General features: G+C 35.3%; 2 protein-coding genes and 1 pseudogene across 7 annotated transcripts; all 3 read right to left on the bottom strand.

The window, feature by feature from the left end:
• Nucleotides 1-191,948: 191,948 nt before the first annotated feature.
• LOC111515229 (neurotrimin) lies at nt 191,949-563,168 on the bottom strand. 5 transcript variants are annotated; one of them, XM_074182664.1, is made up of 12 exons: nt 563,007-563,167; nt 417,677-417,739; nt 405,352-405,455; nt 337,930-338,137; nt 312,241-312,396; nt 287,791-287,919; nt 273,272-273,412; nt 247,221-247,385; nt 230,557-230,619; nt 223,550-223,630; nt 217,040-217,259; nt 191,949-203,805 (listed from the first exon to the last, which is right to left on the bottom strand). In XM_074182664.1, the coding sequence occupies exons 1-11, from the start codon at nt 563,068-563,070 to the stop codon at nt 217,099-217,101; spliced, it is 1,335 nt and encodes a 444-aa protein (XP_074038765.1). In that variant the 5' UTR covers nt 563,071-563,167; the 3' UTR covers nt 191,949-203,805; nt 217,040-217,098. The 5 variants fall into 5 exon arrangements, with proteins under 5 accessions (XP_074038765.1, XP_074038767.1, XP_074038769.1 ...); XM_074182666.1 differs by having other exon boundaries at nt 273,275-273,412; XM_074182668.1 differs by having other exon boundaries at nt 247,221-247,370; nt 273,275-273,412.
• On the bottom strand, nt 244,966-246,623 carry LOC141485629 (uncharacterized). 2 transcript variants are annotated; one of them, XM_074182672.1, is made up of 3 exons: nt 246,174-246,623; nt 245,893-246,114; nt 244,966-245,835 (listed from the first exon to the last, which is right to left on the bottom strand). In XM_074182672.1, the coding sequence occupies exons 1-3, from the start codon at nt 246,342-246,344 to the stop codon at nt 245,716-245,718; spliced, it is 513 nt and encodes a 170-aa protein (XP_074038773.1). In that variant the 5' UTR covers nt 246,345-246,623; the 3' UTR covers nt 244,966-245,715. The 2 variants fall into 2 exon arrangements, with proteins under 2 accessions (XP_074038773.1, XP_074038772.1); XM_074182671.1 differs by having other exon boundaries at nt 244,972-245,831; nt 246,174-246,588.
• On the bottom strand, nt 511,830-515,610 carry LOC141485581 (U6 snRNA-associated Sm-like protein LSm3 pseudogene; annotated as a pseudogene).
• Nucleotides 563,169-576,716: the final 13,548 nt, after the last annotated feature.

Here is a 576,716-nt window from a genome sequence, read left to right as displayed (position 1 = left end):
ATCCTGTAGAATGTATTATTTCATAGGATTGTTCCACGTCGTCAAAGAGGCAACTGATCATTGAGCTATCTATGATCTTATGGCAAAAGTTCAGTATAAAAAAAGGTTTATGCCAATATGATCACCATCTAAGTTCCATGACTCAAACTCCTACCTAATTTCTCAAGTTTTAAAAGACTCCAGATGGGAAATACAGTGGAATTACTTTGAGAGACTCCGCCCACTCAAGTCATATTTGGCCAATGTACTATTGACATCAGTTTGTGTGACCAATAGCTATCTTTTGGGGCGTGTAAAATTTAGTTTTAAATGCGTATCAAAATCTCAACTAAGTTGGAGCGTACTATATTTATCTTTATTGAATCGTATTATTGATTTCGAAAAAAAAATAGCTTTGGGATTGTGATCGGATCAGAATGCTCACAATACATGAGTTCTTCTTTCAGAGTATTATATAGTCTTTGTTCGAAAAATATATGTGGTTTGATAGTTAGATCAATATCCAACGATTTTATCCCGAATAATTTTGAGGAGGAACTGAAGGTGGCAATCAGTTTGTTTTTTTTTAGTTCACTCTTATTTTCATCAATTGTTTATAGAGAAAATCACAAAATTTCGCACGCAGAAGGAGCATGTGCCTTTTTCATGAAATGACAACAGAGGTTATTTCAGAATATTTCCTGATTAGCTTTTGTTATGCAATTATGGAACAATTTCAAATACTTTTATACAACCTGGAATCATTGAGGAATTGCGAGAATCATCACCTTCATCGTCATCATCGCCGTTCAATGTATTCTAATAATGACCCAAGCTTGCGCGTTCAACAACCTCAGATCTTTATTTTTTTAGGCGGACAAAAACTGAAAAATGCGCCCCCTACTTATATTCATTTTAACCTTCATCATCTTTAAAATTTTAGTTATCAGATGTTAACTAATTGATTGATATTTGGCCATAGGCCTTCCGAAAATAATACATTCATTGCGGTTCTTTCTGTGTTGAGTCTATTTATTTACAGATATATAGACGTGAACGTGTAGGATATATATTTTATACATAAGATAGGATAGAATTTGAAGTAGGAATATGTATAATAAAAATGAAAATCAAATATATTATTGCATATTCCGAATTGAAATTACAATTTTACTCTTCGAGCTGCTTTTTGTTCAGCAAATAAATCTATGGCCTTGTCATAATTCAACTTGATAAGGGTTCCTGGCTCATAGAAGATGGCAAATACAAATATTAGGAAAGGCATTCTGCAAATCATGCGCATGGGGATAGAAACCGTAAGACTTTTCTCTATCACTAAATAAAAGTGAATCTTGTTCTTTAAAAACGTAGACTTCCTTAAATCTTACCCGTATTTTCGAGCCAGATCTACTCCATACGTTTGCAGTTTTTCAATTGACATTTTGAAAATTTTAGTACCATTATGAAAAGCAAAATCCAAATTCAGCCTGATAGCACAATCGAACTTTTTTTGAATTTCGGATGTGATTCGATTAAGAACGCCGTTAAATACCTATCCTATTTTGAGGGAGATACATTTTTACATTTCCTATATCTTGGTTACCATTAATTATACGTCCTACCTGATTGAGTCATCTTTTTCCATATGTTCCTATTTCTTCATTCTACCATCGTTTCATTTTCAGTACTTTTAGGCCTCTCTTCGTTGTTCTATCGTCCAATTTTCAACCTTTATTGACTTTTTCGGTGTTCATTTCGTTACTGATTTTAATCATCTCCGTTGATGTTCTCCTCTTGTGTCCTTACTTTTCTGATCGTTGCGATTTGATAGCTGCATGTATAATTAGCTTAGTATAATTAGCTCAATTTCCTTTCATATCGGTGGTTTGAATATTGTGTTTTTGTTTAATGAGGAAAATTTCACTCACCTATTGTTGCGATCTCTATGTAAAGTATGAATGGACTGAATCGTTACTTGAAAATATTATCGTGGATACTCGATGTAAATGTCTGATTCGCCCCTCTACATATTGCGTTCTAAATAATTCATTTTGTAGCTATTGGATGATTTATTTGGTTTTTTATCACACTGTCTCCATGTTGCTTTGTGAATTTTTGATGTTTGAATTCAGTTAATACCATACTCTTTCTGGAAACAGCTCGATTGCTCTACCCATACGCCACTTCAGCGGTGGAAGGCCATCTTCTTTCACAAGTACAAGAGTACCTATTTTCAGCAACTGCTGATGATTTTCTTTCCACTTGGTTCTTATTTGTAGGTCAGACACGTACTCCTTTCTGGAAAAAATAAAAATATATCTATGATAAAGAAGAGATTGAGAGATTATTCCAATAACCACTATTTCACGATTGGGCAAAAACTTGCGAAAAAAATACAAAAACATGTGAAATCTCCCCAGAAAAAAACATTTTCTGTGCAGCTTATATTTCTTGAACCTATACAACAGAAAGAGATATTATTGAAACAATATCATATCTTATAATAAACAAAACTCCTGGTATCGATGAAGTCAGAGCTGAATCCTTAGAAGAGGTAAAAACGGAGGTAGCTTATCCATTGAACAACATTTTTAATAGAGTAATAGAAACGGGAAAATTTACCAAATAACTTATAACAGGGGTTATCAAACCAATTTTTAAAAAAAAGAAACAAACATGAAGTTTTAAACTACAGACCAATTATACATTCATTTCGAACATAGCTAAAACACTAGAAAACATAATCAAAAGAAAGAATGGTCTCTTACCTTAACAAGCAATTATAGAGTATTGTCTTGCATATAATATAGTAGGCTGGGGCGGAGTAGCAACATCACATTTAAAAAAATTAGATGTATTATAGAAAAAAATTCTGAAAATTCTCTTCAGAAAACCAACACAATACTCATCAAAAACACTTTTCAAAGAATCAAAATTGCTCGACCTCAGACAACTTTACTCCCTAGGAACTATTGTGGAACAACACAAAAAACGAACAAAACTGAACTATGTAGATGAGAAGCATAATACAAGACTTAAAACCAACGCACAACTGAACAAGACATGCTCAACAAGAACAATCGTTCAGAGAACATATATTTATCTTGTGAACCATCTCTACAATTACTTATTTCTGAAAACCAGACTTGAACCGACAACTATTTCATTAAAAAAAGATGTGAAATGTTTCATTTCAGGAACAGATAGAATTTCTATACGTAGATTAATTGATCCCTCGAATGCATGAAATGCGATCATTTGCCTTACTATACTTATCCAGAAAAAATGGGTTCAAGTTCATATTCCTGTATATTTTTTCTTATGCTCCTTTAACCGCATACATTACTTAAGTGTTCCTTAAATACTGCAAAAATGCGTATATGTCTACGAGTCAAATACACTATTCAATGTCTAATATCACTACTATACTTTTTTTTTAATATTTTACCTATAATTATTCAATAATCAGACACGATGAAAGAACACCCACGCCCAGGCAAGGCCTTAGTAAGTGATCCTTCATCACTTAAATTATTTATACCACGTAAGAACACTGTTGAAACCACCTTATAAAATGGGAACTAGTAAAATGGGACATTTATTAGCCAAATATTTGTATAAGATTCTTTCCATTCATTAATATTGTAAAATCATGGCGAATAATGGCAAATTTTGCAGCCTAACATTTGTTGCAATTTTTATACTTTATAGATGTTTGCATTTTGATTTCACCATTTACCATTTTAACTTTTTTTTGCATTTTACTTCAACATTTTACTTTTTTATATTCCTACATATGTTTATTTGATAAGAAACATTAAATTATAAAACAATAATGAACATTAATTGGCGCTCCGGGGTGATTTCATTGATTCCAGTGGCACATTTGCTTTTTCAGCTGCAGGAAAAGCCAGAAAAACCTGCAGCACCACATAATCTAAAGATCTTGATCTGCTAATGTTCTTTCTCTCATAAAAGAAAATGTAGGGTGTCTACAGAGGTTCCAATAAATTCAATAATACATCGCCAAAACACTGCGTGACACAACTATCGTCAAACTTAAACAAGTTCGTTTCGTCATTGACCAAGGCATAATGATGACCAAATTCAACGCCAGAACCACAGTGAACAATGACTGCATGACTATTATAATAGTTGTCTGTTAGAGTTAAGTGTTCATCTATTTCGAACCTTCGTAAGAGTTTGGTGCTTACGTCAGAGGTTGATTCATGTTTGAAGATCACCAGTATTATTATTAGATTGTTTATACTTGTTTCCTTATAACAGTCAGTCAGTTTGGGGCGCATGTTTGGCAATACAGTCGATCATCACCTGTTAAAAGTTCTATTTTCAGATAATTTAACAATAAGCTGCATGGACTGGTTAGGAAAATTAGGAAAATGCTAGTTGAAGTTCCAAAAATTCACATTCGTTTTTGCTACCTTTTGAACATTTACTACAAAGTAAACAATTGAGGATTTTTCCAGCAAAAGATTTACAAACACAAGACGAGATAGACTGTACGGAATCATTCAATCTAGAGCGATCAGGAGTATTGATTCTGCTATTGTTTTGCTCAAGAAGACTACCTTTGGATCAGTTTTTTCTTGGTTTGGCCATATAGAATTTGTTGCAGTCCGAGCATTGTATGCTATACAATCCGTTCAGGTTTTTGTCTTCTTCATTTTCATGTTGATGTTCAAGGATTTGAAGATATCAGTTGGTTTTTTGGTGTGATGCCCTATGTATGTGAATGCAGTCCATCTTCGTGTTGTTTCATCTATTGGAGTAGATTGATCCTTGTTCTGTATTTTTTGTTTCCTTCTATTTTCTAATTTATCTGTTGTCTTTTGGGTAAATCCGTTCTCGTTCGTTATTTGGTGGATAATTTTCTTTTCCTTGTTCCGGGCTCCATTGCAAAGTGGTATCCTTAGCATTCTGTAGATGAATGCGTTATAGGCAGTCATTTTATGTGTGGATGGGTGGTTCGAACAATAAACTTAGAGAAACACCAACACAGAGAACATTATCTGATGTAACCCAAGTCCAGGCAAATTTGATGAGACATCCGGTTGGAAGGGGAGGACATTTTCAAACTCATAATGAAAATGTCCATATAGGACGAAACTGCAGTAACACTAATTTCAAATGAAAGTGGTAAAAAAACATAGAACATATTATTTCTCATTTTTCATGATGATCTCTTAACACGTAGTAACTGACAGCTACATCCTTTAATTCATTGTTTAAAAATATGTACCTAAGTTTTGGTTAATCACCTACATGATTTTCCAATTATTCAAAAGACAAGAGTTTTTCGCATTCATCTGTTATAGCGGTCTGTAGTGTGAGTCGGTTACTCGGGTATAGGTGAATGGTAGGTTATGATTTTAACGTGTAAGGAATCACACGTTAAAAGGTAAGACATCGTTAATCCTTAGCTCGCACAAGTTTACCCTTCTGAGGGTTGTCGTTCGTAGGGGTGCGACAGCTGGTTAACGGAAAAACATATTTTAAACAGATTTTTAAACAGAAACTCATTTCTCAGAAAATGTCCTTCTTAAGGATACTGATGTGAACATTTTCACCATACTCAAAATTGCCGTCATATTTTGTATATCCTTTCTGGGATAATGCTGAAGATTGTGACTTTCCGTCCCAAAAAGAATGTATTATGGAAATTTCAATAGGTATGATGCGGTCCATTTTTTTGAAGACTAGTATTGGAAAAATTGTATTTGTAGTGAAATTGTCATCGATTCGAAAAATCACATTACTCATCAGAAAAAAATATATCAATCACAATTTATTCTCACCCAACTCAAGCAAGCTGTTTCGAAATGAAGCTTTGATGGTGGTATCTTTTCGCAAAAATATTCGAAAGCAAGGGGATCGACCGCAATTACAACTGACGAATAAAGTTTCCAGGCGAAAATATAATTCAGTTGCTTTCTCACTTTATGAATAAATGGCCGTAATTACCCGAAAAAGACAAAAACTAATTGAATCATTTATATCGTTAGGTGTGAAATTAGAATTATAAATGAGGCGCGAGCCATCAGAGAAACCAAGAATGATTGATCACCAGTTTCTTTTGTGAGACGAGAGGATACCGAACCGAAGGCCAAGGGATTGGGTCGGGAAAAGGATTATTCGAAATATGACGAGGAGAGGTAGCGAAAATCTTTAATCAACTCGAAGTAATTTCATTCATGGGTCTTTTTGCTGTTGGAATTGGAGGAGTGAAAGATCAGACTCATTATTTATATTATATAATATAATAAAATTGGAGGATCATATTATTTTTGCGAGCTTTTTGCAGAACTATTTGAGAAAATACAGTGAATATTTGTTATGGAAGATCAGAATTTTGAAACATGTTTTCTGTGAACTTGACAATGACTTCTTCACAGTTACAATGGTGGACTAAAAAAACACACAATTTCATTTATTGTCAGAATCTTGCAAGAGTTGATAGTCGAGATATTCAATACTTCAACGGAAGCCGAAATGGTTAGGTTAGGTCGAAAATTTTGAAGTTTGAAATCTTTTGAAACAGAAGGTTATTCGAATCGAAAAAATCTCATGAATTAACTCACTGAATAAAAACGTTTTTTTGTGTGCCATTCAGGAACGTATTGTTAAGTTTGTGTATGTTTCTTATGCATCAAGCTGATGATGAAAGGCTTGGGGTAAGTTTTGAATATTCCCAGATAGATTTATATTTGAAACCTGAGCGCAAAAACAACATCGCAAAAATAACATCGGACAGTGTTATTTAGAATTGCCATAGATCATTGGTGGTGCTGGGCTAAATCACAAACACATTGGTAGACTTTTAATTTTAATGATTTTTCAAATTATATATATATATATATATATATATATATATATATATATATATATATATATATATATATATATATACATTATATATACATATATATATATATATATATATATATATAATACATTATATATAATATATAATGTATATATACATTATATATATATATATATAATACATTATATATAATATATAATGTATATATATACATTATATATATATATATATATATATATATATATATATATATATATATATATATATATATACATAAAATAATGATGAATTTTGAAATTGACATGAAATTTGCTTTATACGAAAGATAATCTTCTGACATATGACCGCCACGGCTGGCTTGGACGTAGGTAGGAGGTTAAATATTTGATGACTTTTTTTAACATTTGTGGTAGTATATCAGCAATAACGCGGCGAATGTTGTCCTCCAAGTAGTCGATCGTTTCGGACTCATCAGCGTTGGATAGGTTAGGTTAGGGCTAAAGTGAGTGGGTCCATTAGACCCTCCTCCGCAACCCGCAAGGATTTATTGTGGCTCACACCTATTCACACACGACCAGCTTCTTAACGAAGCCGATTAGTTTGTATGGTGAGTGGTGACTCAGGTCAGATGGTAAGAGTACGACTCTGCCGAACTCTAAAATCCTGATTTATTCCCCAGCGGGGCGGGCACAAAGTATATGCTCTGCTGTTTCATAATTTTTCACACAGAGGCGACACACACTGTCTTCCGATATTCCGAGTCTCTCCATATGATGATTCAAATAACAGTGACCTGTAAGAAGGCCTGTTAGACATCGTAGTTCATCCCTATTGTAGTCCAACAACTGTTTGGTATCAATCTTCAAAGGGTGAAACGCCTTGGGGTGAGCCGATCCTGGAAGATTCTAGCAGAAGTCCATAAATCTTCATGCCATCTAGGTGTTCAATGTTTGTTTGGCAAAGCCTAAAACGATGCCAATGACGGGTTCTGGTCCGATGAAGCTGCTTGCAGCACCCTCCTTTGCAAGGGAGTCAGCAGTCTCATTGCCTTTCAGGCCAGTATGGCCAGGAATCCAGAGCAGAGGCAATCTGTTAAGTCTTCCTATCAAGGGGAGTTATTTTTGGCAATTTGTTACCAATTTAGACGTTGATCGGTACTCCTACCGAGTACTACTATGAGCTTCCAACGCCGCTTGACTGTCCGAGAATATTTTTATTGACTTGTGTGTGAGGTTGGATTGGAAAAATCCAACCTCAGCGTGCCCCTAGCGATAGGAAATAGTCTAACGGCGTTGATTCGCAACATTTTGTAGGCCAATAAACCAATTGTGGCACGAGCTGTGTGACATGTTGCACCGTCTTGTTGAAACCACAACTTCAGTACATCATGGTTGTTCAATTGATGTACGAACAAGTCAGTAATAATGGCTCTATAGTGGTCATCATTGACTGTATTGTTCTGACCAGCATCGTTTTTAAAGAAGTATGGACCAAAGATTTCACCAGCCAATAAAGCACACCAAACAGTCAGTTTTTCTGGATGTAACATTATCATAACTCCAAATATCCTATCAAACAAAAGTGGGCTTCATCGCTCAACAGAATTCACTTATAAAAATCGGGATCAACGGCAAACTTGTTTTGGGCCCATTCACCGAATCCACGCCTTGCGGGGTGGTCGTGTGGCTTCAACTCTTGTACGAGTTGGATTTTGTAAGCACGCAAACCAAGATCTTTTCGCAAAATCTTTCATGAAGTGGATCGGCATACACCCAATTCTTGTGCACGATGGCGGATAGACTGATTCGGGTCTTCCTTTACGCTACGCTGTACAGCAACAATGACGTAGGGACGTAGTTCACGATACGTATTTTGAACGGAACTATGATTTTCAAACTGAATTTCCACAATTTGGAAACGTAGTTCAAGCGTCAGCCTATTCACGTTGAAATGCCAAACCAGGTGAAAAAGTTTACCAACTCTAAGTTCTATACTTCTATAAAAACACCATTCACCTCAATTTAACCTTGGGATCTGAAACATACTATTAAATGAATACACAATCAAATTTTGAGGCAGTTGATTAGAAACAGAGTAGTAGATAAAAACTCAACTTTCGTCAAGTATACCTACATATACATACAGGGCTATTCAAATTCGTTTCTGTACATGGGGATCTCGTAAACGATAAGAGATAGAGGCAAAGTTGCGTATTCTAGAGACCTATTCAATGATGTAAAGGAATCTAATATAGATTTTTTGGTTCTGGAGATATACAGGAAAAACCAAAAAATCCTAAATTATTTTTTACCTATATCTTCTTTATTCGCAGACATTTTGAAAATCTGTCCACATTTTGGTGTTGGCTTGATGTGGGCTTTCAGAATATATCCATGAATCTTTTATACAGGGTGTCATCTGACTTGGGCCACCCCCATCTTTGAATCTTTAAATACGGACCTGTATTTTTTGTTGTAGTTTTTGGATCGTAGATGTTCACTTCATACTGAGAGATTAAATAAAATTTTATATTTCAGGATGTTTCGGTAATATTCGATTATAATTATGTGAATTATTCCCTTTTAAATTATGGCCCTGGAAATTGGTTGACTGAGTTGAATAAAAACACAATAGCAACTTTCACGTCTCCCTATGCACCGTAGAGTTTTTCGAGAGTTTTTTTTATCATTTTTAGGTACCTATTCATTATCTGAAACATATCTACAACAAAAATATATGTGTTTTGATGAGCAGAAAAAAATGGTAGCAATAATAACATCCGAAACGAAAACTATAATTATAATGAAAATTGAAATGAAGTACGTAATTTATATACACAAAAAAATTAATTGTGCAATAAATGTTCGAATTGGAGTCCTTCCATTTCGAGACAAATAATGGGACAATAAGATGGTCGGCAAGATCACCAGATATTTCTATTTTGGGCTATTCTATGGGAGACATTGAAAAATAGGATTTACGCTGGCAGAGAGATAGAAAATGTGGAATACTCGAGATTGAGGATTGTGAATGATTTCGCAACAATGCAGCAAATAAGTGTACTGAGGGCAATAAATAATATGAAAAACCGAGTTTGAAAATGTCATCGAAGTCAATTGTTCCCAGACGATTGGTTTTTTGTCAGTGGGTCCTTCAAAGACTTGTACTAAATCCCAATTTCACTTTATTCATAGATGAGACAAGTTTTTCATGGGATGCCATCACAAAATTTCAAAACAAATAACAGGAATTTTCGATGAATCTCCGGGCGGGAACTTTTGGTGATCACTTTATAGGGCCGCATTTTTTCCTCCTTAACTCAATGGTGTGACGTCTAGGGGGAGGAGGTCTAATATCGATCACCTAAGAGATAACGTAAGATAAAAGCAATAATTTTTACAAAACACTGTTATTTTTGTATTGAACGTAACTAACATACTAACACAAACAAATCCTTGGTAGGAAAAAAATGTAAGAAAATAAAAACGAAAACTCTAACTGATCGATTATCCACCTATGGTCGGTTGATATCGATCATACAGGAGGGTAATGTCGATCAATGTATATACGCATGCTTCACACGAATCCAGGTCTTCTGGCTGAGACATCTCAGAACAGGCAGCATGTAGCTACCGATTTTTTGAATACATTTTTTGAAGCGTCTTCAACTTTCTTCTCGTCCCTCTTTTCTTCCTTCTCCTTCAAAGATTCTTCCAGCTGAGCGGACATTAGTATTTGAGATTCTTGTTTCCTTCTCTCAGGGCGTGGTTTTTCTGTTAATCGGGGTGTCGGATGGAAGTCTTCAAGAGATGTGCACTTTAATTGAACGGTCTTGTCTTCATTATCGGTGGCGTTATCGTCGAATACTTCTGTTATTGCTGATGAACTATTACTTTCATCCATCTCTTGTTTCTTTTCCTGTTCTTGACTAATTGACTAATTTTCGTTTGCAGATATTTAGTTCAGTTATCTGATCGTTCATTCAAGATTCATCATTGAAATCACTTAAATTTTTTGAAAATCCTGCTGCTACTTATCATTCGATCGCTTCTTCTGCAGCTTTACGTGGGTGTCTCAACAATGATAACATTAATTAATTAATGATGATGGACCATAAGCTCCAAACATGTGTCTATGATTTGCCTTTTTTTGAGTAAAAAAATTATCTCTCGGATTTATACAGAGACACTCGATACTCTTCATATCTATCTATCTATACTAATATAAATGTGAAAGTTTGTGAGGATGTATATATGTATGTTTGTGACTCTTTCACGCCTGAACGACTGAACGAATTTAGATGAAACTTCACAAAAATACAGTTTATACATCAGAATAACATATAGGATACAATTTACAAAAGTGTTGTATCTTGGCCATAAATACAATTAAATTGAATACTTTTCTTACAATGCACATTTCAGAATATCAGATTCGTAGAAAAATGGATACAATTGTCGTTTCAGGTATTCAATCTAGATTAACTTTGTTTTCAGAAAAGAAAGTTTTTGGCTTTCTTCTACTCCATCTTGATATAAAAAAATGTGGAAATCTTCCAAAGAAAGGAAACAAGCAATCAATTTCAAAAGAAGCAACTCTAGACATTGACGTGTAGATCATGCCAAGAAGTAACTTTCAGACACAGAAAAAGCCCTCCTGAAACAGCAACTTTCTTATAAACATTAAATTACACGAAAGAAAAATTCTTCCGAAACAAATACTTTCACGTGAACACTGAATTATACAAAAAACACTTTTCTCTAGTCAGTTTGTATTCCAAACATTCGTTATGGAATTAAATCAGATATCATTCACAGGATTTCTTCACAGAATATAATATTTTTCTTTTCCTATTATTGGGAAATTATCTTCCAAAATAATTGAAGTTTCTCACAATGAAAAGGATATCAAAATTTCTAGAAAGAATATTGAAGTTATTGGAAATATTAGAACACAGTTGAAAGATTCTACACCAGATTTGAAAAAATCAAACGTTGTTTACAATACACCATGTGATTATTGTGATTTAAATTATATTGGAACAACTTCCAGAACATTATCAAGTAGAATAACTTCATACATTAATGTGCACTAGCTTAACATAATATCGAAACAGGACACAAAATTGAATTTGATCAAGTGAAAGTTTTATGTTCACAAAAAAATATGTCTAAAAGGCTTATTCATGAAATAGTCTTATTCAACAAAAACACTGATAATATGAACAATCAATACAATATATCAATATTTAATTTTCAATTGTAATACTCAGATTACTTGTAAGTATCGTCCATTTTTTTAGTTCTTTTCTATTGTATTTTTTTCTATTTAATTGTGTTTTTTATCCTCATAAGAATTATTTTCACAACGTTTCGGCAAAATCACATTTGCCTGGTGATGTATGGAGTTTTTCAAATATTCAGTCTATTCTTTTATTCGAAAACAAGTAGGAAAAATAAAACACGTCAACAAAAGTATACAGGGGGACACATTTTGACATATTCACATTTTATGTTACTTTCCCTATCGCACCCCCAGAGTATGTCACCAATTTTTTTTAAATGGATCACCATATATTGTTTCGCATTAACAGATGCTCCGTGATGAGCAGATTTCAACAAAGTATAAAACATACGGTCGGAAGCTTATGGTTCGGAAGCTACAAATTATTTGAGTTGAAAACGAGCCACCCCGAATAACTTTTGAAACAATGATTTGCAGGAAAAATTAAAAAACAGGTCAACAATTATACAAGAGGCCACATTTTTGAATATTCGTTCTAGAGACAAATATGGAAGCAATTAATCAGAAAAAGAGATTTTTTATTAATTCTTGAATCAGAATCTGATAACTGGACAATGAGAAAAAAAAATTTCATGTTCAAAAACGTATCGACCAAATTCTATACAATGGTACCAATGAGCTTCCATTGCCGTCCTCGCATGTTTGAGAATCACGAGAGTTATTTCTCTGCAATGCCTCATGATATTCTCTCTCAAATTTTCTAATGTTGTTGATTCTATCTCATACACTTCAAACTTCCAATGAGCCCATAAAAAAATCTACAGGAGTGAGATACGGAGATTTTGGTGGCTCTACTGTAGGACCTCTTCTGCCAACTCAGCGACCAGGAAAATGATCATCTGAAAATGGAGCTGCATAATGAGGAGGTGCACCATCCTGACGAGAAACTATTTGGTTTTCGAATAAATTTATATTCTCCTCAATTGACCTATTGGTGCACGGTATTATTCGATTCTCCAACATATTCGATTGTCCATATTTATCACTAGTCAATTTATCATCGATGAAACAAAGTTTGACGCTGTGGTTACCTAAAATTCCCGCCCAAACATTCAATTTTTGACGTCGTTGGGTATGAACTTGACGGTATAAATGAGGATTCGTATCACTCCAATATTGACAATTTTGCCGATTCATCTCTCTATTCAAACTAAACGTACATACATCCGAAAACCAATTTTATACAAGAAATTCTGATGCAAGTTAATTTGTTCAGTGAGACCTTCAAAAAACTCGATACGTCTATCGAAATCATCTTCGTTCAATTCATGAACTAGTCTAATCTCATATGGATGAAATTTGTACTTATGAAGGATCCTGACAACATTTGTACGACTGATTCCTGATTCTTGAGATGACTTAGTGAGAGATTTCGAATTTTCCGTTAGTCCAACGTGCCCTATACTGCTGTTCAAATAGCTTCATCGTTGACAACTCATGATCGGTGATACTTTTTATTGTTAACAGATCCAGTTTCTATAAATTTGTTCAATAATTGAACATATTTGTGTTGTGAATTTTTTCCTGGATGATTATCATTGAACATACGGGCAGCAGCTCTAGCACTATTTCCATTCTGGTAGTACAAACTCACTATTTCAATCCGTTCTCGAAGCGTATAAATTATTGCCTTTCAAGAATTCTTAAAAACAGAAACACCAATCGTAACTTCACCTGGTAGCTAATCGTTATTGTAGAATGAGACAAACATAAAATGAAGAGAATATCGAATTCAAACTTAAGTAGGCAACACATCAATGGCGTGAGACCTTCCATCAATTTCACAATGGAGAAGGAAATCCACAACGAATTGCCATTCTTAGACGTTTTGGTGAAGAGGACCGATACTGAGTGGGAAACATCTGTATACCGAAAACCCACTCATACGGGACAGTATCTGAACCACGAATCCAACCACAATCAATCGACTAAAAGATGAATCACCAAGACTCTATCAGACCGTGCTTTTGGGCTTTGTAATACGAAGGAAGGCCTCGAGAAGGAACTAGACATCATCAAAAATGATCTTCAACGGAATGGCTACTCCAAAGTGATGGTAGAAAAAACTCTGGCCAGAAGACAGCAGCACTTCCCTACATCAGAGGATTATCGGAGATGATAAGAAGAATTGGTTCCAAGTACAACATCAGAACCTGCTTCAGATCTGTAGCAGCCTCACGAAAACCAGGCCACCAAACGCGGACTGCGATTCCAAGAATTGCATTTACCGGATACCCTGTGAGTGCGAAAAATTCTATATTGGTGAAACTAAGAGGCCATTGAATGTTCGCATTGCCGAGCATAAGAAACACACACAGCGAGGGGAAACCAGCAAATAAGGAATAGCAGACCATGTTTGGACCCATCAACACAACATCGAGTGGTCCCAAGCTGAGACCTTGCACAGAGAGGAACATTGGTTTAGGATAAAATTCAAGGAAGCCGCATACATGTTGTCCAACAACGTATTCAGCCAAGCCAGCGTAGAAATACGCAACATATGGAAACCCATCGTCAAGCTAAAAATGGCCAACTCCCGCCAAAACGGTCATCTCCCACGGAACCAGTGAAGCGGAAAATGGAAAGCGGGGATAAGTGAAAGTACTCGAACGACCTATAAATAGTCATCTCTCGGAGGAATCATTCCAGTCATCACCCGATGATGATTGTAGATACTAAAAATCGAAACGTCGTGAACTAACGTGACTTGAAATCTCTCCACTTTTTATTTTTATTTCATTTTCTTTTTTCATTTCTTTATTTTTATTCATTCAATTGTTCTATTTTTACTTGTATTTTATTTCACTATCATTTCATTTCAGGTTTATTTTGGTTAATATAATTGTTATTTTCCGCTATTCATTTTCAATTCTTCTTCTTTAGTCGTTTCAGGGATTTCAAATCATTTTATATAGTAGACAATGGAAGTCCGAACTAGTGAAATTCATCATGAAACATTGTCAATCACCTTCAAACAAACATCTGATAATGTGAAACAATATTGGGTGATCCATTTATCGCACCCCATGCTCTGGGGTCCGATAGAGGAAGTAACATCAAATGTGAATATGCCAAAATATGTCCCCTTGTATACTATGATTGATGTTTTTTTTTAATTTTTCCTCCAAATCATTGTACCAAAAGTTATTCAGGCTGACTCATTTTAAATGGAATGCACTGTATATATAGTGACGTAGTTATAACACTTATTACTTGTTCTATTGTGTTTGCTCACCTCATTTTCTCGAATCACGAATCTATGATGAAGTGGGGATTTACCGCTCATTGAATTGCAAGTAATACAAGTTATGTTCTGAATGATTTAGGAGAAAAATTTGGGTAGCATAAAATCTTTGTCATACTATTTCAATTCATTTGTCCACTTTAATTTCGGGTGCAACTTGATATCATACTATCCAGACTTATCTATATATCACTTGAATACAGCAACACTTCGAATCCCTTATCTATCTATTCATTAATAATGGAAAAATAACTGGAAACAGTCAGCTTCAGATATCATTTTCTCTGAAAATCGAATTAACCTGTGTCTAAGGTGTATAATATGCATACTGAACTCATCAGGTTCACTTGAATCTCGAGGGCACCTAATTAAAAAGTAATAAGGATTTCAAGCTCAGCTTTTTTAATTTCATTAGGATTTTTCAATTAATATTCTTTTCTCGCGAAAGCTACTTGATCCACCAAGAAAAATCTCGTAAAAGATTCATGCTATATTCAGCTCGGCTAATTGTATACTCTCGTAGCGAGAAAGTTAACGTCAGAATCAGAGCGATGTCCGGATCTCAGTACCGAAAAAGATCTTTTTTATTTCAAAGAATTCCTTGAATTTTTTTCCACTTGAATATAAAAAAACTTCCACTAGAAATATGTAGATGATGTACAACTTGAGACCATGAAAAAGTAATGAAACAGTTATTTCAAACGGGATCCATTTGAGTAAACGATTGAGCTATTATAAAAGCAGTTTGGCAGAGAGATAACCTTTGAAGCACATGGTGCTACCAAAACTGAAACAATCAACTGCAGACTACCACAAGGGTTACTTTCGGACTGAACATCAAGACGAATTCCTTGTAGAAACTATAGAAACTGACAACAGAGAGAATGGAGGTTGTCCTTCTCAGAAAGATGAATGAATTCAGTTCACTTCAAAGTCTGAAGAAGCGTTGAATACTAAGGAATATTGCTGGATTGGATCACCTTTGCCAAGTATGTGAATAATATTGTTTGTAAAGTTGGACGAATCCTAGCATTGTTCTCTTGGTGAGCGAAATGAATTCTTGAAACATGGACAGAAAAAGTTCACGAGAGTAATAGAAATAGTAGCTGAATAAACTTAATGGCGAGATAGCAATGGAATAAAAAAAATTCTAGAAGATGAATCTATCAGTCGATCTCAAATGTCGACAATGGGTGGTATACGGGAATTGAAAAATTATTTCACACAAGAAATCTCAGACAGATAGAATGGAAACCTCTGGGGAACAGGATCCATTTGAATTCAAAGCGATCATCTGTGAATTGACCTTTTTGGGAGTATGTTTATGACAATCATGTTTTAATGATACTTTTTTTCTCCATAATAATCTGTCTGGAAGGATCTTGAGTTAGTTAGAAATAGCTATTAGTTTTAATGATACTTCTTTTCTCCATAATAATCTGTCTGAAAGGATCTTGAGTTAGTTAGAAATAGCTATTAGAATTTCTGATGGTGTATTTACTATTTCCATGACAAAAACATAATGAAATCTATATTAGCACAAAGTATTGGATTGTTTAAAAAATTTTGTCCACTGTTTATTTTCGACAAAGTAAGTCAATGATCCAAACTGAACAAAAAAGTAAGTTGGGGTTGAATATGAGAGACTTTGGAAGAATGAAGATTACTAGAATATGCTAACACCCCATTAGTTGTTCTAAGTGCAAACGACTAAGTTGGTTATTTTATGCATATCTATTTGAATCTGTTCAAAATATGTTTTTTTTTCAACCAGCTGTCGCACCCTTACGGACGACAACTCTCCAAAATCGAACTTGTGCGAGCTAAGGACGAACAAGGTTTCATCTTTCAACGTATGATTCCTAGCACGGGTTGGACGATAGGTAAGTGAAAATCGATCATCTGGCCTTGCGGCTCGAACCACCAGTTTACTCAGCAGTCGATTGAGTGAGTGGAGCAAACCACCCTCGTCAATACAATCGATTACCATCATATACAGCGATATTCAAATGTAATGAAGTTTTGAGATTGGTAATAAATTAATGAATAGATAAAGACATGAATGAATAAATGAATGTATAAATGATTAAATGAATGAATTAATTAATGAATAAAATAATCAATGAATCAATTGATGAATGGAGTGAATTAATGAATGAACGAGTAAAATGAACAAATCTTCTAGCGGTCTGCTTATTTATATGTCGAGTCATACTTCGTTTGAAAGCGCACAAAATATTATTTCGACAATTATTTCGAAAAGGTTTTTGAGAACGGTGATAAGACGGGCTCATCAGGCTAGCCACACCCAAGTCGAAACATTTTGGTCACACGTTTAACACTGTTGCAAACGGTACGTAAATAATGTAATTCTGCTAAATGCCGCACACTGGTCGTTCTAGTCTAAGCTAGCAACATTCTCGAGAGAAGATTTCAGGTAGGCCAGATTTTAGATATACTATTTCTCTCACTCTCCCGGACCTCATACCTACGGCCGTATTCTTTCAATTGAACTGTTTGACACATGAATCTATTATTGCCAGATAATTTTATTACTGTTTGAACTGTATCAAATGCAAACTAAATCATTATTTTGATACCGTATTGATCCACAAATAATAATAATAATATCGTTTATTATGCATAAAAAATACATTCTTACATAAAAGGAAAAGGGTTAGCCAAAGGCTATCTTTCACCCCTCCCATAAATTATACAGTGAGTGTAAGAAAATTATTATAAAAATATTTGTTTACTATCATAACAATGATAGAGAAGAGAAAAAAATAATAGATCGTGTAGTTGCTGATAACTCTTAATATTCTTAACATTATTTGGGTTAATTTAACAATTTCATTGCACTACTATACATTGAATTTAATTTTTTTAAAATTAGCACTGAGTAGTAAGCGTCTGTGATTTCATTTCTTTCTTAAATTGATGAATATTATGATTTAAAAGGGGTAAAATTTCATTCAGATAAGAAGGGGCTATATAAGAAAAACATCCTTGAAATTTGGAAGTACGGTGCCTAGGAATGTTGAATGAGTTAATTCTCAAATTGACCATATGTATATCATAATGCCTCCTCAATAAACTTTATAAATAACTAGGTGTTTTAGTTTGAAGCAACTTAAAGAAAATAATTTTTATCAAATATTGGACTCTGTACCTCACATTCAGCTCCTTCATTTTTAACAAAAATGGGGTGACATGTTCACCATATGGTATACAGCATACGAATGGCATGCAAGCATTTTGTATACGTTGTAATATCTGCTTGTTATATTGCGGCAAAACATTTTAATACACCGAACAACAATACTCGATATGGGGGTAAATGAGAGTTTCAACTGACCTGAATTTCATTTCTTCTGATAACTGACACTTGAATTTGTGTAGCGATTTGAGTTTGGAAAATGATACTTCGAAAATGTTTGTCACATGTTCATGGAAAGACAAAGAGCTATCTATGGTTACGCCAATAATTTTAGCACTGTCTACCCAGTCAATGTCTGCGTTATCGAGAGTGAACCTAAAGTTATACTGAGTTTCTACTATTTGTCTTTGAGATATAACTGCGTATAGATGTACTCGACAATGTGATAAGAAAGTGGGGTGATCAGAAATGAACACTGGGTCCTAAAATACTTTCCTGCGGTACACCTGAGATTGTTTCTTTTAGCGATGACCATGAGTAATCATCCAGTTTGACCCTCTGTGATCGGCCTGTGTGATAGCTGGTCATCCATTTAAGAGATATGTCATCAAATCCTATTAACTTGAGCTTGCTGATGAGTAAATCAAAATTAAGTAAATCGAAAGCTTTACTTTGAGCAAGCAGTATTGAAATGGTGACTTTTGATTGATCTCTGAATTTCGCAAGATCGTCGATTACTTTCAAGAGGGCAGTCTGTGTTCCGTGTTTTTTGCAAAACCCAGACTGCTCGTACGGGAGTATTCGATTTTTTCAAGAAAAGCTCTTACTTGACGGGAAACAATTTTCTCGAATATTTTAGAGAATGAGGGCAGAATGCTGATAGGACGTAGGTCACTGAACGTGGTAGGTGCATTCTTTTTCGGAATTGGAATTATATTAGCAACCTTCCAAACATCTGGAAAAAACTTCATCAATACAGTGTGGTATCATCAAAGAAATCATCTTGATATTTATATTGTCAATACCTGAAGCATTATTTTATTTCTTTGATAGCAGCGAAAAAATAATCATCAAATATTTATTAATTCATTTATTTAATTACACAACACAACAAAAAAATATTTTTTGAATGTTTCCTACACTAAATTAGTCAATTTTTATTAATTTTGGGGTGATAAAAACGAAAATAACAATGAAAAATTTTTATTACCTCTGGTTTTTGAGATACACAGTACTTAATCTTAAAGAGTAGTTATACTATACGTGAAAAGTGAAAGTACATAAAACAATATTGTTATGTTTCTTTTAGAATATTTTAAGTACAAAATTAATAAAAAAAACATTATTCTTAGTGTTTTGACAAATAAAAGAAGTTTGTACCACCAAATTTCAATTAAGTCCATCCGATTCATTGTAAGATCGCTGTCGTTTAGCTTGTCTTTTATAAAACACTTCTGGAGCATCCCTACACACAGACCAGCAGTAGTCTGCAAGCATTGCTTCATTCCAACGGCCCTGATATCTCTGTTCCATTAAGGCAATGTCTTGAAGGAATCTTTCTCCATGTTCGTCACTCACAGCTCCACAGTTTTGTGGGAAGAAATTAAGATGAGAATGAAGAAAATGAATTTTTAAGGACATGTTGCATCCGAGTTGGTGGTAAGCTTGAAGAAGCTCTTTAACCAATGCTGTGAAGTTATCATCTCTTTTGTTACCTAAAAACCCATGTACAACCCCCTTAAAGGCTTCCCAGGCTCTTTTTTCATTTCCTGTTAAAATCATGTCAAAAGCAGGGTCATTTACGATTTCACGGATTTGAGGCCCAATAAAGATGCCTTCCTTGACTTTAGCATCACTCAACCTGGGAAACTTTGCTCTCAAGTACTTAAAAGCTTGTCCTTCCTGGTCCATGGCCTTCACAAAGTTTTTCATTAGTCCCAACTTAATATGTAATGGGGGAAGGAGAACATCCTTAGGATCTACAAGAGGCTCGTAAACTACATTTTTCTCATTAGGGTTTAGGTCTCGTGTAGGCCAGTTCATTTTTTTATAGTGAGATTTTCTATCCCGACTGTCCCACAGACACAAAAAACAACAGTACTTGGTGAACCCTAATTGCATTCCTAGGAGTATAGCAATGACTTTCAGATCACCACAGATGTGCCACTTGTGTTGTTCATATTTGATTGATTGGAGAAGTGTTTTCATATTTATATACGTTTCCTTCATGTGAACTGCATGACCTCCAGGAATAGAGGGTAGCTGATTTCCATTATGCAGAAGTACAGCTTTTGAGCTTAGTTTTGAAGAGTCTATAAACAGTCTCTATTCAGATGGAGTGTGATCCAAATTCAAGCAGTCCATCAAACCATTAACATCAGAACAAATTACGAGGTTTTCTTTTTTGTCAAAAAAAGGAAGCAAATCTTTTTGACGCTGTCTGTACTGAGATATTTTCACATCATGTTTTAGAAGATTCCACTGTTGTAGTCTTGACCCTAACAGCTCAGCCTTTTCCTTAGACAAGCGAAGATCTCTTATAAGGTCACTCAACTCTGCTTGACTAATTCTGTGCGGATCACTAGACCTATCGCTTACCTCAAAATCAGGGTCATAGGATGTAGAAGGATGGGTTGCTCCTTCTAAACAGTCTTCATCACCTTCCTCTAAAATTTCATAGTTTTGGGGTGGAGAAGGGACTGGCAAATTGTCTGAGTGTGGTACAGGCCGAAGAGCAGATGGGAAATTAGGGTATTTAACCGTTCCTCTTTTCTTCATAGATAAACCTTGCTTAATGGGAGGAGTTAAGCAGAAATAACAGTCGTCTGTATGATTGGTAGGCTCACGCCAAACCATAGGTACTGCAAAAGCCATTGCCCGGTTTTTATTTTTCAGCCACTCTCGCAATATGACGGAACAAGAATTACAACATATATGAGGAGCCCATGATTTATCTTGGTCCCCAACTTTCACACCAAAATAATGTTCATAGGCTGTCTTAACGATAGGTGTCATTTTACGTTTCTGAGCCTTAAATGTTATTTCACCACATATATAGCAAAAGCTATCGACAGAATTCACACACTTTCGAGGCATTTCAGATCAGCACTTAAATTAATTTAAAAATCAACTTCACACGATAATTTCAATAGCAACCATGTGCGTACAATTGACAAACTCACATAGGTTATGTTTACTACTTAAGAACAGCTGATGAGAGGGGTGTTATGTAAACAAACATGTGTACCAACTGTTGGTGATGAAATATTTGATTTGTTGAAAACTCAATATACATATATATAATATAATGATACTATATCTTGAAAACAAGAGCTAATATATAATTTTTGTGGTCACTTTCGGTTTTAACACGTGGAAATACATTAAAATCATCTAATTTCAACCCCGAAACAAAAACTTTGTTGTGTTGTGTTATTATTTCAATGGTTTTTAGTCCTTTCTCTGAAGTTCATTTGACTATCTCTAGACCAAGCAGAATGATACCACATCACTTTTCACTTTCAGATCGGTCTGGCTGAAGATTTAACAATTGAATTATTGTTTGGAGAATTAATTTAGGGTTTTTAGTCACTTAAATAACATCATGTTAAAATTTCAGCCATACTTGAATAATTTGAATTTCTTTTTATTCAAAATTAGCGTTTGGCACAGTTTAATCCCGTAGGTTTAACGTTCGGGAGAGTGAGAGAGATAGCCTATCTAAAAGTGCCATTCACTTAGTCCTGCGACAAGGTGAAATGTTGTACAACATTGTGAATCAGAATCACTTCAACTAAAATTTGCTCCATCCCTGAACAGGAATAAACTTTTTGAAATGAAATAGTGGATCATTAGCAATATTTCCGTTGGTTGACTGACTATATGGGAGAATGGAGGATGAACAGTCAATCTGAGAATAGTTCGGCTGGAGCACTTTCAAATGTTGCTACAGCTTAAACAAAAAAAAATTGTCAAATCGGTTGTTACAGAAAGTAAAATTGTAAATTTTCCGTCTCTCAAAAACACCGGATATAAATGAAAAATTGTAGAAAAATGCGGGCTTTGAATAATTGTTTTTTCAAGAGGGCTCTCTTTGTACTTTGACTCTGAGAATTCATTCAAAGCTGGAGCTTCGTCGTTAAGATGCCGTAATAATTTTCTCCCGACGCTGTAAAGGGACGAAGCGACGCGTCTCTTATAAGGTCGCGTGCCGTTGGATATGAACTCGAAAGTCATAGCTCATCCGAACAGCTGAAATTGAATTAACCGAATAGGCCTAAACTTTAAGGTTAATTAAACCATGGGTACGGCTCTCCTCGCAGTCGACTTTCATATTAAATCAACAAGTGTCCTTTTGATGAAGTCGCCGCGGTGGTTGGGGATGCTTGACGCGACAGCAACGGTGAAATATACGGGTGGAGATATTGATCCCCAATTAAAAAGACGTTCCTCAAAAGTTGTTCTGTGCCTGAAATCTTGAACTCCTGAGAGATTTGAGTTGATATTCAGACGAGCATATTGTAGAAAATTTCAAGTTTAAAACTACAAAGATGTAGCGTGAATTACCAAATAATCATTTCTGTATTGGGATCTGTGATTATAGAATTACACTTCGAAAACATTTTGATCGACTTCATGCCAGGTTTCAGCCTGCTATAAGACCTCTCCTAAGTGCTAATGATAAATTAGTATCACAGCAACTATATAGAATATAAAAATAAATCAAGAAAAACTAAGGAATATCCTGTAGAGTACCTAGAGCCAATAAACTGGTATATACAAAGATAGTAGTGACAGTGATTTTGATCCCATGGAGAAGACTGAATCCAAATGATATGAGTTACTTGATTAGTGATCGAAGTCTATCTGAAACTTTCTCCAGGTAGAATGAGCCTAAAAGAAGCAATTGGACAAGTCAGTACATATCAGATACATATATAAAATACAACTATAAACCACACACATTCATATAATAAGAGTTATTGAAACAAGTGAACAAAGCAGCAAAAATGAAAAATAATACAAAACATTTTTTAATTATCGATTGTATAGGAGCTAATTTCAAAAAGTAGTTGTTTTATTTTATGTTTGAATACTTGTTCCTTGGTTATGATTTTGAAAAACTCCGGAAGTGCATTATATAATCTCAGCTTCAAAATCTCAAACGCCTTTAGACGTATATAGTGATAAACGTGTTTTGGGTAAGTGAAAATAGGTTTTGATGCGGGTATTATATTCATGGAAAGATTGGTTTTGTTTCAAATATTCTTTATTTTTATGGATAATCAACAAAACTTCCAGAATATAGAGAGCAGACAAAATTTTCAAATTTTTAAATAATGTTCTACACGATGTTCTTGATGCGTTCGTAATAAGTCTAATAATTCTCTTTTGCGTTACAAAAACATTGTGTGCAGGTGGAGAATTTCTCCAAACAATAATCCCATAGTTAATTCTTGATTGTATCTGTCCATTGTAATATAAAAGTGAACCAGAGTAGTCTAGAATTCTTTTCAGGTTTCTTAACACATAATACTGCTTATTGAGTATTTTAGTGAGATTATCACAGTGCTGACGGAAATTGAGATTGCTGTCTAGAAAAAGTCTTAAAATTTTTATACTGTCAACCCTTTCTATTTCAACACCGGATATTCCAATAATAATGTCTACCGTGTTAATATAGAATATAATTTTTATTTTGTTGTGATTCAGGCAAGTCTTTTGCTTAAAATAGTAGGAAAGAATCATCAGCATACAAACAAGTGACTGACTTTTGCAAAACAGATGACAAATCATTGATATAGGGAATAAAAAGGATTGGCCCCAAGACTGATCCTTGGGGAATACCTAATACATTATTCAACTGATCGGAAAAGAAAGTTTCGTTATAATTCTCATTCAAATATTGTATCTGAAATCAATCTCGTATAATATGACTGGTGTTTGAATGTAGATCTAAAAATGTGCAATTTTCCTTTAGAGTTACCTACCATTTGTCGAAATGACGAAGAAGTTTCTGAGGCCTCTTTCACGTTTCAGATGAAAGAAGTAAAAAACGGTTTTATTGAAAAAGAAAGATAATAATGACATTGATCAGATAAAAAAATAGTAGAATCGCTGGGCGTAACATGAGTAAATATATAAATACTACGCCCAACGAATTTATAATTTCTTTATTTGATCAATGCCGTAAATTGCTGAGGAGACTGGTGTGATGACTGCTACATGGAACTTTCATCTCAGCTTTCGATGTACTCAAAAATTACATTATACAATTGTATAATTCAACCCCATTTTGATTATTGTATCACTCTTTTATACTCATCTCACTCAAATAAGGTATGGGCTTTACAAAAGTTGCAGAATCGTGGAATGAGGATTATTTCAGAAGTGAATCGGTATACCAGTATATCAAACATGTAGTACATTGTAGTGGTTGTCTGTTTCCTAGAGACTGTACGAGTTAGCAATGATATTCATTTTCAAACTAACACATAACTTTTTTCCAAGTCATTTTGAAAAATTCTGTGTATATAAATATATAAATCTCAAATCGATAACCACTTAACAAGAACGAGTAGCTCCCAAAAATTCCACTTTCCTCGAACTGATTTGACTATTACGATGAAGTCTTTATTTTATAAAGGTTTGAATGAGTATAACAAACTCCCAGTTTCGTTGAACGATCTAATAAATGTTTTCCAATTCAAAAAAACACTCATAAACTATACAGGGTGTAACTGAATAAGTGTAAAACATTTAAGGAGGTGATTCCTCATCGAAAAAAAGATAGGATCTTTCATATAAAGAAACTTCATTGCAGCATCCCTTGTTAAGGGATAAGCACTGAAAAAGTTACAATATTGAAATTATCTGACATTTGTACTACCAAAAAGACACTTGGCCAGTAATTTATTTGGTTTACCCCATGGTTGTAAGGGGTGGAAAACGCAACCCCTAAAATTTATTTCCAATGTAACTTTTTGTCTTATTATTTGTTCACCATTTAAAAATGTATTTCCGATAGCCTGTTTCATTCTAAAAAAAAATGTCTCTTGGGTTTTTTGCCCAAAATAAACCAATTCGCAGCAAAAAAATATTTTACGAACAGCTACAGAGATACATCGTCATAAATGCGAACTGGATTTATTGTTATTTTGTAGTTAGTACCTGCATTGAACGATTGAAGTGTAATAAACAAAGCTAATTTATTAATAACAAAACACACAACATGTATAAATCATAGTAAATGTTCAATATGTCTACCTTCAGACATTACGCATGCACCTAGACGTTGGCGCATTGAGCCACGTATTCGCTCAAATATTCCTAGAGTCTCCCTGATTACCCTGCACACATCGATGATGCGGTTTCTTGAGTCCTCTACATCGCGAACAGGAGTACGATAAATCAAATGTTGTAAATGGCCCCAAATAGAGAAATCGAGAGGATTGAGATCCGGAGATCGAGCGGGCCATTTCTGTGGTCTTCCTTGACCTATCCACTGATTTGCATATGTTTCAGTTGAATACTGACGTGCTACTTGACTTAAATGGATGGGAGCCCATCATGCATAAAAAACATATCCCTTCTGACGCCCAAAGGAACTTCCTCCAGCAGTACTGGATGCACTTCTCTTAAATATTGAACGTATGCCTCACAATTTAATCGAGGAGGTAGAAAATGAGGCACAATTAAATCATCCCCAATAACTCCGAGCCTCACGTTAAGAGAAAACTGTTCTTGATGGTTAGTTTCGACAATAGCGTGAGGGTTTTCATCAGCCCATATGGGGTAATTATGGAAATTAATAATCTTGTCCCGAGAAAAACTACATTCGTCTGTGAATTCTATCGTCTTCAGGAAGTCACAATTTCTTCTAATCATTTCTAGCATCCAATTGCAAAATTCAAGACGGTTCGGAAAGTCTCGCGGTAACAGTGCCTGTACTCGTTGCAGATGGTAAGGATATAAGAGTTGTTCCTTTAAAATTCGAAATACCTTCATATGATCAACATTTAGCTATAACGCAATCTTTCTAGTACTGGTAGTAGGCTGTTCTTCAATTAAATTAAGTACTGCTTCCTCAAGCTGTAGTGTTCGTACTTCTCGATGGCGACCACAATCCTTCGTTCTTTTGTCGAATGAACCATATTCTCGTAATCGTTGATGAAGTCGAGCAAATATTCTATGTGAAGGATGCTGCCGTTGAGGATACATTTCAGCATATCTTCCAGAAGGTTCTAACCCATTCCCCTGCCACAGACCGTAAACGTAAAGCATATCACGCATTTCTTCATTTGTGTATGCCATTTTAATAAAAAGTGAATTATTAAAGTAACAAATTAAGAACAGAATAACAACACACAATTAGTAATAATTCAATTTCGAAAATTCACAAACTGACAGCTTCATACCAATTTAATTGTTACTATCGCTAATAGCGACCTACTAGGTAGATTAGTTTCGTATTTTCGCATTTATGACGATGTATCTCTGTAGTTGTTGGTAAAATAATTTTTTGCTGCGAACTGGTTTATTTTGGGCAAAAATTCCAAGAGACATTTTTTGTTTAGAATGAAACAGGCAATCGGAAATACATTTTTAAATGGTAAACAAATGATAAGACAAAAAGTTACATTGGAAATACATTTTAGGGATTGCATTTTCCACCCCTTAAAACCATGAGGTGATCCAAATGAATTACTGGCTAAGTGTTTTTTCGGTAGTACAAAACGTCAGGTTGATTTCAATATTGTAACTTTTTCAGTGCTTGTGAAAAAAATTGTTATACAAATTTCATGTACCCCCTTTAAGGGGCTGTATCTTAACAAGGGATGCTCCAATGAAATTTCTTCATATGGAAGATCCTATCTTGTTTTCGTTGGGGAATCACCTCCTTGAATGTTTTACACTTATTTAGTTACACCCGGTATAAAATCACATCCCTGATTTTCTTTTTTCTGTTTTGTAATATATTTGTTATGTATATCCTCATGTTGAAACCTATCTGAAATCATCGAAATGAGCGTTTCTTTTTTTTCTTCTACCATATCATCATTTTTGTTATTTATATATTTTTAAAATAAGGTATGTATATTAGGATGTCCTGAAAAAATCGATAAATAGTATTATTATTATTAAATATAGTTAGTTGAAGAGTGTACAGAAATCTTCTCAGATTCAATTCAATCATTGCCTCAGAAAGATGATTCAGATCCAAAGTCCCAGCCAGAAATTTTACGCAAACTTCCGCATCACTGTTGTAATTATCAACATCAAGAGGACACAATTCGATCATTTCTTCATTATGGCACACACTCAGGCCATACGATAGCAGGAGAAAAGAAAAAAAGAACGACAAAGTCAGAATGGATCAAAGCCCTATAAGAATAACTAATAGGAGGAATCAGAAAAGACCAACCGAAGTTCCAACAAATGAAAGGGGAAAGCGAATGAGCTCGAAATGAAAACAAAACGTCCAGTGGCTGAATAGTACTCGCGTTATTGATGACCAATTATAGTTTGGAAGTATAAAATGAAGTTGAGATTACTGAAGTACAGTTCCATAATAGTGGGCATTGAATTATCAGGAATATTATTGAATTCAAACGAAAACATCGTTGTCAAGGTTGTGATTCTATATGTATATTTCATCAGCATTTTTCCGTACACTACTGCAAGAGATAGATTAAGGCAAAAAAGTCAGTTATTTCTGAGCATGTAGTTCCTATTATTATGGAATTATAGTATACCAGCTTAATGGTCCGTCATGGTATTAAAATAATTGGTACACGATTACTAATGAAGAACCATAATTACTAATGGAGTTAATATTTTTCAATTGAATTCAGAAACATTCACCTCATTCAACATTCTTACACAAAAACATCTGGAGCTCGACTGATTTTATGAACACTCCACAGCATGTAGGCTTTGGTCTAAGACTACGGTTTCAACTACAATGAAGTATTTTAAACTCTCTCACTCCTTTCTTTGGACTATTGTATTTACCTTCTCTCTCTCCAATATACTATATAACCTATAAGATGAAAACTTTCTGTTTTGTTTTCTATGGTCGCAAGGATTCATTCATATTGAGAGGATAGATACAATACAAGCATATTCTATGCTTAGGTGTAATTTTCGACTTTTTGATGAAATCAAAACAACACATGAAACAGTTATTCATGTAATTAATCAATTGAATTTACCTGAGTATTTAACTGAATATTCAACTGAATGCCTTTGAAGCAAAGAAATTTTTGTATAGATAAGACCCCTGCTGATAACCACATTGCCGGTAAAAATTTTCTGTAGAAAAAATTCGATAAAAGGATTATATTTGACATGTATGACAAGTGAATTATTTGGAATGAAATTGTTCGAATCAGTTTTTAGTGTTTTCCAGACAAAACCTAGTCAAACAGTGTTTACACTTAGCAGACTGTGTTACAATATCATGCATGTACTAAATTCTTTTATTAATATGTGTAGACATTCAATTGATAGTGTACATCTGTTAATGAATTTGAATTGGATTGAATCCGAACGAATAATTTATTTTCTTGAACTGCATATAGGTTCGTCCGGAAAACATAATGATTAACCAGGTCATCCCAAAAAAACAAATTAAAGAGTTTCATTCGGGTTTTTTTCAATCGGCCATAAATCAGGAGTTAATGGAGTTATTGAAATTTGAGAATTCTCAGTTACCAGTCACCAGTTCCAAACTGGTATTTCCGAGACAATTTTCATTGTGGGATTTTCATCTGAATTGAAGAACAAAATGACAGAAAGAATGTAATTTCACATTGACAGATTCATTTACTCCACTGGACGCAAATAATGGCGCAACGAATCCACATGGTTTCAAATGTATAACCGCCAAGCCTGTTTACATTGATAAAATATTGGAAAGGTGCTTAGCAATGCTGACCACCATTGTTCCAAAGTGTAATTTTTGATGGTGACTGTAGTTCACTATCAATCTCCAAAGAGTTAACAGCCTCATTTCGTGAACAAATCGAGGAAGAAGCACACTGTGTGATAATAGAAAATGAGTCTGATGAAAATGTGTCTAAGAAAGCCACATACCACTAAGAAAATGGATATTCTGAGATGATATTTGGCAAATGCCTTCAAGAAAACAATTAATCTCTTGTCTAATACCATAGCAAACTATTTCATCAGTTCGGACTTCCATTGTTTAATATAATATAAATTGTTTTGTTGAAAAAAATCGAAAAAATTAAAAAGATTAACCGAAAATAACAATTTTATTGAACAAAAAACTGAAATTACAAAAAAAAAAACATACAATTGAAGGACGAATTATTTATGCAAGATGAGGGACTGGCAATAGGATCGCCACTTTCACCTGTTATAGCCAATATATACTACATGGATCAATAAGTCCCGAGACTAACCCAGAGATGGCGCTCTTAGTAAACCAGTAACCACGTCTTTCTAGAGTACTAACCTTTGCTTGAAACGTGTCGAAATTTTAAGTCGATCGGACCAGAAACAGCTGAGTTATCGAGGTTAGAGTAAAGTCGTTTTGTAGTTTGTTTAAAAAATGGAAAAAACCGAGTTTCGTGTTCTGATAAAACATTGTTTTTTAATGGGTAAAAACACCGTGCAAGCGAAAGAATGGATTGAAAAATGTTACCCGGACTCTTGTCCATCAAAAGCAACGATTTGTCGGTGGTTTGCCGAGTTTAAACGTGGTCGTACCGACACAAATGACGCAGAACGCTCGGGTAGACCTGTGGAAGCTGTTACACCGGAAAATGTGAGTGAAGTGACAAAAATTGTAATGAAAGATCGTAAAGTGAAGCTCCGTGAGATTGCTGAGATGACACAGATATCATATGGAAGTGTATTTACTATCCTTCATGAAAAATTGAGCATGAAAAAGGTTTTTTCTAAGTGGGTGCCGCGATTGCTTTCGATGGAACAAAAACAGCAACGAGTCGATGATTCAGAAAGCTGTTTATCCCTATTTACTCGCAACAAAAAAGATTTCTTGCGTCGTTACGTGACCATGGACGAAACATGGATACATCACTACACTCCAGAGTCAAAGCGGCAGTCATCTGAGTGGCGCACAGCTGGCGAAAGCCGTCCGAAACGTCCGAAAACGCAGCAGTCAGCTGGCAAAGTGATGGCGTCAGTTTTTTGGGATGCGCATGGCGTGATTTTCATTGACTACCTCGAAAAAGGTAAATCGATCAACAGTGATTATTATATTGACTTACTGGTACGTTTGAAGGAGGAAATCGCAAAAAAACGACCGCACATGCAGAGAAAAAAAATCCTTTTTCACCAAGACAATGCACCTTGCCACAGGTCGATGAAAACAATGGCAAAATTAAACGAATTGGGCTTTGATCTGCTTCCCCACCCCCCATACTCACCAGATTTAGCCCCCAGTGAATAGTGGCTCTTTGCTGATCTTAAAAAAATGCTCCAGGGAAAAAGATTTGGCTCAAATGAGGAGGTCATCGCTGAAACTGAAACTTATTTTGAAGCGAAAGATACATTTTTTTATAAACATGGTATTGAAAAATTGGAAAAGCGTTGGAACCATTGTATCACCCTAAAAGGAGATTATGTTGATGAATAAAAAAAAATTTTGTAAAAAAAATGTTGTTTTCATTGTTAGTCTCGGGACTTATTGATCCATGTGTTATATGTAGTGGTTTGAAACTCTGGCCATTGAGGAAGCCCACAAGATGCCCCGAGTCTGGATGATATACGTAGACGATACCTTCATAATATGGAACCATGGGAATGCAGAACTAGACACTTTCCTGAAGCACATCAACAACGAGTCCTTCCATCACTTTCACAATGGAGAAGGAAGTCCACAACGAATTGCCTTTCTTGAAAGTATTGTTGAAGAGGACCGACACTAAATGGGAAACATTTGTATATCGAAAACCCACTCACACAGAACAGTATATGAACTTTTACTTGTTTAAGAGAAAATTCAAAGAAGCCGCGTATATCTGTTTAAAATCTGTTTTTCCGTTAATCAGCTGTATATGTTAAGCATTCAGTCAAGCTAGCGTAGAGATACGTAACATATGGAAACCTCTAATCAAGCGAAAAACGAGCAATTTCCGCCAAACGGTCATCCCCCGCTAAAACCAATGAAGCGGAGAGAGGGAAGAAGGGATAGATGAAAGCACTCGAATGACCTATAAATAGTCAGATCTCAGAGGAATGAGTCCAGGTATCACCCGAAGACGATTGTGATCACTAACAATCGAAACGTCGTGACATAAGTTGGTCTTTTAATTTTAATTTTTAATTTTTTGTCAATAATATTTTTTAATGTTTATTTTTCAGCTTTTATTAATATTTCAATTTTTTTATTTATTTGGTTTTTGCTTGTATGTTATTTATTTGTAATTTCAGTTTTTTGTTTAATAAAATTGTTATTTTCGGTTAATTTTTTAAATTTTTTTTCAGGGTTTTCGAATCAATTTATATTATATTAGACAATGGAAGTCCGAAGTGATGAAATACACCACGAAACATTGTCAACCACCTTCAAACAAACTATAGCAAACATTAGGTTATATACGACATATATTTGAAGTTCAGAATGCCACTATTCGTTTCACATTTACTTGTTGAAAATCATCTGGACTTCTGGAGTTCTCAACTTTTTCGTACTGTCCCTCAATGTATAGCAAATTATATATTTCAATAGATACAAATTGAATACTCACTATTATTGAAACCAACATTATCAAAGGCACAAAAAACAAGTCTCTGTAGTTTCACAGTCTTCGGTAAAATGTACCGAATGGTTTAAATCTTTGGCGCCTATCCAATTGAAATACATACTTTGACTTTGGCCAACTTGACTGAATCATAGTATTTCATCCTCTGCTCGAAAGCGAGAAGATAATAATTTAGTCAGACGAGTGATCACGATTTCATGGTTTGTTCACACGAATCCAATATGGAAACTACTCTGCGAATTCAAAAACAACAAAACAAAAGGTCGGGTGAAACATACGCTTCCGCTGTTTTTGTATGCACGTAATTTGCTTTGAGGATGGAAGTGTGCACTGAGATATTTAAAACCTGACAAGGGTTGGAAGGCTTGTAATATAGACCGACGAGAAGATGTCATAGTGTTTGAATTTTTGATTCTATGAACTGATTCCCTTTAATGTTCGGGCACGGGCATTGTGGAAATTAGAAGAGTGGGTGGGGATAATCGGTCACAGCAAAAATCGGACATGTCGCAAGTAGTAAAACAATCAAAAAACAAGTTACAAGGAATTTTTTTACTTAGGTCTAAAACTATGTTTTATCAAAAAATTTGAAAAATATCCACAACTTGAAACTTTTCAAACGGATAACAAAGTTATGAAAATTAATTTAGAGTGGTATACCTGTATGTGTGGTATTCCTGTATGGTTTATCTGTATGATATATCTGTTAGGCATGAATAGCTTAAGTTTCGCGAAGTTAACAGTTTTATCTTCCTTTTGAAGATGATCACTTGGTGATCGAAACACGTGTCGAAGTGTTAAAAATAACGATTTGGTGTTGGGAAAAAACTCCAGTAGTATTCATTCTCTCGTATATTTGATATGCCACCTGTTGAGTCATTGCCTTTTGTTGACTTACCTTCAAACTTCTTTGTTCATACTTCAAACCATATTGTAACACAGGAAAACTGACTTTTGATGAGTTTAGACTTTCGCTTTTTTCTCAATTCACAATCATTTCTCATTACGTAATGTGAAAATGCATAGTGATGGGCAAATAATCAAGAATGAAATAATTGATGTTTTTTTTTCATAGAACACTGAAAAAAATGTGAAAATCACAATGGTTGTGATATTATGCAGTTGCCCAGGGTTCGAATTTACACGCCTTTTCTTTTCTTGTTATCTGCTGATGATCTAATTTTGTTCGTGAGTTAAACAAACTCGACATTCGTTACAAGTTATGCTGACAATTCAAATATTTTAATTGTTGGAGACAACATGGGTGCCCTTCAAAAAACTGCTGAGGATATATATGATAAAATCATATTGTGGGATGAAAAAAACAATTTGAAACTCAACAAATCTGAAACTAACACCATATTTTTCAGCAGACCTACGAACTCTTTGGCCCCTTTACAGGTGAAGTTGGATCTGCAGTCTAAGAACAGATAACTCCCAATCACCTTGATGCATCCGCTTCACAATTCTCTAGTGAATAACTTGTTCATTCCTTGACTGCATATTCCTCAGGGCGTTCAATATGATATAGAGAACCACTACAGCATTAGTAAACTTTTGAATTAAATTTTTTCCCTTCTTTTAATCATTATTAGAACTGAGAAAGTTTCGGAATATTTGCTCTGGCTGTATGAGGAGAACATTCATATTAATCAGCTTGAGTAATGAAATGGCGTATGATAGTATAAATTTTAGTTTGGATTCCAAGTTTTCATTAGCGAGGGACTCTTTAAAGTTGCATCCATATAAACGTAGAGAAAGACAAAATCATCCCCATTTTTATTCGGGAGGAGGAAAAAGCAAATATAGTAGAAATATATTTCGAAGATTTGAAAGTTCAATACCTGACAATTGATTTATTGTGTAGGTATAAACTGTCGAGAAATTTTCATGACCGTGTTATTGGAGAACACACTTGTAGATGTTTTTTCGAATATGAACTGGAAAAAAACCTGAAGTAAATATTTTTCCTAATAACATTGAATTACACAAAAACTACTTTCCCATTCTCAGTTTTTGAAAAAATAAGCTTATGAAATATATTGCTACATATTGAATTCTAAACCACATGATTAGTAATGAGCAACAAACTATACTAATCTAAAATAGTTCCATATCTTGAAATGTATTGTTGAAATACCCATTTTCAAAATTTTTCAAGATATGGGTGATCTAGAAAGTTCTAGAATGCTCCGGCATTATTATGAAACCATGAGTTATATTCTCTATCGAAAAAAGTTTCTGTTTTCACCTAAACGGCGGGCTTTAGAAAGAAGGGTGGAGATTTTACCCTCTTGAAATTTATGGAACAATTTAGAACATTTGAGAGCATTCCAAAACGTTCCAGAATTTACCAGAATGCTCTGGAATGTGGAATGTAAAGAAACGACTTTGACAATCAACTTTTAGATAGTTGAATATACAGTGCATTCCATTTAAAACGAGCCACCCCGAATAACTTTTGGAACAATTGTTCGCAGGAAAAATAAAATACAGGTCAACAATTATACAGGAGAGCACATTCTGAAATATTCGTTCTAGAGACGAATATAGAAGCAATAAATTACAAAAAGAGAGTTTTTATTAATTCTTGAATCCAAATCTGAATAATGAGATGAAACAAAATTTCTATAGTAAATGTTCAAAAACAATTTCACCAACTACCATACAACGGTACAAATGAGCTTCCATTGCCGCCCTCACATGTTTGAGAATCTCGGGAGTTATTTCTCTGCAATGCCTCATGATATTCTCTCAAATCTTCTAATGTTATTGATTATATCTTCTACACATTAGATTTCAAATGACCCCACAGAAAGAAATCTACAGGAGTGAGATCCGGAGACCTTGGTGGCCATTCTGTAGGACCTCTTCTGCCAATTCAGCGACCAGGAGAATGATCATCTAACAATTGTCGCATTGGAGCTGCATAATGAGGAGGTGCACCATCCTGCTGAAAAACTATTTCGTTTTCGAATAAAATCATATCTTCCTCAATTGCCTTATTGATGCACGGTATTATTCGATTCTCCAATATATCCAAATATTTATCACTTGTCAAATTATCAACGATAAAAAATGTCCTATGATATGGCCACTTAAAATTCCTGCCCAAACATTCCATTTCTGAGGTCCTTGGGTTTAAACTTGACGGTATAAATGAGGATACGTATCACTACAATATTGATAATTTTGCCGATTCACATCTCCATTCAAACTAAATGTACACTCATCCGAAAAACAAATATTATACAAGAAATTCTGATGCAAGTTGATCCGTTCAGTGAGACTTTCACAAAACTCGATACATCTATCGAAATCATCTTCGTTCAATTCATGAACTAGTTTAATTCTATATGGGTGAAATTCGTACTTATGAAGGATCTTGAAAATATTTGTACGATTGATTCCTGATTCTCGAGATAACTTAGTAAGAAATTGCAAATTTTCCATTAGCCCAACGTGCCCTAAAACTGCAGTACAAATAGCTTCATCGTTGACAACTCCTGAACGGTTATGCTTTTTATTGTTAACAGATCCAGTTTTCATAAATTTGTTCAATAGTTCCAAGGCGTATTTGTGTCGTAAATCTATGTCTGAATGATTATCATTGAACATACGGGCAGCAGCTTTAGTACTTTTTTCATTCTGGTAGTACAAACTCACTATTTCAATCCGTTCTCGAAGCGTATAAACCATTTTTTCACGAAAACAGAATTCATGAAAACAGAAACACCAATTGTAACTACCCCTGGTAGGTAATCGTTATTGTAGAATGATGCAAATACAAAATGAAGAGAATATCGAATTCAAACTTAACAAGGCAAAATGAGACTTTTATGAAGTATACTACTCAAAAACACCTATGAAACCAAGGTAACAGATTGTACAGAAGTTCATTCAGGGTGGCTCGTTTTTAGATTCCAAACTATGAGCTTCAGACCATAATGTTTTCTACTTTGTTGAAATCTGTTCATCATGGAATGCAAAACAATTGATTCACTTAGAAAAAAATGGTGACATGATCTGGGGGTGCGATAGGGAGTGTTAGATCAAATGTAAATATATCAAAATGTGTCCCTTTGTATACGTCTTTTTTTATTTTTCCTGAAAATCATTGTTTCAAAATTTATTCAGGGTGACAAGTTTTTAACTCAAATAATTTGTAGCTCCCGAACCATAAAGCTTCAGACCATATGTTTCATACTTTGTTGAAATCTGCTCATCATGGAGCATCTGATAATGCGAAACTATATAGGGTGATCCATTAAAAAAATTGGTGACATGCTCTGGGGGTGCGATAGGGAAATTAACATCAAATATGAATATGTCAAAATGTATCCCCCTGTATACTATGGTTGACGTGTTTTTTATTTTCACTGCAAATCATTGTACCAAAAGTTATTCAGGATGGCACTATTTAAATGGAATACACTGTATGTTTACTGTTGGAAGAGTTGAAAAATATTTCGTCGGAAAATATACACACACTTATTGTTCTGGACACACCTTCTAGAATTTGATTTATAAAATTCAGTTATTCACAGTCACATACATTTCTTACAAGTGTAGCTGAAACATCTTCGAGTTGAATTATTATTTTCAAAATTGCTCAGAAGTTTTTTTGGATATTGACACTCTTCATTCTTGCCACTGGTAAAAAACAATAGACGAACATGAGTCTGTCGTGATTCCAGAGAATTCTTCCTTATCTTATTGCCTCAAGTATTGTGCCAAGTCAATCACCCATGGAAACCTGCTGATAGGAAACAAGTACTTCAACCCAAACGTTTTGAGTTGCAAAATGCGTCAGTTTCCTCTGAAAGAAGTATGTCACCTTCGAAGCTGCCAATCTCAATCCTGCAAAATATAATTGATCGTTTTTGAGCCCCACTATTCGAATCCAAATCATACATCTAGTTATAACAAGGTCAATTCAACTCTCACTTCACTTTGTAGTTTCATTCAACATCGTCACAAATCTGTACCATTTAATCGTGACTATTGTGGAAAAACATCTTCGTGTCATTCAGGCTTGGAGAATCGTGACTATTGTGAACAATAGCATGCTATTTGAGAACATTCTTCTTTTTCAAAAAAGTCCCAAAAGTTTACCAAAATTGTGAGTGATCAAAAATGGTGTTGCAACTGCTGGCACCCCGGCTACCAAATTATCCCTATTCTAGCACTTCTTCGTGTCGCATAAGTACCTACTTGGCACCCATTGAGGTGAGAGTGCTTCCAGATGACGGCTTCATCTTGAAGTGTGTGTATCCATGCCTTATGCTTATCCGAAGATGATTTTCAGAGGAGATGAACGTCGACTGAACGACCTCAACTGTCCTCTGTTGATCTGAATAAGGGAAGCCAACAAACTCTTCCTGAGCAGAGCAGCCAACGTTTACGCTGATGGCTCGATTCTAAGAATGGTCTTATACAGCTGACTCATTGATGTCATCATATGGAAACTTTCTGCGGTCATTGGAGTGGGAATCGTACACTTCGAACTTCTGACAACCTCAATATCAACCAATCAAGTGGAATATCTACGAAATATCATTAGGACTGTCGTGAAGGATATTCCAGAAAACGGTCTTCAGGTTCGAAACCATAAGTACTTGCATGCCTATGAGTCACCTGAAGGGATCGCGAAAGGGTCTTTTGGCTAGTGAGCGCAGTTAGTATCCTGCAATCATGAAACGGCGTTTCACTTGAATACGCCACAGAAAACCTACTTGTAAAGCTACACATTTGTGTTGCTTCCTACCTGACGAAATCCCTTACTAAGTTGAAGGAAATGTACCATGGTCTGTCAAACTTGGGGTGAATTATTTTTCAGGATATTGTAGCAGAGCACATACGAGATATGTTCAAAGAATAAGGTCAACTTCCATTTTCCTCATTTTTTCATCAATTCATATTTTGTTCTCTCCGAAGTAGTCTCCCTCAGATATAATATACTTGTTTCAGCATTTTCTAACATTCGAAGCAGTTCTGATATGTACTTTTTGGTATGTATATGAGCTCTCTCAGCGATTCGGTTTTTATCTCCTCAATCATCGCAAAACGTCGTCCTTTCATGGGTCTCTTCAATTTTGGGTACAGGAAAATCGCAGGGGGCTAAATCTGGTGAATACGGTGGCTGAGGTTTGATTACGGTGTTGAAACGATTTGATTGAAAAAATTACGAACAACTAATGACGAGTGAGCAGGTTTATTATCTTGATGCAAAAGTCATGAATTGCTTATGAAGAAAAAACAAAAATTTATTGCCCAACAGATGAATCCATTTACAGGACAATATATAATATATTAATGTAATATAAATGAAGGTTACTTGAACTAAATATACAGTGTGACCCATTTAAAATGGAACCACCCCTGTAGAATGTGCATTTTTCAATCAATCTCAATTTTTTTTTTTATTGAAATATTAAGCATGAAAAACTGTATCTTGACACTAACTTTCACAATTTTAGTTTCATTTCCAAGGCACTCTATGGTTTTTTTTGTTTGTCAAAAACGGCAAAAGTTTATTAGGCAACTTTTGTTTTCAAATTTGACTACACCACTGGATTCGTAGTCGTTATAAATCAAAACTGTCAAATTTTCATTAACAACGTTAACAACGAAGTTACAACAACTTCAATTTTGGAAACAAAGTATTTGTTTGTAATTTTTATTCAGATTATAGACATATTTGAGATCTGACAATACTGTCATCACCAAGTAGAACACCAGTGAATTTGTACAGTGAAAATCCGAAGTCAACAGCTCAATGCGTTCTACAGTTATAACTCCTGAAAATATGGTAATGTGAGAGATTTGTGGTGCAAGCGTTTTGTAATAAAAATCTGACTACGCCACTGGATTTGTGGATAATATTCCCTTAAAATCATTCATTTGAGTGTAGGTTACGAGAAGTGAGAATAAAAATAAAAATTGAATAACAGAAAATTAAAAGTTCATTTTCAAGTTACGCAGTAGTAGACCAAGTTCAGAATCTCATGTCATGGGATCTCCCAATTGCGCTTTTATCAAATCTTGATAGAATCTTGAAGTATTAATGGTCATACTTGTAAGCTTTTTGGAAGTTTCCCAATAATAACAGCGCACCTGGAAAATCACATTTTATGAGATTCTGAACTTACTCTACCTTCTTCTATAGCTGATGAAAACAAAATGTATACAAACAAGTTTCAAAGTATTTATTCAACAATTAATTGCCATTAAGAAAAAACTGATACTAAAATAAACATTGATTTAAAACTAAACATTCAAATTTTTGTGGCTTCTACCAAACCTCCATTAAGTTCAATACATTTATCGTATCTCTTCTGAATATTGTTTACACTATTTCTTATTTGTTGAACTGTAATTTCGGCACAAGCTTGTCGTATCCTTTGCATGAGTTCAGCTCGATTCGTTGGTCTTGTTCTGTATACTTTTTGTGTCAGAATACCCCACAGAAAAAAGTCTAATATTGTTAGATCAGGCGATCTAGGTGGCCAATCAATTAAGTCACTACCTCGTCCTATCCAATGATTTGGAAACTGGTTATTTAGCCACTCTTTAACAATCCTCGAATTGTGCACGGAACAGCCGTCGAGCTGAAAATATAAATTTACTTGTTCCGCAAGAGGCATTTCATCTATTTCGTCCGATAATTGGTTATTTAGAAATTCCTAAAAATTTTGCCCGTTTATGTTTCTATCAAAAAAATATGGACCTATTATTCTATTTTGTACTATACCACACCAAACGTTAACTTTTTCGGAATATTGACTTTTACAATTTATGATCCAGTGCGGATTTTCCGTAGCCCAATACCGAGCATTTTGCGATGAAACTACCCCATTGGTGCTGAAAGAAGCTTCATCACTAAACATTATGCAGTTTAAAAAATTTCTTGTATTCAGGTACTCGCCTTGTGCCCACAAACAAAATTCCATACGTTTCACTTTATCACCTGCCTTTAAAGAGTGAAGAAATTTAGGTTTAAATGCTCTCATTTTGTTTTGTTTAAGACATCGTCGAATAGTCTCTCTCGGTAAGTTTAAATCCAAATTGGCGACTCGTAAACTTCTGTTTGGGTGGTTTCTAAAATAATCTAAAACAGCACCTTCGTTTAAATTTCTTCTTCGGTGATTATTTTTTAAAATATGTTTGCTGACTGCACCGGTTTCTTTAAATGTTTTGTTAATTTTACTGACGGTGCTTCTGTCAATGGGAAGTCGATTTGGACGTCTGTGATTAAATATCCTAGCTGCTTCTCTTTCACTATGATAATTGTCCCCAGAAATTCTCACAATTTCAATTCTTTCTTCTAATGATAATTGCAAAGCCATTATTAAATGCACGTAACTAACAACTATTATTTTATTTATGATTAACTGTCAAAATCACAGCCTACTGTTGATTTATTATAAAACCTTTGCATAATGAGTTCAGCTTCCTCAAATTATTGATATCTCCTCTAAAAGATTGTTTTAGCTGAGTTATGAAGAATTTACAGGGAACAATTTTTGTCCTGCTCTCTGTTTTATTATTGAATAAATGATTTCCATGCTTTAAATCAATTTGATTTTAGCGGCTATGCGGAAGAATGTACTAAGTACTGCATAACTTGAAAATGAATTTTTAATTTTCTGTTATTCTAGAATACACTTCTCGTAACCTACACTGAAATGAATGATTTTAAGGGAATATTATCCACAAATCCAGTGGCGTAGTCAGATTTTTATTACAAAACGCTTGCACCACAAATCTCTCACATTACCATATTTTCAGGAGTTATAACTGTAGAACGCATTGAGCTGTTGACTTCGGATTTTCACTGTACAAATTCACTGGTGTTCTACTTGGTGATGACAGTGTTGTCAGATCTCAAATATGTCTATAATCTGAATAAAAATTACAAACAAATACTTTGTTTCCAAAATTGAAGTTGTTGTAACTTCGTTGTTAACAAATATTTTTTAATGAAAATTTGACAGTTTTGATTTATAACGACTACGAATCCAGTGGTGTAGTCAAATTTGAAAACAAAAATTGCCTAATAAACTTTTGCCATTTTTGACAAACAAAAAAAACCATAGAGTGCCTTGGAAATGAAACTAAAATTGTGAAAGTTAGTGTCAAGATACAGTTTTTCATGCTTAATATTTCAATATGTGCAATATGTGCAATGAAAAATGCACATTCTACAGGGGTGGTTCCATTTTAAATGGGTCACACTGTATAATGAAAGATTGACATATTGAGGATTTGACAAATTAAGAAATAAATTCATATATATGATCGAAATAAGAAAAAAGATGACTTATTAATTAATTATTATTTGTAAATAACATGAAATGAAGACAGTTAGCTAGATGATGGTTTGTTTAATTTGGGATAATATGGTCTTCAGCGGATTGAAATTGATATTGCATTGACTGCAGAGGGTATTATAATTATCACACATCAAATTTATAGGAGACACTTTTCCAAGGTTGGATCTAGTAAAAAGGGTATAGAAAGTGATCTGTCTAGGTGTAGTAGCTTAAGATAAGTTGAAGTTAACTTGTTTCAGTAACGAGGGTGCATCAATAGAACAAATCAAAATTTTGTATAACATAACAATACTTGAAGAAACTCTACGTTGCTCCAAGGAAGGCAGACCGAATCTTTGAAGAGACTTCAGAAAACGCCTTTCCACATTTTCCAAGGTTTCCTTATGTACATTATAGAGAGGATACCAAATCAAAGTAGCATACTCTAACTTGGAATGAACGAGAGATGTATAAAGTATGGTTATGGCGGTAATATTGGTGAATGATTTACAGTTGCGCAGAACAAAGCCAAGCATTTTTCTAACCGATGTCGCGACAGTATTGGTGGGGCCAACAAATGTCAACTTGCCAAATGCGCATATCAGCATTTGGTAGAATCCTACTATTGCCAACTGACCTGAGCGATTACTCGCCAAATGAAGCAATCGGATCCGTTGAGATTTTGGATATATTTCGTCAAGTTCAGATAAATAAGTGTGAGTCACAATAAACCTCGCGTGTTAGGTTGGAGAGTCGCTCAGTAGTTCCACTTACGTAGGACATACCCTGTACACCAAGTAACCCATTCTATGAGTTTCAGAATCGCTCTGTAGAGAACAAGTGAATACGGCCTCGGAAAACACGAGCAATTAAACACACGAAAAACCTTTCCTTTTTAATTTCACGGATAATTTTTCATGATGATCACCCGTGCGACGGGAACAGCGAGCCGGTTAACAGTATTCGCGATCGCAGGTGCGATTTATGTGGCTCTCAAGATCGAATTTCGCGATTTATGGCGTCTTTCTCTGAAACTATTGCCCATACTTCTCCCAAGCCGGTATCTCGTGGGACATCGGATTTATCAAGAATCGCCGCTATCACGCCCAAATCGAATCATATTATTTTTCTGCATATTATGAGTTCGCGCCTCGACTTATCTTGACAGCGACGTATGGGGGGCATTTCTTTCTCGGAGCTCGGGTTATTTCTTCTCGCTTTTTTGATAAAGATTTCGCGAGGGTGCCCTCTGAAAGTTGGTAACTTTTATAACGCTTTTTTATCGCTTCTTATCGGTATGGGATGTGGTTGTTTGAATTGTTTCAGTAACACTGTTGCTAGTTTCTGGGACTAATAAAAATATCACACTCTTGCTGCATCGATTTACTACGGTCATTCTTATTTTCAGCGGAAAAATTGTTTCAGATAGATTGTTTTTAAGGACAAAACACAAGCACAAGGTGTTCACTTATTTTCATATACCTATATATTCGGAATACAAACAGACAAATTGACTACAGTATCCACACAATTGAATTCACAACACAACAAAAAAATATTTTTTGAATGTTTCCTACACTAAATTAGTCAATTTCTACTAATTTTGGGGTGATTAAAACGAAAATAACAATGAAAAATTTTTATTAGCTCTGGTTTTTGAGATACACAGTACTTAATCTTAAAGAGTAGTTATACTATACGTGAAAAGTGAAAGTACATAAAACAATATTGTTATGTTTCTTTTAGAATATTTTAAGTACAAAATTAATAAAAAAAAAACATTATTCTTAGTGTTTTGACAAATAAAAGAAGTTTGTACCACCAAATTTCAATTAAGTCCATCCAATTCATTGTAAGATCACTGTCGTTTAGCTTGTCTTTTATAAAACACTTCTGGAGCATCCCTACACACAGACCAGCAGTAGTCTGCAAGCATTGCTTCATTCCAACGGCCCTGATATCTCTGTTCCATTAAGGCAATGTCTTGATGGAATCTTTCTCCATGTTCGTCACTCACAGCTCCACAGTTTTGTGGGAAGAAATTAAGATCAGAGTGAAGAAAATGAATTTTTAAGGACATGTTGCATCCAAGTTGGTGGTAAGCTTGAAGAAGCTCTTTAACCAATGCTGTGAAGTTATCATCTCTTTTGTTACCTAAAAACCCATGTACAACCCCCTTAAAGGCTTCCCAGGCTCTTTTTTCATTTCCTGTTAAAATCATGTCAAAAGCAGGATCATTTACGATTTCACGGATTTGAGGCCCAATAAAGATGCCTTCCTTGACTTTAGCATCACTCAACCTGGGAAACTTTGCTCTCAAGTACTTAAAAGCTTGTCCTTCCTGGTCCATGGCCTTCACAAAGTTTTTCATTAGTCCCAACTTAATATGTAATGGGGGAAGGAGAACATCCTTAGGATCTACAAGAGGCTCGTAAACTACATTTTTCTCAGTAGGGTTTAGGTCTCGTGTAGGCCAAATCATTTTTTTATAGTGAGATTTTCTATCCCGACTGTCCCACAGACACAAAAAACAACAGTACTTGGTGAACCCTAATTGCATTCCTAGGAGTATAGCAATGACTTTCAGATCACCACAGATGTGCCACTTGTGTTGTTCATATTTGATTGATTGGAGAAGTGTTTTCATATTTATATACGTTTCCTTCATGTGAACTGCATGACTTATAGGAATAGAGGGTAGCTGATTTCCATTATGCAGAAGTACAGCTTTTAAGCTCAGTTTTGAAGAGTCTATAAACAGTCTCCATTCAGATGGAGTGTGATCCAAATTCAAGCAGTCCATCAAACCATTAACATCAGAACAAACTACGAGGTTTTCTTTTTTCTCAAAAAAAGGAAGCGAATTTTTTTGACGCTGTCTATACTGAGATATTTTCACATCATGTTTTAGAAGATTCCACTGTTGTAGTCTTGACCCTAACAGCTCAGCCTTTTCCTTAGACAAGCGAAGATCTCTTATAAGGTCACTCAACTCTGCTTGACTAATTCTGTGCGGATCACTAGACCTATCGCTTACCTCAAAATCAGGGTCATAGGATGTAGAAGGACGGGTTGCTCCTTCTAAACAGTCTTCATCACCTTCCTCTAAAATTTCATAGTTTTGGGGTGGAGAAGGGACTGGCAAATTGTCTGAGTGTGGTACAGGCCGAAGAGCAGATGGGAGATTAGGGTATTTAACCGTTCCTCTTTTCTTCATAGATAAACCTTGCTTAATGGGAGGAGTTAAGCAGAAATAACAGTCGTCTGTATGATTGGTAGGCTCACGCCAAACCATAGGTACTGCAAAAGCCATTGCCCGGTTTTTATTTTTCAGCCACTCTCGCAATATGACGGAACAAGAATTACAACATATATGAGGAGCCCATGATTTATCTTGGTCCCCAACTTTCACACCAAAATAATGTTCATAGGCTGTCTTAACGATAGGTGTCATTTTACGTTTCTGAGCCTTAAATGTTATTTCACCACATATATAGCAAAAGCTATCGACAGAATTCACACACTTTCGAGGCATTTCAGATCAGCACTTAAATTAATTTAAAAATCAACTTCACACGATAATTTCAATAGCAACCACGTGCGTACAATTGACAAACTCACATAGGTTATGTTTACTACTTAAGAACAGCTGATGAGAGGGGTGTTATGTAAACAAACATGTGTACCAACTGTTGGTGATGAAATATTTCATTTGTTGAAAACTCAATATACATATACATATATAATATAATGATACTATATCTTGAAAACAAGAGCTAATATATAATTTTTATGGTCACTTTCGGTTTTAACACGTGGAAATACATTAAAATCATCTAATTTCAACCCCGAAACAAAAACTTTGTTGTGTTGTGAATTATTATTAAAATAAATATAATCTATGATACACATGTATATAGAATCTGAAATGAAACTAATTCATAGTAATTAACTGAATGTATTAATGAATTATAATTTATGAAACTGAGTTTTCAATATTTTTATGGCCATAGGCAACGAAGTATTGAGTATTTTGAGAAGGTATTACCCCATTCAACGCATTCTCTTAAAGGGTAGAATGGATATTTCATGTGCTCTTATTGTTCTACTCGGAACATTCAAGCAAATTATTGATAATAACGATGGACAATTTATTTTGTTAGTTATTATTTTTTGTGACAATGAAATATTTGTTGTTACGCCTATGTTCCAACGATACAAATTGAAGGTCTCATCTGATTCGCAAAATATCATCGTTTTCAGTGATTCGAACACCTTGTTTAAAAGAAACGAGTTTTAAAAATCGTCGATTTTGAATACGTTCCATCCGATTATTAACTTTTGTATCTATATCAAGACACTCAATAATTTTCATATTCGTATAATTTCCTGAACCCGGATGTCATACAGGTAGCAATAGCTGCCTCCGTGGTGATTTTGATAGTTTTCTTGTAAACACACGATCTGTCAACTGAAAGCACAAATGTGCGGCTAGATCCTGCTGGTGGCTCCGTGCATTTGTATTTCTATCTTTTGATAATCAAGTGTTGCCATCCTTACACTTGGCTGCACCATACTGATTATGGGTCATCAAAGGCCCGAAACGCGTGTCTATGGTTTGTCTCATGGGAATTTTTTTTTGGTGATCAGCAGAACGGAAGTGTATTCTTATAACACAAGTTATTCCAATATTTTGATGAAATTTGTTATCATCTTCAGGGAAAAGCTACGAATTTTGTATGATGGTAATACACATAAAAAATTATTAATATGAAAGGTCACACTTATTGTTAGTGAGGTTGGCAGTGTCGAAAAGAATGTTACATTTAAACAATTGAAACATGTCAATACAATAAACAAGTCACTAATTAAAAGAGGTTGACTCCTCACAGGATACAAAAAAGAATATTACATTAAAATTTTACTAAAAATCGTTAATTGCTTCAAAATTATGGATTACCGGTAAAAGCCATGAAGTTGAAGAACAAAGAGAGAGACACAAAACAATTGACACTGTCAGCTGTCATGTAATTCAGTTTGAAAATGTGTGTTTGTTTGTAGATGATAAGCCATGGAACAAAAGAGGAATAATTTTGGTGCAAGTGTGATCAGAGACATCTGCTGTTCTGTAAGTAACTCAAGGAGAAAACCCAAAAATCAAATATGTTAATTGATTGAACGACATCCTCATTAGCTTTTAGGAGAAAACAAATGAAGAGGTGTTATTAAATGAAAGTGAAACCCTGCCTTAGGGAGGTTGGAATTTATTTTTTGTTGAAGAGAAAATGTTTGAAATTTATGAAAATTATATTAATGAAAAACCAGAATTATTGTTGGCTTGGAATTCATGTAGGTTTTTGTCAATGTCTAATAAAAAGGCATAGATTTCACTGAAATGATCAATGTCTAATATTTTGTTGAGGCAATTATCAGATTGTAAAATAAATGACATTTCCAAAAACAATCTGTTAGATGTGTTTCTTTCAGTTGATAAAATTTTTGTTGAATTTGGACACATGGTTACTGAGACATCAGACATTGACAAAAACCTACATGAACTCCAAACCAACAATAGTTCTGGTTTTTGATTAATATAATTTTCATAAATTTCAAACATTTTTTTCTTCAACAAAAAACAAAAATTTCAACCTTCCTAAGGCAGGGTTTTACTTCCATTTAACAACACCTCTCCACTTGTTTTCTCCTAAAGACTAATGAGGATGTCGTTCAATCAATTAAGATATTTGATTTTTGGGTTTTCTCCTTGAGTCACTTACAGAACAGCAGATGTCTCTGATCACACTTGCACCTAAATTATTTCTCTTTATTTCCATGGCTCATCATCTACAAACAAACACACCTTTTCAAACTGAATTACATGACAGCTGACAGTGTCAATTGTTTTGTGTCTATCTTTTTTCTTCAACCTTTAACAAGTAAATAAGGGAAACCGCATGGACATTTTGGAAAACTTAAACATCCATAAATTTAACAGTCAAAAATCACTTATCGAAGAACAAGTACAAATCAAAACACAACATTCAGTATATTAAACAAATCAATATACACTCCCAGAAGCAATGAACCTGGAGAAGATTTAACACAAAGAATAGTACCTGATGTAATCCAAATACAGGCGAATTTACCTAAAGCAACAGAAGTACCTGTATTGAGGCGTTCGGACCGTATAAAAAGACACACAACAGGATAACACGTTCAGATAGAAGAATGCCTAGAAGATGACAGCACGACCAGCTGTCGAAAGCGCTCGCAGATAATCAAATAGAAATCATAGAGCTTTAAATCCTTTTTGTAACTTACATTAATAGTAATATATATATATATATATATATATATATATATATATATATATATATATATATATATATATATATATGAATATAGATATATAAAGAAATAATTAATATTCCGGAGAGGTGCATTATGACATGCTACATGCTTAAACAACCCACCCAGCTAATGCAGCACAGAGAGTTGAAGTAAAACCATCAGGCACCTGTGCAACGTCTTCGACTTGGAAGATTCGTCGCAAATTATTTCCCACTATGAAAAGCAGAAATTGATTTCTTTTGGTCGATCCGACCAACCGATAGACCGGTTTCTGGGTGATTGCCCCATTATCAGTACCGGGCATGGTCTTCTCAGAACGGTGTGAACCGTCTGGGTAATCACGACCAAATGAAAATAATTCCAGGTAGTCATAGAATCTCTCTACAGTTGATTCAGTGGGATGACCACTGCGCCACTTGCAGACAGAGCCAGGAAACAATTCCACAAGCATACTCCGGGGTGACAGTCGGAATAATGATTAATATTCCATAGAGGTGCTAATGCCGCGCAGAGAGTTGAAGAAAAACCATCAGGCCCCTGTTCAATATCTTCGATTTGGAAAATTCGTCGGAAGTTGCATTTCAGCAGTTCGTACTTACATTGTCTAATATGATATAAATTCATTTGAAATCCCTGAAAGAATCCGTAGAAAATTTAAAAGATTCGCTGAAAAGTAACAATTTTATCAAGCCAAAAAATTAAGGAAGTCCACAACGAATTGCCATTCTTAGACGTTATGGTGAAGAGAACTGACACTAAATGGGAGATATCTGTATATCAAAAACCCACTCACACGAGACAGTATCTGAACCAGGAGTCCAACTACCATCAATCGACTATGAGAGAAATCATCAAGACTACTAGACCGTGCTTTCGAGCCCAGCAATACAAAGTAAAGTCTCGAAAAGATACTAGGCATCTTCAGAAATGACCTTCTACGGAATGGCTACTCCAAAGTGATGGTGGAACAGGCTTTAGCTAGAAAACAACACGAGCTCCACAAGGAAGAGGTGCCGCCACAACCAGTACTTGTACTTCCCTACATCAGAGGATTGTCGGAAAGGATAAGAAGGATCGGGTCCAAGTATAACATCAGAACCTGCTTGAGATCTGGGAACACTATTCATCGTAGTCTCACGAAAACCAGGCCACCAAACGTAGACTGCGATTCCAAGAATTGCATTTACCGGATACACTGCGAGTGCGGAGAATCATACATCGGTGAAACTAAGAAGTCATTGAAAGTTCGCATTACCGAGCACAATAAACACACAGAGCGAGGAAAAACTGGCAAATCCGGAATATCAGTGCATGTTTGGACTCATCAACATAACATTAGGTGGGCTTAAGCTGAAATCATCCACAAAGAGGAATACTAGTTGAGAAGAAAATTCAAAGAAGCCGTATATATGTCGTCCAACAACGAATTTAGCCAAGCTAGCGCAACATATGGTAATCTCGAATCAAGCGGAATACGACCAACTCCCGCTAAAAACTAATGAAGCGCAGAGAGGAACGAGGGGATAGGTGAAAGCACTCGAATGACCTATAAATAGTAAGATCTCAAAGAAATAAGTCCAGTTATCACCCGAAGACGATTGTGAATACTAACAATCGAAGCGTCGTGAAGTAACTTGGTTTAGAATCTTTCAATTTTATATTTTTTAATTTTCGTTTCTTGTTAATACTTTTTGATTTTTCAGCTCGTGTTCTCGGTTCAATTTTTTTTTATTTTTTTTTTGGTTGTTGCTTGTATGTTATTTTATTGTAATTTCAGTTTTTTGCTTCATAAAATTGTTATTTTTCAGCTAATCTTTCTTTTATTACAGGTTCTTTCAGAGATTTCAATTCAATTTATATCATATCAGACAATGAAAGTCCGAACTGATGGAATGCACTAGGAGACATTGTCAACCACTTTCAAACAATCGTCGCAAGTTATTTTCCACTATGAAAAGAATAAATGAATTTCATTTGGTCGATGCGACCAACCGATAGACCGGTTTCGGGGTACTTACCCCATCATCAGTACCGGGCATGGTAATTTCAGAGTATCATATATTTCAAATAGGAACGAATCATCAAGATAGGTGTAGAACAGACAAGGCTCAGGCACAGTTCCCTGTGGACGCGAAACTTCACTGTTTCGTATTCCATTTGGATCTTAACACACTATCCCTTTTTGAAATATAACTCTTCGTCAGTTCCAAACAAATTTCTCCAATACCTGTTTGTTCCATTGAATTGGAGTTTCAGATGGTTCACCATATCGAAGGCTTTAGCCAGATCCAAAAAGATACAAAGTGCTTTTTTCCCGTCATCAAGATAATTATATATTTGAGATATTGAACATTCTAATGCTTGAGTGGGTCAGGCCGCTCTAAAATCGAAATGGAGAGAGAATAATATATTAAATTCATTGATGACTTTGCTCAATCTATTTCTAATTGATGCTTCAATTATTTTTGCTACACATGATGACGCTACAGCGCTGATGGTAATTTTGCAAATGTTACCGAACGCTCCACATCATTTCCAAATATTCAACAACATTTCAGAATGTTCCGGTATATTCTGGAATACTCTAAATACTCTCGAATATTCTGGAGTGCAAAACGTCTGGGATTTTTTGAAATGTAGAATGCTTTGCAATACTCTTGAAACTTCTGAAATGTTCTAGAAATTTCTAGAAAACGAACATTCTAGTAGATACTCATCAAACTTCAATATCACGCTTTCCATGTAACAAGTGGAACCTTTTTTGTGAATGGGAAAACATGTTAACATATAACTAGCCAACATATAACTTATTTGTCCACAATGATCTGATGTACTCCCAACTAGCAATTTCGTATTTTATAATAGTTGCGGAAACGTTTCGGGAAAACAAATTATAAAACTGCATTCCTTCCAGAAATGTTTTCGAAATGTTTATAAAACTACTATTAATAGGAAATTGGCACCGTTTTATAAAACATTATAGTCATTATCAATATTTTGTAAGGACTTTTACAAACACTTCAAAACATTTTTATAAACATTTTGGCAGTTACTACAAAATTTGTCTAACAGTCTTAAAAAGTAGTTTTGTGAACACTTCTCTTACTGCACTTTTGCAACATATTTAAGCGACACTTAAAAAATAATCAGATGACAATTTTATAAGAGTTTTTTAGTAGTTCCAAGTAGGCGTTATAAAATATAATTCAGCCGAAAACGATAACAATAAAATAAAAAAGTGTTAAAAATGTTTTCTTGAAGACGCAAGAAGTAATTTTATATTAGACACTAGGAAAATATAATAAATATGTCACCAACTGAAAACTAACAAATAGAAAGGTTGAAGTCATTTTAAAATTTCCCTTCTGCACTCATAAAACTTAAAAAGACATTGTTTGTGTTTCGAAGAATGATATTTTTACTGCAAATGAAATTTTATTGACAAATATATAGCCTATTATTAGTAAAATTCAAGCGCGCCACGCATTTATAAATGTTTTCAGTAAAATTATTAATTATATAAATATTCACTGTCGACGTATTGATTTTCTGGTCGCAAACTCAACTCACTTTATTGTAAATAATATAATGTTATAATATTTATGTACTTTTCAGCTGTAAATATCACTATATGTGCGATATTTCATATTTTCAACTCATCTAATTTCGGTATCCCGGATCGCTATCATTTAAAATGGCGTCGTTCTATAAAATAAATTGGTATCAGTAGCAAGCATTTCAATGTATTTTAGCTACTATGTTATCCCTACAAAACTGTTAAGAAACACTTCTGGGAGTGATGGTATTGAGGCAGAGTCGGACTACTTTTAAAGCTATAGGTTTCTACTAAAGTGCTTGTATGAATTAAATATTTCTCACATATAGTTTGGATAAATATTATCTGTCTTTGATGTTTTGGCTAAAAAGTTTCTTTTATCGATTATAAAGGCTAAACGACGGGTTTTAAAGATTATAACCTATAACCTTTTCCTGTTTTTCGCAAGAAAGAATTGAAGCACTAGGTTAAGTAGGATACTTTGAAGTGTCTTTTTCAGTTTTTCCAATATACAGGGCGACTCAAAAAGCTTTCATAAAGTTTTTTTTTATGGAACACCAAGTCATTTCTTCGTCTATTTGAAGCACCTCGAACTGAATCTAAAACTATTATATACCCCCAATAAATGCTCAAAATAGCCGCCATTGAGTTATCATTTATTATTATTTATATATTCGGGATACAAACAGAAAAATTCACTACAGTATCCACTACAATGGAATTATTATCAAATTGAAAGTATAAATTAATACACTAATATATGCATATCATAGTGTCTAAAATTAAGGATAAATTAGAATTGAATACAGTAACAATAAAAACTGATTATTAGTTATTGACAAAATGTATCAATGAATTATAATTTATAAAAATGAGTTTTCAATATTTTTTTGTCCGTAAGCTATGATGTGTTAAAAATATGGAAGTATTTTGCAAGAGTGTTACCTCATATACTGGAGTTTTCTCCCAACACCAAACCGTTCTAGATCCACTATTAAGATTTCCGACCGTATTTTTTTGATGGATGGATTTTTTGAAATAACTTTAAGAAAACCAAACAAGCCAAACCAACCATTATCCCTTCTTTTACTAAACAAAAAATTATAAAAAAAAATATTTGTTACAAATAGAGTATTCAAACCCGCCACAAAAATCAATCATACGTCAATTAGTCAACATCCCAACATCAAAGGCATTTACACTAACGAATACCTATGGATATGAACACTGTCACGAATTAATTATAGAAAGCGCGCTTTTTAGCGAACCTATACAATAGAATTTGAACGCGAACGCATACGCTCAAATCACAAAATTATCGGAAACCTAGATACTCCCAAATGGATAAAATTTCGTGAATCACCTTGTATGGTTTAGCTGCTAAAACTGAACTCCCATCCAACTGATTTGGATGGAAAGTGCAAATATTTTTTAGAAACACAACAATATTTGTTTGCCTTTCTGCTCAGCTGTGGCTCTGCTGTCGGTACACAACTATTGTAATTGTTTATAATTTAGTTGCTAATAAACGGCACTTTGGTGACTCTTATAATATAAATTACTTATATTCATCACATATTACCTTCTTTATGATAAATATCCGATGTCTAATGCTAAATACATGGTGATTATTAGACATAACCTATATGAATGCCAATGAAATATTGTTGATATTTAATTTATCGTGCGTTTAGAGGAAATGACGGGTAGGTTTTTGATGTCAGAATATATCTTTTGATTAACTTCAATAATTGACTTGATATTTGATAATCCCGGCGTATATTTTCATTTGATAGTTTTGTCTTTTTGAAGCTGGATTTGACTCATTTTATCTACGTTTTAGGTATATGTGTTCACCATAGTTCCGGCCTCCTGGGTAAATAATAACCAACTCTCATGGCCAAAAATTGATGCTGATATGCTAATACGAATCCACAATTATATGCCCGAAGCCCGTTGGTTTACAATGATGTATAAACTAAAACGAAGTCATTTGATGACCTAGCAAATTGCTGAAGAAGAACTATTAGAACGAATGCTGAAGAATGACGATACAGAACAAAAAAAATTATCAATTCTATGCAACCCAAAAAGTAAGCAGGGTTATTTTTATTCGAAAAATTTGTCACAGAAAGTGTGAAGAAGTCAGAGTTATGTATCTTTTATGGGGCACTCTCTGCATGACAGTAGGTATTAGTTATTCGAGGAGTTACTTCTGAATACTTTCTGTAAAGCATACCTTGCTGTATCTGTATCTGAATTTGTCATCATTCAAAGGGTTGTAACATGAAACTGCTTCACTCTGAACAAAATATTCAGGTTTTCTAAATAGATAACTAAAAACTGAAACTTGAAAGTGCAAACCCTTTGTATTTTACAGTCTTCCAAATTGTGAATAATAAGGTTGAGTTGCTAAACCTAATGCTTTGAAAATATTGAATTTACTTATGGGGTACCTATACTCAATAAAAATCAAATATTTAGAAGTTGCTGAAGAAATAATTTCCACCACGATATCGACGGTGTCTCATTTGAATAACTGAATAAAAATATTCTTACTATACACAACCAAAATTTTGAAGATTTTTTCAAAGCTGTGATTAGGAATCGATGTTAGCTGGTTGTTCTTAAATGCTGCATTTTATTCTTGGTGACAGCAAATATATATTAGCGAAATCAGTTTGATTTTATAACAGTTGTATTAGTGTTTTTGAATTGTAGTGAATATACCATACTATAAAATAGTTGTGAAATTATCATTGAAGTGACAATATGGTAATGAAAATAAAATAGTATCTGAAAGCATTCTAATAAAATAATTTCATTAAAGCTACAGGACACAGTTATAAAATAAGCTTGAAATAGTTTTATAACTATCATAAAAATCTCGCAGAAAAGTGTTATAAAACTGATACATAACAATTTACTTTTATAGGAAAATAAGTTTTATAAGTTAGTTGTGAAAACGTTTCAGTGATAATTTCCTGACTATTTTATAATGGTTTTTCAATTTTATTTCATAAACGTTTCTATGACAAATTCATAAAACACTTTCATTGCCTACAACTGTATTGTGTTCACCGATCATCTAATACAACCAATCAGCATTTCGGAAGTAATTATAAAATATTAATAAAATAAAACTGTTGCAACACCATGGAATTATTAAACAACTTTGCTGGTTGGGCTACAATGTTCCTGAATATTCCGAATCATTCCTGAATACTCCACCGTATTCTAGAGTTTTCCGGAATGTTCTGGTATGTTGAGAAAATGTTCAGAACACTCTGGACTGTGCTGACTTGTTCTAATTTTTAAAAAGTGATACTTTCAGTCACCAGCACGCTCTTCAGGTAAAAATGGGAAGCTTCTTCTTGGACGAGTTGATGTGACAGTAGGATAGAAAAAAAATTAAAGCGTCCATGTCCTGCTACCCGCAAGAAGCCTGTTCGATTCGCTAGTTTGGAAAAATCGAAAATTCAACACTAAAATTCACATTAATAATGGAGTATGTTTTGAAACACCCGGTAATAATCATATATACCATTTAAAAGAAAATGTTTGAGATTATTCGAATAATCAGGTATATTTTGGCGAAGTAACCGAATTTATATTTTGGCGAAGGAATATTTCAATTTTTTGGCGAGAGCCTAGATTCTACACATTGGCGGAAAAGCAGGTCTACCGACACTTTGGCGGGTCGAGTCTTTAGCTTAGCATAATTAAAAAAATTTACCAGTAGAGTTTTTTGAATCACAACATAAATATCTTTGCAGTCACATCCTCCAGGAAGAAGGAATCCGGTGATGATCAAACCATTAAAAAGATGTTTGCAAGTATCAGGCTCAATATTTAAACATTTAAACTGTGGCAAAAAGGTCTAAACTAAACTATGGCGAACGAACTAGATTTTAATGAAAATGTTTTATATTTTTGTATTCATTGTTGAACATTCAAATACTTTGATTATTTGAAGAAAACCTTCTTATATTGAATTTGAAAGAGACGGAAAATGATCGACGAAGTAACGAATAATGTTTTCGTCTACAAATCAATCACTGAATGAATTATTCACATTGTTTGATACCAAACAATTGACTTGGGACAGGCAAAAAAACTTTCCTTTGATAATTGGAGATTTTTGTCTTTCAAATGTGACATTTTGACCTCTCAAACAGTTCTGCATGTTTGTATTGCAATTTGTATTTTCTGACAAAAAAATTCATATTGAAAATTTCTTACTTTTGAATCCATTTTTGGAATTGGTAGTGTAGGGTGCAGCTGCGCTGCTCATTCCCAGATGGCTTATTTGGAATTTATCTCTGTTGTTCATCTATGTCGTAGGTTCCTTATCGTCTTCGAAACTTCTATGGGCTGATTGGATTCTTTTTTCTGACTTTACCTCTACTCATGAAAAATCTAGTGATAGAAATATATATAATTGAAACCACTTGTACATTAGGACCACCCTGTATATCTGAAATGTGTGTACTGGCACGGCCCAGTATATTTAAGACAGTGCATTCTGACTTTTGAAAGTAGTTCGATGACGTTCCCAAATTTGCAATAAATCTAACACTGGAGCTGAATCCACTGAAGAAAAAAGCATTGCAACCTACTTATTTTGTGTAACTTCTAATAACTCTAGAGCCGTGAGCTTTCAACTCATCATTTAATGGAGATGAACTTTACCTGGTTTGTTCGTAGTTTGTTTGATTATCTAATTCAATAACTTCAATGAGAAATTTGTCCTCAGCAAACCTGATTTTGAGCTGATCAATGGCATTCTTGTTATTTCCATCCATTGACAGAAAACTTGTAACGAGTTCACGTACTGATGATTTCGGGTCTGTAGACTGAAAAAGATACTGGAATGATTTATTCAGATGAATGTCCTCCATTTCGTCAATTTTCTTGAACTGTACCCGAAATTCAAACCAAACTTTGACATTTCAATTGAATTTCTCCAAGTCCAACTTGGGTTATAAACATTTTCTTTTCATATCGTCGTTGCAGGAGGATATGTGAGAGCTATCGTGAATTATTTTTTGTGGATCTTATTTTTTCAAAAACGCATAGTACTTCGCATGGCAGAGTGTTGACTCTTGACTTCAGTGAATTTTTTCTCTATATCTTCCAGGAGTTTCATGAGTTCAGCAGTATTTTCTCTGTCGTCGGAACGTCCACGCGCCAAAACGTTATCCAGATCCATTGCAGTTTTGGCAACGTGGTTTATTAAAACGTTTTGTCGGAACTTGAAGGTTTCCATAACTGAATATCATGGTCACCAAATGTAAATGTAAATGTGGAAAATGTAAATACTTTGATTACAGGTTCGAGAAAACCTTTTTTCCTTCTTCTTCAAAGATTACTCGCGTTCAGCCAAAAAAGGCACGAAAAATCTCCCAAATAATCATAGAGCAGTCGTTTTGCAATTAGTGATATCAAAAATCATGGAGGAAGTCATAAACCACCATATCCTCAAATATTTGGAAGACTTCAACATCTTGAGCGATCATCAATATAGCTTTCGGAAACAAAGATCAAGGCGACGTTCTATCGTATGTCACTCACATTTGGAATAACGCAATCGAAAAACATGGAGAATCAAGACTTGATGCGCTTGATATTTCTAAGGACTTTGACCGTGTGTGGCATGGGGATTTGCTGTCCTAACTTCGATGCTATGGCCTGTCGGATCATTTTTGTGTATGGCTGTTCAGCTTCCTGAAAAAACGTTTCCTGCAAGTGGCCGTCGATGGATATCTCTCGAATGCTTTCACCATCAACGCTGGTGTTCCCTAGGGATCCATATTGTCTCCAACCCTCTTTTTATTGTATATCAACGACTTACTGGAAACAACCAAGAATCGAATATATTGCTTTGCTGACAGCACACTTGTCTCGTCATTCCATTTGGATTCCAGGATATCGGCTACGGAGGCATATCTTCACCGGCAGCATGAGGTTTCATATCCTAATGAGGATCGAGAAGTGATTTCGAATTGGGGTAACCAGTAACCAGGTTCAATTCAATGCCACAAAAACTCAGGTATCGGTTTTCTCCAAGAACCGGATATAATGTTAGGTCCAGACCAGACCGTTCCAAATCAGACCAGACCGTTCCAAACCAGAACTTCAGCAACAGTTGATGCTTTATAAAGCTCAGATCAGACCTTCTTTGGAGTATTGTTCTCGTGTATAGAGCTCTGCCCCCAAACATACCCTGAAGTTGCTGGATTCCATCCAGAAAAGAGCTATTTGTCTGATTGGATACGCGAACATTATGTGCAACTCGAAGACCGGTTGGAGACACGTATCTTTTTTATAAATACATTCAAGGAAAGTGTTCAAGTGACTTGGCGACGGACTGTAGCTGCTCATCGTTTTGAGGTGCAATTCAATACACCTCGAACTTCACTGTTTAAGAACTCTTTCATTTGGAGAACTGCGTTTACGTGGAATACACTTCCTGAGAACGTTTTTCCAAATGGATTCAATCTCCAGCGATTCGAATCCAATATGAATCACTACTCTCGCACGGGCACCGCTCGGGGAGCGCCTTAAGGATTTTCCTGTAGTGCTTGTGTTTTGTCCTTAAGAAAAAATATTAAACTTGAGAGAAGCGAGAAATCTTTTGGAATGTGATAAATTTTCAGGTTTATTAATATTAACAAACTTCTTTCGTAACTGAGTGAAATGTTGATAACAATTTTTAAATGACAAAATATCATTTCATTTCATTCTAAACATTCATATTCATAATGGAGAAAATCAAATCATCCGAAGGAACGATTCGTTCAGGCTAGTCTCTACTTACCTAAACAGTAGGTTAATGGAATGAAAACAACTATTCCTCTGGATAATACCACGAATGGCGTTGGATTATACCCGATAGGTGTCAGTGCAGGATTCTTCATAGAGGTAAATCCTGCAAATGCTGTTGGCGATTCAACTGGCGGAATCGATTTTCAATTATTGGAACATATCGGAATCGATTTTGGCCCCCTAACTAACATGTAAAACTATGGAATATATTATGAAATTGCAAAGTATATGAATGCATATTTTGGCGAAGGAATGCGTTTCAGATTTTTGGCGGAAGACTGAAATCGAAACACTGGAAAAAAGGTGGCGGACGGACTAGATATTTTAGCGAAGGAATCGCTACATTTTGATAGATCAGATAATTCATTTTTGAATTATTGGTGAGAATAACAAGAATAAAAGTTGTACAATTGTTCAATAACAGTTTTAACAATTGTACAACTTTTTCTTGGAATATTCGCAAAAGAATTTTTGACAGAGAAAACCGAAAGTGAAATAGAAATCAAAATTGGTACGATTATTGTATAAGAATAGATATGTGAAATAAATATTTTGATTCGAAATTGGAATAATTCACCTCTGTAAACTTTCCTACACAGTAAAATATTGTGAAGACTTACCGGAAAACAACTACTTTCATGGCTATCACTACGAGTTTTCTCACGTTTTCACAGATGTTTTTCGTATTTTCAAAAGTAGAACCTCACTGTAATCAATTGATCACCTACAGAATATTTTGGTAATATTAACAAACTTGTGATGCACTGTTCGGAACCTTTGCTGTAGTAATGAATATTCTTGGAGTTTTTTCCCAACACCAAACCAATATTTCACCACCTCGACACGTGTTTCGATCACCAAGTGATGATTTTCAAGTTTAAATAAACTGAGTTTATTTTTCCTCGGGAAGATGATCACTTGATGATTGAAACACGTATTTAGGTGTCAAAAATAACGTTTCGATGTAGGAAAAAAACTCCAGTAATATCAACAAAGTCATTAGCCTATTTCGATTGAATCTGTCCTACACTGATGATGTGTACTCGTAATACCCCACAACCGGTCTCAAATGATTTCTATCCTGCTGCTAGACAAACAAGAATCTCTTTTGTGAGAATTACAAATGTCTGTAAGATATTATTCAGTGTCCGTGGTATCAGCTAGTTGAGTAGTTGCTATCTGATTATAACATAAGCTTCTTTGGTTTTGTCGCCAAATATGTGACAATGGATGAAACATGGATTCAATACTTCACTCCGGAATCGAAACAATTGTCATCTGAATGGAGAGAAACTGGTAAACTTCGTTCAAAGCGCCCGATAGCACAACAATCGGCTGGAAAGGTCATAGCCTTGGTATTTTGGGATGTGTGTGGTGTAATCAACTATCTTGAGAAGGCAAATACCATCAACAGTGAATATTATATAACGCGTTTGAAGGCCGAAATTGCGAAAAAACGATGGCAGCATGGAATGAGCTTCGAATTGATTGCTTCCGCATATACCGTATTGCCAGATATGGTTTCCAGCGACTACTGGCTATTCGCAGACCTCAAAAGAAATTCTCATCGGTAAAATATTTCGCTGGCATGAAAAGGTTATTGCAGAAATTGAGGCCTATTATGAGGCAATAGGTAAATCGTTCTACAAATGTGGCATTGGAATGAACATTAATAAAGCAAATTTTGATAAAATGAAAACGCTTTTTCTTTTGTTTGAAGGTGGTTGACAATGTTTCGTGGTGTCTTCCATTGCCTAATATAATATAAATTGATTTGAAATCCCTAAAACTGTAAAAAATTTAAAAAGATTAACCAAAACATAACAATCTTATTGAGCAAAAAACTGAAATTACAAAGAAATAACATACAAGCAACATAAAAAAATTTAAATATTGATACAAGCTGAAAATTATAAAATTAAAAAATATTATTAACAAAAAATGAAAAATGAAAATTGAAAGATTCCAAACCAAGTTACGTCACGATTGTTAGTATTCACAATCATCTTCCGGTGATAACTGGACTTATTATTCATCCGAGATCTGACTATTCATTGGTCATTCGAGTGCTTTCACCTATCCCGTCTTCCCTCTCTCTCTGCTCTCTCTGCTTGGTTTTAGCGGGAGATGAACGTTTGGCGGGAGTTGGTCGTTTTCCGCTTGATTAGCGGCTTCTTTGAATTTTCTCTCAAACCAGTATTCCTCTTTGTAGATGATTTCAGCTTGAGCCCACTTGATGTTATGTTGACAAATCCAAACATGCTCTGCTATTCCAGCAAATCCTGATTTGTATACTAACAAACGAAACGTCGTGACGTAACTTGGTTTGGAATCCTTTAATTTTAATTCTTAATTTTTTGTTAATAACATTTTTCAATTATTCAATTTTCAGCTTGTATTGATATTTCCATTTTTTATTTGTTTGGTTGTTGCTTGTTTGTTATTTCATTGTAATTTCAGTTTTTTGTTCAATAAAATTGTTATTTTTTGGTTATTCTTTTTAATTTTTTACAGATTCTTACTGGGATTTCCAATCAATTTATATTATATTAGACAATGGAAGTCCGAACTGATGAAATACGCGTTGTTATCATGAGTATCATGAAAAGATAGGAGAGAAAATGTTACAATCCAGTTAGGCTGTAGTTCATAAATAGTTGTAATGAATGGTCATAAATATAGTCCATAGTTTTGCTACACGGTGGCTTCATCAGTTACTGTACCAATAAAAATAAAATTTATTTCGAAAATTCTATAATGATTATATCATGGAGTGTGTAAATAATTTTTATAAAGCGACATGTCAGAGCATTTATAGTTTTATGAAGACTTTCTTGGAATTTGAGGAACGCACTATGGGACAGAATCATGCGTACCGTCTCAAAAATCTGTAATTTTGTCTTCCATAGACTTGGAATTGAAGGAAAAGTCAAACGGTGGGATTCTTGACTGGGGTACAAGCAAACCTTGATGTTTGCTTGTATGATGTATGTTTCTTTACAAATTGAAATCAGATTCCTGCAATAAAAATGTAGTTGGTCTATTCTTTCAGAAGTGGATTATTACTTTACTTATTCACACTCTCAGTATTCTGACCGTAGCTCAGAGAATCGATAAAGGAATTTCGTTATGAAAATGGTGTGTGCACTAACATTACAGCACAGTTGTTGATATCCGAAACGAGTATAAACATGTTTATGTTGCTCAACTAGTAGGAAAATTGAATGAAACTGATCGCATATGATTATTTCATTTGGTGGGGTCAATTGAGGATTATAGTCCATGAAACTTGATTCACATCAACAAATTATTATCGAATGCTCAAACACTTCACCAGAAATACCGCTTCGAACAATATAGTTATTACTATGTGGATGGACATCAATTCAAACACATTCTCCTCGAAGTTGTCTTATCGTCAACTTATAACGTCATGCCGTATAAATCATTCAACGACGTTGCTGTTTCCTGCATATCGAGAAGCTCCAATCTGGCTCTCCGTCGATGTCATCGCCGTCTCACAACTCACGTGTCCGTCACGGCCTCGGCGTTTGCCTACACCACAAATCATGTCGTCCCTAGAGGTTAGCACTCACCTGTCACAAAGCGAAAATCCGGAGCGACACACGTTTCGCAACAATAGAATCACGACGTGGCTGGAAAAGTAAACTACGACTGTCGTTCTCTTCTTCTTCTCTGGGGTATCTGGCGCGTCACTCGCGCGTTATTGTGTGTACAGGTTGGGCAGGTGCGAAGGCCGATGGACGAAGCGATTTTGTCATGAATAGTACGTCGGGGTTTTGTCATGGAAAGTAGGGGAATTGGAGTCGGGATGGGGACGAAGTCCGTACGTGAGTTGGGAGTGATAGCGGATCTGTAACATATTTTATTTTGAATGATCCAGAAACTGGTCTTGAAGAGATTTTTTTGCATTGAATACGGTGTTGGAGATTACGAAATTCAATGCAGCACTAGATCATGAGTGTTTGATATACCATATATACTTTGAGTTTCTTATGGGTTCAATTATACTGATACCTCCTAGTTGACTCATAACTTTGATAAAGCTCTCGAAAATCAAGACATCATAAAATGTATTAAATCAACCAGGATTGATAACATGAAGCCACCCTGTGATGTTGCCCAGCAAAAAAATATCTGAAATAAAGTCATATTTTCAGATGTTCAATCAGCACGAGAAGTACTTTACCTAATGGGAATGCTTTTCTCAGCGGCGGCTTGTCAGAGGAAGCAAAGAAGTCTTAGCCTCCCCATAAAATTTGAGGCTATTCTCCGCAATAAATTAAAAGATATTGACAAATTATTATGATTATTTTTTTCTAAAAATGGTTGGGTATCATTACTTCACCATTAATTTTGAATATAAATACATAATATGCCCGAAAAAACACTATCACTCACTACGTAGCACGTACCACAATGTATCCTGCATCAAAAACCGCCCCGCCCACGAACGAATAACGAAGAAACCATCAACCCGAAATAATAAATGCTATACATTGATACGCTGCAAGAGAGTCAAGCCTCTGACCGCTTTAAAATACACAAGCTTCGTTAGGCCGATCCAGCCAGCGACATACGTCCCGATTTGTAATTTTAGCTGCAGAAATTATAGCGTTAGAGGAAGCTAGCCTCCAGTTGGTCTTCGTTAGTGTACGACTGCGTTTGTAATTATTCGAACGGGATGCCGTGACGGACTGGGACTATAAAATATTTCGGTAAATCGTTGTAGTGTTTCTTGATAATATTTGTTATTTGAGTATAAAACAGGCAGTATTATATTATAGCGGTGCTTTTTGGTAATATTTTCAATGTGTTTTCAAAGTGTTCTCTTTCAATTTCAAGGTATTTTCAGGTTTTCACTTCTCGGTAAGTTTTTTTCCATTTATTATGGATAAGTTAGACTAAATTAAAAAATCTGACGATATAATCGATTGTTGAGAATTGCAAAGGAAAGGACAACCTCCAACGGAATATACAAGTAGGATCTACTTCATTCATTAATTTTGCCTTGCACAACTTTTGCTTTTTTCATTTCATATCACCAAAAATACTCGAAAGGAGCAAGTACTGGTATCTTTTCAGTTAGCACCTAGAACATAGTAAATATTAGTCATCAATTAACCTTAAGCATTCAAATTGAATCATTATTATTTTAAATTAAAAGTCAATATTACCAAGACGTCTGTGAACCAATAGTATATATACTAACGGGGCAAATATTCGTAAATAATATTAATCTTGTGTTATTTGAAACATCTTTTTATTTATTTATAATTGCAATTGCACATGCATCATACTGCACTTAGATTTCAGACATTTGACAGTTTCAATTTGTGAATAAAAAATCAATCAGCTGATCGACCGTGGATCCGTAGAGTCCAAGAGTACGTTCCGACAGCAATAACTTCTATTCTATCCAGGGTTACATTGTTTCGTAAAAAGGGTACTTACCCAAAGAGGGAAGTAAATAAATATTGTGTCAAATATTTCATTCTACTCACCAACCTTCTATCGGCTGACCAATTTTAATTTTAGAGTTTAAATTTTTGAGTTAGTTTTATTACGCCTCTATAATTTGATTTCCCATCTTATTATTGTGGGCGTAACCAGTTGGATAGTAATGATATTGAATGAGATGTGGCATTATCGATAACTGTACATTAAGTGATTTCAGATGAGGGCCAGTTAGATGTATTTAGAAAAGTACCGTGATACAAAATCTGAAAACTGGGTAACGTAACTTAGAAGTAGAGTTATGCATAACCCTCCTTCTCTTTTGCTTAGGTTGAGTAAGGTTGCCAGAAATTGACAAGCGTTTTAAATCTAACTTGACAAACATTGATTTGTGTACCTATAGTAGGGGAGCTCATGATGCAAAATGGGGATTTACTCGAGCGTCATAGAGACATATTAGGTTGCGAAGCTTAGATGATAAGAAGGAAAAAATGTTACATAATATATACCTTTTCATCGGTGGGGGAAGCGGCTATAGATTTTAAAATATGTAAAAAAAATCAGTTGCATGGACATACTCGAGCGCGTCAGATATTGATAGCATCAATGTATTACGTATTTTTAATAATGTTTGTATATTAATCTGATCGTTTGCATGATGCGGGTGGTTGTACGTAAGGGTTAAAAGTGAAAAGAAAAAAAAATCAATCGAACGCGTCAGATTTTTTAAGGGGGTGTTGAGTGCAACAGAAAAAGCTCTCATTCAATAATCTGACGATTTTGATCTGACGCAAACTCGCGGCCATTATTATGATGTGCAAAAAAAATTCGCCATTTTGAAATACTCAAGCGCGACAGATCAAGATATATATCGTTCATCTTTAAGTTCTAGACGTGCTGTCTCATAATCTGACGATTATCTAGAGGGATTCGCCTAATCTGCCAAAACAATATTTTTTTAAAATTTGTTTTTTAATCATTGAACCAAATTAATTGGAAAGCTCAGAAAATATCATGCAAATGAATGAGTGTATGTTTTTTAAGTAGAATACTTATTTATGAGAAAACAATTTCAAAAAAATGCTCAGAAAAATTTAATTTTTATAATCAATTGATTGATTAATTATCATCTTCATCTTAATCACGAACGAGTCTCTGTGATCAGCTGTGATGTGGTCATGGCAACAGAATTCAGAGTGGGGACGGAGAGAGAGTAATAGATAGAGAAAAAGTGAAAGGAATAGAAACTCGGAGAAGGAAATATAGGTATCACACAGTTGCACGCATTAAACTTTATCGACGAATTTTCGTTATTTCGGCTTGCGGTAATCATCAGATTATATATTTTTCGATATCCTTGAATCATTTCCTTCAAAATAAAATGAAAATTAGCTGTTATTTTTTTACAACTTTGCTACCCTCCCCTGTCTTTATGTCACTCTTAAAATGTCAGATCAGTGGAATATACACTCTCCAGCATGTGATTAAGTCACCCTATCTTAATCTGACATGCTCGAGAATTTCTGATGATCAATTTTTTTTACTAATCTGATCCTTTATCCTTCACGGGCGGCCTTATATATGGGGCTCATATTTGGTGGAGGAACTTAACCGGGTACAAGATATCCCCCTGTATATTAATCTGCCGCGCTTTAGTAAATCCCGAAATCCCCGCTTGGGGGGATTTCGTTACATCTTGCTTGGGAGGTATTTTTAATATCAATTGGAGAGTGATCGAGTCTTTTGTTGTTGACGTCTTCGTAGGGAGACATGTCTTCCCCTCTACTTATCTATGAAGGAGTTTAAATTTTGTATTCATACTGTTGTAAAGTATCTGTTATCTGAAATAACTTTTTTCAGAAACAGATATGAAACATCCATCTACGCCTATATATTTCAATAATTTTTCCATCTAAAAAAAGACGCACTTCTGAGTTGAAGGAAATAAAACTTTTCACACTTTTCGCATGTAATATATGGTCTTTGCTTACCGAGTGGGATGAAGGACCAATCACCCGCGAGCGAGAAATTGTAAGCACGAGGCTTTGCCGAGTGCGATAATTCGCGAGTGGACATACTTGGTCTTATCCTCGAGGTGTGTACTATACTTTTCCTACGACTGACCGTCGAAAGGAATGGTAAAATATATTTGTTCGAGATTATGGCTATCGATAATGAACTCATTGACTCAGTCAGTCAGAACTCAATTAAATAATTGAAAAATTGGTGGAAATATTTCCTACACTAAAATATAATTATATGATTTTCGCTTTGTGGATGAATAAATTAATTTGAAGGGTTTCAAATGAAATAATAAAGTCAAATACAAGTGCGAACAGGTATTTTCTGGTCTGAAAAATATTGCTTGACTGTTATAGTTTATAGAATTATCGAAAGTAAGTTTCACTTTTACCCACAAACCTTTGAACAATAAATTTACTGAAAATATGATTTTTATTTTGATTTTACAGTGAATTTAAAGGGAAATGTCACTGATTTTGGCTTTTGGACAATTATATGTATTCATGAGATCATATTTATCAGAGGAGATGTTACATATTTCATAATTTTTCAAAATTTTCATTAGCTACCTGCTATCAAACACGTAATGATTGGTTTGAAATGGAGGGAGTAGAAAAAATTATTTCTTCAACAAAGACTCGGAAATAAATGCAGATAATTTTATGGCTGTGAGGCGATATTCACTGAATAATAATGATTACGAAAGTATTCATAACTAACTCAGTATTTCTTTGAAGAATTACCGTTTAAAAAAGTTGTGTGGAGATCATCATCACCGCACGGTTGAATTTCATGAAGAAAATCTAGAAAACTCCCAATGTATGCGAGAGTACCGTACCCAAAATATAGAAAAAAATATTGTTCGGGTCGATACTCTGAGATGTTGAAAGATTGAATATTTTTCGAGGGTTCCCTGATGGAAAATATCTATTCGAGATTTTCATAGACAGAACTCATTTTATATACTATTTTTATCCAGCTGATCCGAATAAACCAAATTTTTTATAATTTCAACAAGATGCAGCACTACCGAGTTTTAGTGTTTCTCTGAGAATATATTCGAATGTAGTGTTTTTAAAAAATGAATAGGTCAGAGTACTGCATATTGGAATGACCAGTGAGATGATACGACCTTATCCCGTTAGCTTTATTCTTAAAGAGTGATGTGAAAAATGAGATCTACCTTACAAAACTTCCAAACGACCAAGATGGGGACAATTACTTCGTTCAACGACACAAAAGAATATTAGAAATAGACTGTAAATAGTTAAGTTGAGTTAGTTTTGAATTATTTTTTAGTTTGTGTTGCTATCAAAGCGGGTATTTTAGTTTTTGAACTATTATTCATTATGTCTACGGAATAACATGAAATGGATTGGAACAATGCTTGGAATATAAATTTGTGCCTCGTTAAGAATGCCTGCATGATTTTTGTATTCGCGAGGTTTATGATTATTGTGAGTTCGAATATTTTAAAGTTTTGAAATTCAAATATACTCCGTTCAGATTTTTTATATCAAATATTTTGTTGACACTCATTTCATGTTTTTCCATCTAGGTTACAAAGTCTATACCGTCCATTATATAAAATATCGCTCACACGATAAGAATAATGACACGAAAGGAAAAACAACAGTATCAATTGAATGAATAATCATCACAGGTAATGGAATTTAGGAAACCTTTGCTTCATGAATAGCATTTTACAAGTGTTGTTAATGACGAAGAATTTCAAGAACGAGGTTTTAATGATGAACGAGAACGAGAATGTTTCCTACATATTCATCAAACTCAAACACCTATTCATCCAGCTGCAGTTTCGTAAGAATGTATCAACTTTTCCTCCAACCGGTTACCTGAAGTCTTTGAAGTCCACTAGATACTCGTTAGAACAACAAGAGGATTGTTCCGAATTTTTGGGGTTCTTGTTGAATACTCTTTGTGAGTAAATCTAATACTCCTGACCGTTCTGGATTGAATGATTCCGTACAGTCCATCTCGTCTTGTGTTTGTAAATCTGTTGCTGGAAAAATTGTTTACTTTGTAGTGAATGTTCAAGAGGCAGCGAAAACTTATGTGAATTTCTGGAACTTCATCTAGCTTTTCCTAATATGACTAATAACCAGTCCGTGCAAAGCTTATTGTTAAATCATCTGAAAATGGAATTTTCAACAGGTTATGATCGAATGTATTGCCAAATACAAGTGTAGCTGAGACACCAGTCAATCTAATGATAACACTGATGATCTTCAAACAAGATTCAACCTCTGACGGAAGCAAGAAACTCCTTGGAAGGTTCGAAATTGATGAACATTTCAATCTAGCAGACCACCATTATAACTTTCAAGCATTCATTGTTCATGGTTCTGGTGTTGAATTTGGTCATTTTCACGCCTTGGTCAAAGACGAAACGGATTGGTTTAAGTTTGACGATAGTCGTGTCACGAAGTGTTCTGGCGATGCATTGAATCTATTAGAGCCTCTAAAGCCACCCTACTTTTTGTTTTATAAGAGAAAGGACATTGGTAGATCAAGATCTTTAGATAATAATGATAATAATATTTCTTTATTCTCCAGAAGGACAATAGAAGTATTGTACAGGAGTAGTCGTTTATCTAAAATTAACAGAACATGATAACATTCAGTTGAATTGTATATAACAAAACAGTAAATTTGCAGGTATTATAGTCGTTCATCTATAGTATAGAATAATTGTGTAACACATGATGTGGTTTTTGCCGGGTTTTCCTGCAGTTGAAAAAGCAAATGCGCCACTGGAATCAATGAAGTCGCCCCGGAGCGCCAATTGATTTTTATGGTTTTTTTTTTATTTTCATCGTTGTTTTGATAAACTTAAGAAATAGTAAATGGAAAATTCAATTCAATTTCCATTACACAAGTTTTTTTCAGCAGACAAAATAATAACAAGTATACATATAAAAGGAGTTATATTTTTAGAAGTGACAAATTCTTTGGAAAAGAAAGTTTTTGGCCTGCTATTACTCCATCTTGTCACAGAAAAATGTGGAAATCTTTCAAAGAGAGGAAGGAAGTAATCAATTTAGGAAGAAGTAACTTCATACATAGATGTGTAGACCATGAAAAGAAGTTTCTTCTTTGCATGATCTACACATTTATGTATAAAGTTACTCCTCTTGAATTTGATTACTTCCTCTCTTTCTTTGGAAGATTCTCACATTTTTCTTTATCAAGATGGAGTAGTAGGAAGCCAAAAAGTTTCTTTTCCTATAAATTTCATGAATTTTATTAATTATCATGAAAAAAATCAAATATTTCACTCCTTATAATGGCAATCCATCCATTGTGGGTTTTCTTAACATAGAAAAACTTCCATTTCACGCACAGTTACATTTGTAAATCTTTAAAAAAAGTTATTGATAGTTCTTCATTGTGACAATTTCTCGTTTTAGTGTATTGAGCTCACTCAAACTAATATTTCGATAGATTAGATTTTTTTTTCTTTCTCAATTTACTAATAAACTCTTGTTCATACATCACTTGAATAAACGATGTTATAAATAATCTTCATGTCATTTATTACATTGAATCCTTAGATAATTCCACTGTTTATAGAAAAGTATTTTTAGTAGGATGAATGACGACTGAGGTTAATTAGCCAAATTAAAATTTCAATCATGATATGAAACTCTCAAAGCTGTTGCATGGATTTTTCATTTGATATTTGTAATACTCAAAAAAAACAGAGCTTGAACATTTCAGAAAAATTAATTAATTAAAAAATTCTTCTAGACATTCTATACGTTCAATATTTTTTCATGATGAATTTCAAAGTTACCTCATCTTTCCTGCATGACTTCCTCAAGTATTTCAGATGCAGTTTCATAAAAAAACAACCAATACATCTTCAAAGGAAAAGCTCCTTACCCGCAATTCTACCAACAATTCCCAAAGCAATAATCAATTACAACAAACAAGTCAAAGAGGCAGAGGAACGTTACATACATATTTTGAACAGCCTCAGGCAATACATTGCTTCGAAAACGTTCTTCTGCTAAGGCAACGTATCAAAGATATATGCGTTAACTGTGTGTATTTTCTATCGGAAAAGCTCTGTATTCATTGCGACAGCAACAAGGAACTGGAGAGTGCCTCCGGCAATAATTAAAGGTTTGTGATAATTACTTTAGTCCTTATTTCCTCGAGATTCGCGCAGTTTGGAGAAGGCAATTACAAAAATGGCCACAAAGATATTATTTTCTAATTAGACAATAGTTTGCAGTAGACGTGTAGCCAGAGCTCGTGTGCAGAAAACAAGATTTTCAAGAGTTGAATGCCCGAACAACCGAAGGAGGAGTCATGTTCGTTCAGGTTGAAACATTAGAGAAATGAATAGATGAATGAAACCAAAATTTCAGGGGAATTACATACAGGGCAACTCAAACAGGGGTTGAAGTGTTTCCTGGATATCAGTTGGTGACTACGATATTGCGTTCTTTCAAACTCTACGACCAATCGGCTTTACATCCTTCCTGTTGGACGGACACATCAGGAGAGTTGCTTCATATGCAGTCCTCCTGAATAACCACCAGTATACATATCAAACCGGAAAATCGACAGGTTCATCACTAAACAACTTCAAAGAGAAAATTTCTCAATCCGTTAACAACAAGATTACGTTTGCTGTATTTCTAGATTCTGAAGAAGCATTTGACAATGCACTACATAAAGTTATAGATCCAAATCCAGCTGGTAGAGGCATATAATCGACCATAACTGGCCAGATATATGCCATGTTGGAGAAAAGAGTTCACAGTTGGTGCTAGAGGAAGCAGATCTTAGCCAACCCCAGCAAAACTGTGATAATCCCTGGACAATTCAACGCCACTTGCCCACAATGTTGGGGTCATTCCCTTTGGAACGGAGGTGACATATCTTCATTGTTCTTGACGGAAAAGTCACCTGGAACGCTCACTTGGAAAAAGTTTCATACAAAGCCAGACTGTCCCTATGGACTTATCAAAGGATTCGTGGTGAAACTTGAGGTTTAGGTCTTAAACAAATCCATCAAATTTATATAATAATTATCAGACCAATGATCACTTATGGAGCAATGGCCTGGTGGTTGAAGGCTTCACATAAACGGCTCGGGCGAAGCTCTCTGGCTTAGAGAGACAGGCTTGATTGACCTGTGGTGCCATCAGTACCACACCGTCAGTGGCTATAGAGATCCTCCTGAATCTATCTCCTCTCCACATGGGCTAGATGGACTTCATATAGAATTGTGCACATCGCCAATTCTACAAATGTATCTAACGCAGAGTACAATAGACTGCTGATTGACACTGTGAATTGAAGAATTCTTGGAATGACCTCTGACATTATGCCTTTGACTGTCAACTACGAACTGTCATATAAAGTACTGTTCCGGAGTAGAGATGACTGGATCCTCCGGAAGAAGAAAATATTGGGAGCAGATAGTTGTGGGTTCATAGATATATCAAAAACACTTGGTGCAGGTGTTTTCAGTCGCAGCTCCAGGGCAGATATATCAACCTACCTAGGGACCTATACGACTGTATTTCAAGCAGAGATCTATGCTACTGAATTGTATGCGGAGAGATTGACCGAATCCGACTTCATATACATGTCAATAAAAATATTTTCAGACAGTTAAGCGGCGTTGGTAGCTCTTGGCTCCTCCAAGCAACGTAATATTGTCGGATAGTCAAGCGGCTTTCGTAACTCTTGACTCTTACTGAGCAACATTTCAATTGCAAATTACCAAAACCGACTCTTCTCAATAGGAAGACTGGTCTGGATTCCTGGCCTCACTAGCCTGGAAGGCAATGAAGCTGCTGACTCCTTCGCAAAGCAGGGTGCTGAAAGCAGCTTTATTGGACCAGAACCTGTCAATGGAATCGTTTCAATCAGCTTCTGACAAAATATTCCAGGATTGGGTCTCTCTTCATTCGTACTTCATAATTTGATACCAAACAGTTGTTGTACTACAGTAGGGATGAACTACAATGTTCAATAGGCCTTCTCACATGGCATTGTCATCTGGTTCATCATATGCAGAGACTTGGACTGTCGGAAGACAGTGTGTGTCGCCACATACTTTGTGCCTGCACTGCTGGGGACCGAATCAGGTTTTCAGAGTTTGGCAGAGCCGCACCCTTACCATCTGACCTGAAAGATCACTCACCATATTAACGAATCCGCTTCGTTAAGGAACTGGGTTTATGTGATCTAGTGTGAATAGATGATAGTGACAATGAACCTTGCTGATTGCGGTGGCTACTTGACTACTTGAAGGATTTCCCATCTCCCTCCTATTGCAAGCTTTGTATCTAATTTTGATGGTTGATATCGAAAAGAAATTGAAGCCGTTGAAGGCAAGGTTATGTGTGAATCCAGCCATTGTATGCAAGGACCTAGAAGGCCGGGAGTAGGAAAGTAATTTGTGGCCCATCTTGACTACAGAAGCCGATAACTTGGAGAGTAAAAAGCTTGAACTATGATTTGATGAGGGCCATACTCAATTTTTCACTATTTTCGTTTCCCGAAAATAGTGGGGTTTTGGGAACGTAAAAGATAGTTTTTCGAAACGGTAACCATATGAAATGAGTATATTTATGAATATAAGTCACTGACTTATTGAACTCTTCAGTGGTTTATATTACGCAGTCATTTGTTGTGAACTTTTCAATTTGTCCTCTATAGATTCTTTTTTTATTTCGCTCTGTTTATATGACAAATTGTGGTAGGTTACAAATTCGAAAACAGTGAGAAATATTGAGACCTTCATAACATATATTTTTTGTACATATGGGTTTTATTTCAGATAGTTTTATGAGCTGTGAATAATTGGCAAGGTTACGGTCAACTGAAAGACCACCAAGACTAAGCAGGGACAATTTAAATATTTTCTACCGTTTCTTTCATTAACACTATGAGTTTCTCCATTACTTCACCCATTTGAATCGTCCACTACTAAATGACCTTGAAAGGAATAATTCAGTTAATCAAGATAATACTGAATCGTCATTTTTCCTGTTCGTTCTAGTTTCTGTTTGGAAACTATTCTTGACTTTCAAATAATTTGCAAGGTCTTGATCAAGATGAAATGTGAGGTCTCTGTTGAGCAGTCAAAAACATCATGTTCATTCATGTACATCTAGTACATTTTCGTTTTTATTATTCTCACCTTCGAAAGAAGGAAAATATAGAATTTCTGAAGTCGATACTCAGTCACAATTTTGGTGGATTTCCCTTCAGAAAATCGATATTGACTTTCGAAGGACAACTGCAAGATCAAAATCAGATAATCCGAAATATATCAAGACAGCTGCTGGATTCCATCCGGAAAAAAACCATTCGCTGGATTGGAGGCGCGAATATCACTTGCAACCTTGATAGTCCGGAACATCGAAGGAAGGTCGAAGAGTTTTCTGTCTTCTATAGATACATTCACGGGAAGTGTTCAAGTGACTTAGCACATTTGATTCCACCCAAAGGCGGTACATATCAGAAACACGCGACCGACTGTGGATGCTGTGCTGTGGATTCTGAGATTCAACTCAGTACACTTTGAACTTTACTGTTTGAGAACTCTCCCATCTGGAGAACTGCGTTTATGTGGATTGAACTTACTGAGAACGTTTCTCCAAATTAATTTAATCTCCAGCGATTCAAAGCCAATGTGTTTTGTTTTGCCCGTGAAAAAATTCTATACACATGGTTATTTCAATTTGTGAGGAAAAATAATCTTAACGAAAAGTGGAGATTGGTAATTATTTGATAAAAATCTATCCTCGAACAGATTTTTGTTTAATGTGATTTACTCCGGTCCATTTGATATGATGAATTGGACACTTTTTTCTTGTAGGTTTGAGAAATTCATCACTGTTTGATGATTATAATGATTGGATGAAAGAGGATCAACGACTCTCCTCTATGATACCTACATTATAGGGTAGGTTATGATTATGATAGTGTCTGGAATGATCCTCAACTTTAGGGTAGAAGAAAAGTATAGGTTTTGTGCCAGGAAAATTGAGTAGTGAAAACCAGGATCTTACTAACGAAAAGCTGTTCGGAGAAAACATTTGTTCATGCGATATGAGTTTTAAAAAGTATCAATATCACTACTTGTTTTAGGTGGGAGATATTAAAACGATCCCATTGAAAAAGGGTAAATTAATACTTTTCATGCGGAGGTAGTTTGTATTTTATCGAGTAAGATATTTTCTGAGATTCTCTATTGGTGATTTCCCGATTTTATAACTATAACACAAATCCTCACCACTTGCGGGCGTTGGGAAAAGGGAGTTTAAATTGTGACTGTAACGGGATTTGAGAGGAAAGCTTTATGTTTTCTGTTTGTCGAGTAAATATGGAATTATGTTTTACTCCTCGGCAAAATCCGGGGACATTTTTTCATCTATTTACCGTTCATATTTATGATGAGAGCTTTTTGTCTTTTCAGGAAGATTTACTTCGTCATCCCATTTACAGTAACGGAAGTTTAGTCTTGGATCAGCTCAGGGACATGTTGAAAGTGTTCTGGAAACTTTTCAAAGTTTTTCTGAAAATATTATGATTTATGACTTAGAAAAAGTTTATTTGTAGGTACACGTTTTTCGATATATCTGAAAATATTAAAAGATATTTGAATTATTCGAAAGTTCTATAAAATATACATGTAGAGAGTTGAAAGTTATTCTCTGTAGAGGAATAGATGATAAGAATTGAAATATCTTCTCAATTTTTTGTAGTATGCACATTGTTGGTATTTGATACTAGTTCGTAACTATCGGTTTTGCTAATTTAGAAACCCCCATTGATTCCAATAATTAGTATTATGAAAAAAAAATGAACATCCACGATATATATGTGAATCAAATTGTATATCTGGAAATTTTGACGTCACTATAAAACGTTTTTCGGAGCACAGACTTATAATATATGGGCAGTTTCATTGGTAATCAAAATGTTATTGTTTTCTCATTTTCATTTGTGAAATGATGTCTTCAAAACGGCCTCAAAATACCGTTTTTTAGATCACTGATAACTTTTGTCAAGATTTCCACTAGATTTTTTGACATAAAAAAACATTATATTTGTGAAAACTTTTTTATCTTTTCGTGAACAGTTCTTGAGCAACCATTGTAGCGAACACTCGCTTTCAAATAGTCTTAGAGTGCACTAATTGCTCGTATTTTCAATTCGGTAATAGAATTATACATTGTGGGCCAAACTGGACACTTTTGAAGGCAAACTCCAGTTTTCAAACTAGATAGATGAAAACTGATAGCTGTGTCTGAGGGTCAAACTTAATGGTGAAAACTGCGTATCGATAGTTCGAAGGTCATTTCATGATGAATTTCATCAGTTTGGACTTCCATTGTCTGATATTATATAAAATGATTTGAAATTCCTGAAAAAACTGATAAAAAATAGGAATTAAAAAAGGAAGGCTGAAAATAACAATTATTATATTGAGCAAAAAAACCTGAAATGAAATAACAGTGAACTAAAATACAAGAAGGAATTGAACAATTGAATGAAAATTGAAAATGAAAATAAACCATGTTATCTAACGACGTTTGGATTGTTAGTATCCACAATCATCTTTGGGTGATAACTGGACTGGTTCCTACGAGAGATGACTCTTTATGGGTCATTTGAGTACTTCCACTTATCTTCGCTTTCCTTTTTTCCTTTTTCCGCTTCACCGGTTTAGTGGGAGATGACTGTTTGGCGGGAGTTGACCATTTTCATACGCAACATATGGTTTCCATATGTTGCGTATCTCTACGCTAGCTTGGCTGAATACATTGTTGGACAACATGTATGTAGCTTCTTTCAAACCAATGTTCTCTGTGTATGATCTCAGCTTGGGACCACTCGATGTTATGTTGATGGGTCCAAACATGCTCTGCCATTCCTGATTTACTGGTTTTCCGTCGCTGTGTGTGTTTCTTGTGCTCGGCAATGCGAACGTTCAATGGCTACTCAGTTTCAGTGATATAGGATTTTTTGAACTCACAGGGTATCCGGTAAATGCAATTCTTGGAATCGCTGTCTGCGTTTGATGGCCTGGTTTTCGAGACGCTGCTACGGATAGTGTTTCCGGATCTGGAGCAGGTTCTGATGTTGTACTTGGACCCAATTCGTCTTATCCTTCCAGATAATCCTCTGATGTAGGGAAGTGCACGCACTGGTTGTGATGGCGAAGCTCCTGCTGTCTTTCAGCCAAATTCTGTTCCACCATCACTTTGGAGTACCCATTCCGTAGAAGATCATGTTTGATGGTGTCTAGTTCCTTCTCGAGATCTTCTTTTATATTACAGAGCCCGAAAGCATGGTATATTGGAATCTTGATGATTCTTCTTTTAGTCGATTGATGGTGGTTGGATTAGTGGTTCAGAAAGTGCCGCGTGTGAGTGGGTTTTCAGCATTCAGATGTTTCCCACTTAGTGTCGGTCCTCTTTACCAATACGTCTAAGAATGGCAATTCGTTGTGAACTTCCTTCTCCATTGTGAAAGTAGATCTTACACTGTTTATGTGTTTCAGTATTCCCATGGTTCCATATTATGAAGGTGTCGTCAACGTATCTTAACCAGACACGAGGTTTCTTGTAGGCTTCTTCAATGGCCAGAGTTTCAAACCACTCCACTATGACTGCTGAAGGTGGCGATCCCACTGGCAGTCCCTCATCTTGAGTAGAAAACTCGAATTGGTCGGTCGATAGCCGGTCGGTTCGACGTGGGTGCTTTGTTCACTCACTCGAATTGACTGCCGTGTTGGTCGGTGGTTCAAACCCTAGTCTGAACGATCGATTTTCACTTGCTATCGTTCAACCCGTATTAGGAATCACACGTTAAAAGGTAAGCAACTTCAAGTTATGTTTGGTGGCAGACCTCCATACACGAGAACAATTTCAAATTGCCGACCAATCGTACATACAAATTGGAAGCGGCAGTGATGCAAAATTTCACTCCTTTTGAACTAATTAACTCGGCAAATAACGTTCAGAAAAGGTGTCGCATGTGTGTAGGAGAAGCTTGTAGAATATTCAAACATATATTTCATTGTTTCTTCATCATTATAAGCAGCATTATTGTTGAAGTTTCATTCATCAGTAGTAAATTATGTATGAATTGGTATCAGTTCCATTGAATCTATGCGTTTTAATCACTGTTGTGGAAAGCTTTGCGCAACATTTGATAGCTTATACAGAACAATTTATTTCTGTTTTAATCGCTGCCTCGTCTAAAGCCTACTTGATCAAAGTGTGCGTTTCAAAGTCTACATGAAAAAATCTATCAGCTCTGTATTTCGCAGATGACCCTAGCAAAAAACATAATTTTAAGCTCTATTGAAATATGCAGGAATATACAGGGTGTCTCATTATAAATTAGTTTTCCATCAATTACTATTGATATCTAATTTGAAAAAATTAGTTTTTCATACCTTTGAATTCTACGTTAGAAAGTGCTGAGATGTTCTCATGGAAACAAAAAAAATTTGACAGGAAAAAAGTCATAGTAACTTTTCGAAAATGCACATTTTCGACATGCAGTAACTCAGAAACGATGATTGATATCGATATGCTGTTTTCACCATTGAGTTTGTCATGAAATTTTACCCAGAAATACAGCCATCAATTTCCATTTATCTAGTTTGAAAACAGGAGTTTTTTTCTGAAAGTGTCCAATTTGGTCCACTCTGTGCGTAACCGTTCTACAAAGTGATTTCACGATTCTTATGTACAATTGTTGGTTTTGGAATGACATAAAATTATCAATTTCGTAATATCACATGTCGTGGTGAACTAATCGTGAGTCAAACATGTATATTAAAATAAAAATTCTTTAATTCGATATGAATGATGATGATGACGATGAAATGAAGAAGAGGATATGTATTGAATATTCAGTAATTTCATGTTTAGGAAACGATTATCAAATCATTTCCATGTTTCCGACATATCAGATCGAGTGACATTAGTTCTCTGAACTATTATAAATGAAAATACTCATTCTGTAAAAAGAAGATATTCTACTGATAATGAGATCTTTTGCGAATCGTTGAATGAAACTTGGGATCAAGTTTTCATAAGGTGAATTGAGCCCTTTCATTTGATACATTTCAAGTGATATTTCAGGATTGGGATGGCAAGTCGAGTGAGGTGGAGGCCATATGTCATTATCGTTTCTCGTTATTCCCATTCGGCCAAAAGAGATTATTAGTTTGAACGGTTGACAAATAATTCACATTGAATTGCATCTCTTAGAAATCAGTTTAATTGAATTAATAAAAAAGGATTGTCGGAATTGATGACGGATAACTTAGTAACTCTTTCTTGGATTCCTCCTACGTTAGACATTTCATGAGTGATCCTTATTGTTTGAGGTGATTGTCATTGTCTGAAACAATTCAGATCCACACTATAAATGTCTGATAATTCCATATTAACTGGCGACTAAAGAACTTTGATAAGCAGCATCTGAACATTTCATATGTGTGTCCTCTTTAAAAGAAGTCATCTGAAGGTGGCTGTTTCTATTTCAGTACTCCATCTATTTCACAATTATTTCCACTTGCAACTTCGTTATTATTGCTCAATCTGCACAATGGTCTTCTCTGATAACAAGTCTTTGTACGTCAAGAGAGGTTACTCACGATTTGCATTTTAACTTTTCTTCATGAATTCTATGAAATATTCTGAAGCTTTGTCGGAAAACTGGACATTGTTGAAAGGATATATCCCACCGAGTCATGAGAATATCGGCAGCTGTTTATTGGTTTGTGGATATTTGGCGGTTCAACCATGTGAGACAATTTGCTGCCATCTCTTCCAATCTGAGAAGTGGAGTTGATGTTTTTCCAGAATGCAGAACATCTCGTGAGATCTCATGATCTGAAATATTTTTGTCTATTACGGTTGATGTTAGAATTGGTTCAAATTTCAGTTTCTTTGATCTCTTTGATATTCAATCACGTGTTCAAAATAGATACTTACAGTTCATAGATATCAAAAGAGATGTTGCTGTAATTTTTTCAAATCATTATATACCATTTTCGGGGCGATTTCACTATGTTATTGTCTTGCATTTTTTTTAAAAACATCTATGGTACCTGGTATGTCACAGTAGACTCTAGATTGTGAATAATATTATGAAAACAGTCAAGAGAAATCATAAAAACTGGTAAATCATTCAATTCCTATAAGAAAAAACTTCATTGCGATTTTAGTTCACACGAAAAATGTGGTGTAGCTCTGTCCCACTGATACCAAACATTTCTATCAATTTTATTGAAATTGTGGTCATCAAGAAACATTATTAATAACTTTTTTGTGTGGGATTCAAGTACCGTGTACCGGTTAAAATACTATCTAAAAAATGATTCAAGCATCTGAAAATTAATAACTGTAACATAAACGTTCAAGGCATTGATTATTAACCTGTCAGCATCTAATCTAGATTTTGTGAACTTCCGCATATTGAGTTCTGATTGTTGGCTGTTTCATTTGATGAAAATGAATGCTAATTTTTTCCAACATGCCCAATTTCACTGAAATCAGTATCAGAGGCAATCAGGCAATTCGTCTTTATGTGGATTATATTGAATATTTGATAACGAAATCCTGCTGAAGCTAGACTATTCAACCATTAGTGAGAATTTTTCCATTTTATATTTGAACATTATACGATTTGAACTCGTCTGATAACACATTATACATTGAAGACGGATGACCTCCGAGATATTGCTGTTCTGTGCTGAGGCATAGTGAAGGTAGACTTGTGATATTCTTCGAATGGATTCGAGTTTGAGGAGTGAAACAACGTATCAGTCCTGGTGTGTCAGGATTATTCGAAGGTTTTTTTAACGAAGGCACTCGAATGAAGTTGTTTTGTATTTTCCATATTGAGCCATTTATTTTCAATGAGTTTATGAGAAATGGGTTCTCATATCCTCATCCCAAAAATTGGTCTACAACAACTATTTTGAACCTTTCAAACAATGATTGAAGTGACTCAAAACAAGGGATTCACAAACTAAACGTTTGAATTACTTCAAATGAGCTCAATTAATCTGAAGGCTCTGCCTAACAAACTTTTGATGCAATAGAAGAGAGGCACATCAGAATCTATGGCGAGTTCCAAATTTCTACCTGAGTCACCTACTTGTAAGGGTTTATTATCTATGTGAGTAGCCATGCCATTTTTCAGAATATTCCTATTATTTTCATTACCAAATTGAACTATTTTAGATTTATCCAAGTTCAGCTTCAGATAGATAGTCTTCTTCAGCTAATTTTGTAACCTTATTGAGTTCAGTGTTGATGATGTTCATTGTTGCTCTCCATACTGAAGTTCAGATACAACTGTGTAACATCTGAATGATCCTACATCTTACAACGCTCTACTTCATTCAAAATAATAATATTTACCAGAATTATTTCGGATCTTCTTATGAAACTATTCTAGATCGAAAATATTGATTGGAATTGAACCCAAAATACCCAAGTAATACCAAAGTACTTGATAAACTCGTGCCATTTGTAAAGAGATATCATTAGTTAGAGCTGCTAGAGCTGTTTCAATACTTTGGAGCTACATTGATACTCGTGAAGGTTATCTTTCGAAGTGAAGTACTCATAGATTTTCAAATATTTTGGAGACAGTGGATAGCAAACCTATAATTCCCAAGTCTGAAAATCACTTGGGATTATTTTCTTTGGAATTGGTGTACCAACGAAGTTTTCCCAATGTATTAGGAAGTACGATCTTTCAAATCAAGTATTGATGATCTATGTTATATACCACTCTGTTGAAAAAATAATATGAACTTCCATTTTTCTCAAAAAATATTTTTTTATTCATCAATGTCTATTTGGTACTTTTCAAAGAAGTCCTCTACAGATATAATACACTTGTGCCAGCGTTTTTTCTAATCCTCGAAGAAGTTTTGATATGCACTTTTTGGTATGTTTTTGAGCTCTCTCAGCAATTTGGCTCTCATCTCCTCAATCGTTGCGGAACGCCGTACTTTCATGAGCCTCTTCGTACTTGGGAACAGAAAATAGACACAGGGGACCAAATCTGGCGAATACGGTGACTGATGCATGATTACGGTGTTGTTATTAGCCGAACAATTACGAACAAGCAATGACGAGTGAGCAGGTGCACTACTGTGATGCAAAATTCATGAATTGTTTCCCCTCAATATCGGGCATTTTCTTCGTATTCTTCTCGTAAGTGGAGCATAACTTCAAGATAAAACTCATTATCGACCGTACGACCATGTGGCAAGAACTCTTGATACTCTACAACACGGTAATCGAAAAAGAAGCGACATTTGACATCTGATCGAACTTGGCTCTTCTGGGCTCTTCTATTGGAACGATTGGACTTTGGTTTTCATCGATTGTTGATGTGCTGGCGTGCCCAGGGCGAGCGTCGTCATTTGCATCTTGTCGACCTTCTATGAAGAGCTTGTATCATTTGTAAACATTTTTACGACTCAGAGTATGATCATCATATGCCACCACCATTTTTTTGGCAAAATTTGATGCCAATTCGCTGATCAATTTTTTTCTATAGCAGAAAGTCGCCCAAGACGCAAAACATTTTCAACTTTCATGCCTTTCACCATGCTACAGAATAGTAACATATCCCAATTCTTTTCAAGAATGAAATAAATGCGTTTTCTATCAAACTCGTCGATATGGGTGACAACCAAAATATCGAAATATTTCATTCAACTGTCTGTATAGACTGAGACATTCAATAGTCTAGAGATTTCGCTTACATTACTTTTTAGAAAATATTTTGAAAGAATTGGAGCAAGTATACAAGTGTACATAGTTTATCTGCAGATTTGAATATTCACTCTCCTAACAGTTCCAGGGATAGTGCACATTTCAGTAAGCTCACATATATACTTGATAGTTTTGATATGGTACCCATCGTGAAGTGGCCTACAAGAGTTACATATCATTTGGCGTCAATCATTGATCACGTATCCACTAACGTAGTTGACACGGTGGCAATAATGCTCACACAAAAGAAAATTGGAATGGGGTGTTCAGGTACTCAAGCCTTGACCCATCTTTCAGTGTATTCATGGATGTTTTTCTATTCAATATTTCATTTCATTTCAATATTCATTATCCTTTGAAAACATATTTTGATAAGAATAATGTCCGCAACAAAAAGTTGATAACAGGCGAAATTGAAAAATCCAGTATAAAACTGAAGTTTGAGTTAACGAAACTTGAGTTTCGTTAGTTAAACGTGTTTGCATTATAAAAATTCGTTATGAACATTTTACCTATCATTTCCATTTTCCTTAAAAACTAATAGTTTCGAATAATGGTAGACATCTCAGGATAATGTACTTTTTGTTTACGACTTCATTTTAGCATACTTTGTATTATTCCTGTTATAAATGTTGTTGAATTAACGTTATCATTATTATTTCTGCTTTGATAATTATTCATTTCAAATAATGGTGGACGAGCGGGTTTGATGTCTTCGAGTAGAACTACATTTTTATCAAGACTCGTTGCTCCGATCGACTTTCCACACGAGTACTTTTATTCATAAAATTGTCCAAGTAACCTTATTTTGTTGAAAAATATTGAAAAATATCTGTCATTTCAAAGTTTTGGGGTGTGGACCATCGGGGGTAGTCCGTTCCTGACTTTGTAGCAAAACAACTAACTCCTCCATGAAAGCTCATCGAAGGAATTCATTTGTTTAGTCAATTACCAAAATTTGGATGATTTTGAATATTCACTTGAAAAGTTATCAAAGAAAAACATTTTTCATTTTGTAACTTCGAGGGCCCGTAACTTGGTTACGAAGACTTTTAGGAAAAAAAGTTATATGAAGTACTGGTGATATTTTGACCCCATCTATACATTCCCGAGAGGAAAAGAGGAAGTCCAGGGACACCCTGTATCTGAACTCAACAACACGAACGTGAAAAAACAACAACCTATAATTATAAAAATGGCGATATGACTTATGACAACACTATTGAGGTATCAAACTCATTCAATGAATTTTTTATAAATGCCCCATCACAGAGTATAAAAAAAGGTGTCAGTGAAAAATATTGCTAATGAGATCAAAATAGATTTGAATGAGTACTCATTTTTTCTTGATCCTTTCACCCCTCTCGAACTGAAAACATTATTGAAATTCAAACTGAAAGATAAACATTCCTCTGGACAGGACGAAATCCCACTTTTCCCACTAATCAAGACGTGTTTAGAAAATACTATTGAACCTCTCACTCACTTAGTGAATTTGTCCTTTTTGAATGGTGAGTTTCCACAAAGTCTGAAAGTTGTAAAAATCATTCCAATCTTCAAAAACACAAAGTTTCTCAAAAGTATTTGAGTACTCATTTCTCAACTGACTTTTAACATTTTTGTATAAATGCAATATCTTCACGGAAAATCAACATGGCTTTTTAGCTTGTCCTTCCACTGATACTGCTATTATCGCTTTCTTTGAAAAGGTCATACAGTTCATTGAGGCAGGCGAGTGACCTGCTAGGATTTTTTATGATCTCAACAAGGCATTTGACTGTGTCAATCATAATCAGTTAACATCGAAATTGTATAATTATGGATTACGAGGTGTAACATTTAGAATGGATTTCTTCTTTTTTGAAACACCGTCATCAGTACGTATGTATTCCAAATATCCAATCTGAAAGAGTTGGTTTAGTCAATTCGAAGAGTTAAGCCATTAATATTGATGTACCACAAGGATCGATCCTGGGACCTATTTTATTCATATTGTACTCTAACGATCTGGATAAATTTTTGAAAGGCGTTCATGTGACAATGTATGCAGATGACACGTCATTGATAGTTTCACAACAAAACGAATTCAATATGCAAAAAGCATAATATGAATTTTCTGAATTTGAACGCTCATAAAAACCACATTATACGATTTAATAACTATCAAAGAAAACGCAATCCTCCCAGAATTAAGATGAGTGTTGATGTATCCATTGACAGTACAGATGAAACTGATTTTCTTGGACTTATTGTTAATACAAAAAAGAATAGGTAGAATAATAGCTAGAGATCCTAATACACATTCCTGTAGGGACCTTTTGAAACATACTAGAATTTTGATCCTCATGTTAGTCTATATTTATGAATTATCTGTCTTTATTTTTAAAAAAAGACAAAAATTTGTTTTGACGGAAGATTTTCACTCCGTAAATACACGCCAAAGAAAAAATTACCACATTCCATTCACAAAATATTAGGTCTCTGACAATGCACCTACAATTATGGGTCTGTCTGTTTACAATCATTCACCAAAAAGTATAAAGCCACATATTTAAAAAAATTCAGTGGCTCCGTCAAACAATTTATGACTGAAAAATGTTTCTACACGTTGAAAGAATATTTTAATATCTAGTTATGTCATATATGTATATAAGTATAATTTTATGTGTGTATATGTATTTTTATGTTGGATTTTATATATCCGTGTTAGAAATCACACGTTAAAAGGTAAGACCTCGTTAGTCCTTAGCTCGCACAAGTTCTCAACTTCTGAGAGTTGTCGTTCGTATGGGAGCGACAGCTGATTAACGGAAAAACAGATTTTAAACAGATTTTTTTTTATTCTTAAATGACTGTACTCTGTTTTAGTGTTCTTGCATTATATATTGACCATTCCTATACATGTTATAGTCTTGAGGGAAAATAAATATTATTATTATTATCACTAAGTGCCATTATTGAAATTTCTATCCATTGAGTAACAAAGAAACTGTTCCAATCCTGTCAGCAGATGAAAAAATTAATTTTTCTAAGGCTAACACGTTTCGCTTTCTATAGAGTTTGCTTCGGTTTTAGCCAATCGCGCCTAGAATTAAAAAATGTTGCTGAAAATTGTTTAATTATTATCATGGATAATGTTATTGATTTCCATCAATTGACGAGTTGGTCCATTCATTTACAGAAAAGTTACTCAGTCAAATATATTATCTGAGAGAATGCCAATCGCGACTAGAATTAAAAAATGTTGCTGAAAATTGTTTAATTATTATCATGGATAATGTTATTGATTTCCATCAATTGACGGGTTGGTCCATTCATTTACAGAAAAGTTACTCAGTCAAATACATTATCTGAGAGAATAGAGATGATACAAAAAGTAAGGTTATGGGTAAGTGAACAGTGTTGAGTTTAGTTTGTGCTGTATGCGAATGTGTTTTATTATTAACGTGTAGTTTGAATCTGAAGGATATATTTTTTTGTAAAAATGTTCAGTAAGTATTGAGTAAGCAAAAAAAAATTCTTTTTTGAAAGAATATATTGTTGAAGCATACATGTCTAAATTACGATAGATTTTCTGCACACAGAGTTTATAGGAGATTTTGCGAAAGTACTGAGATATGTCACTATGAACCCTTTTATTTCTTAACTTCTATTGAATATTTTGCCACCTGTATATTAGAGGAAACCATTTATTCGAAGTTGAATGAACACGACAGAAAAATCGTTGAAAAATCATATCCGTCAGATGTCTGCTACAAAAGTAGATTTTATAGTTCATTTGATTATCAATATTTCAAATTCATCCAATTTTCCCGATGGAAACCATACAAAATCAAAAAAGACCTTTCAATGTACATCCTATAAGTTTTCTCTTCAGCCGAGACTACTCTACCTCAAAACGATTCAGTTCTGAGGCCATTATTATCCTTCTTAAATTTCTTGTATATACTTACCGCCAGTTGTTTTAATTTTCTATTACATTGCCTCTTTATTGAAACGATTTGAAACAAATGTGTAGATTCGATTCGAAATATGATTGATTTCACCTACAGACACCTTTTAGGTTTTCAGGAAAATGTGACACTTTGAAATTGATGACTGTTTAGCGTGACACATTTGGAACGTGAAATTTCATCAATATCGACTGGAAAATTTTCACGTCCGAATTATATTCCATTCATAAATAATTACTGAAAGTTTGTTGATACCTGATACCTATTTTATACATTCTATTTTCATTTTTGGGAATAACGTTTAATTAAGTTGACCTTCATGACAATCAATGACAATAGGTACATGAGATTCATTAAACTGATGACTCTTTCTGATTATGGGGAATATGCTAGTCTTCTGGATCTATACATAACAACCAATCCAGAAATTCACACAGTCACCGTAAGGTCTTCATCGGGATCTTCTGACCACGAACTTATTTCAGTGTTGAGTAAATTACTGATAAATGTTGGGGAACAATCTAAGCCGCGCAAAGTTTGGCATTACAGATCAGCTGAATGGTTATATCTCAAAATTTCCCCTGGGTAGATGTTTGTTTCAGCTTTGAAGATCCATCAACTTGTGCTTCTGAAGTCACGGACATTATTCTTTCATCCATGGATGCATGTATTCTTTTATTAATGAAATGACCTACTATCGCCAAACCTTTTGATTCAACAAAAATTGCGAGCAAGCTGTCGCCTTCAAAAATCTCGCCTACCGGCAGTGGCGCAAAAATCCCAGTACCGAAAAATGAACTAGGTTTATTAATGCTCGCAACAGATACAAACTTATTATGAATGGAACCAAAGAACTTCACAATCAGAGAATTAGGGATGAACTGCTTACCAATTCCAACGGGTCTGAATCCTTCTGGTGGGTAGCTGAGTAGCTGAAGCTGTCAATCAGAACTTTATGAAATCCGCAATTCCACCACTAATACAAGCGGATGGTTCAATTGCAACAACAGCCATAGAAAAAGCAAATTTACTAGCTGAACAATTTGTGTCCCATTCCACAGTCGATTTTCTGGAAAAGGCACTACCCACTATTCCCACACTAGAATCCACTACGCCAAAAATAACTTTTCAACAGCGTCTAATCAGACGAATTTTGAAACATCTCGAAATCAACAAGTCGTCTGGTCCTGATAAAGTGCATGTCATCGTACTCAAAAGGTGCGCTAATGAACTCGCACCAGTATTTTGCAGACTTTCCAACCTGTCTGATAAGAAAGAGTTTTTTTCATCTTGCTGGAAGATTGCTCGTGTCATCCATATTTAGAATTACACAATCAAGAAACATGAAGAATCAAGAGCTGTTGCGCTTGATATTAATAAGGTTTTTGACCGTGTGTGGCATGAGGGTTTGTTGGCCGAACTTCGATGCTATGACTTGTAGATTCATTTTCGTGTTTGGCTCTTCAACTTCCTGAAAGGACATTCCCTTCGATGGATATCTCTCGAATACTTTCCAACTCTCTTTTTATTGTATATCAACGACTCATTGGAAAAAACAAGACTCCAATATATTGCTTTGCTGACAACACCACACTTGTCTCGTTATTCCATTTGGATTCCAGGACATCGTCTGCGGAGGCACATCTTCACCGGCAGCAGTAGGTTGCATTTTTAATGAAAATCTAGAAGTGATTTCGAATGAGGGTGAAAGTGAATAGATTTAATTCAATGCCACAAAAACCTAGGCATCGGTTTCTTTTGAGAAGATAAATGTTTCCGAACTGGATATAATAATGCCAGATCAGACAATTCCGCTCTCTACTTCAATAAATTTGTTGGGAGTTACAATGGACACCAATATGGCACAATCATGTCCCTGAAATTGCAAAGGCTGCTTTTCAAAAGCTTTGAACACTGTTCCGAACCAGAAAACTGTACATACCTCAGCAACTTTTGATGCTTTATAAAGTTCAGATCAGACCTTCTTTGGAGTATTATTTTCATGTATGGAGCTCTATCCCCAAACATACGCTGGAGCTTATTCATTCATTTATTCAATTATTCATTTATTTATTTCATACACTATTCTACAGGATGAACCCAATTACAGAATAGGGTGAAACAGTTGCATTTACAAATATGAACTTACATAATATAATTTATGAATTTATATAAAGAAAAACTAAAAACAAAACTGTCAGTTAGCTAAAAATGTCTTTCGATTTGTATAATCTGGCAGTTGAATATATTTAGGATATGACTAACAGAATTATAGGTATCGCACATTGTATAAATTGGAGATTTTTTCATTATATTTGTACGCGGAGTGATAAAATGTGACACTATTTCTAGATGACCGTCTAGGAACCCAAAAATTCAACATATGTAACAGTTGAGAGCAGGTGATGATATTGTTTATGACCTTGAATGAAAAAAAGAAATGAATAATATTTACGCCTTACCTCGAGACTACAAAAATAGTAAGTTGCAAGCAATTCATAATAGGGTACTCCTATAGTAGGATACGTGCCTTCAAGTTTAAAAAACATATATTTTAGGAAGTGACTCTGTAGGGCTGCTAGTTGATTTATATGAACCTGATAGTAGGGACTCCACACGACAGATGCATATTCCAGCCTAGATCGAACAAAAGTGAAATAAAGTAATTTCAATGTTGAAGCTTTTTCGAAGTCTTTTGTATTTCTAACTGAGAATTCTCACATGCGATAAGCTGCTGTTAGAGTAGTGTCAATATGTTTATTGAAAGAGAGGGATGAATCGAAAGTAACACCTAGATCAGTGAGTGTGTCAGGACGCTCCAGAACTTGATTTTTCATGACTTAGTTGTGTAAATTCAGGTTGGTTTTCAGTGAGTAAGACATTACATCACATTTGGATATGTTGAGAGATAGATTATTCTTTCCACACCATGTAGCAACACGATTTAAATTCAGGGCGAGACGTTCGCAATCATTAGAACATGTTATATTGTGATAGAGCTTCAAGTCATCTGCGTATAAAAGGAAATTGACATCAATCTCAGCTCCGATATCATTAAAGAATTTATTGAATAGTAGGGGTCCTAGATTTGATCCTTGTGGTACACCAGATGTGGCTATATATTCGATAGACTTGAGGCCATTGAGTTGGACGTACTGCTTACGGTGGTAAAAATACGATTTGAAGAGGGTAATTAATTCATTGGATAACCCAAAACTCGAAAGCTTGTTGAGCAGGATACTATGGTCAAGTCTGTCGAATGCTTTAGAAAAATCAGTGTAGATGACATCAGTCTGGGACTGACACTGAATACCCCTCTGAAATACATTGTTTGATTGTTACAAGATTCGTGGTGGTTGAACGTCCTTTCATGAAATCATGTTGATTGGGGCTAATAATGTTGCTGACATGACAGTAGACTGTCTTCTCAAGAACATCTCAAACACTTTACGAAAGTTGCATATGATAGAGATTGGTGTGTAATTTTGTATCTCACTTTTATTCCCTTTTTTTCAAAATTGGGCAGAATTTCGACATTTTCCATATTGATGGTACAGTTGATGTTTTCAGGCATATATAAATTAGAGTTGTTAGTGGTTTAGCCGAAGCTGAGGCACAGTCCCGCAATAAATGTAGGCTTTAATATTTTTAGGGTATGATAAACATCTTCAATACTGAAGTTATTGATTACTAAGCTGGGAATATCACTACTGTTGTTCGCATGGTCTCTTAATGTTGACACTATATAAGAACCACTGAAGAAATATGCAAAACCATCAAGAATATCTGAGGAATTATCGAGTAGTTGCTGGATTCCATCCAGAAAAGAGCCATCTGCCTGATTGGGTACGCGAACATCACGTGCCACCTTGATAGCCTAGAACAACGAAGAAGGGTTGGAGTTTTGTCTCTCTTCTATAGATAATTTCACGGAAAGTTTTCAAGTGACTTGGCACATTTGATTCCACCAAGAGCTGTATATATCAGAAATACGCGACGAACTATTGTTGCTCATCGGTTTGAGGTTCAACTCAGTACACCTCGAACTTCACTGCTTGAGAACTCTTTCATTTGGAGAACTACGTTTATATGGAATTAATTTTCTCAAAACCTTTTTCCATATGGATTTAATCTCCTATGATTCAAATCCAATGTGAATCGCTACTTTCGCACAGGAACCAGTTTGAGAGCGGCTTAAGGATTTTCCTGTAGTGCTTGTATTTTGTTCTTGAAAAAAATAATTGGATTAGAATAATACATGTATTACAATGAATACATGAATATTTCACAAACTTTTTGTTTATGCTTATCAGTCCCATGAGTTATTCATGACTGTTCGAATTGTAGAATTGATGAGAATTGTGATTATTTGTGTTGAATTTCATATTTCGTGTGAAATATTTGTCAATCATCCTAATGCAGTTGTTATTGGTGAACAATACTGAAAATATAATGAGTTATTGTGATAATCATAAGCAACCAGTAATCTAATTACCAATGTTCTGGATAGAAAGATTTTTTTGTAGAATTCAAACATCATTCAGTTCGAATGTCTGTATAACAAAAATATAAAAATTCACATAAGTTTCATAGTCCCTACAGAACTGGGAAAATGAATGAACGATGGAATGTTTCAATTGACCAACAGATAACGACAATACAAAAATGAAGAAAATACTGAGAAATATCAAAAAGAAATAGAAGAAACGTGTATAGTCACTTGTAAATGCAATGTTTCATAAGATATCATGCAGATAAACATTGAACTGCACATTATCATTACATTTCCGCCTTGATCAGTTCTCCTGCAGGGCAAATAAAATGTGAGATGTTCTCTAGTTTCTTCCTGGGGACATTAAATTGAATTCAGCCAGAATGTGTGACGCATCTATAAAACCATGGAATTCTTGTGTGAGCCAAAGAAGGTATGTTGAATCTCTGTAATGGAAGGTTTTTGTCAATTATTCTCACAGGAAAATAGCAGAATTATACTCCTGATCGCTCTGGATCAATGATTCAGTGCAGTCTATCTCTTTGTGTGTTTGTAGATCTTTTGCTGGAAAAATCCTCACTTGTTTACTTTGTAGTAAATGTTCAAGAGGTAGCAAAACATATGTGACTTTCTGAAACTTCAAACACCGTTTCCTAATACAACTGATAACCAATCTGTGCAAGGCTGATTGTAAAATCTTCTAAAAATATAAATTTTAACGGGTGATTATCAACTGTATTGCCAAATATGCGCCAAAATAATCGACTATTATAAGACAACAAGTATAGATGAAGCACCAGTCATTCTAATAATAACACTGATGATCTTCAACCTCTGATGGAAGCACCAAACTCTTAGGAAGGTTCAAAATAGATGAACACTTCAATCTAGCCACTATTAGACCACAATCAAGACCACTATTATAATCCTCATGTAGTCATTGTTCACTGTATCAAATCGTTTCGGAGCGCCAATTAATTTTTGTTGTTGTTGTTTCACGATTTTATATTTTATGTTACTTTCAATAAAATTTTTTTTCAAGTTCAAAACAAGAAAAAAACGACCTTACAATGAAGCATTATAAAAACGCTGCTTGACATTTCTTAGAGAAGTGACGTACATATAATTATGTAAGATTCCACCCAATGTTCAATACTTCAATTCTGAGCGAACTGGAGGAAAATGTAGATTTTTCAACGATAAGATATTCATGAATGTTTTATGATTACGAATATCAAAACCCAAATTCATCAAACATATACTTAAGGAAGGTCAGTTTACTGTCGAATAAAACCCTCAAGTCTTTTGCCTTCTCACTAATTGAGAGAGCTAATTGAACAAATAGAAGAACTGCATAGGGTTAAATTACGACTGAAATTTTAACCATTGCATTTTTATATAATTATGTAGAGTTTACTATTAGAACCCCATGCTCAGTTGAAATTGGAGAAATTTATAATCTCGCAGTGTTGTGACATATGTGAAAAGATTCCAGTCATCTGAAAATAGTTGCCGACCACTTTTAAAACTCTTTTTCTAGTCATTATTGAATAATGTGAATAGCAGACATCTAAGATTCAAACTCTATGTTATTCCAGATGACGAAAAATTTGGAGAATAAGTGAAAACTTTATAAAATCATTATTGATCTGCTGTTGAAAGTATGAAGGAAATAGATGAACGAATATATAACTGAAGTCGAGTTGGTTAATTCACCAAGTAGAATTGAATGATCAATTTAGTCAAACGATTTGGAAAAGTCTGTTGAAATAAAATCAAATCTAGTCTCATACTATGATAGTGAATTGAAAATCAAGAGAAAAGAGATTTAGCTTATAAGAAATTCAAACAAAGTACAAACTTAAGTAAACATATAAATTGGAAAAATTATAAGAGAGTGAGAAATGACTATGTGAATATTTCAAAAGCGAAGAAAGAGCGTTATTATGAACAGAAAATTGATGAAAATAAACATAATGCCAAAAGAAATGTGGAAATATTTAAAATCACTTATAAATTCAATTGAAAGCTATAATTTCGTCCAAAAAGAGTTTTTTTTCCCAAACAACCACAACCGCAACTCTCTTCTCGACTCACTGACGTTGGCGTCTTCGAAAGATGAAGTAGACTAATTCCCCACTCTTAACCTGGCCTCTATTCAATTCTACTGTTTCACCCTTACTTTCAGACATACATCAATATTTTTGAGCAGAAATATATCTCGTGGAAGTTCCAGGTAATCTTAAAAGAGCGATTCATATGAAGGTTAATATTGTGCTGTTTGGAATGGAACTTTTGTTACTGTTCATACCTGTCATGCCATATTTAGTTATTTCCAAACTTTTGAAAATCATTTAGAAATCTAGGCCTTTTCCCAAGGCTTGTTGAGCGACACTTGCGAAATGTGCTGAATGTTCTTTAAAGAATCTCCAATAGCTTGCTCAGTCTGATCAATATATTTTCTGTCACAGTCCTTATAGCTCATTCCACATATTTTCGACTTCTCATTTTTCGACATCTTGTCTTCAGGGTTACCTTACATTTGTTGAAGTGAACAAAATGTTTCGAATGATACTTTCACGTTCAACTATTCATAATTGTGCTTCAATCTTTCAATGTTCATATGGAGGGACAGAGATATTTTGATGAATACATTTCATTTGTTCGGACTTTCATTTTCTGATATGAAAATTAAAAATTAGATTAGATTAGATTCCAAACAAAGTTACTTCACGACGTTTCGATTGTTAGTATCCACAATCGTCTTTGGGTGATAACTGGACTTATTTATCAGAGATCTGACTATTTATAGGTCATTCTTGTGCTTTCACCCATCCCCTCTTCCCCCTCTTCGATCAGCGGAAGATGATTGTTTGGCGGAAGTTGGTCGTGTTCCGCTCGAATGAAGGTTTCCATATGTTGCGTATTTCTACGCTAGCTTGGCTAAATGCGTTGTTGGACAACATATATGCGGCTTCTTTGAATTTCTTTCTAAACCAGTGTTCCTCTTTGTGGCTTGAGCCCACTTGATGTTATGTTGATGAGTCCAAACATGCTCTGCTATTCCCCGTTTGCTGATTTCTTCTCGCTGTGTGTGTTTCTTGTGCTCGTCAATGCGAACATTCAATGGCCTCTTATAGTTTCACCAATATAGGATTTTCCGCACTCACAGGGTATCCGGTAAATGCAATTCTTGGAATCGCAGTCCGCGTTTGGAGGCCCGGTTTTCGTAAGGCTGCTACGGATAGTGTTCCCAGATCTAAAACAGGTTCTGATGTTATTCTTGGACCCAATCCTTCTTATCCTTTCCGACAATCCTCTGACGTAGGGAAGTACAAGTACTGGTTGTGGTGTCTTCTCTTCCTTGTGGAGCTCTTGCTGTCTTATAGCCAAAGCCTTTTCTTTCATCTACCATTTCAATGAATGTTTTCATGAAATGTTGAATAGTTACGAAGATTCCCCATAAAACGAGGTCTCATCAACTTTATTCGAAGGGCACTCCTTGCATTCTGTTGCCGATACCATTCATCTCCATATCATATTTTTCTTCACCTAAGGGAAACCTAACAAAGCTATGAACGTTTTGTGTTGCGTACAGTGATGTGAACTTTCAGAAATATATTTGAAAGTATTGGTTCTTTTTATAGACTTCTGTTCACTGAGGTATCCAACAATGGTAGTTTCTCGTTTTTTTTCAATTTCATATGTGAACTTAATATTCGTGAATTCGTTGTTGCGAGTTGAAACATACTCCTTCGATTTATTTGCGTCAAAAATAGAAAGTACCTACATGAGCGACATCTCGGATAAAAGTCCGTGAAAAATAATATAACTCTTTTTTCGGCTGACTCAACAGTGTTGTTGAGTCAGCCGAATTCCCAAAACAGTGTATTTCCGAAAGGAATAAGACGATTGTTATTCTATGAAAATCAATTTTTCTCGATATCTTTCTTTCAGTTTTCGTATTGGAAGTGCCATGAAAGAATCGTCGACTACCCGATCACGAAACGCCAACTCAGAAAGCTTGACATGATCCGGACGAGCAATTACAGTTTATCAATAACGAGGAAACAGCTTGGACACGACCGAAACAAAACCATTTTCCCATTTTCGCCTCAGGGATTATTCCGGTGTGTCAACTGGGGAATATCCCATATGATCCGTCCGTTGCATATGTAAGAGATTTGAGTAAGCGAATATTGTAATCGGATGAAGAAATGGATCATGAAATTGAATTGAAACGGTTCGAATGATTTGAGACATTCTTCGGATATGAATTGAATCAGTATGCCTATCAAATATGAAAGAATACGCTTCAAAACATTCTTTAGGGTGTGTAGTATTCCTCTTGTTGCGAGTGTTCATCGAAAGAAAACAGATACTGATGAATATCTTACTATGACAGTGTCAAAAAAGTGTCGTTTTGCCCATTGTGCTGAAAAGGACTCGAAACTCAATTACCTGGATATAACTATCGGATATAACCACAGCATAACAAAAATTTCAAATGACAATATACACACAAAAAAGCTCCGCCATACCCGCAAGTTCAAACTACCCACCATCACACAAAATGGCTGCCTATAACGCATTCATACACAGGATGCTAAAGATACCACTTTGCAATGAAGCCAGGAACTAGGAAAGAAAAATTATATACCAAAAAGCAAACGAGAACGGATACATCCAGAAGACAGTAGATAAATAAGAAAATAGAATAAAACAAAAAATACAGTACAGGGATCAAATTACTCGAACAGATAAAACAACAAAACGATAGATTGCATTCATATAAATAGGTCACCAAACCAAAAAATCGACAAACATGTTCAAACCCTTGAACATCAACATCAATTATAGTCTACCCATTCCCAATTGGAACGGCAATAAAAATAAGAGCGCTACGAGGGGTATTCATAATCACTGCCCGGCAAAGGGAAAATGTATATACTACCAGTGCTTTTATGTTCAAAGCGTCCCTGGTACAGTCATAAACATTTCTTGCCTGTGGACCCTACTCGCCCAGATAGTTAGTAAACGTGCTATCAAATGTAGTTGAGGAATGAAGGCTCGGCTAGCTGGACTGGCTGAATACTAATTTTTTGTCCGTTTCACAATATTTCTTTATCAGTGCCGTGTGTTCGTGGGGTTAGGTGAGGTAGTGAGTGGTTTTGCGAACCGATTTTTGAAAACTTTTTCTAGAGATCAATTACCCTAACATCAAACTGATATTTTTGCACTCGACGCGCGTTTCGCTAACAAGGTTAGCATCTTCAGGAGAAGCAAATTGACACTGAATCTAAAGACAAGGGTTAGCTGTTTATATACATAGAGTTTTTTGGTCCGATGTGGACTTTGTTTATCAAATGATGATGATCCTTATTGATTTTTCGCTAATTACCTAGTGGAACCACTACCTGCAAATTAATTTGTCAAAAATAGATTAAAAAGCGGACAAATTCATTTGCAGGTAGTGGTTCCACTAGTTAATTCAATTAGAATAATCATCATTTAACAAACAAAGTCCACATCAGACTAAAAAACTTTAGGTACATAAACAACTAACCTTGTCTTTAGATTCAGTATCAGTTTGCTTCTCCTGAAGATGCTAACCTTGTTAGCGAAACACGCGTCGAGTGCAAAAATATCAGTTTGGTGTTAGGGTAATTGTTCTCTAGAAAAAGTTTTGAACTTTTACACCAAAGGTTCCAATCTCATCGTTTAAACCGATTTTTGTGAGAATCTTAGTGTTTTTGGATACTTTCATCAATATGGCTTTCTGGAGACCTTTTGAAACAAATGATAATATTACGTGGGAGGAATCTGTGTCAATCGACAGGGATCCGGAATTTGAAAATATGGACTTACATGTTCAAGTTCAGCGAGTAATTTTGAATATTCATGAATGCTTGAAGAAGGAAAACTGCCACACTTCACAGAATGCTATTGTGAATAGAATATGCGTGTTAACGAAACTATCTAGTTCGACAGTTCTTCGAGTTATTACAATAGGGGATGTCATTGACCATGCAATGGAACGAAAAGAAAGAAATAAAAAATTCGCAAACGTTGATGCTGCTACAAAAGATATGATTCGGCGAACAATTTATGGTATATACCAAAAAAATTAAGTACCAACCTTGGAAATGATTTGGTATGAATTACTCGACTATTCCGATCACAATTACAAACCTTAAGAAACTCTACGAGGTGTCTTATTGTCTTGTGGTTTCAAATATAAAAAATTGAACAATTGGATGGTCATAATGGAATCGACACGCATTGCAACTCCGACCATAATATTTGAGGCGAATGAAAAGCTATCGACAATCCAGCAGGTATATAATCTACCTCGACGAAACTTGGTTTGACACCCATGATGTTATCAAATATGGCTGGGTAGACGAAACCAAGTATTGTGCTTTGAACCCACCTTCTTCGAAGGGAAAACGTGTTATAATTTTGCACGCCAAAAATGAAAGTGGTTTCCTACCTAACGCTTTGCTTCTGTCGGCAAAAATATAAAAGATTCGTCTGCTGATTACCACGAAGATATGACTGCGGCTTCATTCATTCGAAACCTGGTTCAGTGAGCAGCTTCTCCCAAATATTTCTCCAAACACTGTTATTGTTATGGATAACGCTTCGTATCATTTCGGTTATTGACTACAATACCAAACAAAGCTTGTGAAAATGTAATCAGTCACCGACTTTGAATGCTGTGGTGCTTGACAATATAAGGCGAGTGGTGAATGAAGTAGGTAATATTGATGTGTGGAATAACTGTGTGGCCCACGTTATAAAAGAAGAGAACAAATATTGTGCAAAGTTCCATAAACCGATCGTTATTCAACCCGATGATGAGTCCACCTCATCCGAATATAGCGAAGAAGAATTTTGATTTTTCTAGCAATTTTGTTGGCCTCTATTATTTTGTTAATATATGTTTGATGAGAATTCGGTGTGATTATTTGTGTTTTCATTGTATTTTAGAGTTTCCGACTCAGAAATCAACTGACTTAAATTTCGAAGTTTTTCATAATTACCCATGGTGGAAAAATTCAGTCGAGATAACTTTTTCATGTGGTGATCAATTGCTATGATTGTAAGAATAAGTAATTGAGAAACTACCACTGAAAAAGAACATGCCGACGACTAAGTCGAGGCGAGAATCCTTCTCTGTGCTGTTCCAATTAGTATTGGAAATATTGTACAAGCTGAACACGAAAATTACACAAAAATCAAACAGCTATCAAAAAATGACAAAAACCTGAACGGAGTGTATAGCATGAAATGCTCGGACTGCAACACATTCTTTATCGGCCAAACCAAGAAAAAACTCATCCAAAGGTACGATTACAAAAAAGCACACATAAACCTAATAACATATACATAAAACCTTGCAACACACGCTTTGCAAAACAAACATAACTTTTACCCATCAGAAACTATCAAACTCATAAAACAAGTCAATGAAGGATACCGTATGAATATCTGGGAAAACCTAAACATCCATACATTCAAAATTCATGATTCACTTATCGAGGAAGAAATACAAATCAAAACACAAGATCAAACATTCAATATACTCAACAAATCAATACAAATTCCTGAAAACAATGAACCTAGAGAAACATCAACACATTGGATATTATCTGATGTTACCTAAGTATAGGCAAATTTGAAGATACATCCGGAAGATTAGAGAGGACAAATACCTGCACTAAGGCAAGAAATATTCTTTAGGAACACCAGTAGATGAAAAAAATTCTTTAGATAAATGTCTATTTTTCAAACTCAACTTTTTTAGCACTACTATTCGAGCAACTAGCAATAGATGAAATCAAACGTGGAATTGTCGTTTTATCTTGCTGGTGGCGAAAAACTGACCAAATATTATACATCTCGAACATAATGAGAGTAGTAACTTGATTTCATTCATTCGTAATAATGAATTTCTCAAGCTGTTCTCTGTTTGTCCTTTTTCTTCGATGAGATGAAAATCTTTTTGGAAAATCCAATTAGCGTTACGAGAATTCTTAAGCTAGAGCTCAAAACTTCACAAAATTCACAATATACTTTGTTTCTCTAGGAAAAGATATAGAGGTGACCCCTAGAGTGACAGAAAATGAACATCGAGAATATATCAAGAGAAGACAGAAAACAAGATCGGGAATAGTGGCGTAGATTCTGAAATCATCTCGTGATCACGCTGTTGAATGAAGTGGAACAAAAATTGGCACCAAGGAACCTTATGAAAACAATTTTTCAAAGAATCTGCATATATTCTTTCAGCAGTTAATAAGTGTAATTCAGAAGTTCAGTGAAAATGAATCGTACCTGGTTGCCATTGGCATGGCGAGAGGTTGAAAATGGAAATATCAACCTGAAACATCTAGTTATTTTGACGTGTGCTGTTTACAATTGGGGCGTTGTTTTCGAATGATTTTTCTATTTCAGAAACAGAAAAGCATTGTTTTTTAATTAGTCGACCACCAAAAGGAAGCTAAGTATGACTTTTTTCAAATTGTAGGGATGTATGAATGCGACAAGTTACTTACCGATTGGATCCTTCAATGGTTTATATTACGCAGTAACTTTACGAGGTGAAGTTTTCAGCTTTGTTTATTTTTTCAGATTTTGGAAGGTTATACAGCTAAAACATACTGTAAAGCAGAACTACCAGAAATAAAACCCTTCCCAAAAATTTTGACAAAAAAATCTGGCCTAGGAACCAATGGATAACCAGCTCTCTCATTTGATCACCAATGATAAGTCGAATGATATCTCATTGGAAATTATGAATTTTTTCTATCATACTTAGCTTTCGAAAATCGGTTCACTCGTTCAGAATAAACCCAGCTTTGAGATATTTAGGAATACTATTTTCTGAAAAGTGTATGAAAATCTTTCGTATCAACGTGAATGTTGATGATTTCTTCAGAAACAATTTATAATTTATTTTTCAGTTATTATCGATACATCAGTACCATACCATCAGCGGCCATAGAGATCCTCCTAGATCTTTCTACCCTCTAGATTTTTCTAGAGAGGTAGGCTAAATGGGTTGCATATAGACTTGTGCATATCGGCAACTGCACAAATCAATCTAACGCAGAGTACAATAGACTGCTGATTGACACTGTGAATCACAGCATTCTGAAAATGACATCTGATATTTCACTAGTTCGGACTTCCATTGTCTACTATATAAAATGATTTGAAATCCCTGAAACAAGTAGAAAGGAATAATTAAAAAAAGAATAGCTGAATAGCTGATTGTTGGTATCTACAATCGAAACGTCGTGAACTAACGTGACTTGGAATCTCTACACTTTTTTATTATTTTCTTTTTTCATTCCTTTAATTTTTATTTATTCAATTATTATATTTTTACTTGTAGGTTATTTCACTATCATTTCATTTTGGGTTTATTGTTTGCTTAATATAATTGTTATCTTCAGCTATTCTTTTTTTAATTATTCCTTTTTACTTGTTTCAGGGATTTCAAATCATTTTATATAGTAGACAATGGAAGTCCAAACTAGTGAAATTCATCACGAAACATAGTCAATCACCTTCAAACTGACATCTGATATTTTGCGTTCAACTGCATCTACGAACTGCCTTATAAAGTACTGATTCCGAATAGAGAGGACTGGATCCTCCGAAAGAAGGAAATATTGGAAGCAGATAGTTGTTGGTTCATAGTTGTATCAAAAACAATTTCATGTTCTGGTGCAGGGGTTTTCAGTCGCAGACCCAGAACCTGCCTGGGAACCTATGCGACTGAATTTCAAGCGGAAATTTACGCTATTGGATTGTGTGCGGAAATATTGGAAGATTTCAATCTCATACCCAAGTCAATAAAAATATTCTCGGACGGTCAAGCGGCGTTGGAAGCTCTCGATTCCTACCGAGTAACGTCTAAATTGGTAGCAAATTGCCAAAAACGACTCTCCTCGATAGGATGACTCAACAGATTATCTAAATTCCTGTCCTTACTGGCCTGGAAGGCAATGAGATTGCTGACTCTTTTATAAAGGAGGGTGTTGCAAGCAGCTTCACTGGACCAGAACCTGTCATTAGCATCACTTTAGGCTTTGCCAAACAAAGATTGAACACCTGGATGGCAAGAAGATTTATGGACTTCTGGCAGAATCTTCCAGGATTGGCTCACTCCAAAGCGTTTATTCACCTTTCCTAGATTGATACCAAACAGTTGTTGGTCTACAGTAATGATGAACTACGATGTCTAATAGGACTTCCCTCAGGTCACTGTCATTTGAATCATCATATGAGACTCGGACTGTCGGAATACAATGTGTTTCGTTTCTGTTTGGAAAATGATGAAACAGCAGAGCACATACTTTTTGCCTGCCCCGCTGAGAACCAAATCAGGTTTTTTCAGTTCGGCAGAGCCGTACTCTTACCATCTGACCTGAAAGACCACTCACTATACACTATATTTGGTCGAGTGTGAATATGTGTGAGTCACAATAGACCCTTGCGGTTTGCGGTGGAAGGACGAATAGACCCACTCACTTTGGAGCAACACTTCGCACAGTTGGTTTTTCCTACTGGTTTTTTGTAAAAAGTCGTCTTGAGATACAATTTTCATGATATGTTCTATCAGTTTATCCCAATTATTGAATTGTGTCAGAAAACGGTATAGACGTTCATTCTTCATTTGATACAAACGGACTATACTGTATTTACAATGACACAACGTACTCGGCGGAGTGCAAATTTCGAGCGATATAATCGGGGTCATATGCCAAGTTATGAGCGCGATAAAATTTCACTAAGCCTCCACTTTCAGAATCGGAAGATTTCCTCGATCGAATTGCGAAAGTAATATCGGCTTGTGTACTCTACACGAAATCCGGCAATATCCTCGACTCAACGTAATATCTCTGTGTTTTTATAGTGTTCGAAAGCGTATGGCACATGAGCTCAGTGTCGCACACTTGATATATTTGCAAAGGGCATGATAAATATCTCACTTCGGGATAAATTCGTTTGACTTTCTACTTCTGTATCTATTCAGCAATTCAGTTCAGAATGAACCCTTTACCTTCAGATACAAACTGGAAGAAAATCCCTCTCGAATAAACTATTTTTACATGAACATTGTATCACATGAGTGAAAAAGCACTTTCGAAACAACTACCTTTATATGAATATTGAATTACACAAAAATTACTTTTTCCTATTCAGTGTGTATTCCAAACATTCGTTATGAAATTCCATCTAATATCATAGAGTCGTAATGTCATATTGTAATATTATTCAGAACAGTGTAATGAGACAAGCGCCTTATTCCGAATTTTCGGAGTTCGCCATTGAAATATTATATCATGTAGCGTTTTCATAAATGACATCTTCAATTGCATAACGTTTGTTTGAAGAACAAACTGAGAAGAAGAAAGTGATTTTCATATAATTCAATGTTTATAGAAAAGTAGTTGTTTCGGAAGATATTTTTTTTAGTTTGTATTATTTTCACATTTCGATTGAAAGTTTATTCTGAACTGAGTTGCCAAATATAACTGCTTCCGCAGTTGTCGGTTGATTGGTCGAACCACCAACACTAACATAAAAACTTGGCAAGTTGACTTGGGTATCAAACCTCTTATGTCTATATATATATATATATATATATATATATATATATATATATATATATATATAGTGTAATCGGTGACGTGAGCCTGCCGAGACGAGTTCGGGAAGGGTCATCCCTCAGCCTTCGAGGCTGAGATTGGTGAATAGGAAAGTTATTTTTTTCAAAACGCGTGGTGCAAAATTTAAGGAAAATCAGTGACCATTTCTTATTTGAAAATATGTTATATATTGTTGGGTTCCTAGTGTGGATTGTTTAGCTGAAGTTCAGATTACAAGGTAAAAGTTATGCATCCCTCTCCCTGAAGTGAAAGTATTTCTTATTGAGCTGTTGTTTGAGAGATTAAATTGATAGTAAATAGCACAGTCAAATTGGCGGCGTTTTCTTCGTTCTATTTACTTCCATTTGATAGAATTTAACATTTTCTTCAATGATATTTCACATGTTTTTATTTTTGTTTTGTCCATGGACTCGTTGTTCTACTAGTTATAATTTATATTTGAAACTTCGGACTTTCATTTTCTATTGGACTGAGAAAAATACCATCCCCGTAGACTAAGATGAAGTTGAGAAAACAAAAATTAGAGACTCCTCAGCCAATCTATCGAGAAGAGAATAGTAAGTGAAAATTATTTTAACTGAGAATAAAATTCAGTTTGGGCATATTCAGCATCGTTCTGAAACCATAAAATGAGAGAAAACTATGAATGGGTATACCAAATGTTCAGGTTTCAAAAAGACCGGCTACAGCCTTTTCAGAATTGCTCAACATCCAAAAATTTGATGTGGAGAAAATCCGCATCAAATTTTTCAAACTCGATTCGACAAAACATTGACGGCATTAGCGAGAAGGGTCCAAATGGGGACAATTAGCTGAATGATATTTTTTGCAAGTGTTGATAGACATTTGAAAGCCAGCGTTGTTACAGCGGTGACTACGGCGGGATTGTATAGTACCTATATATCGTTAAATCGGGCATTTGTAAAAAATAATCTAGCTGAAGGCTACGTTATAACAAAGTGCACAACTCATTTCTGCTCAACTTGAGGATTATAGAATACGTCTGAGGGCTGAATAAATATCATGTCTACCGTAGATTACCCAAGATCAAAATAAACAGGGTATTCTTTATTTTTTACTGATCATGATATAAACTGGTTTCTGAGATAATCCACATGATATTGAACTATTTTTTTTTGAAAAATGAAGCATAATTTAAAATCAAGTTAGGATCGAAAGAGTTTTTCAAATTTTACAGTAATTATCCGGAATTCGAAGTATTTTATTTGTGTTAGATTTCATCTAACAATTTTGAACAACATGTGTATTTTTGTGGTACTATGATATGTATGCAAACCATAACTGCATCATTTGTAGTTCAAGTGGCTTTTGTTTCATCAATTATTTATACCGTTCATCGACCGAATTTAATCACTTGAATTTGTTTTGGTTATATTCCCCGTATTTCGAATACACATAATATATTCAAATCGTTCGGTTTGGATATAATCAAGTTTCATATTACGTTATGCTTTATACAGTTTGCATTATTGTCCGATAATTTCCGGTTGAGTATGGAAAAGTTAGGTTATGGAATTTTGAGGAAAAGTCAATCTTGTCATTTTGCTAATTTATTGATTTTCTGATTTTTTTTCTCTCATTTTTTTCAATACCTTGCTATTGATAGTGGGATAGTGCTGCGAAAGATACTCCAGGAGATTTCAAAAATCAAAACGATTCAGAATGACAAAAAAAGCCATGAATAACCGTAAATATATTTCAAGGCAATAAGAGTTCAAATCTCTGGCACTCAATCAAGTACACTCGAATAAAAAACCATCCACATTTGAGAAGGAATGAGACTCCAGTCAAAGGGGGAAAGGATTTCTATGAGGAAACCAGCTGATAAATTTTGGACGAATAAAATGAGGAAATGTAAAAATAATTCGAAATTCCATTCATGTCGTTTTGACTTCTTGTTCCATTACTAGATGTATTGAATTACAGTTGAGAAAAGAATGTGCATTATCATTCGAACTATGAGATTGTGAGATTTTCAATGAACATTTTAGAAACCGCAACACAAATTTCGCAATACAATAGCTCCTTTGAGCGTAACATATTGATGAAGCTATTGTATAACAAAACACGTGTTGCGGGTTTGTAAACTGTCTAGTGAAGATCTCAGAATTGAGTTCCACTCGAATATAGTTAATTAACGACATTAGAACCACCTAATAGTTTTCTACGTCAACTATTTTGACTACGTCAACAACGATTAGGTGGTTTGAAAAGATTTGTCCGTTTTAATGTTATGTATTTTTGTAGCTTGATATCTCAATGAATATTCATTCTACCGTATCATTTCATATCGATAGAAAATTTTGTAATCTATACATTGATGCTGTTCATTCTTTCTAAATTTTAATTTTTTTCCTCTTTTCACCTCATTGCTATATGACGTCTTTGGACATATTTTCTGTACGAATTCAAATTGAACCAAAGCGCTGTCGAAACACTTCGCAAAATCAACCAGGTCAATTATAGTGTTAATGAATGTTTTTTTTTGCGAAATTCTGTTCCGGAAATCAGCCTCGAAGATGAGCCTCGGAGTTCTCAACTCACAGTAATCCAGAAAGAGGATTTGAGGATCCTGTTGGAGACTGACCCACCACAAACGCTGCATGGGATGGCGGAAAAACTGGGCGTCAGCTACCATACGAATTTTGATGCTTCAAAACATATTGGAATGGTCAAAAAGCCCAAAAAGTAGATGCCCCACGATTTGAATTATTCAGATACATTGTCACGTTTGAAAGTCTGTTCTTTGCTTTTGCGCAACCATAACAATCCTTTTTTGGATCGGATCGTTACGTGTGATGAAAAGTGTATCCTCTACGGAAACAGGAGGCGTTTAGGACGATGATTGGACACCGATGAGCCATTCAGGTACTTTCCAAATACGAACATATTACCAAGAAAAGACCATATTTACTGTATGGTAGTCAGCAGCTCCTGTGATCCACTATAATTCTCTGCAGTCGGGCCAAACCATCACGGCAGATTCCTTTTGTAAGTAAATCGACGAAATGTACCGGAAATTGCATCAGCAGCAGCCGGTGAATAGAAGAGGTCCGATTATGTGCCACTATAACGTCTGCACGTTTCACAAATCAGAGTCCGAAATTTAAATGAAATGTGTGTTGAATTTCTGCCTCACCCACCATACTCCTCAGACCTCTAGCCAAGCGACTACCATCTTACAAGTACTCTGATTAGTTTCTCTCCGGTAGAACCTCCAGCAATCAGGACCAGGCATGAACGGCCTTCATCGACGTCATTCACTGAGATATTATTGTTCAAAGTAGATGCTCAGTAATTGTCTTTCAGCTTTCCTACTGATAGATCGTGAAAACGATCGAAGTTACTCAATTTTTGTTTTGAATTTTTTTAATGTAGTTGGAATAGGGGTGAATTCATATTAATTTTGGTTTTATATATGTACGCAAGATGGCACCACTGATGTTATTGTACTTGCTTCACAATGACAACCATATACTTAGTGATTATAACAAATGAATGATCTGAAATGAAGCTGTGGCTTATTCGATCCACTTAAACAACTTCTACATATTCATCATTCGACATGGTAGCAGAGAGTGGTTGGATAGTGTTGTTCTGATAATGTTTATAGTCGAAGAAAACTTGGTAAATAATAGCCATGGTGGCGGATGAAATAAAAATTCAAATTTTTGATGGAAAATGAGAATCATGATGATTCTAACGTTGAAAAAATATTGAAATGTGGTAAAAAGGTGGAAGTCAACAGCCTATATGGAAGAGGAATAAATTGAAAACTATTCAAAAGCCATGAACGTGATCTTCAGTGGAATTCAAATGTTTAGCTACATTTCATTAAGGACAAAGACACGACGTATGAGGTAATGGAAAAATTTTATGAGATGTACTTGAAAAAGTCTACTGCACTACAAAGTTGTGTGCAAAATAGCTGAAAAAATCAAAATTGAGGAAATTCCAAGATTCCAGTGCATGTTCTACCAAGTTTGCAAGTGAAAAAAACTGACTAAAAGTAGTTCAAGTGCATTCGAAACTGGATGAAGAAAAGACCAAGCATGTTTTAAGTGCGGCAGATATGGACATTTCGAAGCATTGTGCTCGAGTACAGGAACTAATAAAATTTGATAGGAACCTGGAGGTACATTGCAGCAACAATGAGGTTGGCGTCAACAAGAGCAACACTGGCAGTCTCTTATACTAGTCGATAGAAACTCAAGAAATCCTAATGACGTGTCACATTTGTTATAGCTCGCAACTAACAATATTGAAAATTATGGAAGTTGAAGCAATTAATGCGGATCTATCCACTATTGTTTCAGTTTTTCAATGACATATTTATCATAAGTGAGTGAAAACTGGTGAAATTGCTATGAACCTATGTTTTTGCTACACACTATTCCAAATCACAAAAAATATTGCAGGTCTGAAGAAATGAACTTTAAACGTCCAAGCCAGTCTACGATATACCTCCACACTAGGTTGAATGTACTGATGCCTATCACAAAACAACTCCTCCCTTGGCTAATACCACGAAGGGCGTTAGATTATATCCGACAGGCGTCAGTATATCCGACAGGCCTTTAAAGTTAATTTCTTTACATTTGTTTACTGCCAGTCTTCAAGCATAACCCACTGACTAACAAGAAAGTTTTTCTACCTTATTGAGAGAAATCGAGTAAATTTCGGATATGCAGTTGGTTAGTGCCTCGTCCATTAGATGGAGTGACATTTTGTTGTTCGCTCCATCTTAGGAAGAGGAATGAAATAATCTGTAAGAATTCCGATTTTCAATTATGGAATATCATTGACTTTAGGTCGATGATGGCCACTATATTGCACTGACTAGTGGCTAATGACCTCGAAACCGGTGTGCAAGTGTGCCCGTTCCAAAATTGAAGGTCGACTCTTCCAGTTGTATATTGCATATACAGGAAATTTTCTGTGAAGATTCCTGCATTGACGCTTGTCGGATATAATCCAATGCTCTTCGTGGTATTAGCCACGATAGTAGTTATTTTGTGATAGGCGTTAGTCCATTCAACCTACTGCGTAAGTATATCCGAGACTGGCTTGAGCGTTTAAAGTTCATTTATTCAGATTTGTTTTCTGCCAGTTTTCAAGCATGGCCCACTGACTAATGAGAAAAAAAATATTGCAGGTGTTGTTTGGAATGGACAGAAATCAAATCCAAAAGAATGCGTGAAATGATATAAAATAATCTATTATTATCAAGAATTGAAGTGGATGAAAGTGAATTTTCAATATTTTATGTATATCTATGGTCACTGACGCAATTTATTGAATCGATCAAAATTTTCTTGGTAAAATTCAACAAAAAATATCATTACCGAATTTGATTATTGCAGTTGCAGATGAAAATTGAACAAAAATGTTGCCAGGATGTACAATTTTAGAATGAATACTTCATCACCGAAAAAGTCATTGTTCCAGTTATCATATTCCGCAGAAACGAATAAAGCGAGACGTTTATATTGCTATAGGAGGTATAAAAGGCAATGTAATAATCGAAATGCAATTTGTGTCGGGTCGTTTTTCAGTAGATATATACGATTCGGGAATGTGGACAAAGTTGTAATAAATCTGGTGACCACAGCTCGGTTGGTTAGCTTACTCTGCTTCAATTTATGGGCGAAACTTCATTGGTACGGGGTGCATTTAAGTATTTTTGTGATGTTCGATCCTACTCAACATAAGAAGAAGATAATTTTGAGATTGCAGAATTTTAATGAAGGAATAAATAATGAACTGAAATATTTTAACGTTTTGGAGTTTAGTTAAATTATTATCTGATGCCTCAACATGTCCCCTATAAACAGTAATAGATTGAAATTCAATATTTGAATACTTTGTTATGTTTTTCCTCTGCAAATGTACAGAAATCTGTTCGTTCAATCATATACAGAGTATCAGTAACCTTAGTTACTTTGTGAATGAAATGTAATATTTATCATTGAGATATTTAGATTCTGCATCGAATAGTAGATCTACAATATTTATATTAACTATTTCACATAATTTTCAAAGTATTCGGTATCGAATATAAAAACTGATATTATTTTCATGACCTATAATGAAATTTTTCTGAGTGATTTCTCAGTTTTTGTTATGGAACAGTGAGATAATGCTCTGAATTGAATAAGTACTAGTTTGAAATCTTCGAATTTCCATACCGGGTATCACAAAATTTATTCAGACTCGATATTCAGACACTGCCAAATGAAACATCATTTTCATCAATTCATAGCGATAGATAAAAGAAGTAGGGAAACATTTCCAAAGAATCGATTCTTTGAAAGACTTAATTTCACTATCAGAGTAACAACTCTTCATACGTCATACGTCAGTACAATTCCAGATAAGTGAAACTCTGTCTATAAGCAGCAATTTTGTTTTCAACAAACACTTCTACAAAGACAATTTGAAAAGTAATATGTTTTGCAATTTTCTATTAACTATTGAATGATAAGTTCTGACCATTTCACCAATTGCGGTGCGTCGATATATTTTTTATCATCCTGACGGTACCGACCGATCCTCATCGAAAAAATGGTCTGCTTTCATGGCCACCTCGCTCGCTAGATCTGCCGAAAAGTATTTTTTCTCTGAGAGAAAACAAAACTATTATACAAAATTTTAACATTTCGAAATCTCGCATTTTGTGTAACTCTACAAGGAATCTAACAATTGAAGTGGTACTGGAGAATAGAAAGTGGATAAATCACGTAGATATCTTTTGAAGTATAGGTATTGTGAAAGTCTTTGAATGAAAATTATTTTATTGTCCTAAAGTTGTAGAAAATGGAGGTAACTTACTTTTCATCCAATAAAAATAAACCGATTACTGAACTTATTGCAACAAATCATAAAGTTGACACAAATTTAGAAACATCTATTCATATCCACCATTGAACCTATAATTAAATTTTTCTTCTGAATTTGTATTCTGTGACCTAGCAGTAACCTCCACAATAATGATGGATGTCAGTTCTTTCAACTCATTTATTTCAGTTAATTTGTATAACCTGATAAATAATGTGGGAGCAAACAAGACATACTTATTCCAATAAGTGTCTTTTATACCTTAAATGAAATGAATAAAAACACTTTTGTCTGAAGGTGTTTGTTTGAAGGTGGTTGACAATGTTTCGTGGTATATTTCATCAGATCGGACTTCCATTGTCTAATATAATATAAATTAACTTGAAATCCCTGAAAAAATAAAAATATCAACCGTTTCAAAGGAAATAACATACAATCTTCAACGAAAAAATAAAAATTGAAATGTTAATAAAAGCTGAAAATTAAAAAATATTATTAACCTTGCCGCGTTTCAAGGAAGCCGCGTATATGTTGTCCAACAACGCATTTATTCAAGCTAGCGTAGAGATACGTAACATATGGAAACCTCTAATCAAGCGAAAAACGACTAACTTCCGCCAAAAGGTCATTTCCCGCAAAAACCAATGAAGCGGAAAGAGGAAAGAGGGGATAGGTGAAAGTACTCGAATGACCTATAAATAGTCAGATCTCGGAGGAATGAATCCACCAGGAAAAAATTTACGCACTAAGAACGTGCGTAAACCTGATCGTGTGGGCGGAGCCGCAAATAATAAACAAAAGAGAAATAAGGCAGTGCCACCGATGCCAGTACTTCGGGCACACACAAAAATGCTGCCACGCAACCGCACGTTGCGTAAAATGCGGAGAGCAGCACGAGACCAGAGACTGCCAAAAACAAAGAGAAGCGCCAGCCAAATGCGCAAACTGCCTGGGTGCGCACCCGGCAAGTTACAGGGGATATAGGATGTTCCCCAAACCCAGACCCTCACAACTAGCAGGAAACAGGCCTCGACAAGCGGAGAGTCACCCTGGCAGCAAACAGCTCAAAGGAAACCAGCACCGAAGGCACAATAAGCCGGAGAAAACGAGCTGGGCCAAATCTTGGGGAAACTAACGACTGAGCAGGAAAAGATCGCGCAAGCGGTCTTAGTCGCCTCAATACAAGCACCCGGACGACAGTAACGCCCGCACGAGTCCCGGACAGACTACTAGTAGGATTATGGAACATAAACGGGTCCATAGAAAAACGGAACGAGCTACTGGAGCTGCTATCGCGTCTAGACATAGACGTTATGGCACTGCAGGAGACAAGATTGAAGAGCGAAAAGAGCTACCGAATCCCAGGATATAATATGTACAGGACAGACAGGCCAGGGGGGCGCAACGCCGCGGGAGGCGTTGCGCTACTAGTAAAAACAGATCTAGAGCAAAACGAAGAAAGAAAACCAGAAATCCAAATCGGAGAAGCAGTAGCGGTCAGAGTCAATGTGAGACGCTACGAACAGCTGAAAATATCATCGGTATACCTACCTCCGCAAGGTAGAAGAATAGAAAGAACCGACATGGCAGAATTATTCCCAGATCACCATCCTACAGTGGCCATCGGCGACTTCAACGCAAAGTCGCCAGACTGGAACTACAGATTTGCAAACACAAGAGGCAGATATATAGTAAGATTAGTCGAAGAATTTGAGGACATCGAGGTGGTAGCATCAAACAGCCCAACGTTCCACCCGCAAGCAAACGCAGTCCCAAGCACTCTTGACATCGCGCTAGTACAGAACGTCGATACTACGGAGATGGAAGTACTAGATGAAGGTTCGTCAGACCACAACCCCATCCTATTCACAATAGGAAGGGGAGAAGTGGAAACAGACAACCCAACAAAGCGAATTATAGACTGGACAAGATTCCAGCGAGCCATACACGACGCGCTGGGTGAGATACCACGCATCGAGACAACAACAGATCTGGTGAACGCCACGGACCAGCTTCAGCAGGCGATCATATAAACAACGAAAAGAAGCGCGAGGGAAGTCCCAGCCACGCGCTATAACTTCCAAGAGCACCTTCCACCAGAAACGATGGAACTAATCAGAATAAGAAGACTCCTGAAAAAACAGTACCAAAGAACACGTGCACCGATGGACAAAAGGGGCATGCAGAGAGCAAAGAGGATACTGAAAGAAGAGCTGAAAGCAATCCGAGAAAGACAGTGGACCACCCGTCTTGAAGAACTGAGCACAGAAGATAGATCTGCATGGCAAATGCAGAAAAAACTCAGAAACAGACCTCGACAACCCTGCCCACCAATACATGGCGAGCAAGGAATTGTCTACACTGACCATGAGAAGGCGGAAGCATTCGCGGACAACTTCGAAAGGCAGTGTAAAGAGAATGACGTCCCGTTCACAGACGAGGTAGAAGAAATAGAAAACCAGGTGGAAAGAACGGTACGGAGGCTTAATCGACGGACAGATAATGCGCAACCCCTGGCCCCGACATCGTCTGAGGAAGTGAAGGACATTCTGAGACGCCTTATCACTCGGAAAGCACCAGTCCCAGACAATATAACAAATCGAGCACTGAAAGTGCTGCCACGAAAGAGTATACCAGTTCAAAGAGGCAACGGTAATCCACATACCAAAGCCCAAGAAGAACCACCTATTTTCAGCGAACCACCGGCCAATTAGCTTACTGCCATCCGTAAGCAAAGTGGCGGAACGTGTCATCCTGAAGAGACTGGAAGAACAAACTAGAGAGTTAGGGATCCTCCCCGACGAACAATTCGGTTTTAGATCAGAACACTCAACAGAGCTATAAGTCCTGAGGGTAGTGGACTTTACGACAGAAGGCTTCAACCTTGGCGAAGGATACAACACCGGAGCTATCTTCCTACACGCCTCCAAGGCGTTTGACAGAGTTTGGCATGACGGGCTACTGGCCAAGATGAGCGATTTTGGATACTCAAAATCAATGGTAAGATTAATTCAGTCTTTTCTAGCTGACAGGCGATGCCGCTGCAAAGTAGGAGGCGAATTATCAACAGTTCGACTACTGGAGGCAGGAGTCCCGCAAGGTGCAGTCCTTTCGCCACACCTCTACTCCGTATACACCGCAGACGTGCCCAAGCCAGAGAACAACTTCAACAAGTTGGCACTCTACGCGGACGACACAGCCCTGCTGGCGAGATCTAGGAGTCAAGCACTCGTTACGAGATACCTATAACAACAGGCAAACAGATTGGAGGAGTGGGCTAACCTGTGGAAGATCAGTATCAACCCTGACAAGAGTCAGGTGATACTGTTCACTCGCAGGTTCGTACAACCGGAAGGCAACGTCATCTTCAACGGACAAGAGATTCCGTGGACAAACAAAGCGACATATCTCGGGGTCATTCCAGACAAGAAACTAACATTCCAGGACCACCTACAGCAGAGAATAGGAATAGCCAAACAGGCCAGAAGACGCCTGGCGCCGATCATAGGAAGAAGTAGTAACATGGCACTGAAAGTCAAGTTACTAATGATCAGAACGATTCTAATGCCAATAATACTGTATGCATGCACTACCTGGGGCCAGTGTGCGCAGACATACAGAAATAAGATCCAATCATTTATGAATGCGAGCGTAAAGGCCGCCGTAAATGCACCTTACTATATACCAAACAGATTCATATACAGAGATCTAGACCTGGACACGCAATATGTGGACGTGTATATGTGGACGTGTATATGCAGAAAGCACGTTCGATAGAATCAGATCGCACTTAAATCCAGCGTTCCGCGATCTACACGATGCGTTGAACATGGATGACCCCAGGTTCCGAGAAAGGGACAAACATCCAAGGCCGACGAAATAGAATCAGAGACCGCCCCCACGAGTTGCCGTAAGGCGTCTCCGGTAAGCACATTAAACAGACTTTCTTTCAGCAGCAACTCGACCGCGATTCTAGTATTCTATTAAGGAACGCCCGACATAAAAGTAAAGCCGCCGGTTAGTTTTTGGGGGCCCCCATGCTTAAATTCAGTTAGGAATAGAGAGATAAAATAATAATTCGATAAGAAGGTGAAAGCACCTAAAGGCTGACTTTTTACCAAAATAAGGATAGATGTCAATCTTGCTGAAGTGCCCAGCAGTAAGTTGAGGACCGCTCGGAGAGCGGGGGTGGAAGGAGTGGGGTAGTAGGTTCTCCTCGCTAACAAATGAGGGCGGAAGCTCCTACTTCATGGCACTCAACTCGGGGGGAGGGGGGAGCATGGGGGGAATGAGTCCACGTTAGTTAAGGAAGCCACAGAATATGCTGTAGACGACCCCTCCCGATATAGAAGGCCCCGACACTCTGTCGAATGAGGCCTTCATGTCCGCCGTTAACGGATGAACAACTTTCTCATCCATCCCACCCCAGCCAGGTAGGGGTATCCCGTGAAGGGCGGCACTGATGTCTAAGGACTTCATGCCGTCATACATTCAGTCATGAACCCATTGGTCCTTCTCGAGACCAACAATCAGTCGAAAGGGTAGGGGAGCTGGACTCCAAGCCTGAACGAATCGAAGATGACCTTCTGACCTTCTGAATGAGTCCAGTTATCACCCGAAGACGATTGTGGATACTAACAATCGAAACGTCGTGACGTTACTTGATTTGGAATGCTTTAATTTTAATTTTTCATTTTTTGTTAATAATATTTTTTAATTTTCAGCTTTTATTAATATTTCAATTTTTATTTTTTGATTGGAGCTTGTATGTTATTTCCTTGTAATTTCAGTTTTTGTTTAATAAAATTGTTATTTTCGGTTAATATTTTTATTTTTTCAGGGATTTCAAATTAATTTATATGATATTAGACAATGGAAGTCCAAACTGATGAAATACTTTTGTCTAAATATCACTGGTGGTATTTATCAAATATAAAACTGAAATTTGAAGTTTGAAATATCGGTTATATTTGAATTTTCAGGTATGCTGCAAGGACAGGTGTTTGAGAGACAGGTATTTGGGCGAACCTGGATGCCAACTTCAAAATTCCACACTGAAAATTCTAGGAGTTGTTAAACTTATAAATTCAAGAGAGGAGACATTCATAAATCGAGTTCAGGGGTATATATTTCTGATTTTTAATTGATTTGTTAATTTTCATAGCCTCCAACTAATTCATTTTTTCTCATTATTACATATGTGTAGGATTTTGAAAATATCTTCATTTATCTTGATTCTTGAAGATGTTCGTACATTTCAGATTTTTCGTCCAAACAGACGTGTTCACGCAGTCTTATTTCAAAATTTCTACCGATTTGGCCTGCATATACTGCAGAGCATTCGCCACACTTTATTATATATATATATATATATATATATATATATATATATATATATATATATATATATATATATATATATATATATACCTGATTTTTTCATTCTATCCCGTTTGGGTTTTGCATTTAACAGGGTTCTACCTAAATTATTATTACTTGTAAAAGCTGTTTGATATTTTGTATTGAGAGAAATAATTTCGAATATTTTCTGAAAGTTTACACGAGTAATTGATGCTACTGTACTTTACTAAATTGTGTTCTCGGTGGTTTGGGTAATATTCACTCATAAGTGCTCTATTAGGAAAATTGGTACCTGATTGTTCACTGCAATTTTCTTCATTATTTTTATTCCATCTTGGAAATTCTTCTCTGGTAAAAGGATTGCGAAAGCTCTGTGTATCATTGACCTAAACGCGGATAACTTATGTGAGAGCGGACTGAAAGAGTCAAAGGGAGATAAGTATGATTTTGATATCTCCAATGAGACAATAATATTGAAAAAAGATTGGTGTAATCACAGAAAATATTTCAAATATGTTTTCCAGAAAAATTAAAAAGTTTTTAATCAATAGAAAAAATCATCAAAAATATACCATCGTGCATGTAAAACTGAGCCCTTGCATACTTTTGTTAGGATGATTATTCTTCATAGAAAAATTTATTCTGATTTATGAATTTCTGTACTGCTTCTGTACTGTATTCTGAATTTTGAAAATCTCTCTTTCTTGCGTAGGAATTTCGTTTGGAAAAACAGTTCTTTCCATATCACAAAAGATGTGATTTCAAAAAATTCACCATCATGAATTCAGTGTGTGGTTATCTGTTCTTCAGAAAAATTTTACCTTAGTTTAATTGGATTATACCCTTAAGAACGAATGGGGACGTTTTTCTAGAAAATACCAGAATGGACGAGGCATCGCATACCTCATTTGATATCTTCAAATTTACACTGCACTGAATAAAAACTTTTTGTTTTTTGAAATGATGCTCCCAATGTTTTCCCGTGTTCTATGGTACATTCAAACTATTTATAATCCATGAAGACAATATTTTCCTATTCCCTCTCGCTTTCACCAATGTACACTTATCCATTGTGGCTTCTAACATATTCACTTTCTCTGGACTAATTTCCGTTTTGATACAACATGCTCGATATTTTGTGTATCATCTAATCTTATGCTCCAGTATATTCGTGACCATGCGATTTTGAAGTCTTGGCGAAAGTTTGCGGAAAAGGTGTGACATCACAATACAGTAGTCGTATAATAACACTGGGAGGGGACTCATTTGCAGGCTAACAGCGAAAATATATTTACATGAATAGAAATATATTTAATAATATAATTGATAAAAGGTTTTTGAAAAAAGCCGAAGATCCGATAAAATAATTCACATTATTTATGTTTGTCATCTTCAGCAAAAACGAAAATAAAATGAATGCAAAAAAAGAAAATATATCATAGAAAGTAATCAACTGGATAACTTTTGTTTTGGAATGAAAATGATAGGAATGTAATTGAATCACCGAGTTAGAGAGTATTGTCTAAACCATTTTCGAGACTTGATTTACAGTTTAGATTTTATACATTTTGGGACATAATTACAAACTTTTTTATCTAATATGTATTCAACTTCAATGCATAATTTTTGGAAGATCAACTAATGTTTCAATTTCCTTCTAATTCATGAATAGTGTCATTCAAATTCTGGTAGTAGGTTTGTCCAAACCTACCTACAAAATAAATCCAACAACTTCTTTATGAAGCCGATTACTTTATTTGGTGAGTGATTTGTCAGGTCAGCTGGCAAGAGTGGGATTCTGACAAACACTAAAAACCTGATGGGCAGATATAGAGTATGAATTTTCTTCTAAAGAATATTCCCAAGGTTGATAGACCATGCCACATTTTCCTCAATCTAGTGGGAATCTGATCGGTAGTCAGTCTTTAAATATTTTCATCAGGTATATGAGGGAAAGGAAAGGGGGTTTGAGAAGTAGGTGATACATTTCGGAATGACGATCTTTATTGGCTGCAGGATACTAAATGTACTCACCAACCAGAAGATCCTCTCCAGATTCTCTCTGGTAGCCGTAGCCATTCCGGCTAGAATGTGCACTTCTAGAATTGTACCTGTGAACCATCTTCTGGAATATCCTCTATTTTGTATCTGTAGAGTAGGGAGGGTGAGTATAGATCCACAGCACTTTGGCCACATGTGACCCATTGTACATCTTCCCGAGGAGTTGTCCTCCAAGGTCATCGTCCATTCTGTCCTTTTCAGGAAGGTGGAAAGGTCACTAGGAGACATCACCTTTATATCAGCAGGTGAATGCCAAGACTCGCCGAACACACACTCTCTTTGGCAACCTTGAGGTGTCTCACGGCGGTCTTTGTGAAGGTTTCGGAAGGTGAGCGACATTACTGTCGTTGCGCGGCTTCTTCAACTTTCTTGGGATATCCTCCGTGAAGGTGCTCAAGTGAAGGCGCTCTCTTTTTCCTTTTGGCCTCGGCTCCGTTAATGCGCTTACGCCTTAGCCTTTGTATTATATCACGAGGTCATCTGCCATGTCCAGCCTCATTCCAAGCAGTAGATTGGGGTAGATATTTCTGTTCATCCCCAGCCAACGCAATAGATTGAGGTGGAAATTTCTGTCCAGCCTCGGTATTGGTTTTTGTTTTTTCTGTATTTGTTTTAGTGTTTGTTTCATGTGTGTTTCCACGAGTAGCAGCGGAAGAGTTGGTCACTTTGGCAGAGCCCCGCATTACCAGAGGAAGGCTGATTACAATGAGGTTTCGCCGGGTTCCCCAAGGGGATCGTTCGTAACCGCATATCACCGAGCGGCCATTCAGCTGTCGGCACGATTCCTCACACCTTAGCTAGGGTAGGCTGGTCAACGGTGGTATTTCTGCAAAGGCTTTTGAGGAGTTTTGGTTCTACTCACCCTACTTATTTCTGCCACTGACCAGGAGTCCGGCGACCCCGTCCATAAGGCCACATCGGCTTCACGGAGAGGGCTCCCAGTCCCATGGCCGTTCCCCTATCCGTCACCTGGGGACGCGCCTGATAGGTAGCCCAACCCAAGGGAATATTCTCTATTGCATCCATAATGGAAAACTGAAGAAATTCAAGTTTATTGGTGGATATTGAGGTTATTGGATATTGAGGTTCTCCCAGAAATTCCGTTAGTTAATGAGAACGAATAATTATTGTCAGTATCATCTGAATAAGATTGGGCCTTCAGCAATACCTAGTTTGAGTGCAATTATCAACCAGTTATATTGTCTTTTCTGAAGATAGCTCCTGAGAAAACTTCATTGTTACTTTCATCAAACTGCTAGACCTAATTATGAAAATGACTTTGTTATTATTGGGTCAAACGGTTACACCCTACATTTCTGTCAGCAAATCAAGATCAATAATATCTCTAGGAAATTAGTTCATCACCTCACTAGTACCATGTTCATCGTTTGCAGAATAACAAATTTCAGAACTTTATATCCTTCAAATAAATCAAACAATGAACTTTCTTCAACAGTCGGGAAATATTCCATATTCTTGAGCATTGGCTTCAATTTCATCTGAACTGTCTGGAACTCAGTTTCAATACATTATTTTAATAGGAAAAAAATATTGTGAATTTCCCCTTTTTTGTTCCCTCAACCTGTCAAAGCCATTCCAGATATGACTGACTGTTCTTTTCATATTAATTTGTAATCGCGCAGTCATTTGAAATAAAGCAGATGGTTTACATTCACACTTTTGAATTATGCCAGTGTACGTGGATACAAATTTTAAGTTATCAGTTATTCAGGTTATGTATTTTTCTGAAATAAATTTCACAATCTTGAATGAGACAAGATTGCCAAAAAAATATATTATTATTATTATTAGGAATGTCTACTTTATTGATAACATTATAAAGTTATTCGAAGCCTATATTTCTAAATTCTTTGTTGAGTGAAAGCTCGTTCAAGTAATACGAGTTAGATGATTTTCTGAGATATGCGGGAGTGAGAGCGTGCCATATTTATTCATAATCGACTTTTTTTTCAAGGACAAAACAAAAACACTACAGAAAAATTCTTAAGGCGCTCTCAGAGTGGTGCCTGTGCGAAAGTAGTCATTCACATAGGATTTGAATCGCTGTATATTAAATCCATTTGGGAAAACGTTCTCAGAAAGTTTATTCCACATGAATACAGTTCTCCAAATGAAAGAGTTCTTGAACAGTTCGAAGTGTACTGAGTTGAACCTCGAAACGATGAGCAGTCACAGTTCGTCGCCTATTTCTGATATGTAACGCTCTTGGTGGAAATGTGCTTTGTCACTTGAACACTTTCCGTGAAAGTATCTATAAAAAAGAGAAAAATCTCCAACTTTTTTTCGATGTTCCAGGCTATTAAAGTGGCACGTGATGTAAGCGTCTCCAATCAGGCGGATGGCTCTTTTCTGGATAGAATCCAGCAACTTCAGGATGTATTTGGGGTCAGAGCTCCATAAATGAGAACAATACTACTCCAAAAAAGGTCCGATCTGAGATTTATAAAGCATCATCAGTTGTTGAGGTGTGTACAGATTTCTGGTTCGGAACAGTGTTCCAAGCTTTTGAGAAGCAGCCTTTGTAACTCCAGCGACATAATTCTGCCAAGATAATTCGTGTCCATTTCAACCCCTAACAAACTTATCGAAGCAGAAAGCGGAATTGTCTGACCTGACATTATTATATCTGGTTCGGAGACATTTATTTTCTTGGAGAAAACCGATGCCTGGGTTTTTGTGGCATTGAATTGAACCTGGTTACTTTCACCCCAATTCGAAATCACTTCTAGATCCTAATTATGATATGCAACCTCCTGTTGCCAGTAAAGATTTTGCCTCCGTAGCCGATGTCCTGGAATCCAAATTGAATGACAAGACAAGTGTGCTGTCGTCAGCAAAGCAATATATTGAATTTTTGTTTTTTTTTTTTTCAATAAGTCGTTGATATACAATAAAAAGAGGATGAAAGTATTTGAGAGACATCCATCGACGACCACTTGCAGGGAACGTTATTTCAGGAAGCTGGAGAGCCATATACGACGAGCCATAGCATCGAAGTTTGGCCAGCAAACCCTCATGCAACACATATCAAAATTATGACGTTAAGGTATTCAACTTCGTGAAATTTTCACCGGGCCGTTCACAAAATCGCAACACGTGTTTTGCTATACAACAGCTCCCATAAACGTTCTCATACTGGTAAAAAACGCCATCGATCTCTTTCAATTAGAACTGTATCAATTTATTCCAACTGTCACATAATCTCATATCAATTTTTCGAGTGAAGCTTGGTACACCAGCTAGTAACTAAGTATTCTTGGATAAAATTCATTAAAACAAAAGTTTGTTCACAACAATCAATTTTGATTTTGAAATAGGTGAACACCTATCCTCCTCAAGACAACATAAAATATGTCCTATATCAGGCCGCTGGAAATTATTTTCCTGCGCAATAGTTTTAGTTTTCGACAACTCCCAAAATATCAATTTGAATTGTACCACAGCAGATTTCTCAAGGAAATTCACACAAACCATATAGGTTAAGTTAGGTCCAAAGTAAGTGGGTCTATTCGACCCTCCACCGCAACTCGCAAGGGTTTATTGTGGCTTACACCTATTCACACTCGACCAAATAAACCCAGCTTCTTAACAAAGCCGATTGGTTTGTATGGTGAGTGGTATTTCATGTCAGATGGTAAGAGTACGGTTTTGCCGAACTCTAAAAACCTGATGCGGTCCCTAGCGGGGAAGGAAAAAAGTATGTGCTCCGCTGTTTCTTCGTTTTCCAAACAGAGACGACACACACTGTCTTCTGACAGTCCGAGTCTCTCTATATGATGATTCAAATGACAGTGACCTCTAAGAAGGACTGTTAGACATCGTAGCTCATGCCGACTGTAGTCAAACAATCCTGGAAGATTCTGCGAAAAGTCCATAAATCTTCTTGCGATCCAGGTTTTCATTCTTTGTTTGGCAAAGCCTAAAATGTTGCCAATGACAGGTTCTGATCCGATGAAGGTGCTTGTAGCACCATCATTTCTTAGGGGATCAGCATACAACATTTACCTTCCTATAGAATAATTCCGACTATTTGTGAATATCGTACGAAAATTCGTAAGGTAATTTTTGAGTTTGTTGGGTTCAGACAGAAACGACAGGAACAGAAACGTCATTGATGGTAGTTCTCGCTTCCGGCAAACCTACCTGGCTTTCACGGCTGGCTTCATTGTTTTGATTGATTTCCGCATTTTGCTGTGGTCTTCTTTGATTATAATCTCAAAACGTTTCAACTGCAACTGCGGCAATCATCTTCAGTAGCGTGATCGAAGTATTCTTGTACTCTTCTTGAAGTACTAACTGGAACAGTTAAGAACCCGAAAATCAACCAAAACACTAACGCCAGCCGTGAAGTCCTATATTCCTATACCACTCGTGATTGATCACAGTGAATAATTAATGTTGCATCAGTGATAGTGCATTGTCACATCTAGACGGGTATGTATTCCCGGAGGTCCCGATGGAATTTTCCACTCCCACGACCATCGATGCGGAGAAAAATATTTTACAGGCCAATCTGTCGCAAAGGATTGGTCGTCTAACAAGTGACAGGCGTCGGAAGGTCCCCAGAGAGAACGGTGAGTAATGGGTTCGTCTGCGAGATGTTGAGAGAGAAAAGAGAATATGTGCACTGTCTCGAAATAACTTTGAGAAATAATGAAACGCTGGGAAATTTCTTGGATATGTTGTGTTCTAGTGATACTGACAAGGATTAAACTAACATAATATAAAGTTTGGAAAATTCCGAAATGAATGATACAAATTATGAGGGAATTTGTATATCAATATCATTACTGAAATTTCACATAGAATTTCTCTAATACGTGGAATGATCTCAAATTGGTGCTCAAGAGTACTTGATATTTTTTCTGGATAATTTTCTGCATTGCATAACTTTGAAAGATATAATGAACATTTTGGATGTAGTAGTAGGATATATGATTTGGAAAAACAATTTTTCCATGAGATCTTCAATGTTTGAAGTGGTTGTTTTGGAAATTGATAAGAAATTCAAAGATTTTTTCCTTGTTTGATATCTGTGGAGAGTTTTTTGGAATCATTTGTATTGTCTGCTTGAAGCGGGTGTTTTGGGGATTATTAAGAAATTCAAAGGTTTTTTCCTTGTTTGACATCTGTGGAGAGTTTTTTGAAATCATTTGTATTGTCTGCTTTCCCGCAATGAAGTTATAATTCGTTTTGTGTGATATCTATCAGAAAGTCCTCTTTCATTAGTCATACATGAGTCTATCAACGGGGAGGTCGCAAGTCATTGCTACCAACCACCGCTGAAAATGCCCATCGTAGTCATTGGAGAAACGTTCAGAGTTACTCTCTCCATTGGACTTCGATTACTCAGCCCGGATAACCAAAGTTTGAATTTCACTACCAGTCGTGAAAACTTAAATTTTTGATTCGGTCAAAAATGAAGGTAATTGACTCTTGATAAAACAAATTCACTGACAAACTTGTGTTCTCGCACCACTGAAAGAATCTGATAGTCGATGAATGCATTTTAGATTTCAATCCTTGCCGATGCGTTTCTGACGAATAACTTTTTTCACCAAAATTAATGAAAACATAGTTTTTCATTAGAACTGAGGCATGCTGTGTAATGTGTACTTGAATAAATTATCGATTGAATTTGAGTTAACGAAATATTTCTATACACTGCTTCAATTGTTTTCGTACATACATCTCTCGATTACGTGTTTTGCCATTTCAGGCTCACCGTGACCACAAAACATGGCAGTTCCGGGTACAGGTTGAACCTGACGAGGTATCACGGGAAGTTGCCGTGTCCCGTAAGCAGCGGGGTAGCCTTACCCACTATTTTAGTGGGTCAATCCCTACTCTTCTACAGAATTTGCAGAACAGCCGCCCAGTCACATCTGCTTCCTAATCTTTCAGCCACTCTTGCATGACACTTTCTTTGAACCTCTTTCTCTCCTCATTTTTGCTGTCCATTTTTCTCATATCTCAAGTGATATTCTCCTTCTCCATGCCTTTAGCAACCTCCTCGTGGGATTTTCTGTTGCTGAGTATGTTGCTCTCATGGCCACTTTTCCAAATTAGACAAGTCCGTGCATCAATCATTCTTCGAATCCTCTCTACTCTTCGTTCTTCCTGCTTTCATGGCAGTATCACTTATCACTATCAGATAACATATAGCGCAGTTGACGGCGTTGCTTGTATGCTCTGCATGGAACGAGAAGAAAGGGTCTCTGCGCCACGCTCAGTTGTTTTTCATCCAACTGTCATGCATTCTACCTCCCACACTTGAACTTCCTACATTATCGCATGTTTGGCTACTCTTTTATTAATTGTTCTCACACATTCTCTCCTCAGCCCAACATCCCACTTGGTCCATCTTCTTCACTTTTTCGCCAGCCCATTCAGTTTTTTTCTTGTCTCCTTCTGGCGATCTACGAATAATAAACCCAACTCCCAACCCACATTCATCACATTTATCCTCATTTAGATCACTTTCCCATCCATATTTATGACCGGGAGTCATTCATCCCTCCTGACTGGTATGTTCCGTTTTTGATTCATTGTACCTCATTCACTCTGGGATGGGACAGTATTCTTCTCCATGAATGCGGTAATGTTGTCCAGTTCACTTTCGATCTGTTAGACTCACTAACAACTACAATGAATCCACAGGAGTAAACGATCTCAATTCTGTCTATTGCCAAAACGACTTTTTTGATACCAAAATCCAAAGGTATATCCAACTTCAACAAACTCTTACTGTTTCATGGAGTAACCGACAAATTGCGCTCAATTTTAAAAAAGCACGACATTATTGACAGCCAAATATGAAGTTTCCACTTCTTTAGGAATATCTGAGGACACCTAATGAGACACATGTGCATATGCAAAATATCATATTCCAATCGCTTCGAAATTAATATCGGCTAAACCAACAGAAGATGCTCTAACAAAACCTTTGAACATAAGTTTCAGGTCCATAAAATCAGATTCATCTCTCTCCACACACACCTCAGAATATCAAAACAATCGAGACCGGAAAACTTTTCAAGACACGATTATCCGTGAAGTTTTTCTCAGGAGTAGGTAGATTGAAACCCTTGCGGAGACCAGTGACGAGACCTGGATTAAAACCTCAGTGTAGACATACGTTCCAAAGTATTCCTGGGCTTGACTTTAGATGAGTGTAGTTGTAGCTTCTATCTACTCAGCCAACAGGTTAGAGCAAATAAATAACCTTTTTGAAAACGCCCCAGACATTTTTCGAGACCCTTACGCCTATTCTCATGAGATTTTCGGCACCAGGTATGTTTTCTAGAAACCGAATAGGACCCTGAAATATTGTTGCAACTAATACTGCCAGGAAATGGTGTTCATTATCATCCAAACGATAGTGCTGGAGTGTTCTACCGTTCTTGGTAGCTTTGACCTGAAGCCAGTTTTTTGCTGTGCCCATCGCATAAACGAGAATCGGAATCGTACTTCCTGAGAATATTTATGAGGGTCCTTTATCCGACAGTATATCAAAGATTGTTTTTCATCTTTCACTATATGATCATTTATCTCAAGTGGTGATGAATTTCTGTAATTTTTCATGCATGATTTTGCTCAGTGGTATAATGTACTGATTTTAAATAATTTGTTAGTAGTTCGATCTCGGTCAGAAACACTTTTCATTTTACCTGTATGAACATTTTTTCATTCGGAAATGTTTTGACATCTGGCTCAGTTCAACTGATATATTGTTCAAAAATTATCAGTAATAGACTTAGTATTCAAAATTAGCTCTGTATATCTGCCATTAAAATATCTTCGTTTGGAAAATTATGAAAATAATTTTTTGTTTCTTATACAAGACCAGAACATCCAGTATAGTGATAAATCTGTCCCATGCATGCAATTCTTTTCATCACCTGGTCTTCTTTTCGAAGAGGTATTGCGCTAGGCGTTTTATCCAAAGTTCTGTTCTGTATGCAGACCAATCTGTTTCCGGCTCCCTGCGGGGTCTCATGCATAATAATGAATTACGTCCCGAGGGCAAATTAAAATTAAAGATCTTACGTCTTCAAAACTTTGCTATTTAGTGCAATGATTTCCTTATGCAGATTGCCGAGCGAGGCAAAGCAAAGGTCTCGCTCGATGGGATTAGCGAGCATTAGGGATAACGAATACAAATATGCCCGACTGCTACGGTCGCTACGGTGATTATTGGATGACTGAGATTTTTCTCCGGGTTTTGTCTTTCGAATTAGTTTTAGGTAATTGGCATGTTCCTTCGCGGAATACTCCTTTGATAACGGATTGGTAATGTCTCAAAAATGAATTTTGATTCAAAACATTTTCTCACTGAAATTCATATTTAAATTGTTTCAATAACTCTCAGGGAAGATGGAGGAGTAACATTTGCTGTTTGAGAGTCGTCTGAATTGTCACTTTCTACCAATTCTCTGGAAAACATTGCAGCCCCATGAGCTCATTGCGTTTTCTCTACATCTTTTTCATGACCCCCACTTCAACAATATTGTTTCATGTACCAGTTCATACATATTCTTCATAATCTTATATCCATAGTTTTCTCACCGTTTGCGATCCAGCCCGTCATATTTGCATGAAACACCACGTGGAGCTATTTCTGTCCGTTTTTGCAAAGCCTGAAGTCCAATTTCATCCGAGTGTTCTCTCAATGGCGGTTCTGTCGTGTGTGTTCCACATCAAGTTTTTTCAGTATTCATCGTATTCCTTATCGACCCAGTGCCTGATTTGGTTTTGTATTCAAAATTTTGGTACCTTTACAGCTGGTTTAGTGTCTATATACATGAAGTAGATGGTCTGTGACTAATCAGTGGTTTCATTGCCAGTGATTCATGGCACCCAACATATAACTAATCTATTCTTTTCTGTCAGTTCCTTTAGTCCTCTACGGCATGCTCAGAGTAGTCTTGATGTAGTTTTTTGGTTCATTAGTGTCTCAACTGTATCCTGAATGTCTGTTGAAATATTGATGCGTTCATTTCGTTGGGGCTTCAAATGAATATTCCTTGTGTATTGCAAGATTGTATTCACTTCAGCCCGTAGAACTAACCAGTATTGATCAAGTATGTAGCTCTAATGTGAGTTTTACCTAGCTTCCGCCCTTTGTTAGATTTTCGTCCCGTCTCTGTACCAGGTATTTCTGCCAAACATATCCGCAGGTTTCTTGTTTATTCTCCGCTCTATGGATTAATTGATTGATTACCTCTGTCGAGTCGAACCCCGCTTTGTTGAAGCAGTTCAATTTTTTTCTCGGTCGGTCACTTCCATCAAAGTTTTTTTGTTTATAATGCCGGGTATAATTCTTCAGTGCTTTTTGCAATTCCTATTGACTTACTTTCCGATCTTAATTCGTATTTAAGAATTTGGTACTATTTATGGATCCGTATCTATTATCATCTTTACGTTGCTTGTGATTTCGGAGTGTCTTGATACCTACTATGAGGTAGGTGGGTAGGGTGGGTCCAAAATATTCTATTCAACCCCTTCATTTTCCAATCACGAGGATTACTTCATTTCACGAGTGATCTTCCAGGTTAGTTGGCGAAAGTTTGTATATTCTTAACCACCAGTCAATTCAGTTCATCGCAGTATTTCCAAATAATCAGAATGTCACTTGGCTTTCAACAGAAATATTGATACACTTTTTTTGTTGAGGTTTCGAATCATTATTTCTAGAGCCTTTCAACCCTTTTTTTTTGAGGACAAAACGCAAGCACTACAGAAAAATCTTTGAGCGGCTCTCAGAACGATGCCTGTGGGAAAATGGCGATTCACATTGGATTTGAATCACTGGAGATTGAATCTATTTGGAAAAACGTTCCCAAGAAGTCTATTCTAGATAAACCAAGTTTTCCCGATAAGAGAGTTCTCAAACAGTGAAGTTCCAGGTTTACTAATTTGGACCTCAAACCGATGGGCAGCCACGGTCCGTCGCGTATTTTTGATATGTCATGCTCTTGGTGGAATCAAATAGGCCAAGTCACTTGAACACCTCCTGTGGAAGTATCTATAGAAGAGAGACAAATCTCTAACCTTTCTTCAATGTTCCAGGCTATCAAGGTTTCGCGTGAGATTCGCATCTCCAATCAGGTGGATGGCTCCTTTCTGGATGGAATCCAGCATTTTCAGGGTATGTTTGGGGATAGAGCTTCATACATCAGAATAATACTCCAAAGAAGGTCTGATCTGAGCTTTCAAAGCATCAAAAGTTGCTGAGGTATGTACAGTTTTCTGGTGCGGAACAGTGTTCCAAGTTTTTTAGGAGCAGTTTTTACAATTCCAGCGATATGATTGTGCCAAGACATATTGGTGTCCATTTCAACCCCCAACAAATGTATCGAAACAGAAAGTGGAATTATCTGACCTAACATTATTATATCTGATTCGAAGATATTTATCTTCTTGGAGAAAATCGATGCCTGGGATTTTGTGGCATTGAATTGAACCTGGTTACTCTTGCCACGATTCGAAATCACTTCTAAATCCTTATTGAAATATGCAACCACCATATACTTCAGATTGAAAGATTGAGGTGAATTGATCAAACGGATTGCTATAATACCAGGTTTTCCTGCACACCGAATTTCAGATCCGGTCATACTATCTTTTTTTTTTCTGTGAACCAGTTGCTTTCGCCAAGCATATTTTTGGCATGACGGTCAATTCTGTACCTTTCACGGTCCATGACTTCAATCGAGAAGTTTGAATCGAAGGTGTATTTTGGTGTCATGTTAGATGTTTTTTTCTACACCTATTCTGTAATTTGTCCGAGCATTCTCCAATATGATTTGGTCCACTCTCAGTTGCCCATGGCCTACAAATTGTGAAGGAAAAATATACAAATGTATCTAATGATACTGTTTTTGTGATATTCATTGTCGTTTTTTTTTCATCTTTGGCTACCAGACTATAGATGTATATGTATTTATAGGTTCAACCACGCACGTCTTTTGTTGAGTGCTTCTAGTGAGCATCAGGGCAACCTCTACCTACCTCTTTCCTTTATTTTCATGTTGGTTCCAGATTACTCTGGGATTCAGTATGACTTCCAACTATTTGACCATTCGCTACATATGCATCTCTTCACCTTGAAGTACCAGAAGTCCTAGACTCTTTGTCTTGGTCCCCTTGGTGAATGCTACTTTGGTCGATCTATGCAACTGAAGTCCCATTTTGCTGCATGCGTCCTTTCATTATATTTATCCTGGGCCAGAAGGACTAGGTAATCTTCACACTTCAAATCTATTATGGTTCAGGAGATGTAGTAAGTTCATTACAAGTCAAGTAGTGAGTTAAAGTCGGAAAAAACAGGTTTATACATTTCCCTATGTAATACAGGATTCAGATTTGCTGAGATGTAATGAGATCGAAGACCTAGGAGTAATATTCGACCATAATTTAACATTATGGTAGACAGTTTAGAGTATCTCTAAAAATGTGCATCGCTCATATTTTCATTCAAATCAGTGAATGAGAGAGTTGACTGTCCTAAAATTCTGTAAAAAATCAATTTCCATATACCACGGACAGGTTAACGATCTCAGTCCATTTTTAGACCTCTCAGAGCAAGTACTAGCATTATGTTTAATTCTCCAATATTTGTTATATGTATGAATTTCAATATCATTTGTTCCCATTGTGATAAATTCTCCACTAGCCTTCATAACATTATTAGAATTGCAAACGTGTACTTGAAGTAGGTAATTAGAATTAGTTTTTCTTTTTGTTCATTTTATTTTTCGTTGTTTATGGTTAAGTATTCTGAATGATTTTATACTTTTCTGGAAAGAAAGTTTTTGGCTTTCTACTACTCCATCTTGATACAAAAAAATAGGATGAGGGAATCTTCCAAAGAAACGAAGGTTCCCTCATCCCCTTTTTTTGTATCAAGATTGAGTAGTAGAAAGCCAAAAACTTTCTGTCCCAAAAATTAATCACTCATAAAAATATAACCCCTTCAATTAAAATAACTTTATACTAAAAGGATTTGGAAAAGCTGAATACACTTATTTGAATTAATGAATCGAAGAGGTTTTGTATTAAAGTGTATAATATATTAAAATTCTTGCAAAGCGCTTTCGACTTTTGTCATCATCAGTGCTCACTTGTCAGGCAACAGGAAGTATCATGATAAGTGAATTGTACATTGTAATATTTAAATTATATAAAACAAAATAGGCTTATAGCCAAAAAATACATTTTTTGGATTCAGGCCATGTGGTTCAGTCAAAGTATTTCTTCATAAAATACTTTGACTGAACCACATGGCCTGAATCCAAAAAATGTATTTTTTGGCTATAAGCCTATTTTGTTTTATATAATTTAAATATTACAATGTACAATTCACTTATCATGATACTTCCTGTTGCCTGACAAGTGAGCACTGATGATGACAAAAGTCGAAAGCGCTTTGCAAGAATTTTAATATATTATACACTTTAATACAAAACCTCTTCGATTCATTAACTTTATACTGTCCTGTAAATGGGCAACTGTTTTGGACAATAAAGCTATTAACATTATTATTATCATTATTATTACAAGGTATCAAACTAGTGATAAAGTTTCCCGGAGTACGCCTTCACGCCTAGATACTAGGAAAGTGTTGTCAAAAGTGACCGCAATACTCGGAATAGCAGCTGAAAATTGGACTTTGTAATCATTAGCATACTATATTTTTGCAGCCACCCGATATAAAGCTATTTCTGTTGACATACTTGAGCTGAAAGCATAATAGTCTCTGGTCTCGATAAATTAGCTAGTGCTTATCAAATGATTTTTCAAATGTTTTCAATACAGTGGTTTCGTCGGATCTTTTGAAGTCAACGCGCATTAGGCATGAAGAATACAAATATGCCCGACTGCCGCGGTTCCTTCTACGATTTTTCTTCGCGTTCTGTGTTTCGAATTAGTTTTAGAAAATTAGCATGCTTTTCTGTGGGCTATTCCTTTGATATCGGGTTGTTGCTTCAATATTGGCTCAAAAATTTGTGGGCTTTTTGATTGAATATTTTCTTGATGAAAGTGGTTTTTGAATTATTCGAGAGTTTTTGCGGAAGTTACGGGGTAATTTTCTATCATACTCCTACTTTGATTGAATTTATTCATTTCAATATGGACGAAGCATGTCCGAAATTTTAATAAAAATATGAAAATTGATTCTCTATTGAAATGGGAAGTATGCAGGTTATTCATTCAATAACTATCATTAATCTCAAAGCATGATTATTCGTGGAAGTTTACGAATAAGTTTCTGTGAAAATTCTAGTTTTTTGTGTATGGTATCTATTTCAAATCTATCAATGATATAATATACTTTTTTATTCGCCGGAGATTGCACATGAACAATTTCCTTCCGAAAATATGATTATTTTCCAATAAGCGAAATATCTATACATGAGATCCAATCATTAAATGAAATTCGCCAGTATTTTTATAATTTGTATGTTTAACACAGTATTGTGTAACAAAACCCCTAAGTGGTTTATCCCAATTGCGAAGACAAAGCAGTTACCGTTGTGTTTGAAAAATGTTCAGCAAATAGTTCATTTTGCCGCCCATTCTTATCTGTTATTAGAAGTATCCTTTTTTGAAATGATAATCTCAATATTCTGGAAGCGTTTCTCATTTCCAAGGTCATAATTGAATATCTTTCAACCCAATAAACATTGTATTTGCAAAATATTGATATATGGTTTTCGTGAGACATCTGTAAGTAGTCCAAAATAGTTCCCAAAAAAACACGTTCATAATGAGATGATCATAGCAATGATTCATGAATTATATCAACATAATCATCATCTTCATTGTATATGAAACATCATGAATATGTTCTGAATCAAATAATTTTTTTCTACTGATAAAAATACATATGTTCTAAATCAGTGAAAACCCGTTTTCCTGCTAACTTTTGGGAACGAATGTTATGATGATGGATCAAAAACACCTTCCGGTTCTGGTGCAGGTGTTTTCAGTCGCAGACCCAGGACAGATTTATCTACCTGCTTAGGAATTTATACGACTGTATTTCAAGCGGAAATTTAAGCTATTAAATTGTGTGCGGGGATATTGGATAAATCCAACCTCATTCACAAGTCAATAAAAATATTCTTGGTTAGTCAAGCGGCGTTGGAAGCTCTTGGCTCCTACCGAGCAACGTCTAAATTGTTAGCAAACTGCCAAAAACGACTTTCCTCGATAGAAAGACTCAACAGATTGTCTCTGGTCTGGATTCCTGGCCATACTGGCCTGGAAGGCAATGAAGTTGCTGACTCTCTTGCAAAGGAGGGTGCTGCAAGCGGCTTCATTGGATCAGAACCTGTCGTTGGCATCGCCAACTGAACTGAAAACTTGGATGGCAAGAAGATTCATGGACTTCTGGCAGAATCTTCCAGGATTGGCTCACTCCAAGGCGTTTATTCACCCTTCGAAGCTTAATTTCAAAAAGTTATTGGACTACAGTAGGGATGTCTAACAGGCCACTCACCATACAAACTAATCGGCTTCGTTAAGAAGCCGGGTTTATTTGGCCGAGTGGGAATAGGTGTGAGCCATAATAAAACCTTGTGGGTTGCGGTGAAGTGTCTAATAGACCCACTCACTTCAGACCTACCTACCTACGAGTGATTCAAAGTAATATTGTTTCAAGGCCATTCTGAAGATACCACTTCAGGAGATGTTATACATATTTTTGTGGGATTGAAAAGATTAGTATCTCACTGAAATATATCACAATTTTCATGATATTTTTTTGAGCCAATGAAAATGCGATGAAAAACCTGTATTCAAAATATCTTAAACGAAATCTTTCATTTCTGTATTATGAAAGTAGAAGTTATTAGTCGTCAAAAATAACGTTATTTGAAGGCGATATAGCAGATTATCATCATTTCAGAAATGCAAAGGAACCCATTATTTTATTTTACTCAAATAGTGATACGCTTGAAGAAGACATTGTTTGACGAAACACGTGTTGCGTTTTTGTGAAACTGTTTATAAAAAATCTTACAAAGAAGTGTTTTTTTAAATATGTGGATGAATGAAGTGGGTATAGTGTTCACGTGAGTTTGAAGAGATGTGTCTATTTTATGTTATCATGACACTGTTCACCACACACGTACATCGTACACGTACAACGTACATCTTGTACGTTCTCCTGAATCGTAATTATAATTCAGATTACTTCACGTTACGCCAAAAGTTACGACTTATCGTCCCCCAAAAATTAGGAAAACGTTATTATGATGGAGTTTATTATTTTCGAAATGAAAATCAGACTTGATGAATATAGAAAATGAAATGTTCACATGTGTGAACATTTCATTTTCTATATTCATTACTGATGGAAAAGTATTTTTTCCACTTCCTCCATTTCAAACTAATCATTACGTGTTTGACAGCAGGTAGGTAATGGCTTATTTAGAATACGTATCTAATCTAAATTAATGACTTCCACTTCCGTAAGAAATCATATCAGTACTATCGATATAAAAATCATATTTTTAGTAAATTTATGTAAAACAGTGAATCAACAACGACTTTTTCAAATATGAACTGTCACTCAGTATCTCGTAAAAATTCAGAATGAGTGATAACGATCAAGACATTTGTGCTACTCCAACAGATACTACCTAGCCAAGCAATTGATAATTTTTTGCCAGCAAAATAAAGAGAAAAATACGAATATAATTTCGAAAATTTTATGAGTTGGAGAGAGAAGAAAAATATAACTTCGTTTTGTGAAAACGTTCTTCTCGTTCATTTCGAAGATTCAGCAAAAACTTTGAAACCATCGCCATTATGGACAATTAACTCCATGCTGAGAGTACCTTGAATATTAAGAAAAATGTGGACATCAGCAAATATTCCAAATCACGTGCTTCTCTAAAACGCAAATCTGATATTTATAAACAGAAGAAATCGTGGACGCTTAACACTGAACAAATAATCGAAAGCTCCTGATGGCAAATATTTGTTTTCGAAGGTGGTAACATAACACCACTTTTTCCTTCTATTCATTCTTAATGAACTTTTTCTAATAATTATTGAAATACCCAGGCCCAACATAAAGGTTGAAACTGAATTATTCAACCTCACCAGCCAACAGCCAATCATATTTTATTTGCAAGACGCCTCTAAAGCAAAGCCTACTTCCGGTAATTCTATTCAGCTAACTATAACAGCCGAGCAAAGGGATTTGAAAATATTTCTCAGACCAAAAAAATACCTGTTCGCATTTGTGTTTGACATTATTATATTATTTTAAACTCTTCAAATTCATTTATTCACTCACAAAGTGAATATCAATTATGATTACTACTCATATCTCAACTCGTTGAACCGACATACATCCTTTGAATGTTTCGAGTACATCACTACCTATTGATCGAGAGAAATATGCTGCTATTTTTGAAGTGTTGTGATATATTTAGCTGGCCCCCTTTTCTTGCGACCTGAAGAGAAAGTTTGGATTTGTCTTTGAGGACACCACGTGACAATTTGGTGCACTCTGGTTGACTGGGCGAGCTGAGAGACAACTTGACTGGTGTTATGTCACTGTCTCGCTGAACCTATGTAAAGTCCATTTGTATTCAAGTTAAGGCCTGCACATATACGCCTGAACCTAAATACCGTTCTTTCTCAAACGACACCTTATTTAAATTTGAGCGAAACGATGGGCTGACGTAAGCGCGCCACGTGACTGGGCGGTCTGTCTCGTTAAGATAATCGCCAGAGTAGCTCAGCGGTAACGTGTGTATATATTGCATGTATTTTTTTTATAAACTGAGTACAAATCCCACTGCGGGAAGTTTTTTTATACCCTAATGAAATAATTTGTACGAAATATGGTCATCAATTTTTGAATCAATCAATTGAGTTTTGACTGAGTGAATAAGTTTATTATCCATGGCCATTATCTCTAGCAAATATATTGTACCATTCCTTTTCACGGTCAGTCGTAAAAAAAGTATAGTATGCACCTCGGGAATAAGGCCAGTTACATCCACTGGCGAATTATCGCACTCAGCTAACGCCTCGTGCTTTCAATTTTTCGCTCATGGGTAATTGGTTCCTTATCCTACTCGGTACTTGTAATGCGCTACTTAGAAATATTTTTGATACACTCTTGAAACTTCTTTCTCCCGAGAAGATTATTCGAATGATATATGAATGCACATTATCGAACCCGAATTCACTTCATTTCACCCAGAATGCATTTCTGTTTCAGTCCGAAAGAGCTAGCCCAATTTTCAGATGCTTCAGATGCTCTCGGGCGATCCGTTGTACAACATGACCGTCTCATCTAAAGCTAACGAGCAGACACTGAGCTAAGTCCCAACACCGGTCCATAACCGCCTCCAATCAATCCGATCGCTCTCCGTGTACTAAACTACATCATTATTCAATCGTCCTGCTCCATACAATATTCAACGAACGCCGAAGGTTAGACATGCAGGGATCACGGTCTAAACACGGAGAACACTCCATTCTCGTCTCCATTACCTGGAACGGGATATATTCACGTGGCGACCATTCATCACCCGGAACGGTCTGCATTTGAAAGTGGGTCGGGAAATGGCCCTCGGAAGTCATCTCTTGACGCAGGCACAGAGCCTTCAGATTGTTGTTTGACTTTCACTTGGAATTCCAACTTCGAGAGTTTGAAATTCTGTAGTGAAAACCGAGAAAACTCAGTTAGAAATGCGTTGAAGATGATTTTGATTAGGCAAAAACTAGCCTCGATATATTTAGAGAAACTATTGGGAAACGAATCACACAAATTCATTACTTCATCTTTCAATATCTCGCATAGAAACAGTTCAGGAGAAGCCAGTCACGCGTGCCAGCGAAACGTCAGAAAAATGCAGCAATGCACTGACTCGCAACACTGAAGATATTAATGGCGGGTCGAAAGAGCACTGTCTAATGTTGAATTAGGAATGTTTTTGGGTGTTGGTCAGGAATATAACCAAAAATGAATTGATGGAAGGAGGAAAGTGAATCATCAAGGACATCAAGAAAAATTCTGAATTTCTCAAAGTAATTTTTCAGTTTCAGGCCTGATCCAGAATTCGGGGAAGAAATTACACCGTTGGAATATAAATACCACTATATTCGTTGCAACATGTAGGTTAGAGTAGGCCGTACGGGATAGATGACCTACGGCCGTAATTCTAAAAGTTTGTTGTAGACGTCGCCTCTACATCGCCAGTATAACTCACTGAAAGAAATGAGCACTGAACTTTTCTATATTTTAGAACTGTTTTTATTCCAATGCTCAGTGTGCGAGTACCTGATTCTTCAAAATTTGAAAATTGTGTTATTTTACAACTTTTCAATGAAGTGGCACGTATTTACCCGTAATCAACGTTAGAATTCAAACGTTCCAGTTTTTTGTTTGTTTACAACTATTATCTTGAAAAAAGAACCCACTTTTCCATCTGATGCTCTCTATGCGTAATGCCATGTATTTGATGTCCACCAACTCTTTTTCCTGAAAATAAATATGTATTAGCACCAAAAACAATAATTTGAATTACCCACACATGAATAAGATACACGTCAACGAAATCAACATATCACACCACAAATGGAAAAACTAATATCCCAACGTTCATATAAATACTTTGCTCAAAAAAGAACTGAAATCTTTCATACACAAAGAAACCCGGAAAAAACTTCATGAAGGCATTGTTGGTCGACTCGAATGATGAATATTTTTTATACTCTATCATCTCTCCTCTCATTCACTACTTACCAGTATGTAACCGTATGTATTACAATATTGAATTAGGTATATATAATAGGTTTGAGTTTATATTTCTTCAATGTAATTTAATAGATATTGTTATTAATCGGACATATCACTCAAGAATGTGGCAAACCATAGACACGTATTTCGGGCTTTTGGTCCATCATCAGTATGGTGCAGCGAAGTGTAAGGATGGCAACACTTGGTTACCAGAAGAAAGAAATACAAATGCCACCTATAGCCACGCAGATGTTCTGAAGGCATCATTTATATACGGTATTCTATTGGGCGCATTCCCTGGTGGCGGATTGGGGAACGGCCAGGGGACTGGAGGCTCTGTCCGGGAAGCCAATGTGGCCTTACGGACGGGGTCACCGGACTCCTGGTCAGTGGCAGAAATGAGTAGGGTGAGGGGAACTAAAACTCCCTAAGAGTATTTGCAAAACATGCCACCGTGGACCAGCCTACCCAAGCCAAGGTGTAAGGAATCGTGCCGACAGCTTAATGGCCACCGGTTGATATGCGGTTACGAACGATCCCCTTGGGGAACTGTGCGAAAACTTATTGTTAACAGCCTACCTCTGGTAATGCGGGGCTCTGCCAGAGTTGACCAACTCTTCCCTCGCTACTCGTGGGAACACACATGAATGAAACAAACAGAAAAACACAAACAACAAAAACAAAAACCAATCCCGAGGTTGGACAGAAGTGATCACCTCAGTCTGAGGCGGTGGCTGGGGATGAACAGAAATGTCTACCCCAATCTATCGCTTGGAAGAGGCTGGACATAGCAGATCACCTCGTGATATAATACAAAAGACAAGGCGTAAGCGCATTTGCGGCGCCGAGGCCAAAAGGAAAAAGAGAGCGAAAGAGGCAGGAGTAGCAGCAACTATAAGTCCACCCTCCTCCTCCTCCACTCCACCTTCAACAGCAAGAGCACTTTCTGCGGCGGGCGCCAAGAGCTCCGTCTTGAATAGAGGCAAAAAACCAGCTACCCCTGCTGGAAAGCTCCGTCACTTGTGCACCTCTACGGAAATACAGTCATACATACATGACATCTCATGAGATCAACAGAAGTCTGTCGTTAGTATCACTAACAGCATTCATACGAAGTGAATCATCTATCTTTCGAGATGGAAGAAGTTATAGAAACGATTTTCAATTTTACGAAAGTTCGTAAAAAGCCAAGAGAAGCAGGTCTGGCTATAATATCAACTGTCATAGAATACTACGATATTACTGAAGTAGTGGAAGCAAATAAATTCTATGCAGAGAGAATGGACTTGAATCTGAGAAACAAAAAATCTCTACTTCATCATCTTATCGACTCCAACTCTGACATCAGCGATCTAGACAACGACAATATTATGTCGGGCGAAGAAAGCCAAGCGGCAAAGGCCTCAAAAAAGAGGAAAAAAGAGCCAGCAACGGCTCAACAAACAAAACAGAGAAACACCCGGTTCTTCCCAGGCCAAATGGACCACTAAACCAAAATCAAATAAAACCACACCCGCCTTATCACAAAAGTCAAAAGCCCACTCAGAAAACTGAGTCGGCAAACACAGAGGAAACAGAAGTCCCGCCACCTGACTCAATGGAAGTAGGCGACGAAGAAGAACTAGAAACGGACGCCCCGAAAAATTACCGGGCAGAAACACGCAAAAAAGCGAATAGGCCTCCACTCATCCACGCAAAAGAGAGGTGGAAAGCCTTCAATATGATCGCCGCTGCGCAAAACATCCCCTTATTGCCGGCGGTAAACACAACAGATGGAATTGAAGTCTGCCTTCAAAATACAGATAATTATAAGAAAATCACTCAGATCCTCGATCATGAGAAGATACCCTACCACACCTATACAATGAGAAGCGAAAAACCACTCAGAGTAGTTTTTTGCGTAGTCCCGGAATCCATAGAGTGTGACGACATCAAGACCGGACTCTAGGGCAAAGGATTTGAGATCTTTTCTGTAGCCCGCCTGAGTAAAGCTAACAAGGCACCGATACCATTTGTGCTTGTTGTGGTACCAAGAAGCCAAAACAACATTTATGAGATTACCGAAATGCAAAACGTGCGTGTAAGCGCCGAACCATAGAAGCCGAGAAACCGAGCAGGGCAATGTTACAGATGCCAAAAGTTCGGTCACACGCAACGTAACTGTAAAGCAGTTCCAGCCTGCGTCAGATGTGCCGGATGGCACATGACTAAGGAATGCAAAATACCTAAAACCTCCTCCTTGCGATGCTTCAACTGCAAGGGAGAACACCCAGCGAGCTTTCATGGGTGCCCAGAACGCCCTGAAAATAAAAAAAGGGCCTCAGATAAGCCGAACGAAAACAGATAGACCACAAAACCAAGGCCTGTCGAAAGAAAATCAATCAGGAGCGACGTCTCGTACACGAGGGCCGTCTCATCATCAGAGAACGCCTGCAGCTCTCCAGAAGGTATCCCAACGGCCTTAGGGCAGCTACAGACACTTCTAGTGAAGTTTCCGGTACTGCAGCCCATGGTTGCCGGAAAATAAAACGAGAAACAGTGCCAAACGGCCGCAAAGCCAACAGAAGTATGCTGCGACTTCTGCACACAGGGACAAGAGCCAAAAGAAGTCGTCAGAGGACCATGCAACCCCCTGCCACCCCGCCATAAGAACCCATAGCCAAAAGAAAGTCAAACAGTTTGAAGGATAAGGGGTCCCAGGCCCAAAAATCTGAAACAAGACAACGAACGAAAAACTTCCACGGAAGGAACCCCAAGAAGGTTGAAGAAGCCGCGCAACGACACTGCAACAATGCAACTTCCAAAACCTCCGCGAAGGCCACCGTGAGACATCTCAAGGTTGCGTAAGAGAGTATGTGTTCAGCGATTCTTGACCTACACCTGTCAATATAAAGGAGAATGTACCATGGGTCACACGTGGCCTAAGTGCTGTGGGACTACACTCATTCTTTCTACTCTACAGATACAGATAGATAATGGACCTAATTATGTACTTGCTGATAAGGGTGCAAGAGCGGTATCAGTCATCTCTACAGAAAAAGGTGAAATATTCAGTCAGTGTGATCCTGAAGGAGTTTTCATACTGCTAGAATGAATTATGAAAATATGTATCTTGCCTGTTCATATCGCAGAAGTCAGCATATGATAACTCAAAGATTTTTCCGACTGGATGAAAAATCACTTCTTTGCTAGGAAACGTTCAGGAAAAACTACAATACTGCTCCATTCCATTGAAATGCTAAAGTTTGCCATCGACCATGACATTGTACTCGTTCCTGTGCCCAGCCACAATTCACACTATTCACATCCACTCGAAAAAGCAGTTTTTCTGAAAAGCTCATTATATGAATGTTGTGCTTGTCCAGCACATATTGAATCAGGGTGCTGCGAGCAGCTTCATTAGACCAGAACCTGTCGTTGACATTGTTTTAGGCATTGCCAAACAAAAATTGAACACCTGGATGGCAAGAAGATTTATGGACTTCTGGCAGAATCTTCCAGGATTGGCTCACTCCAAGGCGTTTATTCACTCTTCGAAGCTTTATACCAAACAGTTGTTGGACTACAGTAGGGATGAACTACGATGTCTAATAGGCTTTCCTACAGGTCACTGTCATTTGAATCATCATATGCAGAGACTCGGACTGTCGGAAGACAGAGTGTGTCGCCTCTATTTGGAAACTGATGAAACAGTAGAGCACATTCTTTGTGCCTGCCCCGCTGGGGATAGAATCAGGTCTTTAGAATTCGGCTGAGCCGTACTCTTACCATCTTCATTGAGGTTAGTCATACAAGTTAACAACAACAGACAACAACAACAACAACTATAGACGCCTATGAGAGTGTAGGAATTAGTAAACATAATAATGAATATGAATAACGATGTTGGACCAATTCCTAATAGTGTACTATATAGCTTGTTAAAATAATATTCCAATTTTAGATTGACCAGACTATTACTTAAGGACACATTGCGAAAGTAATTCTAAACTAGTAGATAAGGCAATGTTGTGAAATCAATTTGAGACACCCAAGACGCAGCTACCTGGAAGAGGTATCTATGTTATAAATAAGGATAACTTTGTGAGTATGATTAGTTTGATCTTCCTCTTGAAAATGATCATTTGGTGATCAAAACACGTTTCGAGGTGTGAAAATAACGGGTTGGTATCGGAAAAAACTCCATTGATATTCATTACTACACCAAATGTTCCAAACACTGCATCACAATTTCAATTTTGTTCAGAGAGACGAGTACGTATACTTCTTTTCGTGGTTCAAATATACCCTGGGTGATGCTAGAGGTTCGAATGTGGTATACGATCCAGGAGACAGAACACCAAAGTAATTTCAGGTAGGCTGTTCAAGGGAAAGGCGTTCCTTCATTATGTTGACAAAATTATAGATCGGATCGGGAGAATCTCAGAAAAACACGACGTTAAACCAATATTTGGGTCAATAAAAACTATCAGACAATGTCTAAGCTTAGCTAAGGACTCCAGAAAACCTTTAGCAATACCCGGGATACACTCGTACCGGATTCCTCGTAGCTGCGGGTTGGTCTACATTAGAACCACACAAGAGAAATTAATGACTCGGACAAACAAATCAGCTGTAGCCGAAAATGCTCTCAACAGAAAAGGCACTCAGATTACCTCGTTCGAAAATAATTAAAACTCGTAAAAACTCAAAATAACTATCCAGTAAGTAGTGAGAATGAGAACATTAATGAAATCCAGCTACCTGTGTTTAAAAGTATACTAAGTCAGATAATCCAATTACGAAAAACCAAGCTCCTTCCACTAATGATAATATAAAACCAGAGTCGAATATCAGAATCGAATTTCATTGATAGACATAAATACATTAAGTCGAAATGATGGTGGTCTGTTACATATACATGAACAGACTACACACTAAACCATGCTAAGATGGGCGCTATTATTGATATACCTTTACATTTAATGCTAGAAAAGAGCGATGATATCTAAGCTTCTAGATATGTATGAAGTTTCACTTCACGAACTCGTGGCTATACACATATTAATGTGGAAAAAAAAAGACAAGACAGAAAAGTTGTATATGATATGTATTAATGGCGGCGAAAGAAGGCATTCAAAAGAAGCAGAGAGAATATACGCTAATCGGTATCCTGACAGAAAATTACCGTCAGACAAAACATTCGCTGGCTTAGCCAAATCTTTGGCACGAAATGGATGTTTTAATGAACGACAGTGAAAAAAAAACAAAAACGGCTACTGATGAGAATCACAGTGTCGCAGTGCTAGGTCAAATGGTGTTGAAAACGAGCATTCTGCATCAATAATCGTCTGGTGAGTACGGGCTAGCGAGCGAGCAAACGTATGCTTGTTCGCGTTCAGAAAAGATCGAGAAGAAGGCGGTACATCAGAGAAAATCCTTGTTCGCGGTCGTTTAGTGTGAACGGGATTTTAATCTTCAAAACTCGTTTTTTACATGAGTTTACAAAACATGAGCGAACACGAACAAACATACACGAATGCTCGCTCGTGCTCGCCCTTTTGGTGAATACGCACCTTAAGATATACCGGTAGCCACCTAACGACCGAATGTAAAACGCCGAAGCAATTACCGGTAAAATGCTTCAACTGCAAAAGAGACTAGAACATCCAAATAACAAAAAGGCCAACATCAAGCCTAGAGACCTGCCAGCCCATTCAAGAAGACAGACAGGAACGAGTATGACAAGAAGCGGCGTCTCGTACGCGAGGGCCGTGAATCCTATACAGAGCAGCGATCCTAGCTCGGTCGAAGGTCTATTTACGGCTTTTGACCAGTTACAGACCTTGTTAATGAGCTTCCCCGTCTTGCAATCTATGCTGACGGTTAAAACTTCCACTACCAAGACAAACTAACGCCTCAAAAACCTAGTCAAGGGGTGATATTATTAGTGATCTCGAGGCTACATGAAGAATGTCATTCACCAGGAAACTTGGCCGCGCTTCACCCTATAGGTATCAACTTGTGATCATGAAAGATTTGATAAATTATTATTATTATTATTGAATAGATTTCCTTTTGTAGACCCAATTACGATGAAAGACTCAGGGATTTAAATCCAACTTCTATGAAAATGAGACAACTGGAGCATCGTATTTAATGGGTTCGGAACAACGGGAACAACGATTTGATCACCAACACGGGAGTTATCGCATCGACTTTGATAATATCTACCGCAGCAGTAGACGAAGGGTCAGGCATAAAAAACTGAAAAGAAGCTTTCACGTAATGATCGAACACTCGACAAATCAACGCATATTCTGCTTTAATCGCATTCAATCAATTCAGTCCCTCATCCTGTACTAAAAGGTCATTATTCTATCGTCCAGCTTCAGTAAATGAGAAAGTGAAAGTATAGTTCATTGTGATGGTGATCGAAAATGAGAAGAGAAGACATACTTTTGGTTTTTCGGTCGCCATCAGTAGAATGAAGATAGGCAACATATATTTGCAGCGTTTATTTGAAGGTGGTTGACAATGTTTTGTGGTGCATTTCACTAGTTCGGACGTCCATTGTCTATTATGCTATTATATGATTTGAAATCCCTGAAAGAATCTGTAAAGAATGAAAAAGGTTTAGCAGAAAAATAAAAATCATATCAAGCGAAAACTGAAATTATAATGAAATAAAATACAAGCAACAACCAAAAATTAAAAATATTGAACTATCAACACGAGACGAAAATTAAAAAATTTTCAAACAAGAAATGAAAATTAAAAATTGAAAGATTCCAAACCAAGTTACTTCACGACGTTTCGATTGTTAGTATCCATAATCGTCTTCGGGTCATGAGAGAACTTATTCCGACAGCCATCTTGGTTTAATCAGGTTGGAGCCTGGCTCCTTTTGGTCGTATTCCGCTTGTTTAGATGTTTCCATATGTTGCGTATTTCTACGTTGTTGGACAATATATGTAGGCTTCTTTGAATTTTTTCCTAAACTAATGTTCCTCCTTGTGGATGATTTCAGTTTGAGCCCACTTGATGTTATCTATGTTGAGGAGTCCACACATGCTCTGCTATTCATGATTTCTCCTCGCTGTTTGTTGCAGGAATGAACAATTATGTAAAAAGTCCTTGATGACTTTTGTTGATAGGATAATCAGCAAAGAGAGTGGGTAGGTAAACTATTGATTTTAATTTATAAACACTGGATAATGGTTCATTCGAAATATTGTGCCTCAACAATATTTCAGAACAACAGTAATAGCGATATTTGTTAAACAATTTAGAACTTTGAATCATATTGTTTTATATTATATTCATTGGCAACAATTCTGACAGACTATCAATTACGTATTTTATATTTATCAATCCATTCAATTATATCGAGTCTCTGTATCAATTTTGTTAATGTATTATGTAATATAATATTCAGTTCATATTGTTTGGATACATATTGCAATATATTTTAGGCACATTGAAAATTCAAATTACGTGAAAGTGAATCACAATCCCTATTTTAGAGTCACTCGGGAGGATCAGATACCATGATAATGAGCTAGGAAAGAAACATTATAGATGCTCAAACTCGAAAAATTCGAGTGGTTTCTGAATAATTTGTCAGTTAGTATACATTAGATGAACTGGCTCGAATGTTATTGGAAACATATTGTTTGTACTTTGTTATATTGTTAATTTTTAGTCCGATAAACTCATACACGAATCTTTCAGATTTGAATTGTCCTGCCTACCTCATTAACATTCCATCGCATTTGAAATTTTTGTTCATTCATATTGAAACATGGGGAGGATCCGACATCTAACAGAATAATTGGAAGCGAATCACCCTTATTTCCCAATAGAACTTATTTGAGAAGTGACAGTGGCGTAGTGAGAGTGTTAAGAAACGGCACCATCATTTATTACATAAGAGCATTCAAGAACTTGAAGTACCTATTGGAAGTTTTAATGAAATTGAACCCAGAATTGAGGGTGTCTATTAATAGATGAAAATGAAACAAATATTAAATTTTGCGAATTGATTCCGTAAACCATGTTTGGAGGCTACAGTAAGAAGACAATGCTACCGTCGTTGGACCAGGAGAATAATTCTCATGAAACACAAGATAGAGGTGACTATTTTTCAGAAATAGTAACAGATAAGTAACAGACAATAGTAAGCTAACATTCATTGTATTGAATATCCAAAGTGTTAGAGATAAGAATGACGAAGTGCACATTTTATGCAAGAATAATAATGACCCAGTCGTAATTATGTTAACTGAGCACTGGTTGAAACCCCCATAAAGCATACATATTCCGAATTATATTCGGTATTCCAGTATTCCAGAAATGAAGCAGCCCACGGAGGAACATTAATTCTAGTAAAAGAAACAACATTAAAACGCATCTCTTTTACTGATATTAGCAAATACAGTTCACTACTAGAGGAAAAAAACTTTGAATTCTCAATAATATTTAGTCAAAAGCTGAACCTTTATGTAATCTATATATATAGGGCACCAAACACAGAGGCACTCACATTTTTACACAAAGTAGAAAGCTTGCTGTCAAAATTGCCCATCTCCTCTCATATCATAATGGCAGGAGATCTTAATATTAATTTTAATAAAACTCATTCCCATCAACAAATTCTCCAGGATCTACTAGATTCATTCAACTTAACGATGCACGTCGATACTCATACACGAATAACTAAGCATAGCGCTACAACTATTGATTACTTTTGCTCCAACTTAGATAGGGTCAACTGCTCAGTAATACCAGCAGGTCTCTCAGCTCACGAAGCCATAGTCAGCATAGTGTCTTTTGATACCCCTCCTGTAGAAGATAAAAAGGTACAATTAGGAAGACTCTATAGCAAAAAAACTATAATGTATTTCAACAGCTTTGTAATAAAACTGATTGGGCAATTGATTTAAGTAATAACGATGCATTCTTGGAATTTTATTAAAAACTCCGCACCAACTTTGAAAAAGCATTCCCTATTCAAAAAATTAAACGCAAAAAGAAATTAAAGAGTTAGATAACCAGAGGCATCAAAATAGCGGCAAAAAATGCACACGATTCATAAATTTACTGAGGAACCGTTCTTCCACAAGTATTACTTGGCATACCGTAAAATATACCGAAAGGTCATCAAAGCAGCAAAAACAAATCATTATACGAGTTGGATGGAAAGTGCAAATAATATGAATAAAGAATGCTGGAAAGTGGTTAATAAATTGAGAAGTAAATACAAAAAGTATCAAGAAATTTCAATAGACGCCAACGACCTAAATACTTATTACTGCAACATAGCACGTGAGATAATCAACTCAATTTTGGTACCTCACTCTGTTTTAAATTACATTAATGGAACCTGCATAACAGAAGAGTTTTACTTGGATGACACCAATCTTTCCGAACTAAAAAAATTACTCAACGATACTCAACTCAAAAACTCCTCGGGAATTGATGATATCTTAATGAGAGTAATACAGAATTTGCCAGATTCAGCCTTAGACGCTCTAATAGTGCTAATCAACCACCTACTATACATAAGGGCGGAAATATAAACGACCCCTCAAACTATAGACCAATATCGCTCATAAACAGTTTAGCGAAGTTAATAAAAAAACTAGTAAAATATCGACTTCAAAACTTTTTACTATCAAAAAATATAATAACAAAAGAACAATTTGGATTCCAACCAAATAAGAAAACCAACGATGATCTCTTTTCATTTTTATCGAACAGGTATGATAACATAAATAAAGGTGAGTGCGCCGCTGCAGTATTTTGCGATTTCTCGAAGGCGTTTGATTGTGTGAACCACGGTATTCTGGACCCAGATGTCACGCAGGTAGCTATAGCTGCCTACGTGGTCATGTTAGATGTAGCCTAGGAATTCTAGGTCTTCTAACTGGAACCACAAATGTGCGGTTGGCTTCTGTTGTTGATTTCGTTCGTATGTGTTGTTTCCTGCTTTCGGCAAACAAGTGTTGCCCATCTTTACACTTGGCTGCACCGCGCTGATGAGGCCAATAGCCAGAAACACGTGTCCGCGATTTGCCCCTACTTTTTGAGTGTTGTGTCCACGAATTATTTCAGTCTTGATTTGTATCATACACACTCGATAAAATCTTTATATATATATATATATATATATATATATATATATATATATATATATATATATATATATATATATATATATATATATATATATATATATATATATATATATATATATATAAAGTGGATCGAAGATGCTCGTGTGAAGAATTATTTAAGCATCATAAAATATTAACAATAACATCACTTTCTATACTTGAGACTCATAGATATATAATGGGATTAAAATCTACAACCATCTTTCGACAGTTATAAAGGACAGCGCATACATTAACCGTTTCAGAAAATCGCCCAAAAAACTACTGCTTGAAATCTCACCTTATACCCTTAATGAATATTTTTCCTCCACTTTTGACTAATTATCTTCATAACTGTATGTTTACTAGGTGGGCTGCTCATAAAACATCTCAGCATGTATTCATATATGAAGCATGTATATAAAGATCATGTGTAGAGTTGTAAAACATGTATAAATCTCAATTTATGTATATTAGTACTAGGATTTAGATATTGATATTTTTTACGTAGATGTAATCGAACTAATCGCTTGACCAAATCACATTGTATAGCTCTTTATCTACGAGAATTATGTTCTTCTGACAATAAAGCATATCTTGATTGATTGATTGATACGCTTCGTTCGATGAAGGTTCAACAATTTTGTTCATGAAAAGTGACATTGCGAAAGAATTAGAGCAACTTGGAGAAAATGAGTCTTTTTGTATGTAATGGGTAGGTGAATGATATTGTACTCCATAATGATAATTCAAAACTGGTTGAGTTTTCTGACATGTATGATAATACAAAATTATATGGAATGTTGAATATGAGAACTCTTAGTAATTTGTTATTGCTTTGTCAAACTTTTTTGAGAGATTACATTATTTGCTCGTGCGACATGATCAAAGCTAAACCCATTATTTCAATTGATCATGCCAATATTGATCTCACCGTGGCGAGAAATGTTTTCCAAAGTCCTGAAGATGAAAGTTCTTGAGCAACAAAATTGTTATTATTGCATGGAAATGTTGATACTGGTTGAACCAATCGAAATATTTTCAATTCTCATATACGAGTACGTCGTTATGAGAAAGATGAATTAAATTGAATGATACATTATTTTCAACAGACGCATTTGGTGATAGTGTTGACAATGTTCAGATGAATTTGCTAGAAAAAAAGGCTATTCAAATTTCAAAAAAAAATTCTAATAATCAAAAATGGGAAAGCGTTTTGGAATGAGAGTGTAATAAATTCGAATAAACCAAAAATAAATATCCGTTTGATCCTCGATGCAACTTTCAAAAATCACGAAAATAGTCTAAATTATCATTTTTTAAGATGTGATGCACTGTTTGGAACTTTTGGTATAGTAATGGATATTACTGAAGTTTTATCTCAACACCAAACCGTCAGTTCATCACCCCGACATGTGTTTTGATCACCAAGTGATCATCTTCAAGAGGAAGGTTGAACAGTTCAATATTTCCCTTGAAGATGAACACTTTGTGATCGAAACACGTGTCGAAGTGTTGAAATAACGGTTTGGTGTTGAGATAAAATTCTAGTAATATTTAGATGTCTATGACTGGGATTGCAATTGAGTGTATGAATGTCTTCACGTAGTGTCATCGTGACATGAGCAGATTTTTCTCATTCGTGATATGAAGTCGTAACGTTATGAATGGAAAATGTGCTTCATTGAGTAATATTATGCAGATAGGTATTGATGAAAAAATAAGACAACTTTCATGCATGATACACAGGTCTTTGCGAAAAGTTTATTTTCAACACAATTGCTTTCCTTCTTCCTCTGGATGCGTTCTACAATTTTTTTATGAAAATGGAGAAGTGAAAGTCAAACAATTTTTTATTAAAAAACTTGCCTTCTCTTATGCTCGAGTCTGTCTGTTTTCCCAAATATGTCCGAAGATTTTCTGGGAAAAAATGTGTTGAAAGCAAATAAATAGAAATAATTTGAAAAATTGATTCATCACATCCATAACCCAATGTCGAATTTGTTGACAATTTCTATAACATTCAAATATTCAAAGGATGAAAAACTAATTAATACAGTTTATTGCATGATTTTATTGCATGATAGTCCCGTCAAATTAGAGTAAAAAATAAGAGTGAAGGTACATAAATTTACAACAAGCTGCAAATACGTGTAATTGTTCAAAACATAGTTAAAAATGAGAGTTTGAAATTCCGAATGATTGCGATGCCTAGAAAAAAATTATTCGAGGTCAACGGTCAAAAAATTGGTTTTTCGCGATTTTCAGGAAAATGGTGAGGTTTATCATAAAAGAACCTGAAATAAAAATTGTAGACCATAAAATTTTCTACAAAAAGTGTATCGATACTTTTTTCTTATAGGCACCGTTTCTGAGATACGACGAGTCAAAAAGTTGTCGAAGTTGTAATCGTCATTATATGCATAAATATGCATATTTTTCTATTATCTATAGTCTATTGTACATTTCTAACTGTCTATAGAGCAATTTAATTTGACAAATACAACTGAAATACAACTATTGTTGTTGGTGAAGATGTAGACTTACTCGTACTTTTTACGCTCGAACTCCACCTGAAAAAACTGTTTTCTTTCTAAAGCCAGAAAAAGCTCAAAGTCAAACCGAAATATATTCGTCAAAAAGTTTATCTACTTTTGCAAAGAGTCAAAATCATGTACTATTTTCACACGCAATAACTGGCTGTGTGTGCAGACGACGTCTGCATTTTACAGGAGGGGTAAAGCAACAACAGTCTTCAAAATGTTTGAAAAACAAGATTTAGTTCAATGTGCTGAAGTTTTCAAAAAAAGTAATTCGACTCACCAACGGTATTCAGTTTCTTCTTTCTATGTACAAAGCTCCAAAAAAACCACCTGCTTAGATGAGTATCGATATGCGTGTTTCGTAAGAAACAGGTGCAATTAGCTTGTCTTCCTCCAACCTCAGTTGCTGCTCTTCAACATCTTTTCCGGGTATATTACCAAGTTCAAGTGTGGCTTGGTTATCAGCTAGACTCAAAAGACTGGGGTTGGAAGTTGGTCGACAATGCATTAGAACCTATTCAGACTTTACTCCCACCTGCGCCACTGCTGAACACAATTTTTTGCAACTGTAAAAAGGGATGGAGCGCTAAATGTGGTTGTACAAAAGTTGGACTGTTGTATTCTCTGGCATCTACATATTGTCAAGGCCAGTCATGTTCTAATGCTGAATCACCAATAGTGGAGGATTCATTTAATACCAACGAGGAAACATACGATATATCACTCTTGACGCAGTTTACCTACACTCAGGATGAACATCAAGAAGAAGAAGAAGAAGACCAAGAAGAAGAACGACAAGAAGAAGTATTTGAAGGTTATGACCCAGATGAATAAATTTTTACATTTTTTTTTTCGAGATTTTTGACCTTTGGTCTCGAATAAATTTTTTTCCAGGCATCGCAATCATTCGGAATTTCAAAATTTCATTTTCAACTATGTTTTGAACAATTACACGCGTTTGCAGCTTATTGTAAATGTATGTACATTCCAATTGACCGGATTATAAAGGGTTTTACAGAAACTGCGACACATGTTGCGCTATACAATAGGTTCCTCGAGCGTAAACTGAAAGTTTATTCTAAATTACAACTATTTTATACTCTGACATATTGACTTTTTGTATGTCTACTTTTCAATGAATGAATCTATCCGAAAGGGTCACGTATGAATTCATTAACTATATGAATACATTTTTCGAAAGTACCGTAAATATATTATTTTCACCAGGAAATGAACAGATTCAATAATGGCGCATTATTCAATTCAGTTCAATCGTTCACAAGATATCGAGAGTTTTTGAATTTGTTTATCTCCATACTCACCAACAGGTTGAGTTTCAATCCTTTCTTCTGCAAATGGTCGGGCTTGAATTCATGATTGTGCTCATGTAGATTCTCTACAAAAGTAATCGTTTCATTCGGAGGAATACTGGGAAACAGATTCTTTACATTGAATGAAATGAATTTGGCATTATTCGGGAGTGTGATATTTTTAATTTCGTTCATCATATGGTTTTAAGAATCTATTTGATTCTTCAATCTGGTAGTCAATCTGGTAGTGAAAAAGGAAATATTAGACATGCTCACGGTTTGTTTGTCACAGAATTACTTCCAATTCAATGACATTTGTTAACCATCCTGCAAAGGTCTCATAATGGAAAACTCACTCAATCCTTTTTTGGCAGAGATTTTCATGAACGATTTGGAAAGGAAAATACACAGTAACCCACTGGTTAGAAGTTTCGTATCTTGGTATAGATATGTGGATGATATCCTGGTATGTTTCACAGGAAAGAACAGAGAGTTGAGTAAGTTTTTGAATTTCCTCAAGTACTCGACAGTAACAAAAGTTGATAACAAACATGATTTTTCAATTTATTGTCAACCGACACATACAGATATTATCATTCATATTTTGTCCACCCACCCATATCAGCACAAAGTAGCAGCTTTCAACAGTATGATACACAGAATGTCAGAATGAATGTCAGAGGCGAATTTCAATGAAGAACTGAACATGATAGAACAAATAGCCATCAACAATGATTACGATAGTGGTCTAATACTTTCTTCATTATCAAAAATGATATACAGCCAAGCTCTGAAGGAAGTTCACCCAATTCGAAGAGAAAATGATAAATGTCATAAAACCTTAATCTACTTAGGCCAACCCACTATATATATTCCAGATATTCTCCAACACAAAGCTGTAAATATCACTTTCAAAACCAACATCAACTTAGGCATGCACATTAAGAATAACAAAGATGAAAGTTGAGTTTCAGAAAAATCGGGAGTGTATAAATTATCATACAGGTCATGTCCGATGTTTTATATAGGTCAAACTGGAAGAACGTTCAAATCCCCCATAGAGGAACACAAAAATAGTTTTCAGAATGGAAAAATAAATTCCGCATATGCACTCATTCAATCACAGAGGGACATGAGTTCAACTATGAGCCCCTCCATTTCCAGAAGAAAGGTTTGAAACTCAACCTCTTTACACAATCAAACTGAATTGAATGATGCCCCATTATTGAATCTGTTCATTTCCAGGTGAGAATAGTATATTTACGGTACTTTTGAAAAATGTATTCATATAGTTAATGAATTCATACCTGACCTTTTCAGGTGAATTCATTTATTAGAAAGTAGCCATACAAGAAGGTAATATATCAGAGTATAAAATAGTTGTAATTTAGATGTTACTTATTATTTAACAATTGAGAAAGCTATTGTATAGCGAAATACGTGACGTGGTTTTTGTAAAATACTTTATAGTGAAAATCATACAATGAACTGTATTGATCAGTTTTAATATGGATTTTTATCAAGTATCGGCCAGTTCTATTCAATTCCAAGAATAATTTGATAAAACTGGAACTATTCAAATTCCGGACGTATGATTATTGAGCAACTTTTTACGATTAGAATGAATTCAGTTCGTGGTCTTTTAAAAAAGAGATCTCACAAAACAGGCACTGAAAGTAAACAAACCAAGGAATGAAGATGATGTCGTCAGCTGTTCAAAATTTTCAGGCAGGAGGAAAGCGAAAAGCAAACGACAATGGATAATAAAATAATGATAAAGAACTTTTGAAACAAGCTTTTATTTAAGTGTCCTAAAAAGATCAAAACAAAATTTCGAATAACACAACCACATTCATTTATGATTTTACAGAATTGAAATTATAATAAAAGCTTGTCGCGATAATTTCAATTTGTGATTGAAATTTTTTAATTAGGTAGGAACCTACTAAACTTGTAAGCAATTCATAATGTTTTTAATTGAATAAAAGCGCCGTGAATGCTTATGGGGTTTGAAATATATTGCAGTACCTAGTTGATCTGTCAGAATGTTTCTTGAGTTAAATTTCAGCTGACTGAATATATAGAGATTTCTTCTAGGCATCGCGACAAGCTTTTATTATAATTTCAATTCTGTAAAGTCATAAATGAATGTGGTTAATGTGATTCCAAATTTTATTTTGATCTTTTTAGGGCACTTAAATAAAAGCTTTTTTTATCATTATTTCATTTTATATTTTTTTGTTTCAATCGATAGTTATCGATCAATACGAAATCACATCTATAAAACGGAGAGTCCTTCAACAGAAAAACTCAAATAACCAATGATAATGACGCCTATCTCACCAAATCACACAAGTCATGGTATGCCTCTTTTGCCTGTTGCTCACATTGCGTGATGGACCCTCTCACTCTGGGAACTTAGAGGGTGGTAGATAATAATATTTTTTTACAATGCAAATAAATATGGGTTTTTACAATTACAATCTACTACACCGTTTATTGTCTTTTTTAGGGTCGGGAAGTAGGTATTTAAATGTGAAAGCTTGATTTAAATTTTTTTCTAGCAATATATTTTTTTATTGAAGCCAACCGTGGATGTGGCACCTATTTCATGGTGGGCCTACCAACTGCTTATCTTAAACGAATGCGTATACAAATTTTTCGTGTCCCTGCTATTAACCGCTGAGGAGATCTCTCGTACGGAGCCGATCCTGGCAGCAGCATCAGGTCACGTTTATGATTAACATGCATTGTCATCGGTTCTGGACCAGCATGCAAAATTTCAGGTCAATCGGTACCGCGAAGTGGGTCAAATCAAACTTACAAGATTTGTTAACATACATTCAAGTCAAGTTGAATAAAAGCTTTTAATTTCAAAAATAATAGAATCGCAAAGTAATATTTTCGTTTTTTATGCAAAGCTGAAAATGAAGAAGTTTTTTTAATATATGCCGTGGATACTGTTGGACATTTCTTGAAACCACAGACAACGACCCACCAGCTCGTCTTTTGTTTTCTGTGGGTTGTTACTTTTCAAACATAGATTTCATTACCCTCCAAAATTTCTGTATGGAACATTTTTCATAGTAGACTTGAGAAGCTGTTAGCGCCCATCATATCGACGTTACATGATGAATCGTGTACAGGTGATGAGGAAGAGAAAATAGTTACTTGGAATATATACTGAAATCACATGTGTACATTTTCTTCGATTTTCTTCGACTATAATTTTAAGGAAAATTTCATAGACATAGCACAATACCGACATTCAATACGAATGGAAATCAATTTTCAGTCCTCTTTGCACTTTGGTTTGTTTCTCCTTGAGAAAACAAAAACATTTTCTGAATGTTTCCGGATGCAGTCCCACATGCTGAATACCCGGCCTTCCGTTCGCAACATACCTTGCATTGTTTTCTACTGAAACATAAACATTTCACACTCTGAGTAGGCAACCCGCATACTCACTCAGACGAAAATAGTTTCTGGAAATGGTATATTGAGCTTGACAGACAATAACGCAGGAAGATTTATATCGAGGGACTTTTCCCAGTGCACTTTGCCTCAAGTGGAAGCGTCTTCTTTGACAATTTCCATTAGAGCTAATATCCCATATTTTCCAGTCAATAAGCAACATTTTCATCAGGACGTATGATGAAATAAATGCAAGGAATGAATATTATTTGTATGGATGCATTTATACCTTTCCGAAGTGAAAGGTCGTGATATTTATAAATATTCTACACTTTTTCTATACTTCTAGACACACAGTGTATTGAGTAACTGAAATGAAAAAAATACGTTTGTTTGAAGCTGGTTGACAATCTTTCGTGGTGTATTTCATCAGTTCGGACTTTAATGGTCTAATATAATATAAATTGATTTGAAATCCCTGAAAGAATCTGTAACATACAAGCAACAACCAAAAAAAATAAAAAATTGAAATACTAATACAAGCTGAAAATTAAAAAATTAAAAATATTATCAACACAAATGAAAATCAAAAAATTAAAGATTCCAAACCAAGTTACATTACGACGTTTCGATTGTTAGTATCCACAATCGTCTTCGGGTGATAACTGGACTCATTCCTCCGAGATCTGACTATTTATAGGTCATTCGAGTGCTTTCACCTATCCCCTCTTCCCTCCCACAGCTTAATTGGTTTTAGAGGGAGATAACTGTTTGGCGGGAGTTGGTCGCTTTCCGCTTGATTAGAGGTTTTTATATGTTAAGTATCTCTACGCTAGTTTGACTAAATGTGTTGTTGGACAAAATATACGCGGACTCTTTGAATTTTCTCCTAAACCAGTGTTTCTCCTTGTGGATGAGTTCAGTTTGAGCCCACTTGATGTTATGTTGATGAGTAGAAACATGCTCTGCTGATCCGGATTTGCTGGTTTCTCTTCGTTGTGTTTGTTTTTTTTTGCTCAGCAATGCGAACTTTCAATGATCTCTTAGTTTCACCGATGTATGATTCTCCGCACTCGCAGGGTATCCGGTAAATGCAATTTTCGGAATCGCAGTTCGTGTTTGGTGGCCTGGTTTTCGTGAGGCTTCTACGGATAGTGTTCCCATATCTGAAGCAGATCCTTATGTTATACGTGGACCCAATTCTTCTTATTCTTTCCGATGATCCTCTGATGTAAGGAAGTACAAGTACTGGTTGTGGCGGCTTCTGTTCCTTGTGGAACACTTTCTGTCTTCTGGCTGAAGCCTGTTCTACCGTCACTCTGGAGTAACCATTCCGTTGAAGGTCATTTTTGATGATGCCTGGTTCCTTTTCGAGACCTTTCTTTGTATTACAGAGCCCGAATCAATTTTTTTATATTAGACAATGGAAGTCCGAACTGATTAAATGAAAAAATACTTCCGAATATCACATTTGACACTCAGCTGAGTAGGTGTTTGAATTCTTCGGTTGATCTGCAGGTGTAGATGGTATATCGCCGTATATAGTGGAGGATTGCCATGATTGGTTATGTCACCCACTACTCCACATATTTAATATCATAATCAACACTGCTGACTTCCTGACGCAATGGAAAAATTCAATTTGCACACCAGTTCATGAAACAGGAAACAAACGTGATATAAAAAATTAAACACCGATATCTATTATATGTGCTACTTCCAAACTATCTGAATAGATATTCCATACTAAATTGTACGATTATGTAAAATGTGCCTTAATTGAACAACAGCACGGGTTCATGTCCACCAGATCTGTCATCACAAATTTGCTACTATATACTGAAGAAGCAAATAACTCCTTAGAAAATAAGGTTCAACTGGACACAATATTCAAAGGTTTTAGCAAGGCCTTCGAAAGGATGAACAGGAGCTATCTTCAGGATCGATATTTTATGGTTAAGCTTGATGGAAATACCTCAGGCAAATTTCATGCTTCTTTTTTTGTTTTATGTTAATGACTTGTCAGATTATATCGAGAACTCCAAATGTTCGTTTTTTACCAATGATGTAAACATTTTCAAACAGGTGAGATCAGTCAGAGATCTGCCTCACAGAACGATTTGAATAGTTTATTGGTTTGGAGTGGTCGACGTGAGTTAGATTTTAACCTAAAGAAATGCCAAGTTATGACAATTACCCGCCAATAGGATCCCATTTCTTTTAACTACCGCATAAAAAACGAATCGCTAAAACTCAGGAATAATCTATGATAGCAAATTATCATTCAAGAAACATTTTGAACAAATACCGCAAATCAAGCTTTAGGATTCATTTTAAGACAGACTTCCCTTTTTAGTAACATAGATTCCATAAAAGTACTCTATTTCACGCTAGTGAGATCTAAACTCGAATACGGTCCTGTAATTTCGAATAAAGAAGACCAAACAACCTTACAGGAACTAGAAAAATTACAGAACTAAGTTCTAATATACCTATAGTATAAGAAATATTGTAGTAAACCCGATCACAACAGCATTAGAACATCACAATTGAGAACTCAGTTTGATATACCCTCCTTCGAATCTAGGCGAAGAAATTATTAATAACAATATGAATTCGGCAGAATTAGTGCCACTAGTACCAATTAATGTACCTCCCAGACCTACGCGTACTATCCTTGAATTGAAGACTCCCTTCGTGACTTTACTTCCACATCCCTCCTCTTAATCATTCTCCGTCTGGCAAACGAAATCAATTGCAAGATATTGATTGGAATATGTTTAGTCCGTAGACATGGTGAGAGTTTATCACTCTGGCAATTAGTTTTTCTGTTATTTCTCGTTTTATATTTGTTGTTGCGAGTTGTTATAAGTACTGCTCGTTGTTTGATAATAATTCCCATATTACATTATTTCATATAACATATCATTTCAATTTGTATACATGAGGTCACCAGGCCTGCTAGGGTGAAATTAATGAATAAATATCATTATTAAACTGCAATTTTGAATTTGGAATATATTTATTAGAATTGCTTCACAGCCTTTGTCCACATCACTATGTTCTGTATACGAGAAAATTTCGACTATTTCTTCAGCGAGAAGTATAAGGGTATATTGGAAATAAAGTTCATCATTACTTCAAATTATCTACAAGAACAATTCGTTCAAGCCAGTCTCAACTCAACTAATGGATTAATGGATTGACACCTTTCAGAAAACAACTTTTCTCCTGGCTACTACCATGAAGGGCGTTGGATTATAGCCAACAGGTGTAAGTACAAGATGTTTCACAGAAGTAATTCCTGCATATGTTGTTGGCGATACAACTGCCGAAATCGATTTTCAATTATTGGAACACACTTGCAAACCGGTTTCGGGCTATTTGACCACTCGTCAGTACAAGGTAGCGTCCATCATCAACATGAAGTTGATGATTTTCCATAATTAGTTTCAGTGTATCATTTCTCGAACTAGGTGAACGAGGTAACCAACCGTATATCCGATTGCCCCGTTCTCGTGTTAGGAAAAAAACTTCACATATGATATGGGGGTATACTCAAAGACTGGCTGTAAATCGAATTATCTAAAGAAACAATTCATTCAAAACAGTCCCAACTCACCTATTATATATTTATGAGCTTTTTTTTGATTTATTCTTGAGTTAGGGTAATATTTTAGCTTTTTCTTTCTCATAACAGTTCATGAGTACATATTCAAACATCTTGCGATACATACATGTGTCTCATACCTCAGAAATTATTCAAAATTAGATGAGTTTTTGTGAATAAAATAGCAGTTCATTATATCGTACCTTGAGGGCGGTTGAAACATTGTGTGATACATTTTCTTTGTGGGTTCCAATAGTTATCAGTACTCTTATACATGACCCACTTTCCATGTACCTCTTCTTCGTAAGTTCAATGCCCTGGTTAAACCTATTTCCTTATTTTTTATTCACACCATATCGATTCTTCCCCAGTGAGTTATTTTTGATCACCTAGATTGTTAGCAAAGCCTTTTGAGTGACTATGCATTTTTACTCATTATTGCACGAATATTTTGTAGCTTCATAGTTGAGGGCCTCAGCGAGCTTTTTCATGAATTCCAGTTTTATAAATGATGAAAGAAAATGATACCTTCTCTGGATAATCCTGAGTTACATAATCTTTCCTAACCATGATTTTTTTATTGGACAGTCGCTTTTTCACCAGTGCTCATCTCAAGCTCTGGTATCTCAGAGACACAAGAAACGCGGATACTTTTGGTCAAGAAGAGAATTAACCATGTTCGCTAAACTTTTTTTTTTCAAGTTGAATTCTATGGTCTTATCCTTCTTTCATCTTTGTTGAATGGACTTTCAGAATCCATCCATACTCATTGACATTGCGAAGGAGCATAACTATCACATATCGTTTGGAGCTGTCAATAAAATGGCGCCCCTCACCTGGTGAATACTCAGATGGTCCCATCGGCATCTTAGAGGTGACCAAGTTTTTGTCGCGAGAAAAGAAAGTAGGTGATTTTTCTTCTCGTTAATGGTGAAATTTAATTTTTTAGGCGACTATTTTTTTCAGCAAGCAGCAGCAAGGAGAAATAAACAATGTTTTGGAAGACTCAGGTTTCTTGCATTGCAATTGGGTTCAATTTTTTCGAATTGTTGAGGACCTGCAGGAGAAGCTTCAATCACTGTCTTCATCTTCTGGAATATCACCAATGACAAGTAGATTTTCATCTTCAGAGAGCTGTGAGAGTGAGGAAGTGGTCGGAAGGCATATATGAATAATTTTGTGGCGATCATTTCGGTTCATATCAACAACGAAGAAAGTACATAAATAACATTTGATTCCCTCTGAAGTGTTGGCACTCAGAACTTCAGACATCTTCTCTCGTCGTAAATATTCGACAGATGTCTAAACTCTTTTGACATCTGTCGAAGAATTTGGGAAATAAATAATGAAAAGGAATAACTGCAAATATCTTTGAGTTTTTTGTCCATTTCTGAAGACGGAGGCAGATTTTGTTCTCCGAAACGTAAAGATGGTGGAAGGTAAAAAAATACCCAAAAAAGGTCGATGAAAAAAAAAAGAATAAAAACACTTCTGTCTGTTTTCCACTAGTTATTTTATTTTTACGACCGGTTTCGAGTTTTACCCCATTATCAAGTATAAACATCTGAAATCTGAAAACTCGGTTATATCGGGAGTTTTTTAGGTAAGCTAGAAGTGGAGATGAATGAACAACGGTTCAAATTTGAATATCAAAAGTAATATCATTCGACGTACAAAACATGTTTCCTAACATTTCAACAGAGAATGCCTCCCCCCTCTTGAAAGACATCCCTAATAATATTATAAATGCGAATGTAAGTTTGTTTGTTACGGTTTCACGCGAAAACTACTAAGCTGATCATCATGAAATTTTATACACATGTTCTTGGAGGGATTAGAAGTAACATAGGATACTTTTTATTGAAAACATATTTTTCACGTAAGATATGAAATAAATTGAAAATTGGTAATTTTTGTAACAGTAAAATATATTTTAACAATTGTTGTTGCAATTCAATAAAGCATTTTTAAAATTCTCGAAACCATCGTATGTAATAACTTTTGAAAATTGATAATCCCAGCCAAGCATTAAAATATAGTTCTATTGTACTGACACTTTTTTAATGGCATAAGTGTGAGCGAAGCCGCGTGTAAAAGGTAGTATTAGATAAGTGTAATACAAATTTATATATAACCAATGAATTTTGCAATCTTCTGAGTACTTGTCAAACAAAATTTCTTCAAATTCAATGATAATATTTATCTACAAAACTCAGGTGTCCCTATGGGCTCACCATTGAGTCCCATTTTGGTAGACAATTACGTGGTTGGAGTGATTGAAATCAGGATGAGTCTTGAGACTCGAGAAAAGATACAAACTTTTTAGCCACATACATCTCTCCCAACTTCCCCACATAGAAAAAAATTGGGCAAATGCCTGCCAGACTACAACTACTTCCTCGGCTAATGCCTAAGCTGATGCTGTAGGTGATCAATGGATTGGTTTCAGTAAGGTCCTACTTCTGAAGTAACCTGTTATGTTTGGTTCTCTCTTCGAAACAGTGCTAAGACCTATTTTGCTTTCCCGCAGCCTCGCAGTAAAAACTGCTGTCTGCCGCAGTAGCAGACGGAACGTTTGGTACTACTTCAAGTTCCATTTGACTACGGCTCATTAGCCCAGAATTTGTTCTACTCATTCGTAATTACGGTCGTGCTACTGATATACTGATATCTTGGTATACCCCCGGGGGTATATCCCCCGTCAGTGCAAGACGAAGCATTTTGAATCATTTAAATAACAATTAAAGCATGGATTCCAAGTACCAGACTTTGTCGACATACCATGAAACATGGAAAAACTTCAACTGGAAATCAGCTTGCAGTTTGGAATCGAAGAACGAATCTTTTTACGACGTACAAAATATATTTCAGATGAGAGCCTTTTTTTCTTTTTTTTTTTATTTAGAAATATCATTGCATCCACCACAAGGGTTATTAGCAACATACAAAAATAAATATATACATATATACAAATTTATAACATTATCATTAACAATAGTATTTGTTTTACAAATTCAAATAACATTGGGATCAGATAAGAGGCTTGTTAGCGTCTTGTGACGGGAAGTATAATGCAGAAGAATTACCAGACATTTTCGATTTGTATTCTACTCAAGATAACTCTAAGAGCGTCTGAATGGAAGGAAATAAATACTATACAGAAGGCTTGTTGGAAAACAAATGTCCGGGTTTTGTTTCAGGCAAAAAACAAAGGCGAAAGGGTGCAAAAGGCAATATCAATGAAAACGAATGAATATCAGGCGATCATTTGTTTCTACGTTCAATGGGAACACGTGGGTGATTTGGCTGAATGGTCAGGTAATAAAATACTTCAGAAGAGGGATTGCTGTGGATTCAGGATTAAGGCTAGCATTACGTTTTTATTAGAAATGAAACGATCGATTATCATTTGTTCCATTAGACATTAGTAATTGGAAAATTTGAAGGGATTCATATATGTGAAAAGAAAACGACCTACATCTAATGAAAAAGTTATTGAAATTACTGACTTGAATTTTATTGAAGGATTTTTTAAAATTATATTTCTCTCATTGGTAATGAAAATATTTGTTGGAAGAAAACTCCAGTAAATTTTAAACGAAATCACGATATCTTCTACAATTGTCATTGAAAATATTGTGGAGATCAATTGTTGATTATTGTGATGATTGAGAAAGTAATCTAATGCTATGAAAAAAATAAGATAATTCCATATACGTTTCAACTGTTCACTATGAGTGCAAGCCTAGATACAAAAAACTAACTGTCGGTAGCCGCTTCGTTCGAAGTGGGTGCTTTGTTCACTCACTTAAATCGACCACCGTGTTGTTCGGTGGTTCAAGCCCCAGGCTGAATGATGATTTTTACTTGCTATCGTCTAACCCGTGTTAGGAATCACACGTTGAAAAGTGAGACCTCGTTAGTCCTTAGCTCGCACAAGTTTCGATTTCTGAGGGTTGTCGTTCGTAAGGGTGCGACACCTGGTTAACGGAAAAACGATTTTAAACAGATCATAACAAATCACTGATATTCAATAATTTTCAACTGAACTGATCTTGAAATTCTGGAGCTACAATAAATAGAAATATTCAAGGTCATTATATTTCGTCACTATCATGAAATCGAGAACTACGCGGATAAATTAGTTTTATGGCGTACGAATTAATGCTGAATTTCAAGAGCGAAAACTAAAAAAACGAACATATCAAAAGTTGTGGACTATATTTAAAAATATAACTTTCAATTTTAGTAATGTGAAGTAGAGGCGAATCGCTGGCAACCAAATGAATGGAGCTGAGGAATGTTGGGTTTGGTTTATCTCATAAAGTTAAGGAATTCTTGACTACGTTGATGGTTGAGTAGTTGTTGAGAGAGGTACTTAACTTAACTCAGTACCTGAAATTTTCTTCTCTTGTGAAGGCATCCAAGCATTGTGATGAACTCAATTGGCCAGTTGTTTGTGGTATAAGGAGTGCCGAATCCCAGGAAGGATCGAAGGTTACTGATGAGTGTCCACAGTGGGTGCACTCTATCGTGGATTTCAATTGACGAACGAAATTATCTATAATCTTAGGTCATATGTACTGAAATAGATCAGCCATGATTTTAATGATTTTTCGTTGTCACTCAATTTTTCGTCAACCTCTAATTCGTCAACTCCAGGACTTCTACATTTTTCCCTGTATCTTCTAAGAAAATCGGGAAATGGTAAATCTGCTCACTCCATTTTGCGTTGTTCATGGGAAATTTCAATGTGATTTGTGGGTTCAGCCTTAGTCCATCTAATTTTTGAGTGGACGGAAGAGTATCCAATATCTATGTAGCATTACCCCTTTGAATGGCGATACTGATTCTTCGAATTAAAAATGAGTATGCTCGATAGTCATCGGTAGAGTTCGTCATTCTTTTACCGATTTCTTTCAAAAATTCAGAAGCATGAGATCCAAGCATGAGAGTAGCAGGGGTTTTCCAAATTTCCAAAGGATTAGACTCATCCCGTCTGGACGCTTCCCGTCGTTTCAACTTACACGACGGGGTTCAAGGGTTCAAGAACTGAAGGAATATCTGCAGTGGCTAGAGCTCTTTTTATAAGATCATTGATAGGATGATGTCTTGAAGATCTGCCAGAAATAAATTTACAGCTTAGGCCATGGTAACCATTTTCTTTTACAGTGGATCCACATCTGCATTAATGAGTGACACAAATTGGAGAACATATCCGAAGACCTATCAAAATTCCAAAGGAATTCCAGAGGAAGAGGGTACCCAAAGAAGTCACGGGTAAAAGCTTCGAGTCTAGCCATTTGAATATCAGAAAGTTCAGCTGACTCAAGAAGTTGAATATGAACCAAATTGATCATTGGATAATCCCAGCCTTTTTGAAGCTTTTTATTTTCGGGAAGGGTATTTTTCGTTTGAGAAAACCATTTATTTCCACCATCCAAGTAATACGCATCAGATATTTCAGTCAAAGATTTGGAAAGAATGGAGTTAATCGAATGACGAGAACTGTAATAAAAGAAAAGAAAAGCTGGCAGTGAGAGGGACGAGGCTAATCAAATACCTAAACCACCATAGTTAACTTGGAGAGTAGCTTGACACCTAGTGATATCTTCGAATTTATCATTGGTGATTTTTTGTAACGATTGGCGAAAGGTGGAATCGAAATTCCGTTCTTGGAGTCAAAATTTCGACTATCAGATCATAATTCCTATTACAAATTAGAATTTTTCAAGTTTATTCTTATAATTTTGACGTAAAACTCAAGCTTGATTATTTCTAGTTGAAACTTCGTGCTCAAGTCAGAATTTCGACTGTTGAACCATAATTCCTATTTCACACTAGGAGTTCTGAATTTACTATTAAAATTTTGACCACATATTCGGAATTCAGATTTTATAGTCGAATCTTGGTGCTTGAAGTGCTTCATATTGCTACTCTGAACTGGAAATTCTGAGTGCATTCTCAGAATTTCAAATTCGGAATTCACAATGGCATCTCCTCGAGTACTATAAAAAAGATACATCTGCATCTGCTAACACCCCTAGTGCATATTATAAATTTAGTATACAAAAATGGCAAACTACCGTCCCAATGGAAAGAATCATTTGTAATTCCTATATTCAAAACCGGTGCACATGACGATCTTGGTAACTACAGGCCCATTTCCATAATAAATAACTTTGCAAAAATATTTGAAATAACTTTGAAAAAACGTATGATTAAATTTTTCCGTGAAAATTAAGTTATTACAGACAGGCAGTTCGGTTTTATCGAAAAATTAAATACTGAATGTGCAGTAATTGATCTAATGAATAAAGTTGTGGGAGCCTTGGATCGATCAGAAAAGTGTTTAACCATTTTCCTCGATCTCGCCAAGGCCTTCGATACTGTATCTCATGCCAAGCTCTTAGACAAATTATATAACTACGGGATTCGTGGTCCAACGTTACTTTTAATAAAAGACTATCTCTCACACAGAATGCAAAAAGTAAAAATTGACAACCATTTGAGCAGCTCTAGAGAAGTGACAATAGGAGTTCCTCAGGGAACAGTATAAGGTATATTACTTTTTCTTGTATATATTAACAGTATCAGTAAGATCAACAATTTTAACGAACATCTTATCTCGTATGCAGACGATACAGCTATTGTAATTGTGGGCGACTCTTGGGATAATGTGTTCCTTAAATCTGAAAAGGTTCTCCAAGACATACAAACATGGCTTAATTTCAATCTACTGACCTTAAACATAAAAAAGACAAAATATGTAACATTTACTTTATTACATAGAGATCAACCAGTTAATAATACAATCAGTATACATCAAAAGGACTGTAATACGAATGATTGTTCCTGCCCTAATATAGAAAAGACTCAAAATATAAAATACTTAGGTGTGATGGTGGATCAACATTTAAGATGGGAGGTACATGCCAATTACATGATCAAACGACTCAGGATACTGATGAGACAATTCTACGCCCTCCGTGATATTCTAGATAAAAAAAAATTATTAATGATTTATAACTCCCTAGCCGAATCGGTATTAAGATATTGTATCACCGTTTGGGGAGGAATGTTTGACAACGTTCCGAGCTGACTTCAAACAACCCAGAATACTGTCCTAAAAATATTATTCGAGAAACCTAAAATTTTCTCAACAGAAAAATTGTATCAAGAAAATGGATTAATGAATACCCGTAGTTTATATATTTATAACTGTCTCCTATGGATGCATAACTTTACTTTCACTAAAATATATAACAATGAAATACAAAGGCAAACCAGATCTGTGGAAAATCTATTCATCAGCATCCCAAAGTTTAATAAAACTCATACACAAAGATGTATTTTTTATTTTGGTGCTAAATTTTTCAATGCGTTACCCATGGAAATCAAGGTTATAGAAAAACCACATCTGTTCAAAAAAGCGGTAAAAAATTGTATACGTGAAAACCCAAATATATTTTGCATTATCTGATCTCCCCACTCAATTCATAAGAAAGACTCCAGTCTCTTTTTCCCTGGCTCTCTCTCAACTCCATTTCTTTATGTAATTTTATTATTTTTCTCTATTTTGTTACTTTTCTTTTTTCTTTTTTTAACATCTCATTGAATAAGTATTAGTTTATTATTGTACTTAGTTGTACACCCTCTATATTAAAATTGATTTTACATGTATTATTTAGGTACTATTAATTTCTCGCTCGGCGAATTATAACTAGTTGTAGTCCACTTCGAGGTGGGTTGACAAAGCAGCACAAGCATATCACATGCTTAGGTAATGTCGCCCCACTCGAAATGGAAATTTATTGTTTACAAATATTGTATCATATAATTGCACTGTACCCAATCTGAATTTATACATTATACATCAAGTATCGGTATCGGTATCGATAGAGGAAACGTCGTTTTTGAAGTAAAAGTTTTAAATCATGACTTCTACCCCAAACTGGAAATTCAGAGTTCATTTTGGAAATTTTGACTTTGAACTTGGAATTTAGAATTCATAATAGCAAATTTCTCAAGTCAAAATTTCCATTTTGGAATTTCAATTTCTAATTCAAACTAATAACTACTAGTTTACAGCTGAAGTTTCGAGTTTGAAATCAGAATTCAGAGTTTAAAGTCGGAATTGTTTAAGAATGAAATTTTAAAATGGTGTTGCCGTTGTACTACTTCGTAGTAGCTTCATTATTGATATATTTTTCAGAACGGCAGTGATACCCTCAGCTAGTCACAACACAGTAGAGCCCTTTAGAGCCTTCATTCCCAAAGAGGGCGAAGAAAAAACTCTAACTAACCGAAAGTTAAAGCAGTCGGGTTCGTGTTTATGCAGTTATCGGCCTTTTCGGTCGGCTTATTGGATTTTCGAAACGGTTTTCGCAGGGAACGTCGTCTAAATCGGGTCATTTTTATGCATAAGCCGTGGCGAGGACAATCAAATCCTGTTAATAAACGGTGCGTGTCGAATGCCGTTACTGAAATTCAAAGGAATGTTTCGGAGTTGTCGAAGCGTTGTTTCGAGTTTATTCAATTCCGAATGGAATTGCGAGAAGTTGATATTGCCAGTTATGAGGCGACTCCCACTTAATTAGTTACCAAGTGCGTTGATACTGAATATTATAGAACCATTAATGTTACACTTCGATTTTAATCCTCAATATAATATTTTGTATATGAAGTACAGGATGACTTCATGTTCATTTTTAGTTTTAGACGGAAACTTTTTCCGTTTATCATCAATTTCGTTACTCTCATCTCATCTGCGAGGTAAAATTCAACCATTTGATCCTAATTGGGATCAAATAATACCTCATTTGAAAGGCCATGGAATTCTTTTTTCTCACTTTTGAAAATTCAATGCAGCATATATCGAAAAAAGATGTTTCGTAATGAATAGTGAGAATAGTGAACATTGAGAAAAGCTGCTTTTGAAATAATGTACTCACGAAGAAAGGATGATGGTTGAGATTCAAAATGTTCAAAATTTCGACTTGCTGCTTCCATACAGTGCTAAAGGTTTTGTTCAAAGCGCGCGTGAATGTATTATAGCATTTAAGATGTAATGTAGCAACAGTAATCAATAATTATCTAGAAATGATGGTTGAGTTTTACAAATCATCTTCAAGAGTGACCCCACAAAAAATCAAATGGATTTGAAAGGATGACTTTGCAGGACAGTCCACTAAACCTCTTCGAACGTTTCATGTAAAGTCCAAATGTAATCTAAATGAAGTCAATCCGAACAGCTGAATGAAAGACTGTTGCCTGGGTCCGATGAATTCACTAGTTGATACCATATAAAATCTCCTACATAAAAATAATGATTAGACTTTGTTACGTTTCAATTTAGCACTAGATCAAAACTGCTCCTATGTGACCTTTCAAAACACTACCTTACCATTTAAGATCTTTATTTAGAGGATATTAACGATGTAATTCAGTTACAAGTTGATTTTATTCATTTAACATCATAGTAATGGGAATCTTCCGTTCCATAGAAAACTATACCTGAAATGTACAAGAATATATGTATGCTCCCTGACTAACTGCTTTGACCAGTACTTACGCATTCTCCTATTGCCAATCGACGTTGGAGATCCGAAATTCCTCGCTAGGTTGAAATAGTTGTTATTGTTTGTTTCTCAGTTTACTTCACCTATCATTTTTCAGCCGTTGTCTGCCTTATTCTCTATACCATCCCAATATATTTCTTGCATAGATTGTTATTCATCACTTCCAGAAGGATTACTACATATTAGAGCCATATCGCCTGAAAAACAATATTAGTTAGCTCTGGGTTTCTGAATACTGTTTGATATTTTCGGTAAATATTTTGCATAATATGAATGTTCAAATATTCGTACTGAAAGGAAGAGATGTGGCGACTTACCTCATATATTTTTCTTCCATGGCATGAATAAGGATCGGTAAATAGTTGAAAATAGGTTGGAGTCAATATTTTTGTAAACATTCAATAACAAGGTTAAGAGACAGCTGTTGGTTGACATCTGCCGAACTTTCGTAGTGTCGTTCCGACGACTTACACCTAACTAGTTCTACAGTTGTTCACGGGTGAGGGATTGATCGGTTACTCAAATTGTCAAGGGTTGTTTAGGGTTGCATTGCTTTGAGAAAGAGTTTTGATGGTTCACGGACTTGTTGATATTGTCTCGAGTGGCTATGGAGGAATTGATAGATTTATGATGTTGTGCACAGCGCCCCCTTGGTGCTTGTAGTGTAGATTGGACGCACTGTGGCAACAACTGGTTAGCTGTCAGATGTGGCAGTCTCCCGGATTTCGGAGTTGACCTTCGATGAGCTTGGTTGAAAGTTCAAGTGTACCATCAGACTGATTGTAGGATATATATATGGTTGTATTTGTGCCATCCTTCACGGGGATTATTTCTACAAGTCAGGATTGTATAGTGGAAGACTGATTGGTCATTGTGATGTGGATATTTGCAGTCTGAAACTTAAACTCTTTTGAGGATTTGTGGTGGTTACCAAACTCATTGTGCCAGGTGGAAGGATTTCCGAAATCAGGTATGTCTGAATCACTGTCGCATCTCTCATGTGGTCTCAGCTATGATATCATCTTTTCAATTCTACAACCTTCGTTTCTCGTCTCTAGATTCATAAGAAACAGAAGGCCCCTAGTCACTCATCAAGTCCCAGTAGGACTTCCGTGCAGAGCACCGCACACGAAGAAACGTATAGAAAACCCCTTGGCCAGGGTAAGAATTTTACCATTAAATGTGTTTTTAATGATTTTAGTAATTTTTGATCCCAGCGTTGTCATTCAAGTGACTATTAGTTTTGAAGAGAGGTTTCAACACTCATTCAGTTTTCTTGAATTCTTTTACGGGTTATATGGTTATACAGGGCACCCAAAAATATACTCCTGTTATCTTGCTACTTTACTTAATGAAAATATACCAGGGGTATCGATTAGTCAACTAGTCCCTATTTTTTTTATTTTTTTTCTTGGGTCTTATCTGGTGATCCATTACTGGTCCAGCTTGTTGTGCCCTACAGGGTGATCTATCTTGGTGGTGCTACAGGATGATCCATCTCCGCCGTACTACAGGGTGATCCACTTTCATCGGACAACGGGTAGCCTAACATCATATACCGGGTGGCCCAAAAGGGGCACGCAAGTTATAATTGATTTATTTGAATATTTGTGCTATACTGAGTTATTTAAATAATTATTTGCCCTTCTGTTTATTGATACCTGTTTGATATAGTGTTTGTTTATCGTTAATTGATATGGTGTTTGTTTATTGATACCTGATTGATATAGTGATGCATTTGTGAAACGAAAATTGAGGTATTTTCTTCCTTTCACGATTGCTTTTTGACACCGATGCGCCTACGCCTGAGCTCACGCGACGCAAACGAGATTGTCTTACCTACCGATACTAGTATTTACGATTTCACCTACTCAATTTTCGTGGTAGTTTTACTTGACGTATTGTAGTTTTTTTTTGAGCGTCGCTACTACCGTAATTTATGGCTGATTGAATTCGTGGTTATATACACCGCGCTCTTGTATTGACATTTGAACATCGCGTAGTAGTGTGAATATCGCATTGTTGTCTTAGAAGCGTTGTCGGTTAATCCATGTAAGTTAGGTTTACTGAATAAATCATATTGGGGATCTTTATCTTTTGTTTCCAATATTAATTGGTAAGTTATTGATATTGTGAGTTACTTAGGGTATCTGAAGGATTAAATTTACCTGGCACCCATTAAGATCTATTTGAAATTTGCTAATTTGTTTAACCCACTCTCGTCTCCACTGTTTAGCTTAGCCGCGGATACCCATCTGTCTTATTTGTTACCGATAGATGATATAGTCTCCTCTTGTAGTTTGTGAGGTGACAACTTCGTATAAATTCCTCACCTTCCACTCAGAGTATGCCGAATTTGATTAAATTCGAAACATCGATCCTGTTACCCAACCAACCTTTTTTCAGGTTCAATAGTGAGTGCATCTGCTGAATTCTTTGAAAGTGTGTAAAAACCCCAAATGACATTTTTTATTAAAAATGAAACAGTCTATCGAAGATACATCTTAAAATGGTAAACAAATGATAAGACAAAAAGTTACAGTGGAAATTAATTTTAAGGGTTGCGTTTTCCACCCCTTACAACCATGGGGTAAACCAAATAAATTACTGGATAAGTGTCTTTTTGGTAGTACAAAACGTCAGGTCAATATCAATATTGTAACTTTTTCAGTGCTTGTGAAAAAATTGTTATACAAAATTCATATAACCCCTTTAAGGGGCTGTATCTTAACAAGGGATGCTCTAATGAATTTTCTTTATATGAAATATCATATCTTCTTATCGATGAGGAATCACCTCCTTAAATGTTTTACACTAATTCAGTTACACCCTGTATACAATGTGCATATACAGCAACTCGAATTTTTTCAAAGAATCATTATGAAATACATGGCTTACAAACTGGATGGAACTTATCCATCCCAATGAATTGTTAATAGAGTGTTGCTAAATAGAATTGCCCTCTTATCCTTAGAAAACAGAAGAACATTATAAATTGATTCATAATCTGGTTGACTGCCCTGAATTGTTATCTCAACTAGATTTTCACGTACCGAGACGAAGTAGTAGAAACGAATTTATTTCTATTTGCGTGTTAATAGAATCTCCAGTTTATAACATCTATAAAATTTATAATAGTTTCTATTCAGAATGTGATATTTTAGTTATTCCATTTGGACGCTTCAAGTATATAATTCGTAAGCTAGTTTCTATGCAAGTCGAACTAGAATCTAATTTCAACCCATACGTGAAATACTGTATTTCAAATCTCTGCACATTGCCAATTCTATTAGAATTCTACAGTATATGTTTTTTTTTTATTATTTTTTTATGAATGTATCACAGTTTGTATAATATCTATTCTACTCTATTACTCTGCTGATTTTATATGCTATTCGTTATATTCCATCGTACTCATACTTAGTCATAGCTGTAAACTTAATAATATTTGTCTTGTAATTGGGATTACTCCTGTTAGACATTTTTTTTTATAATACTGAATTTTGAATAGGCCAGTGAAGTATTCTCGAATTGGAATAATTGGGCTAGATACATACTGAAAAATTGGAAACGAAAGTGGGAAGACGCTTAACGTTCGCTTTTGGTCACATAACGTTTTTTTTGTATTGAATTTGAAAGAGTGAAAAATGCTGAAAAAGAAAATCAATGATCTTTTAAAAATAGTTATTTTCTCTTTTGAACTACGAACTAAATTGCAAACTGTCTCAGTCCTCTCCAATAAACATCTGTTTACATTTCAGATACTAGCATGATAAATATATCGAGTGAAGATACTAATTTCATCGTGGAATATCTTATGATTGAGTAATTCGAAGAAACATTTGATTCCTGTTAACGAATTGATCATCAAAATATCTCCACCATATATTTGAATCATTCTGGCAAGTCCCGATGTATATATGAGGTTCTTAAAGAAGAAGCTTGTATATACATATATAACTAACGATGGGTTATGGGTTTCAAACAGTTATATTATATAAATATATAAAAATATATTAAATACAATAATCGCATAACTTTATTCATTGACAAAAATTCTGAATTGAATAGCTGATAGTTAGACAGAAAGCAAGAATGAATTGTGTATATATTTTAATGAGTAGTTATGTATTCATGAAAATTTGAAAATTAAGGGTCATGCACCAAACTCCGAATAAAAAGAACTTTGGCTATGTTCGGAGACGAAGCTCATAATAGGCTTGTTTAACAAGAATTTTTTGTATCTCTTCTGAATCGCTTGAAACATGTAGTGTCCCTAATGACTGTGGGTAGGTGATTATACATTTTGATGCCGTTATATTTCATAGACTCTAACTATATTATTGAATGGTTTTGGTAATCTGATATGATTGCTTCGCTGAGTATCACAGTAGTTATCATTTGTTTCAAAAAGTATTTTATTTTTGTTTATTAGAGTGATCAACTACAGGGTAAGGTCAACAAGACCGTTTGAAAATGCACATTTTATCTGTGAATAGACACTTATCCTAGCATGGAAGCTCATTGTTACAGATAACACAATTTTCAAATGTGAATACATATACCTACTTGTGATGCACTGTTTGAAACCTTTGGTGTAGTAATGAGTATTACTGGAGTTTAATCCCAACAACAAACTGTTATTTCCAACACCTCGAACACGTCATAATCTTCAAGAGGAATATTGAACTGAATTACATATAATATTGTCTTTATTTATACCCTACATACCACTGTTAGGTACCTTCGTCTAATTCGTCTCAAATTACACGTTGCCTTCTCTACTAGTCTTGAATTAATTTTACAATATTGCCTTACCCACCGTATAGAAGGGAACACAAGTAAGTTAACTCTCCGCCATGTCTGGGTCGAGATTCCCCACTTCGAATGTAATGCTCAGTCGACCTACAGCGCAACCGACGAATCTGAAGCGTTTACCAAGCGAGCCAAGTTGAGGCATTGAGTGTTCTTACAGAGTGAGTCGTTGTAAGTGGTGGTTTTGTGTTTGTGAAAAATTCGTGTCTGGTTTCAAAATCAACAAGTGTCGAGCTGTGGGTTGAGATAATTTGTATGATGATGTCAGCATTGATTTTTTTCGATTTCCAATTGACGAAGAAGAGTATATTTTTCTAGTATTTATTATGTAAGATTGAAGGAATTGACTTATATCGAAAATCATAAAATACATTTTTGTAGACCATATATAGTGGGGTCATCATTCAGACTTTTTATTATAAAATCAATTTGATGGAATTGAACTTTACGAATAGTATAAGCCTCACAAGTAATGATATAAAATAACAAAACAATCGAAGTTCCACTGTAAATCTACAAAAGAAAATAATTATTGAACCACATCAAGTTGTTGATTTGGCTTGTATCTTTAGGAAAAAATTACTTCCACTGAAATCTCTGCGAAACCAAAGTATCAAATGTATATTCAAATAATCTTTTTTGGAGCCTACTTTCCATTTATGTTCCAAATAATCCACTATAAATAGCAAATATGTCTATTCTGACATTCTGTCATCAATAACAAAAAACATTAGAATTTCATTCGATTGACACACTTCATAATTAGCAAACTAGGCAACCCAAAACTAAGAAATCTGTACTTTTTACTGAAGTTTTGATTTACAACAACCAACCCGATAATATAAAAAGTTATTTAAGAAAAACGATTCGAAACCAAACGAAATAAACGTTTATTGAACTACTTTTTTTTTGTCTCTCATCATCAAATTCTGATTCAATATATTCAATACCATTTATTTCCATGAAATGGGCATCAAGTCACATTTATTCTACAATATAGGAAAGGATAGAATAGTTGGTTTTGAGAAATTATTGAACAAGAAAACGGCTTCTATAGCAGAATATGAATTTCAATAAACATTTTTTCGGATCACCAAAACAAATTGATTTTCTGAAAGAAATGAAAATATTCTCCAGCAAATTTACTATAATATCAAAAAAATGAAAAAACAAGACTAGACAAATGAGATTCATTGAGGGGTGGCAGATAACAATTTCGGGATTCCTGCAACTTTGGGAAAACCTACTTAGTGAAGGAGACTTCTAAATATTGATGAGGAATATAAATCAGGACTGTGTGGAAAATTATTTTGGTCAACAAATACTTGTGTAAATGCCAGAAATTATCGGAGTAACTGTCTAGAAGATACTAGTGAGATTTCATCTAATATTATAGATGCTGACATAAATAGAATGAAGATTCTTGTGGAAGTTCCAAAAAATCCCTATAAACTTTTGAGAGTAGAGACAAATGATTATACAACTCTAGCCACTCCCGAAGGTAACAGCTTGGGCTATGTTTGTGGATATCTTTTGAAAAAATGTACAAATTTTGCCACGGCGGCTAGTACCACACATAATGAAACAAATGTATATAATTATCTCAAGGCATACAGTAATACAGAAGCCAAACAGTTTGGAAGTTCATATATACCTCCAGATTCATTTTCACAAAGTATCATACATCTAGAGACAAAATTTCTCAATCATGTTAACAATTTATGTGCCACTAATTGCATAGGCAACGAGCTCAAAACAATGTTTTCAAAAATCAACGTTTTTCTTGGGATTATTTATTTTCTCTTCTCACAAGGGTAAGAATTTATTATACATACTTCGAACTTTTCCAATAGAAATTTGAAAACAAATGTTAAAAAATCAAAAACTCATCATTCTGAAAAACCTTTAGAATAGATTAGCATAAGTTTTTGAGCTGAATTGTATGATATTACTTTACAAAATATACGTTCAATTCACCACTTTGTTGTCTTATTTGTTATCAATTTCTAAACAGTTCACAATCATATGATATATTTATGGTGAGCTCCTCGTAGCAATGATGAAGTCAGATCATGGTCACATATTTTTTATCGAACCTCGAGCAGAGCTGCACAACAGATCTTACCCTCCTGCCCCGCCACAAGCCAGCAAAAAATTAAATCTCGACCTGATACATCAAAGACGCCGACCGGGAGTGAATTTAATTGTGCTTACTTCTATACCGTATCTAACAGACAGGTAAATCCGATAATGAAATATTATTTCAACAAGCTATTTAGTACGCTATTCAGTATTGGTATAGTATAATATTGTTATTTTTACTTATTTCTGCACTCTCATATGCATCTAGATGTCTGTTGTTGTTAACCTGTGTAAGTAACCATAATGAGCTGAAGTCATGGAATGGTTTTGTTGCGAAATATGATGGGCGACTGATTATCTTCCATTATTCGTAAATTCCAGACTTTGTCGAATTCTAGACTCTGCCTTTTGGATTTCCTAGAAGGCTCTTTAGTGACTTACTTCAAATACCACCTTCAAACCCAGTCAGTAACGATTTCCCGAGGGGTATTGTAGATGATATTATAAGAAAAAAATAAGTTTAGGTTAAGAATGAACGAAATTTCGACTTTTAAAGACGTAAACCAAGACAAATATGTCTCAGTTCCATACCACCAATATACGAAGAAGTTTTGAAAGATTTCCAAGGAACCAGGGATGAAGGTGGTATTTACACTGAAGAGATTTCCAGGAAATCCAAAGGACAGAGTCGAGAGTTCGAAAATGTCTGGAATTTACGAAATTAAATGTCAGGATTGCGATGCAAAATATTTTGGACAAACTGAGAGATCTATTAAAATAAGATATAAGGAACACTTAGCCCTTCTAAAATATGGAAGATCAGAATAATCAGCGATTTCCCGTCCTATTTAGCAACAAAACCATTTAATAGACTTTATTTCATTAAGAATAATTGAATATAATAGTATCATGAGTAACGATAGTAGACCAATACCTAATAGCATACTATACAGCTTGTTGAAATAATATTTCATTATCAGATTTACCTGAGTGTTGAATAAAGCAACATCCAAATTAATTTAAGACAATTGCGACGCAGGTATCTGGCAGAGGTATCTAGGGTGAAAATAGGGATAATATATTATATCTAATTCAGTTCAATCCTTATCTTGAAGAAGATCACTCGGTGATTGAAACACGTATGGAGGTGTTAAAAATAACGGTTTGGTGTTAGGATTAAACTCCAGTAATATTCGTGAAAACCTATAACAATCCATAACAGATATGTTTTCGTCACCGGAAATAAAATCTAACTAATCAAAGTATTCCCAAGCTGACCAACCTCCATATCTCGATTCGCTCGATGTCCGCGTGATTCTATCAGCTAAGAGCCCGACTAACAGAAAACCAATAAAATTGTCGTAGTGTGACTGTTCCAAATGGACTTCTGTCTACATTATTAATAACATCTTTTCCCCGAGAGAAACGAATCCCGAATCTGGGGTGGGCACGGGAGCCCGTGTTGAGAAATGGCCCAGCAAATGCAGGTTACGTGAACTGCGGTCCAGGGAATTGGAAACCGCTGCTGGACTACACCAGCCGACTACGAGATGCTCTAATTATACGTCTACATTCTGAATAATGTAGTTTTATGTTTAGCGACACGCCTGGAAACATAAAGGTGGAAATACTAAGAGTTTTTCCATTTTATTACTTTATTGACTATGAAAAAAGCGTAACGTGGGTTATTTTCCGAGATGTTTGAATTGAGGGTAGCTCTCCCAGACAAAATTCGAACTTCCACGAAGTTTTCTGCGTGTACATAAAAAAATTTAGTATCATCATATGAAGCGATTACCTGTGTTAAAAATAACTTCATAGTTAACTTGTCCAATTCAGTGAAGGTGTTCGAAATGTCAACCAGCTTTTTCTACACACTGGCGACAAATTAATTTGTTGTATGAGTGAGAGAAGCAAAACTTTGCATCACTGCTGCTTCCAGTTCATATCTAGAATTGATCAGCAATTCAAAATGAGATCTTTCAACGTTCCTGAGAGGTAAAGGCCCATTGGCGTTAGGTCCGTTGACTTTACCGGCCTTGGTTGGCTATCCAATCATTATCAAAATTTGCAGCCAAAAAATTGGTGACGATTGCAGAGTTGTGAGGCGAAGCCCCGTCTTGTTGAAAATATATTTTTCTGAGCTTCATTAGTGAGTGGCACTTCATTAACAAGGGGTATCCTATTTTGCCTTGAAAATATCTCTAAGATATCAGATCGCCATTATAAATGAAAGGGCCGATAATTCTACCCATGAAAACACCCGCCCACACAGTAAATCCAAATCTTCCTTCACTGTTCTGCTCCAAAATTGAATTAGAATTTTGTTGTGCCCGAGTATGAAAATTGTTGCGGTTGAAAATGCCGGCACTGCTCACATAAGCTTTCTCTGTCCAAATACAATTCAACTAAGAATCACGCACTTGGTTACAACTTTTCAGGAACCATTGGCAAAAAACCATGCGGCGTTCAAAATCTCCTGATCTGAGTTAATGAACTCAAAATCCTCCTAACGTTAGTTCTTGGCGGACCTGTTGATATTTCCAAATTTCGAGTTGACGTTTTGGGATTATTTCCAACAGCTCCTAAAACGACTATTTTTTTTAACTCCTTACCTCTATTTGATTCATAAAATTTTGGCCTTTTCTACGTGAATTGACCACCATAAATGAGGTTGTGTCGCAATCTAGGTTGACTTCTCTCTAGATACCTCTCGTGTAACAAATGGCTCGCTGCTTCTGCATTTTCCCCGGTTTGTATGAAACATATCCTATTCTTCATATTTAAATCTTACTTTATTGCGGACTAGTTGTTGCCCGCGGCTTCGCCCGTGTAGAATTTGATAGCTGTAGTACTAATTAGTACTATGTTGCTATATCGCTGCTGTTCCAATGTTTTGACAGAATCAGAATCAACGAACTTAGGCGTGCGCAGTGTTATAGAACAGTGCTTTCAAAAAATTGTACTACAGCGCCATCTAGTGATGAGTCACAGAAAAATTGATATCCTAAAAACCTTCTCTATGAAAAATTACTTATACATGTCAAGTTTCATAACGATCGGTTGAGCGATGTTGAAGTTTATTACTTACCAACCAACCAAAAAACATCCATTTTTATATATTACATGTGTTCGGAAATTGAACAAAAACCACTGATTGAATAGGTAAAGATTTGCGTTGCGAATTATCGCCGTATCGGCCAAAACCTACTTGATCAAAGTGTGCGTATCAAAGTCTACATGAAAAAATTCAAAGTTCTGTATTTCAAAGATGACTTCAGCAAGTGTGCCTCATTCATGGAAAGGTATTTTAAGCTCTATTGAAATATGCAGGAATGTACAGGTTGCCTCATCAAAAAAATAGTTTTCCATCAATAACTATTTATATCTCATTTGAAAAAATAAGTTTTTTCCACTATTGAATTCTATGTAAAAAGCTTTTTGTAAATATTTGCATAGACACAAAAAATTTTTGATAGGATAAAAGTTACAGCAACTTATCGAAAATGGACATTTTCGAAAAACGTGCTGTAACTCAGAAACGATGATAGATATCGATATGCGTTGAGTTTGTCATCAAATTTGGCTCTCAGATTCAGTCATCAATTTTCATCTATTCAGTTTGAAAACAGGAGTTTCCCTTTAAAAATATCCAATTTGGACCACTTTGCACTTTATGTCCGTGCAGACATAGAAACAAATGAACAGTTTAGGAAAAATGTTCATGTTATTAGGAATCTGATGAAAAAAAACCTTATTATGGAATGAAACAAAATTTGAAAGCAAACCCAATTTTTTTCGAAACTGCACTAGTGGTGGAAAATGCTAGAAACAAGAAGTTAACAAGGTTATATTATCAATCGATATATTCTGATTTTGCTGTACTATTTCTGAAATTCACAACATGACTAATCCGGTTGAAGTCCTAACATTAAATTTTTCAATGCGTTATTGTTTGGAAATTTTCCCATACATGAATTGAGAGTGGTATATTTTTCAGGAGGGATAGGCTTTTTTCTTTCATACACTTCTTGAATATTTTCATGCCTGTGGAAAAGTTGGGAAAGCGTGCGAAAACCGCGAATTTCAACAAAATAGATGGCGTGATTTCACATCTAAGTGCATGAGCATCAAACTATTCCTGAGGAGTGGACACTAGAAATTGAGAGTGCAATGACGAACATTATTCGAATGAGGTATATATACAAGGCAACGTCGAGTCGCAAGACAGTTAAATTGAATTCGATTCTGAGAAAATAGTTTGAGAGTGAGGAATGCGACAACGAGATTAATGTGGAATGAATGCGATCATTACATAGCATATTTGAATTGAAGTGTTCAATCGTACAGATTGTCAAATCTAGGAAGCGACTTCAAAGTCTCGGCTGATGACCTTATTTCCTAAGATGCGCGTTGTAGAAAACCTTTAAAGACGATCGGAGCTCAGTCTTAACGACAATCACTGAGGATGCACTAAAAAAACACACTTTTGTCTATTTTACACGCTATTCAAAATAGCTATTTTGAATAGCGTGGAAAATAGACAAAGGTGTGTTTTTGTAGTGTCTGAGTCTGTCTGTGCTGAGAAAATGGCAATATAATCGAAATTGAAACGAAAAGTTTGGTGTGGTCACGATAGAAAAGTGATTACTAATGTACTTTTTTTCATGCAACAAGAAGCTGATAATGTCATGAGCATGAACCAGAGAAAAGTTCGAAAGCGTTGTTCAAAAGCGGCGAGAGTAAGTTTGGGTCGCCTTCAAAAATAGTTCCAGAAATGAAAACAATTGAAAATGGTGATTCATCCTCTTTTTCAACGTCTAATGAAAAAAACTCACAAGAGCATCAAAATCAGATTTTGATGATTTCGACAAGAGCCTTCTTCATCGATTTATAATTAGTTATTACATTGCTGACAGAAAAATTCCCACCTCACACCGCATACATTGAAAATTCGTTGAAGAAAATGGGATTTTATGATTCTCTGAGGGAAATAATGAAAGAAATAGGGTTCAGATGTAGGAGAATGAGAAAAAATAGAAAATTGCTCATGGAAAAACTGGCGATTCAGCAGTTGCGAAAAAAGTCTCACAGAGACAGGAAGGAATACTGTGAAGAAGGTCAAACAATAAGTTATATGGATGAAACATATGTCTATACTTCACATACACATGGGAAGGGTTGGAATGATGATTTGAATGAGGAGTTGCTTATTGTCAATGCAGGAGGAGAAAACACAAAATAGGGCAACCATCATAGCGAAATGAGTTATGACAATAACAAAAAGTGGTTGCAAGAAATGATAATTCCCAATCTTCCAGAAAAAAACCCTTTGATCATAGACAATGCCCCATACCACAATGTTCAGTATGAAAAGTGCCCGAACATGTCCTCGAGGAAAGACGAGATGAGAGAATTATCAAGATAACAAAACATTCATTTCACGGATGATATGCTAAGAATTTATTTCTATTTCATCATTAAAATCCATAAACCACGATTCAAGTTGTGTAAAATTAATAGGATTATTATGAATCACGGACCATACTGTACTCAGATTACATTCTTATCATCCAGATTTGAACCCAATAGAAATAGTATTGGCATCACTGAAACAATATGTGGTGGATAAAAATGTGGACTTCATTTTCAAATCCGTTAAAAGTTTGTGGGACGTATTCTTCACTTCGTTATCTCAAGAGCAATGGAAAACACGTTGCGAACAGTTGCTTTGAAAAAATTTGGTCTTGATTTCGCAATAGACAATTATAAAAATTTTCAAGGTGATAGTGACAACGATAGTACCAGTGAGGATAGGAATAAATCTACAAGCGATTCCGATCTGTTTGGAGTTGAACTATTGTAACTTCCTCATCATAACTTAAATTATACTTTTGTTTGCATTCATTCATACTAATGAATGACATGTTTGCCAAGAAATAATAATTTCGAAATTAAATAGTCAACCTACATAAATTACATTTCCAGAATGAGTCTTTCTTCCTTTTCAATAAACCCGAAATTGAATGCAATATAGACTGCTGAAAAAACAAACTCATTCAAATTCAATTACTCAAATACCGCATTATCATACTCAACTAATAATTGACCATCAATTGAAAAAACCATCAACCCTTATTGCTACTTGGGGCGAGGACTCTTCTCTAAGGCCACTCTAAAACCCAAATAGGCGCACTGAGTTGCTCGGTAGCAAGTCGCTTCCTAGATTTAACAAGGTTATTGAATGGGGTTTTGAGTTCGTATCAGTGAATACACAAATTTTCTCCATGCATAAGAAAATGAATAAGTGAACACAAAATTCATTTCCATGCCTAGTTCATCGATGGGTAAAGTAGCAGCAGTATTTTCCAGAAATTTCGCTACATTTGGATTTAGAATCCAAGAGATATTGAAAGTTTTCATCAATGTATATAACAGCCATACATACACAATTTGATTCACTCTACCGTGTTATGAATTAACCATGGCCTGCTATAAATAATTCATACATATTATCGAACAATTGAACATTATGCCGTTAAATGTTACTTTGCTCTGGAGCTTGATTAATCGACTGCAAATCTATCAGTTCAAATAAACCATCTACAATCCCCATTGAGTGAATTAGTTCAGAGTAAACTCAGGACTAATTTATAATATAGGACCTGTGAGTTCGATGCAATGTTTTGCTTAATCTGGGTCACCACGGACAGTAGTTCTATGAAATGGCTCAGATAGTATGTGAACGGATGATCGGGTGAATATTAATATTTAATCTAATGAAATGCGATGTTAAGACATCGTTGGTGATAGTTGATAACCGGTTCGATTTTATTTAACTGGTTTATTGTTTATTCAAAATTTCAAACATCAGCACACCACATTAGTAAGGAACGAATCATTACATGTGGTGTACCACAAGGTACCGTGTTAGGGTCATCAAAGGAGCTGAATGTGGAATACTAAGTTTTGCGGACGACACTGTCCTGTTCTATGAAAGTGACTCTTGGCAGGAATTGAAACATGAAATCGAAAATGACTTTCCAAAGATAATGAAATGGCTGAATTATAGGTTGTTGTGAATTAATTTTGAAAAAAAAAATTATTTACCTTTCAGCAGCAATAAAACTTAAGTACCACACTTCAATCAAATTTCTATCGGTAATAACTTCACCATTATGTCAGCAAATGAAATTAAGTATCTTGGTATAATGATTGATGTGCACTTCAAATGGAACTCACATATAATTATCTTGTAAAAAACTATGATGTATTCTACATAGATTCAGGAGAATGGCAGACATATTTGAAACCAGACAGCTCAAAATTCTTTACCAAAGTTCAATAGAATAACACCTAAAATATGAAATAGTCGAATGAAGAGGGGTTTCTAAAATCTATTCAAAGCCACTTGAAGTAACGCAAAAACGATTCCTAAGAATGATATTTTTCATTTTTGATATCAAACAAATATTCTTTTACCACATTGCTAACTCCGTTCTTCAATAAGACCGGACTTATTGAACCTTCCCATACCTATACTACGAGACAAAAAGTGATTATTCAGAACTTTTCGCTTCGTAATGAATAGGCCAAAAATGCTATCAATATTTAGCACCAAAAGTATTTAATACCCTTCTCGAAACACAGCCAATATTTTTATAGGTTGAAACAAGAAATCGTATTGGCGATTTTTTTAGAAAAAAATTAAAATCAACATTGGACTGGGCACCCTCACAAATGGTGGTATAGCAAATTTCATTAAAAAAAATCAATAATAATAATTCTGTACTCGAATCAAAGAAATTTTTGTTATGAATTGATTTAAGTACCTATATATTGAAATAAAAATTGACAACTATGTGGCAAATCAAATGAACAAATGAACATATTCATTGGACAAATCAAGTAATTGAAAAACAATATTGAACAAATTATTGTAGACAGATACAGGAATGAAAGTTCATATCATTTTTGTTGTTTCAACCAATCCGCCATCCATTGCAATGCACTTGTTATACCTTCTTTTAAAATTCAATATAACTTCAATCAGTTGTTTTGTTGTAATTTCTGCAGAAGCTGTAGATATTCAGATGCAAATTTCTTCTACTAACTGTGGTCTGGACTTGTGAACTTCAACTTCACAGAACCCCAAAAGGAAAAATCTAGCAGTGTCAGGTCTGGTGATTATGGCGGCCACTCAATGCGAGGACAATTTCGACCTATCCATCGTTTTCCATACTTATTATTCAGCCATTCTCTTACAATAACAGTATTATCCACAGAAGACTCATCTAATTGAAACTTCAAATTCAGACGATCCTGCAGGGGTAAGTTATGTATTGCGTTCCAAAGCTCATTTCTCAAAAAGTCTAAAAATATAATTCCATTCAGATTACTTTCGATGAAACGGACATATGATCTTATCATAGATTATTTCACACCACACATTTATTTTATGCGTTAATAACATTATGATTATCTACATACAAGTACTTTGAATTTTGGGACGATACTACTTTATTTGTAGTGAACGTAGCTTCATCACTGAACAAAAGTGTTTTGAAGAAGTTCATACGATCATTCAAATATTCTTCTTGAGCCCAGAAACAGAATTTTAACCTAATTTCTTCATCTCCCGGTTTCAGAGTGTGTAAAATTTTCGGTTCGAATGGTTCAATTTTATATTCACAAAGCATCTCCTGAGATTTTCTCTAGTGATATTTAAGTGCGAACTAGCCGTTCGCAAGCTTGACTGAGGATTATCGCGAAAATATTGCAATATTCGCACATCATTTCTATTGTCATGATGTGAATTGTTTCTGTTTTTGAGCATGTCTCGATACACAACCTGTTTCGTTAGAAACAGAATTTATACGGTTCACCATACTGCTTCTCCCTGGAAGTTTATCAGGATGTCTGTTTTGAAATTCTCTGGTAGCTTCTCTTATCTCCGACAAGGCGCACAAGTTCCATTCTATCTCGTTCACTTAGTTCTTCCATGTTATACCTTTTTACAAAACATTTCTATTACTAATCGAGAATAATCTGACGTTACTGTTTCGAAACAGTTTTTGACAGCAGCAATAATAAATCAACAATAATCTTTTGTTTCCAGTGACAACAAAGAGCGCCATTTTGCATATCTGCACGGTGCTTCACAACCAACTCATCATGATTTGAAAATAGTTTAAGAGGTGTGTAGTTAACTTTCTATCATTTTACACTGTGGATGTCGATTCGACCACGGAATTAATAATATTGAATATTTTTGATGAAATTTGATATACCTACCACCCTTTGAGAGGGTGCCCAGTCCAATGAAATATTCGCAGCGGGCCTTGGTTTTTGTGAAAAACAAATGATAATTAATCCCAAAATAACTTTTTTTGAGCTCTACAATTTAAAATAAAATTCTTTGAAATCGGAACAAAGATGCAAATTCCAGGGAGTTGTCCCACACTCAAGTGGGTCACACTGTATGTTCTTCATATGTTTGAAATTTTGAAAAAACAATAAACTAGTTGAATAACATCAAACTGGTTATCAACTATCACAAACGATGTCTTAACATCGCATTTCATCAGAATAAATATTAATATTCACCCTTACATCCAGTCACATACTATCTGAGCTATTTCATAGAACTACTATCCGTGTTGACTCTAATCAAGCAAAACATTGCATCGACCTCACATGTCCTGAATTATGAATTACACAGAAATTTTAGATGGGAAAACCAATCTGATTGATAAAACATTTTAAGAAATGGCCCACATCAATAACAGAGAAGAGTGTATGAACGATGAATCAGATCTTGAAAATTAGAGCCAAATTTTACCTACTATTTCGAATTTTTCCAAATCACAATCTGTCAAAATTTCACTTATTTCAAATTTGCCCAGTTGCGCATTTACATGACTAACAATATGCCATTGAGAAAGTTCTGAAATTCCACGTATATACGGAGAAAATGGTTTTTATTTTTTTGTGGCTTTATTTCTCAAAGGATTCGAATACAAATTGCACTTCCACATTGCCACTTTTTCTCCGACGATTCATCTTCCGGCCACCATCACCAACTTTATTTTTTGTTATGGGCGCTACACTAGATTTTTTCTGTTTGGAATAGAACCAGATTCAACTTTTTCAATGATGTATCATAAGTTATCATTCTTTTTCGAAAAATTGGTGATTTTCAACAAAATTAATTGATGTTTTTAAATTTGACTTTCGATTTGTTACACTCAATGACAATTTGTTATTGTTCAAGTCAAAATTTGTTAAATGAGGTGTGTATGAGGTAAATTAGACATTGTGTCCTTTTCAATGAAAATGGAACTTTGAACAAATGACAATAATTAATTAAAATGCAAAGACAAACGTAAATCAATGCAAAGGCTCAAAATGATGGCTTCGTTCATGATAACACAACGGTGTCTTTTTTTTCGAGTCCACACTGCACAATTAATTTCCCTCCTCCTCAATTTTCGGAACTCTCTACCAATGCTGTGTTGAAGGTGCTCAACATTTTGATGTGCCCTCTGACCATAAACTCTATTTTTCAGTGTATCCCATAAGGGTGTATCCCTAACACTTATGTTTGGAGACCTTGCTGGCCACTTCACCGGACCATTATTCCCTATCCACTTATCACCAAACCTTTCAGTCAGGTTATTAGATACTCGTCTGGTAGTGTGCGGTGGAGCACCATCATGTTTGAGCCAGATGTTGTTATAGTTAGCCAAAGGTAGAACATCCAAATAGCCTTCGGAAATCAACAGTAAAAACTGGTGATAGGTTTCTCCATTCAGAATTCCGTAAATTGAATTAGGACCCAAAATTATATCTTCGTATATTCCCGCACACACGTTAATACTAAATCGTATTTGAGGTCGAATTTTTCGAAACTGCCTGGAGTTATTTATGCTCCAAATGTGGTCGTTATTTCGGTTGAATATCCCACAATTTACGAATTGTGGGATATTCAACAGATGAAAGTGGTTTCATCTACCCAAATTACATTTTCAAGGAAAACAATTACAAAATTCTAATTGCCTTTCGGAATCATCTAAATGCAATTTTTAAGATATGTGAGATATGTATTTCTTAACATTTTAAACCGCTTTTTTGAGATGTCTCCAAGCACTTATATGACAAATATTCATTTCGGAGAAAATTTGACGTGAATGTTTCCTCGGATTCATAATTATCTTCAAATTATTAATTTTTATTGAGAAGGATACAATGTCGAACTTACCTCATTTATAAAATTTCCTTTAGTTTCTTGGTTCATTCTGTCTCCGTATTTTTTCCTCGGCTTTTCAAATGAACCAAACTTGGTGAGATTTTGATCCAATAACTTGAACATAGTTAGATCTGGTTGTCGTCTTTTGGGTTCCAAGTTTAACCCTGCGTCCGACACGTGCACTTTTGTAACATTTGTAGACAAGTGGGGTGTGTGAGACCCCAATGTGATTTTTCTGTTAAAATTAACATTTTCTTGAATTTTAACATAGTTGTTTTGAGAATTCTATAGTGTTATATCTCTTTTTGCAAAAAAATTATCTTCGATTTACCAAAACGAGCAATAAATCGTTATATTCCGTCTTCACCAAAACAATGAGTTCTTTCAATGTAAAAAAATGTAGGTTTACTCGAAGAAGTCTTTTGCACATAAAACGACTAAATAAATATAAAATTGCTGGTTCGAACAGATAATGAAACATCATATAACAGAAATAAAAAAAAAATATATTATCGAAAAGCATGAAAAAAAATCACAGGTCATCAACATTTGCCATTTATATGCAAAATTTGCAGTACATTTCCGCATGGTCAGACATTTGAATTTATTGCATTTGTTACAAATGTTTTTTGTATTTCGATAAGGGGCACGATGGCAATCTTGACAGCATCCTTGTCCATTTTGTTTAAGTCTTTTGGATGGAGTTTGGCCTCTGATCTTCGAAATCTAGATAGTTACTAAAAATGCTAACATTATCACTCGTTTCATCACCATCAGATTCGTCAATTTCATCATCACTTCCTATTTCGTCCAATAAAGACTGAGGACGGGCCATTTCTCGCTCATAATCACCTTTTTTTATCGAATAATCTAAAAAACTACTCGATTTAGTTTTCTTTGAATGCGTACGATTTTGGACCATATAGAGATACGTGGGGTTTCGTGCACCCCAGTTGCTTTATAACAGGTCTGATTCAAACATACGTCAAACGACGACTGATTTGAGATATGAATATGAGAGTGGAGGCTATATGCGGAAGCTACTGAATATATTCGTCGCTGGGGCGCCAATTTCGAAAAGTTATATGGAATTTTCTACGACTGGGGTATGTCACACCCCACGTGTGGGACGCAGGGTTAAATACATTTTCGATGTCCTAACACCGTTTCTATCGTTTTTGTAATAAATTTGTATCATATTTTGTTTTCTTCATTCATGAAAGCCATTTCTCGCCAAAAATTCAATGACTTGTACAATAACAAAATGTCATTGAGTGTAACAAATTGAAAGTCAAATTCAGAAATTCAAAAGTCAAAGCCTATTATGACAAAAATTGATTTTTTTCAACATCTCCAATTCTTCGAAAAAGAATGATAACTTATGATACATCATTGAAGAGGTAAAATCTGGTTTTATTCAAAACAGAAAGACTTAAATGTAGCACCCATAAGAAAAAATAAAGTTGATGATGATGACCGGAAGACGAAATGTCGGATAGCAAATCAGAAAATGCTATTATGTAGCAGGGAAAAAGTGGCAATGTGCTATCGTCCATCCCGTGTTAGGGATCACACGTTAAAAGGTAAGACCTTATCAATCCTCAGCTTGCAAAAGTTTCGACTTTTGCTTTCCTTCTTCCTTTAAAAGTTTCCTACATTTTTTTGGGAGACGATGGGTAGAAAGCTGAAAATATTTTTTCCCAAGGAACTATTTTCTCCATGAAATATTCCCTTTTTCGTTTGAATTATAAAGAAACTCTACTGTGGTTGATTTATTTTTTCTCTCAGATTTGAAAAAGAATTTGATCGATTCAACTTACAGAAAAGTCCTTGTGATGCACTGTTTGGAACCTTTGGTGTAGTAAGTACTAAAATTTTACCCCAACACCTTAACACGTGTTTCGATCACCAGGTGATTATCTTCAAGACGAAGATTAAACTCTAGAAAATGATCATTTGGTGATCGAAACACTGTCGAGATGTTGAAATAACGGTTTGTTGTTGGGATAAAACTCCAATAATATTTTTTAGAAAAATACTTCTCAGATGATCGTACTCTTCTTAGGAAAAATTAGGTTTGGGCTCATTTCCGTTCACTTCTTGGTAAATTAAATACTTGTGAATAATCGTTGCGCAGATGAGGAAATATTCACCCGCCATTTAACTAGAGTAATGGTTTCGTTTCCAAATGGCAGAAACGGGCCCCATCCGTTTCAATTAGTATACTCACCAGACCTGTTTATTATCAATTTCTTAGAGACCCTTTCGTTCGCACTGTGGTTTTTTCGCATCGTAGGGTGGATATTTTTTCATTCATAATTTAGGGTGGAGAATATCCAAGCGTTCGGACGCTTCCCGGTTTCTTGTGCTGAAATATGCCCGTTTCGAAATTTTATTGCTCGTTCCAACCAAATTTAGGCGACAGGTAGGACTTTTTATGTGAATGGATGGATGTTCCTGATGAAATAGGGCCGCTGTTTGAACATCGAAGCGACAAAAATACTCCACTTTGCATTCATTGGAATTTTAGGACATTGTTTTCTTTATATCCAGTGACATTATACTCCAATACCTAACAAGCTCAATAATAAATCGTACAAAGTACCTCCATTTGTAAGGAGGTTAGTTTTAGGAGGGATTAGTTTTTGGGATAGAAAGGTTTTTGGCTTACTGCTTCGCCGTCTTTGAATAATGAAGTGGTGAACTTCTGAAAGAAGTAAGAAAACAAATGAGTTCAAAATGAACTTTTCGCAAAAATATGTATATCATATACGGGAGCCTTTTTCAGACACAAACTGAAAGAAAAATACACAAAGCTTGAAGTACAAATGAAAAATTACTTTTAGAACAACTACTTCCATATGAACATTGGATTATAGAAAAATTAGTTCTTTATGTTCAGTGTGTACTCTGATTATTCATTATGGAATCGAAACAAACATCCCTCATAGAAACGTTACACAATTTCATCGATGAGAAAGTTACAATATGAAATTCACCTTACACGAAATAGTAGTACCTCATTAGTATCTTTCTGGATGACGTTACAAGATGATTGTCTCCACAAACTGAGTAGAGTAGGGCTTTATCCGTCATTTTCAACCATTTCGATTTGAGTTTAAGCGATTTCTCCATCATCTTGTACTCCACATAAGAAAGATTCAGACACATAAAAAATTTCACCAACGAGGAGTTCAAATTCAAATGAATTGGGGAAGGTAATATCTTTGACCCACGAGCCCTGGATAATAAACACCAAAGTTACTGGTTTCAGTAGTCTAACTGGTCAAATTTTTCGCTTACCAAGCAATCAGCAACGAAGGACGGCTGTTTACGTTCCTAGAAATTACAGAACCTTTCCGATGGTACAATTCAGCGATTAAAGTGGAATGTCCAGATGGAAAATGCAAATATACGGCGTTGATACTCGCATCGGTGTACCTCCCTTCAGATGCAGTCACCGTACTACCGACCAGAAAAATGGAGGTACTAGTGGATCACTGCCTCGACCAGAAAGTGAAGCTCATATTGGGTTGCGACTGAAACTCTCACCACTTGAGCTGGGGCAGCAAGGATATCAACCCCCGAGTTGAGTTCCTATATGAATATAAAGAATATAAGAAAGATCTAACAATCTTGAACAGAGGCACGGAGCTGACATTTATTAACGCCCGTAGCCAAACATCAATGGATATCACGCTAACGACAGCCAAAATATCAAACAGAATCCTGGACTAGCAAGTCTCGGACCGTATTTCTATGTCGGACCACCGCTGGTTGACCTATACGGTAAGCCAGGTTCTCAGGACCATTGTGAAATCCCGTGACCCGAAGAGGACGAATGTAGCTCTCTACAATCGACTCTCAGAAGGAGCTTTCCGGGAAACAGAGTTCCTGACTCCTGGCAATTATGAAGAACTGAAAAGGTACACGGTATCTATCCAAAACAAAATAGACATTGCCTACAAGGAATCCTGTCCAATGAGGATGGTTCAAACAGATGGCATAAACAATACATGGTGATGCTTTGAACTGGAACACCTCAGGAAGACAGCGAGAACGAACTTTAACAAGGCAAAACGTACAAGATTCGAAGAGAACTGTGGTATATATCAAGCCAACCTCAGAGAGTTCAAAAAAGTCTGCAGACAAAAACAAAGAGAAGCCCGGAGAGCCTACTGTGAGGCAGTCGAAGACTTCCCCCCAACCTCAAGGCTACATAAGGCACTCTCAAATGACCACCATAAGAGTATCGGCATCCTGACAAAGCCGCCTATCTCCAAGAGAGTGCTGAGATTCTTACGGAAACTCACTTCCCAGGTTCTGTCTTTTCTGGAAAGACGAACTGAATGGAAGTACCGACAACACCCTCACAATACGACTGGCAATCTGCTAGTGCAGTGATTGACGAGGACATAAGATGGGTCATAATATCGGGTTTTTCCTTCTTAGAGTCACCAGGACCTGACAGTATAAGACCAGCCCTACTTCAATGGGGACTGGATATTCTTATGCCGCACCTGGTTGGAATATTCAAAGCGTATTACCTGAAGGCTAGTACTAGAGTGCTATCAAGATTTGGCCAAAGCCTCGGTAGATAATAACATTATCCTGAGGTGGGTTCAAGGGCACGATAGGGGTAAAGGTAATAGCATTGCCGACTCTTTAGCCAAGGAAGCGGCTGGACTAAGAATTCTAGGGCCAAGTGGCACCTACGGCCCGATGACTTCGACAATTGCGGAACTTGCCAAATGTTACACCCATGCTCAATCCCTAAAATGATGGGATGGAATCAAAGGATGCAATCTTGACAAGAAAAATATACGCTTGACAGTAGGATTTCTGACTGGCCACTGTCAATTAAGGAAACACCTCCATAATATGGGTTTAGTGAACACACCTCTATGTAGGATGTGTTAACAGGAAGATGAGACTGTCAGGCATGTTCTATGCGAGTGCCCGAAGTTATCGTCAATAAGAGAGTGTGTGTTCAGCGAGTCTTGGCCTACACCTGCCGATGTAAAGGAGATGTTCACCTTCCTGGAAAAGACAAGATGGACGATGACCTAGAAGGACAACTCCTCGGGAGGATGTACAATCGGTCATATGTGGCCTAAGTACTGTGGGCTTACACTCACCCTCCCTACTCGACAGATACAGATTCAAAAATGAATTTTATTACCTCTATCATGTTTAATCGTAACAAGCGTATATAGAAATGAATTTTTCGAAGGGCAGATTTGTCGTATGATACAAAATCAACAATTTCTGAACATTATTTTTCACATCAGTAACGAAAATGCCCATAATCAGCGGATAAGAAGCATCATTATACGATGTGATACTGTGTTTGATTGTTTCCTCTGATCATAACAAAAATTGGATGGAAGACTTTTGCAAATTGATCGAACAAGATCGGGACCTAACATCAATGGACTTTTATCTTTGAGGGACAGTAGAATTAGAAGTTTATAGTACCACCGCTACTACACAGGAAGTTGTGAAAATGAAATTAACAGGCATTTTTATCAATTAGGTATCTTCATCTGAACTACGTAAGGACAAACTTCATGAAGATATTCGGAAAAGGAATTGAACATGGTGAAAGGCTTTTTGGGCATGTGGTATAAGTGTAATTATCATCTTTATTCTGTATGAGAAATGTGTAACAAATAATGATTTGTTAAACATGACTGATTAGAGGATTGTTGGAAATCACATGATATTATACTCAGATAGGCAATTCCATGAATAATGCGAAAACAATTATACACTGGATGCTCGATTCGAAAATATGAACTAATTCGAGTCGAAATGGAAAAAACTCACATTTTAAGCAACCAGCATAAAAATGAATATCAAACAGAGCAACAGATCACAACATGTTACGTTGGGTCTTAAGGTTACTTCACCCGACAAAATTCGCGTATACAGAATGTCTCATCAACGAAATGACTGGAGATTAATTTGACCGAAGAATTGAATTTTATACCGAAATGATAGTAATAACAATTGTGTCGCTTACGTTCTTTTTTCCGACGAGACAAAGTTATTTGAACTGGCATGTTGATTGACGAAACTATCATCCTTAATCAGACTAAAATCGAGAATGTTGCGAAAATATTATATGAAATGACCACAAACAGGATATTGTATGTGCTGATATTATGCGAAATACAATGAATTAAAATGTTTGTGCTTTTGGAATTTAAGGATGACGCATTGCTATAATCCGCTGACCCTTGAAGAGGAATAGCATGTTGGTTCCGAAATTAATACTTAGACACATGGTCTTGGCCATGTATCTATGATCATTATCTGTGATCATTCACTACAAATTTTTTCTGGTTTCGGGTAGTGTATACAGTATAACCGTCACAGCAAGATAACTCCGGAAATCAAAGATACGTAGGGTGCTTTTTTCAAGAAGATCGATGATGATGCCATTACTCAAGGGTATGATTTCAGGAATGGTGAATAGAATCATTTATGAAGATATCATTGATTTAAAAGTATCGCAGACCCCGCACAGAGATATCAACCTGCCTAGGAATCTATGCGACTGTAATTCAAGCGGAAATTTACGCTGATGAATTGTGTGTGGAGAAATTAAAGATCCAACCTCATACACAAGTCAATAAAAATATTTTCGGACAGTCAATCGGCGTTGGAAGCTCTTGGTTCCTACCGAGCAACGTCTAAATTGGAAGCAAATTGCCAAAAACGACTCTTCTCCATAGAAAGACTCAATAGATTGTCTCTGGTCTGGATTCCTGGCCATACTGGCCTGGAAGGCAATGAGGCTGCTAACTTTCTTTGTAAAGGAGGGTACTGCAAGTAGCTTCATCGGACCAGAACCTGTTATGAGCATCGCTTTAGGCTTTGTCAAACAAAGATTGAACACATGAATGACAAGAAGATTTATGGACTTCTGGCAGAATCTTCAAGGATTGGCGTTCAAGGCGTTCATTCACTCTTCGACACTTGATACCAAACAGGCATTCTTACAGGTCACTGTCATTTGAATCATTATATGCAGGGACTTGGACTGTCGGAAGACGGTATGTGTCGCCTCTGCTTGGAAAATGATGAAACAGCAGAGCACATAATTTGTGCCTGCCCCGCCGGGGACCGAATCAGGTTGTTGGAGTTCGGCAGAACCGACTGCCTCGAATTTTCCTGCGTTCTCTACCAGACAGCGGCGATGTTTTTGGCAGATCTTCAACATACGTGTCTTCAACATACGAGTGTTGGTTGATCGTTCACTGAACCAGTGGATTCGAATTCATCCATCACATTGCAAATAGTCCTCCCGGTAGGACGATTATGGCAACCGTAAAATGAGCAAAGCGCGCGGTACGTTGGTTGGCCAAAAAGAACACCCATTTTGATAGAACAATTTCATCATTTGCACGTATTGTTCAATGTAGCTTCAACAAGATGGCCGTTATCAATTCTCAAAGTTTGGAAGTCGCTGTTGAAATACCCTATAGATTGAAGCGATCTTATAATCATCTTCTGATGCCGTTCAAATGCATTTTTTTCTGGTATGCCTACATTATTTTTTTTACTATTCGAAAATTTCATCGAAAATTCTTTTTTTCAATCTGTGTTTTCATTCTGGTGGGGGAACATTGTTTTCAATCGATTCATTCTACTTCAGAGGTTCCACATTACCTAAGAACCTGAAATAGTTTTTATTTTCTGCCGAAGTTTGTATTGATAACATTTGTAAGTTCGAAAATAAAGTTCCAGTTTCAAATTTGGGTTCATTCGATTCATTATTCTCAAATTACCTTTTTTTTTAGATCTCGTATTATGTGTTTATCAACTCTAGGATGATTTTTCATGCTTGAGTATATTCGAGAATACAACCAATGAAATTTTGAGTCATTTTCATGAGGAACTTACCACCAAATCCATGTCTGTGTATAGTTGTAAAGCACACTACTCAAAATTTGCAAACAATTGGAACATGGGATCAGTATTTGCTTTTCTAGAATTGAAATAATGTTGAGATAAAGATGACCATTACAATGAAAATAACACTGAGTATGAATATGAATTAGCCTCGATTACTCGATACATTCAGCAATCGCTAACGAATTGAAAGCGAAGTTTGCTGTTACTATATTAACATGAGATGTAATTTTCCGGCACCATTCTTCTGGGACATATGTTACATCAATTGTTGAAATTCCATCTGGTATGCGACATGCTATGTTGTTATATGCAAGCCCTACTGAATCAATTATTCAGTAATACATTACGTGCACCCGATGGACCAGGTCTACCACGGGCTTGCAAATCATCACATCCATAAATCACCCAGAAATCAAACACACTATAATCAACTTGAAACTTTATTATCGATTTCATTTACACTGTTCTAATTACAAATAGTTTTTTATCGAAGAGTATACGTGTTGAAACTATGCGAAATATTCATTGCCTAGATTTTTCATATAGTATAGTGAGACTCTTGGCACATACAGTGTAATCAGTAAAGTCAGCTGGTGTTTTATATGAAAAGCTCTCTTTCGAAATAATCAAAAATTATTATATAAGCCATATGAGTAATTGAATACAAATACGGCAATGCTCTTCTCAACGCACGTTCAACCAATAAAGTTGACGATTTCAGAAAATGAATTTGACTGAATCCAACTCAAAACATCGCTAATTGAGTTCATGATGAGCTAACATGGTATAATTTTATTTTCACTTTTAGGCACACATCCATAATTTTGTGAGTGAGATTTGGAAAAAATGGTCGTGAGAATTCCTGTAGCTTCATATAAAGGGTGAACAATGAGAACTATGACACTATCTAAGTTATGATGCTTGGCCATTCCCAAACTTTCGAAAGCATTAAAAAATCTTGTGTTATGTACCCATCTGAAAAATTTAATAGAGTATCAGAGAATGAACAATTTCCGGGTTGATGGGTTGATTGAATAAAACCTGTAGTACCGAACGTTTCGTCTGTTACTGCGGCAAACACTATCAGGGGTATGTGTGTTGACTGTGGGAAATTATTATTTTCAGTTATGTCACTGACAACATCCTTTTCAATATGGTATCTTCTTCCCCTGAGGAGGAACTACAAATAATGTAGTTCCACTATTTTGGGTGTAGACAGTGACCTATCAGGGACCTATCCCTGAGTACTGTTATTCTTTCTGGAGACACAAATTCTGAACCCTGGTAACTTTTGGTTGACAAGACATTTAGGGATAGTACCTCCTTGTTATTTTTAATTCCATATGCGGTTAATAGACTCAGGTCATTCTTGCCCCCTCATGGTTCTGGTTTCCTTTCAGTGACAGAAACAAGAACTGAATCGATCCCTCAACGAAAACCTTCATCACTTGGAAGGATAGATTGCAGCTTGAGAAATGGTTCTGATGCAGATTCTGTGAAACATGTTCTTGTGAAAACACTTGCTACATGAAAAGCATTTTACAAGTGTTTCCTACTTATTCACCAAACTCAAACAATTGTTCATGTAGTTGCAGAACTGCAGACAAATTCTATCTTTTTTACTATGTAGTAAATTTTAGAAATGTAGCAAAAACGTATGTGAATTTTTGGAACTTCAACAAACGTTTCCGAATATGACTAATAAGGAGTACGTGTAAAGCTTATTGTTAAATCATCTGAAAATGGAACTTTTAACGGATGATGATCGACTGTGTTCCCAAAAATGCGCCAAACTGACTATTATAAGAAAACAAATAAAGCTGAGATACCAGTCAATATAATAATAACACTGATGATTTTCAAACATGACTCAACCTTTGACGGAAGCACCAAACTCTTACGAAGGTTCGAAATAGATGAACACTTGAATCTAGCAGACCACTATTATAATCTTCATGCAGTCATTGTTCACTGCGGTTCTGGCGCAGTTCTTGACGATAGTCGTGTCACTAAGTGTTCTGGCGATGTCTTGAATTTATCGGAGCCTCTGGAGATACCCTACATTTTGTTTTATGAAAGAGAGGTCGCCCCGGAGCGCAAATTAATTTTTGTTTCTGTTTCATGATTTCATGATTAGTATTACTCTCTCAAAATATTATTATTATTACCATATGTGAACTCAATAGTCGGAAACTGTTATTTAGAGTTGATACAAAGTTATCTACTCAAGATTGTTTTGTGCCAAAAATCCCAAAAATATCATCTACATTCTAGATTCAAGTCCATGGAAAGTGATTTGACTCCTTTTCTGCTTTCGAATCACCAATACAAATCTGCACTGAGCAGATATGAGAGAGCAGACTGTGACAAAAATATTGGTTAGCCGGAACGTGCTATTGAAACAGGTTTTAGAGAACATGCAACCCTTATCCTGTTTCGGAGACTAGAAAAGTTAAGTGTCACTCAACGCGCATTTGAAAACGTCTATAGAATGAATGAACACCATCTAAAATTGTTAAGATTGGTACATGGCAGTGGACTTGCTTCCTAAAGTAAGAAAACAGTGAAGCATGAGAACTATCAACAGTTACTGTCACAAATAACCCATCATTTCCCTTATATAGATCACCCACGAATAACCCATTGATTGCTTTCATATGAATCACCTTGTTGCAAATGAGCGGGAAGTTTCACAAAAAAATATTTCACCAATTTATACTCATTGTACTGTGTTTGAATATAAGAGTGGAACTGTATCATATCAGATACGATTGAGCAAGATTTATGAATTAGTCTAATTCATCCTTGGAGACGCCACCGCATCAAGGAGAGTGTTGAAGTTCTAGTGTTTGTCAGCAGTGACTCTTTTGGATTCATTCTACGCCAGAAATACTCATTATACCTTTCACAGATGCAATTTTCAGCACATCTGAATAGAACTTTTTATTTTGTCAATGCTTCATTGTTTGTTTGTTTGTGTATGTGTGTGTGTGTGTGTGTTTACGAATCTAAATACAAAGATGAAAATTTGGTTACATGTCATACAAAGTTCTTTTTTTAAACAGATATATGGTAATAACATGAAATATATATTTATGTCGAAGTAGTTGGTGTCGAAGAGTGAAATACATCGATATAAGCATCAATGGTTCGACTGAAAAGGGTCAAAGTTTTCGTCAAAAAACTGAAGTTGATGAATAATTATTTTCAGAAACATTTTTCGATATTGAAAAAAATTGAGGTATTTTCGAAAAAGTTGAACAAATATAAATAGTGTGTGATATGATTTAATAATTTCATTTTTTGTCAACATAACGTTGAATGAAGGAATCAACGAATTTTGAACAGATCGTTTAGTGAACATTTAACAATTTTTTCAGTTCTAACCAATATTATCCAAGCAGATTCCTTCACTTTAAGGCTAGCATGGCGAATCCAGCAAAATTGCAAAAAAATACATCAATTTGTAGCTATATAGTGGCTAATTAGTTGCCAAAACAACGATTTTGTTGCTCGTGCCGATCCCTATATATCGCAAATAATGCTATCGTGATATAAAGGTAGCAAGGTAGTTCAATAAATTATATACTTTTCCTTTGATCTTTACAGAAGATTTTGTTACTATTTAGTTGCTAAACCTTAGATATAGCAAAACATTTTTAAATAATTTTTTAAATTTTTTTTCTGATCTTGATGTACTGAAACTGATATTTCCTGGAATTGAAGATATTTTAAATTTGTTGCTAACCAAGAGTGAACCTAAATACACCTTGAGTATCAGTAACAAAATAGTTGAAACCGATCGGCCGATTTTCAATTTTTTTTTTCATTTTCCTCGTTTTTGCTAACTTGAAACCCCTTTTTCCTCGAATACAGAATTTTCTAAATTTGTTGCTTAACAGGAGAGTTCTCAAATACACTCGGAGGATCATCAACAAATTAGTCCGAACCGTTCGGATGATATTTTAATTTTTTCTCTAATTTTCCTAATTTTGCTATTTCTAAACTGATTTTTTCTCGAATGAAAAGGGCTGTAAATTTTTTGCCAAATTGATAGTACTTGAAGATATACATGACGAAGCAGAAACAAAAGAAGTGGAACCGATGGGCTAATTTTTGCAATTTTTTTTCCTAATTTTTCCTGCTTTCGTCATCTTGGAACTGACTTCCTCTTGAAAAATATCGGAGTATATTTGAGTACCCTCCTGATGAGCAACAAATCCAAAACACTTTTCAGTCCAAGGAAAACCAGTTATTTAGGAGTTTGTGAATTTCGTTTGTGATACTTGGAATATTTAGTCAAAGTTTAGAAATGCAACAACTGAAAACTGCAAAATTTATAAAACTTATTTTGTTTCTCCTGAAGCATCACACAAAAAACTTCATTATACTTTCTATAAAAGGGGATATATGGCATTTTTTTTGGGCTCTGGGCTTTGAAAATTTCATGGATGGGAAACAAGTCGCAATTAAAAATAAATATCGCAAAAGCTCACAAAAACTTTTATTTCACCATTGACACGGTGAATAAATAGTTCATTTATTTTCTCGATCATTTAAAAACCACGGTAGACACGCAGATTGAAACTAAAAATCTAAAATATCGATAAAGCTCATATAACCTTTTTTATATTGAGAAAGTGAACAGAATACCTCATTATGATTTCTCTATGATTGCTATAGTACAGGAATAATTTCAGAAAAATAATTTCATCCAACTTACATGATTTTCGGCAACGGGAGACAGATTGAAACTAAATATTGAAAATATAGAAGAAACTAAAAACAAAATTATTAAAATATTCAATGAACCTTTTTTGTTCCTGTTGAAGGGGTCAACAAAATATCACAATTCAGTCTTACCGTAACTGCTATAGTTCAGGAAAATTTTGGAAACTTTGAAGAATGTTCGTCGATGAGGGACACGTTGGTGCTAAAAATTGGTGATATCGAAAAACTTTTGAAATCTTTTTTGTTCCTATTGCGAAGACTAAAGAACCTTTTGGTTATTGTTTTTCCGTAATCACAAGAAAAAAGCATTTCAAAAACCAAAATTAGTTTCATTTTTTAAATTTGGAAGTGTGGTCATAGTTTTCATATTTTTGATATCCAATCATAATTCAAACAACTTTTCGTTCAATGGCAAAACCATTTCTTGAATAATTCAGTAATTAATCCTATTTAATGCGTCCAATGAAAAAACCTTTTCCACTACCGATAAATGCAAGCCCATAATTATTAGCAACAATAATGCTTTTGGAAATATTAGGACGATAATGACGATTATAGTCGTATAGTCATAAATATATAAAAATGTTCGCTTCATTCCTCAATAGATTTAATTATTCCAACACAAAAGTGCCCCGACAATCAAAATCCCTTTACATCTTGCAAAATCATGAATTATATTTGTTTCACTGCTATTTTTCTCAGAGTGATAAATATTTGAAGAACATCCAGTTGAATATTTTAACTTTGTCTTGCTAATTCAGTTCGACTCCATGAAAAATATACGTGTATGGTGATAAAACCACAGTATATACTTATACAGGGTGTTTCAGAATTCGACGGACAAACTTATACCACGTCATTCCTCTTGCAAAATGATAAAAAATGAGGTAGGACATGTGTGTCCGGAAATGAGCCGTTTCAGAAATACAGGGCGTTGAAGTTGCAAAATAAAAAGACCCTTTTCGTCGTAGCTCCCGGACTAAAAGGAATAAATTAATGAAACTCAGCAAATCGATTACGAGCTAGAATGTGCTTCCTCCAGTGGTATGTTTGCTTCAGTATCAGTAGCCAGTGGCGTTCCAGCGGGGTAATAGCTTATATTTCCCCCCTTATTTTTTACGCCACTGACTTTATATCCACAACCGTCTTTTTTTTGAATTCCTTGATCAATTTTACGTAAAAACCAAATAAACATTCACTATGAAAAAACCAGTAGTTTTCGAGAAAAATTGAGTTGAACTGATAGGTGCATTCTCATATGGGAATATTAATAATCGAGTAAAATAATCGAAATTCCAAAACCGAAATTATTTGAACTCTTTCATCATTCTACCATTCATTGTTTGCTTGAAAAATTATTCACTTCGGCAACATATTGCGGATGTTGTGAGCCCGCAGACCTACTGAGTGGCTTTACCTCGAGATTCATTTTTTAATAAAATGTTCCATCCAAACGATTTTCAAAGACAATTACGAATAGTTGGCAAAACTGAACTCAGAATGTTTTATCGAATTATCTTCTCTCACTGGGTAAAAATCCAAGTTTTATCGATTAACCAAAATACCATTACTTGTTTCAACCTTAGCCATCTACAATGTTTCCTGGGCATATCTATTATAGTTTTGTTAGATAACTGTACCGATATTCTCGAGTTCTTCAGCCACTGGTTGAATAGTTTCAGAATACATTCACGTGACTTATAACAATCTTTGATCCACCTAAGCAATGAGGATTACTTTATTCATTGACAACAATAAATTTGTTAGGGGGCTGTGGAAATGAAATGAGATTCGTATGACACTTCCAAGTTAACGTAGCTGTCAGAAAGTGTTTGATTGTGTATTTCGTATAATAAAAATGAATTTTACATTCGAAGAGTTAGCGGACATGCACCTTATTTATGGAAAATCGGGACGAAATGGAAGGTTGGCACAAAGAATGTATCGTGAAAATTTTCCTGGAAGAAATAGAATTCCTAATATGAAAACGTTCGAAAACGTGGACAGAAGACTCATGGAAACAGGAAGTTTTTTAATTACCAGAAGGAATGCAGGTATACAGAGAACTGTAAGAAATTATATCACAGAAGAGGAGATATTGAACTATGCTGCTGAACATCCTTCTGAGAGTAGTAGATCTATAGCTAGAGTGCTGCATGTGTCTTCATCATCTGTTTGGAGGACTTTGCATGAACAGCAGTTATACCCATATCGACTGAGAAAAGTTCAGGCACTGAAACCAGAGGACTATCCAGATCGAATTGAATTTTCTCGATGGTTTTTAAGTATGTGGAGATATAATCCGGAATTTATCAAGCAAGTGTTATACACTGATGAGGCAAAATTCACAAGGGAAAGTATTTTCAATTCTCGCAATAGCCATATTTGGGCCGAGGAAAATCCTTTTGCTATTCATCCTCATGGCCATCAAACAAAATTTTCATTGAATGTTTGGGCAGGAATAGTAGAAAACCGTTTAGTTGGTCCTTATCTTTTACCAGATAAGTTGAATGGGGACAATTATAGCACTTAGAAGATGTTCCTCTGAATATCCGGAATGGAATGTGGTTTCAGCACGACGGTGCTTCTGTTCATTTTTCGTTAGCTGCTAGAGAGTACCTAAATCGGAAATTCGGTGACAATTGGATTGGTCGAGGTGGACCCCACAAATGGCCTGCCAGATCACCAGATTTGAATCCTGTTGACTATTTTCTTTGGGGTCATATGAAGTCACTGGTTTATGAAACAGAACCAAAAAGCCAAGAAGAATTAGTCGCCCGCATTCAAGCTGCATCGATAACGATTGCCGAAAATTTAGAATCATTTGAAAAAGTGCGATTTTCTATGTTGCGCCGTTGCAGATCGTGTATAAGTGTTGACGGAAAAAATTTCGAACAATTACCCTATTGATTATTCATCAGATGTTCTCATTATTATTCAAAAGCACATTTGAATTTTCAATGTAAATTCCAAAAAGAAATTCGTGTTTATGACTCACTGTTCTAGAATTTCAACAGTATTGTTTCTTATCACATTATCTTAAATATGTGTAGAGAAGGTATATTTTGAACATGATATTTCTACTCAAAGATGAATTATGAGTACCGACATCCAACTAAGAGTTATGTAATTAGCTGTAAATAGACAACTTCCATTTCTTCATTTATTTAAAAAACTTCATTTACTGACTAGAGTTAGCGAAGATCTTATCAGATGGTTATTCAAATAAATTGACTTCTTCCAAATAGATTTCTTTTTTTCAGGCGTATAATTAGAGTCTACTGGTAAAATTTTGTTTTTCGGCTTCATCTGTGAAAATTTGAAAACACTGTATACTTTGAGAATGTTTTTCATTTTCTTATTAATGAATATTCTTCAAGATATTTACGTTTCTACAAAGAGAAGTGTGATTTCACGAATGGGAAAGACAGGATAATTGTGAACAAAAAATAATTTTCCCAAAATCCAGAATAATGGTGTTATTTTAGGATTATTGGAGCCTAACTCAGTCGAGATTCCGAATGATCGCAAATTTTATTTGGGGTCACTTTTTTCAGATCACAAAGTCACTCGAAGATCTGAGAACAATGAAAACATTTCAACAATGAAATCTATTGACAAGCACGAAAATAAGCCTCAAGAGTTATGATTTGTCATTACAATATGCTAAACATAACAAATTGGTACGATGATAGAAAACCCACAATAATTACCATCACTTGCAAGCGCTGAATTAATGGTAAAATCATAAAAGAGTTCAAATAATTTTGGTTTTGGAATTTCGATTATTTTAATCGATTATTCCCATATAAGAATGCACGTATCAGTTCAACTCAATTTTTCTCGAAAACTACTGGTTTTTTCATAGTGAATGTTTATTTGGTTTTTACGTAAAATTGATCAAGGAATTCAAAAAAAGACGATTGTGGATATAAAGTCAGTGGCGTAAAAAATAAGGGGGGAAATATAAGCTATTACCCCGCTGGAACGCCACTGGCTACTGATACTGAAGCAAACATACCACTGGAGGAAGCACATTCTAGCTCGTAATCGATTTGCTGAGTTTCATTAATTTATTCCTTTTAGTCCGGGAGCTACGACGAAAAGGGTCTTTTTATTTTGCAACTTCAACGCCCTGTATTTCTGAAACGGCTCATTTCCGGACACACATGTCCTACCTCATTTTTCATCATTTTGCAAGAGGAATGACGTGGTATAAGTTTGTCCGTCGAATTCTGAAACACCCTGTATACAGTAGTCCCATTTAGCGTCGGTCCCTTTGATGTTGGTGTTCAGGAGTTTTAGTTATCACAATGCTGACATATTTGACACTAAAGATCATGTTGGGCGTCTGAGAAAATTGTACAAATAATAATTTTTCATTTGTGTAATACTCAAGTAACCCAGATTATTTGAACAATAATGAACTATGTTTCAAGTAGATTTTAAAAATTCATGGGATCGGCAAATGTTCATATTCGGATGTGACAAAATATATTTTCATTTCAACAAGAAAAAAGACAAAATGAAGAACGAGTTTTGTTATTCATGAAACATGGTTCGAATCCATGCGAAATTTCTTTGTAGTGATTTTTGGGGCCCAATATAGCATATTCATTTATTGATTTGAGAATTCAAGATGGCGGGCGAGTTTGCAGATTCTATTAAATCAAGGGCCAATTATTAAAAATATTCCTAACCGAATTGATCACTCAAGATTTAGGACTCTGTAGAGCCCTTTTTTTTTATTTATGTAGTACTATTGAGGACTTGAAGAAGTAAAAAAGTAATTGTGTAGTGTTCAATCATACAAAAATAATGTTTTGTATGTATGTACTAACTATAAATGTATGTGAGAGTTTTCGGAGTCGGAAGTTATGAATTATTACACCGTATGATAATAATTATATTGTTTTGCTGTTTTCAGCTTTTACCCAAGTAAAATCACTGACAAGCCTAAATGCATTCTGACTATACCTTTATATATGTTTTCTGGCAGAAAACAACTACTTCTTTAGCGGATAACTCGGCATATATTGAAAAATGTACAATTGATATTGAAATGTATATAAGTGTAGATGTGTAATCAACCCCGAAAAGTTGCTGCGTTGATTAAAAACAACGTTCAATTCGTAATAATTTCAACATGCATCGATTATCAAATAATCGATTTGAAGTTTTCAAGTCCAAATATTTAGAAAACGGTTGCTTACAGCGACTAGTAACAAGGATAGCTTATTCACGTAGATATGATAGAGGAATCGATTTTTTTACTGAAAAATGTGCTAGAAGTACGCCCAAAAAAGTTATGAATCTTTAAAAAAGAAAAAGACGTGTAGCTGGCGCCCCCTACGAGTAAGAGCAATAAGAACATCAGGTTCGAATTCGACACCTCAAAAACTTCCTATTACCAAGTTTCGTTTAATTAAGTTCAGTATTTCAAAGTTATTTAAAAAAAACGAAAATAAAAATAAAACTTTAACATCCTGTATCTTGGAAACGAAGCGTTTCCGGACATTTATTTATTTGGACAATTCATATCAGAATATTGTGAGGAATCACCTCCTGAGGTTTGTCAAAGTACTTTTGAATCACCCTGTATACACAGGGACTCGGTATTCCTCCTAGAGAGCTCTTGCAGAGTTGTTCCTTCAAAGAAAAGATCTTCGCACATATGTCCGAGATATAATTCAACATGCATCTGTTGGGATAGTTGCCAGAGACGTAGTTGTTTTGTCAGACACATGCCATATAATGTACACAAAGGTATATACATTTCCAAAATGAATGTTTGCGACTGTTCTACAGTCCCTATATAATTTTAAGTGATAAGTATAATAAGTCGTGGGTACATATGAATATTAGGTATTTAAGAAGTATTAGACAAAATTCTCACTCGCACAAATAATGAAATCAAATAATCAGCTGGAAAATGCAAACATGGATGAGAAAAAGGCACTTCCTGGAGTTTATGTTTTATGCTTCTTCCAACAACAGTTTCTATCGATAAGTTTGGAAAATGTTTACTGAAAATAGTTTTCAAAATGTTCAAATTATCTATAAACTTTTTATTTGGAGTTTGTAGATTTCCAAAAGTATCGTTTTTTGCATTTTGATATACTCTGAATTGCGTGTACAAAGTTTCTGCACTTGATAATTTATTTTCTCTAGCATACACAATGCAAATGTCACATTTGTGTTTTTCGAGACATTTTTTATAAAATAGCCACTTATGTAACTGAAAGAGTTCTGCTCAGTCAACTGTAGATTCGTGTAATCATTGTCATCTAGGAAAATATATTGATTTATTGTATTCGGTACTAGTACCTCATACTCTTTCAAATTTTCAATAGGTTGGGTGAAACCCATGAAATTCAACAACTATGGAAGGGTTGCGTGCCTGTCTTGAACTCATAGTTTGCGCAGACCTGAGACTGCAACCCCTGGGTCTGCGTGTAGGAAAATCAAACCAAAAATCACCCGAAGTTGGATTACTGTATATAAGTATACTATGACAGTACTATTTGTTATTTATTGAAAACAATTATTTAAAACTGAGAGAGAGAATGTTTCTGAAGTTTGAGATGATTCTTGAAATTCACTCACCGTCCTGATAATAGAAAAAAACATATTTAATGCGTGAGAACAATATTTTATGCACAAACAACTCCGCCTGAATTTATTTTAGTTTCATTATAGATATTTTGATTGAAGAAGTGAGAGAAATCCAGTGAATGATGAATTGAATGAGTCTGAAGTGTGTAACTGCACTTTGCAAGGAAGGGTTGCAAACTCAATTATTTGGAATCCTTGGAAATTCACAAGCATTAACATTACGGTTGCAACCTCTTAAATGATCAAATCGAATTGGTTTACTCACCGGTTTTCAAATTAGCATATCCACATTGTCACTACTAAACAAAGTCCAGGTACTCAATCAAGCTAAGTACCTCTGTCATTACCTATATAAAGGCTAATGTAATCAATCATTGTTGTTTCAATGTATAAGTTTGAAAATGTCCTTATAGGACAAAACTGCAGTAACGTTAGTTACAAATAAAAGTGGTAAGAAACATAGAAAGTTTCAATTCTCTTTTCTTCATTACAATTTTGAGTACGTTGAGAGTAGCAAATGTTTTTCGGTACTATTTTCTCTCTCATCATCTGAATACAATGCCTTTGGTGTTGATTATTTATTAATTTGTTAGTATTTTCACACTTGCGCTTTGAGAATGATACTTATCATTTTGAGCAATAGGAAATAGAATTTTTGCTACCTTGTTTACCAAAATTCATATTCGAAAAATGCAGGTCCAACACGTACACTCTCTTTCAAGGAGCACTATAGGATTTCGTTTAATTTCACAGCAGTTCATAAATACACAATTTAGCACATTTTCTGGTATACACTTTGTACTAACTATTTTTTATACAGTCCACTTTTATACAATATTTACAAGTCCTCTAACGCGAATTCTCTCGATCAGTCAGTCTCATTCTGGATATGTTTTTGCCACTTCGTTATATCCATGGTACATGAGGGAGCCATCACCTGAAATCGAGGAAAAACAAATCAACATTTATTGGTGATGAACAATTGTATAGAGTATTCAGGGTAGAAATATGTGAAGGCGATCAAAGTAATATGGTTCTAGAGCTGGTTCAGTTTGTGGAAATGTGTACGTTGAATTATCATTTTCATACGAGGGGAACTATTTTCATTTCGGAAAAAGCGAATAATAACAAATATTTTTAAAAGAATGGCTTTATCGTTTTTCGAAATATTTTCTTTGATATTCAATCCACTTTTACATTCATTGAAACCATTTGTTGAAGCAGTGTTTCCATTCCTCTTGAGACATCTCAAAAGCATGGTTCAACTGCTTCAAGAAAAAAGTCATTGGGTACCAAATCAGAACTGTACAGAAGATAAGTCATTGATTCTACTGCTCAAAATTTTACGTATATGACGAGATGTGTGAGAGCTTGAATTGTCATGATGGAGAATGATTCGTCTTCGGCGGTTAGTTTAACGAATTTCTCCGAAGACTTCCAGCAAACAAATGGTCATGTACCATTCAGATTTCACCGTTCTACGTTGCTTAAGCGGAACACTGGACACATGAGACATTCGGACGAAGAAACAGGCGACCATTTGCTTCGCTGTGCTTCTTCCATGAACAACATTTGTTGGATTCAGTTTGTCTCGAAAAACCCACACGGTTGATTGCTGTTTCGTTTTCGGCTCATACGCATATATCTATGATTCGTCACCTGTTACTATTTTATATACACCTTTTGAAGCACCACTGTCAAACTTTTTTAATCATTTCCATACACCACTCGACGTGAGCCATTTTTTGAGCGATTGATAAATTATCGGGTATCCAACGAGAACAATCGAAGGTATTGAAGTGGAACTGATGTGCAAGGATGTCTCTATCTCATATGACTATCTTGTATCATCAGTTCACGCACTGCGTCGATGTCTTGTGTCACAACAACCGATTTTGGACGACCTTTATGAAATTTGTCGGCGACCGAACTATGACCACGATTGAATTCACTATACCAGCGATATACTCTGGTTTTTGATGGTGTTTTATCACCACATAAAAAGTTCATCAACACAATCTAGTTGAGATAATCACTGTATACAAAACAAATAGCACTTGTACATCAAAATATTGCGAGTACGTTCATGCTAAAAATTGTCAAACTTTATTATGGTGTAGCCACATTTTGCCTATTGACATTAGTGTTGCCAGTTCCCAAAATATAAATGGTACCCACTTCGTTGAAACAACAGCGTCACAGAATATCGAAAATCATTCACAAAGTAAAAATTCCACTAAGAAACATTTGAATTGTATTGACAAATGCTTTGAGAAAAGTTCTGTTGGTTATAGAAAAATATTTGAATGGATTATTGTAAATAATTATTCCTGAGTGATGACTTTCTCATTTCGACTGTGATCCTGTGAGTTGGTGTCACACTCTGGACAAATTGAGCTAGTTCATATTTATATAACCTGGCCGGATAAAGAATCTTATCCGGGAGAGGAACCGACTCAGACGAGTTTATCAGCGGACCCTCTATCCTGGGGACAAGACTGCTGCTAACAGGATGGCCAACCAAGTTAAACGGGCCATCATTGACTACAGAAACGAGAGGTGGAGTGAGTGTTTGGAATCTCTTGAACCTGGGGATGATGAGCTATGACGAGTCACCCGCAGGCTCGAGAAGAGGAAAACTGTTCCCTCCCCTCTTCATGGACAGCGCGGTATCTGCTACTCCCCCGCCGAGAAGGCGTTGGCCTTTGCAGATACAATGGAAAATCAGTTCCAACTTAACGTTGATCCGGATGATGATATTGACCGTGATATTCGGCTGGAACAGCGAGTTCAGCGTATCCTCAGGGAGAATGACGACGATGTGATCCGTCCAGCTTCGGAGGAAGAACTGAGGGGGTACATTAGAGCCTCCAAACCCAAAAAGGCTCCGGGAATTGATTCAATCAACAATAGGTTGTTGAAGCAGCTCCCGGAGAACTTTATCAGATATTTATTGGATATTATAAACAGCTCAATCGCCCTCAGATACTTCCCCCGAAGATGGAAGCATGCCGTAGTTGTCATGATTCCGAAACAGGGCCAGAACCCGTTGTTTCCCTAGAATCATCGTCCAATTGGTCTGCTTTGCTCAACGGCTAAGCTGGCTGAACGTGTTGTGCTGCAAAGGCTAACTGAAGAAGTTGAAGACCGAAATGTTCTGCCTGATGAACAATTCGGTTTCAGGAGGGCACACTCCACCGAGCTGCAGGCCTTGAGACTGGTCGAAAACTCCATCTCAGAGCTAAATAACAGGTAGACAGTCCATCTTGTCCTCCTGGACATTTCAAAAGCCTTCGACCGAGTATGGCACGAAGGCTTACTACACAAAATGCTCGATTTCGACTTGCCTCGGGGCCTGATCCGGTGGATTAGGTCCTTTCTGAAGGGCAGATCATTTTAGGTCCGAGTTGAAGGAACCCTGTCTCCCGTCAGGGAAATCCAAGCTGGAGTGCCTCAAGGAGCTGTGCTGTCTCCACTATTGTACAGCCTTTACGTGAGCGACCTTCCGAGGTTCGATCACGTGAAGACTTCCCTATACGCCGATGATACAGCTCTCCTCGCTTCTTCCATGGGACGGGGGTTGGCGGTCGTCTACATGCAACGCGCATTGGATGACCTCGAACGCTGGTACCTACAGTGGAAAATTCGGGTGAACCCAGAAAAAACCCAGGCGATAGATTTGGGGAGGCGCAACGTTTCTCCAGACACAAGAGTCACGATCTCAGGCAGGGAGATCGAATGGCAAACGCGAGTCAAATACCTAGGTCTTTGGGTAGACCGCCGACTCACCTGGGTAAATCACGATAAGTACATCAAGGACAGAGTACAAATGAGGATAGCCAAACTCTATCCTCTGATAAATCGAAAGTCTAAACTCAATGTTAAGAACAAGATTTTAATATACAACACGATGTTCAAGCCTGTCATCATGTATGCTTCAGGCGCTTGGGGACAAACCGCTCCGACAAATCTCTCCATTCTGGAGAGATTGCAAAACAAACTTCTTAGGATGCTGGTGAATGCTCTATGGTTCGTGCGGAATGAAGCCATCCGCAGAGATTTGAAGCTGTTAACCATACAGCAGTCCATTCAGTATGAGGAATCAGAGAGTTTTCGAGTCAGCGGAAACTCATGATAACTCATTAGTTAGGGAAGCTGTAGATTACACTATAGACGACCCCACTCGATTCAGAAGGCCTCGTCGCTCGGTTGAGTGAAGGCCCCACGACGTCTGTTAAAATGAACAGTTTGTTTATCAATACCCCAGTCAGGAAGGGGTACACAAGGCCAGAGCGGCATAGATGTCATTGACCTTTATGCCGTTACCAAAAAACACTCTAAGTTATGAACCACTCGTCCTCCTGGCGAGAGACAGTCGAAAGGGTACGGGAGAAGATTTTCAACCTGAACAAAATCAAGATGGATTTCGTCGTATATAACCTGGCCATTAGGTCATAGTCTTTGGCGGGTGTGGTACTGATGTGAAGGAAGCAATGCCGTATGTCTATTTGTATGATATTTAGTGCTAGAGTATAAAAAATATAATTTTCGTATGTCTAACATGCGAGTTTCGATGTTTACTCTATCAGAGGGATACCTACCATTTTTAGAGAAATAATTTAGGAAAACGCCTTTGCATAATTCCAATTTGATGAATATGACTATTTAATTCTCTTTCCCACACTACTATTTCATAGCGGATATGATTTTCCACAAGCGAGCAGTATAACGTTTTGGGATATTCAACAGGTAGGAGTTCTTTGAGTTTCCTAATTTGGAATAAAATGATCCTCAATTTATTGACGATATATTTAATATGTGGGTCCTATTTGAAATTAGTGTCTAGAATTATCCCCAATTATTTTTTTTTTCAGGAAAGATATGGAGAGGTGTATCAGTTTTTATTGTTAATTGATCGAATGGGGGTACTCCAGCTGCATTACAACAGAATGGTGGGTGATGCGTTTTGTCAATATTCACCGTCAGTACCTTCTTATCCAGCCAACATTCTATGGGGGAGAATTCTGTTTCAATTTTTATTTTCAGGGAATTCAAGTTTTATAAAAGATAGCAGTGTCATCTGCAAATCCCGTCCCAGCACGGAACCTTTAGGTACTCTACAGTCGATCACCTTATCACTGCTCAACATCATCGATTTCTAATGCTTGGCTCCTTCCTGTCAAATAACTTTTGAATAATTTCAATGAGATATCCCGTATTCCGATATCTTCTAAAGACTGAAGGCTTAGATGGTGACTGACCGTGTCAAATGCTTTCGAAAGGTTAATGAACAAACACAGACTGATTTCGCATTCATTTAATGCCTCAGTTATTTTTGAAGTCAGAGTGAGTATAGCATCTTGGGTTGATATTTTTTCTCTAAATCCGAATTGATTGTTGGAAATTAGAAAGTATTGATCGTGGACAGCGATGAGCCTTTTTTTATAATATTTTCAAGGGATGAGTGACTGAGGAGATAGGACGATAATATGAGATAATAGATACGGGATATTTCCTCATTGCGTTAAAAAATGTGGGGGCGTCTACAAGAGATAATTGTTCGAACATAGTTTATAGAAACACAGATCCTGAAATGCATTGTTTCGAAAATAATGTGAAACTCAATTGACGATCCCTATTTCTATTGTAATTTTGAATATCCATTATCACGATAATTGATATAACTTAACGAATAGGAATGCTATATCTGTTGATCTTTCTAAAGCATTTGACACCGTGTGCCACTAGAAATACTAGAAAAATTCAAAAACAATGGCATGAGAGGTACGATTCACAAAATTTTGAAGAGTTATTCAACAGATCGTGATCAGAGAGTTCGCATTGGTGAGACTTTGAGTGAACTAATGACCGTTATATATGGAGTACCACAAGAAACGGTACCGGGGCCTCTTTCGTTCACTCTATATATTATTAGTCCACTGAATATAAAAATCGAAGGCAGAATTGTGAGTTTCGCAGACGACACCGGAAGTGGAAGATTATAGAGAAATGGTTCTGATAAAATACTCGGACACTCAATTCAGAAAAAACAGAATAATAACCATTATTTTCATACTCGAATGGACTTCCAGGTATGGGACCTCTGATGTTCGGTCAAAATGCCCAGATTCACCAGGCTGAATCGCTTGAATATTTAGGCATCGTAATTGATCAACATTTGAAATGGCACCTACAAATGAAACATGTAATGAAGAAGTTCAGAGGAATGCTTTTAAGATTGAAGTATGTCAGATATTTCAAAATACTCTACTTCTACTACGCCTTTGTCCAAACTTAGCTCAACTACGGCATCATAGGTTGGGGTGGTATGAATGACAATAACTTGGAAAAGTTGAACACAATTCACAGATTGATTTTGAAAATAATATTGGCCGAAACTATTACATTTTAAAACAAACAGCTGTATAATGAATCGTGTTCTTTTGATGGCAGGCAACTTTTTTGTTTAGCTATGATCCCCAATATAAAAAATAATAAAATCCCCTTCAAATTTGTGACAAATCAACATAATACTGGAAGGTAATATATTTCGTCAAGCATACCACGCTACGATAACACAATAGGACAGCGTCATTGTAATTATTTGGCATCAAGACTGTATTCTTCACTTCCTGTCGAAATGAAGAACATAAATAATATAGATCTTTTCAAGAAAAAAACAAAACGACGGCTGTTGAATTGCCAAAGAGAATATATACATGATTTTGTCAACCAGAAGAATAATTGTTGAACTTAAATCTGTTATGAACCATATAAGTCAAATATTGATGGGCATATTTTTACAAATTTTGAATCACATTCACAAATGTTATCTCACTTCTACCAGATATCTCTCTTTAGAGACATTTTGTATTTCAATTTTTAATATTCGATGGAATGTATAAATATCATGAATTTTATCATCGACTTACATAAATTCCATCACAAACTTTCGATTCTCTATTTTACTATTCTCAATGATCATCATGTATTATTACTGTTGTCAATCATGCCTTGAAGAAAATAACTCCGGCCGCCACTGGTAGCCATAAACCAGTTGTGACGTAGCTAAGAGCGCGCAAAAGTATGATGTTCACTGCCGCTCTAGATGCAGTAACAGTGCGGTACGCGAAGCGATCTAGTAAGGTGATAGACATTCGAATAATAGTTGAAGTTTTGGTTGAGGTGTTTATTGTATTCAAAGTGAAATATTTGAAGTGAAATCAAGTTGATTTTGATTATTGTTCAGTGTTGTCAATTTTTGGTCAACTCACGGGGAAAACCTAACATTATTGTTGAACATCTACTGCTCTATGTGAATAGAAATTCACGTACAAGCGATAGTTTCACTGAAACTTGAGCTTCTGTGATCAGCGTTGTTCATTCACTTTCACCATCATGTATACTTACTGATTGTTTTATTGATTATTAGTGGAAAAATATTAATGATGTTCACTTTTCTATAAAATTAGTTCTAGACATGCCCTTACATGTTTTACCGCAATTAGAATCATCCTGTATGAAGTTTTCATATATAGCAAGTTCATACGGAATATATTGATGTTTTGTTGGATGATTATTCAATTTAGTAAATAAAAAGGATTGTTTTGCGCTTATTTTCAGTTTTGATGAGCAAAGCGAGGCCAACAACAACAACATTTCAAATATTCGACCAAAAGTAATTCTGCATAGTTTGTTGCAATTAATTCAGAGATAGGATTCAGAGATAGGAAAACATCATATAACTGAAAGTTTATGGGATAACATTTTAAACTTTGGCAGGTACCTTGCAATTAATATTTTTTTGTATTCTGAGGAATATTGAATATAAAGTACTAGCATTCATATCAGAAATATCAGAATTTTTTCCCATAACACACCTTAATGAAATTGGATTTTTTTTTCAATTAGACCAATGATAACATAACATCATTGTCATCTGTTACTTGTCAGAATTGACATTTTGCCCTATATCCGCATAATAACTTGAAAAAATTATAAAATAATAGAATCACACGTTAATAGGCTTCACACGTTGAAAGGTAAGACCTCGTTAGTCCTTAGCTCGCACAAGTTTCTCAACTTCTGAGAGTTGTCGTTCGTATGGGGGCGACAGCTGATTAACGGAAAAACAGATTTGTAAACAGATTTTTTAAACTGACAGGACAAGAATGCGAAAGGAAAAATGACAAAAAATATCCACTCAATACAAAAGAAATGAATGACATTGAAGACGAAGTTGAAGAGTTTCAACACATCGTCAAGAAAGTCTGATATAAAATGCAGAAATTTATCGTAGAGTCAGATTTGTCAAAAACGAGTTAGAAATAAACATTCAACGCATTATGAAAAATATGTAATTCGTTACAAGATATATAAAAAAGAAATTGAACGAATTGGTGAACAAATAGAATCGAAAGAAAAAAATACCACCTTGAGCATATCTACATCAGTAGTCAACCGGTTACTTGGCAGAGTACACCTGTATTTGACAGAAAATTTCTACCGGCAACATCAAAGATATCACAATGTGGAACACTGAAGCATCCAACGCAGCATTTAATTTTTCGTACAGAACGATAAACTCATTTAACATTATCTGATGAGCAAAGTTTTGTCCACTTCTGACCTTAAAACAGAGGAAATAATAGAAACAAAAATATTAGCATACAAATTATTCAAAAAGATATCTTCAATCCACCAAAAGAATCAATATTCAAGTATACGAGTAATAACATATACATTCACTGGAATCACTTCAAAGTGATTATTTTAGTTTCAGAACAATGTATGAAAATTATTGAGATAAATCACTGAATGTTATGATGTTTTGTTGACAATTTGGTTATAGTTATTTTGATTTGATGTTATTTACACATCTAATAGGGAAAATAAAGAATATAAGATTTATGAAATTAACTCAAGAAGCGTTATTATTTGCTCGTTAACCACATCTTACGTTCATACTTCGAAAATCCAAATGAGTTCAGCAATGGAATAAAAAAAAAACTAGATGAACTTTGCAACAGCAAAGACAAAGAAGCGTTATTATTTGCTCGTTAACCACATCTTACGTTCATACATTGAAAATCCAAATCAATTCAGCAATGAAATAAAAAAAAAACTAGATGAACTTTGCAAACAACAAAGACAAATTTCTGGAGCTGTATTTATTTCTTTTTGTGGTGACAGGCCAATACGGGTAACTTCTGGGCAAGATATGACATCGAAGTCACGCATTCATCAAAATTATGAAATTTTAATCTTGTTTCGTTCGAATCGATAGAGCGATAGATCCGAAAAATAAAAAAAAAAAGTCGAAGTGACAGTATTTACACAGTGACAGTTATTTACACATGTAATAGTGAAAATAAAGAATATAAGATTTATGAAATTAATTCAAGAAGCGTTATTATTTGCTCGTTAACCACATCTTACGTTCATACATTGAAAATCCAAATCAGTTCAGCGATGAAATGAAAAAAAAACTAGGTGAACTTTGCAACAACAAAGACAAATTTCTGGAGGTGTATTTATTTCTTTTTGTGGTAATAGGCTAATACGGGTATTTTCTGGGCAGGATACGACATCGAAGTCACGCATTCATCAAAATTATGAAATTTTAATCTTGTTTCGTTCGAATCGATAGAGCGATAGATCCGAAAAATAAAAAAAAAAGTCGAAGTGACAGTATTTACACAGTGACAGTTATTTACACATGTAATAGTGAAAATAAAGAATATAAGATTTATGAAATTAATTCAAGAAGCGTTATTATTTGCTCGTTAACCACATCTTACGTTCATACATTGAAAATCCAAATCAGTTCAGCAATGAAATGAAAAAAAAAACTAGATGAACTTTGCAACAACAAAGACAAATTTTTGGAGGTGAATTTATTTCTTTTTGTGGTAACAGGCCAATACGGGTATTTTCTGGGCAGGATACGACATCGAAGTCACGCATTCATCAAAATTATGAAATTTTAATCTTGTTTCGTTCGAATCGATAGAGCGATAGATCTGAAAAATAAAAAAAAAAAATCGAAGTGACAGTATTTACACAGTGACAGTTATTTACACATGTAATAGTGAAAATAAAGAATATAAGATTTATGAAATTAATTCAAGAAGCGTTATTATTTGCTTGTTAACCACATCTTACGTTCATATATTAAAAATCCAAATCAGTTCAGCAATGAAATGAAAAAAAAAAACTAGATGAACTTTGCAACAACAAAGACAAATTTCTGGAGGTGTATTTATTTCTTTTTGTGGTAACAGGCCAATACGGGTATTTTCTGGGCAGGATACGACATCGAAGTCACGCATTCATCAACATTATGAAATTTTAATCTTGTTTCGTTCGAAACGATATAGCCATAGATCCGAAAAATTAAAAAAAATTAAAGAAGTTGAAGTGACAGTAGAGATTCCCAATTTCGACCAAAGGTATGAAATTGGAAACTGAGCAACGATTTTTTGGCATTATTCGAAATCTCAAAAAAAAACTGATTCTTCGTCAAATTGAACAGGTTTAGAGGAGCACATGACAAAAGAATAGACGTATTTTTTACTAATTTTTCAAGCACAAACTAACTGCGAAGTCAAATTTTCATCATATCTATTTATAAAAAAACTTCCATATGTCGCCAACTTTATGTGTGACACTGTATATGCTGTGATATAAACTCACACATACGAAACCTAACAACATAGATAGATGTAGATACCTTGTTTTGGTGATGGAAGTTATATTGGTGAATCTTTGATACCTTGTAAACTGCGTGAGAATGAATGTCGAGATTAGATCAGAAATAGACAATTGACAGGATCAAAATTGTCAGAAAAAATTTATGAAATCAGACGGTGAACATGGAATGATTGCCAATGAACCTCACTCTCAACTCAAATAAACAGCGTATATTCTTATACAAGGGTGGTGTGCCAAAATTCCGACCTAACAAAGATACGAAATATTTTTCCAGAATTTTCCGAACATTGTCCTCTTTTAACTCTATACCTTTCTCCTAGCGGTTCTCCCATCTCTATAACCTGTCCAAATAGTACTCGGCTCTTATCCCTGCAAAATAATTGTTAACGAAGGTGATTGCCTCTTCATTTGATGAACATTTTTGTTCTCTGAGCACGATTTTCAGTTGAGGGAACAAAATGAAGTCTCTTACGGCTAGATCTGGTGAGTAAGGCGGATGGTCCAGCAGTTCAAACCGTAATTCGTGCCATGTCAAACACTGAGGTGTGAGACGGTGCATTGTCTTGGTGAAACAGGATTTTTTTTTCTGCAAATGTTTTTCTGTAATGATTTGTTCTTTTTGAAGAAAATAAACTGAAATAACTTCATGACTATTCCAAAAACAGTAGCCATCACTTTCCCAGCCATCATTTTGCAGTCCACTGTTTGGACTGTATTTTTATTTTTTGTCTAACGTGAGCAAACACGGCGTTAATATTAATTCAATATGTGACAAACATGTTCATTTGACATGTTCATAACCTCTAGTATCTATCTCACTTCAAATCGGTGGTCACCTAGCACCATTGGGTGAACTTTGAAGACATTACCGTTAATAGTTTCAGTTTTTTGACGTCCAGAACGTTTATAGTCTTCCAAGTAATCACGGCCACGTTTAAACCCATCTGTTCAAAATTTCACTATAGTGAATGATGTTGCAGAGTTTATATACACACAATCCAATTCATCTTTGATTTGCGTAGGCATATCGCCTTCCAAAAACAAATATTTGATGACAGCTTGATACTCGATTTTGTCTTTTTCATTGAAACATTTACATCAACAAGTTCAAAAACATGAAAAATAGAGATAAAGGTCCTAAAAATATGAGCGATAGCTCATTCGATTCGGAATCACCTCTAGAAAAATGTTGTTGAAGGATTTTGATGCAGGTAAAAAATTGCAATTGTCATTAACAAAACGAGATTGAAAAAAATGGTATTAAGTTTTCCGTTAATAACTCAAAAATATTAATATTTAAGCAATTTTAAAAAAAGATCGCTGAAGAGGAGGAAATTTCCGATAAAAAAGTTTCGACTCCCGAAACTCTATCTCCATTATTTATAATTTTAATTTGACGTTTAAAATGAGGTTCCGCGCGGCTGTTACGGCATGCGCGCGCTGCCGATAAAGAGAGTTTATCAGAAGAAATAATTTTTTTATAACATGAAATGTCATTTTGAAAATTTAAAAAAATCTAGTATCTTCTTAACACTTGAATGAATCGAGTCCCGTAGAAAAAAAAGTTTTATCACCATTTTTGAAAAAGTTATTCAATTGTTATTCAATTTCGTGGAGCCGTTTTGATATATATATATATATATATATATATATATATATATATATATATATATATATATATATATATATATATATATATATATATATATATATATATATTTCATACGATCCTGCCATGAAAGTTCATGAAAATTTATTAATTTGGTAATTATGATTTTTTATAACTATTGCAAAATGAAATATCTAAAAATTGTTGATGAACATTTTTCTTTCAATTAATATTTGGCTATGTCTGTTTTCACATTGAACATTGGCAGTTATTAACATAGGATATGAATTTTTTACTTATTTGTTTATTAAATTGTTTTAAACAAATAGAGAAATTCAATATTTTTCAAAATTTTTTTTGCTGTTTTGTTGTGTCTAGAGATAATTATGATTTGAAGAAAAAAATTGTTTCTTTGATTTCAATTTTCAATTGTTTTAAATCGATTTTTTTATATTTAGATTGTTATTAGTTTAATAAACGAATAAATGATAAATGAAAATCATATTTTTCACTAAATCATTCGAAAGTGTAAATTATGATTTTTGAAAGTGAAATTATTCTTTAACTAATTATTCAAACAATCGAAATATAGAAAAATCGATTTTAAATAATTGATAATCAACATAAAAAAATAAAGAATATGAAAAATCATAATTATCTCTAGGCAACAAGAAAACAAAAAAAATCTTCAAGAATATTGAATTTCTCTATTTGTTCAAAACAATTTAATAAACAATTCACGTAAAAAATTCATATCCTATGTTAATAACTGTCATTATTTAATGTGAAAACAGATATAGCTGAATATTAATTGAAAAAAAATTCATCAACAATTTTTAGATATTTCATTTTGCAATAGTTATAAAAAATCATAATTAACAAATTAACAAATTTTTATGAACTCCCATTGCTGGATCGTATGAAGTATATATATATATATATAAATATATATATATATATATATATATATATATATATATATATATATATATATATATATATATATATATATATCAAAAGGGTTTCACGAAGTTTAAAATTTATAGGCCAATTATTTATACCTTTTATCCCATTATTTATGCCAACGGAGATTGGGAAAAAAATTGTTATTTAACAATTGAATAACTTTTTGGAAAATGGTGACAAAACTTTTTTTTCTAACATTCAAGTGTTAAGAAGATACTAGATTTTTTTCAAATTTTTGAAATGACATTTTATGTTATAAAAAAATTATTTCTTTCGATAAACTCTCATTAGCGGCAGCGCGCGCATGCCGTTACAGCCGCGTGGAACCCTATTTTCAACGTCAAATCAAAATTATAAATAATGGAGATAGAGTTTCGGGAGTTATGACTTCTTTATCGGAAATTTCCTCTTCTTTAACGACCTTTTTTCAAAATTTCTTAAATATTAATATTTTTTGAGTTATTAACAAAAAACTAAATACCATTTTTTTAAAATTTTATTTTGTTATTAACAAATGCAATTTTTTACCTGCACCAAAATCCTTCAAAAACGTTTTTGTAGAGGTGATTCCGAATCGAATGAGCTATCGCTCATATTTTAGGACCTTTATCTCTATTTTTCATGTTTTTGAACTTGTTGATTAGACTAATTGACATATTTCCCATTTCGAAACTCCTGTGACATCTGTCGGGACATTCGAAAAAGAAGCGAACCAACGAAGAGAAAACTGTGACTATCATTATCCAATTATATATGACTGATTCAACATTTCGTTAGGTGTACCTATGACTTTCGTTTAAAATGTACGCCTACGACTTGATGGAAATCAAAAACAAATGCCAAACTTTAACTACACGGCAAATAAGAACATGGTAAAAGTTACCTATCCGTGCACCTTCCTCCTCACTCCACTTTTCCACTTTCCTAATTCGATTGCAGACATCACCTCGGGCCTTCGTAGCACGCCAACATGAGAAAGAGGAAGAATACTGCTATGTTGAAGTTTTCTCGATGGTGCGATGCTCGACTGAACGCGCCTGGGGGCTCCTGAATGGGGGGCGGGCCATTAGAAGGGAGAGTGTATTCCACGTCGTAATCGTATTCTGGAAAAAAGAGAGTTTTATTGAACTTCGCCGATGAATCGAATGAAGCATGACGGGTTGTGAGAGAAAATGGTTGATGACATTTACAGGGGCGATATTGAAAACTATTTTCATTTAATCATGAATGAATGAAGTGAATCTATAATCTAAGGAAAAGTTGAAAACTCACACAAGGGATGAACAAGGTTTTATCGAGTTTTTTATATAATAATAATAACGTTTATTGTGCAAAAACTAGTTTTATACACAAAGGGAGAAGGGTTAGTCAGATGCTATCTTCCACCCGTCCCATAATTAGAAAAAAGAAAAAATAAGCATACAGTTAGACTATAAGTAACAGTTACAATAGACACAAAAATAATATAAAAAAAAACTATTATGGAGATAATATAAAAGATTACAATCATTTTTGAACATCTAGGAAATGAATTTTAAAAGTTTTTTTTGAATTGATATATAGACAAATGAATATACGGTAATAAATTATTTAGATACCAAAGTAAGAAAAACATCCCTTAAATTTGGTGTTAACATGATATGGAATGGTAAATGTATCTTTTCATAAAGTGATAGAATGATTATCAGATCGCTTACTAATTAATCTGAACAAGTAATTAGGAGTTATGCTTTCCAATAGTTTATATAAGAATACAGATATGAGATAACGAATTCTAAACTCAATATTCAGCTGAACTAATTTCAATAAATATGAAGTCACATGATCACGGTAGATTATGCAGCACACAAATCTCATACAAGCATTTTGTATGCGTTAAAGTTTGTGTTTATTATAGTCTGGCAAGAAGTTGTAATACACTGAGCAGCAATAGTCAATATGGGGATAAATCAATGATTGAACTAATTTCAGTTTTGTTTATTGAGAAAGCTGGAACTTGAACTTGTATGAGGATTTCAGTTCAAAAAAGCAAGTTTTGTAAATGTGTTTAACGTGCTCGTTGAACGAGAGAGTGTTATCGATATATACACCTAAATTTGTTGCTGAATTCACCCAGTCAATCGATTCATTGTCAAGAAAAAGATGGAAATTTGTTTCAACTTCATATTTCTTGGTGGATGTCAGAGGTTTGGTCTTCTACAGGGCGTTTATTGAACATGCGACAAAAAATTAGGAGACTATTCCTTGGACTATTCTGAGGATATTTTGTCCTTCGATGATATTTGATAGGGCGATTTGTTTCGAAGATACGGGGCGAAAAAGAATTTCGACAATAACAATTTTGGTAATTTTTGAATAATTAACGTAGCCGAAATGAAAGTATAGCGTACTCCAGTGGACTTACCACGTAATAAAAAATCTAACAATTCCGTTGGTACCACTTTCCGATTACTACAAACGGCTGCAGACATTCAATTTACTGGGTGTAACGCAATCGGAAACGATACTGGTGTTTTTGAAAGAGTTCGGGAGTGTATGAGAAAATGATTGGATTCTTGCATCCGAGCGGGGGTAGTCATTTTCATCAGTTCTTGTAGATTAATGCTCAACTTTGTTACTAAAAATATAACTATTGATAAAAGCTATTTGGTAAGATAAAATAATGAAACTTTACATCAAGTTGATTGTACTGAATTGTTGGGTGATGATATTGATAATAAACTCACCTGGAGGTTCCATGTTGACAGTGTCAAACTGAAGCTCAGTAAACATATACATATATTTACTTCATAGGTTGAAACAAACAGTCTCTTTTGATGTTCTCATGCTTTTATACCACAGTTTAATTTAGTCAGTGATTTCCTATGGTCTTGAACAGTGGGGCTTATCAGCTGAAGCTGATGAAGTGTTTGTTATTCAGAAAAAGGTAATCAGAATTCTGGCTGGGGCATCTTCAAGTGCAAACTGCAGGCCATTATTCATTCGTTATATTGTATTAACAATGCCTAGTTTGTATATCTAGCAAACTCTGTTCTATATAAGAAACAATATTTCAATTATTCCTAAAAATTAGCAAATCCATGAACATTTCACCAGAAATAACCCTAAACTTTATCAGCCTTATAGTAGATTAACAGTATCGAAGAATCACCCCATGTGCTGTGGGATTAAACTATATAATAAGCTTAGTGATGACATTAAGTCCTCAAACATCAATGTCTTTAAAAGGCAGCTCAAGGTTTTTCTATTGTAGAAAGCATACTACTCTGTGGATGAGTTTCTCCTTGAATCATAATTTGATTGTAGCTAAGTGATTTTATTTTTATTTAAGTTATGCTTTGTATTTGGTTTTTTTATAATAAGTTTGACCTGTTGTATCAGCCAGTATTTTATGATGATGTTTGCCTAATGTGATTGTAAATGAAAATTGATTTAATAAATGTTTGATTGATTAATTGATTGATCACATGTAAATTTTGGTGATAAATTGTTATTGTTGAAATTATTTTTCGCTCTGGATCTTCGAAACAACCTATCAAATATCATCAAACGACCAAATAAATATCCTTAGAATAATAGTCCCTTAAATTTTTGCCGCACGTTTATCAATGTGTTAATCGATTTGAAATTCAATAAAAGATAGCTGAATATTACTGGAGTTTTTTCCCAACACCAAATCGTTAACGATTTGGTGTTGGGAAAAAACTCCAGTAATATTCATTACTACACCAAAGGTTCCAAACAGTATATCACAAAAGATAGCTGAATGAAACATCGAAATTCCTAGAAAAAATATTTGGATGAGGCAGTCGGAAGTGGAAATAATATAAAAATAATAAGAAAAAATTAACAATATGAGTATATGAAATTTCAACACTTTTATCGACCTTTTCTGAGTATTTTCATCTTCCACAATCTTAGAAATATGAAATTCCTTTGACGTATATTGAGGAAGTTCTGGAAATGGAACGAACCAAATGAAAAACTGTAAGATTCATTAGATTTCTCCAATTTTGAAGACGTGGGCAGATTTCTGCCGCCAACAACATAAGTATTTGTATTATTTACAAGGTTTTTTGATAGACAAAATAATTGAATACGGCAATTTGTTGATAAAAGAAATAGTATCCTTTTTATCAAATATTTACAATTTATGTAGTACCTTATCGGAATGAATTACAATTGTGCAAAGTTCAGATTGTAGGAAAAAACCTGAAAAAATGTTATTGTCCTCCATAATAAAAACTTTCGTACAGTATTTGTAAACATCTTATTGTTACCTGAAATGGAAATAAATTAATGAATGGATGACAAATTTTTCAATGACACACAAATAATAATATGTTCATTCTCAACATATTTACACCCACTAATATAGTGTAATGATAGTGATACGCCAACCGACTCATCGAACACATGACCTCACCACAAAAGAATGCAGGCTGGAACTGCCGGTAAAATTTTAATCCAGTAAGGAACCATCTACAGAATTCTCGAAAGGACCTTTACCGATATAAGCTCGTCTTTCCGACCCAAGAGGACAGTTCAGAAAGTGAATCGAGCGGCTTAACAAGAAATTCAAATAGTGGAAATAAATCAAACGTTAGTTGCTAAGTGTTGTGATTGATGAATTAGTATGTGATCATTGAAATATTATTGGAAATAAATTTGTTTATTTCATTTATTTATTATAATTGGTGATCAGAAGTGGTTTTGTAGAATAAATCTGTGGGCGCTTAGTGGACAATTTTTGTATTGCGGGGGAAGTGACTATTTATTCGCGAAGAGAGACTGGTGATTCGTTGTGTTTCGCGAAGTGGACAGTACAGGAGTAAGAAAATATAAACTGATAGACCTTTCTCACGAAAAATACACTTGTGAAAGTGTATAAGTGAACATATATAGTTTTGTGGAAAATAGACAATAAGAGACAAAATATGGTCGAGGAAAGTGCGCCTAACGGACTTGAAAGTCGTCGAATTGAAGCAAGAGTTGGAGGAACGGGAGCTAGACTGTTCTGGAAAAAAATCAGTACTCCAGAAGAGACTGTGGGATAACATGACTGAATCAGGAGAAGATTCCAAAACATACTTATTTGAACTCGATGAGGATACCAAATCGCTGAAAGACGAACTTCAACAAAATTCGAATAGCTTGAAGGAAGAACTTCTAGAAAATGCAGAAGGCTTAAGGTAAGAACTTTGTTGTGTGGCGAGTCTACTCGAAGAAAGGATAGGAACCATCGAGACAGAGATAGACAAAATGAGGAAGGAAATAAACACGAAAGTAGAAGAAATCAAAGGCAATGAAAGATGTCAAAGTCAGTTCGATGGAAAAACTCCTTGGGCAAATTATCGCCGATAATTCGAAGCTGCGGCCAGAGCGAGGAGATGGGTTGCAGGAGAAAAGACGGTAGCATTAACACTGGCGTTGCCTGGAGAAGCAACGAATATTTTGCAAAGCCTCACGCCTTAAGAATAGGAAGATTATGACCAACTTATTAAGCATCTTGAGCTACGGTATCGGTAGGCCTACCTAGAGCTCGTTTAGCATTCACAGCTGAAAAATCGCTGCCATAAATCTGGAGAATCTCTACGGGAATTTGAAGCCGACATTGCTCGATTGGTTCGTCTGACACATCTTGCTACACCTGAAAATGCAATGGAGTGGTTAGCAGTTCAGGCAGGTCGGACTTCGCGACCAATAAACCAGGCAGACCCCGACACTAGCTCATTCCAAACATTTCGTGGATGCACTGGCAAGCGCTCCGGAGTTTGAGGCTGCAAAACAATCCTGCTAGAGCCGGAGCAAAGCTTGAACTGCCGAGGAAGATAGACAGATGCCTGCTGATATTGAGGCCACCATTAGAAAGATAATAAAATAATGTTGCCTGGAGAAAAAAAAAAGATGCTGGAACTGGTAAAATTGGGCATGTGCGAAGCAAATATCCAATCATTCAAAGAACCAACACCAAAGCAGGAAATCTAGAGGGGATTGATGAGAAAGGGCAATCGTCGGCCTGTATTCAGCAGATGTCCTCCAGAGTCACTGGAGGACATCAGGGAGTAACGAAGACCCTCCAGAAAGTGAGACAACGGTTTTACTAGGCTAATTGTCAAGACGACGTCAAGGACTGGTGCAGAAAATGTGCTGAATGTGCTGCTATTAACGGACCTCGGATACGACCGAGAGCTCCAATGCGCCAATGCGTATAACGTGGGTAGTACCTTTAAGAGAATCGCCATCGACATCGCCGGCACGTTTCCAGAGTCCGACCATGGGAACAAATACATCCTGGTAGCCATGAACTACTTCAGTAAGTGGGCAGAAACCTATGCCCTGCCCAACCAGGAAGCCTCAACCGTCGCTGACGTCCTGGTAAAGGAATGGATATGTCGATTCGGTGTCCCATTGGAGCTGCATTCGGACCAGGGCAGACATTTCTACTCAAAATTATTTTGATGTGTGTTTTATCAAGGTGAAACCGCGAATGACTCACTAATGAGATAATGAGATACACTTATAAAATCATTGTATTGTCATCGATTATCGATAGGTGTACACAGTTTGAAATAAATATGTCCGTTTAAAGTGAGTCAAAATTGAGTCCAACGGAATCGGTCACAAACAAACATAGAAGTGAAACTAATGAAATAATAATTGTTTCTCAATAAGATATCTCATAAAAATGTTTTATATCATATCAGCGACTGATATGATATAAAACAGGTTTCGAAGAGATAGTACCAATTGACGACAATATTTTTACTTGTAGCTGAGTTTTGTCAGAGAGACAAATGGGTTTCATGACTGAGGAGATGAACAAAAAAAACCTGCTTGAATTGGATCGGGCAATAGATAAACTATATTTTGGAATTTCAGTGTATCAATATTCAGGTGGAAGTGCTGTATCCTGAGCCGTATTGAATATATTCATGCTAGGAAGGCAATGTCGTCGCGATATAGGTATGAACGGAATTTCAGACCTTTCCTTATAAATATGATTTATTTGTACAAACAGCAGTACCCATGCCCATTGAAGCTGTTGAAGACTACTAGGTACTCTTGGCTGACTTACTATCGACATGATTATCATAGATTATGCCTAATATTTGCTTTCAGTGGGACTCTATGGAATTTTGCGATCGAAGATATCCTTTCTGAGCCATTCTGATGTAGGTTGCAACTGTTGTGGAGGAATACGAGAATATTTCACGAACAGCAAAAGACTAATAATTTGTTATTGTCACCGGTGTAACTTCAAAACAACTCAATGATGCAGATCATCTAATTTCGATGGCATTATTAGTCATTTTATGAATATGCATGACTCACGAGACAGATTATTAAACAGAAGAGTCAGATGAGAAACTGCAAAAATTTCAGAACATACCTAATATTCTAGACTCATCCAGGTTTTCTCCGGGACTAACCCTGTTTTTCTTGCTTCCTTTATGATCACCTCGTGCGCCGTCTGGAAGAATATTATTATTATTAGGAGAAGTTGATAATTCATATTCAGTTTTCTATTGCTTGTTTGTTGTCAAGGTTGAGTTAATTCAAATTTAAAGCTCGGCTGATTGTATTCAGAATGTATTTTGATGAAATAATCGGGTATGTTGAAATTAAACCATTTTTCGGGTACTTTGATGTTGGGTTATATGGAGATGCCCACATGGAAATTTCTAATGAATCAGGACTGAATCAGATTCATGTCAAGTGTATTAAATAGGGTACAAAAATGCATAGTTATTTTTAAACTCAGGTCATGTTATGTTGAAGTCAAGTATCGTAGATCTTTGTTGCAAACAATATGAATTGCATATGGAATTCAACCTGAAAACGCCTCTGAATACTTATCATTGATATAATTCAAATGTGACTATTTATGATATCAAATCATCTAAAAAAACAATTCGTTCAGGCCAGTCTCAACTTCCTACACAGTAGGTTAATGGACTGACATCTATCAGAAAACAACTACTTCCCTGGCTAATACCACGAATGGCGTTGAATTATATCCGACAAGTGTCAGTACAGGATTCTTCACAGAAGTTATTCCTGCATATGCTGTTGGCGATACAACTGCCGACATTGATTTTCAATTATTGGAACACACTTGCAGACCGGTGCAAGGTAGTGTATATCATCAACATAAAGTCGATGGTTTCCGATAATTGGAAATCAAATTCCTTTAGAGTATCATTCTTCGAACTAAGCTGTAGCATACAAAAAACAAAAGGTTTGTCGTTGCCCCATCTGCCTGTGAACGAGGTAACCAACTGCATATCCGAAATTTGCCCAATTCCTCGTATAAGGAAAGAACTTTTCACATATAGCAGTGGGAGACTGGCTATAAATCAAATCATCTAAAAAAACAATTTGTTCAGGCCAGTCTCAACTCCCTACACAGTAGGTGAATGGACTGACACCTATCAGAAAACTACTACTCTCCTGGCTATAATATGTTGAAAATTCTAGAATGTTCAAAGGAAAGTCAGAAACGGACGAGTAATTGAAAATTTCAAAGAACATTGATGTTGATAATGGCAAATTCCTCAGTGAGCCATTATGCTGACACGATGGGGCGCATTGATTTTCCCGGTTTGTGGATTTTTGATAGGGAGTATAGTTTTGACACCGTTTGAAGGCTTACCTATTGCGGAACCAGGTTGTAGTATAAAAATCTCCTTAAAGCAGGGGAGCGTCATTGAGACATATTAGGTTGCAAATTTTAGATGATAAGAAGAAAAAAATGTTGTATAATATGTACCTGTTGCATGGACAAATTCGAGCGCGTCAGATATTGATACCATTGATGTCCTACGTATTTTTAATAATATTGGTATGTTAATCTCATCGTTTACATGATGTGGGTGGTTGTATGTAAGAGTTAAAAGTGAAAAGAAAAAAATTCGATCGAGCGTGTCAGATTTTCTGAGGGGGTGTTGAGTGCAACAAAAAAAAAGCACTAATTCAATAATCTGACGATTTAGATCTGGCGCGAACTCGCGGCCATTATTATAATGTGCAAAAAAAATCACCATTTTGAAATACGCATTCGCGTCAGATTGAGATATATACAGGGTGTCCCTGGACTTCCTCTTTTCCTCTCGGGAATATATAGATGGGGTCAAAATATCACCAGTACTTCATATAACTTTTTTTCCTAAAAGTCTTCGTAACCAAGTTACGGGCCCTCGAAGTTACAAAATGAAAAATGTTTTTCTTTGATAACTTTTCAAGTGAATATTCAAAATCATCCAAATTTTGGTAATTGACTAAACAAATGAATTCCTTCGATGAGCTTTCATGCAGGAGTCAGTTGTTTTGCTACAAAGTCAGGAACGGACTACCCCCGATGGTCCACACCCCAAAACTTTGAAATGACAGATATTTTTCAATATTTTTCAACAAAATAAGGTTACTTGGACAATTTTATGAATAAAAGTACTCGTGTGGAAAGTCAATCGGAGCAACGAGTCTTGATAAAAATGTAGTTCTACTCGACGACATCAAACCCGCTCGTCCACCATTATTTGAAATGAATAATTATCAAAGCAGAAATAATAATGATAACGTTAATTCAACAACATTTATAACAGGAATAATACAAAGTATGCTAAAATGAAGTCGTAAACAAAAAGTACAGTACCTATATGGAAGTTTAAGTCACAATTGTGATAGCAGATATTTTTTCAAAAGAAATATCAAGTTCTGTAGATTCGTGGTGTTTTTAAACTAACAAGCTACTCTACTATGAAATATCGAATTCATTCCATATTTTGTATGTGCATAATACGTGTGGAATAATCACGTTTCGTGTTGATCAGTTATCTGAATCTCATGAAACTCAACATTCGAATGTTTCAAATTCTTCTTCACAGCTAAACTGTTGAGGAGTTTCACTGATAATTATAATTTTATGGGAGAAATTCTTTAACATGAATCTAAATTTAGTTGAAAAAACGCACATCGGAAAAAATATTTACTATACTAATAAAAAGCAAACGAATGAACTACAAAAACGGCTGCACATGATCAGGTGAAAAATATCCAGGGAATAATTATGTTCCATTTCTTTCACAGATGTTGACAAAAAACCTTTTAGAAAGTTTTGATAAAAAATGAGAAACTGGAATGCGATTTTGTTTTGTTGAGTGGTGCGTTGTCATATGACTATCATTGTATTGTCAATATTCTATAGGATATTTTGAATTTTTTTGATATGGCCGAACAGTTTACATTCATTGAATATGCAGATATGCATGTATTTTATGGACGAGCATTTTGTAATGCTGCAGAAGCTCGTCGTCTGTATTCCGAGCATTTTCCCAATCGAACGGTACCGTCAAGAGAAACATTCGAGCGTGTCGATCGCAGCTTGAGGGAGACAGGTATGTAATAATTGATAATTAATTTGAGCACGTTGTTTTATTTCGATATTATTGTAGGTACAGTTTTGCCAAAACGAGGTGGTGAGGGCGCTCCTAGGACTGTACGTACCGTTGTATTGGAGGAAAATATTTTGGAAGCCGTCGCTGATGATCCTTCAATGAGCATCAGAAATCTATCAGAACAGTTCCATACATCCAAGTCCACTATTCATAGAATAATTGGTTCATGGATAGGCAAAAAGAGGATATGACTTTTATTAATCGAGTTTTATTCACTGATGAAGCAGGTTTCAGTAGAGATGGAGTTATCAACTCTCATAATCTCCATATATGGGCCGAAGAAAATCCCCATGGGATATTGCAAACCAAACACCAACGGAAATTCAACGTGAATGTTTGGGCTGGTATCATAGGAAACCATTTTATAGGACCATTCGTTCTACAGGACCGATTGAATGGAGAACGTTATTTGGAGTTCATTCAGAACGATTTGAATGGACTTTTGGAACATGTTCCATTGCAAACCCGAAGAGATATGTGGTTTATGCATGATGGCGCTCCTCCGCATTTTAGTTTGATTGTGCGTGACCATCTGAACCATATTTTCCACAATAGATGGATTGGTAGAGGTGGGCCATATTCATGGCCATCGCGGTCTCCGGATTTAAATCCATTGGATTTCTTTCTGTGGGGGCATCTAAAAAGCCTTGTTTACGCTACACCTATTCACACAAGAAATGCATTGTTGAATAGAATAACATTACATTGTGAAGCCATACGAAACGACCCTGGAATGCTATTTCAAGTACAGAGAGGGTGTCTTCGCAGACTAAGAAAATGTATAGAGAGAGAAGGTGGTCATATCGAGCAGTTTCTGTAGCGGATTTTTCATTTCTGTTTGCTCTTGAGGCTCTTGAGTTTCGTTAGTTAAACGTGTTTGCATTATAAAAATTCGTTATGAACATTTTACCTATCATTTCCATTTTCCTTAAAAACTAATATTTTCGAATAATGGTAGACATCTCAGGATAAATGTTGTTGAATTAACGTTATCATTATTATTTCTGCTTTGATAATTATTCATTTCAAATAATAGTTGACGAGCGGGTTTGATGTCGTCGAATGAAACTACATTTTTATCAAGACTCGTTGCTCCGATCGACTTTCCACACGAGTACTTTTATTCATAAAATTGTCCAAGTAACCTTAATTTGTTGAAAAATATTGAAAAATATCTGTCATTTCAAAGTTTTGGGGTGTGGACCATCAGAGGTAGTCCGTTCCTGACTTTGTAGCAAAACAACTGACTCCTGCATGAAAGCTCATCGAAGGAATTCATTTGTTTAGTCAATTACCAAAATTTGGATGATTTTGAATATTCACTTGGAAAGTTATCAAAGAAAAACATTTTTCATTTTGTAACTTCGAGGGCCCGTTACTTGGTAACGAAGGATTTTAGGAAAAAAAGTTTAATGAAGTACTGGTGATATTTTGACCCCATCTATACATTCCCGAGAGGAAAAGAGGAAGTCCAGGGACACCCTGTATATGGTTCATCTTTATGTTTTAGACGTGCTGTCTCATAATCTGACAATTCTCTAGAGATATTCGCTTAATCTGACAAAAACAATATTTTTTAATTCATTGAACTTAATCAATTGGAAAGCTCAGGAAATAGCATGCAAATAAATAAGTGGTTGTTTTTCAACTGGAATACTTGTATTTATAAAAAAATAATTATAAAAAAATGCTCTAAAAATTTTAATTTTTTATAATCAATTGATTCATTGATGAAGAAAATAGAAATGAACGTTTCTATGTTTTTTACCACTTTTATTTGTAACTAACGTTACTGCAGTCTCGTCCTATAAGGACATTTTTGAACTTATATATTGTATAAGTTTGAAATATTGTATAAGTATTGTATTGTATAAGTTTGAACATGTCCTCACAGGACGAAACTGCAGTAACGTAAGTTACAAATAAAAGTGGAAAAACACATAGAAAGTTTAATTTCTCTTTCCTTCATTATGATTTCCTACCACGTAGTTATGTTATTTCGGTTTGCGGAAATCGTCAGATTATATATTTTTCGTTATCCTTGGATTATTTCCTTCAGAATATAAAAAAAATAGTTACGCTCAAGAATGTCGAAATGACGTTATTTTTTTACAACTTTGCTGCCCTCCCCTTTCTTTACGTCACTCTGGATTACTGGAATATACACTTTTTAGCAGGTAATTAACTCAGCCTACCTTAATCTGACGCGCTCAAAAATTTCTGATGATCAATTTTTTTTTTACTAATCTGATCCTTTATTCCTCACAGGCGGCCTTATATATGGGTCTCATATTCGGTGGAGGTACTTAACCGGGTACAAAGTATCCCCCTGCATATTAATCTGCCGCGCTTTAGTAAATCCCGAAATCACCGCTAGGGCTCCCCTATTATTAGACTTCATACAACATACAAGAAAGATCGTTCTGCAAGAAGTAAGATTTTGGTTTCTTTTGATGTAAGTTCCTTATTTTCTAGCGTCCCAAATCCACAGGCCTCACAATACCTCAGGGAATTACTGAAGAAAAATAATTTCAATAATAACCAATTTTATGAATTCGTTTCTCTCAAAGTATTTTCCTAGGATATGATTAAGGTATGTGGATGATATTTTCGCGATATTCGATAACAAAAAATCGAATATTGAGGACTTTGTTTCGTTTTCGAATAACAGATTTCCACCAATAAAATTCACATATGAGTTAGAAAATAGGTGACAACTTCCATTCTTTGACGTTTTGGTAATGATGAGCCAATATGGCTCATCGTCTCGTCTTTTGACTTTTTCTCTCACACATGAGAGGTTCACAAAAGAAAAACGTACAATACAGGAAATAGCAGCCACTAACGGTTTCTTGAGGGGTATTGTAGATGATATAATAAGGAAGAAAAAGTTTAGGTTGAGAATGAACGAAATCTCGACTTTCAAAAATGATGAAAATCAAGATGAATATATCTCAGTTCCATACCACCACCAAGAACTTTGGAAAGATTTTCAAGGAACTAGGTATGAAGTTGGTTCTTAAAACAAGTCAAACACTACAGATTCTTGAATTCGGAAAAGTCTGGAATTTACGAAATTTAATATAAGGACTGCGATGCAAAATATTATGAACAGACAAATATCAAAATAAGACATAAGGAACACTTAGCTCACTTAAAATATAGAACACCTGAAAAATTAGCAGTCACCCATGATATTTTGCAACAAAATCATTCCGTAGACTTGAGTCCATTAAGATTAGTCAGACAAGTTAACAACAACAGATTCCTATGAGATTCCTATGAGAGTGTAGAAATAAGTAAACCTTATGGTATGTGTCTATGGTATAAATAAAGATAACATTGTAAGTATGTTTAGTTTGATTGTCACATTGAAGATGATAACTTGGTGATCGAAACAGGTGTCATGGTGTTGGGAAAAAACTTCGATAATATTCATCACTATAGATAGAAAGAAAAAACATAAAATTATTCCGCTATTTTGGTTTTTACTTTTCTTTCATTTCATTTACTGTGATGAAAAATACATTGATCAAAGAATCCTATGCAGATGACAAAATGATATCGCCAGTGAATTCATTTCGAGACTGGGAAAGTTTGATGAAGTTTGGTGGAAGAATGAGAATGCAGTTTTTATTTTTCTGATTGACTCGGCTGTTATGAAGATCCATAGTACTTTCACAAACTACACCGGAAACAAACATTTTTTTGAAAACGATATGTTTTGCTATCACAGCAGCGAAACATGGCGTGATCTTTCCGAAAATGAAGTTTGTGAAGATCAAATCGTTGCCGTTAACATACGAGTAAAATACAATATTAATGAAATATGTTGTGTTGAAATATCATATCTTCTACTTCAACCCAATCCAAGAGACAAATATCAGTACCATAAAATATAATATTTCCCAATCAATACTTTTTTATATAAACGGACACTCACCTTTTCTTGATGTTGGTGCAGAAGTCTGAGTTGTTGTTCTCAGCGTGGTCGGCCCCGGAATTTCTGAAAAAAAATTATTCCCTTATAATGCTTTCGTTCAAAATAGTTGAATCGTGATCAAATTATGAAAATATCATGGGAGAATAATGGTGATTATCGAAGTATTGGTGTTGATAACGATATTGACTGAAGAAAGTTGTCTTATAAGTGTAATAGACCACACTTTTTGAAAAAAAAAAAGAATTATTTTCCTTTGTTCTATGAGAAAATGGTTCGTCTAATAGAAAGTAACACCTGAATTTTTCTATTCCGAAGAAAAATCTTAGTTTCAAAAAATACTGCGACCTCATTTCAAACCATTTTTCAAAAATTTATATGATTTTTGAAATGCAAGTGGAAGTACATGGATAAATACACGACATAACTATTCATTTAGAACTACAAAATCAAATACCTTGAATATAACTGAAGGAAGGGATTTATCAATCCCAAGAAACATTACATGTAATTGAGAAAATATACCGTTTAGTGTGACTCCGGTTTAAGATATTAATAGATTGACAAACTGAATTCTGTGACGCGAAAGTGTTTTGCAATTGAAGAAAAAAGTGCAATATTACACCGATTAGAAGTCGGTGAATCAAATGCGGCTCTCGCAAAGGATTTTGGCGTATTCCATTCTACAATATCCACAATTAAAAAGAATGAAGATAAGATCGAGTCGCTGTTCAATGCGAATGTTTTGAAATGCAAACGTGTGAGGACTTCTACTTATGAGCAATTGGATAAGGAATTGTTACAGTGGTTCAAGCTTCAGTGCGACCGGAGAATACCCCTTAATGGACCTCTGCTACAAGCGAAAGCAAACTTTTTTTTAACATGTTCCATGAGTTGTATAAACCGTTTGAAAGAGACACAACAACGTCTGAGGCGAGTCTATGTCTGATATAAACTGATTTGCAATGCGACATTCCTGTCATTATATTTCATTATCAACTTTATTGTTTTGAATACAGACCTTTAAGTTTTTTTAAAGCCACTGTTATAACAACTTCATGCAGCTATGTATTACAATTACATAATATAATGATCGGCATTTCCATAAAATATGCAATTGTACATCACCGTGTAAAAGAATAAATGGCCAAATTGTAAAAATTACAGGACCATCAGCGCAGCCTCTATGAAATATTCAAACTCATAAATTACCTAGCAGTCAATTAAAGAATTAAAGGGACAAACACGGTACTAATTACCGTACAGTTCTCAACCAGTAAATCGTTAACAACGACATTTTCGGAGTTTTAGCGCAGCCATTCCTGTCCCGGCTAAATTATTCATTATAACGCCATTAATCCTAATTAATCCGGGTTGAAATGAGTTTGGGATAGACGAAATAATCCCAGAAGACATTCGAACGTTTCATTCGTCATCAAGGAGTTTGTCTCAAGGGGTTAGCAAGTTTCTCTATCCGGAGTCAGTATTTTATTTCAAGACACAATTCGAAGACTACTTGATGAAGGTCTTCATTGAGAAATTTATTCAAAAGCCTTTTTTGGAAATAATCAATTGAACAAACATATTACTTATTTAAAAAAAATATGTTTATTAAAACGTATCATATGAATGATCTGTAATTCGAGTTTATATCATGAAAAGGGCCATTCTTATTTTCAGTGGCTTGGAAAATGATTGAACCGTGATTCGGTTTTATTCCTATTATTTATGAAATATGTCGAACGCTTCATTTAGTAGCTTCGACGAGTTGAATTGTGACATAACACTTGAAAAATTGATTTTATTGCATTGTATGGTACTTTCTAGAGTTGTTGTGTGTACTCACAGCACTTAGGCCGCATGTGACCCATTGTACATCTTCCCGAGTAGTTGTCCTCCTAGGTCATCATCCATCCTGTTCTTTCCAGGAAGGTGAACAGGTGACTAGGAGACATCTCCTTTATATTGACAGGTGTAGGCCAAGACTCGCCGAACACACTCTCTTTAGCAACCTTGAGGTGTCTCACGGTGGCATCCATGAAGGTTTTGGAAGATGTAGCGATATTACTGGCATTGTGCGGCTTCTTCAACCTTCTTGGGGTTCCCTCCGTGGAGGTGCATAAGTAAGGGAGTTTTCCTGCAGGAGCAGCCGGTTCTTTGCCTTTATTCAAGGCGGAGCTCTTGGCGCCCGCCGCAGGAAGTGCCCTTGCTGTTGGAGGGGATCTGCTATGTCCAGCCTCACTCCAAGCGGTAAATTGGGGTGGAAATTTCTGTTCTTCCCCAGCCACCGCCTTAGACTGAGGTGAGCACTTCCGTCCAGACTGGGGATTGGTTTTTGTTTTTGTTGTTTCTGTTTCTGTGTTATTCCATTTATGTATGTTCTCACGAGTAGCAAGGGGTGAGTTGGTCACCTCTGGTAGAGCCCTGCATTACCAGAGGTAGGATGATTACAATTACAATGTTGAGGGATTTTAGTTCCCCTCACCCTACTTATTTCTGCCAGGAGTCCGGCGACCCCGTCCATAAGACCACATTGGCTTCCCGGCAGGGCCTTCAGTCTCCTTGGCGTTCCCCTATCCGGGACTAGGGACGCGCATGATAGGTAGTCCAAACCAAGGGCTAAACAGTCGTTATATATGAAGTGAAAAATAGATGAAGAAGAAAAACTCACTCAACACTCACTTAATGATCAAATATATATTTTCTCAAAGAAAATCAACTATGAATATATGAGCTTGACAGAATCCAAGAAATGCACAAACAAGCTGGGCTAATAAACATCCAATGCAACTGTTTAAAATAGTATCACTAACCTTAAATGTAGGCTTGTGCTGTCGAAGTCAAATGATGAATTATACTTGAACTCTAGTGGTGAAATGAAAAACGATCACAACAGTCACCACCATTCATTCATCAACATAATTACTTAGAGCATCTTGACGATAAATAACCATTACCATCCAAAAATTAATTGATAAATGAAACTATTTCTATGAACAAGATACTTCAAGCGCGAAAATGAATAACTACACAATACAACAAATCTCACAAGCCACGACGTGTGGCTTTTCTTTATGTTTTACTAGTGACCTGCCCCGGCTCCGCATCGGTGTAATGCTGATACTAAATATACTACAGAATGTCTTCATATACAACGACGTTAACAGCTCATTTGTCAGTAGGCAATACAAACATGTTTTCTTTAGAGGTTACTCTCGAAAGAGCGACATATTGCATTTGAGGCAGTTATAGTTCAGTTTAGGATTGAATGTCATGTCAAAATCACCGTAGTTCGCATATATTCACCTTCAGGGATCTCCTATGAGTATTTTGTTTCTTTCATACAGTTTGAACAAGGCAATATAATTACGGAGTCAAACAAAACTTTTATATTAGGAGATTTCAATATTCCAGAAATCGGAGACCCACTAATATCCCATAATAATCTTAATATAAAATTGTCTATTATGAACGATTTTCCAAATTTCAATTCTTTCAGCTCATACAATAATGTTACTGATTTCCAAGGAAGGACCTCAGACTTATTTATTTCTTCCGAAGGTAATTTGTTCAGTGTTATACGAGAAGAAAGCCCTTTAGTGTCTGAGGACAGATATCACCCGTCCCTTGAAATTGTTCTAGAATGTCGTGAAAATTTATTGAGTGGTGATGCAAAGACTAGTAATGCAATCAATCATAAGTATATTAAAAAAAAGCTAATTTTGATCTCATTGCAGAACTTATTAGAGACACCAACTGAAACGAGGTATTGCTAATTGTGTGCCAGAATTCAAACTATATGAGAGTTATAATGAATTTTCTGTATGTATAATAGAGAAATTGAAAAATCAATTGTGGAAAAACCTTAAAAAGTAAAACATATTTCAGTTGTTACGAGTTGTAATAAGTACCTATTCGTTGTTATATAATAATACATCTCCATATTATATTGTGTTATATAATATATCCTTTCATGTGCTTATAGTATATTTATGTATATTTCTTATCAGTCATCCTTGTAATGAGGCCACCAGGCCTGTTATGGTGAAATAAATAAATATAATTGACCCGGTAACGCCGATACCGCTACGCCCCTGCTTTTAAAATCTGTGATATTTTTGAAAATATTGATTCATTTCATGTATATCTGTTGAGGTTTGAATAATGAAATTGAGAAATTCGAATTGTTTAGTTCGATATTTTTGAAGGTTCAAAACAATGGGTTCTAACAAATTGGAATCGATGGATCTTGCCACGGTACCTCCACCATCAAAGCTGGTACATTTCGCAAATTCATCTTGTTTAGAATCCCAACCCTCAATGACCCACTTGAAGAAAAATGAATCATACTAAAATTTTGCTGGAGACAGAATAATTATTCAAAATACAATGCAAGAAAGGCATCATGTTTTCCCTGAAAATCAACGATGGAGTAGGATGCATATTACTGAAAAACTGAATTTATTATTCCATCGCTGCTATGGCTATGAAATCCTTTGCCAGTATTGTGATACCAGTGATACATTTCTAACCAGATCAATTTAAAACCGTTGAGACTGACAAACAGTACATATTTATCTGTTTTTGGCAGTTCCATACTTTTGGTAATTCCCAATTTCCACTCCACAATAAAATGTTTCTTGAGAAGATGTTTTGTTGGAATAGAAAAAGGGAGTATATGCATTTCTAGTTGATGAAATAAACTCATCGTTCATTGAGCTTCAAGGTTGAAGCAAATCCACTTGAAATTTTGGAAACGGTTTCGGAGGTCTATCATAGAACAGATCTGTAGAGGCAAATTTTGAGAGAATTAGATGGTTCTTTGATACTCTAAGTAATTCATTCGCTTTTATTATGAGGTTGTTGTTCAGACTTTGCGATGACTGTGGATTCTTGAGTTGGTTATGAAGTAGCGATCTAGAAGAGCGGCAAGTTCCTCGTCTTGATCCGGAATTCAAATTGGGTCTTTGAGTGAACAAACTGAATTGTATATCTATGTCCTACTGTGAAAGGCGGAAAATGTAATATTTCACTTCTCAAAAGACAGCATACTACTAGGCATGTACTCCAATTCAGTTACCTCAACGGCAGCTGCCAGTGAAAATAATGTCTGACAACAAAAATATTCACATATCACCGGATAGTTGAAGAATTTCGAAGCTCTATTCAGTAACAGACAAGTAAAATTCAATAGTAAGAAAAGCAAGCGTTTCGGTATCGATGATAAATCAGAAAAACAAAAATGTCTTTTATGAAATATTTTCTCTTCATATCCGGCTCCATATATCCAGGGCCCCCGCTACCATATGTGCAAAGTGTGCAATGCACACGGGGGCCATCCTTTAGGGGCGCCAAAATCTAGGGTCGAAAATTGCAATAATTTTCAAAAAAAAACAAAAATTAATTTTAAAATAAAAGTTGAGGAATTAAATAGGATTAGGTATAAATACACACGAAATTTTATTAGTATATCATTCAGTTACTGCCGTTTCTTATGTTGCGAGAACATGTCAGGCGGTGATTTTTCCTGTTTAGACATGCCCGGAGCGCTATAAAACAGAAGATGCATCGCCAGAGGCGTTTTTAAACCGGTTAGTTCACTGGATCGTGCAACAAGTGCATAAAAATAAGTAATCCTATCAATTATTACATTTGAAGTTATTTTTATTCTGTCAAGTGTTGTGTTGTATAATATTTTGTTTACTACTTTTTTTCTAAAAAATAAAATGCTGACTAACTGCTGACTCAAATTTCAACGGTTTGATTTTTTATAAATTGGTAAGTGGTCCCTACTTCAATTACTATCAACATTAACCCTATATAGGATACTGGTTATAATTATTTTTTGTTTACTCAAATATCTTTTTATTAATTGAAATGTCATGTACAGGGTGTTTGACTACATTTACGTGCTTCCAAGAGCCTTCATTATGTCAGATAGAAAAAAATGTTTTGAGCAGAAATTGTACGTTTTTTTCCTATATTATCTTTTGGAATTATAAGATAAAAACAAAATCGCATCGAAAATGAAAAAATATAGGCAGCATCCACATTAATAAAACACCCTGTATATCATGCGCTAAAATAAAAGCCCTTTTTTCTCTGATTTGAAAAATATATATGTTGATATCATTTGGAAGTTACATTAGCTTGAATAAATTGCAGAGAAACAATTAGAAGAAATATAATTTATTTTCAATAGTCCAAATAGCAAACGAATATAAGCATAAAACATTTTTTTTCTATCTGATATAATAAAGGCTCTAGGAAGCACATAAATATAGTCAAAAAGTCAAAGACCCTGTACGAGTTTAAAAAAATAATTGTTTTTTTATTAATGACTCCCTTAGTTTTTATGCTATCGATCTTTTCAAAAAACCATTTTGTAGGTTTTTTAAGGGCTATAAGATCAAATTAGTTTAATACTTTTTCTACCTTTATTTTTGAAAGGGTTTAAGTGAATGGGCTCGAACAAATTGCTTTTTACTTAAGTACGTTAAATTTGTTTTCATTACCTGATGATATTGACCTCTTGAGTATTTTACAATATATATTTGGAAAAAATTCAATCTCCACCCTTCCAAACTTAGCATTTCACTAAGAATTCTTCTGACAATGCCTGTATCTGTAGCGTCTGGCGAGCGATCTTTTTCAAAGTTAAAAATCATTGAAAATTATTTAAGGTCGACAATGCTTCAAGAAAGATTGTCTGGGCTAGCGATATAAGCGGAAAATATCGCTGCTACAATAGCTATTTTGTATTTTTCTATCGTACCTAACTATCATTTTTGATTTTATAACGAAGTTACCTAGGTATTTTTTATCAGAAGTATCTGCATATTGCATATTTTTTAAAATATCAAGACATTATGTAGACATTAGGCAATACTTCTGTTATTTGTTCATAAAAAAGATGTAATTTTTAGTTTCGTAAATGCTTTAAAATGAGTGTGAACAAGAATTTATTTCAATTTATTTTGTAATGATTTTATTCTGTTTGTTTCATTTTGATATTTTAGTGAACAAATAAATATAACTTCTAAAGTTCAGTTTTTTGCTTTATTGTAAGCACCTACCTACCTTCAAACAAATAAATAAAAAAACATGATCCAAAATGCCTTAAGGGGCGCCAAAACCTTTTTTTGCACACAGGCGCCAGTAGCCCTTACGGGGGCCCTGCATATATCCATATCTGTGTGTGTGTTGAATGGAGTAGACGTGTTTTGGAGTCGCTGCTGCTGATTATTGTAAACGTTGGACAACGTACAAAATTGAAATCTAAAAAGTTGAGAGAAGTAGCGGTACTCTAAATGTGAAAAATTCTCAATTTAGAAGTTTCTTGTAAAACATTTATCGTTTGAATACACGAGGAGGAAATGAAGAACTGGGCGATCTAAAGTCAATGAAGAAAACATTGTCACCAGATTGTGTACTTTGGAAGATTTTCTCTACTATTTTGCCAGATCCATAACAGAAACTATAAGTAAAGAATTTGATGCAGAATTAAAGATGTTGAAAGAAAAATCTAACCTCATAATATATATACTCGAACAGTCAAGCGGGGTTGAACATTTTGGCTGCTACCGAGCAATGTCTAAATTAGTAACAAATTGCCAAAAACAACTCTGGTCTGGATTCCTGGCCATACTGACCTGGAGGGCAATGAGGCTCCTGACTCCCTTGCAAAGGAGAGTGTTGAAAGCAGCTTCATTGGACCAGAACCTGTCGCTGGCATCGCTTTAGGCTTTGCCAAACAAAGATTGAATACCTGGATGTCAAGAAGATTTATGGACTTCTGGTAGGATCTTTCAGGATTGGATCACTCTGAGTCGTCTATTCACCCTTCGAAGCTTGATACCATACAGTTGTTGGACTACAGTAGGGATGAACTTCGATATCTAACAGGCCTTCTCACAGGTCACTGTCATCTGAATCATTATATGCAGACTTGGACTGTCAGGAGACAGTGTATCGCCTCTGTTTCGAAAATGATGAAACAGCAGAGCATATACTTTGTGCCTGTCCCGCTGGGGACCGAATCAGGTCTTTAGAGTTCGACAGAGCCGTACTCTTACCACCTGACATGAAAGACCACACACTATACAAACTAATCGGCTTCGTTAAGAAGCTGGGTTCATTTGGTCGAGTGTGAATAGGTGTGAGCCAAAATAAACACTTGCCTAACTCAATCAGTCATCAAGATAAGCAAAATGGCAGATGTTATTGAATTATGAGATCATTTCGGATAAAATTACGCTCCATTTATGTTAAAATATGTTCTTTCCTTCAACCAGGTCACGGTTATTATTATCTTCCGTAGATTACTGAATGATGTTCTGGAATGACTTTTTTTTTTTGTTGCACGCTATTCCGTTTTCTGAACCTTCAGATGCACTTTCGAACTTCTATAAGGGAAACAAATTAATCGATTACAATTTTTGAGTTTTTGGAAGTTAATGACGTATTGATTTACAAAACTATTTGTAAGATCAATTTAATTGATCAATGGAATGTGATCATTTAAATTTGAAAAAAATTGAATTATACTGCCCTCATATAATCACTTATATCAACCATATAAGAGAATATCTGTCTTTCTGAAAACGTTCATTTTTCTGTGTGGAAAAGTGCAGTAGTTAAGGTTTTGCCAAAAAAAGTAATATTAGTGAGTTTGAAGACTTGCGATAAGTCAGTATTTTGCCAACATTATCAAAAGGAAAGGCAATAGAATTACAGTTGGAAGAATATCTTGAGAGAAACTCATTGGTGCCAAATATACAGTCTGGATTCAGAAAAGGTCATCATGTTATCAGTGATGACATGATGAGAGCAACGGATCAGGGTAAGTGCATGATATTGGTTATCCTCGATTTCAGTAAAGTATTTGATACCTTGAATCATGAACTCCTATTCAATATATTACCCTATGTAGGGTTATCTGAAAACGCTGTCGAACTCATGGCCAAATATCTGGAATATAGTAAACAGCACATTTGGTTGAATTCTCAAGTTTCGAATAATATGGAACTGAAGGCAGGAGTGCCACAATGATCAGTTTTGGATCCATTGCTCTCTACTATTTATTCATCAACCTTGAAACCTAAAATGTGCATCTTTATGCGGACGACACTCAATTTCATCACAGTTTTTATTCAGAAGATGTCAATGAAGCCTGCGGAATCATAGACTCTGATATTGGACACTTTATCGAACTAGCAACTTCACATTCGCTTTTCATTAACACAGAAAAATCTAAAGTTACCATTTTCGGGTAAAAAATCAATAGGAGTAAAATCATCAATTCAGTTGAAATTCATATAAATGCAGATACACTTCATGTTGTTGATGAAGCCAGGAACCTAGGCGTTTTATTTGATTCTTATATGAGCGTTGATTCTTCAACGAGCCTATGCCTCCGTCAAACTGATATAAGGTAATAGGCACTGCCTATCAATAGAATTGGAAAAAATGTGTGACAGCTTAGTACTAGCACAATTGAATTCTGCAGATACTGTTTATGGACAGAATCTGACAAGTCATTGTAAACAAAAAATTCAGAAAGTCCAGAATTTTTATTTGAGACTTCAATTTGGAATAATAAGAAGAAGAAACAGAATATCTCACAAGCTCAAGGAAGTTGGATGACTGAATATGGAGAAAAGGAAAAAACTTCATGCTGCCTGTCCCTACCATGAGATTCTGTTATTTGAAGTTCCTTTGTACCTACATAGAAAAGTGACGTCTCAAAACAATGTTCATAATGTCAACATCAGGTTCAACGGCTCTTTAAAACGTCCCGTTTCACAACCCAGCTCTTTAAGTTAGCAGATAGCAAAAGTATACAATGCTACTCCTGAATTTCTTTAGTTCGGACTTCCATTGTCTGATATGATATAAATTGATTTGAAATCCCTGAAAGATTCTTTAAAAAAATCAGATAGATCAGCTGAAAAATAAAAAAATTTAATAAGCAAAAAAACTGAAATTACAAAGAAATAAAATAATCATAATCTTTTCAGCTGCATCGCCAGTCACTGATCTTTATTCATTCATATATTTATGTTAATGCTATGCTACTTCAATACTCATGCAAAGACTTTTTTTAGGTCAAGTGGAAGAACAGTTAAGCAGTTATTTGCAAAGCTGCGAAAATTGAACTTTGCCTTTTGTTATAACTTTATATATGTACTTTAAACTTGATACTGTAAAAAAAATGTGGCTGTGGAATAAAGACGATTATGATCATTATTATCATTTTGATAAATCACGATACATCATATGCTCTGATCGCAGCAATTGTCAATTGCTATTACTGAGTTCAAATGATTCTCTAAACAAAAACACAGGATAGAACGCTGCAGGAAAGAAAATTCCACTGTTGCCTGCACATTCGAATGAATATTACCTCTATTTCAAATTAATTCGTTTCTTCAAAAAAACGAATTGAATATTCCACGAATTCGACGTAAAACAGCAACAGTGGCAGAACAAATTCGGTAATTGAATCGGAGGTAAATCATTTAGTTTATTTGGAATTAACTCAATTGTTTTGGCGTTTTGTGTGTGAATGGCGTTCATTCCGTACTGCAGAGGATTTCGTAATACCCTGAAGGTTTTTGTACGTTTTGTGCAGGGCTCGATAATGGAATATTGTTACTGATGAAACTGTTAAGTGATTTTGTGGATTTGCAATCGGCCGTTATTATAATTCCATCTAACCGAGAGAACAAAGCGTGTTTAATTCAACATGTCCACTGGGATCAGAGTGAATGATGATTATTCGACTGGAAGGTATTTGATAGGTACTTCAGAGTAGATGGATTGTTATTCGATTCATATTATTTTGGACTGAGTGTGGTTAATGAAAAGAATAAATGACCTCCAGCTTCGTTTTTGAGATTCTCTCTGAAATCCAGTAATATTAGGTACTAATTTTCGAAGATGTACAGAATGGACCAAATTGGCAACTCTAAAGGAAAACTTTATGACAAACTGAATGGTGGAAACCGCATATCGATATATATCATCGTTTATGAGTTACAGCATGTTTTTCGAAAATGTGCATTTTCGAAAAGTTCCTGTCGAAAATTTCTTGTTTCTATGGAAACATCCAGGAAGCAATTTTTACGTTGAATTCATTGGTGTTGAAACTTATTTTTTCAAAGATAGTTATTGATGTAAAACTGACTTTTTTAGTGAGACACCCTGTATATTTCTGCATATTTCAATAGAGATCAAAATAACCTTCACAAAAATGTAGCACACTTGATGCTTTGCTAGAGTCATCTTTGAAATACAGAGCTTTTAGTTTTTTTTTTATGTAGACTTTGAAACGAACACTTTGAAGTAGGCTTTGAGAAAGCTCTTCACAACAGTAATTTAAACGAATAAATCTAATAAAACTGATTGAAATTTATACTTTATTCACCACTGATGAAGAAAACTACAATAATAATAATAATAATGATAAAGGAGTGATTAGTTCAAAAGGAGTGAGAGAAGTGAAACTCTGCATCACTGCCGCTTCCAGTTCCTATCTAGAATTAGTGGACAACTTGAGAATGAGATCTTTTAACCTTCCCCAGAGGTAAAAGTCCATAGGCGAAAGGTCCGGTGACCTGGCCGGCCAATGGTTGGGTCCTTGGTTGGCTATCCAATTATTACCAAAAGTTGCAGTTGAGAAATCAGTGACAATTGTAGTGTTGTGAGGCGAAGCCCCGTCTTGTTGAAGATATATTTTCCGAGATCCATTAGAGGTAATTAATCAACAAGGGGTTCAATATTTTGTCTTGAAATCTCAAAATACCTTTGAGATGTGTGTGCCATATATAAATATATAGCAAAATATCGAGTGATTGTGCTGCATTTTTGGAAAGGTAATTTCAAGGTATATTGAAATATGCAGGAATATACAGGGTGTCTTATTGAAAAAAATAGTACTCCATCAATAATTCTTGATATCTCTTTGGAAAAAATAAGTTTTCACCATTAAATTTTACGTATGAAAGTGGTTTGAACATGATTTAATAGAAACAAAACGTTTTTGATAGGAAAAAGTTACAGCAACTTCTCGAAAATGCAAATTTTCGAAAAACAGAAACGGTGATAGGTATAGAAATGCGGTTTTCACCATTGAGTTTCTCATAAAATTTGACCAGCAGACACAGCCATCAGTTTCCATCTATCTTGTTTGAAAACAGGAGTTTTCCTTTAAAAGTATCAAATTTGGCCCACTTTGTACAGGTTGGAGGTAGTTAACTATGAGTTGAAAATATTCAAATTCAACGCAATTTTTTTGTTTTAAATCTAACCATAATCATAGACGATGAACATCATTGATTTACTTCAGAAGAAGCATAAGCCTAAAGCAGGGCCCCCCTTGAAACACTATCTCGAACTAATTGTATTTGACCCAAATTTGAATGAAGGTTTTTGAATTGAATTGAATATAAAATAACAGTCATGAATGGAAGTTTGTTGAAAATGCATCGGTTACAAAATTTGTTAGTGAAAAAGAATGAAGAAGCCTCAGAATATTTCTATATGTGATCCGTATATCAATTTGAATAATTCATCACTGAGAATGATAGACTTTATAATGACCTTATAATGACCTTATAATGACTCTATAATGACCTGAATATGACATATTCAGGTTTTCGATAGTCAGATCAATGCAAACAATTTTTGTTTAGAGAAAAATCAATACCAGCATAATGAAGAAATAAAAGTGATGTGCTTACTATGAAAAAAAAACAAAATCTATCCAAGGTGCCTCTTATTGGAAAAAGTTGAATATAAAATTGTAGAAAATGAACTGATCTACAACTTTTGAGAGCAGTATTTTTCCATATAACCTGAACTTCCTAGATGAGAATCGACAAAACTGTTTTTTTGTTTTTGACTATTTTCTCCTGAAAAAATGATTCGTTTGACATATTACCTTCAAAATCAAATTGGAATATTGAATATAACATGGTTCTGAAAACAGTTCTTCAGCTGAATTATCCTCTTTTAGATCACACTGGAGAAAAGTATCAATGGAAAAATAATAACTGAAAATTTGAAATTTTTGATATCTACAAAAGAAATTAATATTTTCGAAAGTTTCGTCATTCACAATTTATCTCATTTTGAAATATTTTGCTATTTTACTTCTCCACTTTCACATAGAGAAATGTGGAAAACCTACAGGCACATACTGCATCTGAAAGAAACTTCTATGCCTAGATCAAACCATGTGTGGAGACTATATCGAGAAGAGATGCACATGAACTAGAAAATGAATATTTAAAAATAAAATTTCGAAATGATTATTTCTCTCAACCACCTACACCGTAGGTTCTGGTAAATGCTAGCCGGAAAATAACTACTTCCTCGACTAACACCAGGCTGGATATTGAATTATATCCGACATATATGCAAGATACCATATGGAGGTTAATCTCGCAGATGTTTTCCGCTTTATTCAGGAGATGGAGCTGTTACTAGTTAACAATCTTTCTCTTAGACGAAGGTTTCGTACATGCAGTTGAGCCCCGTACGTGAGCCTCATCTGCACTGATGATAGGTCTGTTCTGGTGCGCGATAGGGACTTGTTGGAAAATGTACAGCGTCGAGCCACACGTATGACTTTTGGTGAAGTGCGTCCAACCTATCCCGAAAGACTGAGGATGGCACAACTGCTAGCTTTTGACCAACGTCGACTCCGTGGGGATCTCATCATATCTTTCCATATAGCTAAGTATAACTATGCTAATCAGAAAGAACTTTTTGTTATCAACAATGATTCGCGGTTACGTGGTCACACACGAATTAAAAAAGGAAAAATTCGCAACGAGGCAGAGACAATATTTTTTGGTAAATCGTATTTTTGAAACATAGAATAACTTACCCAACGATGTTATGAATTCCGACTCAGTGAACAGTTTCAAAAACAAAATACACATTTGCTTATTTGCTTAATCGGCTCTATGCATATATTAATTATTTTTCTTTTCTTCTTGTATGCATTGTATTAACTTGTTGATATCCTTCGTTTTTAGGCTTACACAGGACTTTGTCCTCAGCCTTTATTTATATGTGATAATAATAATAATAATAACACTAGAACCGGTCTGTAGGTGACTACTCAAATACTTTCAGCATAGTCCTGCTGCTGAATGAACGAGAAACATCTGCGAGAATAAACTCTGTGAGTTATCTGGTATAAATGTCTGTCGGATATATTTTGATATCCAGCGTAGTATTAGCCAGGGAAATACTTATTTTTTGGCAGGCATTCATCAGAACCTACGGTGTAGCTAGTTAGAAGAGATGAATATTTCGAAATTTGATTTCAAAATTGTTATTTTCTAGTACTTTCATGCATGATCTACACATCTTTGTGATGAGTTCATTTTGGAAATGAATGCTTTTTTTCCTTCTTTCGAAAGTTCCACACATTTTTTGTCTAAAGATGAAGAAGTAGAAAGCCGAAACTTTTCTTGCCTTACAGTTAATTTCCCCCAAAAATATACTCCTTTCAATTCATACTGGGAGTTATTTCAGTACTTTATTTTCATTTCAGATATGATTCACTCAAATCTTCAACTGCAGTTAGATAACGCTAATAATTGTGGCTCCATAACAAAATATTTTATTTCTGACCGGGATATTATAAGCTTATATCGTCATAGTTACGCTATCAATAAAGAGGGTCATAACTCCCTTGGGACATTATAGATTTTATAATTCCCTCTACCTTTCACAAGTAAAAATAAATAGAAATGAAAACTGAACCATATTTTATTTATTCACGTCATTACAAATAATAAATGTACAATTTTGAAATGTTCCCTGAAAATTACTTCCGCCACTGGAAACAATTTCTTCTTTTGTATGGCTGGAGCTTCTGTTCACTACAGTCGAGGTACCTGCCTCTTCTGATGACAATGTCTCGTATAGGAAGATGAGTTTGGCAATCCTAAATACATTGCGATTTTGCTGGGAATTTTCCCAAACATGTTTTTTCCAATTGGCTGAGATATACATTTATTTTGTCGGAAGCTCAAAAAAAATCGTTCAATACCTTTAGGACGCAAAGACATATAAAGTCTTAATAAAGGCAAACCGGAAAACTCTTTTTCATCCACAACTGTAAATTTCTTCGATACACCAGTTTTACTTTCCGGTACGTTCACTACCATAACGGAATCCCGGTCCTCTATATCCGATATCTTCATATTCAAAAGTTCCTGACTTCTGCATCCTCCAAAATAACCCATAATCAAAACAACCTACCTATAACAAAAAAAAGGAAATAAATACACACAAAAAGGAAAATAAGAAAAAAATTACCGTATGCAATAAATGAATATCATTAGGAGCGTCCTTTAGGAATCTGATAACATCTTTAGGAGATAAAACAGCAGACTTTTTCGGCTTATAACTCTTACTCTTCCGTTTCAAAAAAGCCTGTAGTTCATTGAACTTGGTGATATCTCGTTTCTCATGTATAGTCATCATCGATTTTAGCATTGACCATTCAGTCCATAAAGAATTCGGACTATACGTTTCTGACTGAAACGAATAAACACAATTACTACCAAATCTACCGAAAAACATAGAAAATTCCTTACCAGTTCTTGAAAATATGCCAGAAATACAGTTTCAGTGACATCTTTGGGCATAACATTTTTCCGTGTCAGCCAGTCCAGATATATCTTGTATTCTTTTTGGTATACGGCTTCACTTTTCGATGGAATTAATGATTCTCTTGCTTGTTCAGCTTTTTTCAAAATATCCTCCATTATATTTGGGGTAGAAAACACGTTTTCACCGCAAACACAGCTTGATAACAAAGTTCTGTTTATAAACAAGTAACATAGCAACAACCTAGCAACAAGAAAACTCTACTATAATCAACGGTACCTGATTCAAATATACCGGGAAGGTAATGAATTGGTACATTTTTCCGTTTCAAAAATGAACAAAATTTTATTGAAATCGGTCAGAAATAAAATTATCTTTGTACCACGAGAATTAATGAGCCTTAATAACCTCAGGCTATTGCTGTCCCTCGGGCCAGAGGCCCTCGGGACGCAAACTTTGCCATCGGTAATTAAGGCCCTCCTAATTCCCTTGATACATAAATAACTATAAAATTCATTGCCAGAAGACAAAATGACAGATTTTATGATGAGGTCAGATTTTACGATGTTCAAGATACCATTTTTGACCTCACATAAGATCATATCATCATACAATTTCTAATGGGGTACTAGCAATCAGAACTTTTTCCCAGATGAAGAATGATCTGAGAACTAAACGAGGTGCTTTTCATTGTAAACCAACTCATAACATCTAACTTCTACAGTTTAGAGTGTACTACTGATGATGTACCGTACCTTTTTGATCCACTTCAATACACTGAAACTATAATAAAATTTGTCGAGTATTTACAATATTTCAATGATGATGATTACTTGGGAATAACCAGGAAACATTTTCAGTTCAAAACAAAATCAAAAACCTGTCACATGCAGAACTCTCAGTTAGAGTTTAAATTGTTCAATTCAAAATCAACAAAGTTAGGAACCCCCATAAAAGTGATCTATTTTCTCGGCGTTTGGAAAGTCAGCTAGGAATTCGACATATGCCCGCTTAACTCAAATGAAATCCCTTACCTTCCAGCTTGATGACGCCATCTGTCTCCCCCAATGAATTCTTCGCGACGCATTTGTACGATCCGAAATCCGATTTGTTGACTCGCCGGATTTTCAGCATCATATATTTCTTGTAGCCATTGTCCATTGAAACAGCTTCGTATTTGTCACCTGAAAAGGAAAATCCTGACATATTATTATGAAGTCTGGTTTCTTTCCGACAGAAGTAATGCCAAACACTCTTTTAAAAATTTTCCATTTCGACTAATTCGATTTTTTCGAAAAAAGGTTTGAAACTATTTTCGTCATTAGAACATTGAAGAAAGACAGACTCAGTCCTTTTCTTAGGCAAATCACAGCTATTAAGATGAATCTAGTCAATGTTGGTTATTATTTATGCCATAAAACAGCTACAATCGGAATAAATATAATACTTATTCCAACATTGTCTTTTTCAATCATAAAATTGCTCAAACAAATGAAAAATATTCTTGAATATGTATAGGATTTGGATCTCCAAAAACGTAAGGTGGATAAAGGGTTAAAAAAATCAAGAAGAATAGTATAATAGAAATACCAACTAGATCTTTTAAAGGAAAATATTGATAAAATTTAATCTGACCAATATTACTTTCGTGTATTTGAGGGTTTTCTAGACCCACTTCGATCGATATTATAAATGAATTATAATTAAAGCAATAACAATCGGGTGAGAGTTGCATTATCAGTTGCAGATCCACTTGAACATTCATTTAACAATTATGAATCCCCGAGAAAAGAGCAGAAATTAGATTTGTAGAGAAAGTCGTTCCTCTAAAAAATACTTGTCAGGTAGAACGTAAATAGATAGAAGGCTGTCGCCTTCTAACTATATACATATAATAGATTTCTCATCCAATGTTGATGTATGGGCAAAAAGAATTCGAATTGATTATCCATTATTTACGTCACAACAAAAACTCCATTTTACTGCATAAAAAATAAATATTAGGGCAATATTCAGAATATAGCTAGAAATGATACTATAATAGGAATCACACGTTGACAGGTGAGACCTCGTTAGTACTTAGCTTGCACAAGTTTCGACTTTCTAGAGTTGTCATTCGTAGGGGAGAAAACAGCTAGTTAATGAAAAAACAGATTACAGAACAGAAGAGATACCTAATTATAAACCAAGATTTCATATTGATATAATATTTGACGGTATTGTATTATTGAAGATTTCAATTGAAGATGAAGTTTTCCGTAATAATAGTAATTTTCACTACTCTAAAGAGTGGCATAAGTGAATGAAAATTAATTGAGTGAATAAATGATAAAATCATCAGGAAATCTTGTATATTCATTGATCGATGAAAATAAATCAAATTTGAGGCGACACACACTGTCTTCCGGCAGTACAAGTCTTTGCATATGATGATTCAAACGACAGTGACCTGTAAGAAGGCCTGTTAGACATCGAAGTTCATCCCTACTGTAGTCCAACAACTGTTTGGTTTCAAGCTTCGAAGGGTGGATGAATGCCTTGGAGTGAGCCAATCCTGGGAGATTTTGCCAGAAGTCTCCAAACCATATTGCCATCCAGGCGTTCAATGTTAGTTTGGCAAAAACCTAAAGAGCAGATTCTGGTCCGATGAAGCTACTTGCAGCACCCTCCTCTACAAGGGAATCAGCAGCCTCATCAACTTCCAGGCCAGTGTGGCCAGGAATCCAGACCAGAGAGTCTTTCTATTGAGAAGAGCCGTTTTCGGCAATTTGTTATCAAATCAGACGTTGTTCGGTAGGAGCCAAGAGCTTTCAAAGCCGGTTGACTGCCTGAGAAAATGTATATTGACTTGTTTGTAGGTTGGATTCTAGCAGTCTCTCCATACACAATTTGATAGCAAAGATTTCCGCTTGAATTACAGTCGTAAATACAGTCGTAGTTGACAGTTGAAAGCATAATGTCAGAGGTAATTCCCAGAATGCTGTGACTTCCAGTGTCAGTCAGTAGTCTAGTGTACTATGCATTACATTGCTTTGTGTGATTGGCGATGAGCACAAAAGTCTAGATGCAGTTCATCTAGCATTTCTGTCCAAAAAAATGTGGAGTGGAGGTAGTTCTAGAGGACTCTCCATTGCCGCCGACGGCTGGCTATGAGACGGAGAGCTTTGTCTGTACTGTTTTTGTAAAGCTTCCGGCCACCAGGCAATTGCTCCATCATTTGTTTGACAATCATCACATATATCCTATGGATTTGTTTGAGACCTTAACTACAAGTTTTACCACATACCCATTGAAACAGTCTGGATTTGTGGAAACCTTTTTCCAAATGGGAGTTTCAAGAGATAATTCACCTCCGTTACAAATGGAATCACCCCACCATTTAGGGAGAGTGGAATTGAATCGTTCACTTTTCTTCTCTTGGTGAAGAGGATTATCATAGTTTCGCTGAGGTTGCCAGACATCTGCTTCCTCTGGCACCAAATTTGAACCACGTCCATCTTACTTTGGAGGATATTACACGCTACCCTTCCCGACGTGGACCTTGCCAAGATGACAAGGTCATCTGCTTAAGCTTGCAGATCGACTTCTCTTCTAACGGGGGCATCAAGCAGACTAACGATCAGGAGCGACCACAGAAAGGGAGATAACGACATCATATAGTAATGCGCTGAATAAAGGAGAAATATTGAAATTTGGAAAAAATCAACAGTATCAAAGTATAGAGTACAGAATTCACCACGACATGTGAAATGAATATTTGTAAATACTTATGTGAAATAAATATTTATTGAGATATGGAGCTACAAAACTTCATGACATTGAGACGGACAAAACTTCCGAAACAACCTGATAGTAGTTTATTCACAGATGACAGTATTCATCACAACCACAATTTCTGCAGACCTCCACTGTAGCGGATTGATGAAAATCAATTTGTATCATTTCAAAAGTTATAGGGGCATGTGTATTATCCTGCATTGTAATCGGTATGCAAGATTTGAGGTGATGTTGAATGCTGTATTTTTCAAACTTCCACTCAACTCGCTATCAGGATATTTGCGAGAAATTCATTATGTTCAAAAATCATATTCACAGTCATCAAACTGAATGAAGAATAAATAATTATTTCTGCAACCCTCATGTGACCTCTCACAAACATTGATGCTTCAATTTGTTGAAGTTTTAAATGAGTATAATGAACTCCTGAAATTAGTGAGAGCATCGGACACGTTGACAGTGTTTTGAAATCGGTTTACTACCTACATATCCTTAAGAACAAGTAGCCAAAAGTATATTAGTATAGTTAGTACTACCCGTTTCGTAGATTTTTTGATATATTTTGTGACCAAGATTGGTGCGATGGAATGGATATATTCAACGTATTTTTATATTTCATATTCGTTTGTATTAGGATATATTATCATTTGAAACAATAAGGATTGAGTGATATTATATTCTACAAGTTCACATCAAAGTTCAACTTGAATGTTCCCGTGAAACGAAATATACGATGAGACTTCCAAATCTCAACTCATCACCACTGTAGAAAAATAGGAAACTATTTATAAAATTGAACGCGGGCGAGGTAATTATTCGCCAAACTAGGTGCGTAACCGAGGGTGAAAACTTCTCCACTTAACTGGGGATTCGAACCTACTCACCAAAGTCGATTAATCAGATCTTGCGGAAAATAAATCAGTACTATCGTTAATCATTGAGGGGAATGACGAGAAAAGGGATCCGACTGTTTACATACTTCATGCGGCTCGATTCGCGTAACAAAATAAATTATGGCCCAGGAAATGGGAAAACTTTTTTGACTGGCCTGATAGGGATGATAATTTTCACATTGCATTGCAATGTTTGGAGTTATCTTGAATTCATAATTATGTTCTTTGTTTTCATTAAACAAAGTGAAAAAACTTTTATATGTCAAAAGTTATAAGGTCTTGCATCCAGCGCTTTATGTCTCCAAATTTGAATGAAACAAAGTGTGTTTCAGATATCATCGATATTTTTTATTCATTTGGAAGACTCATTGATGCCCTTTTGTGTGAAATATAACATAGTTGAAATGTCCGTCACGGCGAATCCAACACGTCCAGTTCTCGATGACTCTGGCACATAAATCAGGCTAAATTTGACCGTTGTGATTTGTAGCTCATTCGCATACACCTGCAACTCAAGAACATCCCAGAAGAAAAACTCTAACCGGGTCAAATCCCACGATCTTGGTGGCCAGTTCACATCACCTTTACGTGAGATGCCCATGCCCTCAAATCGCTCGTGCAGAATATTCAATGTGGCATGAGCTGTGTGGCATATAGCGCCGTCTATGGCACAGCCCACAAAAAAAACAAATATGTTTGTCTTGCTGCCGAAAAAAAAATCAACTGATTTTGGGTACTTCATCTGTGCTGATCCAAAAAATACAAACCTTTTCTTTGTATCAGCTCTAGTTTTCGAGATATAACATACTCATCAAATACTTAAATATTCTTACATTTCTGTATATTCCACCACTATAATTGCAATACATTTATAAACAAACTTAACAATTCTAAGACAAATGTATACTAATGACTTCCAATTAAAGTGTACCTATTGGAAATGCCCATAACACGAAATTAGCGCTTATTGCTTTTTACCTTTTGTCCGATAAGTAAATAGTATTTTCTCGGAAATGGCCTTAATAAATTCCTATGAAGTCGACTGCATTCCATTGTATAATTTAGTCTGAACTTGAGTTTCGTTGCACGATTTGTTTTTGACAACTGAAATCTATGGCTTCTACAAGCAGACGTTGTTGTGTGAATAACCTGAACGTTTTTTGCTACATATGTGGCGAGTACACTGTGAAGGAAAGTGAAAAACCAGTTTGTGATTTTATAAAAAGGGCATATCAAGCCTATTTTGGTGTTCATTTAGGAGATCAAGATAAATCCTTGGCTCCACAGGTAGTGTGTAAAACTTGTCTTGAAAACTTGCGACAGTGGACGTTAGGACAACGAAAATGTTTAAAGTTTGGTGTTCCAATGGTATGGAGGGAACCAATAAATTATTTTGATGATTGCTATTTCTGTCAGTGAATATAAAGGGCATTAATCTTAGCAATCGACATACGTGGACATATCCTAACCTGGATTCAGCAATAAGACCAATTCCACATCAGCTTCAGCAGATACCCATTACAAAATTTAGCAGCCTACCTACGTTACCAGAGGATAATGTCGAAACGTAATCTGACGAACTACAGACTAATAGATTTGAGGAAGACCACAGTGATTTTGAAGGAGATTCAACACGTCCTGTGCGCTTTACTCAGGAAGAGCTAAGCGATCTGATTGGAGATTTGAACCTTCCAAAGGATTCTTCCGAGTTGCTTGCCTCCAGACTAAAGGAAATGAAACTTCTTCACCCAGACAGCAAAATAACATACTACCGTAATAGAGAAAGAAATCTTTTGCCTTTTTTTTCTCAGCAAGATGATATGGTTTTTTGTAACTAAAGGACTGTTAGAAAAGATGGGTGTATCGGGTATACATCAGATCACTGGCGTCTTTTTATGGACAGTTCCAAACGAAGTTTAAAGTGTGTCCTTCTACATAATGGCAACAAATATAGATGTATACCAATTGGGCATTGTACAAAACTGAGAGGAGAATATAAAACAACATCGCTGGTGCTAAAAACCATCAAGTAGCAATCTGTGTTGATTTTAAGATAGTGAACTTTCTCCTAGGACAACAAGGTGGCTATACAATATTTCGTTGTTTCCTGTGTCTTCGGGATAGCAGGGCAAAGTACCAACACTGGAGTAGAAGAAAATGGCGTTCTAGAGATGCTTTAGTTCAAGGAGAAGCTAACGTAATTAACGAAGCATTGGTCGACCGAGAGAAATTAATATTACCTCCGATACATATTAAACTAGGGATGATGAAACAATGTGTAAAGGCCCTAGACCAGAATCGTCCTTTGTCCAGCAAATTCCCTGCACTTAGCGAAGAAAAATTAAAAGCCGGAATACTTGATGGGCCTCAGATACGACAACTTATGAGAGATTCGCATTTCACAGAATTGATGACTGAAATTGAGTGTAATGTATGGTGCTCTTTTGTGAAAGTTGTAGAAAATTTTCTTGGAAATAATAAATCGGAAAATTACTGTGATTTAGTGAAAGAAATGCTCAGCAATTTTAACAAATACGGTTGGCATATGAGTATTAAAAATCATTACCTCCACAGCTACTTAGACCGTTTTCCAGAAAATCTTGATGACCTTAGTGAGGAACAACGGGAACGCTTCCATCAAGATATCAAAACGATGGAAGGGAGGTATCAGGGGAGATGGGACAGTCACATGACGGCGGATTACTGTTGGAGTTTTCAAAGGGACCGTCCTTCAAAAGCCTTTGCAAGAAAATCATATAAAAGTAAGTTTTTAGGTGACGCCAAATAACAGATTTGTGTTGCGATGCTGGTTAGGTAACATGAAAAGTCAAGTTTTTTTGGCAGATATGTGTGATGATTTTTGTGAGTATATTGTTGTACAATAAATATCTCACTTTTTATTCGTGTTTCGTTTATTTGATGGGTAGCAGCACTACATGTATGTAGGTAGTGCTGCGTTAAATTACCCTATATGTTAGAAATGTGATCTGTTGTCGTATTTTCTGAAAACGATCTGATGGAGCAAATCTGATTACATTTTTGGATTCAGCAGACCCAAATTACCTAGCAACACTGAAAAAATTTTCGGCAGCAAACTGTGTGTTTACCAGTGTGCTCATTTACCTTCAGTTCCTAAGTCACTTGAATTTTGTGCGGGTGCAGGCCCAAGTGACGAACGGAAATTTGTCAAGTTGTGGTCTGCGAAAGGCCGAATTCTTGTGAGCGACGCAAAATCGACTGTCTTGAATCCTCCTGTGCACTCTTACAGGCAGTGGCGATGTTTTTGGTAGATCTTGCGTTTTGTCGACGTATGGGTGTTGGTAGATCGTTCACTGAATCAGTGGACTTCTCAGAAGGACGATTATGCCGACCGTAAAATAGGCGAAGCGCGCGGTATGTTGCCCGAACAGAACACTCATTCGAATAAAACAATTTAATCATTTAGACGTATTGTTGAATGCTATATCCGCCCATGGTTATTTGGCAAACACAGGCTGAATAAAATATAACTTATGTGACAGATGAAGCTTCAATAAAATGATCGTTATCAATTGTCAATGTATGGAGGTCCCTGTTGAAAGACCCTATATACAGGGTGTAACATGAGTACGTTATAATATTCAAGTGACGTATTTCTGAGACAATTTTAAGAAAAAGAGTCTATATGAACATGTGTCCGAAAATGCTTTGTTTCAGAGATACGGGGTGTAGAAATTGATTTTTTTTGTTCGCTTTTTGAAAAAAACTCTTGCAAAAAATAAGTTATTTGCACGAAATTTGGTACCCGGGGTTTTTTTGACGTGGGAAATCATAATTTTGTATTAATTTTCATGTAACATCTAGAGGGCGCTGCGTATGCTGTCATTATTTATGTCAAATTGCCCTAACTTTTTTGACAGTGAACTTTTGGTACTTTTCATGACGAAACCTAATTCTCACATCTTTTCCAAGTAAAAAAGGTACACTTCCCCAACAATGTTGGAGGTGATCGTTTTCGAGATATTTAGAATTTTCTATATCGATGCATATCACTTTATAGCCAAATTTGATTTCAATAATTTTTGTCACTCTCCGCTTGCGAATTAAGTTAATTAAATCGAGTAGGCTATGAACGTTTGTTTATAAAAATAGAAGTTCGCTGTCACATTTTTAACTATTAATTAACAAATTCACAGTTCGGAGTTTATAAAGTGATTTTTTGGTACCATGCCCGACTTTACGAATGCTGAAATGGCTTGGCTGACGCAAATTCAAGCGAGGCCAGACGCATCTATCAGGAAAGGTATCCCCAACGCGTGACTCATTGTGAAGATAACCCACATGCGATAACGCAAACTTATTTCCAAGACAGGTTCTCTGTTAATGAATGGGTAGGCATAATTGGGGATTATTTAATTGGGCCCTATTTTCTTCCCTTACGTTTGAATGGAGATGCCTACCTACATTTTTTGGAACACGAGCTTCCCCAACTTATGGAAGACGTTCACATTAGTCTCCGAAAACACTCTTGGTTTATGCACGATGGAGCTCCTGCTCATTTTAGTGTGATAGCAAGCCCCGAGATCACCGGACCTCAATCCCGTCGATTTTTTCTTTTGGGGACACCTAAAATCACAAGTTTAGGATAGCCCCATTGAAAACGAGAAAATGTTGAGGGATCGCATCATAGCTTGCTGCGAAACGATAAGAAACACTTCGGGTGCGGAATTCTTTGATGAGGAGAGCAGAAGCTTGTATTACTGTTGAGGGTCGTCACTTTGAATAGTTATTGTGACAGTTGTTTCGTTCAATTTTTATATGTTTATATTCCTAATAAATAACATAGTACTTTTCCTAATTGTTTTTTTTACAAAACAAAATGTAGCACTTTCTAATTGAATAATTATACCTGACAAATTTTTCCATTTCGGATTGAATAAGCAGTTCGATAATTCTCGGTTTAGAAGAAGTCTGTACGGGTATACTGCATATAAAGTTTGTTGAAACTAACTGAAATTGCAAAAAACTTGTGACAAAAACCTACCATGTTCTGAAACATTTCAACCATCTGTATTTCGAAAACGAATCATTCGTCGTTAAACATTTTATAGGAAAAAGTTGCTTATTTTGACGAGATCCACCACATACTTAGTTTTTGTAATGCAACTTCACTTAGCGCCCTAGGAGCGCATCGATATAGATAATTTCAAATATCTCGAAAACGATCACCTCCAGCGTTATTGAGGAAGTGTACCTTTTTTACTTGGAAAAGTTGTGGGAATAGGTTTTTTCATGAAAAGTACCAAAAGTTTACTGTCAAAAAAGTTAGGGCAATTTGAAATAAATAATGACAGCGTACGCAGCGCTCTCTAGATGTTACATGAAAATTAATACGGAATTATGATTTCCCACGTCAAAAAAACCCCGCGGACCGAATTTCGAGCAAATAACTTAATTTTTGCAAGAGATATTTCCAAAATGGGAACAAAAACAATTTAATTTCAACACCCCGTATCTCCGAAACGAAGCATTTTCGGACTCAAGTTCATATAGATTTTTTTTCTTGAAATTGTCTCGGGAATACGTCACTTGAATATTTTAACGTACTCATGTTACACCCTGTATAGGGCCGCTTTATGAGTAATTTCTTCATCCTCAGATATAAATGACGTTCCCTATTGGCATACATGAACGATCAGCGAGGGAAAACCAATGGATAGGAAGTGATGTGGTAAATCTGGACTCATCATATAGTAATAATATTGATGAACATTATGAACTGATTTACTTTCTTTGATATTCAATGGTAATATACTAAAGTTTACTAATTAGGTGATCACGACTTCGATGCCGACTTCATATAATAGTAATGAAAATATTATATTTTTTCGTCTCGTTTCATAGTTACGAAACGGTAGACCGATCTAAACTGGGATTATTCAGGGAGAAAAACACTAGTTCGGAGCGAAATGTGGAAATTCGATTATTTAACAATTACCAGAACATTTGCCCTAGGTCAAAAAATAAGTCGATTCAAAATCTACTTACAAAAGTTGAACATACCGGTACCTATCGGGTACAAACACGGTAACAGCGAGTCATTACGAAGACATGAAAAGTATGTGTTGGGTGAACTAAAGAAGTTACTCATCCTTATTTGCACTGTAAAGCAAGAGACAACATCATCATCCTTGAGAGTTTTCAACCGAAATCAACAACCTAGAGAGGAAAAGCCGATTAGTAGCAACATGAACTAAAAAAGTTCAATACCTTGAAGGTTCCAAATCAATCAGCATCAACGAAAAATTTTCTGTCTTCCCTGCCTCTGAATGATTCGGAAAAATCGAGAGGTTTTCCTTGAGAGTGGACAACCGATCAGTTTTTTTTCGATATCGACCACTACAACGTCATGAATGTAAAAATAAATGTATAAACTTCGCCATTGTACTTTTCTGTGCATGTTGAAACTAATCAGCATTGTGGAAACAACCAGTTAATTTATTTTTTCTACGGATGCTATACAATGTACCACTTCTCTCATCGCTTTTATACGTTCAAAACGAAAGATTTCTCACGTATGGAGAAATATTCGCCATTACATTGAAAACTAATCTCTCACTATTATCACGATAACCCAATTCAGTCATGAATTGTTACATGTCAGATTGATATGATACGTTCTCCATATTGACAACGCTACGCCGATGTTTCACGTGCAATATCCAAGTAGCCCATTGTCGGCGTTTCCATAACAACAAAACTGAAGCACTGCATAATTATTGCTGTCAACTTATCCAACAAAAATAGTTTCATTGTTAAAGTATAAACAGTTCAGATTTGATAAATATTGAATATAATGGAATACGAAGATTTATGGTTGGAAAATACACCTCCAGAAATTGTTCAGAGAGCAATAGATTTTTGCAATAATTTGCTACCAAGCACATCAAGAGGAAAACATGAAATCGCTTACAGAAACTTTAAGGACTGGAAAATGAAAGCCAAGGTAAATTCTTGTTCCGAAAATACCTTGTTAGTTCATTTTGAAGAGTTGTCAAGAACATTGAAATCATCAACATTATGGTCTCAGTACTCGATGCTGAGGAGTACCTTGATCATTAAGAACTGTGTTGATATCAAAATACGTAAAACTACGAGCATTTTCAAAACGCAAATTTGAAAAATATATTCCAAAACAGTCAAAAACATTAACTTCTGAAGAAATCCAACAATTTTTAAAAGATACACCTGATGAAAAATATTTGCTGATAAAGGTATGAATTGAAAATTTTTAAATTGTTATCTAAAAATGAATGTTCGGTTTTGATTTCAGACTGCTTCAGCTATTTGCCTTACAGGGGCATGCCGTTGTGATGAACTTCGAAAATTAAAAATTGATGACATGGAAGATCCTAATTCGGCCCTTTTAATAAAATTACCCTATACTGAAACCGAGGTTCCTAGAAATTTCAGTCACAGGAGAATTCTACCAAATTTACAAAAAATATGTGAAGCTTTGACCATGCACAAATGAAACACGTTTTTTTTTAAATTACAAAAATAGCAAATGTACGAAACAGCCCGTGGGGATGAATGGATTTGGCACCATGGCGAAAGAAATAGCGAAATTTTTGCAATTACCAAACCCTGAATTATATACTGGCCACTGTTTCCGAAGGTCATCTGTGACTATTTTAGTTAATACAGGTGCAGAACTATTAACTTCAAAACGCCATGGGGGTTGGAAATCGAGCAATGTTGCTGAATCTTATATCGACAACTCCATAGCTTACAAAATGAAAATTTCGAAAAGTATAGTAGAATCCATTCAGCCTCCAGCGCCATTAGAACCTGAACACAACAATGCTGTGGAAGCTGAGTACGTTTCCCCATCAACTTCAACTTCGACCGCAGCTAATACTTCAATTACCGAAAACATGTTAAAACAAAATGACCTACCAGGAATTACTTTACAAAATTGTTCTAATATAACTGTTAATTACTATTTTAAATGAAATATAAAAATGAGTTGATGACATACCAGTATTATTATATATGTATTTTAATTTTCAATACTTAAAAACAACGCAACCGTAGAAAAAGTACAGTGTATTTGATTTGCGGAACTCGCCTTTGGCTCGTGCCAACAAACTTCGATGCTCGTGAGAAATATGTCGTTTTTCTCACTTGTACAATATACTATTTTCTCATTTTTTGTACAATATACTATAGCCTCATTCAACTTTTGAGTGAGGAAAGAAAAACCATAGACAGTTTATGGAAATAAATCAATAAATGAAAAGAGAAATGAAAATTTCTATGTTTTTTTACCACTTTTAATTGTAACTAACGTTACTGCAGTTTCGTCCTATTTGGACATTCTCAAACTAATACAATAAGTTTGTTTATAAGTTGAGTTTATTGTATTAGTTTGAGAATGTCCATATAGGACGAAACTGCAGTAACGTTAGTTACAATTAAAGGTGGTAAAAAACATAGAAATTTTCATTTCTCTTTTCATTATGATCTCCTACCACGTAGTAACGGCTACATCCATCAATTTATCAAATCAAAAAATGCCTGGAAGTTAATGGAAAAGTTTTGAACATATTTTGAAATAGTTTTTATATTTTATGTAAAAGACAATGCAATATTTTTAAATTTTGTTTGTCTTTTATGAAACATTCAGAGTGAAAACTATTTTCATTCATTATTTATTCATCTGAAATCCTGTCTTCAATAAAACCCATTACAGCAAATTGATAGCTCCATCCCGTAGTTCTATGGTGTACATTCGCATGTTTAATTTTTTGAGGAAAACTAAAATATCTCGTGAATGGTTGTTTTTTGATATAGGAACCGTTGCATATGAATGGATCAAAATCATCTCTGAACTTCAAAACTATCTTGAATTACAGAGTGTTCCATTTGAAAAAACTGAGTCATCAATTCTGTACACTCCTACAAGACGATAGAGTATTTTGATGAATCAATCATTCATGTATTATATCAAAATTTGAAAATGACTGAATCACTTGAGAGCCGAATACCTAGTTTTTTGAGGAACGAATGAATATCTCGAGAACGGATGTGTTGAAAAACGCCATTATTTTCATTCGATGAAGCATATTTGCCAAATTTATTTTCCAAAATACCACTAACCGACGGTCATCGAGCTGTACTCTTGTTCGGGACACCCTGCTGGAGTTCAAAATTCACACAGGAATATTCCTCATCAGTAATGAAGTAAGGACTAGTAGAGGATGATGGGTTGGTAGAAACTAAGTATCTAGAGGAAAATTTGAACAGTCTTCCTCGTTTTTAGGCACGTTCGAGATTGGAAAATTAATGGATTGTTGAAATTGCGGTGACGTGTGGTTCCAGGGTAGCTGAACTACTCCTGCACGAAATTTCACTCCGAAAAAATATGTGAATAATTGGGCTTGACGTCATACACTCCGAAAAAAGCAATCTATTTTCTGTTGAGAGTCAATAACTATCTTTGAAACAATTTAAAATTACACATATTTTTTAACTCAATGACAATCAATTAAAAAAATGAATGTATCTTCAAAAGGACCGATAGAATCAGTTCAGATATCTGAACGATCAGTTTTGACAAAGAAATGAAGAACTGCTTTTTTAACCATCACCATCTTATGAAACTTTCCACTGAATGCAATAGTTTGTTCAGATTTTGACACATTCGGTGCCCTCTTGAATATACCGGGTGTCCCACATTTTATGTGACAGGCAATATCTGTTTTGTTGAAGGAGATACACAAAAATGTTTCATACAAAAGTTTTAGGAGTTCATGAGAGCTATATTTTGATATAATTTTTAAGTATACAGGGTGTTTGGTGTAGATGCTACAGACCAAAATTCCATTTTTTTAAATAGAACGCCCTGTATATCATTATATATTCAGATGCTACGTTAAATTCTGATATCATTTCATGTTTGGTTTTTGAAATTCGGTTACGGCGTTGTTGAGTTATTGCTTAAAATGTAAAGTCTTGAGAATGACTATTATTTTTAAAAATATCTCATACAATTATTCTCTCTGCATCAGATCACATGAAAATTAGTCAAAATTTTGGATGTTCGAAGTAATGGTTTCAATTTTGAGTTGTGGAATTCAGTCAGGAATCATTTTGAATATGAAACAATTGCGAAATTGAAAGAGGTGTATTCGAAAACAAATCTTAAATTAATAACAATGTAAATAATATAACTTGATGAATCATTTCATAAGAATGGTAGGTACCTAGAAATAAGTCATAAAAATTGTTCAAAATGATGCCCATTAGATATTATACAGGCTTCGAAACGTCGAATCACTTCTCTCGTACAAGTCGCTCTTATAATATCAGGCGTAATATCACTGCACGCTAGTCGAATTTTCATTTTCAGATCATCCACATTCAAAGGGGAAGTAGTGATAACAATATCTTTTAAATAACCCCATAGGAAAAAATCAAGCGGTGATAAATCTGGGGAACGAGCCGGCCACCGAATTGGACCCTTATTACCAATCCATCTATTTGGGTACGTTCTATCCAGATATTCAGTAACAACCTGTGAATTGTGAGGAGGAGCACCATCTTGTTGTCACCAAATTCCCTGTAGTTCTGCTATGGGAATATCTTTCATCAACTGGATCAAATCGTTTTCTAGAAAATGTAAATATCGCAATCCATTGAGATTTTCATTGAGAAAGTAAGGTCCTATGATGCGGCCATTGAACAATCCACACCATACATTAATACCCCAAGTAGTTTGAAAATTACTTTCGCGGACCCAGGGGGGATTTTCTTGAGACCAATAGTGACTGTTATGTTGATTCACAACTCCATTATTGTGGAATCGCGATTCATCGCTCCACAAAATTTGACTGAATATGTTAGGACTTTCATGTAATATTACCTAAATACAAGCAATGAATTCAAGTCGTCGTTCAAAGTCCGTGGGTTTCAAACCTTGTACCAACTGAATTTTGAATGGGTGGTATTTATTTTCTTTCAGAATTCTCTGTACATTAGATTTGCTCACACCGACTTTTTCTGCAAGAGTACGGATAGAAACATGTAGATGAATAATAATATAAGCCAACACATTGATCTCTAAATCTTCAGTTCTAACAGATCTCGTATGATGACGGAAATGACCCAGTTCGCAATTTTTCTACAACTCTCGAAAAAGTCATTCGTGACGGAATGGGTCTGTCTGGAAAACGTTCTTGGTATAGACGTTGTGCTTGACGGCAGTTTTTCTGACATTCCCCAAAAATTATCATATCAAATTGCATATCAATGCAATCACTTGGACTAAACGCGAAAGGCATACTGGAGTTTTCGCACAAAGAACACAGTTACTGTTTTGCAAAGAATCACTGAATCGAACTGACAAGTAGTTTTAATTCAACAACATTTGTTACTATGGCATCAACAAGCATAAGCTACTTGATGAAATTGTGCAATATAAAGCAATTCACCCTCAAGTTAGTCACATTCTCAAGAATTTCAGTATTATATTCAACTGATATCGATATCGTATCGTAGAGATGAGAATAATGGTTTGTATTCAGTAGTAGTCTAGTTCACTTTAATAAAAGATATAGACTGGATTCGTGTACGAGTAAATAAGTTTTTTTGAAACTTTATATTTAAGGAAATGTGCAATAACTCAACAACGCCGTAACCAAATTTCAAAAACCAAAAACGAAATGATATCAGAATTCAACGTAGCATCTGAATATGTAATGATATACAGGGCGTTCTATTTTAAAAAATGAAATTTTGGTCTGTGGCACCTACACCAAACACCCTGTATATTTGAAAATCATATGAAAATATAGCTCTCATGAACTCCTAAAACTTTTGTATGAAACATTTTTGTGTATCTCCTTCAACAAACCAGATATTGCCTGTCACATAAAATGTGGGACACCCGGTATACTGATTTTGAACATTTTTGTATGTTTACGATCGCATTCATAATATGAATAGGAAATGTCACCGAATACAATACGCTTTGGAGGCTAGATCAGACTCCTTCGTCAAACTAGCTTCAGATCACCATCATCCTTTTGGTTCTATTTTATCTTGTCGTCTGTTCATATCTGATTCCTCTTAATTCTATCCTTCAGTTGCGATACGTATCGGTTGCTGAATTTATTCTTCATTCAGGATTGCGTACTCTGTAGCATTTATCTTCTCAGCAACATTTGTTTTGAACTTTATCGGTCTGAAAACGTATACCTCTGTGTTGATGATTGATGCCATTTCTTCTGCTTCAATTCATTTATGATCATACTGCTCAGTCCCTCTAGTTTGTTGGATTTTGTGTTCGCATGAAATGAAACCTTCATTATTCTCAGTAATGCATCTAGGTGAGTCTGTCTTAGTTTTTCAGAGTTTTGGTAGTACAGTAAAAATTATATACAGGGTCCTGCAACAGTGGCGCGGTGTTCCCTATCTCTATATAGGAAGCAGATGGGAATCTAATTTTCTATAATATTACCTTATTGCTCGAGCTCGACTAAATAAAAATATTGGCGGTCACACAGGGTGTTCGATTTTTTCTGGGCGGATCCCAACTGTGTCTTTTTAAATGGCAACCTATATTTTTTATCGCTTTTTCGGTTTCTTCATAGAAAATAAAATAAACTTTATGTATATCTGCACTTCGAAAATATTGACGGTTTTCGAGATATCTAGCATGACAGGTTTTTTTTTCCAATATTCGTCACTCAGAATATTTGAATTTATAAAGTGGTGCCAAGTCCAGTTGAAATTTTTTTTTTGGTCGAATATTCTACATTGGTAACTCTCTCAAACGATATATCTGAAATCGACCTGTGATATACAGGGTATGAAAAACCGCTTGCCAAATATTGTAAATGAAAATTTGCAAAATCTTCCTTATATTAAATGGAACACCCTGTATATTATTGATCCATAAGAAGCGCCAACGAAACCTCTACAAATTTCATTAAGTATTCCCTATGACTAAGTTCAATAGTTTTTCTTAAATGAGCATTTCTTTCGAAAAATGGTCATTTTTTCAAAGCGAAATCCATTTGACGACTGATAAGAATATACAAAAAATACCCTTTCCTTAAAATATCGCCCATTCCTAAAATTACCTGTTGCTAGATAAACAAGTTGCGAATTACACCACAAAATGGACGTTCTTGAATAGTTACAATAATTTCAAAAATCTCGGAATTTGTGCCATATTCTTTCGGTCTAAAACAACCTTTCAGCGAATGAAATATTTATTGGAAATCAAGTAGTCTGGCAAATGACAGAACAAAATATTTGGCTGCAAATGAATATTGAAATTTTTAGTCAATCGTGAAGTTGAACTGTCGGTATAATTTCATCAGAATGTTGTTATCAAAAAGTGATTTGATTGATATGATTTTCATATTAGGTGAATCAGACAGGAATTGTTTATTGGCAAGTAGAATTTATTCTCAACGGTATCCAGATAGAAGGCATCCAGATGAAAGATCTTTCCGAAAGGTCTTGGGACGATTCGTTGAAACTGGATCTATTAATTATTCCAAACATGAGCGCATCAAGCCAGCTACTAATGAAGATAATGAATTGCAAGTTCTTCTTGCTGTTGAAGAAGATCCTAGTAGGAGTCAACGACAAATTGGGGAAATAGTGGATATAAGTGAGAGATCAGTGCAACGAGTATTGAAGAAACATCGCTTGCATCCATACCACGTTCAGTTACATCAAGAACTACTGTATGCTGATTTCGAGAAAAGAGTGAGATTTTGCAATTGGGCCATGAACAAAATTCGTCGAAACGAATATTTTTTCAATAATATTTTATGGTCGGATGAATCGACATTCCATAAAAATGGATTTGTAAATCGACATAATTACCATTATTATGCGACAGAAAATCCTCACTTATTGAGACAGGTGGATTATCAACATAGGTGGTCGATAAATGTCTGGGGAGGCATCATTGGAGAATATGTAATTGGTCCATACTTTTTTGAGGGACATATGAATGGTGCAATGTATCTCAATTTCTTACGAAATGATTTACCAGGTTTGTTAGATGATATTCCTCTTGACCTCCGCAATAGAATGTGGTTACAACATGATGGTGCACCTGCTCACTATTCGGCAGAAGTGAGAGATCATCTAAATGAAGTATTTCCCAATAAATGGATAGGACGGAATGGGCCTGTACGGTGGCCCGCTAGATCACCAGATTTGACGAAACTAGATTTTTTCTTATGGAGATACATAAAAAATATGGTTTACGTTGAGCCACCAACTTCTCCCGAAAATATGCGACTTAGAATAACGAATGCTTTTCGCAGCATTACACCAGCTGTCTTGCGCAGGGTAGAACAGTCTTTCAAACATAGACTTCAGCTCTGCATTCAAGAAAATGAAAGACATGTTGAACATATTTTATAAAAGTTTCATTATCAACCTTAATTAAACTCTCCCTTTTGTAGTTTTGTAATTTGCCAGTTGACAAATTTGAATATCTAGAACTCAAGCTCTGAATGAATATAATAACATGAAAAAAATAGTTATTTATAATGTTTCTTTCTTTTAACTTGTTTGGTTTGATATTGCACGATTTATGAGTGAAATTCTGTATCCAATGAAAAAATAATTTTCCATTTAGCAAAAAGTGATAGGTACATACATTTATTTCGTTAAAAAATATTTGTTTGGACACCTTCTAATGTACAAAATTGAAACAAGATATCTTTCGTATATTTTTATCAGTCGTCAAATGGATTTCGCTTTGAAAAAATGACCATTTTTCGAAAGAAATGCTCATTTAAGAAAAACTATTGAACTTAGCCATAGAGAATACTTAATGAAATTTGTAGAGGTTTCGTTGGCGCTTCTTATGGATCAATAATATACAGGGTGTTCCATTTAATATGAGGAAGATTTTGCAAATTTTCATTTACAATATTTGGCAAGCGGTTTTTCATACCCTGTATATCACAGGTCGATTTCAGATATATCGTTTGAGAGAGTTACCAATGTAGAATATTTGACCAAAAAAAAATTTCAACTGGACTTGGCACCACTTTATAATTTCAAATATTCTGAGTGACGAATATTGGAAAAAAAACCTGTCATGCTAGATATCTCGAAAACCGTCAATATTTTCGAAGTGCAGATATACATAAAGTTTATTTATTGCTCGAGCAATAAGGTAATATTATAGAAAATTAGATTCCTATCTGTTTCCTATATAGAGATATGGAACACCGCGCCACTGTTGCAGGACCCTGTATAACGACTTCGCTTTTAACGACTAATCGTTCATAGCGACGATAATGTTTACTCAACTTGAGTTTCATACTTAGGTATTGAGAAAATATAACTGTTTAGTGCGATTCTGGTTTAAGCCACCAACTGCGTTTAGCGACCATTTTTGATGATGATACATCCGGTTGAAACGTCGCGCAACGTTTTTTTTACACAACCTACACACCAACACCAATACAATTGAAGAAAAAGTGCAATATTACACCTATTAGAAGCCGTGAATCGAATGCAGCCCTCGCAAACGAGTTTGGCGTATCTCATTCTACAATATCCACAATTGAGAAGAATAAAGATCGAGCCATTGTTGGATGTCAATGTTCTGAATTGCAAACGTGTAAGGACTTCTACTCATGGGCAGTTGGATAAGGCATTGTTACAGTGGTTTAAGCTTCAGCGCGACCGGGCAATACCCGTTAATGGGCTACAAGAAAAAGCAAACTTTTTTGCTAAACCGTTAGACATGCAGAATTTCACATGTTCCATGAGATGGATAAACCATTATGAGGTAAGACACAACATCTTGAGTGGTACGATTGCTGACGAGTCTTTGTCAGTTCAACAGAGTGATGTAATCGATTTGTTAGGAAAAGTTTGGCCAACTCTACGATTTTAACAAAGAAGATGACTAGTCTAGTTCACATGTACCATTTTTTTTCACGAAAATATGGAAATTTGTATACAGTTGTTTGGAAGTTGTATACAGTCTCCGAAAAATACGATGAAGGTGTCGTTTGATTCGGAAAGTTGGAAAAAGCACTGAAAAAATCACAAAAGTTATAAAAAAAGTAGTAGAAAAAAATTGAGGTTTGGTTTTTTTAATATCTCGAAAAATATTCAAAATTTTCGAATTTTAAAAAAAGATCCAAATAGATCATCAAATTCGCTGAAAAAAAGTTTTCACTACCGGAGCTGTGTTACGTTTATTTTTCACATTAAGACGAATCACCATTTTATATTTATTTAATCCAGTCATTTGAGCTTAAATTAGGTAAGAATCTCGGAATTCGAGATACCCAGCTGTAAGTCTGTAAATACTTGTATATTGACACCCTAAAAGTTGTCTCAAAACCTACATATGGTAGGGTGTAAGCAACTATTAAATTTCAAGGTCAAAGGTCACAAAAATCGTTTTTTTTGCGCTTTTTTTGGAAATATCTCATTTCCTATGGGTTTTCTGCTATTTGTATTTATTATCAATATTGTAGGATACAAAATTCTCTACAAAGTTTGTTTGAAAAATTTTTTTATATGGTGAACCGTTTTCGAGATAGAGGACGGAGAACGCGCGATCACAGCATCACTTCAGGTCAACCGGTGCCTCCGGTCGAAAACGCGCCATATATAGTTGATGAACTATCGATAAATCAATGATTATAAATATTTGTCAATTTTTATTAACTATTATATTATATTTTATCATTTTCTTCATGCATTAAATCTATATCTATTCATATTGTATGGAGCAGAGAAGATACTTTTTCTATTATTTTTGATAAATATATGAATTATTTACAAAGGCATTACAGTTCCAAAATAATTGTTGTATTTGACGGATATTCAGACTACAGTAAGAACGTAAAAGCTATGGAGCAGCAGAGAAGACCTGCTGCACTTTCAAAAACGTATGAAGTTTGTTTCGATGAAATAATGGTTGTACCAGTTACTCAAGAAAAATTCATATCAAATCGAAATAACAGAAATAAGTTCATTAATATGTTAATTGAAAAATTACAAGCTGCAAATATTACTACTAAACAAGCCAGAGATGATGCGGAAGTTCTTATTGTTGAAACTGCAATTGAAGAATCAAAGTCTAAAACAACTGCAGTTATAATAGCATATTTGCATTTTAGTCGAGATATACTCGACTAAAAGTTTTGATAATTATCCTCATTCTAAAAAACATATTTTATTTCTGCACGCATTAAGTGGCTGTGACACAACTTCTGCGCTTTTTAAAAAGGGAAAAAATCATTTTTAAAAGTTTTTGAGAAACTGACAAATTTGGATGAACTAGCTGCAGCATTTGAGGAAGAAAATTGTTCGGCCCAGAGATTATTAGAGAGTGGAACTCAAACCTTATTGGCAGTCTCTAATGCTCCGAAATCTGTGGAAAGTCTCGATCATCTTCGTTATATGCATTACGTCAAGTCTACAAAACTTAATAAACCTGTGCAGCTTTCAAATATTCCACCAACAAGTGCAGCTGCTCATCAACATTTCAACCGTGTATAGTATCAAGTTCAAACTTGGTTAGGACATGATTTGGAACCCCAGGCAATGCGAAACGATTTTCTGGAGCCTATCATGACAATTTTACCACCTGCTCCAGAAGATTTACTACATACAATTTTCTGCAACTGCAAGAGTGGTTGTGGTTCGCGAGGCGGATGCAGGAAAGCGGGCTTGCAATGCTCTTTAGCTTGTGGCCAATGTAATGGGCAAGCTTGTCTCAATGCTCTACCATATCAGAGCGACATTAACGAAGATGGAACCTTTGACCCCGAAATCATGGAAGAACTTGAGACAAATGTCGTTGAAGACGATAATGAAGACCAGTTTGAAATTTACCAGCAGCCAGAAGACGACGATGAAGAGGATGAAGATGATTAAAATTATAAATTGTAGTTTTTGTACCCTTATTTCCATTTCTTTACTTTCAATAAAAATAAATGTATTCAATGATATTTTTTTGAAAAAGATGAATTCATAATTTATTTGTTTTTTTTTCATCATGTAAGAAGTTATAAATATTGATTAGGTTGAAATTCAAATATAATTCCTATATTTTCATTAACAATTCTGCAATTACATGGGCAGGTAAGTGTTGTTAAATAAATTAATACTGAATAAAAAGATGATAAGTTATGAAAAAAATGATACAATATAATATAATAGTTGATAAAAATTGACAAATATTTATAATCATTGATTTATCGATAGTTCATCAACTATATATGGCGCGTTTTCGACCGGAGGCACCGGTTGATCTGAAGTGATGCTGTGACCGCGTGCTCTCCGCCCTCTATCTCGAAAACGGTTCACCGTATAAAAAATTTTCTCAAACGAAATTTGTAGAGAATTTTGTATTCTACAATATTGATGATGAATACAGATAGCAAAAAACCTATAAGAAATGAGATATTTCCAAAAAAAGCGCAAAAAACCGATTTTTGTGACCTTTGACCTTGAAATTCAATAGTTGCTTCAATAGTTGCTCACTGTTGGATGGCGTGGACAGTTCCTCAGGTTGAATTAATTACGTGGTGAGCGCGCACACCAACCTAGAATTTACTGGTATCGGACATTTTCGAGAGTGGAAACGTGAAAGTTCAGCCTCTCTCGACGGAAAAACGTGATTTCTGGTATGCAACAGGTGTTGAAGTGCTGAGGTTAATTTTGTATTATACCTTCAGGAATAGGATTCCAGGATTTCACTTCGCCTGTATAATTTTGGGCAAGTTGTCGGCATTTGAGTCGTATAGTTTTAGTGACGACAATTGTTGGTAAAGGTGACTGCCCGTCCAGTTTAGCTGGGATCATTTTGAATATCACGCTTGGATAATCGCATTGACCATTTGATTCACCTCAGCAGACTTATTTGTTGCCGAAGCCGTGAGGAGAGAAAATTCTGCCCTTCTTGAAGGGTTCTAGTGCAGGGCACAAAATATGGACTTTGTGGCCCAGTAAAGTCATTTAGGCTCTCAACATAGGAGCCGTCCATTGAAGCAGAGATAGAATCCACAGGGAATGCCAACCGCCCTTTTTCCAGCAAGTACCATTATTGATGCTTACTCCTGGTATTCAATTATTATTTTCAACTGAACCGACTTTGACCATATCGGAAGAACAGTTATTTTTTGTACATTTTCGCGTTTTGAGATCCTCAGTGGGTCAATGTTCCGTTTAAAGTACTTATAAATTGTAAATTTAATGAATTGTCATACAAGGGACTCGTTCCTTGAACTACATCAATAGTTTATTTACTCATCATTACTATATATGAGTTAGGATTTTTTTTTGAACTGTCGGACACTGTTATATTGAAGTCTCGCCTTGACCACGCACTTGAATGCTTGTTTCAAAAGGGGTGGATCCTGTAAACGTGATATGGCCATACCATGGTAACCTACCCCTGACTATAACTTCATCGCATTTGTCTTTCTAATTTCATCATTTATTCCACCCTGAATATTTCTGACTGCTTACCCATTATCATAGTTACCTTCTAACGTTACGTAAGCAGGATTGTCGTGCTATATGGGTGAAAATAAACAGTGTTGATGGCTTTATATTTTGATTTCACTAGACACACCTACCCGTTGAATTTCTAGTTACTCGACATCATTGTGTTCTACTATTTCTAGGTTTCGCGAGTTGGATCATTACGAAAAGGCACTGTATGGTACGGTAAACCTTGTGGCGCCCTGATAATTAAGAACTTTCTTATGAACCCCGCCTCCTCCTCTGTTATAAAGCTAGGACGGCCCATGCCAATGCCCTGTCGCCTTCAAGGGTAGAATAAGCCAGCCCCTATCAAAATAACATTATTTTCCCGAATTTTGATATTCTAACAATTGTCGATACTTTGGAATATTTCGGCACTTCGAAATTTCTTCGGACTAGAAATATTTTTTGACTTGCATTATTTTCCCTAATTTCTGATACTTCAACAATTGTTGATACTTTGAAATATTTTGGCACTTTGAAATTTCTTTGGACTTAGAAATATTTTTCGATTTGCATTATTTCCCGAATATCGATACTTTAAAAATTGTTGATACTTTGAAATATTTAGGCACTTTGAAATTTCTTAGGACGTAGAAATATTTTTTGATTTGTATTGTTCTTACAAGTTTTGACACTTTAACAATTGTTGATATTTTAAAATAGTTCGGCACTTTGGAATTTATTCGGACTTAAAGATGTTTCTCGATTTCTACTAGTTTCGAGTAGTAGACACATTGTGGAACATTGTGTTGCATTCGTGGACTAGGTCGGGAATTTAGATGGTTTAACAACCATAGATACCTTGAGGTAATTCGTATTTCGAGAATTCTTTGGACTTGCAGTTAACTTTTTTTATATTCGGGTTGAAATTAGATTGATACGGAATTTGGCGTCACAGCTGTACCTCTATTATTTATAATTTTCACAGATCCCTGAAACTAGAGTCAAAAACGGGTGGTTTGACTTTCGCGCGTGGTGCGTCAATCTGACACAGGAAAAAATGTATTCAAACATATTGAATATAAAAATTAAGGAATTGAAAAATTCATGTTTTTTTGGATTACATCAGTGAACAATAATTCGCGGTTAAAATTTTTCTTCCCAATTTTACCATTAATTATATATTTGTTAATTAATAATTTTTTATAAACTGAAAGTTAACATAAAATCCCTGATAATTAACAAACTAAAACTCTACAATTTCTTTCACTTCGTGAAGTTATTCTCAATAGGCTAAAAAATACATCGCCGCTGTAAAAATTTCAAAATTTTGATTTTCCATTTACATTAACAATTGAAAATTTGAAACTGAAAAAAGGAGAAATACTTAAATCTTGATTGTTTCGATGTCTAACGGGTGAAAGCTACTTGAAAATATATTTTTTTAATTTTCTATTGTTATTGTTTGAAAAATTGTTATAAAAAAATACATTTTTTATGAGAAAATCTAATGAATTTCCTTTGTGACATACTTATTGATGGTAATGATGATTTGAAGTTGAAAAATGCGTTTATTGATTAACAATCGTTTTTTGCGACCAAATATTGAAATTAAGGAACCCTTTTTTTCTGAACATTTTCTTCCTTTTCATTTGTTTATTGAAAAAACAATTTGTTTTAATTGAATAAATTTTTACAATAATTTTTTCAATAATTCATTATGTAATAAAAGTAGACATGTATGTTTTTTTCGAAAAACAATTTTGTCTATCTTCTGTTCATTGATGTATTTTGAAAATACATGAATTTTTTTATTTCCTAATTTTTATATTTAATATGTTTAAATATTTTTTCTTGCTGTGTCAGATTGACGCACCCGTTTTTGGCTCTAGTTTCAAGCCCCTGTAAAAAATTAAAAATAATAGAGGTACAGCTACAGGAGTAGAACTGTTTTTTAGGAAATTTGATGATCTTTTTGGATCTTATTTTAAAATTCGAAAATTTTGAATATTTTTCGAGATATTCAAGAAAAACCAAATCTTGATTTTTCTTTACTAATTTGTTTATAACTTTGGTATTTTTTTCAACGCCTTTTCGAATTTTTCCTTAAACTTTTTACGAGCACTTTCAACAATACGCGTGTGTCGATGATGTCCGATAATGTCAATCCGAACAGTTGGATGAAAGACCAATGCACTAATGTACTCTTCACTACCATGGTGCTACTACCATTTTGTCCTATATTTCAGTGATTCCACCTTTAATCTCTGAAATTCCATACGCAATCTGAAATATTTTCCTCTCAATGTGATCTGTTATCCTTTCCGTCTTCAGGCTACGTGAAGTGCCGACTCAACTTGCTCCCGTTGGTCATGCCCTTTCGATCCTTTTTATGTCTTAAGATGTTGCAGAATTTTGTTCTTCTCTTGATTGAATTATCTTCACTCTTTTTTCATTTTTATCATTTCAGTTAAGTATCTCATTGAAGTTTCCTTCCCATCTCTTGATCCCCTTGTTTTTTTCTCTTACCAATCATTGGTGCTACGTTGTTTCAGAGAAACCCCGCGGTGTTATTTCATTTTTCTTTCCTTCACCCTCTTTCTCTTCCTTCTTTTTGTTTTTGCTATTTCAACTTATGTAGGAAGAAAGAAGAATAAAATTACTTTTTGTTCAATGTATAATGCTCGTTTGACAACTATCTAGATCGTAGACAATTCTGAAAATTAATAGAAAACAATATCAATTCATTGGTTTGTCATGAAAATTACCAGTTGATAATGTTATCTGTTACAGATAACATAATCAAAATATTTTCATGTTTATATAAATATGACATGAGTTATGTGCAATCAATTTCTTCAATCGCTGTAAGATCCTATGACTTCGAATTTAACTTAGTGCCAAAAAAATTGAATTTTATTGACTAATACTACTACCTGAGATGATCATATCTCCTCGTTCCGTCGTCCAATAGTTGATGGAAGTTGGAAAAGCTTCAGTTCTGCACTCCAGGGTGACATCTTGTCCGATGTAGGCTCCTTCCAACTGATTAGGAATTGAGAGCATCGGAGGAACTGAAAAAGAATAAATACATTTGAAAGTCATATTGCTACAAGGATATTCGAAAGAAAATGAGGCAAGGATTCGAAGAAAAACTCCGCTTTATCTTTCTTCATTACTCACTTTTATCGACTTTATTTCCATTCGCATACATAACACATGAATTGACGGAACGGAGAAGTTATTTTCGATTGAAGTCAGACAATAGAGTTTTCAATATCGAATTCAAATATAGAGAAGTAGAAATCTGTTATTGACATAGATCAGATCATAGTGGATATCGGAGCACGTTCTTTGTGAAATATGCTGACAAAGCAAACGATCCCGCTCAAATCCTTTCATGGTATTTGATTTCGAAAAATGTACGGATTTCAATACTGTATGCGAGTTCAACTGAACAAAATGACGAATAGAATGAATTTTCAATTGAGAATATTCATTATATATTTTATATCATTTTGTTATACAGTTTGAATTTACATTATCGATACTGAATAGTACTGGAATTTTTTCCCAACACCAAACTAAAAACAGTTTGATCTCCTGTCTTTCATATCAAATAACCTGTCTCATTTTTTCTCTATGAAACAAATTTGGAATGCAGTCGAACATTATCGTGCAGTATTTGGCTTCTTCAATGTCATTTAGAATGCTAATTTTAACTGTTTCTGTCATTATGTCAAAAATGACAAAGTGTTCTTATTGAAACTTGAGAGTTGAATTATGATTGGCGAGCAGGGAAATTAAGTTACAGGGTGATTCAACAAGAATCCCTCGGTCTATCACTATCACAGGAAAACCATCAGAAGAAAATTTTTCAACCTGCTCAATTTTTTTGCAGTCATATCGATAAATACTATCTTTCAAAATTATTTTTCCGCATACTGGGTGATTCAGCCGAGCGTGGCCATCCAAAGTTATTCCAGAAAAACATATTTTGCAGACAATATTCAACCACACACATGTCTATAGCAATTAGGTGGATTTTTTATGAATAGGTATTCAACATCACTATGATAATTTCGGAAATCTTGACTTTTGGAAACAATATATAGGGTGTTCGGTAAATCTGGTCAAGTTTTTTTAATTTTATACAGACATAATTCAACTCATTCAAACGAAACATCCTGTATTTTTTCAGTTGTATGAAATGTTACAATACTTCACTACATTTTTTGAACTGAAGTATACTATACGAAAAACTGATATTTTACAAATTAAACCTAGTTTTATTAATTGTTGTAACCACATTTTTTACTGAATAGAAAAGTCCAAAAGATGTTCAAAATGGCGATCATTTTCCGCAACACATAATGTCAGTCTTTTTTTAAACTAAGTCTCTACACGTTCCAGCATATCCTCTGAGATATCCCTCAAAGCTCTAGTGATTCTTCGTTTCATGTCTCCTATATATGTTGGAGGAGTTTGGTAGACAATCTATTCGATATACCCCCATAAAAAGTCTATTTTGGTCAGGTCACCAATCTACCAATCTATTTTTGATTGAAATGATCGTTACCGTCTTGTTGTAGCCACATTCTAAGTCTTGTTCCATATGGAACCCCGTCCAATGAATTTGAAAACTCATGCCGAAGAAATATTACATTTTTTCTTCCAGTGAGATGCCCATCGAAAAAATACGGACCGATAACTTTTTTTCCGAGAATTTCACCCCAAACATTCAGTGACCAACGCTGTTGATGGTTTAAGCAACGAACAAAATAAGGGGTTTCCGTTGCACGAAATCGAAAAAATCATTCTCCTGTTTTGCCCATCGACAAAATTGAACAGGTTTTTTAAAATCTCTTCCTCTTAACTCTTGCATCAATTGCATGTGGTAAGAATGAAATTTGTTTGCTCGTATCATTCGAGATACGCTGGTCTGACAAAATCCTAATTTCCTGCTCAGGTCTTGGGTACTCACATGGGGATTTTCAACAAGGTGAAGAAATATGTGAAATGTATTATCTTCATTCGTTACAATTTCTCGTGACTGACATTACCAGTTCTTTCAAATCTTGTTTTCAGGGCCTGAAATGCCTTTCCATCTGGTTGTCTTTTTTCGGGGAACTTCTCTTTGTAAATCAAAGATGCAAGGATTCAGTTTTCGTCACTTTTCCCCAAAACATAGACCATTCGCACCATATTTTCCAATACATAATAATGGGAATGATTTGATCTACACGCGAAAGAAACTTCAACAAATGGCGTTATTGACAAATTTCGAGATTTGTTTTTTGATGTCAGTCATGGATAACTGGGTTTTTAAAGAAAACAGCAATATAAATATTCTTTAGATTTTTACGCATTTCTCACCATTGAAACCGCTGATAACTATTACCAGCGATTAGTTAGAATATTCGAAAAACAAATTTGAATAAGCGAACGTAAGGAAACACATTTTTTTGTGGTTATAACAAATAATAAAACTTGGTATAATTTGTAAAATATCAGTGTTTCGTAAAGTATACATCAGATAGAAAATGTTGTGAAATGTCGATAAATTTCATACAAATGAAAAAATACAGGGTGTTTCCTTCAAAAAGTTGAATTATATCTGTTTGGAAGTTAATGAAACTTGACCGATTTTACTAAGCACCCTATAGTACTACCATATCTCATTTATATAATAAATTCATGTTTGCAAAATAATATATTTCCTGAATTGTGGAAGATTTCTTAAATACTGGCTCTTCCTAAAATATCTAATCCAAATACTCTTAACGATCTGCGCCCCATTAGTCTACTACCTACTTGTTCAAAAGTATTGGAAAAAATAATGAGTTTTCAAATCAAATGATTTTTAAATTCCTTCAATATTTTACCACTGACCCAGTCAGGATTTCGTAAAGAACGCAGCTGTGCAACTGCTCTTTAGAAAATAACTGATAATATTTTCGAAGCTGCTGACGAAGGTAACACGACTGCTTTGATACTTATAGACTTCTCCAAAGCTTTTGATACTATTAGTTATCCAATTTTATTTGCAATTTTGAACTTCATCGGGTTCTCTGAACCTGCTATAAATTTAATTAAAAGCTATTTCAAAGATCGTTCACAGTTTGTAGAAACTTCGAAGGGCAAATCAAGCAGTGAATTTATAAAATTTGGAGTGCCTCAGGGATATATACTTGGACCTTCATTATTTTGTATATACACTTGTGATCTAGTTTCTGTTTTAAGACATTGTAATTCACATATGTATGCGGATGACACTCAACTATATCTATCATTAAACCCTAATGACGTTGCTACTGCTAATCAAAAATTGAATCAAGATCTAGCTTGTTTTATTTCAGCATCTGAAGCTCAGAATCTCAAAATAAATTCAAACAAAACTGATCTGCTTGTTTTTGGTACTCATCGTAGCTTGGTGGAAAGACATATTAATATTGTTATTGGTGATACACTAATATGCCCCTCGAACGTGGCAAAAAATTCAGGTATCGAAATGGACGTGAATTTAAGGTTTACAAAACATGTCACAAAATGTGTTCAAAGAAGTTACATGAGTTTGAAAATGATTTATCCGCATCGTCATTTATTATCAATAAGTTTGAAAATAAAATTAACAAATGCGCTTGTGTTGAGTCAGTTTGCATATTTTGATATTGGGTATGGTTCATGCCTGGTTAAAAAAGACATTTTAAGAATTGAGAGAGTTTAAAAATCATGTCTTCGGTATATAATATATATGGTATTAGAATATATGACAAAATTTCATATAAACTTAAGGAAACCAATTGGTTAACTATGGAAAATAGACGTGTTTCACACTCGGCTACCCTCTTTCATAAAATATTGATTAACAAATGCCCATCATATTTGCATTACAAAATAAGATTTTGTAGCGATGTACACACTCTAAATTTGACGTTTGAAGGGTTACTTTCTCCTCCGCCCCATCGAACTACTCCATATATCGACGATCCTTCAGTTATAATATATATAGTTTGTATAATAATATTTCACAAAAGTATAAAGTTAGTAAAGTTTCTTCATTTAAGTGCTGTCACAAAAAAATATCTCATCGCTGCCCAATCAGAAAGCCATTGATGTCATAGATTTTATACTTCAGTAATAACATTTAACATGTTTTCTCTCCCTCTTCTCTTTTTCTCCTTCCTCTATTTTTTATTTTTTTTGTTTTTTTCCTCTAGTTTAGTTTTCTTTTCTTCAAGGCTAGAACTAAGATCAACAGTACCATTCCGGTACATGTTGTTTCTACCCTTATTTGTAGTTTTTTTTTATCATTTTTACAGATTGAATATTTATTGTATTTATATCATTATTATTATTATATATCTTTCGCGAAAATTGAGATTCCAGGAATTATCATAGTGATGTTGACTAACTATTCCTAAAAAATTCACATAATTGCTGTAAACATGCGGGTGGTGAATTGAAAAAGTATTGTCTTCAAAATAGGTTTTTCTGGAATAATTCGGCAATGCCGCTATGGAAATTCAAAAACAAAAATTCCTCAGAGAGTTTAAAACGTATTCATTTACTAGGTGTTTTCTTTAAAAAAATATAACTTTAGTTGGCCACGCTCAGCTGAATCACCCAGTATGCGTGACAATATTTTCAGAAGATCGTATTTATCGATATGACTGCAAAAAATTGATCAGTCCTCTGATAGCAATGAACCGAGGGAATCTTGTTGACTCACCTTGTATAATAATTTATTCATCAGTAGATTATAATACATAAATATAAAGTGAAGTTTGTGAGGTACATCATATTTAGATGAATAAACGGATACTACATTGAGGGTAAAACTCTAAGTGAAGAACAATTACAGAATAATTGAAAAACAGAGCAACTATGACAATAAAAAAACAAGGAGGGTTGAAGATGTTCTGATTCAGGTTCACAGTTTTTGTATAAATAAAACACTTCAATAAATCAAAACAATAAAAAGTCACTGAATGAAATACACTTAATAGAAAATAAACACAATAAACATCTGAACATCTAGAATTAGAATAAACATATACTGTTGAAGGAGAAAAATATAACTTTTTGTAGTGTAGAATTTGCTAACTTGCAGAAATTGTAATTTTCCGCGAAAAATTTTCACGAAACCTCAATAAACTCAACAATGTTACCTCAGGAAATGCTATGAATTTCCGTATATAAATTATTCACACTCGAAAGACATTAGATAATTACTAATTCAATACTCTGCGGCAGTTTCCAGATGTTCCTGATTTTGCAAGTGACCGGACCGATTCAATGAGAATTATTTATAATTTGAAGTGATTGTGGATTGAATTCGATATTGTGCGATAATTCGAGGTACGTATTACTGTTAATGATAGTTAATGGTTGAATCTAGTAGAAATATGAGTCGTACTCATCAACCAGGATCATATTTGATGCATCAGGTAATCGAAACATTACAGTGTGCTTGGAATCTAATATTAGAGATGCACTTGTGATATACCTGTTTGTAATGGAATCATTGTGCACGGCGAGATTCAGTTGTAAGGTGATACATTTGAAATGCGGAACGAATGTATATATTTTAGAATCGATATTTTCTATGAAAAAACAATTGAAAACCTTTTTGTCTATTTACTTACCCATCTTCATACAAAAACTGGGAAACTCCTGAAGGAATATAGAAAACAATTCAAGTTCAAAATGAATCTGAAACGGAGATGTGTAGATCATACACAAAAGTTTTTTTTTCATGAACACACTGAATCAAAAATCCCCCTCGAAAACAAGAGACACTTTTTTTTCCAAATGGTGCCGTGAAAGCCATTTTCTGGCGGTGATATGATGTCATCATATTGGAAACATTGTCGGACTTGTTGTAGTGGAAAAAAAAGTTTTTCTACTTCCTCCATATTAAACTAATCATTACGCGTTTGGCAGCAGGTAGTTAATGGCTCATTTAGAATACACGTGTATTCTAAATCAATAGTGGCCACTTCCGTAAGAAATTTAAAAAAATGATGAGATATGTAACATTCACTCTAATTAATATAATCTAATGAATACATTCAATTGTCCAAAGGCCAAAATCAGTAATTATCTCTCCAAATTCCCTGTAAAATCGAAATAAAAATCATATTTCCAGTAAATTTATCGTTCAATAGTTTGTGGATTTGTAATGAATCTAGTTATATCCATAAATCAACAATCATTTGTTTCAAATATGAGCTGTCATTCAGTAACTCGTAAAAATTCAAAGTGATTGATAACGATCAAGAAATTTGTGCTACCCCACTAGATATTAGGTTAGGTTAGGGCCAAAGTGAGTGGGCCTATTCGACCCTCCACCGCAACCCGCAAGGGTTTATTGTGGCTCACATCTATTCTCACTCGGCCAAACAAACCCAGCCTCCTAACGAAGCCGATTGGTTTTTATGGTGAGTGGTCTTTCAGGTCAGATGGTAAGAGTACGGCTCTGCTGAACTCTAAAGACCTGATTCGGTCCCCAGCGGGGCAGGCACAAAGTATATGATCTGTTAATGAGGTGGTCGAATAGTTAAGTTGCAAGATTCCCACCTTGATACCCACGACAACCTTCCCATATGAGGGTTTCTGCACGTCAGCTACACCTGACGATGCCTAAGATTTAGCCGTGCAGGGCTTTTTCGCCTCTGGTTTTGATGTAACCTCACTTGAGCGCAAACGGGGGTCGTAAACTCGACACCCATCTCCCCTGTAGACTCGCTCCAGAACTAAATTTACAGGGAGGTCAGTTGGAGTCGTAACTCGACATCCATTTCCTCTGGAGACTCGCTCCAGAATTAAATTTACAGGGAGGTCAGTTGGAGTAGTAAACTCGACATCCATCTCCTCTGTAGACTCGCTCCTGAACTAAATTTACAGAGAGGTCCGTTGGAGTCGTAAACTCGACATCCATCTCCTCTGTAGACTCGCTCCTGAACTGAATTTACAGAGAGGTCCGTTGGAGTCGTTAACTCGACATTCATCTCCCCTGGAGACTCGCTCCAGAATTAAATTTACAGGGAGGTCAGTTGCAGTCGTAAACTCGACAACCATCTCCTCTGTAGACTCGCTCCTGAACTAAATTTGCAGGGAGGTCCGTTGGAGTCGTAAACTCGACATCCATCTCCTCTGGAGACTCGCTCCAGAATTAAATTTACAGGGAGGTCAGTTGCAGTCGTAAACTCGACAACCATATCCTCTGTAGACTCGCTCCTGAACTGAATTTACAGAGAGGTCCGTTGGAGTCGTAAACTCGACATTCATCTCCCCTGGAGACTCGCTCCAGAATTAAATTTACAGGGAGGTCAGTTGCAGTCGTAAACTCGACAACCATCTCCTCTGTAAACTCGCTCCTGAAATAAATTTACAGGGAGGTCAGTTGCAGTCGTAAACTCGACAACCATCTCCTCTGTAAACTCGCTCCTGAAATAAATTTACAGGGAGGTCAGTTGGAGTTGTGAACTCGACATCCATCTCCTCTGTAGACTCGCTCCTGAACTAAATTTACAGAGAGGTCCGTTGGAGTCGTAAACTCGACATTCATCTCCTCTGGAGACTCGCTCCAGAATTAAATTCACAGGGAGGTCAGTTGCAGTCGTAAACTCGACAACCATCTCCTCTGTAAACTCGCTCCTGAAATAAATTTACAGGGAGGTCAGTTGGAGTTGTGAACTCGACATCCATCTCCTCTGTAGACTCGCTCCTGAGCTAAATTTACAGAGAGGTCCGTTGGAGTCGTAAACTCGACATCCATCTTCTCTGTAGACTCGCTCCTGAACTAAATTTACAAAGAGGTCCGTTGGAGTCGTAAATTCGACATCCATCTCCTCTGGAGACTTGCTCCAGAATTAAATTTACAAGGAGGTCTGTTGCAGTCGTAAACTCGACAACCATCTCCTCTGTAGACTCGCTCCTGAACTGAATTTACAGAGAGGTCCGTTGGAGTCGTAAACTCGACATTCATCTCCTCTGGAGATTCGCTCCAGAATTAAATTCACAGGGAGGTCAGTTGCAGTCGTAAACTCGACAACCATCTCCTCTGTAGAGTCGCTCCTGAAATAAATTTACAGGGAGGTCAGTTGGAGTTGTGAACTCGACATCCATCTCCTCTGTAGACTCGCTCCTGAACTAAATTTACAGAGAGGTCCGTTGGAGTCGTAAGCTCGACATCCATCTTCTCTGTAGACTCGCTCCTGAAATAAATTTACAGGGAAGTCCGCTGGAGTCGTAAACTCGACATCCATCTCCTCTGGAGACTTGCTCCAGAATCAAATTCACAGGAAGGTCAGTTGCAGTCGTAAACTCGACAACCATCTTCTCTGTAGACTCGCTTCTGAACTGAATTTACAGGGTGGTCCCACTAGATATTACCGAGCCAGCAAATATTGCGATGAATAATTTGCTGCCATCAAAATCAAGAGAAAAATACGAATTAAATTTCGAAAATCTCATGAGATGGAGAGAGAAGAAAAACATAACTTCGGTATCCGAAAGAGTTCTACTCGTTCATTTCGAAGATTCAGCAAAAACTTTGAAACCAGAGTCGTTATGAGCAATTCACTCAATGCTGAGAAGTACCCTGAATATCAAGAAAAATGTGGGCACCAGGCAAATATTCCAAATCACGTCGACGCTCACCAGTGAACAAATAAATCAATTTATTAAGAAAGCTCCAGATGGCAAATATTTGTTTTCTTGAAACAACGATAAAAATAAAATGAAAACAACAATAAAAATTAATTGGCGCTCCAGGGTGACTTCATTGATTCCAGTGGCGCATTTGCTTTTTCAGCTGCAGGAAAACCCAGAAAAACCTGCAGCACCACATCATCTGAAGATCTTGATCGAACAACGTCCTCTCTCTTATAAAACAAAATGTAGGGTGTCTCCAGAGGCTTCAATAAATTCAATGCATCGCCAGAACACTTCGTGACACGACTATCATCAAACTCAAACCAGTCCGTTTCTTCTTTGACCAAGGCGTAATAATGACCAAATTCAACGCCAGAACCACAGTGAACAATGACTGCATGAATATTATCATAGTGGTCTGCTAGGTTGAAATGTTCATCTATTTCGAACCTTCCAAAGAGTTTCTTGCTTCCGTTAGAGGTTGAGTCTTGTTTGAAAATCATCAGTGGTATCAGATTGACTGGTGCCTCAGCTATACTTGTTTCCTTATAACAGTCAGTTAGTTTGGCACATGTTTGACAATACAGTCGATCATCACCTGGTAAAAACTCCATTTTCAGATGATTTAACAATACTCTTTGCACGGACTGGTTATTAGTCATATTACGAAAAGCTAGATGAAGTTCCAGAAATTCACATAAGTTTTCGGTACTTCTTGAACATTTACCACAACGTAAACAAATGCGGATTTTTCCAGCAAAAGATTTACAAACAAAAGTCGAGATGGGCTGTACGGAATCATTCAGTCCAGAGCAGTCGGGAGTATTGATTTCGCTATTGTTTTGCTTACGAAAAGTATTCAACAAGAACCCCAAGAAATCCTCTTGTTGTTCCAACGAGTATCTAGTGAACTTTAAAGACTCCAGAGAATCGGTTGGAGTGAAAGATGATACCTTCTTACGAAACTGCAGCTGCATGAACAGGTGTTTGAGTTTGATGAATAAGTAGGAAACATTTCCGTTCTCGTTCATCATTAAAACTTCGTTCTTGAAATTCTTCGTCATGAACAACACTTGTAAAATGCTAGTGTTTCCTAAATTATCCAATCCAATTTTCTTCTCTAGATTTTCAGGACAACTATCTACTGATTTTTCGAAGTTAACACTACTCCGCTTTTTCTTTCTATTAATGTTTTATGAAATGTTTGCAACAATTTTTGAAATACTAAGACACAATATAAAAGTTAAAACTGAATTATTCAACCTCACCAGCCAACAGCCATTCTGATTTCATTTGCCAGACGCCTCTTAAACAAAGCCTACTTCCTTTAATTCTATGAACTATAAAAGCCAAGCAAAAGGATTCGAAAATATTTTGCTGGCCAAAAAATACTTGTTCGAATTTGTATTTGACATCATTATATTATTTAAAACTCTTCAAATTTATTTATTCACTCACAAATTAAATATCAATTATGTTTAGTACTCATATCATAATCACATTGATAATCGCCAGAGTAGCTCAGCGGTAAGGCGGTAGCTCAGCGCTGACTGAATGAGTTTATTATCCAAAGCCATAATGTCAAACAAATATATTGTACCATTCCTTTCTACTTGGTAAAAAAAGTCGTTGAAGAAGTATAGTGCGCACCTCGAGGATGAGGCCAATTACGTCTACTCGCGAATTATCGCACTCTGCTAACGCCTCGTGCTTACAATTTTTCGCTCGTGGGTAATAGACTTCTTATCCTACTTGGTAGATACGAAATATACTATAACCTACTGACTTCTCGAATGAAAATTAAAAATAATACCCCACTAATCTTTCACTCAGTTCATCTCAAATATTTCAGATATAATTGCTAATTTCCAAACTCTCACATTGAAGTGTAGCCCTTTTGCTACAAAAAATTATGCGGTTTATTTTTCTGTGCCAGTGGAAAAAGTGCTTTTTTCATTACCGGGAATAACTATTTTCTAAAAAAATAAAATTGAAAGATTTGATAGTTCAATATTTTTACAGGTACAGGGGAATAATATCCGTCTGAGACCCACTCTGTTAACTAGTAATAGGTTGAACTCGTGAATGGGGCCACAAAATAAGAAAAAATATATCGTATACTAACATTCTGATAGAAATAAAATCCCCTTTGAAATAGTCCTGTATAGTTCTGTTATGCACATTTTGGTATGTCCTTGAACTCCCAGCGATTCGTTTATCATCTCCTTAATCGTAGCAAAATGCCATGCTTCCATAGGTCTCTTCAGTCTTTGCAATAACAGAAAGTCGCAGGACACCAAATCTGGTGAATACGGTGGTTGAGGCATGCTTACGGTGTTGTTTCTAACCAATAAATCACGAAGAAGCAATGACGACAGAGCAGGCTCTACCATTGAGACGACTGGATTTTGGTTTCACCCATGACATTAATCTGGATCGTCGTTGATGTAATTCAACAATTCGTGAGCGATACTCATGCGACGGTTTTTTATCAAAATTAAGCAATTTTGGAACGAACTTCGCTGCCACAGCCAACACTAGCCAACAAATAAAAAAAAATTGCGACTAATATTATAATGGCTATACATGAGGGTTTGAAGCATCCTGACTGCGACTTCAACATCGAAAATATTAAATCACGTAAAGATTTTCAGTTATAGTTATTTTAATTTTATACGAAAATTTTCACATATTGAAGGAAAGTATAAGATCTAAATAAGAAAAAAACAAAATATTTTGCGGATAACATAACCTTTTTGCAAATGATGACTTTCGTTTATATGTTTCATCGTGTTCCCTCATAAGAAACCGACAATAATCCCTTATCATTGCAGTATCCCATCTGCCTTGGTAACGTTGCTCTATTGTCAGTATGTCTAGGTTGAACCTTTCCCCTTGTTCGTCACTGACAGCACCCAAGTTTTCTGGGAAAAAATTCAAATGGGAGTGCAAAAAATTAATTTTTGAGAGACATGCAACATCCCATTCTGCAGTAGTTTTCAAGTAGTTCTTCTACAAGTGTTTCGTAATTTTCCTACTTTCTTGTTCCCTAAAAACTCCGAAATAATTATTTTGAAAGAGCTCCACGCAGCTAATTCAACATTACTTAATTTTTGATCAAACTGTTGATCACTCAGTCGTTTTCTACTTTGTGGTCCAACAAATAAACCTCCCTTGAGCTTTGCATCACTTAATTTTGGAAAAACGTGTTCAAGATATTCAAACGCATCACTTTGCCTAATGTTTTTACTAAATTTTCCATTAATCCCAGTTTAATGTGAAATGGAGGTAACAAAACGTTTTTGGGATTAACAAGAGGTATATTCTTCACGTTAGCTTGACCTGGAATATACTTATCTCTCGGAGGCCATTCTTTAATTTGATAATGGATTTGTGTTGCCCTACTGTTCCGAAGGCAAAGAAAATAGCAAAACTTCGTAAATCCGCCCTGAAGATCTAGTAATAATCCTATGACTTTTAGGTTACCACATATTTTCCACTTATACGTATTATAACTTATTGAATTCAGAATGAGTGACACACTTTCGTGTGTTTCCTTCATGGTAACTGCATGTGCAAGAGGAATAGAGGATTTTTGTTACCATTACGGAACAGAACGGCTTGAACAGAACTTGTTTTAGACGAATCTATGAATAAACGTCATTAGTCGGGGTTGTGTGCAAATCCGAATTATCCATCACACCATTTGGATTTACACAAACGCACATTTAATCCTGCACAGTAAAAAACGAGGAGAGCTCATGGTTACAGTTCCTAAGTAACTTTGGTTTTAGGGGCTATATAGTAAATTCCATTGTTGTAATCTAGACCCTTAAAGTTCAGCATTCTCTTTGGAGAAGTGGAGGTCCCGAACTAAGTAATTTAATTCATGTTGCGTAAATGTGGTGTTCTACCTTCAAACTCGGGAAAATAAGGACCGTCTCTTTCTGGCACATCATGGGAGCCTGTCTGGTCATCAAAAATTTACAAATCTTCCTCCCAATTTGCCGGGGGTGTTGGAACTGGTTAACCTACTCCATGAAGAACCGGCTTTCTTGCAGAAGGAATATCTGGATATATAATTTTGTTTGCTTTTTCTTGAAAAACCAGACTCGTTTGTCACGCAAAAGTAACAGTCGTTGTAATGATTTGTTGTTTCTCGCCCAATAATTGGAACTGCAAAAGGCATAGAAGAGCGTCTACCATTTATCCAGTTACCTAGATTTGCTACACAGGTTTGGCAACGTACGTTGCCAAACCTGTGCAGCACATCCAAAATACTTATGGTAAGCTACTTTGGTCATTTGATTATTTGGCCGTTTCTGCGAATTAGGAGTAAACTGACCACATATATATCAAAAACTATCTGCGGGATTACGAAGCCACGTTTTTGTACTTTGGACAATTTAGTACTATTGCGTACGTCGAGTTCAAATATGTGATACTGCGTTTACAGGAGTCAACTTATTTTATTCACAAAGATAACACTAACACCTCGTTTCTCTAATACTAACTCACTACTACTCGCGTTAAACCAATATTGATAATCCGATTGTTAACCTGCTACTTTTATAGCGGTTCCGTATTTCTGGTATTTTCTGGAAACTTCGAAACTTCGAGTACAGCAGAAGCAGATTCGAATACTGGGCAGAGCCGCTGTATTACTAGATTTCAAACAATTTCCTCAATTTAGGGGAAAAGCAAATTTGGAATGTCGTGTTCATTAAATTTTTGTGAAAAAAATCTTTACTCAAAAATCTTACATGTTAGCAAATTTTCACTTTCATTTTCGCATTTAGGGACCCAAAATTAACAAAGGACCCCCTTTGGAATTACAGTCGTATATTGGCTGCAAACTAGTGTAATCATTTCACTAACTCAGAGTACAATCATCGTATGCCACTGTCAACATCTCAAATGTTTTGAATCACTTTATTCGATTTTTTACACAAAATTCGATGCAAATCCTTTGGTTCATTTTTTTCAATAGCAGAAAGTCGCCGAACACGGAAATCACTTTTAACTTTTATGCCTTTCGCCAATAAACTAGAGGGATAAGCAACTGAAACTGTTTACATATGTTGCAGACGAGTGAACCAACATAAAAGATTTAAAAAAATCGCAATTGAATGTACGTGGCCTGAAAAATTTGATCATTCACCTTATTTTTTGAACAGACATTTTTCCGTTCAGGAATTAATTGTCCTAAAATCAATAATCGAATTTGACGTGACAAATTTTCGACGGGAAACGAATTGGACTGAAAACTGATGGCAACTTTCTGTTGCTCGCAAAAAACTGGACAAAATACGTCATTACAGTTTTGTCGTAATTGCTATAGTATGGTAAATGTATGTGAACTTTGGAAAATATTATTTTTTATTCAAAAGTTGGGAATGAGAACTACAAAAAAGTTATTATGCTTTTTTTCATGAATCACTTCAAAAATAATATGAAATATTATGAAATATTACGAAATCGAAAATGGACTTTGAAAGTGAAGTCGCATTATTGACATTATTGGCGCCCAATTTTAATTGGAAAATAAGTCATACCGGTCTTCGTTGTCCCGTGATATTCTCCAGTTGATGGTTTGAAAAAAATGTATATAGGAGAATGAAACTCTTATTCATTGGGTGAAGTTAGGTCGTAGTATTTATACCTGCAAAATCACCTGTTTGGTAACTGTCAAGCCAACATGTAGAAACTCTTCAAGGTGACTTGTTATCTTCATTATTATTATTATAATCGAGTGAACTGATACGTTCAATGAAATGATGAATATACTCACATTGTACTTTCAACTGCACCCGCTTGCTGATCGAAGGCGGCACTCCATTCGATGCGATGCACAAATAAACTGCCATGTGGAGTCGGCTCACTTTGGTAATGAATAATATTTCGCCGTCAACTACGTTCACTGCAACAAACCATTTTCATAAGGAAAAGCGTCCGGGAAAACTGGGTCGGTGGTAGAGCGCATAAAAGATACACAATGAGGATGCAGATATCGGGAGAATTTAACAATGAGGTTGATTTATGAGGATGGATATGGAAAAGTGCAGATGAATTATTCAGAAGCGGGACGGTTTGCGATTTGGAGGCAGGAGTGGGATGAACATTCTGATTGTTATTCTCATGGGATAATTGTTCCAGATAGAGGCTATATACGTTTTTTCAATTGAAATAAAAATGAATATCTGAAAAATCTACCAAATGAAAAGTCATTGTGCCTTTTGATTCATATTCCTAATGAACATATTTCACTTGTTTCATTCGAGCCGTATTAATTTGGAAGGGTAGCATGAAGTTGGAAAATACAAAGGGTTTGTATAAAATTTCAATCTTCTCCTATTTGATATTTATTGCATTCATTCATACAAAAAGAAAACTATACCAAAAATATAGAAAACTTTATATGAAATATTCAATGTACCTATACAGGGTGTAACTAAATAAGTGTAAAACATTCAAGGAGGTGATTCCTCATCGAAAAAAAAAGGAGATCTTTCATATAAAGAAATTTCATTGGAGCATCCCTTGTTAAGATACAGCCCCTTAAATGGGATACATAAAATTTGTATAACAATTTTTTTCACAGGCACTAAAAAAGTTACAATATTAAAATCAACCTGACGTTTTGTACTACCAAAAAAACACTGAGCCAGAAATTTATTCGGTTTACCCCATGGTTGTAAGGGGTGGAAAACGCAAGTAGCTAGATTTTGAGATTTTTTTGACACACAATTTTTTCATCTCAAATAAAGAATATTTTTTCATAAAAAGTATCATATGCTACTTCTAATACCTCCAAGAACATGTGTACAAAATTTCATGATGATCGGTTGAGTAGTTTTCGCGTGAAACCGTAACAAACAAACTTACATTCGCATTTATAATATTACTAGGGATTCGTTCATAATTCTAATTTTCGAAATGAACCGTAAGCAATCATTTCAAACTTCATTCCTTCCATCAGAAGTTAGAAATGCAGGAGTGGAGTAGTCAAAACATGTTTTATATAAAAGCTCTAGATGTCAATGAACTGGGCTTTTCTGGAATATTCTCCAATATACAATGTATCCAGTTGAAGAGCCCCTTCTCAAAGTCCGTATTTAAAAATTCAAAGATGGGGGTAGCCCAAGTCAGATGACACCCTGTATAAAAGATTCATGGACATATTCTGAGAGCTCACATCAAGTGCCAATAGTAAAATATGTACAGATTTCCAATATGTCTGCGAATAAAAAAGATATAGGCAAAAAATATTTCGGGATTTTTTTGTTTTTCCTGTATATCTCCAGAACCAAAAAAACTCTATTCGATTTTTTTACACCATTGAATAGGTCTATGTAACTTTGCTTTAACCGACACTCTATCTCTTATCATTTACGAGATCCCCATGTACAGAAACGAATTTGAATAGCCCTGTATTTAGGATCAAATATTGAATACCTATTGAGAGTGGTACATGTGAGATTTTGTTTGAAAAATCCTAACTATATCGGGCTTCTACGTAATATCCTGCATATAGGAGAATCTTTCAAAAAACTCGAATGTATTGGTATCTCAAACTTTCCTTGAAAACTGTGTTTTATTTCTTCACTTCACCTTGAACTTCCAATGAAAGCTTGGTATGACACACTCTCTTCATTAGAAAGAAAACCCCGTTATCGATTCATCAAAAATTTTGTATATGTGATCACATTCTAAGGACACAAGGTAACTTCAGCATGATATTTTTCCTTCATTCCAAAATATTTTTATCACATTCCCCAACCCTGTTTTGGTTAATTGAGTTCACGAACACTTCATGTCGAAATGAAAAAATATAAATTGAATCAAATTAACCGCAATCTAAATTACCAGGATTTGTCAAATGCAAACGGTATCAACGCGACACATCAACGGTAACTTCCCGGCAGTAAGAGGCATTAAAGTGAAATTATACCCGAACAGCCGGCCATTCAGGGTATATTTTTAAAGTGTCCCTACCGGATTCAGTTCCAGTCGGTGTGAATAATCCGATTAAATTCCGCTTCCGACTGAATTGAACAAGTTTGCATATCTAAAAATTTCGGAGTTCAGCCGGAAGAAACGGTTCGCAGATCAGACGATTAGAGTTTATTGAATAAAATTGTCAAATTTCCATCGCACTGAATATTTCGCGATTTTTTTTTTGTTGTAGGTGATAATATCGCGTCACAGGTTTGAAATATTTGGTCAATTTATGTGCAAAACAATTCTAGTTATTATTAGTATATAACTCGAGTTTCTTCATGAGGATCTCATAATTGGTAAGAGATAAATATATTATTTGAATTGGGATGAAGTTTTATATCTCAGGGGACTCTTGAGAATATGAAATTTCTTTAGCTATATCGTTTCCTGAAATATTCGATATAAAAAAACAGAAACCAAAAATTTCGTTTCAGGTTGTAAGTTATTCGTAAAGAATGTTGCTACTTTGTATTAAGAGAAACAATCTTCAGCAATTCATCGATAGATATTATGGAATTCAATTGGTTTTTATCTTCCTGGGAGTTGAAGTAATTGATCATCATATTGATATTTCACCAATCCAATCTAGTCTGAGAGTTGAGATTTGTGTTCAACAGAGATGAATCTTTCGGAAATTTGAACGTGTAGAAAAATTGTTCTGTTGATTTTTGAAGCATGATGAAAAATGCAATTTTCATTGAGTTATTTACACTAACTCCAGCCGGAACTTCACTTCCATTACACATATTTTTAATTGAACGCCGAAAAAAGTACACCGGGCGTCAGTTACGTCATAGATGCATGGATGATAATACCGCATAAAATATTGTCCCGCTAAATAAAAATTCATCCCGGTTTTTCAAAAGTTCATGCAATTGTTAATAAAAAATTCTTTTGACTTCCGTTTCTACGAAATGCATTGTATTGTTATGATTTTAACTTTTTCAATTCAAAATGATTCGAATTTCAAGTAAAATGTTCTTCACAAATATTATATTGATACCGTTTTTTTGCAACTAACAGCAACAGTAATTTAGGTGATTTAGTGCAATTTCTGTGCATTATTTGTTGATAAATCATTCATTCATCCATACAGACAAATCTAGTACACAAAAAATTCCTTTCTCAACATTTTTCGTGACAAAACAAATTTTTCCCAAAAACATTTTCTACTGAAACGTTTTTATTGTTTTCAATTGCTTTTTCCACAGTTGTGGAATTATGTTTCAATTAAAATCATGATTTCCGTTTGTTAATAGAACAATTGAAACTTTTTTTCAATTAATTCAGTTCTTCGAAGAGTTAATCATTGTTGAAAAATTTTTGATCATATTTTTTTTTCAAAAATAATCTAAATGTATTTCCAGATGAACAGCAGCGGCACTTTCGGAATGAAACTCTTTGTGATATATGAAAAATAAAATCATAGCGAAATATGAAAACTCACAATAAGAAAGAAACTGGGACTTTAAAATGATTGAAAAATAATATGGCAAATATTTAGTCATTGAACAAAGTTGTCTTGAATTTTGCATCATTTAAGAAGATGTGAAAATATGAGTCATAAAAAAACCAAAATGTGGAAAAATTCTCAAATTTTTTATGAACAAATTGCTATAACAGCTGTACAACAGTAGCTTCAACTCCTTTCAAAATATAATTGTTGGTCGTCAATAGGAAATTGTTGTTGTTTGTTGAATGTTGATTCCCAGAGACTACAGCAGGTTCAATTTATGTTCTGTATTTTCTGTATGGAGTAATTTTTTTTTATAACCCCTCCCCCTTGGCATCAAACCAGGGTTCATTTTGCCATGGAAATTTCGAAATAAGTCGAGTAACTGTATTTTATATTGATATTTTAAACTGATGGTGTATGTCGTAGCTAATGAAATCTTGATTGTTTCCCAAAAAGTGGAATAGAAATTCTCAGAGTTCGAAACTTTCATGTTCGGAGGATCTTTTATGAAAATATTCTGACTGTCCATTATCGTATATCTAATAGTTTATTTCAGTGATGGTCAAGAAGTATTTTGGCTTTCCATACAAAAAAATGTAAGACTCCCGAAAGAAAGCAATTATGCAGAAATATTGTGTTTCCGAAGATATTCAGATCATGAAAAATAATTACTTTCAATTAAGTATAGAATCAGCCGATACTCAATAAAAAACCATAACGTATTCAAGAAACACTTCAACGTATTCAAGGACAAAACACAATCACTACAGAAGAATCCTTAAGGCGCTCTCAAAGAGGTGCCTGTACGAAAGTAGCGATTCACATTGGATTGGAGTCATTAGAGATTGAATCCATTTGGAAAAACGTTCTCAGGAAGTTTATTCCACTTAAACGCAGTTCTCCTGATGGAAGAGTTCTCAAACAGTGGAGTTCGAGGTGTACTGAGTTGAACCTCATAACAATAAGCAGCCACAGTCCGTCGCGTATTTCTGATATGTATCGCTCTTGGTGGAATCAAATGTGTCAAGTCACTTGAACATTTCTCGTGAAAGTATCTATAGACGAGAGACCAATCTCCAACCTTTTTTCGATGTTCCAGACTATCAAGGTTGCAAGTGATGTTCGCGTCTCCGATCAGGCGGATAGGTCTTTTCTGGATGGAATCCAGCAGCTTCAGGGTATGTTTGGGAGCGGAGCTCCATACATGAGAACAATACTCCAAAGGTCTGATCTGAGCTTTATAAAGCACCAAAAGTTGCTGAGGTGTGTACAGTTTTCTGGTTCGGAACAGTGTTCTGAGCTTCTGAAGAGCAGCCTTCGTAATTCCAGCCACATGATTGGGGGAAAGTAACTAAGACTTGGTTACTTTCCCCCAATTCGAAATCACTATACAAGGAAAATCTCTCATTGGAAAGTAACTTGAATAAATCACTTTCAGATACCAACTTAAGGGAAAATCTTTTTCGAAACAACTACTTCCACTCGAACATTGCATTAGGTTTGGTGTGGTTCCGAATGATATACACAAAAAATCATTGAAAAAACAAAATTGAAATAACTGTCAGCCGGATACTCGTGGGTGTGGAATTTTTCAGTTCATTTGAGAAAGTGAATATACATCGGTCAAACCACTGAGCGCGCAGAATATATATGATCTGTCTAAAACTTTAACTACCAGTAATAACACGACTAACGATTTTCTTCGACTTTTCTCAAATGAAAATTTCAAGAATATCATGGTATGAAATGATTTGATGTTTCAAAATTTCAATATAGTTCATTCACGTGAGTGACGTAGAACACTCTGTCTTTTATACAGCCGATGAGAGAGAGAGAGATATTGTAGAAATTGATAGAAAATCCATCTTATGAATTTCAGTATGGCATGAAAATATTTGAAGCATATAATATTTTAACAACTCTCATTCGTCGAACCCTTTAAGAAATTAATCGCTACCTCCCGGACTATTCATTTATATTTTCGTATCTGTATAAATTCATATTTCATATTCTAACACTGAAATATGTTCAATTCCTTCACATTCTCCATGTTGAACAAATCAATCTACTACTGAGTAACAGGAGTTAGAGTGTACTTTTTCAAGTTTTCTTTTCATGAATTACATTCTTATGACTCTGATGGAGAAAAAATATATTGATATTTGAAGCTCCTTCAATGATTGACATTCAAAAGTCGAATGCTTTCAATTTATTAATTAACTGGGAAAGATAAGGTTACGAACCGTGTCAAGTATTCAAAATGATGTAGTGTACAAAAAAGACATTCAAACACTCTGAAATTATCTTGATAATGAATTTAAATGAAGAATTTTCTCCACAGTTCAACGCTTATAGACGTGAATACGTTAATTGGAATGGATGACTTTTTAAACGACTGCACATATATGAGAGTAATGTTTTAGTGCGTTCATTATAAATATAAGAAACTGATGAATAGGTAAAATAATTTTTTCCACTGATGAAAGCACAAGTAACCACAGCAATATATGCAGCTGATAGGACTTTTTTCTTGTCTTACTATCAGGCTGAGTTTCAAGGTGCCCGGTAGATGTTGTATCTGGACGACGAACTTGCCAATTTAAACTATAAATGCGAAAGTCACTCACTTAACACTCACTCATTCATCTATGTTTCTCCGTACTGGTGAGTCCTAGGAAGCTGAAATTTGGTATACAGATTCTTCTTAGGTCTTAGACGGGTACTAAGAAAGTTTTTTCAAATATTCCACCTGGGGCTCCCCCCGTGGAGAAAAAAGGGGCGCGTTTACATATGAAAATTATCTTTTCATCATAGCTTCACCATACTGCTGTATTTTCGGAGGTTGAAATTTCGTATGTAGGTTAGTTTTTTGTTATAGATGTGCGATAAATGAGAATAGTTTAGAAAACTAAAAAACACGCTTTTAAAGAACATCGAACTAAAAAGTTTATTTTTTTTATAAGCTGGAAACAATAACGAACGAAAAATACTAGTAAAATTATGGCACAAAGTGCCCACGATTTTTTCACAATAATACTAGTATTTTTCGTTCGTTATTGTTTAAAGCATATTTAAAAAATATTTTTAACTCTTTAGTTCTATGTTCTTTAAAGGCGTGTTTTTTTAGTTTCTAAAACTATATTTATTTTTTATTTTTCAGTTTCGTATGTTATAAAAGCGCATTTTTTAATCTTTTTAAACTATATTTATTTTGTTTGAAGGTGATTGACAATGTTTCATGATGAATTTCACTAGTTCGGACTTCCATTGTCTACTGTGCAAGATCTCAGCTTAGGACCACTCGATGTTGTGTTGATGGGTCCAAACATGGTCTGCTATTCCTGATTTGCTGGTTTCCCCTCGCTGTGTGTGTTTCTTGTGCTGGGCAATGCGAACATTCAATGGCCTCTTAGTTTCACCAATATAGGATTTTCCACACTCACAGGGTATCCGGTAAATGCAATTCTTGGAATCGCAGTCCGCGTTTGGTGGCCTGGTTTTAGTAAGGCTGCTACGGATAGTGTTACCGGATCTGAAGCAGGTTCTGATATTGTACTTATTGGAACCAATTCTTCTTATCCTCTCCGATAATCCTCTGATGTAGGGAAGTGCAAGCACTGGTTGTGACGGCTTCTCTTCCTTGCGAGGCTCCTGCTGTCTTCTAGCCAAAGTCTTTTTTTCCATCGCTTTGGAGTAGCCATTCCGTTGAAGGTCATTTTTGATGATGTCTGGTTCCTTCTCGAGACCTTCCTTCGTATTACAGAGCCCAAAAGCACGGTCTAATAGAGTCTTGATGATTTCTCTTTTAGTCGATTGATGGTGGTTGGATTCGTGGTTCAGATACTGTCCCGTATGAGTGGGTTTACGGTATATAGATGTTTCCCACTTAGTGTCGATTCTCTTCACCAAAACGTCTAAGAATGGCAATTCGTTGTGGATTTCCATTCCATTTTTATTAATATTTGAATTTTTCATTTTTTTTTTGGTTGTTGCTTGTATGTTATTTCTTTGTAATTTCAGTTTTTTTGTTCAATGAAATTGTTTTTTTCGGTTAATCTTTTCAATTTTTTTTCAGGGATTTCAAATCAATTCATATTATATTAGATAATGGAAGTCCGAACTGATGAAATACACCACGAACCAACTTCAAATAAAGAGCAGAGTTGTCTCTTTCGGTGACATGAAGTTGTACTGTTGTGAATGAAAAGTGTGACTCGTTTTGTTATGTCATCCAAAATGGTGCTGTTGAAGAGATGAGATAAATGTTCAATCCCGTAACTTTGAAGTACACTATCAAAGATGAGTGTGAAATGAAATAATACTCTTCCACATGTAACGTTGTATGAAGTTCTTATGTATAACGTTATGTATAACGTTCGTATGTTAACGCAGATACCATTCTGCTTCAAATTAAAAAAAAAGGTTGGAGTACAAACTGAAATTTCAAGGGAGATTTTCGTGTAATTTACTGCTAATGTAAAAATTGTTATTGCAAAAGAATTTTTCATTTCGTAGTTGAAAAAAAACTTGTTTGCAGGATCACCATATCTTCGTGGAGAGTTTACATTGTGATAATTTTCTTTCTTTGAAAATTTCCACATTCATTTCATTGATGGAGAGAAGTAGAAAGCCACAACACATTTTTTCCCTGAATCATAATTCGGTACTGAATATGATAATCGGTGGACTGAATTCATTATTATAAGCATCATTTGACTAGTCACGGGGAAAATCAGAAAATGATCGAGTTTCCACTTGGTTTCTCCCAACACTGTGCTTAGTGCAGAAACCAATTGTGTTATTCACTATCAGTGAGTATTCAGCTGGATGGGTTGAAATGTTTTACAAGCAATTCACTGGATAACTATTTCAAATCGATACTTGTTATTCAATGGCCTGAAAACCGCTAGTTAATTAATGCATGAAGCATTTTTATGCACAATGTTTTCTTTGACTGAAACTTTAGAATTTTTCTGCGGTATCGTTTGCAATTTACGAATAATAACCTGATTATTTCAAATATTGAATTATATTTATCACACCGATTATAGTTTTTTAACATTGATCATATTTCACGATATCGATAAGTTTCTCTCTTTTAAGGACGTAGTCAATGCAAGCATTTCGAATAATTGACCCTCATGAAAAAGAACTTTTGCTTGGAGATCATTTTGTGATATTCTCAATAAAGTTTGGTCTTTGAAAATGGTGTCGGAGTATTTTCTCTTCTTTTGCCAACTACTGACTGACAATTAGAAATTAGATATATGCTTCCCTTTTCCTTCTCTAGTTCCAGGAAAGTAGGCACTAAATTCTCAGAAATGACTGTGATGTTGTTGCCTTAACTGTCTCTTGTCGTGGCGTACGGAAATGATACTAAACAGATGAGGAAAAATTAATTTCAGGTGTAATGCTTGTATTCAAAAACTATACTCACAAATAACAGTTGAATTACATCAATTATATAAAAAAATATACAGTGTGTCCACTGATGGGTTTGCTAGGACAAAAATCTTCAATATTGATTTTATGACGAAAAGTCATTCTCAAATAACATTTGCATTTTTTGGAAATAAGATTGACATAAAAAAATCTCAGATAGGATTTAAGGGTGTTAGTGAAGTAATGAAAGTTTTGTAAAATGCTGAATGATGTTTATAATCTAAAATAAGGCATGAACTCAAATTTTTAGACAGTAATTCCAATTTTCACATTTGGATTATTTATATTGTTTTTGTGATTATTTGCAGCATTATAAAATAAAAACAAGAAAGTCTTTTTAGCGAAAGTTTTTATCTAATTTTCATAAAGTTGACCCTAACTGTCCACTATTGATTTTTTGTGAAATTCTGCTAATGATCGCAGAACCACCACCACCGCAAAAAGTTTTAAATTACTTACAATATTGTATCATTCATTATCGTTCGAAGAAAACTCGTTAGATGATGAGCAACTATCGCGATCGCTATTATTCAAGGTGATAATCAAGAATATAATTGCAATGTCCACTCTAGTTTCGAGATCCCACATTTTGTGTTCTTCTCTTATCCCTCTTAATAATACTATACTATTTGTGTCAGTACAGCTGCATTGCTTGATTTGTAACTTTGTGTGTCATAAACTTAATTTTTCATTCGTCTTTTGAAATTCTACGTATATGAATATTCAATTTATACTTTATCTTAGCATTTACTTTTATACATTTTCATATTCCAATATTTCTAATATTTATTTCATGAATACTCTGTATTAATAGCATTTTCTGGAACTGAGTACTCCTGTTGGAAATTATTTGCTCTTTTTTCATCGTATTTCTAATGCATTTTTCCCATGAATCGGGGGTGACATTTTCTACCGCAGTAGCCAGTAGGCCTTTCATCCCATTCATTTTAAAAGTTAAGTTCTCTCTCGCCACTTGATTTTTTATTAGCTCGATCGAGTTTAGCTCACAATGGTAAGGAGGGAGGTGGTGTACAAATATGTTCCTTTCACGAACCATTTCGTCGAAACATATTTCTTCAACTGAGGTATATGTTTCCTTGCAATATTGAGTGATTGGACTTTCAACATACTATCGTCAAATGAAATATTTTTTAGACAGCAAGTTAATGATATCAGCTTTTCGCCAGGTAGTTGTTGGTGACTGCTTAAATTGTCTGCTGTGGTGGGAGACATTGTCCATGACGACGACAGAGTTTGGTTCATATTCATTTGCTTTAATGTGCGCAATAAAACATGTCATGGTGGTTGGAATTTCATTTCGGAAAAAGAAATGGAATTTCCTACGAATAACATATTTGGTACAATCATCAAGCTGATTTTGTTTTCTTTCTCTAGTTTGAATGTCTTCAGATACATTTCATTTACTTTTCATTTTCTTCAAAGGTTTTAAAAATTCTCTGAACACTTTTCGTCGACACTTTGGTTGAACTACAGATTAGCTACATCGTTATGAAATATATTTGCCTTCCTTTCACGGAGTACACAATACACATTGTATATAATAGTGTTTTTCTCCTTCAGATAAATTCGGTTGTCTGCGTTTGCTTTGACTCCTTCCACTCCTCACATTTCACAGCACAAAATTAAACTGATTTATAATCATATTTCCCTTGTTTGAGTCATAAACAAATTCCTTAGATTTTACCTGATATAATTTTTTTTAATACTGATAAACATTTTGCTAATACTGTGACGTCGACTGTAAATCTATGGAAAGTGTATTTTTCCTCTTTTATGTTTATCAAGGGTGAGTATCATGAAAAAATATAAGTTTTTATCATATTATTGGAAAGGGTATTACCAGGTTTAGAGTTTTTATAACAGAAAGTCCAAAACTGTCATCAGTTTTGAAACAGATGTAAATCTCCATAACTGTTTCATAATGACTTGGAAGAAAAACAATTATTATTTACTCTACGTATTATTCAACGGATGTTGAATGTCTTTATCTTACACTAGTTGCACACACACCGATTTTGGACGGCCAGTATAAAATCAGCCCATATTTTATTGGTAGCGGGTGCTTGCATACTCACAGGATTTTTAGCGGTCAAACAATCAGTTGCTTTTTTGTCGTAATTAGCACGCACTACCAAAACGAAGTTCTTGCGTAGTAACTACAATTTCACCGAGCATTCAAGACTGGAATGGTCGGTAAAAAACCGGTGAGTATGCAAGAGTGTATTTAGTCATGTACGCCACTACTTCCCGGTACTGCTGGCGATACAGTGGCAGTGGACGGCTGCTCACCGGTATTTTACCGGCGACGATCTCCGGTCGGCGTGTGTGCCAGGTCCCTTACGCTAGTTGCACACACATTGATTTTCGACGGCCAGTATAAAATCGGCCAATATTTTATTGGTAGCGGGTGCTTGCACACTCACCGGATTTTTATCGGTCGAACAATCAGTTGCTTTGTTGTCGTAATTAGCACGCACTACCAAAACGATGTCAATGCGTAGTAACTACAATTTCAGCGAGCATTCGAGACTGAAATGGTCGGTAAAAAACCGGTGAGTATGCAAGAGTCGGCGTATGTGCTAGGTCCCTTACGCTGGTTGCACACACACCGATTTTGGACGGCCGACTTTGTACTGGTCGTCCAAATTCCAATAGTGAACCACATGTGGGAACGGGACCTTGCACACATGCCTACCGGTGATCGTCGTCGGTTAAATACCGGTGAGCAGCCGTCCACTGCCACTGTATCGCCGGCAGTACCGGGAAGTAGTGGCGTACATGACTAAATACACTCTTGCATACTCACCGGTTTTTTACCGACCATTCCAGTCTCGAATGCCAGGTGGAATTGTAGTTACTACGCATTAACTTCGTTCTGGTAGTGCGTGCTAATTACGACAACAAAACAACTGATTGTTTGACCGATAAGAATCCGGTGAGTGTGCAAGCACCCGCTATCAATAAAATATCGACCGATTTTATACTGGCCGTCCAAAATCGGTGTGTGTGCAACTAGCGTTACGGAATGTTTTTATCTTACAGCAAATTCAATCTGCCGTTTTTTTTACGCTCAAAAAACATGTTTGTGTGCGCAACCTTTCCATTTGTAAATTCAGCTCGCAGAATATATTTCAATTTCTTTATATTCATTCAATAAACGTTGATGCTCTTGAATACATTTCATTACCAGGGAGTTTTAGTAATGAATAAAACGCGTTGTCCGTTATTCTATGACCATTTAGCTGTTTGTCTATGATTTTAATAGAATATGATAAAATATATAGAACCACAACTTTACAATAATGTTTTCGTTTCAATGCAATAATGTTTCTGAGAATTCAGTGCCTACTATCACGGAATCTTAGTATATTTATCAATTTGTTTTGATTTCAGATCACAATGATTCGTGATCTTACATTATTTTATATTCTACATGTTCAATTTGATTGAAATTTTATATAAGTAATTATGTTTTTACCAACTCACATGAATATTTTGGTCCTGATATTGTTGGTACAACTTCAAAATTTTATTCATTTTGATTTCAAACCTGTTAACCCCTTTTCAGACAACGGAAATCCAAACCTGTAACATCCATCATATTATTGGTAACTCTAAAATCATCAATTTCATTCAATATTTCATAATTGAGAAAACACTATTCATGGAGACAACAACGTTGTGGCGATTGATTTTCTCTTTGTTCAATTATGACTTCCAAACAGACTAAGAAATAATCAACTTTGTAGAAATGACTAACTACATGGCAAATATCACTGCATCGCGGACTAAAAGAACAAGTGACAATTGTCAGTACATCCTGAGAATGAAATTGGAATCGATCTATGAAAACAAGACAGATCAATTAAATTATCTTCTTATATAAAAAAACAATACCTAGGTTTTGATAGCGTAAGAGATCTGAATGTAATACTGTTTAGATCTTTCTTCGATTTTTCGTTTGGAAACTGTCAGGCATTCACTCAGGCAGAAGTTCGACATTCTCGAAAAAACCACAAACTTTCTAGTTCGTCTCATGTATGACGGTTCAAATGTCTTGAAAAGTTTCCAGAAAGTATCGCCCCCTTTCTCCAGATGTCCCTTATTGACATTAAACCTTCGTCAAAACCGTATTATACCGAATAAACTTTATATGGTCCATTCAAAGGGATTTTTCGAATGAGATAGTTTATTCGAGACTCGAAAGTTTTAGTGGATTCATTCGAATGGAATCACACAGAAATGTGGGTGTTGGTGGAGAATTATTTTCGTTGTTCTGTTTTTTAATATAGTCTAACCTGCGGATATCGACATGCGCTTTGTGGAACACGTAATATACCCAATTTTTGATTCATCGGTTTAGATAACAAATATTGAACATTTCATGAGCTTCAAAGGTTTAGAGTGATAACAAACAATCGAATGTTGAATAAAATTCACAGAGCAACTGATACAGCTCTCGATTGTTTTCCTTTGAATATGAATATGAATAACATTATTGTTTGTTCATATTCAACATTTGTTATTAGGTTTGGTTTGATATTGAATTATGTTGCTGTAACTGCATTACTTCTGAGGTGAAAAAAGGAGCTCTCAGTCCAAAATGATAGACAAAAAATATGTGGTGAAAGGTGAAAAAGAACTGAATCCAATTTTCTGCAGCTGATATCTTCTCAAGAAAAAGTACTTTTCTAGTGAGCTGATTATTCATAATATCAGATCATTGGTGGGCAAATGCTGCCCTTGTATCTTGCATTCTGCTTCGAAGTTTATGGCACTTCGATTATCGCAGTTGACCACCGTAGCAGCTGAACTGACATGATCTAGTTCTCTGATGGGTCGCATTGTCATTGACAGGGCAACCAAAGGTTGTTGAAGGGAATTCATGATATCAATCCTCACTGGTAGGTGAAAATGTATGCAGTGACTGTCATCTCCGTCGTTACCCCAATGAGAATCGAAATTTCCACTAATTTGTGGACAAGCACTTTTTCAGAACACCAACTGGAAATTTTTGTTGTCTTCTAGATTGAAAATATGTTTTTGACTGCCCGCCAATGTTACATATCTGGCTTTGATATTGAGGCGGCTTTCAACAACCTCTTTATAGAAAACGAACACTTTTCTTCTCTTTACCTCTTTTGGAACACATTCGTTTACGCAAACGAAGACTGGCAGAATAATGAGTTATACATAGATTTTGGTCTGTCATACCAAACGTGAATGTGTATATTTCTCATAAGTATAATTCGTGATCAATTATAATTTCTCTCTTGGAATACATTTGTTTACTTGAACGAAGACCAAAAGATAAATAAATAAATACCAAACTTGAATGTATATATCTCTTGTAAGTATAATTTTTGATTGAATATAATTTCTCCCTGATTCACTGAATGAACAGCTGTATTGACAGCTTTTTCATGACATAATTCATCCAAATTTGCATCAAGGAGCACACATCATGCTTGTTCTATTAGTATACAGTCCATTCATTTGGCGCAGCCATTTTGTTCGGGGGCATATGGAGCACTAGTTTGATGCATTATTCTAGCAGATTCTGAGTTATTCTCTAGCCAAGAGTTGCCAATATTCTGAACCATTGTCAGTAAAATTACTTGATGAAGTATCGTTACCAGTACAAAGTCACTTCGAATTTTGTTGAAGGCAACCCAAACTGTGCCAAGTTTGACACTGAAAGTCTGCTGAATGGATCTTCAGAACCACTTCCGAACTTATCCCTGGTATAAAGTTTCAATTTTATCCAATAATACATCTTCATGTGCCTCTGGAATAACTGAAATTGTCCTTCTAGTCATGGATAAATGCATTATTTTTTCAATAAAACGTCCTTCTAACGAAGTTATCAGCATGTTCTGGCTTCTGAAAATATCGCCCATCGACGTATCAGGTTTGCATATGAATGCAAATCGTAAATGACTGATAGTGAAGAAAAGCACAATCTGTAGAATTATAAATGAACTTGAACCATTCCCAAGAGTTATAAATTTGTCTAATCAGAAGCCATTGATTGATATTTTACCAACGTCACAATTTCAACACTGAAATGAGCAGATGATCAAATAGCAACTACACGATGGAAAAAGGGAGTTTACTTACTGAAAACAAACTACAATACATCTAGTCCTGATGAAGTACCTGCGATCATACTTGAAAAGTAGTAGACTATTCAACTCAATAAAACCATTACTGAAAGTTAAAGCATTCATGATCGAAATACAGATCAACAAACACATTGTTGAACTCAACTACTCTCGACTGATAAGCTTGAGAACGTTGAAGCGATAATATCTTTCCTTACGAAGACGCCAGTTATGGGAGACTATATTGTTACGTTTGTTCTCGTGGATTGACTGTAATGAATAATCAAACTAAACTTTATTTCACTACACTTCAACTAAAACTTCAAATATTATTCGAATGTCTATTGCCTTACTACATCGCTACGTGTACCGCACTGTACCTTCCACTTGACTGTGTCGATGTGCTCATGGCTAGCGTTTATATATTGTAATCGAATACTGAAAAATATTTTTCGAAATTCAATCGATATTGGTAGCATTATTCTCGCTACATCAAGGGCGGCAGTGAACATCGTATATTCGCGCGCTCTTAGCTACGTCAACTAGTTAAAATACGAGCCCACAAATGGAGGATACGTGATCCACTACCAAATATGTGCTGTTGAGACCAAGCACAGGTCTCATTAATGATGCTGTCTCAACCATTTTTCATTGTTGGGCTAAGCAGTAAAAGTTTCTGTATAGAAAGGAGGATGAATCTTTATCGGCTGTCGGTGTCGAAGCTTGACTTCGTCACGGAATTGTCAGTGATATCTAGAATTATTGATCAAGCTGTTAGTCAATACATTATTAAACACTTGAAATGATTAAACATTTCAATCGCTTGTTAGTATGGTTTCCTGAAGTGAAGACCCGCTGGCACACATATGTAACTCACTTTGGAAACAGCGCAGCTAAGAAATTCTGAGTGCCTCAAATTGTCTATGAAATGGTATAATTACCAGTAGATATTTAATTTTTTTATTCTTTCCATGAAGTCAATATGCATTTGTTTTCGAAAGAGCCACCTGCTTTCACTATCCCGAATACTTTTCTCTGATCCAATATTTTCCAGGTCCACATTTGTATGATTACATTCCTCAACATCAGATTCATACAGAGTCATTTAACTTTGATAACTTTCTTCATCCTAGCCTCAATTTTTCAGTTTTTCTTTTTGGTGAAAACTTCTATCGCAAATGAGTATTCAAAACAAAAAGTCAGTTTATCAAAAAGCTGTTCTAGACTACGATAACACTTATTGATTATTTTTGGAGCCGAACTTTATCCTATTTTAATCATTATTTTCTATTCTCAAACTCAATATGCACTTTCATTAGGAAATCACCTTCTATATCTTTCCATGCTCCCTATTTTTCGATCAGATTCCTCAAAATCACTTCGTCATTTTATAATCAGCTCATGAATATTCAACTTTACAGGATTTTTCTAGTGAAACCTTCCGCCTAAAATGAATTGCAAATAAGTTTTCAAGACAAAACATCTATTCGTGCTGAATTTGTCTGAAAAATCTTTATACAGATTGTGAAAGAAATATATGAATCAGTAGTCAGGTTCATTAGTGTTACAAAGCAAATTTGAATGTAGTTACTGAAATATCAACAAAGTAATGGTAAAACTGATCGTGTAAAATCGTAAGAAATAGCTGGGGAAGTACTGATCGCAATGACTTACTTTCGTTCAATTTTCCATAAAATCATGAATACAACGCCTACCTGGTCTGATGAATAATTTGCGACTACTGGAAGCTTAATTCAAACATTGAATGAAGGTGTGCGTGAGTCTTTTCGAATACGACCTCCATGCGAACAACTTTCATTTCCTACCCCAATCACCATCAGAACTTTCATACTTTCGAATCAATTTGTAATGAAACTAAAATTTGCCGTCACATTAATGGAACTTTCGTGCTATCTTTTTTGGTATACATACCAAATGGTATGTATATATTTTTGGGCTTTACTTTTCTTTCATTATGAAATCTAATGTGCTCCTAATATATTCTTCCAGGAGAAGGAATTATTAGAAGCAGGTAGTTATTGGTTCACAGATGGATTAAAAACAGCTTCCGGTTCCGGTGCAGGTGTTTTCAGTCGTAGACCCAGGACAGAGCTATCAACCTGTCTAGGAATATACGCGACTGTATTTCAAGTGGAAATTTACGTTATTGAATTGTGTACGGATAGATTGGAGGAATCCAACTCCATACACAAGTCGATAAAAATATTCTCGGTGGTGTTAGAAGCTCTTCGCTCCTACCGAGAAACATCTAAATGGTAGCAAATTGCCAAAAACGACTCTCAATGATAGAAAGACCTAACAAATGGTCTTTGGTCTGGATTATTGAACATACTGGCCTAAAAAGCAATGAGAATTCTGACTCCCCTGCAAAGGAAGGTGCTGCAAGCAGCTTCATCGGACCAGAACCTGTCATTGGCGTCGCTTTAGGCTTTGCCAAACAAATATTGAACACCTGGATGACAAGAAGATTTATGGACTTCTGGCAGAATCTTCCAGGATTGACTCATTCCAAGGCGTTTATTTACCCTACGAAGCTTGATAACAAACTGTTGTTGGACTACAGTAGGAATGAACTACGATGTCTAACAGACCTTCTTACTGGTCACTGTCATTTGAGTCATCATATGCAGAGACTCGACTGTCAGAAGACGGTGTGTGTCGCCTCTGTTTGGAAAATGATGAATTAGCAGAAGTGTTACATGTCATCTGAATCATTTAAAGACTCGAGTTATGAATATCTACAAATATTTCGCTAACGTAACTGCGAGACGCAAACAAATGCCTACATTAACGCAAATAAACAACTATTTCGATACTCGTCAATAAACGGCTATTGATCGGAGTTCTGTAACTTCTGTCAGAATTTCTGCATTAAACATGGAAGTCGATATATGTTTTCGACCGGAAATATTTTCTTTTTGTGTAGAGTGAATTAATAAAACTGGTGAGCATCTTGCTTCAGTCTTTTTTCTGTTGGAGAACTCCAAGTGCAAAGAATTAGAGGTATAATTTGTGTGTTTGTGCACTGAAACGCCATTTTGATAAATAAATATCTGAAGATTTTCTCGATTTGATTCTTCACATTCCTGAAGGGACTAATAAAGTTTAGTTTGAATAATAATTCATATTTTATTTTAATCGCCGGTATATAGAATTCCTCCCAGAAACTAAACAAGGTTAGTTTTATTGTTGAACAAATTGTATATTTGAGATAACATCCTACAACTTTCTTTTATTTTACCCTACGTAATCCCTTGCTTATTTGATGTGGTATGATTTCATTGAGATTATTTAAGCTGAATTTTAACGCTTCATGCATATTTGTGGTTATTGTCACACGCTTTCAGTCGATCCAAGAGCTTCTGTTTTTACATTCCGTAGATATAATATTTAGATTTTTGTAATCTTTTTTATGTACATCTATGATTATGTTGTATCAAGTATGACTATTAAATTCATAATAATGTGACACAGAGCTCGAGTCGAATGGAGGAGTGCACCTCTTTTTTTACGCTTATGGAATTAACATGTCCCTTTTTTTAAGCTGGGGCATTTCTTGAAACACCCTTTCAAGCATATCCTAATTCTGGAATTACATTCAAGCTGGTCCCGGAATCGTACTTCATGCTGGAGCATTTTCTGATCGTGGAAACACCTTTCAAAACTGGGGCATTTATCCTGACCACGCGAAGCACCACACCCCAAAGTACCTTTTGGACATCAAGCATCAACAATAACTAATAAGATAAGTGCACTAAACTGTGTACTCTCGGTGTTCATCGTATTCATCATATCATTCATTCATATTTGTCTTATGATATGAAATAATTGTTATATTCAGTTTTATAGTACGAGTTATTTTCTCATAACTATTTATTACTGGTGGTGGCGCCCTAAAAATTAAACATTGTAAGGTCTCAACAACGGCAATGCAATGTCCACCAATAGTGAATAGATTCCAGTCTAACCCACCTGAGTCTCTGCTGCTAGTTTGTGTATTTACCTGCTATAGGAAACACACTTTTAAATCACTTAACGTTACACTAAAATGGCGTTTCAGTGCACAAACACAGCAATTATACCTCTAATTCTTTGCACTTGGAGTTCTCCAACAGAAAAGAGGCTGAAGCAAGGTGCTCACCAGTTTTATTGATTTGTAGATATCCATAACTCGAGTCTTTCAATGATTAAGATGACATGTAACAATTCACTTGTTATAACTGGTCCGGAGATACTGCATATTTCAGTTAAAAAACAAGTCCTGAACGAAACTTGGAGCCTTGATAGATATTCAGGTTGAGGTTGTCATAAGTTGTAGTGCACTTCGATCTGCGTTTAAAAAGAATTTCTCATAACTAGAGTAGAAAGATGGTGGTAACGAGTTCAGGATTTTGGAGTTATCTATAGACGTGGATCTGAGATGGAGCACGTTGATAAACTCAGCCGCAGAGAGTAACGTTGATATCATGAGTATTGATGTTACCAAAGATGATTTCTTATTGCTCAACTGCAAGAAGACAGATGGAAATCGACAACACAGATATCAAACAATATTTTTATGTTATATGTTGAAGGATGACCAGGTCTATAGGAAGTGGGACAGTAATGTCAAGCAGGTACAATATGTGAGGATGAAACTAAGACAAAGAGAGAAACTTCTAGAGAATTACAACAGGATCCAGAGAGGACTGAGTTGACTCTCTTGAGGGAATAAATTCGAAAGAGGAAAATAGAAGATCAACAGGAACATAATGAGAGGTATGACCAGAAAATGATGTGACCCAATATATATTTGGTAGGTGATGTGGTCATGGTACTGATAATAGATTTCGTAAGTACCGAAGTACAAAGCTCTATTCAAAGTCATTGGAGGTTTATTTAATTATCGATATGAAGTACAAGATATAGAAGACAATTTCAGAAGATCAAAGACGGTGACTGCCTGGGCAATGGATCATTTTGAAAACAGACATTTTCAGTAATCGTACTAATATCATACGGAAACTGAGAATGTGAAAAATACCTGATGAGATGAGTACAGTGTGTAAACAAGGATAACTCACAGACAGGTGCGTTTGTCTGTTGATATGAATATAATATACTCGAGCGCGTCAGATATTGATAGCATCAATGTCCTACGTATTTCTGATAATGTTGATATGGTAATCTGATCGTTTGCATGATGAGGGTGGTTGTACGTAAGGGTTAAAGGTGAAAAGAAATAAATGTGATCTAGCGCGTCAGATTTTGTAAGGGGGTGTTAAGTGCAATAAAAAAAAGCTCTTATTCAATACTGAGGATTTCGGCTATTACACCATTGAAAATGGTGTAATGGTGTAACTAGTCAACAATAAATAAATATCGTGGAAAATAGACAAAAGTGTATTTTTGTAGTGTATCCTTAGTGAACATGAATTTCCACAAAATAAACAAGTCGTCAATCGAAGAAGTCTCATTCAATAATCTGACGATTTCGATCTGACGCAAACTCGCGGCCATTATTAGAATGTGCAAAAAAATTTGCCATTTTGAAATACTCAAACGCGTCAGATTAAGATATATATGATTCATCTTCATGTTTTAGACGTGCTGTCTCATAATCTGACGATTATCTAGAGGGATTCGCTCAATCTGACAAAAACGATATTTTTTTCTAATCCTAATTCATTGAATTTAATCAATCGAAAAGCTCGGGAAATAGCATGCAAATGAATAAGTGTATGTTTTTTAAGTAGAATGCTTGTATTTATAAGAAAATAATTTTTTAAAAATGGTAAAAAAATGAATTTTTTATAATCAATCGCTTAATTAATGAAGAAAAGAGAAATGAAACTTTCTATGTTTTTTACCACTTCTATTTGTAACTAACGTTACTGCAGTTTCGTCCTATAAGGACATTTTCAAACTTATATATTGTATAAGTTTGAAAATAACCTTATATATTGTATAAGTTCAAAAATGACCTTATATATTATATAAGTTTGAAAATGTCCTTATAGGACGAAACTGCAGTAACGTTAGTTACAAATAAAAGTGGTAAAAAACATAGAAAGTTCAATTTCTCTTTTCTTCATTATGATTTCCTACAACGTAATAACGGCTACATCCATCAATCAATTGATTATTTATTCATCATCTTCATCTTCATCACGAACGAGTCTGTGTGATCAGATGTGATGGCGTCATGGCAACAGAATTCAGAGTGGGGACGGAGTGAGAGAGTAATAGATAGAGAAAAAGTGAATAAAGAATAGAGGAATAGAAACTCGGAGAGGGAAATATAGGTATCACACAGCTGTACGCATTAAACTTTATCGACGAATTTTTGTTATTTCGGATTGTGGAAATCGTCAGATCATATATTTTTCGTTATTCTTGAATTATTTTCTTCAAAATAATAAAAAAAAAAATTGCCACGCTCGAAAATGTCGAAATGACGTTATTTTTCAAAAACTTTGCTGCCCTCCCCTTTCTTTACGTCACTTTCAAATTGTCAGATTACTGGAATATACACTTTTTAGGTGGAACTTAAGTCACCCTACCTTAATCTGACGCGCTCGAGAATTTCTGATGATCAATTTTTTTTTAACTAATCTGATCCTTCATCCCTCACGGGCGGCCTTATATGGGGCTCATATTTGGTGGAGGTACTTAACCGGGTACAAGGTATCCCCCTGCACATAAATCCGCGCGCGCTTCAGTGAATCCCGAAATCCCCGCTTGAGCTCCTCTATTATTATGGATGCGCCTGCTTCCCCGCGGTTGGCGCCAAAGTTGGAATATTCGAAAAGCCTTCCTCAATGCACATCTGTAATATGAAATGAACCAACATACAAAATTTCAGCATCAGAAAATATACCGCTATGGAGAAACAGTGATGAAAAATAATTTTGTTTTATAAACCCACCTTTTCCTTCGCGGCTGGCGCTCCAGTTGGAATATTCAAAAATCCCTTCCTATTCTCTTGAAATACTGTTTTCGTTAACCAGCTGTTAACATCTACTGCTATCCGCATATCTACACTTAAAACGAACCTTCTCACAAAATTTCAGCCTCCGAAAATATAGCGGTACGGAGAAACAATGATGAAAAGGTAATTTTGAAATGTAAACGCGTCCCTTTTACCACAACGGAGGGCGCCACAGTTTGGTAATTCAAAAATACTTTCTTGGTGCTTATTTTTAACCTAAGAAGCACCAGTGTGGCGAAACAGAGATGAATGGGTGTTAAGTGACTTTCGCATTCATAAACTATTTTGAATTATTCTTTATTGCTCACTTTTCTATAGACGCCCACTCTAGAAATAAAACAAAGCATCACAGTATGAGTATAAGAAATTTTTACTAGAAATTCTTAGTTACTATCTATTAAACTAAATTTTTCATAATGTCTCCCCATTTCAGCTGGGACCCTTGCATTTTGTTGTGAAAATTCGGATATTTCTTCAATTTGAGGAGCTATTGCCAGACCTCCCTCTATCTCATCGATGATGGAGGTAAACTAATATCGGTTTTCAAATTTTCATTGGATTATTTTGGAGCACTTTATTCTCCCACGTTGAGTCCTTCCGCCCTCGTTACCCAAAGCGGTTCATTGAAATTTGTGAGGATATAATATTTGCCCAAAGACTTTGTTGGGGAAAGCCAAACTCATACATTTCAGATTATTTTTTTGTAGGAGAAAATTGGGTTGATAAAAAATCCGCATTATTCCTGAGAACAAAAATTGATAATGATCAGAGTTTGGAATTTATTAAGAGATGATTCAAAAATGTCTTACAGTGAAAATTTTGTCGTATCATAAGCGCCTGTCGGTATGAACCACCTTCCTGCATGTTACCTTCAGAATAGAGCAATCATAGCACGGTTCATGGTTTTGAGCTTGTACCCTTTACATTTCCATATCATACAAAAGTTCATTGGATAAATTGAACGTGGAGCTTATAGCTTATAATTGGTTGGCTATGGCTTTTTAGCTCACTTCACGATTGTAAAGTTCCGTTTCGTGAAAAACTTTCCTAATTTTTTTCAATGTTATGGAATGAGTTATGGAAGAAGAGACAACAAAATCATGTCATTCGAACGAGGATTTCACAAAATTGATGATGATGAATGAAATGAAAGTAACAAAATATAAAAGAAGCTATTATCATGGATAAACAGAACATTGTTTCCAAATATACTGACTCTCAATAATTCCTCGTGTGTTGAATTCTTTCGAACTGCGGGTTTTGTTGAAAAGCTCCATATTGAAAGATATTTTTGAAAATTCAGCTTCCTGCTCCCCATCTCTATACGAAAAAATGTGAGAATCTTTCAAAGGAAGAAAGGAAGCAATAAATTTCGACAAAAATCTAGTCTATACAAAGATGTATGGATCATGCAAAGAAGTAACTCTCAGACACAAACTGGAAGAAAAACTTTCATAAAACACCTAATTTCATATGAACATTGAATTAGATGAAAGAGAAATACTTCCTATATGAATATTTTCATCCATTCAGTTTGTATTCCGAACATTCGATATGAAATTGAAATTTTACTATTATTGTGTACCAATCCTGTGAATGATATCTAATTCAATTGCATAACGAATATTGGGAATACCAATTAATTAGAGAAACGTGTTTTTTTGTATATTTCAGGGTTCATGTAAAAGTATTAGTTTCGAAAGTTTTTTTTTTTCGTGTTACCTAATCAAAGTTTATACAAAAGTTGCTGTTTCGAGAGGGCTTTTCTTTCAGTTTGGGTTTGAAAGTTACTTCTTAGCATGATCCACGCATCTTTGTATGAAGTTTTTCTTGAAGTTGATTGTTTTCTTTCTTTCTTTGAGAGATTTCTACATTTTTTTTTGTGTGAAGATGAAGAAGTAGAGCCACAACCTTCCTTTCCCAAAAATCAACCTCTCCCAAAAATATACCCCTTTCAATTTGAACTATGAGATAATAATAGATTAAAGAAGAGATGAGAAGGTGCACAAACTAAATGAAATATTGAATACTGTTTATCAATGTGAGAAATGCGATTTTTCACGAATATTTTTGGGGTGGCTGATTGACCGTATAATTTTTCATCTACTCAACGATTATGTAAATATATTTATTCATTCTCATTGATGTAGTCAACATGTTATTCGAAAATATGACAATGAAGAACTGATTTTGCGATAATTACATATATTTACATCGTTCACTTACCGTTTTCGCCATTATAACGGATATCCTCACCATCTTCTCGTCGCCACATGACATACGGTTCGGGGTATCCGCTAGCTTTGCACGTCAAACTGACGTTTGTCGATTCTAGAACGACCATATCTGAACTAGTTTCTCGATCAAGGATACTAGGAGGAACTGAAAAAGAAAAATTTCACATCTATAGATATATGTTAAATAAACAAATAAAGAGAATTTTACGTGGAATTAGTCAGTATGAAACACTTTATCTAAAAATGTATATATTTCCTAATTCGAAATGATGGCATGGTTTTGTTGGGCTCCATGAAATTTTTGGTATTGGGAAATCAGTTTTCAGAAAGAAAAATGGAATGTATGTTCTCTTTAATAGAGCACCAAATGCTGTCTGCTTGAAGGTGATTGACGATGTTTCATGATGAATTTCATTAGTTCGTACTTTCATTATCTAATATTATATAAGATTATTAGAAATCCTTAACAGAACCAATACAAATGGAAAATTAAAAAAAAATAGCTGAGAATGAAAATTATAGTGAGAAAAAACCGAGATAAAATTACATCTGTGTGCTTGTCATTAGATGCATAGTTGTCGAGGACAATAGTTTCAACAATTCTTACTGTTCCATTAGAGAATGGTCCAACTGCAGTACTCCAAAATAAGGCAGTAGTCAGGAATTGAGAATATGCTGCAGTTGTACTGCAAATAGTCATTTAATTTAGGAAAAATGCTGTTTTTTTGTATACTGTCTCAGAGTATCAGAAGTTTGCATATTCATCATTAAATTTTCTTCTTATGAAAGTTCAATATAAATATGAAGACTGACTTGAAGGAAAATCAGGAAGGATGGAACTATGGAACTATCTAGGCAATCATAATCGTAATAGACACAAAACTTTAGAGACTTCTGTGTCTATTGCGATTATGATTGTCTAGATCAGGAGTCGACAAATAGTTTTAGGTGGGGTCCGGATACTGTGGGAAAATTTTAACGGAGTCCAGAAAAAAACAAATATTAGAAATTATTTTGGTTTCAAATCATATTCTGAATTATAAAAGAAATACAAGACCTATCATTAATGTTAGAAACTACACCAGTTTTTTATAGTTTGGTTCTCGAGAGGAACAGCAATTTCGAAGTGTGTCTTCTAGGTGAGCGTCTGTTAATCTCGAACAATATTTTTTTTCTTTCTTTCTTTGAGAAAGGTGTTTTACAATTGTATGGCGAGTCAAACATAGTGTCCAAATTGATAGCTATGCAGGGTTTATCTTGACGAGTTAACGCAATTTATATATACAAAACTGAGAGTAGGGCGATTCTAAAAATTGGTAGAATGAGTGAAGAACTAATGAAGAATTCAACTGAAATATTATCGATGAGGTGACGTTTCGGGTTTTACTGGAAGTGACGTCATCTTTGTTATTTTTAATGGCACATCCTGTATTTCACTTCATTTTTAAATTCTACCCATGATTTAAATTCTAAATCATGTATAATATCCTATATCCAAAATGAACCGTTTTCGAGTTATTCGAGTTTTTTTAAAAAAAGTGTCAGATGCAGCCTCTCGAACATACGTCATTTTTTATGTAAATTAACATTTTTTAAAATATGCAGCTATTGAATCCTGATAATTAAAGGTTGGACGGATCACGCATCATTTTCACAACTACTGAATGATCCACAGGGTGCACAAAAACTAGGGTCCAATAAGCGTATGAGAAAAATAGAAAATCTCAACTTTTTCAAATGGGAACCCCCATTTTTTTCCTCAAGGTTCAATTCTATTATGGAAATAAGCCCTAGTTATGATACACTTCCCTATACCCAAAACTTATAATTTTGTAGATATTCCGCAATGGAAGTTATTATCCGATAAAATGTCTTTGTTGCCTAGTTTCCATTGAATATCTCATGAAAAATAATCCCATATCCAAGACAGAAATCATGATTAAAATAAACAACAATTTCAAATTTAGTCTCAATGCTAAACAAGAACATGATGATGGGGGTTCTACAAGTTTCCAGTATGACAAAAAAGAATCAATTAAATTGATAAAAAAAGCTTTTATGCAGATGCACTAAAACAGAATCGAAATTTTACCGCGCAAGAACATCTATTTTGTACTCGTGGCAAGTTTTTATTTTTCATCTAATGACATTCAAAAGCTTTTTATTCAAAATTATTCAATTCGTTTCAGTCATGCTGGAAATCTGTACCCAAAATCCCCACAATCCAATTTTGAATCGGACCACAATTACAAATCTCATCCGTCATCCTGGGCCTGTCATTTCATTGTTTTTTCACCAACAAAATTTTTATCATGCATTGTCATCGCAATGATGAACACTTACCAAAGTTCGAGTCTCGGTTCAAGTTGATCAGACAACTAGAAGTGAGTCAAAAGTTAACTGTAAGACTTTACTTCCACACATTTATAGGGGAAGAATGGATAAAGTGGCCCACGCAGGTAAAGTGGTCACCTTCTGTTTCCGGACGAACCAATAGGAGCTATCTATCGAAGACATTTGGAAATGTTTGTTTGAAGGTGATTGACAATGTTTCATGATGAATTTCACTTGTTCGGACTTCCATTGTCTACTATATAAAATGATTTGAAATCCCTGAAACAACTAAAAAAGTAGAATTGAAAATGAATAGCTGAAAATAAGAATCATATTAACCAAAATAAACCTGAAATGAAATAATAGTGAAATAGAATACAAGTAAAAATAGAAAGAAAATAAAAATAAAAAGTGGAGCGATTCCAAGTCACGTTAGTTTACGACGTTTCGATTGTTACTATCTACAATCGTCTTCGGGCGATAACTGGACTGATTCCTCCGAGAGATGACTATTTATAGGTCGTTTTCCGCTTCACTGGTTCCGTGGGAGATGACCGTTTTGGCGGGAGTTGGCCATTTTTCACTTGATGATGGGTTTCCATATGTTGCGTATTTCTACGCTGGCTTGGCTGAATACGTTGTTGGACAACATGTATGCGGCTTCCTTGAATTTTCTTCTAAACCAATGTTCCTCTTTGTGCAAGATCTCAGCTTGGGACCACTCGATGTTGTGTTGATGGGTCCAAACATGGTCTGCTAATCCTGATTTGCTGGTTTCCCCTCGCTGTGTGTGTTTCTTGTGCTCGGCAATGCGAACATTCAATGGCCTCTTAGTTTCATCAATATAGGATTTTCCGCACTCACAGGGTATCCGGTAAATGCAATTCTTGGAATCGCAGTCCGCGTTTGGCATTCTTCTCATCTTCTTCTTTTCTTATCTAGTTCCTTCTCGAGACCTTCCTTTGTATTACAAAGCCCAAAAGCACGGTCTAATAAAGTCTTGATGATTCCTCTTTTAGTCGATTGATGGTGGTTGGATTCGTGGTTCAGATACTGTCCCGTATGAGTGGGTTTTCGGTATACAGATGTTTCCCACTTAGTGTCGGTTCTCTTTACCAAAACGTCTAAGAATGGCAATTCGTTTGGATTTCCTTCTCCATTGTGAAATTGATGGAAGGTCACACGCTGTTGATGTATTTCAGGAATACTGAACTGGACTCCTTCCTGAAACACATCAACAGCGTGAGACCTTCCATCAATTTCACAATGGAGAAAAAATCCACAACGAATTGCCATTCTGAGACGTTTTGGTAAAGAGGACCGACACTAAGTGGGAAACATCTGTATACCGAAAACCCACTCATACGGGACAGTATCTGAACCATGATTCCAACCACCATCAATCGACTGAAAGAGGAATCATCAAGACTATTAGACCGTGCTTTTGGGCTTTGTAATACAAAGGAAGGTCTCGAGAAGGAACTAGACATCATCAAAAATTATCTTCAACGGAATGGCTACTCCAAAGCGATGGTAGAAAAGACTTTGGCTGGAAGACAGCAGGAGCCTCGCAAGGAAGAGAAGCCGCCACAACCAGTGCTTGCACTTCCCTACATCAGAGGATTATCGGAGAGGATAAGAAGAATTGGTTCCAAGTACAACATCAGAACCTGCTTCAGATCCGGTAACACTATCCGTAGCAGCCTCACGAAAACCAGGCCACCAAACGCGGACTGCGATTCCAAGAATTGCATTTACCGGATACCCTGTGAGTGCGGAAAATCCTATATTGGTGAAACTAAGAGGCCATTAAATGTTCGCATTTCCGACCACAAGAAACACACACAGCGAGGGGAAACCAGCAAATCAGGAATAACAGAGCATGTTTGGACCCATCAACATAACATCGAGTGGTCCCAAGCTGAGATCTTGCACAAAGAGGAACATTGGTTTAGGAGAAAATTCAAGGAAGCATAAATATTGTCCAATAACGTATTCAGCCAAGCCAGCGTAGAAATACGCAACATATGGAAACCCATCATCAAGCGAAAAATGGCCAACTCCCGCCAAAACGGTCATCTCCCACGGAACCAGTGAAGCGGAAAATGGAAAGCGGGGATAAGTGAAAGTACTCGAACGACCTATAAATAGTCATCTCTCGGAGGAATCAGTTCCGTCATTACCCGAAGACGATTGTAGATAGTAACAATCGAAACGTCGTGAACTAACGTGACTTGGAATCGCTCCACTTTTTATTTTTATTTTCTTTCTATTTTTACTTGTATTTTATCTCACTATCATTTCAGTTTAGGTTTATTTTGGTTAATATAATTCTTATTTTCAGCTATTCATTTTTAATTCTTCTTTTTTAGTTGTTTCAGGGATTTCAAATCATTTTATATAGTAGACAATGGAAGTCCGAACTAGTGAAATTCACATATGAAAATAATTCATTGGTTGACAAAATATTGCCTCCGTGAACACCGGCTGGGTCAGTGCTCGTCTTCAGATTTTATGGTGAAATACTTGTGTTTTGTGGTATCTGATCTAAGGTAAGTGATTTGAACATAGTTAAAAAGTAATCAGTCATCAGTTCCATAGAAAGACAATGCACGATTTTATCGATTTGGTTGATCAATTGAGCTTTTCATTTCGCTGTGAAGTAGATCAATATAACCTCATTTGTCATTTTTTGGATGTATTTTTCACCGCATGCCAAAACGGGTAAAATGGCCCACCAATAGATAAGATAAAGTGGCCCACCAGGCCACTTTACCTCCTTAGTGCTTATTTTGTCTGCAAACAAATGATATTTGGTGTTATTTTAGGTATGCCAAATAAATACACACGGACGTCATAGCAGCCGGAATGCAGTTTAGAAGCAATGGATAAAGCTATACAAGCTATACGAAAAGGTGAAATGGGCTTCTTGAAGGCAAGCAAAACTTTCGGTGTTCCTCGAACAACGCTCAAACGGCGTACACACGGAAAAAACAAAGACGCCGTTGAAAATACTAGAGTTTCTTCGTCCAATTTTTAGTCCAGAACAAGATGAATAATAGGTAAAACATATTTTAGAACTGAAAAACATTGAATCAGGACATTAATATAAGTATCCAGATAATACTAGCTGCAGTTACTCTACCAACATTTGATCCTTACTTAAACCCACAACCCAGAACATCCTTCGCAATATCACCTTGCAACATATTTCCGATTTCCAAAGCATTGCCTAAGACTAGAAATGTGAATAGTAAGAGAGGGCGTACGGTAATTTTAATAAGCAGCCCATATAACAATGAGTTGCAAGAAGAAACAATACAGCAAGAACAAAAGAAAGCTACAAATAGAGTTAAAAAGCTACTATTGAACCAACCCCAACTAAAACTGCCAAAAAACCTAAATCTGAAATAAAAAAACGTGGCAACACCGTTGCTAAAAGGAAAAGTGACAAATATACTGACGACGATGATGAAACAGATGATGACCCTAAATGCTTTCACTGTGGCGAAGTTTGGACTAAATCAAAACTTGAAAATGGTTGGATACAGTGTTCTAGTTGTAAGCGATGGACCCATGAAGCGTGCTTAAATTGTGATGACAACGATGATAAGTTAAATTGTAAATTTTGTTTCCAAGAATATTTCCTATTAGGTACGATTATGAATGAACAAATACAAATGAAGAGGTTGTTACTTATATCATATACATTAGTAACTGAAAGTTGATTTAATTTGCTATCAACGAATAATTGAGAAGAAGCTAACAAGTTAAGACTTGATTTTTGCAATTCATATAAAAGGCTGCTAATAAGTTAATAAACACTGATTATGATAAGTATACGTAAGTATATTTAGATTAAGAAAAATAAAAGACTGCTGACTGTTGTGAATTGATATGTAGGATTAATTACATTACTTTTTGAGTTGAAACTGTTGTTTGAGTTGAATATTTTTTTCCATGCAAAATTTCAATAAACCTTCATTGAAATAACAATTTTGATGTTCGATTTGGAGTAGGCCACTTTATCCGACCAGAATAGGTAAATTGGTCAATTTCCCATTTCGACTTCAATCTTGAATTATGCCAAAATTATCAGAACATTGGTCTGTGAACAATATAATATTGAAACTTAATAAGTACACGAATAATAATAAACACACAAACTGTAAAAAGGTTGGCATTTATTCGGTTGGCGTAGGTTCAAAGCTTAGAGTGGCCACTTTACCCTACCTTCCCCTACATACTATTCGCGAGCAAGTTGAATGAAAGCTTTTTTTAAAGAAAGGAAAACCTTGCATACATTCAAATCCAATCATCCCAAACTACATTAATTAACAGTAGATGCTCAAACTGTTCGTCATGAACTGCTATAATTGAGTATAAGTCATTCTCCAAACGCCGTCTGACGTTTTTGAGAATTTCTGGAGTTATTTGACGATATTTGTACATTTGGAAAAAAAATTGACATACTACGCCTATGTATTGGTATAATAAAAACCTTTTTGTTTCAGTGCTTAGGTGTGTCAGTTTCTTGTCAGTAGTACTTCAATTCATTAACGAGTAAAATATAAAAATGGTTTATTCTATTCAGGATAGGGTAGAAATAATTGGAAATAATTTAAAAAATTATGAATGTGCTAACACAGCCAGTGAAATTTTCAATGAGCAACACCCAAACAAAAACGTAAATCGTAAATATTTTTTGAAAATAATAATAGTTTATTAGTTCTTTAGATTATGTCTAGCATATATACAAAATTTTATCAAAACAACGATAAAAATAAAATAAAAACAACAATAAAAATCAATTGGCGCTCCGGGGTGACTTCATTGATTCCAGTGGCGCATTTGCTTTTTCAGCTGCCGGAAAACCCGGAAAAACCTGCAGCACCACATCATCTGAAGATCTTGATCTAACAATGTCCTCTCTCTTATAAAACAAAACGTAGGGTGTCTCCAGAGGCTTCAATAAATTCAATGCATCGCCAGAACACTTCGTGACACGACTATCGTCAAACTTAAACCAGTCCGTTTCTTCTTTGACCAAGGCGTAATAATGACCAAATTCAACGCCAGAACCACAGTGAACAATGACTGCATGAATATTATAATAGTGGTCTGCTAGGTTGAAATGTTCATCTATTTCGAACATTCCAAAGAGTTTCTTGCTTCCGTTAGAGGAATTATTTCAAAATTTCGACAAATGGGTTTTCTTGCAAATAAAAAACATCAAATTGAAAACCCGTTAAGAAACGAAGCGGTGGAGGTAGCCGTTATAGGACAGGTTGCTGCGGATACAATTTGTACACGAAAGCTTTCTGGCGAGCTTTGAAAGGTCACAGATTCCATCCCTATAAAATTAAACTGGTTCAGGAACTTAACGAAGACGACTTTGATCGTCGCAAACAATTTTGTGAAATCATGAGTGAACGTGCTATACAAGATCCAAATTTCGTTTTCAACATTTGTTTTTCGGATGAATGCAGTTTTTACCTCAACGGGATTGTCAATCGACATAATTGTCGGTACTGGTCAGATTGTTATGTACTTGGTGTTTCACCAAGTACATAGTAATCCCCACAAAAATTGAATGTTTGGGATGGAATATTTGGAGATCGTATTATTTCTACCAGGTAATCTGACTGGGGACATGTATTTCGAATTACTTGAAGATACCATTGATCCAACGGTATCTTCATTTTTGGTCTGAATGTTACTTCTTTGCATGATCTAAACATTTTTGTGAAGAATTAATTTTTTGAAATTGATTACTATCTTCCCACATTTCTTTATGTCAAGATGGAGAAGTAGAAAGCCAAAAACTTCCTTTCCCAGCATGAATTTGTTTCATCCCGCGATAACTTTGATTCCGCGATTAATAGAAATATATTGATTTGTGTGGTGTTGAAAGTGATTATAATTTGCATACAATGCCTAATACAACAAACTTATTCATTCAGAAAGGATCACCATATCATCAGAATCATCATATCAACAACATATCTCCTGAGTAGTTTTTCAAACATCATCATTTTCAACATTGAAATATGTCAACGCGTACTATTTGTTACACCTATGAAAAAAAAACAATATGTAGTGAATTGTTTGTATCTCATGTAGATATCTCAGCGTTTTCGATGGAAGCTCACACAGATACAATACCACTACTCCGAATCCTCATGAATAACATCATCATATTTCAACCAGATTACATAAAAACTTCAATGAATTACAGACACACATCATTTTGAGTCACTCCGTCCGTTTATAGCGTTCAGAACAGACAGACACGGCAAGGATTTTCATCTATAATTATGTAGTACCCTCCACATCTGACAAAACTTTCGCTAATTTTTCAGAACTTGATGAATCATGAATAAAAAAAACAACTACTCATTTGCACAAAAATAACAGTTTATATTTATTGAGTATCCAAAAATTTGATTGAAATGTAATAAAGGCCCACGTTGAATATGATCCAGGTTGAATAAGTTTATCCATTATCAAATATATGTTGAAACAGTCACTTTCAAATAAACCCTGAGTCACTCGAAAGAAAAAACCCTTTCGAATCAACAACTTTTAACGTTTGTTTGAAGGTGATTGACAATGATTCATGATGAATTTCAACAGTTTGGACTTCCTTTGTTTGATATTGTATAAAATGATTTGAAATCTCTGAAAGAACTAATCAAAGAAGAATTAAAAAAGACTAGCTGAAAATAACAATTATATCACGCAAAAAAAACCTGAAATGAAATAACAGTGAAATAAAATATAAGTAAAAATAGAATAATTGAACAAAAAATAAAAATAAAGAGATTTCAAGCCAAGTTACATCACGACGTTGCGACAGTTAGTATCCTCCATCGTCTTCGGGTGATGACTGGACTAATTCCTCCGAGAGATGACTTTATGGGCCATTCGAGTAGTTTCACTTATCCCCGCTTTCCGTTTTTCGCTTCACCGGTTTAGTGGGAGATGATCGTTTGGCAGAGATGGCAATTTGTCGCTTGATTATGGGTTTCCATATGTTGCGTATCTCTACGCTAGTTTGACTGAATACAGTGCTGGACAACATGTATGCGGCTTCTTTGAATTTCCTCATAAACCGATATTCCTCCCTGTGTATGATCTCAGCTTGGAACCACTGGACGTTATGTTTATCTGTTTGATAAAAAAATCTCTTTAAAATCTGTTTTTCTGTTAACCAGCTGTCGCACTTCTATGAACGACAACCCTCGGAAGTCAAAACTTGTGCGAGCTGAGGACTAACGGAGTCTTACCTTTTAACGTGTGATTCCTAACACAGGTTGGACGATAGCAAGTGAAAATTGACCGTTCAGCCTGGGGCTTTAACCAGCGATCAACATGGCGGTCGATTCGAGTGAGTGAACAAAGTACCCACGTCGAATCGCTCGACTACCAACCGTCCATGACGGGTCCAAACATGCTCTGCTATTCCTGATTTGCTGGTTTCCCGTCGCTGTGTGTGTTTCTTGTGCTCGGCAATACGAACATTCAATGGCCTCTTAGTTTCACCGATATAGGATTTTCCGCACTCACAGGGTATCCGGTAAATGCCATTTTTGGAATCGCAGTCCCCGTTTGGTAGCCTGGTTTTCATGAGGCTGCTACGGGTAGTCTTTCTGGATCTGAAGCAGGTTCTGATATCATACCTAGACCCAATTCTTCTTATCCTTCCTGATAATCCTCTGAGACGTAGGGAAGTGCAAGCACTGGTTATGACAGCTTCTGTTTCTTGCGAGGCTCGTGCTGTCTTTCAGTCAGAGTCTGTTCTACCATCGCTTTGGAGTAGCCATTCCGTTGAAGATCATTTTTGATGATGTCTAGTTTTTTCTCAAGACCTTCCTTCATTTTACAAAGCCCAAAACCACGGTCTAATAGAGTCTTGATGATTCCTCTTTTAGTCGATTGATGGTGGTTCGATTCATGATTCAGATACTGTTCCGTGTGGGTGGGTTTCCGGTATACACATGTTTCCCACTTAGTGTCGGCCTGAGCGAAACGTCCTGCTTATAGATTTTGGGTAGTCCATATAAATGAGAGAGCTCACTGTGGTGCGTATCACCAAGCACAAGAAACACACACAGCGATGTAGACTAGCAAACCGGGAATAGCTCAGCATGTTTGGACCCATCAACATAACATCGAGTGGTCCCAAGCTGAGGTCATACATAGGTAGGAACATTGGTTTGGGAGGAAATTCAACATATGGAAATCCATAATCAAGTGAAAAATGGCCAACTCCCGCCAAACGGTCATCTCCTGCTGAACCGGTGAAGCGAAAAAAAGGACAGCGGAGATGAGTGAAAGTACTCGAATGATTCATAAAGAGTCATCTCTCGGAGAAATTAGTCCAGTCATCACCCGAAGATGATTATGGATACTAACAATCGAAACGTCATGAAGTAACTTGGCTTGGAGTCTCTTAACTTATTATCGTTTATTTTTATTTTTTGTTCAATTGTTCTATTTTTACCTGTATTTTATTTGACTGTTTTTTCATTTCAGGTCATTACTCAATATAATCAGTATTTTCAGCTATCCTTTTTCAATTCTTCTTTTTTATTAGTTGTTTCAGGGATTTCAAATCATTTTATATAATATCAGACAATGGAAGTCAATCTAATGAAATTCAACAACTTTTACAAGAAAACTGAATTATACAAAAACACTATTTTCTTTTCATGAATGAGCGACTTGTTGTATTGCCTCATTGATAACAATCTGGATAACATAACAGATGCACTCGATTCATTCACAATGCTACAACTTCATGTCACGAGTGAGGTGAATCTACTTATGTCTCGATAACAAAAAAAAATCTGATTCATTGACTGCATGTTGTATACTGCATTTTAAATGCCTCCAGCCTCACTTACCTATTACAAATTGTAAAACAAAAAAAGGATCTGTTAATTTCTGGTATTATTGATTTCAGGAAAAATAATAGAATATCATTATCTTGTTTTCATTGTTCATTTCATGAATTCTCTATAAGGGGAATCTACCTCATTCAGGACAGACAATTGCTTTCAGTTGCGTTTCATGAAAAAATAACTGCCTAGGACTTTCCTAGGAAAGTATTAAAAAATCATGAATAAATAACAGTTCCGCTATTATATCTAGAGGCATTCATCCTCGTCGATTGCTGATTGTTTTATTGGTGCAGTTATGAAGTATGAATCAGTAGTGAATATTTCTCTAATAATATACTAAATTGTGGATGAGGATAGTTTGTATTGTTCAATAAAATGTTATGCTTCTGAGAACTGATTTTAATGAAGGTAAAATTTCATTGATGATGATGATATTCGTTGAATTCTGAAAAAATACCAGGTATTTCCATTTATTACAAAAAAATATATACAAGTCATCATCAAATAACCTAATTGTCCACAAAAATCATAGGATAGCCGTGTTTCGATCCATTTATGAAGAATGGTTTGTATGTTTATGCATAAATAATTTATGACAATATATTCATCTGCATCAAAATCGAGCAAGCATTCTAACAAATCAATTACAAATAAGTAGATCGATATTTCTCTAACTAGTAAATCATAAATTTGGGAGAACATTTATATTTTCAGCAACAGGGTTCACTATCTTGTGTAATTTAAAGATTATGATAAGATTCGGTTGAAACAGATGCTGACGAGTGAATTCAAGAAACACTTCATTGTGAGATTTCATTACATAGTTTCACAATAACGCAATAAAATACCTTCTTCGAGCGTGTCTTTACTAACGAAAATCTACATAATCAATATATATTTTACAATTCAAAGTACCTGAATTTCTAGTAGGTACCTAAGATTTTTCCTAGCCAATTGATGTTAAAGGTGTACCTGTGCTTGTAATGAATGAAATAACTTGAGCTTCATCCTATATTTTGTTTTAACTTAATGAAGAACAGTTTTATTGAAAGTGATAAAAATTATGAAATTATGAAACAGCAACAACGCTTGATTTCAGTGTCGCATTTGGTTTTTCAGCTGCAAGAAACCCGGAAAAACCTGCAGCAACACATAATTTGGAGATCTTGATCTGCCAATGTTCTCTCTTCAATAGAATAAAATGTTGGATGTCTGCAGAGGCTCCAATGAATTCAAGATATTGCCAGAATATTTAGTGATACGACTATCGTCAAACTTAAACCAGTGCGTTTCGTCTTTGACCAATGCCTAATAATGACCAGATTCAACACCAGAACCTTTGTTTGAAGGAGTTTGACAATGTTTTGTGGTGCATTTTATCAGTTCGGACTTCCATTGTCTATAATGGTGTAAATTGATTTGAAATCCCTGAAAAAATCTGTGAAAAATTATAAAAAATTAGCTGAAAAATAACAATTTCAATAAACAAAAAACTGAAATTACACTGAAATAATATACAAACAACAACTGGCAGAATTAAAAAAAAGAACTATCAACACGAGCTGAAAAAATTTAAAAAAATATTACCAAGAAACGAAAATTAAAAAATATGAAATTGAAAGATTCCAAACCAAGGTACTTAACGACGTTTCGATTGTTAGCATCCACAATCGTCTTCGTTTCTTGATAATTATTTTTAAAATTTTTTCAGCTCGTGTTAATAGTTCAAGTTTTTTTTATTCTTTATGGTTGTTGCTTGTATGTTATTTCATTGTAATTTCAGTTTTTTGCTCAATAAAATTGTTATTTTCCAGCTTATTTTTTTTAATTTCCTTCAGATCCTTTCAGGGATTTCAAATCAGATCCTTTCAGGGATTTCAAATCAATTTATACCATATTAGACAATGGAAGTCCGAACTGATGAAATGCATCAGAACGTTAGTGAACATGAAGATTGTAATATTGGTCTGCTAGACTGAAGTGTTCATCTATTTCGAACCTTCTTAAGAGTTTGGTGCTTCCGTCAGAGGTTGAGTCATGTTTGAAGATCATCAGTTATTAATAGATTGACTGGGGCCTCAGCTATATTTGTTTTCTCATAATAGTCAGTTAGTTTGGCGCATATTTGGCAATACAGTTGATTATCACCCGTTCAAAGTTCTATTTTCAGATGATTCAACAATAAGCTTTGTACGGATTCGTTATTAGTCATATATTAGGAAACGCTAGTTGAAGTTTCAGAAAGTATCATACGTTTTTGCTACCTCTTGAACATGTAAGTACTATAAAGTAAACTAATGAGGATTTCTCAAGCGAGGTAGAATGTACGAAATCATTCAATCCAGAGCGGTCAGGAGTATTGATTCTCTTATTTTCTATTCACGAAGAGTGTTTAACAAGAACCCCAAGAATTCGAGACAATCCTCTTGTGTGCTTACGATTATCTAGTGGACTTCAAAGATTCAAGGAAATCGGTTGGTGGGAGAGTTGATACATTCTTACGAAACTGCATCTGCATGAACAGTTGTTTGAGTTTGGTGAATAAGTAGGAAACATTCTCGTTCATCATTAAAACCTCGTTCTTGAAATTATTCCTCATTTACAACACTTGTAAAATGCTATTAATGGAGCAAGTGTTTCGTAAATCATATAATTCAATTTTCTTCGCAACATTTTCATGAAAACTGTCAACTGATTTGTAAGACAGAACAGGTTCCACAGAATCTACATCAGAACTATTTATCAAACTGCAATCGATCCAAGTGATGAAGAGATTCATAGAGGAATCGTTTCGGTTCTTGTTCCATGAAGCTCTTCCACTGAAAAGGAACCAAAACTACGAGGACTATAGTCATATTTAGGGCGGCAAGAATAATCGTTATACATAGACCGCACTAAGAAAGAAGAAGGTGGATCAATCACTTGCGAATTAATCTTGATAGGAGACTTATGGATATGTTTGACTTGTTTTAAAGAGATTTCAGCGCCATACTGGAATAAGGGTAATGTATGATCTTATCAAAACTATGTGAAGAAGGAATAGTTTCAAAGATCAAAGCAGCATTACCACGTTGGATAGCAATACTAATTCTTCCTATCAAAAAAGTGGTAGAACGGTAAGCTTACGTTGCTTGGCCTAATCTCCTTCCGAGTTCATGAACGAATAATAAAGATTTCGTGATATCAACACCTGAAGTTTCAACCGCTACTGGATGGAACACAGTTGTTACTAAGAATTTGATATTTTTTTCATTTCAATTTTTTGCTAGACACTGCTGCAGTTACAGCAGACTTCTAACTTTCGGCTAGATGAGAAGCCGCGACCGTGAAAACGCAAGTGAGCTTATGCAGTTTTCTACCTACCAGTTTCCATAAATTTCCCGAATTCTTGAGTCTATTTACATCTGAGTATTCTGAAAGGTTAAAGAAGCTATTTTATAGGGAAACACTTGTGGCGTTTTTGTAAATCTATATGGTGAAAATCTCACAATAAAGTATTTCTAGAACACGTTATGGATTTTCATTAAGTATCGGCCAATTCCATCAAATATCTAATGAGTGAAAGAAACATGTTAACCTTATACTTTTATTTGTGAACTTGTTCAGCACTATCAATTCGTGGCTGTCACAATTTTCATGATCTATGTGATTGGATTGCGATTTTGTTTTTTCATATGGTGGGTTATTCACACACAATGTCTACGAGCTTTATTTTCTTTCGACATCTCCCTATACTCGTGCAAATGCACTTTTGTAGACTATCATCAATTTAAGAATGATGAGAATTATATAGTACCAAAAATGACTTAGTTGATATTGAAATCTACAACTTGTGTAGTTATTGGGATGTTTCGAATATTATACAAAAACCTAAGTTTGGTGTTTTTTAATTTTTAAGTGGAAAAAATTTAATATTTCACCACATTTTGTGTTGATTGAGATACTGAATGTGGTGAATACCCTGGTGAAGCAAAAACCCTTGATGTCAATTGGAATAAATGAATCTTACCAATCAGTTATTTCAAAACAGTCAGTTTTGAGGTCGATAACATTCATAAGCTTTTTTTGAACCAATATGTATTTCAACGATAACTGAAATATCACTAACTGAGCAGTTATATAACACTTTTTTCGTGCCATATCCTCATATAATACCTCAGGATGTAACATATGAGGCTATAACATCTCATGACTACCTAAAAGAAACCAGTGTGGTCAGAATAATATATGTGTATTACAAAACGATGGTGTAGGCTCGAAATTTGTATATCATTATCCATAGAGAAGAGTAATTCACAAAGAAAAAATATCTATAATATGATTTTTCAGAGTGGCTCACCGAAAACATACTACAGAGCAGAATTGTTAGGAAAATGATCGCAAAGAATTAAAAAAAAAAAGGTTTTTTGATAAGGTCGGCAAGTTTTGATTTGAAAACTGTCACAAAATAATTATCTCTTTGAACCGGTTCTCATTCTCAATCATTTTGATAATGGAATGAGATTTGAGTGATGCCTTCTTGAAAATGGTTTTTGACTTCCTTTTCACTGTTATTTCTATTTTGGAAGTTAATTTGGAAGATAAAGAGCTTTGATATTCAATGAATCAGAAAAACGAATCTATCGTAATCATTTGAAGGCCTTTACACACTTCAGTTCAAGACTTCTGACAAGGTAATTACATTTTTCTTCAGGGATCTGTAATGATGAATTTTCATAAACATACCTCCCACAAAACTTATGAGATTATTATTGTTCAAATTTTACGAAAAATAATGATTTCCATAATGAGTCACTTCCAATTCTAAACTCGAAACAAAAAACAAAAATACTACAAGACATGCAATTCAATATTTATGCACTACAAAGTGAACTGTGAAAGCTGTCACAAATGATATGTTGGTCAAACCATACGGTATCTTCAAACATGAGTTCCAGAACACACGTCAGACTCTAAGAAACTAAATATAAAAAACCCCACAGCCCTTGTTGAACTCATAGGAGACTGGATACATTTTTGATTTTGATCATCCAACTATTCTAGATGTTCAATCATATTCTCAAATGCCTTAGTGTTAACACTAGAAGATATGTCCATGGCCATTATACTACATATTTGAATTTGATAAGTGAAATATTTGAATGATTCACCTTTTTTTCCTGTCATTAGCTAAAAAACAGATACCACCTTATTAGAATCACAGATTAAACCATTCGTTTGTTTCATGTTGTGACGTGTTGATGTTGTCTGGAAAATTTAGTTGTTACAATATTAATCTTAGCACGAAGAAAATACTTTTTGGTGAGTAATTTAATAAAGAACTCGTTATTTCTTGTAAAATTGAAATGCTAATAATCGAATAAGTTTTGTGGGATGTATGTTAATGAAAATTTATTATTACAGAGCCCTGAAGAATAATTCAATTGAATTCGAAACGTTTCTATGATATATTTTGACTGAAGATAAATGTCGTGAAGAAAGTAGATTCTGAGTAGAGTAGTGATTGAAGGATAGCAAGACCGCCTTTCAGAGTTTTTCGCGAATAGACAAACAGTATTTTGCCAATTCACTAAATATAGCTGAAGTGTGAAAAGTCTTGACGGTTGGTGACCAGGCAAACAACGCTATACCCTTTCCGACTTGACAAGAAAACAGTAGTGTTGAAATCTTTGGTATTGGATGTTTCGAATTTGTTAAACATTAATATTTAAACAATTTTGAAAGAAGCTCGTTGAAGAGGAGAAAATTTCCGATAAAAAAGTCATGACTCCCGAAACTCTATCTCCATTAACTATAATTTTAATTTGACGTTGAAAATAGTGTTCCGCGCGCTCTGCCGCTAAAGAAAGTTTATCAAAAGAAATCGAGTCCCGTAGAGAAAAAAGTTTTATCACCATTTTTCAAAAAGTTATTCAATTGTTAACTAACAAATTTTTTCCAAATCTCCGTTGGCATATATAATGGGATAAAAGGTATAAATAATTGGCCTATAAATTTTAAACTTCGTTGAGCCCTTTTGATATATACTTCATACGATCCTGTGAAAAAAGTTCAAAAAATGTATTAATTTGTTGATTATGATATTTTATAACTATTGCAAATGAAATATCTAAAAATTGTTGATGAAATTTTTTTTTTAATTGATATTTAGCTATGTCTGTTCTCACATTGAACAATGGCAGTTATCAACATATGATATGAATTTTTTACGTGAATTGTTTATCAAATTATTATAAACAAATTGAGAATTTCAATATTTTTGAAATTTTTTTTGCTATTTTGTCTAGTTTGTGCTAGTTTGTCTAGAGATAATTATGATTTAAAAAAAAACCCTCTATTTTCATTTTTAATTGTTTAAAATCGTTTAAAATGTTTTTTATATTTCGATTGTTTATATAATTAGTTAAGAAATAATTATGCTTTTAAAAATCATAATTTACACTTTAAAATAGTTTGGCAGGAAAAAAAATTCATTTATCATTTAATTGTTTATTAGTTTAACAATTTGTTATAAACAAATACTGACCAACGTTATATTTCTTTTTTGAAAACAACTATATATAAAAAAGTGTCATAATTTTTTTTTTCATTTATTATAATACGTGATTTGTTTGTAATAACAAATATTGACCAACGTTATATTTTTTTTCTGAAGCAGAAATTTGTTTTTTCATTTATTATAATACTCAATGAAAAAAAATTATGGCACTTTTGTATAACAAATTGTTAAACTAATAAACAATTGAATAAAATACACTTTTTTTTCCTGCCAAACTATCTAGAAGTGTGAATTATGATTTTGAAAAGCGAAATTATTTCTCAACTAATTATTTAAACAAACGAAATATAAAAAATCGATTTTGAACAATTGAAAATTGAAATTAAGAAAAAAATTTTTTTTAATCATAATTATCTCTAGACAAGAAAATAGAAAAAAAAATTTTTCGAAAATATTTAATTTCTCTATTTGTTTGAAACAATTTAATAAACGAATTACGTAAAAAATTCATATCCTATGTTAATAACTGCCATTGTTTGATACGAAAACTGACATAGCTAAATATCAATTGAAAAAAAAATTATCAACAATTTTTAAATATTTCAATTTGCAATAGTTATAAAAAATCATAATTAACAAATTAATAAATTTTCATTAACTTTTATCGCAGGATCGTATGAAGTATGTATATCAAAAGGGCTCCACGAAGTGTAAAATTCATAGTCCAATTATTCATATCTTTGATCCCATTATTTATGCCAATGGAGATTGGGAAAAAATTTGTTAGTTAACAATTGAATAACTTTTTGAAAAATGGTAATAAAACTTTTTTTTCTACGGGACTCAATTCATTCGAGTGTTGAGAAAATACTAGATTTTTTTTTAATTTTCAAAATGACATTTTATGTTATAAAAAAATTATTTCTTTTCATAAACTCTCTTTAGCATCAGTGCGCGCATGCCGTAACAGCCGCGCGGAACCCTATTTTCAACGTCAAATTAAAATTATAAATAATGGAAATAGAGTTTCGGGAGCAGTGACTTTTTATCGGAAATTTCCTCCTCTTCAACGAGCTTTTTTCAAAATTGCTTGAATATTAATATTTTTTGAGTTATTAACGAAAAACTGAATACCATTGTTTTAAATATTATTTTGTCAATAACAATTGCAATTTTTTTCCTGCAGCAAAATCCTTCGAAAACATTTTTCTAGAGATGATTTCGAATCGAATGAGCTATCGCTCATATTTTTAGGACCTTCATCTATATTTTTCATGTTTTTGAACTTGTTGATTAGACTAGACTGTCTGGTGGGAAGTCTATTCAGAAAGTGGTGTGTACAGGATTTAATTATTGATGAATTCCTCTGAAACCATTTGCAGCGGTTGCCAAAATAGGCCTAGTTTATGAATTTCTCATAACCTTCGTTATTTAGTACCCGATACAGTCAGAATGATTCAACTTCATTTTCGAACTGATATTTTTCAACCAGCAACATCCTGAAAGATATATTTTTGGGAGAATTGTTCATTTATTGGAAGAAAAACTGTGCGAAACTGAATTGGTTCAGGATAAAAAGAGAGGGTGTGGAAATCTATTATTCAATGTAGCGGTATTCAGCACGATAGGAACAATTGAATTGAACACTGCGCTCAGTACATCGAAGAAGTAGCAATTGTATAAGATTTTGATAGGACAAGAACTGAATGACCGTTGCCTGGATTTAGAAAAATCATGGTTGAACGAGATAGGTAATATGGTAATTTTCTATTCAATGTGTGTTTTTCGGATTGTATTAACCCAAATGCCCACATACGTTTTATTGTGAGTCCAAATACTCACAGAAGTTGTATTTCCACAATAAAGATCCAATATTCTATATAAAAATGTATTTTTGTAGTGACTGACACCTGCTCAAGTTATAGTTTTTTATCTCACACAACATGGATATTCTTCTTTCGCAACACATAGATCTGCTTCTTCTTTGAGCATATAGTCAATTACGACAACTATCGTTATTGGATCAATAGTAATTCCAGAGTTATTTACATGGCATATGCTCAAAACGTTCAGAACGTGCGGACTGGTTCTTTTTGTTTTTCCTGTAAATTTATTAGGTGATATGATCCTGAATTTACTCGAAAGTTTAGCTCTTTATATCATCCTGCACTTATTTCGAAGTCTTTGGATAAGATGAATGTGACCTCTTCGTTCATCGACTCAAAGTCCTTTATACAGTATCGCACCCCACTTGACTCATCAAATGTTCTGCGAGAACAAATCATTTACGTTTATAGCGTGGACGTGGACATGATTTAAGTGTGAACAATTCAAGTATTCCGAAATTATATAATAGGGAGTGATAGATTTCAGGATAGCCATTTGCCAAGAACGGTGTCCATTGAATGGACATGTAATAAAGTAATTAACAATTTCCACATTTGGGAATGAGTTTAACATAAGAAATCAGTTGAGTCATATCCGGTCATTCAGTAAATTTCTCGAATTTTTGAATTGATACATTTCCAAGCATATCAAATTATTTCACTTGCAAATGCAATACGACATAATCGTGATTGAACTCATGCCATCTGCCAAAAAATGATTTGTGGAATTGGCCTTCACATTCAAGAGCTCTTTTACTCTCTGGAAAAGGTTCTCCCCGTTTGGCCAATATGAAGTTTTGGGCAAGAACCACAAGTCGACGTATACGCTTCTGATATATCCGGCACTGGAGTTTTGTCTTCACTGTTTTTGATAAACTTGCTTGAATAATTTCTCCTTCTGAGAGCCATGTCCAAGGCATTCTTCAAAACACGAGCGATATCATTGGTGAGTTTACCAACGTATGTCCTATAACGCTTTTTATCGTTTCTTGAAATGAGAAATCCCCAGTATCATTGATTTCAGTAATAGTTGAGCTTAGAAAATTATTTAAGTTTATTGAACCCCCATTTCAGTAGTGAAGTCAATTGGTGTTTGAATGGCATTGAGAAATTAGAGAAATTTGCCCGATTTCCAGCCGTTACCAGTAAAAAGACTGAAATATCATCTACGTATCTGTACCAGTATAAGAAACTACTGACAAACTGATTATTATGAATTTCATTACCAAAGTCATCGATGTTTCAGCTTGTAGGGCGCTCAACGAGTTTTCCATCATTAGCCCTTTGCTTTACTTACCCTGTAGGTTAATGGCTACTTTCCTGGCTAATATCACGAAGGACATTGGATTATATCCGACAGGTGTCAGTCCTTACTACATGTGAACTCGTGGTTTCCTTTACCTCTTTCTTGTAGGATCATAGGTACCTCAGAATATCGTACGTTCCTGAATCAAGAAAGTTTGGCTTTTTACTGACGTTTTTCTTATGTCTATAGCAATAACTGTTCAACCTTTGTCTACTGTCGTGAATTTGACGTCATTAGCTTCCCGTTCAAATGATTCTGCAAATTTTATTTCCTCATTAAAATGGATTCTATCAATAGGTTCAAACTTTAATATATTTGCAGCCATATGTTTATTTGAATTTGGAGTCTCTCTCAGAACCAGCACTTTTTTAATACGTAAATATTATAAGCTTGATGAATTGATATTCGATTCGGTGTTATGATCGAGTTTCATCTTGGGTCAATTCAATGTTGGAGAAAGAATTCAAAAAATGTATTTAATGACCAAATAGAATAGAATCAATAAATTCATGGATATAGCCGTTAACTACGTAGTAGAAAATCATAATGAAGAAAAAAGAATTGAAACTTTTTTTTGCCACTTTTATGTGTAACTAACGTTACTGCATTTTCAAAAGTATACATATTATATTAAAGTTTAATAAATTTGGTAAAAAATATATAAAGTTTCAATTTTCTTTTTTCTTCATTAGAATTGAAGCATTTCCCTCTGTTGAATGTGTTATCTAATGTGAAAATTGGTGATTGATTCATTACAAGTTCTTTTAATGAGTTCGAAAAATTTATTTCATGATGTTGAAATTTTCAATTGATTTTCAATTTTTAATAATGCCTTTGGTAAAATTATCAGTCACTGAGTGGTAACTGTTATATTATAAAAAGCACAAATTGATTAGAATTTAGATAGTATGACTGAGAAGGCTATTGTGAATCCTTCAGTAAGAGAAATGAGAATATTACTGGAGTTTTTTCCCAACACCAAACCATTATTTAAACACCTCAACACGTATGTCGATCACCAAGTGATCATCTTCAAGAGAAAGATCAAACTAAACATACTTACAAAGTTATCCTTATTCATACTATGATTTCACAATATTGCATTATCTACTAGTCTTAAATTATTTTACAATGTGTCCTTATGTAATAGTCAGGTAAATAGATGATAATTATTGAATTGTGAAAATAACTTCATATAGCTTGTTGAAAAAATACTCACCTGAGTATTACATAAGAACACATTTTAAATCAATTCATGACTAGTATTGTGAAATTGAATTAAGATACTCAAGACGCAGGTACCTAAAAGATGTATCTATGGTATTGATAAGGATTCCTTTGTAAGTATGTTTAGTTTGATTTTCCTCTTGAATTTTCTGATCGACTTAATGAAGATCCATAGTGATTTCATAAACTACACCTCACGAGTCGATCTCCACAAACGTTGTTTGTGTAGATCAATGATGAAATTTACTCTTGAAGATGATCCCTTGGTGATCGAAACACGTGTCGAGGTGTTAAAATAACTGTTTGGTGTTGGGTAAAAACTCCAGTAATATTCATTACTACACCAGAGGTTCCAAACAGTGTGTCGCAAGAGAATTGATATTGATAGAGCACATCAAATATATATGGAAAACATTGAATTCTTCAGTGGTTTATATTACGCAGTGCTTTTTTGGAGTGAACTTTTCAGTTTGCCCTTCTTTACACTTCAGCAGGCTATCTATTATAGTTCAGCTTTGTTCAATTCTCAGATTGTGGAAGGCTATAAACTACAAAAACACTGAAAAATGATGAACTATCAAGTAAAATTCATTCAATTTCTGCAGGTTTCGAAAATATACAGGGTGTTCCTTAAACACATGCTAATATTCAAGGAGGTAATTCTCAGACCCATTTTAAGGAAAAAAACGTCCTATGGACGTATGTCCTAAACGCCTTAACTTTTGAGATACAGGGTGGCAAAGTTTTCAAAAATAATCAGTATTTTAATAATAACTGAGATAATTTTGTAGACATCTTTGGCATATTTGATACATATGTTCCATGCCTCAAGGCGCATTTTCTGATGTACAATTTTCTTAAATTTCTCTGCCAGTGGCGTACGTACGAGTTTTGAAATGTATATTTTTGGCGAAAAAAAATACTACGCCTCTGCTTTATCTTGAATTGAAAATTATTTTTAAAATCTCCATACATTTTTGAGCACATTTGCTAGGTTTTCTTTGTCCGACGCATGGTTTTCGCTCAAAAAATTAAAAATCGCTTTACTTAAGGATAAATCCCTTAAAAATCAGATGCGGTATCGTGCATCGACTGAAAGCAAACTAAGAGATCAGATTTGTTGCAAAATAATTGAGGATCTAAAAGGTATTTGTTTGTTGTCAGATGCACTGTTCTCAATTAAAATTACGTCATAACGCAGCACCGCTTAATAATTTTTGAAAACATAAATTTAGTTATCCTGGAATAAATGACGTGAAGCAGAATTTATTCACTGCACCTCTTGGAAATATGGAGTTTGTCGATATGTGATTTCTTTTAAAGATTAAAAGCAGAAAAAACAGCGTACCCACCATAGCAATAAAAAACGAATTCTCTGTATGTACAAATGTCAGTAGCTAATATTGATGTTGGTGTAAAGTAAGGTGTTGGTGTTAAAAACTGTCACAGCGCGTTTTGATTGATTTTGAAGTGTTATTGAAGTTATTTTTGTAGTCCGCTGTTTTTCTGAATATCAGTAAATATGGTAAATTATATGAATGCGGAAATGGCGCAAATGCATTACGTATATGGCCTTGCGATGGTAATGCAACAGAAGCCAGGCGCATTTATTAGGAAAGATATCCTAATCGTGCCTTACCAGATAGCCGAACCTTTTCAAATATTCATCGTCGACTTGGGGAAACTGGTAGTTTCAAGAAAGGGACTCCGGAAGGTAGACCTCGTGTAGTAAGAACTTCTGAAATTGAGAAAGCGGTGCTGCAAGAAATTGAGGAACATCCTGAGACGAGTACGAGGAAGATCGCTAGAACTCTGGATATTTGTCATCAAATTGTTTGACGTATTTTGGTTGATTTTTTGTTATACCCATACCATATTTCAAGAGTGCAGGCATTACTTCCCAGAGATTTTCCACAGCGTGTGAACTTCAGTCAGTGGTATCTACAAAGTATTGCACTAAATCCGCAGTTTTGAGACACAAATTTTGTTCACAGACGAAGCAAATTTTTCTCGGAATGCCATTCAAAATTTCCATAACAATCATGTGTGGGCTGAAGAAAATCCCCATGTAACCCATGAAACCCATTTCCAACACCAATTTTCGGTTAATGTATGGGCAGGAATTATAGGTGATCATCTAATAGGCCCATTTTTTCTACCAGGACGCCTTGATGGTCGTTCTTATTTACACTTTCTCGAAGAAGACTTACCTGGGTTATTGGAAGATGTGCCACTTGCGTTGAGGAATCGAATATGGTACATGCACGATGGCGCCCCTGCTCATTTCAGTGTAATTGTCCGAAACCATTTAAATACAGTTTATCCTAATCGTTGGATAGGTCGCAGATGACCTCAGTAATGGCCAGCAAGATCCCCCGATCTCAACAGTTCAGATTTTTTTTTATGGGGTCACCTTAAAACTCCTGTGTATAAAACTCCCGTTAATACTTTAGAAGATTTGAGAGAGCGAATAGTTGCCTCGTGTGAAACTATACGAAATACGCCGGGAATATTTGAACGGGTGCGTAATTCCATGCGTAGAAGGGCGGAAGCATGCATACTAAGTGCAGGTGGCCACTTCCAACAATTTTCATAATCAGTTTTGGTATTATTACTAATTAACAAATTTTTGCTATTCGTTTAGACTTACTGTCACAAATAAAATAAAACTCGTTTTTGTGAAAAATTTATTTTTTTGAAGATTATGTTTTCAAAAAATATTATTAGGGAATTGGTAATGCGTTATGAAACAATTTTCAGATTCTCATTCATTTTAGAATTGATCTAATTTCTTAATTTGCTTTCTGTCGATTTTTATTTTTTTGAGTGAAAATCATGCGTCGGACAAAGAAATACCAGGAGATCAAATTTTCTCAAAAATAAATGAGGATTTTAAAAATGATTGTATTTTGAAAAGAAAGCATTGGCGTAGTACTTTTTCCCCAAAAATATTCAATGCGAAACCCGTAGGGATGCCACCGTTTGAAAAAATACAAATTTGTGTACATCAGAAAATGTACCTTGAGGCATGGAACATATGTACCAAATACGCCAAAGATGCCTACAAAATTATCTCAGTTATTATTAAAAAACTGATTATTTTTGAAAACTTTGCCACCTTGTATCTCAAAAGTTAAGGCGTTTAGGACATACGTCCATAGGAAGTTTTTTTTTTTAAATGGGTCTAAGAATTACCTAATTGAATATTAGCATGTGTTTGAGGAACACCCTGTATTGTTAGCATTTCTAAGCGTCAAATCTTCTAAACAAGTGAACTGATTTCCGAAAGCGAAACGCCGTTATATTTTAAAGCCGTTTTTAATGATTATCACTCAACCCCTATTTCAATTGAAAAACTGGAAATGAAACCCAGCTCAGAAGTTTGGAGTTTTTGCAATGGTTCAGTCAATTAGTTAGATCCAGTGAAATATTGTATTATTGATTGTTTGACACCTTTCATTCCAATAAGGTGCCCTTAACGAAGTAGTCAATTGATTTATTTGTAATGATGAATACTTACCAACTACTTGTAAATACCCCTGTCTAGACCGCATAGGGTCCGTGTTCACTTGGCACATGTACCACCCCCTGTCGACCTCCTGTACATTTTTAATGTGAAGATACCAGGACCGATGGTCGTTGAACGATAGGGAGATACGAGGATTTTGAGTAATCACATTGTGGTGGATGGAGAGGATAGTTTGGGTGTCGACCCGTACCCAAGCAACCTGAAACAAAAATCACACAATAATATGGAGCAATGAAAGAACTGGAAAATTGAATTGTTTTGAATATATGGGGATTAGTTACATTATTATTATGTTATTGAGTGAAAAGAAAGTTATTTCTGAAGACTTGATATAAACAAAAGCATACGTTTGTTTGTGAAAGTGCATTTCATCAATTCGGACTTCCATTGTCTAATATAATATAAAATGATTCGAAATCCCTGAAAGAATCTGTAAAAAATCAAAAAGATTAGCTGAAGAAAAAATTTTATTGAGCAAAAAACAAAAATAACAATGAAATAACATGCAAGCAACAACCAAACAAAACAAAAAATTGACCTTTTGACACGAGCTGAACAATTTTTGTTTAGTTCGTGTTAATAGTTTGTTCAGCTAGTCATTTTAATGATTCTTTCAGGGATTTCAAATCATTTTATATAATATTATACAATAGAAGTCCGAACTGATGAAATTTTTGTTCAGCTCGTGTTAATAGTTTGTTCAGCTAGTCATTTTAATGATTCTTTCAGGGATTTCAAATCATTTTATATAATATTATACAATAGAAGTCCGAACTGATGAAAAGCAAAAGCATAGTCTTGCCTCAAATTCGACAAACAGCAGTGTGGTGTGAAAATTAAGAGACGGAACGTTTCTGGAAATAGGTTCAGAATTATTAGCTCCATATTTGACGAGCAAAATCGATGAGTATTCAGAAAAGGTGATAAAAGACTACCTAGTGGAATTCAGACCCAATTAGTCAGTAATTAATCAAATACTTGAAAATACCTGAAAAAAATACAAATGTAGTTATGGAAAAATATCTATTATATATTAAACGAAAGGAGTAAAAAATCTGTTTTTTTATCGACCTTTTTTGGGTAATTGTTACTTTCCACAATCTGAAAAAATATAAAAATTGTAATGGAGAACTTTATACAAGTGTGGAAGGGCAAACTTTACAGTTTACCCCGATAAGTTACTGCGTAAAAATCAAAGTATTTTTCACAAAGAAAAATCTTCTATTTATCAGTAACTTGTCGTATTTAACAATTTTGCCTATCAAAAAAATTATTAAGAAATAATACTTATCTTTTACGTTTCGTTGGCCAAAATCTGCCTCCGTCTTCAGAAATGGATGAAAAATTCGAATATATTCGTAGTTATTCCTTTTTTGCTAGCTTATTTCTTTACTTCTTCGACAGATGTCAAAGAAGTTTTGAAATATGAAATTATGTCAATGTTGTTGATTGACAACTATAATTTTTATATTTTTTCAGATTGTGGAAGGTAACAATTACCCAAAAAAGGTCGATGAAAAAAATCTATTATATATTTTCATATATTTTGAACAGATATATGACAAAATCCATGAAAACTGAGAAATATCAAAGTTAATGGAATTCACAACCTCAGACAAAATAAAAAAAGAACCTGAAATGAATACATCTATTTCCAACGAAACTTTCGGAGAATATAAGAGACTTCCTAACAGAAAACACTGCTCAATTTGGTAATAGTGGTAATAATAAGAGTGAGTGAAATTATGATCTGGAAAATATCCGAAAATGATAGCCAAATTGTAGCTCTAGGCCAAGATTGAAGAAGAACTACAGAAAGTAGTGAGATGAATAAGAATGGATACACAATACAATAGTTAGAACATGAGTCAAGAGAAAACAAAATATATACATAGTTTATACATAATTAGACCTAGAGACTGTTTTGAAGATATAGACAGAGAAATAATACGAATATTATTTTAAGAGACTACGTGAATTTTTTCACCTGATCAAAATTATTTGATGAATGAAGAGTTGACGAAGGAAATTGAAAATATATTATATTGATTTGATCCAAATTGTTGGGATAACTTCTTCATGGAGAAATTTGAGAAGAAGGCAATCGACGCTTTTGATTTCAAACCAACCATTTGGCTACAATACATGAATGACACCTTCGTTATCTGAATACATGACAGTGACAGACTGAACACCCTAGCTCAACACCCTAGCATCATATTCACCATGGAGACTGAACAGAAACAACGAATAGCTTTTCTAGATGTACTTATCGAAAGGCGTGGCATAAGACTGACACATAAAGTGTACCGAAATCCGACATACAGGGACAGATATCTGCATGAAATTTCGAACCATCATCCAAGTCGTAAGCGAGGAATTATATCAACACCCTGACGGAATGTGCCCGTAGAATATGTGAACCGGAACACATACAAGAAGAAACCCCTAGATGCGATAAAGAATGAACATCGTGACTCTTAGAGTAGCTTCACGAAAGAAAGATTACAGTGTAACCGAGATCAATGAAGCCATGGAACTGAAGAATTCTTTAAGTCAAAATAGTGCACGTGCACGTGCGTTGCACGTGCGTTTCTACCGTACATCCCTAGGGTTACAGATAGAATCGGGAAAACCCTAAGGAAGCTCAACATAAAAACAGTGTTCAAGCCCACCAGGAAAATACAGCAAAGCCTGAGATCTGCGAAAGACGAAAGGGATCCACAATCAGCTGCGGTGGTATACCGAATACCATGCACCTGCGAAAAAGTTTATATCGGTTTCACCAGAAGATTCATGGGTACAAGGCTGAATGAACATCGGAGAAACTGTAGATTAGGTCAAATAGAAAAATCGGCTGTAGCGGAACACGCGTTTAGTGAATGAGATCATACGATACTGTTTGAAGATGTGAAACTACTTGCACCCGATTATGGATACCACAGTCGGCTTGTACGGGAAGCCACAGAAATCCATAAACATACAGAAAACTACAACAGAAAAAAAGAGGCGACTACGCTCAACCAGATTTGGAATCCAATACTAAAAGATGCTAAGGTGGCAGCAGTGCAACGCAATGTAACAGGTAATAACACTTCGGCCAATAACAAGGCACCAATTAGAAAGGCGGGCTACCTGTGTCAACATAAATACAGCTTACGAACTAGAAATCACGAGACATTTGTGAACCACCAGGATGAGACCTCTGAAGAATCCAGCCACTCGTGCTGGCGGAACGTTAGGATACAGTTCCAAACCACGACGGCCTTCAAACACGAAAGAAGATCGTAACACTGAAAATATTGGCCGCCAAAGCCTCAATCAATTTATTTATCGTTGTTCATAGATCTCATTCCACATTTTATGATTTCGAAACATTAGAAGGTATTTTGAAACTCATCATGTACCGGTCTCAATAATTTAAAAGATTCCTTTTTCAATCTGTGGTCATTCTCTATTGCATGTTGAGCAACACCGGACTTCTCTGGTTTATGGAATCGAGTATGTGAAACATGATCCTTGTATCTAGCAATTATAATCCGCACAGTTTGACCAACATACGTTTCATCGTCATCCTCACAGCTCATTCCGTAATTCGCAAAGATTTTTTTTGTCTTGTTTCATGGGTTGCCCATCACAAACATCAATATAGCTTGTAAGAAGTATTTTAAGTCATCTCGCGCCTCGAGAGACATACTTTTTGTTCTGGTGAGAGTACAGTGTTTTCAATAGATTCATTTCACGACAGGGGTTCCAAATTCTAATATCGCATTGTTCAATTTTTTTAAAATGACTCCAAAATCAAAATTATTTTTTTGTTTTCTGCATTATAAATAATTTTATTCATATTGAAAGGGGAATATTTTTAAAAGAAATTAATTTTTTGAAGGGGAAGGTTTTGGCTTTCTACTTCTTCTTTCTTTATACAAAATAATGTGGGAATTTTTCGAAGAAAGGAAAGAAGCTATCGATTTCGAAAAGATAACTATATACAATGTGTAGATCATGCAAAAAAGTAACTTTCAGACACTAACTGGAAGAAAAGTTCTCTCAAAATAGCTTCTTACATATAAAAATTGAATCATACGAAAAAAAAAACCTTTGAAACGAACACTATAATATGAAAACTGAATCATACAAAGACACTTTCCTCTATTCAGTTTGAGTTCCAAACATTCGTTATGGAATTGAATCAGATATCATTCACAGGATTGCTATACAATATGGAAAATGGAAGAGGTAAAGTTCCACTTACATGGAACACTATCATCCCCACTAGTGGAAATTCGATGTTTCGTTGTGATACACTTGCCTTTTAGATTCTTCAGCACCAAATCTAAATAATATTATAAATGAATTGAGTGTTTCTTTATAATGTTAACCAGAATTGGTGCTGAAGAACCGATAGGGCAAGTGTGTTACGGCGAAACATCGGATGTCCACCAGTGAGAATCATAGTGCTCCATGTAAGTGAAATTTTTCCTCTTTCATCAACCATATTGTGTGGCAATTCTGTGAAAAATACCTGATTCAATTCCATAACGAATGTTCAGTATACAAACTCAATAGAGAAAAGTGGTATTTATATAATTCAGTGCTTATGTGAAAGTATTTGTTTCGAAAGTATTTTTGTTTTGTGTAAGTCAATTTTTTTTCTGTTGAATATATCGAAATTATTATTTCAAATGATGAAAAAAAAAATCCTCTGAAAGTCACAGCCCTCAATAATAATATTGAGATATCCCGCTTGGTGAACTTTTACTTTCACAATTAATTAACATGGGAAAGCTTGTTTTTTACAGTTTAGAGCTTTATACCTCTTTATGGTTCAATAAAAAGACTAGACCTGAACATTTTCTTGCATATAATTGAATGATCTACAGAAAAGCTTTCTCATAATTTTTAATATACCGACGCGTTTTGAAGTAATTCAACTTTCAAATATAATTTATAATATTTTCTAATCTTTTCCAATTTTTTCACGAAACTGTCAAGTTTGTCAAAAATATTGTCGAATTTTCAAATTTTTTGTAGTCTGAATTCAAAGTTTATGATATTGTGAACTTATAGAATCGAATGAATAATAGATAGAAATAATTTTTACTTAAAAAAAAAATTGGAGTTCATTGAAAAATTAAGATAGTATCAAAAGTTTGACAGGTAAATAAAATCAAACAAAATTGGAATATTTAGAACAAACTGAGTTAATTTGTGACTAGGAAATTAGTACGTCAACAGAGTGAATTTTTGTATAATTAATAATTTTTTCCAAAAATAGTAATAAAAGAGTGGCGCGCTCAAATGTTACAGATAATTGTCAATAAAATTTCATTCGCAGTTAAAATATCAATCTTTGAAGCACAAACAATGTCTTCAACGGTTTCATTTGTAAGTTTTTTTGTTGTTTGATTAACTATTATATTTTCCTAGTGTCCAATACAAAATTACTTCTTGCGCACTTAAGAAAACATTTTGAATTTTTTCTATTATATAGTTATCATTTTAAGCTGCATTATATTTTATAAAGTTCACTTGGATTTACTAAAAAAATTAGAAAATTGTATTCCAATTGTTTTATAAGAATCTTTACGAAACTACTTTTTAAGAGTAACTGCCGAAATGTTTATGAAACTGTTTTGTAGTGTTTGTAAAAGGCCTCATGAAATATTGATAAATACTATAGTGTCTCACAAAACGGTGATAATTTTCTATTCATAGCTGTTTTATAAATATATTGAAAACATTTCTGGGAAAAATACAGTTTTACAATTTTTTTTCTCTGAAACGTTTTCGCAACTATTATGAAATATAAAATTGTTAGTTGGGGTAACTGTTTCGAAATAGCTCTTCTTTCAGTTTGTGTCCGAAAGTTACTACACATCGTATACAGATGGGGAAGTAGAAAGCTAAAACATTTTTCCCAAAAAATTATTTCATTTGTGTAGTAAGGTTATCCATTTCCGAATGAATATTCCTTCATCAATATATCATTCACTCCATTACTCAAACCAATCTAGGACAAGGAATATAATCCAGAAAAATGGTTAAAAGCCCCAACTGAACTTGTCCCGTGGCCCAGCAGATTAACGTGACTATTTGTTTGTTTTTACTCCGATGCCATGTCGAGTTTTGTTTGAATACGGTCTGGTGATCGGCAAACACGAATACATCGTTCTGCGTGTGTCATACATTGAATTCGAACAGAGAGGCCTGTCGAGCCAACATCTGTTATACAATCGACGTCCTCATACTTAAGCTGTTACCCACATAACATGGAAGACGATTACGTTCAGAATTGTGAGTCTCCCCTCAGATAAACACAATATATAACGGAGCATGAAGGATATGTTGTAAGACGTGACTCTGGTGAGGAGTTTCTATTCAGAGGATCAACAATGCTAACCAGATATTCTTGCTCGGTTCAGATCCGACTACAACTTTGATTTCTCGTTTACGAAACTATCTGCTTGCTTACTTGTTTTCAATATTGACTTGAGAGTTGTGTCGATTGTTGTGAAGTTCTAATTGATATTCCGTAAGATGATAGAAACCCTGGGGTTTCGATATTTCCAATTTGAATATTTTCAAAGTGAAGAGATTACAGAAACGGCTTTGTTATAGTCATTATTTCATATAGGGTTTTCCAGCAGGGACTTCCGAACAACTGATAAAGGCCATCTTATTGAAGCTGTATCTGTTAAATTAGTAGTCATTCATTCAGTTTGATCTGTTGAATCCCCATGAACGGATATAGCATTCAACCATACATGCAAATAACAAAATTGTTTTATCGTTGCTCTTCGAGCAACGTACCGCCCGCTTCTCATATTTTACGGTCGCCATAATCGTCCTTTCGAGAAGACTATTCGCAAGGTGGTGGATAAATTCGAGTCCACTGGTTCTATAAATAATTAACCAACATCCGTACGTCGACGAAATGCAAGATTTGCCAAAAACATCGCCGCTCTCTCGACCCTTGGTGAATTTTGCGTCATGACTTGGGCTTGCACCAGTACAAAATTGAACTGACCCAGGAACTGAAGGTAAATGACCATAGACTGTTCACTGAATGGGTACTGGAGCAGTTGCCAACTGATCATGATTCTTCAGCGATGATGCCCATTTCTGGATGGATGAACAAACGAAATTGTCGAATTTGGAACGATACCAATCCACTTATGATCGTCCAATGAGCGTCAAATGCATTCCAAAAAAGTCACTATTTAGTGTGAATTTTGGGCTGGCGGTGTTATTGGTCCATATTTCTCTGAGAACGACGTTGGCTTAGTCATCACTGTCAACGGTGAGCATTAGAAGTCGATGATAACCAACTTTTTCTGGCCTGAATTGGATAATCTGGACACCAACGACATGTGTTTTCAACAGGATGACGCTACGCGCCACACATCTACTGCCACATTGAATATTCTGCACGAGCAATCTGAGGGCATGGTCATCTTACGTGAAGGTGATGTGAACTGGCCTCCGAGTTGGTGAGATTCGACCCCGTAAGACTTTTTTACGTGGGGTTTTCTCAAGTCGCAGGTGAATGCAAATATGCTAAAAACCACATAAATCCTCAAAGTTGACGTGTGACCCGTACCATTGGTCAAATTTACCCTGATTTATGTGCCGGGGTCATGGAAAATTGGACGTTTCGGATTCACTTCACCTAGAGAAGCCGTGGCAGACATTTGAACGATGTTATATTCCACACACAGTGGCATAGTGGCAGAAATATTTTCACGATATCCCATACACACTTCGTTTTATTCAAATTTAAAGAAGCGCTCCATGAAAGACCCTATACAGGGGTCGGCAAGTCGTTTTAGGTGGGGTCCGGTAACTGTGGAAACATTTTGACGAAGTCCAGAAAAAAACAACTGATGAAAATTAAGTGCCACCTATATATTTTTTGGTTTCGAATCAAATTCTGAATTATTTGATGTGAGAAATTACACCGACGGTCTTGAGCCAGTTTTTTATAGTTTTGTTCTCGATAGGAACAGTAAATTTGAAATGTGTTTTCTAGATCTCGAACGATATTTGTTTTTCAAAATTTGAATTTTTGAGAAAGATATTTCACATACATATATCGAGCCAAACATAGTGGCCAAATTTATAGATAGTTTCTTGAAATTTTCATATTTTTCTGAAATATGTTTGATACGAAATGTTTGATACGAAATTCTTCAGTATTACTATTTGCAAATACACATCTTCTAGCAAATCAATTTTATCTCTATTTGAAGTGATGCCTTTGGCAACATCTGTCCATTCTGCTGCTCCATCAACTTCAAATGACGATTCAAGAAACGAAGATACCTTGACCATCTCTGCAAAGTCTTGGAATCTTGTAGCAAATTCGTTCCTAAGATCGGCCAGAAATTTTACAAACACTGCAATGACTTCTTCAGCGTTCTTTTCATATTAAAGAATTGCCGGAATATGAATTAATTCTTGTCTTGCAATATCTTTTTCAAAGCTTGCGACGAAAAGCAGACACGTTTTTTATCAGATCACATATTAATTTTCCATTTCCTTGTGATTCTGTGTTGAGCGCATCTGAATATTTCAAAATATCTTTTGAAAAAGCTACGACCAGTATAGTACGCTTGATTGTGCATTCTGGCTTCCCCCGTATCTAAGATTTGCAAGAAGGAGGTTACTTCTTCTATCAGCCAGAAACGTTCAATAACTTGACTTTTACTTAGCCAACGAACATTGTTGTGTTACAGTAAGTCAGAAAACGCAGAATCACATTCAGAAAGGAACTCTTTGAAATGAAGGTGCAGAAGAACAGAATGAGATCTCATAAAATTAATCAACTTGATCAAGTTGTCCATCACTTCTTTGAGTGTAGCACTAAGTTTTCCACAAAGGGTTGCCTGGTGAATTATGTACTGATACGATATTATACCTGAATTTATATCTCTGATTCTCTTTACTACACCTTTTTCTTTGCCAACCATTGCTAGGGCCCCGTCAGTTGAAAGCGAAACCATTTCATCATAACTGATGTTATATTTCGTAATCAAATCATCAATGGCCTTGAATTAGTCTTCTCCTCGAGTGTTACCTTTCAATGGCAATATTGCTAGAAACTCTTCCTTAAAAATCTGATACTCAATGTCAAAAAATCTAACGAAAATTGACATTTATTCATCATCAACAATGTCACATGATTCATTAAGTGTTATGGCGTAGCAAGGTGCCTTTTACAGAAGTTCAAGAAGAGTGTTTTAATATCAGCAGCAAAAATTTCTGTTTTTCGTGTATTACTTCTCGCTTATAATGGAGTACTTTGAAATGCAGCTACATTATTTTTTTTTCAAAAAGTGCCGTGACTACTTCTAACATACATTTTTTACCATCTCAGAATCTGAAAATGGTTTCTGCTGTTTATTAAGCGTCCAGCACACACGTAGCGCTGCATCTGTGGATTTTTATTGCTCGCTTTTGCAACGAACTAGTAATTTTGTGCTTTTTTTGTGAGAACTGATATATGCATGAAGTTTTTCTTAACGAGCCAAGAGAAATGTTTTTGTGAAATTGCTGATGAGTTGTTTCGTAGTGTCGCTTCAAATTACCACTCTTACCAATAGCGACAGTAGCGACAGATTAGTTCAATTAGATTAGCTACACAACTTAACAACCTATAAGAGTATAGAAATAAGTAAACAAAGTAAACATAATAATGTCATGAATGGTGAAACAATACTTCATAGTATACTATGTAGCTTATTGAAATTATATTTCAATTATTAGATTTACTTGACTATTACATAAGGACATATTGTAAAAATAATTTTAATATAAAAAGGGTAAAGGGAAACATCCATCCCTATAAATTGAGACACAGAGTTCGAATTCATCAGTCTAGTTGAAAAAAACCAGACATCACCAGAAGATGGCAAATGAGACTTTGCCGAAACGAAAATACACAGAACACGGAGCGAAACCCGAGAAAACAGCTCATCATATATATATATATATATATATATATATATATATATATATATATATATATATATATATATATATATATATATATATACAAGAGTACCTACCTACTTATTTTTTGATTTTCATGGAATTATTTTCCACTCCTCCACTCCTCAAACTGAACTTGTCATCCTGTCGTCTGCCTCTTTACACGGTCAGAGCATCTCAACTCAGGTATTTCAGGTACTTTAGGTTGTGTTGTCCACAACGATGGACAGCATTTACGTACGTAGGACACCAAACCAAAAAACTAACAAACATCTTCAAACCACTGAACATCAACATCACATACAAGCCGAACACGAAGATAACACAAAAAATAAACAACTATGAAAAAGAAGAAGACAAAGACCAAAACGGAATATACAGTATAAAATGCTCGGACTGCAACAAATTCTATATCGGCCAAACCAAGAAAAAACTAATCCAAAGGTACAATGAGCACAAAAAGCGTACATAAATCCAATAGTATATAAATTAAACCTCGCAACACATGCCATACAAAACAAACATAATTTCCCCCCACCAGAGAACATAAAACTCATTAAACAAGTCAACAAGGGAAACCGCATAGACATTTGAGAAAACTTGAACATCCATGAATTTAACAGTCATAAATCACTTATCGAGGAACAAGTATAAATCAAAACACAGCAAGACCTCACATTCAATATATTAAACAAAACCATACACATTCCTAGAGAAGATCTAACACAAAGAATGCAGTACAAATACAGGAAAATTTACCTAAAGTACCTGAAATACCTGAGTTGAGACGCTCTGACCGTATAAAGAGGCAGACGACAGGATAACAAGTTCAGTTTGAGGAGTGCCTAGAAGATGACAGTACTACCAACTGTCGAAAGCGCTGGCAGATAATTAATAGAAGATATAAAGCTTCAAATCTTTTTCTTGGAGAAGATCACTTGGTGAACGAAACATGTGTCGAGGTGTTAAAAAACGGTTTGGTGTGAAGAGAAAACTCCAGTAATAACATGTTTAGAAAAGACTGATCATGATAAGGGATGCATTATAAGAAGGAAATATATCATGATCAAACAGAACAAGAAACAATGAAAAGTGGAGGTGATCTTTTGAAAGAAAAAAAAAAGAACAGAATGACATTTGATTATCTTTATAAGCAATTTCATCAGAACCGAGTCAGCAAAATGAACCGTTCATATTTTTTAGAGAAATTACATTTTTTAAAATTTTTTTCACTTTTTTTCAAACTCCTCACAATGAACTGTAAAAGAGTTTTCATTTGCTGGATTTGATTACTCCCGGTTATGAAATACCAAGACGAATATTATTCCACCTTCATCGTCGCAGCTGTGTAAATTTCAGTCGAATATTATTCAGTGCTGGTTCGCTCTGCGCGTTCTCTGAAGCATAACTCGTAATATAATAACATGAACTTTGCTCTGCTCGTTTCAATTCCCGACTGGAGAAATGACATTTTGGTCACCAATTCACAATGAGACCTATTCTTTGCGACCAGGCATATGAATGTGCTTGAATTATATCGTGTCAATTTTCGTGAAATCATTTCTTGAATATTGCTCCTGGATATGAATGCTGTATGAATATGATTTTCCCAGACACTGGACTATCGTTTCGGGGATCCCAATTTCAACATTGGCTTGCTCAATAGTATGAAGTGAATTTCAAACTGAAAATAAAAAGATGTCTTTTGTAGGTTCTGCAGAACGATTATTTTCATAATAACCACACAAGCTTGCAGCCAATTTTCGAATGTAATGCCAAAGGCAGCTTTTTGTTAATTTTTGGTCCCTAAATGCGAAAATGATAGTAAACATTTCCTGACACGTAAGATTTTTGAGTTAAGATTTTTTTCACAAAAATTTTATGAACGCAACATTCCAAGTTTACTTTTTCCCTAAATCGAGGAAATTTTGAAAATCTGGCAACACATCGACTCTGCCCAGCATTCGAATCTGCTTCCGCTGTATATGAGACCTGTAACGTTGCCTCTCGAAGTTTCCAGAAATTAACCAGAAATACGGAACCGCTATAAAAGAAGCAGGTTGACAATCAGATCATCAATATTGGTTTAACGCGACTAGCGGTGGATTAGTATAAATATTAGTATAAATATTAGAACTACCATAGATATTGAAGATAACGAAATTTGCGTTAATAATTATAATTATGTTCGCTATGACTCTAATATTAGATTTACGGGTGGTGTTATTTTGTATATTAGAAATGACATTCATTATTCTGTATTCAAAACATTCAAACTACAAGATAACTATTGGTGCACAATATTAAGAATTGATTTCATTACGAAAATTTATTTTGTTGGATGTTTCTATCATTCACCATCAAGTTCTAATGCTAAATTCATTGAGGATTTGGAATCTATTTGCTATAGTCTCTTCAATTCGAATAAAAATTGCATTGTAGTTGGAGATTTTAATATAGATCTGCTTACTAATTCTTTTTATGGTGAGAAAATGAAAAACCTTCTACTATCATATGGAATTGAACAATGTGTAAATGATCCCACCCGAGTTACAAATACTAGCGAAACACTAGTTGATTATGTCTTGAGTAATCTCAATAATTTAAAAACTGAAGTTCATAATTGCCCCAAAATCACTGATCACTCGATAATATCAGTCAATTCAATTAATAGCATCAAATTTGAAGTTAATGTGAAGCAATTCAGAAAACTTAATGTTGAAAATTTAGATAATATTAAAATTAGTCTTATGATGCAAACTTTCAATTTGGACTCCGCTAATGTTGAAATTATTTATCGCGATATCTTGGAAAAATGTGAAAAAGTAATCAACGATATGGCGCCTATAGAACAGTGTCGATATAAGTCAAATATTCCATGTTTCGATTATGAAGTATTTGATGAAATTCAATTAAGGACAGAGCTTACAGAGATTTCCGAAATAACTCTAATAATGAAACTCAAAGTAAATGGCAAATTTTCAAACGGTTTAGAAATGAGGTGACAAACCTTCTGAAAGTAAAGAAAAGGTAGTACTATTTTGATAAGATTGATATATTCAGAAACAATCCAAAAGAAATGTGGAAAACACTAAAAAATTAGTTAATAAAAATGATCTGAACACTCCACTCAATATAATTTTTGATACATTAGATGGGCAAAAAACTCTAAAAGACAACTTAGAAATAGCACAAAGTTTTAATCACTACTTTATTGAAAGGATTCACAGTATAGTTCATAGTATAAATATTAATGAAGACTGGACCAACTTAAATAATGATATATACATGCCATTCGATAAATTTGAAGTACTCACAATGCCTCACTTTCGAAAAATAATCCGCGGCATGAACAATAAATTTTCTATTCATGAAATATTGAACTGTAATGCTAAAGGAGATATTTGAAACTATAGGACATGCTATTCTAAATTTCGTTAATACATCGTTAACTATTGGTGAAGTTCCACAAAGTTTGGAAATTAGCACTATTGTACCAATTCAAATAGTTCCTAATCAATACATTACCACCTATCGAAAAATTACTCGAAGTGGCTGTATACGATCAGTTATTACATCATGTTGAGTCAAATTGTATTTTACTGAATAATCAGTCAGGATTTCGAAAACAGTTTTCATGCGAGTCCGCGTTACAATTAACTTTATGCCATATAAAAACTCAATTGGATAATAAGAAATATGTAATTACTGTGTTCCTTGATCTGAAGAGAGCATTCGAAACCATTGATCGTAAAATATTGTTAGTTAAACTCAAGCAATATGGGATAAGAGGCAAGGTATACCAATGGCTAAATAACTACCTCCAGCAACGTAGCCAAAGGGTACGTTTCAAGCCTGAAGTTTCGTCTGAATTAGATAATGATGTTGGCATTCCACAGGGAAGTGTTTTGGGCCCATTATTGTTTCTATTATACATTAATGATATTCACCTCTTTGTGGAATGCGAATTCATTAACCTCTTTGCTGATGATACCTTAATTGCTTGTAGTGACGTCTGCCTAGATACGGCTATTCAAAAAATGAATAATGTTTTACAATCAATTAGCAAGTATTTGAGTTTGGATAAATTAAAATTGAATGTGTCTAAAAGTCAGGCTATGACATTCACAAGTAAATACAGATATGATACCAATAATATTAATAGCCTTAACCTAAATATCAATAATGAACAAATTGAAATTGTATCGAATATCAAGTATTTGGGCTTCCAGTTGGATAACTTTCTGAACTTCAATACCCATTTCAATTATATTCATGAAAAATTCCAAAAAAACTTTATTTTTTCTCTCGTATAGCCCAGGAATTATCAACCGAAACAAAAATCACAGTATATAATTCAATTTTTCAGACCTGTTTTTGTTTGATCTTACTGAGCTGAATATGCTACAAAAACTTCAAAATCGTGGCATGAGAATAATTCTGAGAACTAATCGTCTCACCCCCATAAGATCTATGTTAGCAACGCTTAATTGGTTCTCAGTCGAAAAAGGAATTCACACTTATAACACTCGGGGTAAAAATGACATTCACATTAGCAGCACTCCTTATCGCAGTAATATGCACTCTTTATTTTCAAAGGTTTCCGAGAATTTAATAAACTACCAGACTTCATTAAAACATCATCATCGTTGAATTTGTTTAAAAAACAATTGAAAGAACTCATTAAGATGAAATAGATATCGTTCTGAAAGCAATTCTTGTAATTTTTGTAATTCTACTAATTCTATTAATTCTATTTTTAAAATTGTGATTTTTGTATATTATTGTTGCAATGTTTTTCTTTTTTTGTGTTTGTCTAATGTTGTATATGTACACCGATGCTTTAATTGGGATATATGTGTATATTAGGGTTACCTATTTTAAATAAAGATCTATCTATCTATCTATCTATGATAAGCGAGGTGAGCAAACGCGTATAATATCATTAGTGAATAAACTAAGACTCCTGTAAACGCAGTACCTATCACATATTTGAATTCAACTTACGCAATAGTACAAAAATATCCAAAGTACAGAAACGTAGCTGCGTTAATCCCGCAGATAGTTTTTGCTATATATGTGATCAGTCTACTCCTAAATCGCAGATGCCACTTAATAAAATTACCAAAGTAGCTTACCATAAGTATTTTGGATGTGTTGTTGATGATCAAAATCGGGAGTGGGCTCCCCACGTATGGTGTCAAACCTGTGCAGCAAATCTAATTAACTGGTTAAATGGCGAACGCTCTTCTATGCCTTTTGCAGTTCCCATGATTTGGCAAAAAACAACAAATCATTACAACGGCTGTTACTTTTGCATGACAAACGTGTCTGGTTTTTCAAGAAAGAGCAAACACAAAATTGTATATCCGGGTATTCCTTCTGCAAGAAGGCCGGATCTTCATGGAGGAGGCTTACCAGTTCCAATACCCCTGGCAAATTAGGAGAAAGATTTGAAAATGAATGACATAGTGAGGGACCTCCACTTGTTCGAAGAGAATGCTGAACTATTAGGGTCTAAATTACAACAATGGAATATACTAGCCCCTAAAACCAAAGTTACAATATTCAGGAACTATAACCATGAGCTATCCTCATTTTTTACTATGCAGGATAAAATGTGTGTTTGTATAAATCCAAATGGTGTGATGGAAAAAGCAGGATTTGCACATAACCCGGACGAATGGTGTTTATTTATAGATTCGTCTAAAACAAGTTTAAAAGCCGTTCTGCTCCATTATGGTAGCAAAAGGTCCTCTATTCCTCTTGCACATGCAGTTGCCATGAAGGAAACACACGAAAGTATGTCAGTTATTCTAAATACAATAAGTTATAAAACGTATAAGTGGCAAATATGAGGTGACCTAAAACTCATAGGACTATTACTAGGTCTTCAGGATGGATTTACGAAGTTTTCTTGTTTTCTATGTCTTTGGAACAGTAGGGCAACACAGAGCCATTATCAAGTAAAAGAATGGCCTTCGAGAGATAAATATATTCCAGGTTAAGCTAACGTGATGGATATACCTCTTATTGATCCCGAAAACGTTTTGTTACCTACATTACACATTAAACTGGGGTTAATGAAAAATTTTGTGGAAGCATTAGGCAAAGAAGGTGATGCGTTCAAATATCTTTTTCAAAATTAGGTGATGCAAAGCTCAAGAAAGGTATATTTGTTGAACCACAAATTAGAAAACTACCAGTTTGATCAAAAATTAGGTAATGTTGAATTTGCTGCGTGGAGTTCTTTCAAAAGAGTTATTTCGAAGTTTTTAGAACAAGACAGTAGAAAATTATGAAATACTTATAGAAGAACTACTTAAAAACTATTGCAGAATGTAATGTCGCATGTCTCTCAAAATCCATTTCTTTAACTCCCATTTGAATTTTTTCTCAGAAAATGTGGGTGCTGTAAGTGACGAACAAGGGGAAAAGTTCCACCTAGACATACTGACAATGGAGCAACGTTATCAAGGCAGATGGGATGCGGCAATGATGGGGAATATTGTTGGTTCCTTATAAGGGAAAACGATGAAACATATAAACGAACATTTGCAAAAAGGTTATGCACGAAAGACTTCATTACAATGTTTTTTCATATGTAATGTAAATAAAGTCTGTTATTCTCAAAATATATTTTGTTTTTTTTCTTGTTTTGATCTTATATTTTCCTATAATATGTGAAAATTTTTGTATAAAATCAAAGTAACTATAACTCAAAATCTTTACGTGATGGAAAATCTCTCATGTATGGCAATTATAATATAAGTCGAAATTTTTTTCTCATTTGTTGGCTAGCATTATCATGTTGATTCAGATAATTGAAAAACTATTTCGGAGTTATTGCTGATTCAAAATAACTGCCATTATCGAAGATTTTTTCATTATCATCAAATATTTCCATAATTCAGGATTATAAAATATTCGTTTCATGTAACTTCATCCCTACTCATTCCTTCAATTCTCTACCCGTCCTCTTTTAATCTTTGGCAATTTTGCCGGTGTTTCATTCCTGGTCCTGTTACTCTTTATTTATCCAACGGCTAGCAGAAGGCACTCAATATCTCCAGCTCATCATTAATTCAAGTTTTCACCTTTTCTCAGTCTCTCTAGTAGCCCAGCCTTACTCCGTTTTCTCTGAGTATCCATTCATTTCTATGCTCATTTATTTTCGTTTCATCTCTGCCCGTACTCACGTCTACGTCTATCACTCCTTCATTCACATATTATCAGGAATAAAAACTGAAATTGAAAGAATGGATACCGACGTCTAAAATGAAAGTACAAGTTACTTTGAATTATACAAAATATGCAATTTCGTGTCTTAAAGATACCAATCAATAATGGTTTTCCAAATATAAAAATTAGTAAAATGTGTTGCATGGGTATCAATACGAGTTCGAGTACAAAATTACATTAAACATTGATACGTTCGTTAGTCTTTCAAATTCCAAAGTCTTAGTAATACATCGGCTACTTTCTCTAACAATCATCTGTTACGATGTTGTCCTGACCAAAAAAAAAGGTTTGGTAGATGGAAATCTACGTCATTAAAAATAAGGAAAAGATTGAATTTCATATCCTGAGAAAAAATTGTTCCAAATTACGAATCTCTATGGGCCGTTTCTCTCTTCTATTTGACGACCAGAACCAGATACTTGTAATGCACTATTTGGAACCTTTGATGTAGTACTGAATATTACTGGAGTTTTCCTCAACAATATCAAATCGTTATTTTAACACCTCGACACGTGTATCAATCTCCAAGTGATCATCTTCAAGAGGAAGATCAAACTTCCTTCGTCTTGAAGATGATCACTTGGTGATGGAAATACGTGTTGGGGTGTTGAAATAACGGTTTGGTGTTGGGAGGAAGATCAAACTGTTTGATCTTCCTCTTCAAAATGATCACTTAGTGATTGAAACACGTGTCGAGGTATTAAAACAACGGTTTGGTGTTGGGAAAAAACTCCAGTAATATTCACTAGTACAATAATCTATTAGGTTTTCTCCAATCAGGTATTTTGATTGCCTTTGGTTGTGTAGAGAGCAACCAAATACATATATAAAAAAACGTTACACCACAAGGATCACTCAGGCTACTGGCCACTGGACACAGGTAACTGGAGCGGTGACGTGAAGCTGCGCCACCCCAAGAGCCTGATAAAAACTTTTAGGCAGAATTTGTCTCTTAAAAAAAATCTGTTTAAAAATCTGTTTTTCCGTTAACCAGCTGTCGCACCCCTACGAACGACAACCCTCAGAAGTCGAAACTTGTGCGAGCCAAGGATTAACGAGGTCTTACCTTTTAACGTGTGATTCCTAACACGGGTTGGACGATAGCAAGTGAAGATCGATCGCTCAGACTAGGGCTTGAACCACCGACCAACACGGCAGTCAATTCGAGTGAGTGAACAAATCACCTACGCCGAACCGCTTGGCTACCGACCGGTAGCTCAATATCGTTTGGATGATTGAATCGACGATGATTTCAATATTTGCCTCTGGGTATTATGGCAGAAATAGCAAGCAGTTTGACACGAGATTCATAAATCAGGCCGTTAGGTAGGCAACGATCTCTTACTTGTGTTTAGTCTACGTTCAAGGATCGCAAAAAATCAGTCATCAGTCATAGTGGTGTCCCAGAAGGAGGCACCGATAAGACTTATTCAACTGATATATTTCTACAAGAATCTAATCTAATTATTGTTTGACGGTATATAGGTCAATCTTCCCCACTAAGGTTTCAAGGCAACTATATGAGGCAACGGTCTCTTATCCAACTCGAATATGATCAAACTTGCAATGTAAATGAAAAAAATCAAATATGGAATACACCTAATGATAACTCAGTTGCGATAAAAAATGACTTGTGAGACCTAAACACTTTCTTGACTTGCTCTACAATCCAGAAACTACTTTCGAAATACAAACTGATACAAACTAGGATCAAAGGAGTACCGAGGAAGGTAGTTCAATAAAAATAATGTTTTTTCATCAGTAGTATCAGTAGTAGTATCAGTAGTAGTATCAGTAGTAGTATCAGTAGTAGTATCAGTAGTAGTATCAGTAGTAGTATCAGTAGTAGTATTCATATTGTCACTCGACTAAAATGAATGTGTTGATCTATATCATAAACCGACAGCAATGTTGCCAAAACAAAACTATATTTCTCCAAATGAAAGCCTAATCAGTCATTTTATCGGGTTCATATGCCAGTTATTAGATTTAATGTTTTTTATTGAATGAAAAACGTTCCAATAATGTATTATCTGGTGTGAAAACAACTGGAGCAAATCATTCGTTGCCTCATCGCATTTGATAATGTCTATCGCAGTCGTGAACGAAATTTCAGGCTTGCAAACCACGGTTAACAAACCCGAAAACTAATTTTGACAAAGCAACACCATAATGTATTCAAAATTTCAAATTCATTTCATTTATACGACCGGTTTTCTGAATACGAAATGACCACAACTTTCATAAGTACTAATAATTTAGGCAGAACTATGTTTGATACAACACCCAAACGAAATAAAATAAAAAAATCAGGTATATTAAATAGAATAGAGCGTGGCGAATGCTCTGCAGTATATACAAGCCAAATTTTGACGTATAGCTCCGTGAACACGTCTGTTTGGACAGAAATTCTAATAATAATAATTGTTTTTATTGATAGGCAAGAAAAAAATATAATGTATCTGTCTGTCTGTTTTAAATCTGTTTTTCCGTTAATCAGCTGTCGTTCCCATACGAAGGACAACTATCAGAAGTTGAGAAACTTATGCGAGCTGAAGACTAACGAGGTCTTGCCTTCTAACGTGTGATTCCGATATAACCCACCCACGTACCTATCGAAAGGCAGAATTTAATTTCGATTATATCAGTGACTCAATCAGTATGTATCAATGTATTATCATCTTCAAAAATAAAAACACAAGATAAGCGAAGATTACCTCAAAATGCTACATATATGTAATAAAGGAAAGAACATGAATTTGTTGGAAGACATAGAAATCAACAAATCAATTAAAAACCAGAAATATATACCCCTGAACAAGCAACTCGATTTATGTAGGTCTCCACTCTTGAATTTATAAGTTTAACAACCCCTATAATCTTCAGTGTTGAATTTTAAAGTTGGTACCCTGGTTCGTTCAAATACATGTCCTTCCATCTTACCTAAAAACTCCGGATATAACCGAGATTTCAAATTTCACATTTCAGTTTTATACTTGATAATGAGGTTAACCCGAAACCGGTCGTATGAATGAAATCAACTCGTGGTAATTAGACAAAAGTATTTTTAATCATTTCATTGAAGTCGATGTCCAATACTATAAAATTATTATTGCATGTCGTATATTGCCTACAGCAGCAATGTATCCATATGCAGAAAACTCCTCAGCATTTTGAATCAGTTTCAGATGGGAAAAATGAATTAATAACATGTAGTTTTTCATCATGAAGAGCTCATGTGAAAATGATCTTTATTGTACTCATTATCTTGGCCGATCTACTATTTTATGCATTTGTTGAGTAAATAACTACTTTCTCAGTCAATAATTTGAGAACTCAACTTCATCGCATCAATCAAATCATGAATAAAATTGAATAATGAAATAAAAATGAAAATTTTTGAAAGACATGGAAAAGTATCACATTTTTTTCACTTATTTAATATCATATGTTCCATGCAGTATCTCATCATCCTATATTAAATCAGACACTCTGTACACAACGTCTTTGCTCTCGTTTTTCTGTTCATGGCAGAATTGTTGTCAGCTTGACTTCAGGCAAATGGAAATAAAAGGAGTTCTTTTCCAATTTACACTTCCTCTGTCGAATGCACTACAACTAACAGATAAAAAAAGGTAGTCTTAACGTATAAAATGAAACTTGTCAAGTACCGTCTGAAGCTCCGAAATCGCAAAAACAGAGCACGTTTCTCGACTCTATTTCGAAACGAGAGATGAAAACGTTGCCAGTTATATTTTTGGAGGGCTAGGACTAATTTGAACGAGAGGCATTTTCACATATTTTTTAATTTTTCCTAATGATTTATTTGTGATGCACTGTTTGAAACCTTCAGTGTAGTAATGAATATTACTGGAGTATCATCCCAACACTAAACCGTTAAGGTAACACATCGACATGTGTTTCGATTACCAAGTGATCATCTTAAAGAGAAAAATGAAATGTGTACAATGCTATCCTTATTTATACCACAGATACCTTTTCTTGGTACCTACATCTGACGTGTCTAAAATTAATTTCACAATATTGCCTTATCTACTAGTCTTAAAATAATTTTACAGTGTGTTCTTATCTAATAGTCAGGTAAATCTAATGATTATTTTTATTATTTTAACTATTTATTATATTTATTAAATATTAATTATTGAATATAATTATAATTATTTTAACCAACTGGACTGGACCACCAACGTTATTCATAATATTATTGTGTACTTATTTCTACACTCTCATAGGCATCTAGATGCCGGTTGTTGTTAACTTGTCTAACTTATCTTAATGAACTAAAGTCATTGGAATAATTTCGTCGCAAAATATGATGTGCGACTGATGATTTTTTTGGTCTCCCATATTTTAGGGTGCTAAATGTTCTTTATATCTTATTATGATAGATCTCATCGCAGTTCTTATAATTAATTTCGTGAATTCCAGACTTTTCCGAATTCTCGACTTTGTAGTGTATGACTTGTTTTAAAAACCACCTTCATACCTTGTTAATTGAAAATTTTTCCAAAGCACCTCGTGTATTGGTGGTATGGAACTGAAAGATATATTTATATATATATATATATATATATATATATATATATATATATATATATATATATATATATATATATATATATATATATATATATATATATAATAAATATATAAAATAAATAGATAAGTACTTTTTGATTATTCCCATATTGATCTCAATTTAAGAGCCACCGGTAGACAGCTGTTTCCGCCTATTGGGCATCGTCAGTACCGGGCAGGCGGTCCTCGATTGAAGACAAAATGACGACGTTAACCATCTTGATTTTATTCAGGTTGAAGCCTGGCCTCCTTCCCCTTTTAACTGAAGTTTGTCAGAGAGACAAATGGGTCACAACTGATGTTTGATGGTGGCATGAAAGTCCTCAGACATCCATACCGCCCTTCGCGTTTTACCCCTACCTGGCTGGGGTGAGATAGATGAAGATATTATTCATCTGTTAACGGAGGACATAGGGGCCTCATACGACAGAGTGTCGGGGCCTTCTATATCGGGAGGGGTCGTCTACAGCGTAATCTATAGCTTCCCTGACTAAAGGATTTTCGTGAGTTTCAGCATAATCTAAAACTCGCCGATTCCTCGACTGAATGGACTACTGAATGGAAGGCAGCTTCAAATCTCTGCGGATGGCTTCATTCCGCACGAACCACGGAGCATTCACAATCATCCGTAAAATTTTATTTTGTAAAGTCTCCAAGATGGAGATGTTAGTCGGAGCCGCTTGTCCCCAAACGCCTGAAGCATACATGATGACAGACTTGAACATCATGTTATAGATCGTGATTTTGTTCTTTAGGCTCAGCTTAGATCTTCTATTGATCAAAGGGTACAGGCTTGCCACCCGACCCTGGATCTTTGCCTTCACGCTTAACAGGTGCGGGTTCCAGGTGAGCCTACGGTCTATAATAAGACCTAGGTACTTGACCCGCGTTTGCCAATCAATCTCCCTTCCAGAGATTCTCACTTTCATGGCCGGAGAAGCTATCGTTCTTCCCATGGTTATTGCCTGAGTTTTATCCGGGTTCACTCGGATCTTCCACTCTAGGTACCAGCGCTCGAGGTCGCCCAATGCACGTTGCATATAGACGATCCCGAGCTCCCGACCCATGGAAGATGAGAGGAGAGCCGTGTCATCGGCGTAGAGGGATACCTTCACATGCTCGGACCTCGGAAGGTCGCTGGTGTAAAGAGAATATAGCGTGGGAGAGAGCACGGCCCCCTGTGGCACTTCAGCGAGGATCTCTCTGTTGTCAGACAGAGAGCCCTCTACTCTAACCTGAAATGTTCTGCCTCTCAGGAAAGACCCAATCCACCGGATCAGGCCCCGAGGCAGGTCGAATGCGATTAGTTTGTGAAGAAGGCCTTCATGCCAGACGCGGTCGAAGGCCTTCGAAATATCTAATAGAACTAAATGGACTTTTTTGTTCCTGTTCAACTCCGCGATGGTGTTTTCGACCAGTCTCAGAGCCTGCAACTCAGTGGAATGCTCTCTCCTGAAGCCGAATTGCTCATCAGGCAGAACATTTCGGTCCTCAACTTCTTCGTTGAGCCTTTGGAGTACGACTCTTTCAGCCAGCTTAGCCGCCGACGAGAGTAGACTAATCGGGCGATAATTCTGCGGGAAAAGCCGGTTCTGCCCCTGTTTTGGGAGCATGACGACGACCGCATGTTTCCACCTTCTGGGGAAGTATCTTAGGGCCAAGGAGCTGTTGATGATGCTCAAAAGGCTCTCAACGCAGTTTTCCGGGAGCTTCTTCAACAACTTGTTGGTTATTGAGTCAGCCCCCGGGGCCTTCTTGGCTTTTGCAGCCTTGATGTAGCCCTTTAATTCTTCCACAGAAGCCGGACGAATGACATCATCGTCATCCTCCCTGAGGATACGGTGAACCCGATCTTCGAGCAGAATATCGCGGTCGATGTCGTCATTGTCGTCAACGTTAAGTTGAAACTGACGTTCCATCGAGTCAGCAAAAGCCAACGCTTTGTCGGCGGGGGAGTAGCATACTCCGCGCTCTCCGTGAATGGGTGAGGGAGCTGTCTTCTTTCCCTTGAGTCTTTTAGTGATTCGCCAAAGCTCGTCACCTCCAGGCTCAATGGATTCCAACAGCTCCTCCCACCTGTCATTTCGGTAGTCAATGATGGCCTGTTTTACTTGATTGGCCATCCTGTTTGCCGCTGTTTTGTCTCCTGGGAAGAGTGTTCGCTGATAGAGCCTTCTCAGGCGGTTTCTCTCTCGTATCAAGGCTTTGATACGAGGGGGAAACTCATTATAACTCTTCTGCGGACACTCCTCGCTGGAGGTGGCCGTCCGAAAAGCATCATTCACGGAGATCTCGAAGCGGTGAACTGCCGCGTCGAGTTCGTTGGGAGAGCGGAGACCCTCAGGAGGGGCGCGCATCTCTCCGAGCTGAGCTGTGAAGACATCCCAATCCGTCTTATATCTCATGCAATAATCAGGGGAAGGAAGTTCATCACCCAATACCAGGATTACTGGATTATGATCGGAGTCCAGTTCCGACTGAACGTAAATTTCGCTGGTCAGAGAGACATTTCTGAGAAGCGCGATGTCAAGTACGTCAGGCCTATACTGCCCGCGATAGAACGTAGGTTCATCCGGTCCCAGCACGAGATATTCATGTCTGTCAGCATGCGCATGGAGCGCTCGCCCGTTTCGATTGGTGGCTCTGCTCCATAGTCCGTGCTTGGCATTGAAGTCGCCAGCAGCAATTGTCGGAATATCACTACCCATCAGCAATTCATCCAGTGATTCTGGGAGTAAAAGATTAGTCGGAGGGTTATAGACAGAGATTAATCTGTGACAACCCCGTCTCAGTCGAATTTCGACCCCTACGGCCTCAGTTCCGTGTAACCGAGCACTGTCAATGCCGTATTAGACACACTGGAGGGATCGTTTGACAAGAATGCCAACTCCCCCACCAGCACGTCCAATACGTTCTCTATGGAAGAACTTGTAATTTGGAATGACAACGGATTCATTCCTCAGATGCGTCTCTTGGATTAGAGCCGCATCGATGTTGTGTTCTTTGAGAAAATTCTCAAAGTCAAGTTTCTTAGGTAGAAAGCCATTGGCATTCCAAAAGACTATCTTCAAAGATCTAGGCAATGTCGGTTGTCTAGACATTGGCAGTTCCAGTCAGCACGTTATTATTCACCGTGAACATTTTTTCGAGCACGGGGAATTTGCAGAATAATTGCTTCATCTGCTCCAAAGCGGCGCAGATGTCTGAAGCCCCCTGAGTCTGAGGTGAGGGCATAGATTGAGAAGGAGCAGTCTTTGCCGAGCCGTTTGCACCCTTGGATGCTGCTCTGGCAAAACTAACTCCTTCCTTAACACGACCAGACCCCGCAGGTCTGCCTGGGGGAAATGGTTTTTTAACTGGCTTGCCTCTAGACTTCTGAGCCTTAGGGAACTCAGGGCAGCCTCTATAGTTGGCAGTGTGTACCCCTTTGCAATTATTGCACTTCGGGGGGTCAGTCCTTGCTTTCTTGCAGGCGTTGGTAAGATGCCTGCCGGCGCACTTGACGCATATTGGGACGGCCATGCAATTCCTTTGGCAGTGGCCAAAGCGTTGGCAGCGATGGCACTGACCCACCGAAGTTTTGGGGTGCTGGGGTTCAACCTGCACCTTCACGCTCAAGAGGTCTTTGATCTCGAATATGTCCTTTTGGTCTTTGGAGACCAGTACCAGGACCATGGGTAAGGGCTTGTTTGCTCTCTTCATCCTAGTTACTGAGGAGGGATCAAAGCCTCTGGCTTCTAACTCCTCACGGATGTCGTCGACTGAGAAGTGCTCCGGTAGTCCTCTGAAGACGGCACGGATTTGCCGGTCTTCAGGGAGGGAGTAAGTGTGATGGGGGATGTTCTCTGTCACAAGGAGTCTCGACAATCGACGATAATCGTCAGGAGTCGAGGGCTGAACTTTGATGCCGTCATGAAGATTGACGGCTTTGGAGAAATTTATTTTCTCCTCGGCTGCTGTTTTGATCAGCTTAACCCATTTGTCCTTCTGACGAACGACAATTGGTGGAATTTTGACTTTTTTAGTGGGAGGCTGGTTTTCCTGCTTGCGTGGGGCAGAGGGGCCAGGCTCCTGGTCCTGAATAGTTCTGACAGTTCGTTCAGAATGGTCAGAAGCGCTGTCAGCTTGGATAGCTGGACTTGTATCCATATTTTCATTGGAGAGGGAAGTGGCCACCTCGCGGGCCAGACTTCGTGTCACCGGACGCGACGAAACCTCGGACTCGGAGTAATATTGTTTCGCCTCGTCCCTGATGTCGTCTAAAACAACCTTCTTCTGCAATCTCTTTGCTTTTTTCGGTTGTTTGCCTTTCTTGATCCACTCGTCTACCTTGTTTGTGGACACATCTGGTAGAGGTGGAAAATCTTCGCTGATTCTTCTCTTCTTCAAAGCGGAGGAAGAGGAGGAGTGTACGCTTTCGTGATCGCTGTCACGGAGAGAATTGTCACTTGCAGGCGGAGCATTAGCCACTCCCTGATTCCCGTCTGTCAGATTTTGACAGCCGGGCCCAGAGACCTGCAAATCTGCCTGGTTTAGGCCGAAGCACGAGATCAATTGGCAAATGATGCTAATGATCTCGGTCTTGTCCCTCCCAGCCAGATTGCGAAGCAGTTCCTCCATACTGCTTGACATTTTACTCGCTTAAAACTGACAGTAAAGCTCTGAGCAGTTGAACGCAACGAAAAATGATATATTTAGTCGTACTCACCGGAAACGTTTCTTCGTTTGCACACAAGAACCAACGAACCACTATCACAAGCCAGAAACACCACAATACGGCTGATCATCAACCAGAAATCTTGGCGAAAACACAACCGAACGCTATGACACTTCCGCACTGTTCCGCTGTCAAAACGGAACTTTTAGACAAAATGACGTAATCCATCTTGAGTTCCTGCAGGTTGAAGCCTGGCTCCCTTCCCCTTTCAACTGATGTTCGTCAGAGAGACAAACGGGTTATGACTGGTGTTAATTGGTGGCATGAAAGTCCTGAGACATCCATACCGCCCTTCGCTTTATACCCCTACCTGGCTGGGGTGAGATAGATGAAGATATTATTCATCTGTTAACGGAGGACATAGGGGCCTCATACGACACAGTGTCGGGGCCTTCTATATCGGGAGGGGTCGTCTACAGCGTAATCTATAGCTTCCCTGACTAAAGGATTTTCATGAGTTTCAGCATAATCTAAAACTCGCCGATTCCTCAACTGAATGGATTGCTGAATGGAAGGCAGCTTCAAATCTCTGCGGATGGCTTCATTCCGCACGAACCACGGAGCATTCACAATCATCCGTAGAATTTTGTTTTGTAGAGTCTCCAAGATGGAGATGTTGGTCGGAGCCGCTTGTCCCCAAACGCCTGAAGCATACATGATGACAGACTTGAACATCATGTTATAGATCGTGATTTTGTTCTTTAGGCTCAGCTTCGATTTTCTGTTGATCAAAGGGTACAGGCTTGCCACCCGACCCTGGATCTTTGCCTTCACGCTTAACAAGTGCGGGTTCCAGGTGAGCCTACGGTCTATAATAAGACCTAGGTACTTGACCCGCGTTTGCCAATCAATCTCCCTTCCAGAGATTCTCACTTTCATGGCCGGAGAAGCTATCGTTCTTCCCATGGTTATTGCCTGAGTTTTATCCGGATTCACTCGGATCTTCCACTCGAGGTACCAGCGCTCGAGGTCGCCCAATGCACGTTGCATATAGACGATCCCGAGCTCCCGACCCATGGAAGATGAGAGGAGAGCCGTGTCATCGGCGTAGAGGGATACCTTCACATGCTCGGACCTCGGAAGGTCGCTGGTGTAAAGAGAATATAGCGTGGGAGAGAGCACGGCCCCCTGTGGCACTCCAGCGAGGATCTCTCTGTTGTCAGACAGAGAGCCCTCTACTCTAACCTGAAATGTTCTGCCTCTCAGGAAAGACCCAATCCACCGGATCAGGCCCCGAGGCAGGTCGAACGCTATTAATTTGTGAAGAAGGCCTTCATGCCAAACGCGGTCGAAGGCCTTCGAGATGTCTAGTAGGACTAGATGGACTTTTTTGTTTATATTTAGCTTCGCGATGGTGTTTTCGACCAGTCTCAGAGCCTGCAACTCAGTGGAATGTTCCCTCCTGAAGCCGAATTGCTCATCAGGCAGAACATTCCGGTCCTCAACTTCTTCGTTGAGCCTTTGAAGTACGACTCTTTCAGCCAGCTTAGCCGCCGACGAGAGCAGACTAATCGGACGATAATTTTGCGGGAAAAGCCGGTTCTGCCCCTGTTTTGGGAGCATGACGACGACCGCATGTTTCCACCTTCTGGGGAAGTATCTCAGAGCCAGAGAGCTGTTAATGATGCTCAGTAGGCTCTCGACGCAATTTTCGGGAGCTTCTTCAATAACTTGTTAGTTATTGAGTCAACCCCCGGGGCCTTCTTGGCTTTTGCAGCCTTGATGTAGCCCTTCAATTCTTCCACAGAAGCCGGACGAATGACGTCATCGTCATCTTCCCTGAGGATGCGGTGAACCCGATCTTCGAGCAGCATATCGCGATCGATGTCGTCATTGTCGTCAACGTTAAGCTGAAACTGACGTTCCATCGAGTCAGCAAAAGCCAACGCTTTGTCGGCGGGGAAGTAGCATACTCCGCGCTCTCCGTGAATGGGTGAGGGAGCTGTCTTCTTTCCCTTGAGTCTTTTAGTGATTCGCCAAAGCTCGTCACCTCCAGGCTCAATGGATTCCAACAGATCCTCCCACCTGTCATTTCGGTAGTCAATGATGGCCTGTTTTACTTGATTGGCCAACCTGTTTGCCGCTGTTTTGTCTCCTGGGAAGAGTGTTCGCTGATAGAGCCTTCTCAGGCGGTTTCTCTCTCGTATCAAGGCTTTGATACGAGGGGGAAACTCATTGTAGCTCTTCTGCGGACACTCCTCACTGGAGGTGGCCGTCCGAAAGGCATCATTCACAGAGGTCTCGAAGCGGTGAACTGCCGCGTCGAGTTCGTTGGGAGAGCGGAGACCCTCAGGAGGGGTGCGCATCTCTCCGAGCTGAGCTGTGAAGACATCCCAATCCGTCTTATATCTCATGCAATAATCAGGGGAAGGAAGTTCATCACCCAATACCAGGATTACTGGATTATGATCGGAGTCCAGTTCCGACTGAACGTAAATTTCGCTGGTCAGAGTGACGTTTCTGAGAAGCGCGATGTCAAGTACGTCAGGCCTATACTGCCCGCGATAGAACGTAGGTTCACCTGGTCCCAACACGAGATATTCATGTCTGTCAGCATGCGCATGGAGCGCTCGGCCGTTTCGATTGGTGGCTCTGCTCCATAGTCCGTGCTTGGCATTGAAGTCGCCAGCAGCAATTGTCGGAATATCACTACCCATCAGCAATTCATCCAGTGATTCTGGGAGTAAAAGATTAGTTGGAGGGTTATAGACAGAGATTAATCTGTGACAACCCCGCCTCAGTCGAATTTCGACCCCTACGGCCTCAGTTCCGTGTAACCGAGCGCTGTCAATGCCGTATTGGACACACTGGAGGGATCGTTTGACAAGAATGCCAACTCCCCCACCAGCACGTCCAATACGTTCTCTATGGAAGAACTTGTAATTTGGAATGACAACGGATTCATTCCTCAGATGCGTCTCTTGGATTAGAGCCGCATCGATGTTATGCTCTAAGAGAAAATTCTCGAAGTCAAGTTTTTTGGGAAGAAAGCCATTGGCATTCCAAAAGACTATCTTCAAAGATCTAGGCAATGTCGGTTGTCTAGACATTAGCAGTACCAGTCAACACGTTTGTATTCACCGTGAACATTTTTTCGAGCACGGGGAATTTGGTGAATAGTTGCTTCATCTGCTCCAAAGCGGCGCAGATGTCTGAAGCCCCCTGAGACTGAGGTGAGGGCTCTGGTCGAGAAGGAGCGGGCCTTGCAGAGCTGCTGGCACCCTTGGATGCAGCTCTAGCAAAACTAACCCCTTCCTGGACACGTCCAGACCCCGCAGGTCTTCCTGAAGGGACTGGCTTTTTAGCTGATTGTTTTCCTTTTGGTTTCGACTTTTGGGCCTTGGGAAATTCAGGACACCCTCTATAATTTGCTGTATGGCCCCCTTTACAATTGTTACACTTCGGGGGATCAGACCTTGGCTTTTTGCAGGCGCTGGTGAGATGCCTGCCTGCGCATTTAACGCATATTGGAACTGCCAAGCAGTTCTTTTGGCAGTGGCCAAAGCGCTGACAGCGATGGCACTGACCCACCGAAGTTTTTGGATGTTGGGGTTCAACCTGAACCTTCACACTCAAGAGATCGGTAACCTCGAATATATTCTTCTGGTCTCTATTGACCAAAGCAAGAACCATTGGCATTGGCTTTCCGGCACGCTTCATGCGCGTGACCGAAGTTAGGTCAAAGCCTTTGGATTCAAGCTCCTCACGAATATCATCGATCGTGAAGTGCTCTGGGACGCCCCTGAAGACGGCACGGATTTGCCGGTCTTCAGGAAGTGAATAAGTGTGGTGCGGAATGTTTTCCGTCACCAAGAGCCTTGACAACCGACGATAATCGTCAGGGGTCACAGGCTGAACCTTAATTCCATCATGTAAGTTAACAGCTTTGGAGAAGTTGATCTTCTGCTCAGCTGCTGTCTTAATAAGTTTTACCCATTTGTCCTTCTGACGAACGACAATCGGAGGGATTTTCACCTTCTTGGGAGTGGCTGTGGCAGTAGGTTGCTCGTTCTGCCTAGTTGGAGCGGGGGAGCCAGGCTCCTGGTCCTGAATGGTTCTGACGGTGTGTTCGGAACCTTCAGTGGAACTCTCATTATTTTGTTGATTTGGACTGATGTCCATTTCATTGACGTTATTGTTAGTAGTTTGAGATGTGGCCACCTCGCGTGCCCGACTTCTCGTAACTGGACGAGGCGAAGCTTCTGACTCGGAATAATAATTCCGAGCCTCAGATTTAACATTGTCTATAACTGCCTTTTTGGAAATTTTCTTTAATTTCCTAGGCTTTTCCTTTCGGATCCACTCGTTTACCTTGCGGCTGGATACGTCCGGGAGTGGAGGAAAATCTTCAGTAAATCTTCTTTTCAGAAGTGTTGGGGGTTCTTGCGCACTATAACACGCACACAACTAGCACGAGAGAACTACAACCGGTGGTTGACTAATCATCAACTGTAACACCAAAAATTAACGAAACTTTTCGCAGCGAAAATTAAACTTGTCACTTTGACAGATCTCTAGACAAAATGAGAAAAACCAAGAGAGCACTTGATATAAATAACTGCGTAAACGCAAGCGAAACATAAGTGGAATCACCTATTGGTGTGACACCCAAGTCAACTTGCCAAGTTTTCATGTCAGTGTTGGTGTCAGTGTTCAATTTAAGAGCCACCGGCTGCATTAACCTTTATATATATATATATATATATATATATATATATATATATATATATATATATATATATATATATATATATATATATCTTGGTTTTCATCTTTTTTAAAATTTGAGATCTCGTTCATTATTCACCTAAACGTTTTCTTCCTCATGTTATCATCTACAATACCCCTCGAGAAACTGTTATTGACTGCTATTTCCTGTTGTCGGTTTTTCTTTTGTGAACCTCTCGTGTGTGACAGAAAAAGTCAAAAGACGATGCATTAGAATATTCAGCCCAGCACGTTTGTGCTGTCCACAGTTATGTGAACTGTCAGGAATCTACCTACATATACGTGATTGTTTACTTTCTATATACATCCTATTCTAGCCTTCCATATTGGCTCCCCATTATCAAAATGTCAAGAAATTTATACCTGGATAACATTGTACTCATTTTCAGTTCATTCTTCTTCTTGAAGTTGATCACTTGGTAATCGAAACACGTATAGAAGTGTTGAAATAACGGTTTAATGTGGGGACTTAACTCCACTAATATTTATTACTACATCAAAAGTTCCAAACAGTGCATCACAAGAACCTACATAATGACTCACAGGTCAACGGAACTGAATCTGTATCGAACGCACTCAACAAGAATTAGGCTGATACAAGCAGATATTTGGTTTCTGAAGAGCTGTGAAAGAGCTTTAGTTTTTTCAAAATTTGTTGACGTAAATATTCCTATTGAATCTGCAGTTGCGGATGAAGTCCAGAAATTCGCCAAAAAGAAATGGCTTGATTTAGAAATCGATAATCTGTACACTAATCGTAGTCTTTTAGAATTAGATAGCTATAGTCTTTATAAAAATCTTACATACAGATTAGACGAAAGTGATTACGCACAATGAAATGACTTTCAGAGAGGAACGTTTCGGATGATTGTATCAAAATCTACCAGGAAAATGTGTACGCTAAATAGGAAACTCAAAACTCTTATATCTAAGAATAAACCAAAAGGAGCCATTCAGAAAGTCCTAAATATTATCGATAATCATTCACCACAATCGTTTGCTAAGGGAGAGATCAACCCTTGGAACTAAGGTTCAAAATTTGGCATCCCGTCTTCCGAGAAAGTCCTTGAGGATATCGTTGCTAGTATTGAAAGTTCGACTCAATATATGACTGATTCCTCGAAGAGAATAGATCGGGTGAAAGTCAGGAATAAAATTTCCTGAAAAATGATAACAAATAAACCGAAACATTTGATGAACGACGATAAAAACCAAAAGAAACTTATCAAGCGAATGAAAGACAAAGACGTTTTTGTACAATTGTCATTAAAAGTGACATTTTTGATGGTTGTCAAGAGTAGTAAAAGATGATGTTTACAAAGTGGCGCGTTTAAAACATTTTTAACACTAGTGTTAAAAGTATTTTCACACGATTTTTTTCGATCAAATAGCAATAAACAAAACATAATTATTCAATTTTCAAAGAAGTTTTATTATGAACAATGGATAAAGATACAATTAAAATTTGTTACACATATATTATATACATTGATTACATTATTATCATTATTTGTGAACATTAATATGAAAAGTACAATTAGAACAACTGCTGATATTAATAACTTACGATGTTGAAGAGCCTTGTGATATATCTGAACTAGCTGAGTTGACAATTTCATGGGCATTAACATCATGGGCATTAACGGGACGATGCTGTAACGCGCTAGCTGTTTGGATTATTCTTTCAGCAATAGCCTTTATATAACAAATAGATTGATCAATGCAACCCTCAACTACTGTTGTAGAATTCCATCCTCCATGCTTCTTAATATATGTTTTATTTGCTCCTGATTCTGCTAGCAGAGAAGCAGAAGACCTTCTGAAACAGTGACCTGTATATACCTTTGGTTGCGGGAGGTTCCGGAACTCAGCAATGGTAGAGAGCATTTTCCCAAACGTGTTTATACCAACTGGGTTGGCACTGAATTCATAATTTTAGTATTTCAGAGGAAAACGTTGATGATTAATAACAGAAGGGCGTAATGCATTTATTAAAATAGTCAATGTTTTTTTTCAACAATGCAAAAAGAACGTCCTATTTTCGATTTTGTATTTGGAATTCGAACAATCAATGATTTATTCATTACTTCAATGTCTTCTATTAATAAATGACATAGCTCTTCACGCCGGCAGGCTCCATATATTCCAAAAATAGTAGCAACTTTCATCATCGAATATTTTCCATCTGGCGCCTCATTTATAAACCTCTGGACTTGTTCAAACGTGAGAGTTTTTGATTTTTTCTGGCCTATAACAACACACATCCAAACTCAAGAAGATGAACTCCATGTTCGAAACAAAAATAAAGAGAATTGAATAAACTTGATACATCTCAATTGTATGTTTATGAAAAAGAAGACTCACATCTGGGTCGATTCGATTCATTTAGCCAAAATAAGGAGGTAAATAATAATTTCATAATGAGACAGAAAAACTATTTTCCCTGCTTATTAGGACCAGTTAAATCGATTTAATTCTGTATGAATAACTTTCTGTACCCATATTTTCTACTCTACAAAGCTCAAGAATTCTTGACACTTTGAATATTTCGAGTAGCTTACTGATAGTCTCGCAAAAAATATTTCTTCAGTATTCATTGCGACCATACAGATTGATTAGACCCGGTATTTGTGACCTCCAACCGTTCTGCTGTCAAAGTGATTTCGACTTCAGGTCCAGAAAAAAGTAGGTATTTTCAGCACAGCCAGGCTTTTGTGATGAACCTTTCGTTATATATACCCTGAATAGGTATATGTATGCATTCTTCAATAATTTTCTACACTCGACATATTTCGTGAATATAACTGAGAGTTTTTTCATGAATTTATATTGGTACAATATATTTTTTCTCCAGTGTTGATCTATTGAGAACACTTTCCCTTCACTAGAACAAAAATGATGTCTCTAGATGCGCGTTTTGCTAACCAAGTGAGCATATTCAGTAGATGACTGGAACTAATTGTCTCAGCTATGTTATTGTTTTTATATGCATTTAGATGAATTATTACTTGGCATAATTACGTAGTTATGTGAGAATGCGAACAATCAGTGATGGAATATTCATCACCGTTCATATATCTCAATCCACATCGAATATCTGAACTTTCGAATGCATCTAAAAACTTGTTTTCATGTACCGGTCTCAATAATCTCAAGTATTCCTCAGTAATTCTGTAACATGTACCTTCTCTGGTGTATGAAATCAAATATGTGAAACATGTTCTTTGTAGCAAGTTATCACAGTCCGCTCAGTTTGACCAATATATTTTTCATCGCCATCCTCAAAGCTCATTTCGTGATTCCCAGACTTTTTCAGTTTCATCATTTTGACTTTCAAACTCCCCAGCACGAAAAAAATTATGGACAAATGTATTCTTTTTTATAGAAGGTAATTTTTTGTTGAGCGAAATCACTCAACTTCATCCAAACATCAAGTTTTTGTATAAAAAAATATCAGTACCAAAATCCGTGGCGCCATATAAATTTTGTTCTTACCCTGCGTTAGGTATGAATTTGTAAAATGGAAACATATTCCGCTCGATTAGTTTTGTTTTGTTACTGTGGATCACTCATTGATAGGAAAATAATTATGTTGATCTCTTAACAAACGACTTTAGATACTACCTCTATATTCGTGTGTCAAAAGTTTGTGGTAGCATGATTGAATGAGTGGAATATAAATTGAAAATTACTAGATATTCAGGAGGGACCTTTCATAATTATCAATAACTCTGGAATATGCATTCATATGAGTATTGCATTAAACATCATTGATTATATTCATGAATGAGTATTCGCCTAATTCCGATTGTCCGTCGTAGTAGACTGAGGACACTGAACATTTTCATTGAAATTTTCAGGAGCACGAATCGAACAATTACCAGCTTCTGGTAATTGTTCTATTAGCAATTGATATTTACACTGTCTAAATATCGTATGGAAGTTAAGTTCATAATTAGGTTAATAGTGATCTGAGATCACGAACTTTCATATTTATACCACAACCAATGAGAGTTCGAGACAAGAATAGCAATAATAGTACTGATGATAATGAACCTTGACTTTCACGAGAAAACGTCTTGGCGAGAAAACTAGCAAGGACCGACCCCTATCATGTCAGAGTTTTCAACTTATGGCTGGAGGAAGGGAAGCCGATTCTGAATTGGTTCATCGCTAAACACAAAATTTTGTGAATCCTCAATATATTAGTTGTTAATGAGTATCTCATATTTACGAATACTCACTACCTTGATTAGAGAAATTGCTGGATGTGAAGGAAATCTGATAGATGTGTAATACAAGACTCCTAATCTCTATATGGTTTGTGTCAGCTATCGAAAGGCAGATGTGGAACGGTCTTTGTCATTGTGTCAATTACGAAATGGATGTGAAGTTCGTCGATTGAATATCCTGCAAAATTTTGATGCCGGAGAGATGTATACTTACCTCAAAGTGGAACAACGCTACAGACAAGAGGCCAATGGAACCGAATAACTTCTTCAAGTTTGTGACACTGATAACTGGTTGAAACTAATCTATAAACAGGCCCACATCAAAGTTACAGAAATCACTTGACTCCTGCTGCTACCCAAAGATGAGCCGATGCACGAGGTCTTCAGCAACATACACCTGACCTTTGCTTTCTTCAGGAACTGTGGACTTCATCAAGGCCGGCCAATCATTGGTGAACCGTAGTGATAAATGTAGGAGTTCCTAACGCAAGGTGCAGAAGTTGTTGCAGAACGCACGAAACCCTAATGCTTTTGCTACCAGCATGTCCAGTTCAAATCTCAGCCTATATACGGTAACTCTGAAAATGGTTCATCACCACGATAATGTAATTTCCTCCGGGAGATATTGGATCTTATGTGAGAAATAAAAAGTTCTGAATTCATTGTAACTATTCATTTCCCACCCTCAGGCTGATACTGAAGAATAAGCCTGGTGTACTATTCTTCAACCATCAGCTCCGGGTGGGATGAATATCATTCAGAAAAAGAAGTAAAACGGATGGGATATTTGTTGAGAGTTCTCTTTGAACTCTGCACACTCTATCACTTGAATAGTATAGTTGTTCTGATTGTTGTACTTCTTGATGGAAGGATGTCTTTTTTACTGTAGAATCTTATGGCGGCTTGCCGCAGTAAGACAGAAATTTTAGAGGGGTGTTTATTGGTTGGTGATTGCGGCGTACCCTCCGAATATGTCTGAGCTTTAGAAACGGGCATAGTAAGGATATGTATAATGATAAATAACGGTATCTTTGTACTCACCGACTGGAATAATAATGATGGCGAATTAAAAACTCATTGCTAAGATGACGCATTTCGAGAGAAGTCAACCATATCATCCTTTATCATTGCGAATATCTTAACACAGCAATATAACGTGAAATAATAAACGGACGATTTCAATGATCACAGTCAACATAATAATAATAATTATAATCATGTGAAAATTTCTGTAGAAAATCGTAAATAAACGACTGATGTGGACACTCGAAAGTAAAAACCAAATCATCCCCGATCAATCCGGATTCAGATCACTCAGAAGTACTCTGGATAATATCGTTGACCTAGAAAGTCAAATACACGAAGCCTTTGCCAATCAACAAGGAATGTATGGCTATTTATTTTGATATTAATAGAGCCTTCGACACAGCATGGCGTCACCATATCCTAACCAAACTTCAAGGATGGGGCTATCAAGGTAAGATATTATCCTTCATTCAAAACTTCTCAAGTGACTATTTCGGGTTCGAGTTGATGTGTTATTATCTCAACAGAAAGATCAATATAATGACATTCCACAAGGCTTCATTATTAGCCCAACTTTGTTCTTGATAGCAATCAATAATTTGTTACAATCACTAAAAAAAACAGCTCAGGCCAGGCTATATACCGATGATTTGATGCTGTTTGCAGAAGGAAAAAACATCAATAACCTAGGAACTTTTCACAACAGCAAATAAAACTCTTCGAAAATTGGTCCAAACACACGGGTCTCAGATTTTCGCCAGAAAAAACCAAATGCCCATTATTTTCAAAAAAACCATGTGAAACAATTCCAGTTATTAAACTGAACAATGTAACTTTTGACTTCTGTGACCACCATAAGATTTATGGGAATGATATTCGACCAAACACTGAATTGGGAAGTATCATATTGAGCAACTAATTTTATCATGCCAAAAGGGTTTGAACTCACTTAAACATTTAGCTGGTAAACAATGGGGGCGAATGGCTCAACTTTTCTTCTACTTTAAAGATCAGTGATACGTTCAAAAATAGATTACGGAAGTATTGCTTATGCTTCAGCCAAGAAAACTACGTTGAAGCCCCTGGACAAAATACATAATTCTGCGATACGTATCATTTTAGGAGCATACAGAACCAGTCCAGTTGGAAGTTTATATTGCGAAATTGGGGAACCACCATTGAGTCATCGCAAAATGCAGTTGAGTTTATCGTATGAATCAGCAGTTGCAACACATGAAAACCATCCAACTTACAAGAACACGATAACAAATCGGTTTCTTACCTCATACGACCGACCAAGAACAGACCTCCCCTATTACTAAAGGATCAGACGATATCTTGACTCAATCCAAATCCAGAAATTTCCTTCTATATATCCCACAAATATTAGTACTCCACAATATGCTACTAATACTAACATCATTATCCAGAACTTCAGGCAACTGCTCATTGAGTATAAGGCCTACAAAGAAATATACACAGATTTCTCAAAAACTGATGTAGGAGTAGGTGCCGCAGTAGTAATTGATCAAATGAATTTAACTTTCAAACTTCCGAAAACAGTAACAATCCTCACAGGGGAACTTCTAGCCATTCTCCAAGTACTTCTCTATGCAAAATCAGATGGAGCTGAACAATTTATAATAATCTCTGACTCGCGCAATAGTCTACAAACATTCGAAAAAATGTATGTGAATCATCCAATCGGTAAAATTATCAAAAGAGAACTTTAAAATTTGCAAATTTTGAATAATCAAATTATCCTACTTTGGGTCCCCTCCTATACAGGAATAAGAGGCAACAAACAGCTGACCGAAGCGCACGTGAGGCGATAATAAACCCGAACCAGAAGGCCTCATAGACTCCCTACACAGATTCAAAATGATATATTATAAACAAGCTGAGGGACATCTGGAACAGGAAATGACAAAATACACAATCCAAACTAAAAGAAATCAAAACAGCGGAAAGACCGTGGGATCATGAAAATTTGACGAGAATAAGTGATTATGACTCGACTCAGAATAGGACATACAAGTATTATCCATGAATACCTGATATCTCGAGGTGAGGAACCACAGTGTCAAATTTGTGAAATGCCACTCACAGTAAAACACATCATAACGGAATGTCCGATGTTCCAAATAGAAAGAGACAATTACAATATTCCTCAAGATTTGAAAGAAGCTCTAGGACGACATCAAATGAAAAGTTTTATTTGCTTTTTAACTGCTCTTAAACTGTATTATAAAGTTGTGAATACTACCTACTGACTTGTAATACATACACTCCGCCGCTAATAACCATCAGGTTGATGCGGATAATAATAATAATAATAATAATCATTTCCTTATTTTCACAAATAAGTTTGCACATCAACAATGTGATAAGACAAATGAAAAGAGAAAAACCTCAATGAAGTCAAACAGTAATAGAGAAGAAACAATATAAAAAATGTATATACATATGAAATGACAAGAATGCGTATATATCTCTGGATATGTACATTTCTTTCAGATATTCACTGACATATGAGACTTCTTTGAATGTAAATATAATAAAGAAACAAGCCAGTCGAACAAAATATTGGATTTCTGGAAATGGATGTAGATTTTTTTATGGACCTCTGAAATATCATACAAATGGAATTGACGAAAATAGTTTTTAATGATGGAAGTAATATCCAAAAAAAACTATTCATGGCCATTCGTAAGGAACGGTCTATGGGAAAACTGGTGAAACACAAACACAAAAAAATCATCCATTGAAGTTCAATTAGTAACTAGACACGGCCAAAGGCTTTGAAAATATCCAGCACAACAAACCGAGTATTTCTGAATTAAATTTTTCCACAGATGAGTAATATAAATAAGAAGTCCGCTTGTTGATCTCCGCTTCCGAACTCCATATTGATGATCGATGATTGACTGGGATTTCCATATTTTTTTATATAATTGATAGTTTGATGTATAAGTTTAAAAATGTCCTTATAGGATGAAACTGCAGTAACGTTAGTTCCAAATAAAAGTGGTAAAAAAGATAGAAAGTTTCAATTTTTTTCTTCATTATGATTTCCTACCACGTAGTAACGGCTACATCCATCAATTTAATTACTGGTTTGTTGTTATTCGAAATATTTTTTCGCTATTTCACAGTAACCTACTACATTCTCTCGAAATAATCGAAAGTAAATTATTTTTTGCAGATTCAGTGATTCTGCGTTCTATCATTTATTCGTCGTTACTCATTTTGTGAATGAAAGTGACTTACCCGGCGAACTTTGTAATACTTTTGATTTAATAAATATTGTGTTGAGTTAGCATCAGGGTTATACTAATAAGAGGGGAGCCCATGCGGGGATTTCAGGATTTACTAAAGCGCGGCAGATTAATATACAGGGGGATGCCTTGTACCCGGTTAAGTACTTCCACCAAATATGAGCCCCATATATAAGGCCGCCTGTGAGGGATAAAGGATCAGATTAATAAATAAAAATTGATCATTAGAAATTCTCGAGCGCGTCTGATTAAGGTAGGGTGAGTTAATTACCTGCTAAAAAGTGTATATTCCAGTAAACTGACAATTTGAGAGTGACGTAAAGAAAGAGGAGGGCAGCAAAGTGGTAAATAATAACGTCATCTCGACATTCTCGAGCGTAGCAACATTTTTTTTTATTTTGAAGGAAATAATTCAAGGATAACGAAAAATATATAATCTGCCGATTTCCGCAAGCCGAAATAACAAAAATTCGTCGATAAAGGTTAATGCGTGCAGCTGTGTGATACCTATATTTTCCTCTACGAGTTTTTATTCCTCTATTCTCTATTGACTTTTCCTCTATTTATTACTCTCTCACTCCGTCCTCACTCTGAATTCTGTTGCCATGACGCCATCACAGCTGCTCACAGAGACTCGTTCGTTATGAAGATGATGATTGATTAATCAATTAATTGATGGATGTAGCCGTTACTACGTGGTAGGAAATCATAATGAAGAAAAGAGAAATTAAACTTTCTATATTTTTAACCACTTTTATTTGTAACTAACGTTTCATCCTGAAAGGACATTTTCGAACTTATACAAGATATAAGAACATTTTCAAACTTATTCAATATATAAGTTTGAAAATGTCCTTATAGGACGAAACTGAAGTAACGTAGTTACAAATAAAAGAGGTAACAACATAGAAAGTTTCATTTATCTTTTCTCTAAAAATTTATCAATTGATTATAAAAAAATTAATTTCTTTGAGCATTTTAAAAAACATATTTTTTCATAAATACAAGTATGCTACTTAAAAAACATACACTTATTTATTTGCATGCTATATCATGAGATTTTCAATTCATTAAACTCAATGAATTGAAAAAATAAAATGAAAAAAATATTGTTTTTGTCAGATTAAGAGAACCTTTTGATAATCGTCAGATTATGAGACAGCACGTCTAAAATATAAAGATGAACCATATATATCTTAATCTGACGCGCTTGAGTATTTCAAAATGGCGAATTTTGTTTGCACATTATAATAATGGCCGCGAGTTTGCGTCAGATCGAAATCGTCAGATTAATGAATGAGAGCTTTTTTTTGTTGCACTTAACACCCCGTTAGAAAATCTGACGCGCTCGAATAATTTTTTTCTTTCCACTTTTTACCCTTACGTACAACCACCCAAATCATGCAGACGATCAGATCAAGTTACCAACATTATTAAAAATACGTAGGACATTAATGCTATCAATATCTGACGCGCTCGAGTATGTCCATGCAACAGTATTTTTTCACATATTGAAAAATCTATAGCCGCTTCCCCCACCGATGAAAAGGTATATATTATGTAACATTTTTTTCTTCTTATCATCTAAGCTTTGCAACCTAATATGTCTCAATGACGCTCGAGTAAATCCCCAGTTTGCATCGTGGGCTCCCCTGCTATAATATTTTATACTGTGTTTCTGAAGCATGAAGTCAGACCATACTAATACGGCCAGTTTTGCCGTTCGTCGTTTTTTTCTTATCAACAGATTTTTTCAGATGAAGAGGGGATTGATACAAATGATAGAAAGAAGTGAAAAATATATTTCATGATATATTTTGTACATGCTTATTTTTACTATCTTCAGTCATTCAGTGAATCATTAGTAGATTCTCACTGTCAATAAGTAAAGCAGCATTTTGAAAACCAAAACAGGAGATCCGATGCAAAAACAGTAGACGTGGCAACTCTGAAAACGTCGTTCCTCTCGTGCGATTTCTTCTTCATCTTCAGTATATTGGATCGCAATTTTACGTATTCCGGTCTTATTGTGAAAACAATGTGATGACTTTTGTTGACTTTGTTTTTGATATGACGAAACAATTATTCAATCACAAATGTCTTTACCTCAAGTGTCTTTGCATGCAATATGACAACAGTTTCAACCTCACAAATTCAACATCCTCAATTTGCCCTTCTTGATTTAGGTATATGTGGTCAAACTATCACTTTGTTTCATATTAGGTTGTTTCAAAATTTTTGTCCGTTTTTATTTACGAGTCTACTCTGAACTGTAATATTTCAGTGAATGCCCATTCAATTCAATCAAAATCAGCGCCATTTGAATCAGTGTACTTTTGCCAACATAACACAAGTCGATAAATTCCGTCGGAATGACAATTGTGTACTCGGGATCTGATGAAATCGACGAAAGCCGTTTTTCCTAGTCCTGATTGACAAAGGTTCTATCGATGAGAAAGTTATCAGAGTGCTTGAAAAGATAATAGTCGGTTGGGGAGAGGTATGGGGAGTATGGTGGGTGAGGCAGAACTTCGACGCTTAATTCGTTTAATTTTCTAACGTTAATTTGTGAAACCTGCGGACGAGTGTTCTCGTGGAGCAGGATCGGACTTCTTCTGTTGATCAGTGCCGGCTGCTGCTAATGTAATTTTTGGAATCTATCGTCAATTTTCTCACAATGAAAATCTGCTGTGATAATTCGTTTCGGTTGTAGAATGTTATAGTGAATTACACCAACCACTAATTATCATACAGTTACCATGGTCTTTTTCGGTGGAATTTCTCCTTCAGGAACTGCTTCGGTGGCTTATTGGCGTCCAATCACTGCCCGAAACGTCTTTAGTTGTCGTAGAGAATTCATTTTTCATCACACGTGAGGATCCAATCCAAAAAAAGGTCATTTCGGTTGCTCAAAAGTAAAGAAGAACAGACCTCGGAACGTGATGAATTTTACCAATCGTCCAAATCGTGAAGCACTTACTTTTCGAGCTTTTTGACCTTCCCAATAGGTTTTAAACGATCAAAAATGGCAGGTGCGTTGACACCCAGTTCTTCCTCTATCCCACGTAACGTTTGTGATGGGTCAGTCTTTATTAGGGTCCTCAAAATCTCCTCCTGGATTACGGACTACTGTAGGTCGACCACTTCAAGGCTCATCTTTGAGGCTTAAATCTCCCGAAGGAAATTTCGCAAACCAACGTTGAACAGTGCGGTCAATAATACTGTAATTGCCAAATGCCTGGTTAATTTTTCGGACCGTTTTGACAGCGCTTTGATTCAAATTGAATCCGTAGAGAAAAATTAGCCGAAAATCGCTCAGCCTTTAAATAGGATGCTAGGTCCCATCTATCGTAACTGTGAGAAGGAATTTCGAAACAGAGACAGTTTTTTAACTCTGTTCAATGCATACGTCAAATCTCGGCTGGAATGTGCCTCCGTTATATGGTCACCCATATACAATTAGTCTAATTAACAAGTTCAAAAACATGAAAAATAGAGATGAAGGTCCTAAAAAATGAGCGATAGCTCATTCGAGTCGAAATGACCTCTAGAAAATTTTATTCGAAGGATTTTGGTGCAGGGAAAAAATTCCAATTGTTATTAACAAAACAAGATTATTAAAAAATGGTTTTTAGTTTTTAGTTAATAACTCAGGATATATTAATTATTACATTAAATTCAATAATAAAAAAAATTATCTATCAAAGACATTTATTTTAAAAACATTAGGAATAACACTTCTGTCCTTTTTTTTTTTGTACGGCAAGTAATGTGCTTGCTCGTAAGGGCCGTGGGTTAAATCAGACAGAAAAGTATAAATATGTACAAAAAAAATGATAACAAGGGCGCCAAGTAGTTTCTTGTGCACCGACTAGCCTAAACCTGAAATGAAACTACTAAACAATCCAGATATGCGAAAACAATAAGGTGGAATACGACAAAGGAACAAGAATAAAAACGTTGAATGTTGCTTCCCCAAAATACGCCTGTTCAACGGATTTATTCTTCACTTATACTACAAACTAAACGTTTATACAAAGGCGAAGACAAAACTATTCGGAAACACCTTTTATGCGAGGTTCATTGCTTTCGTAAACCATAATGTCAGAATACCGCAAAAACAACACCATTAATAAAACTTCTAATCGGTACTTATCTAGCTGCTAGTGATGTGTAGATTCCTATGGCCCGCTGATACGCAAATTCGTGAAAAGCTCTTAATTCCACGTCCACACGGTCGAAATAGGAACACCACCATCCATATGATTTCGGAAAATTTGCGGTTTAATCGCTACGTACAAGGCAATAAAGTTCAAAAAGGTCTGACCCCATCCACTTCGACGTGTTCTCAAAGGTAGCACCGTCCGGGCGAAATTTCGATTTACCATATCAGAGAAAAACATCTAAAAAAAAGGTATTCTCGTAAATAATTGATTTCGCGATACATCCGTGCCAAAATGAAATAATGAATGACAAAACTATACGCTTACCTCCCAATGCTCGACTGCCCTAACATTGCCGGAGATGTTTTTAAACGGTCCGGAAGAAATAATTCATTCGATAAAATTCATCCCAATCGATAATAAGGATATTGCAAGATCGCTCCACAGCAGAATTACTCAATCACAATATCACAACAAGGCACGGCAGGTTTATATCCGTCAAAAGACGTAATTTTATATTCGAAAACCAGAATTTGCCTGAAATCAAATCTTCCGAACGTTATCATTCAGTTTCACTCACGAATGCCCTAGAGCGGACGGACGAAAGAAAAAAAACGTTCCTTTTTTTTCTTTCAAAAAAACTTATCGAGTCGGCTGGAACTATATATCGGGTGTTTCACAAATAGAGTTGCCCTAATTTAATAATTAGCGTTCAACTATTTACAACTAATCGTAACACCATCCCCACTTACAAAAAAACAAAAAAAAAAAAGACGTTTCCTTAATCTAATTTTATATCCTTCACATGGACTGACCCGAATGATTTGTTATTTTGCACATCGACGAGTTCGTATACGTTCGTTGATATGCAGCGAATTACTTTACATTTTATATATTTTGGTGCGAGTTTCCCAGCATAATATTCTGCCTTATCGGACAACGTATAATTTCTCTTCCAAACGATTTGTCCGACATCCAAACGTAAAGGCCTATGTCTTAAATTATAACGTTTGGCGGCTTTATCGTAAGCATCCTGCAACCGTTGGCGTACGTTCGCGTAAATATTCTGAACATCTTTCAGATGTTCAGAAAGAGACTCCCTATCTGCGAAATCTATTAGACCGTCTGGATTTTTGGTCCGAAATTCTTTCCCACACAATTTAGGTTCCCTACCGAAATTCAGATACGCGGGACTGAAGCCTGTTATCTCGTGTACTGACGTCCGGAGCGCGAAACCGATCTTCGCTAAATGTTTGTCCCAATCGCGCTGATCCGCTTTGATATAAGACCTCAACATAGTACCTATAATTCGGTTCGTCCGTTCAGTTGGGTTCACATGAGGGCTATAATTCGCATTAAAGATTATTTGGGTCCCATAAGATTCCACCATTTTCCGGAACTGTTTTGATACATACTGTTTACCATTGTCACAGATCAACCGGTTTGGTACTCCATAAACCAAAAATATATCATTTTCCATATGTTTCGTGATCGCGGAACTTGAAGCGGTTTTCAAAGGAAACAACATCGAGTACTTAGTAAAGCAATCCGAAATGACTAAAATATAACGATTCTTATCGTGAGATAAAGGTAAGGGTCCGATAATATCCGAGCAAACTAATTCCCAAGGACGGTGAAGCCGTCTTATACTCATCTGGCCATGCGGTAAAGTTTGATTGGGTTTCTGGGCTTTGCAAACTTCGCATGAACGGACATATTTCATGACATCTTTGTGTACACCTGGCCAATAATAAGATGTAACCACCCTTTTCTGAGTTTTAAAAATCCCGAGATGTCCAGCAGTAGGATCATCATGTGCCCTTCTAAGCACCTCCGATCGCAATGATTTTGGAATTACTTGTTTCCAATTCGCCTCTTCATCATAAATGGGTACTTTCGGCCGAACAAATTTATATAACCTATTTTGGTCGATTTTGAAATTAGGGTATTTGTCTGGGTTGTTACCTACACCTTCCCGTAACCTAGAATACCAGCGATCAGTATCCTTCTGATTGACTTCTATGAAATCGATTGCACGCGAAAGCGCGTCGGGAACCGCGTGCCACTTACCCTTACGGTGAATAATCTCAAAGTCATAATTTTGTAATCTGAGGCCCCAGCGGGCTAACCTACCGGACGGGTTCTGTAATCGATGTAACCACAGTAGGGAATAATGGTCAGTAATCACCTTAAAATGAGTTCCCTCTACATAGGCTCGGAATTTTTCGACACCAAATAGAACTGCCAGACACTCGAGCTCCGTTGTTGAGTATTTTTTTTCTTGTCCTGTCAGAGACCGACTAGCGTACGCTATTACTTTCTCACCATCTTCGAATTCTTGGCTCAACACGCAACCTAACCCCACTTGCGAAGCGTCGCATTGAATAATGAATTCTCTTTCAAAATCTGGGCATGTTAAAATCGGTGCAGAAACCAAACATTGTTTGATATCATTGAAGGCTTGACTACACTTTGAATCCCATATAAAACGCGCATTTTTCCGAGTTAAACTGGTAAGTGGTGATACTCGAGTGGCAAAATCCTTTATGAACCTTCTGTACCACGACACCATACCAATAAACCTACGCACATCTTTCACGTTTTTCGGAGCCGGGTAGTTTAACATCGAGTCTACTTTGGAGGGATCCGTGCCTAAACCGTCTTTATTTACCAGATATCCTAAATATTTTAATTCGTCCCTAAGGAAACAACATTTTTCGCGGTTTATAGTTAGACCCACTTCAGAAAGCTTCTGTAGAACTTGCCTAACAGCGGACATATGGGAAGCAAAATCCTTTGATACCACAATTATGTCATCTAGATATACAAAAACGGAAGACTCTAAAGCAACACCAATCACATTTTCAACAAATCGCTGCCACGTCGCCGCAGCGTTGTGCAAGCCAAAGGGCATGCGCACAAAACGGTATAAACCTTTTCCCGGAACAGTGAAAGCTGTTTTGTCTTTACTGCTTTCCTCTAATTCGATTTGCCAATATGCCGACTTAATATCAATGGATGACAAAAATCGTGCTCCTCGTAACCTATCGAGAATTGAATTAACGTAAGGCAAGGGGTATGCATCTTTTCGCGTTATTGCATTAACCTTTCTAAAATCTATACAAAATCTATACTCTCCTGAAGACTTTCTGACCATCACAACAGGTGAAGACCATGGTGAATTCGACGGTTCGATCACCCCTAGTTCTAACATTTTATCTATCTCGGTGTTGATGATTTTCTGCAAAGCTGGAGAAACGTTATAGTACCGTTGCTTTATCGGTTCGCTATCACCAGTATCGATTCGATGTTTAATACCCTTTGCAAGACCTAAACCCGTACCCATGCGTTCGAAAAACAAGTCAATCATTTCTTGGAACTGTTTTCTGTCAGAGTCGTCAAGCGACTCACCTTCTAACGCATCCACCGCTGTACATGGTTCTTTAAATTCCCAAACAAAATCTCTCAAATCAGTTACTATGTTCATGTCACGCCAAAAATCGACACCTAAAATTATTTCGGTATTTACATCTAAAATCACAAGACATCTTAATACTCTACATTTTCCTTCTAATACTATCGGAATAGTTACAATGCCCAGTACATCGCAATTCAATCCGTTTGCTACCTTAACTACTTGATTACATTTCTCTAATTTCAACTTATAACTTTGTAATTTACACCAACCAGATCTACCGATAACAGTTTGTGTAGCGCCTGAATCTAAAAGACCTACGAAACTCTTATTGAAAATAGAAACCTTCAGGTAGGGCCTTGGATCGTTATCCACTGAATTGAAAATACTATCGATTCGACTCTTTTTATATTGAATCTTCACAAAATCTACCCAAGATTCCCAAGACGCATCTGAAGGGCCCGGATTAAGACGATTATTTATGACCGACGACCGGACGAGCGGCGATCTCGTATTCCGTTTTTTTGAACATTCACATTTATACTTAGTTACCCCTTTTTTTCCACATCGATAACAGAATAACTCTTTCCTATGCGCATTACATTTGGCAAAACTATGACCTTCCCCCTGGCAATTCCAACATTGTATACTTTTTACATCCGCTTGGTTATTTCTTGAGGAACTAGTTCGACCTGCTCTCTTATCCAGGTTCTCCGAAGTAAAAGGAACTTCATAAGCTAAATCAGGTTCGAGTAAACTCACTTTACCTTTCGCGAATCCCGAATTCTTTGCCTTTACTGACATATTCCGCGAGCATTCTAATTTCTTACACAGGGTCTTTAGTTCATTGACTGTTGAGTAATCTGCAAGTCCTAGTTTATCAATATAGTAGGGTTCTATTATGCGTCGTAAAATATTCAACCGTTCTGAGTCGGACAAAGGGTGAGGTAATCTATTGAACATATTTGAAATACGCGCGAAAAATTCTCCAACGGGTTCAAATTCACCTTGATTGCTACGCCTAATTTCTTCTAAGAAATCGGTCTGAAAGTCATCTGGAAGAAATTCAGATTTGAACTGGTCAACAAACTCCCCCCATGTAGTGATTTCATCTTTAACCGAACGGTACCAACTTTTCGCTCTTCCATCTAATAAATCTATTACCCCATAGTAAAGTTCACTATCGGAAACCCCTCGCGAATTCTTATACTCCTCTACTAATTCCAAAAAAGCACAAACGCTCATTGTGCCACGGGCTCCCGTAAATTGAATATTCCACTTATGGATAGGTGTAGATTTTCTCGAAACTGTGGGCAGATTGGAATTGGTGGTATTCGCGGAAACTGGTGTGATCTTAGTAAGAGGACTATCATCAATTCCTTGTAGTTTTTGATCAAAAGAAACTTCTACAGTACCTAACTGGTCTAACAAATTCGTTTTACTAGCTTTTGAAGGATCATCTAGCGGTTTAAGCCTATTCAAACGAGAATACAAATGTTTCAATTTGGTTTCAACGTATCTACATTCAGTTGCACTGACGGAACGGAATTCATGAGAAGTTACGTAAGATTCCAACTCAACCACCTTCTTATTACAAGTGTCTAGTTCAAGAGTAACGTCTATATTCAAAGTATCCGGTATTGCTATCGAACTACCAAAAGTCTCATTTTGCATTATATCTTTCAATTGTTTACGCATAGAAAGTACCGTTTCAGAATCTAAATTTAAAAAGCCTCTTATGTTCAATTCATATTCCAACTCATCTCTTACAAGTCTAGACAAATCCATTTTGCAAAACGATGATTACAAAAGCAATGAACAAGTAAACTGCTAACCTCAATAAAAAAAAATCGCCCCACGTTTAAGGCGCCAATTTCTATTACATTAAATTCAATAATAAAAAAAATTATCTATCAAAGACATTTATTTTAAAAACATTAGGAATAACACTTCTGTCCTTTTTTTTTTTGTACGGCAAGTAATGTGCTTGCTCGTAAGGGCCGTGGGTTAAATCAGACAGAAAAGTATAAATATGTACAAAAAAAATGATAACAAGGGCGCCAAGTAGTTTCTTGTGCACCGACTAGCCTAAACCTGAAATGAAACTACTAAACAATCCAGATATGCGAAAACAATAAGGTGGAATACGACAAAGGAACAAGAATAAAAACGTTGAATGTTGCTTCCCCAAAATACGCCTGTTCAACGGATTTATTCTTCACTTATACTACAAACTAAACGTTTATACAAAGGCGAAGACAAAACTATTCGGAAACACCTTTTATGCGAGGTTCATTGCTTTCGTAAACCATAATGTCAGAATACCGCAAAAACAACACCATTAATAAAACTTCTAATCGGTACTTATCTAGCTGCTAGTGATGTGTAGATTCCTATGGCCCGCTGATACGCAAATTCGTGAAAAGCTCTTAATTCCACGTCCACACGGTCGAAATAGGAACACCACCATCCATATGATTTCGGAAAATTTGCGGTTTAATCGCTACGTACAAGGCAATAAAGTTCAAAAAGGTCTGACCCCATCCACTTCGACGTGTTCTCAAAGGTAGCACCGTCCGGGCGAAATTTCGATTTACCATATCAGAGAAAAACATCTAAAAAAAAGGTATTCTCGTAAATAATTGATTTCGCGATACATCCGTGCCAAAATGAAATAATGAATGACAAAACTATACGCTTACCTCCCAATGCTCGACTGCCCTAACATTGCCGGAGATGTTTTTAAACGGTCCGGAAGAAATAATTCATTCGATAAAATTCATCCCAATCGATAATAAGGATATTGCAAGATCGCTCCACAGCAGAATTACTCAATCACAATATCACAACAAGGCACGGCAGGTTTATATCCGTCAAAAGACGTAATTTTATATTCGAAAACCAGAATTTGCCTGAAATCAAATCTTCCGAACGTTATCATTCAGTTTCACTCACGAATGCCCTAGAGCGGACGGACGAAAGAAAAAAAACGTTCCTTTTTTTTCTTTCAAAAAAACTTATCGAGTCGGCTGGAACTATATATCGGGTGTTTCACAAATAGAGTTGCCCTAATTTAATAATTAGCGTTCAACTATTTACAACTAATCGTAACATAATATTTAAGCAATTTTGAAAAACGCGCGTTGAAGAGGAGGAAATCTATTTATAATTTTAATTTGACGTTGAAAATAGGGTTACGCGCAGCTGTTACGGCATGCGCGCGCTGCCGCTAAAGAGAGTATATCAAAATAAATATTTTTTTTAACATAAAATGTCATTTTAAAAATTTAAAAAGAATCTAGTATCTTCTTAACACTTTAATGAATCGAGGGCCGTAAAAAAAAAGTTTTATCACCATTTTTCAAAAATTCATTCAATTGTTGATTTTTTCTCAATCTCCGTTGGCATAAATAATGGGATAAAAGGTATAAATAATTGGCCTATAAAATTTAAACTTCGTGGAGCCCTTTTGATATATATTCTTCACGATCCTGCGATAAAAGTTCATAAAAATTTATTAATTTGTTAATTATGATTTTTTATAACTATTGCAAAATGAAATATCACCATTTTTCATGTTTTTTAACACTTGTTCATTAGACTACTAGTGAACAATCTGATTGACAGCCGCGAACTACTCTTCCACTTCATCTTTCATGTACCACGAATTAATTCTAGAAATAAACCGACTTTTTTTCTACCAAATTTTAGAGAAAACATATTACTCAATTCACCAGTTGTTGCAATGAGTGAACTCTGTGAAAATCACGACATTTATTATGAACCTATTGGTCAAGTTGAGAACCATGTTTGAAAACTTTTACACTCTACTATTGAACATAGTATCGAAAATAAATAGTTGAAAATGTAATAACATCAGTAGTTACCTACTTTTATTTTGATAAAAATATTACTTAAGAACAATAGTTTGAAAATTTGTAAACTGAGAAATATCAACCACCGGTAGCAGTGGTATTTAGACAAAAGTGTTTTTATTCATTTTATTTAAGTGATCATGAATTACCATAAAGTAAACAATTCATCAATCACACATATTGTAAAGTTTTTCTTTTTCGACAGATATAGTAATAGCACTTATATTACGACCGTCCGTCTTGGCTCGATCTAAATCTGGTATCCTTTTTCGAACGCTTTGGCTTATTTCTACAATAGGCAGAAGGCTGTTGATCGGCCGCTCGCAGGTTTTCATTTATCATGTCCATACTCACAATAGGTTGCTGATTTTCTGGTAGACTATCGGCAGAATGTTGTTCCAGTTCAGAAGGCTGTTGATCGTGTGGTCGAGGGTTTTTATTTATTATGTCTACAGTAGGTTGCTGATTTTCTGGTTGAATATCGTCAGATTTTTGTTCCAGTTTGGAACGGGGTTCAGGTTCAATCGTAACAGAATCGTAACAGCGGCTGAGTTTTGATCTATGTTATCGCTGTCTTCATTTACGGCATCATCCGCTATGTCCACAATTATATTTTGACCTTCACCGGAATCACCATCTTTTAACATTGCATCAAGGTCATCTTCACTTAGTATCTTCGTTAACCTGTCAAATGATGGCAAGACTGATTTTAAACCTACTTTAGGTTTGCAGCCAAACATAGCTTCGTAAGGACTGCGATCGGTGCCGGAGTGGTAAGATCTATTTTTCATGAACTGTACGAATCTTAACCCTTCCGACCATTAGGTGGTTTCATTTCTCTCCTGATTTGCTCTTTCTACGGAACCTCGAGATTGGCTATGACGGGGTTTGCCATATACAATTTTGGGTTCTTTCTTTCCACATTTGGCATAGTTCGACAAATATTGTGAAGATATCCAGCAAATGATATGCGATTTCTTCGGCTCGTTTTGTTTTTAATGCTCTAAGAATCACAAACTTGGTGAGTTGGTCTTGATACATCATGATCAACTTAAAATAATTGTCTGCTTGTGAGTTTTATTTACTACGTTTTATGGGCTTAACCACTAGCCCTTTTTTTGGAACAATCAATTTTTTTGACATTGTTCACACAAAGCCAAATACAACGCCACAAACTCTTCAGTAATATTTTTGTACTTCGGTTTGAACTCCTTCATCATCCTATTTCTATCTCCATGCCCAATAAAAATGTGAGTTTCGTGAATAATATAAAACGTTTCATCCAAATAACAGTAATATTGAATTGGTTGTCTATCATTTTTAACTGGTACGATCAATTTTAGAACTGTTCCGATCTTCACTATGTCATACCTCGACAATCGCTGATATCCCTCGGGAGTTTTGCCTCCGATCTTGTCTTTTGTCACTTGCATTTTGGTTAAAAATGAATAATACTCATCGCGAGAAAATAACAGCGTGTTTTTTCCCTTCGTTAATTTTAATTTATGAATTTCTTCGTTAAAACGTCTTTTCATATCCATCTTATTCATGGATGCCGCCATTTTGCGAGATAAACGTACTCAATGCACTCACGTGTTCTCGTTCTCAAACATTGACTTATTACATGGACCACGGGCCGTCGGGCATTATTGATAATAACCGGTCAAAGTGATAAATTAATGACTTTGCCCATCGCTCTTGGATATTATTAATAATGGCCGGTCCTTATTGATAATGCCTAGTAAATCACGTTGTGCGTAACATATATACTGACATTAAACATTAGACATTAAACAATTTTTTTCATATAGAGTAAAAAATTTGTTATCGAGCAATATATGTCGCGATATAATGAAATAAATATTGATTGAGATATGGATCTACAAAAACACATGACATGAAAATGAACTGAGCATTTCAAACAACCTAATATATTGGATTACTGAGTTGGCCGATCGATAATCGAACTCGTCGAGCGCCCGTCATGTATGAAATACCTTATCGGAGACAATCATCTAAGAAAACCCCAACAAAGAAATGGAAACATGCAACCTCACATCCACTCCTCAATTTTTTCACGTGAATTCGCTTAAGCGGTCATAAATCCTAATCATCTGAATTTCGAAGGCAATCGCTTGGCAAGCCGAACGCGAAATTTCCATTTCGCACCGGAACGGCACCAGTACGTGCCGACGGAATTGATTCCGCGGATCACCTTAAAAATAATAACATTAGTGTTCGAATCCGGCCCGCTATAAACAATAAACGCGTCGGGAGCAAAACAAATTCCAGAAAATAGAGGATCGATTCGGAAGAAGCCAACAGCAAGGAAACGAACGTGGTAGGAATTTCAGATGTACCTGAGCAGTGGTGTGGCTGGAATGGGGTTGGAATGATTAATTTTTGGAAATAGTGGTAGTGAGAATACAATTAATTTATGTATTTGAGATGTGGAGAAACTGATCTGTTGAATATGGATGACTTTCAAATATATTCTTTAGAAAAAGGAGACCTCTTTAGAAAAGGGGATGAAAAATCATCCATCAAGGAACTCCTGAATGATTCCCCTTGCAAAATGAAGCTTTGCCATCAAGTTTTGTCAAGTGTTTTCTTGATAGCCTCCATTACAGCATTCAATACAAGTTGAAACCAGATAGGGATAAAACAAAACATTCGTGTTATAGTTTATCCATTCCCAATTGGAACGGCAATAAAAATAAGAGTACAGTAATAAAAATTTCTTGCCTGTGGACCCTAGTCGCCCAGATAGTTAGTAAACGTGTCATCAAATGTAGTTGAGGAGTAAAGGCTCGGCTAGCTGGACTGGCTGAATACTAATTTTTTGTCCGTTTCACAATATTTCTTTATCAGTGCCGTGTGTTCGTGGGGTTGAGTGAGGTAGTGAGTGGTTTTGCAAACCAATTTTTGAAAACTTTTTCTGGAGATCAATTACCCTAACACCAAACTGATAGTTTTGCACTCGACGCGCGTTTCGCTTACAAAGTTAGCATCTTCAGGAGAAGCAAATTGATACTGAATCTAAAGACAAGGGTTAGCTGTTTATATACCTAAAGTTTTTTGGTCGATATGGACTTTGTATGTTGAATGATTATTATCCTAAATGATTTTACGGTAATTAACTAGTGGAACCTCTACCTGCAAATTAATTTGTCAACAATAGATCAAAAAGCGGAAATTTTGAATGGGATCTTTCATAACCAAACGCCATAAAAAAATAGGACAGGAGAAGAAAAAATCATTTTGGAAAACTGACCTCTGAATGCAAAGGTTATAATTGTACATGCAGGTCCTCTTTATCAAAATGGGTCTTTTATTATGTCCCGTCGTGTATAAATATTCGAGAATTCATGAGATGACAAGCGCAACCCCTACCCAAGAATTAGGGTTCAAGATCATATATTCAAATACGGTTTATTGAATAAAACTGGCTGACACTTAATGAAAATCCATATTAAAAACACGTGTCGTGGTCTTTGTAAAACCCTTTATAGTGAAAATCATTCAATAAACTATATCAATGACTTCGAAGTATGGTTGATCTTAAGTTCACCGCCTTTTGAAACATTTAATTTGTGAGACAGGACCAAATGAAATGTGTCATCAGATATCATATCAGAGAACACTTATACGTAATTATTCAATTTTTTCGTCCTATTCTTGATGCGACGTTCAGTTAGGAAAGAGCACTTGTATCTGAATTAGTGAACAGTACAATAAGGTAACAAATGACACACTAAACATTCAGCATGAATTTGCATTCCAGAATATTAGAAAAGAAATTCTAATTTTTTACATGAGTGAAATGAATTAACTGCCTATTTATTTTACACCAAATTTATCACTTATCACTCCGTATCACATTTTTGATTTCGAACCTAGACTTTCTAGGTAAGTCTTTCCTTTTGTTTTCATGTACTCCTCTGTTTTTTGTTTCAAATTATTTATAGAGATCTGTTTTCTCGATGGTATATTTATAGAGTTCAACACATACTTGGATCTTCTCGACTCCCTCGTATTGTCTTCTTTACGAGTCTGTATCAGGGCTTAGATGTATTTTGTTCAGGCATTTGTATCAACTTTTTCTGTGTGGTATCTTTGCATTTCAAAAGTGGTGGAGATAGTAGCTTCAAGTAATTTCAATTTAGTCAACTCTGTGTCTGTATAATACCTTTTTTCTAAATTCTTGCAGACCAAGCACGTTTTGAGATCTGAATTATATGCTTTCAAGAATGTTTTCCGGAAGATAAAATCGAGGTATAGGACCCTTCAATTTGTAGGTCCTATACCTCAAGACCTAAGAGACATTCCATGGTTACGTTTGAATGCAATACCTGAAGTTCCATTACTTTCGTGCATGTCGTATTTACGATGGATGCTTACATTTGAGATGTCTGAATTAGAAACTGTAGTAAATGCTCGCCTCTTCCTTTGGTATCAATGTTCCCACAGGTTAGTTGGTGTACATGTCCTCACAGCCAATAATAAACCTGTCTACCTGGCAGGTCCCCACTACCTATTCCATATATCTGTTTGACAGAGGTTTCGTAATTAATCCAATGACGATTTCCACAGATCCTTCGCAACAGTTATCTTCAATTTGATCGGTGTCAAGTCTTTAATGCAAGAGTTATTTGACGATAGTAAATTCATTCCTTTTCTGATAATCATGATTCTGAGGTTCTGTTGAAAGATGCCATGATCTTTCCTCTATAGACACAGGAAAATTTTGTATGACATAATATCAAATGCATTCATGACCTTCATGAGAAGAACTGAATCCGTCACACTGGATTTTAAGGTTACTCTCAATGCAATAGAAGTCGCTCTGAAAGTTTCATATGAATGAATTATCAAATTTACTTCCTTTGAGCATGAGGAAAAAAGTTGTACAGAACCATGGAGCTTGTTATATGGATGTGAGCTTAGACATTACATAATAGTCATGAGAATTCAATAACGAGTTTCGTCAACAACTCATATTCAATCAGTATCCATCGTATTTTAATCATAGAAACGAATTTATAGTATTCTGAAAATAGTCAAGTTGTGGAGAAAATAGAAAAACTTTTCCAAAAAATGTTACTGAATTATCACGGTATCCAGTTCAATTATTGATATTATTCTTTTAAAATCAGATCATTATCTACTTCTGAACTGAATCATCAGATGACTTTGATTTATATAGTGTTATATTTTCAATCGGCTGCGGAGATTTCCATCCTTCAATTTCATATTAACCTATGGTTCGTTTGAATCAGCACAATACGTTTTCATTCGGCAATTCCGCAAAATGGCGAAACCGTAGTCATTTCGAATAATTTCAATATAATGCAAAGGCAAAGTTTTAATTGAGCCATTCATCCTCTGTTCAATCCGGTGAAACTAACTAGTTAATTGGGGTGGCCGTCGGCCAACGCCAAACGCCATTGATTCTGGGTTCGTAGTTAGGCTCTGAAGGGGTAATGCACTGAAAGAGATACGGATTGACCCACCAGGAACTCATTTACCGTTTATACGGGGTGATATATTTCCACTGAAGTGTAAGTAGTAGATGGTGACTCCCAAATAGTATTCAAGACGCATAATCATTCGGATGTGAATTATTTTATCAAAAACTATTGATCTACGGCACTATCGATAAAGAATTATTGAAGAGATTGGCACTCCTAAAAACATGTTTACAAAGTCGAGTCGGTCTCAGTCAAGATTTTTTGCTTCTATTCATTTTGAATCATAGAAATCCTAGTGTTGTCACTGATTCGTTTCTGCTTTGTCAAAAGCATTGAAGAGAACGATTGAAGAGATCAATCAAACTTTTCATATCGAGTGGTCCAACGAAAAGTATGCACCTTGCTTTTCTCCTTTTTCTGTGACTTAACGCAAAAATGCTCGGACAGGTCAATTTGCTTTTGAAGGGGACACATTTTGAATGTATTTCTCTACCTGTGCCTTCAACCCCCTAGCGAGGGTGAGTAACAATCCTAAAATTTTAAATGGAAAGTGAGGTGGAGCGATATTTCATTTGAAAGGATACAAAATTCTCTTTTTTATTCTAAGATAATGAACCAGTTATTTCACTCGTTAAGACGTCAACTTTAGTGAAACAGGTGTTGGGAGGAGTATTTCAGTTCTGGTGTTTGGGAAGAGTGTTTGTTTCAGATGAATAATTTTGTTTCAATATCAAAAGGTTTTTGAATTCAAATAATATAGAAAAACAACAATTTGAAAAAATCTTCGAAATCGAAGCTATTTCAGAGAGATTTCGAGGGAGGGACTTTGTTGATTCATGGTAATCAAAATAACAATCATATACCGATATTGAGTTCAAAAATATGAATGCCAAATCAGTGTCGAATTTCAGATTGAATATCGTTGAAAGATTAATTATCAACACTCAATAACACATTTGGAAGTATCAAAATGCTTTCATGAAATCAATTATCACATTGAGCTATTTTGAGTACCGCCTTGATTTCCATATTTGAAAACAAATATGTAGATATATTTTACGTTAATTGAATGAATATTTGGTTGAGCTATTTGGAACAGGTAATCAAAATCAGAACTCAGGAAATCTGGACAGAAATTGTTCAATAATTCCACAATTCTACGTAGATATGTCCGATTATGACAGGAACAGACTAACACATCACTAATCCACCTCTACTGAATATTTTTTTTTTCTTATTAGTCAGTGGGCTATGCTTGAAGACAGGCAGTAAACAAATCTAAAGAAATGTACTTTAAATGTTCAAGCCCGTCTCGGATATAATTACACAGTCGATTGAATGGACTGACGTCTATCAGAAAACAACTACTCTACTGGCAACAAACGGCGTTGGATTATATCCGACAGGCGTCAGTGCAGGCGATTTTCAATTATGAAAGATCATTGACTTTAGGTCGATGATGGTCCCTATCTTGCACTGACGAGTGGCTAAGGAACCCGAAACCAGTCTGCAAGTGTGCCCGTTCCAAAATTGAAGGTCGACCCTTTCAGTTGTATTGCCAACTGTATATGCCGGAAATTTTCTGTGAAGAATCCTGCACTGACACCTGTCGGATATAATTCATAGCCGTTCGTGGTATAAGCCAGTGGAGAAGTTGTTTTCTGATAGGCGTCAGTTCATTCAATCTACTGAATCAAACTCCTGAGAGTGATTCAATATTAATGACCAACTTATACACAAAAAATATATTATTTAGCAATCACACTCGCTAAAACGAAAACATAAATTCATTTCACTACTTCACTAATCACAAATCTCTTAATTATTGAACAAATATTTCGAACATTAAACAGATATAGACTTTTTTCTTACCCATTATTTCATGACATGCTTTGCGTGGGCTTTAGATTCATGACTCATTACCTGTAAATAAGCCTTGAAAATGTTTAGAATTTGAAAGTTGTTTCCAAATATCAAAAGTAATAATTGAACTGACAGTTTGTTCGGAAATACATGGTGTCAATTTGAAAACTTCGCACCCGTAATATTTTCTTTTCAGTTAACAGTATGAGGAATAGAAAAAAGAGGTCAATTACATTGTCAAGTGGGACACTTTCAAGGACTATTTGTAGCCCTCGTCATTCAACACTTTAGGAGGGGTAGATGCTACCCTAAGAATTTTGAAAAAGAAGGATGGTCGAGTGACATATCATTTTGAATGGTGTTCAATTCTGGTTCCAATGGTACCCTGACTTATTATATTTTTCGAGAAATAGCGTTCTAAACTGACAGAAGTAATTATTAGTACGCCTATACCAGAACTAGTAAGAATATCAGGTGGTATGTTCCACCCCTTCATTAGGGGTTACATCAGCTCCAATTAATTTACGTAAAAAGTAGTCTAATAGTAAAACGTGAATAGTAGTTGTGTTTGGTAATTGCTCAATTTGTAATTCTCATTGCAGACAGTGTACAGAAAGTGTTTTCAGGTAGGTTAGGTCCAATGTGAGTGGGTCTATTCGATCCTCCACCGCAACCCGCAAGGTTTTTTTGTGGCTCACACTTATTCACACTCGACCAAATAAACCCAGCTTTTCAATGAAGCCGATTAGTTTGTATGGTGAGAGGTCTTTCAGGTCAGATGGTAAGAGTATGGCTCATCCGACCTCTAAATACTTGATTCGGTTCCCGGCGGAGCAGGCACAAAGTATGCTCTACTGTTTCATCGTTAATGAGGTAGTCGGATAGTAAAGGTGCAATATTCACACCTTGATACCCGCGATAAATTTTCCATATGAGAGTTTTGCCCGACAGCTACACCTGATGATGCCTTGGATTCAACTGTGCAGGGCGTTTTCGCCTTTGGTTTTGGTAAATCATTACTTGAGCGCAAACGTTTGCTTACCTGCTCAATGATGGGTTTGTTCGTCCACATGAGACAGATTCTGCGTACGTCGCTTAAGAATTTGGTGCAAGGCGGTTTTATAAGGTATCCTGCTCGTGAGGAGACGACTCAGTCGTTTCCTAGCTGCACCACCAAACTCTTTTTTTGGTTCAGTTGTTGGATCAAGAGTTGGAGAGTTGGGAAGCTCTCTCTCCTGCTCCAAATTTACAAGGAGGTCAGTTGGAGTCGTAAGCTCGACATCTATCTCCTCTGTAGACTCGCTCCTAATTCAAATTTACAGGGAGGTCAGGTGGAGTCGTAGGCTCAGTGTCATTCATCCTTTCGGCACGGATACACACACAAGTGATTCTGTTATTCCCGTATCCAGCGGGGTTATGTGGAAGCAGGCATCCAATGACCGGTTTGCTAAACCTCTTATAACTCACGACTAGAAACTCAAATGGATGCAGAAGATAATGAAATTTTGCAGGAAGATCTGTTACATTTTCAGCAGCACGGTGCTCCCCACCTCATTATTTTCTTTCCGTCCGACAGTCTTTGAACGAGAGATTTCTGGATAGATGGATTGGCAGAAGGGGAGCAGTTGAATGGCCTCCGAGATCACCGGATTCAACACCCTTTGATTTTTTTGGGTCCATCTTGAATCCGTTGTTCATTAAACACAACCTTCTTATATTGAAGAACTCAAAAGACGAATGCCAGGTAATTCCTAATGAAGTTTTCCATAATAGGGAAAACTTCATTAGGGGAATTCGAAAACAGACCTAATTACTGTTTAGAGCAAAAATAAAGACACTCATGTTTATGAGGTAAGCGTAAGTATGTTTGAAATGTCTTTCTCGCGAATACAATTTTATTTTGTAAAAGGACTAACCAACAAATAAAAACTCCCGAGCGTAATACATTTATTTCTGTCATTCAAGAGTTGCAACAGTGTCATTTACTCTTCTATTTTTATTAAAAGGAGTCATATCAATGATGTATCTCAGAATAGGCAAATTCTAATTATATGTGTGAGTTTTGAACGCTATTTTTCGGAAACTGCTCATCAAAAAATAAAAATTCAGGGTATCATTGAACGCCAGGTGAAACTTGAAAACCCTTCCCAGTTGAGATTCTAAGGGTAGCATGTACCCCTCCTTAGGGGATGAATCATAAGGGCTACAAATATTTCTTGATAGTGTCCCCCTTGACTATAAAATTGACCTGTTTTATATTCGATATTATTCAATAGGAGGAGGATATTAAGGGTGGGAAGTTTTCAATTTTACACCCTGTATATAGTTTCTAAAGAGAAATAAGAATGAAAACATGGACTAGGGAAGTGAAACCGGTATACACTAGAAACTTATAATGTAGGGAAGAAATTGATATTTTATTAAAGTTCACTACAGCAAACTCACATACACAATTGTGGAGTGGTTGGTAAAACATGAAATTTGTATACAAAGTTGCTGAATTCCAATAACACTGATGCATTTCTTTTTCTACCATTTGAATTCCAAAATAATTGAACTTCTATAAAATGCATGGATTATAAAAAAAAATTCAGGTTGCCTCTTGATTTTCACTATATCACTCTCATTCAGTATATCCCTATTTGAAACATCCCCTATACAAGTCATAGAAAAAGTATAGTATTCTACTCGTGAGAAATGTTAATTCTCGCTCGAATGATTGACGACACTCTCCTCGCGTTGACAAACATTTCGAAATTTTCACTTCTATCTCGTTAAATGAGAGACTATGAATAGATTCTCCATGAATATTTCCTCACAGGTAGAGCTTTCTCCGAAACAAACATTTTTGGTGAACTGGTGGGAGGGAACTCGGTCAGTTCCAAATCTTGATTGATGTCACGGAAGTTGTTCTGAACATCTCACTGAGTAGTTTAACCTCGTCAAGGGTATTAATCGCTCTCATTATAATTCAAAGTTAATTCTGCTTTCATGAGTTAAACTTGTTTTTTTGCTCAACGTCAACTGCGCTCAAAGAGGCAGAGAATTTGTTTGCCTTCAAGTGAAACACTTCCATTATCTTCTTGTCTACATTATTCAGGATATAAAGCATCCAGCTCACTACGCTGCAACAAATTATTGTTTTAATAATTCAAACAGCTCCAGGCGACGAGGATGTGGAAAGATTTTGAGCCAACCCTCGAAGATAAACACGCTGTGCTGAAATCTTTGATGTCCAAATATTAACAATGAGATTTGCAGGCATACACTCCAATTCGAGAAAATCTTGAGAAAAAAGTAATGGCAATGATAAAATTGTATGAAGTTCCGATGTTCTCTTTAATTTTCAGTTGCTAGTGAGATCTTCAATCCTCAACTAGTTATCGAAAAAAATATAGTACAACATGATGATGTGAAAAAAATTTGGGGTGATATTGATATCATTCAATTCCAGTTCTAGGTTTGAAACAACACACTATGTAAACTGTATATTGCTCGAAATCAATCAATCAATCAATCAATAATTTAAAGTCAGTACATAGTTAAATTTGACAAATAGTAATCTATATAACACAGATCGACGAAGACAAAAATGTTCTCAACACAAAAAGTGAGCATCATCGTAAAAATAGTTTTATTAAGATATCTTATTACAATCTAAAATAAGAATATGCAGGGTGTCAATTTAGTATGTACCATAAATTCAACAGACGATTCTTTAGGTTATTTTAAGACGCAATGTTCATATAAACATGGGTCCGCAAATTCTTCTTTCTCAAAATACAGGGTGTTAAAATAAAAATAAAAATAAAAAAAAAGTTATTCGTAAATATCTCAAATATCCTTCACCAAATTTCGTTGTGATTTGGCAATGGTATTTATAACATTAAAGAGCTGATTTCGCCAGAACGCAATTCAATTTATCAAGTCCAGTGGCGTCTCGAGCGGGATTTGAACGAATATTTTTGACTTAAAAATGTACGCCACTGACTTTTGTGCAATTTTTATCATTTCCTTAGACTGAGCAATTAAGAATACAACTTTTTTGCCTTCTGAATTTTTTTCGTATCTTGCTTAGTTTTCAAGAAAAAAAAGTCGACCTAATTGCATATCCCTGGACCTCACAAGGAATAATGTTTCTTCTGGAAATTATTATTTTTACAATTTTTCATTATTAATTATTCAACAATAACAACAAATATAAAATAATATTAATACCTAGACTAACGAATTGCACTAAATCAAGTGTTGGAAATGGCCTCCTTCGGCTTCAATACAACCGTCTAGCCGCCGCATCATCGAATTTCCCACTCTTCTGAAAATACCATAAATAATAATCAAAGGTTGCCTTGAAAAACGATTGCAGCATTCAATAAACAACTTGATAAGTGTTGTCAACTTTATAAGCTTTTAATTTATAATTGTTATAAAAAGAGTGTTTAGTGGTTATTTTTCGAACCATTTTTGTAAAACATGGTTCAATTCACTAACGATGAAATGGCAGATATGCATTTCTGTTATGGAATGGCTCACGGAAACTCGAATGCTGCAAGACGCATTTACCCTGAAAGATTTCCTCAGCGTTTTGTACGTCTCCATGCACGACTTTCTGAAACAAGCAGACGGTTGTTGGTTGCCTGCAACGGTACGAACAGTTCAAATTGAAGAAGCTGTTTTAAATGAGATTGAAGTAAATCCTCATACCAGTACTCGGAAAATAGCTGAAGAACTGAATAATAGCCATGTCACAGTGTGGCAGATTTCAAGAGCCCAGCAGCTATATCCCTATCATATGCAACGTGTGCAAGCTCAATTGCCCAGAGATTTGCCTGTAAGGCAAGCTCTTTTAATTGGTTACGCGGTAAAATAATAAGAAATCCAGGTTTCTTAAGTCGAATATTGCTAATAGATGATGCTTATTTTTCTCGCAATTCAATCATTAACTTCCACAACAATCACATTTGGATCGAAAACAATCCACACGCCTTGATAGAAAATATTTGGGTTGGAATTGTCGGTGACCATCTCATTGGGCCTCACTTTCTTCCACCTAGACTTAATGGAGAAGAATACGGAAGGTTTTCAGAATTTGTTTTACCTGGACTTTTGGAAGAAATTCCAGTCATGGAAAGATTCCGTATGTGGTACATGCAAGATGGTGCACCACCACACTTTAGTGTAGTGGCACGGCAATTTCTAAATGAAAATTACCATAATCGCTGGATTGGGAGAGCAGGCCCACACCCATATCCACCTCGCTCGCCCGAAATGAAAACCTTAGATTATTGTCTCTGGGGGCACCTTGAAGCGTTGGTATACAAAACTACTATTAGAAGTGAAGAGGATTTACGGAATAAAATCATTAATTCATGTGACATAATAAAAAAAACGCCAGGTATTTGTAGAAGAGTGCGAAATTCAATGATGCGGCGGCTAGACGGTTGTATTGTCGCAACTCAGTTCTCGCTTGGCTATTAACGAGAGGATTTTTATTTGCTGTTTCACCCATTCATTCATTCATCCAAAATAATGAAAGAACTCATTTGAATCTTAATTGAATATTTATTGTAAAAGAAACGGAAAAAATACTTTAAATAAACTCAAACTCAAATGTTAATAAGAAAATAATACATTAAAACAATCAAAAACTTACATTATACTGCCACCCAGCAGGATCGAAGAGAAGGAGATGTGCTGCATTGCTGATGATTAATCGATACTCAAATGAATACTGAATACTGTCTGTTGACTGTTAACTGTCAATGATCTTGACCTCCCTCAATATTTATAAAGAATTATATGCTGACATTGCGACTTTGATTCGGTCACTGTACTGAGGTAAAATGCACAGCATGCAATTTGTGCCAAGTTTGCGTATTTGGAGATTGTTTTATATTACATATCCTGTGATCGGATCAATTTCGATGTCTATGAACTTGAAATATCAAAAGATGGAATTCTCAATACTGAGTGTTCTTGTGTTAAAATATTGAAGTGAGGTTGGAATATCTTTCAATTCATATATTTACTTAAATGAATCTGAATTATTTCATGTTTATTTCCTATATTTGACAATATTGAAGCCGAAGGAGGCCATTTCCAACACTTAATTCAGTGCAATTCGTTAGTCTAGATGTTAATGTTATTTATTATTTGTTGTTATTGTTACATCATGAATTATGAAAAATTGTAAAAATAATAATTTCCAAAAGAAACATTCAACTCCTCATTATTCCTTGCGAGGTCCAGGGATATGCAATTAGGTAGACTTTCTTTTCTTAAAAACTAAGCAAGGTACGAAAAAAAATCAAGAGACAAAAAAGTTGTATTTCTAATTGCTCAATTCAAAGAAATAATAAAAATTGCAAAAAAGTCGTTGGCGCATATTTTTGTGTCAAAAATATTCGTTCAAATCCCGCTTGAGACGCCACTGAACTTAATAAATTGAATCACGTTCGGGCTAAATTAGCTTCTCGATATAATAAATACCATCGCCAAATTACAACAAAATTAGGTAAAGAATGTTTGAGATATTTACGAATAACTTTTTTTTATTTTTATTTCAACACCCTGTATCGAAGGGTGTTCGCTTACACGAAGAGGTTACACCTCTCGAAGCGAAGCAGTAACTCGTCTTGATAATGCCATCTGAGATGATGGCGAAACGTCGACTATCGAATAGTAAACAACGGATGAACACCCGGAAAAACAACACATCATATATATATATATATATATATATATATATATATATATATATATATATATATATATATATATATATATATATATATATCAAAGGGGTATATTTTTACGAGCGAATAATTTTTGGAGAAGAACGGTTTTTGGCTTCATTTAAAAAAAAAAATTAAAATATGTTTTTACGGTAACTAGGTGCCGCACCCCTACAAAAGATAACCCCCAAAAGTCGAAATTTGTGCGATGTGAGGATTAACGAGGTCTTTACTTTCACTGTGTGATTCCTAACACGGGAAATTTCCCACAGTTTTTGTGTTATAATTTCAATTGCTTCAGATGAGAAACAAATACCTCCAAGACAAAAAATCCAACAGAACTGTGTCTGTGTTTCAGGTTTGAGTCCCTTTTCATTGAGTACACTTTCTATTCTAAACAATGAATCTGGAAAAATCGAATCTTGAATAGGAGTCATCTTGAATGGAGTTTGTTATCAGAAGTCATAGTAAAATATAGACTGTTCAGACTCTCAATGAAGAATATAATCGCGATTTAGTATGTAAGTATCAAATATCTGCTGAAAATATCCCAGTAAACTAGTGGTTAACAAACTGGAATATATTGAATTTCCTCACAGGATATCCAAAGGTAATATTCGTGATGTGACTGTTTTTTTCCAATTATCATTTTCAATGAAACAAAGGATTCTGAAAAAATATCGAGAAGAGCAGCTGATACTAGCTGCAGCTGCAAATCGCAAGGACTGAATAACTGCTTCAATGATTTTATATGGTTAGACGGGGCAAAATTTCTCCAAGAACGGAATGTACAATCGAAGTAATAGTCATGACAGGACTTTGGAAATATGGTTCTGGGAGTCATGAAGCTTTTACATGTTTTGTGGATTACAAAAGGAAATAATGATGCCAAATACCAAAAATAGTATACGATGCAGAAAAATTTAAAGTCGTCTCATAATTTACTCTACTACACTCCACTACACTACACTTCGAGATATAATGGACTTCTTTTTCTCTACTCGACTGTTACGTCTTTATTGTTATGCACATACGGAATATTAGTAAGAAATATTCAATATGGTAGTCTAAATGGGATACTGAATGGGATACCGCAGACTGAGAATGAGAGAACTTGGTGACAACAGGATACTGCTTTTGATCATGATACAGGGAGTGTCGAAAAAAATCTGAAAATGAATGGGATAGGTGACCATTGAAGGCCTATACTTTTTCTACTCCGTTCGTCAGTCGGGTTATAACATCGCAAAGTTATGTTTTGGTGGATTTTGAAAAAAACGAACAAACCACCAGAAATATCATGAAAAAATGAGAACCGCACTGGTTTCCAAATGCCTATACAGATTCGAAGAGCATCCAACTATTTCTTCATGATGAGCTGTATTGAGAATGTTCAACAAATTGGAGCCCCTCCTACCATTTGCTGGATGATGATCTGTTTTTATGTTCAAGATGTGGAAAGATTGAACTTTTGATTGTTTTCATTTTCAGTACAATAAAAAAGACATATTTTTGTTTATTTATTCATTCTTTTACAAAATACGGATTTAGGTGGGATTTTGCTTCGGTTTCTCTTGAATAATGATACGATATAATAAAACAAATACCTCCAGAATAGTTTATTTCAAGTTTACCTATATAATACTATATAATACAAAGTGTTATTAATATTTCCATTATGTTTTTAGGAAATGGGAAACAGTTATATTTAAATGACTCTCACATACTTTGTTTTTGGAAATCTTATAGGAAAATTTCAATCATTGACAAATGACACCGTGTAGTGAAAATACATCAGTGCAAATACGAACACAAATGAATGGTGTATACTAAAATAATGATCTTCAATTCTATATTTCGAGGATATGGGATACAAAATCACAACTGGAAAAAACTGGATGTATTTCCCTCGAATAGACTTCAATATGTTATTTTACTAAATACCTATATTATTAGCGGAAAATAGTTTTGAACTCGAATATTGTCTAGAGTAGAGTAATACAAAAATTTGTCATCAGAGACATTATTAGTTGAAAAAAAAACTTGAATTCAAGCAAAGTCAGAGAAGAAGTCCTACCTTGAAACCCCTCAAATTGTCCACCACACAAGCTAGTAACGCATCTCTTCCAACGGTAACTGTGACATTCGGTATTGGCTCTGCAAATCGTGGGAAGGCCAAATCTGAAAAAGAGATGATCCGTGAAAGTAACTATTTGGGAAGCGAATTGGTGTCTTGAAATGATAGTCAAGTTGTAAAGGAAACTTAGCAACATGTAGAAAAATATAAAGAACATTCTTCCCACTACAGAAGGTGATTATGTCTCCTTACATGTTTTTTTTTATCATCTCTGTCAGTATATGTTTCTTTGGTTTTCTCTTGAAAAATATCCGAAGAACGTTAATGTATACAGGACCCACATGAAAGTTAAAATATACAGAACTTTGTCCAAGAATGTGGATCACGTTTATATAATTGTCAAGAATGGATGAAAGCTCACTTTCCTCTTCTTATGATAAGTTAAATGATTGAGATAATTGAAAATTGTCAAGTTGTATCTATCTAATTGTGGAATGTTGTTCTGAAGATTTTGCCAGAGTGTGGCAAAGAAGCAATGGTTACTTTGTTGATTCTTCCGTGAAATATCGTCTAGATAACTTATTGACCTTCCTCAGGAAAGCAGTACAGAAAGATGAGTAAGTTATTATCAATATCAGATAATAATTTACTCATTTTGAGATAAATGTGAAAACGAAAAAACACCTTAATTCTTCTGCAAAATCACTTCAGGATCAATGAATAGAGGAAAAACGTTACCTCTGTATAGTAGTGTGAACCTCATTTAGCGAAATTAATTGCAATGAATCCAAATTGAGGTAGAAAGCTCTTCAGCTATCACTTCTCCATCTTTTTACAAAAAATATTCATCTGAAACTTACTTCTATGGATGATCTACACATATTTGTAAAGATTACTTTCTGAACTTAACACCTTTATTGTCCATGTTCAACAAATATAGAATGGTAAGCAACATATTCAGTACCGAAATTACGAAAAATAGAAACTACTTATCGATACAGTCTATAAATAATTATTCGGTTGATTTCAGAAAAGACAAAGCATCTGACAAATCCCAAATCTATTCTTCTGTTAACTAGTTATTTACCTCTTTCTGAACTACAACCCTCAGAAGTTGAAACTTTTGAGAGCTAAGATTAAGGAGGGTTTATACTTCAGCGTGAGATTCTAAGCAAATGTCCGGTATTAGCCAAAGAAGTTTCCACTATGTGGAGAAGTCGGGAGAGCTAAATATTCTCGAGGAATTTTTTTTTCTCCACAATAATTCATATGTTTCTGAGGTTTTTGGAAAATTCCACATATAGTCAGTGAGCATACTTGAAGACTGGCTATAAATCAAATCATCTAAAGGAACAATTCGTTCAGGCCAGTCTCAACACCCTACACAGTAGGTTAATGGACTGACACCTATCAAAAAACAACTACTCCCCTGGCTAATACCACGAAGGGCGTTGGATTATATCCGATAGATGCCAGAGAAGGATTTTTCACTAAAGTTATTCCTGCATATGCTGTTGGCGATACAAATGCCGCAATAGATTTTCAATTATTGGAACACACTTGCAGACCGGTTTCGGGCTATTTGGACACTCGTCAGTGCAAGATAGTGTCTATCATCAACATAAAGTCGATGATTTCCGATAATTGAAAATCGAATTCTCTCAGAGTATCGAGTGGTTACCTCGTTCACAGGCAGATGAGGCGACGACAAATCAGTTGTTTGTTGTCTGTTTCAGCCTAGTTCGAGGAATGATACTCTGAAAGAATTCGATTTTCAATTATCGGAAATCATCGACTTTAGGTTGATGATAGACGATCACTACTAGTAGGAGTAGCGTCGGTTGGGGCAGACGGTGACGTCATCACACCAGCCAGGTTGCCTCTCAGCAAGGTATCCAGTCAACCAAATTGTCACGTGGTGTCCTGTCACCAAGTGGTGAACCAATCAGAGTGTACCAAATTGTCACGTATCGTCCTCAAACTGTCACGCATAATCAGAGCGCATGCTTGTGCATCATTGTGGAGGGAGATTCGAATTTTCTGTGTACATAAATAGTTCAGGCAGACAGACACGCCGTCACGGCAGTTTAGACATAGTAGTTAAAATAATTAAAAAAGTTAATAGTTATGACAATTGAACCCAGGACGTCCGCTTAGTAGACATTGTCCTTAGCCTCTACACCAACATAAGATATTGAAATTAACTGCGAATGATGCGTATTAACAGCGTTAGTTTTATAAGAAATTGACTTATTCATTATATTTGACAACATTTTTGATTTCCGTAGAATGTAATCGTCATTATCATGTTGAAGATACGCGTTGTGGACTCAACGTGGGGGCAATGAGGGTATTCGACAATGACATTTCGAAATACGTTGTTTTGCATGAGTTTCGACAGTTTTGTGTTCGTTTTTTGTGCTACCGTTTTTCGTGTGACAGTTTTCTGTGTTTTCGACCGTTTTTCGTTCGTTTTCCGTGCTACCGTTTTGCGTGCGACCGTTACGCGTGTGACCGTTTTTTCTGCGTTTTCGACAGTTTTTCGTGCGACCGTTACATGTGTGACCATTGCGCGTGCGTTTTCGATCGTTTTTCGTTCATTTTCAACAGTTTTTCGTGCGACCGTTTTCCGTGCGGCCGTTTTCCGTGCGTTTTCGATCGTTTTTCACTACCTTGCACTGACAAGTTGTATCGCCAACAGCATATGCAGGAATAACTTCAGTGAAGAATCCTGCACTGACACCTGTCGGATAATAATCAATGCCCTTCGTGGGACAACTACTCCCCTTAGCCAGGGGAGTAGTTGTTTTCTGATAGGTGTCAGTCCATCAACCTACAGTGCAGGGAGTTGAGACTGGCCTGAACAAATTGTTTCTTCGGATTATTTGTTTTCGAAAAATAAAGAAACCGGAATAAATTTCCATTTTGTAGCACTGAAGTTCCCTGAAAAAATGAAACTATTTTGAGTCATTTCATCAAAATTCTATTTAAATATGAATCGAAACCATTTGTCCCAGTAATAGTTACAAATAAACACAAAGCGAAGTTTGAGAAATGACCACGAAAGGTATTCAATTTATATCTGATTAACGGTGATTATTTTCTCCAGACCGATAAAATGATGAAAAAATTGAAGGACATCAAAACAGAGTTTTACAGCGATGAAATAATTCTTCCCAAAACAACGATACAACTGACAGACATGAAATAACATCTGTATTATTACTTTTGCAACATGGAACGTGACTCTCAGGGCCCATTTATCTGTTTGAAATATGTTCAAAATCTGTTTTCCGTTAAAAAATGTCACTCTTCTACGAATGACAACTCTCAGAAGTCGAAATTATGCGAGATAAATACTAAGGAGGTTCTATCTGTCAACGTGTGATTTCTAACACGAGTTGGACGATGGGAAGTAAAAATCAATTATCCGGCCACGTGGATTGAACCACCGATTCACATATCGGTCGATTGAGTGAGTGGAGCAAACCAACCATGCCAACCCACCAGGCTACCGTCCACCATATACATACATACATGATCCAACGGAATCAAATAAACTAGGTTTTAACTCTGCATGAATTCTTCAACAGAAATTCGCATGTTTAATTTGATGCTATGATTATGAAAGTGGCTGAAGCTCAATGAAGCATGTGAATCGCCAATACAATGAACATATATAACAAAAAAAAACGAATTTCCGCACTTCACTGATTCACATAACCTCACAAAAATTAGACAGCAATCTTTCAGTTCAAACTCCACCTTGAATGCCAATATTGGGAAATCTTAATATCTTAGTCGAATATATTAGTTCAATAAGACATTGATTAGAATCGAAACAGTATTCTAAGGAGTTGCAATTTCATTTTAATCGAACAGAATACGCAACGTTGATGCATCTAACCGCGTCAAGTCGGGTGACTCGGTGATTTAATCTCATTGGTGGAAAATACAAGTTTGGTCATTTACGTACTCTGTTCATATATTCCAACATGTGTCTATCGATTGTATTTTCGAATAAATGTTTCTTCTGTAATTGCTCGTAAGTCATTCTATTTGAGGATAAATATTCTGCTTGAATCAATGCAATGGAATATTCTCATATATATTTGAAGAAATCTTCTTTAAAATACTAATCGAGCAAGCAACAATAGATAAAATCACTCGTGTATTCGTGATTTTATCTTGCGAAAAACTGATTGAATAATATACATTCTGAACAAAATCAGAGTAACTTGATTCCACTCATTCGTAATTATGAATTTCTCAAGCGGTTCTCCGTTTGTCCTTTTTCTTCCCTGAGATGAGAATCTCTTTGGGAAATCAAATTTGCCCAACGAGAATTCTGAGAAGGCTAGAGCTGGTGATCAAAACTTCACAAAATTCAGAATTCCACTACAACCACAGGCAGATGGTTGAATTGCAACAACAGCCATAGAAAATCAAATCAGCTCAATATCAACAAAGCGTCTGTTTCTGATGAAGTACCCGACATTGTACTTGAAAAAGTGCGCAGCAGTATTTTGCAGACTTTTCAACCTGTCCTACAAGGAAGGGATTTTTCGTTCTTGTTGAAAGATTGCTCGCCTTTAGCCTATTCCGAAAAACAGCAAGAAAAATATTCCAACTAACTATAGACAAGTTGCTTTGCTATCAGTGATATTATAAATCATGGAGAAAGCCGTAAACCACCACATCCTTGAATATTTGGAAGACTTCAACATCTTGAGCGATCATTAATATGGCATTCGGAAATAAATATCAACAGACGACCTTCTATTGTATGTCACCCACATTTGGAATAACGCAATCGATAAACATGGAGAGTTAATAGCTGTTGCGCTTGTTATTTCTAAGGCATTTGACCGTGTGTGGCATGAGGATTTGCTGGCCAAAGTACTATGCTTTAGCTTGTCGGATCATTTCTGTGTATGGTTCTACAGCCATACACGAATACTTTCACCATCAACGCTGGTGTTTCTCAGGAATCCATATTGTCTCCAACCTCATTTTTATTGTTTGTCAACGACCTAATGGAACCTAATGGAAAAAACGAAGAATCTGATATATTGCTTTGCTGGCAAGAGCACACTGGTCTTGTCATTCCATTTGGATTCCAGGACATTGGCTGCGGATGCACACCTTCACCGGCAGCAGGAGGTTACATATCTTAATGAAGATCTTAAGTGATGTCGAATTGGGGAGGAAACTAACCAGGTTCAATTCAATGCCACAAAAATCCACCCATCGATTTTCTCCAGAAAGAACGAGATATAATAATCTCAGGATAGACTCAGGCTGCTTCAGAAACGCTTGGAACATTGTACCAAACCAGAAAAACTTTTGATGCTTTATGAAGCTCAGGTCATACCTTCTTTGGAGTTGCTGGATGCCATCCAGAAAAGAACCTTTCGCCTAACTAATAATATATTCTAATATTCATATGAGTGAGTTCAAAAGACTTAAGAGAGTCTCAAAGAAGTGAAAAGTTTACTCAAATTAAAACGGTAAACTATTATGCTTGACAGTTAACACAATCACGAAAAATTTGCTTGGTAGTCATTTGATTTTTGAACATTTTCCAAGGTTTTTCTAGGTATCAAAGAGGTTTTCAATAAATTAGTAAAACGTTACTTATGTGTTATTGTTAGTTCGCCATTATAACTCATTCATCTCTCTGACTTTCTCGAAATAATTGCAAATTTATGCTAATCTCATACACATAAACATATTTATTCGGAAAACCGCACCAAACATTGTGCCAACAATATTAGATTAAAGTTAATTATCATGGGTGAATTAGAACGTTCGTTTCGCAACAGACAAAACCTCATTTGCCTTTTGCCCCTCCAGTCACTGTCTAAATAGAATGTTGATATTCTGTTACCTCGCCAAGAATTTCCGGGTAATTATGTTCTGCTTTTCACCCGATCCTGGTTTCGGTTTCTGTTTGTTGAATAACACTAGAAAGCAAATGCCAAACGTGTGTGTAGAAGATAATGAATGTACTGAGAAAATAGAGCTCGAGCAATGTCATGTTCATATAAATTAGGTGGTTCATGAATGTTACTTGTTTGATCATGATTCATAGTAGTGTTCACGAAAACATACGCATATTCATAATTTTCTTATACATGATTCTCTCAGATTGAGATAAAATTGGGAATGATTCCAGGAGTCAATGGAGATAGACACAAGATTTTCTTATTAGTCAGTGGGCAATGCTTGAAGACTGGCAGTAAACCAAATCTAAAGAAATGAACTTTAAACGTTCAAGCCAGTCTCAAATATACCTACACAGTAGGTTGAATGGACTGACGCCTATCAGAAAACAACTACTCCCCTGGTTAATACCACGAAGGGCGTTAGATTATATCCGATATCGACATGTCGTTGAATGAATCCAGGGAATTAGTTGTTTTCTGATAGCCGTCAGTTCAGTCCATTCAACCTACTATGTAGCCTTATCCGAGACTGGCTCGAACGTTTAAAGTTCATTTCTTTAGATTTGGTTTACTGCCAGTCTTTAAGCATAGCCCACTGACAGATAAGAATGTTTTTCTTCCTTATTCAGAGGAATCGGGAAAATTTCGGATATACAGTTGATTAGTACCTCGTCCACTAGATGGAGTGACATTTTGTTGTTAGCTCCAACTAAAGAAGAGGAATGAAATACTCTGAAAGAATTCCGATTTTCAATTATGGAATATCATTGACTTCAGGTCGATGATGGCCACTATCTTGAACTGATGAATGGCTAATGAGCCCGAAACCTGTCTGCAAGTGTAGCTGTTCCAAAATTGAAGGTCGATTCTTTCTGTTGAATTGCCAATTGCATATGCAGGAAATTTTCTCGAAGATTCCTAAACTGACGCCTGTCGGATATAATCCAACGCTCTTCGTGGTATAAGCCAGGGGAGTAGTTGTTTTCTGTTAGGCGTCAGTCCATTCAACCTACTGTGTAGGTATATCCGAGACTGGCTTGAACGTTCAAAGTTCATTTCTTTAGATTTAGACACAAGATGTTTGAACTTCTGAAAAAGCTGGTCAGCCGCGGCAGCGAAACGCTAGGAAGAAATGAAATTCCAAAAATCGACGGCCTTCTACTATATCACTAATATTATTTAATCATGTTCAAGATGAGCTTATTGATGAATGTATTTAAAATGTATCTTTCCGTATTCCATTTATTAAACGTTTTGTAGAAGATCTGACTCTGACCATACCTGCAGATAGAAAAAGAAATTTGAAAGGTTTTCAGTTCAAATGATTTCAACATTCAGTTCACGATTGTAGGAACAATAAATAACTCTTCTATTCGAAATATGAATTAATTAAGGTCAGAACAAAATATTATTATCAGAGAGAATAAACATCTAGTAACAGATTCATTAATTACCATTCTCGTCATCCAAATATGATGGAGATAAATTGAATGGAATCATTAGAAACAAAATAATTGAAATTTCTGTTTCTGAATCACGGAACAGAAGATCATCAAATTTCAGGAAAATTCTTATCCAGAATTCTTATACCAAATCTTCAATGAACAGAATCTTTCAAAATAATGAGGAAGTTAAACACCACAACGTTACACCTCCATTCATATGTGAATCGCTGTCATACATGTCTCACTTGCGTTTACACAGTTAGTTTTATCAATTACTTTTCTTGGTTATTCACATTTTGTCTTCAATCGAGGACCGCCCGCCAGGAACTGACGATGCCCGATAGGCTGAAACAGCTGTATACCGGTGGCTCTTGAATTGAAATCAATATGGGAGTGATCAGAATAGTACTTATCTATTTATCTCCATAAAAGTGTGAAGTGAAAAGATGGGCAACACTCGTTTTCCGAAAGTAGGAAACAACACAACACGTAGTCAAAAACAGGAGCCAACCGCACATTTGTGGTTCCAGTTGGAAGACCTAGATGTAGCCTGGGAACTCTAGGTCTTCCTGAGTTAAATACGTCATTGGAAGAATATAAAGAATTGTCGAAAGTTATTGTCCATCACACCGTGAAATACAGAAATACAGTCCACATAATCAGAAAATAGTAAATATTGTTTTGTGGTTTCACCAATGTGACACTTCCTTAATATTATGCTGTTTTTTTTGTTAATTCGTATTCAATCTATTGTGGTCAATGTTGTTTTGACAATACTATCACATTGTAAGAAATATGACGTCAAATGCATGTAGGTTTACAAATTCAGTAACTTTGGAATATTGGCATATAGTGAACTATTTTCATTTCCACAGTAGTATATGTGTAGATAAATACATTTTCGTTTGAATGAAATTAATTCATATACAATTGAAATTTTATTCCAGGCTCCTGAACTAATTTAACTTCAGCAGCCGGACTATACGTTTATACATTTTCTACGACCAACCATAAACTTCCACCGGCTGGAAGACCAATGTCGATTCGTATCGAATAAATCATGCGAATCTACAAATTCAAGAGCTTCTCTTTCCATATTTCCGTAGGAGCTGAATAGCAATGAGGGAATATACGTTGAAAGGGCAAAGTGGAGAGACCCTTGTTGCTCTTATATACACTCATATGATGCTAAGGATCCTCTAAGTGAGCTAGAGAATGGAATAATGGGAAATCATCAAGTCGGACTTACGATGTGATGTTGGATTTTTCTTGTAAGGAATTGTGGGTGGATGTCGAGACCGCATATGTCCGGTTATGTGGTTTTGCAGTCGGGAATTCAAAGGAATGAATGCACCGCAACGAACAGATGTTTTCGAATGAGTCTTGTTGTTTGAGGACATTTACTGTTTGATAATTACTTCTTATGGGTTTCCGTAAATATAAGTTCCAGCCTATTTTTGAATATTTCTGATAAGGTTTCTTATGAATTGGGGTTGATGTTCATATTTCGCGGGCTACATACATTCGAATAGCGTTTTTGTTTTAGTGTTTTCAGCACGACCTTTATTTTCTTTCAGAGTGTAGATTTGTTAACAATTCATCAGACGTAGAAGTCCAAACCTTCAATTCTTTATAACTATCATAGCTAAAATGTGGAATTGAAGGCCTTCAGAGAAAAGTACACTTCTAGGCATTATACTCAAAATTAGTCCATGAATTATGGTATGAAAATTTCTGCTCTAACAGAAGCAGAAACCTTCAATAATGCCAATCTGAAAATATATGAACAACCCGAATACCCATATAAAATTTAACAGTATCTGCTACAGTTTTTGAGTTTTGATCACTTACGTTTCACAAGCATGGGAATGATTCGCGCTTCAAAAACTAACTTGGTTGAGAACAATTCGGTTGTATTGCAATTCACGAGAACGAGATCAAAAATAGGAGCATGTTCGCTCATAATGACGGAATAATTTTGATTGCATTCATTCACAGAAAAAAACGGATATATTTGCATCATAAATCTTCCATATACATACGACGTAATTTTGATGGCCACCGCTCCTCATCTGAGAAATAAAGTTGATACACCATCAAAGATAGACACACCTTCATATTGAATATTTGAAATAATTGCTTGTCCAGTTGTCTTTCTCCCTGCTTTTTTGATCATCCTATCGATCTATGGAAGAACTGATGGATACTATATGTACTAGGCCGGTGACATACTTTGCGATTTCCGAGCGGTGTTTTCCGGCGCGTATTCCAAGCGATTTTTTATTTTCATGCCAACCCCTGCATTTGAATGCAGAAAACATTTTCAATTTACAAAATAGATAATCTGGTTTTCGAATAGTCAAGACCATATATGTGAATTTATGAATAGCCCATTCATAGTGCTTTATAGCCAAAGATGTATCATCGAATTTACGGACACCATAACTGAGCTTCAAGCATGAGTTTTATAGGCATTGCAAACATTGTGCATCAAACTGTCGGATTTCATGAAAATAATATTATGTTTCGAAGTGAATACAACTGCCTCAAACTGCTATATGAACTCAAAATAAACATTTTCAGTCTTGAATCAAAGTATAATTTGAGACTTTCAATTTCGACTGAAAGTGGTGATTTTTGTATGTCGATGTGTAACTAAAATTATTTCAAAGCAGATTCCCTGTGAAATGAAAAATATTATTGCGTGTTATCCGTTTAATGATGTATTTTGCATTTGCTGATGAATTTGTATGAGTCCGATATGTGAATGCTGAGCAGTAGGGGCCCCAAAATGTAACCCCGAGGAACTTCTCTCTACAGATATCACTCTGGCTACTGTGAGAGAAATATGCCATAAATGAAGATGTAGCATCAACAGACAAAACAGAAGAGCGGAGTTTTGTGCACACGATTCCCTAAGTTATCAAACGTTTTGGTGTAGTACAGCAAAACCAGACAGGCCAGTTCACATTCATCTGTCGCTCTGTGAATTTCGTATCTGGTTGTTATGAGAGCAGTTGTGGTACTAGGTTAGGTTAGGTTAGGTGGAGGGTCTATTCGACCCTCCACCGCAACCCGCAAGGGTTCATTGTGGATCACACCTATTCACACTCGACCAAATAAACCCAGCTTATTGACTAAGCCGATTGGTTTGTATGGTGAGTTGTCTTTCAGGTCAGATGGTGAGAATATGGCTCTGCTCTGAACTCCTGATTCGGTCCCCAGCGGGGCAGGCACAAAATATGTGCTCTGCTGGTCCATCATCATCCAACAGTCCGAGTCTCTGCATATGATAATTCAAATGACAGTGACGTGTAAGAAGGCCTGTTAGATATCGTAGTTCATCCCAACTGTAGTTCAACAACTGTTTGATATCGAGCTTGAAGGGTGAATAAACGCCTTAGAGTGAGCCAGTCCTGGAAGATTCTGCCAGAAGCCCATAAATCTATTTGCCATCCAGGTAGTGTTCAATCTTTGTTTGGCAAAGCCTAAAACGATGCCAATGACAGGTTCTGGTCCGATGAGGCTGCTTGCAGCACCCTCTTTTGCAAGGGAGTTAGCAGCCTAATCGCCTTCCAGGCTAATATGGCCAGGAATCCAGACCAGAGACAATCTGTTAAGTTTTCCCATCGAGTCATGTTTGGAAATTTGCGCCAATTTTTGGCGTTACTCGGTAGGATCCAAGAGCTTCCAACGCCACTTGACTGTCCGAGAATATGTTTATTGACTTGTATATGAGGTTGGATTCTTTCAATCACTCCGCTCACGATTCAATAGCGTAGATTTCCGCTTGAAATACAGTCGCATAGGTTCCTAGGCAGGTGTTTTTGATCCATTTGTGAACCAACAACTATCTGCTCCTAATATTTCCTTCTCCAGGAGGATCTAGTCCTCTTAACTTGGGAACAGTACTTTATAAGGTAGTTCGTAGTTGACAGTTGGAAGTTGATATTAGAAGTCACTTCCAGAATACTGTAACTTCTAGTGTCAACCAACTCTGCATTAAACTGATTTGTGCGACTGGCAATATGCACAAGTCTATATGCAGAAGTCTATATGCAGTCCATTTAGCCTCTCTCTCTAGAAAAATGTGAAAAGTAGGTAGATCTAGGAGAATCTCTATGGCAGCTGACGGTGTGGTACTGATGGAACCACTGATTGCTGGATAAGCCTGTGTCTGTGAGCCAGAGAGCTTCGCCTGGACTGTTTTTCGTAAAACCTTTGGCCACCAGGCAATTGCATCATAAGTGATCACTGGTCTGACAATCATCACATGAATTCAATGGATTTGGGATCTAAACCCCAAGTTTCACCACAGATCCATTGACATGTCCATAGGGACAGTCTGGTTGAAACGATCACTTTTCCCAAGTGACCGTTCCAGGTGAGTTTTTATCAAGGACAATGCCAATATATTCCACCTCCGTTCCAAATGAAATGACCTCATCATTGAAGCAAAGTGGTGTTAGATCCTCCAATTTTCTCATCCACAGTTTTGCTGGGGTTGACAGACATCTGCTCCCTCAAGCACCAACTGTGAACAAATTCCATCGAGAGATGGATGATATTACAAGCTATCCTTCCCGACGTGGACTTTACCAAGATTACAAAGTCAGTTGTGGTACTGTGTTGTTGTCTAAACTCCCATGAATAGATGTGATGATAATTGTTCCTTCATGACTTTTTCAGCTTTCCTCAGCACCATTTCTGGATTTTTTCCCACTAAACTTCACGGATATTGTCACGTCCTCATGTAAGAGTTAATTTGCATAATGGAAAATTTTCTCATAGGGCAAGTTTTCTTTGAAGCTATACCTGTATCACGAGCAAATATCTGTTTTACGATACTACGTGTATGGAATCGAGAATTGTCCCGAACAAGTATCAATATCCCTATAACTTTTATTATTATTATCATAGTCTACTACTTACCATGATTAAAATCGGTTCCTAGAACTGATATTCCGTTGGAATCTATGTTACGAACGTGACGACCTGCAATTTGAAGAAATTGTAAGTAAAATGGATTCGAATACCTGCGAGAAAAATGTTGGAAGGCCGTAAAAACTAAGTAGGCACTTAAACGTTACTGATAACGCCAAGGAAGAAATATTGGTTGATGAATTAGAAGTTCTTTCTGGGGAAATTGTTAGAATGTTTTATTGCATAGTTGGGTAACAATTCTCAGGAATAGATGAAAAGTTTAATTTACTGAACTGATAGATTGCGATCAGAATGAAAGAAAATATTTATTCAAAACTTTGCAATACTGATCTCAAGACCACAATATCTTTCAGTGTTCCAAATTAAGATATGTTGAAGAAAAATATTTTCAAGGATCCTGGCAGTTTGATATGAAAAATATTGACATTATGGTGAAAATTTTTTTCAAGGAAATGAAACAGATATTTTTGGAATATTCCTAATATAAAATTCACATTTCATTTTGTTAGAAGGCATTTGTTTCTAGTTTTGGGATTCTAAAGTGTTTTAATTTCAGATATTTTCTCGTCTACATTGAACATTGAACTGTTATTTTGACTCATTGAAATTTGAGATTTTTCATAACTGGTTAAATAGCAATGTCAAATTGTGGATGAGTCACCATAAAAATCATATCACATGATCTGTGAATAATGAGTAAATGGTGCAATTGAATTTGTTTAAATTCAAATTCCTCATTATAATGCTGAGTGACTATCGAATAATGAATGACTTTTTATATATTTTTTCAGGATCTGAATGTTTTTCAAGTCGTCATAGCTGATTGGTTGATTCAAATGACCTTTCAATCCGCAGCAAACCGGCCGTTCTATAAATATAGTGTGAAAAGAGCACTGACATTATGATAAAAATGCTTTTTAAGAAAAATAAAACGAGCACTCTTGAAATATAACTGATATGACATGTACTTTTCATTTTGTTATATGACTTTTAGTACTCTGTATATTTCAGATGATTTTGAAACCAATTATTTGCAAACGTACTGGACGATCTTCTTGTAAATACACTTCGCAAACTGTGTCTTGAAATTCTTTTATGAAGAAATGACGATGTCATTTGTGCAATACCGTATGACAAATCTCATAAAATTCTTGATGTGATACAAGAGTTACCCGTAGAAGTGATAATTCCTCGTTCACTGGTTGGTATATCAAACCTATTAATTGAGGATGATATATCAACTACTATGTCTGTCTCCCTTTGAAATTCAATGAGAATCAATAAAATATGCTGTTTGAGAAAAAAAATAGAAAAATTAGTGGAACCTTTCCTCAAGCAAAAACTCTCAGACTTCTTGGAGACATATTGAAAGAAAATTTTTATCCCAGACAACTCATCATTAAAATAATGTTCAATAGTATCAGTATGACAAATTCTGACACAATCAACAGAAATCCATGTGGTGATGATTCACCTATCAACTTTTCTTATAAATATACACCTAACTTTGGAAGCTCATCTTCAAATATCATAAAACATTTCATAATGAACAAAATATAAAAATATGCCGAAAATATTAAAACTGTGGAGATTTTCAATACTTAATTGCATCAACACACCACTCCATAAAAACAGGACATGAAATGATTTAGTTAATATGAAAACTTTATGAAAACTTGAATCGTGTTGGACAACAATATTCGGAAATGAATGATTTTCAATATTTTCATGAATGTGGTTTCATAATTAATGGTTACACTCGTACATTGATTTTTGAAAATGGGATGGTATTATTAGATTCTAATTTTATAGCAAACTCTGATTCGGAGTTATAACAATAACAATTCACTTTTTCTAAAATTTTCTATGATTTTTTTTAGAGATCGCACAAATCACATGGTCAAAATTTTATATAAAATGCTAGGTATATCCAAAACTGAGTTACCGAATTTTATTGAACAGAATAATCTCCCACAAAAAAGGTATCGAATAAAAATTTCTGTGCTGTGCACAAAATCAAATTCAATGGAAGGATAGTTTCACATTCAGAAATGAACATGTTCAAAAAGTTTTTCATTTCATAGTAGAAGTCAATAGTGAACCGGATTGCATAAACATAAGAATATATATCGAATATTTAAGTAATCTTTCAGAAAGTTCAATTTTGTGAATCCATTTTTTTTAATAAAATCCCATTCTATGAATAATAATCAATATAAAGTTTTGAAAAAACTCTTATTTTTCATGTCATTCTTGCCACAACAGATATTTTCAAAAATGACAATCATAATGTGCAATAGGCTCGAAAAATTGACATGATTGTCATATTTCACGATATTTTTCATGAATATCAGTTGTAAAGTACATATTCCTTAATTCACTTTCCACAAGGAACTCTGTAAAAGTTTGACTTATGAATATGTTTCTACTCGTTTTATTCCAGTTTCTCTCTCATTGCATATTTATATCTTCATGAAAAAATATCATGAAATCTATATTAGTTGTTTTGACGAAGGATTTGAATTTACCGAAACTTTGACAGACAATAAAGAAAATCATCTATAGGAACAATTCGTTCAGGCCAGTCTCAAATCACCTACATTGTAGGTTAATGGACTTACACCTATCAGAAAACAACTACTTCTCTGGCTAATACCACGAAGGTCATTGGATTATACCCGACAGGTGTTAGTGCAGGATTATTCACTGAAGTTATTCCTGCATATGCTGTTGGCGATACAACTGCCGCAATATATTTTCAAATATTGAACCACACTTGTAGACTAGTTTTGGGTTGTTTGGCCACTCGTCAGTGCAATATAGTGTCCAGCATCAACCTAAAGTCGATGATTTCCGATAATTGAAAATCCCTACAGTGTAGGGAGTTGGGAGTGACCTGAACGAATTGTTCCTTTAGAAGATTTCATTTATAGTCAGTCTTAAAGTATGCCCACTGTATTTATGTGAAAAGACAATGGAAAGTTTCCTTTGTAACAGTCCTACCAATCCATCTGCAAATCCACAAAATTAGGCACTGTTTAGATGTCGCGGGTCAAAATAGCGCTGTCTGGCGTTGAATCATAAATGCGTTGGGTTTGAGCTTTGGTTTTCAACCAGTCGCCCTGCAGTGGAAGACAGTAGACGAATCTTGTCGGTAGTCGATGTTGAAGCTTGGCTTTACGACTGACCGCCTTGGATTCGACAGTCATCTTCAGTTCAGACAGGTTGGAGCGTAGCTCCCTTACCCTTGCGGCTGTTACCTTCTACCTACCTTGCGGCCCTTCTATATCGGGAGGGATAGTCTACAGTATAATCAATAGCTTTCCTAACTAACGGGGTTTCGTGAGTTTCTGCACAATCAAAAACTCGCCGATTTCTCGACTCAATGGACTGCTTGATGGAAGGCAGGTGCAAATCTCTGCGGATGGCTTCATTCCGCACGAACCACGGAGCATTCACATTCATCTGTATTAGCTTATTTTGTAATCTTTCCAGAATGGGGGTGTTATACGGAGCCGCTTGTCCTCAGATCCCTGAATCATACATGATGACACGCTTGGACATCATGTTGACTACTTGATGGAAGGCAGCTGCAAACCTCTGCGGATGGCTTCATTCCGCACGAACAACGGAGCATCCACATTCATCCGTATTAGCTCATTTTGTAATCTCTCCACAATGGGGGTGTGAAGCATACATGATGACACGCTTGGACCTAACCTAACCTAATCTAAATGGATATACTCCCTCGAACGTAGTTTGGCTTGCTTGGTTCAACGATATGGGAGTTAAAATATCCGTTTCGATTTTGATGTACCTACATGTCGACGCAATTTTGTTAAAGCATTCGACGAAATCGCAGCTAATAATTGTTCTGACGAATATTCACGAATCATCAAACGTTATGAGTAATACAAATTCATCGAGCTAAGCTTCTAGGTAGCTGAATTATTATTTTGATATGATATGATATGATATGATATGATATGATATAATATAATATAATATAATATAATATAATATAATATAATATAATATAATATAATATAATATAATATAATATAATATAATATAATATAATATAATATAATATAATATAATATAATATAATATAATATAATATAATATAATATAATATAATATAATATAATATAATACGATACAATATAATATAATCTCTGATATCTGAGAATTGATTTCTCTGTTGATCACATAGATGGCGTCTACGTGAGAGGATGTGTCATCGATCTTCATAACCCTCGGGTTCACTGAATATTTTTGGTCAAAAAGTAATAATTTTATTTTTATTAACCTTTTTTGGGTATTTATTAACTTCCACATTCTGAAAAGTATAAAAATTATATTGGAGAACTCTATAGGCCTCCGAAACGTTGAGATTGTATTATTTCTTAACTTTTTTTTGAATAGGCAAAGTTGTTAAATACGAAAAGTTACTGATAAATACCAGATTTTTTTTGTGAAAAATACTTTGATTTTCACGCAGTAACTTATCGGGGTAAACTGAAAAGTTTGCCCTTCTACACTTGCATAAAGTTCTCCATTATAATTTTTATATTTTTCAGATTGTGGAAGGTAACAAATACCCAAAAAAAGTCGATCTTTTTTGGGTATTCGTTACCTTCCACAATCTGATTTTCCTCCACAAAAAAATGACTTTCGTTGAATAATCATTTTATATTTAGCTCTTTGCCTTTCATCAGGATTAGCACTTATCAACATACTGAAATTTCATAGGAACATTTCACAAACCCCATTCGGCATCTTTTCCTGAAAGAAGGATGCTCCAGAATCTCACCCCCTAACGAATACGATAATGAATTACCCCGACCTCGACAGCGTCTTCTCAATCACTCCTAATTGGAAGACAGTTTGGATATAACGATTTGTCGGTGTAATAACATTATTAGCTATGGCATCGAGATCGATTTTCCCTAGATGCGGAGGACAATTCGAATTTATTATACAAACTGTTCGGGAAGCCGTGTCCACTGGGAAGAAATCACTTGAGCGAGTTCAATTGCGGAATTCGATTATGAAATAGGGGATGTGAGAGATGTAACCTTTTCTATCTCTGTTTGATCAATAGATTGCGTTGTTTTGTTTTGATCGACTGCTTATGTGGGAAAAGAATTGAAAATTATGCTGCGAGTTGATTTTTTATATTCAGATCAGATATGTATTGGCGAGAAAAAAGGATTTTAGATTTCTACTCCAATATATTTTTAGGAAAATTGTGGAAACTTCTGAAGAGAATAATCAAACTCAGATTAAATACTTCACAAAGATTTGTAGACGATGCAAAAAAGTTTCATTCAAGTACAGACTTAAAGATAAAACACTTCTATGCAAGATTTACACCTCTGTCGAATTCATTTTGAGGGTGACTTCTCTTTTTTTCCTTTGCAAGTTCGAACATTTTCTGTATTAATATTGAAGAGTAGAAAGCCAATGGGTTTTTTCCAAAATAAATTCTCTCCTGAAAAGGTTTTCTACTCATTTTTAATGAAATTCTTTTGAGGATTGAAATAACTAACCACATGAATGTTTCAACGATTTATTATCATGATAAGAGCAGAATTGTCTCTTTTGGAAACATCAAGTAATATTTTGCGAAATGCGATGTAGTAGTAACTTCAGAAGCATCTAGTATTTTTTCAGTGTGTAGAAAATAATTTTCTCTATCTCCTGAAAATGCCAACTTGGTTGGTGAAACTCGTGTCGAGAGGAGTATTGCATTTCTGGTGACTGGAAAAAGTGCTTATTTTGGGTTATTCAATTCTCATGTGAAAGTAATTGTTTCTAAAGTATTTTTTCTTCGAATTTATATCTCGACAAAAACTCTGTATGACCCAAAATTTCTACAACTTTTTGCAAACAAATCATCGTACTTCATCTATATTATTTTTCGCTTTTAATGGATACATCCTACACATATACTCTTGAGTAATTTCAGATACCTCACTCAATGTTATTAAATCATTATTTCTACCTTGCAGGAGTTGTATGAAAGTGATGAAGTTTAAATATTGAGTGGCCCTTTGTTTACATTCCTTGTGACAATATGACCATATGAAGGGTGAGCAAGATAACTGTTCTTCTATTCAAGTTTTCTATAAAAGTTCAATCATTATTATAAAAATAAAAATGAAAAAATAATTCGGTATTCAATATTATAATTCTGATTTTATTTTAATTTTCAGTGATAAATGATAGTTGAAGTGCATTGAATTAGTATTTTTCAACAGACAAAGTACTATAGGAATATCCTTGAGGTGCTCTCAGAGCGGTGCCTGTACCAAAGTAACGATTCACATTTGATTTGAATCACTGTATATTAATTCCATTTGGAAAAACGGTCTCAAGAAGTTTATTTCACATAAATGCAGGCCTCAGATGAAGGGGTTCTTGAACAGGGAAGTTCAAGGTGTACAAAGTTGAACTTCATAACGATGAGCAGCCATAGTCCGTCGCGTATTTCTGATATGTACCGCTCTAGGTGGATTCAAATATGCCAGGCCAATTGAATACATTAGAACAATACTCCAAAGAAGGTCTGATTTCAGTTTTATTAAGCACCAAAAGATGCTACAGTATATACAGTTTTCTGGTTCAAAGCTTTTGGGAAGCAGCCTTTGCAATTCCAGCGACACGATTATGCCAAGGCATATTGATGTGTCTATTTTGACCCCCAACAAACTTATCGAGGCAGAAAGCGGAATTGTCTGACCTGGTATTATTATATCCGGTTTGAAGACATGTCTCTTTCTGGGTTTTTGTGTTGAATTGAACCTGGTTACTTTCATTTCAATTCGGAATCATTTCTAGATCCTCATTAAAACATGCAACCTTCTGCTGCTGGTGAAGATGTGCCTCCGTAGCCGATGTCCTGAAATCCAAATGGAATGACGAAACAGGTGTGCTGTGGCCAGCAAAGCAATATATTGGATTTTTGGGTTTTTTTTCAATGAGTTGTTGATGAACAGTTAAAAGAGGGTTGGAAACAATATGGATCCCTGGGGAAAACCAGCGTTGATAGTGAAGGTATTCGAGAGATATCCATTGACTGCCACTTGCAGGGAACGTTTTTTCAGGAGGCTGAAGAGCCATACACAAAAATGATCCGACAAGCCATAGAATCGAAATTTGGCCACCAAACCCTCATGCCACAAGGTCTTAGAAATAACAAACACAACAGCTCTTTTCTTCCATGTTTCCCGATTGCGTTATTTCAAATATGGGTGACATACGATAGAAAGTCGACTGTTTCCGAAAGCCATATTGATGATCTCTCAAGATGTTGAAACCTTCCAAATATTCAGGGCTATGGAGGTTCATGGCTTTCTTCATGATTTTTGATATTTATATTTTATACTTCATAATTTCACTACTATAAATTGTTATGAAATGACTAGATTGAGTATTTTTGATTATATATAACTTAATTCTCAAATTATTCAGCTAGTAGATTTGATTTTTCTATGGCTATTGTTGCAATTGAACCATCCGCTTGTGTTGGTGGTAGAATTGTGGATTTTTGATTAACAGCTTTAGTTACCGATCAGAAGGATTTAGACTCGTTGTGATTGGCAAGCAGTGTATCCCTAATTCTCTGATTGTGAAGTTCTTTGCTTTCATTTATCAAAAGTTGAAGGTGGTTGACAATGTTCCATGGTGCACTTCATTAGTTCGGACTTCCATTGTTGAATATGATCTAAGTTATTTTGAAATGCCTGAAAAAATCTATAGAACATTAAAAAGGTTAGCTGAAAAACCAATTGTATCAAGCAAAAAACGTGAAATCACAATGGAATAAAATACAAACAATAACCAGAAAATAAAAAAAAATTGAACTATTAACACGAGATGAAACCTAAAAATTATTAATAAGGAATGAAAATTAAAAATTTAAAAATTCCAAAGTTACTTCACGACGTTTCGATTGTTAATATCCACAATCGTTTTCGGGTGATAACTGGACTTTTTCCTCAGAGATCTGACTATTTTCAGATCATTCGAATGCTTTCACCTATCCCCTCTTCCCTTTTTCCGCTTCATCGGTTTTAGCAGAAGCTGACTGTTTGTGGGGAGTTGGTCGTGTTCCGCTTGAATGGATGTTTTCAAATATTGTGCATATTTATGCTAGCTTGGCTAAATGCGTTGTTGGACAACATGTATGCGGCTTTTTTGAATTTTCTCCTGGAACAGTGTTCCTCACTGTGTATTTCTTGTGCTCGGCAATGCGAACTCTCAATGGCCTCTTAGTTTCACCAATGTATGATTCTCCGTACTCACAGGGTATCTGGTAAATGCAATTCTTGAAATCGCAGTCTGCGGTTGGTGATCTGGTTTTCGTGAGGATAGTGTTCCCAGATCTGAAAAAGGGTCTGATGTTATACTTGGACCCAATCCTTCTTTTCCTTTCCGACAATCCTCTGATTTAGGAAAGTACAAGTACTGGTTGTGGAGGCTCCTCTTCATTGTGGAGCTCTTGCTGTTTTCTAGCTAAAGCCTGTTCCACCATCAGTTTGGAGTAACCGTTCCGTTGAAGGTTATTTTTGGTGATGCCTAGTTTCTCTTCGAGACCTTCCTTTGTATTACACAGACCGAAAGCATGGTCTAGTAGAGTCTTGATGATTATTCTCTTAGTCGATTGATTTTGGTTGAATTCCTAGTTCAGGTACTGTCCTGTGTGAATTAGCCCCCAGCCATTTCACCTCGGTAGTATTTTGACCATAGAAGCGCCATCATGCATTTTTCCTTATATTGCCATTCTTGGAATCGGAAACAGCGGCATAGCAACGAAACGTTAGCCCAAAATTAACTTCTCGCTGTCGAAGACGTTGCAATGGTTTCTCATCGGGCGATGCTGGGTGGGACCACCATCTACCATCTGTGTATCAAAGTATCTCATGAAATTTACAACACAGTCATTTTTGTATCAAAACTTCTATTAATGAAAGATTATAAACTTTCACGACTGGAGATGACTGTTTTGAAGCTATTTTTCGTTTTGTCGACCGTGGCCTGCAGGTTTTCATGCCTGACGTTTCGTCTACTACTGCGGTAGACAATATTACCGGTCAAAGTGCCCAAGTTGTTCTCAACGTAAAAACAACTGTCTTCGGTTTCATATCATCATTGGTAAGCATGGATTCGTTCCTCCTAATTGGATTGAATGATTTTGTTTATGTACAATCGAGAACAGATAAAGCGATTTCATTAATTGTGATGCTCTATTTGGAATCGTTGGTGTAGTAATTAATATTACTGGAGTTTCATCCCACCTCGACACATGTTTTGATTACCAAGTGAACATCTTCAAGTGAAATATTAGGAAAGATTCATTCTTCCTCTTGAAGACGAACACTTAGTGATTGGAACACGTATCGAGGTGAATCATGAATGCTTTTATTTTGGGATCTTCTTTCATCTATACAGAGCTTTCACGAAATAATTGTCTTGCAACAATCTCTAACCAGCGGATCTCTCTGGAATTATTTGGTTCCTATTCATCATTACTTATTCACTCAACACACAGGTAGTTATTGCTGCTCTATCTACACCCCAGATCTCCGATCAAAATTCTCGCTACAGAAACAAACGCCAAAATGGTTTCGTCTACCAGCTGCATATACTCATCATTATTCCTAGATCATTCCTCTTTGACATAAACCTTCTTGCACTCTTCTGTTTTCGATTCCATATCACTAGAATCATATCATTAGAATGCGAGTACTTTTCCACCACCATCAACATATAACATTTTTCCTAAGGTGTTTTGGAACTTCTCTTTAGATAATTTCAAGCAGAAATTGAAAATTTTACTTCAGTCACTGTAGAGTTGCTTTTAGGATGGACCTGTATATCACAACTAGTAAGGCAATGTTACAAATGAGGTGGAAAATATTTTTGAGAACTGTAGGCACCAATTTAATTCGATTTTATAGTTTTATACTTTATAATTACACTACTATAAATTGTTATAAAATGACTATATCGAGTATTTTTGATTATATATAATTTAATTCTCAAATAGTACTTGTATAGTTTTCTCTGTATTAATTTTTTTGCAAGGTTTAGTTGAGAATCAGCCTAGGCTAATATTATACTTTTTTATCGACTCGTAACCATTGTTCTGAATTTTTGTATTTAATTTTTATTATGTTGATGAATTATTATTATCATTTTTACCGTAATAAGCGCTGGTTAGGCCCTACCCCCAAAGCCCCGATATACATTCGAGGGGGCGCGCCAGCATTATTAACCAAGGACCACTCCACACACCGTGGAGTAAGTATTCATTGGGTCCGAGAATCATGTGCCCTGAGCAAGCGCAGTAACCAAGAATGACGGCCTTTTGCATCTGTCCGGTAGAGATTTCTTCCTAAGTGCGACAAGCCGGTATTATTTCAAGATTCGGGAGTAGAGGGGACATCATTCCACCAAAGACTCCAAAAACTTATTTTTACCGAAGTATGCGCTGGTCTGGCTCTATCCCCCGCAGCCCCGATATATTCGGGAGGGCGTGCCAGCATTATCAACCACGACCACTCCCCACACCGTGGGGTACTTGATCATCGGGTCCGAGAATCATGTGCCCTGAGCAAGCGCAATAAGCCAAGAATGACAGCCTTCTGCATCTGTTCGGCTAAGATTTCAGCCTTCGTGGGGCAAGCCGGTATAATTTCAAGATTCAAGAGTAGAGAGGGCATCATTTCACCAAGGACTCCATTAATCAGAGCAACCATCTTGGTCTAGATAGAGCCTGCGGAATTCGAAGAGAAAATCTCGATATTTTATCCGTTTTTCCTCATCTTTTCGGACGATATTCGTCTCGCCAGGAGCTGAAAACTCCACGACAGGTATCGTCTTGATCTGGTGGTCGAGAAGGACTGAGGGTAGGGAACGAATAGTTCCAATTAACCACCATCCTGGTAAGTCATGATGAACCCCTCAGTTTCCGACTTCAGCCCACTCGACCTCAGGAAATACTGTGATGCAGAAAATAATAGGGCTGAGGCAATTGCCTGGAATATACCCATATTGAAGTGACCCACTCTATTTGGCTGTAGTCTGATCAGATGTTATGGGGGAAGATCTTAATGCCGGTGAGATTTATTTATAATATCTCTCTGTTTTGTCGAGTTTAGGGTTATAAGGAAAATAGGTTGACATTTTTTCGAAATAAGGAAAAATGATATGAATTCCAAAAACTTTAATGATACACATTTTTGAAAAATTTTTGAATTTTTTAATTCATAATTACCTGTTGGCTACCCTTCATGATTTTCAGAGAGGGTTGAGTTCGTGAATATGTTGGTTTATAGAAATGATTGAACTCTTATAGTTTTCTGCATTTTATGGATACTTCTAAAACTATGTAGCTACTCAACCGTGTATTATTTCAGTATTGACCTCAAAAAAAGTTGCATTTATGATCCAGTTCCAAACAGCGATGCTTTGGATAACCTGTTGAACTAATTTTGTATTAAGAACAAACAGAAGACGCCTTTCATGAGATTCACAAAAAACTGAATGTTCGCAATTCCCAACAGGATTGCAAAACCGACATTGACCACCAAATGAATCTCTCACTGAATTTCACTACAATACAAGACAGCTGCTATGGGGTGTATTGAAATAAAAAGAGTGGAAAATCATCTGGATACAGAGCCTTTACACAAAGATTATCTTGTTACCAACATAATCATCTCCAACCGACGGAAAACTTAGGAATATCTGGATGAATTCTCGAAATTCCTCATGAACCGACTTCGATCTTCTTTTCCACTCGATAGGATTCATTCACTCAACATTCGAACAACATACAGCTACTTATCGCTGCCCCATCTACACCCTCGGAAGGGTCCGATCGGAATTCTCGCTATAAAAACAACCGACCCTATCACAGCCTTCAGGATATCGGATTATACGGTTCGATATGAGTCCAAGGAGTATAGGAATGGGGCGCGCTATCTGGACTGAAGAGATATAGAGTTTTTGTTCCCTATAAAAATCGGACAATGGAGATTATCGACGAATTGCGTATTTCCAATGTGGATTAAAAGAATATCTGCTGGAACGGAATCGATGGTAACGTAAGCTCTCACTTATCCAATCGATTTGTTCAAGAGGTACCAAACAGGGGTTGACTGACAGTAATTTTTTTGAACTCAGCCTCTATGAAAATAATTCACTTCACAACTATTCTGCCGTGCTTAATAGGAACACGGTATCTGCGGACAGCGCGAAACTCGGTAATTAATCGTTAAAGTTTTGTACCTGTACCTCAACAATTGCGATATTTTTATCTGAAAAAAATGTGTTTACATAAGTAATATGTCACCTCGATTACCTGTAAGTTATAGACAATGCCTTATATTGTGGCCATAAGCCAGAATATCACTTTCCGCCTTTTTGTTAAGAAAGTAGAGCTCCTAATGACCATCTTAACCAAAAAGCGGTATCTGCATATTAATATAAAATGAAACTTTAATTTTTTCAAACAATCATTTATTGGTGTATAACGAAATGTAGAAACGTAACGAAAATGTTCTACATTGATGAAAAAAAGGTAAGACAATCAGACTCTGGAAAATATATGTACCTACTTATCAGTTATGCAAAAATGAAATGTTATATATTTCAAATCTTATTCTTATTAAAATTGACAGAACTAATAAATCAGATCAATCTTCTTCATTTGCAGTAGTTACAGGAAGGTTCTGCTACAGGAAGGTTCTGAGTTGTTTAAGAATGGCATCTTTTTTTTTTCTCTTTCGTAAATCCACGAGGTCCATCTAGCCACGCAACACTTTTAACTAACGCACTGTTTTTCGTTACTCCTTTCTTTAAAAAATCCAGATTTCTCGAGGATTCGTCGCTGAAAGAAGTTTTGTATTGTAGAGAAAACTTACCACGCTGGGCTACAACTTGAACAATTTCAGATAAGTAGGGACGGTTATTATGTGAACTTTTTTCAACTTTTGACGTGACGTACAATTTTCCCAATTGAAAAAATCACATTGTTCCATCTTTTTCAAATCCACATTGCCTTTGCAAGCAGATTTCACTGCACCGGAAAAATCGTTTAAGTCATATATTTTTTGCTTTTTTTTCCATAGACAGTTCGATCTGGTGATGGAAGATGTCTGCCGACATGAATGTATGTCCAGGTTCAAAATAATTTAAGGTAATTCTTCTGGCTGATATTTCGTCAGAGTTGACCATCCTTATCAAAAATATAAATAATGTACAGTTTTTATTTTGGCTCGCGCAGTTATCTAGCCATACAATAACGTTAGTGGAATCTCTCTGGTGCTTGAAAAAGGCATAAAACGTTTCAAAAAAATTACACATTTGAACATGTCGATTCTGGGTAACATTATAATTTTTTGTTAATCAGCAGAAACGCAAATCGTACTATCATCCAAAGCAGTTTCTGTTTGTTTCCTGTATAAATGTCGAGATTCTTCAGCTTGAATAATATGTTTTTTTCCTGAATATACATATATCGCATTCTTCGTGGACGAGTTTCGTAAACGAGATGCGTTTTGATTTAATTCTTTTCCGATAAGTTTCATAGGATACTTTAGTACGAGGGTATTTTTCTTGAAAATCTTTGAACATGAGTGAGACTGTAATGTCACTGATGAGATATCGAACATTTGGAGCATGTTCTCTGCGGTAATGAGATATACAGGGGTTGAAGGACTCAATATGAGCATTGATATCTGTATCGTCTATTTTTCTATGCTCTTCCTTGGTTTACGTGAGGAAGTGATAGAGTACCTATTATGCAAAACTCTGTCATTAATTTTTTTGGATCCAAAAGTTGTGAGGAAAAATGTTTTGCACACTTCAACAGAATCACCGCTTTCATTGTTGAGGAAATATTTGAAGGTGTTCTATTTCCTTAAATTTTTGTTCAAACGACGCATGAGTTTGAAATGACGACAGCTGTTTAATGAGTGTGTTTTTTGCTGTTTTCTGTATATTTTCCAGAATTCACCGTTTTTCAGATATCACTTGTTCAGATATCAAAGAGGAGCAAGAACCGTATAATTTGCAGCTAATTTTTGCATTCTAAATGATTTTATGGTTTTTAATATGTTTCAAACATTTTTCGTTTACGTATAGTTCCATCTTTTGTGTGAGTTACAGCTGAAATGAATTTGATCATGCATAAGAAGGCAAACTAAAAAATTATAAAAGTTCACCATTAAGCTACAGATGAGTTGTTGAGCCATGATATCACTTTCTGATTCGAAATAGTGGCAGATCTAGTTATTTTCATGAACCCTCCTTCATCTGGTTCTCTCAGAGGTTGTAATTCGTGCAATATATAATTTGTGAAACTACTGGACTCGTTGTTTACACTGAAATGCATGATATCATTCGGGATTAATATACTTCTACAACATAAACTAATACATCATAAAAGTTAGAAAAAAATATTTTCCACTTACGTCTGCGTTGTTAGTGGCTTTGCCACACTTTCATTCAATGCCAATAATAATATATATTTAGCTCGGTCAGATGCCATTATAAAATGTACTCTCAGCTAATAATGCACCACTTATATTATAGCCAAAACCTTGCGAAAATAATGAGACAAGTAAAGAAATAAGCTGTGACCTTTATACGGCGCGAAAACTCACGAGCGTTCCTAAGTAATACGCGCCATTCGCAGCGTACATAGACAAAACGCGGTATCTGCACCGGGTGCTCGCGCATATACCGCTTTATGACAAAGGAAGGTGCACTTACCGCTTTTTGATTAGGCAATCCCTCACAAATTGACACATACGGCATTTTAAATATACACGTTTACTGGATATAGCTTTAAATACCGCTTTTATAGTTAGTAGAGTGATAGTAAAACACCTCATGAACCCTTTTATACAAATAATTCGGTTTCCGATTTTTTGCAGATACGGAGTTTCTATTAAGCAGGGCAGTATTGTACTGACATTACATGAAAATATAAATATTTCGGAATTTTTCACTTCATTCATGAGAATACACTGACAGCATTGATGTATATATGAAAATCATGAATTGAAAGATTGGAAAATTTTACAACACACTAATAGAATGTAAGCACATTTTGAATTATCAGGGGATCATTTGATACCTCTTGTATGTATTGAGAGTTTCAGCCACATACCGTTACCGTTGGTTTGGGTTCTTAAAAAACTGAAAACAATAATTTAAGTGGGGAAATTATTTGTCGAAAGTTCTAATACGGCTTTCATTAACTCATATACTAATAATTTCAGTCATGTTTCCTAACTGAAAGTCGCACAAATTAAATGGGACAGAAAATAGTAAAAATATCAATTTTTAGAAAATTAACCCTTGTATGCGAAGGTGATAAATTAGTGTACGGCTTTCGTTACACATGTTTTCAATATCAAAAACGTTCAATTATTCACTAGGCCACGCCACGCCGTAAAAATGTTTTGATTCATGGGTCGGTAAACGCAGAAAAAATGTCCTTGAACTCCTTATTCTAAGGTCTATGAATAAAATTTCCTTTTTGTATCCTACTTGGGATTTTCAGCAGACTTTATGAAACATGTAATGAATGTGGAGGTGACCATTTTTTAATATTGTCAAAAACGCTTCATAGAATTGCTTTTGAGTCTTAAACATTTATTGTCCTTGCTGCATTGTTGCGAAATCATTCAAAATCCCCAATCTTGAGTCTTCCACATTTTCTATCTCTCTGCCAGCGTAAATCCTATTTTTCAATGTCACCCATAGAAAATAGTCCAAAATAGTAACTCTGGTGATCTTGCAGGCCATTATATTGGCCCAGTATTTGATTCGAAATGGAAGGACTCCAATTCGGACATTTATTGCGCCATACATTTTTTTGTGTATATAAATTACTTCATTTCAAATTTCATTACAATTGTAGTGTTATTATTGCTATCATTTCTTTTTCTGCTTTTCAAAACACATATTATATATTTTCGTTGTAGATATATTACAGATAATCATAAAAGGTTTTCTTATTCGAAGTTCATTGTAGAAAACGCTCAGAGCAATGGAAATATGAAAAAATATGAATAGGTACCTAAAAATGAAAAAAAACCGTCTTAAAACTCTATGGTACATAGGAAGACGTGAAAATTGCTATTGTCAACCAATTTCCAGTGCCGTAATTTAAAAGGAAATAATTCTCCCAATTATAATCAAATATTACCGAAACATCCTGAAATATAAAATAAAATTTAATTTCTCAGTATGAAGTGAACGTCTACGATCCAAAAACTACAACAAAAAATACAGGTCCGTATTTAAAAATTCAAAGACGGAAGTGGCCCAACCCAGATGACACCCTATATAAAAGATTAATGGACATACTCTGATAGCCCCCATCACGTGCCAATAGCAAAATGTTGACAGATTTTCAAAATGTCTGCGAATAAAGATGATATAGGCAAAAAAATAATTTGGGTTTTTTTGGTTTTTCCTGTTTTGTTTCTCCAGAACCAAAAAAGATATATTCGATTTTTTTACATCATTGAATAGGTCTATAAAATACGCAACTCTGCCACAATTTAACCGACACTCTATCTCTTATAGACTTTCATCGACAAATCGAGTTTTCTCAATGAGTTTTGGACAAGTTTAGTGGGGATAAACATTTTTTCGACTCCATTCAATTTTTTGATGAATCTATTTTTCATAACAATGGCTTATGAACGGACACAACTTCCACTATAATAGTGATTTGAATCGTCATTTGGAAACCCCAAAATGAAATGATAAAAATTTGAATATTAACTTACCGAAAAAATACAGGGTGTTTTATTTGAAATAGCTAAGTTATTTTTTTCGATATCATAGAAAATTGATAATGCTTCTGAACATTTTGTATAATATTGATAAACGGGTTCTATCGAAATCAATAACCCAATACAGCTTATCAAATCTTGGAAGACTTGAGGATTTCTGCTCTCTCGTCCTCTCTTTCGCCAGTACTGTACTAGTGAAAAAGAGAGAGAGAGAGGCAAATTCTCAAGTCTCTTCCTAGATTTGACAAGCAGTAACACTTTTATTCTTGGTTGAAATTCGACGGGGTTATTTCTGTACAATTCTATTTCATTTATTTTCCAATTGTACCTAGCATTTTCATGAAAAGATCTATAACTCGAGAACGGTTATAGTTAGTAGGCATATGGAATCCTATTAATTTTTCCTCAACTATTCAAAAGTGTAACGAAATATAGGGTGTTCCGTTAAAAAAAAAAACACAATCTGTCACACTTTTTTGAGCCACCCTGTAGACTCCAAAATAATTTCTATCAGCAGGTTCATTCAATATTTATATGATAAAATGGAGAAATTTCCGAAAAAGATTGATGGTTTGGTTTGCAGGGACCGTGTCTTATGAGGCACCCCTCCCTATATTTTTATATTTTATAATTAAGGTATGCATTCATCTGTGCATCAGGTACGCGCTAACCAGATAAATGTACTTTGCCAAACGTTCGAACTGAGTAGCAGCTGATAATATCCTCCTGTAAATCATTGAACTTCAATAGTTGAACTTTCAATTTCGAACATTGTCATAGAAAAACGTCCAATGGAGTCAAACTGGGAGATCTGAGTTTCCATTTTCTAAGACTACTCCTCAAACTCAGAGCAGAAAAAATTAGTATCAAAAAACTGTCGCACTTAAGACTGTGGAAAACTAATTCGTTTCGTAATAGGGTATCTGAGTGAATCGCGTTTCGAATATTTAGATAACTTGAGTATTCAGCAAATTTAGATGTCCTTTTCCATTCAGGTTTGTACCAACTGAAAACGTTTATACGAATCACTCACTCCTGATGCTTTAAACAACTTAATGAACGACTGCGAACGTCTCAGTCAATCGGCCGATGTGTGAGTCGATGGTTTATAATCGAACAGACTCAGAAGAATAGATTTATATTCTTCTGACACAATAAAAAAACCTTAAAAATGTGGTATCACTTGAGTATAGTTTTCATTAGAATTTTTTAACATGAGGAGTGTTGTGGGTAAGGGGTTATTTACAAGGGAATGATATTCTCGTATTCTCGTGACAAATTACTCATTTAGGGTGGCTCATTCAACTGTATTGCACTGTATATTATTCAGTTAAAAGGCAGTTGAAGGTATATTTATTGAATATTTGTGAATACCAATTCAATCATAACATATTAAAGATATCAAACGAAAATGAATAACTAAGCCTCCAGTGGAATAGTTCAATGAATGAAATATTTCGAACTGCATTGTTGATTATTTCGATAACACAAAACCATTCGTTTTAGTCTGTAAACGGATAGAATTCATCGTTTGAATAAAAAGTAAATGTATTGTACTGAATTCACTTGTATATGCTCATAAAATTTCCATTACGTGTAATCCATTGCTGAATTAACTAAAATAAAGCGAGAGCAGCTTCGATGAAATAATATTATGCAGCAGATGGTCGGAACATTTGTTCCATTGCGATTATGAATAAAACAGAGACGTTAAAGTGCCAACACGTAGAACAACTGGTTGTTGCTCGAAAAATATATGGCTTCTTCTGAACTTTCTGGTCCTAGGAGTTCTTGCAATCTTTTGTGTTTGATTTCCGACTGGGATGAGAGAAAGTCATTTCTTTCGAAACGGCGCGGCGTCCACGAGTTCCTCCAGATGGCCAGTAATTAAGACGTTTTGAAACAGGTATATTCATGGAAGGAACTTAACACCAAAGAAATATACTGGGCCAGGTTAGGTTAGTTTATAATAATGAAATTTTCAAAAGTTGTGTCTCATGTATACTTTTCTCTTCAACACCATAGGATAATAATAATATTTATTCACGTAGGAAAGAGGAATACAGAACAACGTAGTAAGAGAGTACTCGATAAGTGTTTCTCACACTTGTTTTGAGAAAATAATATGCAATAAAACTTATAAATAATAAACATACTGACTGACAATTGCGGAAATATGAAAAAATTCAATGAGTATCAGGCTTGTCTGAATCTAAAAATTAATAATCACAAATCATCCGCACACATGCATATGAATGTGTAACTATAAATTAATACAATGGTTGATGCCAGTGAGTGGTATAAGATTGTTTGTATGACATTTAAATGACACAATTATAAGCGGTGTGTGAGGAATTATAATAAATGAATAAGATAAAACGGACAATCCTCATGTACTAATATATAATATGAGGTTCTATTGTAAAGTAATAACAATTTTGTTCTTTCACACATTTCTTACATTTCGGGTGTTGTAATTGTGTGACGGTAAGAGATAACTTTTTTCTTGTGGTACGTTAAAATAACATTGAAATAAAAGAGTTGACGGATGTCAAAAACACCGCCTTCATAAAGCAATTCGTCTGTAGGAAAGCGTGAACTTTTCGAATGTATCAGTTTCAGAAATGTATTTAGTAATACTTCCAGAGGGCGAAGGAATGCCCCGCCCCAGCATGCTATCCCATAGCGTAAATGACTTTCTACTAGTGCGAGGTAAATAATTTTCAGGTGATGAGTGGAGAATATTTCTCTTAAGGATTTGAATTTGTGTAGAATACTTCGCAACTTTTGGGAAATGAAGTTTATGTGCTCATTCCATTTGAGATGTGAATCAATAATTACTCCTGAATACTTCATTTTATTTTAAGAACGAATCAAGTGTTGATTGCCTAGGTCTATACAGGTTTGTTCGTGCTATTGCAGCTGAATAGCATATACTGGGTTTTCTCCAAATTCATGGTTAATAGCTTATATCCAAGTCAGTTTTTTATTGTATCAAAGTCTAATTCTACAGTATAATTATTGCCAATTATTTGCCTTAGAGAATATTTTTGTGTTGTCTGCAAATCCTAAAATGTTTCCTTTTCTTTTTGTACATAAATGACTTGATCTAGAAAGAATAAGTCATTTATGTACAAATTGAATAGAGTAGGTCCAAGAACCGTACCCTGAAGTATCCCAGTATCAATATGCTTCTCACTGCTTATAATTGCATCTATTCTCACCGTTTGTACTCTGTTCGTGAGGTAGCACCTGAATAGATTCAAGGAAGTACCCCTTATGCCATTATCTTTCATTGTTTCTAGAAGCAATGTGTGGTCGGCTGAGTCCTATCATAATTTTCCATTGTTAACATTTGAAAATGAATCTCTAATAAAAAAGATTACCTATTTTCTTCTTATATAAATCAGACGAGTCCACAGTTAGGAACATAGAAACTCAGCTAATATAATGATATGATCTTCCCCGATCAGCCCCGATTCAAATCATACAGGGGTTCAAAAAAGATATTTTGACGACTATTCAAAAAAAAATCGATTGAATTTTCAGATCTGTAGAACATATAACAAAAATTTCCCATGTGAAACTTTTTTTTGTTCTCCGAAATAACAAATATATGGAGATTATAGAGGATCAAAGTTGATTTTTTTTATAGAAATCCTCAACGTATCCAAGAAACACTTCACTGTGAGATTGTCACTAAACAGTTTTACAAAATCACGAACACGTATTTCGCTAAACAATTGCTTCTTCGGGCATGTATATTTTACTAACTGAAATCTACATATTCAGTGCCTTATATATATTTTTACAATTTGAATCACTTCAATTTCAAGTACCTTGAATTGAGAATGAATGAAATAACGTTAAAATAAGAAAAGAATAGGAAATATACAAATCCATTCGAACGAACATCTTTATATGTATGAGCTAATTACCAGTTTCTACAATATTCAGTGACGGGGAGTTATTCAATTCTATTTGGTCATTCAGTAAATTACCCAGATTCTTGAATGTATTTTTCCTAAACATTCTGAAGACACTTCATAGTAGTGATTGAACTCGTGTTCTTCTGCTGAAAGATGATTAACAAACGTGAAATTGATCTTTCCATCCAAGAAACTACGTCTATCCTCTTCAATTCTCTGGTAAAAAGTTCCCTCCGTTTGGGATTTTTTTATATGTTCTCGAACTTGTTCAGATGAAATTTTGGTTCATCCATCCTTACTAAAAATTTTTCTTTTATATGTTGTGTAGAAATTAACCTTTCACCTTCACGTATATACGAGTCGAAAAAATTAATTTTTCATTATCACCTTCGGGTTTTAGAGTGTGACTGAATGTATTTCGCTAAAATCTTGCATGTAGGTGACTCAATTGAAAAAAAATATCTATTAGTTTTTTAAATATGGATTTCCATCAAGTATCGGCCAGTTCTATTCAATTACTCAATTTTTTGTTGATTTTCCAATATCTATAACATATATAATTGATGAATAATTTATCATCTTGAAATAGTTTTCCCGCACAATAATATCATCAATATTTCTCAAAAATAATTTTGTTAACAAATTGATGGATGTAGCCATTAACTACGTGGTAGGAGATCATAATGAAAAAAAAATGAAATGTTTTTCACCACTTTTATTAGTAACTAACGTTACTGCAGTTTCGTCCTATATGTAAATTCTCAAACTTATACAATAAACTAGGTAGTTTAGTTGTTGTTACTTGAATTCATTACGAATTTCAATTGCCGACTTATTCCATCTGAACAGAAAAAATGAAAAATCCTCAAACTTATACAATCAACTAGGTAGTTTAATTGTATAAGTTTGGGAATGTCCATATAGGACGAAACTGCAGTAACGTTAGTTACAAATAAAAGTGGTAAAAAACAGAAATTTTCATTTCTCTTTTCATTAATTTTGTTAACATTAACTCACGGAAAGTGTTCTGAATGGCTATCAACACTCGAACGTCCTCATTTGATTATTTTCTTCAGTGGTCATTTATAACATTTTTATTATCGAAGACAACCATAGAATGCATTTCGAACCAAGTTTAGCGATTTATAGAAAAAGGAAATCCCTATGAAAGGTACCAATTTCAGGGTTATGCGTCAATCCAACATACTTAGTATGAGTATGAACACGCCTAAAGGAGCTTTCGGAAAGAAAAATCAACATGCGACCTTCTATCGTATGTCACCCATATTTGGAATAACACAATCAAGAAACATGGAAAATCAAGAGCTGTTGCACTTGATAATTCTAAGGCCTTTGACATGAGAATTTGCTGGCCAAACTTCGATGCTATGACTTGTCGGATCATTTTTGTGTATTGCTCTCCAGCTTTCTGAATGAACGTTTTCTGCAAGTGACCGTGGATGCATATGTCTCGAATACTTTCACCATCAACGCTGGTGTTCTTCAGGGATCCATATTGTTCCTAACCCTAGTTTCATTCTATATCAACGACTCATTGGAAAAAACCAAGAATCCAATGTATTGCTTTACTGATGACAGCACACTCGTCCCATCATTCTATTTGGATTTCAGGATATCGGTTACAGAGGCACATCTTCACCGGCAGCAGGATGTTGCATATCCCACTGAGGATTTAGAAATGATTTCGAATTGTGGTGAAATTAACCAGGTTCAATTCAATGCCACAAAAACCCAGACATCTTTTTTCTCCAAGAAGACGAATGTCTTCGAACGGGGTATAATAATGTCAGGTCAGACAATTCTGCTTTCTGCTTTGATAAGTTTATGGGGATTTAAAATGGATACCATGTAGTGGCACAAACATGTCGCTGGAGTTGCAAAGGCTGCTTCTCAGAAGCCTGAAACACTGTTCCAAACCAGAAAACTGTACACAACTCAGCAAATGTTGATGCTTTATAAAGCTCAGATTAGACCTTCTTTGGAGCTGCTGGATTCCATCCAGAAAAGAGCCATCCATCTGATTGCAACCTTGATAGTCTGGAACAATGAGAAAATGTTAGAGATTTGTCTCTCTCCTATAGATACTTTCACGAAAAGTGTTCAAGTGACTTGGCACATTCTATTTCACCAGGAGTGGCACATATCAGAAATACGCGACGGACTATAGCTGCTCATCGTTTTGAGGTTCGACTCAGGACATCTCAAACTTCACTGTTTGAGAACTCTTTTATCTGGAGAAATGCGTTTATGTGGAATAAACTTCCCGAGAACTTTTTTCCAATTGTATTCAATTTCCAGCGATTAAAATCTAATGTTACTTGAATTCATTACGGATTTCCATCAATTGTCGACTAATTCCATCATATAACAGAAATATTCTTCAGTACAGTTTCTGAACAGAAAAAATAAAAAAAATCCTCGAAACATTTTCCAAGAGATTTTTTGAAATTCTCATAAATATTTTCTTGATAATATTAAAATATGTTTTATATCAAACTGAGCCTAGGTTGATTATGTTATTGGTATTTCCAATGATATGTGAAATTTTAAAAAATTGTAAATTCATTACCAGTAGATTGGAGTAAATATTATTCTGTACTAGAAGCTTTTGAAGCCTTCACACTGAAATGTCAACAATCAACGGTGTTACTGAAAACAAAGACTAACAAATATCTATTTTGCATATTTTCCTTTCCGAAAATATCGACATTTCCAAACACCGAATAAAGTACCCATCAAAAACTAATTACTCTCTATGCTGTATACGTTACTGTTACCTGTGCTTGCATGTAAATTGAAAACGTGAGATACATATCGATTTTCTGGAATAGGCACAAAGCTCCTGTTTCAAACACGCCAAACCAATCTTTCCAATGGATTTTTTGGATACGGCTTACCTAGCACGATCTGAAAACAGTAACTCCCAAAACATTACGCTGAAACCCTCATACAGATTCTACGATGTGGAAGTTGGAATGTTCAAGAAAGGGAGTTTTAAAAAATTTATAGTTTCAGTAATAAATTTCATTCAATATACTTATCCTAGTGATATATAAAACATATAGCGAATCGGCGATTGGAAGAAATTCAATTATTTGAATCAAAAAGGATAAAGTTTCTTGAAGATATTAGTGTTTAAGAACAGAGCTCAATGGCTTTCTACTTCGTCATCTCTATATGGAAATTATGAAAGGCTTCCGGAGGAAGCTAGGAAGCAATCAAGTTCAAAACTTACTCTCTACAAAGATGTGAAGATACAAAATTGTTACATAAACTGAAATTTGAAGTTGGATGTCATCAGTCGCTCGAAAACTTCTCTGAGATGTTTCGAATGTGGAGAAAATTATGATATCGTCTCGTTCTGTATACATACTTTTTTATCCATGACGCGTTGAAACGTCGCTGGACCATTTTTGAGCTCAAATGGCATCCACTTGTTGTGAAAATTCTCCGTGCTGAAGGCTGTTTTTTCAATATCTCGTTGATCCATCTGAACTTGGTGGAATCCTGAAACGAAATCCAAATTGGTAAAATATTCATTTCAGCCTAGTTTTTTCAAGATATTGGCGATCTTAGGAGGTGGATATTTATCATCCACTGTCTTTTGATTGAGTTTTCTATAGCCAATTACTAGCCTCCACTTCTTCCTTCCTGTCACTTCCTGTCGGTATGATCAACAATGGTGAACTCCAAGGTATGTAGACGGCTGTATGATTCCTTGCCCTAGCATTGATTTTATTTGATTACAGAACTTCTTGGTGAGGAACTTGAGGATAAATGTATGATTTAGTGAATATCGCAGTTTCGTCTGTTAGCTTGATGGTATGCTTTATTTTATAATTGAACTGCTCACAGTGAAGAATGGTCTTGAATTCGGAACAAAGTTTTCGAATTTTCCTTCTTTCTTCTTCATTCATGTGAGTAGCCGTGAATTTTTCAAATTTATGTTTCGTATTTCTTCATAAGATTCTTCATTTCCTGTGAAATTTGAGTCTTCAAAATTGTTTACTTCGTAAATTTCTATAGGCTCGATATTAATTGGCTCAAATTTAATCAATAATCAATTCCACATTTGTTGGGTTTATTATTGTTGTTGAAGTCTTTCCGTCACCAACCGTAACTGTAGCTTACAATTCCTTCTCTTAGTGGTTTGTTGACTGGTATCTTCACAATTTGTTTAGTTCATGAAAGAAGTTCCATATGAAAAATTGATGTTTACAACTTTTCGTGATTCCTTTGATTCTTTTATTCTCCTTCGAAATGAATTGGAATGGTTGCTTCTTTTGCTGCTCCAATTTCTCCATCTTGTTCACTTCATCGTTGGCATTGAAAAGGAAATAGAGAACCTGTCATGTGGTTCTCTGTTCTTTCACCAAAACATACTAGAGTTACAAATTCCTTAATTTCTGATTGTTTGATTCAGGAGTGCATGCATGTTTATTAGCATGAGCATTGCGAATGTAACCTGCTAAATGATCAAATCAATCCAGTTCTCTCACCGATTTTCAATTTAGTGTACTCACATTGTCACAGGAACACAAAATTCAGTTATTTAATTGAGTTGAGTACCTCTGTTATTATCTATAGTGGTGTTTGAATACATGAGGGCTAATTTTATTAAATAATTTCCAATTTGTTGTATTAATTTTAAATTTCCTTGTGGAAAGAAACTGCTGTAATGTTAGTTACAAATAGAAGTGATAAAAAATATAGAAAGTTTCATTTCTCTTTTGGGAAAGAAAGTTTTTGGCTTTCTACTACTCCATCTTCCCAAAAATTAATCACTCCTAAAAATATAACCCGTTCAATTTCATTTCCCATTTTTCATGATCCTTTAATTGTTTTGAGGAATGTACTTTATCAGTTACCTGACTTTTTTCCTCTGATATCAAAATCTGTATATTTATTCATAATGTCCTGTAAAATATCCATTGAACACTCATTGGTTTTTATGAATGGGGAATCAAATTCTGTTTCTCTTCGATCACGTGAATCACCCTTGAATTTAGTGCGTTCCATTCATTTCAATTTGTTGTTCTCGTCATTATACCAGAAAGTTCAACCCTAGATTTTTGGTGACGTTTCAAGATAATTAGTTGCCAGAGACTGGATTTATTTGCGAAAGTGAGTAATTCACTGCTGAGGGGATTGTCTCCTGGGAATGGGAAGTTCTAGGTAGTTTGAGGTTTTACTCTGACTGTCAGGTGGAGTTTGGATGGTCTTGTGATAGATAATTATTCTTCTTTGTTTCTAGTGAATATATAGGATATTTACGTTGAGAAGAGAATGACGTCATTTTTGGTAATTTTGTATATCCAACATAACAACGTTAAAATTCCCAATTGAATGCGTTCAATATAGCAATGAATCTAGTAAAATTTCATTTTGTAAGTTGCTCAACTGATAGTAAAATTTCAGACGTTGTCGATTCGAAAAAAACTCGAAAACAGTCAGTCTTTCATTTTTTTTCAGAACTACTCATTTATTTTGATAAGTCCTGAGTGTATTCCATATGCCTAAAGCATTGTCGTAACAGTCTCAACAAATTTGTATTTCAAACTAAGTAAGTTGCTAGTAAGTAAGGTTAATATCAATAAAACAAATAAACATTACAAAAAATTTGAAAGTTCAAAATAATGCACATGTTGGCAACGCCCTAACTTGTCATTTCGTGACGTCATTCTCTTCTTGACGTGAATATCCTTTACTATTTTATTTGATGTTCGAATTCAAATCAATGAAACTTTGACTTCTTACTATTATAACAATATATTGTTTACCATTTCGAAAGTGTATTTCGTAAAATATTGCTTAGAAAACATTTTTGTGAATCTTCAATGGGGAGGGGGCGTGTCATTTCGAGAAAATTTTAATTCTCATTTCTAATCACTACATAGCATATAAGAAAGTCGCTGTCTGTTCCTAAGTATACTTAGATCTTTAAAACTACGCGACTATTTTGATGTGGGTATTTTAATAGACAGAGTGATTCAAGAGGAAGGTTTATATTTATATAACATGAATAATATATAATAGAGAAACACTGATGATTCAAGAAATTTCTAATGTAATGCTTGCCCTGTTTGTTTGGGTCAAATTTTGTAATTGAAGTTTTGATGACAATACCATTCATTAAATTCTGTATCATTTTAAATCCAAGATCGTCGCAGCTACAAAATGGCGAATTACAAATCCAATTCAAATATACTTTATTGTCTGGAGAATAAATTCTTATTCACAAAGCCTTGTGTGAAATATGAATAACATATACATGAAATCACAAAAGTAAAACTACTAAAAGTAAGTGATAACATGAACTGAAAAGAGACATGTAAATAATAACAAACGTTCAGGATATAAGAACATGGTCAATAAAATTTAATAAATCAATTTAAACTAAATTGAATCCAATCAATAAAATACCGTAGATGTTACAGTTAGTCTTCTCAATTAAAATTATCATCGTAGAATTCTGCTAAGCTATAATAAGGTCTCACAGAAAACAAGTCTTTCAATTCTTTCTTAAGCTCTAAAGTCATTTATGCTTCTTATAGCTTGAGGAAGGTGATTGAACATTTTCAGACCGTTGTGAATAATGGAATCTTCAACTAGGGTCGAAGAAGGCAGCGGTAATTTAAAGCTGAATCTTTGTTTGGTTTGACACATTGGCGCGTCCAAGTTGTTAAACAATACCCTAGTTTTGAAGAGAAGGCAGATTGTCTCATATATAAATAAGGATACCACAGTTAGGATTCTGAGAGGCAAAAAGAGGCCGACAAGAGTCCCTAGGCTTGGCTTTGCATATGCATCGTATTGCACGTTTTTGTATTAGTAATACTGATTGAAGGCTTGTGGTAGAACACACACCCCAAAAGCAAATACCATAACAAAGATGGGATTCAAAAAGGAAATGATAAACCATTCTAGCTTCTGCAGATCCGAACTCGAATGCAGTTACTCGTATTGCATAACATCCAGAGGAGAGCTTCGATTTCAAATTATCTACATGTTTGTTAAATTTTGAATTATTGCCAATGAACAAGCCAAGGAATTCAGAAGTTGGTACGTTGTCAATTTGAATATTATTTAGATGTACGGCTGGAATCTGGCAACGATAGGACACTACTTTTGTTTTTGATGAATTGAAGCTCAAGATATTTGAGTCAAACCAGTCTTTCACTTTCGTGATGTCATTCTCAATAACTTCATACAACGTATGGTTGTTAGGAGCATGTCATAAAATTGTAGTATCATCAGCAAATAAAGTGAATTTTCAGTGTCATTGCTTTTTTAGTTTGATGGCCGTAGATTTTTGAAATTTCTTCCTGACGTTCCGCTAGAGCGAGTGGTTAGCTTCTTCAGAGGTTTGACCATCATAGCTCGCTGTCCGATGACTACTTATTGGGCTTTGTAAAACGTATTTATTCCTTGTCAGGTAATCAGTTGTATTTGTACCTGTACTTATACCTGCGCTCATACCTATACTCGTACCTGCACTTGCCCTGGAACATTAACAATCTTTACGAACAGGACAACAGGCAGCAAGATGGTTAATGTTCCAGGGTCAAGTGCAGGTACGAGTATAGGTACAAGCGCAGGTACAAGTACAAATACAAATAAAGGTACAAATACAACTGATTACCTGACAAGGCATAAATACGCTTTAAGAAGCCTAAAACGTAGTCATCGGACAGCAAGCCATGATGGTTGAACCTCTGAAGAAGCTAGCCACTCACGCCAGCGAAACGTCAGGAGGAAATTCCAAAAATCCACGGCTTTCGAACTCGAAAAGCAATGACACTGAAAACCTCATTCGTAAAAGTCTGAACCATTTTGTCAAAGTAGATTTTTCTTGGATGTTAATAGATTATAGGTCATTAATGTGAATTAAGAATAAAAGTGGGCCCAGTACCGAACCTTGTGAGACGCCGCAAGTAATTTTACCTTCATTTGAGTATGAAGTGGTTTTGACCATATGAGTTTCTGTGAAAGAATTTTATGATTCACGCAATCAAATGCTTTGGCTATATCACAGAAGACCGCAGCGACTGTTTCTTTGTCATTTATGTTGGAATAAACATTATGAAGAAATTCAGTGTCTGGTGTCGAAAAAACAAAACAACCTCACATATATTCAGAAAAAAATGGCACATATATTATGTACGAATATGGTGAATGAAATCCAAACCTTGGATATAATTCAATAGGTGCGCACATGGAATACTTGATTTGAAGAAAGCAAACAGAAAGCCTTCGTTCAAATTTGTATAAAGCATTTGAGGCGACGATAATGATCTTATATTATTTGATAGACTGCTTTTACCAACTCAACATAATGGTTCAGGTCAAGAGAATAGTTGACAAGCCAGATACCGAATAAACCTTCAGAAGTAAAAAACCTCTAAATGTCTAATCGAATGCATTTTTGTGCTACTCGTAACTTCTATTCATTCCTGACGAAAGCTTCAATTGAAATTATAACCTAGAATCCAATATATTGCTCTGCTGACGACAGCTCACTTGTCTCGTCATTCCATTTGGATTCCAGGCCATTCAGATTCAGATTCTTTACTAACCATTTGTAGCAAGGCCGTAGCCAGAAAACAATTTCGGGTGGGGGTTGATTTGGCGGAACAGTAGGAAAACGTGAAATATAAAAAAAGGAAAGAAAAGGAAAAAGAAATGTGTTACATCATCATTATATTTATAAGAAAACCATTCCATTGTGTTTCGGGAATGTTTTTTCAATATTCTCTTTCAATCACTTGGTTCGTTTTGCCAAGGACTTGATAAAACTTCCAACAGATTTTATAATTCCAATAGTATCTGTATCTGTAAAGTAGGAAAGGTTGAGTGTAGGCCCACAGCATTTAGGCCAAGGAGATGTCCTCCTAGGTCATCCTAGATCCTGTCCTTTCCAGGAAGGTGAACAGGTCACTAGAAAACATCTCCTTTATATTGGCTGGTGTGGGCCAAGACTCGCCGAACACACACTCTCTTATTGACGATAACTCCTGACACTCGCATAGGACATGTCTGACAGTTTATACATCCTGCGTAGAGGTTTGTACACTAGCCCTATATTATGGAGGTGTTTTTTTAGTTGACAGTGGACAGTAAGAATTCCTACTGTTAGACGTAGATTTTTCCTGGTCATCGCTGGATATTTCTTCGGCGACATCTTCCCAGGGTCACCAAGAGTGATTCTGGCTAGATTGCATCCTTTGATTTCATCCCATCTCTTTAGGTATTGATCATGGGTGTGATGTTTGGCTGATTACGCAATTGTCGAAGTCATCAGGACGTAGGTGCAACTAGGTCCTAGAATTATCAATCCAGCCGCTGCCTTGGCTAAAGAGTCGGCAATGCGATTACCTTTACTCCTGTTGTCCACCTCAGGATTATGTTATTATCTACCGAGGCTTTGGCTGAATCTTGGTGGCATTCTAGCACTAGGCCTGAGGTAACACGTTGCCTGTTCTAGGCTAAGAGGGCTTGTCTGCTATCAGTGCAGATTGTTATTTTTTTTTCAGAAATTTCTTTCCTGGTTATTTCTTTTGTGGCAATTGAGATATCAGCCAGTTCTGTTTGAAACACGCTGGAATTTTTCCCCTTTGTCCAGTAAATCCTTAGGCTTAGTGATCTGGAGTAGATTCTACATCCTTTGGTTTTTGAGACTCTGTATATATGCGTGTGACATTTGTAGCATCTGACTCTGTATTCTGTTTTATTTGTATTTTGTGGAGTTTATTAAACACAACCCTGGGTACAATTGCATCAGTGGTTGCCTGCAGCAGAGGTTGCGCAATGAGCGCTTCTCGCCATAGGCTCAGCCTCAACTCCCCTATTCCTACTTCGAGGTTTATACCAGCCCTGTGCAATCGCAACATGCTCATTAATGCAACGTCCTCAACGTACAGGTCCAGAGGGGACAGACCAATAATTATTTTCATTGCCGCGGTTAGCATCATTCTCATGGCTCCTGTGATAATCAAAGATTCTAATTTTTTTGGATGGCCATTGCTTGTAGAACTTTCGGTGGGGGATCAATTCCCTATGATCATATGCAAAACAATTTTTAAAAAATTTGAAATTCAATAAATCATTCTGAAAGTACAATATTCATACAAGGGACATACATACCAGTATTGAAATAAATTAGGTATTATTGCAATAGTTCACAAAATCTCAAGGCTGTAGAAAGCATTCATTGTCAGCAATTTTTTAATTTTTTTCTTGAAGATAGGGTGCGATAATTCTATTACATTATTTGATATACAATTGTATAGTGTAAGTCCATTATGTTGTGGTGATTTTGTATAATGTCACCATTTTCAGCATAGCAATCTTTATTATTATGTATATATAATAATATATTTAATATGTATATGCAGGGAAATGTTAATATAACCTTTTGTTTAAATACTTCTCGGCACGAGTTAAAAGGTTTCATATCATATATAATTCTTATAATGCGTTTTCAAGTAGACTACGGAGTAATAAATACTTTCAGGAGAGATGATTCATGAAGAGATTTATTTAGTGTTACGAAGGCAAATCAGCTTTTTTGAGTTTGTTACATGTATTCCACATTTGTTTGATCCACGTTATTTTATTATCGAGATGTATGCCTAAAAATTTTGTTGAGCTTGATATTTTATGTTGATTGTTATTTATATTCAGATTGACCACATTTGGTTCATTACTGCATGCACTGTTGTATTGAATGAACATAGTTTTTTGTAGGTTCACCACAAGATGGTTTGTTGTACACCATTCATAGAATTGCTTCACTACTGAGGTCACTTCCACATTAAGAGTAATCAGCGAGGAGACTGTCACTATTATTGTCGTGTCCCCTTCAATTAAATCGGGTAGGTAGGTCATTTATGTACAACAGGAATGAGAGTGGTCATAAGATACTTCCCTGAGGGGTTCCAATACCTACAACATATTGGCCAGAGAGATCATTCACAATTTTCACAAATAATTGTCTTTCCGTTACATACATTGACTACGGATGCACATCTTCAGTGACAGTAGAAGGTTGAATATCTTAATGAGGATCTAGAGGTGATTTCAAATTGGGGTGAAATTAACCAAGTTCAATTCAATATCACGATAACCCAGGCATTGGTTTTCTCCAAAAAAATTAATTACTACGAACTGGATATAATAACGTCAGGACAGACAATTCCGCTTCCTACTTCGATAAGTTTGTTAGGGGTTGAAATGAACACCAATATGTCTTGGTCCAATCATGTCGCTGCAAAGGCTGCTCCTTAAGAGCTTGGAACACTGTTCGGAACCAAAAAAACTATACCCATCTCAACAGTTTTTGATGCTTTATAGAGCTCACATCAGCTCTTAGAGCGCCTTGAGGATTTTTCTGTAGTGCTTGAATATTGTCTTGAAAAAGTACACGGAGAACGAATCTGTCAGTGTAGACCATCTCAGTTTCACAGTATAATACCAGTATCTGTTACAACAAATCGTCACAAGAGATGGAGCAGATCACAAGTGATGAAAAAATTCGCTGAATCTTACTATAGTTCTAGAATGATGTTTTCATCACTACTTCAAAGTAATATCTACAAGTATTTTTTTCACTTTTTATACGACGAGTAGTTTTTTTTTCTTTTTGTTTCTCGATAGTTTTACCTGAATGACATGTGTTTTTGATATGGGACCTATTTTAGTATAGTTTCATATCTTTCAAATGAACTTTTTATCCCTGAAGACGGAAATAATCTAATTAAGGACGGGCTTAATAAAAAACTATTGGGGCAATTTCGAAATATTATTGTTATTCAATGAAATGTGTTTCATGCTTTGAAGGAAACAAGTACTTCGTTTTGTGTTGTTATTCAAAATGGTGCTAAAAATTGTTTTGTACTAAAACTTTGAAGTATACCACTAAGAATGATAATGTTTCATGTAGGTGAAATTTGAAATCAGTACTCTCTTATATATTACATTGTGTGGCGTTTCCATGAATGATATTTTTTTTTCAAGGGTGAAACACAACCACTAGATCAGAGCCTGTGCAAAAATAGTGATTTACGTTGGATTTGGAGATCAAATCTATTTGAAAAAATGTTCTCAGGAAGTTTATTCCATAAAGATTGTGCGGAATACAACTGAATGGAAAATAATGAGTTTCGTGTGATTCAATGTTAACATTGAAGTAGTTCGTTCCGGAGGAACTTTTCCTTTCGTGTAATTCCGACACCCATTTCTTATGATTATCAAAATCCATCTCGTTGTGATGATCACCTGTATTACAATTTGATTTCCATCTAATGTCAGCATTAGGCACAAACCCATTTTCTCCATCTGCATGGTGCGTGAATATATTTATGTTTCATTGATATAAAGAATAGGTCGACATTTTTCTCTGGAATTCCGCATTTCGTTCAAGAATTCTATCCTATGTAGTTGAATATGCCGGCGTTCCATAAATATTTTTTGTTATTTTTCACCTTTTCCATCGCAATCCAAGTTTATGCATTTCTTTCCGCAAAGATTCCATGTTACCCGATAGTCAATATCTTGGAAGATAGTATTATGAATTTTCCTAAGCGTAGAAACTTGTTTCTCTTCGATATTGAAATCACAGTGTTTGAGTTTCTGATACATATTTTTTTTGAAGCTGGACATGTTTCTTTTCACCATTTTCAATTTTTTCATTTCCGGCTTGATCCTTTGTACAGTTTGCACGCAAACCTCTGTGGCCTCAGCTATTCATTTTGAACCTTCAAATTGAAACAATATTGCTTACAAAATTCACTTAATATCACACATCTTAATATCACATCTCACCTCCGCAAGAGGAATTCCGCTAGAATGAATCTTACCACGTTGTTCACAATTTCTCTAACTTGTCCACTAAGAAACCTGTTTCTCTTTTTTAAAGCCAACAAATAACTCACAGTCCATCACACAAAATCATTTCTTCAATCACTACACGTGTTCTTCGATGATAATAGGCTCTCACCCCACTGTGCCGGCTGATCTAATGTGGATGCAATATACAGATACCCAGCTAGGTTTGCCATGCTGGACAAACAAATTGATAGATGATCTCAGAAGGGCATTTTAACGTTGTTCAATATCGTACCGTAAGGGTTTATTGTAGCTTACACCTATTTACAAATGAAACTAATAGTTCGTAGTTGACAGTTGAAGGCATGGAGTCAGAGGTCATTTTCAGAATGCTATGACTTCCAGTGTCAACCAACAGTCTATCGCACTCTGCATTGAATTGATTTATGCAATTGGCAATGTGCACAACTCTATATGCAGTCCACCTAGCCTCTCTCTCTCTCCAGAAAAATATGAAGAGGAGGTAGATTTAGAAGGATCTCCATGGCCGCTGACGGTGTGGTACTGATGTCACCACTGATGGCCAGACAAGCCTGTCGCTGTAAGCCAGAGAGCTTCGCCTGTGACGTTTTCTGTAAAGCCTCCGGCCACGGGGAAATTGCACTAAAAGTGGTCATTGGTCTGACAATCATCCCATAAATCCAATTGATTTGTTTGGGACCTAAGTCCCAAGTTTTACTACAAATCCTTCGACATGTCCATAGGGATAGTCTGGCTTTGTGTGAAACTTTTTCCTAGTGAGCGTTCCAGGTGAGTTTTTCATCAAGGACAATGCGAAGATATTTCATCATCGTTCCAAATGGAATGACCTCACTATTGAAAGAAAGTGGCGTTAGATCATCCAATTTTCTCCTCCTGGTGAAAGGACTTATCACAGTTTTGTTGGGGTTGACAGACATCTGCTCCCTCAGGCACCAACTGTTAACAACGTCCATCGTTCTTTGGAAGATATTACAAGCCAACCTTCCCGACGTGGACTTTGCCAAGATGACAAGGTCATCTGCATAAGCTTGCAAATCTACTTTTCTTCCGTCGAGGGCATCGAGCAAACCACAGAAGGGGAGATAGTATCTCACCTTGAGGGCAGCCTCTGGTGTCCCTGAACCTTATGCCTCGATTTGAAGAGTCGTAGTTGCAGTTCTGTCCACCAGCATTGCATAGAACCAACCAGTTATGATCCTATAGATTTAGGTAGTGTATTGTCAAATGCTCGTTCTATATATATTCAGCAACCGCAATCTCCTTATTGTCAAGGGATTGACAAAGTATTTCAATGGTGAATCTGTCAATTTGCCGGTTTGATAAGCATACTGGTGGTTATTCAGGTGGGATGCATATAAAGCCACTCTCCTGATGTGTCTGTTAAAGGTCCTCTCAAGTCCTTCCAACAGGAAGGATGTAAGGCTCATTGGTCGTACGGATTCAGGGTGTGAATCTTTCCGACCCATTTCAGGTATATATACCACCCTTTCTGCCAACCAACTGAGACAACTCGCCAGACAACTGGTGAGATATAGAAAGCACGTAAGATATACTCTATAGTAGGTAGGTCTAAAGTGAGTGGATCTATTCGACCCTCCACCGCAATCCATAAGGGTTTATTGTGGCTTACTTTATAGTTACAACAGTAATGTATAACACATTGAACATAGTCATCATCTCATATTTTAGAGGCGTCATAATAATCACAAACATTCACTCGAAAAGAACAGATGATAATCGTGAATGTCAGAAAAAAATACTTACTTTTGGGTAATAAAAAACTCGAAAACTCCCACTAAACCGTTCACTAGATATTTGCACTGTTTCAATCTTTCTTCGTTTCAACCGTACCCAGTTTACCTTATGCAAGACATTTATCTTCTGTACCATAAGCTAGTTTCATAACTTACCATTATTATTGTTTGTTGTTGTCAAACACAATAAAATTGCTGTAGTGCTCTTGAGACATTATCTATTTTCTCGATTCAAAGTTTCCCCACAACAACCATTTACCACCAATAGCGTTAGAAGTGGCAAACTATCGACAAATTTCGGTAAAGCTGCAGAACCATGTTGAACTGATGACACGCAACTACTCTAAAGTGATAATTACTGCAAACGAGCATAGGATGTGTCGTAACGTATTCCCTAATTTTATAACACTTTACCTAATTATATTATCTACCCCTTTCTTAGCACTGCCGAATATATTCCCTCACTAATTACTTTTAACTCATTTGCACTTCTCTGAGCTGGAACGTGTTCTTTGTAGGTCTCCGTCCTCAATGGATATTGAGAATTGCAAAAATATATTTTTAACACATTGCGATTCTGTGTAGGTAACTAACACTTCTGCTATATTAATCATCCATAGGACGTCACATTGAAAAAAAGTTTCACGTTGATAATGAAAAAGCAATTGGTCAGAACGAAAACTTTTCGACTTATAGGAAAATAACTCAGAATATAGACTTTTCATTTCATTGACATTAACGAATTATCATTAGGCTTTGTTCGGTTGTTTTGTTCGGTTGTATGATTTTACTTTGAACTGTAATATTTCAATGAATACTCATTCAATTTAGTCGAAATCTATTTTTTTAAGAACGAAACACAAGCACTACAGGCTACAGAGCGTTGCCTGTGCGGAAGTAGCGATTCTCATTGGATTTGAATCGCTGGAGATTAAATCCATTTGGAAAAACTGTATTTCACATAAACGCAGTTCTCCACATGAAAGAGTCCTTGAACAGTGAAGTGTACTGAGTTGAACATCAAAACGATTAGCAGCGACAGTCCGTCGCATATTTCTGATATGTACCACTCCTGGAGGAATCAAATGTACCAAGTTACTTGAACACTTCTCCCGAAAGTATCTAGAGAAGAGAGACAAATCTCCAACCTTTCTTCGATGTTCCACACTCTCAACATTGCAAGTGATGATCGCGTCTCCAATCAGGCGGATGTTTTTCTTCTGGAGAGAGTCCAGCAAATCCAGGGTATGTTTGGGGGCAAAACTCCATTCATGAGAACGATACTTGAAAGAACGTCTGATCTGAGCTTTATAAAGCATCAAAAGTTGCTGAGATGTGTACAGTTTTCTGGTTCGGACCAGTGTTCCAAGCTATTGCAATTTCAGCAACATGATTGTGCCAAGACATATTAGTGTCCATTTTAACCTCCAACAGACTCATCGAAGCAGAGAGCGAAATTGTCTGACCTGACATTATTATATCCGCTTCGAAAACATTTATCTTCTTGGAGAAAACCGATGCTTGGATTTTTGTGGCATAGAATCAAATCTGGTAACTTTCACCCCAATTCGAAATCACTTCTAGATCCTCATTAAGATATGCAACCTCCGGTTGTCGGTCAAGATGTGCCTCCATAGCCGATGTTCTGAAATCCAAATGGAATAACGAGACAAGTGTGCTGTCGTCAGAAAATCAGTATTTCCTCTCCTCACTCTATGGGCGAGGCAGAAGTTCGAAGCTCAATTCGTTTACTTTTTTTAGGGTGATTTGTGAAACGTGCAGGCGGATGTTGTCGTGGAGAAGGATCGTATCTGTAGAAGGATGTTTTTGAGCAAGTTTTATTTTTTGTGCCTTCATGTATTTTCAACCGTACGAAATTCAGTTGTTTTTATGAAAAAAAATGACCTTTCAAAAAACTTTCTCTTAGCGTTTGTCACATCTGCTTGTTTTTTTAAGGACACTCTTTGAGCGGTGCCCGTGTGAAAGTAGCGTTTCACATTGGATTTGAATCGCTGGGAATTGAATCCATGTAGACAAACGTTCTCAGGAAGTTTATTTCACGAAAACACCGTTTTCCAAATGGAGGAGTTTTCAAACAGTGAAGTTCAAGGTGTACTTTGTTGAACCTCAAGACGATGAGGAGTCACAGTCCGTCGCGTATTTCTGATATGTACCGCTCTTGGTGGAATCAAATGTGTCAAGTCACTGGAACACTTCCCGTGAATGTATCTAGAGAAGAGGGACAAATCTCCAACCTTCCTTCGATATTCCAGACAATCAAGGTTGCAAGTGATGAAGAAGAAATCCTCCTACCAAAAATTTTTCGAGTTTTTTCAATCATTCATAATTCAGTTTTTGAAAGAAAATTATGAAAAAAAATAGATAAAAAAATCACAATTGAGTATACTCACCTGAGTGCCAAACAAATAGAAATATTTGTGGTCGTTTTGTATTTTCGATTCACCCATGAAGAGTGAATATTCATATTGAAGTTATGTTACACAATGTATATTTTGGTTTACACATAACAATTGAATATCACAATGCGACGATATTAATTAATATCCGACCAGGATGAAGTTGAGATAATCTATGAGAAATGATTTTGTGAATGAACGTCTAATATCTCTAAAAATGTTCCTTTCTTTCAAAATAATCGAGTTCTGAAGGAATTACACCTGTAAAATTTCTCAAGAGATTAATTTCTATGACGTCAAACGCATTGACGTTAATCTTAGAAAAACACTTATTAGTAAGCGTTTTTAATTAAAATCTTCACAGTGGGCAGAATTCGTAGTAATTATGTCGGCTATAAATCGATATTTCTCCAGATAATTGATGTCAATCTGCAGAGATTATTTCCTTGGCATTAAACGATTGGAGTGTCTCTTTCAGGATTTTGTAAGCTTGGATAAGTCTGACACGAGTATTAGGTTACAGCAGATAGAACATTTTTATCGACAAGAATTTTTTATAGAAAATTTTATTTATTGTTGAGATGGATTGCATCGAACGAATATTGAATTTAACAAAATATTCTGTTGCTGAAACTCAATTAGAGTAACACTGTCAATGACAATGAAGTATAAGAAACAGTTCAAAAAAGAAGAGAAAGAAAGTGAACTTGGATTCAATTCTGTCTATACCAAGTTGAAATGGAATCATTATATAGGTTACTAGTCAAGTTCTTGTGTGATTTGTTGTATAGTTCGATAACGAAAAGGGATTTATGTCAAGAATTCATGTCACTTTCTTTTGAAATGACGGCGTACAAGCCATTTTCCCCAAAATCAATATGAAATCACCATATGGCGTCACCAATACGATTATTGTCAAAGATTTTGATGAAATAAGTCAATGAGAGACGAAATTTGCCGAAAACTTCAAAGCTCAAACTTGTGACCAATTAACTATTTTTGGAATGACAATTTTTGCTAATTTTTTTTTATTATTTCAAAAAAGTGATGTTTTTCGAACTTCAACATTGATATATGAAAATGTATGATATTCACTGAATGTTAAGTCCTGATTTCCAGTCGAGCGGAGCGGACATTACATGAGAAGTTGATATGCGTGTGATGTCATATTTGCATTTATTTCAACGTGTACAATACAAAATTTGTAATAGATCCTTGATAGGAATCCATAGCGTATTCAACGTTGTGTGAGATTAACACTAAACAGTTTTACAAAACGCTATACAATAGCTTCTTCTGGCGTGTCTATAGTATAGAATCCATACAACATTGATACAGGTGTAAAGGTAGATATCTATTTTTTGAAAAAACACTACGTTTCGATCGCTAGTATCCACAATCGACTTCGGGTGGTGCCTGGACTATTCCTCTCAGAGAAAAATTTTTATTAGTCATTTGAGTGTTTTCACCTATTCCCTCTTTTCTCTATCCGATTCACCAGTTTAGCGGGAGATTACTGTTTGAAGCGCGTTGACCGATTTCCGCTTGATTATATGTTTCCATATGTTGCGTATCGCTACGCTAGCTTGATTGAATGCGTCATTGGAAAACATATATCCAGTTTCTTTGAACTTCCTCTCAAACCATCTTAGCAATGCTCGGCATTTGAGAGGAAGCTCGAAGGAGCTGCATATATGTTATCCAATGCTACATTCTGCCAAGCTAGCGTAAAGCGGTTATCTCCCAGTAAACCGGTGAAGCGAAGAGAGGGAAGAGAGTATAGGTGAGAGAACTCGAATGAACGATAAAAAGTCATCTCCCGGAGGAATAGTCCATTCATCAGCCGAAAACTATTGTGGATAATAACAATCAAAATATCTTGAAGTAATTTGGCTTGAAATCTATCAATTTTTTTTATTTTAATTGTTCAATTTTTTGCCTATTTTTTATATAATAGTTATTTTCAACTACTCATTACAATTATTAATTTTATTTGTTCTTTCAGGGATTTCAAATAATATTGAATCATATTAGACAATGGAAGTCCGAACTAATGAAATTCACCATGAAACATTGTCAACCAACTTCAAACAATTGTTCATTTTGCATAATCTTCATTAAATGAAGAATTACTGATAGATTTGAGGTCGGTGACAGTTTCAAAGCGTCAATAAGTTTGTCTTTACACAACTTTGGATACTGGAACAAAACAAGAGGTCAAAATATTTGAATAATCGACTGAACTTGATTTATCAAAAGCTGTGAAGCGTACAAACATTTGAAAAAACGATGAAATGGTAATCGATGAAGAAGAATGAAGTTTTCTTGAAATTGATATCACAAAATTGAGTATGACATTTTTATTAGCTTGTTGAAAATTATATTTTCTGACAATAGTTTTTATTCTATTTATCAACACGCAATGGATAATATATCTTCCATATTGATTTTTCTGAATTTTGGGATGTTAGTTAGAAAAAACATCCAAAGAAGGCACAATAAACTATTTGCTAGTATCCATTCAAATATTTTATCGATCTGGTTTTTTCCTCTGGTTTTTCGATTTGGTTTCATTTGGTTTCATACTTATCCATCTTGATATAAAAACTCTAGGAATCCTCCAGAAAAAGGGCGGAAGCCCTTTTTCTGGAAATGTTGAAAGGGCGGAAGCCCTTTCAACATTTTTAGGATAGTATTCTTGGTTGCTTCAAACCGGCTCAGGATTCTTTTGCATATCTTTCCACATACATGCATACAATATTCTATTCCACCGACTTCCATATAATTCATTTCAGAAATACCATGGGTAACATTTCTTTGAATTTTTCCTTCAATTCCTGAGAGTTGAGCATTGGTAAATTATAATCGATGGAGTTTTTTATCGATATGTGTTCGTTAATCCAGTTATCTCTTCCATTATTGTTACAATTGATTCATTCTGTTCTTTGAATTACCTCATCAAATGAGTTTACGAAATACAATATTGAAGTGTCTCTGAAATTGGCGATGGATTTGCGTGAAATCTTTCCTTCGGGAAATCACATGTGAATGTTTTCATATAACCAGTCTAGTTTAGTTCATTGCTACCGAATTTTGTCATAATTCTCAAGTTCAAAATTGTTCAAAGATTTACAATTTACTTTTCCAGAAATTTCAAATACCTACATGTCAATCGCCATTTATTTGCAAATGAAAAAAATGGATCAATAATGTAGAGTATTTTGATAAAGTAAAAAACAAGTGAATTTGAATTTTTCGAAAGTTGTGAATTGAAAAAAACTTCGTAAAAAGTGCAATAACTTTCTTGCCAAAGATTATAATCATGCCTATAACAATTAGCCACGCCGTTAAAGTTTCATCAGTACTAAACCACAATTTCAGAGCAGTGTTTTTGTCGCCAAGCTTCAATCGTTAATCTTTTAATTGATTTCGAAAACTTTGTTAATCCGCGAGTAAGTTGTCAAAGCTCATGCTGAGCTTAGCTGGATTTCCCGTTGTTGATGTTTGATGTCAGTCCTCATTCAGTTGGTACGATAATCATTATATTGTGTTGAATAATTATAATTTTGTATAGTACTGCGGAAATTGTGATACTATTTCATTATGTTCACTTGTATGCTTATTTGTTTGTAATCGACTCCTTTGGACTCGATTTTTTAAACAAACGATTAAATAATTTCCTCACACAGTCTCTCTGTGAGAGCAAGTGAGATAACTTCACTGTCTGCGCATGAGTATATATTTTATATTAAAATGAATAGGTTTGAAATGGGAAGCCAAACTAAAAAGTGAAAGATGAATAACAGTTTAAATAACTAAAAAAACTTGCTTTAATAGCAACACAAACTGAAGAATGAAAAATAATTAGAATTAGTATTACTAATCAACGTGGTAATGCTGCTTTGGTCGTTGGAACTGTTCCTCCTTCACATAATTTCAATGAGATCATGCAATGCCATCATTTCAGTACGGAACTAAAATCTCTCCGAAACAAGCCGAGATATGTGTATATTCATCAGTCTCCTGTCAAGGTTAGTTCGCGAGTGATCCACCTACTTCTTTCTCAGTGCAGTCAATGAACTAAGGTCATTCCTATCCCCCAAATAAGAGTTGAAGTCCTCGTGGTTCTGGTGACCTTCCAGTGGAAGATCTTTATGAAGCTATAGCAGAATCGATCCCTCTACGAAACCCTTCATCACTTGAAAGGATCGATTGCAGCTTGAAAAATGGTTCTGATGTAGATTCCGTGAAACCTGTTCTTCCTTACGAATCAGTAGACAGTTGTTCTGGAAATCTTGAGAAGAAAATTAGATTAGATAATTCAGGAAACACTTGCTACATGAATAGCATTTTGCAAGTGTTCTTCATGACGAAGAATTTCAAGAACGAGGTTTTAACGATGAACGAGAAAGAGCATGTTTCCTACTTATTCACCAAACTTAAACAAATGTTCATGGAATTACAGTTTCGTAAGAATGTATGCTAGAGTCTTTGAAGTCCACTTCATACTCGTTAGGACAACAAGAGGATTGTTCCGAATTTTTGGGGTTCTGGTTGAATACTCTTCGTGAGCAAAACAATAGCAGAATCAATAGTCCTGACTGCTCTGGATTGAATGATTCCGTAGAGTCTATCTCGTCTTGTGTTTGTTAATATTTTGCTGGAAAAATCCCAACTTGTTCACTTTGTAGTAAATGTTCGAGAGGTAGCAAAAACGAATGTGAATTTCTGGAACTTCTACTAGCGTTTCCTAATATGACTTATAACCAGTCCGTGCAAAGCTCATTGTTCAATCAACTGAAAATGGAACTTTTAACAGGTAATGATCGACTTTATTGCCAAACACGTGTCAAACTAATTGACTGTTATAAGGAAACAAGTATAACTGAGGCACCAGTCAATCTAATAATAACACTGATGATCTTCAAACATAACTCAACCTCTGATGGAAGCACCAAACTCTTACGAAGGTTCAAAATAGATGAACACTTCAATCTAGCATACCACTATTATGAATTTCTAGCAGTCATTGTTCACTGTGGTTTTGGCGTTGAATCTGGTCATTATTACTCTTGGTCAAAGACAAAACGGACTAGTTTAAGTTCGACGATAGTCGAGTCACTAAGTGTTCTGGCGATGTTTTGAAATTGTTGGAGCCTTTGGAGACACCCTACATTTTCTTTTATGAAAGAGAGGACATTGGCAGATCAAGACCTTCAGACGATGTGATGCTGCAGGTTTTTCCGGGTTTTCCTGCAGCTCAAAAAGCAAATGTGCCATTGGAATCAATGAAGTTGCCCTGGAATGCCAATTAATTTTTGTTGCTGTTCCATGATTTCTTATTTGTATCACTTTCTTGATGAGATTGTGTTCAAAATCGATAATAAATCTATTTACAAAAAAAATTGTTGTAAAGAAACATGGGGTGCTGAATATCCATTGTTATGAATACTTTGTTGGGAGCTGTTTGACAAATTGAAGCCATAACAAAAATATAATTTTGAGCATCCCACGCTTTTCAACAACAATATATTTTTTTGTAAATAGATTCATTATCTATGTTTTACACAATCTCAAATTATTTTCGAATTATTTTTTATTCTTTAGTTTTAACATTTTAACAAGGATTTTAGAAAGCACGATGATTTCTGCTGAACCCCAGATGATGTTTATATTTAATTTTCTTATGTAAAATGTCTTCATTAATTTAGTAAAGATATGTTTTGGCTTTCTACTCCTTCAACATCATTAAAAATATGTGAAAATCTTTCAAGAAAAAAAACAGCAAATAATTTCATAATGAACTCTTCACAAAGATGATCATGCAGAGAAGTAACTTTTCAGATTCACATTCGATTTGAATCGCTGGAAAACGTCTCCCAAAAATTTGAGGTCATCCATATATAACAAATGAGTTACCTTATACCTTCCGATAATGCCTCCGGTTGTTGGCACTCATGGAAATCGGAAGCATTATGTTATAAATAGTATTCCAATGTATTTTTCATATGCAACCTGATTTTGGTTGCAGAGTGTTTGAGAGGCATGAAAAATCATTGATGTCCTCGAAGGTTGACCATCATTTTGATATATGCCTGAAGCCCGTATTTTAGAGGTATTGGAAAAAATTCATTGCAGGAAATTTTCTGAAATAATCTCTTATTTCATCATTCCTATTCATGAGATCTGTTTTTCCATGTTCTCTTCGATCTGATCTGAAATTGACGCTACAGCACCACTCACAACAACCAATTTTTAAAAAAGACCTGTAGGTTTTATTGAATTTCTTTGGTGAGGTTTCTTTTTTTTCGATTCATCTCATACTGAAGTGTCACAAAATATCATTGATGAAATATTTTGATGTGATTCGGCCATAATACGATCAACATTAGATCGGCAAGCAGAAATGCATAGCACATTTTATATATACCGTAGATCAATATCATGGCAACAGGTCATATAGTTATTTTCAGTTGGAAAGTTTTATCTTTTGGATTCTTTTAAGAAACTACCAAAATAGCATATGCATTATTTGTTATGGAAACTCGAATACGTGTTATTTTTGTCACACTAATTGTCCATGACTCTTCTCTCATCATACCTCACAACCATTGATGTACAAATTTCTTTCTTGTATTTCACGCAATGTTTGTGCTCCATACCTATCAGTTGAAACAGCACTCAAAAAAACTCATTAGCTGCAATCAGGTAATGTATATTTTCGAAATGGATGCATTTCAATTGGTATTACTTCGAGCTATTACTTACTATTATGTATAATATTTTTCTTTTCAAAGTCCTCTCTGAAAATATAACTCATGTCATGAAGACTTCACAAGGCTCTTCAAAATTAATATGCAATTCAATCAGACAAAAGAATACAACTCATGCATTTACTAACGATGAATCAAGTTGCTGCAGCATGTGATATTCAGATATACGGAAAGGCCTTTGAAGTTGAATTATCCCTGTTGAAGTTGGCGGGTCTTTTTCTGAAAGGTTTCATTTCAATTCACTGAATTGCAATAGAGAAATTATTAATTATGGATATTATTTTCAGGAAAGGAGTACCTTGTTGAAACGAATTATTGGGCAGCCCTATTACAAACCATCAGTGTGTTCAAAAGCTAACCCGAGTCATATACAGTGCGGATATAATGAGTAAGTGTTGATACAAGGTCATAAAACGATGAAATTTTATTATTCATCATATACATAAAAATCATTCGAAAAAATGTTGAAAACGTTCTTCTCGATCCCTCTGATAATGACAAATTACATTTTTCAAGGCATTCTCAACATTCTGGATTAGTTCTTGGGTAATGCTAGCACAAGTTTCGATTATTTTGTCTGTAACTTGCCGAATTGTCACAAGTTGTATATCATAAACTTTTGGTTTGATATAGCAAAAAAAAAGGGGAGTCGAATCCAGTGAACGGGCAGGCCATTCCAATGGACCGCGCCAGGTTATGATCCAACCAACCCCTTATAGTAACCAATAATATTACTGAAGGAGATGGTGTCCTGTTGGCGTCTAAAAATAATTATAGGTTGCTACCAATATCGTTTTTGGATCTAAGAGGCACGCTCCCTGAAGTTGATATTGTAGGCTCCAAATCAGTATTTGGCGGCTTTACTTTGAATATTATTGTAGTTTATATACCCCCTTGTTGCTCCAATATTGACTATGAAACATTATTTGATTTTCTGGAGAGTTCTGATTTTATTACTAACGGGAATATTTTTCAGTACATCCTCAACTTCAACTAAACTAGCAACTAAATCTCAACAGTACAACTCGATAATGAATAATAATAATCGCAAACTGGATCTAGCTATAACCAACTGTGACGATTGTATCGTCTCGAAGTGTGATCAACCTTTTGTTAACATAGACGTTCATTATCCTGTACTTTCTATTTCGTTGAACTGTCTTTCTCCTCATATCAATGACTTTGCTATCGATACAACAGATGTTATTAAGCAATTTGATTTTCGCAAAACAAGGTTTCCAGCAATGCATGAACTGATCAGAACAACCGAATTGTGTGACGTTTCTAAATGTACTGACATCGACTCGGCATGTGATTAATTATATCAAAAAGTACACAGCATCTTCTTTCAAACAGTTCCACTGAGAACAGTAAAAACGCGTGAATTTTCCCCATGATTCGACGCCGATGTTATCAGACATATAAAGAAAAAGGAATTAGCATATAAAAAGTATAAGAAATTTGAAACAGCATTTTTTCAAAATCAATTCTCGGATCTGAGAAAAACTGTCAAAACTAAAATAAAAGCAGCATATAGTCAATTTACAAACTTAGCTCGACTTTTTGGTCTTTCATACACAGCAAAAAAGGTTATTTGCATATACCGGATATAATGAAACTTAGTGATGAGGTATTAGATAAGCCTGGGGATATTGTCAATGGATTCGCCAAGTACTTCAGAAGTAACGATGTAAAAGTAACGAGAAAAAGCGAACCCGTATGTATTCGTTACTATGAAAATGAGTACTCGTTACTATCGTATCGTTACGTTGATCGTTACTTTTGATACCTCAGTATAACCCAACCCAACCAAACGAATCGATTCGTATGTTGTATCGTTTGATACGAGTGTAGAAATGCAAATGGACTATTGAGTTAATAGTATTGACAGTATCTCTAAATTACATTGAAAAAGCAACACTGTGAAATTTATTGACAAAAACATTTCGACAACAAAAATGTTTTATTTTTAAACTGAAATTAGACATATTAAAGAATAACACCAGATTCTTTTGTTCTTAAACTGAATTTAGACATATTAAATGAAAACATTTTAAATAAAAATAGAATATTTTCTTCTTAAAATGAATTCAGACAAATAAAAACATTTGAAATAACAGAATCTTTTGTTCTTAAACTAAAATTAGACATATTCAATAAAAACAACGTTAAACAACAGAGTCTCTTGTTCTTAAACTGAGTTGAGACATATTAAATAAAAACATATTTTAAAAAACAGAATATTTTGTTTTTAAACTGAATTTAGATAAAAACATTTAAACAACATAAATTTTTGTTCTTAAACTAAAAATAGACATATTAAATAAAATCATAACGTTAAACAACAGAATCTTTTGTTCTGAAACTAAAATTAGACATATTAAATAAAAACAACATTAAACAACAGCCTCTTTTTTTCTTAAACTGAATTGGTACATATTAAATAAAACATATTTTAAATAAATCTTGTGTTCTTAAACTAAAATTAGACGTATTAAATAAAAAACATAACGTTAAACAAATCAAAAACTATTTTTTTAAGCCTTATCCCTAATTATGATATCGTTCCCTAATTATAAAATTAAATTAATAAGACTAGCCCGTAAGTAAAAAGTCTTTCTTTTTTTTATCTGACATAGACAAAAAGGGAAGCCATGATTTCAAAGTTCGTAATTGTGGAGGCGAAGCAAATAGCTAGTTTATTGGAAAAATCTCTGGTTCATATTTAAAAATAAAAGCTTTTCCATTCTCTTTGGCTTAATAGAGCAGCGCCTCTCGCTTAATATTTGGCCCGATTTCGAAAAAGTCCTTTCAGATGGTACAGAAGAAGCCATAACTGATAAATATTTATCAGCCAAGCTTGAGAGCTCCGGGTAAAGTAATGTCCGCGCCTGCCACCATCTCAAAGGACACTCATTTCGAGGTATAATTCTTTCCTCTAAATATTGCCTCATAGTAATAATACTGCTGCTAACTAAGGAGTTTGAAGCTGACGCTGACGTTACCAGATTGTCAAAACCTTTCCAAATTGAATCTTCGTTATCATCGTCAGTGTTGCTAGTTGATATAGCTAACATTGACTGAGTAGGTTCTGTAAGTTGCTGTTGGCAGTTAAACTCGTTTTGCAGCTCAATTTTCAATGCATCTTTGGCAGACTCATAACTTGGCACATCAAATCGAAATGCCAACTTTTTGAAACGCGGGTCTAGTAGAGCTGCTTTCGATAATACGGGATGCCTGTAACAATTCCTGAACCTACTTTTAAATTCTGTTAATATTTTATTAACCAGTTTTTTTCCCGTCTCTGTTAAAATATTCGAAGTCAAATTGCAAAAAATTTCCGTCAAACTTTCCGTCGAAGCCAAGATCATTGAAACAGTCACCTTTTTTTCAGAAGACATTTTTTCAGTGAGTAGTTTTAATGGTTTTAGGATTTTTATTATTTCTGGCAGTGTCTGCCATTCGCCTTCTGATAGATTTTCTACTGGATTATGTAGGATCCCAAGAGATGCTTCTAAAGTTTCTTGAAGGAAATAAATCCTTTCAATCATATCCAAAGTGCTATTCCATCTTGTCACTACATCCATTTTTAACTTTAATGGTTTTTGACCAGGCCTCAGCTGGTCTTGCATGGCTATTAATTTATTGTTAGCTATTGGACTTCTGTGGAAATATTCCACAATAGCTTTTATTTTTTTTATCAGGGCCTCGAGGTCACTTTCTTGGAGTCCTGCACGCACCACTAAATTGAGAGTGTGAGCGATACACGGCAAATGCTCATAATTTGTCAATCGTATAGCAGCCTTCATATTTGCTGCGTTATCTGTAACGCAGACAAATATTTTATTCTGTATGTCCCAATGGCAGAACAAATTGTGCAGCTCTTTTTTTATGTATTCGGCCGTGTGTCGCTCATGGCATTCAAAACAGCCAAGTAACGCAGACTTCATCTCCCAATTTATTAGATAATGGGCTGTTACGGCTTGATAGGACGTTGTTGCCCTAGAAGTCCAGCCATCGGTAGTGATTGATATATATTTAGCGCTCTCCAATTCTGCTTTTAATTTTTTTTGAACATCAGAATAGTGAGCATCCAACAAAGTATTACTTAATATATATCGTGTAGGTATTTTATATCCTGGTTGTAAAAAATTAATAAGGTCTTTAAAACCCGCATCCTCAACCATAGAAAAAGGTTGAATGTCTTTAACTATCATTTTAAAAATTAAATCATTAATTTTCTTTTCTCTTACTACACTCACTGGACGTTTGATAAAGTCATTTAAATCAGTCTGCTTTGAATTCTTTTCATTACTGTTAATCACAGGATTAGACACTGTGCTTGTTGAAGTTGATGGTATTGGAGCTTCCAGAACTGTTGCATTTGACGCGGAACACAAAAAAATAGATTCATAAGTTGGTCTATGTTTTTTTATGAGATGCTTTTTCAAGTTTGTAGTAGAGCCACCTTTCACGGAATACAATGACTTGCAAAGATCACATTTTACCTTATCGTCTTTATCCTCCGTGAAAAAACTCCATAGTTTACTTCTTTTCTTATCCATTGTATGTACCGGTGAAGTTATACTGTAAAATAATAATAATAATGTAAGTGTAGGCACATGCGACGAGTATCATTATATAATATAAAAACACCAAATAAATCATATTTGTAAGCCCTTTTGAATAATAAATCAATATTTCTGTAACAAAAAAGCAATTTTAAACGAGGCCGTAGAATTTTCGCTTAAGTTTTATATTTATTTAAACTAAATTTTTTTAGCAAACTTTAGATGATATTCAATTAATGAGTTCAATAATATAAAATATACAGTCGACTCATGTTCATTCAAACTTCGAACCTCTCTATAATTCAAAGTTTTTACGAGTTATTTAGAAAATTTATTTATATTTTGAACTAAGTCAATACATTTTTGTACATTTGGTAATTCGAACAAAGATATTATCGCTATATAACAAAACAAAACATTAAAATTCGAAAATACTTATGTAAAAATCGTAACAAACTAATATTAACTAAACAAAACTTTATATAGGTACCAAACAAAACTTTATATAGTTACTTATAATTCGTAAACAATATTTTCTTACCTTATTCAAATTTCAAACACAAATAATAAACTATCAAAAGCAGTAAAGGAAATAACTTGGATAAACAATTAACTTTCACTAATAATAAACAAACATCGTTATTTTGTAATTGTAACTTGCTTGTAACGAACGGTTTTGAATTCACCGAATAAGAGCGCGCAAGGTGCGCATGCGTAAAACCACAGATTAAGTAACAAACGTACACGAACGGCAAATGTTTCAATACAAGCAATGCTTGCAATGAACCATCAATGAACCCATCCATTATACAATAAATGCGAGGAACGAAATCGTGCGATTAACCAAATACATTCGAGAGTAACGTTTCGTTACTCGGTACCAGAGGACGCACCCGTTACTCAGTACCGAATACATACAGTTTGCTACAGGTCTATTCAGAAGTGTATACTTGGTTTTGGAAGAGAATATTCTACGTGAAAATTTTCATGATTCTGATTTAGATACGTTAAACATCCCTGTCATTCTCTAAAATCGATATTATCACTGCGTCAGAAAAATCAGGAAATATACTCACCGCAGGCGTTGATTGTATCGACGTTCTCTCTATAACACCTCTAATAGGCATATTCAACTTAATTTTATCAACTTGTGCCTTCCCTGAGCAGTGAAAAACGGCTCGAATTTGTCCGATATTGAAAAAGGCGTCTCTAGCGATATCACAAACTACAAGCCAATTTCAATTTTATGTGACTTTTCTAAACTCTTCGAGATATGTGTGCAAAATATTATGCACTCCCATTTTCAAAAAGTTATTTTTCCTACTCATCATGGTTTCGCACAACAAAGATCATGTATGACAAATGTTACATGTTTGAATCAATGTCTCTGTACGTACCTGTACAAGCAAAAACAAGTCGATGTTGTTTATTCAGACTTTTAAAAAGCCTTCGATCAAATAGACCATTATGTTCTCCGCAAATTGACAAAATTGAGACTCTCTAACCAACTCCGTACACTATTTGAATCATATCTAGTTGACAGAAAACAATTCGTCGAATATGAATCTTTCAAATCGGCTCAGTACGTACATCTGGGATGCCACAAGGTATTAATCTTGGACCTTTTTTATTTTAAAGTTCAATTAATGATTTGACAACCTCTTTGAACATTCCTACCCTACTATTTGCAGACGACCTGAAACTGTATTATAAAATCGACGACATTACTGACTGCCAATGTGTACAATATGAATTAGATGTTCTGATTGATTCGGCCGTTACTTGATGAAGATCCATAGTAATTTCAAAAACTACACCTCACTATTTTATCTCCACAAACTTTTTTGAAAAATATATCACAACAGATTTTGCTAGCACCGTAGTTTTTTCGAGTGCTTTTTCACTTGAGAAAGCTACTGTTAGCGAAACATGTTGTGATACATTTTTCAAATAAAGTTTGTCGAGATCAAATCGTGAGGTGTAGTTTTTGAAATTGATTAGATGTAATCAAACTTTGGGGTAGTAACTGAACGTATCCAAATATAAAATAATATCATTTACAACAAAAAAGCGAATTTCAATATACGATTATTTACTCAACAATACTACAATCAACCGCGTACACGAGATGAAAGATCTTGGTATAACATATGACAGTAAATTAACATTTACAACACATATAAGAAATATAACTGCTGATGCGAATAGGATGCTTGGATTCACTTACAAAAATGGTAAAAACTTCAAAAGCATTGCCACCTTGAAATTGCTATATTTTGCGTATACCAGATCTAAGTTAAACTATGGCTATGTGTTATGGAATCCAGTTTACGACTACCAAATAACATCAACTAAGATCGTGTAAAGGAAGTTCCTAAAATACTTATTTCTAAAAGTTGTTGATCAATACCTCACGAGAGGCATCGAACATAACATTTTGTTGACACAATTTGACATGGCATCTTTGGAAAATAGGAGAGTTATCCTTGGTATAAAATTTCTGCATAAATTACTAAACAACAATATTGACAGTACGATTTTTTTACCCGAGATCAATTTCTTAGTATCAAGAAGTGAAGGTTGACACAATCTGAAATTCTATTGCGAAGCATCACGCACAAATGTTATGCTACGATCACCATTGAATTTCATTTGCAGTAGCTTCAATAAAATTTGTGAAAATTGCGATATTCATTTCGACTCTCTGAACATCTTGGTATCATGTATCCATAATCACTTTTGATGATACTATAAATAACATTTGTGTCAGTACTACTACATTGAATATTACTGTAGTTTTTTCCCAACACCGAATCGTTATTTTTAACACCTCGACACGTGTTTCGATCACCAAGTGATCATCTTCAAAGAGGAAGATTAAAACTTCCTCACTTGGTGATCGAAACACGTGTCGAGGTTAAAAATAACGATTCGGTGTTGGGAAAAAACTCCAGTAATATTCATTACTACACCAAAGGTTCCAAACAGTGCATCATAAGTACTACTACATTGCATGATTTGTAACATTTTGTGTTATATACTCAATTATTCATTTCTTTTTCGACATTCTACATATACGTATATTTTATATTCACTTTGTTGTAGCATTTATTTTTATATATTTCTATATTCCATTATTTTCAATATTCACTTCATATACACTTTGTGATAATAGCATTTCCTGTAACTGGGTACTTTTGTTGAAAATGAATCGCCTTTTTTTTCTCATAGGCCTAAAAATTGTGGAGTGCACCATCTTGATGGAAAACAACTAGAGTTCTTTCCATCTTGATTGTTGGCTACAAATCCTTGAATCCATAGGTGAATGAGGTTTTAAAGAATTTCAAAATATAAATCACCAGATTTTCCACTTGATATATGGGACCAAAAGTATGATGTCCCATAATTCTTGCCCAGAAATTAATTTTCTCAGGAATTTTAGTGTGAACTTCTGCAAAAATGTGCTATGAGAAACTCACGAAACTGTATTGTTCTGTCACGTTCATTCAATTCATGTGATATCTTCAGATCATAGGTATAGCTATACTTCCGAGGTATTTCTTGATGAAGAATATTGACAATTTATTCTCACAGGCAATTCTTGTTGTAGATTGCAGAGGGTTATTTACTACAGACGCAACGATTTCTAACTGTTTCCCATCCGAGACAGAATTTCTTTCAGTTCCTTTAGCTCTAGTTAAACTTTAAGTTGTTGGAAATTCTTGAAATAATTCCCTGAGATTTCACCAGCATATCGGATCATCAGAAAATCTTGCCTCATGTAAATCACGGCCAGCCTCTGTTTTTTCTTTTAAGATTCATTTTTAGAAATTTTAACGACATAAAATGAAACGAATTCTCTGTATCAACAGTAACTGCTATCAAGGCAACATAATACTTCATGTTTCTAGCGTAACACATTGTGGAATCCGATCTACGTATTCGATCACATATAATACTGAATAATGAAAACACATTTGAGTTTTTCTATCAAATACTTTAGTTCGATTATATTTCAAATACGATTCATATTCGTCAACAATTTCTCACACATTACAAACTTTCAGTTACTTGTACTTACTGACTCTGAAGCTGTTTCAATGCCTTCTGGTTGCAAAGTTACGAATTATAATTTCTTCTTTCGATTCATATACCAATAAATCCACAACCGGTTATTCCAAAAAAAACAGCGTTGATGATGAAATTATCCGAGTTTAAACCATTCATACACACTTGTGAGTAAGGAACATACTTCGAGAAAGCTGCTCTACCACCAAGCGAATTGAAACACTAAAAAAAAACTCATTTTTCATCTCGATAGTTGTAGATCACATGGTTGAAGAATGTCACTCTTTGATTCTAGCTATCGTAGACTATAAATAAAATAGTTCTTTTAAATCTTCAGTATTACTTACAGTAAAACATTTTTTAAAAAGCTTCTCTTTGATGATACAGTCAAGTTCAGACATTGTGTAGTTTAGTCCCACTAATGAAATTTATTACATTTATAGTCTAATCAACAAGTTCAAAAACATGAAAAATAGAGATAAAGGGCCTAAAAATTTGAGCGATAGCTCATTCGATTCGGAATCACCTTTAGAAAAATGTTTTTGACGAATTTTGGTGCAGGTGAAAAATTGCAATCGTTATTAACAAAATAAGATTTAAAAAAAATGGTATTTAGTTTTTCGTTAATAACTCAAAAAATATTAATATTTAAGCAATTTTGAAAAGAGGTCGTTGAAGAGGAGGAAATTTCCGATAAAAATGTTTCGACTCTAGAAAATCTCCATTATTTATAATTTTAATTTGACTTTGAAAATAGGATTCCGCGCGGCTGTTATGGCATAAGCGCGCTGCCGCTAAAGAGAGTTCATCAGAAAAAATATTTTTTTTATAACATAAAATGTCATTTTGAAAATTAAAAAAATTCAGTATCTTCTTAACACTTGAATGAATCGGGTTCCCTAGAAAAAAAAGTTTTATCACCATTTTTCAAAAAGTTATTTGATTGTTAACTCACAATTTTTTTCTCAATCTCCGTTGGCATAAGTAATGGGATAAAAGGTATAAATAATTGGCCTATGTATTTTAAACTTCGTGGAGCCCTTTTGATATATATACTTCATACGATCGTTCATAAAAATTTATTAATTTGTTAATTATGAATTTTTATAACTATTGCAAGATGAAATATCTAAAAAGTGGCGATACATTTTTTTTTTAAATTGATATTCAGCTATGTCTATGTCACATCAAACAATGACAGTTATTAACATAGGACATGAATTTTTTACGTAATTTGTTTATTGAATTGTTTTAAACAAATAGATATTCAATATTTTTGAAATTTTTTTTGCTATTTTGTTGATTATGATTATTATGATTGAATTTTTTTTTCAAATATTTAAAATCACTTTTTTATATTTCGATTGTTCACATAATCAGTTGAGAAATAAGTTTGCTTTTGGAAATCATAATTTACACTTTCAAATAGTTAAGCGAAAAAAATTATTTTCATTCATTATTTAATTGTTTATCAGTTCAACAATTTGTTATAAAAAATATTGACCAACGTTATATTTTTTCTGAAGCAAAAAAAATTATAAAACCAGCTATATGTATATAAAAAAGTGCCATAAAAACATTTTTTTATTTATTATATTACTTATAATATATATGATATATAATATATAGCTGTTTTTATAATTTCTTTCTGCTTCAGGAAAAGAATATAACGTTGGTCAATATTTGTCTATAACAAATTGTTAAACTAATAAACAATTAAATAATAAATAAAAAAAAAATCTTTTTTGCCAAACTATTTAAAAGTGTGAACTATGATTTTTGAGAGCAAAATTATTTCTCAACTGATTATTTGAACGATCGAAATGTAAAAAAATCGATTTTAAACAATTAAAAATTGAAATTGAGAATACATTTTTTTGAATTATACTTATCTCTAGACAACAAAATAGCAAAAAAAATTTTTCAAAAATATTTAATTTCTCTATTTGTTTGAAACAATTCAATAAACAAATGACGTAAAAAATTCATATGCCATTGTTTGATGTGAAAACAGACATATCTAAATATAAATTGAAGAAAAAAGTGTTATCAACAATTATTAGATATTTCATTTGGCAATAGTTATATAAAATATCATCAATTAACAAATTAATAAATTTTTATGAATTTTTATTGCAGGATCGTATGAAGTATATATATCGAAAGGGCTCCACGAAGTTTAAAATTTATTGGCCAATCATTTATACCTTTCATCCCATCATTTTACCAACGGAGATTGGGAAAAAATTTGTAAGTTAACAATTAAATAACTTTTTGAAAAATGGTGATAAAACTTTTTTTTCTACGGAACCCGATTCATTCAAGTGGTAAGAAGATACTATATTTTTTTAAATTTTCAAAATGACATTTTATGTTATAAAAAATTTTTTCTGATAAACTCTCTTCCGGTAGTTACGTGTTTTTTATCGGAAATTCACTCCTCTTCAACGAGATTTTTTCAAAATTGCTTGAATATTAATATTTTTTGAGTTATTAACGAAAAACTGAATAACATCTTTTTAAATCTTATTTTGTTAATAACAATTGCAATTTTTTACCTTCACCAAAATCCTTCAAAAACATTTTTCTAGAGGTGATTCCGAATCGAATGAGCTGTCGCTCATATTTTTAGGACCTTCATCTCTATTTTCCATGTTTTTAAATTTGTTGATTGGACTATTAGAGGCACTTGAAATGTTTTTCCAAATACAACGCCTTCAGGCTTTGATGTTGTTCAAGACAGTGGGTTCATGGACTGACATCTACCAAAAAACAACTATTTCCCTAGGTAATACCACGAAGGGCGTTGGATTTTATCCGAAAGGTTTCACTGCAGGATTCTTCTTAGAAAAAGTTCTGCATATGTTTCTGGCGATACAAAGTCAAAATCAAATTATTGGGGTGGGTACACTTGCAGACTTGTTTCGAGCTATTTGGCCTCTCTTCAGTGCAAAGTTGTGTTATATCAACAGGAAGACGATTATTTTCCATAATTGAAAATAAAATTCTTTCAGAGTATCACGCCTCGCCTGAGGCGAACAAGCAACGTATGCCAAAAGCATATGCAGGAATTTCTTCTGTGAAAAATCTTGCGAAAAAAAAATCTACTATTCAATCGACATTTTTTCTCAAAGATAACGTTTTCTTGGTGATTTTAGAAAATCTATATTTCTGATATTTTCCAGTGGTTTGATATTATGAGGGTTGTAGTTAAATACCAGGTGACGACCATGACCCTTCACCCTTTCAAATAATGTCACAAAAATTTTCGAACGCCAATTGATTTTATATATTTTCATCACTCCTATAATTTTATATCAAACGTCCTACTTTTTTATCCTCTTTTGAACATTTTCAACGTTTATATGGTTGTACTACATAATCTATTCCATATGGTTGTACTACATAATATTTCATTAATACGCATATGATCTGAAATTCATATTCAAATTCGGAAAAGGCTCATTGTTTCCTCGAGAATATTCATTGTATCCGTAACTCTGGAATGAGTTGTTCATTGGCGTGTAAAATGAACTAGCGGTCTAAGAGCCGACTTCCACCCTACCGACCCCTACTAGCTCATCTCTCACCACTAGTTCCGTTTGCCTCAGAGTTTCGCTTTCCTAATTAAAAATCAAAGCAGTTAATTTGAATATTTAATTTTCCATCTGGTTCGTTGAAACAGTAGCCATCTCTTTGAAGTAGAAATTAATTATGATTTATTTTAATTGGAATATGTTTTGAGGCATACAGATGAAAAGTGCCTTGTTTAAGCTATTTCAGTTTCGAATTGATTTTGGATGTACATGGCGGGTGATTTGATTAACTAGAATCTTGCTCCCGGTGGAAGTTCAAGTCAGAAACAGAAACTTATTGAAAAAACTGTAACGAAACAATTACCGCAGGTAAGTTTTTCAACTGATATTAACATTTTTTCTCAAAGGTAGATGTAGATGCATGCCTTATATATATATTTCTACATTGAAGATAATGGACTTCTTCACGTGGACTTCATCTTGAAATAGGAAAACAACGAAAACAGTATAAAAAAGGGGAATCATTCTTCATACATTTAAGTATTGAAAAATGTTGCATCAACATCAATGAAAAATGTTACTCTATACTCGTGCATCAGCTGTAAGTCACTTTCGTTACGGTTTTGGCGGGTTGGCTGTCCTTGTTCATCTTTCACTGCATGCTGGTTTTGGCGAGTGCATTGGCTTGGGATGTGGATCTGACCAAACTGGTCATCGGATGCCTGCTTCCATGTAGCCCCGCTGGATACGGGAATGACACAATCATTTGTGGTTCTGTTATTCCCTAATTGAATGGCATTCCGATGATGGCTTGATCCTAAGGTACGTGTATCCGTGCCAAGAGAATAAATGACACTGAGCCTATCAGCTGTCTCTACGGAACTTTCGAGATACCGGGCGCCCTCTCGTCGTAGCATCGCCTTGTCACGGTAATGCGGGGCTCTGCCGTGATTGACCTTCTTTCCGTAGCTACTCATGGGACTTTTATGGACAGAGTAAACTTAAACATTTTTTCTGACGCTGAGTCTTGAGAGGAGATTGATGTCGAGCTTACGACTCCAACTGACCTCCCTTAAATTTAGATCAGGAGCGAGGGCTTCTCAACTCTCCAATTCCGGATCCAATAACTGAACCTAAAAAAAAGGTTTAGTGGTGCAGCCAGGAAACGACTGAATCGTCTTCTCAAAAGCGGGGTACCTTATGAAACCGCCTTGCACCAAATTCTTGAGCGGCGTAAGCAGAATCTGTCTCAGATGAAGGAACAAACCCCACATTAGCAGGTTAGCAAACGTTTGCGCTCAAGTGATTAATCACCAAAACCAAAGGCGAAAAAGCCCTGCACGGTTGAATTTAAGGCATCGTCAGGTGTAGCTGACGTACAAAAATCCTCATATGGGAAGGTTGTTGTATCAAAGTGGGAATCTGACTATCCGACTATTTGACTATCCGACTACCTTATTAACGATGAAACAGCAGAGCATATACTTTGTGCCTTCCCCGCTGGGGATCGAATCAGGTTTTCAGAGTTCGGCAGAGCCGTACTCTTACCATCTGACCTGAAAGACCACTCACCATACAAACTAATCAGCTTCGTTAAGAAGCTGGGTTTGTTTAGTCGAGTGTGAATAGGTGTGAGCCACAATAAACCCTTGCAGGTTGCGGTAGAGGATCGAATATACCCCCTCACTTTGGACCTAACTTTACCTTACCTACGGTGTCTTAGTTTGGGGGCTACCGCTAATAGACATCTGAATCCGTTTGACGGAATACACAATTACAAATCACTTTTCACTACCAGTGAACTGTACTACAGTTATTTTTTGAAAAGCAGTTGACAGACAACATGCATATGAAAGAGAACTTGCTCTACAAAGTCATAAGCATGAAATCAGAAACGAAAGGACCTTTTACGTGTTTCCTTCACCCGACAAAAAACATTCTCCTCCGCAGTTTGGTATATCTAAACTGATATACTTTTATTTCATCAGAAGACAAACAAATCATATCTCCGCATTTATTCATTTGGAGGATTGAGAAGTGGATTAGGCAAATTTTTAGACTCAGAATGCATTAGTTTGTTGGTGTCAAGAATGATTATTTCTGTTGCGGAACAAAAAAGAAAATGTGATCATCTTTCTCTCGAAGATGATCACTTGGTGATCGAAACACATGTGGAGATGTTGAAATAACGGTTTGGTGTTTGGTAAAAACTCCATAATATTCATCACTACACCAAAGATTCCAAACAGTGTATCAAAAATCAATAATTGCAAATAGAATATGTGAAATATAATGTCATCAAAAATGAACAATACTATCAACTAAGTATAAACTCTTATGATGTATTGAATTTCACGGAAATAATTTATAATATAATATGATCAATAGAACGAAGAAGGCATATTTGTGAAAGATTCATAAAATTTATACATTCGCTGATATGTTAATGAAAAAACTGGAATAGATCTGTCCAGATCGCCAGTTGAATATCAGTGGAGTTATCGATACTGTGAAAAATTAGACATTACAAGAACATAGAAAAAGTGTTTTCCAAAATGGTGTTTGAAAAAAAAATCATGAATGAAAATAGTTATCACATGTGACAAATCATGATTTTTTACCCATGGCCCAAAAACTCGAATTACTGGTAGAGTCTAGAATCACCATGACTGAAGAATGTTCGAATGTCCTATAAAAATTCAAGTCTAAAATTTTTTTTTCAAATACATGGTCGAGTATAGAATATCTGTTTTGGAATATTCATCTTAGTCACTAGATTTAGCACCATGTGGCTTTTTATGTATCGATAAGTGAAGTAAGTATTGAACAAGGTTTGACAGTGTAGAAACTGTGAAGAAAAAAGCGACTATGAATGGAGTTTGAATGGAGAAGTAGGTACATTAGAAGATAGTATGTTGAAGAGAGCAGGGTGAAAGTCATGGAAAAAATGAAGAGTTACACCAAAAATAATTTAATTTTCTAGCTGAAACTTGTAACGTTTCTAGCAGATACTTACGTTTCCTGAATAAAACCTTCGCATCAAATTTGAAATCATAGGAAGCATTGAAAAAATTCGTTGACGTTTCAAATGTGTGTTACTACTTCACTCCTGATACTATTCAAAAATTGAGGGTCGGATATCACCCCACCAAGGTTGTGGGGTGAGGTTGTGTCAAGGTTGAAATAAGTTCGAAGGATTTGTCTTCGAACAAAAAGTCTGGGAGATTTTTCATCCCAACGCCAAGTATTTAATTTCCATTGAAAAACGCTGTATAGTTTTTTCCAAATGAGTAAATACATCATTTGAATAAGTCTCGATTCAACTGGATTCTCAAATAACTTCCTAGAATGATTTACTTGAATTTAATTTTCCTTTTATGAATCATGATAAATACTCTCTTCGAGGTCGTCCAAGAAGGTGGAAAATCGATTCAAAATCTTGTATACATCGCCATCTCTTATTAGTCAACGTGATTCTCTTCTTCATCAAGGCACATCGTTAATATTCCCAAACCGTATAAACCATTATGTCTTGTACTGCGGTTCACCTCCATTTTCCTTGATTGATGAGTTAGTTGGTTATGCGAGAATCTTTAGCTAAATATAAACGAGATTAAATTGCCCATAAAATCACTTGCTAATTAACACTATGTTGCAGAAAAGTTGGAATTTATAGTGCCGCATTGAATTTTACCGGGAATGGAAAACTTTTACGGTATTAATTTATCGAAATACACTGAAACGAGATTATATTACAAGCTTGTTGTAACTGAATTGGAATTGTCGATACAATCCCACAGAATAGTAACTGAATGAATTATTATTAGATTACATTGATGTGTAGAGTTTCATGAAAGCGTACAACGCAAATTTTAGTGCGTGTATTTGCTGAATAGCAATGCTGTTCTGTCTAAAACTTGGAAAAATATTCTTAGAAATTCTGCTGAAACAAGTGGGATACAGATGTAGTTCAATAAAGAAATTTCCTCGGACACATATTCAATGTTTCAAAGTTTAGTCATTTGGGAATTTTATTTACTTTCAATCGAGCTTTGGAAAACAAAACTTATACCCGAGCAGTATTTTGCAATTTACTACGGCTTCAGAGGAGTGATACTGAGCTGGTTCAGCTCATATTTGTCAGGTCGTAATCAGATGGTGGAAGATGGTGGAAACAACCCATCGCTCAGAAATTGGGACACTACGTAATGGTGTGCCTCAAGAAGAAGATACTATCATTTTTTGGCAATCGGACAATGCAAATTGAAATCATATCCAACGATATGACGGAAGTAAAGAGTTGGTGTGATTCAAGTCACCTGTCTTTGATATTTCGAAAACTAACATAGTAACTTAGTAACAGATGCGAATTTGACAAAATATCCATTGGGAATGACATCATTGAGGAAAAAAGTAGCCTGAAATTTTTAGGAGTACATATCGATAAAAATCAAAATTTGAAGACCAAATTTATGCCTTGTGTAATAAGTGTCGTCTGGTTGTTATGCAGTCAGAGTATTAGCAAATGAACTTGGTTTGACAGCACCTAAGACTGTTTATTTTTCTATGGTGGAATCTCACTTGGGATATGGAATTCCATTTTTGGGGCGTCTGTAGTGTTTATCTACTACAAAATATTTTAATTTTGCAAAAACGAGTCGTAAGATATATGTGCAAATCAAAAAGTACAGACTCTTGTAGATTTCTCGTTACCACTCATAGAATTCTAGCTGTGATTCCTCTCTTTATAATGGAAACAGTGTGTTTAATTAAGAAATATTTGAACAAATGTCAACCCTCAACAACCCATAATGTGACAAGGAATTCCAACAACATTAAGTTGCCAATACCAACGACATCAGTTATAAAGGATTTCATTGTCTATAATGGTTGTGAAATGTTCAACCATTTGCTGAAGAACATAACAGAAATAAAGTTTTTACAATGCTTCAGGCAGGCTGTGAAAGGTTTTATAAGTGAAAGACCATACTATAATATACAAGAAATTCATAATGATAATTTAAAAATGTCTTATTTGTTTATTATTCAGCAGCATCCTGAACGCTTATATGTTTTTATATATACAAAAAAAACTCACACATTCATTTCCCAGTATCCTGTATATAGTATCCTGTATATATACAAATTGTTTTTTTTTTTCAATTTATTATATGCCAGTACCCTCTGTATGACTTATATATGTTTTTTTATATACAAACTGATTTTATGTATTAAGTGAAAATTGATCTATTTGAATGCATTTTGTTTTCACATAAAATCTGTATTATAGATACATTGAATAAAACTTTGTCCACATTACTCTTATGACAATAAAGTATATTTTAATTTATGAGTTTGAAAATGTCCTTATAAGGTGAAACTGCAGTAACATAAGTTACAAATTTAAGTGGTAAAAAACATAGAAACTTTCTCTTTTCTTCATAATGATTTCCTATTATGTAGTAACGGCTACATACATTAAATTATATTCTCTCTCTCACTCCCTCTCTCTGTTTCTCTCTCTGAATACTTTGCTTGTTTGTATAATTATTGAAACTGGTTTTTGATTCACTTTTCCTTTTTTCCAATTCTGTAACAAAGTTCTATATCTACTTATATCATATTTTTTCTCTGAGAGATTATTTTTCCCTGTTACTGTTTTTATATCAACCTGTAGTTTATTCACCTTTAGCTCGCAATTACTAAGGCTTCATACTTTTTTAATATTTTTCACTATGAACATTTAAAATTGGCGCAAGAAAGTAATAAACCTGCAGTTCAACCTTCGGCCACATATCGATGTTATTTATTGGAATAAAAAAGGATCGCTAATATAGACAAGACTGCAGTGATTGGAAAAAAATCTCGTTCGCCATTCATTCGTTGAAGAAGGTTATTTGTGTGAGGTGTAAACAAAAACGCAGAAACGAAACTGAATGAATACATACACTGTGTCCGTAAAGTATGGAACAAATTCATTTTTAGCTAAACAGGCCATTTTAAGAAATAATCCTGAAACACGTCGATTTTTGATGTTTATTTACCGTATTTTAAAGTAATAATCTAATATACAGGGTGAATTACGTTCGAGTAATGACGTCACCGTCATTTTGTCTCAATTTTCGGATTACTAGCTGAGCTGATTCCAAAAATGTATCACATGTTGATTCCAATTGGTACAGGGTGGACAAAAATACAGCAGTTGTGTGTGTGCTAATAAAGTAACGCGTAACATTCTTTGTTAGGTAAATTAACAATATTATCAAAAATACGTATTGTCTAGCGGCAATTGGTTTAAATGTAACACCCCGTAGTTTGCTACATGTTTAGAGTAATAAAAATGAGCTGTTTCCAAACATGTTTGGTACTTGTGGTCTAGCAGACAGAATATGAAAGAAATTATTTCTTATCTACATTTATAAAAAACATAGTCGTCTAGTTTTTTGTGAAATATCATTATTTGTTTAGTAATTTATTGATGTTCAGTGACAGTTTAGTACTACAATATTTTTGGTATTCGTGAATATTCGAATGATTGCTTAGATTTAATTGGAAGTAAAAATGGAGTTAAGTGTAAAACAAAGAATTGAAATACTTATGATGATTGGGTATGGAGACAGATCGCGAACTCAGATGGAAGTGTGCAATTTGTTTAATGATAAATATCCAGAAAGACCTATAACGCGTTCAACAATCAGTAAGCTGGAAACGAAATTTCGAGAAACTGGTACGGTTGCAAATGTACGCAAATCAGGTCGTCCCCCTGCAAATGTTGATACAGCGTTAGATGTTTTACTGAGTTTTGAAGAAGATGCGCACACTTCTGTTCGTAAAGTTAGTCGCGAAATCGGTGTTGGCAAAACAACGGTACACAAACTATTGAAGCTTGAAAAATGGCATCCTTATAAAATCAAACTTGTGCAAGAATCAAACGAAGATGATCCCGATAGACGACTCCAATTTTGCGAAGAAATGATGGATAAATGTCACCGAGACCATCTCTTGATACAAAACATTATTTTATCTGATGAGTCCACTTTCACGTTAAATGGTGAGGTTAACCGTCAGAATTGTAGATACTGGGCAAAAGAAAACCCCCACTGGATGCGTGAGCATCATACACAATATCGTCAAAAGGTAAATGTATGGGCTGGAATTGTACGAAATCGAATCATTGCACCCTACTTTATCGAAGGTAATTTAAACGGAGCAAAGTACCTTGAGTTTTTAAGGGGGTATCTCGTACCTACTTTACGTAATTTATTTTCCAGCAGACGTAATCCTGGAGGTTTTGATGAAAGTTTATGGTTTCAACAGGATGGTGCACCTCCACATTATGCTGTAGATGTTAGAAGCTACGTAGATGAAATTTTTCCGAACAGGTGGATTGGTAGACGTGGACCCACTGAATGGCCAGCGAGGTCACCAGATTTAAATCCTTTGGATTATTTTCTGTGGGGCCATCTGGAGAATGTTATTTATGAAACGAAACCAGCATATATTGAAGATGTACAAGTGAAAATTCGAACAGAAATAAAAAATATTACGCAAGAAACCATACACAAGGTTCAACAAGAATTTGTACACCGTTTGGGTTACTGTCAAATACAGCAAGGGCTGCAGTTCGAACATTTAATATAAAGTCATGTATTCCAGCATATTCTGTCCGCTAGACAAAAAGTATTTTTGATAATATTGTTAATTTACCTAATAAATAATGTTACGCGTTACTTTATTAGCACACACACAACTACTGTATTTTTGTCCACCCTGTCAAATGACTAACAGCGTCATATTGGAATGTGATACCATTCAGACCCAATGACTTGGAAAAAAGTGAATATTTATCAAGTATTCAGCGCGAAAAAAAACATAAGATGTAACTCATTTAACCCATTTAAATAACCAAATTGAAATATATGTTTTCGATGCGAAATCCGGTAATGGTGGATCCTATATCTAGCTCAAATCTTGCCATTTTATCAAATGAACCCTCGCAAATGAACTTGGGGTCTGAAGAGAATACAAAGAAAATACAGGGTGTAACTGAATAAGTGTAAAACTTTTGAGGAGGTGATTCCTCATAGAAAAAAAAATAGGATCTTTCACATAAAGAAACTACATTGGAGCATCCTTTCTTAAGATACAGTCCCTTAGAGGGGGCACATAAAATTTGTATAACAATTTTTTTCACGAGCACTGAAGTAAAGAGGATTTAGAAGTGATTTCGAATTGGGGAAAGTAACCAGGTTCAATTCAATGCCATAAAAACCCTGGCATTGGTTTTTACCAAGAAGATAAATGTCTCCGAACCGGATAAAATAATTTCAGGTCAGACAATTCCGCTTCGATGAGTTTGTTGGGGGGTTAAAATGGACACTAATATATCTTGGCACAATCATGTTGTTGGAATTGCAAAGGCCGCTTATCAAAAACTCCGAACTTTGTTCCAAACCAGAAAACTGTGCACACCTAAGCCACTTCTGATGCTTTATGAAGCTCAGATCAGACCTTCTTAGGAGTATTGTTCTCATGTATGGAGCTACGCCCCCAAACATATCCTGAACCTGCTGTATTTCAACCAGAAAAAAACCATTCGCCTAATTGGAGACGCGAACACCACTTGCAACCTTAATCGTCTGGAACATATATACGTTCACGAGAAGTGTTCAAGTGACTTGGCACATTTGATCCCACCAAGAGAGGTCTATATCACAAATACGCGACGGACTGTGACTGCTCATCATTTCGAAATTCAACTCACTACACCTCGACTTTTAGTGTTTGAGAACTCTTTCATTTAGAGAACAGCGTTTATTTGGAATAAACTCCCTGAGAACGTTTTTCCGAATGAATTTGATCTCCAGCGATTCAAATCCAATATGAATCACTACTTTCGCAAACGCACCGCTCTAAGAGCGCTTTGAGGATTTTTCTTGAAAAAAATTGAATTGTTCATGTTTTCGCTATAATTTCAATACGACTGGAAAAATCCACCTAACCTTTCAGACAATCACCAAGAGAGTTGATGATTTTTGTTTATTTTTGTCTATATGAATTAAATTAAATTCATTACGAGTGATCGAAATGAGATTTGGTTCATCGTCCTGTTTTTTATTGAAAGTGAATGAATATCTTTTATACTTATGGATGCGACAGTCACTCACTCAACACTCAGTCATTCATCTCTGTTTCTCCGTACTAGTGAGTCCTAGAAAGCTTAAGTTTGGTATTTGGGTGCTATGGGTGTAATGGAATTGGCCGCGGTGGTAGTGCGCCCGACTCACGATCGGAAGACCGTGGGTTCGATACCTGCCTCGAGAGAATTCATCTGGTTGAAGCTGGGATGATTCTGCAACCGTGTTAGGAATCACACGTTGAGAGGTAAGATCTCGTTAGTCCTTAGCTTGCACAAGTTTCTCAACTTCTGAGAGTGGTCGTTCGTATGGGGACGACAGCTGATTAACGGAAAAAACAGATTTTAAACAGATTTCTTAGGTCTATAATGCGCACTATGAGAAAATTGTCAAATATTTCGACTGAGGCGCACCCCGTGGGGTGATAGGGGTGCGTTTACAGATGGAAATTACTTTTTCATCACTGTTTTTCTGTACCACTATATTTATCGGAGGCTAAAATTACGTGGGTGGGTTCATTTTATGTTGTATATGTTCCTCGCGGGGGAAAAAGAGGCGTTCATAAAGTAGAGTTACCTTTTCATCACTATTTTTCCGTACCGGTATATTTTCGGAGGCTGAAATTTTGATTGTTTCACGTTGTGCAATACGATAGGATTTTCTAATCTTCCAACTAGGGCGCCAGCCTCAGGGGAAAAGGCGCGTTCATAAAATAAAGTTACCTTTTTATCACTGTTTGCACCAGCTGTTCATCAATTGATTATATAATGACAAATATATCAAATAATGCCGAATGTAAGGTATTTGACCCGGGATTCTCAGACAATTACGCTCATGAACTCACTTGGCAGACTTCAAATGATAACAATAAAATTTACGAAAATTACATCCAAAAACGAATAACAAACAAAAATACTATTTCCAACTTCAAACACTATTTCAATAAAGTACCACTGAATTTATCGACATCAGACAATATAAATATAGTCTACAAGTCGTTTTGGGATCACGTGAGATACTTTTTCGAGATCACACATCCGTTCAAAGAAATTAAACTAAATACAAATGATACAAAAACAAATTGGCTTAGGAAGCAGCAGGAAAATGAGAATATCCACGCTTACTATAAAGAAGCTAAAAAACCGTAGTTTGAATCAAAAAAGTAAAAATTTTATAGCGATCTTATAATGAATGCTGAGAACCATACAAAAAAATTATGCGAGTTAGTGAACTTAAAACTAGACAAAAAAAGTTTTCCATAACGAAATCACCATCTGCCTAAATAACGAAATTATTGTAATTAAATGCCACATTGCAAACCTATTCACAGATTACTTTGCAAACTCAGTAAATGATAAATATGCTGCTCAAATTTTGCACATCATCCGAAACTAATAGTAACTCATTCTTCTACGAATCATATGACCAGAACGAAGTAATGGACATCATTTTAATCCTAACGTCCTTAGGATATGACGAGTTACCAACAGTGCTTATCAAAGCCTGTCGGAACGAATTCAGTTTCTATATCACTCAAATTATAAATATGACAATGAGAGTTGGTCAATTTCCAAATATTTCGAAAATATCAAAAACCACCCCAGTATATAAGAAGGGTGACCCACAACAAATTGAAAACTATACAGCAATCACGACATTGAGTCCAATAGCCAAAGTAATCGAAAGAGGAATCTATATACGACTAACAAATTTTTTTGAGAAATATAACATTTTCTCGGGTAGTCAACACGGGTTTGGAAAGGGTTTACCAACCGAAACTGCGACAACTGAGGTCACCTAGTATACATACAGCAGTCTTGATAATAGTGAGTCTGTTCTCGGTATATTTTTTGATTCAACACGGGCTTTCGATACGCTGAACCCAAACACTCGAAATAAAACTGAAACGGTTATGATTGCGGGGCCTTATAAAGGACTGGATAATTTCCTATGCAACGGAAAGGCAATTATTTGTGAAAATTGGGACTGATCTCTCTAGCCAATATAATGTAGGTATTGGAACCTCTCAAGGGAGTATCTTAGAACCAATCTTATTCCTGTTGTACATAAATAGGGGAATAAATAGAGGGAAAGGTTTTTATGTATGCAGACGACATTACAATAATAGTGACGGGCTACTCGTTGAGTACTTTTAATATGAAAGTGACCTCAGTAGTGAACCAATTCTATGAATTGTGTACAAGAAACCATCTTGTGCTGAACTTACAAAAATCTATGTTCATTCAATTCAACAGTACACGCAGTAATAAACCAAACATGGTCAATCGGAATATGAATAACAATCAACATGAAATATCAAGCTCAACAAAATTGATGGATGTAACCGTTACTACGTGGTAGGAAGAAAATTCTTAGCGTGGATCGGGCAAATAGATAATACATGTAACAAACTCAAAAAAGCTGAAATCGCATTAAAAAATTGAACTACACATATTATACAAAATCACCACGACATAATGGACTAACACTATACAATTATATATCAAATAATGTAAAAGAATTATGGTACCCTATCTTCAAGAAAAAAATTTAAAAAATGCTGACAATGAATGCTTTTGAAATATTCGTAAACTATTGCAAAAATACCTAATTTATTTTAATACTTATATGTAAGTACGTCCCTTGTATGAATATTGTACTTCATTATTTTATTAAGGTTAGGTGGGGTAAGTGCACCCCCATTTTCGATAAATTGAAGTTTTTGGTTATCTCCAAAATTAGTAAAAATTAAGATCAAATTCTCACTATGATTTTATAAGTACCTGATACCTTTGCAAATATATCAGAGTATTCGGGAAGCAAAATATTTCAATTTGGTTAAAATATTTGAGTTTTTTTAAAACAATGTGTAGGTATGCTCTTACCCCATTGAATTGGAACAAGTGCATACTTTTGTGCGAATAATGACTGCATTCTTATTATAGGATTTTGTGGGTAAGTGCGTTTTATTCCATTTTTCACGAACATTTTTATATAAGGAAGATTGAATTTGGATCATTTTTAAGGGAGTTACAAGCTTTTTTGGATAAGATGTCGGTAAAGTGAAAAGTCAGAAGATGTTGAATTTTATGCCCGAAATTTTTATTTGGCTTTAAACAACTTAAAACTTGAACAAATCAACACAAATGATCTTCCTGAACTAACATAAGAAAGTATTAACCTCTAATGAGGACTTGTACTTTTTGGCACGCAGTCACATCAAATTTTTGATTCCACTGAAGTTTATTGAAAAAATAAGTCTTCCACGTCGATCAGTTGTGGGTTGAGGCAGAATTCTAACGATGTTCTCCTCTGCGATTGTATCAATGTCTTCTCCTTGAGGCCATATGAATGCCTCCTTGTATGACCTGAGAAATTTTATCGTCCATTCTTCCCCAGCTTTTTCAATGATGCGAAAAGACTTTCGCATCCAGATCGTCCTCGGAATCAATATAATCTATGGAGGCGTCATCAGATTCGCTTGTTTCATGTGCCACCTCGGTTTTCTTTTTACATGATTTCTTTGCCACCTCTTCCATTTTTGTTTTAGCCTATTTGGAGGTAATGATTTCTGAACCGGGGGCGATACGCTTACGTTTAGTGATCGGGTCTTTTTTGGATTGTTTGATAGTTTCCAACAAAAGCTGCTCAAATGAAACGTTTGGTGGTTGATAAACTTTGCCGTTTGGAAGATTCGCCTCTAAAGAAGTACTCGCTATAGGCTCAATATTTTCTACTTGAGGAGAGGTTTCTTGAGTTGTTTCTTGTTGCGTTTCTTGAGGTGTTTTCTCCTGCGTTTCTTGAGGTGTTTCCTCCTGCGTTTCTTGAGGTGTTTCCTCGTGCGTCCTCTTCCAACGTTTAAGGCTTTCGGGATCAAACACATTTTCAGATATCACGTTCGGATTGTACGGGAAAATACCTGCCTTTTTGAAACCATTTGAGATTGTTTCCGTAAGGAGTTCTAGCCATAAGCTTTGGACCATAATGGAAAATGTAGCCTTTGGTACCTTAACACCTTTATTGTGTCTCTGCCATGTAACTAATTTTGCGTCCCATTTATCTTTCAAAGGTTCAAACACTGAGAGATCTAGCGGTTGTAATAAATGGGACGTATGGGGAGGCAATTTAAGGATTGTAATATTTTCTTGAATGGCAAGTTCGATCACTTTCTCAGTCACATGTGTGCTGTGGCCATCGTATATCAGTAGTTGAGGTCTTTCCGCGCCCATTGTTGGAATTGGTGTTTTTGCTAAATAATTGTAAAAAACATCAGCTTCCATCCATCCGTTTTTGGTAGCGCCATGAGCGGTACCGGGAAAAATTTCATTTTCGGGAATCCAAGAATTCCAAAGATTTTTTGCTTTAAATAATATCAATGGCGGTGCTTTTTTCCCTGCAGCATTTACAGCTGCCAATATGGTTGTATTCTCCCTTCCAGGACTGCTCACAGTTCTTGAAACAGTCTTTCCAATTCCACCCACTACTTTAGTTTTGCTGGGATCAAGACATAAACTTGACTCGTCCAGATTTCAGATTGTATCTGGCTGATTCATTAACTCGAGATTTCGAAGCGTTTGTTTAAGCAAGTTGAAGTAGGGATATATAATAAAAGGATCTGTCATATTTTTCCGTGCATATTCGATAATCTGAGGTTTTTTTATCGATAGTGAATGCCGCTTTTTAAAGTTAATAAACCAGTCTTCTCCAGGCTTGTTGAATTTAAATGGTGTTTTTAGATTATTTTTGTCAACATATTGTTTTACAATATCAAGCAACTCCAACCGGCTCAAGCCAAATCCCCACGTCACCATTTGTTTTAAACAATTTGCCAATTTTCGTTTATGTTCTTCTGGAAGTGCAGGCGGTCTACCAAATGATGAGCTTTTCGTTCCACGTCTTCCTTTTAGGTAATCTCGAATGGTTGATAATGGAATTCTGTATAACGCTGCAGCTCGTTTTGGTCTTATTACACCATTACGAATTTCTTCCACGGCACGTCTCAAGGTTTCTTGGGTGTACGATTTTCCTCGCTGTGAAGTTCTCACGTAAACTCGTGGCATTTTGTAAAAAAACTACGAAATAAAATAAAGAAAATGTAATGGGGTAAGAGCACACTCCATGTGCACTTCCCCCTTACGACAAATGCGCACTTTCCCCAATAACAAATTTTGCCGGGGGAAGTGCACACCTATGCGAGTTTCTGTTCTTAGCTTAACCTCTAAAAAACCAACATGCCCCCATTGAATTATACCAAAAGCGAACACTATTACATATAAACACTTTTACACCTACCCAACGACAACATAGACATCAATTATTAGAACGAAATAATCCAATTGACACAAGGATATTAAAATTCACGTTGGCATTCCAACAGGTTTTGCCGAAGTGACACGCACTGTTTCCGCGTTTTATCGATTCCTAACGATGAGGTATGAACGTTTCAATTAAAATCCATAGATGGCGCACCCTAAACTTTAGAAATTAATTTTTCAGGGTCGTTGGATGCACTTTTCTCATATTCGCACTTACCCCATCTGACCTTACTTATTTTTTTGGAAAACATTAATAATGTGCTACCAAGCACAGCTTGGATACAAATGGTTTCTGCGTACCGCTATATATTCGGAGGCTGATATTTTGGTATGTAGGTTCGTTTCATGTTGTAGATATGCAATAAGTAAGGATTTTCAAATATTCCGACTGGGGTGTCAGCCACGTCCATTAAACATAATTATCTTTTCATCACTGTGTCTCCATGCCCTTAAACTTCCGGTGAGGGAATTTAGTATCAGCATTGCACCCGTGCGGAACCAGGGCTGTTCGCTAGTACTCACATGCAGTTGAAAAACCATTGATTTTCAAAACTTTGATGAACTCAAAGCAATAATCCTTAGACAATAACAATCAACGATCAGATTATAAGACAATATCCATGCCCAGAAAATGTTATCGTGAACCAGAACAAGAAAAAGTTTTTGAGTTGCTTTTACCTTTACATTTGTCAGAAAATATTTCGAAACAACATATTTGGAAAAGATGAAGATATGTTCCTATTTTGAACAACAAGTATCACCATGCCTCTCTTCGAGAAGTTAATTTTATTTCAATATGCATTGTAATCATTGAAAGTCTCATGAAAAGTTCACATCAACTTGTTCCAGAAGATTCCTATAGCCTGTAACAATGAGCATTGTTCGCGTTTACTTCATCAAGTTGTATTAAATGTATGAAACATAGTGACAAAATCACCATGCTGAGAATAAATAGTTCTTGTTTCTACACCATTGTATTCCATAACACGCGAAGAGATAATCAAGATTTTAATAATTTGTAGACTTGTTGGAGATTTATGTTAATGTTTACTGTATGAACGAATGAAAAATTGAACGCATCAATGTAATGAAATTAGCCTTGACTGAACATGAAAAACTAATATCACTTCTTCATGAAATACTTTTTCGGTTATTTCGATTCTGAATAGGCTAGTTTCTCAGGGAAAAAATTTGCAGAATCAATTTGTTCATTTCTAATGGTTTTACAGTACTCAAAAAATGACAGATTTGTTACAAGAAGGATTTTTTGAAGACAAAAAAGTTGTTCAATTGATATGTTCAGATATTATCTTTGTTTATACCTTGTATTTGAAATACGAGGTTACCAAGTACCGTTAAAAGACTTTTTTGTGGAAGGGTCAATGTTTCTTGCTGTTTCGATTCATCTTTGTTCAGTTTTCAAACTCTGGGAAAGTAATTATCGAAAAAAACTCCTGCATATATTCTGGTTAATGAAAAATATTGTTGTATGCTATTTTTTGTTCATGATCCAATATGTGAACATGTATATTTCGAAGGAAGGTGGAACTGGAATATCTGGCAAGGAATGAATTAAAAAACGAGCCCTTTTTCGTATAACCAGAACTGTAATACTCTTTTCGACGGGCTTTTCACAACCAAGTTGGCGTCTGAAGGAGATGAAGAAAACATATCTCCCGAATAAGCCAGGAGTCCTGTTAAATTTCATTTTGGCATATATCTGAATTCAATACGCCTTTTCACAATTCTATAACTTTGGTTTCCTTTTGTGCGTCATGGTCTATTGACAATGCAATATCTCTTTTGCTATTAATTCTTGAAGACAATAAAGTTGTTCAATTGACATGTTCAGAGATTATCTTTGTTTTCACCTTGTGAAGATGTTATTTGAAATACCGTTAAAAGACTTTTTTGTAGGAAAGTCAATGTTTCTTGTCGTTTTGATTCATCTTTGTTCATTTTTCAAACTCTGGGAAAGTAACTATCAAAAAAAAACCTGTATATATTCTGAATAATGAAAAATATTGTTCTATGCCATTTTTTGTTCATGATCCAATATGTGAACATGTATATTTCGAAGGAAGGTGGAACTGGAATATCTGGCAAGGAATGAATTGAAAAACGAGCCCTTCTTCGTATAACCAGAACTGTAATACTCTTTTCGACGGGCCTTTCACAACCAAGTTGGCGTCTTGAGGAGATGAAGAAAACATATCTCCCGAATAAGCCAAGAGTCTTATTAAATTTCAGTTTGGCGTATATCTGAATTCAATGAGATTTTTCACAATTCTATAACTTTGGTTTCCTTTTGTGCTTCATGGTCTGTTGACAATGCAATATCTCTTTTGCTATACTTCGTTTTCATACTTCTTCAATCACGTGTTTCTATTGTGGCGCGGGACGTGATTTAATGGTGCATATTATGGTCAATGACGATTGCAAATTTCATCGACAGCGACGTATAAAGATTGAAAATTTGGGCATTGACATCCAAAATACTGATTTCATACCACCCTAACTATGAAATAAAAATGAATCCATATATGTGGATGGAATATAATTACTGATTCAGTGTATGAATATGATGGGTACCGGATATAAAAAAATAAAATCAGTCTCATGAAAATGAATTTATGTTTTTGGTCAGAACCACCTGGTAGTTGCATACTTTCCATTGGCTATCTCTTTGCATGTACCTGTAGAGTAGGGAGGGTGAGTGTAAGCCCACAGCACTCAGGCCACATGTGACCCATTGTACATCCTCCCGAGGAGTTATTCTCCTAGGTCATCGTCCATCCTTTCCTTTCCAGGAAGGTGGACAGGTCACTAGCAGACACATCCTTTATTTTGGCAGGTGTAGGCCAAGACGCACCGAACATAGATTGACGGACACTCACATAGGACATGCCTGACAGTATAGTCTTTCTATTCACATATCCTGCATAGAAGTGTGTCCACTGGCCCCATAATATGGAGGTGTTTTCTCAGTTGACAGCGGCCAGTCAGAAATCCTACTGTTGAGCGTAGGTTTTTTCTGGTTATCGTCAGATATTTCTTCGGCGTCAGCTTCCCAGGGTCGCCCAGGGTGATCCTGTCAAGACTGCATCCTTTGATTCCATCCCATCTCCTTATGGATTGAGCATGGGTATTGAGTTTATCTAGTTCCGCAATTGTCATCAGGCCGTAGGTGTCACTGGGACCTAAAATTGTTAGTCCGGCTGCTTCCTTGGCTTTATAGCCGGCAATGCGATTACCTTTACTCCTATCGTGCCCTTCAACCCACCTCAGGATAATGTTTTTGTCTACCGAGGCTTTGTATTAATCTTGGTGGCACTCTAGTACTAGCCGTGAGGTAACACGTTGTCTGTTCAAGGCTAATAGGGCTTGTCTACTATCAGTGCAGAATGTTATGTTTTTGCCAGAAATTCCTTTCCAGAGATTTCTTTGCATGATATTTTATCATTTATTGTTCTCCACTCCCTCATAATTGTTCTCTGTCACAGTCAATATCCGTCATGTACACTGTTTTATTTATAACATCGTACGAATTATCTGCATTGACCTCAATTTCGAAATCCTGCTTGAATAGCATTTATGATATCGTAATAATATTTGTGCAGTTCTCATCCGTCAAAATACATTTCTTTCACAGAGTGAGATATATTTTTCGATATTGCTTCAAATGATTGTCTTTTGTTATTGCATCACAAATTCTTTGAACTCAAATATGATACGTGTGATGCACTGTTTGGAACCGTTGGTGAAGTAATGAATATTACTGAAGTTTTCTCTCAACATCAAACCATTATTTTAACACGTCAACACATATTTCGATCATTTTCAAGAGGAAGATTAAACAGACAAACAGAAGATTAAACGACAAGAGTCCTTAGGCTTGCCTCTACATATGCATCGTATTGCGCGGTTTTGATACTGATATGAAGCATGAGGTAGAACACACACCTCAGAAGCCAATACCATACCGAATACTCACAAATACACAGCTATTAGGATTTATTCATTTCTCACAATAAAACACTGTTGGCTTTACCATTGTCTATCTTGAATAAGATGTACGGGTCACCACAAAACAATTCTAGGCCCAAAGCAAATTATCATAATTTTCATCATCTGACTTTGTGATCAGCAGAACGTATTCGTAGAGAATACTTGAATGACTAACTCACGAACACTCTCTACGAAATCGTGATACTCGTACCGTTGATGGTGGTCAACTGGGTTTAAGTTCAGAGATCTTGCTGACCAATATTAGCTTAACCCTCGCCTATCCAATGGTTCAAAAAGATTGGAAATATTGAATCTTTAATCATCAACTTGCGTTAAAGTGAAGTCCTATCATGTTTGAGATTCATTTCTCCAACATCAATACCTGCAAATTGGGTAAAATATTTTGAAGGTCAAATAGTTAGTTGGAGAAGCCCAACTCAGAATATTTTTCAAGAATTTGAACGAAGTTTCGGAATTATGTTGTACAGAGTGGGAAAAATTTGACACTTTTGAAGGGAAACTCATGTTTTCAAACCAGAAAGATGACAACTGATGACTGTGATGACCGCATATCGATATCTATCATTGTTTCTGAGTTACACCATGTTTTTATGATAATATTTCTGAAGCACTTCTTCACGTAGAATTAAATGAGGTGAAAAACTCATTTTCGCAGATGAGATATCAATAGTTATTGATGGAAAACTATTTTCTTCAATGAGACACATTGTATATTCCTGCATATTTCAATATAGCTTAAAATTACCTCCTCAAACATGTTGACTTTGAAATGCACACTTCATTCAAGTAGGCTTTGGACAATGCCGTGATAAAACAGAAAGATTCTGTTTCAATTAAATTGATAACAGTTCATACTATATCTACTAATAATAAATGAAACTTCAACAATAACAATACTAATGGAAACAACGAACAATGAAATATATTTATCCAGAGAAGGTGTACAAAATGTCTATCAGCTTCTCCTACACACAGGAGACACTCTTTATTAACGTTTTCTGTCGAATTAATTAGTTCAATAGGAGTGCGAGAAGTAGAACTTTGCATCAATGCAGCATTCACTTCGTATCTACAGATGGTCGGCAATTTGAAAAGAAGATCTTCCAACCTTCCCCAGAGGTGAAAGTTCATAGGCGTTAGGCCCGATGATCTGACTGGCCAACGGTTGGGTCCTTGGTTGATTATCCAATTATTACCAAAATTTGCAGCCAAAAAATTCGTAACGATTCTGAGCTCCAATAGTGGCAATTCAGGAAGGGGTTCAATATTTTGCCTTGAAATTTCTAAATACCTCTGAGATATGAAGGTGTCATTATAAATGAACGGATCCATAATGCTACCACTGGAAACACCTGCCCACAATCTGAATCGAAATCTTCCTTGCTCCACAAAAGAATGAGGATTAAGTTGTATCCAAGTATAAGAATTGTAGCAGTTAAAAATGCTGACACTACTCACATAGGATTCTTTTGTCAAAATACATTCCAACGGAAAAGCACGCACATTGTTACAACTTTCCAGGCATCACTGGCATAAAGTCATGCGGCATTCAACATCTCCTGGTCTGAGTTGATGAACTCTAATGGTCCTGTACGGTTCGAATTTTTGTTTTTTCAAAATCCTCCTAACGTTAGTTTACGGTAGGCCAGTTGATATTTTCAAATTTTAAAGTTGATGTTTTGAGATTATTTTCAACAGCTCCTAAAACGACTATTTTTTCCAACCCCTCATCCCTTGTGATGCACCGTTTGGAATCTTTGGTGTAGTAATGAATATTACTGGAAATTTTTTCCAACACCAAACCGTAATTTCAACACCTCGACGCGTGCTTCGATCACCAAGTAATCCTTCCTTCAAGAGAAAGATTAAACAGTTTAATTTCCCTCTTGTAGATTATCACCTGGTGATTGAAACACGTGTCTTGGTGTTGAAATTACGGTTTGGCGTTGAAAAAAAACTCCAGAAATATTCCTTATCCCTATTTGATTCATATAATTTTGGCCTCTTCTTTTCAAATTGACTACCATAAATTAAGTTGTGTCGCAATTCTCCGAAAATGTCTATAAAAGGTTATCTTCTCTCTGGATACCTCTCGTGATACAAATTGCTTGTTGCTTCTACATTTCCCAGTTTGTATAAAACAGACTGTCATATCCCATTTTTTATAATTCTCATACTTCATGGCAATGAGTTGAACAGAAACCACTAATTGAAGAGCATCTTACTGCTTAAATTGAAATTTGACAACTACCAGTGAAGATTAGCATTGTGTTTTATCGCTGCACCTCCAAAGCCTACTTGATCAAAGTGTACGTCTACATGTAAAAATCTGAAAGCTCTGTATTTCAAAGCTGACTCTAGCAAAACATCCATTATGCTACATTTCTGGAAAGGCAATTTTAAGCTCTGTGCGAATATGCAGGACTATACAAGGTGTCTCATTGTAAAAATGTTCTCTATCAATAACTATTGATATCTCATTTGAAAACATTGATTTTTCACATCATGGAATTCTACGTTGAAAATGCTTTGAAGATAATCTCATAAGAAAAAAAATTGACAGGAAAAAATTACAGCAACTTTTCGAAAATGCACATTTTCGAAAAACATGCTGTAACTCAGAAATGATAATAGAGATCAATTTGCCATTTTCACCAATAAGTGTGTCATACAATTTGACCCTCAGACACAGCCACCAGTTTTCATCTATCTAGTTTGAAAACAGGAGTTTCCCTTTGAAAGTGTCCAATTTGGTCCACTCTGTACAATGTGTTTTTTCAAGTGATTCAAACTTTTCCCCTTCCGATTCTGGCCTCGATTGTTTTTTAATAAGCTTCTCGTATAATATTCTATATTGGACGAAAAATATATCCGAGACCCATTTGATAAATTTGGATTATCTAGACACGTTTACTATCCATTATCTAGTCATAAATATAATAATTTCCCAAAAGAAACATTTTATATCATGTAGAGTAGTGTATCAAAGCTAATTTCAATCATGAACTAAATCCCCTGTACATAAGCAAATTGGCTTTTTTTATCACCACTACCTAGCAAAATGTAATCGCGAAACCGTAATTCCCAAAATAGTGGTAATCCGAAAGTATTCAGATCAAGAAAGCGGAGCGACTGAGCCGCATTACAGAAACAAACATCTTTATTATCCTCGCAAACAAAACAGTGCAAAAACAAATCCAGACGAATCTCTCAAACGAACGTCCCCGTTCGCAAAAGGAAACTCAGCGTGCCGCATTGTGCCGCAAAACTGCGGCCACTATTTCATCTAACAACTACTGGAGGATCGCCAATGTTTACTGGAGGCATTTCGTTTGTAAAAAGCGGTCTAAACCCGCACAAAAAGAAAGCGATCCGTTCGATGTATATCCAGAGGCAGTCATAATTTCTGTTTAGAACTCCTCGTTTTGTTAGAACCATTTCGGTTGTCTGGCAAGAGGATTCTTGGAAGGAAAGGTTGCCGGGTAAATCCAATATTGACGTATCATGAATTTCGTTCTTCGTGTTTTCAGTAAAATGGAAACTTGTCGCCACTTTTGGAAAAATAACAATTGAAAGATTAATGAACTAACCTTTGTGGATAATTATACTACGGATTTTTTCGAGATATGAAGTGCATGAGTTGATCATGAATTTTTTTCTTGAAATGAAAAAAAATGGATGCAGTGTAGTGAAGTCACATGGTGCTTTATCAGTCAGCCGTAAGGTTGAAGATCGTAAACCAGTTGCATTGGCCTCTCATATTTGAAATATGGCTATAAACAATTTATCTTTGTAAGTTAGGCCCTACTACGCGCTTACTATACTACTTTTTAATAAGGGCTGGTGAGTTCAGAGAGCAGTATGTGATATTATGCATTTTCCGCTAGGTTTTCTGGTGATATTTCACCATATTTTCCATATTTCTTATTGATTTGTTTGAAATCCATCTATAATTTTGATATCTAATATAAATATCAAATAGGTTCTCAAAATGTTGAAGTAGAGGGAATATCTCAAGTAAACTCTTGAATGAATGTGTTCATTTTAAACAACTCAACTCACACTTTTATTATGTCAAAATAATCTCTTAACTACCTATAAACATATACAATGTGAACAAAACAAATTAACAAATTATGAAAATGGTGGTTTAACACCCCCTCTCATCGAATAATTTGTTCAATCCCATTGTTTGTCGTAAAATATTCAATCTTGAAATCTTCTACGATCCCAGCAATCATAATTGGCCTGGAAACAACACTGATTGCATAAGCAATTTCTGGTCTTGTACCTGTCATTAGATACATAAGAGCCCCAACCGCCTCTCTGTATGGAAAAGTTGTATTCAAATCCATTTCGGATTCGTTCTCTGATTGAATACAATCTTTAACAATTGGTGTTGAAACGGGTTTATAATCTTGCATGCCAAAGCGTTCTAATACTTTTCTTGTATAAGCTGCTCGATTTAATTGAATGGAACCATCTTTCCTAGTTTTGATTTGTAATCCCAGGAAATAGGAAGCAGGTTTCACTGTCATTTTGAAGTCATTCTGCAAGCTTTGCAAGAAATTATTCTTCAATGTATCATTAGTTGTTGCAAGCAACCCATCATCAACGTATATGACCAAGATTATCATATCATTTCCATGTTTCTTTATGTATAAACATGGACCTGCATCACTTTGCTGGAAATCAAATTTCTTCACAACATCATGGAATCGCTTATTCCAACATCTTGATGCTTGCTTGAGTCCATATAAACTTTTCTGAAGTCGACATACTCGATTAGTACCATCCTCATATCATTCAGGTTGCTTCATATAAACTTCTTCGTCAAGCTCGCCATAGAGAAATACAGAAGTAATATCAAACTGGGTGAGCGTCATTTTTCTACTAGCAGCAATTCTCAGAACAGCCCTTTTGCTACAGGGCTGAAGTTTTCATCGTAGTTTTCACCCTTCCTTTGTGAATAACCTTTGATAACCAATCGGGCCTTGAATTCATCTACAGAACCATCTACATTCAGCTTCCTTTTGTAAACCCATTAACATGGAATTGCTTTCCTACTAGGTGGCAGTTCTTCCATAATCCAAGTTCGATTTTCATTAAGGGATTTAATTTCATTTTCCATTGCTCGAATCCAATGATCTTTCTCAGGGCAGGAGATGGACTCTTTGTAAGTGAGTGGCTCTTGAGGTTCGATTATTTCACTAGCAACAATCATGGCATAATCATCGAAACGAAATGGCTTTCTGATTTCATATATATGTCTCCGCTGCTTTTTTATTACAATGTCCTCATCTTCTAGAAATGGATCTTCTATCTCTTCAGTTTGAGAGCCGGAGATATTCGGTGTCTACTGGCATGTCTTCTTCTGACGTCTCATTTCTATCAGTAGAAGGTACTCTTGCCATAACAGAATTTAATGGTTTATCTTCGTTTATCTTAGTTTCTTCACACCAGATACTATATCCATCATCATTCTCATATCCAATGAGTACTCCTTTTATAGCCTTTCTATCCATTTTCTTTCGACATCTTTTTGGTATGTGAGCATAGCAATAACTGCCTATTACTCTGAGATGCCTCAAGTTGGGCTTCTTTTTAAACTATATTTCGAAGGGAGATTTGTTTTCAATACCAGATGTACCAGATCTGTTTGAAATATAAACAGTCGTATTGATCATTTCAGCCCACAAGCTTTGAGTTATTCGTCCTTCTCTAGCATGCATCAAAGCTAGGGCAGTTTCAACTACTGTTCCATTATCGCGCTCTGCGCAACCATTCTGCTGAGGAGTTTTGACCATGATGAATCTTTGTCGTATTGAGAACTTTGGTTATTTCTCTATTTGAGGATTCTCCACCTCCATCTGACAAGAATTCCTGAACGTTGTAGCCCATAGCTTTCATTTCTGCGAGTAAAATTTTCAGCTTTTTTACAACTTCAGATTTTTCTCTGATGAAAAAGACATAACGTAACCTACTGAAATCATCTTTGAACTGGACATAATACCGGTAACCTGACTTGGATGGACAAAAAGGTCCACATACATCAGCATGTATTCGTTGTGCAGGAACATCAGCTCTGTCTCTGGTACCAAACTTCATTATATGAGCTTTTCCGTAAACGCATCCTTCACAAAATTCACTGTCCAAGTTGACATGTATACCAAGTTCACGTTCGAGTAGCGATTTCACATGTTTCTTATTTTGGTGATCAAGTCTTTCGTGGTACATCTGTAATACCTTTTCATTACCAACTGTAATCACATTAACAGCAATTTCGGGTTTGACGAATTTCAAATTCAGTTTGTACTTTCCTCCACATCTGTTCCTTGTTTCAACTCAAATCGTTCTCCGGAGAAGTTTTATTTGACATTTTTCAGCACTTGACATAAATGAGCTATCCGTGTTTTAATCCTGCACGGATAAAACAGAGAAAGGATATTTGTTGATTTCTGGAACATACCATACGTTTGTCATCGTGAAAATCTGTATTCTTTCGTTTACACAAGTTTTCACTCTCAGAGTTCCTTGACCTACAGCTGGCATTGAATCTCCATTAGCTATTGTGACCCTGTGATTTCCATCAAAAGGTGTGTATTCTTGAAACATATCACTTTGATCGGTGATGTGATTCGTAGCACCATTATCAACATACAAAATGTCTTTATCACACGTAGAATACAACACGGAGTTTGTTTCTGCTACGAGAGTCACATTGGTATCACTAGTTTTATGTTTTTCATTTCCTGGTTCTGGAGATTTTCCATCTGCTTTCCATTTGAAACAATATTTACAAAACAGGTTCATATTGTGATTTCCTTTGAATTTTTCTTTATTTTCCAAGAACATCACTTCCTCTTTAACCAAGGATTGGGATGATAAAGCTTTTTCGTATGCACAAAGTTGATTAGTTGAACTGTCAATAATTGTTCTACCGTTCTTCGACATTAGCATCCAACTTGACTTGAACGAAAAATACTCTGGAGGAAGAGTCTCCAAAATCTTGCAAATCAGCAACAATTCTGGTAGATCGCATTTAAAGGTATTTCCATTCACTACTTTATCCTTGGTGATTTTATTTTGCAGAATATTCCAAAGATTTTTGAGTTTAGAAATATGAGATGGAATGTCATCTTCTGCGTGTCGTGTGTAGCTGAAGAATTGCATGTCTGTGTAATTCTTGCCACATTTCACGAGCAGTAGTGTACCTCATCACTTTTGCAAGAGTTTCTTGAGTCATATCTACTGTAAGAACCAGTAAAGCATTATTGTCTGCTTGATTGAAGTCTTTCAACTCCTTGTCATACTTTGTTCTCTGAGTTTGGGTTGCGTATTCTGGTAAAGGTTCGTGTAAAGTTAATTTTCCTTCAACTACCTCAGTACCGCCTTGAATACTTCGTAATAGTAAGCTAGTAAACTGAATAAAAATGATAGCTCCAGAACACTTGTCAATGTCAAAAATTTTCAGCAAGAAAATTTCAGAAGTTTCTTATAATTTGCAAATATTTCTTATACTCCAGAACCTCAGACTAACCAACCACGCTCTGTTACCATGTTGAAGTAGAGGGAATATTTCAAGTAAACTCTTGAATGAATGTATTATTTTTAAACAACTCAACTCACACTTTTATTATGTCAACATTAATCTCTTAATTGAATTGAAGGGGTTATATTTTTTAGGAGTTATTAATTTTTGGGAAAGAAAGTTTTTGGCTTTCTACTACTCCATCTTGATACAAAAAGAAGGATGAGGGAGTCTTCCAAAGAAAGGAAGGAAGTAACTCTATACATGGATGTGTAGATCATGCAAAGAAGTAACTTTCAGACACAAACTGAAAGAAAATCTTCCTGAAACAGGAGGATATCATTCACATATCATGTGAATGATATCTGATTTTTATTCCACAACGAATGTTTGAAATACAAACTAAGTAGAGAAAAGTATCTTCTTATAATTCAATGTTCATATAGAAGTATTTGTTTCGAAAGAATTTTTTCTTTCGTATAATTCAATGTTTATATGAAAGTAGCTGTTTCAGGAGGACTTTCTTTTAGTTTCTGTCTGAAAGTTACTTCTTTGCATGATCTTACACATCCATGTATAGAGTTACTTCCTTCCTTTCTTTGGAAGACTCCCTCATCCTTCTTTTTGTATCAAGATGGAGTAGTAGAAAGCCAAAAACTTTCTTTCCCAAATAATCTCTCAACTATTCATAAACATATACAATGTGAACAAAACAAATTAACGAATTATGAAAATGGTGGTTTTTCAACACTAAATGCCTGTTACAATTTTTTGTGGAAAATGACTCGAAACTTCTTTCAAAAAATTATCCAATTTCATGTGATTAACTTAATAAGGAAGCACTCAACTGCTGGATGACGTACGGTTTATTTCTAATAATTTGAGTCTAATTATCTAAGCTTAAATGTTTGTTCAATAAATAGGAATCTTTGTTTTTTATAATTTTGTATATTTGTGTGCCTATAACTTATACAATATTAACTTATAGGCATAAGTAGAGGTATGTTAGAGTCTGGTACTAATTTTTGCCCAGGTTCGTTAGTATTAATATTCATATCATAATCTATTATGTTGAAAAAATATCGAATTTTCTATCCTAGTATGTATTGGTGTGAATCAATCAGTCAAATCTAATTCAAAATATGTCTGAATTGAATGAGAAGTCTATTGATGCTGTTTGATATCTTTATTTTGCCCATTTGTCCAATTCTGAAGTTTGAAAATGGAAAATTATAGATGGATGTTACTTTTTCTGCATCAGTCCAAATAAAAATTTGACAAACTTCAAGACTAGTGTCATTTACTGAACTAGTGTCACTTTTTGTTGGTGAAATTGAAGTTTTCAGTGACTTTTCTTGGGTATTGACCATTTTTTATCTCTTTTCTTTGGCCAGGAAAATTTTCTTTGTGAAAAATACTTTGAATTCACGCAGTTACATCTCGGTGTGTCATTGCAGGGTAACATTTTGTATAAGTCAAAAAAGATTCAGTCGTCTTCTTCGTCAGATATCAGTTCTAGTTCACATTCATCAACCATGAAAAATCGTGTTTTTGAAAACGAAGGCATTATCAAATTTTTTGAAAAAATGAAAATGTGTTATTTGGAAAGATAGAATTTTTCGATGTATTTATTCACTTATGCACATACTTTCCGTCACCTCTTGGCGAAACAAGATATGAAAATGCCTTATTTTGTCTCGACTATCCGAAAAAAAATGCCAAATGGAATGAATTCATTATTTCGGTTGACACGTCAAATGTAAATTATACTTTGACATTCGTCAACGCGAAAATACCACCCCTACCAACACCCTTCGGATGACAGGTACAACATTTTCAAATGGGAAGTATAGGTTTGTGATATATCGTTTAAAAGGTCTGTTCATTCTCTATCAAAAATGTTATCGCTTTCAAGTTCATTGCAACAATCAAGATAAAATAAATTGAAATCATGTGGTTACCGAAATTCGATTGAATACACTCAAAAACTAAAATATAATGCCAAACGTAATGAAATGTAGAATACGAAAAAGAACTAGGGCTGTTAACGAAGTAGATGTTCAAAATATTCACAGCGAATGTCTTGGCAACATCCTCATCTCAAATAACATTATTTAATATATCAGGCGAGACCGACCATATCGCAAGCGTTATTCGTTCTTTCAACTGATTCAAATATGGAGGTTTAGTTTTGTACACATTGCTCTTTACATATCACCATAAAAATGTAGAGGCTAACTAAGGACAATGTCTACCACGCGGACGTTCTGGGTTCGATTCTCATAACTATTAACTTTTTTTTAATTATGTCGACTACTATGTCTAATCTGTCGGCATGCTGTCTACCTGAACTATTCATTCCACAGAAAATTCAATTCTCCCGCCACAATGATGTGCGCGCTGATTGCGCGTGACAGGACGCTACCTGACGGTACACTCTGATTGGTTCGCTGTGGGACACCACGTGACAATTTGGTTGACTGGATGCCTTAGCTACCTGGCTGGTGTGATGACGTCTGTCTCGCTAGAGTGACTGCCACAATTTGGTACACTCTGATGACGTCACCGTCTGCCCCAATCCGGGAGACATCTTCTTCTAATTGGATGATATTGTTATCAAACATGTCCATACTTTGCTCACGAAAATAACGACGAAATCGTCTTCCATGAGCTCCTGAGGAAGTATCATTTTGTAGGGATGCATTTTAGTTTTTTTGATATGTTTACTATCGATGTATGGCTAACATTGAATGTTATGGCTGCCTGTCTACTCGATGTATGTGGGTCTTCCTCAAACTCAAGCGTCACATCTAATTTGAGTTCATCACTCATTGCATTGACAGCTGCTTTTTTATCTGCCCTTGAGATTTGGGCGGTGAATTAAGAAATTTCTCATGAAATAGGCGAGCTACTTTCTGTTTTGTTCGAGTTTTATCTCCGTAATCAATCATTTGTAAAACTGTTATTTTATGCATTTTCGCTAATCTAACCATTTGTCAGACTTGAAGTTAACGAACCTTTAACTCAAATTCAAATACTAACGATGCCACGGAAACGCATTGTCATGATTTTTGCCCACTTTCTTATTATCAAAACCTCAACATGAAATAAGGTTTGAGTGTATTGCAATAAGTTTTGGGTGTATTTTATGGAATTTCGGTAACCACGTGATTTTGATTTATTTTATCTTAATTGTTGCAATAAACTTGAAAATAGAGGAGACCTTTCTAACGATACATCACAAGCCTATACTTTCCATTAGAAAAAAATTGGGGGTTGTACCTGTCATTCGACGGTGGTTGAAGGTAGGAGTGGCATTTTTCCGTTGAAGTATGTCAAATTATAATTTAAATTTGACGTGTTTCGGGATTTTGTTAAAATATGTACCGTAACCGAAATAATTAATTCATTCCATTTGGCTTTTACAAACTGTATATAAAATCAGACCCCGTGAGTTGAGTAGAGATATTTTCACAAGAACCAAAATACTTACGGCCATAGTATTTTTGATTCTGGAGTCGGTCTGCCTGGTAAATAAACGTACATCAAAAGATGCCTCAACTCTTAATCATTATGCTACCTGGAAAAATAGGCACATACTGAAACATACTATCTGTTCGTTTCATTTTCCTGACTGTCCCACTAGGTGACGTACCAAGTAATTCAAGTTTTTAGCAGATATGACATTTGTTTTAATTACATTCATACATTGTCATCAAATTGTATGACTTCAGACAATAAAGTATATTTATTATTATTATTATGCTCACACAATCACCTCTTTCAGAGCTTTTGTAAGAATATGTTGAAACCTGTTTTTTCGTCAGCCAGCTGTCGCCTTCCTACGAACGACAACCCTCAAAAGTCAACGAGTTCTTACCTTTTAACGGACGATTCCTAGTTGCCTAGGAATATTGATATTTTCAAAAAAAAAAAACGTCATTGCTGTGGTTCAACGTCTTTCTCATCGTTGAAAATTTTAACGAAAAGCCTGCACAAGGAATATATCACTGCCTTACTTGCCTGACCAGATTCGGCATCCTTGAATCCTAGGAGCAGAACATTATATTGATAGGAAATCTCCACGGCTCCTCGAAACACTGTCTAAGATATCTCGGAATGACATAATTAATGCCCTGTTACGTAGTTAGTGGCTCGGTTGGGGCAATCTCGGTCGAGTTCGAAGGCAATAAATGTCTGGAAGTGCCAAACTAGCGGAAGGGCGGCCATTAAGGGGCTGCTGCTGCTGCTTCTGCGAGATGCGAATTATGGACCGTGTGTCGAGGTTGCAGAATGTTTCCGGGAGAATATTGATAATGAATCGTTTGTCCGTGGAAATTTGTCGTTGAATATGGCGATGAAGGTTCGCGACTACTAACGAAGTAAAAATCATAATGAGGACAATAGCAATATTGGAATAGTGTAGTAGTAGCAGTAGTAATTTATTCACAAACATTTGTTTCCAACGATACAGTAATATACAGGGTGTAACTGAATAAGTGTAAAACATTTAAGGAGGTAAGTTCTCATTGAAAAAAAGATAGGATCTCTCATATAAAGAAATTTCATTGGAGCATCCCTTGTTAAGATACATCCCCTTAAAGGGGGTACATAAAATTTGTATAACAATTTTTTTCACAAGCACTAAAGAAGTTACAATATTGAAATCAAACTGATGTTTCGTACTATCAAAAAGACACTCAGTCAGAAATTTATTTATTTTACCCCATGGTTGTCAGGGGTGGAAAACGCCCCTTAAAGGGGGTACATTTTTTCACAAGCACTAAAAGCGTTACAATATTGAAATCAACCTGACGTTTTGTACTAGCAAAAAGACACTTAGCAAGAAATTTATTTGGTTCACCCCATGGTTGTAAGGGGTGGAAAACGCAACCACTAAAATTTATATCCAATGTCACTTTTTGTCTTATGATTTGTTTACCATTTAAAAATTCATTTCCGATAGCCTGTTTCATTCTAAACTAAAGAAGTCTCATGGGTTTTTTGCCCAAAATAAACCAGTTCGCAGCAAAAAAATATTTTACGAACAACTACAGAGATACATCGTCATAAATGCGAAAATACGAAACTGATCTATCTAGTAGGTCGCTATTAGCGATAGTGACAATTAAATTGGTATGACGCTGTCAGTTTGTAAATTTTCGAAATTGAATTAATACTAATTGTGTGTTGTTGTTCTGTTCTCAATTTGTTACTTTAATAATTCACTTGTTATTAAAATGGCATACACAAATGAGGAAATGGCATTACGTTTACGGTCTAAATATTTTGAAAATTAATTTTGACATGAATCAATAAATGACAAGTATTTGTAATTTTCAAAATATTCTTCGTTTCGATTTGCTGCTAATTTTTTATATTAATCTCATGTTGAGCCAGTTATATCTGTAACGTTTTATACATATATTCTTACAATCATCTTTTCAGTTGTCCTGAAGAAGGAAATAAACATTTCCGAAAGCATGACAAACTAGCAAAGAGTTGTCATCATTGACCTTGACTGCAACCTCAAGATACCATCTGATTAATTCATAAATATCCTACTTTTATATAACAGGAGCTAACCGCACATTTTAGGTTTCAATTAGGAGATCTAGCATTCCCAGGCATCATCTAATAAATGTGCGGTTAGCTCCTGTTGGTGAATTTAAAAAACTTGCAGAATTGTTTCTTCAAAATGGCTATCCAAAATCTCTCATTTATAAACTACTCTTCAACAGATCTTCCGTTAACACAATTCTAAACAATAACAATTTGTATCAAAATAATAATTTGCATAATAATATTAATATTACTAACAATAACAATTCCCCACAAATGACATTCTATTTTTCTCGTTACCTTATCTAGGTAGCCTTTCATACAATCTTAAAAAAATTTTAGTCAATTTGAACATGTGAAATTAGCTTTCAAAAATCTGAAGAATATTAAGAAACTTTTTTCCAACTTAAAAGACAAAGAAGATATAATCAATCTATCCAATGTGGTTTATTCCATTCCATGTTCCAGTTGTGAAAAGATTTACATTGGACAAACTAGTAGAAAATTAAAAGACAGAATCACTTCACACAAGAGTGACATAAGATGTAATAAACCGTCATGTTCCCTTTCTAATTACACCATAAATTTGGATCATGCTTTTTCCTTCGAGAATGTTGAAATTTCAGACTCAGAAAATAATACTCAAAAAAGAACTTTCTTAGAAATGTGTCACATAGTTAAAAATTCAAATACTATTAATTCCAGGACAGACATTGAAAGTCTCAGCCTGATTTATACCTATCTCCTTTGCTTAAATAAAGAAAACAAATTTGATAATACTCAATAATTTCAGAACAGAAACCCCTTACCTTCACTCTCTGTGATTCATCATTGTACAGTTCTGTGAAATCTCATTGGCAGCAATGCATTGGTCAGAACAAGAAATTCTGCCAAACTTAATGTTTCGTGTCAATCATGTCTGACTACCTGTTGAGTTCTATTTTCAAATTCATTGTTTCATATTATTCGTGCAATCATCTCACATTATTGCAAAATTCTGACTGAATATTACATGTTTTTAACCAATTTTAATCTTGACATACATATATGAGGATCCTCTTTGTTACTTATGTGTTAACTTCATTATAACCTCACTTTCGTAAGTATGAACACGTTGTCCATACCCATTTGTTTATTCAATAATTATTGTAGAGTTCCCGATGAAGAGACAATAAACGCCTCGAAAGCTTGAACAGAAAAAAGAGTTTTACAATCTTTCTGCCTCTACAATATATATATATATATATATATATATATATATATATATATATATATATATATATATATATATATATATATATATATAAAATATACTGAATGTTTTTCAGTATTTTACAATTATCAGAATGGAATCTTTCTGAAACGCCCTCGAGAAATTCCATTACAACTTCAGTTCATTTAACAAACACGTGAATCACTTAAAAACTCTGTGCGTGACATGTTCTCATCAAGTTAACTGTATTGTGGGTAATGATTCAGTTAATCGAAAAACAACTGGGGTTTTATAATGGTTAACAGCAAACGAAAAAAAGACACTGATGTTTGTGAATGAGCTTTACTACACCTTATGTAAATTTGATTACGACTCTCAACATAAAGTGCTACGGAAAGTCAATATTGGGGAAAATAACAGATTTTTCATCTTATCAAAGTACTTAGGACCTCTGTGAGACGATGAATGGAAAAGTTTTCAAAAAATACAGGCATATACAGTGTGCATCTTATGTAACGAATACATTTCTCAAGATGAAGGGTAACATGAAGTTTTCTTACTTCAACCTGCCTTGAGTTGACAGTCATCCATAGTTTTTGAAACTGAAGAGTGATAAACTATATAGTAGCCAGTTTGCTGTAAATTCAATAAACCTCAATTTTTTTATATATCGGGAAATAAACAGTAAGCAGTTTTATTATTGACTTTTCGTCAATAATGAAATGAGTCAGATTACGGTTGGTGATAGATTTACCAGACAAACCTAGTGAAAAATAATTTTTCGTTCGGTCATCTTCCAAACAATTTACAAAAACGCAACATATGTTTCACTGAATAATAATAGTCGTAGCACTTGTACATCGTATAGACATTTTTATACTATGGTATAGGGCACAATCTCATCTAGTACATTACCGCGTATACCGTTACCTTGATGCTCTAGACCTAGACGTTCCCCATAAGATTAATTATTATTTTCTCCAGAATGTTCGGCATTGAAGACTTTCTGAAATTCTAATCCTCCGCGATGTGCAGTTTACTTTGGTGCATCCCTCAAATGTCTTTTACTTATTGGAGCTTCTTTGATTGACGACTTGTTTATTTTGTGGAAATTCATGTTCACTGAGGATACACTGCAAAAACACACTTTTGTCTATTTTCCACAATATTTCTTTATTTGTTCAGTATTTTCGGTCATTACACCATTTTCAAAACACTAGTGTGTTTTCGTAGTGTATCCATAGTGACTCATTGGAGCACGGGAGCATTGTGAATGAATAGCATTGAAAGACATACTTGTTTCAAAATTCAGCCTTATAGGTGCAATTCCGGATAAATAAAACATTGAAATTTCTGCAATTTTGAATTTTCAATGTCCTGGCCAAATTTTGGTGGGATACAAATTCGAATCTTTGCAAATATGACAATTTCAAACAGTTCTTTCTGAAATTTGTTTGGACTACCTATGAAAGAGCCGAAACATAATTGGGCCAATTAGATATGCGGTTAGTTAGTACCTCGTCTACAGGCAAAGGAGCGATGACAGATATGTTGCTTGTCGTTCGCTTCAGCTTTGTTCGAGTTATAATACTTTGATTTTTCATTAAAGAAAATCATCCACTTTGTGTTGATGTAGGACACTAAGTCGCACTGATGAGAGGCCAAATAGCCCGAAACCGGTCTGCAAGTGTGCCCTTTCCAATGAATAAAAGTCGATTCCGGTAGTTTTTAATAGTACAGAAATGGCAAAAGTTGTTTGTACGTGGCGAAACACAATTTGATTTAATACTTCCTTCATACTGGAACACTTAAATGGAAAAATGATTCTGAAATGAGTACATATAATATATTCATCATTTACAAAATGATTTTTGTGTTACATGAAAGTGTAAGTTTACTGTGATGTATAAAAAAAAAACAAAAGGTAAGTATTTACATTTTTGCGATGACAGGGCTATTGAAATGGTGTATAAGATAAAAAATTATTAGAATAGATCACGTGGAAAATAAATATATATACATATTGAAATTGTTACGTAATATTTTTTTCTTATTACTTATTTATTCAATCATTAGTTCATATGTGGGGTATTTTAGATATAAACAGGATAGGGTTATTTGCTCACAGCTAGCTTTTAGAGAGCGAGAGGGGGGGCGAGTTATACAAATGATTTATGTTCCAAGGGCGCCAACAGATTTACTATTAACCCTATATAATGTAATAGCAAGCAGATCCAAATCTATAAATTATCCACGATACCGTAATGCCCCAATAAAACTAAAAATTTGGCAAATGGATATATTGACATATTTTCACACAGGGTTTGGCAATGTGCAAGGAAAACCGTAACTAATAAATAATAGCCAGCCACGGAGGGGGGTCGTGCACGACAGAGAACACTGGACAGGGTGTTTGGGAAAAAGAAAACTACCCTTCCAATCTCCTGCACAACGAGGGGAAAAACTTATTTTCTAGTTAGAAATTTCTGAAGAAAAATTTGACCGGAAAACATTATATTGGTAATGTGAAATGTGAAGGTATTATTATAAAAAAATAATATATATATTAAATTTTCACTCAAAAGGAAAGTCCTTAATGCCGCTATGCGGTACTTAGCCTCGATTTCAAAGGGGCAAGTTGTAATACGGCACTATTACGCTGCTCCATCAAGGAAGAGGATGAAATCCCATGTGTCATTTCCTCATTTCCTTGTCCCCAAATGACTGTTCGTATAATAATATCGGGTTTTTCTGGGTGGTACAAAAAGTTATTAAAAAAAAGCCTGAAATTAAATTATTGTTAGATTCCTCGTATTATGGGATATATTGTTGTCCTGTGATGACACAAGGAATAATACTTGAAAACTCACCTCCGATTATCGAACCCTAATAATTCGAAGACGTTTTCATATACAGTTGGAAAAAAAACTGATATAAATATCCTCCGAAGAGATAAGAAAACGGAATTCTCAACCTTCCAAATCAGCACTATTACGAATCCGTTTCTGTGAACATGTGATTTACAACCGCTTATAGCGTTTACGAAAATCCCTGAGTTAAATTCACAGTTCGAGTATCATTGTCGATTTCCAACTGAAAATGATTAAAATACCTTGGTCAAGGACCAACAAAGTTTCTAATTTTTCCGTTAGTGGCAGCAGTTATCGGGTGGTTGTTTATGATCTTAATATGAGCTATTAGTACGTGGGCAAGCGACAATAAATAGGTACCTTTTACGGATAACGTAACAAAATCAGGGAATAAAAAGGATTTTGGGTGTATAATGACATGTGATTCGTACTTAATTATTTTGGTCGAATATTCTTTCAATGTTTTCACCATGAAGCCTAGTAATGAATTTTTCGAGTGCCTGGTAAGGAATTGAACAACTTTGGGCCCAAAATGGTACTATGTATTTGTTTTTTTGTCTTGTAGTATATATATGGTGGGGTCTGGTGAGTTTTGCATTTTCTTAATATTGATGCAATGCACAGGTTTTGAAAAACAATTGCTTTACATCGAATATTTCTGATTCTTTATATAATTTGTCACTTTTGTATCTTGGTGGTTTAATCAGCATTACTAAAATGAATTTTCTCTGGATAACTTCCAGTGGGTACAAGTGGGTTTTAGACACTCCTTCCCATCCAATAATGCAATATAGTGAGTAGCTTTGCACAAGGCTGTGATATATTTTTTTTTCTCCTTCTAATACAGAATATTTTTGAGTTGCCGGAACTTAAACAGGATACTTCTTAAGGTAAATTTTCGTTATCTGGACACCCGGCGATTTTGGAAAAATTTTTGACTGTACTTACGTATTTTGATGCGTAGATTACGAATCCGAAAGAAAAAAGCGGCGCTCTCCCTTATTTAAAAAGTTACGGCCCTTCAAAGTTCAGAAAAGGGCAACTTTTCAGCCTTCTTTTTCACTAAATAAACTATTTAAAAACACAAGCATTTATTCACTAGGTCACCTTTACACCTTATTCCTCCTTCTTTAACACTTTTCACTTCAATAATCAACATTTTTCTTATAAAAAACTTAATTTAAAAACGAATGCTTCTCCTGGTGACATTATTCTATTTTTAGGTTAGTTACTAGTGACATTTCAGAAAAAAGCGGTTGGTATTTGCCGTCGCCTACTATTTCAAATTCGTAATACACCACCAAAAACCAATTTATGATCTAAAGAATGAAGGTAAAAAACATTTGAATTACTTCAGGAATATTGACTGCATCAGTCGTACCAACCATATCATTAACCTTAAAAACGTAAAATACAGTGATATGTAACCAAAAAGCAGCTCCGTACATTTTTTAACATTTTTATAAGAAAAATGTTGATTATTGAAGTGAAAAGTGTTAAAGAAGGACGAATAAGGTGTAAAGGTGACCTAGTGAATAAATGCATGTGTTTTTAAATAGTTTATTTAGTGAAAAAGAAGGCTGAAAAGTTGCCCTTTTCTGAACTTTGAAGTGCCGTAAGTTTTTAAATAAGGGAGAGCGCCGCTTTTTTCTTTCGGATTCGTAATCTACGCTTCAAAATACGTAAGTACAGTCAAAAATTTTTTCAAAATCGCCGGGTGTCCGCATAACGAAAATTTACATTTCTTAATTTTTTCACTAGATAGTTTATATGAAAATTCTTAAGTGAGGGTCTATAATAACTCCCAAATACTTTATATTTGTAGCTGAGCATATTTGGAAGGTATTTCGGATTATTGAGGTTTGATACTGTGGTAAGGATGGTCTGTTGTGGCAGAATGGTAGGGAGTATGTTTTTTTGAAGTTTAATGATAGTGGTTCAGAATCATACCAATCTATTATTAGTTTCCACCTATCTTTTGACATCGAACCAGGTTTCTCCGGAGTAGACAATAGCTGTGTCATCTGGATAGTTATTTTCCCACGCGGCCCTGCTGAGAATAATCCATTTACGTATAAACAGAATAGTGTCGGTGGTACATATGCAAAATTATATATTCGCTTCCCCAGAATGAACATTTGATAATGACTGTTGTAGTAATTGAGTATATGAAAACAATCTCCACTTGATTCATAGACATAACTAAAGTTGAAAATAGTTAATACTAATGATAGTGGAAAAAAAATTATATTACGAAGTTCACATTGGTGGCGAAACCAAAATTACCCCATCACCTCTCACAAACAACATAGGAATGTTTCTTTTCGTAGTTCTATACATTTCTTCATAAGTCTCCTCGTCTATTTCAACAGTGTGACGGTTTCTTCGGCATCACTGAGTATCATGTTCATATGTTGATCATAAGCATGTAGTCTACCGCGAAGTTCTCTGTCATTTCTCATTTTCACCTAGATCCTTTCATCTTAACTTGATCTGACCAGATCGAGCTGCTCTTTGACTGTAATTGAGGGGATGTTATCTGAATCATCTGCCATTTTTAACTCTTGTATTGACAACCTATCAACACAATCAGCGGAAAAAATAACTTTACAATTCAAATTCAAATCCCAAAACCGCTCCTTGTGGGACCCCACATTCAATTATCCTTTCACTGCTTTTTATATCTTTTATTCTATCTGCTCACGATCTGTGATATATGACTTCAATAATTTGATTGTATTTCCCCTCATACCAATATTCTCAAGAGTATTTAAAACAGAATTCCGTGATCAACAGTATCGAACGTATTTGACAAATCAATACCAACTGATGGCTTACTTTCACCTAGTGTTTTGTAGATACGTTCTGATAATTGTGTGAGTGCGTTTTGGGTAGATTTTCCTTTTCGGAATCCAAATTGTGATTCGGATAAAATGTAATACTTTCTGATGAAGCAAACTAACCTAATCTTTATTGATTTTTCTAGTATCTTTCCAATATTCGTTATAGAGATACAGGCCTGTAATTTGTTACTTCATTTTTGGATCCGCCTTTATGAATGCGGGTAAGTATGGAAAGTTTTGAGCATGTTGGGAAGTGTCCTGTCTTTACCGCTTGGTTGAATATTGTTGTGATCGGTCCTGCAATGTATGACATTTTATTTGTCTTCTCTGAATTTATGCTTTGAAGTTCTATTAATTTTTTTTAGTTAGTTCTATTCTAGTATTGATATATGTGTTATTTCAAATATTCACTATTTCGTTCATGTCATGTGTTATATGTGGTTTTTATAAGATTTATTTAATCTTTTGCCAAAAGCATTTGCAGGAATCACTTCTGTAAAGAATCCTGCACTGATATAGTCCAACGACCTTCATGGTATTAGCCAGGAAAATAGTTGTTTTCTGATAGGTGTCAGCCTATAAACCTACTGTATACGTGAGCAAAGTCTGACCTAAACGAATTGTTCCTTCAGATTTTGGATAATTCAATATGAATTGTAGCAGTTCGTATGAATATGAATAGCGAAACCAAATTGAAAATGTACTAAACTGAATTATAGACTCACTGCTACAAATCCAACTGGTAAATCGGAAGCATCGAGCGGTTGGACTGTATGAGTACCAGCGGTGAGCAGCAGCGATCGGTGTTTCCAAAACTGCCTCCTAGTTATAGCATGCCACTTTTGTGCTCGTGATTTCTTGATCGCGCATCCGCTTGGTCCCAGCAATGTTCGGAATTCACTTTGGATATTGTTTTGAATATACCGAGTGACTGATAACATTTTCATATAAAAGAAAATAACATTGCATAAAATTCCTTTCAAATACTAATGAATGGAAAAAACTGAATATTCTTTCTGAAACAATTATATTCAACAGTGAAATGCTACAACAGGCGCATTCAATTCATGTTTTATATAACAATACACCTACATGCTAGCATTACAGCATGTTCAACCCCATTCAGTGAAAATGCAAACTCAACTGTAGTTCCTCCGAACCATTACGCCGCAATATTTACCCAGCACAAACAAACGCGTCATTTAATGTTCAGTCAGAATTGAAATTTGCGTTTTGCAATGATCCGTCTAAAGTAAATATCGCATCTGAATATTCCTACCAGAGGTGCCCTCCTGTTTATTTTGCAAGATACGCAGTTCTCGCAAGCAATAATACTTAGGTCGATTTCGGGTATAGCAAATTGATTTATCACTGATAAGATTCGTCCGAAATAGATTTGAATCAAATGAATGGGCTATTTATTCAGATTGCCGGATTCTGCGGTACTTTCTATGAGTTATCTGTTTGGTGGAGCCAATTTTGTTTATTTAATTATTGAATATGCAGGAAAATATCTTCTAGACATTCTACTTCTCCAGTAATGAAAAAATTGTGAGGAAAACAATGACGTTCAGTAAAAACTGTAGAACATGCACATAATTTTTCTTCTGGAAACAAAGGCGTCCATAACAAGTACTTCAAATGAAACAGATTCTGTAGAAATCTCAGGTACATAGTATGAAGTTCGGAAACGTTGTCAATTTTCATAGCATATTTTTTGAAATCTTATTTTCAATGATGGGGGGGGGGGTAGTAAACGATCCTCACGTTCTCAAATAGAAATTTTTGAAAGGATTCTCAACTCGAATTCTCAAATTGTTGAATTGTTGAAGTTGAATATGGCTACTTGAATTTGTATTTAAGCATGATGATTTCGTGTATATTGACATTGTGTGTAATTGTTTTGTTTTGGAAGTATACTGAGAAATCAAAAAAATATACAAAATCAATATTTTTTATGCCTTACTCATTCGAAGAGATATTGGCAATTTCTTCAAACACTTTAATATAATTAATGAAAACACTTTCGTCTAATTTCCACTAGTTATTTTATTCTTTCGACCGGTTTCGCGTTTCATTCCTTTTCATTCCTTACAGATATAACGTCAGCATAAATCGAAAAATATATGACAATAGTTTGAATTTCCACAAAAAATTACACCTCTTGAAGTTGGATAATATTCATTTTTTGGAATGTAATAACTTTATAAGGCGCTCAAACTACACAAGAGATGGATTCGGACTGAAGTAGTAGCTTGCTATTTGGGTAGAGAAATAATGAAGATAATCAATGAAATAAGATATAAAAGAAATAACCGGGGAAATCTGAAAAAAGTATGCATGCTTCAGGACAACCAGGTTAGTTCCAAAAAACTTTTGGGAACGCAAGGAGCGACGTTCTCTTTTTCAGTGATGGAGACACCAAATACAACCTAACCACCAGAGGACAAATCAAAAAAGCCTGGAATAACAAAAAAATGTGATGCTGACAAAAGAGTTTCATTGTTGCTGTTGGACATCCAATCTGTAGGTACGTAATAAGGGTAATGAACTTTATATTTTATTTGAACAACATAATTTTCCAAATTTTGTTAGAGCATTGGCTAAGATCTGAAGAACTCTTTGAATGCCCGAATTATGTAACAGCTTCAAAGTATTGTAGGGCTCAATCTCTGCATGGGGGAACAATGATTCTAGTCAATAAAAATTCTCTGACGCTAAACAATATTGATAAATTTGATCATCTCATGGTTGAAAAGGAATTTGAATTTTCGTTATTACATGATACTAAAAATCATATCTTTTTTATTTGTATTTATAGACCACCAATGTGTAATGTCAGTTTTCCTAAACGGAAAATAAAGATCAAAAAGATAAATAAATTTTGGATTACACAGGGCATCAAAATGTCTGCGACCAACTTGAGATCGCTACACTCAATACAAAAATATATTTCCGATAAATTTTTTGTTACATTTTTCAACAAATATCGTCAAATTTACAGACGGATAATTAAACATGCAACAGACATTCATTGAAAGAGTAGAATAAACAAAGCTGATAATGAAATCAAAGAAAACTGGCCCATAGTGAATAGTCTATGAAATAAATCAAACTCAACTCCAGAACACGTCAATATAGATCCGGAAACACTCAATAATTTTTACTGCACAATTGCTCAAAAACTAACTTCATCCTTTCTTTCTACTTCATATCCTATGGATTATTTAAATAATGTAAAAATGCCCAACAACTTTCACTTTGAAGACACAAATTTATTAGAGCTGAAATAAATCTTGCAAGAAAATAAAAACAAAACTGCAACGGGCATTGATGAAATTTCAGTAAAATAACCTTCCCGATTCCGCTTTGAATACACTAGTGATGGCTATAAATAAATCATTTTCTCTTGGAAATTTCCCTCCGTGTCTAAATACAGCTCTTGTAATTCCTATCTTCAAAGGTGGTAATGCAGAAGATCCAAATAACTTCAGACCTATCTCCATGCTCTCAACACTCTCAAAAATCATAAAAGAAATGGTAAAAAAAGAGTATTAGTATTTCTTTATAAAAACAATATATTAGCCAACTGTTAATTTGGCTTTCAAAAGGCAAAAGGCATAAATGATGCAATCTTTTCCTTGAACATGTCTACACACATTTAAACAATGGTGAGGTCGTAGCTGAAGTATTCTGCGATTTCTCCAAAGCTTTTGACTGTGTAAATCATGAACTTCTTCTGCAAAAGTTGAACTACTATGGCTTCAGAGGAGTGTGTAATGACTGGTTCAGGTCTTATTCAAGTGATAGAAAACAGTAAGATCAAACGGAAAACTATCACACACTGAGGATATCTTATGGGGCGTTCCACAAGGATCAGTACTGGGCCTGACTCTTCTCCTTATTTATGTTAATGACCTGGTTACTCTCTCAATTCAAGGGGTTTTTACCATCTTTGCGGATAACACCACGCTTCTTTGGCATGGAAAAAATACTTCTAATATGAAAGAAACTATCACTAGTGATTGTGAAAGTTGTGAAAAAATGGTGTGAAGCTAACTACTTGTGCTTTAATATTAAAGAAACAAACCTACTCACCTTCAGCTGTAATATTAACAATTTATACTTGAATGGACAAATTCTTGAGGACAAAAAGCAATCCAAATTCCTGGGAAGCTTCATGGATAACAAATTAAAATTTGATCAACATATTTCAGCTTTGAATAAAAAATTCGCATCAGGATGTTATGCACTTCTACATAACATCCTGATGCGAATTCGAATAGTTCCAAATGAAGTGAGTTCATCCACAACAAAAATGGTATATCATTCCCAGATTGATTTCCAGCTGAGATATGGTGTTGCCTTCTGGGGATTTTGCAGTCAACAACTTTTTCATTCAGTTTTTGTTTTGCAAAAGCGAGCGGTTAAATACTCATGCAAGGTGGGAGTGCGTGAGTCATGCAGACCATTATTTTTGAGAGAAAACATTCTCAGTTACTTGTATTTTCATACTTGAAACTGTTTGCCTGATTAACAAACAATATAATATGGTTGCAACTCCGGAAAATACAAATTACATAACCCGGCAAGTAACTGAAAATAAAATACATCTTCCTGTTCCAAAAACAAGCCAAACAAAATATACTTTAATTTATGGAAGTGAAAAGCTGTACAATCACATACTTTATGAAATTAAGAAGGAAAAAAAGCTATAAAAAGTTCAGAAATCTTGTTAAAGATGCCCTTGCAACCAAAGTGTACTACAATCTTGATGAATATTACAGTAAAACTTTGCTGTGATTTAATATAGGTGTTTTTTGTTGTTTATATTGACAGCTATACTTTAAATTATATTTCATTCTGGAATATATGTTATTTCATTGCCATGATATGTGAACTTATGTTCACATTGTGTATAGTTGTTATTTACATCTATTGAAAGGGACTATACGAACTACTTTGTCTACCATTTGTTAAATTTTATTTTCTATTGTTATTTTTTATCTATAAGATATGTGAACTTAGTTTTGCTCAAATTGTGTTCCTGTGTATTTGTGTTTTTGAATTGTTTCTTTTTTACTTGATTTTTCAACAAGCTTTGTCAATGAGATTGTATTTAGTTGGACAATAAGGTATATGTCTATCTATCTATCATTATCAAGTTTGAAAAGGTAACTAACACATTTGAAATGTGAAAACGTGGTTATATAGAGAATTTGAAGGTGAGTTGAATAGGGAGGTAATTGAATGAACAGGGGTGATAACAACGAGAATTCAACACGGGAGATTATATAAATTACCGGGGTTGTTCTACTCATGAATTCAAGACCTACATGAATCGAGTATCTCGTTTAGGATTGTATATTTCGGGTTTTCAATGGATTTATTGATTTCCATGGCTTCTAATAAATTCATTTTCTTTTATTCATCACATGTCTGTAGGATTCTGAGATTATCTTCACTCATCTTGTATTTTGATGCTTGCAGATGTTCATACATTGTGGATTTTTTATCCAAACAGACGTGTTCACGGAGCCTATCGTCAAAGTTTCTACCTGTTTGGCCTGTATATACTGCAGAGCATTTTTCATACTCTATTTTATATGTGCCTGGAATTTTCCTTTTATCCCGTTTGGATTTTGCTTTGAACGGAATTCTGCCCAAATCACTTATGAAAGCTGTTGTTATTTTGTATTTAGAAAAGTAACTTTGCAAAAATCAAAACAGAAGATAAGTAAAGATAATCTCAAAATCCTACATACATGTTATGAAGAAATGAAAATGGATTTGTTGGAAGCCATAGAATTTGATTAATCAATTAAAAACCCGAAATATATAACCTCAAACGGGCAACTTGATCTATGTAGGTCTCCACTCTTGAATTTATAAGTTTGACAACTCCGGTAATTTCTACAATCTCCAGTATTGAATTGTTATAGTTAGCACCCCTGTTCATTCAATCATCAGTGGTTTCATTTATTTCATGAAAGTTATAATGAATTTTCACAAAATAAACAAGTCATCAACTACACAAATCTTCAAACATTGTTACAAAACTTTCAATCAATTTTTACTCAATTTTTTACTATGAACCATATTCCGAGTTAGATTCTAATGGGATCTGAATGACTTTCTTCAACCATGTTTTCTTCCAGCACTTTTTCAAAACTTCCTTTACCATTTTTTCATACCATGACAATGTCTCCTTATTGGATGCTGCCAACTTAGTTGTTAGTATAACGAAGACGCTTCTCTCACAAGTCAGCTTCTTGACGATGTAATGGCGAAAGACACATCGAGAAAGTGGCAAATGTGTCATGCAGGTTTATATTGAACACTGTGTACCTACGCAAGAGAACGAATTAAACCTAGTACTTCTGTGAAAGAATTGAAACCTCCGACGTTGACTGAATCTGATGAAAACACTTTTCCCACATCATAACTCCTGATAATGCTAACGAGGTTAGCGAAACGCGCGTCCAAAAAGTGTTTCAGATCTGGTGTTGTGAAAGTATTTTCATCAGAATAATACTATCGATATTGCAAATTTTCCTGGTCCATATAGGAATATTTCCATTTCCTCTCCATATCCCTTCTTTTATTTTTCCCCCTTCGTGAACATTTCCAAAAGTTTTCGTTATCGTTAGTATTTTTAGAATTGGGTGTATTTCATAAGTATAAATATTTTTATTTCTGTTTTCGTTTATATAGGAGCGCAAAAATTTCATCAATTTTTATTATTCTTTTTTGGATATTTCGAATTTAAAATCAACATTTTGAGTTATTATCGAAAAGAAAAGTCAAAGCTATACTTTCAGGTGATACAATTGAATTCAGTTTCGAAATATACAGTTTCTCCTCCAAACTCATTGCTCATTGCTTTATTTAAAAAGAAAAGTACGTTCTTATATCAATTAACGGGTATACAGCGTGACTCACGATCGAAGGTAGGTTAGACGTTTCTGGAAAACGCAAAGCATGATTTTTCTGAAAATTTCACTTTTTACATTTCCTTACCATTTCTATCGATCTAAAATATTTTCAGCATTGCGGCTTGCACCTCTATCAAAAATTCCTCGCAATTTTTTTTTTAATGGAACACCCCGTATTTTAATACATTTTTGGAATCGCCCTAGTATTTTAATACTTTTTTGTGAGAAATGTCCTATACCTAGCTCTATCTGTTTTCGAGATAAAAAATAAATTGTGCTAAATATGGTCCAAAACATAGCCTTAAATGAAATTAAGTACATCAGTACTCTCAATTCATGAAGAGTTGATATTTTGATGATAGTTTGGACAAACTCGAAATTTTCAAATAACACCAAGAAATCGACTCCATATCATACAGGGCGTGCTAAAACTGTGATAAAATTGTGCCATTGTGCATAAAAGTAGTCGAAAGTTCATTTTTTCAAATGAAACCCCCTGTATATTACTCGATAAATTGAAAGATGGTGAAAAATGCATCAAGATGATATACATGACCTTATACCTAAATCGTCAAGTTTTCTTAATGAAGCCGTTCTTGTGGAAAAATTGTTATTCACGTTTTACCTACAAGTGTTCTTATGAAATTATTTATTATACACGGACAGTGTGATCAAATCACTGCCAGAACTTGTAGAAAATTCAACCAAATGTATCCTGAATTGACACCAATGAACGAGAGGAAGTTTGTAAGATTACAAAATAATTTCCTTAACTATGGCTACATGTTAAAAGCGCCTTCAACATTACCAAAACCTGTTACTTCAAATGAGGACAATACTGTTAACGTTTTGGCATATTTTTATTCATATCCAGAAGCTTCCATTCGCAGTGCAGAAAAAGATTTAGGTGTATCACATGCTTCAGTACAACGAATTTTGAAAAATCATGGAATGCATCCGTATAAATTTAGCAAAGTTCAAGCTCTAAAAGCAGAAGACTCCGAACGTAGAATACACTTTTGTGAATCCCTTTTGATTCATACACAGGAAGATCGGGAATTTTTGTCAAAAATAATTTGGAGCAACGAATCAAAATTTACGAGGGATGGTATTTTCAATAGAAGGAATGAACATTTTTGGGCTGATCATAATCCTCATGTTACAAAAGAAATGGGTTTTCAAGAAAAATTTGACCTGAATGTTTTCTGTATTCTGAAGAACAATAAAATTAGCTTTTTTATTTATGGAGACACACTGAATGCAGAGAGATATCTCCAAATATTAAGGACGACTGTAACCGATTTTCTTGAAAATTTGCCTTTAGAGGAATACAGGAATTCGTGGTTTCAACCGGACGGAGCGCCAGCTCATTCCACCCAGGAAGTTTCCAGGAAACTTGACGAACTCTTCGACGATCGTTGGTTTAGGCGTTTAGAGCCATGGGATTGGCCATCTAGATCACCCGATCTCACGCCACTTGACTTTTTTATGGGGTGTTTTGAAAGAAAGGGTATACAGTACTCCAGTGCCTACCAAAGAAGAATTGCGACGGCAAATAGTGCGGAGTATTGAAGATCTGGATCTCCAGGAAATTGAAAAAGCAACCACAAGTCGCGTACAAAAAAACATTTTGAAGTGTTTAGAATGTAATGGACAACATTTTCAGCATTTATTGTGAAAATGTGATATTTTGTTTATAATTTTGTTATTTTGAATCATGTTATTGTCTGTACTTTCACATGTCTTAGCCCACAAAATCTTACTTTTTACCTAGAAATGACTGATTTTTGGTACAGTTGTTCCCTGGAAACTTTGAGCCATAGTTAAGGAAATTATTTTGTAACCTTACAAACTTCCTCTCGTTCATTGGTGTTAATTCAGGATACATTTGGTTGAATTTTTTACACATTCTGACAATGATTTGATCACTTTGTTCATGTGTATAATGAATAATTTCATAAGAACTTCGTTTGAATAATCGATATTTGCATTCATTTTGGAAGATGATTCGAAACACCGTCGATAACTCTTTGTAAATTACTTATAAAAGTAACGGAACTTGATAATTCCACTGCTACCTAAATCCAAATTCTAAAAAAAATTATGTTCTATGTCTAGGAGAAGCGACTTTATTGAGAAAACTTGACGATTTAGGTATAGGGACATTATACATCATCTTGAAGCATTTTTCACCATCTTTCAATTTACCGAGTAATATACAGGGGGTTTCATTTGAAAAAATGAACTTTTGACTACTTTTATGCACAATGGAAATAATAGTAATTTTAGCACGCCCTGTATGATATGTCGATTTGTTGGTGTTATTTGAATATTTCGAGTTTGTCCAACGTATTATCGAAATATCAACTTTTCATGAATTGAGAGTACTGATGTACTTAATTTCAATTAAGGCTATGTTTTGGACCATATTTAGCACAATTTATTCATTTTGGAGATAGGTATAGGACATTATTAACAAAAAAATATTAAAATACCATAGCGATTCCAAAAATGTATTGATATACGGGGTGTTCCTTTTAAAAAAATTAAGTTGCTAGGACTTTTTGATGGAAGTGGCAACGCCGCAATGCTGAAACTATTTTAACTCGATAGAACAGGTAAGGAAATGTGAGAGGTGAAATTTTCAGAAAAATCATGCTTTGCGTTTTCCAGAAACGTCTAACCTACCATCGACCGTGAGTCACGCTGTATACACATTACACCTCATTAAAGGTATTGATTCTTCAAAGGTAATTATGAGTATACTCTAATTTTCATATCCAAATATTTTTTTGTGAGTTCTGGTGAATATTAAACTACAAAAGATATATTTCAATCTGAAACTTAGGAAATCATAATAAATAAAAAAGGATTGAAACTTTCTATGTTTTCACAACTTTTATTTGTAACATACGTTACTGAAGTATGGAAATGGACAAAACTGCAGTAACGTTAGCTACAAATAAAAGTCTGAAACTTATTGATGAAAGAACAGGCAGATACCTTATATAAGAGTACTTTAGGTATCTGCATTAAATCTCACCCTACATTTATTTATATTCACAGTATACACTCGTTTCTATTATTGATAACTCTGATAAAACCTTTTCTATCATTATCATTATCGTAATAAATAAATACACAGATTTGGTGATTTGTTTGTATATAACACCTCCAGTCCATTTCGGCTCAGCAACAGCATCTGGATAATATCTTACCACAACAGAATCGTTCACTTCGAATTGCAAGAATCGTTTGCCCCCATGGTGTTTATGTTATTATTCTTGTTTTTCTATTACTCATTTTTTAATGATTGGACAAGGTATAAGTTTTTTCGAGGCAAGATATTATCAAATCTCATTTCAATTTTTTTTTAACAAAACACAAGCACTACATGAAAATCCTTGAGGCGCTCTCAGAGCGGTGTCTGTGCGAAAGTAGCGATTCATATTGGGTTTGAATCGCTGGAGATGAAGCCATATGGAAAAACGTTCTCAGGAAGTTTATTCCACATAAACGCAGTTCTCCAGATGGAAGAGTTCTTGAACAGTGAAGTTCGAGGTGTACTGAGTTGAACCTCAAAACGATGAGCAGCCACAGTCCGTCGCGTATTTCTGATGTGTACCGCTCTTGGTGGAATCGGATGCAACCAGTTACTTGAACACTTTCCGTGAAAGTATCTATAAAAGAGAGAAAAATCTCCAACCTGGTTACTTTCACCCCGATTCGAAATCACTTCTAGATCTTCATTAAGATCTGCAACCTTCTGCTGCCGGTGAAGATGTGTCTCCGTAACCGATGTCCTGGAATCCAAATGGAATGACGAGACAAGTGTGCTCTCGTCAGCAAAGGAATATATTGAATTCTTGCAGGAAACGTTCTTTCAGGAATCTGAAGAGCCATACACAAAAATGGTTCGACAAGCCTTGGCTTTGAAGTTTCTCCAGCAAACCCTCATGCCATAGACGGTTAAATGCCTCAGAAATATCAAGCGCAACAGCTCTTGATCCTTCACCTGTTGATCTTTGTTTCCGAAAGCCATATGGATGATCGCTCAAGATGTTGAAGCCTTCCAAATATTTGAGGGTGTAGTGGTTCACGATTTTCTCCATTATTTTTGATGTCACGGACAGCAAAGCGACTAGTAGGTATATAGTTATTTGGAATATTTTTCTTGTCCGTTTTGGGAATAGGCTGAATGCAAGCAATTTTCCAGGTTGAAACGTCCGCAGAATAATGGTGCAAGTTCATTAGCGCACTATTCAAGTACGATGACGGGCACTTCCTCAGGACCAGGCGCCTTGTTGATATTGAGCTATTTAAAAATTTTCCTGGCAAGACGCTATTGAAAAGTGATATTCGGCATTGTGGATTCGAGTGGGAATAGTGGGTGGTGCCTTTTCCAGAAAATTGACTGTGCAGCAACTTGTTCAATACTCTCATTGAACATGGGCTCAAATGGAGGGACTCCTGCAGTGCTGTGTGGCGTGTTTTTATAATCGAATGGAGGATTTTATTGCATTTTGATAATATCAGCAGTTTTCTTTAGCTCTAATGGCGTCCAGACTAGGTTGCTGACTACCCTTTTGCCATACTCATGCGGTCTCACAACACTTCCCTCCAAGAACATAATGGCAATTTCCAAATGACAGCTTCAAAATAAAATCGAGTTGAATGAAATGGAGTATATTTGTAGAAGGAATAAATTTTGGGGAAGAAGTATTCCACATTTTTCGCTGAAAGATGGAGAAATAGGGAGCCTGAAATCTTTCTTTTCAAATGATCGAGTTATTTGAGCATTTTTTAAAAATAGTTCTGTGAAGAGTTACATTTGAGTAATCGCGAAAGTTTCAAGACCCAGGTTCCATTACAATGACGGTTCCAAAATGTGTTTCACCCTTGATCAAAACTCGATCTCTATGGTAAACTATGAATCCTGATTGACGATTTCGTGTCAACGAATACCGAACAGATGCATATTTAAAGTGTGCATCAACCAATGCATTCATTCGAAACAACTCTTTGTCTGTCCTGCAATTCCCAGTGCTGTTTCATATTCCGAATCTCATCAAATTCCACACGGCATACGAAATCTGATGTCGTTCGGAACGTCGACCACCCGTGTTTGGTGAAAAATAGATGTAATGGTAGCATCCGGCTTATTTTCGCCTCTGGAAATGCGGAAATATCAATAACAGAACGGAAGTAAGGAAAAACATCGTGCCCAAGGCGAACATCGGCTCGCGGAACGCTCCAAGAACTCCATTTTCTGCAGTGATCGCGGGAAGTTTTCGCCGAAAGTGCCGCGATACACGATTCGGTTCGACGCGGAGTTTCCGACAAACCAGAGTTAGATTTCTGGTAAATGGGAAACAAACATTTGTTTTGTCTATTTAAGATTGGACAGCATTTTTCAGTTTGTCATTTCATTCACAAATAAAACTCTCTGCAGTTTCTGTCTGAAAACTCGAACGTAATAAACTCAAAAACAACAAAAAGAATTTCTATAACCCAAAGTTCATAGCTTTCACGGCCAGAAAGCAAATGGGAACTTTGATTATCCGGGCTAGGTGACCGTGATACAGTATCATTATCCCAATCTTCGAAAAAAAAAAGACTCAAATAGCTATAAGAACTATAGAGGAATAGGTCTTCTCTCTAGTATATCCAAGTTATATGAAAATAATATTAAAAATAAGTTTCTATCATTTTTCCTCAAAAATGAACTACGTTCGACAAACCAGCAAGGTTTCTTGCGAAATAAAAGCACGAAAACAACTTTGTATGATTTCATACAAAGTAGTAACAGCTTTGATTAACAAACTACAAATATGTGGTTTGTTCATCGATTTTTCTAGGACATTTGACTGTGTTGATCACTTCGTACTAATCCAGAAAATGCATCGTTATGGGGTTTGTGAAGTTGCCCAACATTGGATGAGGTCCTATCTAGAGAACAGGTCACAAACAGTGATAATCCAAGGTGTTCACAGTCAGTCCTTGGCCTGCAAACAGATAGCCAACTAGAGGTGACATCCAACACAGAAACAAAAATGCTAGGTCCACTTCTAGATCATAGGCTCAATTGGAGTCCTCACATAGATTCACTATGTGATAAAATACGAAAGAAGTGTTTTGCACTGAGAGTTATGTCGAATCACTGTGGAAGACAGGTTCTCCCAAATCTGTATTATGCAACTATTGGCTGTCACTTGCGCTATGAAATCTTGAATTGGAGTATGAGCTCCTCTGCTGAAAGAGTATATATTTTACAAAAGCGTGTGGTTAGAATAATTACTGATTTAGGATGACGACGCTCGTGCAGAAACTCGTTCAAAGAGCTGAAAATACTCACAGTTACTGGTCTGTATATATCAGATGTGTCTCTACGTTTATAAGAATGGTGAAAAATTAAGGCAAACCAACAAGACCACCCATACGCAACTAGAACTAGAAGGTTGCTGATAGAGAATCCTCACCAAACCTCTGTTTATCAGAGGAGTCACCTATATCTTGGACCCATATAACAAGCTAGATGTTTCAGAGGCTTTTGATGCGTCTGTAAGAATACTGCTGTGAAGATGTTCCCACCGCCTGGCTTGGTGTTTCCAGTGAGGTGGGTTGTTAGGTGACAATATGTGGATTATCCTGTTGACTTCTATACGATTTTGGTCCTTTATTTCCCGCCGTAAGGTTGGCAGGTTCAAGTTCCGATATATACGAGTATTAATGTTCCGCTTATACGAGAGTTTTTTATCAACCTCAGAACTGAATGCGATGCTTGAAATAGTAAACTTTCAGTTAAGGAAGTCGTTACCGACAACAAAATAAACTCAAGCGTCCTGACAAATAATTTTCATTACCCAGTACCCACACAAAATTTATACCTGTTATACAACATATCTGGATTGCTTGAGTTCTCGCTTTAGTCACCTGGATCATCCAATCCAGGTACTACACTCCTAACTGTGTTATCGCCTGACTGTTTTGCAACGCAAAATTTTCATGAAAGAGGCCAGTAGGGCAGTATCGTCTGCGTAAAAGGAAACTTTCATATTGATTGTGTACTTATGGTAATTAAACCGTCATGAATCTAATCAACAGAAGTTTTCTTCAATAATCTGCCTTCGAAACTGCAGTTTCCCGAAGTTTCTACTGTATCACTGTATTAGCTCAATTTTTTCCAATGTTGAGACAGTCTGCAGTTACTTAATACATGGCAACCTTGTAAATTGTTTCAAGCGTTCGAGGAGCCGCTTTTACCGCCCTCTAGGCGGAGAAGAGACAAGATGATGTTCGAGAATGGTGTGAATGATGCACGCCATATTGGTTTTTGTAAAATGGAAGAAATAAATTTATAATCAGAAAATACATAGAGTCCATTATTACCAGCCTCAACAACCGTCATGAATCTAATCAACAGAAGTTTTCTCCAATAATCAGCCTTCGAAACTGCAGTTTCTCGAAATTTTTACTGTATCACTGTATTAGCTCATTTTTTTTCATTTCTCACTTCTGAAACCGGAAAGAGAAGACTAACAAAAAACTTCAGCTCAAAAGCACTCTTTCGTTAGTCAAGCCGATACATTTATTTCTCATTGACAATGCCCGTGTTAAGAATCACACGTTAAAAGGTAAGACCTCGTTAGTCCTTGGCTCGCACAAATTTAGACTACTGAGGGTTGTCGTTCTTAGGAGTGTGATAGCTGGTTATCGGAAAAAACATATTTCAAACATAGCAGAAACGGCATCTACGGGGCAAATGTAGCACCATCAGGTTCAGAAACATTAGATCAGTGGTATACGAGTTTTCTTCAGTAGAAATCATCAGGCTTGAGGCATGAAAATAAAACTGTATAATAATAATAATAATAAAAATAATAATAATATATGTTATTCATTTAAGATCCAAATAGAAATGAGAAGTACAAATTGAAAGTTCAAATAAATAACGAGATGCTCGATAAGTAAGTGAATACTTGTTTCGAGATACAAATTTGGTGTGAATGAGCATATACATACATAAATTGAAATAGTTGAACAGAAACATAGAATGAATAACATGTAAATGTATTCGACTACGAACATATTCCATCGTGAATGTAATTAAAAATGTACAGCTATTATAATTTGTTATTATACTTAAAATGAAATAAAATGAAAAAACCAACACTATAATACAATACAAAGACACAGTCCAAGATTATTTAGCTTTCAACCAGTTCTGTTTAGTATAATATATTGATAATGCTTGATAATAGCATCATGTAATCTTAAAAAAAGTGAAAAAATTAACATATGAACGATATGAAATCAAAAACTTGTGGTCAGAATATTCACCAGCTAGAGTGGTGAATTAAGTTTCCTCAAAGACATCAATCTAAATATTTGGTCTATGAGTTATGACAGGCTATAATCTTTTTCATATACTTGTAGTAGTCTGGTAAAAAGATTGAGTGAATTTTCAATTGTTTACAAAAAAAAAAATAATTTATTGAAAAATTTTCATTATCTTCCCCTCAAAGTTGTTTCCCTCAGATATGATGCATGTTTTTTTTTTATTCTAGAAGCAGTTCTGATATGTACTTATTGCCATTTGAGCTCTTTCAGCGATTCGGATTTGATCTCCTCAATCGTCACAAAACGCGGTCCTTTAATGGGTGTCTTGTAACGTGGGAACAGAAAAAAGTCGCAGGGGTAAATCTGGCTGAGGTATGGTTATGGTGTTATTTCTGACCAAGAAATCACGAACTAGCAATGACGAGTGACCAGGTGTATTATCGTGATGCAAAAGCCATGAGTTGTTTTTCTATAATACCAGTCGATTTCCTCGTATAGCTTTTCGCGCAAGACTTAATAACCGTACGCTACTAGTGGCACCTACGGCCTGATGACTTCTACAATTGCGGAACTAGTCAAATGTTACACCCATGCTCAATCCATCAAGAGATGGGATGGAATCAAAGGATGTAATCTTGCCAGGATCACCTTGAGCGACCCTGGGAAGCTGGCCCCGAAGAAATATCTGGCGATGACCAGGAAAAATCTATGCCTACTGATAGGATTTCTGACTGGCAACTGTCAACTAAGGAAACACCTCCATAATATGGGGCTAGTGGGCACACCTCTATGCAGGATGTGTGAACAGGAATATGAGACTGTCCGGCATGTCCTGTGCGAGTGCCCTGAGTTATCGTCAATAAGAGAGTGTGTGTTCGGCGAGTCTAGGCCTACACCTGCCGGTATAAAGATGTCTCCCAGTGACCTGTTCACGTTCCTGGAAAGGACAAGATGGACGATGACCTAGGAGGACAACTCCTCGGGAGGATGTACAATGGGTCACATGTGGCCTAAGTGTTGTGGGCTTATACTCACCCTCCCTACTCTACAGACACAGAACCGTACGCTACTACTCCAACAATGGGCAACACCTTGACATTCGATCGAACTTGACGTGTGTTTGTTTGCCTTGGCTTTTTTTGGCCACTGGGGCGATTGGACTTCGTTTTCGATGTCATAATCATCGTCACCGGTGACGATTTTTAGTTGAGCAAATCTGAATCGCCGTTGATGTCAATTAACCATTCTTGAACGACGGTTTTTTAGTCAAAGTTCGTCAACTTTGAAGAGAACTTCGCTGCCACACGTTCCATGATCAATATTTCCAAAAAAATTGCATGGAATGGGCCAACCCATATACCGACATTCTCAACATCTTCTCCAATAGTAATTCGACGATTCTCCATAACAATTTTTCTCATTTTAGCTGGGGCAAGCGTCGTCATTCACATTTTCTAGTTCTCCTGTGAAAAGCTTGTACCACTTGTGACCATTTTTTTGAGTCAGACAGTCACAACGAAGTATTGAATTTTTGAGTCCATAGTTATATAACATCCTACCAGATCACTTGAAATCCATCAAAAACTTCAAGTCATTCAAAACTCATATAAAGAAATGGTTACGGCATACGGGATGATATATATTACATGATATAGTTAACAATAAATTACAAGAAACTACTCTCAAGTACTGAATAACAACAGTTTTCTGAACTTCGAATTTAACAATTTATTATTATATGCTTATCTACATTTACAACTATCCTTACTTGTATTTTTATATTATGTTATCATGTAATAGGCAGATTCTATTTCATTTAACTTTTCCAATACTTTATATTAATATCTTACTTTATATTCTTTCAACTCCAACATTTCTCATAATATCGTTTTCATCAGCTTTTATAATCTATACTTCATTTTCTGAAGTTTGTATTTTATCAGTAATTATTATGTGATATTTTTTCAAAGTGCCTATCTACATTTATAATTATCTTTACTCGTAATTTATTTCTTCACACATTACATCATACCTTTTTATATATAAAAAAATTTTACACATCATCATCACGCACAAGGTGTACCCAGTGATTACCCTGTTCATTCATATGTATTATAAATAATAAGACTTTATTACCCGAAAAAAAAATCTTGTTAACAAAGCTAGTGAGTGAGTATAAAATAAAATACATAAATGTCCTATGAATATAAAAATATAAACAAAATAAAGTGTACACTTAACTAAAGTATAAAAAACACTGAATGAAAACAACAAACAACGGTTGAAACAAATACACACATAAAACACGCCCACTATGGACTATAGTCAAACTATAATAGGGTTCACTACTCAAAAATTCATTGATTATTTTCCTCTATTGATTGGGTAAATATTTGTTTGTTTATAGTAGCTCGGCCGATGGTTATACATCTTCAAACCATTGTGAAATAAGGAGTACAAACTGAATAGAAAACGTGTTTCTTCAAATAAAAGTAGTAATTTCAAATTATTTATTTACTTATATTAACAAAAAACAAAACAAATACATATACAAGAATGGACAATGAAAAACTCATAAATATATAATCCAACCTGAGTTAAAATTTCTTGTGTAGCGAAAATGTTTCTGCATGAATTCTGTCGAGGAACATTGAACAAACAGCGTAGGATATCTTTTTGTTGGATAAATACATCTTTACCCTTTGTAGAGTTGCTCCACAAACATACAACATAGCGCAACCTCGATTCGACCTGGGCATGATAAACAGCCATAAGTTGGTGTATGTTGAGAATTTTTCTCAATTTAATGAAAAGGTAGGTTATAGAGCTCAATTTTGAAACTAGTTGATCACAGTGCTCATTCCAAGAAAGACTCTCATCCATTTGCATGCCTAGGAATTTAACAGCATCATGGGCGTTTCTCAAAATAGAGTCATTAACATTCACCTAAATATCATCGGTTTCATTTTGATAGTTGTGAAAGCGGAAAGTTTTTTTTACTTTGAAAAACAGGTCATGACTATTGAAATAGTTTGAAACTACATCCAGAGTATATTCAAATTTCCGTGTTAATTCATTCGTCGCTTTGGCAGATAATATCAACTGCATAAGCAGTTACTGCGGAATATGGTATTTTCCTGTCTATATTATTTCTCCCAACTGGACCGACCCCATTTCTGATGTTGAAGATGAATGAACATCACTTTTGTCAAATTTGAGTGAAACACGCTGCATTCTATTGCTGAGAGAGGATGAATCCCATGAATGTGAATTTCTTCTTATTCCATAACGATCCAGATTATCTAATAGCTTGGTATGATTAACACAGACAAAAGCCCTGCTCAAGTCACATAGAACTACTGAGTCAATAAATTGAATCAAGTCATCGTAGGAAGATAGTAGGGCACTTTGAGTTGATTTGGGGGCGTCCATAAATTATGTGAGGTGTTTGAAGGGGGGGAGGTGATCGAGTCAAATCTCATCAAATCTTACGTTGGAAAGAGGGGGGGTCCCGGCGAATTTCACGCATTTTGTTTCTGATTGAAACAAAAAAAATTTTTACTATTTTGGTCCATTTAATCTAGATTGTACATGCTTGAGATTTAATCTTAAGCGTAATCGTAATACGATTAAGATCATTCACTAATTCGTTCGAATATAATAATAATTTCATTCATACTTCGACGTTATACATCTACTGACTGTCAAACCACCATATTTGTTTTATACCAAATAGCTCAATTTAATCTGAATTTACGGTACAGTGTAGCCCGTCCTTTGTTTTCGCGCCACTGTTAGCCGAACGCGCGACTCGATGAACGAGAGCGTACGAGCTGAGTGGCAGCGACACACGGACAGGTTAGATCAGAAAGAAGTTGAAGGAGCAGATGATTTTACTGAAAATCATATGTACATGTTGGTTCCAATAGTCTCTCTTGAGACCGCGCATGATTCTCCATGGACTGAATTAGAGTAGATATTCTTTTTTTAATCACAGTAGTTACGATTTAAGTATTCTATTGTTAAATTTTTATCACACCTATAATTAAACTCTCAGCAATATTGATTACTAGTCTTAAGTAGTCGTAAATAAAAGCACGAAGCAATTTTTTTTCTTTTTACAATAACTATTCAACGTGTTTATGTAAGAAACCCACATTTTGAAATATCTCACGTGAGATTGGGGGATGGGGGAGAGGGTTGAGTATAATCTTACGACATCTCACTAGGGGGGGAAGGAGGGACAGAAAATTAAAAAAACACCTCACGTAATTTATGGACGCCCCCTTTGCCACACCGGAAACCATGCTGAATGGGAGTCAGAATATTGTGTGATCCGATAAAATCGTTCAGGCGTTCTAAAAATGCATACTCAAAAATCTTCGAGAAAGTTGAAGAAATAGTAACTGGTCTGAAATTTTCTAATATTGACAATTCTTAATTTTTTTGAATGGGAGTTACTTCACCCACCTTCAGCTTTGATGAGAAGATGCCGTTTGAAAATGATAGATTCACCAAAAAGGTATATGTATATTATATGTAATAAATATGTTCAACTTCTATTTGTATTTGGTGAATAAAACAGTAAAACATTAAAACATCATCTGTAGTTTTATATGAAACCTAATCTTATTCAATCGTTCAATTGATATTATTTTGTTATTGACTAAAAAACGTATTTGAATTAATGAACAGAATAAACACAAATCATATTTTGCTATTCAAATAAATGTGTATCTGAATTTTGAATAAACTCTCATGATTATCATTAAATCATCTCTAAAACTGGGAAAACTATCAAAGTTTATGACGAACAAAACCCTCCAAACAAAAGCCTTCTGTTATCAACTTGCAACTTGCACTGATTTAAAGTCAGGCTGGTTCAGTTGGTAGCGTAGAGAGTGTTTATATCCATGCTCCTCGCAAACTTTCGTACTATACAAACTTTGCTCGTGAGAGGACGACAATGTACATAAACATTGATTACGTGGTAATGATGATATTAACAATGTTCTTTCAGGGAATTATTCGAAGAAGTAAGTTTTCGATGGTACTGCTGGGCACATCGCTTTATCTGTTTTTTAATGTAGTGAGATTTCTGAAAAAAACTTTCATGAATAAGTTGCCTCTAGACTTCCATATTTTTCAACTTATAGCGACGCGACGCTAACTTTCATGATGTCTGATATCCGACCGTCCAGAAGAATAACTCAGTAGCACTTGTGCTAACTGAGTTGAACTTCTCCTTTTGTTATATCAGCAACTAGCTCTGTAATTTATCTGAATATTTGTATGTAACTACAGCTGGGAAACAATAAAGATGATTATTATTTTTTTTTTCGTAGTGTACGCTGGTCAGGCCATATCCCCCGAAGCCCCCATACATTCAAGAGGGCGTGCCATCATTATCAACCAATGACCACTCCCCACACCGTGGGGTAAGTGATCATTGGATCCAAAAATCATGTGCCCTGAGCAAGCGCAGTGAGCCAAGAATGACAGCCTTCTGCATCTGTGCGGCTAAGATTTCTGCCTTAGTGCGGCAAGCCGGTATGATTTTAAGATTCGAGAGTAGAGCATCATTCCACCAAGGACTCTAATAATCAGAACAATCATCTTGACAGAGTTATCTGGAGATAGAGTCTGCGGAGTTTGAAGAGAAAATCTCGATATTTTATCCGTTTTTCCTCCTCTTTTCTGACGATATTCGTCTCGCCAGGAGCTGAAAACTCCACGACAAATATCGTTTTGCTCTGGTGGTCGAGTAGGACTACATCAGGTTTATTAGCTTGTAAGAGCGTGAGGGTGGGGAACGAATATTTCCAATAAATTCGGCACTTGTCGTTCTTCATAACGAATTCAATATCCTCTGAAGGGTAGGGCAACACCGGTGTCTCGTCAATACCGTAAGAGTGTCGTAGATAATAATATAGCACTCTAAGAGCCGCGTTATGTCGATGGATATAGGCCGAGACCACATATGCCGGACATGCTGATAGCAAGTGCATTAGGGTTTTGGGCGCCTCGCGGCAGGCCCTGTACCTTGTGTCAGGAACCTCTATACCCATCACGCGACTGCGGTAGACTAAAGTGTAGAAGACACCATCCTGGCAAGGATGGTGTCTTCAACTTCAACTCATTGAATTGAATATCATCAATTGGACTTTCTGATATTTTTCAAACACGAATGCTAGTAGTATTCACTAGAATTGCAACACTCTTCTCGATGCACATTACCAACTATATTGGTGCCTTTAGGAGACAAAGTATATTCATTCCTCAAATCTGACTTCACTCATTTATATCTCACAAAATGATGATCTACTTTCACTTTCATTCAATCATAGGGAAAATTCCCACTTGAGTGGTTCTTTGTCATTATCCATTGCTTTGTGCCACACTTTGATTTTTCAAGACTTTTAGAAGCGTCCATGTCTTAACAATTTCTGGTAAAAGTCATTCAATCCATGATGGTTCTACATAGCATATTGTAAATATGAAGCTTATCTAGTCTACAGAATTGAATACGCCCCATATGTGTTCTGAACCAAGTTTAAATGGCTTTTTTAGTGTGACCAATATACATTTTAGCCCTATCTATGCAGTTTATCCCTATAAGTTTTAACTCCGGTGTTCTGTTACAAAAAATCTACCGTAAATTCTCTTTTTTTTTTGGGAAACTTCGCAAATACATGACCAATGTTTCAGATCCAAATCTGTGCGAAGAAATATAACTAGTTTCTTTTTTCGAATTCAAATCAGATCAGCTGATAAATAGGAGGTTGTTTTTCCCATTGTCGTACACTCGTGATATTTGCTGTCTTCAGAAACCGTTGAACTGAAAGCAATTCTTTATAATGCAGATTTGTTTGAACTGTATATATTTTCCACTACTCCACGACATGGATATCCTTGAAATTTTCAAAAAAAATTGATGAAAGAACGCTCATAATCAACGTAGTTACATGAATTGATTCTTCTGTTTGGTCCGCACTGTTACTAGGTTGCTCTGATTGGTCTACGTTTCACATTCTAGACCTTCTTGAGTACTGGGTATCACGTTTTGTTGACTCGAATACCAAATTCCTACCTGTTGAAATGATCTACATGGCCTCTAAGGTAGGACAATTACTTTGTATTTCATTACGTAATTTTTCCTGTTGCATGAGTTGGCAGCTACACCTATGTTCTTGTATACGTTCTTCTGTCAACGAAGACCTTAGCTGCAAGTAATACAACGAAGAGACATAGATAGCTCGTTTTATTTCATGGAACAACTCAAAATATTTTCACATATAGCACCTGTATAGATTAGTACAAGGAATGGATGTCATTCAAAGATGGAGAAAAACGCAATAAGCCCATGCGACTACAGTGTTATCTCGAGACTTGCAAGGAACGGACGAATCAGATGACTCTCAGGAAGCACAAAAAATCCAGATGATTATGTATGAAAGGTTGTGATGAGAATATGAGAGGAGATATAATGAACCCTTGACACTGCATTTTTCTCCGAATATTTTGAAGAAATGATGACATCAGATTTATGACAAACAGGTATTGATGATTGTTCACCGGTTATATGAGAAAAGTATATTATATACCTAGGGTAAGAAGTGGGTTATTATTTACCAAGCATTTAAATATTTATATTTATATATTTAATATATTTATATATATATATATATATATATATATATATATATATATATATATATATATATATTTAAATATTTATATATTTAAATACTTAGCTAATAGATCAACTGACATTACAAAACTATTTATTTTATACCGTAAAGGTAAAAATATTAAACAAAGTATTGGGCACAATACTATTAGTAATGTGCCATATGTCGTGGCTGATTATTTCAAATCAGAAACTCCTGAGTGTTATACTGGTTATTCTCTAAGACTTAGCTCGGCAACACTTCTCACAGAAAACGGTGGAGACTTACTAAGCCTGAAACGGCACGGTGGTTGGAAGTCGGCTACAGTAGCTGAAGGATATATTGAGGAATCAATAGCTGATAAGGAGAGAATCGCCGAATTGGTGCAAAAATGTAATTTATCCAATGAAGCTTCAAATATAACTTCTTCTGCAAGTCAAGTTGCTGTCTTAGAAAACGTCCATGTTGAAGATAATTTAGTGGAAAAAGGTAATGAATGCGTTCAAAATACGAGGATTGTTTGTTAAACAGAAATGAATTTACCTGGTCCAAATGTTAGTTCCATTAATACAGGAAATGCTGGAGTTCACATGATTTGACACGATTGTACAATTAATTATGATTTCAAATAATTTTCAAGCGTATTACCAATGTTCAATTTCCTACTTCTAGTTGATAGTTAAGTTAACATTTTTGATATATTTCAATGTTCCACTTCTCTCCTCGCTTCTGTATGTTCAGAACTTAGAATTTCTCAATTCTGCATTGAAGTGAGAAAAAATTTCTTTGGTTAAATGATAACCCAAGTTGCATGTCAAATTGAAACGGTACAGTTTCCATGTTGAATACGCGATGTCGATGATAAGCGCGCAACATCTACTTGGGCCATGAAAACGTTTGCCGGCGTTTCGATGACAACCAAACACTGTACAATGATTATTATTGCTGTCAGTTTGCCAAATGCGGTTTTAATTCAAATTAAATCCTCACTTGTTTACTTTGTGGTAAATGTTCAAGAAGTACTGAAAACTTATGTGAATTTCTGGAACTTCATCTAGCTTTTCCTAACACGACTAATTACCAGTCCGTGCAAAGCTTATTGTTAAATCATCTGAAAATGGAATTTTTAACAGGTGATGATCGACTGTATTGTCAAACATGCGCCAAACTAACTGACTGTTATGAGGAAACAAGTATAGCTGAGGCACCAGTCAATCTAATAATAACACTGATGATTTTCAAACAAGACTCAACCTCTAACGGAAGCAAGAAACTCTTTGGAAGGTTCGAAATAGATGAACATTTCAACCTAGCAAACCACTGTTATAATATTCATGCAGTCATTGTACACTGTGGTTCTGGCGTTGAATGTGGTCATTATTACGCCTTGGTCAAAGAAGAAACGGACTAGTTTAAGTTTGACAATAGTCGTGTCACGAAGTGTTCTGGCGATGCATTGAATTTATTGGAGCCTCTAGAGACACCCTACATTTTGTTTTATGAGAGAGAGGACATTGTTGGATCAAGATCTTCAGATGATGTGGTGCTGCAGGTTTTTCCGGGTTTTCCTGCAATTGAAAAAGCAAATGCGCCACTGGAATCAATGAAGTCGCCCCGGAGCGCCAATTAATTTTTATTGTTGTATTTATTTTATTTTTATCGTTGTCTTAAAATTGTGTATGTTGTATTCACAATAATTATTCAAATTTAGATGTCATTTTGAAGAAGTTAAAAGATATATATAAGTAAAACATCAATATAATCAATTGAAAAATGGATGAAAATTCAAGTGACGATGATTCAGAGACGATGTGTACCCCGCTTGATTAGGTTAGCAAAAGTTTCTGTGAATATCTTTAAATTTATAGAATTGTTCTCGTTATTCACCTAGGTGTCTTTTCATTATCATTATTTACCAAGGGTGAAAAATATCAATTCTCGTTAGGGGAATGGAGTAAATAATAACAATTTCTCAGGTTAGTAGTGAAAAAAATATTTTATGTGCGACACGACACGCTAAACACTAGCTTCCTCACGTGTAAAATAATAAGTTAGTTCTGAATTACAACTATTTTATGCTCTAACATATTAGCTATTTGTATGACCACTTCCACAGAATGCATTTACCTGAATAGATCAACATCAACTATATGAATAAATTTAATTTTCAAAAGTACTGTAATTATATTTATCGTTTGTCACCTGGAAATATACAGATTCAGTAATGGCGAATTATTCAGTTAAATTCGATTGTTCATAAGATATTGACAATTTTTGAATTTGTTTATTTCCATACTCTCCAAAGGGTTGAGTTTCGAACCTTTCTTCTTGAAAGTGGAGGGGCTTGAATTCATGGGTGAACTCTGTGAATAAATGAGTGGCATATGTGAAGTTTATGTTTCCATTCTGAATACTATTTCTGTGTTCGTTTATGCAGGCTTTAAACGTTGTTCCAATTTGACCTATTTAAAACATCGGACATGATTCACATGATAATTTATACACTTCCGATTTTTCAGAAACTAAACTTTTATCTTTATTATTGTTTTAATGTCAAATTGATTTCATTTGATGTGTAGAATCTGTTTCCAATTATTCCTCTGAATGAAATGGTTAGTCTTGTAAATAATCTATTGGACGAAAAGTCAATCAATCCTCTAGTGAGACAGGAAATATTAGACTTGCTTACGGTTTGTTTTGTCATAGAATTACTTCCAATTCAATGAAATTTTTCAGTCATTGTGCAAAGGTCTGATAATGGGAAATCCACTTAGTCCCATTCTGGCAGAAATTTTCATGGACGATTTGAAGAAAAACATACACAGTAACCCACTGGTGAGAAGTTTCATGTATTGGTATAGATATGTAGATGATATCCTGATATGTTTCATAGGAACGAACAGGCAATTGACTAAGTTCTTAAATTTCATCAATTCTCTCCACCCTCATTTCACATTCACCATGGAGATGGAAAAGGTCGACTAAATTTTTTGTACTTGACAATAACGAAAGTTGACTATAAACATGATTTTTCAATTTATCGTTAGCCAGCACATACAGATATTATCATTCATAATTCGTCCACACACCCGTATCAGCACAAAGTAGCAGTATTCAACAGTATGATCCATAGACTAATAAATGTTCCCTTGTCAGATGAGAATTTCAATAAAGAACTGAGCATGATAAAACAAATAACCATCAACAATGATTACGATAGCAGTCTTATACATTCTCTATTATCAAAAAAGTTATACAGCCAAGCTTTGAAGGAAATTTACCCAATTCTAAGAATTCATGTCCGATGTTTTATATAGGTCAAACTGGAAGAACGTTGAAAGCCCGCATAAAGGAACACACAAATAGTTTTCAGAATGGAGAAATGAACTCCACATATGCTACTCATTTAATCACAGAAGAACATGAGTTCAACCATGATTTCAAGCCCCTCCATATCCAGAAAAAAGGTTTGAAATGTTATCTGTTGGACAGTATGTTAATAAAAAAATTCAACAACTCTCAATATCTTATGAAGGAATAAACTGAACTGAATGATTCGCCATTATTGAATCTGTATATTTCCAGGTAAGAAAAGTTATATAGGTAGCATTCGAAAATTCAATTTATTCATATAGTTAGATAATTTATACCTGACCTTTTCAGATAGATTATTTCATTAGAAAGTAGCCATAAAAAACGACATGCACTGAAATAAAACATTTAGTTTACGTATCAACAAGTCATTCCAACATATAAAAATGAATTGCGCTTCGATAGTCTCGCTAAAACTACAGCTGGACCGATTTGGCAAATTTTGGTTTCGAATTATTCGTGGAAGTCCGGGTGAGTAAATATGAAAAAAGGAAAATAATAATAGTAATAATGAAATAAATCAAAAAAGGCTGGACCAATTTTTATGATTTGGTGTTTTTGGATTTGTCTTCATCAGTATTTTCATAATAAGTATCAAAATGTGATATTCATTCAATAAAAATAATAAGAAAGAAAACATAAGTAATACTAGTGATGTGTTATAAAAAAACGCATCTGACAGCTCACATGCATATCACAGGGTACTTTACTGAAGAGTGCACTCTTACCACCAACTCCCATTCATTTCATTATACAGTGCCAGTCAAAAGTCCCCTCCCCCCCTCGTATCTTTGGAACGGGTATACTTATAATAATGAAATTTGGAGGGTGGAAATAAAAGGATGTAGGCTTCTCAACTGGTCATAACAGGTGACGCAATAGTCATAAATGACGTCACAAGGCCACTGTGACCAAAAATTTTAAATGGGACCCTATGGCAAGTGACAGCTCGTTTGAAAGGTATTGAAAATACCTATTCAGTCATACCAATTTTGTTTGGGTTTCGGCTGATTTTGATTGATAAATTGAAGAAATACGAAAATTATTGTTTCGCATTTAATTAATAAAGATTTTAAAGTACGCCTCTGGTTCATTGTCAAAAAGGTTGACGTGTTTGAATTATCTACTTGTCAAAAGTGTTTATATCTTGAAAATTTACCTAAGCTATTGTTTAACGAGACGTTTAAGTGTTTACATAGGCAAAATGGTACGTACTGTAGCCGACAAAGTAGCAGCTATCTTAATAATTGGTGAATGTAGAAACAATTTCCATGCAGCGGAACGACTGTTTAATGAGAGGTACCCCGATCGCCCTATATCGAGGGGTTTATTTGAGGGAGCTTCTTCGGAAGTTTGAAGCATCAGGTAGTGTTCAAGATGCCAAACGATCTGGTCGACCAACAATTAGTGATGACAAAAAAATTGACATACTTGGAGAAATGGTAGTGAACCCTACTTCTTCCACAGCCCAAGTTGCGTCTATCTGTGAAGTCAGTCAAAGGACAGTACATAGGGTGTTGGCTAAAAACAAATTTCATCCATACAAATTAAAAATGGTGCACCAACTTTCAGATGATGACCCCGACCGAAGACTAGAATTCTGTGAAACTATGTCCGATAAAATGAACCAACAACCAGGCTACATACAGACAATTTGTTTTAGTGACGAAAGTACTTTCTTTCTCAATGGAAATGTTAACACTCAAAATGTGAGGTATTGGAGTGACACAAATCCTCACATCTTTCGTGAAAAACATACTCAATTTCCAGAAAAAGTAAATGTTTGGGCAGGTATTTTGGGAAACCACATAGTTGGGCCTCTTTTTCTCAATGCTAACTTAACCGGTGAATTGTATCTGGAGATGTTACAAACTGATATTGAGGCGTTAATTCTTGAAATTCTAGAAGATAATCCAGATGAATTCGACAACTTGGAAATAACGTTTCAACAAGATGGTGCTCCTGCATACTATTACGGTGAAGTAAGACGTTACCTAAATGAAGAATATCGTGGTAGATGGATTGGACGACGAGGTTCGATCGAATGGCCAGCTCGGTCACCGGACCTTACACCATTAGATTTTTTTTCTATGGGGGTACTTGAAATCTAAGGTTTACGCTACAGCACCTGACAGTATTGCCATTCTGAAACAACGAATTGTTGAAGAATGTAGGGCAATTTCCGCTGACACACTGGGACGAGTACGACAAGAGTTTAGCAATAGGATGCATTACTGCCAGGAAGTAGATGGAGCACATTTTGAACACTTATTATAAGAACTGGTTCTTAAATCTTTATTAATTAAATGCGAAACTATAATTTTCGTATTTCTTCAATTTATCAATCAAAATCAGCCGAAACCCAAACAAAATTGGTATGACTGAATAGGTATTTTCAATACCTTTCAAACGAGCTGTCACTTGCCATAGGGTCCCATTTAAAATTTTTGGTCACAGTGGCCTTGTGACGTCATTTATGACTATTGCGTCACCTGTTATGACCAGTTAAGAAGCCTACATCCGTTTATTTCCACACTCCAAATTTCATTATTATTATACCCGTTCAAAAGATACGAGGGGGGAGGGGACTTTTGACTAGCACTGTATACCAATACCATTCATCTCATTATACCCAATAATTTTTTATCAATTTTAAAATTCTGAATCTGCTCATTTATTGACTGTTATGCGAAATGACGTTCGTCGGGTTTGCTAGTCACAAATAGAAATATATCACATAGATTCATTGACTTGTCAATAACCCATCCCCTGGGCCAAACCCATTCGCGGTGTCAACTTTGCTTTCTCTCATCATAAAATTATGTAAATAATCATTATTATACGCGACTTAATTAAATTTTGGTTGTATGTTGTTGATTAACCTTACCCTTGCCGAGACTTCCCACGCATCCCGACCACTTAAGCAATTGGAAAACTTGAAAACTTGTTCCTGTTCCCGTGAGCGGAACGCAGGAAAGCATAAACTCCAGCCCAATTACAGCAATTACCCTTAGTAAATCACTTCATCTAGCAGCCAGATTAGTCGTTCTAGAAACCACACTCTTGCTTTATGTCCCGTACAGCTCTCCTTTCTAAACTTCCCGAACAATCCTAGAAGTTGGCGCTGAGACCGCACAAGAACATATTTCAGAACGCGGGGTGGCCACCAGGGTGGAACTGGCTGGGAACAGCAGGAAAACGTTTCGAGTCAGAGAGAAATATTAGCAGCGGAGGTGTACGGAAGGCGAAAGTTCGCCGGAAATATTGCTGCGGTGGAAAAATTCATCGACTATGAGAAATAGGGATATTTATGGAGGATCTAAAGAAATTGGGAAGTGGACGGAGTTTGCTATAGAGTTTTTTCGTCGGATGAGTTGTGTTAGCTGACAGTTTTCCAATTTTCAGGAATTAATAAAAAAGTTTCTACCTTTTTTATAAAGTTTTATAAGCACTGCACGATAATCCAGAACGATGTCTGTGTGAAAATGATGGTCAAAGATGAATTCAACATAACAGATATTACATTTGTTGAGGAAAAACCTCAAGAATTGTTTTTTTCATAATCTCACTCTTCCAGTGCAAGACTTATTAAGGAAGTAGAGTTGAAGGGCTACCGAATACAGTAAAGTGATGGTCACTTACAGTTTTCCGCGTACTTCTGACAAAACTGTTGAAGATATACAAATTATCACACTTTTTTGAACAACTACAGAATGTCAAGGTTACTCGCAATAACAAGGTTTATAATCGAGAGTGCAGCTTTTTGGTGAATTCTTTTTCTGCTTCCTGGGAGCCGTCTGACTTGTCTATGTTTCCCAAGTCTCCACGTTCATGCCCAAAATGACATCCATTCCAAAAATCTTGTTTACTGTACTAGTCTGTATAGGTCTCTTGCTGGATGAATGTCAAATTTGTTTCGACCTAATTTGGATTGTCCATAATATGTTTACCGTTTGTGCGATCCAAATCCTCACATTCAATTCTTTTCCCCCACGGTATCTTCATAGATATATGTGTTTTTCCAATATCCTTTACATCCGTACCAGATTGGTAGATAAAATCTGAAGATTATGCTTGAGAACATGGCTCTTCATATAATGGACCAAGTTTCAAAAGGTCTAATTTGAACATTCTACGGCACCAAATTTCTGCGGAGGTATTTTCCAATCTCAGTCTGGAATAGTTTTCAGTGTAACTAGTAAGTTTTTTTGCAAGAGGATTCTGACAAGTTATATTGCTGTGTTCCTGGATATTATTATGTTGAAATCTGAGATATCAACCTTCTTATAGAAAACTGATGTCTGTGTTGTAACCATTCTCAGAATTGAATTTCACTTGCTTGCTGTCATCTCCAATCAACATTTTTTCCGTGTTTTACTTGATGTGAATAGTGAAAGTAACCAAATTTCAGAGTAAGGAAGAGTATCATCATTAGTCAGTTTTATCTATTGCGAAACTCTACAAAGTTCTGTGAAAACTCTGTTGATGATCTTCAGAAACAATTGAACGAATCACCAATTTAATTGTGCAGTGACAAAAGTTATCACATAATAAGTGGTGAAAAGAAGAATTAAACCACCGTAGGTATATTATACATATGGAAAAACTTCATTTCTGAGTGCTGAAAAACATGAATAGTCCAACACACTTCGTGGTATTAGCCGGGAAAATAGTTGAGACTGGCCTGAACGAATTGCTCCTTTAGATGATTTGGGAAACCTTGGGGTTGTTATAGCTGCTTAGGTATGGAAGTGATAAACTCAGGGCGGTGATCATGAACTCACAATTATCCAAACACTATTTCCTCATCAGATTGCATAAAACTAATTTTGATTTTCGAAGTAATTTGCATAATCCTGTTTATACATCTGAGTAACTTATTGGTGTGGCATATGCTGGTTTTGCATCCCAAATCCAGACAATAAAAGTATACGCTATTCATTTATGACTGAAGGAACTCCAATTCACACTTTGCTTGATTGCTGTCAGCCATTACTTGCAACCTTCATAGTATATAATATCGAATAAATGTTGTAGATTTGTCTTTCTTCTATAAATAACTTCACGGGAAAAGTTCAAGTGACTTGGCACATTTGATTTCACCAAGAGCGGTTCATATCAGAATTACACGACGACCTATGGCTGTTCATTGTTTTGAGTTTCAACTCAATACATCTCAAACTTCACTGTTCAAAAAATCTTTCATTTGGAGAACTGCGTTCATGTGGAATAAACTTCCTGAAAGGAATGTCCAGCGATTCAAATCCAATGTGAGTCGCTACTTTTGCACAGGCTTCACTCTGAGAACACTTTGAGGATTTTCCTGTAGTGCTTGTGTTTTGGCCTTAAAAAAAAGAAGTCATTGAATACATCCTCTATGAATGGCAGTTTATGTAGGTTGAAGATGCATACCTAAATAAAAAAAATAAAATCTCTAACAAATGGATTTTGAATGATAAAAATAACGGAATTAGTGATTGAAACTCAAAAGTGTAAATATTGAACTAAGAACCATTTTTTATCAACATAAAAAGGCTTGGTTCAAGCCAAAGAATGCTTTTGGTGTGTCTATTCAGGTTCATTTCCCAGATCAGTTTTCAGGAGTTCGAGTTTATTGAAAACTCTCTCAGTACATGCATGTAATAAGGTAACGTGATCAACGAATTTATTACGATACTCGAATCAAAAGAGAAACTCATTTAGCTCTGTTTTCCGTAGGTATAAGCGAATGAAGTTCGAGAGGTTCATAATCCAATGCACTCGATGTCAAATTACTGAATATTCACATATGCATTAAAAAAATTCAATCTTCTGATGAAAGAGTTGAGTGATATATTTTATTGCAGGACTGAGCCTGGTCGAAATATAGAATATTCAATATTTCAAAGCCATATAGTACTGAGTCAAATTTAACTTTTATTTAATCAACTCATTCAATGTGAAATGTAATATAAGTCTTCATGAGAAGTTCAAAATATTTCACTAAAATATGCTTGCGAGAGATGAAGAGCTGTGGTATTTTATTTATGTTATCATAAACAAGAAATGAAATTCTTTCAATTTATTCTATACCAGATGACCAGATGACAAAAGGTAGCCCCAATATTCCTCAGCACACCATCATAGATTTTGACATGAGATACTTATTTTAGGTATCATGTGACAGGGCTGAAATATCCGATTTTTTTACGGGTGCATCAAACGAATATGATCTGAGATATGTTCTGTAGGTGGAAAAAGAAAAGACACATTTATTTTTTCTTTCGAATAGTTTTCAGCTTTCTATGAAGATGACTTTTTGAACACAGTAGTTCGGTCGCAAAAATAGCATACATGTCATGAATACTCGATATTTCAAATAATTCAGTTGTCAAGTGAATTGAAAATGTTACCTTCAACAATTTCATATTTGGAAGAGCAAATATCATTATAACTTTTTTTTCAAGTTTCATCCATTTATATTTTTTTTCCAATGACAAAACACAAGCACTACAGAAAATTCTTCAAGGCACTCTCAGAGCGGTGCCTGTGCGAAAGTAGCGATTCACATTGGAAGAGTTCTTAAACAGTAAATTTCGAGATGTAATGAGCTGAACCTCAAAACGATGAGCAGCCACAGTCCGTCGCGTATTTCTGATATGTACCGCTCTTGGTGAAATCAAATGTGCCAAGTCACTCTAACACTTTCCTTGAAAGTATCTATAGAAAAGAAACAAATCTCTAACCTTTCTCCGATGTTCCAGGCTATCAAGGTTGAACGTGATGTTTGCTTCTCCAATAAGCCGGATGGCTTTTTTCTGGAAAGAATCCAGCAACTTCGGGTGTGTTTGGGGGCAGAGGTCCATACATGAGAAAAATACTCCAAAGAAGATCTGATCTGAGCTTTATAAAGCATGACAAGTTGCTGAGGTGTGTACAGCTTTCTGGTTCGGAACAGTGTTCCAAGCTTTTTCAGAAGCAGTCTTTGCAATTCCAGAGACATGATTATGCCAAGACATATTGTTGTGCATTTCAACCCCCAACATCGAAGCAGAAAGTAGAATTGTCTGACCTGACATTATCATATCCGGTTCGGAGATATTTATCTTCTTGGAGAAAACCGATGCCTAGGTTTTTGTGGCATTGATTTGAACCTGGTTACTTTCACAATGATTCGAAATTACTCTAAATCCTCATTTAGATATTCAACCTACTGCTGCCGGTGAAGATGTGCCTCCGTAGCTGATGTCCTGGGGCCTATAACACAACCACTACAAGTCTAACAAGTGTATAAATAAATTATACAAGTGTAGATATTCTGCAACATAAAGTAACTTGTAGTTACTAGTGGGGCACTGGTAATTACGGGACTTTCTCTACAATTGTAGTATCTTTTCGTAACACAAAAATGAGACTTGTACAGTCGTGTTACGGAATTGTCGACAATTGTAGACAATTTTCTCCCTATCTTGATTGATATGGAGTAGATTGAGCGTACTAGTGTAGTGGAGTCTTTCATCGTGAGCGTATATCTATAATTCGACTGTCGATATGTGGTCAAGCGATTCGGATAGTGAAAACGAAAATGGTCGTGCAGTATATCGCTATCGGGAGAGAAGTAACTTTGTCATACTGACAGACGGGGAATTTGTGGAAAGGTTCAGACTTAGTCGACAACACTGTCAAAGTCTTCTTCAAGATATAGGTCCAGCCATAGCGAATATAACGATTCTGGGGTATGGCTTGTCACCATTACAGAAACTGCTTATTGCTCTGCATCGATTTGGAAACGGAGGGCAATACCATGCAGTATGTGATATGCATGGAGTATCAAAAATGACCGTATACAGATGTGTTCACGAAGTTACTGCTGCCGTAAACGAAATGAAATTTGATGTAATAGTTCGATGGCCCGCCAATACATGGAACGTAATAAAACGTTTTCATAATTTGGCAGGATTTCCTGAAGTTTGTGGAGCTGTAGATGGAATCCTCATAAATATCGATGTCCCCACAAACAACGAACCTGTTTACGTCGATCGTCATGGGAAGAATTCCATCAACTGCATAGCTGTATGTGGGCCTGACTTAAGGTTTTATTATATAAGTGTAAATTGCCTCGGAAGTGTGCACGACGCGCGGGTACTTCGTAACAGTTCTCTGTTTCGTAGAATGGAAAACGGTTGGAGACCTCATGCAGATGCTGTCATTCTTGGAGATTCCGCTTATCCTTTGCGTGAATGGTTAATTCCACCAACCTATGACGATCCGATGAACCCAGCGCAGACCGCAATCAACAGAGCTCATAAACGGACTCGACGCATTATTGAAAACGCTTTTGGCGTATTTAAGGAAAAATTTCCATGTTTGAACCACCTATGAGTTGATCCAGCCTTCGCAGCAGATATTTTTGAATGTTGTGCAACATTGTGCAATATTACAAAAATTGATGAAGATGATAATATGGTATTAAATGGTGATGATGATGATCAAGGTGACGAAAACAACCTCAGAGATAACGAAGCACCTCCACTAGCAGCAGCAGCTTGAGCTAGAGTTCAACAGTTTATAAAAGTTTAGGATAAATAATGACCGTGAAGGAGAAAAATCAACTTTAATTAATTAAATATGTAAGAGAATATGATTATTTTTTACGAAACTGAATATTTAATTATGTGGTACGCTGGTCCTCTCCATAAGAAATGTAGTCTCTTGCAAAACTTTGTGTGAATTCGGATCTTGGAAGGTTTAGTGCAGTTTCCAACTGTAAAATCTCTGGTTTGGTCTTGTGATTTTGCAGTTTCAGGTGTTCAATTTGCAAGTCAAGTTTTACTTTTCTCTTGTCTGCAATTTCTTCTTGACCTGTCATGCTACGCTTCTGTTTTTCTAAAAAATATAAACTGTGTGGTGGCAATTGGCAGATGTGAACTATTAGATAAATAACTAGTTAGTGTTTGTATAATAAAGAAAAATACATAAAACATTTTAATTAGTAGTTTCTCACAAACCAAACTGCAAAAAAGTCATTACTAATAATGTTTTATAAACTAGGACTAATAATGTTTTATAAACTTGACCTATGTGGCTGGTTGAGGGTACGCCCGGGTCCTGCGTTATTATTCTTGGCTGTTCTGTTGTTGTGCTGTCTTGAGGTAGCGGTTCTGCATCGTCCACTTCGTCCAATGGTGCTGGTACCCCAAGACCTACAATCACTGGGGACTCTTTTCTTAATATATCTAGCACCATATTATCGATATCGTTCAATTTCCCATGACCGCCTGTACCCGTTTTTCTGGCATTATCCACTTTTCCCTTAAAATAAATAGCATATTTCGGATCAAATATTATGAATCAGGGCCTATGATTCTAATTCATTTCCAGCAATTGAAATATTTTAATTATTGAGAATTGACACGTACGATTACTAAGCTTAAACATGAGATTTTGATTACAACAATATGCCCTTGCCTATTAATATTGAAACACCTCGCATAACTTCAACTAAATCATAAGAGTAACAAAACTAGTACACTACGCTCTTACGTACCATTGTAATTTTCTTCATATTTTGCCATAGTGTGTCTCTGGCATATGTCCACTCTTTATCTGAAGGCATTGAACAAACACTTTTTGCAACATTTGCTAATTCTCTCCATTTCTCAAATTTGTCTGTTTTTTCAAACGGTCGGAAAAGGCAGCGAATAGAATTTCTTTATTTTCTTTAACTTTTTGTGAAAACTGCATATTCCTCTCAAATATTACTTGTTTGCTAGCCATAGCTACAAATATCATTTCACTTGCAGTCCTTGCCCTTCACCACTAACACCAAAACACGTTAAGACATGTTACACCAAGAATCGCGTTACCGAAAACAGCAGGTAAATAAATACATTGTCTTGTAGGAACAACATATACAAGTGTAAAATATTTTACTTGTAGCTACAAGTATATGAAATTCTCTTATGTTACGAAAAATTAGGATACTTGTAGCTATAAGCGAATTACTTGTAACTTTTAGACTTGTTACAATTGTAAGATTTGTGTTATAGGCCCCTGGAATCCAAATGCAATGACGAGACAAGTAAGCTGTCATCAGCAAAGCAATATATTGGATTCTTGATATACAAGTCGTTGATATACAATATAAATGAAGTTGGAGATAATATGGATTCCTTCGATGCCAGAATAATAATTTAAAAAAAACAAAAAAATATGTATTCCTGGTGTGAACCAGCGTTGATGGTAAAAGTATTCGAGATATTCATCGACGACCACTTGCAGGGGGGAATGTTCTTTCAGGAAGCTGAAGAGCCATACAAAAAAGTAATTCGACAAGCCATAGCATCGCAGTTTGGCCACACACGGTCAAATACCTCAGAAATATCAAGCGCAACAGCTCTTGATTCTCCATGTTTCACCTCCATGTTTCATCTCATGTCACCCAATTATGGAAGACATATGATAGAAGGTCGTCTGTTGATTTGTGTTTCCGAAAGCCATATTGGTGATTGCTCAAATGTTGAAGTATTCCAAATAATTGAGGATATGGTGGTTTCTTGTAGGACTCGACTACCCAATTTTCGAAAATTGTAGGCAAATTCAATTCAGGAGTTCAGAAGTTATGAATCAAATTGTTTACATTTTTGTATATCCACTTCATATCTCTAGTTCACTTGCGTTAATCGATATATTGAAATGTGAATGTTTCGTAATTTCTGTGATTTTCGCTCCAAATGTCGCCGTTTTGGTTTCAGACTCATTCAAAAGGATACGGTGCGGTTTCGTTAAATAATTTATTCCAGAATAATTTCTCCGCTGAAACTTGAAGAAGTTGATGTCAACGATCAAATTTTTTCTATTCAGTTATCCAGTGAAAAAGTATTTGGGCTCAAACTTCAGTCGTTTTGCTATAATGTTAGATCGAGGTGATAATTTGGATCTAACAATGTATGGAATACTCAGTGAAGCATGTTATAACTTTTGCGAAATTATTTCCAGATATTGATCAACTACAAAAAAAGGTAAAACGCAATAGTATTTGAGAGATTTCATCCAAAAACTTCATTCAGGTTGGGAGGAAATGTCAACAGGTTTAGTGTCGCTAGAATATACATTATCGTAGTAAAGTGGTTCAAATGGAGTGCGATTGCCCATTATCCCTAATGTTAAGGAATCATCAAACTTTATTTGTAATGAAGTAAACTTTCCCAGTAATGAATATTGCTTCAGAAGTTCCTCAAAACATGTTTTGAGACCATTTCCCTCTGGTAGTATGACAATGATATGAGGGTAAATAAGCTAAATGAGTTGAAAATCGTGACATTTTGCGGCTACACCGATGAAAGCTTCGAACTTCGTTATTTTAAATGAAATACCTTATGGAAATATAATTGTTTGGCTTTCCACTTCTCTATCTTTATACAAAAAATGTGGAAGTTCCGTATTTTATAAAAAGCAAGAATTTTTCGCTTCAGTCAGATATAAAGGCTTGTGGTGCAGGAGTTTAGTGTCGGTTTCTGTTGACAGAAGCGGATGATACGACCTCCTATGGAGGAGGTCGTAGGTTTACGGCATAACAGAGTTTATTTTTCGAAAAATGTCGGTTTTTGGCACAGCAGAGTTGTGTATAATATATGTAAATGTATAATATATGCAAATCCTACTGAATCAGTAGGATTTTTAAATAATTATTCCATTGAAAATATAATCGAATGCTCTGCAATATCAATCAATAAAAAATGTTGCGTGGTAAATATATATAGGCCACCAGGCGGTGATCTACAATTTTTTTATGATCAGCTATCCCAGCTACTAACGAAGGCATTCAGCTCTTTCACCTATTTGATGCTCTGTGGAGATCTTAACATCGATATGAAAGGAAGAAAGATTGAATCGAGAATCCTAACTGATATTTTCAGCTCTTTCGGAATGTCATCTATGATTAATAATTACACTAGAATTTTTACTATTAATAACAAAAGTAGTTTTTCATGTATTGATGTTGTGACTAGTCACCCTGAACTAACAAAAGTAATTAACTTTGATCCAGGTGTATCTGACCATCACGCTCAAATAACTGATATTACTCTTCATATTGATATCGAGAATAAAATTGAAATAGAAAACCCGTACTATACCTACCTTAGCTTCGATGACGCCTCTGTAAATGAATTCTGTTTTCACCTTGAGAAGACAATGCGCAATATGCCATCCACTAACATGAGCAATGTAGATGAGACCTTCGAACTCTTCTTAGGAAATTTTTTATGGTGCTTTGATTTAGCCTTCTCAAAAAAAAGGAAGGTAGCTGAAAATCGAAACTTTTCGGATAAAATAATCTCATCAGACAAATTGAAAAAGCACTTAGATAATCTAAAACACTTAGACTGGTTAAGGAAAAGAACTGATGATATTGAAATTAAAACTCACTATATAAAAATGAAAAAAGAAGTGGATAAAAATATTAAAAAAGAAAAAGGCGAATTCTACGACAACAAAATGAAAAAATCCAGCAATAAATCCAAAGCAATCTGGACTATCACGAATAATTTTACAGGGAAATCCAAAAAACAGAAACAATTAGAAATCTCTTATGAAGGTAATTTAACCACGGATCCAAAGATTATCGCAGATCTATTTGGCAACTACCTATCCACTGTTATTGAAAAAAAATGACTGAACATTTCGGAAATAATATATCGAAGTCGTGCACAACCTCCAACAGCATAAGTAATTCTCTTGTATCCATATCGGCCACTAAAGAGGAAGTTGAAGAAGTTATCGCTAACTTACCTAATAAAAAATCCACTGGATTAGATGAAATCCCGGTTGATATAATAAAAAAGTGTGCTTGTATTATATCTCAATACCTTGCTGACATTATAAACCTATCAGTGAATTCAGGCACTTTTCCTAGTGTTCTGAAATCGGCTGGCATCATTCCCATACTCAAAAAAGGTGATACGAGCAACATAGAGAACTACCGCCTGATTGCCAGCATGGTTTCCGCCCTGGCCTATCTACCGAAACAGCCATAACAGAACTTGTCCAACACATTAATGATCTGATGGACAAAAATGAGTATGTAGTTGTCATATCGTTTGACCTAACGCGGGCATTCGACACGGTTAATCGTAATTTTGTCTCCGAAAAAATCAACAACCTAGGTCTACGTGGCCCAGTGAACGACTGGATAACGTCCTTTCTTGAAGATCGGAAGATCATCGTGAGAATCGGTGAAACCAAATCGAAGGAATACGATTTAGATCTTGGAACACCGCAGGGAAGTGCCATAGGTCCCTTGATCTTCCTTACCTATGTCAATGACTTGCCTCATAACATAAAGGACGGTAGAGTTTTCATGTATGCTGATGACACCTCTATTGTGGTGTCTGACACTGATTGCCAAAGACTACAGCAGGCAACTGACTCAGTTTTGAAAGATTTTGCGGATTACTGTACGCAGAATACACTAATAATGAATCAAACTAAGACAGTAATAATTGAGTTTCACACAAAACATGGAATACCTTCTAATTTCACCTTCGAAGTCAATAATAATATTTTTGAAACCTCCACTTCATCTAAATTCTTAGGAATGCTCATAGCTTGTAACCTAACATGGGAGGATCAAATACAAATAGTATGTAAAAAAATCAACAAAAGCTTTTATATTTTGGCAACACTAAGAAATATTTTGAACACAGATTCATTATTACAGGTTTACTATGCATTTGTGTATTCCACAATTTCCTACAATATTATAGTATGGGGTCAGGCATCAGACATAACAAGAATTTTTGTTGCTCAGAAAAAAATCATAAGGCTTATCTTCAACATTAGTAGTCGCCAATCATGCCGACAGGTTTTCAAAACTAAACGGATCCTCACGGTTACATCAATTTATTTAATGAAACCATTAACATATGTTTTCAATAACAAACATTCATTTCCCATTAATAGTTATTCACATTCTTACAACACTAGAAATAAAAATAATATCAAATTGAACAAGCCCAAACACTCCTATTACAAAAAATCTCCCATCAATGCAGGCTGCCGTTTTTTTACTGTCTTCAGTTAACGAAATAAAATACGCGGGATCCCCGGCGGTTTTTAAGTATAGACTTAGGGAACTCCTTATCAGAGAATGTTTCTATACTGTTGAGGAATTTGAATTATACTTTTCAATTTTGAGATGATATCGAAGTGTATTTTACATAGTCTATGTTAGTCATCATTGTGCTTGTTTCGTCCTGTTTGTCAATTAAAACTTAATGACACTGTTTTTGACGTATCCTATCTATTGTTAACAATAGTTGAAAGGATTAATAAATATTTTATTTTTATTTTTTTATTTAATACTGTCTTAAGATTGCTGATGTGTAGTGTGGTGATATATTATAATATTTTTTTGTAAATTAAGACTTACTCCAAAAGAAACATATCATGGAATAGTCATTATGATGCTATCCATTCTTGTTGAAACGGAAATCAAACGTTTCTTTGATGTATACAGGAGGCGGGTTGGCTGTGCTTGTTCATCTATCACTGCCTGAACCACTGCATGCTGTTTTTGGCGAGTGCATTGCCTTGGGATGTGGGGGTTGAGCTAACCGGCCATCGGATGCCTGTTTCCACGTAGCCCAGCTGGATACAGAAATGACAGAATCACTTGTTATTCCCTAACTGAGTGGCATCCCAACGATGGCTCAATTCTAAGGTGTGTGAATCCGTGCCAAGAGGATGAATGACACAGCCTATCAGCTGTCTCTACGGAAACTTCGTCGAAGCATCGCCTTGTCACGGTAATGCGGGGCTCTGCCGTGATTGATCTTCTTTGGAACTTTTATGAACTTTTATGAACAGAGTAAACTTAAAAATTCTTTCTGACGCTAAGTCTTGAGAAGAGATGGATGTCGAGCTTACGACTCCAACTGACCTCCCTGTAAATTTAGATCAAAATTGAGTCTACAGAGGCGATGGATGTCGAGTTTACGATTCCAACTGACCTCCCTGTAAATTTAGATCAGGACCGAGAGCTTCTCAACTCTCCAACTCCTGATCCAATAACTGAACCTAAAAAAAAGGTTTAGTGGTGCAGCTAGGAAACGACTGGGTCGTCTCCTCAAGAGCGGGTTCCTTATGAAACCGCCTTGCAACAAATTCTTGAGCGGCGTACGCAGAAACTGTCTCAGATGGAGGAACAAACCTTCCATGAGCAGGTTAGCAAACGTTTGCGCCCAAGTGATAATTCACCAAAAACAGAGGCAAAAAAGGCCTGCACGGTTGAATCTAAGGCATCGTCAGGTGTAGCTGACGTGCAAAAACCCTCATATGGGAAGGTTGTCGCGGGTATCAAGGTGGAAATGTTGCATCTTGACTATCCGACTACTTCATTAATGATGGAACAGTAGAGCATATACTTTGTGCCTGCCTCGCTGGGGAGGGAGTCAGATTTTTAGACTTCGGCAGAGCCGTACTCTTACCATCTGACCTGAAAGACCACCTAATGTAGAATAGTATTTTCTTCAGAAATCATAGTCAAAAGACAATGATGAATATAAAAAAATCACGAATGGTTATTTATGATAACAGCTCTAGACAGCAGAAGGAGATATATCGATAGGTATATCATGAGCTGATTCATAAATTCTAATCTCCATACACACACAATGGTACAGATTTGATTGATAAGAGTCAGATCAACTTATATTGATATTGCTAGCATGAAACTAGGCATATAGATTATATGAAATATGACGATGATTTTTCTTCAGTAAGTCGAGGAATCTCTATTTTGATTGTAGCAAGTGAATAAAACGACCGCTGTCTAAATCGTACAGTAGAGATTGTGTAAAGATGGAATATTTCTGAAGTAGCGAATACTACAGAACAACAAAATGAATGAAAAATATTTCACATGTAATATGTAGCATAGAGTGCCATTAAACTTGTAGGAAATTCACGAACTCCGGAATACTTCAGGCGTTGCATTCGAAACAACGAAGTTTCTTCCAACTTCTAACTTGACCGAATATTCCATTATGTGCTGGCCGACGTGGTTTTGTTGATACAGTTTACTACTATTTGCAGGTTATTTCTTGCGGAAATGATCAGCGAAGTATTATGATGGTTAAGAACAGAAATTGAATGACCCTTTGGGTGTTTTGTTGTAATGTGGCATGTTAGTGGTTCAGAACTTTCATTTTGGCGAACTGTAAACGCTACTGAGTTCTGTGTTTCAAATTGACTATTTCGTCTATTTCAATTTGTCAAGTAAATATTTACTAAAATGACTTACTTGAAAGCGTAATAAAGAGAAGTAGACGAAGGTCGATAATTTTTGAATAAAAAAAAAAGGATGAAACCTATTAGAAATTCAGGGGCATATGATAAAAATGGAAGGAAAACTAAATTACGTGCGATCTGAATATGAGAAGTGAGAGGGTTGAGGTTTTATGGGTAGAAAATAGTTTATCTCGATTTCAAGAAAACTACAAGTCCTATGGGAAAAAGTTAAATGGCAAAGTTGTAGATATTGAAAAGGTCTATGACTTTTGTGATCACCAATTTTTTTCACATAACCTCAAAATTTATGTGAAAAATTCAAATAACAAAGTTTTTAGTTCTTCAAAAAAAAATATCTACGAAACTTGGTGAGAACTTTTTTTATGTCCCAAATACATTGTAATTTATTTGATTCAAAAAATTCATCTTTTCCACCTTATTTTGACTGAATATCAAAAAAGCACCCAAATTTTCAATAGAAAATTCTCGCATCAAAATGTAAGCTTTTTTAGAATAGTTGTTATGCTTTTTGTTTGTTCAAATCGAAAAAAAACTCGAATCCGAATATTCTTTTCAAATCTTTATGTGATTGTTGCAATTTCATTCAGTTAAAAAGTTCATTTATTATATTATGATTACATTTATGTCATAGAAAATCTCATAAATGCCACGTTGATGTTGCTTCCAGCCCCAATCTGTTGCTGTCAGTTCGTTACCCAATCAAGTTTGAAGCTGATAATATGCCCTGTAACGATATTGTTCTGCTGCTTCTTCTGTGGGTAGGAGGTTTGCCAAAATGTAGGATGATTTAATTTTTCTCAATTGATTTTTCTGAAATCTCAATTGATGCAGTGATATTTTTTCATTTATATAAATATATTTGATTAATTATCATCCATTTTTTTTCATCTTCTTTGATTGCATCTGTCTTATAAAAATCATTGACCGAATGTGAAAAATTTTTAGCGTTTAATAATAAGTAACCAATACTTTTCTTTCCTTTTCCGGCAAATCCAGATGTTGTATCGCAACCGGTAAAACAATGCAGAAATGCATCAATATTTTTGAAGTATTCATGTTTGAAACTGTTTCACGTGTGAAAAAGTTCCTTTACATTTCCAGAACCTGGTTTGAGAAAATGAATGTCATAATTATTTGAATTTAATTGATTCAAAAGGACCCACAACAATGACAGTTTTATTAGTATCTCTGGCAACTTTTATTGAGGTGTTAATTATGCCGGCATCAGCATTTTCTTCTACTTGTTTACAGGAAAACCCTTGTGACTGTAATCTTTTATTGAAGTTTTTATTATTTTGTCTTCGTTTTTCTCGTTAGATAAAAATTGTTCATGCAAAAATGGAAGTTTTCGTATTCAATACAGCAATAAATATGCATCTTTGAATATTAATCAGAGATTCTACAACCTTTCCAAAATATTTTCAATGTGAATTAAATATTAACTTTATTCATTTATATGTTTGTTAATTATAGCAGTATATTTCTATACGCAATTATTTCGTTAATGAATGTAACTGTCAATTGAATCATCATATTCAGAGTCTAAGAATGTCGGAAGAGAGTTTGTGTCGCCTCGGTTTGTGAAATGATGGAACAGCAGAGCACATACTTTTTGCCTGCCCCGCTGAGGACCGAATCAGGTTTTTTAGAGTTCAGGAGAGCCGTACTTTTACCATATGACCTGAAAGACCACTCACCATATAAACTAATCGGCTTCGTTAAGAAGCTGGATTTATTTGTTCACTCTGGACCTAACCTAACCATTTGATTGATAAATGTTATCATTGGAATTCTCAGAAATACAACTGAAGTTGAGAAATCCAATAAAGAAATCAATGACAAGGAATACTCATTAGTCCTGGATGCGGGAAATCTGATTGATTAAATTTGCGCCGAGAAAAGTGTTCCAACTCTGGTATTCTACTCCAGGAGTTTCGATTCTATCTTGAAGTCATGGGAAAGAAACAAAATTGAACTCATAACGTATATAAACTGATTACTGCTTTCATAGGAGACAAATCATTATAAAATATTGAGTCTTAGAAAAAACTTTCAGATTGAAATTGAAGTTCCGCATCGATATTGACATTTATTTTCGAAAGGAACTTGGCATTGATACGGTTGGGTATATTTTTTTGGTGTTTGCTATAATTATTCGAGAAAACAGCCAGGGTTAGTTATATATATATATATATATATATATATATATATATATATATATATATATATATATATATATATATATATATATATATATATATAAATATATATATACACATACGAAATCACTACTACTATTTTTTCTTGACGATATGGGTCATACTTCATACTGTTACTAAAAAGTTGAATGAATCTCCATTCTCTATTTGAAACTCTAGATCCAGAATCTACATAAATGTGATAAAGGGCCGACTAGACACCTTATTTTGAAAAGTTGCTCCAGGAAATCTGTAGAAAAAGCTCTCGCTTCACAAAATTTGCTGAATTTTCAAACTTTTCCTTCCAAATAAAAAAACAAACATTTTCCAAGACTTTGGTTGTTGAAAATTATCTAGATGAAAATTTTCTGATGTTCTATATTTGACAGTTCAATACACACTGAGTATCTAATTCTTCTCCATATATATTTCTTTATTACTATAGGTTCAGTAATGGCAACCAACTAGATACGATCGCTGTGAATAATCTCGTTAAGAAACGAAAAAATATAGTCGGATTCTTGATTTTCATAACTTTATTATCGACTTTTTGAGCACTCTTCAATTATAAATACTTCACCTTATCATCAATGAAAATCAATATATTTTCAACTGTCATACATCATATTTATTCAGAATGGACTTTTGAATATCTTTATTCGACGAAAAAAATATATCACAATCTCGGCACATAACGTTGTAATTTTGACAAGAATTTTGGCAGATTTCTCAACAAGTTTGTTCTGCAACTTACAATACATCATGCGCTTAATATTGAGAAATGAACTGGAATACAGAAAAGTTTATTTGGCACAATAAATCCATACAATCAATAATACAATTATCAAAACGTGAATATATGTTATGCTTGGAAGAAACCTACGAGTATTCAATGAAATAAAACTCCTATGAATAACAGCTGTAAATTCTTAGGACTATTCGTTGACTCACAGTTAGATTGGAAATAACATTGCAAGCTCCTGATTTCTAAACTTTCATCTCTTCACTATATGTTCAAAAATCTCAAAGTTGTTTTGAAGTAACAATTAATAAACTTATTCCACCCACAAGTGAAATGTCGACTGAAATGTCTGCCTATGGGGAGACTCTACACTGTCGAATAACGACAAAAACAATATTTTTGTCAAGAAATCTTCAAAAGATTTGAAATTCTGACCTATACTTACAGGCCTCTAACTATTTGAAGTCTTTATTTTTGTGTTCAAAAATAGGGATTTGTTTTTCATAAATAACGATTTTCACGAATTCAACACCTGTCGTAAGGATGATTTACGATTACCACTCTCTAAACGCAATATTTCCTATAAAGCTCCAACTCGAATCGGCGCAAAGATTTTCAACAACTCACCTTCCTCCATCAAAAGCTTAAAACATGAACGTACTTCAAAAAAAAACTCAAGGGATACCTTTTCGAAAAATGTCTATACTCTTCAAATGAATACTTTAAACTTGAACTTTTCTCTAAAGTGAATCTATATTTTTATGTGAATCAATATTCTGTGTACTATGTCTATGCATATTTATTATGTAAACATGTTTCGTAGTGTTATATAATCCTTAATGTACTGTTATTTTCTCTTTATACAATTCTTCATGGCTTGAAGAAATAAAGTGATTTGACTTGATTTGATTTGAGAAGAGAATTATCGGTTCCTCTTTTCGAATAGTTTCCTGTTGTTTTGAAAATGAGGTATTTCATAAATATTTTCGAAATGCGTTCGATATTGTCAATATGCACATGATAGACACGGTACCAAATGAGTGCTGCATATTTCAGCTCACTTGTGACATGGCAGTAGTGAAAGGAAACCGTTGTTCCAACTTCATGAAATATCTACTCTATATTATATTCATAAATACAACCTGATAGCCTATCCTTTGAAGAAGGACATCACAAAACATTCAGTGAGTTGAACACGATTCACAGAACAGTAGTTAAAATTTTCTGTAATATCTTTCTGCAATTTCAAACAATCTTCTTCACATTTAATAACGTCTCCTCAGCATATAATAATTTGAAAACTCTATGAGCCACGGAAGGTCATCAGTAAACAACATGAATAGAAATGGGCCATTATTTCTACCTTGTGGCACATCAGAGTTGGGTAAGTGAAAATTCCACCGATAACCTTCAACTTCAACATATTGTATGCGATCATAAGAATAAAACACAAAAAGCTGAAGTAAACCAGAAAAAAATTCATATCTATTACGTTCATTTATGAGTATTTGCGAATAAATCTGATCAAACGTCTCCAGCATCAATGTATACTACATCTACCTGAGAATGGCTGTCAATTGCGTCAAAAATAAATCGTGAAATGCAGGAAAAATTTTTTCTTTCCGTCTAAGCCATGTTGATCAGCCAAAATTATGTTATTGATTGAGCCATATATGAACTCATACACTATTATTTTCAACAGCTTTGAGAAATCACATAAAATTGATATTGGTCGGTAATTCGGTCGGTAGCCAAGCGGTTCGACGTGGGTGCTTTGTTCACTCACTCGAATTGACTACCGTGTTGGTCGGTGGTTCAAGCCCTAGTCTAAACGATTGATTTTCACTTGTTATCGTCCAACCCTTGTTAGGAATCACACGTTAAAAGGTAAGACCTCGTCAATCCTTAGCTCGCACAAGTTTCGACTTCTGAGGGTTGTCGTTTGTAGGGGTGCGACAGATGATTAACGGAGAAACAGATTTTAAACAGATTTTTTAAACAAATTTGAACAGATTTAAACAGACAAAATGGTTTAGACTTTCGCTGCTGAGGTTTTCAGTGTCATTGTTTTTCGAGTTTGAAAGCCTTGGATTTTTGGAATTTATTCCTGACGTTTCGCTGGCGCGAGTGGCTAGCTTCTTCAAAGGTTTAACCATCATGGCTTGCTGTCCGATAACTCAGAGTCTACTATGAGCGCTGGATCACATTTTTTCAAAATGAGACATACTTAAGCTGTCTTCCAAAGTCCTGGAAATGTGTATGATGTATGAAAATGAAGTTATCAAGTAAACAACATACTTGTTTGATAAATATCATATTTTTCACAATATCATATTTAAAATATACTTACATTTTCGAATATCAGAGAATAGAATTCATCAATTGGAAACTCTTCATTTGACTCAGTAAAGTTTTTCGTACTGTTTGGAGTATTTTTCGAAGATAGATTAGCATAATTTACTTATTGATCAAAAAGTCTATTATTAGAAATTTATTGTGACCCCCACAGACCCAACTTTCATTTTTCTGTTACGAATATATTATTTCGGATCTATCTATCTATATTTGAACCGTGGGTCCAGGATAGTTCTATCCGAGAATAAATTCAAACATTTTGTTAAATTAATGAAAATGTGTTGCTCACAATTGATCATCGATCTGTTGTTCCAATTTCTTAATATAATAAACAATTTATAATTCATTTGGAAAACGGAGTTGAACTATACTGACAACATTTTTCAATTATATTTTCCAATATTGACATCTCCAAGTGAAATTGAATATTAGGTACCTTGGAAGCTACGGAAACAAACCTTTTCCAGGGGCTTTATCCAATGGAAATTTTGAAATCTTCACAACTCAATTGAACGTCTAGTTCCACATCTAAACCTATACCTACATAGAAATTCTACTATTCACTCGAAACTACAACTCGAAACTAATCACAAGGTATGCTAAAAGAATGACATCGAAATGATGTCACAGAAAGAGAGGAATAAGAAGTTAGACTACAGGTTAGCTAGCGGAAGGAGAATACTTAACATTTTTTCAAAAGGCAGTTTGATCTTCCTCTTGAGTATGATATCTTGGTGATTGCATCACGTGTCGAGGTGTTGAAATAACGGTTTGGTGTTGGGAAAAAACTCGAGTAATATTCATTACTATACCAAAAGTTCCGAAGAATTCATCACAAATGGAAAATATAAATGAATATAGTTTCATTAGAAATTCTGAGCAGGAAAAAATGTGTATGTCTCAGAACAATCGTTCCACAAATAGTCAAAGAAGTTGGGAGTTTTCATTGTTGAATATGAAGTTATTTTGAATCATTTATAAATTTCATCTTTAGGTATTTGCTCAGTTTCTGTTTGTGGTAACACAGATATGAAGCATTCTTCTTCTATCATTTTCAATTCATGATCATAAATATATGTTTTCATAATTCATGACTATAAGTTCATGACGTTCAATGTGTTGACAAATAATCTGAAATATAGAAAATAATCATGAAATAATTCAAATTCATTTGAATATGTTGAAATATGTTCCAACCTCAACTTCAATATTCTGAAACAAAAACGCTCAGTATTCAGAATTCCATCTTTTAATGTTCCAAGTTCATAGACATCAAAATTGATACGATCACAAGATATAGAAATATAAAACAATCTCCAAATACGCAAACTTTGCACAGATTGCATACTGATTTTACCTTAGTACAGTGACTGGATTAAAGTTGCAAAGTCAGCGTATATATCTTCATAAATATTGAGGGAGATCGAGATCCTAAACAGACAGTATTGAGAATCTCATATCTCCTTTTTTTCGATCCTGTTGGGTGGCATTGTAATGCAAGATTTTGGTGATTTATTGTATTTTTGATTATTATTTTAGTGTAAGTTTATTCCTGAAATATTTTCCCCGTTTCGTTAAAATAAATATTCAATTTAGTTTTCAAATGAGATTTTTCATCATTTGTATGAATGCTGAATGGGTAAAAGAGCGAATGAAATCCTCTCGTGAATAAGCTAAGCGAATACTGAGTTGCGACAATATTCCACAGCAATCGTCATTGAAGGGACTATCAAATATACATAAATGGTAAATAATTTTTCACGAACGCAATTGTTCGGAACTATTCCATCTATTTGCAGATGACTTTACTTTCGAGAACCATCATGTTGTGAATTAATGTCATCGTCGAAACCTTCCTATATATTATTTTTTTATGTATGTGTGCCTTTTCTGATAATATCCATTTAATATAAAATAATATAAAATGTTTTTTAGCACCATCACTTCAGTTTCAATTAAGCTTACAAAGTTGTAAGGGGTGATATATTCCACTGAAAATGTGAAACATTTGGCGAGCATGAAACAATGCATGTGAATACGTTAACACTGTTTTTATCTTGTAACAAAAACAAATCCAACTTTGTACAAATTTGTTTTGTGCGCTTCCAAAATCCGCAAAAAATAAATTCCTATTGTTTTATCAAGACTCACCGTCAACTCCGGAGCACCATCCAAAAAGAGCCAACAATACCCCTATCACCACAAAAACAAACATTTCCGACACGAGAAACGACCGAATCGGATTCACTGAAGCTTCGACCGACGACCGTACTCAATCCGCCGATGGAACCGGACTACACGCTGAAACAGATTCTTCGAATCCGGAGAATAAAGCGGAGACCGGAATTTGCTCGCGCCAGCGCTCTGATGACCACGTGCTTTGGGATATCTTGGTTTTTGGGGGATGCTGTGAGTGGAGACTAAAAAAGTTCATGGCTAGACAACTTTTTCAACTTTTTCAAAGTTTTACAATGTATAAAAGCAAAACAGACTGATGTTTTTCAAGTTGTGGGTAGCAACTTACTCGGGGGTGACAAGTGAAAAAAAGTGTTCTTAGGTCCCACACTACAATATAAAAAATTCAATCTAAGCACATGTGAGATTCCCACATTTTTTGTATGAAGAAATAGGAGTAAAAAGCCCTCAAATCAATCTCTCCTAAAAAAATATCATTTCCAATCTGAACAAGAATTCTACGGCTGGTATTGAATTAAATAAGCGAATGAATGTCAATACGTACTGTCATCGATGGCATGAGTAGATTTGACTCATTCTTGACATAAGGTTGATATTTTATAATTGGATTGAGTGCTTTATCTTATAATATTACACAGATCGGTGCTGAAGAGGCAATAAGACAAGTGTGTTATAGATAGATAGCCCTTTATTTCCAACAGGTTTACACCGAATTACAGGAAATAATAAGGAAAATATACAATTCAATTAAATTCACATATTACGAATGATATTAATAATATAAATGAAATAAAATAATTGGATTCAATTGACATATTATAAATGAATTGACCTTTACAAAGTCGACATAAAACAAATGAAAGTTATAAAAAAAACTATAAATGAAAGATTATATGTAAGATACACACATTAAATTTACTGGTGCTTTGAGATTTACATTTATTCTACTACTCTGACAATGAAATGTTTTCTCGTATCTTGAGTTGAGGCGTGGTACATAAAAATTTAATTTTTGTAGGAGCGGAGTACAGGAGATGTTATTATTCATTAAATTATATAGAAATGTCACGTGTATTCAGTAAAATAATATTAAATTGGTTCAAAAGGATGGAATAGTCAATTCCACTTTGGGGGTAAATAGCTGTAGTGCGAAAAGACAAGAATTTCAAGGACTTTCTTTGGACAGCTTCAATTTGCTGTATGTGAGAATTATAAATGGGATATCATAGTTCACTTGTTCTTGTGGTAAAAGTTACATTGGTGAAACCTCAAGACCATTGAAAGTGCGTGAGAATGAACATCGAGATTATATAAAAAATAGACAATTGACAGGATCAAAATTATCAGAACACATTTTAAAATCAGACGGTGAACATCGGGTGGAATGGAATAGGACAAGAAAGATTACCAATGAGCCTCATTCTAAGAGACGTAAGCTAAAAGAATCAGCGTATATTCTCATGTCTGGAGAGAACTGTATCTCGAATAGCTCTTTAGAAATAGACCGTACTTGGCTACCCATCTTGAAGAAAACTTTGGATAGTGGCGAAATGGCAACAAACTGATATCGGAGAGTACCTTGTATTACATCGAATATTTCAGTTGTCAATCAACAACATTGACATAATTTCATATTTCAAAACTTCTTTGACATATGTCGAAGAAGTAAAGAAATAAGCTTTCAAAAAGGGAATAACTGCGTATATATTCGAATTTTTATCCATTTCTGAAGACGGAGGCAGATTTTGGCCTCCGAAACAACGTAAAAGATAAGTATTATTTCTTAATGATTTTTTGATAGGCAAAATTGTTAAATACGACAAGTTACTGATAAATAGAAGATTTTTCTTTGTGAAAAATACTTTGATTTTTACGCAGTAACTTATCGGGGTAAACTAAAAAGTTTGTCCTTCTACACTTGTATAAAGTTCTTCATTATAATTTTTATATTTCTTCAGATTGTGGAAGGTAACAATTACCCAAAAAAAAGGTCGATAAAAAACTAATTATGTGATGTTCTGATTTCAAACAACACATCGATGTACGCCTTTGGAGGTGTTCCATGTAAGTAATAGTGACCTATTTTGTATATATGATATTGGGTATAAATCCTGTAAATAATGTTTGAATCAATTTCATGACGAATCTCTGGAGAAGTTTTTTCAGTATAATTCAGTCTCCATATTGAAGAAGTTGCATAAAAATGAAGGCTTTCATGGCTGGCATCAATGTATTGGTTGGTTTCCGGGTTTTGCCGCGGCCTTTTTTGGTTACAGTCTCCAAACGTTTCAACTGCAACTGCGGCAGTTATTTTCAGTAGGGAGGTTGAATATTTCGATGAGGATCTAGAAGTGATTTCGAATTGCGGTAAAAGTAACTGGGTTCAATTCAATGCCACAAAAACCCAGGCATCGGTTTTCTCCAAACAGATAAATGTTTCTGAACCGAATATATTAATGTCACGTAAGACAATTTCTCTATCTGCTTCGATTAGTTTGTTGGGGGTTAAAATGGACACCAATATGTCATGGCACAATCATGTCCTCGGAACTGCAAAGGCTGCTTCTCAAAAGCTTGGAACACTGTTCCGAACCAGAAAAGTGTATATACCTCAGCTGTTCGTGGCTGCTGTGGCTGCTTATCGTATTATGGTTCAACTTAGTACATCTCGAAACTCACTGATCAAGTACTCTTTCATTTGGAGACCTGTGTTTATGTGGAATAAACTTTCTGAAATCGTTTTCTTGAATGAAATCAATCTCCAGCGATTCAAATCCAATGTGGATCACTAGTTTCGCACAAGCACCGCTCTGAGAGCGGCTTAAGGATTTTTTGTAGTGCTTTTGTTTTGTGCCCAAAAAATGTTTTTTGAACAATCCAAACGTTGTTCTACTTCACGTGGAGACCTTGATAATCAAGTTATTCTCTAATCAAAGCGTATATCGTTTTTTGTCATAATAATTTTCATTGAAGCGTGAATTTGCATAATTCAGAAGTGGCGAATGGCACTAACAGTTTTAAAGCAATCCTCAGCTATACCCATATTCTTTTCATCCACTAAATATCTATATTTTGGGAATGGAATTCTTTTGAGTGGATACCATTGGATACTGAATCTATAAAAAATATTTCGTATCAGCTGGTAGATCAGCCAGTTGTTCTGTCATATTTGAGAGAGCATCTAACTGACATTTGGGCCCATTGTCCAGCTGCAGAATCCAGTTTCAGTTGATACGTCAAGAAGAGTACTTCGATCACGCCACTGGAAATGACTGCCGCAGTTGCAGTTGGAACGTTTGGAGATTGTAACCAAAGAGGACCACATCAAAAATCCGAAAACCAACCAAAACAAAAGTAGTTGTTTCGAAAATATTTTTATTTCGTGCAATTCAATGTTTATATGAAAAAATTTGTTTTGTGAGGGTTTTTTTCCAGTTTGTGCCGGAAAGCCACTTCTCGCATGATCTTCATATGTTTGTGAAGAGTTCATTTCGAAATTACTTTTTTCTTTCTTCGGAAGATTCCAAATTTTTTTGTATAAAAATGGAGAAGTAGAAAGCCAAAAACCTTTCATTACCAAAAAATAATTTCTCCTTAAAATATATCTCTTCCAATTCAAATAGGAACATAGGCTTTCACGGACGGAGTCACGAATGAAGAGAACAAAATCCAGGCTGGTAGGTCTGGTACTTTCGGTACTTTCAACAAGTAGTCTGCGCATGTTTATTTTTAAACATTCCAAGCGTTATTCTGCTTCACTCAGGGATTTTAATGAACAAGTCATTCTCTAACTGAAGCGTATTCACTTTTTTGTCATAATGATCTTTATTGAAGCGTGAATTCAGAAGTGGCGAATGTTACCAACAGTTTCAAATTGTTCCTCAGCTACTCCGATATTCTCTTCATCCAGTAAATATCGATATTTCGGAAATGGAAGTCTTCTAAGTTGGTACTCTAAGACACGGAATCTATAAGATTTTCTTTCTTATTCGCTGGTAGATCAGCCAGTTATTCTGTCATATTTAGGAGATCATCCAACCTAAATTTTGGCCTTTGTCCAATGTCAGCTACAGAATCCAGTTCCGTAAAGTAAGTTGATGATTTGTCTTCCAAATTATGCAAACTTCATATTCAGAACAAAATATAACATTTGAAGGGGTTATATTTTTTAGGAGTGATTAATTTTTGGAAAAGAAAGATTTTGGCTTCCTACTACTCCATCTTGATACAAAAAAAAAGGATGAGGGAGTCTTCCAAAGAAAGGAAGGAAGTAACTCTATACATGGATATGTAGATCATGCAAAGAAGTAACTTTCAGATACAAACTGAAAGAAAGTCCTCCTGAAACAGCTACTTTCATATAAACATTGAATTATACGAATGAAAAAATGCTTTCGAAACAAACACATGAGTTCTACTTTAAATGAATGGTAACAAATTGCCCTTAAATAGAACACTGCCATCCTCACTGGTATACACCGATGTTTCGCCTTAAGACACTTGCCCCAAGGCGCTTCAGTACCAAATTGGATAACATTATAGAAAATACACACACTTCATTCATGAATTACGATTTTTTAATGTCACGGAATAAGCTTGATCTGCTTATAAGAACTATACATGATATTGTCCTGCTGGATTTTCTTCATTGATTTTTCTGCACTCAAGCGAAAAAGTCATATATTGTTTTGAAAAAATGTTAACTTTGATGGACCTTTCAGAGAAATAAACTTCTACTTTTCGAAGATTCTATAGCTTTCTACTGTGCCGCAGTTTTCTCACAGCCCCTTCAGAGTCTTGAGAAATGATTCCCCCTAAAAACCCTGAGTGATGTATTTTGGCCTGGCAGACCAGAGCGTCCATAGAGACACACAGTAATATATCCAGTGGGGTCCAATGACTGATGGACCTAGTCTCCTTCTAAACTCGGCCTACGTCTTGAAACGGCAAACCTGAGGGGCACAAGCTTTCACGGTTTCCAGAAGCATGACAGCCTCTGAATATCAAACTGGGTCCATTAGTCATTGGACCCCACTAGACATATTACCTTGTGTTCCTCTGGATGTTCTGGTCTGCCAGGTCAAAGTACACAGTACTAAGGGTCGTTAGGGGGCTATGAGGAAGCATTTCTCAAGTGTCTTAATGGGTTGTGAGAAAACTGCGGCGGTACAGTGGAAAGTTTCAGAGAAATAGTTTGATTTCATCTTTAGGTTTTGTTTTTTCCTTGAAAGTTTCTTGAAATATTCGGATGGCTGAAGAGATGAGTGGAAAATGCTAGTTCTGAGAGCCAAATAGTTCAGTTTCATGTTCCTAGTCTCTTTTTTATATATGTCCTTTGGAAAGGCAGCTGGCCTTTGTATACGTTCAAGTTAGCTTGGGTTCGACCGCCTGCAACCTGCTAGAGTTAATTGTTGCTTACAAATAAATCTCATCGTAACTTCATATGGTGAATGATCTCTTAGTTTCAGTTGGTATTGACTTGTATATAGACCTGTTAGGTAACCAAGATCATCCCTGCTGTCGGTGACATTCTTTGAAAGATGTATACATGCCTAGACAAATTTATTTCAAAAATAAAATAAAAACAACAATAACAATTAATTGGCGCTCCGGGGCGACTTCATTGATTCCAGTGACGCATTTGCTTTTTCAGCTGCAGGAAAACCCGGAAAGAGCAAATTCCTATAGATTTTGTCGGAAGCCTGAATTTCTTCTTGCAGTATAGGTATTCAATGTGTTAGTTTTGGAAAATCTATATATATACCTTCGGTTAGACTTGTACATTACACTAATTTATAATGCAATTCATACAAATTATCGGCTTTTATTGATACAGATTACCAATGGTTAACGAGTAGTTTCAAGAACAGGTAACCAGCAAGTACAAAGCAATTGAATTATTTTCATCTATATTTCAATAATGGTGAGAGATTAATTTCTTGTTGGTAGTTCAGAAAATTTGATTATTCATGTTCATCTGATCAGATTCTGATTGCTTTTTCAAGTACCTCATTTGAATCAGGAGGTAAAACTTTGGCTACCAGAGCGTATTGATTAAAGAAACAGAGTATTCATGAAATATTTGACATTTGGTGAGTCCTCTTGTTCTGTCAGTCACAGTTTTATTGTCATCGGAAATAGCGATTCTTTTCGTCCAATTGATTTCGTATCTCCTGTAGTTGTCACAGAAAGTGTTTAGTGTAATCAAACTTTTTCTCAGATATTGTTTAAATTGTTTATTGTTTAAAATTCTCTATTATTTGTTCCATTTATTATCAGTTTTCTCAATGAAAAGAAGTTCAAAAACCCAAAAGGAATCACGGCGGTGTAAAAATCGCCCAAAATTTTTCGAATTGCAAATGGGTTGTATCTCTAAGAGATTTTAATTTCACCAATTAAAATGAACTTCGATGCTCATGAGTTGTAATTCCTTGATGACAATCCGATCGTTTTTGCTACATTATTGAATTAGATAGATAGATAGATACAGTTGTTGTAGACGCTGTTAACATTTGTAGATTCGTACATTGTGAGAGATAAAATCCTAGTTGGAACGGTTTTAATTTTATGTTGGTTCTCTCGAGTCTTCCATTTGCCCTTTACTGTACCCTGACTTTTCAGTTCATATGAATTATTGACACTGCTTTCGAAATCATTTTATTTTTTATTGAAAATCATATGTATCCTCTTATTTGAATGTAATGCAGGAATAATTGACTGACTTTTGGGGTATCGATATGAGTTATTGCCACCTTGTGTAGTGATCGCGTTGCGGACAATGCAGAGAAATCCAAAGTCCTGATGACTTTGCGGACCCATCAAAGTCAAGTTATTTTAACATCTCGTCACGTGTTCCGATCACCAAGTGATCATCTCCAAGAGGAAGATCAAACAGATTGATCTTCCTCTTAGAGATGATCATTTGGTGATCCAAACACGTGTCAAGGTGTTGAAATAATGGTTTGGTGTTGGGAAAAAACTCCTGTAATATGTATTATACTGTAATAAACATATATTATGTCAGTAAAATACTAAAGTAGGTAGAATACAAAGTAATATTATTATGTTCTATATTCATCGAATCTTTATCCGAATGAAACAGTCCCCTTCTAATAAGTTAATTATACTCAATGAAAGAAACAAGTACCTACAAATGCTATTATAATTTTTTTACAGGTTGAGGATTCAATATTGGTGCATTCTTCATAAAAACTTATCAATCACGTCAGGCTTAGGCACTAGGAGAAATAGAGATAAAGGGAGAAAATGGGAATATGGTTCGGCTAAAAAAATTAATTTTTTATTTCTTTAATTAAAGTATAGTGAGTGAAAAGCCGCAGTGTCAGTCACTTTCACTGGGGTTTCAATACGGCAATGTAGCTTTCTTTATTTTGTTGTTAAATGTTTCAAAAAGTACATACTTACGTATTATTTATTTTTTTCATTTCACAAACCCTTCTTTTTGCATCATCAGAGGGCCCCGCGAAATGTACCTCGCCCATATTCTGTGGTATATTGTGGAATTGGCGCGGTGGTAGTGCGCCCGACTCACGATCGGAAGGCCGTGGGTTCGATTCCCGCCTTGACCAGATATTTTTCTCGAGAGAATGTATCTGGTTGAAGTTGGGATGATTCTGCGACCGTGTTAGGAATCACACGTTAAAAGGTAAGACCTCGTTAGTCCTTAGCTCGCACAAGTTCGTCAACTTCTGAGATTTGCTGTTCATATGGGGGCAACAGCTGATTAACGAAAAAACAGATTTTAAACAGATATTAAAGTTAGGTCTTGCGCCGAAACTGAGAACAGTATTTGATATCGTCATTCATGTTACAATTCTATGAATAATAATACTTGACTGAGATATTGGATATGCCAGCATTGCGAAAATATGTTTGTGAAATATTTCAACAGTACCGTAATATTTTTCACTGGAAATTATGAGATAGTGTTGATTTAACCGACCGGGTTGAGGAATTCACACAAAACCACAAATTCACTTGAGGCATCAACTGTAGAGGAATATTTGCATTTGGCCCCACAAACATATCGATTCCACAGCACGGATGTTAAACGATTCAGAATACATCACTCATAATATCTTTCCAACCGTTGGTGTTCCAGAAATTTACAGTCTTTCTCTTCGGCAAACTTCCCCTATTTCAGGAAGGAATGTTAAATTTTATTATGAGTATATTATGCAGTCAAACTTCTGGTCACGATCTCGGCGAACATCGGGTACGGAACACCTTACATCTAAATCTTATTACGAACTTCTGGGGAATTGTATTTCGTTCGAGTCCTTGATAATTTCACCAGGCATATATCCGCGGAGTAAATTATGTCTGCAAAGAAAGGGAGAGCTGGATTTCTTATTAGTTATTGCAATATAACAGTTACTAGAGGATATATATCCATGAGAAAGCAAACGTGTGTAAATTAATTAAACTGAATTCATTTTCAGACTTGTATAGTATGATGATTATATTATAGATTTAGGTTAATTATAGTGGACACAAAAGCAATATCGGGTAATCTTTCAAATATGTATAGTTCATTACGTATCTAGAAATCATTGCAAATCTATGTTGCGTGAATATTTCTATGCTTTAAAGTCGATTGAAACCACATTTATATTGCTTGATTTAGCACTATATGATGAACTTTTCAAAAAAAAAAAATACGAAAAAAACTTATTTTTCATTAAAATTTTCGTATAATCTGAAACCTGAGATGCAACTATTTTTGACAATTTCATCGAAATTTCTCATGAAAACAATTTATTTGGAATTTAAAATCCGATTAACACAGTCCCTTCATTCGTTAAAAATCAGCTCGGTTGATCCAATTTGGTTTCAGAAAAAAATCATTCAACCACATCCAATGATTTCATCTATGCAAATTACCTGGACCTGACAAAGGCGTTTGACTGCGTTTCAGATGATATTCTACTCAAAAAACTTCAATATTACAATATTCACGAAAAAAGTATCAACCTGATGAAATCTTACCTAGAGAACCGAGTCCAGTTCGTTCTCTTCCAAAATAAAAAATCTCTACTCAATATACAATATGGTGTTCCCCAAAGGTCCGTTTTAGGACCAGTGCTTTTTCTTTTGTTTATGAATTACCTGCCCTATTCATCTCCATCATCAAAGTTTAAACTATTTGCTGATGACAGCACGTTCATACATTCAGGCAAAAATTTGAGTAACCTGATTTCCACAGTTGAAACTGAAAAAGAACAAATAAAACGATGTTCCTATCATATGCTTATCAGTAGTATGAGAAATACTGGCAAAAACACTGTGAATATTTAGGTAAGAGAATATCGAGCTTTAATTTCTTGCTACGAAGTCTTTTGAAAATCGTCAACATGAGTAACGGTTTTTTTAGCTGATACTACTATTGCTATCTCGGAAAGGGTAGGTCGTACAAGGACAGTTGAAAGGAAAAAAGTTACTTTTTTAGGGATGCAATACAATGGTATTTTCAGATCAATAAAGTCATCAACGGTTTGTGAGATATTTGCAAAAAACTTAAAATGACAGATTTTATTTTTTTGTTCTACCGCCTCCATTTTCAATGATATCAAAAAATTGCTTCATGTGCTTTATAATCTGGGTCAACTCATTTTTTAATTCAACGTTTTGTTCATTGAACTCCATCATCAATATATGATTTTAAAATAAGGTCCTGTATATTTTTTTATACATTTTCGTAGTCATTATAATTACGAATTCATTAATATTATCACAACATCTATATTTCCCGAAGTTTCTTCCCGAAACATCATCATCATGTTTTATGCTCGAATTTCTGAATGTTACAGAAATCCCGAGTTCTCTTGTCGATGATGTCAATCATTGAGATTATAAATAGTTGTATTCACTGAAATCCATCTAAATTTCTGTCAGGGTCGTCTTGAAAAAGAGAGACCATTAATCTTTGTATCAATACCAAGCCATTCATAATTTCCAAATGTCTTTTGGAAATTTGTAGCTACCCAAATACAGTAGATATCAACAAGAATTAACTAATGAAAATACTGTATTAAAAAAGTCATAGATGATTTTCACGAGAAACATGATAAGCGATAATTTCTTTGGTTTTTGAAGTAAGCTATGAAATACATGAATGTGAATATCAAGTTAATTGTCATACACAAAATAAAAGTTATTCAAATCGTTGAGCGATTTTGAGGAAGAAACATGAATTTTTCCAATGACGAAAAAGTGGATATGCTTTTTGTATATTCGAGATGTTTGAGAAATGCTGCCAAGTCTCTGGCAATGTATTAGGAATTCAATCCTGAACGACGACAACCTAATCATAGATATTTTCAACAAATTGAAAATACTTTACTGAATAATGGATCTTTTGAAAACCCTCCGAAAGAAAATGTACGGTTACTGAATGTGGTGGTGATAATGAAATCGGCGTTTAAGGTGAGTTCAAAGAAGATTCACAATAATGATAAAGTGACATTGATTTGATTTAGAATTTATGGAAAATAAAAAAATTGAGAACAAGGAAGTATCTCTGAGGAAGATTGCTCATAATTCAGCAATATCCACTACGTCTGTAAAGAAATGTATGAAGAAAAATAAATTCAAGCCTTCTCGAGTCAGGAAAGTTAATCATTTGCGTTTAACGGAATTCAACAGGAGAAAAGTTTTGTTGTAGATGGCTCATTAGAAAATTTCGCCAAGATAATAAAATTTGTTGAAAAAAAATTGTTGTGTGTTGAAAGTACATTTACCAATAACGGATTGTTCAACAGGAACATACTTTATCATTGGCTACAAGAAAATGAATATTTACATTGAGTTACCAATTTCAAGAGAGATTTGGTGTTAACGTATGGCTTGGTGTTCTTGATAATAAAATTATTGGCCCCAACTTTTTTGAAACATCTCTGACCGGAGAATTATACTTGGATTTCCTATCAGGGACTCTGAATGAGTTATTAGAAGATTTGCCACTGAGTCTCATAAGAAAATATGAGTATTTCCAACACGACGGAGCTCCATCGCAGGAGAATCTGCAGAGATTTCCTCAATACAACTATGCCAGGAAGGTGGATAGGAAATAATGATCCTATTGAATGGCCACCACGTTCACCGGACCTTTCTCTTCTAGATTTTTCGTTGTTGGGATTCATAAAAAATCAAGTATTCAGAACAAATTCTGAAAATATTGAAGAATTGAAATCGCCAACACTCCACAGATGTTAGAGAACTGCCACAATCACACTATTTCTAGAGCAAGTATTTGTTCAAGAAATAATGGAAGATAATTTGAACATTTGATGCGATATCGCGTGGGACGGTTAGTTGAATAATGTAACGTGAGACATTCCGTTATGGTGTTCATTTTCTATAATTTATTATTTCGTTACATTTTCTTTCGCCACTGTCTTTTTTTCGATGTGATGTATTAACGATACTGTTAACTATGTGTTACAACAATAGTTTGATATTTGATTTCTCATTGAATAAAAAAAGTTAAATGATAGAATATTGATGATGTGGTTTCGGCAAGAAACGTCGAGAAATACATATGTTGTGATATATCAACGTCAACGAATGACTACGGAAATGTATAAAAAAAATATACAGGTCTATATTTAAAAAACATATATTGATCATGGAATTCAATGAACGAAACGTTGTATTGAAAAATTAGTTCACCCAGATCATGAAGCACATGAAATGAAGCAAAAAGTTTTTTTGTCATTTTTTGATATTATTGAAAATGGAGGCGGTAGAGCAAAAAAATTCAATCTGTCATTTATAACAATATATATATATATATATATATATATATATATATATATATATATATATATATATATATATATATATATATATGAAAGCAAAATGATATCTGTTAAGTAAAATTGGAAAAGACATAACAAACTTGTTAAAAATATCCATAAATGCTAAAAATTTCGAATATTATTGTAAATAATTTCCTTAGATACAGACATCAAGTGATGCTTTTGAAGAATTTTGATATTTAGACATAAGTGAGGTTAACCATTTATGTAAATAATTGTTAGGTAAAAATTCATTTAAATTTAGGAACAAATAAGAAAATAGTAGAATAAATAATTTTTGTGATATTAAAGTTGAAATTTTGAAGTAATGAAAATCAAGAGTTGGTAACTAAGGAAAGTGAGAGATTTTCGATTTTTTCATCAACCACAGGATTCTTCTGAAGGGACGAAGGTGAACGCCACGAAAGTTTTTGTCTCCATAAATTAAATAATATCTTAATAGAAAGTTAGAAAATTGAATCTCATTGTATTGTTTATCGAGTGTGTATGATACAAATCAAGAATGAAATAATTCGTGGACACAACACTAAAAAAATAGGGGCAAACCGCGGACACGTGTTTCTGGCTATTGGCGTCATCAGCGCGGTGCAGCCAAGTGTACAGATGGGCAACACTTGTTTGCCGAAAGCAGGAAACAACACATACGCACGGAGTCAACAACAAAAGCCAACCGCACATTTGTGGTTCCAGTTAGAAGACCTAGAATTCCTAGAAATGTGCGGTTAGCTCCTGTTGGTGACACCGTGCATATGTGAATTCTTTCATTTTTGGTAACCAGTTGTTGTCCATCTTTTCAATTGGCTGCACGGCGCTGATGAGGCCAATAGCCGCGGTTTCCCTCCATTTTTTGAGTGTTCTGTCCACAACTTTTCCGTTTTGATTCATATCATACACACTCAATAAATAACATATTCATATATATATATATATATATATATATATATATATATATATATATATATATATATATATATACAGTGTCACCATTAAAGTGCGCACCATATGGAAAACTTTCTTTTTTTTCGAGAAGTTTCAATGAAGTTTAACTTCGGCACTTGTTTGTGCTTTAAATTTAACCCAAAATGATGCAGCCAACTGCGACCCACTGACGTTCAGTGTTCGTCAAATTCAACTTAAAAAAAAATGACAAAGTGCATTTCTAGATCGAATTTAACAAAAAGTTACTTGAAAAAGTTGTGTCTACGGCAATTTTATATCCATATGCCAATTTTTATACAACTAGGATAAAGTTAACGTTTTGCTTATTTTTGACAGATATCCCCTTCATTTCAAAAAACAAGTTCGGTTAATTGTCATCAATTCATGTATACATAACAAACTCATCATGGAGTTTAACTTTTCTGATACATTTTCACTGATACGGACATTTTTAGAGAGAAATTAAAAATTTGCTATAAAAATTATAACATGACTGGTGCAAAGTTTCAATCACTTGGCTATTTTCTTAAACAAACCTTTGATTTCGAAAAAGCAGAGGCAACTAAAAAAAAATGCAAAATAATTTCGATAGAACTATTATTATTATTATAAATTTTAAACAACAATAATATTATAGAAAATACAAATGGGTACAAAAAATTACTTATTGATCTAAATGAGGTTGTCAAACACTTATAGCTTACATTTCAGTGTGTCGTCCTCCACGTTCAATACAAAGTATGGTCCTTCAACTGACATCTGTAATTGCATTTTCAATAAATCGGGGATTTATATTTGCACAGCACTCGCGAATGGTATTTTCCAGTTGTTGTACGTCAGTAAATGGTTTACTTCGGTACACTTTTTGTTTCAGGTCACCCCACAA

Source organism: Leptinotarsa decemlineata, unplaced genomic scaffold (genome assembly GCF_025532065.1).
Source record: "Leptinotarsa decemlineata unplaced genomic scaffold, Ldec_3_MD MMD2_tig00026328_RagTag_RagTag, whole genome shotgun sequence".
In the NCBI taxonomy this organism is placed as follows: Eukaryota; Metazoa; Arthropoda; class Insecta; order Coleoptera; family Chrysomelidae; genus Leptinotarsa; species Leptinotarsa decemlineata.
The sequence above is the reverse complement of the archived record's forward strand: the minus strand, read 5'-3'. Positions and strand labels throughout refer to the sequence as shown.

Bases quoted from the DNA above. Each gene is read 5' to 3' on its own strand.
- LOC141485629 (XM_074182671.1), bottom strand. From the start codon at position 246,344: ATGGAGGATATTTTGAAAAAAGCTGAACAAGCAAGAGAATCATTAATT. The intron at 246,115-246,173 runs GTAAGGAATTTT...TATTCGTTTCAG, and splicing joins TGGCATATTTTCAAGAACTG to TCAGAAACGTATAGTCCGAA. The intron at 245,832-245,892 runs GTAATTTTTTTC...TGTTATAGGTAG, and splicing joins ATATTCATTTATTGCATACG to GTTGTTTTGATTATGGGTTA.
- LOC111515229 (XM_074182664.1), bottom strand. From the start codon at position 563,070: ATGTTTGTTTTTGTGGTGATAGGGGTATTGTTGGCTCTTTTTGGATGG. The intron at 287,920-312,240 runs GTAAGTGAACGA...GGTTTGTTGCAG, and splicing joins CCGTTATAATGGCGAAAACG to TGAACGTAGTTGACGGCGAA. The intron at 230,620-247,220 runs GTAAGGGATTTC...ATTTTTTTTCAG, and splicing joins TGGCGTCATCAAGCTGGAAG to AAATTCCGGGGCCGACCACG.